Source organism: Carassius auratus, chromosome 45 (genome assembly GCF_003368295.1).
Source record: "Carassius auratus strain Wakin chromosome 45, ASM336829v1, whole genome shotgun sequence".
NCBI lineage: Eukaryota > Metazoa > Chordata > Actinopteri > Cypriniformes > Cyprinidae > Carassius > Carassius auratus.
In genome coordinates this window covers 11846439-12423154 of record NC_039287.1, presented here as the reverse complement: position 1 = coordinate 12423154, position 576716 = coordinate 11846439, and the positions used below count along the sequence as shown (strand labels likewise).

At 37.1% G+C, this 576716-nt stretch overlaps 4 protein-coding genes across 10 annotated transcripts; 3 read left to right on the top strand and 1 right to left on the bottom strand.

Annotated features, from left to right (window-relative positions):
* Nucleotides 1-243072: 243072 nt before the first annotated feature.
* On the top strand, nucleotides 243073-410116 carry LOC113063293 (disabled homolog 1-like). 5 transcript variants are annotated; one of them, XM_026233570.1, is made up of 16 exons: nucleotides 243073-243383; nucleotides 308058-308258; nucleotides 346491-346630; nucleotides 354716-354814; nucleotides 374013-374144; nucleotides 375788-375907; nucleotides 376693-376731; nucleotides 378738-378800; nucleotides 381535-381588; nucleotides 387536-387598; nucleotides 389641-389703; nucleotides 390145-390241; nucleotides 393722-394324; nucleotides 399937-400061; nucleotides 401798-401875; nucleotides 407875-410116. In XM_026233570.1, exons 2-16 carry the CDS (start codon nucleotides 308192-308194, stop codon nucleotides 407917-407919), a joined length of 1788 nt encoding a protein of 595 aa, XP_026089355.1. In that variant the 5' UTR covers nucleotides 243073-243383; nucleotides 308058-308191; the 3' UTR covers nucleotides 407920-410116. The 5 variants fall into 5 exon arrangements, with proteins under 5 accessions (XP_026089355.1, XP_026089356.1, XP_026089357.1 ...); XM_026233571.1 differs by having other exon boundaries at nucleotides 243074-243383; nucleotides 401798-401903; nucleotides 407875-407963; XM_026233572.1 differs by lacking the exon at nucleotides 401798-401875 and having other exon boundaries at nucleotides 243074-243383.
* A 1393-nt stretch (nucleotides 410117-411509) lies between these two features.
* On the top strand, nucleotides 411510-423265 carry LOC113063290 (titin-like). Its single transcript, XM_026233565.1, has 19 exons — nucleotides 411510-411745; nucleotides 412345-414394; nucleotides 415584-415745; nucleotides 415829-416138; nucleotides 416242-416336; nucleotides 417383-417408; nucleotides 417616-417650; nucleotides 417747-417894; nucleotides 418035-418194; nucleotides 418519-418651; nucleotides 418771-418805; nucleotides 419249-419324; nucleotides 419420-419454; nucleotides 420147-420171; nucleotides 420308-420397; nucleotides 420754-420773; nucleotides 420884-420899; nucleotides 421116-421220; nucleotides 422479-423265. Exons 1-19 carry the CDS (start codon nucleotides 411734-411736, stop codon nucleotides 422501-422503), a joined length of 3558 nt encoding a protein of 1185 aa, XP_026089350.1. The 5' UTR covers nucleotides 411510-411733; the 3' UTR covers nucleotides 422504-423265.
* A 3653-nt stretch (nucleotides 423266-426918) lies between these two features.
* LOC113063291 (5'-AMP-activated protein kinase catalytic subunit alpha-2-like) lies at nucleotides 426919-446340 on the bottom strand. 2 transcript variants are annotated; one of them, XM_026233567.1, is made up of 9 exons: nucleotides 444499-446340; nucleotides 435168-435309; nucleotides 432226-432319; nucleotides 431265-431409; nucleotides 430700-430787; nucleotides 429412-429636; nucleotides 428799-429300; nucleotides 428588-428714; nucleotides 426919-427499 (listed from the first exon to the last, which is right to left on the bottom strand). In XM_026233567.1, exons 3-9 carry the CDS (start codon nucleotides 432283-432285, stop codon nucleotides 427258-427260), a joined length of 1389 nt encoding a protein of 462 aa, XP_026089352.1. In that variant the 5' UTR covers nucleotides 432286-432319; nucleotides 435168-435309; nucleotides 444499-446340; the 3' UTR covers nucleotides 426919-427257. The 2 variants fall into 2 exon arrangements, with proteins under 2 accessions (XP_026089352.1, XP_026089351.1); XM_026233566.1 differs by lacking the exon at nucleotides 444499-446340 and adding an exon at nucleotides 439390-439627.
* Nucleotides 442823-476718, top strand: LOC113063292 (phospholipid phosphatase 3-like). Of its 2 annotated transcripts, none has more exons than XM_026233569.1 (6): nucleotides 442823-443358; nucleotides 458540-458694; nucleotides 461553-461833; nucleotides 463390-463447; nucleotides 468365-468541; nucleotides 474816-475058. In XM_026233569.1, the coding sequence occupies exons 1-6, from the start codon at nucleotides 443223-443225 to the stop codon at nucleotides 474942-474944; spliced, it is 936 nt and encodes a 311-aa protein (XP_026089354.1). In that variant the 5' UTR covers nucleotides 442823-443222; the 3' UTR covers nucleotides 474945-475058. The 2 variants fall into 2 exon arrangements, with proteins under 2 accessions (XP_026089354.1, XP_026089353.1); XM_026233568.1 differs by lacking the exon at nucleotides 458540-458694 and adding an exon at nucleotides 459063-459220 and having other exon boundaries at nucleotides 442829-443358; nucleotides 474816-476718.
* Nucleotides 476719-576716: the final 99998 nt, after the last annotated feature.

Here is a 576716-nt window from a genome sequence, read left to right as displayed (position 1 = left end):
TCTAACAGAGTTAATGTCAGAAAAAAAAAATGGAAGAGATGAGAGAGAATAGACATCTGTTGTACATGCAATGAAATATTTATTAAAAGATAATTTTATAACTGGTCTCCCATAAAAACAGTTTTTCTTGTTTATCAAACTTATTACGAATTTTGCAAAGTAATCATAGTTCTTGTGTTAAAAAGTATAAATTTTTGGGTGTGAAAAGTCTAGAGTATTCATTCACACACCCATCCAGAATTAATAAATCAGATTAATTACATTTGAGTTCATCCCTGGGGAGCAGAATCATCCCCTTCCCCATGTGCATTAACAAGCCCTATCACATAGGAATATATGTCGACCACTTTCTTATTCGGCAAAACATTTAAATGCTGTAGCTTGTGATCTTTTAGAAACTGTTTTTATTTCAGGCCAAGAGGGAACAGGAGATAAATAGCACAGCAGCAGGAGCTGGAGTTCAGGGAAACAGATGAGCCAAGAGGTGAAATCAACAGATAAAGGATGAAGACTGCCGCTCAGGATCAGGCTGCATGTCTGCAGGCAGCGTCACGATGGAAGTGAGAGCGACAGTTTGGTCAGAAACAGTTTAACTATCCTTAAACATGGCTGCCCATGGGGAGAAAATCTCGCGTTTCAGGTCAAAGGAACACAGTACTGAGATGTTTGGAATAAATGGGCTTATTAAGGCCTTTTAGGAAGCAGTTTTGTATCTTTAAGTCAGTGAGAGCGCACATGATTAAAAACCTGCAATGCTAAATTTCTGCTCATGGCTACTGTAAGGACCCTGAGCTGAATAGAAAACGAATGTTGTTGAGTAGATGTTCACTACATGTCAATGATGCTCATTGAACAGAAGATTCATTCAGACACAAGATGAGTTCAGATCAAACACAGGAACACTCCTGCAGTGATTAACACTTTTGAATCATATTGTTCTTGAAGATGCTTGTGAACCGAGGAATGGACATCAGGGTCTAAGCAGGCTCTACATGTCAAAGCATTCATACATTACAGAGTAATTTTGTGAGCTCTGGTTGAGTTGAGACGGAATGACCCTATTGTCTTTAAAAGTGCACATTATTGCAGATCTTTCTGGATAATACTGTCGTTCTTATTCATCCTGCACTGTATTTTGCAATAGAAAGTGCAGTTTAGGCTTTATAACTAATTATTTTTTATTTTTTATATATATTCTGTACATTTCACTATACACTTTTGTGTCCCATTATGTAATGATGCCTGTATGTGCCACAAATTGTGTGTGCTCGCAAAACGCATATTTTATCCCTAGTGTCTGCTTAATAACAAATTATTTTAGAATAAATTCCATTCATGTCAAAGTTTAAATAAACATTTTATTTGCAACAATATTGTATTTTTTAGGGCTGCACGATATATCAAATTGTTCAAAATATCACAAATGTGCATATTGTGGTCAAATATTGTATGTATGGTCAAAGGTTTAGTTCATTCATGTGTAGATAATCATGTGTATGCATGATAGTGTGCGTGTACTCTGACGAAGACAATCAACAAGCATTTATTGCAAGCTAATCTGGGTTGGGTTTCCCAAAAACGCCATTAGCTATTTATCGTCTCAAGTTCCATTGAACTCAATAGGTAACGATGGAACTTGCGACCATAGTTGCTTTTGGGAAACTCATTCTGATAAGATGAGCCAGTCGAAAGCACCTGCAGCTGCTGCCAATGATTTGCCAAACGAATAAATACAGTCATGCCCACAAATATTGGCACCCTTGGCAAATATGATCAAATAAGGCTGTGAAAATTAATCTGCATTGTTAATCCTTTTGATGTTTTATTTGAAAAATTCACAAAAATGCATCCTTTCATTGGATAATAAGAATTTAAAATGGGGGGAAAAATCATTATGAAATAAATGTTTTTCTCAAATACTCGTTGGACACAATTATTGGCACCCCTAGAAATTCTATAGAGTAAAATATCTCTGAAGTATATTCCCATTCATATTCACAATTTTGAGCACTCCAGCATGATTATAAGCATGAAATTATCCAGCCATTGCTTCCTGTTTCACAGAAATATAAAATGGAGGGAAAACAAAACCCAAATGCCCTTAATCATCCATCACAATCAGAAAAACCAAAGAATATATTTCTGATGTGCAGCAAAAGATGATTGAGCTTCACAAATTGGTGAAGTGGCTTTAAGAAAAGAGCTAGAGCAGTGACAATTCCCATTTCCACCACCAGGACAATAATTTAGAATTTCCAATCAACAGAAAATGTTAGAAAACTGCCTGGAAGAGGTCGTGTGTCTATATCGTCCTAATGCATGGTGAGGAGGTCAGATTGAGTGGCTAAAGACTCTCCAAGGATCACAGCTGGAGAATTGCAGAAAATAGTTGAGTTTCTGGTTCAGAAAACCTTTTAAAAAATTGTCAAACAGAACCTACATCAACACATGTTGTTTGGGAGGGTTTCAAGAAAAATTCTCCTAGCTCATTCAAAAACAAACTAAAGCAAATTCAGTTATCAGACAAGACTGGAACTTCAAATGGGACTGGCTTCTATGATCAGATGAAACTAAAAATGAGCTTTTTAGCAGTAAACACTCAAGATGGGTTTGGTGAAAACAGGGATAAAAAGTACCCCATGTGTACAATGAAATATACAGCTGTATTTTTGATGTTGTGGGCCTATATTTCTGCTGGAGGTCCTGGACATCTTGTTTAGACACATGGCATCATGTATTCTATTAAATACCAACAGATAAAAAATCAAAAAGTGACTGACTCTGTTAGAAATCTTATAATGGGCATGTTTGGATCATTCAACCGTACAATAATCCAAACACAAACCTCAAAAACAACACCGAAATGGGTCACTGAGCTCAAAACCAAGCTTCTGCTATAGCCCTTCCAGTCCTCTGACCTGAACCCTACATAAAATGAGAGGAGTGAACTGAAGGGGAGAAGCTGGGAATCTGAAGGGTCTGGAGTGATTCTGGATGAAGGAATGGTCTCTGATCTCTTGTCAGGTGTTCTCTAACCTCTCTAATAATCAGGCATTATAAGTATATAAATATATAAATATATAATATATATATGTGTGTGCTAACCACCAGGCCATGGCTCCGACTGCTGTAGTGTTTAGTATAAATATGTCTACTGAAGTCTGTGCTTGCATGCATTTTGATTGCATGTGTACCTTACTGGCAATGTTAATTTAATCTGCTGGTGCACTGTGGGAAATGGCCTGTTGTTAAAGGAGTTCTCTGTGGTGACTGCTCTGTTGCTATAGTGGCAGTGGTTCAATGGTATGGAGTACATTAGCACTGACTGATCTGTAAATATGTTTGCTTTCTGCTGCCTCAGCACCCCCTGACATCCACATGGATCAAACTGCTGCAACGCTTCCCCATGCACTCAATCACTCCCTCTCTCCCTCTCTCACCATCACTCGCTATCCTCTCACAATTCACAATCTCATTTTTTACATTCGCTTCATATGAAAATATTCTTAGATCATTGTGTTACAAAATGAAGGATGAGCACATAGCTGTTGTCGTTCTCAGTAATGCTGTACAACACCATTCACAGACCTGCCAACCTGTACGCATTTTGCGTAGCAGACCTCAAAGTACGCAAGTATGATTTGTCACTCTAAACTATGCAAAAACCTGGTTACACCTCTGTCCACGTGCAGCACTTAAATCAAGCAACTGCAAAAGAAGAAGAGTTTGTATTTATCTTGTTTATCATGGGTCACATAATATGCTGCCAGATCATAGCCTGATTTGGGCCACATATCACCTGACTGATCTGGGCCACACTCCTCCCACCAACAATCGGCCCTCATATTGTTTGCCTAATCCACGCCGTGTCATCATTGCCACACATGGCCCAGCTCTGGCTAAAAGGGTACATGCCATTGCCGATAGGAGGCCAGCAGTGCCAGCTTGAGGCCACATTGATTGATTGATTATAATGCTCAACGTTGCAAACCACAAAAAAAATAATAAAAAATAAATAAATAAATAAATAATAATAATCTGATGCAATGCTATATAGTAAATCTACTATAAAATGAAACCCCACAACAGACACTTTTCATTCGTTTCACAATACACATTTCACATGACAGATGATCTATCTTACCATGACTGCAATCTAGCCCTTTTACTTAAATGAAATTGAATATACACCAGTGGAATAGTTCACAGATAGCACACACGATGTTCATCTAACAAAGATCCTCATTGCAGGTTAACAGCAGAATTTGCAGATTTAGCTTCAGTTGACTTTAGGTCTTTATGTTTTCTTTACTCTTAAATTTCCTAGGATGAATGAGAAACAGCTTCAGACATTTCATTACATGCAGAACTGAACAAATCATTCAAAGTGATTCACAAACCAATTCAGACCATTTTGAAAGTTCTACAATACAAGAAAGGAAGATCAGGTTGATGTTGTTTGTCTGCCATTCTCGCTCTGTCTGCTGAGCGTGCGTGAATGCGCTGATGATGTATCCTGTCTGTGCGAACAGGCTGCGCAGAGGTATGCAAATACATACGTTGACAGGCAGGTAATACAGTCATTTAAAACGCTCGGACAGAGCGTTTTAGTTGGACATACATTTCTTGATTCTACGCCTTCCACAGAATATATAAATACAGACAAATACATTTAGACTGCTTAACTTAATGATTGCTATAGGTATATGAAGAGACTTTCATCCAGCGAGTGGTTGAACTAGGTATTGCAGTCCAAATTTAAAATATTGGAGAGGGGTTTTTATTCACTGACCCCCCCCCCCCCCCCCCCCCCCCTTCTTCAGACTTGATTCACACACAGGTTTCCAGATTGACGACACTGACAGGAACGAGCACACTTGATGAATGAAATGAAATACACTTCCAAGCAGTGGTGTAGCGTTAATAATGCAGGGTATGCAGGTACATATGGGGCCAGGCAGTTTGGGGGCCCGAGGATCCCAGGGGAACTTTTAGTTGAAACGAGGGAACGAGTAGAGCCCTGCACAGGCCGGACCTTGTCTGACAGCTTATCAAAATTCTCGTCCCGAGTCCAACTGAATCCCCTGTCTTTTCTCTCTCTCTCTCTCTCTCTCTCTCTCTCTCTTCCATATACACAGCTCATGTTGCAGTCATTACAATATTTCAGTTTTGTTTTTAATGGCAAACTCGTCACATTTCTTTTTATTTCTTTGTTTAGTTAATTTAGAAATATGTTTGGAACATTCCATGTTTGTTAAATTCAAGCTTTTTGTTTTTTAAAGGAATGACCAAATGACCAAGCACCCAGCGGCAGGAAGTGCGATGAGCATATGTTTGATAAATTTAGCCTTCTTCTCAAAAAAATGGATAAACAAACAACAACAACAAAAATATACTGTAATTTTTGCTCATAAAGGTAGGAGTATACATCATTTGAAATGGCAAAGGGTCTGTACTTTTATTTGTGTGCACTCACACTATCAACACAACGTAAAAAAAAACTACTTGTAAAAAAACAAACAAACAGGAAAACAAATAGGATGCACATTTTGCATCTCTGGCTTGAGCAGACACTCAGCAAATACTTACCTCATATACATGATAAACATATCTAAAATGCTTTAAATAACTACATTAAAATGAAATAATTCAAATCAAAAACAAAAAGTAATTCATAATGTAATCCGTAAAGAGGCATTTCTCCCTAAAGGGGTGTCCAATAAGGAAATGGCGAGTCAGGATTATCAAATACATCTTTGTGACACTGACTCAGAAAACACTAGTTTATTAACAAATAATTAAAATATACCCTCACTATTTATTATTATATTTTACTTTTTTTTTTTCAAAGTTGTTTTGAAGGAGTCTCATGTTCACCAAAGGTGCATTTATTTAACCAAAAACACAGTATAAACAGTAATATTGTGAAATAGTTGAACAATTTAAAATATCTATTCTATTTCAATATTTTTGAAATTATGTAGTTACATAGTTTATTCATTATATAGTTGCTGTTATAGATGTTGGATAATTCAGAATCTCTGGGTCTCATTTAGCCTGAGTCTTTCTTGTCAGATGGTGGGGACATTCTAAAACACTTAACGTGAAAAACGCTTAAATTGGTTTGATGAACACGATAAACCTTTTCCCATAGAAAACCATTATAAGAAAATGCTTAACGTGGCTTTATGTACTAAGACAGTGATATTAAGAGACCAAACTCACTAAACATCGTACTAATAAAGTATACTACCTACAAAAAATCAGATGAGTCCTGAATATGATCTCAACTCGTTTAAAGGTCCGTTCTTCGTGATCCCATGTTTTAAACTTTAGTTAGTGTGTAATGTGCTCCAACCTGTCCTCCAACCAATACGCTTGTATAGGTCGTTTGTCCAAATCCCTGAAATACGACCCATCAGAGCGTATACTACAATTGCGCCCCTATCGGCAAAAGGTCGTTTTCATATTAATGATTTGTACTCTTTAATTTGCACTCGGGTTTGCGTTTTGTGTAGCTCAGTTAGTAGATTATTGCGTTATACCTTGGTATGTAATCATGATCCCGGGAACGGACTTTGCACGAAAATGTATATGCTCAATAAATCATAATTTAGAATGATTTCTGTGAGGGTTAGGTTTAGGGGTGTGGTTAGGTGTGGTCATTCGAATGAGTAAGCCACCTACAGTAGTAAAATATGTAGGAAATACTGTGAGATCGGTGTAAAACGCCCACACATTGCATTTAAATAAACGTGCGTTTTGATTCATGTTTCATATTCATGTTTATTTCTTGATAGAAATATTAAAGAGGAATATATCATTCATATCATTGATTCATAGGTCACTACTAGCGAATCATCTCACTACAAATCAAATTTATTCTATATATTAAAATAAAATTGAAAATTGACACTTTGTAGTAGCATGCGATTATTGGGTTGCTTGCATGCTACAAATAATGAATGGACTTGAAAATGTTAAATATTATTTCCAAACATTTATACTGTAAATAAAACAGCTTGTGAAGCATGATCCAAGGAAAGTTATTTACTTCAGAAAAATCAACAATAGGGACTAGGTTAAGTTAACTGGGCTGGACGTTTGGGGGGGCCCATACATCTTTTTTGTATATGGGCCTAGGGCTGACTCGCTACGCCACTGGTTCCAAGGTTGGCAGGTCTGCATTCTAGAGCATATTTAGTAGTGGCCTTGTGAATTTCTCTGTCATAATGCTTTTCAGATGATGAATGAGACGTTGAATGCCCTCAGAGTGTGTTTGATTCAACTTCAGGAGCATGAATGTGCAGAAAAATAGAAATCAGTGTAGCTTCTCTCTCCCCTAGCGTCACTTTTAATGGATTTACTTATAAGAAAAAGCTTCTAGCTTCTGCATGAGAAATTTGCCCTTGGTCTCGGGGTAAAAAGAATGAAAGAAAAACAAGTTGCTGTTATGTAACTACTTTTATTTGGAGTTTAGAAACCTGGTAAATGCTGTTATTATGCTGGCTAAAGTAGACAATAGTTTCATTTAGATAATAGCCTACACAGTGTGCAGTTCACATCTTTGGATAATGTACAGCAGCAGGGGGAGCAGCCCTGGTGTTTTGCAGATCTTGATTGTGAGTATTATTAAAAACAGCAGTAATTACCCCCAGATAAACTCTTTAAGGCTCTTAATTACATTATTCCATATTATACCTTTTTTTAATACACATTGTGTTCTGATGTTCATATGACAATTTTTTGAATGCTAGGCTGAAGTAAGACTATAATGGCATTTGGGTGCATATATATAAAAACAAAACATATTATTATTTTTTTAATCAGTAGCTGATAATTTTTATTAATACTTTTCAAGTGTATCTATACTATATTTAAATACCTAGTTTGGGGTCGTTTAGATTTTTCACTGTTTTTGAAAGAAGTCCCTTATAGTCACCAAGGCTGTTTATTTTATAAAAAATACATTAATGTGCTCTAATATTGTGACAGTAATATTATTAAATAATATTACAATGTAAAATAACATTTAGAAAAAAACAATTCTCCCTGATGAAAGCTGAATTTCCTGCATCCTTACTCCAGTCTTCAGTGTCACATGATCCTTCAGAAATTATCATGCTGATTTGCTGCTCCAGGAACATTTCTTCTTCTTCATCTTCTTCTTATTCTTCTTAAATGGTAAAAACAGTTGTTCCCAAAAAGTTCAAAAGAACCGGCAGAAATCATTTGTAACATTATAACATTGTGTTTACTGTCGCGACTGAAATCGCTAATTTTAGAGACTGAAATCAATAATTTGAAATGTTTAAAGTAACTTTACACATTACAATGTTATAATTTACCATATGAAAATATGTATATGTTTTGAAATTTGTTATAAGTTACATTTATGTTAGATGACAGCAAATGTATTGCTTGCATAATTAAATATTCAATATTGACCAATAAATAATAAATCTATTATCAGTCCATAATTGATATGGTACAGATATATTGTGCATATCTATTTTAAATAAATAGGTTATGTCTAAAGTGAACATGTTCTACACATTTGTTCTAGATCATCAAATATGATGTTTTGGCGCCTTGGAAGCTGATCTGAAAAGAGTATCATTAGCAAGGCAGTCATCATATGTTTTGCTAGATTTGAGAACAATGTTTGCTCTATTGGTTTGAAATTTTTGACAAGAGATGTTCTCTACAGCTCTCTGAGCTGATGATTTGAGCTGCAGGGAAGTTTCAAACAGTTTCCTCCTGCCTGTATCTCTGAAATAGATTCTGAAGTGACTTGACCCAGACTAGAGGTGTTTATTTTATTATCGAAGATTTCCCAAGTGTGCAAGCCTTCTTAGAACTCTGCGCTCATCTCAGTGGCTTACAGTGGATGCCATTGCACCGGCATTTAAGCTGGATCCATTCCCCTCGAGAGTGTGCGTCTACTGTTTGTTGTGTGTGAGTGGGGTGAATGGGAGCAGAGATTGGGAGTGCGTTGAAAAGGTTAAGATTTGATGTGATAAGATTCCCCCTCTCAGCCCCCATCCTGCTCGCTGCACTGTTATGGTAATTAACAGACAACCTTTAATGAGGTGTCAGCCTCGTTAGGCCCTTAACGAGGCAAATGTCACCCCACTGTGGCATTCTAACAAGGAGGGGGACATTGGAGGGACATGTGGACATAAGATGATGTCACAGGGGTGACAGTGGTGTTCGAACAGTTATTGTCTAAATGTCTGATCTCTGTGAATGAATCTGATCACTGTGTCCAGCGGCCTCTGTAATGATGGAAATAGGGACTTTGGATCAGCTCTCTGGCTCATAACGATGCACGAGTGGCTTATGATCTCCAACCAGGGATGCATTTGCAAGGAATTTGCTTGGCATGTGTTTTCTAATCTTTGTAAGCTCTTACATTTCAGCTTATCTCTAGAGTATGTATTCTAATCAGCTGTATAAGCTTTCTGTAAGACTGTTGTTACTCGAGGCCAAAACAATGTATATTTTTATATATATCCTGAATATGAATGCAATGCATTTAATAACACATGGGTGGAAAAGGCTTAACGTGTTATTAAACGCATTGCATTCATATTCAGGGATCATCTGATTTTTTGTACATAGTATACTTTATTAGTAGGATGTTTAGTGAGTTTGGTCTGTTAATATCACTGTATTAGTACATTAAACCACGTTAATAGTTTTCCTCGTTAAGCGTGTCAGATGGTGGAGATGAAGTAGAGGCTATTTGTTTGTTAAAAAAACAAAAACCGTATTAACGTTAGCATCAGCCTACATCATCATGTGGTTTAATCTGAGCTAGGAGTAAGTCTCTATATAGATAGTGACATTATTTTATTTCATTTTATTTTAAAACAGTTTATATGGATTATCGTGATCAACGATCAATGAAATTAACATGTTTTAATTAAAATATTATTTAATAAAAAATAAAAAAATGACAGCACATTTTGATTATTTATTATTAATACAAACGGTGATATATTCTATTGCCATATACACTGTGCGGCCTGAATTTTTTTTTGCATGCTTAAAATCTATTGTGAACACTCTTAACCTGCAGTATTTGAGCACAAACTCAAGAAGCTGCTGCATCTCCTATGACGTCTCTTGAGGGTTCACAGTGAGAAGCAGTCAAGCTCAACCCCAGCTTTAGCCATCGTCCTTGCACCTGGAGCTCAGCAACATAAAGGGCTGGATGAGGCTCAGTGTCTGCTCTCAAAGATGCCCCATGCCAGACAGACAGTAAACCACAGCCTCCAGCTCTCCCTCTCTGTGTTTTGCTCTCTCTGTCTGAAGCTCGTCAACATTGCCACAGGGGGGCCTGTGTGGGTTCTTGATGTTGAGGTGATTGAGTCTCTCTCTCCTGCTGTGCACTCGGCCCGTTCGGCAGCTCAGGAGACAGGTGCCAATTTGGACTGAGGGAGGGCACACAGGTGAGCAGAGGAGTAAGGGACCGCTGTAGGGCAGGACAGAGAAAGAGCAAGTAGAGCCAGACAAAGAGGGTTAAGAGACAGAAAGGATTAGAAATGGAGTATGTTTATGAATTGGAGACATGGCTGGGTTACAGCCCATTTAAATATTTTCAGCTTCACTGTAATATGATCATCACTCTTCTTTTGAGTCCAGTATAATACAGAGTTTGCTTGATCACAGAAGTGGCAATCGCAGTGCAGTGCAAATATGATTGTATATGCAGCCTTATGTATCTTATGTAATTTTATTAGCCAGCATACAATAACATAGTGAACTACTCAACCATTGTGTATTAAAAGACAATGGGCTTAATGAAAGCCCCACATGCAGTGATGGCTTAGGTGAAAAAGGTAAAAATAATAAAAAAGGGTGAGAATACAGTTGCAACATTATGAAATTATAGTGATAATAGTATTAGGAAATCATAAAAGTAACCTAAGAATGATATTCTTCTAAAACTCCCATCTATCTGCCTAGCTATAGTTATGTCTATCTATCAATCATTCTTTATATTGACTGATATTTCTGTCTGTATGTCTGACCATCCATCCATCCATCCATTCATCCATCCATCCATCCCAACTTTATAACAGGCTCTTTTCTGCATGCTTTTATGGGCATTATTAGTTTAGAAGGCATACATGAACGTACACGACAAACAATGTTACCTTTTGAAAATCATTTTCAACATACCATTATTTAGGATGCACTGATCCTAATCTCACAGGAAGGACTGCATACCCTTTGTTCCCAACCTACTTCTGAGTAATTGTATTGATCATACGGCAAATTAATGATGAAATCAAAGGTGCCTTGTGGCCGTCTCATGCTGATGTCATTGCTGACATACACAGTGGTCTCCCTGCCAGCTCACAAATGCTTTGACTAATAGATACGTAAACCATGACAGATGAGCTACTCACCAACTCTCTTCTCCTTTCATCTCTCTTTCTGCTCAGGTCCATAAGGGACGGATCAGGTTAATCTGTGTTACTGCATTAAAACGAGGAAGCGGGATGCTAAAATCCCTTTTTTGATGTCGACTGCAAACCGAGGGGAGGAAAAGATGTCTGTTTATTATACATATTGTCATATCAGCTGTACCGACCTAAGGATTTAAAATGAGTGTCTTCATGTCTGCTCTTTGTAAGACATATATAAATGTGAGGCTGTCAAAAAGAATCGCTTAAAGCAGCAAGTCAAGGTTTAAAGGGATGTACACAGGCGCATCTCGTACAATTTCACTTTTACTGTCTCACTGCCATCGATCCCGCCTTATAAACACTGTTAACGCAAAGCATACTTTGGACAGAGGTGCTCCGTCTTCCTTACACGGCAACACACTCGTGCGTAGACGCTGTAATTGAGTAAATCTAAAGGGCAGAGCTCTTAGATGTATTGTTCAAGAGGTTAAGAGCTTCCCCACTGCATGATGTTTTTTCCCCACAGTGACCTTCAGCTAAGGCTGAGACCACAGAGCTCTCGGAAACCATATTAACACTGAATAAACACTACAGCCATATACACAAACACTTAAACACACAGAGTAAACAACTGCCTTGTTGTCTCTATAGATCACAAAGATATTAGCTGAGTTTAATTTAAACTCTGAAGGGGTAATTAGTGCCTCACTGCTCTGTGAGAAGTGTGTATTCATGCCAGGCTTGTGTAAACACACTTTCTTTGCTTATTTCTTGTGAAATTAATAAAAGGATTTTGTTTTCTTGTCGAAATCGTGACCTACCTCCCATCAAACACTGCGACTGACAGTCGACATGGCAACATGGTGCCATGGTTACAGTGTTGTCACTGGGATTGAAGCATTTAGACAATGTACCTGATCAAACCAGTTTTGAAATGGTGTTTGTGGATATCAGAGGGAAAATCCTGATTGAATTTTGAATGTAAGTGTCTCAGTGTGGGACAATGTTTTCAAAACAATCTAATGATTCTGTTCTGTTAGCTGGTATCAAAAAAAAAAAAAAAAAAAAAAAAAAAAAAAAAAATTCTGATCGTATACTGTAATTGTGCATAGTTAGGATAGCAAATAAATAAGGATATGCAAGAAGGGAAAATATATATTTTATATTTTTGCAAAATAAACATGTACAAACACAAATATGTAACAAAAACAAAACAATCAAACAAACAAACTAAACAAACAAACAATAATAACTCCTGGTGCAATTTGTTAAGTGCATTGGTTTACAGAATCATGGGTAATTTCTTTCAGCAATTATTACTTGCAATTATTACTTACTATTACTACTATTACTTATTTCAGTTTATTTATTTACTTAAGGGACTTAACTATTGCACTCTGTAAAGTCCTGTGTTTTTTCCTTGTGCTGTATATCACACTTTTGCTGTCGGTTTTGCATTTTTAAAATTGGCAGTTATTAGATTCTGTGATGTTAATATTTTTTATTATTGTTGGGTCTTCTTATTTTCATTTCATGGTTTGATTGTTATGACCAGCCAAGAGGTATTGTGTTTGGTCATGACTATAAAATTTGGGTTGTGATGCAAAACCAGATGCAAACCACTGGTGTGTTTCCTAAAAATCTAAATTATAATCAGTGACACTTTCTGCACAGAAAGAGCCCAATGTGGTGTTGTATGTGTTGTGCTGTCCATGGTCCTGAATATCCTTCAACTGAAGCTCTGAATCACACTATGTTCATCTCCCCCGACTTCTGCTGGTCCAGTAAGATGCTCATGTCGAATGTATATAGCCCTAAAACTGCTGATTTCTTTTAGACTGACTAAACGTCTTCCTTTCCTTCCACCCTCTGTCTCCAGACCTGAAACACATGCAGGGAATCGTTAATCTCCCTTCCCTTCAGATTCGGGGCCTGTAGCACAAAAGCAGAATGTACAATGTCACAAAGATTTTCAGAAACAGCCTTGCTCTCTGCTTTCCTGCCCCCCTAGGTATTCAGTGAAGAAGAGCACAGAGAGAGTGTGTTCTTTGAATACAGAGTATCTGTTCTGCTTTCAGGCAGTCTCCGCAGACACCCTGACATTTGTCTTGTGTTTATGGCGGCCCGTGAGCAGCCAGTGCTGGCCAGTCATTTACAGCGCACTTTTCCCACGCAATGACTTCCCCTACTAAATGTCATAATTGAAATTGGTGATCATATTTATAGTGTGTGGAAATGCATGGAGCATGATGACTGTGTGCCTCTTAAACAGTGAAATGTTAGCTAATAATATGTTTTATTATCATTATAACATCATATCATAAATAACATATCAATATAATACATATTAATTAATAAATTAATATACATTAATGAAATAGAATATATTTAAAAAAAGTTGTTAGAAACAAACACTTTCATTTCTGTTATTAAAATAAATCTTTGGTTACGTTATTTTAAGGTGTCCTTGTTACAGTGTAATTATACATATAAGTACTGAGTAATATTAATTAACTGTACTTATTATAAATTTACTTATTATATAGTTAGGGTTAGGATTTGTGTTTGTCTTAGGGTTACATGCATGTAATTATGCATAATTAATTGCTATTATAATAATAAGTACAAACCCAATTCCAAAAAAGTTGGGACGCTGTACAAATTGTCAATAAAAACAGAATGCAATGATGTGGAAGTTTCAGATTTCAATATTTTATTCAGAATACAATACAGATGACATATCAAATGTTTAAACTGAGAAAATGTTTTAAGAGGAAAATAAGTTGATTTTCAATTTCATGGCATCAATACATCTCAAAAAGGTTTGGAACAAGGCCATGTTTACCACTGTGTGGCATCCCCTCTTCTTTTTATAACAGTCTGCAAACGTCTGGGGACTGAGGAGACAAGTTGCTCAAGTTTAGGAATAGAAATGTTGTCCCATTCTTGTCTAATACAGGCTTCTAGTTGCTCAACTGTCTTAGGTCTTCTTTGTCGCATCTTCTTCTTTATGATTCGCCAAATTTTTTCTATGGGTGAAAGATCTGGACTGCAGGCTTGCCATTTCAGTACCCAGATCCTTCTTCTACTCAGCCATGATGTTGTAATTGATGCAGTATGTGGTCTGGCATTGTCATGTTGGAAAATGCAAGGTCTTCCCCGAAAGAGACGACGTCTGGATGGGAGCATATGTTGTTCTAGAACTTGGATATACCTTTCAGCATTGATGGTGCCTTTCCAGATGTGTAAGCTGCTCATGCCACACACACTCATGCAACCCCATACCATCAGAGATGCAGGCTTCTAAACTGAGTGGTGACAACAACTTGGGTTGTCCTTGTCCTCTTTAGTCCGGATGACATGGAGACCCAGTTTTCCGAAAAGAACTTCAAATTTGTATTAATCTGACCACAGAACAGTTTTCACTTTGCCACAGTGAGCCTTGGCCCAGAGAATTTGCCTGCGCTTCTTTTTTGACTTATAGAGTTTTAGCCGGCAATGGCAAATGACACTGTGGATTGTGGTTACCGACAATTTTTTCTGGAAGTATTCCTGAGCCCATGTTGTGTTGTGATTACAGTAGCATTCCTGTATGTGATGCAGTGCCGTCTAAGGGCCTGAAGATAACGGGCATCCAGTATGGTTTTCCTGCCTTGGCCCTTATGCACAGAGATTGTTCCAGATGCTCTGAAACTTTGGATGATATTATGCACTGTAGATTATGATAAAATCAAACTCTTTGCAATTTTTTATCTTAGAAATTCTTTTCTGATATTGCTCCACTATTTTTCGCCGCAGCATTGGGGGAATTGGTGATCCTCTGCCCATCTTAACTTCTGAGAGACACTGCCACTCTGAAAGGCTCTTTTTATACCCAATCATGTTGCCAATTGACCTAATAAGTAATAAATAACTTGAAACCGGAATTGAATCAAATATTTATTTCAATATTTCTACTTTTTTGGAATATGTAGCTCTCATGAAATCCAAAATGAGCCAATATTTGGCATGACATTTCAAAATGTCTCACTTTCAACATTTGATGTTTTATCTATATTCTATTGTGAATAAAATATAAGTTTATGAGATTTGTAAATTATTCCATTCCTTTTTTACTCACAATTTGTTCAGTGTCCCAACTTTTTTGGAATCGGGTTTGCACATGTAACGTGTAACACAGACACCTTAAAATAAAGTGTTACCCATTCTTTTATACTCTGTACTTCAGCTTTACTTAGCTTTTTATACTTATGGTCCCGACTTCTTTTATTTGCCAGCATGCATAAATAAAAACACTATGCATGCTTTATAAGTATGTTTTGACTTAAGATTATTAATACTTATTTTTTTTCTATTGCTACTTTTTTCTCTCTCTGTTTTAGACCATGTCTGCTTTTGAAAAGAACTGTAATAGTATATATTTGAGATTGAAAGCCACCCTAACATGAGCTGAAGTAGTTTTCATGGGAATAATAAAGCCCGCCGAATAGAAGTATAAGCCTACAGTTATCTGGCTCCTCTGAGGCTAGTATGGGTGTCTGAGGTTAATTTATAGCAAGCAAGGCTGCACCTTAAACCTTCTGTGCTGCCCTGAGTTATTGATTTGTTGAAAAGAAAGAAAACATAAATAAGGGGCAGTGTGGAATTAAGAAGAGAAATATGAATTTAAATGTACTTTGTCACCCTGAATATTTTTGTACAAAAACATGCTGTTAAACAGTTAACTAGCATTTAAAGAAGAACTGCTTACATCTGAAATCACCCAGGCAATAGTCAGCACATAATAATCAGTTTACCAGTTTATGCTCTTATTTTTGCTGCCTTGATCCTGTCATTTAGATTTTAGCTGTACAATTAGATCAGTTGCCATGTACAACTGCCATGCGGTAGAACACTGGAATAGTGTTTAAAGTGAAACTACAGCAAATAAGCCTCTTTGTGGCCTTTTTTCATGTTTCTCATTAACTATATATGAATTTAGAACCCAAACATAGTAGAGTTTGTTCTTTTAGTTCTAAGTGAATTATAGTTCCCCCAGTGTAAATTATGTTGTTCCTGACATTAGAACAAAGAGTGTGTCAGTTTAGAATAGCTTCAGCTGTATTTCAGTGTTGAGTTTACAGGACAGACCCGTAGTGTGGCATACACATAGCGCGAGCCCCATTTTTCACTGTCACAACACAGCGCAACACATATTTTTAGAGGGGATATATCTCAAGGTATCAAGCGAGTGCATTTCTCCTGATAATAACACAACAAAACACTGTGTGGAAGTGATGGGGTTAATGCTGACAGCAAAGCAAAAGCCAGCTTACTGCTTACAGAGTCATTGTAAAAGTTTTGGGTGATTATGAAATATAACTGTGAGTGATGAATATTTAAAGTTCAGAAGAACATGATTGTGTTGATTTTAATTTTCATGCATTTTGTTAAGTGGTTGGGTTATGGCTTTATAATGTAGGCATCAACTGGGTTAATTACTATATCAGTTCAATAAGGATGGTCTGCTGGCCCCGGGGCAGTGTGAGAAAAATTCAGGTCACTTGACAGAGATGTGACAGTCTTTTGGGTTTCTGTTGCTTTGCTGTCCATTGATCTTGTATTTGCAAGTAATTTTCACAATTTCAGTTTTTTATGCTTTGCAAACGTGAAGACTTGGTGCTCTGTGTTGTACTCCTACATTGTTGTCGCAAATACTCCAGGATACTTTTTTTTTTTTTTTTGCTGCACTATATAACATTGTATTACATTAATTAAAGGAAATAAGCTGTATCATTTGCTTTCTCCATTTTTGGTGAAGTATTTTTAAAGAATATCTTCTTAGCTGTAAATCTATGTGGAAGGTAAGCCTTCTTCCCATTGAATATGGGAATATGGCAGCTGATTTTCCTCAGTAATTTGATGGTATTTTGGCCATCCATTTTTCCTTCTATCTTTTTCTCCAGTCCCTGCTGCAGAGAAATACCCAGAACAGGACATTACCACCTCCATGCTTTACTGGAGGAATGCTGTTATTTGGATGGTGAGCTGTATTGGATTTCCACAAGACTTATGGTATGAGGTTAAGACCAAATAATTGTTCTTTTTCATCAACTTTAATGAAAGAATTTGATTCACCTCAAATGTTGACTATTATATATATATGTGTATGTGTGTGTGTGTGTGTGTGTGTGTGTGTGTATTTCAAATGAAAATTTTAATCTTTTAACATTTTAGTATTTATACTATGGTAGGCTGTCTTCATGTTCTGTGTTATATATGTATTCATGTATCACAGGAGTGTACAGACAAATGCACTTCATTTGAAAAGTATTGTAAAGAAAAAATCACAACCTATACTATCTGTCCCTGCTTCCATATTCTGTCACTCAAACACGTCATCATAACATCGGAAGACAGACAAAGCTTCACAGGATCCTCTCAAACAAGCTTGAAATGTTACCTGAGCAGTATTTCGGTGGTGTGTAGATCAAGGATGTACTGTAGCCAAATATCACCTTTTTTTTTAGTTGTTCAGTGATTGGAGTTGACTGCAGTACCAGGTCTGAGCAGTTTGATTCAGCCACAGAGGGAAAGGCCTGTCTGTCAGCCTCTGCTCCCATGTGTCTGGATTCTTCTGGAATCAAAGCTCCAGGCTGCAGGATTCCTGCTGGGAGGAACTCTGTAATCTGAAGAGAAGTGGACATCCGTTTAGCTCTGGGCGGATCAAGCTCAAAGCAACGAGAGAGAGAGAGACAAACAGCTGAATCATCCCAACATGATTCATCAGAGATGGTTTTATTATCAGGAGATAATAGGTTCTTGTGTGGAAAGTGTAACTGTGAACTTGGATAATGTGTGCGGCCTTGATAACCAATCACATTACAGCCTTGACGTCATTGATTTTAAAGGTAGGGTAGACAGTTTCAGGGAGGCCAGCAATAGCAAGCTAGCTTTGAAACCATAATCGCTTTCAAATAAAGCATGTTCTCCCTGCATTATCTCTCTTCAAAGCCACAGCTCCTCCAAAACGCATGAACGTGCACAGACAAACCAGAGGCTAACCAGCAACAAGATGAAAGATGGCGTTGGTGGAGGTTAAATGCAAAGCTCTCAGCTTACCTCATGTCTCTTTCACCAGTGAGAAAACATTACAGTATAATGCACATAATATTATAATAATAAATCCTTCCATTCTCGCTAGATCTGCAGTAGCATACTGGAATGCAACGATGACATATCATGTGTGTCAAAACAGGGTGCATGGGGTTTGCAAATACATATTGTGCGTTGACAGGCAGGTAGGATAGCCTATTATGAACATTTTATTGTCCTACAACTTCCACAGACTATATACCGTATTTTCCGAACTCTCAGTCACACTTTTTTCATAGTTTGGCTGGTCCTGCGACTTATAGTCAGGTGCGACTTATTTATCAAAATTAATTTGACATGAACCGAGAGAAATGAACTAAGAGAAATGAACCAATAGAAAACATTACCGTCTACAGCCACGAGAGGGCACTCTACGCTGCTCACTGCTCCTGTAGTCTACACTTGAGATCGTAGAGTGCCCTCTCGCGGCTGGAGACGGTAATGTTTTCTCTTGGTTCTTGGTTCTAAATAAAATACAACTTATAGTCCAGTGCGACTTATATGTTTTTTTTTTCCTCATCATGACATATTTTTGGACTGATGCGACTTATACTCAGTTGCGACTTATAGTCCGAAAAATACGGTAAGTACATTTAGACCACTTAACTTAGTGATTAGCTACTAATGGAATGTGAAGAGACTTTCAACCAGCACAACAACATTTTTTTTTTGATCCAAATCAGCTATCCTGCCTTTGTCATTAAATTATGTAAGTGCGACAGTCAATCACTGTTTGTGGATACCATAGAATTTAATGAGATGTAGAGTAAACCAGATGCTACCAGAAAAAAAAAAATTTGCTTGATGGCAAAAAAAAAAATATATATAATAAAAAAACCCCAAACAAATCGTCTTTATCTTTAATTTTCTTTAAGTTGTTAGTATATTTCACAATATTATAATTTCTTTTTGATTCAATAAATGCAGCTTTGGAGAGCAGAAGACTTCTTTAAAAAAACATTTAACAGATCTTTACATTTACTTATACAGGTACATTTATACAAGGAAAGAAAATATCTGCTTTGAACATTATGAAGCGCAAGCACCGGCGGCGCCAAGGGGGGTCTTGGGGGGTCTCAAGACCCTGCCAAAAAATGCCTTGACCCCCCATTTGACCCCCCACCCTCTTCCTGATTAAAAAATATATATATTCGGGATAAAGATCCAAAAATGTTTCCCTTCAAACTACGCAGAACAATAATAAATAATAATTATTTCGACATTTATTCGTATACTGAACCGAGAACCGTTTCTGTCGGACGCGTCCGATTCGAGAACCGATGAGCTGATGATACTGTGCATGTGTGATTCAGTGTGAAGCAGACCGACACACAGCGCGTCTGAACTGAACTGATTCTTTTGGTGATTGATTCTGAACTGATTCTGTGGTAATGTTATAAGCGCAGGTAAACTGAAGGCTTGAATGAAGTGCAATCATCGCCAATGACGGCATTACATCGAGCGCAAAAGAACCGGTGAACCATTTTTTTCAACTGGCTTATTTGATCGAATTGTCCGAAAGAACCGGTTCACTTGAACACCTGCTCCTTTGCCCCTTAAGTGCCCTTTTGACAAAGCAAAAATTCCTCGATTTTTTTTTGTAATAACATAAACTTTTGTGAATGCCTGCCCACGCCCAATCATAATATTAGTACAATTTATTAATAATAATTTAGCCGTAAATAAAATGACCAACATGATGACCTTTCACCTGACAACGACCTCATCCATCCGGGAAGATTCCTCATCACGCTGCACGCGCATTTTTTAGTTGCCAAAGGACATTTTCAACACCGTGGCAGCTGGTAAGTGGTGTTTCATTCTCAGCGAAGTGATTTTGATGTTTATTTACTTATTATTATTTTACAAGAACGATGTGATGTGAGAACATGCAGATATGTTGTTTATATTGCTGTGTGAAGCCTGTAGTGTAGAAGTAACACTAGCGTGCTGTTTGAGGGAGAAAAGTTTCACAGACATCGAGGGGTCTGGTCTTTTTTATGTTATTTGACTAAACTTTTATTATATTACATTGATTATTTATTTTTAACACGTAAAAATAATTATCACAACACTGGTAAGGCTTATTCAGATTTTCTCATTCTCTGAATTATCTTTATAAAAATTAAAACAATTCAGAAATGAATTAAAATATAATTATATTTTAAATGTGATGCAAATATTTTTTCTACAATAGCAACAGTGTTTACAACAGCAAGACCACTTTAGCCTGTAAACTCAATAATATCTATCTGGAAATAAATGTAAAAATATCAATGTCAATAAAAATGCATAATATACCTGACATGAAAGTGCAGTGTGAAGGATATGAATAACAAATGTAGCCTGTCATTTGTTTACATTGCAAAGGAGTTTTTGTTGTTTAGTAGCAGTAATATGCAGTTATTAGCCATGTCCACTGTATTTTTTGTTGGTTTTCATGAGACCCCCCTTAAAAAGACCAGGACCCCCCCATTGCCCCCACAATCAAAATTGTCTGGAGCCGCCACTGAGCGCAAGCATAAATTCCTGATCTTGACTTGTAGATATTAGATTTATCTGTTACTCTCTGTCTTCACAGCATGTCTGTTACCTCTTGGCCACTGATATTGATTGCATGATGCATGATGGGCTACTGAACATTTCATAATTACCCCTCCGATACAGCTCCAAGGTAAGAGTTATTTTAATTGGCTAATGATTTATTACAATAACCACGATAGTAGACACACTATTGGCTCATTGTAAAATAAGAGAGATAGAGACGTGATTGAGAATGAGGTTTAATAAGTGATTTGTTTTAGTACATTAGTTTCCCTGTTAAACTGTCTCTTGAATTCGCAAACCTTCGAATTCTGTTGGAGAAACTGATGCTAATGTGAACATCATGTTGCCACATTTTCTATTGTGTCATAACATCATCCCTCCCCTTTGGGAATCAGTATACACGCTGCCCACAGACACCCTCCATACCCTGTCACTGTATTCGCCAAAACAAAGACTGTCCTGGTTTAATAAACGATAGCCAATTAAGGTAGTGATCTGTAGCTCTCTACTTGTCTAGTTTCTCTGCACTCTGCTCAAATGCCTTTGTGCCCCATTGAAAATACTAATGGTCTCAATTAGCACATGCAAATATTTACCAAACAATGGCATATGTGATTTATGACAGGCATACTTAATACTCTCTCCCTCCCATATGTATTTGTATGTCTATTAGCTATGCATACATAATGTGTGTGTATGTTTGTGAATTAGAGTTTATTTTAAATACAAAAATCTATAATATCTAATTTAAACTTTTCAAATAGTTTTAATTAGGGATTAAACGATTAACTGCGAGTCGGTTTAAACTACCGATGTGCACACACCTCATCAAAGTGCAATTATCTTTAATGAACAGCACTCTCTGACTATTCAGTGTAATAAAGTCCATTGCGCCCCATCCCATCCCTCCTTTGATGTGTTGAGAATGAGGGTGGTCAAGTCTAATTCCATTGCAGTTGTCTGGCAGCATCCCCACTGTTGTTGACTTGTGTCTTCAATAGTGTCCTCTTAAACAGAGACTGGACCCCATTTTAAAAATAATTTCAGCCATTAGCCCTTTTCCTCCAGCATGAGTTTTTGAAATGGCAAGAAAATGCAAATAGATGCATAGAGAGAGAATATGTTCCTGCCACTTCCAAGGCTTCTATTTTATATCTGATGCAACAAATCAAGGGGCGTTATATCAGTAAAGCAGTTCAGTGTGTGTGTTTAAATCTTGCTGTTATGAACCTCAGGGCAACCTCAGGTGTTGTGTAAAACTACAGATTGATGCTAGTTTTAAGTAGTCCCAAAAAAGGCCTAAAATAAGGCTCATTCCTCTGCATTTTACCATATAGTTTAAACAGAAAATCAATTTGTCATGTTTTTGACTCTTTTGTCCCCCCTAAACAACAACTTTTGAACATTTTTTTTTTTTACATATTTTTAAATAATGTATTATATTCAGTGGTGCACAAGTTTTTCAGCCTGGTTCTCAAAAGAGCACCTGGAGATTTAGTTTGGTCCTCACACTACACATCGTGTGACCCATTAAATATAACTATATTTAATGGGTATATTGCTAACTTAACATGCTAACCACTATTAACATGTTAACCACCCTATTGTTAGCATGTTACGTTAGCAATCATCCCATTAAGCACAAAACATGGTTCCTTTTGGAATTTGCATGATGTTTTTTTTTTTTTTTGTATTTAGCAGACGCTTTTATCCAAAGCAATTTACAGTGCATTCAGGCTAACATTTTTAACTTAACATTACTTTTAAAATCACAATGACACAGAAGTATCTTTACTTGATGGGCGAACTGAATGATGCTGAAATCCAGCATACGTAATCCCCGGAAGATTATGTTAGGATATTTTGATAACAAAAATAAAAAAAATAAATACATGTATGGATTAAATCCTTCAAAATAAGATATTTAACATGGATTTAGAAAACAGATTGATTTATTAGTTTGTGTGCTGCATTGATGTGCTGAATGTAAGACAAACAAGTAACGTTTGAAGTAACGTTGTACAGCAGACAGAAAGTCAGGCACTGTAGTAACATTTTGTATGGAGGACAGACAGGCTGTGTTGCTATAGTAACATGCATTGAAAAAAGACAAATCAGTTGTTTTTTAGGAAAGACTGCTGTTACAGTAATGTGTCTAGAGTGTGTGCTGCTACACTTAACTAGTTTAACTACTTTTCATCATATGTAAATTTTTGCTCTGAGAACTAGTTACTAATTGGGCTGGGCAGTATATGTTTAAGTAGAATATAGGAGAAAAAAGGTCAATAAATCCACAAGAGAGCAATGAATAAACAATCAACAAGAACGGACAAAATAATTTAAATAAGGCAGCTGACTTTAAATAAGGCAAAAGGCTTTAAATAAGGCAGCTGACGAGGAGACAACAGGTGGAGGGAGTTAACGAATAAATGAGTAATGAGCAAGTTAATCAAAAAGCATAGAAACAAACAAGGCAGGAGAAAGGCAAACCAAAACAGATCATGAACATAATAGTTCACCCCCTCCCGGAACAGCACGTCCTCGTACCTACAAAGTCAAGAGGAGGGAGGGTGGGGGTTCAGGAGGCGGGCATGGGGCAGGCAATGGAGAGGGTGCATAGTCCATAGTGCCAGGGTGGAGTGGATGGAGTGAGGAGTCCGGAGCAGGAGGTGCCAGATGGAACTCCAGAGGCCAGCCAAAGAAGAGGCCGACAACACCAGGAGGCCAACTGGTGGAGACTGAGCCAATAGATGAGGAGCCCAGGATGGAACCGAGCAGATGGAGAGCCAGGGTTACATGGAGGATCCGGAGGGCCAAGGCGGCGCTAAAGGCTCTGGCAACCGAGGCGGGGCTCCGGAAGACCGCAGCGGAGCGATTGAGGATTGAGGTGGAGCTGGAGGGGAGGAGGAGCCTGACAGAGCCAGAGGGATGGAGTGAAACTCCCTTGGGAATGGGTAATGTTGCCAGCTCATGCACTTCATCAGAAGATTCGAGAGGCTCCGGGGCGACAAGAGGCTCAGCAGCGATGATGTGCGCTGGCTTCACGTGTCACGGCAGGCTCGGGCTCTCCGTCTGTGGTGGGCTCTGGCAAAAGTTCCGTGCAGGATGACAGCTGGGTGGTCTCTGGTTTGGGAGTTCTGGAAAAATGTCAGTTGTAGGTCCGTTCTTCTGTTAGGGGCTGGTAAGGCACAAAAGCACAAGGACGAAGGAGATCAACAAAAAAGGTATTTTAATTAAAATAGCCAGGAGAAAGGTCAATATATCCTCTGAACCATGCAGCAGATTAGTTCTGAATGAATCTCTTCCCAAATCGACCCTCCCTAACATTTTCGTCTCGTATTTATTTGTTGACGAAATTGTAAATACGTCATAGTTTTTGTCATTCAAAAAAGAGTTTTATTTCGTTATCGTTTCGTTGTGAAAAAATTTAATTGACGAAAATTATGAATTAAGTGAACGAGTGCGGCCATGTGCGCCAAACAGACATGGCACAAAGAAATAAGATCGCAATAATTCTGGCTAAAATATACATTTTGCTCAAATATTTCTTGTTAGACAATAAATGTGCCATATGTAGAATTTTAAACTTACAAGTATATTCTAATGAAAGCAGTAGCCAAACTGTAAATTTATACTTCTTCAGTAAATTTAACTTCTGCCTTAACAAACATTGTGTTTTTTAGATTGTAGTGTTGCAGTGTTAGAATGTACTGCAATATGCTTTTAACCCATAGTCTACATGGCTATATTTGTTTTTATAGCTTTTAGTATGAACATTGTTTCACAGCACAGCATTGGGCAGGGTGTAAAAGAAAAATATTTTTTTTTTCATCCAAATAGCAAAATGTTGAAAATACGGAGACATATACCATGTACTGAAATTCAACCAAACAATAAAGGTTTGATTTTTTTTGTCCATATCACTCTGCCCTAGTTTCTAATGTATGTGATCTTGCTCCTGAAATGTATAGCAGACAAACATTGTTTTATTCAACATCTCTGGGGTTAATTTTTATTAACGCTAATACTAAAATTAATAATTTTAACAATAACATGTTTGGGATGTGGTGAAAATTTACCCTATGCAGGGAATTGTAGAGAATGAAAAGACTAAAATGACAGAATTATGCACTCATATACACTATCGAATATTAATGAAAAAAAATAAAAAAAACGGACAAAAAAAAAATACAAATAACAAAGACAAACTAGTAAGAGTATGAAAGATATTTTTTTAAGAGAGTTTGTTCTAAAAGACCTCGGGGCCAAAAGTGCCCTAGTTGAAAAAAACATGAATATGCATCACAGAGCAGACCAAATCTGCAATATAATGTTGTATAGCAGACAATACAGGCAGGCTGGGTTACTGCTGACACATGGTGTAAAAAACTGTGAAATGTGATGATTCAGTAATATATACGTTATACAGACAGTAAAGGCTGTTTTGCTGTTCAGATATGAGTACTATATGTTATTTGATACATATAATTTGAAATTGTGAACTTCATGGTTATGGATGCAGGTGCATTGTATTTGTGTTTGTCTCGCTCTCCGTCTCATTCTCTGATTAGCTGTTTCTCTCCCCCATCTTTCTGTTTTTCTGGCCTATAGTTTAATTTATGTTTCTTCTTCCTGAGAGAGGGGAACAGACCGGCATTACAGAAGAGTGTAATTTATATTGATTTACCTTTTGGATGGAGGGATGGCTGAGGAAAGAGGGAGAGATGGGAGGAAGAGAGAGATGAAGAATGGAAAGTCTCATCTTTGAAAAGCCCATCTGTCTTTGCAAGGGAAGCTGTGGCAAGCCTTTAACCTCCAAAGATGAGATATCTGTGTGTACACGGAGTATGTGTGTGTGTGTGTTTATTGTGTGCATTTGTGATGTACCTTCACGTCTCAGGGAAATTTAAATTAATAGTATAAGGGTTGCTTACATGCATGAAAAGATTTTGCCTGACAAAAGAACCAACAAAAGCAAACGGCTACTCTGTCATAACCAAACTCTGCTGAGAGGATAAAGCAAGAACTTAATGCTTTTGTGACGCAACGATAAAATATTGGGGAGGCAAAATTTCTCTTCGTTCTCCTTCTTTATTGCACTGACACAGAATGATATTTCTTGACGGTATTAAGTTTTGTTATATTGAATTGTGTTGGTCAGCAAGGAATACATTGTCCCTGATCATCCCCTCTCCCTAGCCTCTCTAATTGCACAGGCGATTGATATTCCCATTGATCACATGACCTAAGCAAAACACTTTCACTTATCTATTTATTTGTAACTAAATTAATGCATAAAATGTATCTATATGTATTTTATATATAGTTATTTTACAGACTAAATTAAGTATATAATTAATTTATTAATTTTAATTAATTTATATTAAAAAAAATATTGTTCTTGTTTATTATTATTGTTATTATTATTTGTTTGAATTTCCATTCAAAATGTTCTTGGTTTTCAAATATAAGAGGCATGTGTCAGCGTGAATAAACAAAGTTCCTGCTATAGATGCATCTGTGTGAAATGAAAATGAGTGAGACCACATTTGTGTGAAATATTCACAGAATCAGTGTTCCTAGAGCATAACCTTTACTGATCGCGCCAGTGTAATTTAATTTAGGAAAATATTGCCTGTAGCTCTTAGTAAAAAGAGAGTATTTGTTATTCTCTTTTTTTCCTTACACATGCTCCGTGTTTAAGGGAAGCTGCAGGCTTTCAGTTTGGCCCTCATCAGCAGAAATGGCTGACTCCATTTAACCTCCAAAAACCCTCTGTCGCTTTGCCATGACAGACCCATTCCTAAAAATGTGTGCTTCTGACTCACGCACACACACGCACACACACACGCACACGCACACGCACACACAGTGACCCTGATGCATATTTTTCACTGTTCTTTATTTTATTTTTAGAAATGGTTTGTGCATATGTAAATGATAGCCATATGTACTGTCACTGTATATGAAAAGTAAACCTTTATCATTATATTTCTGTGATCTCTTGAGTGTCTGCGATATAAAAAAAAGCGTGTCATATCCTTTTTTTAAATGTGAATGTGTTAGCCAGTGGCAGTGTGCCTCTATGGGTTGTTGTAAAACTGTTTCCAAGCATTTAGCTTGATGGCGACGTCATCAAATGTTTCCTAAAAGTGCATTGTGCACACAGCCTCATTGGTTTCTGACATCTGTTTGTCCATCAGTTGATAAATGCCAGTTCATTTGTTTTCCCATTTACTGACTGACAAGTCTCCTGTCCCCATATTGGGAGAAATTGTAAGTACAGAGGAATTGTGTGCACATGATGTTACTGTACTTCTAGACTAAATGTGAATGTGCATTAATTCATCCCAGTCGCAAAAAACTGATTTAGTATTCATCAGAATGAATTAAAACAGTGAAATGCAAACCCAGAATATGACACAACTCTGCAATTATTAAATGTTAAATAACAAAAAAATTACCTAATCTCATTTTACTAACTAATATCTTTGCTGCTGACCTTTGATGATCCAGTTCAACCATACTAATAAGCAAAATGACTTTAGATAAACTAAAAAGTGTGCTTCACAATTTTTTTTATTGCTGTAGAGTGTTCTTCTAGACCTTCTTCTCCTGCATTCTACTGTACAGACATGAATTTACTTATATTCAAAACAATTAAGACCTGCTCATATCTAAAAAATAACATGAAAGTAACACAAAAGTAATGTAACGCATTACTTTCCATGAAAAGTAACTACGTAATACAATTAGTTACTTTTTTAGGGAATAATACAATATTGTAATGCATTACTTTTAAAAGTTACTTTCCCCAACACTGGTGCTTAATCAATACATCAGATATACACAATGGAGCCATACCATTTAGTGACTTACAGACAATTAGTACAATTTCAAAATCTAATCTGTAACACAAAGGCAGCCAGTGTAAGACTGTAGAATTGGAGTAATATGATCCTGTTTATGAATCCCAGGTCAAAAGTCTGTTGGATGTTTTTTTTTTTTTTTTTTTAGTTGCGGGAATTAATCAAACTTCAAATGTTCATCAAATACCACACCCACTTTTTTACATATTGCTTAACACATGAGGTTTGGATTGGGAGCAGTCAATGAATCTGAGGGTTTAAAAACAACAATTTCTGTTTTTTTTCCTTCAGAAAGTTTAGCGACAACCATGCTTTTACATCTGTCAAACAGGCCAAGAGAGCGTTCAGTCCATCCGAATTCCATTTTATAGGCAGATAAACCTGTGTATCGTCAGCATGACAGCCCATATTTTCTACAAATAAAAGCGTATATAAAGAAAAAACATGGGGGCCAAAATGGATCCTTGGGGAGCCCCACAGGTTACTACAGCATTACTAGAAGTACGATCTCCTAACTTAACTGAAAAAGTTAAATTGGTAAGATGAGATTTAAACCACGCCAGTGCACTGCCTGTAATACCTGCATAGTGTTCCAGTCAATCATTAGGGACCGCATGATCAACAGTATCAATCGTGGCAGTAAGATCTAAAAGCACAAGAACACCATAGTTGCCTGAGTCAAATGTTAATAGTATATCATTAAAAACATTCAACAATGCAGTCTCAGTAGAGTGATATTTTCTGAAACCAGACTTGAAATCTTCGAAGATCATATTGTCAGCGAGAGAAGTTTGTAATTGTTTAAGAATGTACTTAGTTACTAACGTAACCACGGTTTCCTGAAATATGGCAACGAGTAGCCTACTGCGTCGCTAGACGCTATGGGGAAAACTCCTTTTTTCTCCTGAACTGAAGCCTTATTCAATCAAGCAGTGAAACTGCATGTCCATCGGTTCATACAGTGTATAGAAACGAACCAATGGCCGGCAGCAGTGCTGCACGAGCCTATGGCAGTGAAGCCCCCTGTAGCTCGCCAAAATGGGCGGGGCCTCTGGCTATATAAGGGACCGCTTCTACATAGGCATTCATGTTACTTCAACTGAAGCGACGACTGAGTCCTGCAGCCTTTTAGGCTTTTAGCACTGTATGCTTTTAGATGCCATGGGAACCCAGTTTAATCACGCCGTGCTAAGAAGGGGGGAATGCAATCATACTTGATATATGATACCAAGATATGACAATAGCAAATAGGTGCAGAATAAGTTCAGTGAGGTTATATCTGGCCTAGCTCTATCGTCCCATGCTCGGATTAGCCCAAGCTCGCCTAAGGGACAGAGCGCACATGAGCAGATTTGAGTCTTGCGCAAAGAATGGCACAAAGCATACTGTACAAAGAGCTGTTCTGATCGCCTTATCGGCGCAAAGCGACCAAATGTCCAGATCCCACAGCTTTGGGTCTGGGTGCCAAATCGTCCTGCCCACCTGATAGAGGAGGTCTCGTCTCAAAGGAATGGGCCACGGGGCCACCGTCTGCATCTGTGACAGGTCGGGTATCCAATGTTGGTTTTCCCAGAGTGGGGTCACAACTTTGCATCTCTGATTGGAGGTGGCACATGTGTAGCAGCCTGAGCTCCAGCACCAGCAATGCTGCTGCCATAAAGCCCAGCAACTTCTGGAACATTTTTAGGGGGAGAGAAGCATCTATTTTGAAAGAAGACACGAGTCGTAGAGCCGCAGCACACTCCTTCACCATTGTTGCCCTCATTGTCACAGAGTCGAGCACTGTTCCCAGAAACGGTAGCTGTTGGCTGGGAGACAGCAAACTCTGACAGAGTCCCAGGCATTCCATGTAGCTGAGGAGCAGGGTTCTGTAAATCAAGGTGTCCACCTCTGACTGAGCCAGAACCAGCCAGTCGTCGAGGTAATTGAGAATATGGATTCCCTTCTACTTGAGAGGGGAGAGAGCCACATCCATGCAATGTGCGAGGAGCCAAAGACAGCCCAAAGGGTAGGACCCTGTACTGGTAAGCCACACCCTCAAAGGCAAATCTCAAGAAGTTCTTGAGAACCAAGAACCAAACCCCTGAGCGTATTTGTGAGAGGATTTGTTTCAGTGTGATCATTCTGAAGTGGCGTCTCATGAGGGCGTGGTTCAGACATCTTAGATCGAGGATGGGGTGCAGCCCGCCATCTTTCTTGGGAACTAGGGAGTACCGACTGTAAAAGCCTGAGTCGCGATGAGCTGGAGGTATGACTTCTATGTCTCCTTTCACCAGCAGAATTTACACATCGGCATGCAGAACATGAGCGTTCTCGTTGTATACTGAAGTGGTGACCACCCCGCAGAAGCACAGGGGTCGTTGTGTGACCTGTAGGGAGTAGCCGTGATTTTGTCTGATCACTCTGATCACAATCTGACACTCCGGGAATGGCTTGCCATTGGTCCCGGACGGAAAGGGGTTGATTAGCTCGAGTGTTTGTCTGCGGCATGGGGACATAGCGCTCGTTAGTGATATGAGAGGAAAACTGCTTTTTTGTGAAAGGGTGTGTGTTTTATTTTGAGTGTTATCACAGCGCTTTGCTTTTGGTCCGGGTCCAGAACAGAAACCATCTGGTGGCCGAGCGAGAACGGTGTTGAGAAATTATCTCTCTCTCTCTCTCTCTCTCTCTCTCTCGCTGGATGGTGGCAGGGGAAGTGGATGTTCTGCAGCGGAAAGTTGGTAGTCATGTTCCAGTTGCGAGGCGAGTCATCGGCAAACAGTTCGTCGTCGCTGAAGGAGAAGAAATCTGAATGCCTGTGGCAAAGCAGGCGCTTATATAGCCAAAGGCTTCGCCCATTCTAGTGGGCTTCGGCGGGCTTCGTTGCCATAGGTTGATTGAATAAGGCTTCAGTTCAGGAGAAAAAATTTTTTTTTCCCATAGCGTCTAGCTATGCAGTACCAGTGAAGTATTGAAAGGGAACTGTTTTCTCCAGAATTTTTGTCAAAAAAAAAAAGGCTTTATTTAAAAAAAAAAATAAATAATAACTTCAACAGCATTTATTAATCTTAGTTGGTTCAATTCAACATTTACGAATACATTTCACAACATTTCACAACAGACTAACAGTTGTACTAAAATTAATATTAACAAAGATGAATAAATGCTGTAAAATAAAATATAACGTTCAGTATAAAAAAGCAGTAAGAGCAGTCAGTGCAGCAGAAGAAAGCAAGGCCACTATGATGGTGCCCTTTAAAGGGATACTACACCCCAAAATGAAAATGTTGTCATTAATCACTTACAACCACGTCTTTTCAAACCCGTAAAAGCTTCATTTTTGGCTGACACAGAAGAGCATACAATGCCTTCATTTTCTTTGAGGCGTGGCGGATTGTAAAAGTAAATGCCACTGCTATGATGCTATGGCTAACAGTTGATAGCCTACAACCTTCAAAGATGGACACTACTGTGATTTAGGTAAAAAAAAGAGAAAGCAATAGTGAGCACATAAAAAAAAAAAAAAAAAAAACAACAACAAAAAATACCTTTTACTCACACCACTGTCTGGTGCGACTGTCGGAGCCAGTATTTTCTTTTAATTTTAGTCTTTTAGAAAGTCCTACATCGAATTGTGTCTTGTTTGTAAATGAATCCGTGGTGAAATGAAGTGAACAAATGACAAACCTTTTACTGACACTGTCTGGAACTTAAAGAATAAAGCTAATCCTCTCTTTCCTGATGTTGGGATCTGAGGGAAGGTTATCCAAAGACTGTGTTTGTCCTCAATTTGGCACTGAACAGCATCTCGTTTATTTGTAGACCTGAGATCGTCTCTCTCATTATTTACACTATGTGTGTGAATCAGTGGGCGGAGCCAAACAGGCAGTGACGTAGAAGCAGGTGTTGATCTTGTGTGGAGGCGGTGTTTAGCTACACTATTATGTCATAGTGGCACATTCCACAACCACTTCATTTTGGCAGATTTGCTTCAATATAAGCTGTTTTTAGACTAATGAGAATGTTTTGTGTCCTGAAACATACATTATGTTTTTATAGCAGATCAAAGGAATTTTGATTTCTCAGTTCATGAGCCCTTTATTGTATTATAATCAAAAAATTATTTTGGAAAATTTTGTTCTGAAATTTTTTTCAGTGATATTGTGCCTCTGTCATTCTCATAGAATTAGAGTGATTCTTACAAATGTATAGTTATAGTTATTGCCCTTGGTGTGAACGGGCCTTTACTCCTAATTTTGAGAGCACATTTCAATATACTACGAATGCAATTATTTGAATTAAATTGATAGTTATTTTTATTGAATTCAAAGTTATTATTTTAAGTCGTTTAAACTGAATTAACATGATTTAATTGAATAAATTGATAAAATGAATCATTCAGTTCATAAAACATTGATTGATTGATTGATTGATTCACTGATTAATTGCATTCAAAATGGGCATTCACACTGGGATGTTTTGTTGTTTTCTCAAAGCACAGTGATTACACAACACTTTGAGTGGCTCAACACACAAGGCTTGATGTTTGAAATATTTTTTTTTTTGGTGGAGGATAAAAAATTATAAATTGAGAAATGTGTGATGCCGCAGAGATGGAAGAACAGGAGCTGCGACAAAAGTGATAGATTGGTCAAATGTAATATTCAACAGGACTGTTCACAAAAAAATCCATCCCTCTCAGTTAATATACTCAGAGTAATATAAATCTGCATGTCATCAACATAACGACAAGAGCCGAGACAAAAACAGATGATTTGACAAGGGGGATGCGTGTTGATTATGAAAAGGAGAATGCAGGGGGACTAATGCACCTTGAGTGAGGACTACGGTGAAGGATTTGTGTTTCTGGAGAGATGATAAATCGTCTATCAGCGAAGCAGGAAGTAAACAGGGAGAGAGAGATGCCAGTGATACAAATAGATGCGAATTGAGAAAAGAGCACGACTTTACCAAAACCTGTACTCAGATCATGCTAAATAGGAATACTATAGTCCCGAGAGTCTGCAGAGATTAGAAGATCATTAATGACTCAGAGGAAAGCTGTCTGATTATTGTGGAATTGACAAAAAACAGAAGTTTTGTCGAGGTTATTAGAAAGTAGGTGTGACTGCAGCAGCTCTTTCTGTAAGGTTGGCTAAAAGGGAGAGATTGGTCTGTAGTTATTGAAGCAAGCCGGGTATCTTAACAGTTTTGATGACTGCAGCAGATTTCACGTTCACTGGAATAGTGACCGAAGTTACACTTATTTATCAAGAGAGAAATGGGCTCAGAAGTGTTGGACAGGAATGTCTCTATCAGATGGACTGGGGCAAGAAGTTACGCAAGTTACATATAATAATGAATAATTGTTCAGATCTTTAGCTGGTATACCACACCAACAAACAACAAACTTTTCTGCTGTCAACCCCTGACTTTTCCTTTGACTTGATAGCTGAGCGATGATATAACTGACTAAAGCCACATTCACACTGTACTTCCATTCTTACGCATACAAATCCAGGAAACTAAGCACATGCAATTTTTGCATTTTGCTGTGTATGAAAGTTTGGTAAACTCTTGCAAACTCATAAATGAGGAGTGGATGTGTGATACATAGATGATCTAAACAAGCTACTTGGTTTGAAAGAGAATTCTGTCATGTAGTGCAATACACTATTGACGTATGCTAATTTTTTCCCTCACAATATTCTGCTAATGTGACCTCACCTTAAGTTATAACTTTTCATGCTCACAAACAATTATGATACATCAGTCTGTCTAGTTTTAAGGCATTTCACAACATGAACAATAACTACAAAGATAACAATAAAAAATGCTAGAATCCTTACCCAAGGACTAAGCTAGCTGACTACTCTTTCTGATACTTGAAACTGCTGTGTTTTTATTTTATAGAAACAAGGCATCCTGACAACATCCCATACATCACTAGCCTTTAAGTGCTGGTAGAGGTTCACGTTTATCTCCCATAATTCATCACCACAGTGTCTGTGTGGTTTTATTTGGATTCTGGTCCTCAGTATGAGATATGTGTGTGGGGTTTCTTTTTATTTTAATATGGACACATAGACATCTTCGAAGCCTTTGTCAATTACCCCAGCTCTGTCTGTTCTTCTTGCCTGCTGTAATTAATACGCTTTTATGAATCCCAATCTGATCTCAGATCGGGTTTGGACATATTTGATAAGCAAAATGGAATCTGTGAAAGACCACGCTGAATGGAAATGTAATTACCTCTGAGTCTGGGCATACGTGAGCAGCCATTCTGCACCCCTTCTTCTGAGCTCAGGTTAAACGCGCATATCATCCTCCGCTAATGAAGCAGTGAACGCTGAGGCGCTTGAGCAATTTGTTTTGGCAGGTTCTAGATGCGTGCCTCTCTCTTATTTGCTTTGGTTAAGAGTCCTGAAAACAGCAATCGTTTAATCAGGCTAATGTTCCAGCTCGATAGTTCTAATGAACTTCATCTGGGTTGTGTCATCTGAAGCGTTTTTCCTACGCTCACTTGCTTTAAGACACAGATTCCACAGATTCTTTCAACGTTTTGATGAGCATAACGTTCTCACCAACCCCTCCTGCTCTTTGGTTTAGCTAAACACTTTATAATCCAGTAATTTTCAATTTTGTACTAGCGGTCACCTCAAAACACACTTAACCAGGCAAGATGTTTGCCAAGACAGTATTTTTAAAGTATATTAATAAAAATCCTTTCATTATAGAAAGTGTAATGGATTTCTTGATGCTTACCACAAACATACCGAGTATGCTGGAGGTATTTTGTTTATTTTAATGTGTGTGTGTGTGTGTGTGTGTGTGTGCGTGTATTTCTGTATTTATTATTGTCGTGGCTGTTACAGACATGTCAGTCATCCAGCACATGAGACAGTATGATAGAAAACATCATGTACATAGTTTGATAAATGCTGCGAAATTTTATTTATTGAACACTATTCATTGCCTTGACACTGAAGCTTACTTATCAGACTAAATGTTTTAGCTTTATGCATCGATTCAGTTTTTTTCTAAATGCTTTACCTGTGCTTTTTAATGAATTTTGCATGACTTTGCTTCTGTTTTTGTGATATTATTAATATTTTAAAAAATAAAAAATGCCTTCGATACCTTTGAGAGAAATTTTAGGACTGAAAATCGTATGTACAAGAAGATAATTTGTATATGAATATGAATATTACAAAGAATATTCTCTCTTAAATATGGCCGATATGCTGATATCAATAAATTTCATTGTGATGAATATTAATAGTTTACATGATTATGAAAATTCCATGAAAAATATCAGCAGTTTTTTATTAAGAACCCTAGAAGACTAAATATTGGCTTAGTCTAGTTAATTAGTTCACTCATGTATACAAATCATATTCCTGTAATCGGTGTCTCTCCTGTGATTTTCTCTTTGGTATTTAAGATATATTTTTAGCCTATTTTAAATAAATTAAAGTGAACAATTAAAGTAAATTTTGAAAATGTCTATCCAAAAATATGTGCCAGAATTAAATTCAAAAGATTTTTTATTAGATCTTGAATTTTTCATTGTGATGCATTTGAGTTATTTTACAAAAAAAAAAAAAAATATATAGTAATTCTTTGACGACAGCAAGAGTTTAAATGTCCTCAATTAAAAAAAGGTTACCCAGGGGTGCCTACAGAATTTCAGATGAGAGATGCGGTTTTTATTTATTTATTAATTTAAATAAATTGGTTTATAGAAACAATCTAAAACATATTTTCTTGTCCAAGCCCTTGTTCTCTCCAGACTGGACTATTGTAATGCTCTCCTGGCGGGCCTTCCTGCATGTACTGTCAAGCCTCTGCAAATGATCCAGAATGCAGCAGCGAGGGTCGTCTTCAATGAGCCAAAAAAAGCTCATGTTACTCCCCTCCTCATCAGGCTACCAGTAGCTGCTCGCATCAAATTCAAGGTACTGATGCTTGCCTACAAGACGACCACTGGCACGGCACCAACTTACCTAAACTCACTGGTTAAATCCTATGTGCCCTCCAGAAGCTTGCGCTCTGCAAGTGAACAACGCCTTGTGGTGCCATCCCAAAGAAATTCAAAATCACTCTCACTGACCTTTTCCTGGACTGTGCCCAGCTGGTGGAATGACCTCCCAATCTCAATTCGTACAGCGGAGTCTTTACTCACTTTCAAGAAACATCTAAAGACTCATCTTTTTCGCCTGCACTTAACCTACTAACACCAGTACTTTTCCTCTTCTTGTCTTTTTCATTTAATAAAAAAAAAAAAAAAAATTAAATACACCTGGCTATGCGTTCTATACTAGACTAACTGAGACTTGTCATGGCACTTGTATTCTGTTGTTGTTCTCTTGTTGACCTGACTGCTTCTATTGTTCTCATTTGTAAGTCGCTTTGGATAAAAGCGTCTGCTAAATGATTAAATGTAAATGTAAATGTAAATATTTCAACCCTGAAAATGACAAAAAGCTCTGAAATGATTTAAGACATCCATTGCAGCATGTTCAAATAGAAAACAACTGAAAAACATTACTTTCAAAATGTAGTCTTTTGCTGCAGTTGTCTGTAGTTGATTGTCCACTTTATCCAGCAAAGTTTGGTCTCTGTTTGTGCTTGTTTACTGAATAAATTATATACTGAATACATTATCACTGACTATAGTCTAGCATGAGTTTAAGCACTCTTAAAAACTCACACTGAATGAAATGAATCTCTTACTTGCATCATACGTCCATCTGCACTTTGTTGTTTATGATGATAAATTCACCAGAGCAGAATTCACTCAGCGAGCATGCACTGAACAAAACTCGGGCATTTCAGCGATGTCTCATCTGAATGCTTCTGATCGGCCACTGCATTCATAAACTCAACAGAATCATGTGTGAGTAATTATAATGTGCAACGTTGTAAAACGTATAAGAAGTAATGATGCAATATGAGGAGATCTAAATGTAATGCTGCAATCAACATTTTCCATTCCATTTTCACTTTCTTCTTGACAGCAGTAATAGATTTACTTTAATTGTGCAGAAGCAGTTTTGTCCAGTTTGATGGCATTCTCGCTTCAAGCCACCATTAATTTCAGACCTGTGGCCAAGGGAAGCTATATGATTCAGTGAGAGTGCAGCCCAAACTTGTTTTATGCTAAATTGAAACATTGCAGTAGAGCATGTGAAAGCACCTGAGTCATGTTTAATCCATATTTCTCACCAAATAATGTCTCTGGGCCAGACGAACGGTATTTCTGGAAGTCCCAGGAGGAGTTAAACCCGTGCATTAGGGATACTGCTGGAATGAAGTAAGGTGGATGAGAACGAATGGAGGCACCACTGTAAATGAATAAATAATTAAAGAGTGGTGCTGCTATTCGACAGAATAAGGTAGAGTGGAGTGAAGGCAGGAGTAATGTGGCCTGGTGCGTGTGTGTGCAGAGATGGGCGTGTGTGAGCGAGAGAGAGGCAGATGCTGCTGTTCCTGCAGTGGTCCTGTAGTCACCCTCATTGAGCTGGGGAGCTGGTCGGCTGCTGCTGTCGCTGATACTGCTGCAGGAGAGGATTGCTATCTGATGCTGGGATAGTCAGATATACTACAGCAGAGAGAGGCGAAGAAAGGCTTGGGTTTCTGCTAACCTTCCTTGGCCCCGTTGATACCCACTTTGTTTTTACGAGGACAGAGGAGGAAAGAGACTCTTCAGGTGTGAAAAGGAACTTTGAGAGAGGAGGCACGCTTGGCTGGACTGCGCTAGGGGGCGAAGGTAGGGGATCTTTACTTTGGGGGTGGGTGGGGGGAGGTGGCATACGACAGTGTGTGTTTTTGTGAAATTAATGGGACAGTGTGTATAAAATGCAGTAGTTGCTTGAGTTTATGTACGGCGGTAAGATTACATTTAAGAGATTGTGTTAAGTCTGAGCTGTGTGAGTCCACTGCAGGCACTGTGTCAGGGGTTTTAGCTCAGAGTAGCAGTATAGAGTACAGTGTGTGTGTGTGTGAATCAGGTTTTTACCTACATTTAAGTGCACTAAAAGTACTCATAGATAGATGGAAAAAACAGAAATCAACTACATTATTTTACCAGGCAACAGTCCCAGGGAGGAAAACATCTTATTTAGTTAACTAATTAAACAAATAAATAAATTTAAACAAATAAAGACATTTTAAAATGATTACTATAGTTGTAGTAGTAGTAGTAGTAGTACTATACAGTAAAAGACACTGTTTATGTTTATAATAATGTTTTTTTTTATGAATTAGGAATTATTTAAATATACATCAGTAAAACAAATTTTGTTTATTTTATTATACAGTAAAACAACAACATTTATTATTATTATTATTATTATTATTATTATTATTATGAAAGTGTGGATTTTACTGTGTCTTTGTAAATTAATGGGAGATTTTATGGACTTTTTATGTAAAATTGCTATTAAAAAAATTATGTAAAAAAGCTTTTTATTTTATTATACAGTAAAACAACAACATTATTTATTATTATTATTATTATTATTATTATTATGAAAGTGTGGATTTTGCTGTGTCTTAGTAAATTAATGGGAGATTTTATGGACTTTTATGTAAAATTGCTATAAAAAAAATTTACGTAAAAAAAGCTATTTGAATGAATAGATGGGTATCTATTATCTAGCCATTAAATGAAAGGATGGGTAGTTGTGTTTGGTTATGGTAGAAAGTATGTTTATGTCTTTGCATATTTTGGGAAGATTCATATACACTTGAATGTATAACAAAACAAGTCTGCGTTGAAGTTTGTTTTGTTTAAATGTTGCCAGATCAGATTTTATTTGCTGTGTTTATGTATGTTACACTAAGCATCGAAATGTACTTAAGACTCACACAAAATGCTTAGACCCACAGTATACACTTCCATAGCCAACTGTCTCCTTCTCTCAGTTTAATGGAAGACAGATGGGTTGTTGGGTAATAAGAGCTGGGTTATGAATCTGAATGCAGAAAGCAATTAGGATACAAGGTCAAAAAATAAATAAAATAAAACTCTAACAGTCATTCCATCTGCTGTGAGGTAGTCCTGAGATGTCTGTGCATAAATGCCCTCCTGCTTGTGTGTAATGGCATCACTGCCAGCTGATTGATTCCTCTTACATGCTTTGTTGAAATGGGACATGGTTGGCTACACTCAACATCGTTTTTGTATCACTATGTGTCAGACACATCAGTTAGTTTCTGTTGCAGCTTGCTCCACTGTTTGTCAGCTAATGCAGCAGGTACTGTGCACCACAATACACCAATACAAATGCACACATAACACAATTTATGAAGACAGATTGTAAATATTCAGAGGCGAACTTGAGTGGAATATCTTCCACAGGGTCATGAAGGGAGTTGAAGGGGAGGAAACAATGGTCCAACTAGACCATGCAGAGGAAGAGAAACTAATTAAAGTGTGCAAAGTGTTATGCGGACCGGACGATCTTGTGTGTTTGCTCTGCCGATGATCTATTCTCATGCATGGAATTTTTTTAACATTGTCAAGGCAACCACATTTCAATATTACATCTCAATGACTTACCAGAAACCAAGGTTTCCCAAACAACATGGTTGGCAGTCTTTCTACAGCTGAACATGATTGCAGGAGCCTTCTGACAGCTAATTTTAAATAACTTTTGGCCAAAAAATGCACCGTAATAACTGATTTATGGTCTTTGTATCGTAGATTAGCACCGAATTTTGCACAGCCAGTCAAATAAGGTAATTTCAAATTGAGATTGAGAATTTCAAATTGAGAATATTTGCTCTTCAAGCGTTGCTGAGATGGAAGGAGTTTGATGGTTATTGCTGAATATTGAAACTTATTCAATTTGATTAAAAAGAACCCTGGGTATTAAGACTTATATGGCTTAATATAATGCAAATTATGTCTCTTGCTGAAATAAATCGTGGGGCAGTCATGGCCTAATGGTTAGAGAGTCGGACTTGTAACCCAAAGGGGGTGGATTTGAGTCTCGTACCGGCAGGGATTGAAGGTGGGGGGACTGAATGACCAGCACTCTCTTCCACTCTCAATACTTTGACTGAGGTGAGACCTGTGAGCAAGGCACCAAACCACCAGCAAAAATGGCTGCCCACCGAACCAGTAGACGCTGTAGCACACACAGACAGAGAGACAGACAGACTTGCAGTTTTACACACAAGGCCACCATAGCCCACTTAAGGCCAGACTGAGAGTTAACACAATAAGCCATAGGCTAATGGAATCTAGGCAGGCCAGAGATAAATGTTACTTCATTAGCACAAGTCTAGAGAGACTGTCAGTGCAAATCGCTAATGAAGAAATGTGGTATATTTCTTGTGTTTCCTCTCGTATACTCCTTCACACACTATCTGTCATTCCCGAGCATGTGTTTAAAGCCTGGTTTTGGGATAGGTGGACAGAACGATGGAGGAATGGCAGAGAATGAAAAGAAAGTTAAATGACATGTCTCGTTTGAGGAACGGACATATGGACAGACAGGCTGGTTTTCATAGATCGTAGCTCTATCATATATATTTAAAAATCCCATATAGACAAAAAGCGTGTAAACATGCTTTTGTCATGACTCTGCAGCCATGGAGGTAAAAGGCTAAATGCAAAAAATATTATGTTATGTTTTTACAATGTAAAAATTGCATCCTCTATAGCTGTGGTTATGCATAGCTAAGTGGATATGCACACTTTCAAAACGACCAAAACCAATGGATGAAGGCATGAAATCAAATCATGTCCAGCCACAACTAGCCAGACTAGAATCAAATTTTCTGGTTTGAACCTCTCACAAATCTCTTTCAATCATTAAATGGTCTGTGAGCCGTGGAGTGACTATCCATTTCCCGAGTTTTAAATGTTTTCCTCCCTTAAAACACACACACACACACACACACACACACACACAGACTGGGCTTTAGTGATTGTGTTATTTGTGTGTGTGTGTTAAAACTTTCTCTGTGATAGATATTGTCTCCCACCAGGTCATTATGTGAATGGTCCTTTGCATGTTTTCTGTCAAGCATTGTTCAAAAGAGAAAGCACTCAATCCAATATGGATGCCCACTTTTTGTCTATAGGGATTTCTAAATATATTTGATAGAGCTACGATCAATGAAAACCAGCCTGTCTGTCTATATGTCCTTTCCTCAAACGAGACACATCGTTTAACTTTCTCTGCCATTCCTCCATCGTTCTGTCCACCTATCCCAAGACCAGGCTTTAAACACATGCTCGGGAATGACAGATAGTGTGTGAAGGAGTATACGAGAGGAAACAAAAGAAGGAAACCACATTTCTTCATCAGCGATTTGCACTGACAGTCTCTCTAGGCTTGTGCTAATGAAGTAACATTTATCTCTGGCCTGCCTAGATTCCATTAGCCTATGGCTTATTGTGTTAACTCTCAGTCTGGCCTTAAGTGGGCTATGGTGGCCTTGTGTGTAAAACTGCAAGTCTGTCTGTCTCTCTGTCTGTGTGTGCTACAGCGTCTACTGGTTAAGTTCTAGTGTCTTTTATATCATTATAGTACCGTTATAAGTTTACTATAGTTGGTTTTATTAGCTGTATCACAGAATCGTATTATTATTATTTTTTTTAATTTTTTTTTGTAGAACATTGAGAAAAATAAGTACTCTTTACCATACTTTTAAAAATGGTATAGATTGTAGAAACAACATGCTTTACACTGAAGTTGCACTTTGGTGTTCTTTTAAAGTTTTAGGAAACTTAATTGCATGTTAAATTCAATGTAATTCATATTAAATGTTAAACAATAGAGTTAAAAATCCTGATTGAGTACTTGATGTGCTTCGGTAGGCTTTAAAGTAAAACCTAATTTGACATTTATTACAAAGTGCACATTTTAAAAATGTATTATTTAATTTAAACTTACATTTATTTGTTAGGAAACAGTCATAAAAGTGTACTCTGTGTAAACTTAAGTGGACTTTTATTTTATTTTTATATGATATTATGTGCAATTACAAAAATATGCTTTTATGATTTGTATGAAGTACACTGAATTTATATTTTTCTTAAATATAAATCCTGTCCTCCTCTCTATAGCCCTTACCTGTCATATATAGGCTCCTCCCTCTCATGTAGTCCCTCCCTTTCCTTTCTTGTTCCTCCCTCGTACGCGATGACCCTTGACATGTTACTTGTATTATTTTGTCTCATTTATACTCTGGACTAGGATGCAAGGACATTCACTTCGTCCACTCTCTAGAGTAACTTTTACTAGGCTGGGTTTAGTAGGTGTCCACAGTCCATGCTTTTGCCTTGTCTCTTTCTGTGCTCAGATGTTAATTACCTGATTGAAGTAATTGCCTTTGCATTCTCTTGCTTCACTATCGGTCACAGTGAAACACCAGAGAGCAGGCTGTCCTTCCAGAGCACCCGAAGGGCATCCATGCACATCTCCACAGGGTTTACATGGATTAAAAAGGCTTAATTTTCCAGAGGGATATCTGGACAGATGCAGCTGTTTGCATTGTGTAAATCACTCATAAAGAAGCAGGTAAGACAAATGATAGATGCTTTCTGTTGGATTTAGGTGACTCACTTGAGAAAGCTGTGGTGCACAACAAGAGCTCCTTGGAATACTTCACAGGAGCCCTAGGCAAAGATTAGTGTGTGTGTAAGAGATGATGAGAGCTGAAATAGGTGGCAATGGTATGTGTGCAGTGTGTGAAATTGGAAATGGGTGGCTAGTGTTGTCAATCTCCACATGTCTCACCGCTCTCACTAATTTGCTTTTGTCTGCATCATTTCCAGCTGCTGACTATGGTCTTAAATAGCAATGAATGTGAAAGCGTTCAGTGAAATCTGTGTACAGCGGTAAACAGCAAAATGTTTACAGCTTTAAGACGTTATAACATTATGAATTGTTCCACAGCAGGCAAATATGCAGAGTACTGTAGAAAAATGACCATTCAGGATGAAACAAATATTGTTGTTGACGTGTTAAACTGGATGGAGGAAAATTAGCCAACCCGAGATCAATTGAAAAAATATGCCTGTGGTACATTTCACCAAAATGAAATGTCCAGTAAGTGCTGAAGCAACCACACTTTTATTGTGACTCATTTCATGGGACTCATACCTGAGGTTTCCATATCGCAAGTGCAGTGCTGTACCAGGTGTTCTAGCGAGCAAGTTTACTACATCAGAAAAGCCATATATATGGAGCTGGTTGTGGCGAGTGGGGCGGGGCCGAGAGGCGTGGGAACGAGGAGTGAGGCCAGGTGTAGTGATTGGAGATGAGCTACACCTGTGCCCCACCGCCAGTATCGAGTCCCACGTAGGAGATGGAAGGATATAAAACTGGAGCGACTTTAGTGAAGGATGAGAGAGGACCAGGCCTGGGACATTAGTTTATGTGTATGCTTTTTATTTGTGCGCGTCAGTCGCCGTGAGGGGCTGACGCGCTGTTTTGTATTTATTTTGAATATTAAAATTATGTTTTGATTGTGCGCCGGTTCCCGCCTCCTCCTTCCCGATGTATGTGGAGTTTTTATCGTTACACTGGTTATGTGATAAAATGTGTTAGTATACAAATAATGCATTATTTTAAAAGTGTTTTGAGGTCAGGTGAAGTGAAACACCATGGGTCGCAGCGTCGCACAATACATTGAGTGGGGTGACCTGCGCAATTATAATTAAAACACCTTTTTAGATAATTATTACGGACTTCATCTCATGTCAATGTACACTATTCAGACGACTCTTTACAAAAGCACATTAATATCTAAAACTTTTTAAAATGGCACCAAGGTACTGAGTGTTTTTTAATTAAGTACAAACGTTGTTTAGTTGGCACATTTGACAAATGTCTTGAAGATCTCATTTGTATCTGTAGTTATTTGTCTATATGATAGCAGGTTTGGGTAGACACTATAAGTCATATTAAGAGATATTGCATAGACATATAGATTGGTTCTTTGGTCTAATTTGTCGAAATGCATTCTTACCAAAACCACACCATTCTAAATGCCATTTATGTATGCGCTTTATAACTGGGTTACACAATCCCACAAACAAACAGAGTTCTAAAGTTTGTGCCGCCTATGTGATGCCATCCACTGGATGTAAAGTAGCAGCTGATTACCACATGCTGTACTGCACAATTACACGTCTTTGATTATATCTTCAAACAGAATGAGTTCTAAAGGATTTGTTTTTCCTGCATGTTGATGTGTGTGTACTGTGTTGACCTCTTTTCTGTGGGATAAAGGGAAGCAAACTTCATAGATGTTGATTTTGATAAGGTAAGGTAAATACCATGCTTCTCCAGTGGATTACTTTCACTTGTATTACATTTGTATAATCAAAGAACAGAATGACGGAGTTTCTAATATTTATAAATAGGGAATGTACAAATGGTGTATTTTAACTTAATTGATATGTTACACAAATCCTCAGTGTTAAGTTTACTTACTATATTCTTCATGCTGAAATAATGATCACAGGTTTTTTCTTGAACAGTTTTTCCATTGTTTGCTTTCGTCTCCAAACACAGCTTTTGTAGTATTATTGAATGCTAAGTGTTAACTTCTTGTCTGTGATTCTTTTTGACTCTTTGATACCCCTGTACTTCAATGCAGCCAAGCAATTTTCACCAAACACTGATTGGTTACAATTTGTTTGGACTTTTGTAGGAGGAAAAGCCTCCAAATTTTAAAAAAGGCACTGTTTCCTGGATAATCGACTGCAAATGAGTAATGGGAACGACACACTCCAAACCCTTAAAAGAGACTGTAGAAATGCTGTTAAACATTTAATGATTCTCAATCCTCTCTCTCTCTCACACACACACACACACACACACACAAACACAAACACATGCGCTCACACACAGACTGCAGCCATTTACTTGATTAATTTTTGATTAAAAAAAGGAAAACAGCAACAAAGGGACAAAATGTGTTTCATGTCACGCTTTTTATCAAATTAGAACATTGCTGGCCAACAGAAAAACATGATAGAGTCATTTAGAGTTGTGTTTTGGGTTTGTTACAATTACAGTACTATAATGTAGCTGATATTTTATTCAGCAGCAGTTCAGTTCTTGTATTGCACACATCAGTAACAGTAACTTTTATAAGACACAAAATACAAGGTGTGGCAATGTGGAAAAGCCACAGGGTGGAAGGAGGAAGAACTATATAATGTAAGTCGTAGAAGGATATAGTAGTGTGTGTGAGGTAGCGCAAGTAGCATAGTAACAATGTTATGATGACGACACATCACCAGTGAGATAGATATATATATATATATATATATATATATATATATATATATATATATATATATATATATATATATATATACAGTATTGTTCAAAATAATAGCAGTACAATGTGACTAACCAGAATAATCAAGGTTTTTAGTATATTTTTTTATTGCTACGTGGCAAACAAGTTACCAGTATGTTCAGTAGATTCTCAGAAAACAAATGAGACCCAGCATTCATGATATGCACGCTCTTAAGGCTGTGCAATTGGGCAATTAGTTGAATTAGTTGAAAGGGGTGTGTTCAAAAAAATAGCAGTATGGCATTCAATCACTGAGGTCATCAATTTTGTGAAGAAACAGGTGTGAATCAGGTGGCCCCTATTTAAGGATGAAGCCAACACTTGTTGAACATGCATTTGAAAGCTGAGGAAAATGGGTCGTTCAAGACATTGTTCAGAAGAACAGCGTACTTTGATTAAAAAGTTGATTAGAGAGGGGAAAACCTATAAAGAGGTGCAAAAAATGATAGGCTAAAATGATCTCCAATGCCTTAAAATGGAGAGCAAAACCAGAGAGACGTGGAAGAAAACGGAAGACAACCATCAAAATGGATAGAAGAATAACCAGAATGGCAAAGGCTCAGCCAATGATCACCTCCAGGATGATCAAAGACAGTCTGGAGTTACCTGTAAGTACTGTGACAGTTAGAAGACGTCTGTGTGAAGCTAATCTATTTTCAAGAATCCCCCGCAAAGTCCCTCTGTTAAAAAAAAGGCATGTGCAGAAGAGGTTACAATTTGCCAAAGAACACATCAACTGGCCTAAAGAGAAATGGAGGAACATTTTGTGGACTGATGAGAGTAAAATTGTTCTTTTTGGGTCCAAGGGCCACAGGCAGTTTGTGAGACGACCCCCAAACTCTGAATTCAAGCCACAGTACACAGTGAAGACAGTGAAGCATGGAGGTGCAAGCATCATGATATGGGCATGTTTCTCCTACTATGGTGTTGGGCCTATTTATCGCATACCAGGGATCATGGATCAGTTTGCATATGTTAAAATACTTGAAGAGGTCATGTTGCCCTATGCTGAAGAGGACATGCCCTTGAAATGGTTGTTTCAACAAGACAATGACCCAAAACACACTAGTAAACGGGCAAAGTCTTGGTTCCAAACCAACAAAATTAATGTTATGGAGTGGCCAGCCCATTCTCCAGACCTTAATCCAATTGAGAACTTGTGGGGTGATATCAAAAATGCTGTTTCTGAAGCAAAACCAAGAAATGTGAATGAATTGTGGAATGTTGTTAAAGAATCATGGAGTGGAATAACAGCTGAGAGGTGCCACAAGTTGGTTGACTCCATGCCACACAGATGTCAAGCAGTTTTAAAAAACTGTGGTCATACAACTAAATATTAGTTTAGTGATTCACAGGATTGCTAAATCCCAGAAAAAAAAAAATTGTACAAAATAGTTTTGAGTTTGTACAGTCAAAGGTAGACACTGCTATTTTTTTGAACACACCCCTTTCAACTAATTGCCCAATTGCACAGCCTTAAGAGCGTGCATATCATGAATGCTGGGTCTTGTTTGTTTTCTGACAATCTACTGAACCTACTGGTAACTTGTTTGCCACGTAGCAATAAAAAATATACTAAAAACCTTGATTATTCTGGTTAGTCACATTGTACTGCTATTATTTTGAACAATACTGTATATATATATATATATATATATATATATATATTATTTCTGTGTATTAAGTAAGTAACAGGTGGTCTTTAGCTCCTGATTGTTTCCTATTCTGGGTTAGTTTAAATTTTGACAGGATTAAACCTGCCTGGTGCCCGAATAAAAAAAAAAAAAAAAGTTTATTGTTTTTTGGGTGGCTACCAGAGTGTCGCACAAAAAGGGACCGGAACATTTGATTGTAATAAGTTTTGAAAGTGTTTGTGACTTATTGAACACTTGAATTGTATCTTAGTCTCTGAAATCCTATAATTGTAAACTTTATTTTTGACAGAAAACTGTGTTTAAATTGTATAATTGTGTTGGTGAAACAAAGAAATTGTCTTAATTAACAGTGGTGTTTTGCATCTCGAAAAGGGTTTGAAGGGCATTTTTGAGCGATTGCTAATTTAATAAATAGAGTTGTTATCTCCAAGGTGTCACCATAGTTGAGATAATTGAATTTGTTCTACTTTGAGATTGAAATTGAACTACATTGAAATTGTTTTTTATCTGACTGTTTTGGGGAAAAGTATTAGTTAACCATTTGTGAAAAGTTGTATTTTGTTTTGTGGAAATCTTTGGTGGCCAAAATACTGACACACATGGTGAGCGTGATTTCTCCAAGTACAACGTTACTGGATCAACATCCTTGTTGATCCTGAAACAACATTCCAATCAACCAATCAGAATTAAGTGATAACTTTTCAGGAAATATCTGTTTTAGGCTTATGATCGGGGTTAGGTACTTCTACGTATCATTTCACACTGATTTTAGAAATAAATTATGGGTAGGTTTAAGTTTTGGGGTAGGGATTGAGTTAAGTCTATGTTTTTGGACAGTAATGTTGATCCAGTCAAATTGTTGACCTTGCAGCAAAAGTGGGGAAAAATAAGAGTCTTCACTCTGTTGACCACCTTTAATCAACAAGAGGAATCTGAATCAGACAAGCTGACTAAAGCCATGAAACAAATTAAGATGAACTTTAAAAGGTGGAAACTACCTTAGTGTTGGAAATGTATCAGAAGTTCAACAGGACATCAGAGCTATTCAGTACACATTTCAAACAAGCCATGAACTCCAACAATGTGACAGCCAAATTGACAAATTTTCCACAAGGGTAAAGGAGTTGAAAAAGGAAATGGAGAAAGGATTTCAAGGTCTCGAAAAGCAAAGTGAGGAGCAACAAAGGCTAAGTGGAATGGCACAAGTTCCCAGCACCATATTTACTTCAACCCTACCATCTGTACTTACATCAGCTATTCCTTTTTTTCCTTCAGCTTCTTCAACTCCACTAGAAGTCTAGCAACTTCTAGTTAATGTGCACTTTAAAGAATGGTGTTGTACTTTAAAAACAAAAAATACATTTCTTAGAACTTAGCTAAACTTCCTTATATTGCAGTCTGAATGTAATGAATGTAGTCTGAATCTGAGAAGTTTCTATTTAGCTAACTCTTTTCTTTAAGCCAAAAAACATAATAGTATAAGAAGATGAGGAAAAACACAAAAGCTGGGGTCAATAGAAGCTCTGCTGATGCACACGCACCGATGAGTAATGACTATACAGAAGGAGCGTCTGATAGGGCAGCCACTCTGTTTGACGTCACCATTAACCAGAGTGAGATGAGGGTGAAGGGTAGGAGAAGAGAAAGACGAGGAAAAGAGGATCTCTCTTGATTTGACATCACCATTTACCAAGGTACAGGAGAGTGTGATGGATGAGAGAGAAATGGAGGGAGCACAGGTAATAGTGGGAGGGAGAGAGAGTTGATGTGTGGCTCTGTCTGCAATAGCAGAAGGCCGGTGAAATGGGCTGTGATATTGGCTTTTAATTTTCCCTCTGCCTTCAGCAGAAAGAACAGAGGAGAGGAGAGAAGCACTAGAGAAGAGAGCAGAAGGAAGGAGAATGAGGAAATTCACATTTCTTTAATGATAAACACAGCATAATCACTTCCGTTGCACCTTGTAGTTTCAAATTCAATTTTTTTAACAATGAAGTTGAGTATATGTATTTTAAGCTTAAATTCAGCAATGGACGAGACATACAAAACTAAGTAGACACCACCAGAATGAGTAACACTTTACTTCAGTATTATTACACGATCCAATAAAAAGGTAGTTTGGAAAGAAGTTACTTATTGGATTATTTGCTAGCTGACAAAATATCTGTCGATGTTTATTTCATTGTCCACATCAAATTCAATTAATCTTCCACCTAACATTGATTTTATTTTTTTACATGTACTTTATTAAAAACTTTTTTTAACACTTTACAATTAGGTTAGATTAGTTAATGTTAATGTATTAAAGTATATTAATGTGTTAATTATTGTAAAGTACTACCTAAATAATGTATTTCAAGCATTCACTAGAATGCCCCATTCGGCCCCACTAAAAAACATAAAAGCCTCCCCAAGTCGTATGTCCTGGTGCCGGACCTGATCTGACCGCATTAAGCTATGAAGGTATGCTGATACAATAATGTTCGAAAATGAAACACAGACCAAGTATAATCCAGGAATTACTCATCATAGCTGACCAACGGATGTGTCTCTATACTGTGTCATAATTATGTAATAGAGTGATGCAGGTATGACATCAGAACCTGGAAGACTTATTCGTACTTGGTTTCATTGAGAATTTCCTTCAGGGTTTTATAATTGGGGTTTTCAATGTATTGGTATAATACAGCCTGTGATAAACAAAACAGAGCGATATTTTGACATTTTGTTCTACAACACTGCACACAATGACAACTCAAACTGTATAATCTAGTTGCTTATTAGAGGCATATGTTTTCAAAAATACTCATAACTACTTCAGAATTCATGTTTTTGGTATAGGTGCATGCATATCGGAACTGTACTTTGTTTACCCATTTGTATTTGTTTCGCTTTACTTAGATTTTTATGATTTCATTTTTCAATGTGTGGTTTCATGCAAAGTCATCCCAGAATAAATTTGTTTTAATATTGTCTGAATTCCCTCTATGCCCATTTTCACATTTTAATACATGATTGTGTACAGTCAGCTGGTTAACACCACAAAGTAAATCCCAATTTATGGAAAGATGGCTTTTGTATCAGCCTCACAATAGTAACTGGCTCTTTGTTCATTACTGTATATTGCTTACTAAACAATTACTTAACAAATGAATTAATACAGAGACAAGTCAGTGCGGTAGGAAAAAGTTGCCTGGAGTAGTAGACAGTTTAGCAGTCATTATTCTGGATTATTTGATTGTAAATGCTTCACTTTACCAATTAGTATTTGGGTATTCAAGAGCAGCAGGGAAAACAACAACAACAACAACCTTGTACGTTTTTTTTTTTTTTTTTTTTTTTTGCAGTGGAGGATCATGTGAGCCAACTGTTTACTAAATGAAACACTAAAATACAATGCATCGCATTAGTGTAGTCCAGTATAGTTCACATGATTTATGACAGAGTTCCCTGATTTGCTATGTGTGTGAGTCTGTGTATTATAATGTGCCCCAAGAGTATTGACTTAATACACATAACCATAACCAGTGAAGCAGCAGGATAGCAGTTGTGTTTAAAATGTGTATATAACAGAACAACACTACAAATGTTGTCATCAAATAATGTTTGGTTTCTAGGTCACTAAAGAAATAGTCAAATTCTGCATAAAATAAGTTCTGTCACAGTGGGTCTGTCTGGAGCATGAAGTGGCATGTGAAATTTTGTGATCCAGTGATTCAGATGTGGGATGTTCTGTCATAGTCACATGCATACAACCTCAGGATTTGAGTTCTTCACCTGTAATGACACAGCCAAGCCACCAGGGAGTCCAGCATGCACTCCATCGTCATGGTAACAGCCTCCCTGCTAAAAATAGTGTTTTAGTCTTTATGGCAATCACATGGCCCTTGGGGATCTCTGAGGAGTAGATGGGGTCAGTCTGGAGGGTGCTGAGGTTCCATGGCCCATTTGAGACATTTGGAGTATAAAAAAATAAAAAGAAAGAAATAAAAACAAAAGAGAAATAATACATTTCTTTGCGCTGACAAAACAGACAAAACAATGCTCTCCATTATTTTTGAATAAATGAAAAGTGATTCTGGTGTGGTATCAGGGGTTCTGATCAATTTGTGCTCTTCATTTTAGGGCCATTAGAATCTTGCTTTAATATCCTGAATAATTTGAAGACTTTATCATAAATAAATAAATAAATGAACAAACAAACATGGTTTAGTGGTTAGAACATGTGCACAGTTATGACAAAAATAATAATTGTTGATTATTCCCTTGAAATTGTAGTTGCCATTATTAATTAGGATTATCACAATTTACATTGGATGATGTTTATACCATTGTTTGATGCAACTCCATGCCGTACTTTTACATGAAAATAAACAAGCTCAAAAAACATTCTAACTGAAAAACAAATATACATTGGATTGGTTTCTTCTTTTAATGATAAAAGTGTAAAAATATGAAAGGTATTACAATGTTAAACTAAAACTAAAATTTAAATAATGGAGAAAACCCTCAAGATAACATGTAGAAAGAAAAAAAAAACATCTTAAGCATGCAGAATAACATAAGTGGACTTTAAACTATTAATTGCTGCTCTGAACGATAATTGTGGCATCCATAATTATAATCCCGATTAGAAATTCTATTAAGTTTGCAACCCTTATTGGGATGCCTTCCAGGACCAGGGTTGGGAACGTCTTGGTTACGTATGGTAACGTATTATTTATCGAGTGAGATTCATGCCAAAACCTCACACACACACAAAATGTGTTTTACTCACACCCAACGATTCACAAACAAACTCAGTGTGGTTTGCAAATACAAAACATCACTCACAAACTAATGCATTTTGTTCTGCAAATAAAAAACGTAGCTATCAAACAAATACAGTACGTATTACATATACAAAGAAACGCATGTCTTCAATGACAAAAATATCTTCCAAGTACAAACTTAAATATTTCAAGTACAAAACAAAATCCTTCAAGTACAAAACAAAATCCTTCAAGTACAAAACAAAATCCTTCAAGTACAAAACAAAATTCTACAAGTACGAAAAACTGTCACGTGACTTTTGGCACAAATTTTCCGCCTTGCTGATCCACACGCAAATGTCTTCAGATCCACACACATGCTAGTAAACGGTCATGTATTTCGCACTCCACAACAGCGGGTGGCGCTGTTAGCGACTTGCTTGGCGCCGCCACCGATATGGAAACAGGAGAGAACAAGAAACGCTAGCGTGAGGGACGTTTTGAACACGATGAGCGGCCAACAGGTGAGTTTCCATTGCTGGTGAAAAATCAGCCTGAAGGGGTTGTTATTCGCTATAACAACCGCCTCGCTATACACGATCCCACTTATTACATTGCTACCTACAAAATAAATAAATAATTTGACAAAATGTATCGATTTTAAAAACGATTGTATTGCTTCCGCTAAAGAAAATAGTCCGTTCCGCGTCCATATCAACGGTCTGTTTATCATGGCAAGGGTGTGTTTAGACATCCATATCAACCCTGGTCTTCTCCTGCTAGTTTCTTATAGAATATAGAGGCTTTATTCCATGTCAAATCAGTCAGAATCCAGGAAAGTGGTTGCAGCAACATCTCAGATGAAGAGTTTTTCTATATTATATTTGGGTCCCAAAACCAAGGCCTGTAAAAATATTCATATTTTTTGTCAGTCCTTGAGATTGTCATTTTTATAGCATCAAAAACACTATCAGAGAACCATGTTTGGGCATTAATATCTTAAAATGTTATTCATAGCCTCACCGAACTTTGCAGGATGGAAGACAAACATGTTCTTAGTATAACTGAACCAAAGTTTGTACTGCATGTCTATTGAGATTCTACAAGGCCCTAGACTTGGGTAAATGGCTAAACCCCTGATACTGAGGGTATTATAAACTCATTTTCTGCATCAATATCATACCAGCAGGCTGTCAGCATACATGGGTGCTGCATTTTTTTAAAGCTGAAAATTAGGACATAACCTGCTTGTTAATAACCCTTAACCCTCGCTAAAAAGAACTATACGTATGACTATACGTAGGTGCAAAGATTTTATTTGAATTAAAGTATATTCAATCAGTAAGAATAAACTTGGCAATGGGTTTGGCACTGGTCCTTGAGGGAGGTTCAAGGAGGGGTATATATAAATACACACAACTTTTTAATTCTGACTTTTTCTAGAAATAGACTATTTTTCCACAAACTTCTTTATAAATTTTACCAAAAAATGCATCCCATTGACATTAATTTGAACATACATTGACAAAGAAAGTAATGTTATTCAGTCTCAGAATTAATATTGTGTATTTCTGGAGTTTGTTACAAAATGTTATCAAATGTGGTCCGGGTCCTTGATGTAAAAATGTTTGAGAACCACATAAACACTTTACATGTCTTTTCAGGTACCTACCACATTTGGACTGGGAGGACAGTGGCCTGCCTGATGTGACTGTTCCTGAGATGGGCGATGTACTGAGTGATGAACAAATGGCAGCACTAAGGGCAGCCATAAATCCTCTGGGACACTCCCAATCACATGGCTCAGACATCTACCTACTTACTGTGGAGTATGTCCAGCACTTACTAGGCTTACCGTAAAATGTACTCAGCAAAGGACCCGATTCAATGATAATGCAGCACAAATACAAAAAGAACACTTATTTACAGAACAGTGCCCCTGCTAATAACTGGTTTGTAAGATGTTACAGTTACACAAATAAATATTTCTGAATCAGTGAGGTGGTCTAATGTTTGATTTTTCTCTGTTTAATCAAATCAGACCAGCAGACATGCCCCATGTTAGGACTGCCAGCGGCAGCAGGAAGAATAGCTTTCCTCAAGCAGTGCTAGCAGCGGACTTTAAGACTTTCAGCTCTCTTAATGTTGTAATGAATGTTTAAACCAAACACATGTAGATTGTATTTTTTTTTTATTGTAGTGTGAATACAATCTTAAAACATCTGGGGGGTTGGAACAACCAAAAAAAAAAAAAACTTTCTCTTTTTTTTTTTTTTTTTTTTTTACTATGGGGACCTGGTTCTCTTTCTTATAGGGCGGTCACACTGCACTTTTCTCTCCATTGACTTCCATTCATACGCATGCGAATGCATCAGACCGGAAACGCAAGCTCATGCGAAAAATTCCGCATTTTGCTGCGTTCCAAAGTTCAAGTTTGGTGAACTCTGACCTGCGAATTCGCATCACGTGAAGATGTGGGACCAGTAGAAGATCGTTACGTCACTGCGTGACCTCTCTGTACAGAAATTCAAAAATGAAGGAAGCGCTATATAACTTTAGTTGTAGCGCAGCATCCTATTTTATATAATACAGATTTAAAAGATTATAAAAAATAAAATAAAGTATCTGCATGGTTTGTAGTGTCAACAGGAACAGATGATACATTTGAATGTGGATGTTTTATAATTTTTTATTGCTTAGGGTGTATATATTTATAAAGAGAGAGAGAGATGGGGAGTACGATATAATAAGACGCTTTAGACGCCGTCGCAAAAGACACAGTACAAGCACATATTAATCCATGTTGTGATAATTGAGGAAAGACCGTTTTATTGCTCCTGCCCATATTCGCAGCGGTGTCCGAAATATTTTAGCACGTTTAAAAGTCTAGTGTGTCCGCGCCTTTAACCAACTTGTGCAGCTCTGTGAGTGCATCTAAAATGCCTTTTGGGATGAGAACCTGGTTAGAGGCAGCACTAAATAGAACAGCCTCCTGAAAACACACAAATTCAAGGTAATCCAGGTCAAGGGGTTGCTGACAGACAATATGCTGGAGCTGTGTGTGGATTCTCTCTAACATTATTTGTGCAAGCAGTTCCTAGAGAGGGAAAAAGAGGAAAAATGGATGAGGTCAAAAACACTGGTGTTACTGAACATGACCAGTAAAATGACCAAAAACTACACTTTAGTTCATTCTTAATATCTTCATGACCATTAAATTAAAATTAAATTAAAATTGAATTTAATTTAAATTAAATTCATGCATCTAGCAGACACTTTTATCCAAAGCGACTTACAGTGCAATCAGGCTATCAATTATTACATATCATTAGTGATAGAGACCTCAAATAATGACACATGATTATGATTACGATTAAGAAAATGTAATGATTGATATCATACGGATGCAGAAAATGAGTTTACAATACCCTCAGTATCAGGGGTTTAGCCATTTACCCAAGTCTAGGGCCTTGTAGAATCTCAATAGACATGCAGTACAAACTTTGGTTCAGTTATACTGAGAACATGTTTGTCTTCCATCCTGCAAAGTTCGGTGAGGCTATGAATAACACTTTAAGATATTAATGCCCAAACATGGTTCTCTGATAGTGTTTTTGATGCTATAAAAATGACAATCTCAAGGACTGACAAAAAATATGAATATTTTTACAGGCCTTGGTTTTGGGACCCAAATATAATATAGAAAAACTCTTCATCTGAGATGTTGCTGCAACCACTTTCCTGGATTCTGACTGATTTGACATGGAATAAAGCCTCTATATTCTATTAGAAACTAGCAGGAGAAGACCAGGGTTGATATGGAGGTCTAAACACACCCTTGCCATGATAAACAGACCGTTGATATGGATGCGGAACGGACTATTTTCTTTAGCGGAAGCAATACAATCGTTTTTAAAATCAATACAATTTGTCAAATTATTTATTTATTTTGTAGGTAGCAATGTAATAAGTGGGATCGTGTATAGCGAGGCGGTTGTTATAGCGAATAACAACCCTTTCAGGCTGATTTTTCACCAGCAATGACTGGAAACTCACCTGTTGGCCGCTCATCGTGTTCAAAACGTCCCTCACGCTAGCGTTTCTTGTTCTCTCCTGTTTCCATGTCGGTGGCGGCGCCAAGCAAGTCGCTAACAGCGCCACCCGCTGTTGTGGAGTGCGAATTACATGACCGTTTACTAGCATGTGTGTGGATCTGAAGGCATTTGCGTGAGGATCAGCAAGGCGGAAAATTTGTGCCAAAAGTCACGTGACAGTTTTTTGTACTTGTAGAATTTTGTTTTGTACTTGAAGGATTTTGTTTTGTACTTGAAGGATTTTGTTTTGTACTTGAAGGATTTTGTTTTGTATTTGAAGGATTTTGTTTTGTACTTGAAAGATTTTAGTTTGTACTTGGAAGATATTTTTGTCATTGAAGACATATGTTTCTTTGTATATGTAAAACGTACTGTATTTGTTTGATAGCTACGTTTTTTATTTGCAGAACAAAATGCATTAGTTTGTGAGTGATGTTTTGTATTTGCAAACCACACTGAGTTTGTTTGTGAATCGTTGGGTGTGAGTGAAACACATTTTGTTTGTGTGTGAGGTTTTGGCATAAATCTCACTCCATAATTATTATACTCCCGCTGTGATCAGCAGCAGCTGGATTCAATAATTGCATGCCAATATGCATTGATTCATTTAGTTTACACTCGAAAGTAGATTGGTCTATTGAAGCGATATCCCCAATTTCGTCGGTTACCGACGTGATATCGAGAATGACCGACTGAAAGGGAACCACTGGTTTGAGCAATGCTTTGTCCGTGGGTACAGATGATTATCAGTGCTAATATTAATAACAGCAATAATGAAAGATACCTGAAAAAATGTTTTTCCTATGAGCTTGTAAGTAGCATATGTGCCATTAGTTTTTTTGACTTGAGTCAATTTAAAAAAAAGAAAATTTAGCATAGCTAACATTAGACATAACGATTGCTATTCAGGTATTGGTGGAATTTATAAAAGCTATAGAAATAGACCAAAGTACTGTAGTAACTGTGTTCTGACACCCTGATACACCTAATAAATAAAATAAAATGTTACATAGAGTAGATTAAAATTTTAATTTCTGCTTTTGTACCTAGAAAGTCATAATACACCAATCTAATTTAATGAGTTTGATTGAAGAAATATACTTTTTTGCATGATGTAGTTATAATGCCTACCAACAGGGGCTAACAGGATGTACAGGACCCGCTGAAGTAAACGTGCAACTCATGAAAGTAGAGTGTGACGAGAGCAGTTGAGAGTGTCTGTGAGGTCCTTGCAGAATGTGGGTGACATGCATAGATAGAGCAGCAGGCTCGAAAACCCATTTTACAGATAGGGCTCTTGGCACCGTCCAGTGGGATAGACGAACACTTCAAAGCGTAATAAATAACTAAACGAATTATCACAACTGTGGGTAAGCCGAATACAGCTGTCTTTTCCGTTTTAGTGCTCTCTTCATGGTCACAGTTACTGCAGTGAGGAGTGCTTTGAAAGTAGACATGGTAGAGAGGAAGGTGATAGTAAGGTCTGCTTTAAGAGGATTTCTACCCTTTTAGTTTTCACTCTCACTTTCTACATACACCATTTGTATTTTGGGGTTTGCACTATAACCATAGGACTACAGCTAACCAGTATTTAGATTTTTCATTACGTAGTCTGTTGAGCATTTCTTTGATTCTTTTTTCGGATATTTCACATTTTGCCTTATCCTCAATAGACATTTTTTAAGTCCTAATCTATGATATACACTGTGCAAAAATGTTTTAAAGTATTAAATAATCTTTTATTTTGAAGGAGGTACAAAACATACTTTTATTGTTTAATTTATAGTCAGTACTTGATTTGTGTTTTGTTTTACATTGTCTTTCTGCCTCAGCTACATCTCAACACTTATTTCAGATGGTGTATTTAAATGGTCATGCTTTTTCATCTCAATACTTGTGTTTCAGGTAGGGTTATAAAAGGCGAGTTACAATTTTTTGGTTTTGTCTTGCTTTACTTGTGCTGTTTTGATTTTCAAAGGTGATTTTTTTTTTCACTCTTTATTAAAACCCCGGACCTTTAGTACATCTTATCACATTTGTTACTAATTTAATTACAATTAAACAAAATTTGTTTAACAATGGATTTCCTTTCTTTTGTGGCCTGCATTTGATGCTCATAGAATAGGCTACTAATGTGTAAGAATTCTTCTTTTTTATTAATAGGAATGTGATCTCTGTGCTCAGTGCAAAATATTGTTTTATTACTAGTTCAAAGTTGCTGATTATTTTCAATCAGTGTTAGCTCTTAATTTCTTGCATCCTTAGTTTGCACTTTTTCTTTGTTTCACTTACTTGAACTTTCTTTCCTCCTCTTTTTTCCCCTGCCTCTTACCGCAACCCCCAGAAGTCTCTTTGTATTTTACCATTAGTCTCATTCAGGTGAGAAGTGTTTTGGTGCTCCTTTGTAACCCATCTGTCAATGCAGACTCTCTCTCTCTTTCTTCCTCCCCCATCGTAGGAAATGTTTGAGTGCATGTAGAATGCTGACATCAGATAACGCATTGGCAGTCCATGTGTGACTGCTCTCTGGTCTAGATTTGCATCTCATTTGGAATTCAATAAACTAAATGGACCCGTGCCCACACTGACAATAAAAGGGGCCATAAATATAATACTACTAGTCCTGACTGATAGCTGTGGAGATGGCTGGCAGGTCCTATTTCACTACAAAAATAATGTAATTGATTGTTTTTGTGCTGTTATTTATAGTGGTTGACTTATATTTGATTGTTTTTTCTGACAAAGTCGATACCGATATCTTAGAGAGCAGGGTGGCTGATGGCCAATATAAAGCCTTTATGCGCGCACACACACACACATATATATATATGCATATACTTTTTATGTAATTAATATTTAAGAAATGTTACATTTTAGAATATGTTTGAATTATATAAATGTGTATTTGTAAATGCGAAAGTATTACACTATTAATATAATATGTTTAATAATATTACACTAATAATATAAAAGCAGACATTATAATATTTCTCTGTATACCTTTTAATTTCTTTGTTTAACAGTTCTATCTGATTATTAGACAGGCATCTGTTGATATTAGACAGAACTGATTAACAGCGACAGCAAACAATGAAGAGAGAGAATGTGAGCACTGTGTGCAGGTGCTGATGGTCTCAGCTCTGTCAAAATAAAGGTCCCGCCTTAAACACGTGGTCTGAACAGGAAAACTGCTGATATTTGAAATACTTACAAAAATCAGCCGATATATCGGCCTTGGCGATATATCGGTCAACCACTAGTTATTTATCTTATCCCCCCTGCCAGGAAGAGATGATTTTAGGCGATCTTGTTTCTGTCATTTTGTGACCTCAGTCTCTTGCATGATGACTTGGGATCAGAAGCTTCTCACTATGAACTCAACTTGAACTCCAAATCTATTTGTGCCTGAAACATATTCAAACCAGATGCTAATACAGTCCTGCTACATTGAACAATAAATCTCTCATAGTGTTAGCTGAAACATGCGGTAGATGTGCCACTCAGGAACCAGGACAAATGATGCACAACAGTCTCAAAATAAAAACATCTATTTCATTGGTGTGTTTTCATTTTGCAATGATATAAGTGAGTTCTTCCCCTCTGTTGCGTCTACTCAAGATTATTTTCCTGACAGGACGGGGGTTTTCAATTACAACATTCAGGACGTGCAACAGTGGGCCTGTGCCCCACTTGCATTGCTTTTATTATTTGCTAACCTTTCTAATTTCACAGTTGTTAAATTTTCATGTAAAAGCCCTTTTAAGAGAGAGGCTTCAAGAGAGCGTTTTGTGGTTTCAAATCTCCAGGGGGGACTTGAGTCTCTGAGGCTTGAGATTTGCAATGAGCTGTGTTTCAGGGTTTTAGGATGAAGCAGGGTGCTGGTTTGGACCGAAGATAAACTTTGGATGGGCATGCTCATTCTTTATAGTTCCAGTTTTTTTTATTACATTTATTTTTTGTTTTGTTTTACTTCGATTATTTGGCTTTGCTTTGCTTTTGTTTTGTGCTGTGTTTTGTGTTGCTTTTTTTCCCTTTTATTATCAAATTATTGAAATTAATAGAAATGCAATCCATTCACAGCATCTTAGTGTTAAAATTTCACTGTTCAAGTTTTAACGCGTAGTTGGTTGCATCTTCAAGCTGTTGTCTAGACACACTGGACATTCTCTCACCTACCACTATTTCAAGTGTTCAAGTCCCACCTCCTGCATCAGGATTGGCTTGTAGGAGCTGATTGTGGTCTGTGATTGGATATTTGAAATAGCTATCATAGTAAATAGATAAACGTCAGCTGTTCAGTGTAGATTTACATTATTGGAGCATAAGCTCTGTATAAGATATTCCCATGTTGGAATATTAACACACCAACTATAATAGTGGCAGAATACATAACTTTTATCATGCATGAGTTGTTCTTGTCATTACTCAGGTCTTAAAAAAATATAAAGAACATTTCAGATCACAACTTAAGCTTTCCTATGTCAATATGACAACACAGATTTTTGTGTTTACAATTAGATTTTCATGTGGCATGTGTTAATAATGACATCAGTGAATAAAAGTGTGAGAATGGTGCCCCAAGGAGGAGTTGTTCCGGAGGCAGATCACCTGCAAGGAAATCTGGGATGATGGGATGATGTGTGGTTTGACGAGTGAAGCATGATGTGTGTTTCCAGTCTGTTGCTACTGGACGTGCCCCATTAAGTTGGGAGAAATAGTATTTTGTACTTGCATGTTCAAGCTTCACCCAAGCCTACTCAGGTTTAAATGTGTTGGCACAGCTGATGCAGACGCATTTTCATCAGTTACACTTTGTTGTTCACAAAGCATTCATTGGCAAAACCAATGATCTGCTCAAACCTGATCAGTGAATCCACACTCGCTATGCTCCCAATCTTAAATGTGCGCACACACACACACACACAAACACTCTCTCTCTCTCTCTCTTTCTCTCTAAGTCTCTCTCTCTCTCTCATATTAGTTTGATGTTTTGGAGACACATTTAACATTTTCGCCCCTTTGCTGTAAAGTTTTGTTTAAATTTTTACTTTTTTTTTTCTTCCCACTCTTTACATGGCCAGATATGGGATAATGGTGGTTGTTAATCTGCTTTTATGGAAAGAAAGCCACTGTTTCCCTGTGACAATTTTGGGATTTATAACCATGGTCTGTATTGTTTTTTTGCATAATTTTTTTTTTGTGATTGAAAAGTACTCTACTTGTTTGATTTACTTATATATTGTGTTATCTTTGCATTCAAAGTTTATTTTTTCTTTTCTCTTTGTCATTTGGGTTCATGTGATTGATGTTGCAACTCTGATATTTTGTTTTTGGGGAGTGAACTCTGAACTTTTTAATAGTTATTAAATGAAGTTTTGAAATGTTGACAGTTTGTATTTTTGTCCTTTTCTTCATTTTTTGGTTATTTGTTAGGGAGTTATTTTATGTAACTGGTGACTTTTGAGCTATCTGGGAAAACTGTAAATTATTTCTGTCTGGTGCCTGAACCGTTACACATTTTACATTTTCTGCATGAAAATGTGTTGCTGTTTTTTACATTTGAAGAAAGATATCTCACAAGGGGATCATCCTTGATTTCTAAAAAAAAAAAAACAAACAAAAAAAAAACATTTAGGCAACATTTGTAAAGGTTTGTTGCTTGGCTGGAGTGAGGATCTGTTGAACAGGATGCATAGTTTTAGAGGAATTGTGTCAGGGATATGAGAAGGAGTTTTGATCAGAATTGAGAAGGAAATGAGTTCAAGGAAGACTGGAGAAGGTATTGGGAAATTACTATTCATTTGGACGTTTTGATCATGATTGAAGTAGTAAACCTTTAACTCAATTCCCGAGTGGATGTGCTTGGCTAGGTTTGATTAATCAGTTGAATGGCTTGGAGATTGTATGAGTCACCGGTTTCAAATTAAAACACAAATATTCACAAATAATTTTTATCATATTCCAATTGAAAAATCTTGAATAATTTTAAGTGCAGTATTTTTCTGTTTGCAGTATTTTTGTTTTTTATTTTGTTTATGTGTCTATCATACGAAAAAGTAGTGTTGGAATCGCAGTGGATAACATTGCTCAGATAATTTTGGAAGAACTGAAATGTTTGACGTTTGATTCCAGACTCTGGTTTCTTGGCAAATCTGAGAACAGCCTGTGCTTACAGAGCTTACAGCTCTTCTGAGGCTTCAGAGGAGACGTGAGGTTACTAGAAGCTTTTTCTCAGGAAGAAAAAAAAAATCTGAGAAGCAGGAGGATTAAACAAAATGTCCCTTTGATCTCCAGTTAATCACTTTGCTGTTGAGGAGAAACAGTGAAAATATAAAATGATTTTTCTTCCCTGTATGATATAGCTCACGTGTACTGATAGTCTAGTTAGTTTTGTCAACCTTTCACTGCTATTATAAAGTATTGGAAATCCAGGACATTTTTAAATATAACTTTGTATTTGTTTGAGATAAGAAAGTCATACCTAGGATGGCTTTAGGGTGAGTAAATCATGGGGTCATTTTCATCTTTGGGTGAACTATCCCTTTGATAATATTTTCTCTCTTCTAAACCTAAACTAAAACATTACAAAGCTTTTTACATTTTTACATGTTCATCAAGGCATGATTTGGTGTGTTTAAGTTGTTTTCCTCATGGGGACCATTGGCTGGCTCCCACAATGGAGGTGATTTCAGATTTTACTACCCTTGTAGGCACATTTGATCTCTACATGTAGACACATTCTGACCCATACACATACTCTCTATTCCCTCTTTTTTTTCATGTTCACTCCAGGTACTCCATGCATTAAATGAGCTTTCCACATAAACACTTGGATATGTACCAGTATCCAGTGCACATTTATTACCTTTATTAACTATTATTAACTATATAAACACTTAAACTAGTCTAACATACACACACACACACACACAGTTGGCGAAAAAGGGGTTAAAGCTTAAGCAGTAAAGAGAATAGAAATAAAGGCATGGAGCTATGGTACGATTTGATATTCAACTGATCTACAGCCTGAAGGAAACATCCGTTTCTTAGTTCAAACACACCTTTTGTAAAAAGGTGCAAATGATACCAAATGAATCAAGTAAAAAGACTAAGTTTGATACTTCTCATGTCTCGCATGTTTGAAAGAGAGTCCTGATGCAATTTGGGGATCAGGTTGGTCTCTGCTGAAGTTAGTTGATGAGAAAGAATCAGAGGATCTTGATGAATGGAAAGACTAGGCCGGAGCCTGGCACAAGCTTAGGGTGTTTTTTTTTTTTAAGATTCTTACATCAGCAACTTCTCCTGGAATTCCTGAATATAAAAGAACTGCTGAAGTATTACGTGCTGATTGTAGTGTGTTATGAATCCGCGGTTCCACGCTGTTGGCTGTGTCAGACCTCATGTTATTCATATTTGCTACTCTCTGTCTCTGTTTTTTTTTCTTCTTTCTTTTATTAAATAAAATCAAAACACTGAGGGTGTGTTTGCTGTCTGTCTATCATATGTAATGTAGTCAGGTCATTCAAGTGTGCTATATGCTATGGAAATGTTGTGTAAATTCTATGGACTAATCGGAAAACTGCGAACCCTTGAATATATTGGTTCACTGAGTCTGCAGTTTTTTACAGCTTTAATGTAGACTACAAACCTGCCTGAAACCAGTTACTTTTAGAAAAACACTTGCTGCTTTGAATTAATTATTGTATTAATAAAATCAGAAAATGAATGGTAGACATAAAATGCCTTTTTTTTTTTTAATGAACCAAGTCTGAAAGAATGTCACCAAGGCTGGATTTATTTAATCAAAAATAGAGGAAAAACTGAAACACTGTTGATTATTATTATTATTATTATTCTTATTATTATTATTACTATATTTTAAAATGTAATTCGTTGGTGTTATGGCAAAAGCTGAATTTTCATCATCATTACTCCAGTCTTTAGTGTCCTTCAGAATTCATTCTAATATGGTGATTTACTGCTCGAAACATTTCTTATTATTATCAGTTATGAAAATAGTTGTGCTGCTTCAAATTTTTGAGGAAATTCTGATACCTTTTTCAAGATTCTTAGATAAATATATTTATAATATATAAATATGCAATTGATATTGTACTTGTAAATGTGTTTACTGTCACTTTTAATCAATTTAATAAGTCCTTGCTAAATAAAATAATTAATTTCTTAAAATAAAAGCATGTACGCCAATATTAAATGAATGTGACTTGTAGTAGTAATAGATGCAATATTATAAAAAAAAAAAAAAAAATACTGAGCAACCTATTTAGTTGCTAAGTGTCTTCTGTCTTTTTGTTAGCACATTGCCAGGGCATTACTATGTTGTTTTTGATGGTTGCTAGGTAGTACTTACTCTCAAAATAGTCCCTGTGATATTCTGGCCCCAAATATGAATCCTACTGTTTTTAACTACAGTTTATTAGTAACTACTAATAAACTGTTCTTCTGTCAGTTGATAGAGTTTATTTGCATAGGTGAAGTACTTCAACATCCACAATGCACTAAGTTTGATTTTGTTTGAAATTTGGCAAATTTACCCTTTAAGAATTCAATAAATGTCCAGGGTGGCTCAATAAATTTGAGCTTTTTATTTTTTTGAATTCTTCTTCTTCTTTTTGTATTTAATTACTTTTATGTCTGATCAACAGGAAACCACTTTAGCCACGTGTGTCTCAATCCTCTCTCTCGCACACACAGATGTTCTGTCTGAGTAGTGGTGGGAGGGAAAGGTGGGCTAGAGCGTGTGAGGGGGGTGCGATAGAGGGCTAGCAGGAAGAGACAGACAGATTATAATGACTTGAGGAAAATATAATGTAGTTCTGTCTTGCAATGAAGTGTGCTGTCAGCTTTATGACAAAGGCTACATCCTTTCCTTTTCATATCCTCTCCACCCTCTCATGCTCTCACCCCTCCTCCTCTCCAAATCTCTTTTTCCTCTCCTCACCCGCTCCCCTCCACACTTGCTCTGTCGATTGGCTTATTGAGGTTGTACAGCAGCACCTGATGGCATTTGAGATTCTCCTTTATTCTTGTTGAGCTACTTGTCAGCTCACAGTATATATGTGTGTGTGTTTTGACTATTAAACTAGCCACTAGAGAATGACATTTACTGCAAATGAACTGTTCTTCTGACGCATGTAGTTGTTTAATGAACTAGGGATATGTATTGACACAGAGGCTTAGTCCTGAGGTGTGTGCGCGTGTGTGGGAGTTAAAATGACACTTTATCTTGTTTCTTTACGTGTGTGTGTCTGTAGTCTATTGAAACTGTAATCTGAGTGTTTGTTTTTGCATTATAGGCCTATATATATTAAATTGGTTTTATCAACAGAAAAAAAAAAAAAAAAACGTGAAACAGTTTTAACATAGAAATTGCTAGTAAATTTTGCAATTAATTACAAAAAAAAAAAAAAAAAAAAAAAAAACCCGGCCAAATAACATTGATTAAATGTTTTAATTGCAAATCCATAAATATATATATATATATATATATATATATATATATATATATATATATATATATATATTTTTACAGTGTAAATACACACAGAAGTATTAATGGTCCTGCTGTGCAGATGATGTAACAATGTGTCTGGCAGCAAACACACACTGTAATTGCTGAGGTAGAGGTCTGGAAATGAACTTTATTTTAGTCTTTTTTCCCCTTTCATTTTGGGAGTTTTAATTATATTTTTATCTTTTCTCAAAGGCTTTGAGCGCCTGTTGCCCACATTAAAAGATCTTTTAATGGCCATCTGTTGTAATGCAATCATCCAACAATTGTGCCAATTTTGATAACTTTTTTTTGCTTTCAAAGTGCTTCTGGCTCTGTGCTGTCTGCACTTTACATGACAGAGACTCATTTTTGTTGATTAGACTGATGTGGATGTTGAACACAAGATTCATGACAATTAGGTATGCTAATGAACATGCACAATTTCCCTTTTATGCACACACTCGCATCCTTTAGCACTCTGTAATGTTATCACAACACAGTAGACAATTATTTTTGAATGCAGAACGTGTGGCACTCTTTGTCTACTCTGCAAGTTCTTCAAACAGTCAATTCATGGAGCTTGCATACACATTCGATCAATGAATGTCAGCTGAAGGATTTTTTTTTTTTTTTTTTTTTTTTGCACAGCATGCACATAAATTTTACTTGGGACATACACAAATGTTTGAAGTCTGAGATTTTTTTCATGTTATGAAAGAAGTATTCTTTATATATATATATATATATATATATATATATATATATATATATATATATATATATATATATATATATATATATATATATATATATATAATACAATAAAAAAACTAGTAATATTGTGAAAATTATTGCAATTTAAAATAAGTTTTCTGATTTAATATGTATATTAAAATTTAGTTAATTAATGTGATTACAAACCTACATTTTAAGCAGCCATTACTCCAGCCTTTCTCAGAGCTCAGAGATGGTATTCTGGAAACCTTGGGTGTAACGCGTGGTTATTTGAGTTTCTGTTGCCTTTTTATAATCTCTAACCAGTTAACCCATTCTCGTCTGACCTCTGACCACTAGATATTTTCTCTTTTTTGGACCATTCTCTGTGAACCCTAGAGATGGCTGTGCATGAAAATCCCGGTTTCCACATTTCATTTTTGTCATGATAATGTGTTAATATACTTTGATTTATTTTAATATATACGTATCTTATATTTAATATTAAAATTACTATACCAGCTCAATAACTTTTAGTTAAAAAAAATGTATAATTATAAAAAATATATATTTTATATTATAGGTTTGGTGTCAACAGAATGTGATATATCTGACATGATTCCAAAGCTTTTTTGCTGTGCTCTTTCCCCATTTCTTTGTCTATGTCTAACCAGTTTGGACAGATGCACACGTACCTGTACACAAACATCCAGGCTGAGGTAGAGACTGCAACACTTCTGTCATCTGTAAAAAAAAAAAAAAGTAGTGTTATAATACCCAGGAGGAAGAAAGAGGTGGGGAGGTTAAATGAACAGACTGAGCTCAAGTGGAAGTCATGGATGCACAAGGTTATAGAGGCCTCCATATGAAACACTGTTATGCAAACACACACACAGGGGGTGCTAAAGGTGGGATGAGGTCTTTAGTGTGGTGTGTGGTTATTTTTTAATGAGACACTTCTGTCATGTTTATTTATTCATCTCTCCTCTTAATTAATACAGCATAGCACACACATGTGCTGACGGCTTATGTGTTTTAGCATGCTACCTCCATTTATAATTAAGAAGGTAATATTGTGGAGGCCAACGCTGGAAGGAAGCTCTTTTTCTGAAGTATCTTTGTGATTAAATGAAGTGTTTTCCATTACAGATACTCCCAGATCATTAGCTTTATCCAATATGAAATCCAAGAGAGAATTTCAAGCACATCACCTCAATTTACTTGCATCTTCTCAGAACTGTCCGGCTTAAATCAAATAATTGCATATCATCCAGCATGAGTGTGTATTCATCACTGGTGTTTGTGAGACCTCGCAATGCGGCCTCAAATCTTACATATTCATTATCATATATATGGACTGATGGTGCGGTGCATATTCTAGAAGGCTTTCAGAAAGCTCACCTGTCCTTCCTCTTCACTTAAAGTGATTAAAAAGCCATTTCTTCCCTTCTCATCTAATATTCCTCATGATTGACGGCCCACTGTCCTTTACGAGGGTGGAAAACGTGGAGGTGCATTAATGAAAATGGAGTCTGTTGGTTTGCATGATGAAACTTAATCTGGATGCTTGCTAACAAGACCATGTGTGTTTTAAAGGTGAAGGACAAAGGCAGGAGGGCCGGATAAATAATAACAGTCGCAATTAGATGTTGGCTTCAAGGATTAGTCATATTTGCATAATACTGTACATCTTCTGGGCGAGGAGTGTAAGGTTTTAGGGCATGGATGGGCAGCTAACATTTTTTTTATGACTTGAGGTGTTGCCTTTGGTGGAATAAGGAAGCTGTTGACATGCTCTGTAGCTTTTCATAAGAATGTGATTAAATGTTTTATTTGCACTGGGAGCTCTGAGTGGATTTCATTGGATTTCAAGGGCTGTTAGAAATGAGCTCCACCCAATTCCAGATGTAGACACAAATGTGTGTGTGTGTGTGTGTGTGTGTGTGTGTGCATGTGCATGTGAGAGTGACACAAATGAAGATGAAGGCGACGAAAATAAGGGTTTTAATTTGTGCTTGAGGGGTTAGTCAGGATTTAATGGTTGAACACTGGTTAAATTGTGTGCGCATGAATGTGGCCTAAATTAACTGAATTAATAGGTTTGGCTTCCAAAATCACTATGACATTGGGGTGTTGATAATTATGTTGAGTAAAAGGGGACATGAAGATATTTTTGGATCAGAAATAAATAAATAAAAAAGAGAGAGAGAAAAATCTTTTACATTCTAGTGAAAACTTTAATTGCATTTGCTATGTTCTTAGAAAAATACTCCATGTATTCATGTAGATTTCATGATAAAATGTCATGTTGTGTAACCAATAAGTAATAAAAATGTATTTATATCAACTGTGGAAGGTATGGGAACCTAAAATGTTTGTGTAATCATATTCCTCAGTCTGAGAGCTAAGATCGGCTATCCTACCTGCCTATCAATGTTTGTAGGGGAGAGCGGTGTGATTTTAGCCTGTGGGGAAGTTGAGCCACCCCTTGTTTCTAGGCAACCTTAAACAAAATTGGTGATTCAACTACAGATTTTACTCACCCTGTAATGGAGAGAGGCCCATTGAATAATGGGTAACTAAATTTATGTTCAAATGTGTTTAAATTTATGTTCATATTTTTTTCTGTTCAGAGTGATTTTTGTATGTTTAAGGACTCATGTTTCTTGTGTTTAAATAATTACAGACAAATCTAAAAAAAAAAAAAACGTTTGTGCTTTAGAGCTTATAATATGAAGCTATACTGTTAGCATAATGTTAGCTTTAAACTGCTGGATCATAGATATAAAAATACTTAGACGCCTCTGTAGCAGAAATGAGTCAATCCAGACAAATTAAAGAGTCTATCAGAGCTGTGTGCATTGAAACGAGAGCCGAACTCCTCAGGAAGTCATAAATCAGTTCTAGTGCCACAAGAACCAAGCAAGATAACCAACCAACCAACTTGTTCACACAACAGCTTTCAACATTAACACCAATATAACAATTATTGACAATTTTAATTCGAAGAAGAGATTGTCAAATGTATTGTTCGTGATTGAAATGCAACGCTGGACATCACATGTAAACCCAGGAGATCAAGTTAAATACTTGCATTGACTTCCCCCACCCAGCAGAACCAGACTGAAATTCCTAAGGGGGAAGGGCTTTAAACCTTTGTCTTCACAGAAAAGTCCATTTGCCAGAGAATGGCAAAGAAACTGCTTTTTGTACATTATATATGGACCAGAATGAACTCAAAAAGACTTATAAATGAATCGTTCCATTGCTTAACTCCATATTCATTTATGTGTAACCCACACATTTGACTATCATGTATAATCACTTATTGTGTATGTCTTTTGATAACTATAGGATACATAGTCATGTCTAGTATTGATATAATCAAATTTTCTTGCTTGATATTGTCCTGACAATCATTTATTTGTAAAATATATCATAATCGTGTTATAGGAATCATGTCCAAAATTAGATCCTGTGAGGCAGGAACCACATGCTTGGTAAGATAAACAAATGATTTATGATCCCCCGAGCCAAGACCATATCTGATTGGTCAAGGCAACATTTGAGGGGTGGCCCACAAGGAAGTTTAAATTCTTTGGACACCATGAAATGTGGCTTTTAGTCTGCTTTTAGTTCCTAGCTGCTGCTATTAGCCATGTCTGTTTCTAGTCTCTAGCTATGCTTCTGCTAGCTTGTAGCTTCTAGCCATGCGGTTTAGTCATCATTGTTCTTTGAGCGCGGTTCAAGTGTGCCTGCCTGCTGCTACTATGCCACGATGAGAAGGAACACAACCTAGTCTCGTCAAACTTTATTTCTTTTCTTTTCCGTTTGAGAGTTTGGTGTTCTGAGTTAAGTTTTGTAACGTCGACCTCGTCTGCGCGTTTGAACTCCAACCAGCCACATGACTCTGCACTTTCAGCCAACGCCCAGAAACCACGGGCTTCCCAAGCACAGTTACACATTTTTGCTACATAAAAATGTAAAAATCTGTCAATTTCTCTGAAGAAGACAAGACAGAAATAAATGCTACATAATCTGGCAAAACACACATTTTTAGTCCTAAATAATGACGAAGTGCATGTTTGAATTTGAAATGCTCTTCGCTCTCGGGGCTGTAAACGTAAGCTGGCGGTGTAGAAAAGTCCTGGCTACCTAAGTTGTCCTCCTCGTTGACGGAAGCTGACTTAACAGATCTGTCGGCAACATTAACACAAGTGAAGAAATTACCTATTTTAGGTATATACTTTAATTTTTCTATGTTTCTGATGTCCTTTCCTTTTTTAATTTCCGCTTCGCGCTCCCACTTGGCTTCTCCATGTCAGATTTTTTTCTGTTGTAGCAACGCCTGACATAACCCGCTCCGGCGTAACGTTTGACCCACCTCATGCGGACTGACCAATGAGGAGAGGGTCTTAACTTGAGGCCCTCTCTTCATTAGTCAGTCCGCATGAGACTGACTCTCAACCGCTCTCAACTCACGTTCAAAGTCATAGGCAGTGCAGCGTCTCTCTGTGCAGCGAACACACATTTTCATAAAATAATTTGTCATTAAAAGCAGTTCACTTCTGCAATTTGGTACGATTGCGTTCACATAAGCAGCGAACTGTACCAGAGTTCACATGAAGTGTACCCCAGACCACCATTTTGAAGTGGACTCGGGCACGGTTCGCGGGTGCGCTGCGCATCCAATTACGGAAGCCAGCGTTCACATCATTCAAACGAACCGAACTCTGACGTTAATCGACCCCGGGTGCACACCAAAAGTGCTACTGTGAAAGCACACATTATGCACTGATAGAGTACAGCTAAAATATAGTAAAAGTGATGTTATATTAAAAAGTATTTATAGTAAAACTTGAAGTGAATAATATGAAAAGCGAGTACAACGGTACAATAACATATATGTGATATAATAGATTTATAATAGCACACATTATATGTATAACATGAATAAAACCATAATAAATAACTGAACAACAAGCCCGTGCTACGTGTGCTGTGTTAAGCTAACTGAGACTCTTTATAATACTTAATATATATCATTGCTCTTTTTGTTGTTTTTGATTGCTTCCACTGTCCTCATTTGTAAGTCGCTTTGGATAAAAGTGTCTGCTAAATGAATAAATGTAAATGTAGAAGTAAAATGAATAACTGTATTTTCATTAACTATCGTTAACAAAGATTAATAAATACAGTAATAAATGTATTGTTCATTGTTTGTTCATGTTAATTAACGAATTAACTAGCATTAAATAATGGACCATTATTCTAAAGTGTTACTACTTAATCTTTGTAAATAAGTAATGGAGATGCTTTAGCTCCATCACTAATCCTGACAGTCAAAGTGCTCACTGTACATATTGTGCTAATAACACCAAACGGCAATATGTTAAAACGTCATAAAAATTAATTTAAACTAGTAATTTCTTATAAAGTCTCTGCTTTCACAGCTAACGACGTTAGCGATATTGCTAACTATTATTAATAGTCTAACACTAGTCAACAATGTTAAAAATGACCAAAACACATCGAGAAAGAACTGTTGAGTCAAACCTGTGAAAGATAATACCATGAGATCGGTTTTTTTATTGTGCGACAGTTTGTAGGTGTCCAATCTATCGATGAGTCAGGTATGTTTTCTTCTGTCCTGATGTGAGAGTTATGAGAGTTGCCCGCTCCAATATTGTGGTGATGTTGACTTGCGGTCGAGCGGCCAATGAGGCATCTAGGTATTTATATGTCTATGTGCTGGATGATATAAGTTTGTTAAAATGGTAGGAGTGGGGTAATATCAGCCTAAAGTCATGGGGTAAGTCCTTCTTATGATTATGAAGTATTATTTTACTCTACATTATACTTCATTAATTTAAAACATTTATTTATTTATTTTTTTGTTCTGAAAATGTAAAAATTTAAACAGGCCTTGTTTATGAAAATTGACCACTGAAGTTTTTATGAACTTGTATTTACCTGCAACATTTATAAGTGGGATTTTAAGTTCTATTAGCCCAGTTCAATTGCAGACTATTTTTTTATTTTTTATTTGAACATTTATTTGAAATTTGACATTTATTTTGTGCTGACATTCTTTAATAATTAAAAACATGCATTCAGAGTTGTGAACTATAAATAAAACTTTAAATAAAACTTTTAAAAATGTAATGCATCCATCAATCCATCCCGTTCCATTATCCAAACCTCTTTGTCTTTTTTAGTGCTGTCAGTGTTGCATTTAAACTCCACCAACGCCATCTCTCATCGTTCTTCCTGGTTAGCCTCTGGTCTGCCTGAGCGCATTCATGTGTTTTGGAGGAAGCCTGGCTTTGGAAAGCGATTTGCAGGGAGGCTGGGATCTCATGCTTTCAAAGATAGCTTGCTATTGCTAGCCTCTCTGAAACTACCTATACTTTTAATAAAGGATTACGCCATATAAATAAATAAGGCCTTGTTTTAAAGATTTTTGTTTTTATTATGATATCAGGACAGTTGTCACCGACATTGCTGATTCCCCAAATTTCAAAAGTAATTTTAATTCAGCAATTAAAACTGCTCTTTATAGAAGAGGTGCATTCAAGTCATTGCAAGACATGGGTTGAATATTCTATGTATTTTTGAATAAATGAATATATCTGGGTCATAGAAAAAAAGAGGGAACACAATTTGTTGACCCTTTTATGCATGTTGAGCATGTGCATGTTTGTCTGGACCCCAATCTCCCATTCATCTGAATATTTGCAGACTGAGGCAGAATATGAATCATTTCCCCTCACTGCAATTAGCCTGAAATATGGAGGTCCTTAGTGTGTGTGTGTGTGTGTGTGTGTGTGTGTGTGTGTGTTCTTTATAAGGGTACGATGGGCTTAATTTAGCTGAACTCCCTGAATGTAGAAACCGTGTAGAGACATGCACCATAAAATGCATACTGACAACAACATGCACACGACAACACAGACTAAAATTGTAAATCATTTCTGTTGTCCTTGAATTTTAATTTGAATAATTATTTTAACAATTTAGATTTTTGGGAAAGTGGAAGCTATATGCTATCTGACCTATACAAATAAACTACTTTTTAGGAATACACATATACACTGCCAGACCACTTATATTTTCACACACAAACTTGAGATAGAAAGGATCAATTTAACACTCATGTTGTTTTTGTAGTCCGAGATCAAAAGGGCCTTTGCATATCTCCAAAAATCTAATCAACAAGGTCAAATTACAGTAGCTTTAACAGAAGCAGCAGTAATGTTTTGGATGACATTTCTGAAAAGAGCATATGACACTGAAAATCAGATGGTTAAAGCTTCAGTGATACCCATCAGACCGGATTATATTGGGTTAAAAGAAAATACTGAAATAATCAGAATGGAATTTAGACATTTTGAAATTACTATAATCATAAAGATGTTCAAGCTTCCTATGATCCTTAAGCACAACTAAAGAAAAAAATATATATAATCAGAGTTGAACTTGAAGACTGCTTTGGGAACAAATCATTCAGAACTGGATTTGATTATGTGAAAAGATCTTTCTCAAAAATGATTCATTCCTAAACTGAACATCACTATTTTACTCATGAACTCTCAGATGCTGTTTCAGTAAACATGGAGGAGGGAGAATGTATTTAAATGCTGATTGTTGGCCTGAGATGAAAGACATGGGACTGAAGACCCCTCTGAATGAGGCTTAGATTTGCCTGCAGTCATATCAGAAATGGTCATTTAATTTTTTCCCTAAAGTCCATTCATAAAGTTAGTCAAGAGTTTTTCAAAGTATTTTTTTCCATCCTCTCTATGAATGAGCCCCTTTTTTGGGCTTATTTTCAATAGATTTTCTTACGCAGGGGCTTAGAAAATATCACTGTTTCTGTTGTACAATTAACTCTTTTATGAAAAAAAATGTAAAAAAGAAGTGTATTTTATGTTTTTGACAGTATGGCTCCATGCTCACTAACTATTTCATGTAACACATACACTTTTGATAAGAAGTAATCTAAAGCAATTTACCTTTCACTGTAAATACTTGCTTGTTTTCCAGCCTTTATCTGATGCTTATGTGCCTGTGATAATGCTATAAAACAATCCACCAAACTGCAAGTCAATGTGCACTATGTGTGCTAAAGTTCTAGTGTGATACTGCGTTGTGATTTCCAAAGCCTGTTTTGGTTCTTTTTCTGTCGTGTTGTGGTCCCCTGATAGAACAGGAAGTTCCTTCCTCATCTTCAGACTGAGCCAGGAAGTGGAAAAGCCCTTTGGACTTTCCAAAGCTGTTACCGTAGCAACACATTTCTGCCTTATTAGCTCAGAAATAAATGAATCCTGAGGAAATCAGGACAACTGCAAATCTCCCACTTATTGTGCAATATTTTGTTTTTTTTTAGTTCCAGATTCTCTTTCCTTTGCAGCATATATATATATATATATATATATATATATATATATATATATATATATATATATATATATATACAGTATTGTTCAAAATAATAGCAGTACAATGTGACTAACCAGAATAATCAAGGTTTTTCGTATATTTTTTTATTGTTACGTGGCAAACAAGTTACCAGTAGGTTCAGTAGATTCTCAGAAAACAAATGAGACCCAGCATTCATGATATGCACGCTCTTAAGGCTGTGCAATTGGGCAATTAGTTGAATTAGTTGAAAGGGTTGTGTTCAAAAAAATAGCAGTGTGGCATTCAATCACTGAGGTCATCAATTTTGTGAAGAAACAGGTGTGAATCAGGTGGCCCCTATTTAAGGATGAAGCCAACACTTGTTGAACATGCATTTGAAAGCTGAGGAAAATGGGTCGTTCAAGACATTGTTCAGAAGAACAGCGTACTTTGATTAAAAAGTTGATTAGAGAGGGGAAAACCTATAAAGAGGTGCAAAAAATGATAGGCTGTTCAGCTAAAATGATCTCCAATGCCTTAAAATGGAGAGCAAAACCAGAGAGACGTGGAAGAAAACGGAAGACAACCATCAAAATGGATAGAAGAATAACCAGAATGGCTAAGGCTCAGCCAATGATCACCTCCAGGATGATCAAAGACAGTCTGGAGTTACCTGTAAGTACTGTGACAGTTAGAAGACGTCTGTGTGAAGCTAATCTATTTTCAAGAATCCCCCGCAAAGTCCCTCTGTTAAAAAAAAGGCATGTGCAGAAGAGGTTACAATTTGCCAAAGAACACATCAACTGGCCTAAAGAGAAATGGAGGAACATTTTGTGGACTGATGAGAGTAAAATTGATCTTTTTGGGTCCAAGGGCCACAGGCAGTTTGTGAGACGACCCCCAAACTCTGAATTCAAGCCACAGTACACAGTGAAGACAGTGAAGCATGGAGGTGCAAGCATCATGATATGGGCATGTTTCTCCTACTATGGATTTGGGCCTATTTATCGCATACCAGGGATCATGGATCAGTTTGCATATGTTAAAATACTTGAAGAGGTCATGTTGCCCTATGCTGAAGAGGACATGCCCTTGAAATGGTTGTTTCAACAAGACAATGACCCAAAACACACTAGTAAACGGGCAAAGTCTTGGTTCTAAACCAACAAAATTAATGTTATGGAGTGGCCAGCCCAATCTCCAGACCTTAATCCAATTGAGAACTTGTGGGGTGATATCAAAAATGCTGTTTCTGAAGCAAAACCAAGAAATGTGAATGAATTGTGGAATGTTGTTAAAGAATCATGGAGTGGAATAACAGCTGAGAGGTGCCACAAGTTGGTTGACTCCATGCCACACAGATGTCAAGCAGTTTTAAAAAACTGTGGTCATACAACTAAATATTAGTTTAGTGATTCACAGGATTGCTAAATCCCAGAAAAAAAAAATGTTTGTACAAAATAGTTTTGAGTTTGTACAGTCAAAGGTAGACACTGCTATTTTTTTGAACACACCCCTTTCAACTAATTGCCCAATTGCACAGCCTTAAGAGCGTGCATATCATGAATGCTGGGTCTTGTTTGTTTTCTGACAATCTACTGAACCTACTGGTAACTTGTTTGCCACGTAGCAATAAAAAATATACTAAAAACCTTGATTATTCTGGTTAGTCACATTGTACTGCTATTATTTTGAACAATACTGTATATTCCCACCATTTTGGCTAAAAATACATTTTTGAGGCTGATATGCTGATGGAAATCAGCGTCATGCTCTGACAGGCTGCATATAAAGTCTTTGTGATGTTTGAACTGCTGAGTGAACATAGATTCACCCCTGTGTGGAATCCTAAGGAGTTCGGACTGAAAGAGGAAGATAAAACAGGGTTTTTGCAACTGGATGGCATCAGCCAAGCTTTTTAAATGTTCTGATCAACTCTGAATATGTCACAGATACTGCATAAAGGAACTGCATAAAGGAAGGCATTAATGAATTTATGGGGGAGTTTTGAACGTTTGAATAGTTTGTGGCTAATTTGGAAGAAAGTGCCCTTGTCTTACTTTCTGGTGGTTGAGTAATTAATTTAGTTTTTTTATTGAAGACATTGGCTATGTCATCTCATTGTAAGGTTTGGACTTTTATTGAAACATGCCTGCGTGTGTGTATTAATAAGTCTGTCCTGTGAGTGGTCCACAGGAGACAGAGGTGAAAAAGTGTCAAAAGGCTCTGCAGTGAAAGCACTAAAATGTAAGCATCCTGAGAGACACATCCAGATCAGAGTGGAAGAAAAACATCTTCACTTTATTGAGGTTAAGGTGGACATAGGGTGAAAATAATGTACAGAGTACACTGTACCTTACTCTAACCGATTGTGTTAACGAAAAAAAAAAAAAAAAACCTTTGCTAAAGGATCAGTGTAATTTTAGCTTGTTTTGAGTCAGTTTATCTTGACTCAAGTTTCCCAGGACTCATACGCTCTGCATTGCAATTGCAGTTCTGTATCAGGTGAGCTACTGATCAAGTTTACTCTGTCAGAAAAGCCATGTAGCTGGTTATGAAATGCGAACATCAAAATTAATTAGTTTACAATTCATGCACTATAATAAAAGTCCTTTGAGGTCATAACATGGCATAATATTATATATAGAGTTGTGGGTGTTTTACTGCCACTTGTGGTAATATTAGCTAGAAACTGCAATGAATCGTGTGAATAGGTGGAGTTTTGCTAAATTTCCAATGTTGGAATCTCAGGTTAAAATTCATGGATGTTTTGCTTTAGAGACAGAATTTGTGGAAATTAGCTAATGGCCTGTTTGAAAAGGCTAATGGATACCAGCTCGAAACCAGTTAGTGACCAACTAATTACCAGCTTTATTTTAGTAGCAACTTTATGGCGAAGGTTTGTCGTAGCATTTTGTTGAATCTATTGAAAACATTTGTATATTTGATTTTTTTTTTTTTTTCATCTGTTTCTGACTTTGATTTTTGTGGTCACTCAAATGCTTGAGTGTAAACACAGACAGAAAAAAATGAAATACAAATTAATTCCACCAAACGGATACACACACATCTTCTGAGCTTCTTTTGCAGGTTCGTTCATGCAGCAAGAGCTATATTGTAGTTCTGCATTGCTTTATCTCCTCACACATCCATTTGTTTAGCCATCTTCTGAATGTAAGCATTTGGTTCAAACATTTGTGCATATGCAAAGCCAGCATCTTCTCACATGCCAAATGCAACTTCAAAGAGCCCGTCTCAAGCCAGTGATGCAGAATGCTGTTTCTTTCTCCCTCTGACTGCTTCTGACAGCTTCCCTAACTTTGCCTTATCCTCTCACTCTGAAACTCCATGTGCATTCTCTCCTTCTCTCTCACACATTCACTTTCTCCAGTCTTAATCAAAGTGCAGGTCAGGATGTAGTTCCACTGGAGCCTTGATCAATAGCTGTTGCACAATAAAAATAGAAAGAATGATTAGGAATTGAAGGAAAGGAAAGAGAGCACATGGACTTCTACTTTGTACATATTGGTATGGGCTATGTTGGTTTCCTCTGAGATTTCAGAGAGGGTTTAAAATGTTGAAAACAAGGTCCATTTCGACTGCACAAAACCCTGGATGGATATATTGCAGATATATTGCTTATGTCTTTCCAAAATAGTTTAGGGTGTTCTGGGACTGGCAGCATCATCAAGTGGCCAGAGCCTTTTATTTTTAAGCATGAGAACTTAATATGAGAGCATTCTTATGATTTTCACAATGATTAACTTTTTGTGTGTGTGTGTTATTTGCACAGACCCGGAAGAGAAGACAATGCAGAATTTTTTTTTGGACCAAAATGTATTTTCGATGCGTCAACATTGTAACTGACCCTCTGATGTCACATGGACTACTATGAAGATGTTTTTATTACCTTTCTGGACATGGACAGTAGACCGTACACACAGCTTCAGTGGAAGGACTGAGAGCTCTCGGACTAAATCTAAAATATCTTAAACTGTGTTCCGAAGAAAAACGGAGGTCTTATGGGTTTGGAACGACATGAGGGTGAGACGTAATATACATTTTTCGGTGAACTAACCCTTTAAGCGCGCAGAATAACATAAGTGAACTTTGAATGATTAATTGCCGCTATGAACAATAGCGTTATTGTAGCACCCATAATTGTAATAATGTTTTATGTATGTAATTGTAATAGCCCTAATATATATATATATATATATATATATATATATATATATATATATACACACACACATATATATATATATATATATGTATATATATATACACACACACATATATATATATATATATATATATACACACACACATATATATATATATATATATATATATATATATATATATATATAGATAGAATTACAAAGACGATATCTGGCCCTTTCTGTTTTTACATAAGTGATGTGTGCACATTAAATTAAATGCATGGAAGCCCTCTACTAAGCGGGAGTTAAATAAGGATGATTAATGTCTTCTAACTACCTCACAACTCCATATAACCACATATTTTTTTGTTAGATAGATCATGTAGCAGTTGTCCATCTAATGATGGCTCTAATGCCACCATTTTATAACATTGGGTTAGACAGTTAAATTCCATTTTATAACCATGTAAAATAAAATAAAGAGTCTGAACATGTGCAATACATGAATATCCTGACTCGCAATCCCACTGCAATATTCACTCCTTGTTAGCAAAGTGCAAAGAGGCTCTCTTCTGTGTTTCTCCTGCTGAAAAGTTTTATTACTGAAATGTCAAAGACGACTCCAGAACGACAGTCACTCATTATTCAGTTAGACTTTTTTAACCCTGCTGAGCTGAAAGTTGTGCAGTTTCATTTGAGTTCACTCCCTGAGAGGAAGACGCAGCGGTCCTGTTGAGTCTCTGATCAAGAACACACTCAAACATGCTGAGGCCTTGACAAACACAACACGGCCCTGCACTTAATATGCTGTTATATGGAAACCATTGTTTGCCATTTATGGTTTTAGGTTTATTTCAATAAACAGGATGCTGCCGTGGCTCAATTATATACTTCAGGAAGTTATTGATGTGTGCACCCAAACTGAACTTAAAAGTGCTGATGTTGTTTTCTCAAAAAAGCAATATGCTTTTATGAAACTTTTGTACCTTACTTCTGTTGAAGCTACTGTACCTTCCAGTGGAATATCATGTTATGATGATGGTATTAGAGAGGTACTAAGATATATATTGTGGTACTGTATGATAACCATATTCATTTACCATGGTATGTATATGATACTTAAAGGGTTAGTTCATCCAAAAATTTAAATTAGGCATTTTACCCACCCCCGATGCATCCTACAGTAGGTGTATAGAAGATTGACTGTTTTGCTATTGTAGGGGATTTTAATATTCACGTAGATAATGCAGAAAACAAAACTACAAAAGAAATTATAACACCTTTGATCTGACTCAGCATGTGCATGGACCCACACACAAAAGTGGACACACTCTAGATTTAATCATCAGTAGAGTTCTTAAAATTTCATCCATTGTTATTAATTGTGTTGCACTATCTGATTATTTCATTTCTTTGATATATTGAGCTCTGCTATCTGAATCTAGATCTGTCAGAAAGAGGTGCATTAATGAAAACACTATTTATGGAGGCTATATCTTCAACACCAAGCATTTCTGCAGACTCCTTTTACTTAAAAGTTAAAAATATTATTGATGACATAGCTCCTGTGAAAGTCAGCAAGAAGACAGGGAGACAGAAATCAACTTGGAGAAAATCAACAGCAGTATTGAGTATGAAAAGTCATAGTCAAAGCTGAGTGGATGTGGCGGAAGATGAAACTTGATATTCACTACAGCATCTATGAAGACAGCCTTCATGCTTTTAATGTGGAACTAGCCACAGCTAGACAAAACTTCTTGTCAAACCTTATGAACAGTAACTTCAATAACAACCGCACTCTTTTTGCTACTGTTGAGAGACTGACAAACCCCCCCACCACCATATTTTTTCAAAAGGGTGCTTAACTGTTTAGAAGCAGATTTCTTCGAAGTAGTGAAAGCCTCACTTCTTTCTGAGACTTTTACAAACTCCCTGAAAATAGCAGTTGTTAAACCCCTTCAGAAAAAGACCAATCTTGATAACCCCATATTGAGCAACTATAGACCATTATTAAATCTTAATTGTATAGGTACAATTATTGAAAAGGTCTTTTAATCAGCTGAACAAATGCTAAAACTCAAATGGATACCTGGACAATTTTCAATCTGGTTTCTGACCGCATCACAGCACAGAGACAGCTGCTGCGTTTGACACTGTTGATCATAACATATTTCTACTGAGACTGGAAAACTGTGTGTGGCTTTCTGGGATGGTACTCAAATGGTTCAGGTCATACTTAGAAGGGTGAAGTTATTATGTAAGTATTGGAGAGTATAAGTTTAATTGGATGTCCATGACATGTGGAGTCCCACAAGGCTCAATTCTTGCACCACTCTTGTTTAGCCTGTATATGCTCCCATTAAGTCAAATAATGAGAAAGAACCAAATTGCCTATCATAGCCATGCTGATGATACCAAAATTTACCTAGCCTTATCACCTAATAACTACAGCCCCATTGACTCCCTTTTCCAATGCATTGATGAAATTAACAGTTGGATGTGCCAGAACTTTCATTGGATTTGGAAACAAAGATGCAGTTTTCAAGGTGAATGCATACCTTGACTCTAGAACTAAACAACTAAAAATCAAGTCAGGAATCTTGGTGTGATCAAAATCAGCATACTACCATCTAAAAAAATATTGCAAAAAATTAGATGTTTTGTTTCCAGTCAAGAGTTGACTAGAACCAGAAAATCTGAGCATATCACACTAGTCCTCAGGTCCTTACACTGGCTTCCAGTTATATTTAGGATTGATATGAAAGTAATTTTACTCGTTTATAAATCACTAAATGGCCTACGAAATACATACATTGCAGATATGCTCACTGAATATTAACCTAACAGAACACTCATTAGGATCAAGTCCGTTTGAAATACCAAGGGTTCTGCTATTAGTGCCCACAGTTAGAATCAGCTTCCAGAAGAGATCAGATGTGCTAAAACAATAGTCACATTTAAATGCAGACTCAAAACTCATCTGTTTTATTTGTGAATTTATTGAGTGAACACTGTGCAATGTCCAAACTGAATACACTATATTTTATGTAAACATTGTCTATTCTTAACTGTTTTAAGCTCATTTTAAACCAAGTTTTTTAAATTCCTTGTTTTATTGTTGGGATTTTTTATTATTATTATTATTTTCTCTTCTTTTATTTAAAGCACTTTGAATTACCATTGTGTATGGGGTGATTACATATGAGGTCAGCTTTGAGCATGAACCGCTCAGAAGTGATGCATGCGGAAAAGCACCGTAGAGATCAAAACAAAAAAACGGTCTCTAATTAGAAGTACAAAAAGAGGATTTGTAAAGAAGAATGTCAGAGGATTTCAACCAAACCCTTTAAGAGAATACTCAAGTTTTGTCCTGGTCCAATAAAATCCAACAAACATGATATTATGATGGTAAAAGGTTTTTATTTAAAAAAAATAATAATTTTTTATTTCATAGCATGTATTCTTATTGAAAAGTAGTAATTAAAAATCAATATAGTATTACCAGTACAAACCCTTTAATGATAGAAAGAAAAAATAGAAAGCCTTAATTTGTGAAAAAAAAATCACTGAGAAATTGCTTGTAATTTTAACAAACAATTACAAAGAAACAGCAAGTAACATTGAATTAAACATGAAATTTTGAAGTAGAAAGACTGAAATAGTATTTTCTTGTCAAATGTATTAAATACTATTAACTCTGAAATATCATATTATGCAGTGTATAAAAAAATTTAATTGGTTTAATCTAAAAATCCAAATTAAATAAAAAAAAAAATCATGGTAATACACTTTTGCTTTTTATATGTTAAAAACTGCATTTATTAAACTGAGGGTAATTTACTGTAATATAGAATTTAGAGAATTATTAGGTTGATTTAGTTGCATTTATAATAAATTAGATGAATTAAATCAAGGTACATTATTTACATAACAATTTACAATGTCTATTTGAAACCATAGAAAAGGTCTCACATTGCAGTGCGGCACAACTTAACATAAATAAACAAATATGAATGATAAATGCAGGTCTGCTTCCTTGAAAAATTGTAATTTTTTTCCCTCATGGTTTCCATCTTAATAAAGAAAATGAAAAGCTGACAGTCATAACAGTTGGTATTCCCAAAACATCAGACAACCTAAACCACCCATACTGCTTCTGCCTAAAACTTCTGTCTGTCCCTGTCATGTCAAATTATGCCAAACAGAGTTAGAGTTTTATGAATTAGAATAAGTCAATCAGGATCAGTGAAATATGCTTAGCACGTAGAGATGCCATGTTTGATAAGTGTGCTGGCTGTCTGTTAGCTCTGAGGTGCTGTGTAATTGGGGGCGTCTCTGACTAAATACTGTCCTTGGATCACAGGATGCTCTCTGCGGTGGATTCAAACTCTTTTTTATCCTGCTGTCTGCCTGATTTGGAGGTAATTGATGTGAATAGCGCTAAAGGGGGTACTCCTATTAATATTTGCAATAGATTTATTGTGGGTACAGTTACTTGAGTCTGTTATGTCGTTATCATATTGGGTTTTAAATATTAAAATAAGCCTATACAGTTGACAATATCTATAATTTTCTATGTAGCTTGCTCTATATGGATCAATGACAATTAAAGTGTCCATTAAAAAAAAAAAAAAAAAAAGATATATATATAATTTATTTATTTATTTATTTATTTAGCCAAGTTCTCCTTTAGTTAAAAATCAATTAATGTATTATTTGTATGCATGTTGTTTTTGAAAAGAAAAGGTTCGATTTAGTGACTCTTAAAATGTCATTTGGTGTAAGTAACAGGTTAACACACACACACACACACACACATACATATATATATGTGTGTGTGTGTATTATTATTATTATGAAGTTTTTTTTTTTTTTAAATCAAGGTTTTATAACAAATAATACATCAATATTTAATGCTATTTAAAATATTTTATGCATTTTGAAAGGTGGGGGACAATGGAAGCAATCAAGATCAACAAAAGAGCAACGATATGCAAGTGCTATAACAAGTCTCAGTTAGTTAAACACAGTACAAGTAGCAAGGTTTTTTAAATCGTATATTAAATAAAAAGAAACCAAAAAAAAAAAAAAAAATAGAATAGCAAAAGAATAGCGCAAGCTAGTATTAGAGTCCTTTTTTGGTTTTGTTAATTGCTTAATAACTAAAAAAGAAAACAGATAGAATACAAAAAGATTAGAATAGCTAGTGTTTGTTTCTTTTTCTTTTTAAAAGAAAACAAGCTGTTAGTAAGTACAGGAATAGAGTGCAAGTCTAAAAGGGGCACGATTAGAATAGAGAGTACTAGAGGTAGAGGGTCAAAAAAAGATGGAACAGATGTGTTTTTAGATGTGTGTTGAAGATGGCTAAGGACTCAGCTGCTTGGATTGAGCTGGGCAGGTCATTCCACCAGGAGGGAACATTTAACATGTGGGGAAGTCGTGGCCTAGTGGTTAGAGAGTTTGACTTCTAACCCTAGGGTTGTGGGTTTGAGTCTTGGGCTGGCAATATCATGACTTAAGTGCCCTAGAGCAGCGGTTCCCAAACAACAAAGCTGTATTTTATCGCCATATAAAGAATCATGTTTAATCGTGCGCAAATAACCAGAACACGCATGACAATAAAAACATCAACAAAGTTTCAATATAATGCAACAAAGCTACGCACAAGCTTCCACTTTTAAGAGGACGAGTGACAGACACAGGCTCAGTAACAGAAATCACAGTTATTTGCAGCCACGTAAAATAAACATTGCAGCAATAGACTAGGCCTATTAAATGACCATGGAGCTAGCAGCAGCATCATCTCAACCCGAGGCCCGTCACCAATTCAAATGCGGCCCACCATGCTGAACACATAGATTTTTTTTTTTTTTACAATTATTATTTTTTTTACATTAATTTAAAAATGCACTTAAGAAATATAAGCTATACCCTAATGTTTTTTATGTTAAATTATGTTGTGTGTCATATATTATTTTCAGACATGAGTAGACCTACTCACAACATTACGCATTTAACGAACACATACAAGCGCCCACTTTGGCAGAATTCAATTCAAATAGCCATCAACAGCCATTAGTTCGGTAAAATTGAGCATCAGAATGGACAATTTTGTTTTTAAGGGAGAAAAAAAAAGAAATGTGAAAAATGCCAGCGAATGAACACATAGAAAAAATAATAGTTGCATTATCAGTAGTGAAGGAGAGTGCTGGATTTTCGGTTTGCCCCGCATTTTACTTGAAGAAGTTCAGGCAAATGGAAACACCATATATTACATAGCAATCATCCTTAATTGAAGAAATGTGGCAAAACATCTCTGGAGAGAACCTCATATTATTAAATTCGAATGTGCTTTCCATATTTGGATCAACATAGGGTACATTTGTGAACGCTCATTTTCTGCGGAGGCTCTGAGAGGACGAACGCGTACCTCTGATTTTTTATGATCACGCGGACAGGTGTGCGTCGTCAGTAGGCTTCAAAAGCACAATTGCACATGTGGAGGCAGTGTGAAGAAGCCCATTGCTACTCGAACCTGTGCAATCCGCTTGCACTTTGACCATAGTGCGGCCCAGTGTAAAAAAAGGTTGAGAACCACTATAACACAACGGTTTTGGAAATTAGAACGACAGTACATTGAATTAAATTGCAATGAAGTTACAGACGATCCATACTCTCGTCTATGTTGCCTCCAAATCCCCACCCTCTCTTGGCCCCTCTCCTCCTGACTAACAACTTTCATAAGATTTCCGACTTGACAGTTTCCCTGATTTCAGCCAGTTAAGCATATTTATAATACTAAATATTATGGAATCAATGAAATGAGTTAGCACACATATTAGTCTGCAGTACATAAAAGAAGAAGAGTGCGTAGAAGACAGCATCTGTCTTCTACGTTTCCATCGAAAAATAATAAATTATAGTTTTTTATTTAAAATAAAAGCGATTACAAAGGAAATATTTACTGTTCATGTTTTTATTGTATGAAAAATCCCACTTTAAAAAAAAAAAAGACTGGCATTACACTTTTCCTCTCGCGCACCCCCTGGTGGCAGCTCGCGTACCCTTTGGGAATCCCTGCCCTAGAGCATAGCACTGAACCCCTAACTGCTCCCAGGCGCTGCAGAATAAATGGCTGCCAACTGCTCTGGGTGTGTGTTCACTGCTGTGTGTGCACTTTGGATGGGTCAAATTTAGAGCACAAATTCTGAGTATGGGTCACCATACTTGGCTGTATGTCACGTCACTTAATTTAAAAGTCTGTGAAAGTGATTTTGTGGTGCTTTGAGATGACACAATAAAGCGATGTTCAATTGCAGAACACAAGCTTCTAGAGGGGACATAACTCATAACTCATTAATTTTGGCATCACAGCTTAATGGGTTGTCCTTTGACATAATATAGCAAGTCATGTGACTGGAACAGTAGTCAGATTAGTTCAGAAGAAAGTCAGTTTTTCTGTTCTTCTCTCCTTTAGTTTACTGCTTCTTGTCATTCAAAGATCGGCACACACATAAACACACACACAGAATGTCCTCTATGGCAGTGGGTTTGGCTGGGATCCTGAGGCAAAACAATAGCCTCAAGACATCTGAGAGAGTTTGGCCAAAGAGTACACGCGCGCGCGCGCGCACACACACACACACACACACACACACACACAAATAGAGACACTGTCTTAACTCTATAACATCTTATGGCCTAGAGTGTTTGGTCAGCACACAGAAAACCTTTTCAAGGACAATGTTTCGCACAGAGAGCTCGTAAACCTGCTCGGCACTCTCTGCGCATACAGAATGTCTGTGCTGCATTTTGAAAATAAACTAGCAAACTTGACCTTCACTCTGATCAAACTGAACCTTCATGCTGTAAATGGAATTTTGCTGATGTGTTTGGTCGTCTATTTACAAAATATTCTTAATGTAAAGCGGTAGAGGATCAACTTCAAGGACATGTTGCATAAATCAAGCTGCAGAGAACATTTAATACTCACTCTCACACTGTAGCCAAACAGGTTTACTGAAACCAAGGGCAACACAATATCTTGAACATTTTGAGAGGACTGTGTTTGCACTTCCTCAATTTGTTGTATATGTACTAGGGGTGGGAATCACAATACATTGTTCACAATACAATAATATCACGAATACAGCGATTTTGTGAAAATCTATATATTGCTAGATAATCCTATAGCGATACATCATGATATCTGTCTACAAATGAAAACAAAATGCCTGGGAAAAGGTTAAGTGTAAGTTTTCTCTCTTTATTCGAGTCCAAACTGATAGAAAACAGCACAAAAAGTTCTGTAAATCAAATTTCTCTCATATAGTGAGGGAAATCCACCTGTGATCCATGTGGAGAGATTAGGCTACTCACGGACTCAATATGGGCTTTGCAATGATAATGTGATCGATGCCTACTATCCAGGCTGATAGCTTTTCCTGGGCAGTATTTTAGTTCTCATCTACATAAACATAGGCAACAGTGCATCTCTGATTTGTAGTTGGTCTACCATTATGCTCATATTTCTTCATCGCTGTGAATTACAATTTTGGTTCATCTGACCATCCGCAATCTGGGAAGCGCCACCACAAGAAGTTCGGAGGTAGGCTACTGTGCCTCTAGTAAGACAAAGTGGTAAACGTCTCTAGGTTACGTATAACCCTAGTTCCCCGAGGGAACGAGACGCTGCGTCAATGTGCTTTGGGGCCCAGCGTGCACGACTCTGAATATCGTGTGAAATCAGTCCAATGGAAGAGCGTGACGTTACCGGCGGGGTGAAGTAAGCGACCAGGAAGCTATAAAAGTACGTGCCACGCAGCTGGCGTCAGCTTCGAGTACCAGCAAGCACCGGCAGGGGTGCCGGGGGGTATGGCTCCGAGACGCAGCGTCTCGTTCCCTCGAGGAACTAGGGTTACATACATAGCCAAGAGATGTTCCTCTTCAGGAACTCGAGCTGCGTCAATGCGCTTTGGGGAACGAGTACCAACGCCGCCAGACTACCAAACCCCTGCCTAGTGTGTATCTGAAGAGCACAGCTTAGGACAGGACGACAGAAGTGCCTGGAGTGACTGGCATGTCTAGGCCATAGAATTTAACCAACGTAGAGGGCGTGGACCACCCCGCAGCATTACAGATGTCCAGCATGGATACACCTGCTAAGAAGGCCTTGAAGGCCGCCATACCCCGAGTAGAGGTGAGCCTTGGCTCCCGACAGCGGGGGATGACCAGAGGACTCATAGGAAGCGTTGATAGCCTCGACTATCCAACGACTAATAGTTTCCACGCTGCTAAATAATCTACTAAGGGAATCTCTCGAGACTGATTTCTGGTGTAAGAGGCCCCCGCAGGGGCGGCGAGTGTCTCAGCCCCGCTACGCGTACGGGCGGAAGATACTGAGAGCAATGCTCGCTGGGAACCGCTGCGGGCACCGTGTACTATGGTGTGTACCGCTCCACCCCAGCAGAGGCTGCCCTCTGAAACCCTGGGCTTTTGGCGTCAGGGTTTCTTGGCCGAGGACTTCTTAGCTTCGATAACTGCCCTGAGATCTTGTTTGGGCTTAGAAGTCCTCGGCCGAGAGCTCTGTTTTTGGGCCTCGCGGTACGAGGAGCTAGGGTCCGGCTGGGGCATCTCCCACCCAGATGCCCCAAGGGAGCGTCTTATGGAACGCCGCCGCTTATTTGCGGGCCTCCTGAAACCTGTTGACGACAGAATTGACTGCGTCGCCAAACAGGCCAGTCGGCTGGCTCCTTTAATTGGAAGTATTATCTCCAGCACGTGTGTTCAGATCAGGGTTGCCAGGTTTTCACAACAAATCCTGCCCTGTTGCTTCTCAAAACTAGTTCAAAACTAATCGCGTTTCCAGGAGGTTCGCAGATAATAAAAAATGCTTCCCGGGGTTAAAATATACGTTTTGTTTTTTGGCATGGTTGTCCTGGTAAAATTCGCATTTTAGGGGCTAAATATCACGTTATTGGTATTGGGGTTGCTTCAAACCGCGGACATGAAAAACAACCGCAGACTTGGCAACACTGGTTCAGGTGAACCGGCAGTTACTACACAGAGCCGTAGTCTACCGACAACTAACACAAAATCGCTTTCAAAATCGACAAAGAATCGCCACCGATTTTAAAATCGATTTTGTGTAGATTGTCAGTGAATTACGGCTCGGTGTAGTAAATGCCAACCAATGTTGCCAAGTCTGTGGTTGTTTTTTCATGTCCGCGGGTGGAAGCGACCCCAATACCAATAACGTGATATTTAGCCCCTAAAATGCGAACTTTACCAAGGCAATCATGCCATAAAACTTAAATTTTAACTCCGGAAAGCAATTTTTTTATCAGGAAACCTCCTGGGAACGCGATTGGGCTAGTTTTGAGAACTAACTAAGCAGGATTTGTTGTGAAAACCTGGCAACCCTGATCTGAACACACGTGCTGGAAGATATACTTCTAATTACAGGAGCGTCTTTACTGATGAGATGTGCATGAAAATCGCATTCGATTTTTTGCACAGCCCTAATATATATATGTATATATATATATATATATATATATATATATATGATGTTTACTTTGATAGTCTGTATCCATTTTCTTAGTTTGGTTCCCATACTGAAAACTGCATTTTTATTTATTTTAAGAAATTATATCTCTTTTAGGTCAGATTGAGCCAGTGGGATTACTGCTGGAAAATAATAGTTTGTAATTGTCTGGCTTTTTTTTTACTGATGTTACTACCAAGAGTATTGCAAGTCACTCTTGCAATTTAAAAAAATAAGTAACGTTGCTTACAGTAGATACTGCTTGTAAGTAAAATGATCTAACTTGTTAACACAGATTGAGGTTTAAAGTTTAAGTTAATAGTATTCATAAGCAATAGTTGCAGAAAACCAAATATTTATAAGTTTTCTATGAATAAACATGCATGTAGATGATCAAAGTAAGCAAGCTAGCCCTATATAACAGGGCAAGTAACCACTTCATCAGCTGACCTAAAACTAACTTTGATTATATAATAAGTGCCTATTTTTGGGCCCTTTATGATTAAGGATTATTATTATAAAATAAAATAAAAATAAAGCACTTTTAATAACAAATTTGTATTTATTTACTTTAACCTATATACGAACTGCTTGGTTATGATTTGATAACCAGTTTATTCTTAATGCCAGGTATAAAGCCTCTTACATTGTACCGTATGCTTTCAAAGGCTGTGAGGCTGTGTGACCTTTCACATACTTCAAATAAGTTCTTCAACATACTTGCAATTAAAAATGTATGAAAATATGCTGAATTTTAAGTTCTAATATTAAATACGCTCTAACAGCCTGCGGTCTCAGTGTTGCTGTAAAGTAGGGGGGGGGGGGTGTTCTATCTAGCTTTTTGCTCTTTGTTCTCCAATTTAATGCTGGATGAATTCCATCCTTAGGTGGCCCAGTGGGGGCTCAGACAGACAACAGGTCTAATCCAGTGCCATTGTTAGGCAGCTTAGCTGCCACTGTCTTTGTTGTGGGGACTCTATGGTGATCTTGTTCTGTTTCAATAGAGTGGTGACAAGTGGCTTCAGTGCTGGGACAAACATATGCATATTATGAATCTGGAGTAACGTGTGTGTTGTGGTGTCTTTGACTTGTGTGCAAGCGTGTAAGGATTGCACCTCTTTTCTATATTTATCTTCAAACTGTGCCACCTCTCATGTGAGATCTAGCCCACAACCTGGAGGGAGAGGGAATTTTAATGAAAAGGAGGAGGGTTTAGGGATGAACTGTGTTCATTGTGTTAGTTGGTATCAGGGACACTGCAATGCCACATCTCACCCCACTTTATTGTCTGCTTTCATATCGTGATGTGTATGTGTGCACTTTCATGTGTATATATGTAAGTATGGTGGGTGAAATGCTAATGAAACCATATACATAAACAAGCAACAAAAATATATATTAATATTCTGCTTTGTTTCTTATGAATGTACTACACTGATTAGCCACAAAATTAGAACCGCCTAATATCAAAACCTCTAAATTTGTCATGTGGCTTCGGACACCAAGACATTAACAGCAGATCTGTTAAGTCCTGCTCCAGCTCATCCCACAGATGCTCAATCTGAATTTGGAAGCCAGGTCAACACCTTTAACTCTTTGGCATGTTCCTCAAACTTGATGGTGAAGTGTTGGATGAAGATGGAAGACCTACATGGTGGTGTAATGTTTATAGGTGGATTACCTAAACCTAATAATACCCCTCTCAAAAGAAAAATAAAATCAGTTTTTGCGCAAAACAGGTCTTACAAAATCAGGATTTTGGCATCTTATTCAAGTTACTAGTACTAGTCACAACAGCAGCCCAAACTTCAAAAGCTTAAAAAAATCACAAAACTCTGTTATTCCTAAACCACAAAATAAATTCATCAATGTACCATTTGTATTGATCTTATAGCATCACTGTACCATAGAATGCCATAGTACTTATTAGGAATCCAATAACTACTGTAAAGATCCTGATTTTACTGGTCATAATACCACAGACTTCTGGACATTGAAACCTATTTGAACATCTGCTAGCACTTGTGTGTTTTTTTTTTTTTTTTTTTTTTGCAGAATGAATCTCTCCTCAAGGGAGAAATATTACAGAATCATCCTCGTCTATGACAGAGACAAGGATTCTGGTCATGTTCCAATCTGTTGTCATTGTCATAGCGACACAGGTTTCATTGTTTTATTGTCATTATGATGAGAACATGCTGGTCATTGTATCTTGTTCCCAGGAGTGAAAACATCACCTGATTCTTCTTCTATTCAAGTGTGAATTCCATTCTTGTCCAAGCTGTTGTGCACCTCAAATGGCTACAGTGAGTGTATGCAAGTCTATAAAATCATTTCTAAATTACAACTGAAAATCACTCAGTGGGGTAAATAAAAAGGCCCCAATAATAAACAACCATTCTGTGCTACAGCATCTTTTAGCATGTATAGTTAGTCTGAGTGGAACGATTTTTTCCCTCTAAATGCTCTTTAAAGTTAATGAGGGTTGAGTGTCTAGCAAAGCCCTTCTATTGCTTCACATATCACACTAGAAGACAAACCATATTAATGACACAACCCATCCACATTTACCCATACTGTCCCACTGCATCTTATGTGTGTGGAACATAACATAATCAAAGCACAGTGAGGATTTAATGTACTCATATCCATCACTGCTTGTCCAAAACATCTTACAATGCATGCAATGTGTACATTTTAGTTTTGATGCTTTCTGTATTCTATGCAGTTTTACCATTTAAAAAGTATCTGAGAATCTATGTGAAACTAGTGTAGTGTTCTTTATCCTGCTTTATAGATTTTTTCCCCATGTTTCCTCTGCAGCCTCCCCTCCTCCCCCCATCTCTGTCACACATTTTCATTTCTCAATCAGTCTATAGCCAGTCCATAGGAGGCAAATGAATGCAGTCTTTGCTCCACTTTTAAGGCTTGATATAACATGACAAATATGTAAAAAATGTCCCATTTCTAACCAATGTAGAGACCAAAAGTCCTTCTCGTTCAAAGAGTTTTCTTTATTTTCATGACTATGAAAATTGTAGATTCACACTGAAGGCTTCAAAACTATGAAGTAACACATGTGGAATTATATATGGAATTATATACATAACAAAAGTGTAAAAATAAAAGTGTGAAGCAACTGAAAATATGTCATATTCTAGGTTCTTGAAAGTAGCCACCTTTTGCTTTGATTACTGCTTTGCACACTCTTGGCATTCTCTTGATGAGCTTCAAGAGGTAGTCACCTGAAACGGTCTTCCAACAGTCTTGAAGGAGTTCCCCGAGAGATGCTTAGCACTTGTTGGCCTTTTTGCACTCTGTCTGTGGTCCAGCTCACCCCTAAACCATCTGGATTGGGTTCAGGTCCGGTGACTGTGGAGGCCAGGTCATCTGGCGCAGCACCCCATCACTCTTTCTCTTGGTCAAATAGTCCTTGATGCCTTCAGTGTGACTCTACAATTTTCATAGTCATGAAAATAAAGAAAACTCTTTGATTGAGAAGGTGTGTCCAAACTTTTGGTCTGTACTGTGTATATTATATTTTATTCTGTTTCATTCCGTTTGGTGACTTTACTGAAATCACTATTTGCAGCAAAAAGGTGAGAATTAATCCTGTGTTCATATTTCATTCAAATGATGTGGTTCTGCTTGGCCAGGAATCATCTGTGTATATAAATCTTTATCAAGCACAGGCAGTTCTGCACAGAGTCCCAAAGACCCACATCTTCTGTGTAGTGCAGTGTGTGTACGGCTGTCCCACAGATCATGATGACCTTGTTGTGTTTCTTGCTGTGTGGTTCATGGCTTTGTCCTGGCTATCTACACCGATATCTGCTCCTGATAGCAATTACTGCTTAACTGTACCTGCCATAGGAGGACAGTTAGGAAGGAAATAAGCAGGAAATAATACAATGTTCCACCCTGTTTTCTTCCATACTGCTGAGTGAATTTTAACCCAAAAATAAATAATAATAATAATAAAATAAAAATAAAAAAATGGAGAAGAGAATAACAATGTAAATGTCACATAGATGCATTACCAAAGCTCCAGGAGACTGGGCCAGTTAAATCGCTCGTGGTGTCATGATGTGATGGAGCAGAACAGGCCTGGCATGGACATTAATGCATTTCTTCTTTATTTGATGCGAGCTGCTGTGAACAGGTAGAGCGAGTGGATGTATGGTCAACGAGTGGATGTATGGTCAACAGCTCACCACATTATTAATTATCTTTAGCAAACACACTTTTCTGGGCAACTCTGTCTCACTTTCTGTATTTATATAAAATATTAAAACCAATAATGTATGTAATTGAAATGTTACTTTTTTGAAGCAAGTTCGTTAAACACTGTCCTTCCGCTAAGAAATAGTTCCTGACAGCAAACAGTAAACTGCAAGAGAATGCTCCGAACAGACAGTACCTCATCTAATGCAGCTTAAATAAAAACAAGAATAGGATCTTTTATCATCTGCTGTGTCATTTTTTTTTTTAACACCATAAATGATATTTTCTCACACAAGTCTGATTATCTCTCAAAGCATCTGTTTAAAACAGACTGATTCGCTGCACAGCACAAGTTTGAAACATTGCAAGCATCATTAAAGTGTAAACTGATTTTTTCCCCCTTAGGAATCCCCTTGAGAACCACTACCATAGACTTCTGTTGTATATTAACACCTTATACAAACACCTTACACTGATCTCTTTTTTTTTCTTTCATCATCACTTTGTTCTCTTGTTTATTTGTCTCATCCTGTCTCCATCCTTCCTCTTTCCATCCAACTAAGATCTTCTTTCTGTCCTCGGTTCCTTTCACTTTCTTTTTTTGGACATCCTCCAAGCCTTGCTCTCCTGCCAAAAACACGCAAGTGCATGCTTATATGTGTGTGTCTGTGTGTCTGTGGCAGTGGATGGTTTAACACGGTGCTGTTCATTCTTTTCCAAGTCCTTTTTGTCTGTCTTTCATCCAGACTCCTACCTCTGTCCCCTTTCATCCAAAACTCCTCCATCTCGAGGTGGCAGTCCCACCGGCCATAGCAGGCCGAGCTCGCTGATCTGTACCTACAGTGACAGGATGATTCAGAGAAGCACAAAATCAATCATCTTAATTTCTGGATGCACTGAAGGGAACTCATGCAATCTAATGCACACAGACTCTGCCGCAGTTAAACACACCGTCTGCAGTATTGATTATGCCACCTGCTGTGTATTTATATTGTGTGTGTTGCACAGAGATACTAAAACACATTGCATTCATGCACAACTATTCATCATATAATCTTTTTCAGTCTTGCCTCCCCATCCTTGCCTCCCCATTTTTATTCCTCTCTCCTCGCTCTCTCTGGTATTTTATATCTACAGCAATTCCAGGCTGCTTTATGACACTCGGCTGAACAATAGAGACAATACTTTTTTTTCCCCCTCTTTTTTGTTTGTACTCTTTTGATCTTGTTTCCTTTCTGCCTAGTTCTGCTGTTCTGTAATTAAAACCAACAGCTTTCCATTGCACTGTGAGATACAGGAAAGATTTTTAAAGAAATGTGATGCTAAACGATTCAGAATGTGTGTAACTCAAAGGGATAGTTCGCCCAAAATGTTTTCTTCAAATATAAAGTAAATGATTTCAGCATAAGTAAATAATACTAATAATAATAATAATAAGGACTAAAATTCAGACACACATTTAGAATCAAGCATAAAGCCAAGTTGCCAATTAAGAATGTACTGGCTTACAGTCTTAGTATGCTTACCATGCGACACGCTCTCTGCTGAGATTCCCATAGTTAAATCAAGCTGTTGTGTGCTCTGACACCTCTGATTTCAGCCAGTAGGGAGTCCAAGGCCCGTCACGGGTTAGCAGGCAGGTGAAGTTCCTCTGAACTGCCCGATCGATTTCTTTCCTCTCAGAAACCCTGGTGGCAAAAAATCCATCTCACATAACATCAAATAGCTCTCAGACCAGGCGTACAGTATGTCCTCTGGCTTTCTCCTTGCTGCTGTTGGGAGCTGACAGAGGCCCCTCAAGTCATTTCCAGAGCTGGTGTTTGGCATGTCGTCCCTAGGAGTATGATCGGGTGACCTGCGGACTTGTGTGTGTTACAGTGCCTATTGAGCTGCTAAAAGCTCTTAATAACAACACCAACCACTTCAACACTTCTCAGAAAACACAAGCAGGACTGTGACCTTTAGTCTGGTCAAATCACAGCACTGCAAAAAGCACTCAGAGTACTTCCTTTTAACAAATAAAAGCAAGCTGAGGCAAACTGAAGCTACTGTAGAATCTCTAAATTCTCATAAGAAGTAAAATTATGAGCTTTTGATTGCTTTTGAAGAAGCATTCAGCCATACTTCAAGCTACTAAAGAAACATCTGTTTTAGGGAGCAGTACATTAAAATGTATGATTATAAAAAAAAATTAAATAGCCCTTGAAGTCTTCTTTGGGCCTCAAAAGAATCAGCAAATCATTGATTCCTTTCACAGTACATGAACTGTTTGACTAAAAAGATTTTCAGTGAGTCAAAATGTTGACGTTTTGTGAACCGCTTGACTCACTACAACTTTTTTTTTCAGTGACCATTCAGACAACTTGAAAAATGAATCAAACTTCTCAACTCTGTCTTTGACTGTTGCTTAATTTTAAACTCTAAACCTTTTTGTTCTCAAGTGAAAATCCAGGTTTTTGTATTTTCTATTAAAAATGACTGGATTTCGCCTGCCAGACTTCCCCAAGCAACGATAAATGTGACAACACTTTACAGCAAAACTGCATATTTTGCTTAAATCCTATGAAAAACCAACTACAGAATCAAGCCCACCTTTGAACAATTATTTAAACCAGTATAAGCCTGTTCTTTCTGTATGAGTAATGACTTTTAAGCTGTAAATAATAGATGAGCCTCTGAAAATTCACCCAGGGTTATGTTTATTTATTAGCCTGTTTTCTCTCATAAGACTCCATCTGACATTTGATCTGGCCACGGCTGCACTTTCCACATGAGTCTAGACTGTGTCACCCTTCAAATTAACGAATATGAAGGGGTGCCGCGGCAAGTAAAGCTCTGTAATATGAATAAAAATGGTATTTAAATCAGGATCCAGCTGATCCCCTGTCAGGCCAGGCTGTCTCTCCTCCCATTCATTATACAGCTTTGTCACCAGCGTCTCGCTTTCACTCCACCTCCTCTTTCCCTTTTCCTTTTCATCCTGCCATCCTCCAGCAAAGACCCTTTGTAGTGACAAAAAGCATGTGTGTTTGTCTTTGACAGGTGTGTTAATGTGCCTCTGTTTAGCACATTGGGTGCTAATGGGAGTCTTTGCTATGAAGAGAGCGAGTGCGACAGGATAACTGGAGAACAGAAAGAGTGTGCAGAGGTGAGACAAAGCTCTAATTTGCCTCGGCTCCAGACAAACCCCAGTCTAATCCCAAATCGGGCTGTCAAACAGGGCAGAAGATCCAGGATTCTGTACATAAAGAACGAATATCTGAAGTGTGTGCCATGCTGCCCGTCTGTCTTTGTGTCTGGAGCAGTCAGCCTTAAGGACAAGTTAAAAGTTTATTCAAATAAAATCCTTAAAGGGGTCATGACATGGTTTTTTTATTTTATTATTATGGTCCCCTAGGTGCAATTATAGTATTACTATAGTTAAAAAAAAAAAAAACTTTTAAAATGTAGTGAATTATGACATTTTCCCACCCTGTTTCTCATCCTTTGATTCAAACAGTCTGTTTTGGGTTGTTTCCCCTTTAAGAGTTCAGTGTTAACGCCCACTGTTATGACTGGCTAACGACATTTGACGGAACATTTGCGGATTGAGCGTAACTGTTTAGTAGCGAGTGATGCATTCGAAGCGATGGCTCTTGCAATGATAAAACCTTATATGTTTGAGCCGGAATCAGATGAGGAATCAGAGGAAAATGAACCATCACCACAACAACGAAGACTGGATCAGCCCGTGTCCACATGGAAAGTGAAACTATTTTGAATTAATAAAAAAATTGTAACCCGAGACACTTGAAAACGGTTTATTGTTGCATAATTATTCTATAGTTTAATATGCTAACAGTTCAACATTATTTACCTAATTTCAATGAAATGATAGGGTGTACTGCGGACAAAAATGCATGCACAGGCCATATTTGAAGATGCAGCATTGATAAGGCAACATTTTTAATCTTCTATTACATGTAGGCCTACTAGAAAGGCGACATATTTTCAAGATTCTCTTATACAAATAAACTGCATCCATTTTTCCCTGACGTCAGGATCTTTCGGCAGCGTATTCAAAGATGTTGTTTGTCCACAGCCAGGAACAGCACATCTGCGTGGCATTGTAATTTTCCTGTACACAGACCCACTCGCTGTCCGTCGACTGAACACTTGTGAGGCGCGCGGCGCGACAACGATCCGAAATGAGCGTAGTTGTCTTGTGCTGGAGGCGGTCATATGCAAATGGTTGGAACGTCACTTCGCACCGTGACGTCACTTCTTACCATGGATCCAGAACGAGCTGTATTTAGAGCTTGATTAAATAAATGGCTCGTTTATAATGGGGAGGACGTCTTAAGCTATGAAACTTGCAGGACGTTTTAATGGTACAAAGACCTCTTATATTCCAAAAGATCAAGGCAAATTTGGTTTCTCATTTCATGACCCCTTTAAGAACTCTACAGACCCAAATGGCTGGAGGCCTGTATTTATTAGTGATTTCTCTTCAAAGCGCAGAATCAAGATTTGGGCTGCTTATTTAAACATTTGAACAAAATGTCAAAATTGCTTGCCAGGTAATGACTACCTTTGAGATGGCTCTGCAGAGGCAAACCTCGCTCATCAGTTTAACCCATCATCAAGTCTTTCCAGTACTGCTAATGTTGCTTTTCAGGTAGTGAAAACCAAGAACATGGTCTACTGAGAGTTTTTTTGAGGTTGCATTGTGGTCTCAAGAGGTCTTAATTTATTGTGTGGTTGAATTAGCGGGAGTATCTCTCTTGTAGCACTGGAACCTCGCTGGACCGTGCTCTCAATCTTGTTGTATCTCTGTGTGCAGTGTACCGATCTATCGCTCAAATTTGTTTTTGTCTCTTCGCGCTCCACTTATTGTGTTTTATCTGTACTGAAAGTCATTGTGCTTTGTAGTGGCTGTGCTTGTCTGCTCTTTTTTTAAGGCAGGGAAGCAGGGATCTGTCTGATGAGTAAATATGTGGCTTTTTATTTTTATTTTTTATAACTGTACACTTTTTTCATTTGAAGAGGGATGTGACCCATCAGGATATGGGCAATACTAAAAACTAGACTCCCATTATTTCCTTGCCTTTTTGTAAATGACTGAACCATCAACTAAGCCATAAAACTAAGAGCTGTCAAACAACTCAATGTGGAAATGTAAAAGTATGTAAAAATTAAATATGATTTTGTATCATTGATATTTCTTTGAAGAATTAATGATAATAGCAACTACTTCTGTAAGATAAATATACTGTATATATACAGTACAGACCAAAAATTTGGACACACCTTCTCAATCAAAGAGTTTTCTTTATTTTCATGACTATGAAAATTGTAGAGTCACACTGAAGGCATCAAGGGCTATTTGACCAAGAAGGAGAGTGATGGGGTGCTGCGCCAGATGACCTGGCCTCCACAGTCACCGGACCTGAACCCAATCCAGATGGTTTAGGGGTGAGCTGGACCGCAGACAGAAGGCAAAAAGGCCAACAAGTGCTAAACTCCTTCAAGACTGTTAGAAGACCATTTCAGGTGACTACCTCTTGAAGCTCATCAAGAGAATGCCAAGAGTGTGCAAAGCAGTAATCAAAGCAAAAGGTGGCTTTTTTCAAGAACCTAGAATATGACATATTTTCAGTTGTGTCAGTTTTTTGTTATGTATATAAATCCATATATAATTCCACATGTGTTAATTTAAAGTTTTGATGCCTTCAGTGTTGTGTAACTTTAATGTTAACTTACTTAACAAAACGCAGGCTTCATCGTTCACTAATATATTCGTAGATTGTAATTGATTTAACTATGATCTGCGCAGCATTTTATACATTTTATGTATATTAGAAAACTCATTCTAATTCATTCCCACTCTTCTTCGTTGGTAACTTAACCCAACTCCGTGCTTCCTGTAATGAGAGCTGTGAATCAAGGTACAAGGATGTCCCTGTGTGAAAGTGACCAATCATAAGAGGGTCAGTGCCCTCCTTGGTTTCCGCCCCCAAATTGTCAAAAGTCATGTAGACTCGAGGGAGCAGAAATCAGCTGAGCGAGCAGAAATCCACTACGCGAGCAAAACAGCACTCCGCGAGCAGAAGCCCGCTGCACGCGAACAGGATTCCACTGTACAAGCAGAGTTACTGTAACCTATGAGAGTATGCCAGGCGCTCGCTCGCAACTACCTGTACACCTCTCCGTTGTTGAATTTGTGCGCGAGTACTTTTATCATGCCAGCTGAAGGTTCATTTTTGCGCGTGTGAAATAACATAATGTGCTCGTGAGCATGTCTTACACGCTCATAACTTTTGACTAAAAAATAACGCCAAAAATTGCATCATATGACTCCTTTAATGAATTTGTGTATTTAAATGGATTGTTGAAAGAATCATTCAGTGACTCATAAAGACAGTCACTTGTTTTGTTCACAAAATAACTCAGTGTATTTGATCAAACCTATTGAGTAATTTAAGGACTCCATCATAAAGACAGTCACTTATTTTGTTACTGAAAGAGTTGGTGATTGTGAGCGAATCAATGAATGAATGATTTTTGTCTAGCAAAAACATTTGCCCTTTACCATCTACAATGAAAAATCTCCACGTGTCTGGAACGTCCAAATGTTGACAAGCAAAGTAAGTAAAAGAAACAATGGCAAGTCATTGTTATTACATGACACATCAGCACTCTTGGAACCTCAAGGACTGGAGTGAATTGTCCAATATAGTTGCACAAAAACTTAGTTTAATTGTAATTTTACTAGTTATACATGTCTCTAGTAAAAATATTTATTAGAGTACATATATTTGTTCAATGGGAGATTTATAAGGATTAGCTGTAATAAGTTTTGCAGCTGTATTACGATCAGGTATTTATTTAAAGTGTTCTTCCCATTTGTCCCTGGGCAGTCTTCTAGGATCAGGTGTGTGGAAAAGCAGGTGGCGCTCTGAGAACAAATAAACACTATCAGTCAACCACACCTGGTGATTTGAACCTAAACCCCCTCTGATTATGTCCATTACACAAGTCACTGGTCCATGCTCCTATAATGCCTCTCAACCAAACTATAGTTTTTTTTCTCTCTGATCTCACCCCCCATGCATTTCTGGCTAGTGGGAGTCAGCCTGAACTTTGATGTCTAGTGATGGGGAACAAATGCCTGCACTCTGTTGAAGGCAGGACATGATTTCTCCACCTCCACAGGTTTACCCAGCCCTCCCCACTGCGTCCTGACATTAAATACACAAGGACTGAGGGCAAGAAGTGTTGATCTGACTAGAAATTGAGGCCTCCTCAAGCATGTATCAATGTGAGACAGGCCTCAAGAGGCCGTTTTTAGTGTTGAATGGATGCCACAAACCCTTGGCTAAGATGTAGGAAATTAATATATTTAGGAGAAAATATTCTTCAGAAATAGTTCTGTGCACAGAGCTTTTATCATCTCTTTCACTGTGAATACTGATGAGCCAGACACACTGTTTCGTATGTGTGTGGTGAATCAAAAGTGCAATATAACAATGAATAAAATTCACAGTTGTTTCCTGAATGCAGTTTTACTTGAGAATGAAATTTGGGATCATGTATAATTAAAACAGTATCTGGAGAAAGCTATCCATTAGCATTTGCATTCATTTCAAAGGTTGTTGGTTGCTCATAATTTAATTTAGTCAGAACACATAAGTTCTTTTGTATGTCCGTTAAATGAGAAAGATGCTTTTAAAACCAGATTGGTGCAGGAGCTAATGAGGCCATGCTAACTAGCTAAACTTTGACATCTTAATCATCTTATTTGCTCATTTGTTATTGTATTTTGATAATTGAATCATTATATGACTGATTTTGAATAATGTATACATTGCAGTGTTTTTCAGGCACCTTTAAGGATGTCTTCACTTTATTAAAGGGATAGTTCAATGGAAAATAAAGATTCTGTCATCAATTACTCCAGACAGTCTGACTTTGTTCATTGAAATACATATTTTAACTGCTTCTGTCCATAATATGAAAGTCATTAGGACACAAGACAGTCAGTCTCCAAAAAGGAAGCTTCTTAATGTAGCATTAATCTAAATTTGTTTGACCGTGTTTGATAAAGTCTTGTGTCAGGTCGTGTGTCAATCAGTCTTTTGGTTTGATTTGGTTTGTAGCAACATGATGGTGAGTAAATGTTGATAAAATATAAATTTGTTGTATGACAGGGCTGTTAAATAGAGGACTATTGTTTTATTTTGACATGGGTCTGCCACATTAAAATATGTCTCTAAATTCTAATGACACATAAGAGCCACAGGATTGTCTGTCTCAAAAGTCTTCACTCCTCCACAGTAGGAGCTTTATTTCAACAAAACAAAATCACTATAAAAAGCAATTTTATTACACTTCCATTCTTTTATATCTTATTCAACCTCCAAGCCTTGCAACTTTATGTGATTTTTTTCCCATTAGAATGATTGAACCATCTGCCATTTGTTTTTGACTTCCCACTTTAGCAGTGAAAATGTTCATAAAGGATCTAATGAGAGCTTTATGTTTTGTGTCAATAGTGAATTAGACCGTGACAAATGAAATCAGCATTAAAAAGCCAGGCGGTTGGTGGAACGGTTTTGTGCCTGTCAATGACAGGATGTGACATGGGTGGAACATGTACATATTTGTTTGACTGCAGCACCTGCCACATAAAGGCACTCTGACTCCGAAAGCAGGAGTGAGCACTGACAATTTACATTCACATTCATACAGACCGGCAACAATGCTGTTAATTACTTTTATGACAGTTTTTGCAGCTTTTTGCCATTCCATCTATGCATTCAATCAAAATCAATTCTGTCATTTCCCCCAAAAGATCTCCATTATTTACAGTGTTCAGAAAGCTGATCTAAAAATGTGGGTTGACAAGCTTCAAGCTACTCATCTGTTGTTTAAGGGGTAGAAAATACTGAATTGAAAATACTGTCATTTATTTTTAACTGTCTTTCTTCTGTGAAACTGAACTGATTTTTCAAAATGTTTTCTTTTGTATGCCACTTGAAGGGACAAAGTCATATGGTTTTGAAATGTCAGAAGGGTAAGTAAATTAAATCATATTTATTTTCGGGAGAAACTATCCCTTTAAACTACATTCAAGATACACAATCTGCTAACAAAAATAAAGCTTCTTAATCTGACGTTATTCAATTACACTTAGCTTGTTAAAAGAACATACGGTAATTTTTTCCTTTTTCAAACAAAATACGCATCTCATTTAGGGTAACTGTATCACTTGGGCACGTCCATTTACTGAAAAAAAATTAAATACAAATGACCTTCCTTAATGCACTAGATAAATAAACGTGTAGTGTTGTTCTGGGATACCTGGGAATACTTTTATTTAATAATTTAATGAAAAGATGAATAATGTTTTTAACCTAAGCCACTGAAATAAAGGCAGATATGAATGAATCAGACTTTTCCACCTTAATTGAGATTATTGACATTATTGGAGAGTAGATATGATACTCTTGTTTGACTCTGCGCTCTCACTGTACACTTGATTTATTATTTTCCCAGTCAACAGAAGCTCTTTTGTGGAGTTGAACTGACATTATGTATTACAGTGTTTTGTCATGCTAACCCACTAAAGCTTGCTATTGGAAAAGTGACACTGTCTACTGCAAATGCAGTGCTTGAAATGCTTGAAATAAGCAACAGCACCTAAGATATTAATACTTAAGAGTTTTCATATTTTATGTCCAGATTCCAAGTGTGATTTTGTCTAAGTGCACTGACACATTATTTTCAGTTGTTCATTTATACTTTTTTTTTTTTTTTAAACAAGTGAAAACAGCTAGTGCTTTAAAGATAAGGTCACATTTACAGTAGATTCGGTCTATATATTTTGAGAGTTTGAAGTTATTTCCGTTCTGTTCTGACTAGTTTCCCTGTTTCTGTTTAGTTTCTGTTTCACTGGTTGTCATAGTTATTCATTCTTTAATTGAATTTCAATAGTCCCCTCATAGACCCTCAGTTATCTTCTGTTCTTTGTCTTGTGTTGAAGTTTCATGCTGGTGTTTCTCTATATGGTTCCTGATGATTATTACATGTGAGTTCATTGTATCTCTGGGCCAAGTCTCTTGAATCTGGATTGTCAAGTCAAACCAGCATCTGACAGTCACTGGGATGATACCCTTTTAACATTTTTACCCCTACATGGTGCATATTATTAACTTAAAGTTACATACTTTTATCTAAAGTGTACATATTAGTACCCAATGTACCACCAAAGTGACAGCCTTTTTACTTTTTTTTTTCCTGAAATATTGTCATCATATTTACTTAATATAACTAGCCTTGAAACTTCTAGATATTTCAACTGAAACATTGGACAAAAATACTAAACATAGTTCCGTTAGTAGCATAGCTATAGATAATATACTGCCGTAGTAATTTTATTATCCATTATATGCCAGTTTCAGATGAATTGATAATCTGTGTTCATTCTTGCTGGCTCCTGGCTTTTTTTTTTTTTTTGTCTCAAGTGTTTCTTGGGTATTTTTGTCTAAATCAAGAGACTTTCCCCCTCATTTAATTTATTTTTCAGTCATGTCTTTTCCCTAGCACTTTACACAAGTAGTCATTGGTAAAGTCAATGTGAAGAGTTATAATGAAGTCAAATCCTCAACAGCTCCATTGAAAAACTTCTTCAGGTTTTTATGAGCATCACCATGGTAATGATTGCTTCTGGGTTGTTGGTGTTTTATTTATTTATTTTTTATTTAAAGAGATGTAAGTGAGGGCCAGGTGTTAGTCTGCTTCCCCTCAGATTTTCTTCAGTGTTAATCCACTGCAGTCTCCCAAGTAATCCCATCAACCTCTTATCCGCCGTCGAACGAGAGCATAAATTACTTAAAGGCATTACTACCAGGGAGAGCATGGTGCCACTTTTTATTCACACACACACACTCATTCACTCTCTTATTCCTTCCCTGTAGCTTCTCTCCATGTCATCTAGTTATTGCCCTGATGTAACTATTGACATTGGATAAGCCACAGTGGAATATCACGCTAAATGAAGTGCTCTGCTGGGTGGGAATAGGCAGAGAGGGAGAGGATGCTGGAAGATTAGCTTGTTTTGGATTCAGCCTTTGCTGTCGGAGACCCATAACCATCAAGAGGAGAACTGACAAGGTGCAAGGAATCGGTATTGTATGATGATTTCATGCTGAGCGAAGGAGGTAGTGCTTTCATACGAAACTCATAAAGAAGGATTAAAGAGATTACAGAGCAATGCCAGACTCAGTGGGACAACACAACAGTCTAACCACTATTTTTAAATTCATTTCTCCCCTTTTCTAATGGATAAAGTGAGAGTGGCTTCAACATCCTGGAGGAACCATAATTTATCATTAGTGGTGATGATTTATGAACACTTCTTTTTACTACTTTCAGCATTAGAACAATGTCATCTGGTGTAACCACGTAAACAAGTAATTTTCTTTGCACCGTAAATTCATTTGAGTGTACATATTAATTATTTAGTTTTACGTGTGATTATACACTTGTAATTTGTAATTCTATAAAATCTATAAAAATAAAAATAAATATGTTTTTCAGGAGTCTCACCAGCAGGGCACTGAAACGGTTCAAGGAATGAAAACGAAAACCCGGAAACGAACAAAATTGTCACAGGAACAAAAACAGGAACAAAAACAAAATCAGTTTTAATCATTCGGAACAGAAATGCTTATTTGAAATTATCATTATCCGGTTATTAACGTTATTTTACCGTTCGCTTTAATATTTTTATCAGACAGCTACAAATCACAATCAAATAGTAGAGCATGTGACGCTGGCGCATCAAGCGTGAGTAAAATGCCATGCAGCACTCATAGGCAGTCTATTTCTCCTGATTAGATTTGTCTTTAACCACAAAATTGGCTACCCATCAAATTTTCAGAGGTATGTTTAAATAAAACATGCTTAGAAACGTTATGATTAGCTTTACGTAGTAATGCAATATATGTTTTTGTTTCTTTTCTGTAATTAATGTGAGCTAAAAAAAATTTAGAACATAAAAAGTAAAACCTGGCCTATTAGCTTATACCACTGTCAATTACTTTTTTTAGATAGACAATCCTTTTTGTTAGTATTTCTCCTATGAAAAATCGGCTAACAAGTCTGTCTGCAATATTGAGGAATGCTTTGCAGAAATAGCCGGGAATCATGGAGGTAACTTGCAGAGGCAGATTCAACGTAAACATCCAGCAGAGTATGCTGCTTCAACCAGCATTAAAAGACCAGCAACTCTGGACGCGGTCACAGTGAAAAAGCCGAAGACAACAGACCTGCGTATTCAAATGAATCCTGATGTTCTAAAAGATGCATGCATAGAACTACTGACTGTCAACGGGAGACCATTTACATTAATGGAAGACACTTGCTTCAGAAAAATTATCGAGCCAATACAAGAGGCTATAAGAAATGATTTTGCCATCAATTCCTCATATATCTGTGATATGGTGTCAAATGTTGCTCAGGTGGGAAGGGAAAAGCTCAAGAATGAGTTAAAGGGAAGGCTACTAATGCTAAAAATAGATTCAGCTACATGCAGGGACCGATCTTTTCTTGGTGTACAGTACACTGATGGAGAAAAAATTGTGTTGCGCACTTTGGCCATTAGAGAGCTAACTGAATGACACACAGCTGAATACATTTTATCCATGGTGAAGGATGTAATAAAGGATATAATGTTGAATTATGACAAATTTACTCAATAACGTCAGATAATGGTGCTAACATGTTAAAGGCAGTGTCTTTACTATCTGATATGCAAGAGGAGACCCCATGGGAAGCGAATGAAATTGATCCCATGGGCACAAAAATATAAGATGATATGCTAGCTACAATTCAGGGCGCAACTCCTGATTTGGTCATTGAACTTGACTCAGTAATATCAGGACATGTGTTGCGCAGTGTGAGGTGCTCGGCTCATACCCTGCAGTTAGCAGTTGATGATGCATTAAAAGAGCAACAGTCATCCAATTTGATTTCTAAAGTGAGATGTGTTGCAAAAAAGTTGCGCACACAAAACATTGATACTCTTCTTAAAGGAATGGGGCATAAAAGGCCAGTTGTTGACTGTCCAACACGCTGGCATTCTACACACGATATGCAGGAGCAGCTTTTAGAGGTCAGGATTTTTGCGAGGACATGTCAACTGAAACTGCATTTAGGTGAGAATTATTGGGGGCAATATCCAGCTTGGTGCATGCACTGAAACCAGCAAAAACTGCTACGAAAAGCCTCCAATCCGACAAGCTCACAGCGGGTGACTTCTACGGTGTTTGGCTTCAGTGTGTACTGTGTACCAACACAGTTGACAATCCATATGCAAAATGCCTTGTTCAGTGTCTCAAATCACGACAAACACAAACAAATCACGCTCCGATATACAGATTTTTTCTTAGCGATCTTCAATCCGAAAGCGCAAAAAAATCACTTGTGTCATGACTGGGGAGCCATTCAGAATATATCTGGCAGCAACAGGACGACACAACACAGTCCGTTCCAATCATCCGATGATGACAACGAGATAGAACAGCTGTTGATGGCAAAAGTAAAGGAAAGCACAACAATAAAACCCACTCGTGTGTCAATTTCTTCTGTTTTGGATATGTATTCCAGCGAAGCATGCCTTAAGAGGAGTGAGTGTCTTTTTAAGTACTGGGCAAGTGTTGCTCCCACTAACCCAGATTTGCACAAAATTGCTATGAATGTAATTGCACTACCTGTAATGCAAGTCAGTGTAGAGCGCACATTTTCATGCCTCAAGTACATTCTTTTCCCACTGAGGTCATCAATGAATGCACGGGTCTTGGAGGACATTCTTTTCGTCCGTTTAAACAAGCAGTACGGACTTTAGGCTCAAATAGACTTTTACAGTTTGTGCATTTTGTTTAAACTAACCCAAGTAACTGAGGTAGCCCAAAACAGTTCAATGTGATTCCTTTATAGACTGTTAATACTTAATTAAATTGTAGAAATTTTGTTGTGGTTTTATTTTGTGTTAATGTTATATTGCATTAAATGATCAAGCTTAATTAGCTAACTGAATTTGATTCTGTGATGCAAGGACGTGTTGCGTTGGGTGTTTGCGTTATAGCATACTTTGGAATTAGCAGTTGCAGTTGCATTAAAAAAGCAATGGTTATCCAGTAATTTTTTTTTTGTTTTGTTATTTTTCCGATTGAAACAGGTTTAGGAACGGTAATGTTTAATGAGGAACGTAGGAATGGAAACTTTATAATACCGGTTCCGTTTGGAGAGAACATATTGATTTTTTTTATTTTTATTTTAATGTTTTTTTTTTTTAAGCCCTGCTCACCAGGCTAAGTTGTACAATCTGAACTAAAATTTCCTTGTCATAGAACGGTCAAATCATCTGCTGTTATGGTCTTTTCTACACATTAGTTGCACCAGATTTTTTAATTTTTTTTCAGATAAACAGTGGAGTAGTTTTATTCAAATATTTTTACTAAAGTTTAAGCCAAACTATAATACAAAAATACAAAATTCAGTAACATCACTGAGCCCTTGTTTATAGACATTGACTTTTCATCAAGAGTCAGTGTTACTTCCGACAAAATACAATCTGTGGATAAATCTGCTCTCACTCAATATCCTTACACTTTGATCTATTGTTTGCAGGCCTATATATTTATAGTCAAGCATCTCTTCTTCTATTAGCCTATTTTGCAGTTTATCTAAAAGAAAAGGTGCTTGAACAGCAGTACTCAGCTTTACAGTTAGTTTGTTGAGTTTGAATTGTAAACTTCTTGCCACCAGTAAGTGCTTGATGTGTGATGCTAATGAGAACTGTTTCAATGAGTGTGCCTTCAGGCCTGAGGAAGCTTGGAGATCATGCTGAGCTGTCAGACTTCTTGTTTTGATAGCCAAGAAAACACGATTCAGTCTCTTTTCTTTCCAAATCATGCCTGTCATATACTGTATATAGTATGTTTACAGAGCAATCACCAGACGATGCTTCTCGCTTTTCAGCTTTGCATCCTGTTGACTCTAAATGTAAAAGTGTCAAGCTATTTTGAGCGATTTCTTTTTCCTTCGGCTTTCGCACTGCTCAGTATGATTCTGTGCAGCTGTGCTCATTTGATTAAAAAGAGTTGTTCAGTGGCCAAACCCTAATAAGACAAATAGTCCTATTCCAGAATCATCAAGGCTCTCTTGGCAGAGAGGCAATTAGTTTTGTAATTTTAGGTTTGAAATGTGAGTTGGCGAAATCAGTGTCATTAAAAAAAAATTGTTGCTGTGGCAGGATGACATAATAGAGTGAGGGAGTTTAATCCCTTTTCTCTAGTAGCCCAGGCAAACATGAAATTTTCCAAGACATTTTGTGTTGATTTTAAATAATATATCTAGTGCTACATATTTTAAAACGTACCAAACTTAATTTCGTGAAATGTTTTGTTTGAATAGTGGCATTTGTTTCAAATGCCACTTTTGTTATAAAATCCAAATATATTACTTAATGTCAAAAGAGTCCATATTTAAGGATGCATTTAATTGATCAGTGACCGTAAACACTTTTTATGAGTTTCAGATAAATTTTATTTCAAATAAATTGTTCTTTTAAACTTTGTTTTTCAAAGTTTCCTGAAAAAAAATAATAAAATGTATTACAGTTTCCACAAGAAAATGTTAATCAGCAGAACTCTTTTCAGTGTTGATAATAATATGAAATGGTTTTTGAGATTTGTTTAGAATGGTTTCTCAAAGATCACATGCCTGCTGAAAATTCAGTTTCACTATCGCTGGAATTTATGCATTTGGAAATATTTTCAGTTAAACTGTAGTGCAATTTCACATTGTTTTAATATTTTTCTGAGGCAGCACAAGAGAGCACAAACTGAGAGCACAAACTGACGCGATATTAAGTGTTTATTAAACACAGACTTGCTCATTGCATAATTCAGATATTCTTGTAAAGATTACAAGTTATTAGTATGATCGCCCATTTCGCGGCTGAAGTAAGTAGGATAAAAATAAAAAAAAATAAAAAAGTACAGTAAGAAATTTGGCAGACACTGTGCGTTCGCTTAAACTAAAATGCAGATGGTAATGCGCGATTTGCGTTTTTTTTTTCAAGTTTATTTGTATAGCACTTTTGACAATACGAATTGTTACAAAGCAACTTTACAGAAAATTATGTTTCTACAATATTTAGAATATTTAGTAGTAGCTTATGGTGGTGACTGTCAGTTTGTGCACGTTTGACAGGATTTTTAGAAAAAATTAATACAAGACGTAGTCAGCTTAATATTAATAATTGTTATATGATGCAGTCACACTTGTAGCAATATTTGTTAGTTCTGTTTGTTGATTCAGGGTTAGCATCATCTGAGGTCATCTGAGGGTTAGCATCATCTCTTCTCAGGTGTTCTGGATCCAGACTGGAGCTTGTGTAAATCCTAGTTATCACGGGATGTAAATCCCATGGCAAAACATAGAAACAAAATAGAGACATCATTAGCATAGCTGCTGATCCAACAAAGTAAAATTAGTTTAACCCAAGATAATGAATAAAAATGCACATTTGATCAGATGCAACTACACTCACAATTTAATAGATACATTATTCGAATGCTTGGCGAAAGAGATGCATTTTTAATCTAGATTTAAACAGAGAGAGTGTGTCTGAACCCAGAGCATTATCAGGAAGGCTATTCCAGAGTTTGGGAGCCAAATGTGAAAAAGCTCTACCTCCTTTAGTGGACTTTGCTATCCTAGGAACTACCAAAAGTCCAGCGTTTTGTGACCTTAGGGTGTGTGATGGGTTGTAGCGTGGTAGAAGGTCATTTTATGTGTCCACAAATAGAAAAATAACGCAATTGCAAATACAATTTGTCCGGAATGTCATTCCATATTTTTGATCAAATAAATGTAGCCATGTTGAGCATAAGACACTGCTTTCAAAAACACGAAGAAATCTTAAAAAGTTTTAAATAGAATTGTATGTTTTTTTTTATTTTTATTATACTGTAGTTCCTTTAGTCATTTGGGCACAAACATACACAGACAGCACATGGAAATATTATCTGAGCATGCTTTTCATTCTTAAATATCCCACTTGATGACATTGGGCTAAGTTCATAACCCATAATTCTGTCTTCTTAAATAACTGCTTCTAATGATCATAATAGATGAATTTCAGTAAAATAAAAACAAAAAAACAATAAGCAAGAAAAAATATCTTAAGAATAATTTAGAATGGGACAGACTTTGAAACAAAAGTGAAGGAGGGAGACAAAGAAATGGTCAAATGTTAGAGAAAAAGAGAAAAGGAGAGAGACTGCAGCAAATCGTTTGCCATCCTGCCAAGTAATGATTCAGACCACTCCTTCTGAGCCTTGGACCCACATTGACTGGTCATCTTAAATCAAGATCTTGTACTTTGCCTGAAATGTGTGCTGCCTTTGCAAACTTGCCCTGGAGGAAATCAAAGCAGCTCAACCCCCACTTCCCTTTGAGCTATTACCCCCACTGGCCAATTCCCTCACGGAAATTATTGACAGTTGAAAATAATGGATTGCTTCTCCTCTAAGCCTATCATGCAATGACTGAGTCTGCCGAGCCAGTGATGTGACGTATTTACACCTCTGCTTCATGCTGCAATGGACACTAACCCTACGTTGGGCGCCATGTGCTTTAAATGCTCGCATTAAATTAATGACACGTGATCCAGCAGGGCTATGCTTGTGGAAGAGTGTGATGGCAGAAATATGACATGGGCAGGAGATGTTAAAACACTAGAGAGGAATGTTCCCGGAATTCCAGAGTGCAGGCATTGACCATGAAATTCTCAGAAGTTACACATTTCCATTGGCTGGTTGGGATCTTATAAATGGCCACTGGTAAGCCACAAGTGAGATTTTGTGAATAGAATTTATATCTGTAACATGTCTACAGCTTTAGATTCTCTACTGGAAAATTGCATTTGCATAATAATCTTGTTGTTGTTTTAGGATGTTTCCTTGAGTATAGAGGAAGGAATGGATAATACTCAAGGCGTAGATTTGTCCCAGTAAAAAGAAAATGTTTCTATTACTGGTGAAGATTTTTTTTTTTTTTTTTTTTTGCATATACTGACACTGTTTCAGGACTACAGTATATGAAATCAGAAGACACAGATGTGTCAAGATGGGGTACGGAAAAGCAGTAGATCTGTCTGGCTAATTAGTCTATGATGAGTGCAAATTGACAGGCTGACTGGTGGGAGGGTTCACTGTCCTGCCCGGCACTTGGAAGGTGCATCGGGGTGACTGATGACTTGCTTAAAATGAAAAGAAACCAAACTACTGCTGTGCAGAAAGCCTGAGGTACTCAAGTTAGCCTATCAGACTGTTAAGAAAGGATCTGCAAGTATCATACTGAGTTGACAGGAACATTCTGTCTAACGAGTTAAATGATGTTACTGCTATACAGATGTCAAATGCTTGTTCTCTATCTAGTGATGTTCTGTTCAGCTGCATAAATGGAGACAGATCTAAAGGCAGAGATGTTAGAAATTTTTAAATCCATATATAATATGTTATTTACTTAGTTACTGAATCAAACGATAATTCAAATCTTTAATAGGCCTACAACACATTTTTTAAATGAGTAGTTTATTCATTATCCTCTGTGTTGAAACTACTTTCTGTCTATAAATGGCCAATCAGTGAGAGAATGTTTCTCTGTGTAGACTTAAAGACTTGTTTTGTCTCTAATTTGCTTTCTGTTTATTATGATTTAAGTGTGAACTGCATCTTTATCTCTACTACTATGCAGTAAATAAACTCTAAATGGACACACCAACCCGTCACACCAAGAACTAGCAGCAATGAAAGTTGATGGTGTTGCCGCTTTGTGTCGGCTGCATCTGGACAAAAAAAAGCTGTGCTTGAACACACCACACAGACTATAGCCACACCACACAGACTATATAGCCAACTGCATACTAGCATGTGCGTTCTGTGCCTGTGTGTAAGGAGTTAACTACCTTTATCAGCAGCTACAAATAGTCTGTATTCTTCATTCAAAAGTAGAGACCAAAACAAGGATATACAAGATATATGCAGATATACTCGCTTGCTTATCATTGTGAATATCAGTTTTGTTGATAACTTTCTTCATATTAAGCCGGTCATGTTGTTATGAAAATATTTGCATATTGGAATGCTTGGGTGAGTTACAATAACATATCCTTGGAACAGCTTTATGTCTGTGCTGTCTTGACTTTCGCTTTAATTCTCGTGCACTAACACATTCGCTGAACTGAACATCCAATCAGAGTTCTCACTCTCTCCGACAGTCCCAACACCAATTCTAACTGCTCCCAACGTGTGAAACACACCAAAAAATTTCACCTGACAGATTCCCACTGATGGCTGTGTCCCAGCCTTAACAACAGAAATGTACATTCTAACAATGGAATGTTAACTCTAAAATAGCACTCTTACCCATTCATGCAATTTATAGAAACCTTTTTATAAATCATGAAAACCATGATCATATTAACATAAGGCCACCATATTTATCTATCAGTGTTCAACATTCAAAATTCACTTTCTTTCATCTCTCTGCTGGCCTTGTATTCAAGGACATTTGTTTAACGAGAACACAGCCAGCAGTTATGTATCATTATGATTCTGCCTCACACTGTCTGCTGACTCAGAGTTTCATCTCTCCTGATGTACAGCTGAATTAAGGAGTCATTTGACTATGGGGTAACAAGCAGTGTGTATTTGAGATGCTGTCAGTCTAAATGATCAGTTTGGCTCAACTGTAGAAAGTTTCAGATGAGACAGGCCCCCTGAGTCTATAGAATAATCAAACTCTGATGTGCTGGATCCTCATCATACAGACACAGATGGAGTAGCTTCATTTATGTTCCAAGTGGTTTTCCGTGCAGAGCTAGAGATGTAATATAAAGATTAGCATGGGCCAAAGCCTAGCTTTCATACTGTCTGCTCACGTAACACCAAATGTGCACACACTGTACTATGTCTGTACACTGTAAATAATAATTTTTATAATTTTGTCTGGTATTCCAGTAAAAAGTAAAACTTTAACAGTATGTTATAAATTGAAAAAAAAGTAACTTGAAGAAAATAATAGTAATTTTTGAGACTTGTCTAAGAGAAAAGAAAAATTTTATTATACTTGATTTTTACACCAAATTACATTTTTAGAGTCACTAACGTATACATATACGTATATATATATATATATATATATATATATATATATATATATATATATATATATATATATGTATATATGTATTGGGACAACTGACCATTACACCAATAAAGATTTTGATAACACCGCATTTGAATAAGATGGACAATAATATGGAGTTGGTCCCTCCTTTGCAGCTATAACAGCTTCCACTCTTCTCGGAAGGCTTTTAACAAGATTCTGTTCCTTTGGAATTTTTTGTCCATTCATCCAGTTGAGCATCTGTAAGGTCAATCACGGATTTTGGACGAGAAGGCCTGACTACCAATCTCTGCTACATTTCTTATGAAAATGTTCAGTGGGGTTGAGGTCAGGGCTCTGTGTGGATCAGTCAAGTTCTTCCACACCAAACACATCCAACCATGTATTTATGTACCTAGTTTTGTGCACTGGGGCACAGTCATGCTGAGATCGAAAAGGGCCTTCCTCAAACTGTTCCCACAAAGGTGGAAGCATAGCATTGTCCAAAATGTCTTGGTATGCTGAAGCATTTAGCATTTCCCTTCACTGTAGGTAGGGAGCATAGCCCAACCCCTGAAAAAAATGCCCCATTTCCCTACTCCACCAAACTTTACAGTCAGGCAGATAACGTTCTCCTGGTATCCACCAATTCTAGCCCAGCCCTTCAGACTGCCAAACAGGGAAACGCAATTTGTCACTACACAGAACAGGTTTCCACTGCTCCAGAGTCCTACTTTTTTGCACCATATGCTTTTGTGCTCAGGGGCCTAGCTTTGACTTTGTGGTCCCTCGCCTTGTGACTGAATTTCTGCTGTTCCTAACTGACTTATTGAAAAATCACTGGGCTCTTCAGTATGACTCATTATTTTCATAAATGTTTGTAAATGCAGACTGCATGGCTAGGTGCTTGAATTTATACTCCTGTGACAATGGGTCTGATTAAAACAACTTCATTCAATAATTAAGAGGTGCGTCTGAGTACTTTAGTTTATATAATGAATTTATCTTTGACGCATGTTAAAGATGATTTGCCAGTGGTGCAAAAATATAATACACTTAATTCAATATATATTCTTATAGAACAAGTAATTTTTTTTTTTACACAAAATTGCTTCTTGGGTAAAACTAGTTTCAAGGATATATACATTACAAATATACTGATTAAGAGAACGATTTTATGCCCTGAGCATTTGCTTGATTACTTCCTGCTTATTAATCTAAATCAGCAGGTGTACCCCCGTGGATATTATAATTGTATTGTGCTACTAATGTAAATTCCGCTGACTCCCAACAGAAATAAATGGGACCTCCGGTAGGACCCTTAATATTCTTAGCAGAACAGCAGCGCATGTTGGACAGGCCTGATACTGCGGTACTGAAGAGCCCACGGCCAGGACCTCCACGATGGAGCAGAATGTTAATTAAGAGAGTAGGAGGATGGATCAAACTGGCTAATTAGAGTGAGTAGATGTGTAGAGAGAAAGAAAGAGAGTGAGTAGCACAGAAGAGTGTCCTTTACTGAAGGGTTTAAGGCTGGGGAGCAATTAGGAAAAGTAACACCCATGCAACACATCAGAGAGAGAGAGAGAGAGAAACACAACGCATGCCACCATCCACTTTTGGTGCCTTGCCACCATTTAAATAATATCTGCACCACCTCATCCTCTATTGCAAATGTTATTAGGCAAATAGAAATATCAATAGTAATATGCCATTGTGTTTAAGTAGAACTTCCTTATGGAGGAAGGCCACCTCGGGCCAAGCCTGGCTGCCCACATATATGGCTTATTAATTGCATATTGATTGGCTGGATTCCACGGCACTGGAATGTACTAATGCATGGTGATGCCTGCAAATGGTCCATCCTCTGCTCTGTGGCATTTGAGGTTTAGAGAGAAGCTTTAGTGTGCATGTTGAACCGGTATTGATGATTGAGTTAGACAGATTAATATATCTAGATTACAGTGGGTCATAAATAATGTAATGTAAGGGTAAAGAGCTCCCAAGGTGAAACGAGAACATTCCTGGTGTGGTCTGATGAATGCCTTCAGCCACTGTATGATGTAAACTTTAACCTCTGTTTCCTTTATGGATGAGTTCAGTTGTGGGTCTCTTTGTGTGTGCATCATGCTGAACATACTGTATGATGCCCCAGATCCAGACCAAGAACCATAAATGTAAGTTAAAGGCTACACATTTTTATTTATGTTTTCACTTAATTTTCAATGACCTTATTTTTTCCAAATACAGTAATTCCAAATGAGTTGTTTGGCCAGAATAAACTGAACCAGTTATTCACTCATTGTGTCTCAAAATATATGTGACTAAATCTTTACTCTGGGCAACCATATGATGTCTAACATTAGCCATTGCCTTATAAATTCTTAAAATTTTCTCTGCAATGTGTAAGTTGGAGGATATATATATATATATATATATATATATATATATATATTAGCTCTAATATATATATATATTAGCTCTAATATATATATATATATATTAGCTCTAAAAAAGATTACTAATTCATCCTATCTTTTTCTATTAGTTGGCTTGCCTTGATAAGGAAGCTAATTCTCAATCCCTCACTACAGCATGGCTAACTTAAGCTCTCCATTTACATCCTGTTTATTTTATTGTCATTATATAAATACAGCCTTAAACTTGAGCATATAATTTTTTTTTAAGCTACTATAAGCCTTTTGTGAATTCAGCTCACATCCCAGCGTTCCTATCTGCATGAGCAAGAGTGTGTACACATTAGCAACGGGCCAAAGGGAAGCTTTAGCTGACTACAGATTTATCTGGCAGTTCTAATCCAGTGTGTGCTTGTGTGTCTGTGTGTGTCTTGTGTGTTGAGTCTCCATTAAGCCAGTCCAGAACTGTTTGCTTTGTTTATCAGGTAGCTACAGGCTCGACTCACTACACACACAGCTCCTGCACACACAGCGCTCTGTCACTCTTACCCACAGTGACAATACACAAGACATCTGTCTCTCAAACAGCAGCACAAAGCCCAACATATAACTGGAACTGGGTATTTTTGTATTCACAGACACTTATATCAAAGCCTAACCACATTGGCCCCCTAGAAATACCTGGTGCCGTTAGCGTCAGTGTTTTATTTTGCTAGTACTGTCTTTCAGAGGTCTGTACATGTAGGTAAACTGCCCTTGGGGCTCGCTGCTGTCAGCGGTGCAGAGGTTGATGGGATTGTTCTGTCAGAGAAGTCATAGAGCACATCAAGCTCATTCTTCAGCTCTCTATTACCGCTAGTAACTCGTTTACTCCCGTCCCACCTCCTCTTCCTCCTGCGCCACCCTCTCTTCCTTCTTCGGCATGCCACACGGTAGCCGCAAACACAATTCCACCTCTGCTGATTCATTTTTAACACTTCTTTAGTGTCTCTTTTTTCATCTTCTCTCTTATCCTCGGTCTGGAACTCAGATGCACATATATTTTCCCACAGGCTAGCCGGAGCTTCCCCGTAATACACACCGATATGAGCTAATAAAACTTACCCTATCAAACTTCATGTTCTCCCAAATCACTGCCAGAGGTTTCACTCTAAACCAATTGAATGAGGATCTATATACCAGCGTCTTTTTTTATTTTTTATTGCCATCTCCACAAACTGCCTATTCTACGCTTTTCATTTGAAAAGTGTGGCACGAAAAAGCAATTCCTTTTTCATTTTATCTCTTTGCGTTCTTCAGCCTAAGTGGAGTTGACACTCGAGTAAAAGCTGCAAAAGAGGCCAAAAGAACGCTTTAGCATTGAAAAGCCTTAGCTTGTGAGTACAACATGTGCACTACCAAGAGAGCAGCCTTCACTTCAGAGATGCTGATGCTGCAAAATTCCCAAATAAGAAGTTTGCATTCGCAGCGCATTTGATTTTTTTGTGCATGTCTGTGATGTGTTCAAGGATACTGCTGCATCAGGGTTTTGCATCTCTTTCTTTGTTATTGTCTTTTTTTTTCTGCGGGAGTCAGAGTGTGTGTTTAGATGGATGGCTAAAAAGTCTGATGAGTTTTTCTCCTGCGGTCTGGAATGCATCACTGTGTCTGAGTGTGTTTGTGACTCTGCATACACCATTCAAAGGTTTATTTTTGGTAAGAGAAAGATCAGAAATATTGTACAATGATATTACAACTCAAAATAATTGTTTTCTAGTTTAATATATTTAAAAATATATAATGTATTCCCATGTTGGCAAAGGTCTCTAGGTTACGTATGTAACCCTAGTTCCTCAAAGGAACGAGATGCTGCGTCGAATCGCTACGGGGAACGCATCTAGCATGAGCAACTCTGAATATCGTGTGTAATCAGTCCAATGGAAGAGCGTGACTTCATAGGAGGGATGACGTAAGTGACCAGGAAGCTATAAAAGCATGTGCCGCACACCTGGCGTTGGTAGTCTCGACTATCCAATGACTAATAGTCTGCTTAGAAGCAGGAAAACCCCTCTTGGGGGGACCATAGCATACAAGCAATTGGACTGTTTTTCTCCATAATCTTACCTGGGCCTAGAAGACCTAGGCAGAGAGAGCATTGTTGTTGTTTTTGAGCCTTTCGATATGAGGAGCTGGCATTCGGCTGGGGCACCTCCCGCCCAGATGCCCCAAGAGAGCAACAAGGGAGGAACTCATGGAACGTCGCTGCCTGTTTGCGTGCCTCCTGAAACCTGTCGACGACAGTACTGACTGCGTTGCCGAACAGGCGAGAAGGCTAGATTGGGGTGTCCATAAGGCAGACCCTGTCCTGCTCTTTCATTTCGGACAGGGTCAGCCATAAATGTCTCTCCGCAGTCACCATAGCTACCATGGTGGCGTGGAGGGAGAGATCAGCGGTCCGTCATAGCTCAGAGATATCATGGGACTTGATCTGCTCTCCCTCGTCTAGCTCTTTAAGCTTGGTACGTCTGTAACACCGCCATGGTGTGCAGACACGCACCAGCCTGCACTGCTGCCGCATACCCTTGACCCACCAAAGCCAAAGTTATTCTTAGCAGCTTGGAGGGCAACACCGGGGCCTTCAGAGACAATGCGGCTCCAGGGGACAGATAGCTCGCAAGCGTCTGTTCCACCCGAGGCATCGCTCTGTAGCCGTGCTCTCCCATCCCCACCACATTGCCATAGTAATCAGATGAGGGAAAGTCTGAAAACGGGTGTTTCCACGATCTATCTATTTCTTTGTGCAGATCGGGAAAGAATGGAAGGCTTTTTGAGCTTGCTTCGTTTCTGTTGTTTTCTCAGCGGGCCATTCGATGTTTAATTTGGCCAGCGCGCGAGTAACCACCTCTAAGAGCTCCTCGTATTGTGGCGAATGGGGTGGCGAAATCACTGTCGACAGACTCTACATCAATCTCCTCGGAAGAAGAAAGGAGGAGTGTCGGTCCCTCTCCCTGGGTGGAAGGAACCGCAGAGCATGCTTCTGACTCCAGAGATTGGGCGCCGGATCTGGCAGAAGTGGATGGAGACAGGGACTCATCCGTCTCCATTCCCTCCGCCAAATCCACTTGCAAACCCCAAGAGTGCAGCTGCCATTCTGCTTCAGCAGAATCAGGGCCAGCACCATGGGGAATGCTGGCGAAGGTTCCCTCCTCAAAGAGAGCCCTCCGGGAACGTAGCAGCCGCACCGACATTCGCTCAAAGTGCGGGCAATCAGCTCCCTCGAGAGCCGGCTCAGAGTGCTTCGAACCCAGGCAGACCACGCAGGCAGGGAGGAACACACAGCCTGAAACAGTCTTCAGTGTCACAAGATCCTTCAGAAATCATTCTTATATGCTGATTGGGTGATAGGAAACATTTTTTGTTGTTGTAAAAGTTGTAAATAGTTATGCTGCTAAATATGTTTGTGGAAACTGGTAAAAAAAAAAATTTAGGAGTCACTGGCAAAAAATGATTAAACTTTTATAACACAAATATTTACAGTCACTTTTGATTAATTTAATACAGATTGGCTAGATCACATTAATTTCTTAAAATAAATAAATAAATAATAAAATAAATAAATATCTTACTGCAGTGTTAATTTTGACACAAAATTTTAATTTAGTTTTGGTCTTAGTCTTTTGACTATAATTCTTTTTAGTTTTAGTCAAGTTTTAGTCATCTGATTTGTTTTAATTTTAGTCTTATTTTAGTCGACTAAAATTGCTTGGTATTTTAGTCGACTAAATTTGCTTGGTGTTTTACTAAAATAAGACTAAAATCAATAACAGATTTACTAGACAATTTTTTACAGCTGGTATAGGAAACAAACTTAACCAAAATATATAAAACACAAATTCAACTTTATTTCAACACAACTGTGTCTTTATTTTGATTCAAAAGCTTTTATGCAGCAACAAACACTGTCATGATAATGTAAACAATAACTAGCTGCCAATTGACCATCAATAAAAGAAAAATAACGTTAGGTCCAGGACCTTAAAGCTTACAGCTGAGCTGAACAATAAGTGCATACATTTAAAGTAAATATTTAATAAGTTGGCAGCTAGGTGGATAAAAAAAGTAACAAGATTTTATAAGGTATTCATTTGTCTAGCAATATTGTATGTTTTAAATACTACAATATTGCTAGATTTGTATGTATAATGATAGGATGTGAACATTCATGTTTCACATGACTAATATAGAAATATTTGTGATATTGTCAACAAGTAGAACATTATAAAATATACTAAACATTAGTATTAATCAAATGTATTTATCATGATATTACGTATTAGTATTGTGCTCTCATCTAATTTGAAGAAGGGGCTATTTTACAGTACTTTTCAGTTCGTAATATTTAATGCTACAACATCTACGCACTGCAGTCTTCCAGTTTTGCTTAGCTCAATAAACAAAAGAACATCGTTGTGAAATTACATTTGAGAAAATGTCCGGGTGGCTCGTCTGTAAATGTCTTTTCAAATTGGTTGTGTTCTTGCCACGAATGAGCGCTCCGCGTGCTTTACACTTTGTTTTGTTTTGTTCGTCGTCAAACGTGAAGTGAGCTGTGGACATTTTGTCGCTCTTTTAGACATCACCTCTTCGAATGCCGACTTCCCGGGAGCTCGTTTAAAAACTGAAAACCTTCGCTTCACGTCTCAATAAGTCAGGCTCTGATTGGTCTTCTCTCATGCAGTCTGTTCTGTTTTGCCGGTTCTTTTGCTCATTCCTCGCATCTCTCCCGTCTGCTGATTTGATTTTCGTCACAGTCTATTTTCGTCTCGTCCTTTATTCGTTGACGATAATGTCAATCAATTTAGTCATAGTTTTAGTCTCCATCAGTGCCTTCTATTTTAGTTTTCGTTTCGTTTTCGTCCGCAAAAATATATTCGTGACGAAAATAATGACGAAAATATTTAGTCAACGAAATTAACACTGTCATACTGACCCCCCAAAATTGAATGGTAATGTATTTACAGTAGTTTAATTTAAATATGGTGCCTTGTCTAGTCATGTCTGAATGATAATTAGCAGTTGAATGCCTCCATGATGCCATAATTATCAGTGAGAAACTTTCACAAATAGACTTTAATAATGGCAGCAGAAATATTCTGTATTTGTTAATGTTGTAGCATTTAATGAACTGTTGATGAAGAATAGTGATAAATGTTCTTGAAAGGAAAGTCAACACAATTATATATCTACATGTAGAGCAAGAATAATGCTTATATGCATGCTAAAAAAAAAACACTCTAGTTCAACAAAACATGAGGCTAAAATTCAAATATCAAATAACTTTACCTTTTATAAATTTACATCTTGACATACAAAGTAAATTGAAAATGTGTGCACACCCAAGCATTTGTAAATTAGACTTGTACAATTGTTTAATTATATTTTATTTTTTTTATTTAAAACTTTTCCCTGTTATTCAGAATACATTTTTCCATTTCCCATCACACCTGCTTGAGCATCCTTTTCTTTTTCAAGAAGTGAAAAATAGAGAAGAAATATAACATTTTAAAACCAAAATCACATTGTAAGTAAGACCTCCAAACTAGGAACTAACCGTGTGAAATCTGTCTGTAAACAAACACTACTGTTCACTCTTAAAAAATTTAATCCAACAATTTAATACAAAACCTACATTTCTTAAAGTGAAGAACATTTTAATAATCTAAATAATAATAATAATAATAAAAATAATAATTAAAAAAAAAAAAAAAACTTTTCCACTGTTAAGAACCTTTTGTGGAATGGAACTTTTCCATGGATGTTAAAGATTCTTCATGGAATCTTCAAAGCCAGTGAAGCATTTTTATTTTTAAGAGTGTTGAATATCAGATCAAATTTGTCCCAGTCATGATAGTAACACCTGGAATCATCTATCGTCCTGAGAAAAACAGCTTCAAAACACGCAAAGTAATGTCGTAATGAAACTCTAAAAGGGTTTGTGGGAGATTTAGAGAATAGAAAATATCATTAGCTAGGCACAATAGAAGTCAATGTAAAGTCCTCGTCATGACAAAAACAAATGTGTGTGTGTGTGCGCGCGCACGCTAAGTAAAATAAGTGATACATAATCCCAGCTCTCCTGTTTAACCTTCTGAATTTGAGGGAAGTGGTCATAAATATACAGTAGCATCTGGCTGATATCAGTTGTGTCCTGCCACATAGGGGTGTCAACCTGTTCCCCCTAACAACCTCTGATCCACCCCAGGCAAGACACTTCGCAATGACCAGGACAGATGGATTTGCATATGTATAAATCTTCAAGTATGGAAGAGCTTCTGTTTAAAAAATATCCCCTTGTCACACCATATGGTGAGTATTTCATACTGTACTTTGGGTGGTTTAATTTTTGATACAATTAAAAGGTTTTAAATTATTTTCTTTTTTTTTTTTTTTTTTATTTTTTTTTTATGTACCATGCCATGAGTAATATTTCAGGGTTTCTCCACTTCATAGAATCCAAGTTCAGCTCCACTTCCCGTCACTCCTTCTAAACAGGTAGTGGCACTTCAGGACATGGTTATAGATGGTGCCTATTTTTCCAGCCCTGCTCTGTTGGGCTAGTGATAGAGAGACTGAATCAGTATATCAGTGTCAGAGGACACTTTGGTGACAAGCATGCTAAAGATTAATGCTTGGGCTGTTTTATTCGATGCATGTCTAAGTGTCACCTAATAGCACCTAATAGTACTTTACAATAAGGTTCTATTATTTAATGCATTAACTAACATTAACTAACAATGAACACTTGTTATATTATTTATTCATCTTTGTTAGCATTAAAGGAATATAGGTCACTCTAAAATTAAAACTTACTGAATATTTACTCACCCATCAGGCCATGCAAAATGTAGATGAGTTGATTTCTTCATTAAACAATTTGGAGAAATTTACATCACCTGCTCACCAATAGATCCTCTGCAGAGAATGGGTGCCGTCAGTCCAAACAGTTGATAAAAACATCACAATAATCCACATGCAATCAACACGACTCAAGCTCATCAGTGACCATCTTATGAAGCAAAAAGATGTGAATTTATAAGAAAGAAATCATCATTAAAGTGTTTGAACTTTAAACCATCGCTTCTGGTCAAAATATGAGTCCACAATCCATTATACTTCCTCCAGTGGGAAAAGTCCTTCTCCTGCTGTCTTCTCACATTAAATTCTGTTTTGAACAGTTTTTTATTTTTTAATGTATTGTTATTATTTTTTTACTTGAGAAAGCAATATTATGGTTTACAGATTTGTATTATAGTCAAAAGCAATGGTTTGATCTTAAAACATCTTAATGAAGAATTTGTTTATTACAAACACTTGGCTTTTCTCTTCACAATGCATTAACTGATGGACTGGAGTGGTGTGGATTACTTGTGGATTATTGTGATGTTTTTATCAGCTGTTTGAACTCCCATTCTGACGGCACCCATTCGTAGCAGAGGATCCATTGCTGAGCCAGTGATGTAATGTTAATGATCCAGATATGTTCTGATGAAGCAACACACTCACCTATATCTTTAATGTATTGAGAGTGAGTAGGTTTTTGGGCGAGAACATTTTTGGGGTGAACAATTTTATAGATTTGTTATCTGTATGGCTTTAAAGTCCTCTATCAGAGTTAAAACCATAGTTTGCTCATACTGAGGAAAAGTAAAGCGATATTTAACAACCAGCGATAGCAGCATCAAACCAGCTTGAACAGCATGCTAGTATTTTTAGCAGAGATTTCAGCATTAAAAATGAGTTGGAGGAATATTATGGAATGAGCTTTACTGGACAGCTGGAGATGGCTGTAAATATCGCTCCCATTCACCATCCATCCATCCATCCATCCCTCCACCCACCACATGTTTCATTTGGCTGCTTCTTTTCTTGAGGATTCCCTGATGGATCTCTCCACAGCTGGAGCCAGCCCAGAACTTCTGTTTGTGAGTATTGAATGAAACATGTCTCAATATTGAGCTCCGTCAGGGTTCACCAGTGGGCACGTGGTCAGCTGTAGCTACAGATTTCATTATGCACACATCGATTGCTGCAGCTCGTGCCACCAGTCAGGCTTGCCTGAATTTTGCAGTATGTTATGACTTTTCTTCTTCACTCTTTCAAAGCAGTAGATAATTATACAGATTAAGTGATCATGTCTATACCTTCAGCAGCAGAAAACAAGAAATCTCGTAATGATATCTGAATCATAAAGGACTGAGAGAAAGAGGCCCGAAGCATGTGGCCAATAGATGCTGTCCAGTCATTTATTGGAAACTTCAAATAATTAATTGTTTGTTTGCTTGACATATTTTGTATTTGCTTTATATTTTAATTTAAAAGATATTCTACATTAATTTGAACTAATCAAAAAATCTATTTGAGAATGTCTTTGATTAATGGACAAGATGGGTTGTAATACACACAAATGCATCATTAGAGTGGCTAGTTAATGGGGTACCATTTGTTCAGTTCCCAAAAATTGACAAGTTATCTCAAAACGCAAGCATGTACTGAATACTTGCTGTTATTTAGTATATTGGCCTTAGTTCATTTCATACGTCCGTGATTCTGTGCTGGTTTCAGCATATAAATAAATACTGTAATACTGTCAACTGTATGGATAAAACTTTTTGGTGTGTGTGTTTGGGCAGTTTTCATTATCTGTAGCTCATTTTTATGTGATCACATGTAGTTTTATAGGGCAGGGTATTTGGTTCATTTCCTTCATTTACTGTAAATTTCTATCTACAGTAAGAGTAAACATCTATACTTACTGTACATGCTTTTCATCCATTATACTTGTGTATCTAGAGATTTAATCATATAATAAATAAATAAAATAATAACAATAATAAAATAATAATAAATACAAATAATAATAAATTAACATAAAACAGAATCAGAATTCAATGCCTTTAATTCAAATAATACTTTTATTACTCAGTTTTATTATTATTTGATGCCATGCATTATATTATATTATATTATATTATATTATATTATATTATATTATATTATATTATATTGTTTTATGTTATATTATATTATATTATACTTATTAGTATTGTTATATTATTATTATTATTATTATTAGTAGTAGTAGTAGTAGTAGTAGTTATATTAATAAACTTGAATGTTGCAATCTTTCAATACCATGATATACAGTATATCTGGTATCATTATCTAATGCCACGAATTATTTTATTTTATTTTTTTATTTTTACATTTTGAAGGCACTTGTATTCAAAGTGACTTATGGAGTCTTCAGAAAATAGGTTCACCTGTACTGTATGTTTTTCCTTCGAATCAAACTCATGGTGTTGGTGTTGCAAGCACAATCCTCTAACAGTTAAGCAGGAAGATCATTGTACCATTTTTTTGTAAGGCCAGGTTAGGGTTAGGGTTAGGTCTTAGTCTGAGTCACACACAGCACGAACTGACAACATAGCAAACACACACACAGATCGCTGGGAGAGGCTGTTTATCATCTGTTCGCGTAAATCCGTGGAAAATGAATAGAAATGACGATTCTGTCTGAAGAAATATGAAGTAAACATCAGTAAATATATCCATATATCTCCGCAGTTATGCATCTTTGGTCTAAAAATCCTTATTGACGCTGTTCAGTGAGTCTATGTGAACACAAATAAACCGCTGCTGACGTGACTGAATATGAGTGAGTGGTGCATTTCTATTCAAAATGTGGCATAATACGGATTTATTATTTTGCACCCCTGACATAAATCACTAAATATCTGTCACTGCAACAATGTTTTATCAAAATAAACTTTCAATTGATGCACAGTTTGTCCAGATGAAGTAAGACAGTGATGTTTAATGTGCTGTGAAAGTGAAACAATAATAAACTGGGGCCGTCGGCGAAGTTTGCACGTAAAGGGGTTAACTGAAATCTTCCATTTTGCTCAATGGTATTATTCTACTTCTGAATAAAACTAATGGGTGAGTAAAAAAAAAAAGAAAAAAAAAAAAGATGTGCAATTTTGTGCTAGATTATTCAATAATAGTAATGGTAATATTAATAATAATAATACCCATCGATCAGAAATGTTTGCAGCTGTATTTTTTTTTTAAGTGTTGTCATAAATTACAGCTCTGCACGACTGGTGTTCTGGTGTTCCACCGTATTGCAGCTTATTATTATTTTGTTCTTTTCAATTCAAAGCTCCACACTGACTGCACAGTCACAAATCAGTCATTTTTCTATCGAAATAACCACACACACACAATTTATGTGACAAATCAGAGTTTAAAACTGTCTTCTTGGGAGCAGTAATACATTTTGCGTTCATTACTGGGCTATTGTGATAGAGAACAAAGTGCCTGAATTGTGTCAAGCTTTTCTATCAGATGCATCCGTGCTCTTTCTCTCCTGTTACTCTCTATTCATTGTAGTATTAAATGTGCTAAAATCTGAAATGCTTATTTGTTTCTGCCCTCCCCTCTGCAAAAAGAAATCCATTTTAGCTGAGTGCTTCATATACTGTAAGCCCGGAGGTAAAGAATAGTGATTGCTGGGCTGGACATGGATGCATTATGCATGAAGTTTCCCATGACTCTCTCTCTCCATCTCTCTATCTCTCTACCCTTCAGCACAGTTGTAGTATTTTTTTCAGAAATGAGAGGGCGACTGAAAGCGAGAAAGAAATGCAGAGAGAAGGTGAAGAATTGAAAAGCTAACTTCATTGAAATAAGGAAGCATGTGGTCAGAAACAGCTCCTACTTTGTCATCCTTCATTCTGTCTAATCTATTGCATTTAGAAATGACTCGAAGAGCTGTAAGTCATTGAAATTGCCCTCAGTCAAGAACAGAAGCACCAGGTCTACCGGACGGCCCTGTAGGCAACTGTACGAGGTGTGTGTGTTTTTGTGTGTAGGGATCAAGAGATATCCGACAGATGGTTGGAGGTGGTTTATTCACAGCAACAGATTTGTAGCACAGGAGAGCTTGGCATTCTCATTGGGACTAGTGGAGATTAATAATTTAAATCTCATGAATTATCTGCCAAGGAACAATCCTTTGGAATGCTGTTCCCTTTAATTAGACAAAAAGTGGCCAAAAGTCATTTAGTTGCATTAGTGGCTGAATTAGTGGAGCTGAGGCGATAAGCTGTGTCTTGAGTCAGATCAGTGGATCACAACTGGTTTTGCTTCAGGGGCCACAGTGGGCATCAGCTGGTGAAATACTGTAAAGAATGATTTTTGAAGTTATAAATAAAGCAAATATTATTGGATTATGTTTTATGTAAAATGCTGTTAAAAAAGTGTCACATTTAATTCAGTGTGTTATTTGTAGTGCCTTTGTAATTATGTGAAATTAACTTGCAAATTCTGATGCTGCTTACAAATAAAATGAAGGAGTAAATTATTAATTTAATATTTAAAAAAATCACTACTCAAACAGACTGATACATAGACACTTTTAATTAATGTAAAAATGTACAGTAGTTAAATATAAGAAAATAATAGCAATACAAATACATTAGAAAAGTTTTGAATTACTTTTACTTTTAATTTAATTATTTTAAATAAACACTTAGTTTATAAATGTACTGTAGTTATACGCTACAGTATATGTATATAAAATATACATTATACATAAAATATATCAGGAATATAATACAATAAATGAATCATTATTTATTTAATATTAATAAGTAATATTAAATTACTATATATATACTATACAAATAAATAAAAATTCCAAGTAGGCATATTTAAAAATGTTTATTATCATTAAACGTTTTATATGCTATTAAGTTAAATGCAATAACAGAACATCATTTTTAAATGCAACTGCATTAACAAAGAAAACAAAACGTGTGTGTGTGTGTGTGTATAATATATTTATTTTATTTATTTATTGACAAAAGTACAGTATTTTTCACCAGGCAGTTCAGGCTAATTTTAAACCATCTTTTTTTAACAATAAGCCTTTTATGTATTTTTCTGTTCTCAATATTCAAAATATTTTATATTTTAAAATATCAACATTTTATTATTTTTATTTATTTTTCTCTAGGTCCACAACTCTAACAACCTGCACATATCCTCCTGTGACACACCACTGACTGAGCTAACCAGGATTTAATGCAGTTGGTCATGTCTGATACAGATCTAAATGTGATAAAGTGAACATGTTCTTAGTCATTTCTGTGACTTTATTCCATTGTATTTTGAGAAAAGCTGGGCCAATCTTTGACCTGACCTTTGAATGGTCAGCTAGATTGTACTGCAGAGAGAGGCAGTGACTCAGCCTTTTTGACAAGTTGCTAAGTAACAGAGTGATGTGGCCTCCATACAGTCTGCATGTGGCTCTCTGCCTCACCTGCTTAATGCACCCTAAGTGTGAGGGGGATTTTTGTGACTGATGACTGAAAGCAGCTATTACTGAAGCCTTGATCCATAGTCACCACTTTGTTTTGAAAACTGGTGTTTCCTGTTGTTTTGTGGCGGGTGCTCAGATGTGCTGGTTGTGACAGTACAAAATGGTGAAGGACTATCTAATGAATATTAATTAGGTAATTTTAGAATTTACAGTTTTGCGAAATAGCTAATTGGTGATAGAGTATTAACTATTTTCGCAGTTAACATAACTGAACTAAGCTGGATGATGACATCACTGATTTCTCCAGAGCAGATTTATAAATGAAACAAACTAATACCGCAATGAATGGACTTTGCACAGTTATTGAACCAAACTGAATCAACAATGAACTTATTTCAACTGAATAATGACTGCTTAATATTGTCTTTGTAGGGCTGCTTTACACCAGAATGTAATTCTGTTTGAATCGACTCTTTATTATCTTGTTTAGCACCGTAAAGTTGCTTTGAAACACTATATAAAGTGCTATATAAATACAAGGTGACTTGCCATGGTGACGTAAACTGTATTATACATTCCAATGGGAAAACATCCCAAAATCATTTAAACTACAATTTCAGCAGACAATGGAGCCCTAGATCTGAATTTGATAACTTTTATTTTAGATTTTCTCTCAGAAAATTTGAGAGGGAAAAAGTATATGTACAGTATATTTTTTATGGTAATATGTTTATTTAAAAAATAAATAAATATGTTAACACAATTTGCATTTTTTTTTTAATCTCATTTACCAACTAACCAGTTAACAAAAGTAAATATATTTTCTAGAAATTATTTAAATATTTGGTTTGGCCAATTATTAAATTATTCCATTGACAAACATTATTTTTATAATATGACATATATATATATATATATATACATATATATTCTCTTACAATATATCATTTGGTCATAATACCTACAATTATGTAGCTTCTTGTATCTTTTAAGCCATGGGTCACTCTTATGGTGATCCTCATAATTTTGGGTCTTTGGCGTCAAAACTGGTAATATTTTCATGTTGAGTACATGTGGTTGTAATTCGGAGACCAGGGTATCAATTGATTAGAGTGTGAACTGGAAGAACATCTGCCACTGATAACAACAGCAACACTCACTGAGCAAACTGAAATAACAAATTCTAGTGGCAGATTGGCCATAACACACAAAATGGCAATTGGTTGTATTGTATAAGAGACATCCTTTTCCCAAGCTATTTCATAAAGTGGTGTGGACATTGGCAAATAGTGATGGGGACATGTCCCACCCGTCCCCACCACAAATTTTGCCGATTGTTGGAAAGGCAAGAAAAGAGATAGACATACTGTATTATGAAATAGAAAAAAATGTGCACAGCAAAAAATGACTATATTATAAACAGAAAAAAGAAAAAAAAATTACCATAAAATGTCAAAAAAGATGAAGTTTGTGGCAGAAAGTGGGCTTGACTTTTGACCTGACCTTTGAGGAAACTCTCCTGGTTTCTCGCACTTTCTCTCCTGCCCTCCTCTTCTTCTGCCAAACTGTCACATCGCATTAACAACCCTTTCTCAGCCCTGCCCAAATGTCTCCGCCGAGAAGCAACAACACATAAATTAATCAGCAGAGATCCGGCAGATAATTCTGATCAGGGATTTCAGGGACTGAGCCAAAAAAGAAGTCTTGCAGCATGAGAATACCCTGTAAAATAAAGTAGGATAGCACAGACATTGATACAGATATGAATACATTAATTTATATTACCGTCTGCGTAAGAGAAGGGCCATGAATAATGGATTATGGCAGCAGCCTGCTCCATTGGAACCACCAACCATCATGCACCAACCCAAAGCCTAAAGGGCTTAGTGTTATTTTTTTTATTCTTTTTGTGCATGAAGGGAAAGAGAGGGCATAACTAACCCACAAAACATCTATCCATCTCCTTGGACATGTCTCTTTCATTCCTGTTTCTTTTAAAGCTGTAAATATTAACAATTTAATTCATTTGTATGAACAAGTATCTTATGCAAAACCACAGTTTAAGTTTTAAAACAACACCAAAAGTTTAGGGTGCTAGAGGCATGGCCTATAGGTCAGTTCATGTATGTTGACACAGTTGTGGTGCTCGATAGATGACTTAAACTTAAGTTTGGTTGTGTGTTATTTTCTGATCCTATCCCCTTTTATGCCTCATTTCTGTATGCCCTTAATCCTTATTAAATAAATTGTTAAACATGTATGTATGCACTGGCTTTGGGATCTCTTGTAGGTCTATGCAGATGCAGTTTGTTCAGCATTCTCAACATAATCTAAATGGAATCAGTGGGTGGAGTGATCGAAGTCATTGTTTCAGTATGTGAAGATAATTTCTAGACATAAAGTGGTACATAGAAACAAAACAAATTTATTTGTTTGTGTATTTACCAGTGGTAGAGTATTATATTAGAGTAATATAAATATTTAGAAAACATTGTACATAATTCACATTATCTTTTGTTTTTTGTGAGAAAGAATGAAGTATATCTATCATCCAGCAGTTTGAATTTTGACTGCCAACTCTTTAAAATATATCAAATCAACACTATTAAAGTGATGTAATTATGAAAGTTATTCTCAGTACGCTCATTATCATTCAAATCATAAAGTTTGAAAAAAATTGATTTAAAATCAGGTGTAAGGCCACTGAGCCAGAGCCTGCAATTGTTGCACATTAAAAAAAAAAAAAAATTTAGAAGATAGACTGCACGTCTCTGTATTTACTGAAGTAAACGGGAGTGGAATTTGCTGCATCATGAACGTGACACTTGTGGGAGTTAACACTGTACGCAATACTTGCAAACTCCAGGCCCTGTAGATAGGCTAGCATATCCATTTAGTAAGCAGAAATCTGAAATTTACCTTAACATATTAGAAGAAGATGCTGATAACTCATCTCAACTGATGCTTGAAGAATGCGCTTTCAGCAGCCATGATTTTCACCTGTTGGCAGATACATTTAAAGTGCACAATTTGTTTAGAAAAGAGTCACAATACCGATTTCTCTCTCTATCCAATCATGTTAATAGATACAAATAAAATCAAAACAAGCATGTGATAGCCACAAACTGAGAGAAATAGTGGAGTAAATGTACAGATACATCACTTAAAATCTATTCAAGTACAAGTACACAATTTTTAAACTACTCGAAAAAGAAAAAAAAAAGAAAAAAAAAACTTTTTAATGTTTTTTTTTTGTTTTTCTTTTCTTTCATTACTTTTGTTTTGTTTTGTCTTGTTTTGCTTTGAGTTTAGCTTTTGCTTTTTGTTTAGTTTTTTTGCCTTGTTTTGTGTAGTACTTGTACTTGAATTTATGAAGTTGAATATGTTTTTCAGTGGTACTTCAGTTACACATCTGTTGGTTGGGTCAAGAATTAGCACTCTTCTTTTTTTAGCATATGTGACCTTGGACCACAAAACCAGTCTTAAGTGTAAAATTTTTGAGATTGAGATTTATACATCGTAAATAAGCTTTCCATTGATGTATGGTATTGTATGTTAGCATTGGACAATATTTGGCAAAAATATTTTAAACAACTATTTGAAAATCTGGAATCTGAGTGTGCAAAAAAAAAAAAAAAAAAAAAAAATCTAACTGCTGCATACATCGCCTTTGAATTTGTCCAAATTAATTCTTAGCAATGCACATTATTAATAAAAAAAATATTTTTTGATATATTTATGAGAAATTTATTGGAAATTTACAAAATATCTTCGTGGAACATGATCTTTACTCAATATCCTAATGACTTTTGGCTTAAAAGAAAAATCTATAATTTTGACCTGTACAATGTTTTTTTGTTTTTGTTTTTGTTTTTTTGGCTATTGCTAAAAATATACCACAGCGACTTAAGACCAGGGTAACATATATGATCCGCTGTTTAGCAGTTGTTCTTCATGTTTAAATGCATTTATCACACTTCTATCCATAAACAGTCTGTGTAAAAGCACTTTTTTGTGATAAGAAATGCTTCTGAAACAATTACTATGCCCACCCCAATTTTTGCCAATGATTGGATCAGTTTCCAGACTTGACCTCAGTGAGCCTCAGTCTCAGGGCACTAACCACCCCCTACCCCCCACCCACCCCATCAGCTTTTTACAGCTGTCAAAACCCCTTGTCTGTTTCCTATTTACATAATGGCAGTCATGAAACCCACTGTGCAGTGATGAGGCCAGCCTGCTTTGTGAGGAGGCCCAATGTGTTTCAGTCACACACATTCACCATGTTATAACACAGTTGAAGGGGCCAAATTCAGATCGACCCTGCAAACACACTCTCACAGCTATGTTCACATTCAAACACTCGACTTTTAAGACTTCCCTTCATGCCACCAGCAATAAAAGAATGATTTGATTTGATGATTTTGCAGTTGTCTGCTTTGCCTAGCGAGTGAAGATACAAATTAACATTTCACATAGATTTTTTATGAATATTGTTATTTCTTTACCAAAACAAACATATATTTTTTCCCTGAAGTAGTTGGCTGGTGACAGCTGGTGGGCTAGTCTGAGCGCAGAGCACTTTGAATTAGCTGATTTCTTTTTGAGTAGAGCGAGCTGGAGGCTGGGATAAGGATCTCTCTCTGTGTGACTTTGTGCCAGGGAACCTGTGGCATTGAAGCAATCTATTGTTTATATTTGTTTTCTCCTAACACACTCACAGTTTCTGAAATAATGCCGGTATGAAATCATATTTAGACTTCAAATGCCTGTGATGCCTCTTACAGACATGTCCTATTTAAATGCACTCAAATATATATGCCCATTAAGGCACACAAGTCTTTCCTGGTATGAATGCCTGGTATGATTCTGAGAGTTAAAATTCTAGTGTCTCAGATTGGGCACTGAATCTGCCAAATGTATTCAAGAATAAAAATAATTACAGTAAGTAAAACATATAGAAATGTATGTTTAGAATATATTTAATCATATGAATCAATGCATTTAACAAAAATTTCCTTTAACTTTCTTTCTTCTGTGTGAACCTGTTTTCATCAGTCTGCATATCAGTGCATTTTAGAAGAAATAAGGAAATGCATTCAGAATGCACTGTGAGGTGTGAAGTATCTGTTTAGTCATCATTCATTGGCTGAAGGCAGTGTAACAGGGTGGTAGTAGTTTCTCAGACATCTGTGTTGTTCGAAGGGAAATGCAGATAAAAAAGCTTGCATCAAGATGGAAATAAAAGATGGTGCATATGAGCTATGAACCCACAATTCGATTCTAGCTATCAATTATTCAGCGATGCCTATTGGCAAAATGAAAGAGGGAAAGGACATGAACATATTAAAAAAATATATATAAAAAAATGGGTTCATGCACATCAGCTAAGAAAAAAGAGAACAACAGGGTTTTAAAATCGAAGGAGAAAATAAGCTTTCACTGAAGATCATGAAAGAATAAAATCAGTGCTGAAAATCTGTTATGGTAATAACCAGTAAATTTTCTTTAGATGGACTTGGTGCTTTTGAACTGTAACATACCATTATAATTGTGGTTTGAGAATTACACACTGTTAAACTGCAGTTACACAGCCGAATTGATTTTGCTTTGTTTGCGATTTGATCAGTACTGTATTTTCAAAACAAAATTTTACTAATTTTTATATAGCTACATGACAAAAGAAATGCAATCAATATACGTAAAATGTTTGTAGCATATTTATTTAATTAATTGGATGTGTGTAAAACTTCATAAAACCTTTCAAAGACAAAATTGTTATTTTTTAAATTAATCATTCATGTACATTTCATGCGTCATTACATTTAATTTATGTTTAAAAGTCATTACTATATATATATATATATATATATATATATATATATATATATATATATATATATATATATATATATAGAGTTAATGTTTATGTTATGTTTAACCTTCAGAAAATATTCAACGTCGTATTCAAACTATATATAGTACCAGTTATTTTACATTATATGCATTTTATATTAGGTTTGCCATATTTCAAAACTGTTTCAATAATGTGCAAATTGAATTTTCCTTTCCTTGATTGTTGTGAATTTTTTCAAAACATTTCAAAATTAGATGACAGCTATCCATTGACTATTTAATTTAATTAAATGCACACACACATACACAACACACATGCACAAAACCTATATGCGTACACGTGTTCAAAACCTACATGCATCTTATTTAAGATAATAGTTTTATTAGCATGTAATTGTTAAAAAAGCATATGATTTTTTTACTTAAAAACGTAACAGGACATCAAAGTGAACCCTCTTTGTACATATATAGTGCCATATATGCATATCTGAATGTGCATTAACTACTAATCAAGTGATCACTGTACAATGTTTGTAAATGTATTTTTAATCATATTTTCCCATCATGTTGAAAAGCTTTCATTTAACACTCTAAATTCTCCTTCATTCTTATAAAGCCATCAGTGCCGAGATCTCCCGAGCTTCTCGTAGGCAGCGAGTCATTTGCTTGGGCAAAAAGAGCAAGTGTTTTAGCTGTAATTGTAATCCTTGGTTCCTGTGTAAGTGAAAGTGAGAGAGATAGAGAGCAAGAGGTGTTACATCTCTGTTGAGTGAAGATGAAGATGGTGTTCTGCAAATGCACATCTAATTGTTTCTCAAGATAACCTGCATCATTTACCCGCCTACACTAGAAGCACATTCACACACACTTCAGCTAGAGCAAACGCTAATGCATAAACTGCCAGACACAGGGAAAAAAACTATCTCCTATGAATTCCAGCCAGTCGCTTTGAATTTCTGCCCCATCCAGAGACTAACCACTCAAGGTTGAATTGGTATTGCTTTACATGAGCACCAGGCAGCATTTAAATTTAGAAAGCACGCAAGCCACTGCCAAATGTGCAGCCGATTGACATTTCCTTTGTGTATGGGGAATCCTGTGGATTTATATTTGCTGTTATATAGATGTGTGGGGTTTTAAACCTGTACATTAACTGCTCTGAGAGGGAGAGTCGGCTTTGCAACATAGAGGCCCCTTGCATCTGTAGGGTTTGCCTGGCTGCTGCGTTATTGGGCTCCATTTACAGTGCAGCAAGGTGGGTAAAATTGCAGGTTGGATCTGATGAGAGAGGATGGAGTGTAACACTTGTGAATGTCAAGCTTCAGAGTAACTCTCGCTCCCGAGAGACCCTCACTCAAATCTACCCCCTCTCTCCGCTCTCAGAGCTCTGTGATTGTCTGTCAGGACAAGGTGTTTCTCACGCTACACTCCATGTTTATCTCTTCCTGTGTCCATCTTGCTCATCATCCTCTGCTTTGACTGCTTTTTCTGCTCCGAGAAGTTTCCTTTCCTCTAAGTCTAAGTTAAAAGGTGTAAAGTTTCAGTTGTTTTCTACATGCATTGATTACAAATCCTGCCGAATCCTGAAGCATGGATTTTTAAATTGTGAATTGTTTGTTTCTGTCAATAATTTATGTGAATTGCTAAAACTCAAATTAATCTTGATTTCCTGAAGTACCAGTTAAAATAAATCTTCTCTTTTTTATTTAATTTGTGATTTCTTGTCAACTTATTGCATGGCCACTGTTACTGAATTCAAATGCTCATTGTGTTTGAATGGTCAAATGTACACAGAATTATGTAAAAATGCCTGTTTTGGCGAGTCGGCACAGTTGGTAATCAAAACTTGTATATTAGGTTTTATAGTGACAGCAAAATCAAATCAAATGGAATTCCACTGTAAAGCATATCGAATTGAGTCATTCTAATTTTGCAAGAATTGTTCCTGAATCAGAAACCTAGGAGTCCTAGTTAAAAGGGGGAATTCACCCCAAAATGAAATTTAATTTAATCATGTCATTCCAAACCTGGATGACTTTCTTTTGTATTTGGAACAAAAGCAAATATCTGAAGGTAGATATTTTAGAAGCAGATTTTCCTGTCCATACAGGAAGATCAGTGGGGTCAATTTTAAACCACATTTCTCCAGAATATCATCTTTTGTGTCCCACTGAAGAAATAAATTCATACATGTTCTGAACGGCATGAGAGTGAATAAACAATGACAGAATTGCCATTTTGGGGTCAACTGTTCCTTTAAATAATGGAATCACATGGATAAATCTTCTCTTTCTGACTTCATTTGTGATTTCACGTCTTAATGTGATCATGAAGTCAAAGGCAAATCCTCAGTGATCCGTATCTTTTTTTCTGATCTAGCATCAAGATCTTTTAAAAAGATTGTTGAGAATGCTTCCTCACCAAGGTGATACGATAAGTCGAATATGGAGGAAGAGAGCATTGCAGTGGGTGGGCTGAAAGTGTTTTGGGACCCTTGCCACGCAAACACACACACACACACACACACACACACACACACACACACACACACACACACACACACACACATTCATAAATAGATGTAATCTTCCACAAGCTCACAATTTTATAGGGCCCACGGGTATAATTTAATGCTTGATTGAAATGCTTACTAATAACTGCTGTTCTGCATTCACTATAGGGCAGACAATGACAGGGACAGAAAGACATGCTCAACAGAGCAGCGGCTGAAACAAATTAGTCAAATCTTGAAAAATCTACACTAATCTCAAACACGAGAAGATTTATACCAATCTGAATCTGAAGGGATCAATCACCTGGTTATTGGGATCTAGTCTTGGGGTCTGGATCAAAGCGGTCTAGTTTTAGTTTGGATTTGGATCTTAGGGGATCTAGTCTTGGTTTTGCACAGGTCTGAATCTGGTTCTCCACGAGGCTAGTCTGGAACTGGATCTTAGGAGTGTCACGCTGTCAGTCTCTGTTTTCCTGGGTGTTCCCTAGTGAGCTCACTTCTTCTTAGGCACTTCACCATAGGCACTTTAATTCCTCCAGTCTGGTCCTGTCTTCACAGTAATTGCACTCCAATTAATCGCACAGGTGCAGACAATCCTTTGTTGTTAGTCTCCTTATAAATAGCTGTCCTTCTCTGTTGTTTGTATGGAGTCCTTACCATGTGTGCACCCGAGACGTTCCCTTGCCTTCTCGTTCCTCCGAGTTTTACGTTCCGTTTCATCCGGTTTCCTCTTTTGTTTTGTTTTGTTTGTCTCCCAAGACAAATTATTTTGTATTACCCTTTTTGTTATTAAATTCATACTTGCAATTGGATCTACCCTCTCCTCATGTTTTCTATTACACGATCGTCACATAGGAGGTCTTAAATAGCTTCCTTCCACTCTCTTACTTCATAGCCGTTAAACATTAATTTTCTTTATAGTAAGAATGTGTGTGTCATGAATGAAATTCAAATTCAAATGACATTCGTTCATTGTTGTAATTGTCATGTGACCTACTGTGTCAGTTTGCTTCACTGCCATTCAAAAAAATCCTCCTTCTGTCCTCTCGGGGATAATGAGGTGTCGATTGGATGAACACTTCGGAATCTTGGCAGAAGTAATAAGTAATCTGGTCACTTTTTGCCTACTGTTTTCTGAATGCTTTGAATTTTTGAGCATAATAAACTTTAACTTACATTTTTTTTTTCACCTACTACAGTGCCCTCCACTAATATTGGCACCCTTGGTAAACATGAGCAAAGGTGGCTGTAGCAAATTAGTTTCAGCGGGAAAGTGTTTTTTTTTTTTTTTTTTTTTTTTTTTTTTCAGTGACACCTCATTTGCATGCTTTATGGCTGTCCTGAATAATTGGCGTAGTTTTACCCAAAATATGGTACAAATAGTATGATGAATTTCATGAGTACATCATGGTTTGAGGAATAAAGAGCAGATCATTTTGACACCAAGAACAAAACATCTAGAAAATACTAAGCCAGAGATACATTCATACACCTGAATATTAGCATTTATAGCTTAACTAATACAAATAAACAGTGGTAACTAGACTAGTGTAATGGGAAACATACAAGACAACACATGTATATACCAGATACATTTGTAACTGATGAATTATAGTCTTAAAAAATAAAATGTCTTTATGTGTGTGTGTTATTTGTATTTTTATGCATGGAGGTGGTCCACTGGTCAGCTAGGCCATGGTGTCTGGCCCTGAGGGTCATTAACATTTCTATGAAATGTGTTTGAAGTCTGATGGAGAGGATTAGGGAGTTGCTGTTTATCATCATTTTGATAGTGGGGGGAAACCCTTGATAATTATCACCCATATAAATGTAGAATTTTAGGCCATGTCTACGATTTGTATGCAAATGTCAAAAGGTTAAAAGGAATTTCTAAGACATAAAGCCCAAACGATTATACAGGATCCTAAGCAGATACTATATGGCTGTGAAAATATATCTGCATTGTTTATCATTTTGATCTTTCATTCAAAAAAATTTATAAACCTAATACTGAAGTGATACTCAACTAACTTAATCTCAATTTTTTTATTTTATTTATTTTTTTACTTCAGAGAAAGGTTAGAAATTTGTGTATGTTTTGAATAAAAGATCAAAGGTATAAACAATACAGATTTGAGTTCACAGCCGGCTTTGCTCACATTTACCAAAGGTGCCAATATTGTTGAAGGGCACTGTATATAGTGTATGGAAGTATGCATATTAAGATGCAGCCTTAGTATTTTGGTTTGGATCTTAGTGGGATCCAGACTTGGTTTGGGGGCTGTTTCTTAGGGGTCTAGGAGTCCTGCATCTGAAGTGTCTAGTTTTGGTATAAATCTGATTCTTGTGGGTTCAGGTTGTGACTCTGATTCTTAAGAACATGACACATTTGCATAATTTCCAATCTGATGGAAGGTTGTAAGAGACTGTAGATTGAAAGCCCATTCTGAAGGTTGTCTGGCTTTTGTTTACTTGATTTCACCAATTAACAGTCCAAACATAGAAACAATCTCCAGTGTGTAAAAACATAAAAATTAACTTTGATATAAGACATTAGCATAGTATGACATACTGAATGGACTGTTCTTCTACAGCCTTGCTTAAAGAGGTCATATGGTGGGTTTTCATTTCTTCCTTTTACTTTAGTGTGTTTTGTAGCTGTTTGTCCATATATAGTATCTGTAAAGTTATAAAGCTCAAAGTCTCCCACAAAAGGAAAGTCTCAAAGTCTCCCACAAAAATGCCTCGATTAAATTCTCCCACACATATCTATGTCACTATGTGGAATATTTGCATTATACCACCCAAATAGATATGCAAAGACGGCGTGGTTTCAGGTATCGCAATAGTGTTGTTGCCACCATGCCATGGAGATGCTTTGCATTTCTATTCGAAATCAAAGCACTTGTTTTGGCCTTCCGAAAGTGGACGCAATTGGGAGTCAGTGGTTAGCATTTAATTACAACACTGTTCCAGAGCAGTACAATCCAGATGTTTAATTGTGTGCAGCAAATTTTACTGAGGAAAGTTTCCTGAACCTGGGAGAGTACAAGGCCAGCTGTGCAGAAAGACTGTTTCTAAAAAATGGGGGAATTCCAACTTTGCTAGGACAATCTGGCACTTCTGAATCAGAGCCCATAAGTACAGCTTTACACATAGTGTTTGTCAATCTTACGATTACAAGTGCAGACAGAGATGGATTTATGTTTACAAACGTAGTGTTCTCTGCTTAGAACTGGCGGCAAAAAGATGACAAACATGATCCACTACGTGTTCTGCTTCCACTGGATGCTCAAGTAGACCTGAAGCATGAAGCACTCATTGTGGTACAGTATAGTAAAACTGATGACATTGTTAACTGTTCTTATAATTGCTTTGGAAGCTAAAGCTCAAGATTATGGTAAGGGCCATTACATTTCTAACACATGCTTGAGATGTTCGCCAATCACAGCGCACTGGGTCAGCTGGCCAATCAAAGAACAATGTGCTTTTCAGAGGAGTGGCTTTGTAGAAATTGATGCATTTTAGAAAGACATAGAGGATCTGCAAAGCTAAACAGGTCAGTATGTGAAAAAAAATAATGAATTTTTTTTAAAGATTAAAACATGCTAACATATTCTATTACACCTAATACACAAGATAAAGATCTTTGAAAATAGCATCATATGACCCCTTTAAATGAATAGCCTTGAGTCAAATTAAATGCAACATGCACCTTGAATTTTATCGCCTTTTTATGAGTGTGATTTAAATATGCCACATATAATTTTTTTCCCCCAGCTGACAGAAAGTGAGCAAGTAGAAAGCTAATTATATTATGGTTTATAAGAAGCTAGCAGTAATTTTTCGTTTGCAGCAAGCTCAGCATGTGCTTTTATTATAGTAAACTATGTATATGTGGCAACGTCTTGTGTGCTCAGCCTCATTTGCTGGATTTTTAGGGTCAGTAGTGAATCTCTGTTGTCATGGTATTTGTTATGTCGTGAACATCATTACTTAAATATTTTTGCGAATTCATCCCCAGTTGCTTAGGTGGAAGTCATGGGATCTGTTTGTTCATCTTTACTTTTTTTTCCTCCCACACCTCTCCATCATGTTTTCAGTAATATTCTCACATGGGGCTGGGAATGCTGTGATGAGCAACAGGAATCTAATGATAACTTTTTGGAGTTATGGACTTAGAACCCATCTGGAAAACCCTAAGGGGCCTCATTTTCCTCCACAACACCTTTAAGTTTACTGCTTTGAGGTCAGTGGTGTGTGTACTTTTATTTATTTCATTTTGTTTTAGTTTATTCAGTATGACATAAAAATGCAATTTATACATACTTGACTCAAATACACCTTTTCTATAATGAGCATGTTATTAATATTTGAATATATATGGTGCATGAAATGAAAAAGTCAACTTCAGTGAATGGGTGCCATTAGAACGTAAGACCAAACAGCTGATAAAAGCATCACAATGATCCACAAGTAATTCACACCACGCCACTCCAGCCCATCTATTTACAGCTTATGCATAAAAAAAATATTTTTTTTTTACCGGAGGAAGCATTATTATGGATTTTGGACTTGTATTTTGGCTGGACGCCAAAAAAACGAGGGTGGTAAATATTTCAGGCCAGGGACATGCAAAGACAATTTGTGTGAGGTAGACAAAGCTAAATGGAGTGAGATTGCACTCCTTTAATAAAGCATTGCCAATAAAAGTCAGCAGCTTTTCCTAAACCTTCCCCAGAGCCTCTCTTCATTATGACACCATCTCTCTTTCCACAGAAGCACCACTCCAAACCTAATATTGAGCTCATTGCTGGATAAATATCATAACCATGTCATTTTGAGCAAACTGTGTTACACAAATTCAAATTAAGTTCAGCTATGGTGAACTTTAGAAGACAAGTACTAAACACACAGAGAGGAAAGACAGTGAGGATTTGATCGTGATTCTCTAATAGCAAACAGTGGATTAAAGGCTTGTTTCTGCCCACACACTCGGCTGTGTCACTGACACGGAGAGGAGCCGTCACAGCGTTAATTAAAGGAGAGATCCCAACACTCTCCTGTGGTTTGTGTGGGGATGTACACGTTTACAGGCAGGATGGATCTTACTAATAGGAGTGATGTGAACCTGGAGGCCAGGTCTTGGGGTCGAATGTTCCCCTCTTCCCATATCAGATTCTTGTTTAGATATTCATTGTCATGGTTGGCTATAATTAGGTTGGCCATTACAGACAAGATGAAATGTTAGCAATTACATTTAATATCACTTATGGGACATATGTTTTTAATAGATTTAAAGATTTAACATTTTGAAAAGATTTAATAATCTAGGTTTATTTATATATATGTATGTACACGGTTAGTGTGTGAACAAATAGTGCAACTCAACTCACAGTGTATATATATATATATATATATATATATATATATATATATATATATATATATATATATATATATATATATATATATATATATATATATATATGAATAATGTCATTTTTGTATATGCTGACTTGGAGTTTTGAATGTGCAAGAACTGTCCGTTTTTATATAAAAAATTACCAAAACGTCTACTAAACATAGGCTTTTAAAAAATAAAAACAGTTATTGCTTATAAAAACAAATGCACAATTGAAAAAAAATAATAATAATTATATATATATATATATATATATATATATATATATATATATATATATATATATATATATATATATATATATATATATATATATATATATATATATATATATATATATAATCACATTTCTTTTGTAAAATTATCAAATAATGAATTCATCATGTACACAATAGTATCTGAAAGGTTTGGAAACGCTTTAGAGATTAAACAGGCTGTGACATGTCAAATGCAATCATCAAAATCACCACATTAAAGGTGCTACTGTAACTGAAACAATATTTGTTTGATTGCATCATTTGATTTCTTCTTTTTTTATGTTGGCTCATCCACAAATGCAGTACCATTTCCTCTTGTGAGAGGTTGCAGCAGGTCTGTCAGACACTGCTACGGCTGTAATAGACAGATGAATAGAGAGGGGAATTACTGGAAGGCCCATCTCAAATCAGCGCATCAATTCGCATCTCATCAGGGCATTGTGAGAAAACATCAAAGAGAGAGAGAAAGGAGGGGATGTGAAATGTGTGAGATAGGAGCGAGAATAGAGGGGGAAATGGAGGTACATCATGTTTCGCTTCCAACGTGTTCCTTTGCTGATTAATAATTTTGCACACTGCTGTTTTGACTCTGCACTCAGGGTTTCATAATGTTGTTTTATACTTTTCTAGGTTAAGTCTAGTTTTCACAAACCCTTTCTTCTGAAATATCGTGTCCTGTTAAAATTGTTTGCAGACACAAACAACAGTGCAATAAATTGAACTACTTCTATCACAACCTTGTTTTTAATCCATGTCAGAAATATGTCATCAACTCTGACTAATGGGTGAAGTTTTTTTTTTTTTGTTTAAGTGTACAGTATTTTTAGGTCAGAATGTGCATTGTGTGTGTAGATCTGTTGGGCTGAAAGGGTACAGACAGGGATGTTGGGTTTATAATCCAATCAGCCAAAGGAGGCAAATCAAATTACCCAGAGAATCTAAAAGATGTATCTCTACAGACAAAGAGTGGTCGGAAGATGAAGAAAAGTCTCAATCCTGTGTAGATTGTATCTGTCTCCATGCAACTACAGATCTTTTCAGATCAGATTTAAAATAAATAAATAAATAAATAAATAAATAAAGGGTATATCCAAATAATAGCCTTGGATCATACCTTAGCTAATAGATGTTTTATTGTCAATGTGAAGGTTGCATTCTTAGAAACATTTGATCATGTCTTCATTTATTTTTGCAATGTTTTAAATCACTTTTATATATGGATTAAGTATTTGACTCTTAAAAATATTAAAATTAATTATGAATATGTTTGGATTATTTATTGTTTAAAGCTTTTAAACTTGGAACAAAAAGTGAAATAAACAAACAATTCCAACATTTATTTTGTTAAGTCTCACAATTTCTTTTTATTTTTCTTTCATTATATGCAGAATATGCTTAGGATGAAATGAAATGTGATGTGTGTAAAAGAAACAAACAAACAACACAAAGGAAAATCTATATCTAAATATGGGCAGTGTATTTTTATAAGTTTGTGTCACTATCAAGATCCAAAAATACAATACAATACAAAAATTAAGGAAAATATCTATGTATATATTTGTTTAACTGTTGGTATTTAAGATGAAATACTGATATTAAATGTTAGCTGTAAGATTAGCTTTGGCCAGATAAATTACTTATAATATAAGTAATAGTATTTATATACTTTTATATATGTGTTTATAAATATTTTGAATTAGCACTTTTATATTTAAAATTTTCATTTTAATGTCAGTTTTTTTTAGCTATTTTCATGTGCTTTTGCAATAAGTTTTTTCATATATTTCTATTTAGTTTTAATTTATTATTACTTTTTAGTTCAGTAATTTTAATATAATATAATGAAAATTAAATGACATATATAGAGAGTGTAAAAAATGTTTTAGAAATTCACAAAAGGTCCAGAGGCCCAAAAGAGCCCATAATTAAGGAAACCTCCATATGCAAAAGAAGGTTATGCACTCTTTTCCAGTACACCTCCTTTTCTTCCTCACAAACTAAAGGCAGTAAATTGGTTACTAAAGGTGAAGTAAATTAATCTGCCGTTTATTTTAATAAACCCTCACTAACTGTAGACCCATTTGCACTCTGTCAGTGTGTCTCCCCACTGTCTGCCTTAACTGGCTCTGAAACCACAATCAACCATTCTGGAACTGAAAGCTTTGGGATAAAGACAGTGAAACTAATTTCTTCCACTGGCTCAGGGGAAGGCGTCTGTGAGTGTGGGTGTGTGTGTTTGTGTGTGTGTAGGACTGCTTCTGTAGACTGTCTGCAGGTGCAAAAGCTAAGAATGAGACACCATTGAAAGCTTTTTTTTTATATATAGAAGCATGAAAATCAAGATGTAAATTTGAATTTTTAATGCCGTTGAACATAGCAGATTTTTGTGTCTCTCTTTCTTACTTCCTTTAATGAGTTGATTGATCTTCATGCCTATTAGTCTTTCATAAATTGTGATGAAAAGATCTTTATCTAAGAATTATGCATGGGAAATCAGCAAGCTTGTTCTACGCATTTGCTTCTAAGACATTTCTATTGTGCGAAGCAGATGCAAAAACAGAAAATCTTTTTGAAGTGGCAGTTTTAATGATATTTTGTGTGTGTGTGTATGTGTGTGTATGTGTGTGTGTGGTGTGTGTACATTTCTGCAAGTCTTTGACTTGTATAGATCTTTGAACAACTCAATCCATGAAAATCGTAACCATAGCTTTATTGAAATGTTGAGAAGTAAATGAGCCAATGCACTGTCCATGGTCCTGAACCTCATATAATGTTCTGCTTTCTAGACCTGCTGCAATATGCTTTTCAGTTCTTTCAACACTGCAACAAATGTTTTGTCACATAGCCTGAACTACTTTGTGTTAACATTGAAATTAAGTGCATAAATATCAATGTCAATATGTGTTTATACAATACATGCACTATATACACACTCTATCTATCTATCTATCTATCTATCTATCTATCTATCTATCTATCTATCTATCTATCTATCTATCTATCTATCTATCTATCTATCTATCTATCTATCTTGCATTCAAAAGCTCAACGGAAACGTGTGATAATGCTCTACACTGCAGAAAACAATGATTTTGTTGTTGATTTAGATTTAAATGCAAAACACAAATTGACACTTATCATTTATTTTCAAATTTTATTTTTAATTGCATCAGTAATAAATTTAGTTTAGTTGTCCAGGGGCAATTTTTTGCCACTTTATCTCAAATTTGGGGGGCATTTGTGTTCTTTTTGGTGGCATTTTTTGCAGCAAGTTCCTGTTAATTTCCAGTCTTGATATGCTGCTATACTTTGATATTTTATACTCTGCAATGGATTGTTTGTTTGCAATTGCCTACTCACATCTCTAATTTCAGAATATAGTGCCTGAATGTATTTTCCATGCTTCTTTGTTCACAGCTAGATGGTGTTACAATCCAACTAGCTATATTTCTTCTGTTCTTACAAACCACCATTGAGGTTTACAAGGTCAATTTAACTGTACAGTGAGTTTATTATTCCATAAAGAGCCTTCATAAAACACCCTTATAAACATGAGATACAATAGCAAACAAAACAAAACAATAAACAAAACATGGCCATATTGAAAGTGACCACAGTCACTATAAAGCACAGCTATTTCTGTGTTCTAAAATAAAGATGCTATTGTGAGCAGGTTAAGATTTGCATTAGAAATTCATCTGATGAATATGTAGTGAAATTTCATGTCTTTGATATTCTCTCTATTGCTGAGCTTGTATGTTTTAATTGGGAGGCTTATTTGAATATTCATGAGCTGCCACAGTGTTTCACACCCATTACGGATTAAGTTGTACGTTTTCTCTGATTCAATCCAAATTTTCAGTGGTTTAGATACTAGTCAATCTACACTACTATAAGTGAACAGAAAAATGTACTCACCCTCAGGCCATCCAACATGTAGATGATTTTGTTCTTCAGATCTGGAGAAATTTTGTATTGCATCGCTCTCTCAGCAATGCATCCTCTGCAGGGTGCCTTCAGAATAAGAGTCCAAACAGCTGATAAAAACCATTATTAAGGTGTTTTAATTGTAATTAAGTATATAATCCATAATAATGCTTCCTCTAGTGAAAAAAATCCATCCCCATTTGTCATCTCACATCAAAATCCACCCATTTTCCAGCCAGAACTATTTTGGACTGGTTTTTCTTATAAATGGTGTTTGATCTGTGATTCAGATGAGATGACTTTCACAAGAGAAAGCAATAATATGGATTATGGAATCACGTTTTTGATAGGAGCAACGGTTTGAAGTTAAACACGTTCTGATAGATTTGTTTTCTTCACAAGACATTCAATGGACTGCAGTCATGTAGATTATTTGTGGAATATTCAGATGTTTTTATCAGCTGTTTTGACTCTCATTTTGCTGGCAAGCCATTCACTGCAAAGGATCCATTGGTGAGCAAGATATATAAGTGGTGAGCAACATAATAATTAAAGCTGCAGTAGGTAACTTTGTAAATATATATTTTTTACATATTTATTAAACCTGTCATTATGTCCTGACAGTAGAATATGAGACAGATAATCTGTGAAAAAAATCAAGCTCCTCTGGCTCCTCCCAGTGGTCCTATTGCCATTTGCAGTTACGGACCGCTCCCGGTAAAAAACAACCAATCAGAGCTGCGGTCCGTAACTTTGTTTGTGTTCAAAATGTAGAAAAATGTATATAATAAGCGAGTACACCATGAATCCATTTTCCAAACCGTGTTTTTAGCTTGTCCTGAATCACTAGGGTGCATATAATAAGTGTTTATAATAAGTGTTTATATTCGGACTATTTTAGATTGCTTCAGGGGTACCGCGGCGGAGTAACCCAGTACCTTTGTGATTCTTCATAGACATAAACAGAGAGAAGTAGTTCCGGCTACGATGTTCTTCCGCAAGACGCAAGCAGTTCTGTTTATTAACCGCTAGAGCGTCAAAAGTTCCCCACCGCAGCTTTAAATATTATTATATAATATATATATATATATATATATATATATATATATATATATATATATATATATATATATATATATATATATATATAGTATACTATTCCTTTAACCACTAACTCTAATGCAATGAATCCAATTTCCTTCATTAAAACTGCCCAGTAAGTGGTCTCTCATCTGAGAGAAAATATTGCTATTTTCTCTCTCACACAGGAGGGGAGCAAGCATACAATCCTTTTGGCTTTGATGGGCATGTTCATGGCTCATAGTGGGCTTTTTGATGGATAGTGTAGCAGAATTAGAGTGCGCTGGAGTGGAGAGCAGAGGACCTAGCATGCCACAGCTCAGGGGCCAATCAGCCAAAAGCCATTAGCCTCAAACAAGCCAAATCAAAATCCACCAAAATCTACATATTCACACACACAAGCACACTCAGTGATGTGCTGCTCTTTCAATGTCCTTGCAATCCAGTCACAAGCTACAATGAGCACATTTTGGCCATATGCCTCTAACTGTTGTCTGTGAAATAATTAAATAAAATGTAATAAATAACATTTTAGAAATGCACATTTAAATATTTTGATATTCTACCTGGAATGATTTTAGTCATGGTATGAACAGCAGAACAGTTCTAAGTTAACTTAGTTTTTGTACAGGTATGCTATTAAAAGTTTCATAAAAGTCACCTTGGCCATGCTGAAGAACTATTGTAGTGATAACCACAATAAAGAAATAGATTTTGATGAATGGAGAACGCACACACACACGCACGCACGCACGCACGCACGCACACACACACACACACACACACACACACACACACACACACACACACACACACACACACACACTTACACAACCTGTGGTAGATACTTTGGGGAAAAAGGAGAGAGAGTGTTCATGAGTGTGTGCAACAGAGTGAGAATAAGAGATGAAAAGAAACTGGTAATTGGACTGGGAGTTCAAGACATGTTGACATATCCAACCAGAGGAATCCACTTTACATACGGCTGGCAGCCTCACTAGTTCACACACTGTCTCTCTCAGAGGTGCTTCATGTAGCCAGATCTTCCATTATGTATGAATTACAAGCTCTAACATCTTAAATTTAGCTGTCTTTGCTAATCACTTACTCCAAACCCAAACTTCTGGCTGAACAAGAGCACATAAAACACTTTTAAAAAGAAGTTGTAGTATTCGCCACATCGTTTAATTAGTTCACTTTACAGCTATTAAAGTAACACTCAAAAAATATTTAGGACTAAATTTAGGATTCATGAATTTGAATTACATATACAATTTTCATCTAGATTAAGTTACTTAATGTGATGCTAGCAAATGAAAGAGGAAAGAAACAGGTTTATGTATCAGTGATAAATTCAAATGAATAGAGCAATATTTTAACTGAATACATCTAATAGTTTATATTTGAAATTGGCAATTAACTTTACACAGGTTAGTGTTTTTTTTTCTCTCACTGAATAAATATTAAGTTGTTTATGTCAAGTGTCATTGCTAATAAAACACTGATTATTTTAATGTATTTGCCCTGTACACTTACACCTACAAGTATATTTTTATGAAATGAGGGGCAAGTGGAAATGACTGTTTTGTAACAGTGAAATCAACATTATGCAACAAAATGCTGTTGATTGAGCTTTACTTGCACTGCACCCGGAATATTCCTAATAGGGTGCAGTTCCTAATATGAGTATTTGACGTGACATACAGCCAAGTATGGTGACCCATACTCAGAATTCGTGCTCTGCATTTAACCCATCCAAAGTGCACACACACAGAGCAGTGAACACACACACACACACACACTGTGAACACACACCCGGAGCAGTGGGTAGCCATTTATGCTGTGGTGCCCGGGGGGCAGTTGGGGTTCGGTGTTTTGCTCAAAGGCACCTAAGTTGTGGTATTGCCAGCCCGAGAATCAAACCCACAACCCTAAGGTTAGGAGTCAAACTCTCTAACCACTATACCACGACTTCCCTTTGAAGCAATTTACCACCATATACTTACTCTAATAATTTAATAGAAAAGCTTTAGTAACAAATCCATTAAGTTAAATGCCTGTGAAACTTCATTATGTTTCCATGGCTGGTCTTTAAAAGAGTCAGTTAGACCGAGGCTAATGAGATGGAGACCTGTACAAGTACAGGAAACAATACAAACACAGCCGTGATGATTTCACATTGGGAGAGGAGAAAAGAATGCTGGGATATGAGGCTTTTTAGTAGCCATTCGGTCACCTCTGATTAGACCGTCAAAGTCAACATCCATCCAAACTGTTCCTGTTATTTTTGCAATACACAACTACAGTAAATGACTCATTGAATTTGACAGTGAATTAATTGCATGTGTGTAGCATACAGATCGGTAATTAAGTGTGTGCACGTGCTATGCAGAAGTGTGTGAGGGGTTTTGTCTGTAATTTGGAGGGGAGGGATGGCATAAACACTGTCTCCAGATGGGAACTCTGAGTCGGCTACCATGCTAATGAATGTTGCACAGGTGGCCAGTCTTTAGCAGCACATACTTCTCACATTTAACAACCCAACCTGGAACATATATGCAGCCAAGGAATACACAGACACATTGGCTTACTGACTTTCCACCTTTTTTCATGTGGTCAGGTTTAGAAGCATATTCATCCTTCATTAAATGAGCATCATGCCCGTGAATGTAGTGTGAATCTTTACTAAAGATCTGGAGCTGTAATTTTTACATAAAGCAGTGTTAGGGAAACTACTTTGAGCCTGTAGCTTCACAAGCTTCAAGCTACTCATTTGAACTAGTTATGTACCTTGATTTTTTATATGTTATTATAGTATTGGTATATGGTATGATATTATTTATTTTTCTTGCTTTTAAATTTTTTACTTTTCTTTTTGTTTTACCTTTTAGGTTTCACTTTGCTTTTTTGTTTGCTATTTGTTTTGACTTGCTTTTATTAGTTTTGTGTTTGGTTTTGTTGGGACCTTTGCTAACAAAAAGACAGTGAATCATAATTGTGTGATCAGTGAGTGAATTGTTTTAGAAAAGGTACATTTTTAATGGTAGAAGACTGTGAAAATGCTACAGTAAAAACCTCTTAATTGCTTTACAGTAAGTTTCCATAGTATATTGTGTGAATAACTGTAGAAGATCTAGGCCTAACCTTACATTTAAATTGGTGTTCATTAAAATATTGTTACATTTATTTTTATTTATACATTTTTTTTGGAAGTGAAAAAGAACAATTCATTGTATAATTTACAGTGATAAATGTAATCTAAATGGACATTCCCAGAATTTTCTGTGTGATATCACACATTTGATGTCCATTGGATGTACTGTGTGTTACTATGATGGTAATTAGTGTTTGTGTGAATGTCACTGTGTACCTTTTATATACAGTATTTTTATTTATCTCTTCAGCTTGTGAAAAAGATGCTTTTAATGAGCGTGCGCGCACACACACACACACGCACACACACACACACACACACACACACACGTGTTTGTTTTTGTGTAAAGTGTGTTCATCCCATAGGTTTAATGGTTTTTATACTGTACAAACTGTATTTTCTATGGCCCTTCACCAACCCTACACCCACGGACGGCGCCAGGGGGGTCTTGGGGGGTCTCAAGACCCTGCCAAAAAATGCCTTGACCCCCCATTTGACCCCCCACCCTCTTCCTGATTAAAAAATATATATATTCGGGATAAAGATCCAAAAATGTTTCCCTTCAAACTACGCAGAACAATAATAAATAATAATTATTTCGACATTTATTCGTATACTGAACTGAGAACCGTTTCTGTCGGACGCGTCCGATTCGAGAACCGAGGAGCTGATGATACTGTGCATGTGTGATTCAGTGTGAAGCAGACCGACACACAGAGCGTCTGAACTGAACTGATTCTTTTGGTGATTTATTCTGAACTGATTCTGTGCTAATGTTATAAGCGCAGGTAAACTGAAGGCTTGAATGAAGTGCAATCATCGCCAATGATGACATTACATTGTGCGCAAAAGAACCGGTGAACCATTTTTTTTTCAACTGGCTTATTTGATCGAATTGTCCGAAAGAACCGGTTCACTTGAACACCTGCTCCTTTGCCCCTTAAGTGCCCTTTTGACAAAGCAAAATTTCCTCGATTTTTTTTTGTAATAACATAAACTTTTGTGAATGCCTGCCCACGCCCAATCATAATATTAGTACAATTTATTAATAATAATTTAGCCGTAAATAAAATGACCAACATGATGACCTTTCACCTGACAACGACCTCATCCATCCTGGAAGATTCCTCATGCTGCATGCGCATTTTTTAATTGCTAAAGGACATTTTCAACACCGTGGCAGCTGGTAAGTGGTGTTTCATTCTCAGCGAAGTGATTTTGATGTTTATTTACTTATTATTATTTTACAAGAACGATGTGATGTGAAAACATGCAGATATGTTGTTTATATTGCTGTGTGAAGCCTGTAGTGTAGAAGTAACACTAGCGTGCTGTTTGAGGGAGAAAAGTTTCACAGGCATCGAGGGGTCTGGTCTTTTTTATGTTATTTGAATAAACTTTTATTATATTACATTGCTTATTTATTTTTAACACGTAAAAATAATTATCACAACACTGGTAAGGCTTATTCAGATTTTCTCATTCTCTGAATTATCATTATAAAAATTAAAACAATTCAGAAATGAATTAAAATATAATTATATTTTAAATGTGATGCAAATATTTTTTCTACAATAGCAACAGTGTTTACAACAGCAAGACCACTTTAGCCTGTAAACTCAATAATATCTATCTGGAAATAAATGTAAAAATATCAATGTCAGTAAAAATGCATAATATACCTGACATGAAAGTGCAGTGTGAAGGATATGAATAACAAATGTAGCCTGTCATTTGTTTACATTGCAAAGGAGTTTTTGTTGTTTAGTAGCAGTAATATGCAGTTATTAGCCATGTCCACTGTATTTTTTGTTGGTTTTCATGAGACCCCCCTTGAAAAGACCAGGACCCCCCCATTGCCCCCCCAATCAAAATTGTCTGGAGCCGCCACTGCCTACACCTAACCCTAACCCTCACAGGAAACTTTGTGCATTTTTACTTTCTCAAAAAACTCATTCTGTATGATTTCTAAGCGTTTTGAAAAATGGGGACATGGGTTATGTCCTCATAAGTCAGCCTCTCCTTGTAATACCTGTGTCATACCCATGTCATTATACAAAGTTGTGTCCTGATATGTCACAAAAACAAGCAAGAGCACACACATATTAACAGTGTGGTTTGACACACAGATATTTTATTTTATTTTACCTTATTTATTTATTTATTTTGACCTGCTCCTGTGTTAAAGTGCAGTTAATTATGCTGTGTCATAACAATAAAGTAAGTATTAGCATTTTGTCATTCTATAGCAAAACTTGGAAAAAAATAGCTTATTGCTGGAAAATCTGTAATATTTTTTAAAAATGTCACACTTTTACATTTTTTTTTTTACTGTTAACGATACATGAATATATAATAATTGCTTTTCTCCCAGTGGAGTAATAGACATACTGAGGCCTAGGAACACTGTCAGTGTGCGTGTGTTAAAAGATTTGTCATCATTAATTCATCTCCCACAGACTGTACTTGATACACAAAATATTATGCATAGCTTTGCTTCATCTCTTTCTTAGACTCTATCTTTCTATCTCACCCTCCTTCTCTCACATGCTCACCGGTTTGTGTCCCTCCTCCTGTTGCATATTTTAAAACACAATTGTAATTTTGAATGAGGATTATAATAAATTATGAATAGTCAATGCGGGTGTTATGGCTGAGTGTTTTGTTTGTGTGGAGCCATTACTGGCTGGTGTGCTATTTGCATCCCCTCATGTGGCGGGAACTTAAAGTTTGCTCAGAGAAATAGAATGATAATCTGATCATTCTGTTGTTTTGGAAAGTGTGATTGATAGGTTTTCCTATGGATCCTGAGGGCTTATTTTGATTGGTAAATAGAACTGTGCGACTGGACAGGAAAGATATATAGACATTTTTTTATATATATATAATTGAATGAAAAATGTTTAAAACTATTTGATAAATAAGGTATTTTCAAAATGTTAACAGCATCTTACACTGAGATTCCCAAATTTGGAGTCAGTAGTACATTTTTACTTATTTATTTATGTATTTATATATAATTGTTATTATCATTATTTTACCTTATTTAGCAATGATACATATAGTGTTTAATTAATATATATATATATATATATATATATATATATATATATATACACACACATATACACACACATATGTATATATAGTATATAAAATGCATTTAAAAAAAAATACTAAATCATCATATTAAAATGATTTCTGAAGGTTCATGCAACACTGAAAATTCAGCTTTCATTTGCATGCAAAATGTAATGTTGCAATTATAAAAAACTTAAGTTGTGAATTGTGGAATGTAAAGTCAGTAATAAAAGATCTTATAATTTAACCTTGTTTTAGATTGTGTGGGGCAATAATAAAGTGTCACCAAAGAGTCCGGTACCCAGTGGCCCTCTAGGACCTTAATCCATCTTTCACTATATTACCAAAGACCTCCTAACATTATATTTATTTATAACTACCATAACATATCTCGAATACAACATGACATATTTTCTTATTGTTGTGACATTTCTATTCTTTTCTCCCTGTGGCACTTGTGCTTTGTTACCTGAATGTGGATTTCAGGCATAAAGGGGTCGCGGGTGCTAGACAATTACAGTTGGAAAAGTGCGTTTCAGTCTCTAAACTCGGCCGGTCATACTGATTAAACAGTCTATTGTGTCAATGATCAGAATCACACAGAACTGAACTCTAACCCTGTGCGTCACATTATTCTGTGCCCTGCTGTTGTATGGACACGAATCCAAGCGAGTCCCAAACGGAACCTTCCTGTTAACATTTGTGACAAGACGGATGGGAAACAATTTTGAGATGGACAAAAATGTCATCTTGAGGTTTAATGGTGCAGAAAATGATACTGTGCATGGGGAGGCTGAAACGCTTTTGAAATTATGAATATGCTGTGTTTATTAGCAGAGATTGATAATTCATTTAAATAAATCTTATTTACTTCCAGAGCTGTTTATAATTGTTGCGCAGAAGTGTTCTCGATCTGTATTAATTACTCAAAATCTATTCGGTTACCAGGAACAAGGGTTTTAGTCAAGCCAATCATCAATACTCAATTATATAGTAAATAATAACCAGAATTTACCACAAAGTACATATTAATAAAAACAAGTCTGTGAAGAAAAACTTCCTACATTTCCTCAAAAATGCAATTCATAGATATACTTTACTTCTACGATGAGTATTTTTTTAAAATAAAATTTATTAAAATGATTCTGAATAAAGAAAAGGTTACTTTGAGTTGTACAGTGTCGTGTGTTGCAATTCCAAATACTTAAATATGAGTGTATATTTCAAACAAACCAATAAAATATCTACATAATAATATTATCAATTAGGATGTGTACACCCATAGCATGGATTTAACTAACGTACTTTTTACTTGATAGTTACAAAACTACAAATAAAAACAACAAAACAAACATATTTTTATGGATTCTATGTTAAAATAATTTTAAGGGAGTAATGATTATCAAAACAAAATTGTAATAAAATAATTACTTGTATATATATATCCAATATATATATATATATATATATATATATATATATATATATATATATATATATATATATATATATATATATATATATATATATATATATATATATATTATATCTTTATTTTTTTCTATGGATGGATGGATGCATTGAATACTCAATATTATTGACCCACATATTGTATGAATTATTGAATTATGTTATTTATAATGTACATTGTTTTCCACAGGGGTGACTTGGGATTGTGTAAACGTGTTTGTGATTTGGGAAAGCCCAGACTCCAGGCAGGTGTTGAGGTGTGTTGGTTCATGATTGGTTGCTCATCTCTGGGGTCCTGTAGAAATATTTGTCCCAGGTGGATATCTGGTCATACATCATGCTGCCTACAGACACATCCCCAAAGACCCTGGTGCTATCACACCTCATCTGCGTGAATATGTATGTGTGTGGCATATTTATCTACGATATTAAAGAGTAAGCCACAATGATATTACTGCTGTCTCACCGTCCACCAGCACTAAAGCAATCTATCAATCTGTGAAAAACAGGAAATAGCCAGTAAAGGGTTGGACAAGACTGAAAAATGAAATGGAGAGCGTAATGAGAAGCGTAATCCTTTCCCAGGAGGATCTCCTGAGTCCTGTGTTTGTCAGGGTCACTACCAATCAAGAGGAAATGGGCAGAGGTCGCAGCCATGGAGAGTACTTGAGTCGTCCCATAAATAAAGTGAAGCGCAGTCCATCAGTGACTCGCAGCACGGAACAACATGAGGGGACGATAATACACTTCCCCCTAGACTTATGAAGTGATGTGATCCTTGATGCTAGCATGACGATCAAATGGATAGTTCAACTAAAAATGAGAATTCTGTTATCAGCATATCTGCTTGATGTGCAAGAACTAATGTGGATTGTTCTTCTGTCATGCAAGCACACTTGAGCTTCCGCGTAAGGCAATGAGGTTTGTATTTGCATGTCAAGCAAGCATAGTCAAGCTTCTGACTGCTGTATTTGATTTGCTCTATATCTGCACTGATCAGTGTCTATATTTACGAAAAAAAAAAAAATGTTGCTCTGTTGATCAGAAATAGAGATTCCAAAAGTGAAAAAAAAAAAAAAAAAAAAAAACATTTAGGGTTCACCAAAGAACTTTCAGTGGAGAGTTCTTAAAGGAACCAGTTTATTATTATTATTATTATTATTATTATTATTATTATTATTATTATTAGTGTGAAGAATATTTTATTAATCTAAATAAATAATAACAAAGAAAATTCTAATACAATGAACCCTTTTGTCCAATGAAAGGATTCCATTAATGTTAAATGCTCTTCAAGGAATCATCAGTGCAATGGTGTCTCTTCAGAAGACTTGGATTAAACCACTCAGTTTGTATGGATTACTTTTACAATGTCTTTATGAACTTGGTGAAATGGAATTTGAATGGAGAGACAGAAATCTTTTAGATTTAATCAAAATTACTTTTTTAAAAGCAATGAAAATCTTATGACTTGAGAACGACATGAGGGTGCATAATGATGACAATTTTACATTTATGGGTGAGCTATCACTTTAATACAATAATATATATATTTTTTCTATTCAAAGTGGTCATACTCGTCATTCAGGTTTAAACAACTAAAATAAAAAGTGATAAAATCATTTGACAGTCATTTTCTAAAAAAAACTGAAAAAAAAAACAGACTATCATTTACAAAGCATGTCTGTTAATAAACACAGATATGTATACTATATTATCATATTAATATGTTACCCTGCAGTTGCAAACTACCATTAGCATAATTAACTATATTACTTGAATAAATTTAACTCTTTATGAAACATTAATGAGTTTTTTAAAGTGCTACATAATGTGTTTTGCAAAGCAAAATATTCGGCTTTGTCTTGTGAAAAGAACACAATTTACTTGCATGACTGACACTTTGTGACTTCCAAATCTCATATTGCGGAAGTTAAATACCATTTTATATTATCTTTAAGGTTTAATTACTAAAAAAAGTTGTCTTGGCAGTTGTATCATGGATATTTACAGTTCCATCGCTCCCTAAATGTGGATTTTGCAGCTTGCGTACAGAAGCTCAAGCAGATTTTTAATGTAGGGATCCCATTTAACCAATTTGTAAATTTGTGAATGTTTGAGCATTTAGCTACAACATTACCGTCCCTATATCTGACTCTCGGGAGACTGCAGCATGAACTGTGCACCTACTATCTGACTGACTGCACTTGAATGAGTTTAGTGAGCCTGTTCATGCTAACCACTAATGTTTCATGTCTGTACAACCTTATGAAAGCGCCAGCAGAAGCAAGCAAGAGAATAAGAGTCGGATTACCATTTTCATAGTGTCTCCCCACCTCCGATTCCCCATCTCCCCGTGTTTGAAAATAGAGTCGGCAGTAAAAGACTAATGAAGCCTAATTGGTTCACAGTCAGTCTCATTGCTAGCGAAAGTGGCCTTGGTTTCTGGGAATGTGGCAGCCGGTTTAATTTTCACCCTGTCCAATTGTGAGGCGGAGTGTGTGAGCGTGAAGCCGCAGGGGATCTGAGTATTTGTATGTGTTGATAAGAGGCGCTAGAGCTTCACTACAGACTCGTGTAGGCCAATTCCAGCACATGACTGCATACAACACAATACATGAGGGGGATAGGCTGCCTATTATTTTTTAAGTATGGTTTGCTGTGTTTTTCTGCCAATTAGCATGCAGGTTTGTCTGAGAGGTTGACAATATGCTAACAACCCAGTTTAGAAGCAGATGACGATTAAAAATGGGGGAACAGAATAAGACTGGAAGAGAAATGAGGACAAAGAAATAGAAATGCAATCCTGTCTAACCAGAAGGGGGTTTGCTATTGCCTGCAGATGCAAACATGATCCATAAACATGCATGTTTAACACATTTTATGGCATTAACCCTTTTGTATTGATCTCTTGAATGTGGTATGGTGTGTGTAGACATGGCTGAATGGGATTGGTCATGGTTGTGTTTGATGTAGCAGGTCACGTTTGCTTCAGGCAGCCAAGAGGGAGAACGAACAGACATATTCTATGTCAGTAACTGATTTCTATAAATAAGTTTATATTCATTTAATGTTGAAGGAATTTGTATTTATTAATACAAATTCAACGACTTTCATTCTGTTTCTGTTTCTGTTTAGTTCACATATAAAGCATACATTAATGCAACAGCTGCTGCCCAAGGTGCTGTACAAAACTAATGTGAAAAAATAAATAAAAAGAGCAACATACAATTAATTTTTTTTGTCCATTATTTTTCAAATTCTTCAGACAACATTTAAGGCACTTCTATTTAAGCCAAAATAAGCTAAAATAATAATTAAATTAATTAATTAAAAAAAGAGAGCGGGGGTGGGGGTGGGGTGGATAATAATTGTGACTTCTGTCTAACCAATCAGAATTTTTCAGACCTCATTTCTTCTCGTTATACTGAGGGAAAAGTTAGAATTGCGAGATATAAACACAGAATTGTGAGAAAAAAGTCCATGTGCTTAAGTCAAGATATAAACCGCTAATTCTGAGAAGAAAATGTCAGAATTTTTTAAAAAATATTAATAAAAATATTTTAAAATATTGTCCAGTTTCCTTTTTCTGCAGTAAAATGCTGGTTAGCCTGTCCACTATGAAATCTCAATTTCCCATAAAACCTGCTCCTCATAACTGTACATTATTAAACATCAAATACTGTATGCTCTGATTTGCTGTGATTTTATTATTTATTATACAGCAGTTTTACAGTCAGGGTGGAAAGTCTCTCCGTATCTGATTGAGATATGCTATAATTATTTTATGTATTTTTAATGTTGCTTTAAAAGCTGTTACATTAAAAGTTGGGGTTTGAGTTGATGTTACTTGCAGTAGCTATATATGCTCTTGATTTGTTTGACAGCAGATATGAATTGCTATGCACTAATGTATTACACCTAAATATGAATGAGAACAGAGGCAAAGAGACGAGCTCGAACCTGTGATTGTGTGATGGCAGCTTTTGTGCTGTGAATTACAACTGAGGAACCTACATATGAATGAGACGAGGAGAATACCAATGACCGTGCAGAGCAATAAAGAGAGAGAGAGAGAGAGAGAGCTGGCCAGAGAGTGTGCTGTGGGTGTGAGAGAATGACACAGGGAGTGTGTGGGAGTTGTGGCTCTCAAACCATGTTTGGCTTGGTCACATCTGAGAGAGAAAGAGAGAGAGATTTCCTGTCTGCAGGAGTGCTGCCTATGGAGTCGGCATATTTAGCTTACAGGCTCACTGATGTGAATACACATTTGTATATAGCAGGGGTCCTCAACCTTTTTGACATGAAGTGCCACACTGAACCCTTTACAAATATGAATTCTGTAGTATTGGATTATGGACTCTGCTTCCATGTATGATGTGAATAAATCAGACAAATAACTGCATCATTGTTTACTGGTTTTACTGTTTAATGTGTTGTTGGTACAGAAACGGTCACGGCTGTCATTCCCTGTGAGTTATGTGCCATGTTTTGATAACTAAGAGTTCATCTTTCCTTTTCATAATGCATGAAATCACCACTCTTTTACAGGACTAAATACAGGATACATTCACACACATTATGATTGTAAACGAGTAAAACAATTACATTCTATGACCAAAAGTTTTTAAAGTTTTTACAAAAAATACATGAAAAAACAAATAATGCAATCTGACCAAAATGTAAAATTAATACCACATATATATATATATATATATATACTTTTTTAATTTTTTCTATCTTATTTTGTTGCTTTGAAGCCTGAAATGAAGATGGTTTTTGTTTTATCCAGCTGTAGTTACTTAGTGCAACTTATAACGTCCAAGTGAAAGATATAACACCAACATGTCAGAAAAAAATGAAAAACAGAATCAGAGTAACCAGAGTTGGCAAAAGGATCACACCTTGTGTCAGTATTTTTTTGAACCATCTTTTGCTTTAATTACAGCTTTAAGTCTGTTGGGATTTGTCTCTGTCAGTACTAACTTTGCAATTTTTTGTTTTTGCAAAATTTGACTTTGCAATATTTGCCCTCTTTTCTCTGCAGAACTGCTCAAGTTCAGTTTAATTTGATGGTGAGTGTTTGTCGACTGCAGTTTTCAAGTCATTTCACAGATTTTCAGTGGGGTTTAAGTCTGGGCTCTGACGAGGTTATGCAAGGACATTCACTTTTTTTCTCCTTCAGCCACTGTGTGCTCAGTTTTTCTATTTGCTTTGGGTCATTGTTATGTTGGAAGGTAAACCTTCTTCCCATTGACAACTTTCTGGCAGAGGGCAGCTGATTTTCCTCAAGAATTTGACAGTATTTTGCCCATCCATTCTTCCTTGTATTCCTTGTGCTCCAGTCCCTGCTCCTGAGAAACACCCAGAACAGGACATTACCTCCCCCATGCTTTACTGGAGGAATGCTGATTTTTGGATGGTGATCTGTGTTGGATTTCTGCCAGACAGATTGTTTGGTGTTGTTGCCAAATAATTCAATTTTAGTCTCATCTGCCTAAGAATCTTCAATGTGCGTTTGGGCAAAGCTCAGTCGTGACTGCATATGGCCTTACTTGCAGAATGGCTTTTTTTTCTTGCAACACTCCCGTACAAGCCACATTTGTGGATAATTTGTGATACTGTTGTTACATGCACACAATGAACTTTTTTTTTGTCATTTTCTTGTCTCTTGGTCGCCTCACTGACTAGTTTCCTCCATCTTTCATCCAGTTTGGAGTGATGTCTTGATCCAGGGAGGATCTGTGTTGTACCAAATACCTTCCACTTCTTAATAATAGACTTCACTGTGCTTCTAGGCATTGATTAAGTCTTTTTTGTATACATCTTCTGACTTGCCTGTCCACAATTTTATCCCGGAGATCTTTTGATAGTGCCTTGCCACTCATTTTTGATTGTTTGCTTCAGTTGCACTACCAATGACTAAAAATGCTCCAGGAAAGCTCTTTTTATGCTAAGCTGATTAAAATGAGCGTAGCGGATCACAGCTGAAAGTCAAATGGTTTTGTGTGCCATTGAGAAGGTTGTTATCGACACCTGATTGAGTTTACAAGTCATTTTTAGGATAGGGTAATTCTTTTTCCAATTCTGTGTTCTTATTTCTTCTTCTTCTTCTTCTTTTTTTTTGTATCTTCCACTTGGATGTTAGTAAATACAACTGGATAAAAAGAAAAAAAACAGTGTCTGTCTTCTTTTCAGGCTGAAAAGCGACAAAATGTGATTAGTTTAAAGGGGGTGACTCTTAAAAAAACAAACAAAATAAAAACTACTGTAGAAGAGTAATAGCCACATTCTATTGTACAAAAAAATACTAACACTAATTGTATGAGAAACAAACTAATATAAAAATAAATTTATCTACTTCCATATATGGTTATTTAATATTTGATGGATTCAGTGGGGACTTCAATTTTAATAAATGTTTATTAAGCTATGGAAGATGCCATATCTTTGATATTATCTGTATTTCCTGTCAGTGGTTCCCAGTGTTATTTACAGCAATCGGGAGAATAGAAAAGGAGCTTGGCTTCAGTTATTCATTCATACAGGCAATATTTGAGTCGCTCATGTAAGCTGCTGATTGAACAGGACATTCCAAGAGTCACATCTGTTATCAATCCAAAACACTAGCTGTGTGAACACAGGCGATCTGCATGTGTTATCTGGTGTGTATTTGTGCAATTGTGTGAGTGTGTTAGCACACATGCGAGCATGTCAAGGGCTCAGGGGCCGTTTGACAGAAGATAAGATGGATGACTCTGCAGTGAGGGTTAAGCCTGTCTCCCAGCACAGCTCCGCACACACACACACACACACACACACACACAAGGAAACAGATATACAAACAACTCATTAACATACTCCTACGTGAATCGATTTATTGCAGTTCTCAGGTGAGAAATAGCTAATATGTGTGTATATATATATATATAAATATATAGTGAAGAGGGCTTAGATAAATCTAATTAATTTAGAAACACATTGATGGTCACATTATTTAATTCAAATATATATCTATACTTAGTTTAATCTGTGTGAGGTTCTTGGACTCTCTTCAACCCACATGTAAAATGAATTGAAGTTATCAATAAATTCTTCCAAAGAGTGAGCGAAAAAAAAAAAAAAAACCTTGCAATACTTCAGTTGTTTCAAGTACACTTCAAATGCAAAAAAATAAAGTGCTACTTGCATTTTTAAATCTACCAACAAACAGTGAGAAAGTAAAACATTGCCCTCAAAAGGTGAAAGGTCTTTAGAAAATGGCATTTAAATTGGGGTAAATTGTAATAATAATAATAATAATGGATATGTTATTAAGTAAATTTATTGGATTATTAGTATTGTATTAAATTATAAAAATGTTATATAATAATACTACTACTACTACTACTACTACTAATAATAATAATAATAATGTTTTTAACAGTAGCATTTTATTATATTGCTATTTTATCAAAGGATTGAAAAGCTTTGTTAAAGTGGTTTCAAAAGCAACAGGTGAGGAAAGATGTCATGTTAGTTTTGTCTTTTGTACTTTTTGTAAGTCGGAGGGCAACCGTACAGGCCCCAGTCCTCTCTGCGTCTCTGATTGTCTTCGCCTGATGCAGAGATCTCAGCAGGGAGGCCGGTGGGAGGAGGGATATATCACAGCAAATATGCGTGTTGGGACAGAAGGTTAGAGCCATGCTAACAAATCCATTTTCTCAGCGCTTGTACAACATGACTATCTTCTTATACCGTAAGGCATGGGGAATAGCGTAAGCAATTGTAAATGCATTTTCTGTACATAAAATTACAGTGCTTGTGTGGGAATGTTTGTTTATGCGTGTGTATTTTAATGTAAATCTGTGAACTTAAACTAGTGTAATTCTATATACAGTATATAGCCTTTATGTGTTTACACGTGCTCTAGACATATGTTTTATACTTGTTGCTGTCTTCTGAGGACTTAGGCTGGGTGAGTTAATATGGATGTGTGTATGTCTCTGTAAACTGGTATGCGTTCATGAGAGCATGGACTAGTGCATAGTTAAGTTTGTCCTAACTCAATGTGAATGCTCATAATTCACCCTAACCCTAACCGATTACTTCTATTATTAATTATAATAATCTGGCTCAAGTCCCATCAAAAGAATGGCTCTGGTTTGTATACCTGACTGGTTTAAGTATGGTCAAGCTGTGTGCTGTGTTTTTGGGAGAAAGTGTCTCATTTCCATCCAGAGTACAGAAAGTGTGTGTAGTGATGCGCAGGACGTTTAAGTGAAGATGAGGAGTCTGGTCCCCTCTGAAGGCAGAGCTTAGAGCAGTGCTGCTCTATTGATCCAACCGGACTCCTGGATGACCCGCCATGTTTACACTGGACTTGAATGGCTAATGCAGTGAAACTCACTTCCAGCAGCAGGACATCTTTCTCTCTTTCCCACATTTGCTGGAGTGGTTGGATTTCTGTATAATTGTTTTATATGCTTGAGTGCATGGAGTATTATTCAATGTTTTGGCTGATAGTGAGATGCAAATACTTTAAGGTTTGTTGCGTCATCCTTGATTATGCTCCCTCTGCTACGGTTTTTTTTTTTTGGGGGGGGGGGGGGGGTCCTTCTGTTATATAGATAAAGCAGATTCAATGAATTTGTACCAGAGGCAGGATGCCTGAGTTTGTCAATCAATCATTTACCTAATACACTCCCATAAGTAATTATGCACATCAACTCATAAATTATGGCTTCAAGTTTCTGAATAAATAATACAGTGTTTGCATAAAGTTGTTAACAGGTTTTGTCTTGCTGGGACCTGTAAATTTCAGCTTTGTCCTCATTTTCTCCACCATCAAAGCGTTAGCCATATCTGTCTCACTCTCCACTGTCTTCTGTGAGGTTAGCGATACACATTCAGAACTTTTTCAGAATATATTACCTCCTCGCTTTAAATAAAGCATCAGGGCAACAGTTGCACTTCAGACTTGCTCTGTATGACAGGGTCTGGCAGCGAACTACAGTGATTCTCTGTGGGTTTTCAACATATTTTTCCAGAGAAAATATGTAAATAGAAAACAATAGAAAAGAAAGGACTAAGAATGACTTAGGCCACCTGCTAGTAGAAGCAACCTCTTAACCCTGACAGCACATCTCTCTCTCTCTCTCTCTCTCTCTCTCTCTCTCTCTCTCGCTCTCTCTGATTGGTATCATGCTGTATTATCACTGTGTTCTGGGTGTAAGCAGAGCAGCTGTGGATGGAGCGGGAGGATTCAGTCGTTTTAACTGATGGAACAGTTCGTGTGAGTGTTTCACTGTGACCTTATTAAAGCTGCTGCTGCAAAGTCAAGCTCTTCACAGGAGACAGTGCCGTGGCTAATGATGGAGCGAGGGGCTAAAAGTCACTACGTCATGTTTATGTCAGTGTTGTTTAAAAAAGGGTTGTGATAAGCAACCCATGCAAATGGGTGTCTGGGTTTATTTAAGAGAGTGACCCCCGAGACGTCAGGATTTCTCTATGTTTGTTTTCAGAATTTCTGAATTTATTCCTGAATCTGACATATAATAACATTGAGAGCTTTATGATCGGGACATGACCAGAGCACAGTCTGTTTTAGACATCATCTGAGGATTGTGTTCTGAACATGTTTCTAGCCCTTTAAAATGCATAACCTTCCTCTCGTGTATAAGATCCTGTGTGATGCTGGTAATATTTTTGGGAAATTGTAAACCAGACTGTTTTAATGGCCTAATTAAATCAGGTCATGATCTTTAACTGTCATATATATATATAGTATATTTTATTGCTTCCAATGTATCTGTTAAAATCCAGAATTACAACGTATCTCTGCCCTTCTTTTGAACATTATATATAAAAAAAGTATCATTGTTTTTACAAAAATATTCAACTCCTTAACTGGATACATTTAAGCAGCATCAGCATATCAGAATGATGTCTGAAGGATCATGTGCACTGAAGATTGGAGTAATGATGCTGAAAATTCAGCTTCACCAATCAAATCTTCAATGTCACATGGTCCTTCAGAAATCATTTTAATATACAGGAAAAACATTATAAAAAAAATAATAAAAAATCAGGTCATGGTCTTAACTGTTTTAAACACATTTTTAATTTTTTTATTTTTTTTTATTTATTCAAATCAAGGACTATGATGTCTCTATAGATCGTTTCGTCTAGCTAATAGTTCAAATGAGATTTAAACAAGTTACACAACATAACCCATTGACCCCGATCAGCCCACAAATACTTTATACACACACTCCTGTCATAACACTCCTGATGAAATTCCTTTGTCTCAGAGACATGCAATTCATCTTTGTCACATCTATACTAGAGCACTCATCTGTATGTGAGCCAGACTGACACATAAATACACCCTCTCTCTCTCTCTCTCTCTCTCTCTCTCTCTCTCTCTCTCTCTCTCTCTCTCATGTAAACCTACATAATTGTGTCTTAACTTTAACCAGTTTGTAAAGATCACTGGGTTTAATGTTTGTGTGAACAAGCGTGCATGCATGTGCTTCTCTAAGATGCACCATTCAGTATGTTCCTGGCTAAGGGAATTAAATGTCACTCAGAGAGATTGATGTGTAGTGTGATAGCAGCTTCAGGAAGAGCAGTGGAGGCTACTGGGATGGAACCACATCTCATATTGTATGTGCATTCAGATATACTTCTATGAGCATTCATACCCACACGCAGACACACACACACACACACACACACACACAAACACATGATTTTATTTTTGTTTAAGCCTTGAACTGAAAACTATTTTAGGATTTTGAAATATTTTACAAACAAAGAAGAAATATTTAAAGACCCCAATGTGGGCTGTTAATATAATTAAAGACAAACAGTGTGTGCATTCAACACCATTGCTGAGCATTTTCTTCCTAAAACTGTGGAGTACCAAATACTCAAGAAATATGTTTTTTAACATCACAAACATATAACCAATCCTGTAAACTTGTGGGGTTTCATTAGCATTGAATTAGCACAGTGATTCTACCTAATGATGTTGATTTTAGAAGCTAGCTGTTTGAGATGGCCAAAAGGAACATTAGAAACACATTATAGCTATTAAATAATATAGTCACATTTAATGTTTTAGTTGTAGAGAGAGAGATACATAACATGCATTATCATTCAGATACATGAACTTAAAGGGTTAGTTCATCGAAAAATGAAAATTATGTCATTAATAACTCACTCACATGTCGTTCCAAAACACGTGAGACCTCTGTTCATCTTCGGGAGACAGTTTAAGATATTTTAGATTTAGTCCGAGAGCTCTTAGTCCCTCCATTGAAACAGTGTGTACGGTATACTGTCCATGTCCAGAAAGGTAAGAAAAACATCTTCAAAGTAGTCCATGTGACATCAGAGGGTTACTTAGAATTTTTTGAAGCATCGAAAATACATTTTGGTCCAAAAATAGTAAAAACTAGACTTTATTCAGCATTGTCTTTTCTTCCGGGTTTGTTGTGAGCGAGTTCAAAACACTGCAGTTTAGTGATATCCGGTTCAAACAATCCAATATCCCGGAGTAATTCATTTACTCAAACAGTACACTGACTGAACTGCTGTGAAGAGAGAACTGAAGATGAACACCGAGCCGAGCCAGATAACGAACAAAAGATTGACTCGTTCTCGAGTCAAGAACCGTTTTTGATGGACGCGTTCGATTCGTGAACCGAGGAGCTGATGATACTGCGCATGTGTGATTCGGCATGAAGCAGACCGACACACAGAGCGTCTGAACTGAACTGATTCTTTTGGTGATTGATTCTGAACTGATTCTGTGCTAATGTTATGAGAGCGGGTAAACCGAAGGCTTGAATCAATGGCAATCATCGCAAATGACATCATTACTTTGAGCGCAAAAGAACCGGTGAACCGTTTTCTTCAACCAGTTTATTGAATCAAACTGTCCGGAAGAACCGGTTTGCGGAAAAGAACTGAACTTCCCATCACTACCGGTAATCCAAAAACCAATGCAACCGGTTCTTGACTCGAGAACGAGTGAATCATTCGTTCGTTATCTGGCTCGGCTCGGTGTTCATCTTCAGTTCTCTCTTTACATCAGTTCAGTCATTGTACTGTTTGAGTAAATGAATTACTCCGGGATATTGGTTTCTTTGAACTCAGAGGGAGTGTCAGCCACATTAAAAAAAGTTAACAGCTTAAGTCATTTGTGGATTAATGCGTATTAGAGAAGCGAACCGATTCAGTTCGATTTGGTGAACTGATTCAAGAAGATCCATTGCGTAGCATTTACTACTTCAGTTAACCTAGTATAAGTGGAGCAGGTTCGAGCTGGTGTGATTGATTGGAGGCAGGGTCTAACTAGCATATTAATCTATATCTAATATACTGTACGAGGCAAGGGTGTGAAGTTAACATACATTTAAGCCATTATTTTCTAATTATCTTTATGGGAAACAAACATTTAAATGTCATTCTGATGATCAGTTAAGTAACTATCATAACTCTGAGACTATCATTCTGCACTGTTCCTGGGTCTCTAATCCTTTGATCCAGTTTGTGACATTTTTGTGTGGTTTGTTAATACTAGCTCAGGTGCATTGTCACGATAGGTATTGGGGAAAAACACAAAGAGAGGGTAGATCCAAATGCAGGTAAGGGTTTTATTTAAACAGAGGGGTAAATACAAAATAAACAGTCATGAGAGACAAATCAAACAAAAAGGGAACCGGATGAAACGGGGAACTCGGAAGAATGGAAAGGTAGAGGAAGTCTGGTGGAACGAGAGAATGAGACACATAGGGTAAGACAAAGCAAGACTGATGGACCTGAAACACAATGACATCAGACAAGGACTCCGTGACATAGACTAAGACAGACTGGGTATTTATACACAGAAGGATAATTGGGAAACAGGAGACAGGTGGGGTGAACAATCAATCAGGTAACAAGGAGGAAGGTGACCATATAAGGGAACAGGAAGTGATCTGGGACAGGCACCGTGAGAAGGAGGACATCTAGTGGAACCCCGGGGAACAACAACCCAGACACTGTGACATGCATGATATACACTTTTCAGTCTAAATTTTCACTCAAAATATACTTTTGTATAGATATGGGTCAATGATAAATTAGAGTCTCCGTGATAAAGAAAATTGAAAATGTTGAGTTTTATGTTTCTAATCTAGTTTAACAAATTAGGAATCTACTCTTGCGATAAATAAAAGAAAATATTGTTTAACAAATGTTATTTTTTTTTTAAGAATATATACTTATCATGTTATATTCAGGGTTTTTTCTTTTTAACCATTTATTTGTTCTTTTTTAAAATTGGGAAACAATATCTGAGTACAAATTATTCTACACAATCTGTTTTTTTTTTGTTGTTGTTTTTTTTACATGTATTTGAAAAACCTTTCTATAATTTTCATGAAAAGTTTCAATTTAATGATTAAATTAAGATTAGTTAATGAAATGTAATGTCAAGTAACCATCAAGTAAAAGGTAATAACACATACACACATTTAAAATCTAGTAAACAACTATTTGAAATATATATATTATGAATTATTAATCAATACATACTGTATTATTCCTTTTTTTGATGCACCATTTAACATTACTGCCTAAACTAACCTTTGCTTGTCAAATAAAAATTTAAAAATGTCATAGTTTAAAAGATTTATTAATTTATTAATATACAGTCAAGATAATCTCTCTATCACTTATCAGTTTATTATTATTATTATTATTATTTATTTATATATTTATTTATTTATTTTTAATGCCATTTGCGCCACATTTATATGTGATGGAGCTGCATATAACATCATGTGCTGTGTGTTGTGTGCTGGACAGGGACTGGCTTGCAGCCGTCTCATTCTGCATCTCCGGAGCTTTGTCAAGGTTCATCACGGGGTTACCGTGACAACACTAGTGAGGCCTCATGCCAGATATATCACCCTAATGAAAAGGTTAGAGTTTCATTCCTCAAGGGACTTTCTCTTCCAGTTGAGTTTCAGTGCTTTGTCCCGTACTCCTTTTTAAAGCCTTTTGGGATTTATTCTGTGGTTGATAAACATGAGATTGTGTGTTTGTGTGTGTCTCGCCCCAGGATTCCTATCTGTGGGTCATGACAAAAATCTATTATTTTATTTCATTACGGTATCCTCACAGGCTCTTCTCTTGTTGTTTTACAAGAGGACACCTCTTAGCAGACAACAGCAGGATGTTAATCACATGCTGATACAAATTATTCAGTAACAGATGCAATGGATGCCAAAAGAGGGGGTTGTCGCCATTATTGTGCATGGATTGTCTTGAGGTCATCATGCAGACTGTTTTAGGATTCTTGAGATGTTTCCAAGCCGTAGGTTATTTTAAGGGGTCATATGATGCAATTTAAATTTATCCTTTATCTTTGTTTTTACAAGCTCTTGGTGCATGAAGAAGATCTGTAAAGTTGCAAAGACCAAAGTCTCAAATCCAAAGAGATATTCTTTATCAAAGTTTAGACGTTGCCACAGCCCCTAAAATGGCTCCTTCATACACGCCCCCACATGTCTAAATCACTATGTGGAAATATTTGCATAACGCCACCCAAATGTTCATGCAAAGAAAGAAGGTATGGTTTCAGGAACCGCAGTTATTGTTGAAGCAGCCATGTCAAGGAGATGCTGTGTGTTTCTAGGAGGAAGCAAAAGCACTTTATTTGGCCTCCAAAAAGTAGATGCATTTAGAAATCTTTAAGATTACTTACAAGTTACAGCAGAACAGCATCACATTTTATGGAAGACCGTTTCGTGCATCAAGGAGAGGAGGTAATTCTGACTTTGCTACAAAAATCTGGGTCTTCTGAACTAAGCTACTGGAAGTATGTTTTGTTATTAGTTTAAGTATTTGCTATTGAATGTTCCAATATGGAGTTTTGCACGTTGTGTGTGTGTGTGTGTGAGAGAGAGAGACAGGGTCACACAGTCGAGTCAGCTGTCTTAACCTTACGAACTGCAAACACATCACCGTGTCTGTTCACCTTTGGTACACCTTTACATTTATTTTTAAATATGAAACTCACGATTATGGAAAGGGGCGTTACATTTCTGACGAGTACTTGTGCTGTTCGGCCAATCACAATGCACTGGGACAGTTGGACAATCAGAGCAGACTGCGCTTGCCGGAAGGAGGGAATTTGTAGAAAACAATGCCTTTGAAAGAGGCGGGGCTTAGAGGACCTACAATAATTTACAGTATTTGAAAAAGAATGTGTTGTTTGAACATTAAAACATATTCTGTTACACCAAATACACAACATAATGATCTTTAAAAAAGCATCATATGACCCCTTTAATGCCACAATCAGAACAGATTGCATGTTCGTGTACTGAATGTCAGGCCTGCATTTGTGACATGCTCTCTTTCTCTTTTCTCCTCCTTCTCTTCCTGCATTGCCTTGTGTGGAATTAGTCAGATCAGGTTAGTGTTTTTAAATCATTCTCTCTGTTTCTGGCTGGACCCGTCTCTCTCCCTTTTGTGTGATTTATTCGTTCCAGTTGATTCCCATTCAGAGATGTGCTGCCTGCAAAACAAAAGCATTTGTTTCCTTTCATTTTTTCATTTATTTACTTATTTAATGTAAACCTGGATATATGATGTGCTGTACTACTTTTCAAGTATAATTTGACACCTATAGGCAAGTCTGAGTTATGTTTATAGAAGGTTTCTTTCATCAAAACAGTCTATATAAGTCTTGTTTATTTTCAAGAACAATGTGATCAACGTGAATTAATCTTATTTACCCAAAAATATATTTAATACGTTTTTATTTAATTTATTAAATTAACATGAATACTAAGTTAAATACATAATTCAAGGGTGCATTAACTGAACATTGTAATATATATATATATATATATATATATATATATATATATATATATATATACGGTACAGACGAAAAGTTTGGACACACCTTCTCATTCAAAGAGTTTTCTTTATTTTCATGACTATGAAAATTTTAGAGTCACACTGAAGGAATCAAGGGCTATTTGACCAAGAAGGAGAGTGATGGGGTGCTGCGCCAGATGACCTGGCCTCCACAGTCACCGGACCTGAACCCAGTCGAGATGGTTTAGGGGTGAGCTGGACCACAGACAGAAGGCAAAAAGGCCAACAAGTGCTAAGCATCTCTCGGGGAACTCCTTCAAGACTGTTGGAAGACCATTCCAGGTGACTACCTCTTGAAGCTCATCAAGAGAATGCCAAGAGTGTGCAAAGCAGTAATCAGAGCAAAAGAAGAACCTAGAATATGACATATTTTCAGTTGTTTCACACTTTTTTGTTATGTATATAATTCCATATATAATTCCACATGTGTTAATTCATAGTTTTGATGCCTTCAGTGTGAATCTACAATTTTCATAGTCATGAAAATAAAGAAAACTCTTTGAATGAGAAGGTGTGTCCAAACTTTTGGTCTGTACTGTATATATATATATATATATATATACATATATATATATACATACATATATATATACATATATATATATATATATATATATATATATATATATATATATATATATGATTACAAAAACTTTTGAGGATGAATCTGTTTGTCTACTTAATAGCATGTAGGCCTAATTTAAATAAAAAGTTGATATTTTGGTGATAGGCTGAATTTGACCTCTTTAATGTTATGAAGAGATGCCTTTCTTATGAGGTTGACTCATGTTTTGTGGATATTTAAACAAGATAATCTATGAAAGCAATACTACACCTGGCACACCTGCCTCAGAACACTGGACCTGACAACACTCTCTGATACACTCCTTCGCCGAGGCTAATCCATTTTTAATTGGATCAGGAACATTTTGAAGCTGTAACCTTGAGGCAGGAGGAGTATGGAAGGTCTCGTAGTTGCATATTGTGCTGAAATGAGTTCAGAGGCTTTTGACCCTTGGCTGAGTTAAGCACAGTGCACTTAGTGTATATTAGATTACTTCCAACAGCAAATGCTGCTCTGAATTGTGTGTTGAATCCTAAATAGTTAAGCTGACATATTGGTAGGCTGCTGGTTAAGGCAACGAGCAGGTCAAACACATGTTCTAAACATAGGTTCAAAACAATTCTGTGAACTAGATTTACTATATCCCCTTTTCACCAACACAGCAGGTGTTAAAGCATGAGTGTATTTGCCTATGAAAAACTTGTTTTCATAATGCTAGGGTATAGTGAGTGGTTGCCATGTGGTTGCTAAGGTGTTTAGCATGTTGATAAGCAGCTGCTCTGGGTAATTGCTATGGAGTTTCTTACTGACTGCATCAAGAGTTCACCTGTAGAGTACAGTTGCTTAGAATTAGCACAGCTTTCTTCAACAGAGGTTACCCACACATTTTAACATAATCATATCTGTAGACTACAAAGGCATAGCACCAAAGTCTAAAGCTTATGGTTCTGGTTAGTGCTGGTTGCTTTAGAAAATACCAACTAGTAATCCTTTGTGTCATTGAGGTTGATTTATGCAGAAATGTAGTCAATTATATTACAGAAATATACTTTAGGCTATTTTTTGGTAAATAAATTTTTACTTGACTTAGTCACATTGGGTCAAATTGCATTATTGAGAGAAAAATAAATAAATACAAGCCACGTTGTTACATGAAAATGTAAAATACATTGATAAATAATTAAAAAAATAATAATAATAATTTAAAATACTGGTAAATAAAACAAAACTTTTACAAACATTATATACGGAGTGACATGCAGGAAAAAATATTAGGCTAAATCATGTGCACAATTTACTAATTCGTTACCTCAATGTACTAAAACATGCACAGGATTACTATTGCGTTCCCTCGATTTACTATTTAGTTCACTCGATTTATAAATTGTGCGCAAGATTTACTAATTTGTGCACGATTTAGCAAATCGAGGGAACGCAATAGTAAATCGAGGGAATGCAATAGTAATCGTGTGCACGTTTTAAAACATTGAGGGAACGAATTAGTAAATCGTGCGCACAATTATTTTTTTAAACATTTTTTTTGCATGTGCGGTGCTCCGTAATTATAAACTCTATAAAAGTATTTTATTTTCCCTCACACTACAAATCCATTAAATTTCATTCGAACAGTAAATGTAAACAAGCATAAATTAATTCTTTCATCATTTACTCACCCTCACATGTCGTTCCAAACATGTTTGACTGACTTTCTTCTGTGGAGCACAGAAGAAAGTATTTTGAAGAATGTTTCAACTGCTTTTTTACCATACATTGAATGTCAGCAGGGTGGAAAAAAGCACTGGACCCCGTTGATTTTTTCATTGTATCATTCCATAAAATTGCCTTCTCTAGTGAAAAAGTAATCTAACTTGTATCAGTAGATGCATGCACAGAAAAAGTACAAACTCGATTCCAAAAAATTTGGAACACTGTACAAATGGTGAATAAAAATAGAATGCAATGATGTGGAAGTATTTTTTTTTTTTCAGAATACAACATAGATGACATAAAATGTTTAAACTGAGAAAATGTATAATTTTAAGGGAAAAATAAGTTGATTTTAAATTTCATGGCATCAACACATCTCAGAAAAGTCGGGACAAGGCCATGTTTACCACTGTGTGGCATCCCCTCTTCTTTTGTTAACAGTCTGCAAACGTCTGGGGACTGAGGAGACAAGTTGCTCAAGTTCAGGAGTAGGAATGTTGTCCCATTCTTGTCTAATACAGGCTTCTAGTTGCTCAACTGTCTTAGGTCTTCTTCGTCGCATCTTCCTCTTTATGATGCACTAAATGTTTTCTATGGGTAAAAGATCTGGACTGCAGGCTGGCCATTTCAGTACCTGGATCCTTCTTCTATGCAGACATGATGTTGTTATTGATGCAGTATGTGGTCTGGCATTGTCATGTTGGAAAATGCAAGGTCTTCCCTGAAAGAGACTATGTCTGGATGGGAGCATATGTTTTTCTAGAACTTGAATATACCTTTCAGCGTTGATGGTGCCTTTCCAGATGTGTAAGCTGCCCATGCCACACGCACACATGCAACCCCATACCATCAGAGATCCAGGCTTCTAAACTGAGTGCTGATAACAACTTGTTGTCCTTGTCCTCTTTAGTCCAGATGACATGGTATCCCAGTTTTCCAAGAACTTCAAATTTTGACCTCTGACCACAGAACAGTTTTCCAGTTTGCCGCAGTCCATTTTAAATGAGCCTTGGCCCAGAGAAAACACCTGCTATTCTTGATCATGTTTTGATATGGCTTCTTTTTTTTACCTATAGAGTTTTAGCCGGCAACGACGAATGGCAAGGTGGATTGTATTCACCGAAAATGTTTTCTGGATGTATTCCTAAGCCCATGTTGTGATTTCCATTACAGTAGCATTCCTGTATGTGATGCAGTGCCGTCTAAGGGCCTGAAGATCACGGGCATCCAGTATGGTTTTCCGGCCTTGACCATTACACACAGAGATTGTTCCAGATTTTCTGAATCTTTGGATGATATTATGCACTGTAGATGATGATAGCTGCAAACTCTTTGCAATTTTTCCTCTGAGAAACTCCTTTCTGATATTGTGCCACTATTTTTCGCCGCCGCATTGGAGGAATTGGTGATCCTCTGCCCATCTTGACTCTTGAGAGAAACTGCCACTTTGAAAGGCTCTTTTTATACTCAATCATGTTGCCAATTGACCTAATAAGTTACAAATTGGTCCTCCAGCTGTTCCTTATATGTACATTTAACTTTTCCGACTTCTAACTTTTTTGGAATGTGTAGCTCTCATGAAATCCAAAATGAGCCAATATTTGGCATGACATTTCAAAATGTCTCATTTTCAACATTTGATATGTTATCTATATTCTATTATGAATAAAATATTAATTTATGAGATTTGTAAAGTATTCCATTCCGTTTTACTCACAATTTGTACAGTGTCCCAACTTTTTTGGAATTGGGTTTGTATAAAACAGGATTTTGATTTGAGAGGAAAATACGGGATGGACTTTTTTTCTTTTCTTGCTTTCTTTTTTTTTTTACTGGAGGAAGTGTTATTGTGGATTAAAATTAAACACCTTTTTTTAGTAGATTTTCCTTTAAGATGGCTCTAGCAACAACCTAGTGGAAATTCATGAGATTTCAGAAAGTGAAGGCCTTTGAAGTAAAATTCTTGCTAATTTACTACTGTAAGCCACCTTGGATGATTTGTCTGCTGAATTACAAGTTTCAATCACATAGCACACAAAACATTTCTCTGAAACGCCAGAATAAAGTGAGTTTTTCCTCCCACAGATTGAATATTCATCTCCATGTTCAGCGTTCGATATCTGCTAGGAGTTCAAAACTCAGTCTATTGGAAGCTCAGGGAGATGCAAGATGCAAAATTACACTCACATTCTCTGTTTTGCGCTCTCATTGATTTTTGAGGTAATTTTAGGTAATTCTGACCTATAAATATCTCCATATTTCTGTGCATTAGTGAGGCTAAGGACTAAGTATATGTAAGTGTCTTGAGTCCCTTATCAGCTGAGGGTCAGTACATTCATCAACATCTCTGACGATGCCTCTCTTTTTATGCACAAGTCAGGACACGTTTAATTTATCATGCAGCGATGCAGAGAAGCTAAAGGGAACATTTTCAGTTTTCACAGTAAAGTTGTGTCATTTACATATGAACTGTAAATGGCTTTTGCAGTGAAATGATTGCTTAAGAGTTTACACTATGCAGCATTCATCATGAACCCAATAGCTGCATTCTCTCTCTCCCTCTCCCTTCTTCTCTTAGTCTGTGTATGTGTGTTTTGTATCGGTTCCTCCTCTCTTTTACCTGCTGTTCTGTGGTTTACTGAAATGTGCACAGTGAGCACAGTATGAACACCAGAGGAAACGGGGAAAAGCAAGGGAATAGAGGAATAGGATAAGTGGAGAGAATCTTGGGTGATTAGACCTGCTTCTCAGTAGGGTGATGTCAGTGTGTGTGAAATCTGTGAAATTGGTTGGTGAAGGACACAGAACCTCTGTATCCTGTCTAAATATGGTCTTATATTACTGTCCAAAGGAGACAGAAAGTTAGAGCTACAATATAAACTGAGATCCAGAAAGACTTTTAGTGGAAATGTTTCTATTTTGTAATGCATTTTTATAAATTATGAATTTCAAAAGTTGAGATCAACATCCTGTCAAAGGCTCTTTCTAAAGGAATTTGGCTCCCTGAGACAGTTTTCCTCTCACTGGTTCAGGAACCTTTTTTAAAGAAACTGTCTGCCTTTCCTATTGCAGTGGGAGTGAATGGAGTCTCTGCCTAATGAGATATAGATTAAAATGCAGACTAGTTAAAATACCCATTAAAAGTTTGGGAAGATGCCCCTGCTGAAGATGGGAAAAGCAAAGTGATCGAGAGAGAGAGAGAGAGAGAGAGAGAGAGAGAGAGAGAGAGAGAGATTCCTGCCAATAATTAGCCACAGGTCTAAGATTTAAGGTTATTTAAAGGGGGGGTGAAATGCTCGTTTTCACTCAATATCCTGTCACTCACTACTGCATCCTTCATAACTCCAAAAAGATAGTCTGTACCGATTTTTCCCGGAAAAACACGAGTGCCTAGAGGTGTGGCGTGTGGGCGGAGCTAAAGAATCACGAGCGCCAGTAGGCTTTTGAGTTGAGAGCGTTTGGAAGCTGTGATACAGATCCAGAGGCTGAAATTTAACAAGAGCAGCATCAGCAAAGGCGGTATGCTACGTGGTATGTACTGAAACTGTATATTTGCTTAGCAGCTAGTTTTGTAAAATGACTAAGTTCCACTTTATGTCGTCTTTTTTTTTTTTTTTTTTTTTAAGCTGTACATGTGGAAAGTGCAGTTTGATGACAACATCGCATGTTGTTTACTTGATGTGCTTACGCGCTGATAGCTAAGTTAACAACACAGAGATATTTGAAGCAGTTTTACTCACCGCATGTGGTTCCAACACACAATCGTGACCCTTTTCCGTTGGGACTGCATTATCCTTAAGAAATAAACGATGTGCAATCCGAAATGCAGGGAACAAACAAAAACACTTGCACAACTCCGTTGATGCTCTGTAAAAATAAACTCCATCCACTGGTCCCTTAATGCTGTTTCTCTTTTGGTAATCTGTGCAGGGTTGTCTCGCCCTGGCAACCAAAAAACACACTTCTTTTGTGACTTTTCGCGACGCTCTCGCTCTGATCAGGCTGTGCTCAGTGACTCAGTGCTCTGCTACAGGGGAGCGCGCGCTCTTCCGGCAGAAGAGCGCGCAGTTAAGACCCATATAAGGAAATTCCGCTCCATCTAACGTCACACAGAGCCATACTCGAAAAAAACTTTCCGAAACTTGTGACAAACCGGAAGAGGTTTTTTTGGAACAAAAATACTCCTTCAAACGTACAACTTAATTTTTGAAACTTTGTCCATGTTTAGCATGGGAATCAAACTTTAACAGTGTAAAAAACTCAGTATGCATGAAATAGCATTTCACCCCCCCTTTAAAAAAGGGAAGAGAAAAGAAATACATGACAGAGTCTCAATCTTAGACATGACTAGGTCAGAAATGTAGCTTTTTTTTTGTCATGTGTAGTAATTCATTTAAATTAAATAGGGAAAAAAAGAAGACTATAAACAATGGCCATGGGTAAATGCATGAATATGACTGATGAAAATTAGCGGTTACCACTTCTACATCATTAGTGTACAGCAAATCTTGGATTTTAGAATCTCAAAAATGCTTAAAAAAAAGGGGTGTGGAGATTTTACAATATGGTCAAATTTGCTTGTGCAAAATTTGCCATGCAATAATGTTCTGGTGCAGCTGCTAAGGTGTTCTCAGTAGTTTTTTATGACTTCTTCTAGTTTCTAGGGTATTGCTGGGTGGTTTTCTTGGTGGCTGTCAGATAGATACCAGTGAGGTGTCTCTAAAGCTGAAGCCCTACTAAAAACCAGGGACTAGAGCCCTCTCTGGGCTTAACTTTGGATCAGGAGCCTTCCCTGGGCTTAACTGGGGATCTGGAGCTGACACTGGAGTGACCTCTGGGGCTGGAGCTGACACTGGAGCGAGCTCTTGGGCTGGAGTCGACCCTGGATGGCAGGTTTGACTGGATAATGGCTGATGGACTTGACTGCAAGCTGGTTCTGGATCAGGGATGGATGCTCTGCAGACATCGGAAGATCTGTCCCCTACAGCTTAGTCCAGTGGTATCTGGGAGTTCTATGGGGCTTGATGGCAGTTGGCCTCGATCCAGAACAGTGAATTCAGCGTTGCATTATCCAACACCTTACACACGGTGAGCTTGCAGAACTCCCACACAGGCTAGGGCTGCAAAACGTGCAGCGATTTCCATGGCCGAGGGAAAATGTGAAAAGAAAAGACTTTCAAAAACCTGAAAACAAAAACGAGGAGGTGCCACTTACTTTTTGTTTGTTTCAGTATTCTGTCATGCTTCGGCTACTGTCGAGGTACAAAGAGAAGAAGAGACGAGGAGACACAGGAGTAAACTCAAAACACAATCGTTTATCTTCAACTTCGATGAACTACAGGACAGTCAGACACACATGTAGCACAAGGACGAACAATACCAGACAAAGAACTTAAAACAAAACACTCCTTAAGAATACAACACAATCAGGGGAATAATAGACACGCCTGGAAACAAGCTGGAAACAATCAGGCAGCAGGAACAGGAAGATAACCAAAAAAGGGCATAATGACACAAGAGGAAAAAACAAGGAACACATGGGGAGGAAAACAATGAAACGGGAACACAAGTCTGACACCTATGTAACAGACATTTGAAACCCTTCTATATAGATATTCTTTGATGCCCAACATTTTAAATGGTGTAATATGTGCATGACACACGACCACACCCCATGTAACTAATTATTGAAACTGTGAGGTCAGCTTCACCTGCGATATCAAATGGGTTCTCCATGCTTATTTCACAGTAGAGTTTTTGCTATATAGATTTGAATATGCAAATGAGAAAACATGCATAATTAATGAGGCATTCCATAATGCAGATAGAACCCCCTTGAGCCAGTGAGGAGTATTACTTTACATTACACATTCGTAGAGCAGAATGGAGCTGCTTTCTATGGTAATGCAAGTAACAAATCCTGTTAATTTTCTTGAAGATACTTCAGCTGTTCTGTTGCATCTAAAAGTCATCCTCATTGCCATCATTCCTAACACAAATGGCAGATTCAATTATACTGGTATCTATTAACTAACATTCAACAATGTGGGCCATCAAAGAGGATTAGGTTCTCATGCCCCTTAATAATTAGCTTCTGTGTATATGTGTGTGTGTGTGTGTGTGTGTGTGTGTGTTGGTGTATAGAAAATGGGGAGCGCTGGGACCAATCAACACAGAGAGATAATGATCGGCTGTACCATGTAGATAAATGCATAGATAAAAAAAGAAAAGAGAGAAATAATGTGAATATCTGGACTTTGCTGTCCAAACTCCCTATAACACATAAACCTTGAGATAAACTCAAATTCTCTCTTTCTGAAAAGTGCTGCAGTCAATGCTTCCACTTTTACTGAGGCCCCAATTAAGCTCACACTGGATCAATCCATATTTTTCCCCCTCATTTTGGTGAAAATCAGTGGGCCGCTCCAGATCAATGGTCACTCTGATGAAGAAGAAAGACGGATTTGAGTTTTTCACTGCACTTCAGCTCTAATTGATCTGCAAGATGAAATGCTTAGGCTACATGTGATGTGTGCATGTCCATTTTTACTATTTTGAGACCGGATCATACTGTTTCTCCATGGTCCTTTCAACTCTTGCTCATACTGGGAGAAAGATTGCAGGGTAAAATTTGGGGATGGTAGAACCGAGGTCTACAATACTTGGATAAATCTGTCTATTGACATTCATTTCAGTATTTATTTAAGTTAACATCCACTATTTACATTCATTTAAGTAGGGTGTAGTCTGTATGTGAAAATTAGCATGTTGAAAGAGAAGTCCAAGTACACAGTATACATAAAACAGCAAGAAGAAAGTTGAACAAATGCAGTACATACTCTGAACATTTGTGATTTCAGACACAGTGTAAAGCTTTTTTTCCAATTTGTTGTGTGCTTTGTTATCTGCTGGTAAACAGGCATCTACCCTCTTAGACTGAAAAATACCATCATGGAATCTCGGAAGTGACTGACTAATCTGGAATGTGTGCCACAAAAATAGAACTGTGCAAGAGCCTCAACTAACCTTCCAGTTTGACTAATGTCTTTGTGTGTGTGTGTGTGTGTGTGTGTGTGTGTGTGTGTTTTCAAAATCAAAATGATTTAATGTTGCTTTTTGCACCTTTTGCAACAAAGTGCAAAGTGAAATGTCCAGTGAGTGGCACTAAAAGGTTAATGCTTTATTGCATTTGAATATGCTGTACCACCTACAATAAACCCTGCCTTAAACCGTACCAGTTAACAAAAGAAAACGTTAGTTTGCTTAAACAAATTACTTTTATAACACGACAGCAAGTGCAATCCTGTACCAGGTGAGCTTCCTAGCATGTTTACTATGTCAGAAAAGCCATAGATATGGAGCTGGTTAAGTAATGCACTAATTGTAAACTTTATAATGTGACAATGAATAAATTGCTGGTGTTTTAGTGCCACTGGTGTTAATTTCAACTGATAACTGCATTAAAGTAACAGGCCAGCTAGTGAGACCTCTGCAGGTAAATCTCACTCCACTGATATCAAGACGCACACTAGCAACTGACGGCTCTGGTCTTTAGCATCGTGGTTAGCATGCTGCCTCCCATGCTTGAAATTCCAGTTTGAATCCTGCATGGTGCATGCGTGGTGAGTAGATCCGGAGGTGTTACATATAGGTATTTCTTGCAACAATATATATAGAGGCATGTTTTTCCTCTGAACCTGTTTTGGTATACAAAATTACTTCTTTTGTTTTTGCCCAAAACAGCGCATAATAATTTTGATGACAAATGTTTGAAATGGGCATCAGACTTGTTATGATGCCAAAAATATTTTGCATAGCTAGACAGCTAACTAAGATTTGGAGCAAAGCTTAAGAGTGTTAATAAATGTAAGTAATGTGTTCAAAATCAAAGAAAAGTTAACACTGTCACCGACCTTGCTTTTGCAGTAACTCAGCACTGGTTCATGTCTATCTGTGATGTGTACACGCATCTGCTGTGTGTGCTTACTACTGTTTACATCCGCTCATTCTGTGTTTACCTTTTTTGCATCAGAAACAATCATTGCGGAGATGGGGCAAGGCATTAATTGTATGCAAATATATGAAAATTACTGTGACTCACAACTCGGTTCATATTAGTCCTATGCAAATTATGTTTGCTAAACATGAATCTTGGCATGGCTTGTCCTCAAACCTTGTTTCCACCCCTACAAACCCTCTTTTCTGCTACCCATAGTAAATAAGCACACAAACCATTGTCATACCCCCCCAACCTCATTAAATATGAGTCTCTAAACCAAAGATGCTCCCCCATCCATTCCATAGTCTTGGTTAGGATTCGTCTATTTCAGCCGAATGATTAAAGGATTTGTAGAAAGCAGAATTCCTCACTTGCGGAGGTTCTCTTCATGCTCTTCATTTTGATTTAATTAAATGAGAAAAGAATAAGTGGGATAAAAAAAGACTTTGATAAAAGAATAAGGCCAGTCAGATGGTAGCAGCAAGAGTGTGTTTCCTCCACTCATTATCATTTAGAAAGATAAGGATGGCTTTGTCTTATTCCAGTCTAAATTCCCTTTCTTGGGTTTTCTCCTCTAGGAGGATTGTAATGTCATGGGGTAGGCATGACTTCAAAGGGGAAATGATGTGTGGAGAGGAAGCGAGCTTGAATGTGTGGGGGATTTTGGGGGGTTTAGGGATTGCTGGTAGACTATATGCATTGTGCCATGCCATGGATGACAGAGATCCACAATGTAAAATGGATTAGGTCAGTAAATATCTGTAGATGCATGAGAGCCAATCGTTTGCTGAAGGACAGGAATATTAAAAACACATAAATGTTGCAAGGTCTACATCACTGAACAGTATTGTTTTGAGGTGAATTATATTTGGTAAGTTTAGTAAATATATTTAGAAAGTTTCATTTATTTATTTGTTTGTTTAGCTGAATAGCCTAAAGAAGTCTTTTTTTTTTTTTAAATGATGAAAAACTCAGGGCTTTACTACAAAGGAGGGCTTAATAATCCATAATGCATCCTATGCATGATAATGTACTGTACATCCATAAATCTTTAATTCTAAATGTGTTTATGTGTTTGTGTGTGTGTGTCTTTGTGCATGTCTACAGTAGAGCTGTATCTTGGGTCTCTTAGGAAAACTGAATGTATTACCTAAGAAAAGGTTTACCTTTGCCCTATGGATGCCCCCTCTTCCTCTCCCTGGGTTTGCCGCGTGTTTTTGTGCTCACATAATACCGGAGTATTGTTCTCAGAGATAGCGAACTGAGCTAAAAGATCATACCTGACTCGAGACAAAACTGTGATTTGTTGGCTCGTCTCAGGTAGGTAATTTCTGCTGAGGGTATGAGACACCGGGACACTGTGTGCGAGTGTGTATGTGTGTGACAGGCAGCTCGGAGTTTAATAGTGACACTTGCACTAAAACACAGAACTTGCCTGAAGCACAGCCTGCAGCTACATGCCACGCAAGCACTGCACGCACAAGCAGACTATTCTTATCCAGCCTCACATAGCCTCTGCAAATGCGTTGAGACAGTACAGTGCATTGTCATACTCCACCTGCCCACAGCAAAAAGTGTTCTGCTATTGTTTTGTAACTGATCAGGACTTGCAAGATGCAAGCCCAGGTTAGAGAAGGAGTGTGAGAGTGTGCTCACACTCTTGTGCAATGCTTGAGCAATGCTGTGTGATAGGCCTACCAGCGCCAGAGAGTGTGTGTCTGTGTAGGTAGATGGGTAGGTGGGTGTCTGTGAATAATTGATGTTATGAGAATTGTGTTGTGTTGCTGTAATGTATCTCTCACTCATTGCTGTCAACAGCTCAAAATCAAAACAGACACCAACCCGACAACTTCCTCAAGGGTCTCCCCTTCTGTCACACTATACATACACGAAAGCGACAGAGATACAGAAGTAACGGCATCCAAAAGAGACTGAACTCTTTCAGACATTAAAATCACTGCCTTATCTCCTCTGTCTGATTGATTATGGACTTTGGTGAGTTTATTTGCCTCGAGACCTGATGTAAACACTCTTTCAGCTGACTACTACCACTTACTGTATGTGTGCGCGATACAGAGAGAGTGAATTAATGTGTGAGGAGGTGTGTGTGTGTGTGTGTGTGTGCGGTGCAGTTGTGAAAGGCTTCCTCACAGCAGTATAAGCCAAAGAACTTCTGGTTTTCCACCTTTATCCTGAACGTCGAAGTCTCTGGTGTTTCTAGTCAAATTAACGTATTTTCTGAACTGATAATATTAAGTGAAACGTAAAATGTTTTAAAAAGCACATGGCACTGTAATTTTGTCACTTTAAAGTGATGCAATGACTGTCTTTTTGCAGTAACTCTCCTGTCATGGTTTAATAAATGAGTGGGTAGATGACATGAAGCGACCCGTGGTTAGCTGCACTGAACATGAGCGCACACATCCTACAAGCAGCTCCTGATAGGAGCGAAGTTTGGAGGATTTTGTCCAGGAAATGGTAAGAGCACACATTTTTTTAAACATTTTATTTTATTATCTCACACACAGTTTTTTTTTTTACTTATTTTTTGGTAGGGACTTTTATCTGTATGTCTGTGTATCTATCTATCTGTGGTTGTGTGTATCATTTTATATGTTTATCTAGCTAGCTTTTCTTGTGGATTTATGAGTGTTCTTTGTCAGACCCAATGGAAGGTCTTATTTGGATCTGTAGCTCTGAGGTGACCCGGTGAACAGTAGTCTTTGAGTATGTAGTGTCACATACCCACGTACATCAAATTCATGTTTCATTCATTAGGACATTTTCACTGAAAGTGCAGTTGTTTGAGTCACAAGACCTGACAAGTCCGACATGGATATAGCAAAGACTTTGTGTGAATGTGTGATTGATTGAGAGTGTATGTGAAGGTTTGGTTGGCACTGAAAGATCACTTGCTTCATGGAGATCATAGGTTTGTTTACTGTCTCTCACACATACATGCAGAAAACCTGGTCACGCCATGTTTTAATAATGGACTGAGACTACAAAACACAAATGTGAGTGATTAAGCAGATGATAGCAATAGTTCAAAATAAAAAGGGAATGTGTGTGAGAGAGAGATCAGACAGACCGATGGATTGATCATTCTGTCCCATGGTGTCTCAATACAATTGATCACAGAGAAGGAACAAAGAGATTGAGAGAGTAGAAAAAGACAAATCATTTTTGCAGGCATGCTTACACCAACTGCCTCTGCTGGGCTGATTTCTATTCCGCTGGCACAGACTCTCCAAGAATGTTATTGTGTTTCTGTCAGAGGTGCTTCAAGCTGATGAGCCGCCATGCCTGCTTGAAAAGAAAAGCAGTTTCACATCTGGAGTGGGAATCTTCTCCTGTTGACAAAGACACAGTGACTCGTCCCCCTCATGCATCATGCCTCTCATCAGAATAAAATACAGGAGTCAAACCAGCGGGATCACAAAATCTAATCAGCTATCGAGTGGCTCTGCTATCTGGCCTTATTAATCAACACAAACCATACTAACCTATTCAAACAATGTGATGAGACTGTTGATCTTACAACCAATTACAAGCTCATCAAGAGATGAGAAAAGCCCAGCATGGCTATGACCAGTTACTGTTAAAAACTAATAATGTCAATGATTGAAAACAGGAAATGGAGTGCACTTGGCACAAGGAATGTTAAAAAGATAAATAATTAAAGGGAAGAGATTTGTGAGAAGATCTCTATATGTCTATCTGTACGTCTATATATTTATTCATTCATTTTTTTACTTAAAATAGATATCACAATATTTTCAATTTATTACAATTTAAAATATTTGAATATATTGTAAAATGTAATTTATTCCTGTGATGGGAATGCTGAATTTTCAGCATCATTGCTACAGTCTTGAATGGGTCAAAATTATACATTTTTCTTTTAAGCCAAAAATCATTAGGAAATTAAGTAAATAACTATAAGAAAAATTATATAAAATATGTAAATATATCAAAACTTAATTTTACTTTGCTGTGACATTCACGCTAAGTGACTAAGTGAATATTCCCTGCATTTGCCAACTGAAGCCCGAACAAAAAGAGCATTTGTTTCACATTTTGAACGTAGGTGATGTGACCAGGCGGCAAGGAAGTCGACCAGAAGTTGAAGTCGGCTGCGTGCTGCCATCTTGTAGCAGAACTTCACTTGCGTTAGCATTCCCATTGACTCCCATTCATTTTGGCATGACTTTGACAGCGAATAACTTTACATCTGAGGCATTTAAAGACTCCTTTTGTCCATTATTTATTTCTAAAGATACACGACAATGTATAAAGGGCTTAATTACCTTCTATGTTACATTATGGCCACGTAGAAACAGAAAAAAATAGGCTAACGATTGCGTCATAACCACGCGACTCTCTGTCGCATTTCCGTACAGACAGGAGGAGAAGCTTAATGTGGCGTACTGGCGTTACATTTTAAAATACTATACAAAATAATTAATCAGAATACTGCTAAAAATTGGCTTCAGTTGTCTCAGTTGAGTTCCAATGGGGTCGCTGTGTCCATTTCTTTTACTGTCTATGGATGTGACCCTACTCCCGGCAGGTTTTGGGAAAAGTTAAATTTATCAACTGTTACTGATCATCAGCGAGAAACTGGGAATGCCAAAGTCCGTTAAGCCGATAATTGTGAATGTGAACTGCAATGTTCACGCCGGTATTTCGCTCGATGGTTTTGTTTTCACAGCATTCCTGTGTTTACAGTGGAAGTTTGAGGCGGCTAATCCAACGAATAACATGCGTCATAACCAAATGTTAAGTGATTGGCTTACGGGTACACCAATGATTTTAAACTTCAGACAAGCACCTCCCCATGAGAAAGTAAAAGCTTTTCAGTTATTCCAAAGTCTTTTTAGGCAAGTCGTGCCACTCGGCCCCCATCTTGGCAATGCCTCCGGCCAGCTATTTCAGACTAACAAGACCAGGCTCCTATCTAAATGTATGGGCAGAGAGTCAGAACTGCACTTTCACTGCTCACCGGGACATAAAAACTGCATGTATAGAAACAGCAGTAAAATATGATAAAAATGGCTGGAAAATTTTGATGACTTTGCCTCAAAATAAGGTTTAAAATGCCTTTTTCCCCACAGGTTATACTTTTACTATGCATGTCCAAGGGTTCCTCATCTGTGCACATACGTCAGTGGAACCAGACAATAGGCTTAAATATTTCCCGGCTTGACTGTTAAAAGCAGATGATTGGCTTTCCAGCAGGAGGGGCGGGACATGTGCATACAACCGCCATCTTTGCCGTTACGGGTTTTCCTTATATAGTTGTATTGAGGAAGTGGCATGTCTCTTATAAATTGTCTCCGGTTATGCCCTTCGAGACTCTGTCTACGAAGCAAAGTGAAGTAGCAGAGTTTGGTATTACCAGGCTACAGATTCTGTATCTCAGCCAAATATTGTCCAATCCAAATAAACCATACATCAATGGAAAGCATTATTCACCTTTCAGATCATGTATAAATTTCAATTTTGAAAAACACATATATGATTATGAATTAGGGTCGTCTGAGTATATACTGTATAATGATTTGTGTATTAGCACAAAAACTGTAAAGAAGAATAAAAAAAAAATGAATCTGTATCTCTTACCTTCTAGCTCAGTTGCCATGTTTCAGCTGAGGAGCGTAAAGTCACCTCCGAGGATTCTGAATGAAACGGCAGTTAATCTGTCTGAAGTCTGTAGCTCATTCCACAGTGGACCTCAATAAGCCTGATGGATCACCGCTGAGTTTCTCTCACTCCAAAAGCATCCTAGAAACAGAGCGAAAAGAGAGGAAAGAGAGAGATAGGCCAGTATTCTATTTTGTTTCTTTCTAGGCTTAATCAAAAGTAGGTATCATTAACCCTGACAGCCTTGTACGGTGTGAATGGCACACAGAGAAAAATATGCTCCACGATTGCTTTCAAGGATCTGCAATTATTAATAATTACCCTCAATGGAAGAGACAATCTTGTGCTAAAGGTTAAATATGTAATTTTTGTTATGTTAATATACATTCTCTTATCCCCCAAAAATGTGCAGCAGTAAATATGCAGCTGTTAGTGCAGGTTGATTTTCCTGAAAGGTGTCAACACTGTCTCTGTTTCTCTAATAAAACATTGATCTGTTTGTTTAAGCATCACAACCAGGCTGAAACAGCAACCCCCACTCATCCAAGGTTGTGAGTTTGGGATGGGACTATCTACGTATTTGTTCAACTTATGACAGATGATGCTATGATGCCGGCATGTTGTGGGTGGTGGCTAGGCACTGCTATGCAGCTGCTGAGGGGATCCAAATAAGCACTTACTATCCAGTTGCTGGTGTGCTCTTAGGGTTGGGTAGGGTGTTGCTAAAGGGTTCTGAGTGATTACTTCTGGTTGTTCTGGGTGGTGCTTTGCGTTTGCTAAGTGGTTCAAAGTTAAAAATACATGCTTGATATGCCGTTGTTAGGGGTTTCTGGATGGTGGCTAGGGTGTTGCTATGCAGTTGCTGAGGGGGTTTCAAAGTGAAGTTAAGTGGTAGGCAGTTACTAGGGTGCTGTTATGAAGTTGCTGCATGGTTTGGAGTGATTAATAAGCAATTGCTATGCATTTTTAGTCTGTGCGTTGCTATGCAGTTGCTAAGTGCTGAGTGATAAGCTTGCTAGGCAGTTTCTAGGATGTTCTGGATGATGTGAAGCACTTACTAGCCAGTTGCTAGGGTGTTACTGATAGTGGTATGCAATTGCTAAGGGTTTCGGTGTGATAAACTTGCTATGCAAATGCTAGGGCGTTCTGAATTGTTGTTACAACATTATTATTGAGTGTCTAAGAAGTTCTGTGTGATATGTTTTTGATATTTAAATGCTAAGATGTTCTGAAGGAATAATAATCACTTATTCCCCATATTGCATGTTGCTGTTTCTCTGGTGCTTGGTTGCTCTGGTATTCTGGATGATTGCTAAGTAGGTTTACTTACTGCCTGAAAGTGCCCACCTGCTGGTGACAAATGACACGAGCGACAGTGACCTTTGTCGACGGAATGTGGACGTGTCAGGCGAAGCCGAATCAAGCAACACAATTTCATAATTCTTCAGCTTTATGCAAATAAGCAGCTAATTTCGTGACCGACAACCAATAGGAGTGAAGAAGCTGTCAGGGGCTCTCACACGACACCGTCTCTAGTGCAGGCAAGACAGGACAGATTTCCTGAGCGATTTCACCGTCTTATGTGATTTGACTGTAACCACATGCATGGATATAAAAAATGATGCATAGAAAAGAAACTGTTGGCTGTCTAAGTGAGTTTGAATCATACATTGATGGTTCAAGTTGTTGCTTTAGCACCGGTTAATGATGTAATGCACGAGCACTGCTGTAGTTTATATAACAACAGTCTCCACCAGCAGAATGGCACTTTTATTTCTCTAAATCCTAGTCATATTAGAATGATATCTTAGTTTTACCGGCAATATATGTAGTTCTTGATTGCATGTCTAAAGATACATCAAGACATGGAGTCTAGGGAAGTCATGGCCTAATGGTTAGAGGGTTGGACTCCGAATCGAAGGGTTGTGGGTTCTAGTCTGGGGCCGGACGGAATTGTATGTGGGGGGAGTGCATGAACAGCTCTCTCTCCACCTTCAATACCACGACTTAGGTGCCCTTGAGCAAGGCATCGAACCCCCAACTGCTCCCCGGGTGCCGCAGCATAAATGGCTGCCCACTGCTCCGGGTGTGTGCTCACAGTGTGTGTGTGTGTGTTCACTGCTCTGTGTGTGTGCCTTTCGGATGGGTTAAATGCAGAGCACAAATTCTGAGTATGGGTCACCATACTTGGCTGAATGTCACTTCACTTTTTTTTTTTTTTTTTACCAATAACATCAGAGCTACAGCAATTGGAACGCCCACAAGCGTCTTCACAGCACAGAGTCTAGCGACACACAGCAAAAAAGTCGCTGGCAGTGTGAACGGGGCTTTACAGGGTAAAGTTTAATACTTAGTGTTTATGCTCTTCGAGAAGTCAACTGATAAATTTGAGCTTATTCACAGTCTACACAGTAAACTAGGTTTAGATTTAAAAAAGAGAGTGAAAAATGACACTCCATCTTTTAGTTAAGAGTGAAATTTGTTATGGTTCAAAAGAAGTGTATTACTATTTCTCCTATTAGAATTGATTGATCTACCACACCATGTTAAATTGCATTTTTTAAATATGGCGAAACTCACACACACATTTGCAAACCCACACCACTTAGCTGCTTCACAGCTCTCAGACAGGAAAGGGAAATCGATGCGGGGAGAGAAAATCACTCAGCCCTCTCCGTGTCTCTCTCTCTCTCCCCAAACGAACAGCAGGACATACAGTAATAGCAAGTGACAGACGTTAAACGTCTCCAAACTGCAACACACATACCCTGACAAAAAGTACTAGCTCAAATAGTTCTGAGCAGTTCTGAAGCATATGTCTGTCTCCTGGCCAGATCATAGGGATGAAAAGCAAGACAGACTGTATCCAAGAACGAGAGCGCGAGGGAGAGTCCAGCCGGCGGATTGCTTTTGGCGTGTTGTTCTGTGCGCACATCTCCCTCGAGTCTTCTTTAACCTCTTCTCGGCTTGTCACCAGCCAAAAGAAAAGGACAGGGCAAATGAAAAAAAAGACCAGAGAATAGGAGAAGAGGAGAGGAGAGGAGAGGAGAGAAGAGAAGAGAAGAGAAGAGAAGAGAAGAGAAGAGAAGAGAAGAGAAGAGAAGAGAAGAGAAGAGAAGAGAAGAGAAGAGAAGAGAGGCAGATGCAAAAGTTGACGTAAAGTGGCATTAAACCAGAGCATTACAAAGAGTCATAACAAAGACATGAGTGACTGTGAAGAAAATATGTTTCTGAAGTTGTCAACATGGAGGAAGGGATAAGAGACCCTGTTTTTACAGTTTGTGTTTTTCTTTCTCTTTCTGTCTTGTGAACAAAATAGAGTGACATTTAGAGTGCCGCGGTGCTGTTTTTGGTAGTTTCCGACATCTTTGAGTGTCTCTGTTGTGGCAGCGTATGCTCTGTGAATGGATCTCTGTCAGTGTGTCGGTGCCCTGTCTCAGCTGTCTGAAGATCTCAGGAATTAGCCAGACTTGCATTAAACTTCCAACATTTTTCTTTTTTTTTTTTTACAATATAAACTACAATTCAGAAGTTTGGGTCAGATGGTTGTTCAGTCACATTATCCTTCATAAATCATTCTAATATGCTGATTTGATGTTCAATAATTATTTTGTCTAATGAATTAATAAATTCATTCAGTCTGTTATTTTACTCACCCTCATATCATTCCAGATCATTTAGCTGATTCCGTCATTTGGTTTGGAGCAGTTCTTGAGTTAACAGATCACTGGAGGGGAAGATTTTTAATGAATAATTTATTTTCGGTCATATGAACTCAGAAAACATATTATTTTAGAGTTGGCCATGAGAAATATGGACTAGTTTAATGGTTCTTTGTTGATTGGAGCAGAACAGTTAGCAAAACTAGGTGAGTGCTTCTCCCCAAAGCAGCCAGCTCACTTTTCTATACTGAACTAGTCTAATGAATATCACTTATATAAGATGACTGTCATGAAAGTTTTATTCTATGATGTTCTCTTGGGCTTTTACTGCTATAAGAAGCACTATAAGGGTCATATTTCATTTTGTGAAGTTGATAAGTAGACTACATTCCCACTTAGAATGAGGAAAGTGTTTTCATGCAGTATGCGTATATGCAAAATTTTACACATCAAAACTGACTGACATGAACATGTCAAAACATTTACCAGCATACGTGACAGTCGATGCATCTCCATATGTCTTTGTCTGGAAACTACCAGGTTCACATATAAGCATCATCGGCAGTTAGCACAACAAACAATATAGTTTTTAAAGTTCCAAATTGGCATTGAAACACAGAGTTAGAAGGATGATTGATGCTCTGTCTAGACTAAAGTATTTTTTGATGTATAGGGAAACTGCATACACAGTGTTTATGTGCTAAAATGTCTGTCCACATATGCATATATGCACAATTTTACTATGCACAGATGAATTATGGGAGAAACACCCATTCTTCAGCACCTCCTTCTTTGATAAGTCCATTACCTTGACACTTGGCTGTGGTAAATTCACTAACATGGGCCCAACTTCAAACCATTAATCAGGACTTCAATGCTTAGCGCACTGTAAAAAACGTTATTTGTACAATAGATAAAAGGCTGAAACGAATTATCAAGCCAGAATGCAAAGTTCTCTATTTCTCACCAGCTTTCCTCCTCTGTTTTCTCTGAAGTATAAAAGCTGACCCTGTGTCCATCACCATATAGCACTATACTTTTATGGATTCCTGCCGGTATCTCGCAGAAGCGCTAATGAAAGTCTCAAAGTAACCTTTGTTTACTCCTCTAAATTCACCTCACTATCACTTAGAAACAAACGCTCTTAGGTTCCAAGGCTTTCTGTGCACTTCAGCTCTCTCGTGTTCATCGACGAGATTTGCTTTGATTTGTACACCAAGGAGCGGAGAATGAATAGTTAGCATTTGATTATCTCCCTCCAGAGCGTATAAGTGATGGCATGTGATTAATTGAGGCTCTTTTGAATGTAAATTCAGATCATCTGTGGTTTTGTGATTCACAATGGCACCACACTGACTTCCTGTTTGTCACCCATGTATGTGGAATGGGTCATGTCACCCTATTTATTCCCAGGCAGGATTTACTAGGAATGAACATTCACTCATTTGTTTGCCTTTTATGCTTGAAATTAGTACGTAAATTGCATGATTTTGTGATCTGGAGTGATTGTGTTGTTGTTGTTGTTTTTTTTCACTTCACAAGTCTACAATTAATACTGTGTTTTAACATTTGCAGACCGAATTAATAAAAATAAATGACTTTTTGCTGACATTTCACACTCAAAGTTAATATAATTTAATACCATTGATTCTTAAGCAGATTCTTTTAAAAATTTGACTCTGTACATTGTAACGTTGTGATTCCTATATTCACTCCAGATAAAATTATTGATTTTAGTGTAGTGTAACTATAGTTCAAAGGTTTGGGTTTATTAAGATATATATGTATAGAGGTGCATCTCAATAAATTAGAATGTCATGAAAGTTAATTTATTTCAGTAATTCAACTCAAATTGTGAAACTGGTGTATTCAATTCAATGCACACAGACTGAAGTAATTTAATTCTTTGGTTCTTTTAATTGTGATGATTTGGCTCACATTTAACAAACCCGCCAATTTATTTTCTCTAAAAACTAGAATACTTCATAAGACCAATAAAAAAACTTTCCTTGTAGAAAGTATGTATATTTACTGTACATGTACTCAATACTTGGTAGGGGCTCCTTTAGTTACTGCCTCAATTCGGCGTGGCATGGAGGTGATCAGTTTGTGGCACAAGCTATGGTGGTATGGAAGCCCAGGTATCTTTGACAGTGGCCTTGAGCTCATATGCATTTTGGGGTTTCTTGTTTCTCATTTTTCTCTTGACAATACCCCATTGGTGAGTTTGCTGGCCAGTCAAGCACACTAACACCATGGTCATTTAACCAACTTTTGATGTTTTTGGCAGTGTGGGCAGGTGCCAAATCCTGCTGGAAAATGGAATCAGCATCTTCAAAAAGCTGGTCAGCAGAAGGAAGCATGAAATGCTCGAAAATGTCTTGGTAAACGGGTGCAGTGACGTTGGTCTTCAAAAAACCCAATGGACCAACACCAGCAGATGACATTGAACCCCAAATCATCACAGATTGTGGAAACACTGGGCAACAGTTCAGTTCTTCTTCTCCTTAGCCCAGGTAAGACACCTCTGACGTTGTCTGGGGAAGTCGTGGTCTAGTGGTTAGAGAGTTTGACTCCTAACCCTTAGGGTTGTGGGTTTGATTCCCGGGCTGGCAATACCACAACTTCGGTGCCCTTGAGCAAGGCACTGAACCCCCAACTGCCCCCTGGGTGCTGCAGCATAAATGGCTGCCCACTGCTCTGGGTGTGTGCTCATGGCTCATGCTCATGAATGTTTGCCGGTTCCCAGAGATTATGAAGTTTGTACACCGTTACACTGGTGCCGAAACCCGAGAGGAAGGAGGGACGCACTGACGCCGAAGATCTGGAGAAGGAGCGAACGGGGGACTCCTGCCAGCTGCCCGAAAGCGGAGGAGCCATTGCCATCCACTGAGCGGCGGAAGAGTGTCGTGTCGTGCCATACAGTGCCACCACCGACCACTGGGGGACCGAGCGGCAGTGTGTCTGGGAACCGGAAATTTTTTTCCCCGTGATTATGAAGTATCCTGGAGAAAACAAAAATGTTCATCAGAAAAAAATATATATTAACCAGCACAACTGTTTTCAACAAAGATAATAAGAAGAAATGTTTCTTGAGCAGCAGATCTTTTTGAAAGCTGTAGTGTGTTTAGAGAGTTGGGAGTTGGAAATCCTAGAAGTAAATTAGAGTGATTGTGGATATGGAGTGAGCCAGGAGAAATGACATACTCTGAGACATTATCATCAGATCTGATACAGTACTTCTGTGCTCTATACTGTATGTGGAGAAAATAGCAACTGTCAGTAGTATTTGTAGCTATGAACATGTCTTTGATCTGCATCAGTTTGGTAAAGCATTATACTCTTTCTAATTATAAAAGTCTTGTTTCATTAACATCAAAAAGACCTTGATTATCATGATATAACTGCAGCTCGATGAATTTCAAATGAAACTATCTTGTTTAGAACAGGTGTTACATGTAAAACAGTCTGTTATAGGAGAAAGACAAGTAACTTATTTTATTTTTATTTATTTTTTTATTTTTTTACAATGGTAATGTAACTGGCAATACAACCAGTTATCCCTGGTTATTTCTAGCCAATAGATGAACAACATAATTATGTTGGTCAATCGGATAGACTACTAGCACCAGACTAGCACTAAACCAGTGCACATGGTTAATCAAAGCAGTTTTGAAACAAGTATTTGTTTTATAAAACAGTAAGAGAAACAATTAAAAACAACCTGAAACTCATATAGGCTCATCTCAAAGACAATTTTTTTTTCTCTCTCTATCCCTCTTTCTCTGCCTCTTCCATCATATATGTGGCTTTTATCCCTAATTTCTGTGTCTGTATACAGTGGGTAAAATATTTATTTGATCCCCTGATGATTTTGTAAGTTTGTCCACTTACTGTACAAAGAAATGAAGGGTCTGTAATTTTTATGGTAGGTTTATTTTAACAGAATAACAACCAAGAAATGCAGAAAAAACGTTATATAAAGGTTAGAAATTGATTTGCATTTCAGTGAGTAAAATAAGTATTTGATCCCCAAGCAAACATGACTTGGTGTAGAAACCATGCTTGTTAGCAAGCACAGAGGTAATATGTTTTTATAGTTGGTCACCAGGTTTGCACACATCTCAGGAGGGATTTTGATCTAGTCCTCTTTACAGATCCTCTCTAAATCCTTAAGGTTTCTTGGGTGTTGTTTGGCAATTCTAAGTTTCAGCTCCCTCCACAGATTTTCTATAGGATTGCATTCTGGAAACTGGCTAGACTTATCCATGACCTTAATGTGCTTCTTCTTGAGCCACTCCTTTGTTACCTTGGTGGTATGTTCCAGGTTATTGTCAAGCTGGAAGACCTGTCCATGACCCATCTTCAGTGTTCTGGATGGGCCTTAACATGTTCCTTCTTGAGCAGGGGGACCATGTGGGTGCTTTTTCTGTCCATTATGGCGTAGTGTGTTACAAATGTTTTGCTTGGTGATTGTGGTCCCAACTGCTTTAAGATAATATAAAAGTTTCTTCCCATGTAGTCCAGGGCTGATCCCTCATCTTTCTCATGATCATCCTTACCCCATGAGACAAGATCTTGCACGAAGCTCCAGACCTTGCTCAAGGGCACCTAAGTCGTGGAATTGAGGGTGGAGAGATCTTTGTACATTCACTCCCCCCACCTATAGTTCCTGCTGGCCCAAGACTCAAAATCACAACCTTTAGATTATGAGTCCAAATCTCTAACCATTAGGCCATGACTTCCCAATTACACCAACAGTTGTCTCCTCACCAAGCTTCTTGCTTATGGTCTTGTAGCCCATTCAAGCCTTGTGCAGATCTACAATTTTGTCTCTGACATCCTTTGACAGCTCTTTGGTTTTGCCCATGGTGGTGGGAGAGGTTGGAATGGAAGATGACTGGACAGGTGTCTTATACACCTAACAAGCATGTGATACTGTAACACAAAGACACATGTTTTTACAGCTCATTATATATTAAGATGGTTTTATATCTATATATTAAGAGTTTTAATGGTTTTACATGTTGTCTTAACCATTTTAAAACTCTATTTATTTGATGTGTTTATGTCTTTAAAATGTTCATGGGTCTGCCTGTCATGTGATCAGTCACATGACAGGAATAAGGAAGTAAACTAGTACAAAGCAAGCAGCATGTCAAACAATTAGGGTCATTAACCGAACACTACTTCTGGAGTGTGGAGTTGTTTTATGGATTCACCGTTCCAGTATCTCACTTATTTTGGATTATCACTTTCTTTGGATTGTATATACACTGGTGGACATTTTTAGCTTGGGACTTCAACACACTAGGTTTCTTAAGGACTGCTATATAAGGTACAGTTAAAATGGACAATCTGCTTTTAACATATTCTGTCTCTATTCATTAAAATAAACCTACCATAAAAATTACAAAATCAGCAGGGGATCAAATAAATATTTTCCCCACTGTAGCTCCTTTCAACTTTGTGGCAGCATGTGTCATCCACACAAACCCTGTTAAGCTGTTCATCAAAACACACATGCACACAAGCCTACACATACATCTACCTGTCCACATTTCAAAGCCAGTGACAAGCTGCTAAATGACACTTTCAACCAGCACCTGCTCTGATTGACAGGTTTTCCTCCCATGGCGACATGGTCTGTACTCTTCCCAGGTAGATAATAATAGAAATGCACAGACCTATGAGACTTTCTCCCCAGCCGATTCTGTTTCAGACTTCATAAAACATGCTGGTGTTGTAGTACTTTTCCAAAAGTGAGTCTGCCTGGTGTATCTTTTGGTGTCAGTGCCGTTTCAAAGGCAAAGGACTGACTTGATCACGTGGATTTGATCAACATTTAATCAGGTTTAGCCAAACTGAAAACTAGATATTGTTTGCTTGCTGGTAGTTTCTGAATACTTGACAAGCGTTCACACCAAACGGAATTTTAACTGTACTGAATCTGAGATAGAGGAGTACTTTGCCTTTTATGATGCAAAGCTGTAAGACACTAGTTTAAAATTTTAAAGAGAAAGTTTCTATAGGCCTATACAAATTATTAGAACATTCATGGAAATAAAATCGTTACAATTAATAGGTCTAACGTACAATGTTTTAGGCGATTAAACTGTGATCATGTTAAATACAGTTTCATACGTATTAAAAACATTTCTTAAAAGGTTTTTAAAAGCACCCCCCTCCCTCATTATATCACAAAAGCCTTCTTTCTTTTTCAAAGTACAGTTTAGAAAAAGTGTGAAAATGTGACCTTCAGATTCTTGGCTGTCAGTAAACCTTCACACACCACCTTCTCTGCTGATAGTTCATACTACTTCAAACCCCAGCTCCACATCCCTTTGACGAGCAAGGAACTAGTTATTTCAACACTCTCAATCCTTTTCCTTCCCTCTCTTTGGCATGAATGAGTAACAGATAGTCAGAGACAACAAATGGAAGTAGAAAGGTTGAGAGTGAGGGAAGGTAGACTGGAGACATAAAGTGCTTTTGTGTCACACAGACATGTTGATTTCTGCCTGTTTGCTTTGAGTGAAATTGTCATGACAGTGGCTGCCATTATACTCGTTTATCATGCCAACAACAGATGTGATTTAACCAAGTACATGTTCCTTGATCATCATTCTCTTTCCTTCTTGAACAACATTCTTATCAGCCATTCAGATTTTATTTTCGGGGCTTTAATGACATTCTTATCGGCCTATCATTTCACTCTGTAGCTTTAGGGTTAAGCTTATGCTTAGGCCTGTTTTTCTAATCTGTTTGAATGCATCAATTGATTTTAGGACTTCAAGACTAGTGGTTGAAGTTTGAGGTATTGGGATTAAGAATTTAAAGGGACGTCTCAAAACACACACAAACACACAAAATCTTGTCATTTACTCACACTCGTGTGATCAGAGAAATATATATATATATATATATATATATATATATATATATATATATATATATATCTCTGATGGCGGATCGCTATTTACATACTTCTTGCGCGAAGTTAAAGCGCATGAGCAAGATCATCTACAGGCAGGAATCCACCAAAGCTTCCCGAGGAGAAGGCGTGGGATGAAGTAGAATTTCATTCATCATTATTAGTAGTATTAGGCTGAATTGCAAATAGGTGACTATCCATCATTACATTTAAATAATTATGTAGCCTACACAATAATATTCTAATACACTGTAATCCTTTTGTTTTTAATATTTGGCATGTTTGTGTTATGCGCATACCTGTGTGTAATAAGCAAAGTCAATGGGCACTGGGGACCCTCCCAGTGGTGCATTTTCAACCAACACGCTCTTTAAATAGCAAAAAATAAATAAATTTGCCATTTACTTTAGACTTTAGACCAGTTTTGAGTTGGTCTATTGCACAGTCTATTTTCAGCTCTTTAAAATAGCAATGCGCCAGCAATGTGTCTGAACACACCTCTTTTTTTAGACCAGCACGCCCATGAGCGACAAATGGGCGTAAATGCATTTGCTAATTAAACGCGCTGGATGGGAAAATGCAAATGGCGCCGGACTGAAACTAGCAAACACACTTGTGCTGTGCCTGGTGTATGATAGGGCCCAAAATATGAAGTTTCATGCAGGGAATTCAGATACAGTGTATCTGAACTGAGTAAAAGACAATATTATAAAGAGACAAACAAACAAGTGTTTTTGTGAATGCATTCCAGCTGTTTTTTCCCTCAGCTCCTGGCTCAGGTAAAGTCTCCTTTACTGTTTCACTATGAAGTGTGTGTGTGTGTGTGTGTGACCTCCCTCTAGCTCTAAAAAAAGGTCAGATCTCGTCACGGTGTGCCAGATGTGTTTAATTTAGCCCACATCCCTGAGGCAGGCCTGTCTGGTCCAGGCTGCCTCTAAGTCTTGGTGACCCATCAGCTACATTCAGCCGTCTTCAGTTCCACATAGAGTCTCCCGTGAATTTGCTCTGGCTCAGAACTGCAGTCCCCTGTCCACAGGCCCTGTAACACACCTGCAGCACTCTCAGGCCTTCTGAAGATTCTCTTTAGGGAGATGAGAGAGAGAAGTGATGGCCATGAGAGAGACAGAAGGAAATGAAGAGTGATAGTTCATTTTTGTGGAGTTGGTCACTGTCTATGGTCATATGTCAGGGTGGGCAGATCTTCAAGCATGTGGACTTCTATAAAAGCTAACAGTCAGCTTTAATGATGTAGGAGGGGTTTCGCTACATCTAATGATAGAAGGGAGACCGAAAATCAATAAATAGCATCAGATTAATTCATCCGATTCATCAACACCGAGAGAGGACCTGTCATGGCAAAAAGTATCATGACACAGCAGCTGGTGATAAGCATTAAGGTCCTCATTGGGTATTACTGTTGGTCGTTCAACCTTAATTTTTGTCAAACATTGTCAAATATTAAAAGTTTTCAGACTACTTCCATCTTACCTCATTCTCTTTCAGTGTGAAAAATGACACTTCACCCTGGAATTGGTGCTCAGTTTTTGAGAACAGTAAACCACACCTACTTTGATTTTAACATTGATAAGCGCTGTTAGACTGCTGAGACAGACCAGCCTAAAAATTAACATTTGAAACCTCTTTGTCATCCTACAACAAACAGACCACTGCATAATGGAACCCACAGAGCAATGCAGGAATTTTAAATGATAAATGGGACAATTTAGCCATTTCTTTTAACTTTGGGTGGTGACGGCCCTGCTTTATAGTGTCGTGTTTGTTAAAAATTTGCCCCGTGGATTTTTTACGATGGCTCTGCTTTGCGTAAATGTTGGGATCCATCAAGCCTAAGACATCAAGGATTATTAAATTCCAAAATCTTTGAGATCCTGCTTTGACGTGACAATATCCTCTACCTAGTACACCAGGCCTTTAATCCCAGTGCTGTATCTCCTTTTTACATTTCTCTCTGATCAGCTGAGATAGTGTCTTCAGAGAACATCCTGCTCGCTAGACAGCCTGCACCTCCAGATTTGATCAAGTGCTGATATGCCTCGCAAATTCTGAGCTCCATAGTACATGCTGCCAACTCATGTATTTAAGTTAAATTACCCATGTCCGCTGTAGATCATACACTCCTCTTAACTGCCACTGCTTTTTGATGTATGAAAAGAAAAAATGACATTCTATTTAGGATGAAGGGAAAGATGAGAAAAAAGTTAAATATTCATATCTTTAAATTTCAATGAGAGAATATGGGATTCTGCCATGTGAAGCTCATTAGGTGGAATTGTTTAGATTTCTGCAGAATTGTATGTAAATTTGCTGTGAAAAAAAATCGTACAGAGCTTTTTTAAGGTGGTACAGTTTTGTTTTTAAGCACTTTAAGGTTTTGAATGTAGTTAGTAACAATTTTTGTATAGCAGCTTTCATTAAAGAAATGCATCTCAGAGTGCTTTACAATAAAAACGATTAAAAACGAAGATTGGCCCATTCTTTCTTTCATTTGTGCACCATACTTACCGGGTACTAACTTAAATATTTAAGTTAATTTAAGTTAATGGCATCAGGTAAAAAAAAAAAATCACATTATGCATTTTTTTACATTCAGAATAGAATGAGAAACAGGATGTAAAGTAAAAATATTATAATTGTATAAACACTCCAAACTCTTGCAAACAAGAATAAGTCTGCAGTTTCAACTTAGTTGCCATGCAACTCTTTCTTATTTTGTTTCACTGCTTTTCAGTTGAGTATGATTGTCAGTAGTCTGTAATACCAAGATTGTCTTATAAATCATAGTGATAAGATCTAATTTACTGTGTACATTTTTAATAAACCAAAACCTACAACATCAGCTTACCTTAAACATTATTCTTCTGCTGCACAATTTAATCAACGTGTGTGTGTGTGTGTGTGTGTGTGTGTGTGTGTGTGTGTTTAGATAGATAGATAGATAGATAGATAGATAGATAGATAGATAGATAGATAGATAGATAGATAGATAGATAGATAGATAGATAGATACACAGCATAAAATAGGTTGGCAGAATAAATTACTGAGACATTGTTTTATGGTAGTAAAATACAGTTGTAATTGTTATGGGGATAAAAAGAGAATTGAAATTAGTAGACCGATATGATTTGGGGTTCAGAGCATTCAGATATTATGTTACTCTTAGAGATCTACACTGTTTAAAGTACACTGAGAACCCACTGACCCTTCATGCAGAAGATTGTTCTTCTCAGACAGACAAAGGGGTAGAGACTCTGTAGTTTTGCCATAGCTGACCAGTGACAACCACAAGTCAATAGCAGGTAATACTGGAGGGGTTAGCCAAACATCTATCAGCAGTGTATGTGAGAAAAGAGAGGGACAGAGTCAGAGAAACAGAGAGAGAAAATAAAAAACTGCTGCTGAGAGATTCCTTTGGAGGGTTTTAAAACACCTTCACTAAAAGGTAGAAAACAACAGTGTGTAAAATAGGTTTTGGTAGAGGTACGGTGTGCACTGAAAAAGTGTTTTTTTTGGAGAGCACTACATTCAGAGCTGTGTGGCCCAAATTATCAATCATTGGCTGTGCAAGGTTAACCCAAGGGAGAGAACAAAGATATGTGGTATTCTTCCTTTTTAGGACTATGTTTTTTTTTTTTTTTTTTAAGTGTTTAAAAGTGAGTATCTTAAAAGTGTTGAAATGATGCAGTCTATTCTGTAACTTCCACCAGACAAGTGACTGAATTATACACACTCACTTTTAAGTTTATATATATATATATATATATATATATATATATATATATATATATATATATATATATATATATATACACTTTTTTTTTTTTTTTTTTTTTGCAACAGGATTGTTTACTTTTATAAACTAAAACTATTATCTGAAATAATTTTAAGGTATAACAAAATGTAAATATTAGATGGAAAAAACTAAACTAGACAAAAGTTAGAAGTGTTGCCTTAGAGGGGAAAAATCTAATACAAATTTAAAAGTCCCACACATGACATGCCGACAAATATATTATCATAATGGCCAACAATTAAGATTTAATTCCCATAGTTGAATTATTTAAATTATTTAAAGATTTAATTCTTTAATTTTAGTTACAGTAAATCATGGCAAGAAATTAAGTTCATTACCACAACTTATTAATTCACTCCCTTATTAATTTAGTAAACTGTGGTAATTTTGTTTTTGTTCCCTCATTTTTATTTAATTCAACTCAAGGGGGTAAAATATCTTAATTTGTGGTCACAATTTAGCGTTAACAAATTAATAAATTGTTCTTGTTGTGTTTCACTGTACACATTTTTAATTGTTTCCATATGCTAAACCTGACTTTTTTCACATTTTAAACACAAGAACACATTGTGTGTGAACGGCCCCTCAGGCCCTAGTTCAGATTGCTTAGAAAAGCTTTTATACCTCAAACTGGCTATAAGATCCACACGTTAGTATATGCTGACTACTGAATTCACTGCACATGGTTTGATTGTGTCAAAAGGACGGACGGTAAGCTGCCAAGCATGGCGTGCTCCCAGATCACAACAATCTTGTCCAACAATCACAGTTCCAACCACAGCCCTGACCATCAATTACTCCTTAATTCAGAGAGACATGATGGGTTGATAAGACTGCTGTTAAAGCAGCAGCCCAACACTCACCCTCAAATCTAATTGGCTGTTAAGGATGAAAGGATGTGGATCCAAGAACACGTCCTACTTGGCACAGTCAGTGAGTAGGTACATAGCCCTTGCTCCAGTTGTATGTCCATCATTAGCACATGGCTTTGCTCTGGAAGAGCTGACATTGCTCCCTTTGTACAGTTATGGTTCATTTGTCTGGTCTGTGCTGCATTCAACCCGTAGGGTTTTCAATCATGCTTTTAGCATGCAGCTTTCCAGTAATGGACTGTGTAAGAGCGCTGACAATCTGACGGACGCAATTAAAGCGCACTCTTTCTCTCTTTCTCTGATGCTAGTAGAGCTTATCGGAGCAATAGAAGGTCTTCACACAAACGTCAATATAAAACCGCTAACCCCAAACCCCCCCACCCCCCCACCCCCCGCTCTGATTTGATGCTTGGGCCAGCAGTCTCACCACAATACTGGCAACTTCCATATGTCTCCAACACCATCGTGAAGCCCCGGTCCCTGAAGAGCTAATCAAGACTAACATGTCAGAGGCTAGGTGCATGTGTGTCAGAACCAACCAGAGGGGATATTCCCCTACAAAACACAACATAAGAATGCGATCACTCCCTCTCGCTCACTCGTCTTTGGCTTCCTATACGTGACAGTGAACTTGTTAGTTTGGCAGCAATCTGTGTTCAGTATGGTGGATGGCAGTGATGCATACCGTGAATTCTACCAGTGGGCAATAGTTCAAAGGTCCTACAGTCAAACAGACAAGGTCAGCAAACACACTGCTTGATGTATTAAATCAGTAGTCGGCATGATGTGGGACCCACACACACATTCAACATGGATTCTATAATGTTCTGGCTTCTGAAATCTGAGTAATCAAATTTAAAATAAAGTTGCAACTGTCACCTTGACAAATTTGCAATTATGAGATAAAACAGCAGTTTTGATGGTCAATCTTAAGTATGAATAATAAAATTGCAATTGTGACTCTGTAGACTCAATGTAATATGACTTTCAGTTTTGAGAGTCGCATTGTGTGGATTCATCCACATAATGAATCTAAGCCATGATTTTGAGATACAGATTAAATCATATTGTGAGATACAATATAACAATTTTGACAGCCACAATTTTGAGATCTAGTCATAATTTTGGTAGTCACAGCTGTGAGAAAGTCAATTTTGATATAAAATCAAACTGGAAGATATGAATTAACAATTTTGACAGTCACATTTTTTATATATAAAGTCAATGAGAGATATAAAACTCCAAATATAAAAAATAAAGTTGCAAATGTACTGGTATAAAGTCATAGTTACAGAGTCATGTTGTTTTTTGTTTGTTTGTTTTGCACTGCATTTTGCGCTATAACTTTTTTTAAATCAGAAATGGATTTATGTAGTGAACTGCATTTTTTGTATGGTCTCCGAACAAAGATTTCCAGTAGAATTGGAAGCACTTGAATCACATCTTGAAAGTACATCTTTGGGGACTGTTATTAATATTATCCTCATAGTTATTTCACAGTAAGAGGAAAAGGACTTAAAGACTGGATGTTTTGTTTTGGAGGTCTCTCATTTGGCTAGTATCTCCTCTGACTGGCTGCATTTCACAGGGCTGCAGTTGGGATCTCAATAATTATTAATAACAGTTTAATTTCATCTGTTCATATGCTTTTTCTGGAGCAGGGGACAGTGGGAATTGTATTTTATATTTTTCTCTCTGTAGCGAAAGATGAATGTGTAGTGTGACTGTAATTGAAATGTAGGCCAAAACTATTTTCACACTACGAGCACTCGCCGCTTTGTAAATTAGCATATTTTTAATTAAATGGATTGAAATTTTGAAATAATCCAAACGAACTTGTCACTTCTAACATTTTGGCATTAATTAATTAATGTTTGCCCTTGACTTGTCAGCACAGACTTACATGTTTATTCATTATTTTGAGACTTGTATTCTTTCCATAACCCCTCAAGGATGAGAAGACTTCGTGGGTGAAACAGCATGAGAGTGGGAGACTGTGAGATGAATTACTGAATGCAAATTTGATAGTATAAGCTACTTTCAGCAAGCGTGTGATTTAATGACACTATCGTGAGCAGACATTAAATTGTCCTGCCTTTCTTCGGACAATCATCATGCTGTGGATTGGTTTCCATGGCAGCCTTCTGACTGGCTGGCCTGCAGATTTGCTGACTGAGCGGAGTCAATGCTGTGATGTGTGCTTGGCCAGCGTTTCTTCTGAAATGTTGTGTGTGTGCATGTGTGTCATCTTATGCAAACCAGTAGTTAATCAAAGTTCCTAGAGCTGTAGAAAAAAATCTAAATAATCCCAACATAGTGAGTCAATAATGTGACACTCATTTTTTGACCTAGTCAATGGTTGCACCATATGACATTAAAATATCTGATAGTTTATATATATATATATATATATATATATATATATATATATATATATATATATATATATATATATATATATATATATATATAAGATAAATGATTTGTCAGTGACTATTGTATTTCTTGAACAGGAAGTCACAATTCTCAGATTATGTTAAAGGCCTTATTGGAGTATGTGCTTGTGTGTGTAGTGCACAATGAAAAGAAAAACAATGCTATTTATGCTTATTCAGATCACCCAGGGGCTTATTAACAATAGCTGTTGGGTTTGCCTGCGTAATTACTATTATTTTATTTTCCAAATCGATGTCAAAGGGAATTGTCTGACTTTTTACAGGCACACTGCCTGAGAGGAATACTCAATGGTGCTCTACATTAAGAGAGGCACAGGAAATGTGTGTGAGAGAGAGAGAGCGAGAGAGAAAGAGAGAGAGAGAGATGGAAGAGAGAAGATACTGAGGGTTGGAAGGGGTCAAATCATATCCAGAGTTCCAAATGAATCCATGGCTTGAGAGTAACTGAATTACTCAGCATTATTTAATTAATTATGGGCAGTTAGTAGAAGTGTGGCCAAATGCCAAATGAATTGTGACAACCCTGTTCTGATGTCTTTCCATGAGTGACCACACTGAGGATGTTAATTTCCTCATCAGGTTAAAGAGGAGATGAGATTGTGTTTGGCCGCGATCAGGCACTGAGTGCTTATTAAATAACCCTCACATAAGGTGGATGTCCTTGTGATTGTTATCTCAGAGAACACGGCAGCCTGAACTGATGTGAAATGGAGCCTTTTGGCCTGCACTGCTACACACTCTACCTCACTTTTTCCATTCATTTACTCATCTGGTCACTCACTCCCCAACCCACTCAATGGTTTACTCAGTCATTTATTAATTAATTTACTGATTCAATGATCTTTGTTTATTCATTCATTTTTTTCATTAATTTATTAAGACAAGACACAGTTCAGTGAAACCTCAGACAGTTTTGTCTTTAAATACCTATACATGTTCAAATTGGACTTTTTTTTTTATTTAAGAGATGTAATCACAGGTAAAATAATTTAATTCAGTATTATGGCATTGTGTTCATCCAGAGTCAACTAAGTTGGCTGTATATATGACAAATTGCGGATGACTGTATCTGTTGTGACTGATCCTCCTGAAAATAATCAATCATCATCAGTAAATTATTACAACGGCTAAAATGAAGGATCATGTTGATAGTATAATACAAGAGGCCAATAAATGAAACCTGAAACTTGAACTGCTTGGATTTCTGTGTTCTGCTGCATCACTTTTGGAACAGTGTGATGTGTTGATGTTTCGCTCCTTTTGTTTCTCGAGTTAATCCACAATGCTGTTTTATTGTGTCTTCCATCATAATCAGACATCATGTTATGTCCTCAGTGTTCAGCTCTTACCCTCCTGACTGCAGCACTGTCCATGGTGCTGAAACTCATGAGCTATAAGCCTCTGCTGCTTTGCCGATAGAAAGCATCCGCTTTCATTCATATATATTTTAATATATATTTGTATTCACTTATTCCCTTTCTGTCTTATGTGTGTATACAGTATATGCTATATGCCTACTGTCATGTATGAGTTAAATAACGATAGTAATTTAGAAAATATCCTTTATTTCGCCATTTTTTTTTTAAATATACGATCTTCTGATTTAATAAAAACACAGCAGGCAGATATTACAGCAGATTTGTGGTACCCATTTATGTTATTGGAAATTAGGCAAGCTCCATTCAGAAATGTGACTGTCATTCAATATATTAAAGTCATTTGTAATATAATATACTGTAAGTAGTACACAAGCTGTGTCTATAATTATTAAATTCATCATGAAGACATTTTTAACATCAGACGATTGCTTCCATCAAAAAAAGTCCTCTCTCCGTAATATTGCTTTCTACAATGAAAAAAAAGTAATCTTGTCTGAGAATAGAAATATGCACAGATCAAACACCATTTACAAGTAAAAACAGTCCAAAACAATTCTAAAGAAATATGGATATGGATTTTAATGTGAGAAGTCAACTGTGGATAAACTTTTTTCACTGGATAAAACATTATTATGGATTATGAACTTGATGGATTTGATTCTTACAATGATGCAGCTTTTTTCTTCACACACAACATTAATTGATGGATTGGAGTGGTGTGGATTATTGTGATGTTTTAATCCGCTATTTAAACTCTCATCCTGACAGCACCCATTCACAGCAGATGATCTATTGGTAAGCAAATGATGTAATGCTATATTTCTCCGTGTTTCAATGAAGAAACAAATGAAGAAACAAACTCATCTACATTTTGGATGGCCTGAGGGTTAGTAAATGTTCAGCAAATTGTGGGGATGATCTATTTCTTGAAAGCATATTGCAGCAAATTTGGTTTATAATCAGTTCTCATAAGATTAAGGAAATTCATGTCATATATAATTTAAAGTATGATTTCAAGCTTTCAAACTGGCCTTTAAACACGATGGTTAAGCAGTTTTAAACAGAAATGTTGCTCCGTTTTTTCTCTTGTCATATCTTTTTGGCTGAAATCCCATTAAAAAAGCTGTTAGTGATGATGTATTAGAGATTGTTTGTGTCCTAGTAATCATTTGAGAAATGCAGGCTTTGTATAAAGCAATAGTTTTTATGGGCCTCAGGTGCATCATCTGTGTGTCTGTAAAAGTGGCACTCGGTTTATCTTGTTAGCAAGTCGTAAGCAGTACTTCATTTTGTTTAATCCAAGACCAAGCGAGAATCAATTTAGAGAGTCATGCATAAAAGAAAAATGCTTCTGTCAAACAAATGTGTGGGTTAACCCAGTAAATCACCCTGATGTTCTCACTACATTAAAACAAAAGCATAAATAAGCCTTTATAGTGGCAGACATCTGTGTGGAAGTGCTGCATTCACACTTTTAGTTTTTGCTATACTTTCCTAATATAGCTGGTCTAATTAACAGTGTCTGAGATGAGAGTGAAAAAGAGAAGGGTGAGGAAAATAAGAGAGCTGCTCTCTTCTTGGCCAGTCTGTACCCTGTTATCTGAGAGCTGTCATTAGGGAAGGCTTTGTTTTGCCACTGTTCATTAGCATTCCCGCAGTGGCCTCTTTACCTCCGCTACGCTGTTAGGGAGTGTTGCGAGGAAAAGCATAGCCTACGATGTAATTAGCATTAGCATGTTTGTGCACTGACTAAGTGTGATGACAGCTAAGTTTAATGTGTCTTAGCGAAACGTGTTTGCTTAGCAGAGCTTTTAAATGCAGGGTGCGATCAGAGCTCTGGCAGGAGGTGCATACACTGCATTTAATTGGGAGATAGCTGGATGCTGTGCTAACCTGGCCCTGGATCACTTTGAGCTCAGTTTTGTAAAGTGACTTGATTTTAATGATCTAATATTAAAGTAGGTAGTCATTTCGAAGATGTTTTTTTATTCAAAGTGACACTTACTACAGGGGAAGTTGTCTCACATAGCCAGACCGTTAACTTTTGGCATTACATCTGGTCAACTTTGCAGTTTATTCAATGTAGGAACCATCCATTTGGATTAAATGTAAAGTGTCTGACCACAATCTGATGTGCTTTTAAGGGATTGGTTAGTTATGTAATATTTCATATCACCATGATACACTGTAAAAAAAAAAAAAAAAAAAAAAAAAAGAGACAAATTGTTCTCTATACTCAGCAGTGACAGTAATTGTCAATCATGGAATGGTCAGTGAACGGATTGTGGTTGGTCCATGTACTGTTTTTGGCCGAGACCTAAAACTTTTTGAGCTTTTTATTTCAGATCTTTAACCACACCACCATGTGCAACATTTAAGGCACTTTGTAGTGCATGGCACCCTGAAGCAATGAATTTACTTCAAAATTCACTTTGAAGGCATGGATGTGTAGTCTACCCCTGCATTAGACTGTAGGCTGCAATGGAAAAGTCATCCTTAGCCATCATGCACCTGTGAGACGCCATAGGCATTTTCCTACACTTGTCCTCAACTAAATGAAATACTGGCTTGTTGTGCATAATGTGTTCTCTGAATATGAGATATACTGAAAGCAGAGAGTGTGAATGTGGCCCATCTGTCATTACATGGACATCATGTGTTACGTGATTGGCTACATCTTGAGGCTGTCTTTATAGTGTCTCTCTGTTGGCACCTTGCAGGGCAATTTTCCATATTTCAATGCAATTTGTCTGAACCTCTCACCCTTACCCATGGAGCAAATCTCTCCTTTACACATCTCTGATTCCTCTCGCTCTCCATCCCTCTTTTCCCCTTTCTCTCTTCTATCCATGTCTCCTCTACTTTTCTTGTTTAGTGTCTCAAGCTTTTTCAAACTGCAGCAAAAAAAATTAAATAAAAATAAAAAATCTTAATTGGGTTCAAAAACAATAATGTCTTTTTAAAGGACATTATAATGTCTGTGATTAGAAAAGGGGGGAGGGGAGGGGGAATACTTTTGAACATGAACCATTTTGGAGTTCTGTGAAATATAGTCTTTGTGTTCATTTTGGTTTCATATAGTTGTGAATAACTTTTCAATGCTATTTTAAATGAACGTTAAAATGTTCATGTATGCAAATATAACCATTATTATATTCAGATGAGTGCATGCTCTTCATACCAGTTAACATTTAGTCTGTGCTTCTGTAAAAAAAAAACATTAAAAAGTGTTACATTTTTAAAAAGCTGAGCAAGCAGTTTTTTTAAACCAAGATTGTAGTATATTTACCCCCTTTTGCACAATGTATTCTATAGCCTACACAGATACATTTATTATGGTTTTTTTGTTTTTTTTATAGCCTCATGTATTGTTTCTTGTCTAATGTTTTGTAGCCTTGTATATTTCTTAGAGGACAACACTGGGTAGGATGTGTGTTTCACAACATGACTTTTGTTTGTCTCATTATGTCAAATATTAAAGCAGTGAAGCAGTTCCAAGAAATAATAAAACAATGTGGTAACACTTTACAATAAGATTACATTAGTTAATGTTAATTAATGTATTAACTAACATTAACAATCAATGAACAATACATTTATAACAATATTTAACAATATTAGTTATAAAAATACAGTTGTTTATTGTTTGTTAATTCAACTAATGTTAACAAGCAAAACTTTGATTTGAACAATTCGTTAGTAAATGTTGAAATTAACATTAATTCAGATTAATACATGCTGTAGAAGTATTGTTCACAAATTTTGATTTGAACAGTGCATTAGTAAATGCTGAAACTAACATTATTTAAGATTAATACATGCTGCAGAAGTATTGTTCATTCTTAATTTATTCATAATAACTTATGAACCTTATTGTAAAGTGTTACCAACAGTGTTAACATTTATTCCATTGTACAATGGTATTATACAAGTCATTATATGTATCAATTGCATATATGTTTGAAGAAACACATTTAAAGAGTGTCACTGATTCAAAATAATATCACAATACAGAACTGCACTGAAGAATGTGTATGCGGGTACAAGCGCCGCTCGTGACCTGTTGCCAAATTTTGTCTGGAATAAAGGTGCAAATTCATCCTGTATAATCGGTGAGTAGTATTGACACAGACGCAGAACTGGCACACGTTCTGAAAGAACAACAGCAAGAGAGAAAACCTGGCAAGATGTGATCTACTGTTTAAATTGCCCAAGCTGTTGAATAGCTTGACCGGTTTGGGCTCTCCTCTTCTCTCCTGGGTACTTCTGTTAATCTCTCTCTCTCTCTCTCTCTCTCTCTGTTCCACTCTCTCAAATGAATGCACTCCCTCAGGGCAGCACATGGCTCCAACAGGCCGAACCCCCACCTTTCCTCCACTCTCTCTCTCTCTTTCTGTCTCACACATACAGACACACACACACACACACACCCTGCAGTTAGGTTATAGTAATGAATTGTTCACAGGTGCTGATGATGAGCCCCTGAGCATCACCGTGGAGACAGGATGTGCTGGGCACAGGCCAAGTGGAAGAGAACAGATGCACGCTTAAAGTCCCCATACACCCCCTCCGCACGGTTCAGTCCTTCCCTCTCATTATATATCTCTCTTCCTCCTCTCTCCTTAAAACACAGTCTTTGAAATGAAGTTTCCAATTATAAACAAAACAATTTTACAGTCTGATGTGATAGGAACATTTTCTTAAGCTCCACAAAAGGTTCCCGAAGCTCCACAGGATATTCAGGAAGCCCTAAACGCAATAATTATTTTTGCAAAGTTGTTCTGTGGTATTAGTGGTTCCCGATTCACATGATTCAGCTGTGACAGAACCCAGACACCTGACTGGAAGACCCTACGGCTCCTTTTTCCTGAACTATAGTGACTTTAGTCCGTTCTTATTTAAGCAGTGCCTGCTTCTACAAAGTCTCAAGATGTTGAGTACCCTACACAGAGAAAATAGTTCTTGATGAGAAGAGGCTACTGCAGAACTAGAGAACACATGCTATCAGCCTGGTCTGATGATAGTCTTAACACCTGGAAGGCCCTGATAGATTAAATACAAAGTACATAAATAGCTAAGAAAGAAAACTGTGTCCAATAACAAAAGATCAAAACCTACAGAGCTGTAATTCCAAATTTAAATGTGAAATGTGAAAAATGTCCACCCAAGATGGTAGACGCAGTGCCAATGATGTCAAATAAAAATACAGATTTAATGCAATACTGAAAAGATCTATAAAGAATATTCCAATCTAGTTAAAACGAGCTATTCCATTTAACCATTATAATGCAAAAAAAAAAAAAAAAACAATGCAGTGTTTGCATTCTGGGTCAGTTCTGAATGTTAGCTTATAAAACAGTTTTATAAATAAATAAATAAATAAATGCATCTGATAAAAACCTTCTCTTTAATGAGAAAATGTGCAATCATTACAAAGTTTTGCCTATTACTATGTTATTGATATGTTATTACCATCTTACCATGTTATTACTACACTGTTGACATTAGGGGTGTAACGGTATGTGTATTCGTATCGGACCGTTTCGGTACAGGGCTTTCAGTATGGTGCAAATGTGTACCGAATGACCGAATGCAATATTTTGTTTGCGGAACATAGGTACATTTTCGTGTTTCCAAACGAACATATTAAGTGGCGGAAGTCTCCGCGTTCAGCACAAATCCTGCCCTGCAGCTGATTCTAAGGCCGGTGACACACTGGCTGCATGGCGTGAGCGTGGCGTTTCTGCTGCATGTCAGTTGCGTGAGGCTGCTTCGCGTTTTCTGTGTCTTTACACACCAGAATCATGCCTGACGTGGCGCTGGCGCGCTGCTGCTACTGTAGGTGAAATAGAGGGAGACCGCCGACAGACCAGGATCTTGTCTTCACGACAACAATATCTATACTTCATGTTGAGCATAAATATAAAGCCTACTGATAAAGGACTCCGTCAAAAGTATTGACGGCAAAATAGACTATGTTTGACAGGTGCAATATGCCGGTGTCACCAGCCTAAGGTTTTCAAAAGGCATCACGCGAGAACAACTAGGAAAAAAACGATTGTAATTCAAACGCAGCTCCCGTCGCCATTTAAACAGACCTTTGCTCTTAATTCTGATCGGTCCAACACAATAACGAAATCTGAGCAGGTCTAAAAACTGAAACTGTTGATGCTGCATTTTACACTTTGGAAGTTATAAAATTGATATTAAAAGTTATATGATATTGGTTTCAGGCTGAGAGTATTTTATTTAGTGGAGAACTTTGGAGCAGTATTTTATTTCTTATACTTTATTTTATATATATTTTATTAAAAAGTATTTTTAAAAAGTGTAAACAAATTGTTAAAAAAAGTTTATAGTAATAAACAACCTGCAGTTTAATGTTTGCATTTCTTTCCCTTACTGTACCGAAAATTAACCGAACCGAGACGTACCGTTAAACCCCTAATTGACATAGATCATTTGAAATTTTCAATTGTACTGTACATGAACTATACAATACAATACAATAAAAACACTTGTTGGTATTTATAAAATAAATAGCTTACGTGGAACTTTATAAATCAGTGTTTTATGAGGTTCTATTTCAGTTAGGATGCTGCATTTAAAAGACAGCTGTGTATGTAAGCAGTAGACAGAACGGCAGCTCGTCGTGTTTTGGAACCGAGCCATAGAAACAGATGAGGACTGGACAGATGGTGTAGGGTTGCAGAATTCAGAGCCTATGTGTACATGTGCTTGATTTCTTTACAGATGCTTGGAGGAAAAATGTGTTTTACATCCTGAGATGTTCCCCCTGATGTCACAGTGTGTCTATCCCTCTTATACTATGTGTAGTTCAAAGTGGAAAAACATCCAGAAGGTTTAATTGTAATCTATCATATATTTGCGCTAAAATCTATATTGGGTCTCAGAATATGTCTGGATAAAAGCACATGTACTTCATTCATCAGGTGTCCCATTATGTGCCCACAGATTTCCAAATCAATCAATCAATCAAATTCGGTACAATTCAGTTATTGACGTAATCAAACAGACGTAGTCTTACACTTGCTTCCAGTTATATTAAGAAATTTAAAGTGCTTTTACTCGTTTATAAATCAGTTCTGGAATGTATATATATATATATATATATATATATATATATATATATATATTACATATATATATATATATATATATATATATATATATATATATATATATATATATATATATTACACACACACACACACACATTTCCTTTACTGGCGATAATTGAAATGACTCCCCATTTAAATAAACAAAGTGGAATCAATTGGACAGGTAGGATCTAAACCATCTTAAAGCCTGTCGTTAAATACCCATATTGTTTTCTAATCAATCTATGAGTATGTTATGATCTAGTGTTGAAAGCAGCACTAAGATGCAATTAGATGCAGCCTTGGTCTGATACAAGCAAGTCTATTTGTAATTTTAAGTGTAGTGTCTGTGCTATGGTGGGGCCTGAAACCTCACTGAAATTGTTCATACATATATAATGGTTCTTCTGCTACAGGTAACAACATTTGCTGTAATTTAGTGGGTACAGGATCTAATAGACATGTTATTGGATTAGATGCAGTATAAATATATTTAGTTCATCTTCTGGTCAATCAGTTTAAATCATTCAATACATTGTTGTACAGATCTACATATTAAAAGTTCTATCCACATTTTAATTGATTAGTTAATTGAAAAAAAAAAAGATTTTTTTTTTTTCTGCATGGGTGTATTTAATTAATTTTAAGTGACAGTAAAATCCATGTGTGTGTGTGTGTGTGTGTGTGTGTGTCTGTGTGTGTGTGTATACATATATATTGATCATATTTATCATATAAATGCAGCTTTGGTGACCATAAGATACTTTTTTACAAAACATACCAACCCCTAACTTTTAATCAGTACTGCACAGTACATCCTGCTTTGTATAAGTTTGCTTATTAAATATTTAAAATATAATTTGATTATATTATGCAACCAGATTTTATTCTCTACTCCATTTAAAATCCATTCTGCAGAGTTCCACACCTTGGTCTGACAGTGACTAATAGGGTTCTTAGGTGTCATATCCCTCTTTCTCTCGCTCTTTCTACCATTGTATATTCCATCCTTCTTTTTTGCTTATGCACTTGTTCCTGCCTTTGCTTTTCCCTCTTTCCCTTAAGGCTTATAGATTATGTTCTAACGTGCCACTAAACTATTCATTACTCATCTGCCATAAGGATGGATTAACACTCCGGTGTGAGGCAGCTTTATGTCTAGCCGTATGGGGACACAGTGGAACAGAGAAAGTCACTCGAAGCCCATCATTTGCAACAGGAGTTGAGCGATATCTGCTCAGCATTCTTTTGTTTTAAAGCCTGAGATGTTTTGGACAACTACACTTGACCCCTCTATAGAGTTGACTGTGGTACAACAAGGCTGACTAATGCATCCCAAAGGGGACGTTCTCTAAACGGCGACTTTTAAAACCCCCACCATTCTAAGCTTTCCAACAGCCAGGAGTCTATTCCAAAATCCAGAACTGCTTTAAATGAGATTATTTCACAGAGATTGGCCAGTGACCCCTTTAAAAGGCTATCACACAGTGTGTGTGTACACACATGCTAAATTATTTACACCATGAAACAAGTACAGTGCGCTCCATGAATAAATGAAGCCCGGAATGCCCTGCACACCGGAGCACCCGTGGCTGTGGCTTCTAAACACACTTTAATCAACAGATAAATATTTCACCAGTTAATCAAGGATAGCATTTACAGTAAATTAATTCAAGTTCTAATTTGATTCGGTTTCATTTGAAGTTGTAAGCAGAGCGATATTAGCTTTTATTTTTTTCCTTTTTAAGGCAGGTTTCAGATAGAAATGTGCCTAGGCTGAATGTGCATTATAAACACTGTCTGGCATTAATAATTAGCTCTGAGCAAATCACTGTAAATTGATTTTAATGCATCAGCAGTCAAGCCCTCCATTTACCACTCCTGTAAATATGGAATCCATGTTTCTTTGACCTTAGAACAGCTTTCAATCCATAAGTCTCATGCTGAACTCAATTAAAAAAAAATGTGCATTTTAGATTAGTCAGTCATTTAATTCATGTTCTGATTAATTGAATGGAACAATACAATACAGTGCAGAAAATGGTTTTCTCAATCATATTCTGGTCTTGTTTTTTAGGAAAAATATCTAAATGTATAAATCAAGATCCAGTGAGCAAAATAGTGTAAGATACTTTGCTTATTTCTAGAACATTTCGAGCTTTGTTAGATTTATGCTTACAAAAATAAAAGTTATGGTGTAAGAAAACAAATTAATAAATGGGACTTAGTTAGATTAAGTGGCAACACTTTACAAAAAAGTACCACCGATGCATTAAATAACAAGTTAAATATTTGTAACATTTGTATTTATTAATCTTTATAAACATTATTTCATAAAAACACAACTGTTCATTGTTCATTGTGTCAGTAGGAAATAATAATCTGTAGAGATTTTTGTATGCACAAGGAGTCTGATAACAGCCAGAGCTCCACATGGAGATCTGATCTCAGCATCATCCAATTCATCTTGGATTACATGAAGAACTGAGACAGACTAAATGTAGAAGAATCCTGCCTGCAAACCTGGACAATAGTTGTTTTAAGCACAAACAGTGATCACACCAAGTGTTGTTTTGATTTAGTTAATTAAAGTTAATTGATAAATAAAATCTATTTATAACATTCTTTTTGAAAGCATCCTCACTTTACAGCATGTTTATAAAGTGCCTAAAACTTCACAGTACTGTAGCTTTGTACTGTAGGAGGGTTTTGAAAAATTTGGCACAGTTATACTGTATTTAGTCTTTTTTTTCTGTTTCTTCATGTGATCGCAGATGGACTGGATGATGCTGAGATCAGATCTCTTTGTGGGGCACTGGTTTTAGTCAGACTCCTTGTGCATACGAAAAGCTCACTGCATTATTACAATAAATGGCAAAAGGAAAGTTTGGAAATGTAAACTGATATTTTTGAGTACTCTCTAAAGCAAAAGATAGAAATAACTGGCTTAAAACCATTTTTATGATGGTAAAAATACTAATGGCCTAAGACAATTGTACATTGATGTAACTTATAACTTGTAGCTTAAAACATGTGATTTTAACAATGTATTAGTAAATATTGAAATTATCAAAATGGTTTAGATGGTCTGTTCATTGTTAACGTTCAACTGTTGTAAGTAGCTATGTTTACTAATGGGACCTTATTGTATAGTGTTAATTTGCAATAATGTTAATGTTCGGTTTTTGTTGGAAAAAGACAGAATGCAGTACTTATTATTCTGCATTGAAGCTTAAATGTTTTATCATGACAATTGAGCACATTTAACCACGGTGGAACCAAATGAAGGGTTTCAATTGGTTCTGCTCATTTTTATTCATCATCCTGAACAAAAGGGATCTGCAGGTCACAGCCACAGATATGCCTAACTCATATCTGCTCTCTGAGCCTTTTTAAAACTCTGTGAACTGCTGCTCTGTATTTTCAGCTGTGCTAATGGCCCGGATCAAACAGGGAAGTATCAGTTATTCAGAGCAAGAGGGGAATAGAGCGAGAGAGAGAGAGAGAGAGAGAGAGGTTTTTTTTTTTGTTTTTTTTTCCAAAAAACTTTATTACAAAATATTAATATTGTCTAGAAAATCAAGTGAAAAAAGGACAGAAAAAAGAGAGAATTAAGCAAAAATGGGGGCAAAAACCTCACACCAAATCAAGTCAAAAGAAAGAAGATCTTCCATAGCTTTGAAATGACGAAAATCAATGAGAATTCTAGATTTTACTGAAAGGAAAAACCGGCCAATAAGCTATAATGTTTCATTCTATTTTGTGTTTTCTAGTACCACAGATTTCTAGTACCACGCCATTTTAGCTTGACCTAATAAATGTGACATTTAAAGAGTTTCCTCTGAACATATTTAAAACCACAAATATAAATCTAATAGAAAAAGTCTCACCAAAACAAAACAAAAAATAAATTCAAATCTAGAACATTCCAGAAATGCGTGAAATATAGTTTCTCTTTGCAGACAGAAAGGGCAATAATGACCAACATCAGGATTTAAAACTGAGATAAATCGCATTAATCGCACCATGTAAAATTCTCCAATGCAGATTCCCAGGTTTTTAAGTTAATGGTGACTTCAAATATATATAAGTACATATATAAGTGTTACAGTAGTCAGGGACTGGAGACTGAGAATGACAGGGAATGATGTTTTATTTGACACAAGCAGAGGTGAAGGTGAACAATGGCGAAGCAATGGGTGAGGATAGGGTGCTGGTGTCTTGGGAGGTGAGATGATCCGAGAGGTGGTAGCTTAAGACGATGGAGGAAGATGACACACACACACACACACACACACACACACACACTGGAGAGAGGTAAGTCAGGTATATGGTTAGTCCTTAGAGTTAGCAGGTAGATATTGACCTAGTTGCGAACGAGACCAGACATTGTGTGTATGTGACTTTTGAGTGCTGGGGAGATTGCAGGTAGATGAGGAGCAGGTGAGTGTGATTAGTATTTTGGTGATGGCGTGCGCTGTGATTGGGTGGTGTTAGAGCCTGTCTGTGACAGCACCCCCCTCCCACGGCCCACTCCTGAGGGGCGAGGACCCAGAGGTCATGGTGGTCTTCCTCTTCCCCGTGGAGCAGGTCTGTCAGGGTGATTGGCGTGGAAGGTGTCCAGCAGGTTCGGGTCCAGGATGTCATTGCGTGGGACCCATGAATGTTCCTTTGGACCATAACCTTCCCAGTCCACTAGATACTCTAGTTGTCCACCACGGAGTTGGGAATCCAAGATCTCGCGAACCTTGTAGGCAGCAGCATCGTCCAGGATGAGTGGAAGTGGGGCTTCGGCTGCGGGCTGTGGCAATGCCAGGCTTTGTGGAGAGGGAGACAGAAAGATGGTGAGGTTTGAGGAGTGATACATGAAACGTGGGATGGATACGATACTCAGGAGGGAGGTGTAGCTTGTATGTGACTGGGTTGATCTGCTCTGCGATGGTGAATGGGCAAATTAATCTGAGACTCAGTTTGCGGCATGGTAGACGCAGGCAGATGTCTCGAGTTGACAGCCAGACCTACTGTCCTGGTTGGTAGGCTGGAGCTTCAGAGCAGTAAAGGTCAGCTGTCATCCTGTGTCTACGTAGGGCCCATTGTAGCTGATGGTGGGCCGAGTCCCAGATCCTCTCACTCTCTCGGAACCAGTAGTCGACAGATGGTACGTCTGAGGGTTCACCTGACCAGGGAAAGAGCTGAGGCTGGTAGCTGAGCATGCACTGGAATGGAGTGAGTCCAGTGGAAGGTTGGCACAGGGAGTTCTGTGCGTACTCGGCCCACCCCAGGAACTGGTTCAAAGAGTCCTGGTGGCCATGACAGAAGGTGCGGAGGAAGCGACCAATCTCTTGGACTTTTCCTCTCTGTCTGCCCGTTCGACTGAGGGTGGTATCCAGATGAAAGGCTCACGGCCACACCTAGGAGGGAGTGAAAGGCCTTCCAGACTCGGGAGATGAATTGGGGACCTCTGTTGGAAATGATATCCTCGGGGATGCCAAAGTACCGGAAGACGTGGTTGAACATCAGCTCCACGGTTTCCATGGCCATGGGTAGTCCCTTCAGAGGAATTAGACGGCATGATTTAGAGAATCTATCAACAATTACAAGAATACATGTACAGTCTTTCAAAGGCGGTAGGTCTGTGATGAAGTCAGTTTACTTCAGGAGTGTAACAACGGGATAAGGAGTGAGCCTTGACATTCTTGGATCCGGGCCGATAGGAAATTGAGAAATTAAAGTGGGTAAAGAATAGAGCCCAATGGGCCTGCCTGGTGTGAAGCCTCTTGGACATGCGCAGATATTCAAGGTTTTTGTGGTCTATGAGTACTAAGAAAGGGTGTTTGGCTCCCTCCAGCCAATGCCTTCACTCCTCAAGGGCCAACTTGATGGCTAAGAGTTTGCAGTTGCCGATGTCGTAATTAGCCTCGGCTGGGTTGAGCTTGTGCGGGAAAAGAAGGCACATGGATGGAGTCAGCTGGGATTCCCCTGCTGCTGGGAGTGCACCGCTCCTACCCCTGTGGTGGAGGCGTCGACTTCTACGATGAAAGGCCTATCAGGATCAGGATGGAACAGGAGAGGAGCGGTTTTTTCTCCACAAAGAAGAAGCTTGACGCAGCAGGGGAAGTAGATGGATGGATCTAGCCTTGATGTAATCCTCCATGGCCTTCTCTTCCGGGATGGAGAGGGGGTAGATCCTTCCCCTTTGCACTGGCTTACCCGGAAGCAGATCTATGGTGCAGTCACATGGCTGGTGTGGAGGCAGCTTGGAGGCCCATTTGGGGCAGAAGACGCCACTGAAGGGGGCGTAACATGATGGGATATTCACAGATTGTCTTTCAACTGGACTCTCAATGGAGGTGGTACAGACAGACAGTGGCTCTGGGAGAGGAGTGGATGGAACCGGAAATCCAGACAGACAGTCTTGGAAACAGTAATTGCCCCACTTCAGGACTTCGCCGGTCTTCCACGAGACTACTGGATTATGCTAGCCACGGGCGCCCTAGTATCACATCATCGGTGGATTCCTCCAGAACCAGCAGATGGATCTTCTCCACATGAAGTAGCCCAGTCTGGAGGGTCAGAGGGCCAACACTGAGGCGAACTTGTCTCCTACTCATCAGTTTTCCAGTTATTTAATAGATCTGGTAGGCTGACGGCATTGCTGTGGCAGTGAGGTTGAGCTGACAGGAGATCTTACCAGAGATGAAGTTGCCGGCTGACCCAGAATCGAGGAGTGCATGAACCCGAAGGGAAACATCAACAGCAGTAAGTGTCACAACAATGGTGAGTGGCTTAATCTGATACTTGGAGGGGAAAATGGCATTCACCATGGGACGAGGAGGACGGACGGGGCATATGGAGATGATATGCCCCGGTGATCCAATATATAAACAGAGATTTTGGGCCAGCTGTCTTTGCCGTTCAGTCGTCGTGAGTCGGGTGGAATCTACTTGCATGGGTTCGTGGGCTGGTTCTGGGGAACTGACGATCTCTGGACAGCAGAGGGTTGAATTGGCATGTGACTGGCCCTGGTGCTCTTCGAGGCACGACTGCATACAAGTGGCGAATAGATGGAGAGTTGAATGGCGCGTGTGCAGCGAGATGCAACTCACTCGAGGATCCAGTCCCTGACTGTAGGTGGTCAGCAAGGCTTGCTCATTCCATCCACTTGTGGCCGCGAGAGTCCTGAACTTAAGAGCATATTCATTGACAGTCATTTTTATTTGTTTTAAGTTATAAAGTTTCTCACCAATGGAAGAATCCCAGGTGGGTCTACCGAAAACTTCTCTGAAGTGGTCAACAAAGCTAGAATATGACTGGATGCCAGAATTATTCTGGGTCCAAATGGAATCGGCCCATTGAAGTGCTTTACCTTGCAACTGGGAGATTAGGAAGGCTAACTTCGTCCGCTCGGTGGGGTACAAGTGCGGTTGCATCTCCAGGAACAGCGAGCATTGGAGGAGAAATCCGCTGCATTCCTCCGCCTAACCAGAGAAGGGCGCTGGTTTGGCCATGGGACTGGCGTGCACGGTAGGTGAGGAAGAGGTGGCATTGTTTCCGGAAGCGTTCGCTGGTGAAAGGGGTGATGGAATGCTGGTGAATTTCCGACTCAACGCGCCAGCGAGGTCCTGGATGGGGTCCGTGAGGCTCATGCTTGTGTCGATCGGTCTTGGTCCGGTCTTCTGTTACAGTAGTCAGGGACCGGAGACTGAGAATGACAGGGAATGATGTTTTATTTGACACAAGCAGAGGTGAAGTATTCTGTCTTGGGAGGTGAGATGATCAGAGAGGTGGTAGCTTGAGACGATGGAGGAAGATGACACACACGCACATGATGGGAACAGGAGGACACTGGAGATTGCTGGAGAGAGGTAAGTCAGGTATATTGTTGACCTAGTTGCGAACAAGACCAGATAGTGACTGCGTGTGTGTGTGTGACTTTTGAGTGCTGGGGAGATTGCAGGTAGATGAGGAGATTAGTACTCTGGTGATGGCTTGCGCTGTGATTGGGTGGTGTTGGAGCCTGGCGTGTCTGTGACAATAAGTACATCAAATATAAACAATGTCTGCTAGGGATAGATAACCCAAAAATGAAAAACCAGTCAATTACTCACCTTATTAATGTTTCAAACGTGTATGACTTTTCACAAAAGTAGAGAAGTCTTTTCATTATACAGTGTGTATATATATATATATATATATATATATATATATATATATATATATATATATATATATATATATATATATCCCAAATTCCTTGACACGTCTTTATGCCTTGACCCCAGCCTCAGTTCATATCTTGTGAAGTTCACTCAAATTCTTGAATCGATTTTGCTTGACAATACTCATAAGATTGCGGATCTCTCAATTGGTTGTGCATCTTTTTCTTCCACACTTTTTCCTTCCACTCAACTACCTGTTAACATGCTTGGATACAGAACTCTGTGAACAGCCAGCTTTTTTGGCAATGAATGTTTGTGGCTTACCCTCCTTGTGAAGGGTGTCAATGATTGTCTTCTAGACAGCTGTCAGATCAGCAGTCTTCGCAATGATTGTGTAGCCTATTTTTTGAAGGTTCAGGAAACCTTTGCAGGTGTTTTGAGTTAATTAATTGATTGCCTGGCAAGTCACCATATTCTGATTTGTTGGAATTGGTTTTGTTTGTTGGAGTTTTTGTTAATCACGAGCCAAAATCATCATAATTAAAAGAACCAAAGACTTAAACTACTTCAGTCTGTGTGCACCTGAATTTATTTAATATATGAGTTTCACAATTTGAAGTGAACTACTAAAATAAATGAACTTTTCCATTACATTCTAATTTATTGAGATGCACCTGAATGTGTGTGTGTGTAAATATATATATATATATATACACACACACACACAAACGCGCGCACGCACAGTATATATAAATATATGTGTATGTTTGTGTATGTTGTATCTAAAACTAATTTGCATTTTGAGTTTTAAGTCTCAATTTAAGTCTAAGTTTTAAGTTTATAGTTCATTATTCTATACATTTCATGTATAAAAATAATCTTGCACAGTTGGAGTGTTTTTTTTTTTTTTTTTTTTTATCTCTATTTCCATTGGACCACATAGCCCTCCAACTCTCAGCCCAGCTGTTTTTGTAGCATAGTTTGGTGTCTAATTTCCTCTCTGCACCAAACATCTCTTTATTTGTCTAAGGCACATCTGTTCATTCCTTGCTTGCAAGCTCTGGTAGAGCCGGTCTGGCAAGTATCCTTATATCTCTCTTCTTTTCATCACAATCTTTCTCACTCTGGCTCCCACAGAAACATGGACACACATACACTCACACACTGTGGTCATGAGGGCACCCTTTCTACGCTGGCATGGCTCAGCTCAATTAGCCTGTAGTGAAATAGAGGGAGAGAGGGGTCGCTTGAGAAAAAAGTGGGAAAGAGAGCTTCCTCATCTGCCAAATCTCCCTCAAGCCTCCGCATGATCTCTGGAGCCTTCCGTGGGCTGTCTTTGTGCGTCGTCTGCCCAGCCGCTTTGTTTGTAAATAAGCCGTCTGGAAAATTAGCTGGGGCAGCCAGTCATTCATGTTTAGACATCTCAACAGGCCTGTAACCACCACACAATAGTGGAGAGATTAATATAAGAGAAAGAGAAGAACAGGGGATGGAAGCCTTAGACAAGGGTGCTACAATTGATGCTCAAATGAGTAATGATTGACATGCAAGTGATAAGAACAAGATATATATGAAATGTACTGTATTAACAGTACTTCACGTCTTCTTGTGAAACTACCTCTAGCAGTCCTTCTAATCATCACACAGCCTGTTTTATTTAGTTATGAGTTGTTTAGGAAGCTGAATATTTAATTTTTACTGCACTGAAACAAGTTGTTGTGATGATGCCACTCATGCACATTGAATTTTGCTCTTTTTATTTGTAAGAAAAAAAAACTATGACAAGCAGTATTAAGTTAGAATCTTTGCAAAGAAAGAAGACGAAGGGAATGGAAATTTTTAATAAATATTTTTTTGGAACCAATAATTATATTTGCATTTCCATTTCATGTCACTACTGGAGCAAAAAATATAAAAGTAAAAAAAAAAAAAAAACATTTTTACTCAGAAATTACTAGTAAATTTTACCATTATTTACACTGAATTTGCAACACAATAAATGCTACATTTTGAAATAGAAAGACTGAAATGCTCCATTAATCTTTGTTTTATTTACTTTTACAATTTTTATAGTGCACATTACCTTTAAAAATGCCATTCCATGACAAAAAGTTTGCCTAATGTTGATAATCACAGAATGACGAAAGACGTCATAAAAACTACAGCAAAATAAAATGAAAATACACAAGTTCCAATCCCGAAATCATTGTGAGCTAAAGAACTAGGGATTTAAATTTGTGATTTAGACAGAGAATCAGTTTTATTCTATTTATTGGCATTTATGTATTTTATAATAATGAATTTTGGCAGATACATTTATCCTATAAGTGGTTTACAAGCATTCTCAGGGAATCAAACACATGATTGTGTTGTTAATGCCATTCATATTTTGGGTTACTTTTTTGGCCGAGAACAGAGAGCGAGACATGTGGCGGCCTGCCTTACCCACATTGCAAATGTCTTCTGGCCCAGATCTGGGCCACACAATGACTTTTCCCTCGGCCGAAGTACCACAAAGAATGACGGCCCTGAAGTGGCCCAGAACTGGATTAAGGACCCTGGCCACACATGGGCCATAACCGGCCCGAATATGAGCCAGTATCTGCTCAGATCCAGCCCGAATGGATTTCACGCGGGCCAGATCTGGGCTGGATCTGGGCCAACACTACATTGATGTCTGGGAATGTTAATAATATATTCATATTATTACCTTGTATATTACTATGATCACAATTATTCATTTTGAGACATGCTTTAATGTAGACACAAACTATGCCAATAAAGTAAATTAAACTGAATAGAAAATCAGACTTAAAACCCACAACATGTAACTGTGCAATAAAAAACTTAAATATTCTGGCAGAATATAATAGTAGTGTGAGGAGCAGGGCATAATTTAAGTTGTTAAACGCTGAAAATACTATCCCGATCCACTCCCTCAAGGCGCGCATTTCTCATTCAAAACACGCATCACCGGAAACACGGCATGTCGCAATTTCTGACGAAACTGGTGAGAGCCAGTGAGCATTTGATATCGCTGCCATAAAACTTATTGTAAAACTTCTTAACAGCATATTTTTAAATAGTTACTATAGCTACAGAGGAAGGAGATACATATTGCCAATGAATGCGGTTTGAATTTGGATCTGTTCCTCACACCAAGCATCACATGGAGACAGGATTTAAATAAAAATAAAATACTTTCATGATCATTTTATTTAATGCTTGTGCATGACAGCATACTAATAAAATAATAATATAAAATGCAATAAAATCATAATGAAGTAGTTTAATGCACTTGACTGATTTGCTTAATTTTGAAATGATAATGTTTTGACTTGCCAGTTCAAAGACTACATTTTAACAATGCTACACTTCATTAAATTGTATGTGATCATTTAACTATCATCATGCAATATTTTATTTATCTTGTTTATCATGGGTCACATAATATACTGCCAGATCTTAGCCTGATTTGGGCAACATATCACCTGACTGATCTGGGCCACAATCCTCCCACCAACTATCGGCCCTCATGTTGTTTGCCGGATCCCAGCCGTGCCGTCATTGCCACACGTGGCCCAGCTCTGGTTGAAAGGGTACATGCCATTGCCGACAGGAGGCCAGCAGTGTCACCTTGAGGCCACATGTGGGCCAAGTCCGTTTGCTATGTGGGTACTTGATGTGTGGGGTTTAGCTGATTTCAGAGGTCCTGTGGGAAGAAGCGTGTGTCTTGTGGCGGTGGGCCAGGAAGCCTGAAGAGCGGGAGCCGGAGGAAGCAATGCCTAAAGAACTCATAAATTACAGCCCTGCCTGCCTGGCTTTACATTAATGGATCCACAACCCTGTGCTTCTTACTGAGACTCTTCTCACTTGCTCTCGTGCTGTGAATGCTTTCAAGGACAAGGGTAGGATGGATTGATTGCAGGCAAACAACAGTTTAGCTGCTTACCTATGGGATCATCCTCATATACTATATTCGATAACTTATTCATTCATTCATAGACTATAATGATGTTGACCGCCAGTGATTAACTAATTTTTAAAGGCGGAATGTAATTTTTACAATGTTAAAAGAACACGCCACAAGCTTATTTACAGTTGAGTTTTACCATTTTCTTATCCATTCAGCCGATCTCCGGGTCTGGTGGTAGCACTTTTAGCTGCAGCTTAGCATAGATCATTGAATCTGATTAGACCATTAACATGTCACTCAAAAATGTGCAGCAGTACCATGGGTGCAGCAGGCACAATGATATTAATATCTTCAGGCACTGCCCCTGCTTCACCCATGGTATGGCAGCAAAGTTCCTTGATTATTACGCCGAAATGAGAGTATAGTTCCTAGTTTTAGCACACGATGTAACTACAGAAGAGTCCAATTTTAAATAGGGTGTGTTCCTTTAAAGGTATAGTTCACCTACCTATGAAACGCGGCCATTCTTTACTTTTTAGAAGAATCTTCATGTTTTTCTTTTCCATAAAATGAAGTTGAATATGAACAGAAGCACACACACACACACACACACACACAATATGTTTGTACATACAATATATGGAATCAAGAACCATAGTGCTATACAGTATTTTTCTGGAGATTTTAAGACATATTGTGTTTGGGTCCATAAGGGTTTTGAATGACATGAGAGTGATTAAATAACCTCAATTCTTATCAAAGTATTGTTTCATATCTAAGTTTAATGTGCAGAAACAGCTGCAAGTCTTTCAAATGCTAAGTATTACAAGTTACTAGTTTTCTAGTTATTAATTGAGACCTCACTTGTTTCCATGTTGAGAGAAATTGTGATTAATGTGCAGAGGCGTTGTGTGCCCTATGCAAACATGTTTGTTACTGTAGTTTTAGACTAAATGTGGATATGCATTTCTCGTTTACAGAGAGATATTCTTTGAAATGAATAATCTTTACGCAAATAATTTTGTTATTTATTTGTTTGTAAAATAATAGTGTAATTATCATAAAAAAATAAGTAATATAACAATTACTTTCCATGAAAAGTAAGTAATGCAGTTGTTTAGGAAGTAACGCAATATTGTAATGAATTCCTTTTAAACATAACTTTCCTCAACACTGGTGCAACTAAAACATTGCTTTTTGCTTGATCATCCCAATATGTAAACTTATCAGCCAATAGTGTGGATTTGGTGATATGCTTTTGATATCACATTATCCATAAGTAAAATAATTTGATCAATATAATGCTCCATGTTTACCAAACACCCCCATTGCTGAATCTACGGTGTCGCTACTGAATCTACGTCACCACAGTAAAATAATTCATATTATACCTGATCCAAGGTAAGAAAATCAATCTGGTTCAGTTTTCTTCATAGGCTACATACAATAATATTAAGCGTGTCCAATCAGATGACTCTATCTGACTGGTTCTTTTCAGTTATTTAAAAATCCACAGCACAATCCCTGTAGTCCAATTCATGAAGAAATTACTCTTATTAACTGATTCTCCCAGTCAAAAGTGTGAATTTGGGGCAAGTCGGTGTATAATATGCTGTTTTGCAAGGAAACTGAGTAGTTTTGGGCAAAGGTTGGGGCTGTAGGAATTGGGAAACCATCGTTATTTTTTGCAGTTCTGTTTGCTGAAGCTAGTGGAGCAGAAGTGACACACTGCAGCTTTAATGCCCAATATATGCAGTACCTGCTGCAGATGAACATTAATTCTTGATGAAGTGTAACTCTTAGCTGTGGGAAGTTTTAGCCAATCTATCTTGAGTATTTGAATCGCTCACTGAGCGGTGTTGAGTCTCAAAGAAGGCCTTGATTATGCAGTTAGTCTATGCTAATAGTGCTCTGGTGGGCTTCTCTGAAGGCCTCTGACTTTAAATACGTAACCATGGACAGGTCACACGTACCGTAGGTCATTGTGCTTTCTTCTGCTTAACTAATTAAAGAGAAAATTGGTAAATTCAGGTGCTCTCTTTTTGAATATGCAAATTGAGAGGCAATTAGTTTAAATCTTCTGAAATAATAATAAAAAAGCAATTTGTCTGCACCTACTTAGCCTCCTGAAACAAAATTGTTGGCTGTGTTAAATGCTATTAAATGGAGCTTGCTCACAGAGCTATTACCAATTTAACACAATAACACAAAAAAAATCTCTTCTTAAAAAGTGCAACACTCAGCTGGCTGTAGACGTGATCATTCACTACAGCAGGGAAATGGCAAATTCGTTTTTGTGTTTTATGAATCATGGAGGTGTTTTGAGATGGTTTTATTCAGAGATGTGTCTACATCTTTAAAAAGATTTTCTTCGAATTCTGCCACAACGCCACAAGCCCATGTGTCACCAGTCTCCTGCTAGTGTTTTGAGCTAATTAGCCGCAATTATTTCAATTAGACATCAAAGACGAGCACAGACAAATAATCATTACTCTGTAATCAGTTTGTGCAGTAACAGTGCTTGAAACTGCCTCACACTGTCAGGCATCATGAAAGTTTTAGTGCATTTTCTCTCTCTCTCTCTCCATCCCTGGCTCTATCCCTTTGGCCGGCATCCAGTGTCAAAGCAATCCTGAGAGTTGCTGTTCTCCAAAGCATTCTGAGTAATCCCTTTAACAAACTGTATTCACATATGTGAATGTTTCTGGCTCTGAGCAGATTTTTCAAGAGATAAGAACTCGGATAAAATCCATCCCTGGCAAAAACCCAGAATATATGGGATTTCAAGTTTGAGGGAAATATGGATAATAAAATTTCCTCTCATCTCTGGAGATGTGTTAGCGGTGGCTGCAGTGCTTAGAACTGCTCTGACTTTACGGGTTGCTGTGGCTTCAGAGATTAAAAATGCTTTTACTGGATCAGTTAGCATTTTTTGTAGTTCTCGAATTGGGTTGGAGAAAAATTTTGATTTTCCAATAAATGGCAATATGTTAAAGATTATTAAAATCAATTGATCAATACAATATGCAAGTGTTTCCAGTATACCCCCTCTGCTGAATCTATGCAACAGAATCTACCCCACAGAAACCACCCCACAGTAAAAAAGTTGTATTTTTATTTTGCAGAGTAATTGACTGTTAAGATATACAAATGCCATGTAAATCTTTCCTTTGGGTCTTCATTACAGGCAGCACAGAACAGTTGACTTGCGAACAAACATTGAACTCTATTGAACTTGTTCTGTACAGTTAATCAAAAAAGTGACTGACAGATTAAAGACAGAACTGGACCAATAACTAAGTCAGCATCAATTTACTTCCAATGAGGGTATATTTGAATAAATTGGATGGATGGATAGATAGATACATATTTTGGCTGATGTTTACACTCTGTTACTAATCTGTCACTAATTGAAACCTTTTGACCCATCCCACCTTCAGTGTTGTGTTTGGGTGGCCTTTTTTTGTCTGTATGTGAGAAATGCCTGTGTGCACACTGTATCTCATTGCGTGTGAAATGGGGACAGGTGAAGGTGAGATGAGACACAGATTGAGGTGTGAGTGTGGGCAAACACCCCAGACTAGCCTCCATGCGTGTGTATGTGTGTGTGAGAGGCCCCTGGCATGGGCCTTGTCAGCAGGAGTCTGATGTCTGTCTACTCATGTGTGGAGCACTCATCATGGGCAATTAGGGCCAAGCAGGGGGCATGGCCTTCCCTCTCATGTCCTTGAAGAAAGAAAGTAAAAGGGGGTAGGGAGAGTGATGGGGTGGAGGATCGCAGAGGGAGGGGTCAGATTTCTCCCAGTAGTTTCTTGAGCCCTTTTCACACTGCACGTCGGACCCGGCAAATTGCCGAACATTGCCGGGGACACCTTCTGTGTGAAAGCAACCACGTCCCGGGATTGATTCCAGCATTGAACCCGGGTCGGGGACCTAGTAAAATTGCCGGGTTCAACCCGGGACGAGCGCTGTGTGAACAAAAGGCAGATCTAATGCCGTGTCGAAGTGATGACGCGCGTTATCGCACGACTCTTTTACCGGCTGTTTTGAAAGAAGATCAATGTTTGCGACCAAAAAAAGATGTGCGAACTGTAAAGAAGCAGAGATCAGTTAGTTCCTCACTTTCCGCGCTGATGCCGAGATCATTTGCTTGCATCAGTGAAAGTATAACGTGCCTAATGTTTTCGACTCGTACATTACACGTCACGCTCTGATGTTACGTGTCATTACTGGATCTTTACGGGTTGTGTGTGAAAGCACGTACATATCCCGGACAGTGTGAAAGTGCAAAATCTAGCGACCCAGGAACAATCGCCGGAACACTTTACCTGTGTATTTCCCGGAATGGCAGTGTGAAAGGGGCTTTGGAGAAGAGAAAGTTGAGTGATATGGCTCCAACCTGACTGTAGACTCCTTTCACACTGCACGTTGGACCTTGAAAATTGCCAGAACATTGCCGGGTCGCCTTCTTTGTGAACGCAAACATGTCCCGGGAGTGATGCCGGGATAGATCCCGGGTCCGGGCCTAGTAAAATTGCCGGGTTTAGTCCTGGAACAAGTGCTGTGTGAACAAAAGGCAGATCTAATGGCGTCTCGTAGCGATGATGCACGTTATCGCGTGACTCTTTTACCAGGTGTTTTGAAGGCATATCAGTGTTCACAATGGAAAAATATGTGCAAACTGTAATGAAGGAGAGATCAGTTAGTTACCAATTTTCAAGGCTGAAGCTGAGATCGTTCGCTAGCTTCAGTGAAAGTTAAAGTGCCTACCGTTTTCGACTTGTACATTACATGTCACAACCTGATGTTACTACGGGACCTTTACGGGTTGTGTGTGAACGCACGCACATATTCCAGGTAATCACTGGCAGTGTGAAAGCAGCCAAATCTAGTGACCTGGCAACAATTGCCAGGACACATTACCCGTGTATTTTCCGGAATTGCAGGGTGAAAAGGGCTTAGGAAGATAAAAGCCTCTCCAGGATTGGTAATGTCTTTGTTTTTCTCCCCTCTTGTGCTTAAATAGATTCACTCCACAGGGTGATAATCACCATTCATTATTCACACTTCAAATGGCCATTAAAAGTCAATCTTGAAAGCCTTGGAAAATGACCCCAACTATGGGATCACTTGGTGCTGTCTTTGATATTGTGTTCTTATTTTGCACAAATTGATACTTCATTTCAGCGCTACTCGTGTAAGACGAGGGTTTCATGAAATCACAATCCCATTGGCTTGTAATTGATGATTTATTAATTTCATGTTCTGTCGGAGCTGGAATGAAGATCCTCTTAATATTTAATTTGTCATGCATGTGCACATGCCAGAAACATGGAGGAGTGCCATGGATATGTATAAGATGGAGTTTTGCAGTAGGAAAGATGATCATGACCCTTCTCTGGAGAATTTGTTAATAATAATACTAATAAGTGTCCTGCAGGTTTTTAAATGATGATTAGTTGGTGTTTTGCTAGTTCCTTTTCTGTCTTCATTGGATGATAACAAGACTTGCTTTTTGGATTAAATTTAATGCACTGTGCTGTACAGATTAAGAATAGAGGATGTTTTTGTTATTTTCTATTTACATGCGAGAAAGTGAGATAGCAGACTCGAGACGGTGCACACTCCGCCTGGAAATAAGCGGAGACTGCTTAGTAGAACCAAAACACTACAAAAAATTTGAACAACGCATGAAAGCAAAAAAAGTAATGTTCAAAATAAAGCTTGGGGCAATTCTCTCATGCCTAACTGAAAAACATAGTTTATGACTGTTCAGATCTTTTAACCAGCATTAAAACTTAAATAATGCATGATACTTTGTTTGTGATTGTGTATTTTTATACGCTACTGTTCAAAAGTCTTTTTTTAAAATTATTATTTTTTTTTTTTGCAAGGATACTTTAAATTGATTACAATTCAAATGCATTTAATGCTACAAATAAGCTATTTCAAATAAATGCTTTTCTTTTGAACAAAGAATCAGCGATTATCAAAGAATTTCAAAGAATCCTGATAGTTTCTTCAAAATATTAAGCAACAGACACTGTTTTTAACATTGATAATAAGAATAAATGTTTCTTTATCAGCAAAAATCAGCATATTAGTATGATTTCTGAAAGATCGTTGTGACACTGGAGGCTGATATTCTCATTCATTCATTCATTCATTAGACTTTATTGTCAACCTTAGTCTAAATTTGTCTTCGACTTCTCCGAACAGAAATACATCAATGACACCATATTTAAACTTACATTAAAATACACACAGTTAAGAGTACAAGACTACCACCATCAACATACAACAACAGAAAGTGGGAAGCAGCGCAGCTGATTAAAATAGTTTCAGTCTGCAATAAACACATTTTTAAAACAATTTCAGTTTAGATTAAGTTCCTGTATGGCATGGGGAATAAAAGATCTCTAATAGATGTTCCGGCGCGCCATTGGGACCCTGAATCTACGGCCAGCTGGAAGCAATTCAATCTCTGAGTTTAGTGGGTGTAGGGTATCTGTTGATATCTGTCGGGCCTTCCTGAGTACCGCCTTATCAAATACATCCCCAAGCTGCCTTTGTGATTTGCCAATCACCTTCCCTGCCATATTAACAATTTTAGAAAGCTTGTTTTTATCTTTCACATTCAGGTTACCATACCAAGCTGTTATATTAAACTGTAAAATACTTGCTACAAGGCCCTTATATGCCATCTCAAGAATATGCTGACTGACCCTGAAAGTTTTCTAATTAAAAACAATAGCTGATTAGCTCTCTTAAAAATACTCTCTGAGTTAACATTAAAACTTAAAGTACGATCAATGATTGTTAGCCTGACTACGTCAGACTTCCTACTTCCGCTCAATTTCATTTAGCTTCTGTACTCAGTCTGATACAGCGTCAGAGCTTTCTGTTTGCCACCGGTCTGGAAACAGCCGGGCCAATCAACGAACAGAGGGTGGGCTGAGAGCAGTGACGTAGATGCTAAGCGCCGAGTTTTACATTGTAGGTTAGAGAAATCGAAAACCGAAACGACCGCGGAAATGGGAAACGAGACATGGTTTACAGTGGAAGTTCAATCATAGATTTGAGTTCGATGCATGATGTCTGTGCTTCGATGCGGCTGTACAGGCGCATAGCATAGGTCATAACTAAACGTATCTGATTGGCTTACGGATAGCCAATGATTTTAAACTTCAGACAAGTGCCCCTTAGCGAGAGAGAAAACACTTCTCTATTATGCCATTCCAGACTCTGTCTACTAGTGATGGGCATTTCGGCTCTTTTTCGTGAGCCGGCTCGTTTGACTCTTTTGGCTCACAAACGGCTCTTTAAAAAAACAATAATGTTTTGACTATGATTGGTGTGAAAACTATTCTAATTAAATTATTAAATGAAATCATACTCACAATTTCTCACAATTTCTTTAAAAATGCATTGATTTGTTATGAAAAAAAGAATACTATTAAACATTTGCATTTAAATTTCAACTTTTGAATATATAGAAACAACATTACAAAACAAATACAATCTGAATCTGAACAACATAATAGAACCCATATTAAAGAAAAATAAATAACTGAAAGGATTAAACTGGTCCCTCTTTTTTGGCATGTTATATAGTCAGCATGAACTATCTCACTAGTTATGTTTTGTATGACTAGCATGAAAACACACACACAATGCTGATCATAATTATATTTTATGAGAGATTTGCATTCAGAAATGCAAGCTGCCTTATTTTCGAGGGGCTAATGATCATTAAAATGATTTAAAAATGCGGTTGTGCTTCCGACTCATTTTCCTGCTTTTGTTTTGTTTTGTTTTCAAAAGCTGTTGTGTTTTTCCTCTCATTTCCACTATGTTTGACACTGTGTGTGTGTGTGTGTGTGTGTGTGTGTGTGTGTGTGTGTGTGTGATGGCTCGGCCCCTCCCTCATGCCGTATAATTGGTTGACACCTCGTGTATGATTGACAGGAACAGAATGTGACGTGAGGCTGATCAGACAGTCAAAATATATGTATTTTTGTTCTTTGAATTAGTCATTTATTTTAAATAAAATAAAATGCATCCATTATTTCATTATTACATAATTATTTAATTTCTATAGGCTATATATATATATATATATATATATATATATATATATATATATATATATATATATATATATATATATTAAATAGAGTCGGCTCTTCAGATACGCGATCCAGCTCCCGTCATTCACCTACAAGAGCCGGCTCTTAGAGTCGGCTCATTCGCGAACGACCCCTCACTACTGTCTACGAAGCAAAGTGAAGTAGCAGAGTCTGGTATTACCAGGCTAAATGACTGTACCCAGGTACTTAAAATTTTCAACTACTTCCACAGGCCGGCTGTTAAGCACAACAGGGTTGATGTTACTGTTATTCTTCTTTGCCATCACACATATAAATTACATTTTAAAATGTATTAACATAGAAAACAGTTACTTTAAATAGCAACAACATTCCAAAGTATTTTTAAAGAGAAAATCTTTCTGACCCCAAACTTTTGTAGATGTCAAATATTGCCTAAATTATTTATAATTGTATTTATTTATATATATACATTTATGAACAAATACATTTAATTTTCTAATTTTCTACGGAGCAGCTGTAGGTTTCACCCAGCTGATGGATGTGGCCCGGGGAGATTAACCTATATCTGTTAGCACTAACCCTCATCCGCCTCATTGCTGCAATTGTATTTACTCATTAGACGTCATAGAAACAACACTGAAGAGTTAATTAGAGAGCCAGCAGCTTGCATTCTGCCTTCTCTGACCCAGTTCTTTTCTGTTCTCTCTCCGCCTCCCTCCCTCCTTTTCTTCCTCTTCCTCGTCTCTCTCTCTTCACTCTGATGGTTAAAGAGCATACTTCATGCTATGGAATGGTTGCATTATTATTTTCACATGATTCATTTGTGATGAAAAGGTAATATCTTCCTTTTGTGTGCTCATTCTTTCTTTAAACGTCACAACTCAGGTTTGATTTCTCTGCTTTTCATCCAGAGAAATGTGAAAATGTGTTTATAATAAAGCTTTGCTGCAACCAATGAAGCTCATAATTTAGTGAGAACAATAGCAGTAGTCAACCTAGGTCATAACATTCTCCTTAGATTGCTATAGAACTCTATGTGATCTGTCGCAAAGACTTTGGCAGACCAATGAGGTGATGTCCACACCTGCCTCTTCATCCTTAATGACTCCTCTACCAATACCTCCATCCTGTCCCATGACTCATGGCTTTGGCTTTATAATGATCTCACAGCAGCAAATGGATGTGATCAGAGCTGATATCACATCCTAATGAAAGGCCAGAAGAATTTCTCAAAGGCTGGAGTAATAGGTGACTTGACAGGCTCTTTATACAGCTCATAGTTGGAGTGTGTAAGGCTAGGGGAAGCTTATTCTTTATATGATGTGATTTGAATATAGGTTCATATGGAGTATGAAATGATAGGGAATTCTGATCACAGCTGTAGATTGTGGGGACATTGTACAGTAAACCTAACCTTTATGAAGTGCTTTGATATGGGTTATGTGTGCCAACCTGTTTGTTAATTTTACAACAACTTATTTTGTCATTTTTTCTTGCAGGTGTTTAACTACCACTGTTGAGCTGTATTATGGAAACCAGATGTGGAGAAGCAGTGGTGAGTTTCAAACCCTTTAAATTCCCTCCTCAGATCAGTAACCAATCACCATAGGCCCATACTAGCTCTGAAAATCAGTTTTATTATTTTCTTCTTGCATCTCTGAATAGAAACTCAAAAATGCAATCTTTCTTTGAGAGTATGCCTACATTTTGATACTGTCGCCTGCTGTGTCATTTTGTTTGCACTTGCTCAGACTGTATTTGTTCTGTATTACACATGCCAAATAAAACTGAATCTAATTCAGAGCTGGTTGACACCTCAAACCTCTGTGTGTTTGAGATCTCAGATAAAATGTTGGCTCAGTGGTGTGTGCTTTGTCTTAGAGGTTATTTCTGTTTGTGGTCTCTAGAATACAGAAGGTCATGTGAGCTAAATGTTTGTTTCCTCACACAGAGAACGTTTTTTTTTTTTTTTTTTTTTTTCTGCGCTGTCCACTGCACTCAAAGTGTAATAGTAGGCATCATCAGTGCAGAAATGGTAAGGTAACTGCGCTCATAGAACAGAGTGGACTCGTTTGAGACAATTTTGGTGGTACTGCAAATCATACCTCAAATATACAGTGGAGTCCACAAGTCTGAGACTTCCAAAGAAGATTGTTCTGATGCCCATTTGTTTTAAATAAAAGAGTTCCATTTTTTTTTTTTTTTTTTTATTATTATTATTATTTTTTTTTTATTTCAGCATAACTGTTTAAGATATAATGTTTCTTGCCATTATTATATTTTAATTTATTTAATTATTTTTCAATTCTTAACCTTTGTCTATTCCTAATTTTAAATGAAAATAAGGTGACCTAACACTAAATTACATCTTTGAAAATTTTGAGCAAAATGGGCTCTAAAAATGCTGTTTTTTCTCTTCATCTTTCATTCATTTACAAAAATTGAGGTAAAGATCTAAGAAAAAATAACTTAATAATAATTAATTATATTATTATTATTATTATTATTATTATTATTATTATTATTATTATTATTAATATATTGCCCCATGGATAACACTTTAAAATAAGGTTCATTAGTTAAAAATAGTTAACATGAACTAAGAATGAACAATACTTCTACAGCATTTATTAATCTTAGTTAATGTTAATTTCAACATTTATTAATGGATTAAAATCAAACGTTGTGCTTGTTAACATTAGTTAATGCACTATGAATTAACATGAACTAGCAATGAACAATTGTATTTTCATTACATTAGATTCAACTTACATTAACAAAGATGGATAAATACGGTCATAAATGTATCGCAATTTATTTTTATTTTTATTTTTTGCATTGAAAAAGTTATTTTCTAGTGGAACCTTATTGTAAAGTGTTACCACCCCTTTCAATAATTGTGGAACATTTAAGAAAGAATATTTGATTAATGATAAGATTTTTTTTAAGTGTAACTGAAAGAGGATGAAAAACAAAAACAAACAAACACATTCCACAGCAGGCACGTGCACAGGTAGGGCTCAACCTGTGCGGAGCACATGCCCTTTTTGCCCTTACACTCCGAAGTGCCCTTTTTTTGGTGGTGTTTTTTTTTTTTTTTTTTTTTTTTCAATGCTATTGGTCACCCTTTACGTCTGTCTGTCTGTTTTACAAATATTAAGCAAATGAAAGTTCTTAAAACGAGCTTGTGTAAATCTTATTCGATCCTCAAGCTGTCAGTAAGCTGATAACTCCGCCCCCTCTATATTCATTGAATCAACTGAAGTTCCACAGCAGCCGCACAGTAGACAACAGCTGAGCTGAACAAAGTTTTGCGAAGGGTAGATAAATATCTTGTTGTTTGAATAAGTACTACTAAACACTATGTCTTTAAAGGCTCATATTTTATTTATTGGATGTCTGTCTGACTGACTGAGACAATATATAGCTAACACTTAAATAGCCTATGCATACAGTAGCATTTCATCTTTTATAAAATGCGATTTTGGCCAAATGCATTTTACCACAGGAAAAACTGAGCGCTCCGTCTATATAGCTACAAAAACTAGTTTGTAACTTGTAGATGAAAATGTAATGTGATGCCGTTTTAATGACGGACAAAAAAAAAAATTCACATTTGCACACATTCGCTGGTCAAAAACTATATATTGATAAGTAATACAACAACATATAATTTGTTTTTAGCATCGGAAAATCATAACAGGTGCGCCCCCCGCTGTTTCCTACTGGAACTTACACAAAGCGACGAGTGATCCTCGTCACCTTTATAACTATATTTCTAAGAAATTTCTTCTTTGATTTATGATTGCTGATACACTTAATTTATTAACATTCAGGCTAATCATGTTATGGTATACTCTCCGCTCGTCCTCACATGTATAAAATGTAGTAAAACATGGTTTTACTACAGTAATGTAGTAGTAAAAAAAAAAAAAAAAAATACAGATCACTGTGAAATCTTTATATTTTATCATGCCGAATTTAATTCATGATTCATTCCAAGGCTTCATTTATTTGATCCAAAATACAGCAAAAACAGTAATATTGTGTAATATTTGTACAATTTTAAATAACTGTTTTCTATTTGAATATATTTGAATATATTGTAATTTATTTTTGTGAAATTCAAAGCTGAATTTTCAGCATCATTACTTCAGTTCAGTCTACGCTTCAGTGTCACGTGATCCTTCAGAAATGCTTTTCACTGCAACTGTACTTTTCACACTATTTTTATTTATTTTTTCATTGCTGGCTTATTTTAGGGAAAGTGTAGTGAATAAGAGACCAACATCCCTGGTCCACCACAGTATCAAATTTTTGCCAGGTAGGCGGATACATGTTGGATATGTTATAATAACGGTATGGCTATAGTTTCTTATAATCTGGAATTGAGTTGGACATAATTACTTAAATTATATTTAAAAAAAGTTTGTCAAAAATACTTGACTCATCGCTCACCTTCCCCTCTTCTCAATGTCATTCATAATCATGTTAACCAAATAATACAAATTAACTTATAAAACCAAACAGAATAGCTAAAAAAGAGAATATATATAATTTATTTTTTACTAAATAATCTTGATATAAAAAAAGGGAGGGGGTGCCCTTTTTCAGTTTCAGCACATGCCCCTCAAAAGGTCTGTGCACGGCCCTGTTCCACAGCCTGTTTAACTTATATAGTGTTTACCAAGGGTGTCAGTGCTATTGTAAGAAGGATATTCAGGTGAAGTTAGATTTTAGTCTTGCATTTGTATTCCAGTAGCTTTTGTCTTCATAAGTTTTTTTTTTTTTTTTTGGGTAAAATCAAAGTTTTTATGCTGTATGTTTTAATATATTTTGACTTTAAGCTAAAGGAAGGAGGGCATGCATCTTGTAGACTGATGAATGTAGAAGCTGGAAATTTAGATTTGGTTCATTTCTCTAATACTTGACTCCTCCAGCATGATCTTTCTCCTGCAGTATACAGTAGTTTTTTACACCCACACACACCTGTGGCAAGTGACATGCTTGTTATGGCACTTTTCCACTGTGTGGTATACAACTCTGCTCAGTATGGTACAGCACGGCTCGGATCGACATGGTTTGGGTTTCCACTGCAGTTTAGTACCGCTTTAGAGTGGGAGGGATTATTCACATGCCGTTATAGTTGCATTGCCTCTACTGCCACAACTCCCAAAAAAAAAAAAAAACGTTTTCATTCCGCGTCGCCCCATCAACTCTTGCTTTGGTTGTTGAAAAAAGGTGCGCTTGTTAAAAACAGCTGCATCCAAACATTTGCTGGCTGTGCTGATTTAAAAGCTAGCAGTTATTTTGTGTTCGTGTCGCAAGTTCAGTGACGAAGGTAGTGACGATACTCTCCGGCCAATCCATGATCAGCAGAGTTTTCACGTCACGTTTTGGTAACTGTACAGTTCACTTGGATAATAAGGTTGTTTATTCAGTGCTATCCCTTGACTTGATCTAAGACATTTTAATAGAGACCCTTGGAATTTAAGAAGATTATGAAAAAAGTATGTCTCAGTCCATTTATCATACTGACACAGAATGTAGACAAGGAAATTTAGAACTAGTTGACAGCATAATGAAAGAGGTGAACTCTTGTGAACCAGTGAGGTAAGGTGTGCTTTCTAGATGAGACAATACAACATCTCTGTCTGCTGTAGGAGATGTCTATATTGAAGATGAATATGAAGATGAAAAGTCCCCAAGGTCTTAAAGTTAAATAATAATAATAATTCTAATAAATTAAATAACCTATCAGTGTAGAAAGGTGCTGTTAAACCAGATTCTTCTCCTCCTCCAACATGTAGAAAAGCCTGTCTGCTGCCATGTAATGCTGAGAAGCTTTACTGCACTTTTTCTAGTTGCTGAAGTGATTAAATTTTATGCTGGAAGGAATGAGAATTTATTGCCCACATGTAATGATTCTATTCTGTGGATGTATAGTTGTGTATATTCATGTGGGAGGCATATTTCATATGTGTGTCAGATTGTTTGTGCACATTTTTGTGTACAGCAAACATTGCATAACTTTTTTTTTCTGTACAGATTACTTGTCGGTAAATAAATAATAAAATAATATATACTGAATAACATATTGAAAAAATATGTTCACTTGTGTATATTCAAGATGCAAGGGAAATGTTATTTTTCACTAGATGGTTACACGACAATTTAATTGAGTAAAATTGTTAACTGAGAACTTGAGTTTAAACTAGTCTTGAATAGTGGAATAAAAGTTATTAAAGCCCTTATGAAACCAACATGAATAAAAACTTGTCATATGTTGTAGGCTATATTTTAAAAAGTGCCTTTTCCTTTTCTTTAGCTACCACATAGACAGTTTTATGCCATTGACCCATGTATCACTGACACTTTCTCTGTGTGTGTGCGCACACAGCATTGTTCTCCTGTGCTAGAAGTTGCTGATAGGTTTGTCCTCTCTTTCATCTCTATTCAGTAAGGCAGAGAGCCCCTTAGCTGTCAACCGCCTCTCCATTATATCATCCCCTGCACACATACATCCTGGAAACAAGTGAAAAGTAGTCCAGAAATCATAACTGATCAATGCATAACACATGTAACCTTCAGCATCCCAAGCAGAGCTGAAAACAGACCAAGAGTGGCATAAAAAGTGAAGTGTAGGTGTGGAGAACTATGTGGCATCCTGCATCCTATCGTTCAATTCATCCATCCATCATAGAGAAGCCTCAAAACTCCTCCTTGACCACTGTTCAAAGCTCTCCACGCCTTCACAGACTGATTTACTATGACAAATGAGCTTTCCAGCACAGGAAGGTTAGCTCGTACACACATACACACACTTTTAAACAAGCTACTTGCTGGTCAGGGGTAAAATAATCCAACTTGCTTAGAAAATAATGGGTGTATTGGAAAAAATTAACCTCCAGATGCCGGATCGATACGTGTCCTTTGGTGCATTGTACTATAATAAAGCGCAGGGGAGGGGAGCTGGAGGTTCAGACGTGTTTGGCTTCAATCGTCCTTCTCATATCACGTCTGACAGGAACATGCTTCTAAAGATGCATGCATCAGAATGTGCTCATTGACATGCCATCCAACCAAAACTGGATTTTTTTCAAGAGAACGCCATTAAACTAAGAGCTCGCGTTGAGTCTTTTGGAGCAACAATCATATTTTTCTTGAAATGTTCAGTGTGAGGGTGCCAAATAAGATCATTAACCTTGAAAACAAATCCGGTTTGTTTTAAACATGCCAAGTTGTTAAGCAGAAGGAGAGTTGACAGCCCAGTATCGCATGAATTGATATGTATTGCCCGGGTGATCGAATTTTAGGATTGTGCTCATATTGATTCTTTTATTGCCTTTCTGAGCTTAAGCTGTTTTCTTGAAGATGGTCCGGCAAATGTATATCTATCACAGCCTCTAGGCACTTCTCTGGTGCTTTTAATCCGATGCCTGATTTTATACTATATCTCTTATAAATTTAGGGAGGGATGGAGGGAAGAAAGTGGGAGGATGGGCTTCTATGTGCTTGGATGGTGGAGAGGGGGAGGGGTGCAGTGGATTAAAATCTTGGATGAAAACATCCGCATTAAAAAAAAACGGCAATGAAATAAACATCCCACCAGCAAATGGGAAGACAAGTGGAGATAGCGGCGATAGCGGAGAAAGAATGCTGTAAATGCTGTAGAACACATGAATGAAATGGGAAAATGAGAAAAGTGAGTGAGAGTGAAGTGAAATGAACTGAAAACAGGACATGGTGAGAAAACTGGTGATGAGATTCTAGAACAGAATGAGTTAAATACTACAAAAACCTCCATCAAACAACAAAGAAAGATAAAGAGAAAAGGGGTAATAGTAATTATAGTAAATACTGTAGTATGTGACTTATATTAAGACTTCTGAGGGGGATTTTGTTTCCCTTTTTGCAGGTACAGTAGGGAACGTCTGGGTGCTCGTCCAGGATTTCAACCCGGGACCTCTCGCACCCATATGAGAATCATACTCCTAGATAATAAAAAGAAAGATAAAGAGAAAAGTGATAGTAATTATATATATATATATATATATATATGTACATTTTATAGAGATTATGCTCGCAAATGCAGTCTTGTCCATTTTTAAAGCGTAGCATAATGAGAAACATTATGGAAATGCCCATGGTTTATCTATGACTTTTTAAAGATTGTATTCCTTTCTAAGACTTTTCTAGGTTTGGAAATCAGAATTTTGAAGTTCACTGATATTTCCATGTTTACTACACTAGAAATATATATATATATATATATATATATATATATATATATATATATATATATATATATATATATATATATATATATATATATATATATATATATATATATATATATATATATATATATATATATATATTTGTATTTATTATTATTATTTTTGATAAGTCTATTTTTCTCTATTTCGTTTTTACTCTCACAAATCATTTTGTTTCTTCTGTTTAACAAAGTAGATTGCTGACAAGACAAAGAGTTCCCATAGACTTCCATGGTGTTTTTCCATATTATGAAGGTGTCTACTAACTGTTTGTTTACCCACATTCTTCACAATGTATTTTTTTTATGTTCAACAGAAGAAAGAAACTCAAACAGGTTTGGATTGGCTTCAGGGTGAGTAAATGATGACAGAATTTTTATGTTTGAGTGAACTCTCCTTATAAAATCATGAATAAATCATTATATTTCAAATTATAATATTTCTATTTCTATATCTAGTATATAAAATCCAATAATTTTACAGATTTAATAAATAAATGAACAAAGATTATAAAATAGTGCAATCAACAATAAAATGCTTCAACTTCCTGAATGGATGGAGGCAAAAGATAGAAAGAACAAGAAAGAGGGGGACAAGATTTAGGAGAGAGAATGAAATTTAACACCAATTTTTATTGCACTTCATCTTAGCTGTGGACAGTACAGAAGGAATAACCAACATCAGTGGGTGGGACAGTAGAGTAAAAATTCTTCCACTGAGCCTAATTCAGCTTAAACAAAGTGCATGGCATAATTCTAACATTTCCAGCATTCCGAATTCTATTTATACAAGCTACCTGCTACCATGACATGCAATGACCTGCAGTCCTTGGTGATGTAATGGTATGGAGGTTGCAGTAAACATTTCTTCTGAAACAGTGCTGTGAACATTTATAGAGTTTTTTTTTTAATGTCTTGGAATGATCATGGTGGCAATTTGGAGTTTTGTAGTCCACATATGGTAGTTTTGAGTCGGTATGAAGCCGGATGCTACCTGGTTCCGTTTACAGTGATTAAGAGTGAAAAGGGTGTAGTGCACTTGGCAGCCCCTAACTGGGAAGAGGATGAAATTAAAATCAATACTCTGCATGATGAGGTGACTCAGAAGGTTAAAATAGAACTCACAACTCTCTAATGGCCACTGCATAGCTGCTTTAAGATTATTAGCTGTCATAAACCCAACGTCGCTGGATCTAGTTCAGTTTCAGTTTTTTTTTTCTTGCCCCCCGTGCACCTGTTCCACACGCATAAATGAAGCGCTCAATATGTTAAGTCTCAGCAAATCAGATGTATCATTCGCATCCATTTCTGTCTTTGTATTCTTTTGCACATCTTAGCTTTTTGGCATAGGAAACTCTTGCTCACCCCTCCCACTTCTTGCGTTCTCCCCTGAAACCGAGAAACCAGGACAGCTCGGCGCGCGACGGGTTAACGCGCACTCGCGCTCGTGATTGGCTGCGGGAGCGGCGCTTTTAGAGAGAGGTAACCAGGCAACTTCAGCTGGAGCAGCGGAGAGAAAGAACAGGGGAAAGCGGAAAAGAAGCGCAGAAATCCCATCAGTTTTGGTGTGCGATAGAAAGGATGTAGCCCAGGTCTGTGGCTGCCTGTCCCCGGAATGGGAAAGTGGATTACGGCTCTTCTACAAGACGGTAGAGACTGGATACGGAGTGATTGCGCGTGGATTTTTATAACGAGAAGTATGGGATCGGAACGCACCAGTTTAAAGGTAAGAGGGTTTGTCTCAAAGATGTGGTTTGTGATGATATATGGAAAGTAAAACGGCGTCGGTGCTGTTGAAATTAAACTTGTCCATGTGGAACGCGAGGATATATCCCTGCGCTTCGGAGATGGAGTTGTGTCGGTTGATTGAATTCCCGCATCTAAAGCAATATGAGAGATATTATTAAACAGTTATCACACATCTGATTTGCGAGGAGATGAGACGAGACAACTGCCACCAGTTGACGGTGATCACGCGTCCACGCGCGTATGGAGAGGAGCGGCGTTTGCTGCATTGACATCCATGTTCTGCCCTGCGCGAGAGCAATTGATCAACTGAGATTTACTACAACCTTTCGCATTTAACATCTTTTCCATTCACCAAGCACAGGTCTAATACACGCTCAATATGCGCGCACTCATTAGAAGCCGCAGTGGAAAGAGGTTTTCGGTATTCCCGCGAGTGTTAAAACCCATGAGTACCCCCAGCCGGCACATGACCGACCTTCAACGTTGAAATATGGTTGAAATAAGGTCAGTTGTGGTTTCAACGTTGAAACAACGTTGATTCAACGTTTAAAGCTGAATGGTTGAAAAACATCCAGCACATGACCAACTTTCAATGTTGAAATATGGTTGAAATAAGGTCAGTTGTGGTTTCAACGTTGAAACAACGTTGATTCAACGTTTAAAGCTGAATGGTTGAAAAACATCCAGCACATGACCAACTTTCAACGTTGAAATATGGTTGAAATAAGGTCAGTTGTTTTAATGAAACAACGTTAAAAATGTTTAATGCTAAATGGTAGAAAAAGGTTAACAAGCTTTTAAATTATTTATATTAAATTATTTAAATTAATTATTATTTTAATAGCATTTAAAAATATTTTAGTCATGATACCTATTCTAAAATGTTAAATATTATCATCATAAACAACAATAAAACTATACATTTCGCTGCTTTATCACACTGAAACAACTCCCATTGGTAGTTTTATTTTATTACTTCTATCGTGATTGGTTAATCTGGCTGTCATTCAGGAAACTGGACAATGAATCGGTTCGCGCTTTTCTACATTTAAAAATTTGACCGTTATTGTCGTCTTTCTGTGAGTGAGGCGGCTAACTGTGAGCTGCTGCTCGTTATAACTGACTGCTCGGTCGGTCCCGAATTATTTCATATTTGCCTGTACATTTTTTATTTATTTCGAGCGAATTTGAGTCGTGACATGTCAATGGAGAACAAAAACTGTGAACACAAGAAGGGTCAGGTGTTCTGCGAGGTCCTGAAAACATCCTGTCAAAATGAGGTAAGAAAATCGCTAACTTTATCTTTATTACCTTTTGAAAATAGTAAAGTATTACCAGAGTTTACAAATGGGTAGTTTAAAGGACATGTAACCTGCAGATAAATAAATAGCCGTGTGTCTATTTTTGCATTGCTTTATCACAGATGATCAAGTTAGATGCTCACCTAATGTGTTGCTGGTGAGTTATGTGTTAATGTCTGTCTTTTAGAGATTTTCCCATATTTTCCTGATATGAATCCCATGCATTAGGTGTGTTATATATGTTTGTATTCTTATATTAGTTTCAAAGTGTTTTCTGCAACATATAAGTGCAAATGTCGGTATTTAAATAATATAATTTTAATGAATTAATGAAAATGAAAAAAAAAAAGGATTGTTTAAAGCCATGGTTCTCAAAGTGTCAGGCCCCCTCTAGTTGTTATGCAGGTGAATCACTAAATTAAACTAATTAATGTTAATATATTTTAACTTAATCTTTGAGTAAGTTTTTTTTTTTTTGCACATTTAAGTATGTTACAGTTAAAGTACAGTACAGTTTTGTAACTTTTGTTACATAATTACATTTAAAATTACATTTTAATTTAAACTTTTTTTTTTCATTTACCTGTGTATGTAAGCACAGTTGTAGTGTTAATGTTCAAACTGTATTTACCATGGTAAAGTGTCTGACAACAAATAATATTCTTATTAGAATAAATCTGCCTCATTTTTTAACTGTAGACCTGTAGCTGAATAGTTTGGCCTACTACGCTGCTGAAATGTAATGTTGGTCATTATGGTGCAACTTAATATTTAATAACAAATATTTTCTGAAGTGGTACTTGGTATAAAAAGTTTGAGAACCAGTGGTTTAAAGAAATGGTATAATATGAAATCCTGCTTTTTAAGAACTTTTCAGTAAACCATTTCTTCTTTCCCCTTGTAGAGTCATCGAGGATCCAGCTTGTTCTTGAAACATTGGTAAGAAATTGTTCTTCTGCTACATTGCACTGTCACTTCTGCTAGAGATGCTTTGACCTTTTGTGATAGGTTTTGGTTGTGCTTAGTTTAATAAAAATGTACTGAATTTGATTTGACTTGTTTTACTACACTGTAATGTTAGTGTTCTGATTAAAACAGTGTAACTGGGGGCTCTGAAAACACTGCTTGTGAATAATTTGTTAATATTGTACATTTTCATCTGAATACATTAAATAAGTGTTTAATGAATAGTGTTGTCCACTTTGTTTCCAACCTCACTGTTACTGAACTGTAAAGTGAAAATATTGTGTGATTTATTTTGCATTCAGTCTTCATTTAAATATATTTCACAATATCAAAGTTATTGTCAAACATTGTGAACATACCTAAACTCACTGGTTAAATCTTATGTGCCCTCCAGAAGTTTGCACTCTGCAAGTGAACGACGCCTTGTGGTGCCATCCCAAAGAAGTTCAAAATCACTCTCACGGACCTTTTCCTGGACTGTGCCCAGCTGGTGGAATCACCTCCCAATCTCAATCCGAACTGAGTGTTTACTCATTTTCAAGAAACATCTTAAGACTCATCTTTTTCACCAGAACTTAACCAACTAATGCTAGCACTTTTCCTTCTTTTCTTGTCTTTTTTATATATATATATATAAAAAAAAAAAAACCTGGCTATGCGTTCTGTACTAGACTAACTGAGACTTGTCATGGCACTTGTATACTGTTGTTGTTCGCTTGTACACCTGACTGCTTCTGTTGTTCTCATTTGTAAGTAGCTTTGGATAAAAGCGTCTGTTAAATGATTAAATGTAAATGTTTATACAGGACGGTACAGAAAGTGCACAAGTGGGAGAGAGTGGAGGGGATGGCGTCAGAAAGGACCTAGCGCTGGGACACTTTCAAGGATCACCCGAAGCACAACCACACTGTATACACTAAGGCTGCTGGTTCTAACATTTTAGAGTGCCTTGCGGTAGAAATCTCATTCTGCATTCCCCACAGTAAAGAAGACACAGTCCGGGGGGTTCCCATTAGAAATCAACTGGTTGAAGGTTCCCTGCTCGTACTGTTCAACACATTTTCACTGCACAAATGTACACAACTCTTGTAATGAGACACATTACTAAAACATGTTTTTGACAGAAACTGTAGGTTTCCACCAAAATAAAAGATCCACTGGTTTCAGTCATAAAGGTACAAGGGTTTGTCTTGTAAGTGCTGCAAAAAATATGCATTTATGTGCCAAATTATTTCACAAAAACCTTTAAATATTATTGTATTTGGATTGTTCTACTACCTGTTTTTAGCATTACCTCCATGCATACTCTGCATAATAAAGTGTGGGATTATTTTCATCTGTTTCCAAAATTTAACTGCTGTTTGACAATTTTGAGCATGTGGTAGTTTATTGAAGTTGTTTGTAAAGCCATTGCTGCCAGTCATTAGATTTTTAGCCTTGCATGTACATTGTTGATCTAAATGCCAACTAGGATCTAGGTGTATTTACACATGGTGCAAGGTACGACGGGGAAACAACGTCGTGTTATCAACGCTGATTAACTTTTCAAAATCAACACCTCATTCAGCTTTCATCCCAGGGCTGCAGCACGACCCTAATTCACCCATAATGCAGGTACGACGGTGAAACAGCGTCGCGATTTCAACGGTGAATCCACGTCGTGATTTCAACGTTGATCCAATTTGCAAAATCGAAAGGTTTTTCAACGTTGATTCAACGTCGGGAGTTCAACAGTGAATCAGCGTTGTGATTTCAACCGTACATCAACGTCACGATTTCAACGGTGAATCAACGTCGTGATTTCAACGTTGATCCAATTTGCAAAATCGAAAGGTTTTTCAACGTTGATTCAACCATGGTACCTGACGTTGTTTCAACGTTGAATCAACGTTGAAATGCCGGCTGGGCCGATTCAGGACACGGTACCGTAAGGTTTCCATTTATTGCAACGTGGAGAAACGTGTAGATTTTGTTTGTGTGGTTCATGCAGGTTGATCGGTCCGCAGGGGCTCGGAAGCCCGCATTAATCGCACTGCCCGTATGTGTGTGCGCGCGCGCGCGTGCGTTACTGAGTGTGTGACAGGGAACCACCGGGCGGCGAGAATTCCGTTACTCGCACTCTAAGAACCTGACAACTGACTTGGGTCACCGGCGACCGCGTTAAACTTATCTCTACGTGGCGTTTTCTGAACGGTTGCAGTGCAGGAGTATGTTCCCGCAGCGTTTGAAGCGGTAGAACACGCGATGATGCGGTGCTTTTTACACAGAACATCCTCCTCAGACTACATGTGGACTGAGGAGTAGTTTTGAAACGGGAAACGGACAACTCGGCGTTTCCTAAGGAATAAAAGGCTCGAAAAGACAGCGACTTTCGGTTACCTTCCCGTGCGGTTCCACTGAGAAGAGTGGACCGCGCGCTCCGTCTGAAGGACAAAAGCGCCAGTGACTGGAGTGTCCGGTGAGGAAGACTCTAGTTAAACCTAAAATAACCTACATTATGGTGACCAGCCAACGTCTGTGTGAGGAAGAAAGCTTGGTAAACATGCAATCATGTTTTAATGTGCACGCAGAAAGGTTTGTGTGAGGCTACGCTCTAGGGTTAAAGGGTTGCAAACACCATTGCATTTATATAAAAACAACAGAAGTCATTTGAAAGTACCTAGTATGATAAAAAACAAGTGTTCATGTGACTGTTTCATCATTTATTAAAGACGCATGACAGTGTTTTGTGTGAAAATATAGGAAAACTCACAAATGCAGCTTCTTTGTTGTGTCTGAACTGATCCAGGTGTCAGGTGTTCAATGGTAGCCCCTTGTTTTTAGGTCAGTGGCTAATATGTCACACATCTTTTGTGTGGTTCAGCCATCAGTTCACGATTGTTTTCTAGATGAATGCTATTACAAATTAATTTTTGTGTTTTTAGCCAGCACTTCTGTTGTGAATTATTTTTTTTGGTCAAGCTTTTCATCATTGTAGGTAGGTAGATGATAGATAGATAGATTGATCAAATGAGGATACATAAAAAGGAGCAATTTGTTTTTTGTGCCTTAATCAGGTCAGACTTGTTATGCCAACCTGTGCCAGATGGCACACTCTTCCATCACCTCATATTATGTCACCGTTCTATAGTTACTATAGCTGTGGTAAAGGTGGTCTATTCCGGTCTGTTCTGGACTTTTCTGTGTGTAGTTTGGCCTTCCCCTTCTGTCTGAATGGGCCCAACAGGCAACAGCGCATGAGTGTGGGAACCCTCAAAGCCAAAATTGTTTTGCTCCATCCACTGTGTTCATTTATTCCTTCTACAAGCTGGGTTTGTTTTGAGGTAATGTAGAGGTAGGGTTCGTATTGAGACCCCTGGGGTGGAAGCATGTTTGAGCGAAATAAATAGTATTGCCTGTTGATTTGACTTGTATGAACTCAATGGCTAGCCAAGCTGTTCTAGATACTTTTCTGTTTGAAACTAGTTCCAAGTATTTGTGAAGGAAAGAATGGGCTGAATTGATTGATATATATATTTTTTTTCAGAGCAACTACATTTCAAGTGTTAGTTGCACTTTGCATTGTGAGGTGGTTGTTATAGGAATGTATTGAGATGAGAACCAAGGTCCCCAGAGCAGCATGTCACCCCTAGGGTCTTTCTTTAGAGAAGAAGCTGCTGGGAATTCCTGAAGTAGAGCTGTTCCACGGGGGATGTCGCTTTCCGGAAATCTGTCCGGGATAGAGAGGAGGCATCCACTGCCATTCCTTGTTCTCTGTATTGATCTGTCTGTTCTGTGTGACATTATCTCCTCCTGCTAATTAGAGCTCAGGATTGGCCTCATCCATTGGATGGCGTCCGGCTGAGGACATGACACCGAGCCTGAGGGCACAGCTGCCACGTTTTGGCCCATCAGAAGCTTTCGATTTAAATCCACTAGTAAAAGTGATAATTTAATTCAAAGAATGGCACTTCTGCTGAATGCTTTGCATATTGGTGTTTTGTGTTGTCATGCTGTGCTATGATGAATGTCTGTAGGGCCCTGTGTCATGTGTGACACTGTTGTTCTATTCCAAAATCCACGCTCTTGAAATAAAAACTATGTTATTGGTATTTATGGTTCAATGAACAACCTTTAACATTTCTAATTAACAAAAGGTTTTTAAAAAGTGGAAAAATGTTCTTTAGATTATTCAAACGTTCTTCACACTATGAAACAAATGTTTAAGAACTGTTCACGTAAAGGTACTTTCAGAAACCAAAAATGGTTGTTCTGTGATATTTCTTTGGGAACCTTTATTTGTAAGAGTGTAGTGAGCTGCCTATTCTGATGGTCTTGGAACTTCATAACTGACTGCAGACTAATTGATTTCAAAAGAGTTTGGCACATTGCTCAGCCAGCATCATAAAACAATGAATAAAATTGCATAAATGCGTAAATATTGGGTAAAATAGTTCATTTTTAGGTTATTAGATCAGCACTTTTTGTTATTAAATATATTTGCTTATTGACTTGTATTGACTATTCTAGGTTTGTTTATATATATATATATATATATATATATATATATATATATATATATATATATATATATATATATATGTGTGTATAATATGGATTTTTTTTTAATCATTACTCATTTTCTTTAAAAAATTTAGAGCGAATGGGCACATTTTTGTAGGATTTAAAAGCAGAAATATGAAGCCTATCATTTTGTTAAAGACATTAATTCTTCAGTTACAACTTTATTGTAACTTTACTATGGATTTTTTTCAGCTGTATGGTTGTTCTTGGTCATCTTAGGAATGATGTTGCTGATTATTTTAACAGATTGGCTTATTTTATAGAAATTAGGACCAGGTGGAAATACTTTTTTATACTAATCAACATTATGTTGCAAATGCTCTCGATTACTCTTAACATGTACTGAACCCACAATATTCCTTTGAAATGCTGCCTCCATAGGCAGCTCACTAGATTTTAGTCCAGAGCACACGCAGAAAGGTTGTACAAGGTGGAAGCAGTGGTTCTCTTTGTGCCACATGCTGCAATGCCACGCTGACATCTGTTCCACAATCTCCTTATAATTGCCATAAACTGGCTGCAAGTCTATTTGGGTCAAGAAATGACACTGAATAATCCGTCCACACACAAGCAAGCTCACCATACTTTCACAGGTAGACTCATATATTGGTAACACTTTATTTTAAGATCCAATTCTCACTATTAACTAACCATTAACTATGACTTTTGCCTTAATTAACTCCTAATTTGCTGCTTATTAATAGTTTATAAGGCAGTTGTTAAGTTTAGGGTATTGGGGACGATTATGGATGTCATGCATTATATGTACTTTATAAGCACTAATAAACAGCCAATATGTTAATATGAGGCGTGCTAATAAGCAACTAGTTATTAGTGAGAATTGTACCCTATACTAAAGTGTTACCCATATATTTACTTTGTTCTCATATTTTCACATTTTCATTTTCTGGCCTTCTGTTCTTATTGAACCTGCCTTCAAGTGCATAACTAACAATTTGCATAACAGTTGCACAATGACTGCAGAGGACTGCGGTTTCAGGGTCTGAAGTCTTGACCCTATATCTGCTTTTCATTTAGCGCATAGTTTCTGGTTCCTCCTGTGACTATTGCTCCTTGAGCTATGAATAAAGAACCGTGCTTTTTTATTTATTATATTCAAACTGAATCTATCAAATAAACTCGCTTTCAATGGGCATACAGTCCTATCTCTCACTGCGGTATAGAGGTGCGCAACGCTCCACTGACTCCAGCTTACCCGTAGAAACAAAAGGGAGTAAAAAGGCAGACAAAAAGTCAGTGGTTGATAATTTAGTCCCACGGGAGCCACGCTCTAGAGCAATTTGATGTGCTGCATTGCAAACAAAGACTGGGAGAAACTCAGAAATACAGGCCATGCGACAGTCTCAGTACATTAACACTTCAATTAAATCTATTCTTTCAACACTCTCATTTACTTGCACTCACATTTCGAGGACTACTCACCTGGGACTGATTCTTTATTTGAGGCACTACTTATTTGCCATGTTTTATGCTGTGCATCACCAGAGCCTGGTGGTATTGCACCTCTTCTCTCCTCTAACATTTAAAGACAGTGAAAGAAACCGATAGATGAGAAGAAAAGAAAGGAAATGAATGATATTTTCAGCCCTGGTTTTCTTTCTTTTTCTTTTGTATACATACACCACCAAGTTTGGGGTCGGTAAGATTTTGTAAATGTTTTTAAAGAAGTCTCTTATGCTCACCATGTCTGCATTTATTTGATCAAAAATATAGGAAAAACAAGTAAAATGGTGAATTATTATTAGTTTTAAAATAACTGTTTTCTATTTCAGCTTCTATTTTAGTTTAATTTGTCTGTTTTAATATATTTTATAGTATATTTATTCCTTTGATGGCAAAGCTGAATTTTTAGCATCATTACTCCAGTCTTCAGTGTCACATGATCCTTCTAATATGCTGAATTGATGCTCAATAATCATTTATAAGCTTAACATTAACATTTATTACCCCCAGAATTCTTTGATGAATTAAAAAAAAACTGAATTTATTTTAAATAGGAAATTACATATTACAAATGTCTTTACAGTCACTTTTAATTCATTTAATCCATTCTTGATAAATCAAAGTATTACTTTTTCAAAAAAAAAATCTTACTGACCCCAAATGTTTAAACAAAATAAGGAATGCTACTGATTTTCAGCCGTTTCATTTCTGTCGACTTAGATGAACAGTTGTTGTCCACATGACATCAGGAAGACCTTATTTGATCCCTGCTGAGTGCCACTTCTGCTTCCAGAACAAAGAAAAACCATCTCTCTGGTGTTTCTTAAAGGGATAGTTCAACCAAAAATGGTAGTTCTGTCATCGTTTATCCAACCTACATGTTCCAAACTGTCTTTCTTCTGTCAAACACAAAATTAAAATAATGAAATGCGAATCCACTAACTTACATTATATAGACAAAACCAGCTGAACAATGATTTGTATTCTGCAAAATTTTGAACCAAGGTAATGTGAGTAATGTTATTATATTTATTTATTTATTACTTTTTTTTTTTTTTTGATAACTGTCCCTTTAAGAGTTAGCTGGAAAATCAAAGGGAACAAAATGGTTCCCTAAGGTCCCTAGACCTAAGGACCCGAATTACTTTTTTCTAGCAACAAATTGTATTTGATTAAATCTGTTCTTACTGTCTTTTCATCTGGTTTAATCTGTTGTCTCTCATCCACTAGAGAGAGGGAGGCAAAGAAAAGATTCAGCGTGACCTGCACAGTGGGGCCCCGGTCTGCTTGTATATTAGAGTGGGCTTCAGCTCTTTAGTATGCGCAGGCCTCCCCGTGCACCATTATCAAGCTGAAATGAAAAGCCTGTATTTCTCCATGGTGAGCTGCACAGAGCTGGAGCGTTGCAGCTGTAATGCGCTCTTGGAGAAAGAGAGTGCAGTTGAATGTTAGGACAGAGGCACACTCAGAATCAAAGACGTGAGGTTTGCTCTACTAATGTCAGTGTAGATTTGTCTGTAATATGACGGTGTGCATATGCTGCCAGCTGGTGGTATTCTCTGTCCGATGTTAGCCCGAGGGCAAGACAAGGCAGGTCTGTAGTCAAACACTAAGGAATAATGACACTTCGCCTGTCTAATAAGACACAAAATGGCTAACTCGGTTTTCTCTCAGTGAACAAATGAATTGCTGAAATCTGTTGTTTAATTTAATCCATGTCATACTTTATCAATATGATGTCAATAAATAGCGAGTCAAGGCCGGGCGTTAATGGAATCTGCACATAGAATTCTGCAGAAACCTCTGAATATTTAGTATTGTAGTTTCACGACACTCAAGGTTGACAAAGTTCTTCACATTCCTGAACTCTGTGTGTTCCTTCATTTAAAAAAACCCATGAAATGGTTTGACAAATTGCATGTTGATGTATTTCCTGTCAAAAGATTAATTCACTGTTGGTTTTACATTTTTTCATTTTTTTTATTAATATTTTCATACTGTTCAGAGTTAGAAGGTTCACTGCATTGTTCTTTAGTTCTCTTTCGCTGTTCAATCTGTAGCGGCACATCAAAATAAGTAATTTGTGAGAATGTAAGTTTGTGATTGGTTTTGAATGTGATGCAGTAAAAACACTGCGTTCCACAAAATAATGGCAATAAATGTCATTCTATTGAGTTGCAGGAGGCACAGAAAACAAACATATGAAATTTGACTAGTGTAGTCCGATTCACAAATTACTCTATGAACTGGTTCCTGTGTGAACGAAGTAGCCCAATCCCTGAGACAATTGACTCTGTCAATGAATAGTTAAAAAAAGATGAGTTAGAACTTAGAATCAGTCTGAAATCAAACTGCAGTGATTTTTTCAAAGCATTAGCAGAGGGAATATTTAAAAATGGATTATAAAACTGAAATAATGTATAACCAACTGAATATTTTTTTTTAATGGATATCAAATTGATTCTGATTTGGAATCAGTCAGACTTCAGTGTGAAAACCTTAAATGTTCAGTTGCTTTTGATTGACTTCACAGCCCAACAAAACCAGTTTGCTATTGCTAAACGATGGCAGGTGATCTAACAGGGAGTCTAGAGAACATGTTATTGGACTAAAATTGACATGCTTCTGAAAACAAGATGAGTCAGCAATATTTTTGGACCTTTATTGTCAATATTTATATAATAGTGCACTCTCAGTGGCCTCAACAATAACAGACCCGATGTGCATCCAAAATTTTAGCGCATATCATATCTTAAAAGTAAATATTTTTTTTAAACCTGTACTTAGAGATATTATCATATTAATAAAATAAAAGGCTTTTTGACTTTCATGTCTGTCAGTACACCTTGCACTTTGTAATGTAAGCTTAAAAGCACATACTGTACATATAAAATACTTGAGTAGGCTATTTGTTATTATATTTTTCATCATTACATTTTTTTTTCAGAAAACATTAGATTCAGTTCAAATTTAAGCATAGGCTAGTCTTTTAAAATATATTATTTCTGTAATAAATACTCTTTTTAGACGCATTATAAAGTGTACTACTTTTTTATAATGGGTTGTGCAGTATGTTGTCACAGCATGATTTTCAGGGGTGTGCAGTATTCATTTCTTTGAGCGACATGGCCACATCTGTGGCGTGAGAGTTTGTCCAAGGTGTGTCAGCTGGATCGCAGCTCATTTGGACCAGAAATATCACACTGGCGCCAGATCCAGATGCGCCAACCATAAGCATCCAACACCTACTATTACAACCTGCCGCCATCTTTCTCTCTCCATGTCTTTGTCAGTATTTCTCACTCTATTCTCCATCCAGGAATGTGTGTAGATGTGTGTATTCAGGAGAATCAACATAAATGCATCTGGACAGACAGAAGACCAGCGTAGAGCTCTGGAGACTGGGTGTTTCCGTAATGATTACATGTCAAAGAGCTATGGCACAACATCTCAGGCGGTCTCCTGGCTTTATTGCCCAGGCCGGGAGAGATTTCGCTCTCATGTTGCTTGCAAAACCTTCTGCCCTTGTACTGCAGGAAACTGATTCTGTTTTTTGAACAGTTGCCTGGGAAATCTACTCACTGGCTTTGCTCGAAATGAACATACATCTCTCAAGAGCGATTGCTTTTCTCTTCTCCTCTGCTGCATGTTCTGCTAGAAATAACTGCACTCCACGTCTCTCCTTTTCAGTCTCTTGCTTGTATGGGGAATTCCTTTTGCAAATCTGTTTTTCCCTTCTCTTATCTCTGTGTGCAGGGAAGGATTCAGAGTTGCATGTACATATCTTTGCCGAAAAAGAGATGAAAAAAGTAGTTTTTCCCTTTTTTGTGTTTGATATAAAAGCAAGGGCTCTTTTGCTTGTGATAACACTCAGCCTCTCCGTCTCTGGAGCGCAGTCAGGGTCTAATGCGCAGACACTCTATTGCACCCGTGCGTGTCATCGTAGAGCGCTTGTGTGCATGTGTGCGTGTTTGAGCGGGGCCATATTAAACTGCCATCCTGGCATTGCAGCATGCACCAGAGAAAAGGTGGAGGGATATGTGGAGAAAGAAAGAGGGAGGGATTAGATGGATGAATGTAGAGATTGCAGAATGGTATGAGAGAGAGTTCATTTTAAAATTAAATGAAATTCTTAGTTTACTCAGCCATATGTTTCTCCAAAAATTGCTTAGAAAAAATACATATGGAAACAACGTGCAATTTTTGACATACAGAAACAGTTTAGAACTACTGTGTGTATAATCTAAATCAGCTCATATGATCGTGGAACAATTTGAGGAGAAAAGAGATAATTAACCCCAAAATTTTAAATTCTTTCATTTACTAACACTCTTGCTGTTCCAAACCTGTATGAATTCCTTTATTTTGTGGAAGATGTATTGAACACTGTTGATAACCAGACAATTTTGGTTACTGTTGACTTGAGATATTTCTTAAAATATCTTCTTTTAGGTTCCACCAAAGAAAGAAAGTCATTGGGATTTGGAACAGCATGAGAAAGAGAGTAAATTATGACAGAATTTTCATATTTAGGTGGACAATTTCTCACTATTATTTTCTTAAGTCCATACTGAAATCCCTGTGATTTGATAGAGATCACATACTCCTCACGACCTCGTTATTTCAGTCATTACTGTGTTTAGTTTGTAAAATGTTTCCCTTGTAAACATGTAGAGTCATTTATTTATTTTTTTCCCATTGTTTTCATCAAATCAGATGCTCTCTTGCTCTCCTTTCCTCTCAAATCTTGATCCCCAAGGTCATTTGTCTCATTGTGGTGTTTCACACTTCACTGATCTCTCTCTAGAACCATTTGATTCTTTTTACTCTAGACTCAGGCAGCATGGTCAGCAGACCGCTGTGTGTGAGTATGTCTCCCAACACCACAAGATCTCCAGCTTTTTCTTTCACAGATCTCCCAAGATTGAAAAACAAAGATTAGACACTCCCTATCCACATTATGTGTGTGTGAAACCATTAAGATAGTAAGTCTTCAATTAACTTGACGTGTTAATGACATTAGACTGTGGCAGATAAGAGCCAGGCAAGATGGCCTTCTCGGAATTGATGGGGTCTTATTAGAAGGTGGTGTCTGATAATCCAGTGTCTTTAAATGAGATACCCTCACACGGAGAAGACTTAGATTTAACTTGTGGACACACACACACACACACACACACAGAATCACTTGACAGTGAGATACTTGGATGAGCCCTGGCAGATTTAGCTAAGTCCCTCCCCAGTTTAATGACAGCCACTGAATCGGCACGCTGCTGATAGCAAAGTGGCACAAAGTGGGTTTAATGGAACAAGGCAATTCCAAGACCATCAGGATTAAATTGGAGTGAAATGATTTGGGGGAATAGAGAGAGAGGAATAAAACACCCTCGCTTTGTTGCATGATGAACAGAAATGGCAGCCCAGGGTGGTGTGATCAGCTAGAGGCTAGAAGTGTGTTTGTGTGTGTGTGGCTAGATGAGAAATGGAGTGGAATGGCAAGTGGGGGAGGGAGAGACCAGAATCATGTAAGGTTAACTGTGGCGATAACCCAAATTTTTTATGTGTTGATGTCTGTCTGCTTCAGCGTGTTTGAGTGGAAGAGATGCGCATCAGAATGCAGCTGTAATTATAGTGCGTGTGGGTAGAGTGATTTGCCCTGGCATGGATGCCCAGTGTGGGTATAAGTGGGCTATTTGGCAGACAGCTGCGCCCTCCATGGAGGGAATGTACAGTAGGGGGTCTTTACCCTTCACACGGACTCTGCCCTTCCTGTCTTTTTCCTGTTTCGACACCTCAGCAAACCATCATGGTTTGTAGGAATATTCATGTGACTTTGGCGCTGCATTATTTAAAAATGGTTCAGCCTCAAGGCCCCACAATACTTTTATTAATCTCAAATGCTATATCTGTTGTGAAGAAGTCTATAACAATAGGGCCTTTCGAACCACTTTAATTCCAGAATTAAATGTAAATTACTAAAGTATTGGTACGACTTTGTGCAAACTATTTCCCAGTACAATTTAAAGGGTTGCATTCGCACCGACCATGTGTACTAGGATGTGACGTAAGCCGTCCGACAACGATGTAATTTGTGTGTGGCTGTGTTTTTGTTGTGTCTCGTTGGTTTCACAAATATGGACATGGAATGTCGAATTAGACGTAAATCGATTGAAAGAACGGAAGGAGATTAAGAATCTCCAACTATTAATGGCAGTGATATAGAAGGTATGGAGATGTTGGGTGGCCTGACTGATCCTTCCAGTAGTTATCCTTCCAGTATTTACAGTATGTCCATGATTGTATTTTCTTTGTTGCCATATTGTTCAACAGCAGTTTGAGAAAGAAGTTGTGAAGAAAAAGACTCTGTTTTTATAATAAACTGCTTCACTGTAAAAACAAGAAATTAACAGTGATAATGTTGCAAACTGATAAATTATAAAATGGAAGACAATAGTGGCTTTTTTTCAGCTCAAGTCAGTTCATTGTTGATTCAGATCAGTTCAGTGAGAGTGCCAGTGTTGCAAACCTCATAAACTAGAAGTCAGAATTAAGTCAATTGTGTAGACACTATTTTGATTTTCACATTCTTATGTGATCAACTTGTAGCAGCCCCCCCAAATAAATCATTGTTTTAAATAAATCTGTTAGGATTTTGAAGTGAACATCTGAAGTGTTTTAAATTAATTGGTTGAGTGAATGAATTAATGACTTATTGATAATGTCACCTGGTTTTAGGGCTGTGCAAAAAATCGAACGCGATTTTCATGCACATCTCATCAGTAAAGACGCTCCTGTAATTAGAAGTATGTCTCCAGCACGTGTTTTCAGATTATGGTTTCCAGGTTTTCACAACAAATCCTGCCCAGTTGCTTCTCGAAACTAGTCCAAAATTGCGTTTCCAGGAGGTTCCCTGATAAAAAATTGCTTTCCGGGGTTAAAATGTAAGTTTTATGGCATGGTTGCCTTGGTAAAATTCGCATTTTAGGGTCTAAATATCACGTTATTGGCATTGTCGCTTCGACCCGCGGACATGAAAAACAACCACAGACTTGGCAACACCGGTTGGCATTTACTACACAGAGCCGTAATTCACTGACAATCTACACAAAATCGATGTTAAATCGGTGGCGATTCTTTGTCGATTTTGAAAGCGATTTTGTGTTAGTTGTCGGTAGACTACGGCTCCTGTGTAGTAACTGCCGCTCCACCTGAACCAGTGTTGCCAAGTCTGCGGTTGTTTTTCATGTCCGCGGTTCAAAGCTACCCCAATACAGAAGATCAAGAAGATCAAGATATATCATGATCTGACCTCTTTGAGGGTTTCCAGAGCACCAGTTACAACACAAGTTTCAGATATAGAAAAGTGTTTATTTCACAGACAGAGTTCATCTACGTTCTAACTGAGACAATCCAGAGAGAGAGAGAGAGAAATGAAGTGAAAAATCCATCAACTGCCACATTAGATTCAGCTGAATTACTAGTCAAGCTTACCATGAATGAGGCATTGAATTATTTGACCCTACTGCCCCAGATTCTCATATGAGCTTTATAATTTTCCAGTGATGGAAACAGTTCAGGGTCCATTGCTCCAATATTGCAGAAAGTTTAAGGGAGTTACTGGTTAAGTCACTGCTCTGCTGTTTATCCACTGCTAAATTCAGTGCTGTTTCCTCTTTGAAGCTCATTTTACACCCTGTATTTTTTACATTTACTGCATATGTTCATATACGCACTGAAAAAACTTTCTTATTGTGATAAAAAGTACTAGAGGGTCAGTCATTCCAGATTTTTGCCAACAGGTACACACAGAATCTGTATTTAATGAAATTGAAAGAAAATGTTTTCATTATCAAATTCATAAAAAATGTGTTGTTGTTTTCTTACCTTATCTTTTAAAGTGCCCCATTAAACCGTTTTGAATATGCAGTGTGTTATGTAGCTGTAAGTAAACGATCTGAAAAGTTGTGAAACCGAAAGTGCACAACGAATTAAGTTATTGTCTCCTTAATGAAATAATTGACTCTGAACAGCCTAAACGAGTCCTCGGTAATTCCAATCCCAATTCCGTGACAGCTCACGGGGTAACACGTTTGCATAATGCCTGTCTATGGTCTATGTTGGCAGACTGTGTACAACTTGACCCGCCCACAAAACCACTGTAGCTTGTTCGTGGGGTAATCATCATGTTGGGAAAGCGCTGTGTCCTATGCTGTGAAAGAACAATTTTCACTTCTGAAAGATGAGGGTGCACAAAACAATGGTTAAAATAATTTACTAATTAACTGTACCAACTCCAATTTTATTTATTTATTTTTATAATTTTACTGGCAACTGCTTCTCTAATCTCAGGGAATTCAATGGGGGATTCACAAAATGCTTGCTGTTGTCATGAAAGATGGTAACTGCTCAGTTTAATTTGACCAAATGGCTCCACTGAATCACAATCTGCAAGTATGATAAATAATAGATGTTTATATTTTCTATCGAGCGTTCAAAATCCAGAACTATGGCAGTGGGTGTATAGTTTCACTTGTATAGTTACACTCGCTGTATGCGGTAGACCAATCACAACAGACTGGACCATCTGACCAATCAGAGCACAGTAGGCTCACGGAAAGGAGGGGTTTGAAAGACTGAACCATAGAACACCTTCGATCAATTTTTTGAGAATCGTTGGAAATAAGTTGATATTAAATGCATATTTTGAGAAAGCGGAAGCCTTTCTTTTGACCTTGCATGCATATAAATTTATTTTAGAAGATTACTAAAACAATATTAGGAATCTTAAAAATGTCATAATAGGGCACTTTAATTATAATTTACCTTATATTCATTGTCCCTAAATGTTTTAAATATAAACAAACATAAACAAGCACAATTTTAATTGAGTAAAACATTTTATGCCAGTGCAATAACACAAAGCATAACTATATTCAGGAAATAGTCTGTGAAAACAAGCCTTAAATCTTAAGCAGTGTTGCTTCCCAGGTACATTTATTTAGTTTAAATGATACTTCAGTATTTGTACTAGAAAATAAATAAATACGATTTTTTCTCTTAGTGTACAGAGAAAGAACAGAACCGCTGGCACGTAGGCCACCAGGAGCAATAATAGAAGCCACAAAGTGATTTGAGCCTGAAGCAGGTGGCTGGTCAGGGGGTCACCGCTGAGCTTCAGAGAAATCAATAGACACTACAGGCTGAGTGTGGATGGGGAGGGGGAGGGAGCAGGTGATTGTATGTGATCAGGTTTGAGCCCTGCAGGTAGGAATGCTCTTTAAATGAATCTGATTTACCTGACACCATGGAGATGGTGATACATGACACATCTGAAAAAGAAAGAGGTCTGCCCTGCCATTATACAATCCCCTTTCTCTATGGCTCTAAGGGAAATGTATTTTAATGTGGTGATATATTAAAATAACAGTGTGTGGAATACTAATAGTACTGTCCCTGCTGCAGCCGCAGGAGGAATACCATCGCTGTACGGCTGTGTTCATGTTGTTTTTGAAGTGTGTGCTAATCTGTTACAGAAGCATCTGTAATAGATGCCTGTCTTACATTATTTCTGCATTTCTGCACCTGTATTTTTGCTGGTGCTTTACGGCTAGGTTGTTCTTTTGGCATTATTAAGGAAAAACAATGCATTTTTTACATTTTTGTTACTATTATTTATAAGGATGATAAAGAGAGGACAAGAACAGGTCCTAGAAATGACAAAAGCATGATTCAAACTCCTTTTAGCCAGATAAGGACCATCTGCTGAAGGTGAAGTGTAATTTCAGGTGAGGGGGAGTGTTCAAGAAACCTTGTTCGGAAACTGTCATTATTTTAAAAGTTGGATTTGCCCACATTTTATATATATATATATATATATATATATATATATATATATATATATATATATATATATATATATATATATATATATATATATATATATATATATATATTCTAATAACATTTTATTCAGTTTAATTCAATGTGTTATTTGTTGTATCTTTGTAATTATTTGTGAAAATACAGTGCAATCGGTTCGGACATTGCACGGTGCTCATTCAATAAATGCACAGCTAAACAGATGGGATTTTAATCTAGATTTAAATGTGACTAGTGTTTTAGCACATCTGATCTCTTCTGGAAGCTGATTCCAGCTGCAGGCAGCATAACTAAAGGAGGACTCCCCTTGTTTTGTGTGAACCCTTGGTATTTCTAACTGACTCGATCCTAATGATCTGAGTGCTCTGCTAGGTTTATATTCAGTAAAAATAGCTGCAATATATTTCGGTCCTGGGTCATTTAGTGATTTATAGACGAGTAAAAGTACTTTAAAATCAATCCTAAATGTAACTGGAAGCCAGTGTAAGGACCTGAGGACTGGTGTGATATGCTCAGATTTTCTGGTTCTAGTCAGTATCCTGGCAGCAGCATTCTGGATGTGCTGCAGCTGTCTAATGGTCTTTTTGGGAAGGCCGTGAGGAGCCCATTACAATAGTCCTCCCTGCTGGTGATAAAGGCATGAATAAGTTTCTCCTAGTCTTGACTGTTTTTTAGATGATAGTATGCTGATTTAGTCTCCAGAATCACACCAAGATTACTGACTTGATTTTTAGTTGTTGACCCGAAGTCAGTTTTAGTTGTTGACTCAAAGTTTGCATTCACCTTGAAAACATCTTTGTTTCCAAATGCAATAACTTCACTTTTTTCCTTGTTTAACTGAAGAAAGTTCTGGCACATCCAAATATTAATTTCATCAATACATTGGCAGAGGGAGTCAATGAGGCTGTAGTCATTTGGAGATAAGGCTAGGTAAAATCTGGTTATCATCAGCATAGCTGTGATAGGCAATTTGGTTATTTCTCATTATTTGACTTAGTGGGAGCATATACAGGCTAAACAGGAGCGGTGCAAGAATTGACCCTTGTGGGGTCTCCTAGACTCACATAATAGCCTCTCCCTTCTAAGTATGACTCTTTTGTAGTTTTGTTTTCTGCATTATCTAAGTGATTAAAATCCCCTGCAATAGCAAAGCAGTCAAAGTCTGAGATAATCATTGATAACATTTCTGTGACCTCTTCAACAAAGGCTGGAGAGCATTTTGGAGGCCTGTAAATAATAATAAACAGAATGCATGGAGCACCTTTCAGCACAATCCCTAGATATTCGAAAGACAAGTACTGACCAAATGACACTTGCCTGCATTGAGAGACATCTTTAAATAGAGCAGCTACACCTCCACCTCTCCTAACAGTCCTGCAGACACTCATGAAAGTAAAGTTAGGAAGGGCTGCCTCATTGAGGACTGTTGCATTGCAGCTGTCTTCTAGCCATGTTTCGTTTAGAAACATAAAATCCAGATTGTGGTTATGAAGTCATTGATTAGAAATGATTTATTTTTTAGTGAGCGAATGTTTAAAAATGCTAACTTGATGGCAGTGCTTTGTGTCTTTACATCGATCTTAGTTTGATGCATAATAGGCCACAGATTAGATGAGTTTGCCCTTCGGCTTGAAAAGGCCTTAGACTTTCTATCACGTGATAAAACTGAAATAGAGAAAGCTACAGGCACACTGGGTTCCCGCTTGTTCTGTAAACATTTGTGAATGTTGCTGCTATTATAGCGGGGACCCGACACATATTACTGAGAGCTGCTATCAGTTGTTTTTGGTTCACCTTCAGCAGAGGGTTTGGGCCCTGGCGTTTTACGGTTGTACTGTACGTTTGCTGTGAAAGAATACTGTACTCAGTTTTAGGCAGCACAGACCACATTAACTTTTTCATTCCATATGAAGGTATTGTTTTTCTGGAGGTGTTTTGAAAGCATCTGTTAGGGATGTGAAGAGGCCCAGGAGTTTGTGGTTTAGATTGCCTCAAGCTCCTTTGTGCAGCTTTGCTAAACTTTCCTGAATAGAACGGCAGTCAAAGCCTTTAATATGAATGAGGATTAATGACTCGCAGCTCCAGCCGAATCACGATTCAGATGTGTCTCAGACTGAAACAAGCAACAACCTCTGTTGACACCACTTAAAATCAACATAGCAAACTTAACAAATAAAATTATAAATAATAAATTAATTCTCTTTTCCCCCCTGCATTTTCATGTATTTACACTTGAGCTCAAAGGTTAATGTAAAAATTTTTAAACTGTAAATTTATATTGCTCAGGACTGATGCACAACTGTCACAAAAAACACTGGGTCTTTATTATTATTATTATTATTATTATTATTATTATTATTATTTTTATTCTGGAACACGATAGCCTTAATACCCTTTTCTCTGTGGAAAATTACAGCCTGGGATATACATACATTTCTTTTCTGTGCGTCAAGAAAGATGAAAGCAATATGGGTTTCACTATCAGCAGAACATTTTGTTTTCTGAGTTAAGTCCCGCTCAACTCCCCGTCTCACAGTCTACATACAGTGAAAAGGAGAGATATCAGTGGAAAGATGGAGCTCAGAAAGAAATGACCATGGAGACAGGACCACTGTTCACACTGAGAGAACAGAGCACAATATATGGAAGTAAGAGGATAAATTACGGAGAAACTGTGAGGGTCCTGTGGAGAGAGAGATGAAAAGAAGAGCAGAGCTTGCCCATTTCATAAAAAGCTAAAGCTGGAGAGACAAAGATTGGATTCATTCTGACTGTTAAATGAGCTCTTGAAGGGCTGGAGTGACAGGACACATCCTCAGAAAATCAGCAAGCTAGGACCTCATCATCACATTTCTCTCGCTTTCACTTTTAAATACATTTGTGAAGAGGATACCACTGCCATGTGTTGTTCTTGCAGGGGTCACTTTTGAGTGTTAAAAAGCTATTTGATTCTCAAGAGAAATGTCGTCCGACATCGGCTGACTGCTAAGTCAGTTTCAAGCTCCTGCCATGTGTCTCAAATGCATCTCCTGTGACCTCTTGTGAAGGGATTTTAGTTTTTGATTTTAAGATTACATAGGACTACATTACTATATCAGTGTGGAGCATTGCATGCTAAAGCTGGGGATAGTCATTTGGAAGGCCCGATTATAGGCATAGAGTGTAGGATAAGCCAGCTTGCTAATCGGCTTGATGTACATTATGCTAAGCTGGCATACTGAGGTACGCTGTAAGCTGGTTCGCTTGTGAAACATAAACTAACTACAAAAACAAAAACAAAAAAATATAATTTTTTTTATTTTAAGTGTTGGTTATATACAATTATGTCACATTAGCATTTAAAAACGTGACTGTGTGTAAGTGTGTGTGTATGTATACAGGCGCATCTCAATAAAATACAATGTCTCGGAAAAGTTCATTTATTTCAGTAATTCAAGTCAAATTGTGAAACTTGTGTATTAAATAAATTTGATGCACAGACGGAAGTTGTTTAAGTTATTTTAATTGTGAGGATTTGGGCTCAAATTTAACAAAAACCCACCAATCCACCAATCTCAACTAATTAGAATACTTCATAAGACCAATAAATAAATAAAAAATTAAAAAGTAAATTGTGGCCTTCAGATTACCTGCATTTTTGGTCTCTTGTTTCTCATTTTCCTCTTGACAATCCCCCGTAGATTCTCTATGTATTTCAGGTCTCGTGAGTTTGCTGTCCAGTAAAAACATCAACACCATGGTCATTTAATCAACTTTTGTTGCTTTTGGTGGTGTGGGCAGGTGCTAAATCCTGCTGGAAAATGAAATCAGCATCTTCAAAAACCTGGTCAGCAGTGCTCCAAAATGTCTTGGTAAACAGGTGCAGTGACTTTGGTTTTCAAAAAACACAATGGAACAACACCAGCAGATGACATTGCACCCCAAATCATCACAGATTGTGTAAACTTAACACTGGACTTCAAGTAACTTGGGCTATGAGCTTCTCCACCCTTCCTTCAGACTCTAGGACCTTGGTTTCCAAATGAAATACTAAACTTGCTCTCATCTGAAAGAGGACTTTGGACCACTGGGCAACAGTCCAGTTCTTCTTCTCCTTAGCCCAGGTAAGATGCCTCTGATGTTGTCTGTGGTTCAGGAGCGGCTTAACAAGAGGAATACGATAACTGTAGCCAAATTCCTTGACAAGTCTGTGTGTGGTGGCTCTTGATGCCTTGACCCCAGCCTCAGTCCATTCATTGGGAATTTCCCTCAAATACTTGAATCGATTTTGCTTGACAATCCTCATAAAGCTGTGGTTCTCTCTGTCAGTTGTGCATCCTTTTCTTCCACACTTTTTCCTTCCACTAAACTTTCTGTTAACATGCTTGGATACAGCACTCTGTGAACAGCCAGCTTCTTCGGCAATTAATGTTTGTGGCTTACCCTCCTTGTGAAGGGTGTCAATGATTGTCTTTCCCATGATTGTGTAGCCTATTGAACCAAACTGAGAGACCATTTTGAAGGCTCAGGAAACCTTTGCAGGTGATTTAAGTTGATCAGTTGATTGGCACGTCACCATATCTAATTAATATCTAAATAATCGGATCTAATTTGTTAAGATTTGATGAGTATTTGTTAAATGTGAGCCAAAATCATCACAATCAAAAGAACCAAAGACTTAAACTACTTCAGTATGTGTGCACTGAATTTATTTAATACATGATTTTCACAATCTTAGTTGAATTGCTGAAATGAACTTTTCCACAACATTCTAATTTATTCAGATGCCCCTGTGTGTGTGTGTGTGTGTGTGTGTACAAAAAAAAAAAAAAAAAAATATATATATATATATATATATATATATATAGATTTTCTCTCTGACTATATATACATAAAATCAGACTTTTTTTTCAGCAGCAATGCATTAACTGATCACAAGTGACAGTAAAAAAAAAATACTGTCTAATATTACAAATTATTTCTCTTTCAAATAAATGCATTCATGAGAAATGTATCATGGTTGGCAGTTATAACTGAATTTGAAATAATTGTGGGCTTGTTGAGCCTTCTTTCAAAAATACTTTTTCAAAAGCATAATATAGGATATTCAGATACATTTCCATTAAAAAGTTTAGTAAAAAAAAAAAAAAAAAATATATATATATATATATATATATATATATATATATATATATATATGTATATATATTTTTTTTTTTTTTGTTTTTTTTTTTTTGTTTTTTTTTTTTTGACTAAACTTTTTAATGGAAATTTATCTGAATATCCTTAAAAAAAAAAAAAAAAAAAAAAAAAAATCTCTTAATTGTCTAGTAAACAGGTTATTTTTCTTGTCTTAAGCTTAAACTTGAATAAATAAATAAAAAATGAAACTAATGGAGTAAGAAAAATAATTCTAAATTCAAAATGTATTCTCAGATCAGTCCCAGCAATATTATCTAACACCATCTTGCTCCTTAAGTAAATGTCTTGTTTTAAAGATGCTTACGTATACATATTTCTTTTAAGACCAAAAATACTAATTAAGAAAAGTGTTTTGCAGCATGTACAGCCCTCTAGATACACACTTATGTGCAAACTGCAGTGTTCTACAGCATTCTGCATTAGACTCTGCAGTGTTTTCACACAAAGAGCTGCTGCCACACACACACACGCTCACACTTAAAACTTCATCTGGGCCGTTGTACTGTAGTTGCTGCAGAAACGCAGAGATGCCATCAGGCAAGTTAAAAGCAGCCAAATGTATTAAACATTATAAAACCGTCTTTTTAGGCAAGAACCAGACATGGGTGTCATGTAGGCTAATAAAACGTTTAATGTTAGTGAATTTGTATTTAAGGAGATTACAATTTAATAAAACAATTAAAAGATAATTAGCCTATTTAACATTTCCTTTCCACGGTCATTGAAACAGTGAATACATTATATATAGAAAGTGACATTATCACTAACTTGATCAATCGCGAGTTTAAGCACTCTAAAAAAAAGCTATTTACACTGTTAAATTAATCTCTTGCTTGCAAAGTGTCCAGAATTCTGTCAGAAAACACACTCGCACTCAACAAAACTGATGAGTTTCAGCAATGAAATGCTGATGAATGCCTCTGATTGGCCGCTACATTGTACAACACTGTCCCCAGCCATAAACACGCTCCACCTATGTTTATAGTGTGTGTGTGTGTGTGTGTTTGCCTGGCTTCAGGTGTTACAGTGCATTTAATTACTCTCATGGCAGATTAACAAGACAAACCGATTCCTGCACTCACACACACAAACTTACTGTACACTCATACGGGACTAATTACCTTTCAGCACTGAGATTCTACTGCTAAGCTAGCGTAACGCACACACACACACACACACACATATACATAGGTGTTGCATTGCGACCACTTGCAATTTATAGTATAAATTCAAATATAATCTGACTCACACTATCAAGTCAAAACAATTTAGAGCCTTATAAGGATAGATAAACGGTCATAATTAATAAAAAAGATGAAGATATTTAATTAACCATCTCTTGCACATCTACATCAGTACTAAAGTGCTACTTCATTAGCAGGTAAAGCAGAACACCTGGTCTGCACTTTCATCCAACCAAAACGGTTCTCTTTTTTCAATTTCTTTTTTTTTTTTTTCAACGTGGGCGCTCACACGCATGCTGATAGAGATACTCCACATCCCTAGAGCATCTGTCTGCGAGCACCGCTACAGGTAACAGCAGTTCAAAACTTACCACTTGACACAGTGGACTGAGAGAAATAAATATTTGTTCCAAAGGCCTCCGGACCTGACCACTGCTCTCCTGTGCCCGAGAGCCAGGAAAACTTCTCAAAAATTCTTATTGTGGAAAAAAAAAAAGTCTTATTCAGTATGTGTCTTTTTTTTTCTTAAATCAAGGTTGTTTGAAAAGCAAATCTACATAAGATATAATTATTTTTTATTTTTTAATTATGTTATCTTTATTCATATTGTTCTTTATTGTCTTGTTTTTTTTACTGGAAGCAACAACATTTTTTTTAAATTCTTTATTATTTTCTTTTAAATAAAACTTTTGAATAATTATTATTTTATATTAAAAAAAAATCCTTAAAACAAAAATTATTTGAGAAGCAAAATTGCATGTGGTGATAGGACTTCAGACTACAGACTTGAGACTATTTATTTATTTAATATTTTTATATTTAAAAACTTGAGATGCATCAGGTAATAAGATTATTCATTTTATTGAAAAAATAAATAAAAGATTTTTCCTTTGTGTTTGTATTTTTAAACACTATTTATTTGTTTATTTGTTTATTTAGTTAGTCAGTTGAACCTGCACATGATATTTTAGACCAAAGAGGGAAAGATTGAAAGATGGACATTGGAACTGAGACACAAAAACACACATCTCTCTCTCTCTCTCTCTCTCACACACACACACACACACACACACACACACACACTCTACCATGTTTGAAGTGGGCCATTTTGGTTTGTTAGTGTGGGGAATGAATGGGCTTTTTCAGGGTACTCCCACAAAGCTCTCTGCCATCTCAACAACAGGAAATGTGAACAAAGAGACAGAGCAAAAATGAAAAGATAGGTAGTTCAGAACATTTGCTGTCTGTTAAAATGTTTTCTGAATGAGTAAACTACTGAATGGATATCTCACTTTACTAATCGACTTTAATGCTCTGCCATGATGCTTTCAGCTTGATGTCGACTAGTCACTGGTCCTATAGAGGGTGCAACAGGATAAGAAATCTTTGAAGTCCACATTTTCGCTCTATTTCCAAACAGTTAAAATTACAAATAAATGCATACTATGAAAGCGCTTCACAAGACACGTGTGATAATATTGAATGGGAGAATGCATGTTATAAATCACAGTTCTAATCTAATATGCTACTACATTGTTACGCACACACATAGGCTTCAGGCAGTAGATAAAAATGAGCTGTTACAGGGGCAATAGCCATGTGGGCAGCACTGTGTTATATGCTAAAGTTTTGCACAAGATGTTCGAGTCTCAGCTTAAGGTTCAGGCTTATTTGTTCATTAATGACGTCATTAGCGATTAGTCGATGTCGACTCAACTTTCATCACATAAATGTCGATTTTAAAGAAAATCTGAAGTCGTTCAACCCATACTTTACAGTACTTTCTAGCTTTTGCACCTAAAACCATCTCATAGAATTACAAATCTATTTCAGTTAAAGATTGAAGTGAGCAATCTTGTATATTAAATTTACTTCCTGCATTCTCTTGACTGTAGAATAGCAATAAAGCTTGCCAGAAAACACTTATTTAGTTTGGTCACACAAGTCTTCTTATAAACAAACTACATTTCCCATCATTCTGTCAGTGTGAGAGTGATAAAATACATTGTTACACACCTAATGTGCATCCTTTGCCATTTATTTAGTTGCATTTGTGCTAAAATGGTTCCTGTGTTAATGCTTCCAGCAAGTCCAATTTATTCGGACTAAAATCCCTTGAAGGCACATAATGTCAAATTGTAATTACGATTTCTAAACTCTAACATGGGATCTTCCCATGAGGACTTGAACGCAGCATTGGGTTCATTAAATTTCCATTCTCCCACAAAATGCAATTATCATCTTATTGCCGCAAATTGTTCTTATACATTTTTAATTTGTTCTCCATACCAAAGTACCAGAACTAGCATGGTAATTGTGATATGTAGCCAACTCTACTCTATAAGCAGTGTTCCTGTTCAGTGTCTAAACCATTAAAATGGCTGATACTGTGTTAGAATCTTGATTTTTTTTTGGAGAAAAGAAAATAAAAGAAAATAATGGTATGGTATGGTATGGTATGGAAAGCCAAATGGGCCAAAATAATCTTACTTGATACCTCTACCTTTTTTTTTTTTTTTTTTGCCCCCACTATGGCGTTCCACAAAATAATACCATATTCCATGAAAGAATGTCCCCAGATGCATCAACAGCTCAGATATTCAATCTAGAACCACCCTTAAAAAATTACTTCCTAAGAATGAGAACTTATATCTGAATAAAAGGCAAAAACTGCAGTCAAACTTTAACCTGAGGGTAACACAATGTCTCTACAATCTCTCTCTCCAGAAAGAAACCCCTCTGGAGGAGGAGGAGGAGGCAGGGACTGGAATACATTTAACTCTTTAATTAGTCTTAATGCACATGAAGCACCTTATCAGCACATGCCTCCGAGGGCTTCATCTCAAGCTCTCTCTAAAGTTTTACAATCATATCAGAACAAAACGTAATATGGCTGAAAACTTTGATCTGCTATCGAAGCATTTCATTGGACCCTGGGGTCTTTTCTTTTTAGGGTTTACTCTCTAGAAACACTCTCACAGACACATTTGAGGGTAACGTTTCATGAGACACTTGATGTGATCCCCGTTTTTTTTTTTTTTTTTTTTTTTATTATTCCAGCTCCTAGTGGATCTACTGTAGGATTTTATATTATGGTAATACTTGAGTTATGACTTGTGGTTTCCTTTTTTATTTTTCCTCTGTTTTTTTTTTTCTGTTGGCCATAATCAGATGTATTTTACTGTATGATGACTGGAATGGGTAGGATACAGGTGCTTCTCACTAAATAAGTGAATTGTTTAATATTTGATAAATGTGAGCCAAAATCATCAAAATTAATAAAACCAAAGACTTAAACTACTTCAGTCTGAGTGCACTGAATTTATTTATACTACGGGGCAATTGAATGCTTGAGTCTGATTGGCTGACGAACGTTCTGAGCAGGAACAGCTCTCTTGACCGAATTACAGTTCAATATCACTTTGCATAGTTAACTGTAATAATGGTCACGCAGTTTACACAAATCTGTTGTCAGCTCTGCCCTGACAATTTTATTAGTGTAGCAACTTTAAGGCTACATATGACATTTCTCACTAGCGAGAACCAGGGCTGTTTAGAGATGCACAGAGGTAACGTTAGCCTAATTCACACAAGCTTTCTCTCTCTCTCTCTCTCTCTCTCTCTGTGTGTGTGTGGCTCTGTCTCTCACTCTCTTTCTAATAACTTCATTAACAACTGCATTAAAATGCTATCAATGGCTGAAGCTTTTAAAATTACGTTTTGGAACTAGCAAAACAGGCATTGGATGAGATGTGGAAGAAATAATCCTACTCACAATAGTCAGTGATTTAAGTAAAAAAAAAAAAAAAAAAAAACGGACAAATCCCTTTAAATATATCTTCTGTATATTATAAGGAAATAAGGAAAGTAATTAATCATATACATAAAGTTTGGAGCCATGAGAACCACCTTTTTCTAAGTGTGAAGAAATCTTCAGTATTTTTTTTTCTCCACTATAAAGGTTCCATGGATGTTAAAGGAACCATCAATGTCAATAAAGAACACCTTATTTTTATCTGCATATACTTGGTTCTCTCTATTGAGATCCTACATATAATTACAATATTTAAACAAGTCTGCCTTTCTTCAGAGAGCTGTTACCTTATGGTAAATTATAAAGCAATTCAATATGTGTTTGAATGTGAAAAGCAATCAAAACTTACAGAGAGGGCAGAAACCCCAAAACACTGCAACAGTGCTAAATTTCACCTAGAGAGGCTGTTCCATCAAACCTCATGCACTGGGCTTTCAAAAAAGCACCGGTCGGCTTCTAATCAAACATACTCTCACTCTCACATCCCTGTTTGGCCTTCTGACAACACCGTGTGCGACCTGTTATGTCTTATCCGATATTAACAGGATCTGTGGGTGTGAGCGCCGCATTCCTCTCTGCAGGAAACCACGGCTTTGCTTTCTCCTCGGGCCTTGGTTACTGGTTGCATGAGAGAGGAAATCATGCTGGTCTTTTTGTACCACAGCAGTGAACGACTTATGACCCACGCATTAAATAAGAAATGCGTGGCTTTAATTAAACCTGCATGAAGAGAGATATAAGCCGAATCCTGTTGCTGGCTGGCAATTGGCCACACTTTTATTTGTGGATTCTCATAAGCGCCTGGGTGGCACTGGTGCATGCAGGGAAATGTGGGCGCTGTGCACATCGGTGACAAAAATAACAGGTACAGCTGTGCCACAAAGGGTTGTGCTCTAGTTTATAATATGGAGAAAGAGGTTTGAAAACAACTTGACTCATGTTCAGTGTTTTCTAGAATCATTTATATTTATTATATAATTATTTAATATATTTTGAATTAGTTTTCATTAGTATATTTTCATTTTACTTCAGTTTAAATGCATGTGCTCTTGTCATTTTATTAGTTTTATAAATCAGATTCAGACTGGCCCTCTTCCAGAATCAAATCATTGACCATGCTTTCAAAAATTAGTTAGGGTATTATATACGGGTTGAAGGACCTCAGATTTTTTAAAGTCGCCTTTATGTGATGAAAGTCGCTGATGACATCATTAATAAACAAATAAGTCTGGAGCTGTGACAAACACTTTGTGCATTAGTGAGAGTGATTGCATTTGTGAATTAATTCTACATGGCAACGTCTCTCTAGTAGTAGTGACGCTGTGGGATTTAGTTATTAAGAAATATATGCTTGAACTTTTCAGTTTCTTAGCTATTTTATTGAGAAATCACAGAACAGTGTTGACAGTACATTTCCGCGCTGAATGATTCTGTGCATGCATGGTCTGCATGTGATTTACAAGCTACTGTTACGAGTCTTGCGGAGCTTTCGGAATATACATTTATTTGTCATTTTAACTGTTCATAAACGGAGCATAAATGTAGAAGTCATTTTTTCTTATCCTGTTGCTCCCTCTATAGGACCAGCCAGTAGTCGACTTCGAATTGACTTTATTTACTTAACTAGCGCATATTGCTAGTCTTGATGTAAACAATAAATCAATTAATCCGCTGAATTATTATTTTTTTGTCTTTGTAATCTTTAATTATAATCTGAAAATGTACTTCTGCTCTGGAATGGCATTACTTTTCTGATGATGTCACCTTGGCCAATGCTGCAAAAACACATTGTAGTTCATACCTCTATACAAACAGCTGATTAAATGCAAATAATTAAATATGTAATTACTATACCATTCATATTTTTAGGAATGAATGAATTATCAAGATATTTTAAGAAACTAGCTATATGATCATAAAAATGTCAATGCCTTTCAATATTGATACCAGAGGTTTTTAATAAAGCAGTTGGTTAACGGTAGCCACATTGATTTAGTTCTAGAGGGCTCCTTTAGCATGTATATTGAGATGAAAAGTCACTAGAAAATTTAATTGAGCATTTAAGTATATCAAAAACAAGCTGCATATCCTTTTTTACGATTTTTAATTAAATAAGAATTTTGAATAATGAAAATGAGTTTGTGTCTGCTTATTCTATTAATCAGTGTTTTCTGTATTTCATTTCTAAGGTAAGCAGGAAAAATGAATGGATGCAAAAGTACACAGATCTATGATTTTTAGTAGTTTTAGTTTTAGTGAAAAATAACACTGGTTGTGTCCAATTTTATTTTTTAGACAGGTTTATTTTTTCTTTTTCTCCCAGTTTTTAATTTTTACAACAAAAATATCCATAATATTTCATATTTAGTGATTTTACACTGAAATGGGAAATCTAATTTCAGTTTTGATAATATTTTGACTGAAGAGAAAGCCCATCGATAAATTAATATTTTAAGAGCATTTTATTTTTTAATTATACACTATAAATTATACAAGTGGAATCTAATTTCAGTCAATGAAAATGATATTTCAGTTAAGACTTGTTTTAGTCCATTGTTGCTGAAAGAGCACAAACATAATAATGTTTAAGATAAAGTAAAAAAAAAAGACCAAAAAAAAAAAAACGTTTTGTTTTTATTTTGTGCAGATGCAAAATATAAAATTATGTTTATGGAATATATATATATGTGATTGCCATACATAAAGGAAACATTTGTGTGACTTAATTAACCTGCTAGTAAGTTCAGGTCACTATTGTGTATTGGTGTCATTCCCTGAAATGATTAACTATGATTGTGTTGTTTTATTGGATTATCTTTAAAAACACTGTAGTGCGTCTTTCAGTGTTAATTTTTCTTGTCATATTTTCAGTATGTTTGCATTAAAATCATTGAACTATCATCCCAATTCTGCCATGTTTCTGTCTATATGGTCCTGTTAAAATGGTGGGAATAACATTTAGATTTACCTTGCACGGTTAAACAGTAATCCCAAGGTTTTGATCCACTGAACCAAATGTTACATCTTTCAGAGAATGTGGTGTCGGATTCATGTAATGCAAATCTCAAACCTTCGGAGTGCGGCGAACAAACATGGGCCTGAGGGCACATCCCATGTGTGTGTGTGTGTGTGTGTGTTACCTGCAGTAAAACACTGTCGGTGTGCATTTACTTGCAGTGAAACTACAGCAGCAACTGTGCATGTACGTGTGTGTTTCTGCCGACAAAACGGGGCAGCTGTTTGTTTATTCCAGTCACATCTCAACCCTGCACCGTGCTGTGGCTGCCAGCAGTAGATTCTCTCCTTTTCATGCCTGCTGCCTCTCATTGCCTGTGCACTGGCTGCTATGTGCGGCACCATCATTAGCACACAAAGCAGGATTGATAACCTAGACTGCAGTGCCACTGGGCAAGAAAGAGAGAGAATGTTCACTCCCTAGCACTCTCATTACAGACCACAGAGGAATATTTTACCACATCTAATACAAGTTTGTGTAGACTGTGTTTACAGTCATGTTTAAAGGGACAATACATCAGAAAAAGGAAAGAAATTCTGTCTTAATTTATTTACCCTATGCAAATCTCCAAATGAATATTTGTTTTTCATACCATACTGTATATTAATGTTGAGAAGTCGTGAGTTGTTGTGTTTATCTGTTTTGTTTTTTTTTATTCTTTTTTTTTTAATATATTTTCCATTTTATCTGTCATTACATTGAATAACACTATTTTATAATGATGCAAAAACAAACAAACAAATCTAAAGCCATTCGTTTTAGGAAAATAACAAAATTTAAGGCAATAATACATGGAAATTTGTACCTTCGGCCCCTTCAAATTGTGATACAAGCACAATATAGGTTTCATATCTCCCACAATTCTTAGCTTTGTTTATTCAAATGTATTTTTTTTTTTTGCCAACTTATGACTCCATATGTACTATAAAATGTCATTCAATCATTCTTAAAGGCACAGTACACACAATAAGGGTACTTAGCCTCATGTCTTTCCAAAACCTTTTCCATCATCTAATGCTTAATATTTAAAGAAGTAATGTTTTAATAACACTGTTCAATGCAATCTTTGTGCCAAATATTAAGAAAATCTCCAAATTATTATTATTATTTTTTACTATACTTTTTAAAAACTAAATTTTTACTGTAATGTTGTGGTGCCCACCTATAGCTTTTTTATACTTATTTGTAAATAATTGTATATGGAATATTGGCATTATATTTCATTTTGGTGCATCTCTGCAGTCAAACAAACATACAAGCACACAAAAAGGCAAATAAATAATGTATTTGCACTGATGTATTATTATTATTATTTAATTATTAAATGCGCATATAGTCTCCTTTTGTGTTCCTCAGAAGAACGAAAAAAAAAACATTCCACACGTTGGGACACAATGTGACACAATTTATTTTATAAATTCTTCCCGTGTTTTTTTTTTTTTTTTCTTTAAGCGTGTTTCCCCGCAGACAGTGATAATCTGTTTTGGACTTACTGTGAAAAAGAGATGAGGAGAGAGGATCTGACAGGAATCATGTCAGATGCTGCTAATAGGCTCTGCATTCTCTTTCACTACAAGGCAAATTGTGTCTTCATGAAGGAACACATTGTTTCTACCCTACGCCAACACGCATATCCATTTTCCTTGATCAATTCAAAATGTTAAAGCCTGAAAGGAAAACTTTGTGCGTCATGATCAACTTGCGTACGGGACACCCCCGCAGCCCCTAACACTGTTATGATATTATGACTGCATATGGGTCAATGACAAAGAAAAGAAAAATCCTATTAAAATCTATTTAAAATACTGAGATGCTTGGTGGAATATCCTCTTCAGTATAGATGGTTTCATCGGGCGCACGCGCCTGGACCTAAGTTAACTTCCGGTCTGTGTTATATCGGTCTGGCTGCAGTGCCTTCTACAAACGCAGTTAAAGCCAAGGTGATGAGTAAACTGAAGTTGGGCTCAGGTGGTTGTGCTGCGGGATGTGTTTCCCATACATTTATTTATGTTTGGAGAGATCGCCACAATTTTAAAACTGATCGATTTTCAAAAAGGCTTCGTTAAATAAACATGAGTAACGTAACATTACGTAACGTACTGCACGTTTAATAATAATAATAATAATTCCTTACATTTATGTTTAAATATCAAAACGAGGCACAGTTGTTTTTATATCGCTGTATTTCTGGCTTGCATGTTATATGCGTGATAAAGCAGCGTGTGAGCGTAGCTCTGCTTTGTTTACAGCTGTTACTGGGGAAACCTCTATTTCTCGCGCTTTATGTCTATGCTTTAAACATCTCCTGCTGGCAAAGAATGAATTGCATTTGCATTAAGTCCGCCTGATCCACACAGAAAACACATTTTGTTTGTTATCAAAAAATATCTACTCTAGAGGGACTTGACTGTTGTTATTGATTCTATTTGGAGTCTACCGGAAGTTAAGTTAGGTCCACAAAAGCGCTCACGTGCATTAACGTTTGTTTATGTTGATGCCGTTGAAACCGTCTATACACTGTAAAAAATTATTTAGCAGTTTAGTTGTTTCAATGAATTTTTTTATGTTGACACAACTTGCAGTTACTGAATTTGTTCATTCAACTAAAAATTTTAAGTTTTCAGTGTCTCAACTAGTTTGAAAGTTGACTGAACTAGGTTATTTGTCCTTATAACTTAAAAAAATTTGTTGACTCAATTCAATAGCAATATCACGTTCACAACATCACTTATCGCGAGATCTGGTCATTCTCCTGAATGCTGTTAAAGACAGAAGAAGGTCGTCAGCCAGTCTAGTCAGTTTCTCCTCAAAGTTTGGACATTTGACTAAAATACAACTTTGGTAAGTAAACTATTCGTATTTATTGGCTTAATGTGTAAAATTACATTTGTTGTCTCAGAAGAGTAAGTATGGTTATAGAGTGGTATATTCTGTATGTGAGTTACTGTATGTAAATGTTCGTTTCGCGGCACTCTGAAGCCTCAAAATACAGGCAGTTCCACAGTATTTTCCTTATAAATATTAAAACATATATTCTCCCATGCGGGACAGTGGAGCTGAACTTATGTGGAGAACGATAAAAAATACAATTTGAATGTATTATTTGAGCCCAGGGCTGCGTTAGAGACCGTTCAAACAGAGCGCGCGAGAGCTCATCAGATCACTGTATGGATTAAGAACGGCGGGAATTTTTTAAATAAAGGAGCTGCTCTAAACCTGACAGCGTAAGACATCCGTCAGAATATACATCGATGAAAAATTAGGGGAAAAAGAGATTCCTACTCGAACTGTGACTTTTCTGCATGTTATAAAGGAAACGAATGAGCAGCACAGATGAGCACCTCCCTCAGAGTTCTTCTGGAGCGCGTAACTTAACGTTACATTTGATATCGCTGACATAAGCTTAGTTCTGATTATTTTTTTACAGTCTACGGTTCAGATGAAGTTCTGAAGGTAGTGTTACAAACTCTTCTTTCAGTTTTCTGAAGTAACCTTAGTCATTCAAGTGCCTCACTAGAACCTAGAACACAGTGTAATGCTGCGTGAATATCTGTTTTTATACAGTCTATGGTGAATATACGGTCACAAGTAAATTGCATACGTTCAAATATATTTTAGAATAAAAGCATATATCTTGTATAAATAGAGATACAATAACGATCGACACAAATGTGTTAAATTTCCTTTTATTGTGTTATAATTCTGTGTTGTGTCATTTAAAAGCATCGTCTGGATGGTATAGTTTGTCTTTGGCATTTAATACAAACTTGTCAATACATTTGACTCTCTGTAAAGATTTATTTATATGTATGTTTATTATTTTACAGTGTTTTAACATGTTTTTGTATTTTTCTTGTTTATGATATTTTTGAATGACTGAAAATTCAGAGCAGAATTCAATAATCCTGTGAATGGACCACAGCGAGTCCTTTTGCAGTTATCCATCAAAAAGATATGCAGACATAATGGAAATGGCATTTACACAGTAGAGCTTGGACGAAGTTGTAAGTAAATTTATTTATTTATAAATGCACATTAATCGGAGTCTATATGCTTTACGTTTGTAAGGCCCTGTTTAATGCATCCATTTGTTTTTATTAAAGCACACAGGCTCTGCGCAGGAATTCATCAAGGACATAACTGCTGGGATTACGCTTGTGGATGACCAATCTGAGCACCATCAGTCTGCAGTGATGTGGTCCAGGTATAGAAGAAACTGGGACTGGGACTAACAGAAATAAACTAATTCAGGTTCAAAACAACTTGAGGTTTAGTAAATGACAACTTCCTTTCTTTTTCTTTTTTGGGTGAACCCTTTACGAAAATGTAGATATTTGCATTGGAAAACAGCTTCAAAATTTAGAAAACATAATTTGACATTATTTTCCCTTCAGTTTTATTCCGTGAATTTTCTATAATTGGTATTTAAAGTGTTGAATTTATCTTCATAAAACCACCAGAAACCCTGTTTATGGACATAGCCATTCTTTATTATTTTGCTGAGTACTGTTTTGAATCCTGAAAAATGTTCAGTGCTAGCATATTGGCCATTAGCAACTTTGCTTAAAGGATTATTTCACCAAAAAATTTAAATTAGGCCATGTTTTACTCATTCAAAGGCATCCTATGTGTATATGATTTTCTTCTTTCAGACAAATCTGATCTGAGTTGAATTAAACATTGTCCTGGCTCTTCCAAGTTATTTAATGGCAGCAGACAGGTGTTTTTTTCTCAGCAGTCCAAAAATAGTCAAATAAAATGCACCCATCCATCAATAAAACGTGTCTCACATGGCTCTGGGGGGTGAATAAAGGCTTCCTGTAGCAAATCGATGCGCTTTTTGTAAGAAAAATATCCATATTTAAAAAGTTGTAAACACTTTTTTTCTCTTCCACTGACTATCATACGTGCAAGCCTAATTTTGTGATTCTACTTTGTGATTGGCGTATTGTTGTCTCCTCCGCTCTTCCGTGTTCGTCACTAATCACCGGTGCATGCATGACCCCTATGTCCTATTTTCATCCAACCGGAATGGCTCTTACGAAAGTGAGAGAAAAGTGTTTAAATATGTTTTTAATAACATTTTAAATATGTATATTTTTTTTACAAAAACACATGGATTCGCTACAGGAGGCACTTATTCACCTCTCAGAGCCATGTGAGGTACTTTTTATTATGAATTGATGCACATTATTTGACTACTTTTGGACTGTTGAAAAAAACACCCACCAATATTTTTTTATATAATCCGACTGGATTTGTCTGAAAGAAGAAAGAAATACACACTAACGATGCCATGTGGGTGAGTAAAACATACATGGGTTAACCAAGCCTTTAAGAGTCATGCTTTACTCTGAACATGCAGTGCAACAGACTATTATCTAAAAGGAATACCTATTTACACCAATATATTTTCTGATCATTGTATAAATGGTGTGACGGATTAGACACTTAGAATTGGATTAAGAAAAAAACCTGAATGTTGTATTGGTTTGTCACATTTTATGTCATTCAGAAATCATGTAGAATACCAGTGAAGAAAATAATTTCCCCCCATTTTTAGTATAGTTGTTTCTGGGGGTGTATTTTACACTTATCTTCCCATGGGATTTTAAACTCTTTGTGTTCAGCAGAACAAAGAAATTTGTACAGGCTTTTAACAGTTTAATACAGGAAGTTATTTTGAATGTTTCTAAACGAAACCGTTGAAGGAGCAGCATTTACAGTTGACTTTCATTTTTGGTTAAATGTTTCAAAATATCTTCCACTTGAAGGTGAATTACACTTTGCATTAATTGGTAGCTGTGCTTTTAACACACAACTTTAATAGTGTATGTACATATGTGTGTTCATTTGTTTATAAATCTATTAAGTAATGTAATATTTTTTTTTTCTTTTCCCAGCCATCCAGTGACATTAAGGATGTTGAGAAAGAAGTTGAAGAGGGCATTCTGATTGTAACTGAGGAACAGCAATGTGATGTGCTTCCCAAGGAATAACCAACATTGGTCTCATTTGGACATCCTGTCATCACTGACGTCTCCCATGTCCCCAAGGCATTTGGACTCCTAATGGGTCTGTATGCAGTGAACATCCACTACCTCCAGCGCATTAAATACACCATTGAGGCTCTGCAAAAACTTGTGAAGACCAGCTGCTCCCACCATGTGCTCGCTACAGCGACAGTAACTGTAGGTGTGGGGGAATGAATGTCCAGCGCTCTCTCCACCCTCAACACCACAAATAAGGTGTCCTTGAGCAAGGCACAACTTCTCCCCGCGCGCTGCAGCATAAATGGCTGCCCACTGCTCTGGGTGTGTGTTCACAGTGTGTGTTCACTGCCGTGTGTGTGCACTTTGGATGGGTTAAATGAAGAGCACAAATGTATGTCATGTCACTTTCACTTTTCAGTGTTCATGATGTGTCCATCGGCTCCACAGCACTCTTTCTTAAAAAGTAGTGTTCTTTTTTGTTTTTTGTTTTTTAATAAGGAAAGGTTCTTTTGTGCCTTTCACTACATTTTAGAATGTACATTAAAGTTTATCAGGTCATAACTTGGAATATGCATGTTCTCATGTAAACAAATGTTTTTTCACCTCTCATTTTCTTAAACAGTATGTACACATTTTCAGTATGTAGCATTATGATGGGGGACGAGTTTGGAAACTTTCAAGATCCTTCTGATGTTAACACTTCTGTCTGGTCATGTTGTGCTGTGAAATTTAGAATCTGACTTTAAATCTTTGTGCTTCCATGTGCATTCATTCCATTTATATCTTATTATACAGAAGTACGGTACACTAATTTTTGTAACTAATTGTGATGTTATATACATATATCTTGGTTTCTCATTTTGACCATGACTTGCATTATGGTGGGGGGAGTGCATGTGAACTTGTGCAGGGTTAATATGCAGAGTTCAACCTTCTGATTTTCATATTGAGTTATGAAATTAAAAACAATCCCTGTGGTTTTGATCTGATGAATTGAAATGCAACTATTTGTTTCTCAATCCCATGCCAATGTTATTTATTATACATCACACTTTCAAGTGTCAGTTCAGATCTTTAGACGTGTGTTTTTATATTTTGCTTTTTTTTGTTTTGTTTATCAATTATCAGGTTGATGTGTTGACAGCAAATTGCTTGTTCAATTTAAATGTGAATGAAAGTGTTGTCTCTATCATTAAATAAATTACATTAAAAAAGTGTTTTGTCATCTTTATTTAAACATTTAAGGCAGTGGGGTAAAATTTGTTTATGATTATTGATCGAAGTAAAAAAAAAAAAAATCCCTGTTGACACAACATGATTTAGTTGACTGGACTAGAAAATATTAGTCAAGTCAACTTAAAGAAATTTGTTACCTGGACTAACTCCACTCTAATTTGAAGTTGTTTCAACAAGTTTTTTTTTGTCAAGATAACAAAAAAATTTTAGGCAGCGGGGTAACAAAATATTTTTAGTTGACTCAACAAATTATTTTTTACAGTGTAGCTACGACTGGATTTAACGGCGTTCACTCATACACACGTTCCTAATCAGCTCTCTGTTTGTACAAGTAGGATAAGGTCCCACCTTAATGCCTGGCAATCATAATATTTGGTCTAGGTTTTTACAACTCCTAATAATTCTTTTGAAGAGATGAAAGGGTTATTAAAAGGGCTTTGAAGGTGGAGGATTGTGTGGAGGGGCTTCACTGAAGGTTCCAGGAGTGGAGTCTGGGCTACCTGTCATTACTCCACCCACAGCCGCTGTCCCCTTGAGGAAGATGATTTCTGAATGTGTTGCTCCATGCATGGTGCTGCAAATGCAGCCTTCTCTCCTCAATCACTTACTTGGCAGCTCTGCAAAAGTGTAAAGATGACAGAATGTCCTTAATAGTAAACCATATTTTCTCTTATATAAAAAAACAAACAGAATTTTAAGTGGTACTGTTGTATTACATATCATGAAAGTAAGAGTTTGTTAACTGGTTTGTACAATTTCCATCTTTGCAGATTATTATTTTATTTTATTTTTTTATTAAGCATTTCTTTGGTTTTCATGATATATACAAGACAAGACAGGCTGAAGTGAAGGACGTGACCTGTTTGCTGCCATCTTTGCTCAAGAGCAGTCCGTTGTAGAAAAAAAGTAATGTATTTTTTAATTGACTTGAAATTATACATTAAGATTTTTTTTTATTATTATTATTATTTTGAAATTATTTATTTATATGATTATAAAATTTTTATACATCTTTAGGTTTATTTTGGAATAATTCTAAAATAATTGTAATACTTTATTTATTTGAACTTTTATACATTACACATTGATGTTTTTATACAAAATGTATTTCAATATTTTAAATTATTGTAATATTTTTTAAAGAAATGTTGTATTTTTTATTTATTTTTACATTTGTTAAATAAATGTAAATACATTTTTCAATTGATTAGAAATATATACATTGAAATACATATAATTTTAATTTCTTTAAATTTGTAATTTACTTATAATTATTATATAAATGTTTTGTTTTTGAATTTATTTGAATGATTTAATTACTTTTTAAAAAATTTTGAAATACAGATTTTTTAAAAAACAATTTTGGATTAAGTTTTTTTTTTTTTTTTTTTTTTAAATATTATGATAATTCTAACATTTTATAATTTATTTAAAGTTCAAATTATTTTTAAATACATTTTTTTTAATCATTATCAGGAAAGTTGCAATTTTTTTTCCTTTCTTTTTTTTATCTATTTTTTCAAATACATTTGAAAGTTAAATCACATAAATTTGACTTATGTATGTATATATGTTGACTTAGACTTTGGCTTAATTGGCTTTTCTTTTTTCTTTTTTTTCTTTTTCTTTTTTTACATTATACATAGGTAAAACAAAAAACTGATCACAGGTAAGTAATAGACCAAAAATAATTGACTAAATTTGTATGTAAAAATACAGATACATTGCATGGATGACTGTTGAAGTGCTTAATATGTTTTGGAGCATTCCTTCACTTGGTTGAGTTTAAATTAAAATTATAAGCCACTCACATATTCAAATACAGCTTGTCTTGATCTTTGAGAGATGCTATGCTTTTAAGTAATTAATTTTAGTAATTGTGTGTCGTTCTCCTCAGCATTACAAATATTCATCAGGCAGCATAATAGAGCTGACCATGTAACAAAATATTGCTCAAAATAATTTTGTCATGCTCTTGCTCATTTTTATATATTCAGCCTATTTCTTGCACTTTATGCTTCACATAGACAGTTTCTCTCTCTGTCTCCGAGTATCGCCTCAAGGTGGGTTAGAGAAGTGTTTGGGAACCTAAATTCAAATTTGACTCTCCATGTAAAGTGTATTTGTCAGAAATGGATATGTATTGCATAGAATACCAAGTGCATATATATAAAAAAAGTTTAAATTATTGTTTTCAGGTAACACACAATCTTTTTCTAATCTCTGAAAATGGTAATCTTTGATTTTTTTTTTTTTAAACCTTGAGTGTTGTTTTGCATAACCTCCCTCTGTATCACTTTTCACATAGTTCCTCTACTCCTTTTGTCTTTCTTTCCCTCTAACTCAAGCGAAATCTCTTTGTGAGGGTGAGCATGAAATTTGGAAATGAATGTGAAAGTGGCAGTCAGAGCCGTGTGACTGATCCCAGTCAAAAGTGGGATCTTTAATGATTAGCAGCTTGCTCTGAGGCAAAGGTTAAAGACTCCACAACTAGGAGTGATAAAGTGCTCTTTAAGCTAACCAATTATCTGCACTCGGCGCCCCATAAAATATTCAACCATCTGTTATCGACTTCAGATTAGAGGGCAATGACAGCTTCCTCAGAAGGACACATTTGTCACAGATGCACTTTTTACTCATTTAATGCTTCTTTTTTGATCTGATAGACTGAAGTTTGTCACAGCCCTCTGATTTTGGGCTTTTTCTTTTCTTTTTTTGCTCTTCCACTAGTGTTGGCTTTTCTCTTTTTTTATGGTTTGCTCTGACATTAGGACAAAAAAAAAAAAAAAAATGAATTTATCAAACTGAGGAAAAACTTCCCATGCAATTAAATTACATGTAAAAAAAAAAAAAAAGAAAAAGAAAGAAAGAAGAAAAAAAAAACAAGTTTGAATGCATTTGTTGTAGTCTTACAACACATGTACAAAATTAAATGAATTTATTTTGTAATGCCTTCTAGAAATAACAAAGAATATTATATTAAAATATTACTACATTATATAATACTATATTATGCTATATTACATTTTTTTTTATAATTAAAGTTTTTTATTTTCTTTTACATATTTTAATACTTTACCATTTTTAATTGTAATGCTTTTTTATTAATACTTAACAAGCACTTAGTTTTTTATCATGTTGTATTGTGATACAATATATGAGTATTATTAAAATAGAATTAGATATTAATATTGAATAATTCATTTATCATACAACAAGCAATGCAATAACCAAAGAACAGTTTTTGTGAAGTACTATTTAAAATTAAATTATATTGCACAGTAATGGGAATGTTGTATAGTACATGGAGCACATTTCCCGATATCTGTTTTTACTATTATTGTTCACGTAGTTCCATGTCATTGGATCATGCCAACTCCCATTTAACAAATTTGAATGATCTGCAATTAAATCACAGTATACCATCTTAAGTGGTAAAACTGAAAGCATTCGCTGATTTTAACTAACTAAATTGAACAGCCAGCATTAAAAATAAACATATAAATGCATCTGAATTTAGTAGATATTTGTTGACATTTGTGGTTGGACATATTATAATTGCTATATAGTGCTAGATAATGCGTTAGAGATCTTCTGAAATTCAGAAATTTGGATTTGTAGAATAATTTGTTGGGCTAACTTCCAAATAGCACTTCATGCTAATGCCATAATCTCTATAAGTGACTGGTGCAGCTGGCTTTTTTTCCCCCCTGCTTTAGACGATTAGCACGTTCTTAACACCTCAAATGATCAGTCGAGTCCCCTCGTGTAGTTTCTTGAGATGTCTTATTTTCCAGAGACTGGTAGACAGTCTGTTGCAGATGTCTCTATTATTTAACGGATTCTCTGATGCAGACGAGATGCAGCCTGACAGAGACGGGCAGCTGTTGTGTTAGTGTTTTCACTGCTTCAGTTAGAGCCCAATGTTTAGGAAATGGTGTGGAAACCTGAGGCGCAAAGGACATTTCCTGTGAAGCCACTTGGGACCCGAGCCCTGAAGAACATACTCTGTGAGAGATTTTGTTTATTGGATTTCAGTATGTAACAACAAGATTAAGTGACTGATGAAGCCATCCTCCATTAAATCCACAATTGTTCAGCTTGGAAGGATACAGATGATGGAATCAGGATTCAGTCGTCCATCGCACTGCATTACAAAACATATGTTGGGTGTTGTAGTTTTTTTCTTGACTCTGTTCTATCCTTCTCTCATTGGTTGTTTTTCTCCTTTCTCAATTGACGTTGACTTGCAGTTCATTTTGGTGGACTGCTAACTCTACAGCCCTTTAGATTTTTATGACCCCATATAACAGGACCCTGTTTATCTCAAGCTCGAGTGTCCTCCTAAGATGACAACTCCACTGACCTTGCTGAAAAAGGACAAAGAGGGCTGTCATTTATTGTGTCTTCATTCTGTAGCTCATGTCTTTGCATTAGATTGTATTGGATCATAGATTGTTTCATTTAATGTTGAGTCAGACTTGCGCTTTCAGTTGAGAGACATTAACAATATTTCAGTTTTAAAAGGGTTTCTACTTTAGATGAATTTGGATGAATATAATGTTAAAAAGTATTACATTTATTTGAAATACAAGTCTTTGTAACATCGTAAATGTCTTTATTGTCACTTTTGACCAAATTCAATGCAAAGCAATTGCTTTTTTTTTTTAAGTACTAACCCCAACCTTTTTAATTAATACATAAGTATTTATAAATGACATTAACCTAAAATAATAAATTTTTGCTGTAATTATACATTAAATGTAATTATCTATGAAGATTCGGGAGGAGCGCGTCAGATACTTAGCCTAATCATCACAGGTGGACCACAATCAAGTAATCAATCCCACAGTATAAATATCGCTGACTTACCTCTATCCATTGACGGTTTATCAGCATGCTGGTTCGCCTCGTCAGTCACCTTATCACAGACCCAATTTTCGTACCAACGAAGAGTGCTACACAGGGGATTTATAAGACCTGCTGCTTTTGCCGGACCCGAGATCATTTCTACCCAGCCAAACACGGCCGTTGAGCAGCATTAAGCGTCATCGCGACAGCTGCTATCCTCGCCAAGCCACACATCGTGGCCAATAGACCGTGCAACTCCGAGCTTGCCTGCTCGATACACGATCGCGCCGCCCGAGACCGAGCTCTCGTCGAGCGCTGGATTGCAGCAGAAAGAATCCAACCACGGTTCAGCCTTTCACCACGGCGTTCCGGCCGAGTGGCAGTTTGAGGCCGCTTCCTCTAGCGGCGCGCAGACTAATACATTTCCAGGCGAAGACGCTAAAAAACAGGTTCTTCTTTTTCTTCATTGGATTTTTACGGCAGTTTGCATTCAAAGTGTTGCATCTAAAAGCAGTTTTGCGGCTAAAGTTTTGTTCCGTCTTCTTCTAGTAGTGTTTTACGGAGGTTTTGGCAAACCAACGTAAAGGTGCATTACCGCCACCCGCTGATCCGGGGTGTGGATTCCGCATAGATTTGGACTACAGATACACCGTTCCGTCGGATGATGATGCCACTTTTTAACCACGAAGCCAAAGGCATTAGGTTAGATTATTGTAATGCCTCGTTCTCAGGCCTTCCAGCTAAATCGTTGAGCAAGCTTCAGTATACAAATTCTGCCGCACGCTTGTACTTCTCCTCGCGAACACATTACACCGGTTCTTTCACAATTACACGGGCTTCCCGTAAACATGATTTTAAAATTCTTATCTTAACATACTAGGCACTTCATGGGACTGCACCTGAGTATTTTTGTGAACTCATCAGTCCTGATATTCCATCACGCTCTCTTCGCTCTACTAACTCTTCACTTCACCAGCCATAATGTGAGCTAAAGACCATGGGGGAAAGAGCCTTTTCATATAAAGCCCCTACGCTATGGTATGTACTTCTTCTGCATGCACCTATGTTGGGCGATTTTTGTTGATTAAGTCACATTTATTCAAGACCGTCTGTCTTTAATGAATTATTGTATTGCTTTTGGCGTTTGTTCCTACAAATAAAATGCATTATTATTATTATTGTTACATTCGCCTTACCGCGCACGTTTAAACCTCGCCGAAATGATACAGACATAAGTTCAAAAAAAAAAAAAAAAAAAAAAAAAAAGTCTCTGGATAAAAGCGCCTGCTAAAGGCTTAATTTAATTTAAAAATTTTCATTTGCATGCAAGTCTTCTGGTAGGACCAAATCATTTAGGGACCTATTTTACCATTCACTGGCGTGATCACTCAAAATTAATCTAAAACGCATCTGCCCTCGTGTTTTGATGCAGGATAGCAAGCATGAGTAAAATTACCATCGCCTTTTAAGGACCGTAATACGGAAAACCGGAAAGTAAGTCTCTTTAGAAACCACTTGGAAGCAAATAGCACATAACTGCCATTAACCCATTTGCTGCAAGCATCGCCAACGGCCCCAGTCTATGTTTCGTTTTCACAGCACGTTAAACATCACTCTCTTACTTGATCTGGATAAGCCGCGCATCAATTGAAGTCCAAAGACTTTGGCTTTTATATCTGACCAATATTTCGATAAAACATAATTCCAGTGATTAATTTTCCATCATGTCAGGAAAACTATTCCTATTCCTGAACGGTAAACGTCAAAGTGTTAGCTCGTGGACAAATGTTGATCATGGATCTAGTCAGAAAGAATCATGAACAGAAACATCTTTATTTTGGGTATATAATTTCTGCCTCCATGCCAAAAATGGGGGGTATCTTGTAAGGGGTTAACGTTACTGCTATAATCATGTCTTTCGGTTCAACGCCTTACAAGACTAAACATGCTCAATCGTTTCCAAAAGCCTCTGTTTCCACAGTCCATAATACAACGTGAAAACAGCGTTCCAAACGTATCCACTCGGGAGTCCGTCTAAAGAGCCCGGAGGCCAAATGAGAGGAAAGATGCTTTTCCAACAGGAACATAATAAGGTGGACAAGGCCTGAGGAATCGTCAAATCAGGCAACAAATTGCTAAGCTGGTAACACAGTAGGCTACCCATCCATTTTTAGCTTGCCCCATCAAATATTACTAACACTTTTTACTCTTCCCACAGCCAACATCTACAGCAGCCGAAGCAAGTAGCCTTTCATGTACCTCCTCACTGCCGCAGCAGTGTCTGCTCCCGCAGGGGCCTTTCCTGTACCTCCCCACCGCCGCTGCAGTGTCTGCTCCTGCAGGAGCCTTTCTTGTACCTCCCCACCGCCGCTGGAGTGTCTGCTCCCGCAGGAGCCTTTCCTGTATCTCCCCACCGCCGCTGCAGTGTCTGCTCCCGTAGGAGCCTTTCCCGTATCTCCCCACTGCCGCTGCAGTGTCTGCTCCCGCAGGAGCCTTTTCCGTATCTCCCCACTGCCGCAGCAGTGTCTGCTCCCGCAGGAGCCTTTCCCGTATCTCCCCACTGCCGCAGCAGTGTCTGCTCCCGCAGGAGCCTTTCCCGTTCTCCCCACTGCCGCAGCAGTGTCTGCTCCCGCAGGAGCCCTTCCTATACCTCCTCACTGCTGTGCAGTGTCTGCTCCCGCAGGAGCCTTCCTACACCTTCTCCCTGCTGTGCAGTGTCTGCTCCCGCAGGAGCCTTCCTACACCTCCTCACTGCCGCGCAGTGTCTGCTCCCGCAGGAGCCTTTCCTGTACCTCCACACTGCCGTAGCAGTGTCTGCTCCCGCAGGAGCCTTTCCCGTTCTCCCCACTGCTGTTGCAGCGTCTGCTCCCGCAGGAGCCTTTCCTACACTTAAACATATATATATATATAAAAAAAAAAAAAATAAAAAAAAAAAAATAAAATACCACACATCACCTCCGCCTAAAGGCATGCCATGCATCTGAGGTTGCGGTGATAGCATCATGTATCGACAATAGCCAAGACGATATTAGGCCCATTCTCCAACCAACGTTTTTTATAATAATCATTAGGCGGCCTACCTTAATTCGGCCTACCTTAATTAATCAAACCGCTCCGTTATCCCATCTCAGCACTGCATTTCCCGCTCGCCCGTGCCCTCAAAGGACGATGTGAGCCCGTAAGTTTAAAAAAAAAAAAAAAAAAAAAAAAAATCATTGGACAAGCGAGATGATCGTAGTGCCGACTACATGAACTAGCAGTATTTAAATATAGTATTTATACTTAATACCAGTGTATCAGTACTTCCGAAAGTATATATATTTTTTTTGATTATGGGCGATTCCATAGGCTCTTTTCGTGCACCTGCATGGTCAAAATGGTAAATAGTAAGCTCAGACAGTATAAAGAATCTTTCTCTTACTCCACCCATGCACGATTACATCGTCGATATGTACCATCGATCTCACGTGCTGACAATGACCACATCGCCGATACATGGCACCCATTTGGGGTACACTGGCACAGGAAATCCTAATTTATTTTTGCACGCTTAATTTCGGATACTATGACTGCACCAAGATTTTTTCGGACTCATTATCGGAAGCAGCTCATTGGATGTGCTAAACAATTATCCAAGTAAGCCTCACAGCGTCTACCCTCGTAGACAAATAAATCATCCTTAGTATCGAACTCCCTGCCAGGCGCTGCAAGAGGGCTCCCGGTTGAACCAACCTTTGCCTTCTCCATTCAACTATTATAAATCATCCTTAGTATCAAACTCCCTGCCAGGCGCTGCAAGAGGGCTCCCGGTTGAACCAACCTTTGCCTTCTCCATTCAACTATCAGCAAAGCTTACTCGTTTGACAACGCAAATATTCAAATCCTGCCAGATGCTTTCCCACTTAATCAATCTTGGACTTTCCATCCAACCACCAGCGAAGCTTACCCGATTAAAAAAGCCAAAAAAAAAAAAAAAAAAAAAAAAAAAAAAAAAAAGCGACATTTACCTATCGAACACCAATGAGTACATTGCAGCCCAAATAAATTTTCCCTTCGATGGCAAGATGTACCCATTCAATACCGCAAGTTACGCTTTCGCCGAACACTAACGGGCTCTTCGCAGATAAAACAATCTCAATTTTCCCTCCGATGGCTGGAGAGACTACCCATCTGGTGTCGCAAATTTTAATAAATATAATAAATGAAAATACAAATAAATAAATAAATAATAAATAAAAAGACACCGGATGCTGGCCATAGCCTCCCGACCAGATAACCTTACCTTTTTTCAATCCTATGGCCGGCAAGGCTTCTCTCTTCGATGCCAAGAGCTTGAGCTCCCATCGGATGCTGACGAGAGCCTCCCGGCCAGACAACCTCACCTTTTCCATTCTGCGGCCAACAAGGCTTACCCGTTCGTTGCCTGGAGCTCACACTCCCTTCGGACGTAGGTGAAAGCCCCCGGCTACCTGCTTTTCCATTTCTGTCTTTCGTACGGAGAAGTTTACCCGCCCAACGCATGGAGTTAAGGCTCCCATCTAACGTAGGCGAGAGCTTCCCGGCTAGACAACCTTACCTTTTCCGTCCTTTGGCCAGCGAGGCTTAACCGTTCTATCCGGGAGCTAAGCTCCTGTCGGACGAAGGTAAGAGCCTCCCGGCCGGACAACCTTTTCCGTCCTTCAGCCAGAGAGGTTTACCCGTTCGATTCCTGGAGCTAAGCTCCTATCGGACGTCGGTCCGAGCCTCCTGGCTAGACAACCTGACCTTTTCCACCCTTGGCCAGCGAGGCTTACCCGTCCGATGTGAGTGCTCCCATCGGACGCCGGCGACAGCCTCCTGGCCAGCCAACCACGACCCTACTGTGTGTTTCAGGTTACTAACCTACAAGCAAGCTGCTTAAATGCTGCAAGTACCTAACACACAATAAACTCTCCTTCCTTCCTATGGTCACCAAGGCTAAACCGTCTCTTGCCAGGAGTAGCAAACTCCCTTAAACGCCGACGACAGCCTAACGACCACGCAAACTTACCTTTTCCAACCTACGGCCTGCGAGGCTCACCCAGTTTGTCCCCGCCGGACGCTGGCAAGAGCCTCCTGGCCACCTATCGTTACCTTTTCTGTCCGCCATCCGGAGAGGCTTACCCGTTCGATGCGCGTGCTCCCTTCGGACGCCGGCGAGAGCCTCCCGGTTAGACAACCTTACCTTTTCCTTTTCTATGGTCAGCGAGGCTTACCCGTTCGATGTGTGTGCTCCCTTCGGACGCTGGCGAGAGCCTCCTGGTCAGACTTGCTTTACGTTTCCACCCTACGGTCGGCGAGGCTTACCCGTTCGATGTGTGTGCTCCCTTCGAACGTCGGCAACAGTCTCTCGGCCACACAACTTACCTTTCCATTTGACGGTAGGCGAGGCTTAACCGTCCGACGCCACGAGTCTCGTCCTCTCGCCAAATCCTGCAAAAAAAAAAAAAAAAAAAAAAAAAGCTACCCTCAGCTACTCTCACATCTTTTAACCCCGTCTGGCGAGGCTTACCCGTTCGATGTTCTGAGTTTGAGGCCCCATCGGATGCTGCGAGAGTCCTCCCAGTCGGGTTTTCCTTTCCAACCCTCCCCGTCCGCCGAGGCTTACCCGTCTGTCGCGTGCGCTCCCTTCAGACGTCTGGCGAGAGTCTCCCGGACGGGCCTATGCTTGCCAGCCGCAAGTGAATCTCATCCAGCCGATGCCGTGAGTCGGGATCTCCCTTCGGATGTTGCCAGAGTCCTCCTTGTCGGCTGGCCCAAAAGCTTTTTATCTGCCTAACCGAGAGGACCCAGACGTCCGTCATCCTGAGTCTCAATCTCCTGTCGGAGGCTTCATGGGCCCTCTCGGTCAGCGTTAGGCCCTTCACCCACTGAATAGCAGGGGCTATCAGCCAGTAGGGCCCGTACGCCGACACCGTGACCTATTCCGGTCGAGGCAACTCGGGTCCTCCCGGTCGGGCACCACAACCACGCCGCTCCTCCTCATCGGCCGGCAGGGCTCACCGATCCAACGCCAAAAAACTCCAGTTGAGCATCGGCCCGAGCCCTACCGACCGGGCGCCAACAACCACGTAGTTCACTAGCTGCAGCTGGTAGGGCCTACTCTCTCAACGCCCAAGTCGCTCCCTCCGGAGTACGTAGGCCCTTCCAGCCTGCCAACGAGATAACTTCTCAGAAACCAAATCAGCCCCCGCCAGTACTCTGCTTTTTGGGGGCATTCTTTAAACTGGCGGCTGTCCTCCTGTACATTTGCCTTTTTGGGGGGTACTCTAGCTTCGGGCAATTCCCGAGCTCGGAGCCCTTCCCCGGACAGCACGCCAAATACGCATACCATACCTCAGCTAATTATATGTAAGCGTGAACTAGTGAAATGTAATTATCTATGAAGATTCGGGAGGAGCGCGTCAGATACTTAGCCTAATCATCACAGGTGGACCACAATCAAGTAATCAATCCCACAGTATAAATATCGCTGACTTACCTCTATCCATTGACGGTTTATCAGCATCCCTCCTCCACCCCATCTCCTCACTTCAAGTTCACTTTACAATATACGGGGAAGGGGGGGTACTCTAGCTTCGGGCAATTCCCGAGCTCGGAGCCCTTCCCCGGACAGCACGCCAAATACGCATACCATACCTCAGCTAATTATATGTAAGCGTGAACTAGTGAATTAATTATAAAATCTCAAAACCATTTTTTAAATAAAGCCTAAAGAGGTTTTTGTTTGAAATTAAAATCAAATCTTTATTTAGTAACCTTTTAAGACATCTAGCAAATGTATGCACAATTGTGTAATTCATCTGCAGTAGGAAATGTCAATTTAGTCATCAAAAAACATAAATATATAAACATATATAAACACTTGATAAATCAGGCTTAAAGCTGCAGTAGTTAACTTTTGTAAATATAGATTTTTTACATATTTGTAAAACCTGTCATTATGTCCTGACAGTAGAATATGAGACAGATAATCTGTGAAAAAAATCAAGCTCTTCTGGCTCCTCCCAGTGCTCCTATTGCCATTTGCAGTTACTGACCGCTCCCGGTAAGAAACAACCAATCAGAGCTGCGGTCCGTAACTTTGTTTGTGTTCAAAATATAGAAAAATGTATATAATAAGCGAGTACACCATGAAATCCATTTTCCAAACCGTGTTTTTAGCTTGTCCTGAATCACTAGGGTACACCTATAATAAGTGTTTATATTCGGACTATTTTAGATTGCTTCGGGGGTACCGCGGCGGAGTAACCCAGTACCTTTGTGATTCTTCATAGACATAAACAGAGAGAAGTAGTTCCAGCTACGGTGTTCTTCCGCAAGACGCAAGCAGTTCTGTTTATTAACCGCTAGAGCGTCAAAAGTTCCCTACTGTAGCTTTAATGATCCACCTACACTTCATCACAAAACACCTTTCATTAATTGAGGTGCATGACATGTTTCAGGCATTCTAAACAAAGTAATGAAATATTGGAATACATTTAGTTACCAGCAGTTTATATATCAATAAATTATATTTTTGGACTCTATTGAATTCACAATACTCATAGTTGACTGTAAAGTGAAACAGGAAAATCTAAAAAAACGAAGGTAATGATAAAATGTGTACAGTGGGAAAATAAAAATGTTGTGCCCAAATGACTGATAAAAGTGTTTAAAGTAGGTATCAATATAATATACTGTGATGATACTGAGAGATACTGTACTTCAGGGAAGTGACGAGTTAGAAAGATAAATTCGTCCTACTCCAAGATCTGTTAGCAATATCTGATTTGTAAACAAAACAAAAGCTCAGTTGAGAGATGTAAATGTATTTGAATAGCCTATTGAGAACATTAATCTCAATTAGTGTGAGAACAAGAAACAGAACCAGGACACGGAACCATTACAATAAACACGCTAATTAAGGCACTTTAATTGGAAAAACTGCAGTTTGTGCCTATATATGACTTTATCAGAACATGCCAGAGCATGTTATATGCCACGCTGTGAGCAACACAAGCAACACAAAATTATGAGATTCAGATAGTTGATTCAGTGTTTGAATCAATCCAGTGAAAAGATTCTTAGAAATAAGTCAGACTTCCAATCGATATAAAAAATAAATCACTTAAAGACATTCAAAGAATGAGCTTAATTTGGTGTCAAGTGTTTCTGTTTTCTTACATGAAGGGTTTGTTGGCAGTGCACAAAACCCGCGAGCGAGTGAATGTAATGGAGAACTGAATAAAAGAGAGCAGATAACGCTAATTAAAGCTGGTTGGCTTCCAAAAATGGCCTGTTCGCTGTTTTCCCATTACATGCCAGGGACACGTTTGTGTGAGGAGTGAGAAACTCTGATTTACATCTGAGGAGGCAGCCAAGGCCATCTCACCAGAGAGAGAGAGAGATCCCTCGCTTTCCCTCTTCCCTCATTCCCGTCTTAAACATGAAACGTGTGGAATACCCATGAGTCGGATCGGGTAACGTTTGATATCTGCCGCGGCTGTGTCTCTGTAAATAAATCCAGAATGGGGATGAGTGTTATGGTGGGATGTGAAGCTGTATTTCAGGATCGTTTCTCTGCAGATTCGGAATAATGATTTAAGTTTGTTTATTCTGCTTGTTTAATGAACACGCTGTTTATAAGCTGATTTCATCTCTCGTTCACACGCTCTATGTATGTATTCAGCTATTCTGACAGTTCATTGTCAGGTCTTACATTCATTTTGATGCCTTATTTCTTTTGAAACATTCTAGTGGGAATCCCAGAATAATTACAGGAGAATAAAGTAAAATACAAAACAAGCCCCCTGCTGACTGCACAGAATATGTAATCCCACCCAGGTTCAGTCTGAAAGGACTGGCTCATTGTGGAGATCATTGGAGATTCAAATAAAATGTAAACTTTCATCCCTCATTAGTTTCATTAATATTCATAATTTAACTGCTCTGTAGGCTTTTACACCATGTTTCTTCAGGATAGGTTAGTCTTTCACACAAACAGACATACTGACACACACACACCGCCACACACAGTGCTGTTTCAGACTGCAAAACCGACTGGTGATTAAGAGTTGTTTTTTTCATAAGCTGTGTTATGACATATGTTGGCTGTTCTGAATAAGCAGAAGCTTTGCTGTAATCCACGTTACTAGCTGCAGTCTGAGAACCAGACAACAGCAGCAGACAGGAAGAACATCACACTGTCCACACTCACTCACTCACTCACTCACTCACTCACTCTGATTGATCAGCCAGTGGACCAGTAAATAAATCATTTAGCCAGCCCAGTTACTTAATTACTAATTTTTATTTATTTATGAATTCCTCCAGTCTGATGGATCCAGTGACCGTTTACAATAATTGGAAAGACAGATTTTTCCACCACTGTAGTTACTGCATGCTACAGTAAGATGACCAGCCTCCTAGCTAGTTTAAATGTAAGTTTACTGAAAAATGGACAGAGAATTTTACTTGCCCAATCAGACAAATTGCCTGATTAAAACTTATAAGTGACAAAAAAGAATCAGTGAAGCATCGAAACACGAGAATGATTCTTCTGATTTTATTACATTCAACATAAACAGCAATTGATAATGGATAGTGTATTTCTGGTATCAATGTCGCGCTGTTTAGGATCTTACTGCTGTCCGTTTATGGGGAAATCAAATCAAATGAGTGCATGGAATGAGCAAAAGAGCTGAACGGGACATATAAAGAAACTCACAGATAAAACAGACTCAGGTACAAATACAAATGTTGGGATTTTAATTTATAACATGATGTAGTTAAGCAACAAACCATGACAAGGGAGCTAATGTTTGAATATTCTCACAATTGCAAATGTTAAATTGATTTCAGTTAAATAAACAAGTAGTTAAGTAGTCAAATAATTAAAATATTACATTTTAGACACAGTATTGACTGTTTAGTTTCGTTTCAACTAAAATAGTTCCAACTTCCAAAGAAGGATCACAGCAGACGAATTGCGTATGTATTTCCCACCCAACATTTCTTATTTGTATATTAAAAAAATATATTTAAAACCTTAATCTCATAACATCATTTATTGCAGTTGTAATTGTGCAAAGTAAATGATTTAATTTGTTTTTTATAAAGCCTTAGTGTAAATTGAATCTATTAATCAACTATAAGAATTTGACATGAAATGTGATGCATACGTTTAATAATAATACAAATGTTTATGGCATTTATAAAGGTAAATAATAATTTTATATATATATATATATATATATATATATATATATATATATATATATATATATAAACAAATTAAATATTACATTATACGTAAAATAATTTGTGTTTTCTATCAGAGGTTTGGTCTTAAATTTCATATCAGGTGGTATTAAATGTACTTATATCTGTAGACACCCTGTTGAAGAGTTTGTCAAATAGCGTGTATATAGTAATATTCAAATAACTTTGACTGGACTTAGATTGGTGCTAACACAGCTCTAAATCAAGATGCCTGACATCTCATTTCCTCAACATGTCCACTTGAGTTGTGTGCTCATGTTTTTAAAGGTTTCTATCCGACAGGCATTTAATTTCCCTTTGCTTTGGATTCACAGTTGAGTTTGATAGCTTGGCACCGGATCTCTCCCACTGGGGAGTGATCCACGAGTGCTTGAGGTAGCCCAGACATCAAAGTCACTTAAGCAGCCTCTTTCTTGTGGCTAATGAAAACGGCCCAGTAACGCACACTGACTGGCTTTACTCATCTGGAATATGTTCAGCCAAACACAGATCAATAAGAGCTCCAATGAGGATCGCTCAGGGCACGCCAAGCGCTCTGAACATCATGCTCTGAAACGGAAAACATCCACCAGGCCTGGAACAATTAAAGCCAAATGGAAAGCAATAGAGGAAACGAAAGGGCAAGAGAAGCAGGGGGAAACAAAATAGCAGAGGAGGAGTGGGGGGGGAAGGTTAAATGGTCTTATCAGTTACTACCCATGATGCCACAGTGATGGGCAGCTCATGATGAGACAGCTGGGATGTGTTTCTGATATCTAAAAGGGCAACCGGAGAGATGATTGGCAGGCCGCGGCATAAGAAAGGAGTGCGTATGTTAAGTGGATTGTCACTCCGGTGGGAAATAATGAGCCTAGAATGATACTTTAGCGGGATGCCTCAGATCAGACAGTGGGAAAACCTGCACATTCCTCAAAAATGAAACAAAAAAGATCTCATGCATTATTCAGGGCAAGGATACCTCTTTTTTTTCTTGCCTCTTCCTTTTCTACTATAAAAGAACGAGTGCTTGTGCCTTGCTGATAAGTGTACAGTGCTAAATACTACCTACTCTGTGCATCCCAAACTTCCCAAATGTTTTCAGATATTTTTAGCACTTACACAATTTGTGAGTGTTGTGAGGAATTATGGGCAGTCCCCTGTAGTCAGATGCAAAATTAAGTGAACCCTCTGTAGCCTAATGAAATGCTATATATCTCCTTATCTGTACTCTATTTTTATGAAGAGATTGTGAGATACAAGATACAAGATACAAGTGTTAAAGAATGGAAGTGGCTGGAGGACAAGGATGAGATTCCCTGATTCCAAAATACCACTGAAAAAAAAAAAAAGTCTCTAGTAATAGTTTTTATAGTTCACCCAAATTCTGTCATAATTCTGTCAAACATGTTTGCAATTTGTGTTCTTTAAGAATGTAATGAAATTACTGACTTATGTTTAGAAAGTGAGTCAAATGTATTAAAAAAACTTCTCCAACTGATTAATTAGTGAGATTTACTAACAAGTACTGGCGCATAAGAGTCATTGGCTCCTGAATAGGACAGAATAGCATTGGTTGCTCTGTATGTAATTCCTTCACTAAAAATAACTTGCTTATAAAAGTCACTCAGACTTCCTGATCACAGTGTTTTTTTTTTTTTTTTACCACTAAGAATCATTTTATCAGAGACTTCAGCTTGTGTATCATGCTTCGGTGTTTGTATGTCTTTGATTTACTGTAAAAGAACAATCTTATTAGAGTCATTAGCTCTGAATTCATTCTTCAGTGTTCACATTGTACATTTTTGATTCACTACAAAGAACTGGATCATACACGTCATTAGCTTGGGTATTGTACTTCAGTGTTCACAATTGTATATTGTTGATTCACTAAAAAGATGCTTTCTTGAAACACTAGCTCTGGTATCAGACTTCAGTGTTTGTGCTGTATGTTTCTGATTCATTAAAAAGAACCAGATCATAAGAGTCATTTGCTTTAGAGTAAGACTAACTGCAGGGAGCACTTTAAGAGTATTTTAGAAAGGTCCCTCATTCACATTGTTTACACATGTGGGAACTGTAAATGGAACCAAACATTTAGCACTTTTATAAAAATGGATGCAGTTCTGGACTGATGTATTTAAACAAAGCATTTTAGACAGCATTGTCGTTTGACAGTACATCTGATTACTTTCTGTATGTGTGTGTGTGAGTGTGTGTGTGTGTGTGTGTGTGTGGGCGCAAACGTCTCTGTTCTTGGCTCGTACCTGTGCTGAGGTGTGTCCCGATGGCAGATGCTCTCATTGGGCTTTAAGACGCCATGTGATCTGACAGTGCCATCTGTGCAATGGGTGCCAGATGCCAACCTGTCCCGATCATGTCATGCCAAGGCCTGTACATACCCTATACAATCATGAATCTAGTGCCCTGTCACTCATTAAACACTCAAACTCTTTGGACACGCAGGGGAACGAAGGATGGTGTTTATTCTGCATTGTGTCACACAGTGGGCCACTGGCATCCTGTGGATGTGGGTCACTTTAGGGGGATTCAGCTATCATTCAAAGGAATAGAAGGATAACTGATATCAGCACCATAAAACAGAGCCAGGTAGATCACATAAGGCCACACAAAACAACATATGACTGAGTTCAGGCCAGACCGAACCTTTAGTCCATCTCGCAGACAGTAAAACATATTTTCTGTTGAAAAGGGTTTCCAAAACCTTGCTAATGTTCACAGTTTTGTATAGGCCACTGCAGAAGCAGCCCAGTGAGTCAAACAGTGTGTGTGTGTGTGTGTGTGTGTGTGTGTGTGTGTGTGTGCGTGTGCGTGTGTGTGTGTAGAAAGGAGATTTATCAGGTGACTTGTTATTCAGGATCTTCAGAGTCATAGTGGAAAATCATTTGCACTGGAGAACTAATCTACTGTCTGTGAGAAAGACAGATACTGAGCATAAAAAAAAAATACAGTGACAGCTAGAAGAATACAACCATCTCTTATAACAGTGGTTCACAAAATGTTGCTGACATCAGGCATAAAACAGTGCTATTTCTTTCCATTTAATCATGCATGTTTGGATAGCAAAAAAGCTCCCATACTGCTTCCCATACTGTTATGATATGGGATATACACTATCATTTAAATGTATTTGTTTGTTTATTGGAAAAGTGAATGATTTTTATTCAGCAAGGATGCATTTAAGAAATCAAAGCGACAGTAAAGACATTTATATTGTAAAAAAAGATTTATATTTGAATTTATGCAGAATTTATGCAGAATTCTCCATTCATCAATAAATACTGATAATAATAAGAAATATTGCATGATTAATGAAGGATCATGATTTCTGAATGATTTCTGAAAGCTTCAGCTTTGCCATCACAGGAACTCTTTTCATTTTAAGTTGTAATAACTATTTAATTGTATAAAAACAATACTAATATGTATGCTGTATTTTTAATCAAATAAATCCAGCATTGGTGAACATAAGAAACTTATATTTAAAAAAAAAAAAATATATATATATATATAAAAAACGCTTATTGACCCCAAACATTTGAACATTTGAATAGTTTAAATTGCTAATATGCCAGCTTAACATGACCGGTCATGTGCTAATTTGGCTAAAATAATATTTGCCTCAGATCCATGCGCTAAATTATGTTTATGCTGATTTTTAAACTTTTACAAAGTTGTCTATTTTCCTATTGACCCTCTCAGTGGCATACTAATAATTCTGCATATTGATGGATTTCTGCAGTTCATGAAAACTTTAATGCATTTCAATGATAGATTTTTACATATATGTTGGCTTACTTTTATACAATGAGCAACTTAGTATTGTGTCAAAACTTTGTTTAATGTAAAATCTAAAGTAAATCCAGTTTAGCACTGTTATAATATTTTCTGTCATCATCAGCTCTTCACTGTCTGTTAACATATCATAGCCCTCTTTCACGCTCTCAGTCTCTCTCTCTCTCTCTCTCTCTCTCTCTCTCTCTGTCCAGAATGACAGGAACAGACTGAGCGCTACCATGACCCAGATTTTGGTCATTTTTGTGTGCAAGACTTTCATTTTTCACAGCACACACCCCTGTGTGTTTTTGATTGGCAGGTCTGATTCACTGTGATGCGCTTGCTGTTTTGTCAGGTGTTCTGTTGAGTAACATCACATTTAATAGTGTTATCTGCTATATTCAAGTATTCAGAATAGAACTCGTGACAGTTCAGCTTTTTATCTCATTCATTGCAATACAATGAATAAAAAACTAAATATATAAGTGGTAAATGTGCATGCAGTGTGCTGATATAAGTTTTTATTTAGATAGCAGAGAGAGATTTGAATAGTCTTTACATATTCAGGGCACATCCCGAAGTCAGGAAGGTGAACTGGGACTCAGTACAGATGGCAAGGGAAAAGAGAGCAGAGCCTGACATGACCTGTCATTTAGCCAGACGGTACGTACGCCTCTGTAAGTGAGTGTGGTTATCTGCATTTTATGTCGGAGAATAGCTGTCACATGCTGTCAGCTGTGGAGAGGCTAGTAATGACACACATTTATCTACTCATATGTGTGTGTGAATGGGGGTAACATTGCATTTAAACACTTAGGATTCCATCAAAAGAGAGAGTGGTTGGAAGTGTGGCATACTGGTTAGAACATATTCTCCTGATACAATGAGCCATGGTGCTCGTATGGGTGATACAGGTTCGATTACAGCATATTCTGTTGCATTTGTCCTCTCCTATTCACTCCCATTTTGAATAAAGCTAAGGTGTTCTGGTTGCTTTTTTATTTTCAATTTGTCTTTTCAGTTTATTTATTTATTTATTTTGTCGTCTTATTCTAGCATTGTTTTTAGTTTAGCTTAGTTTACTTTTCCAGAGTTTTAGTATTTTAGAGCTGCCACAATTAACTATTTAACCACCTAACTTAAAAAATTGTTAAGAATATATTTATTATTTTTCAACACTGTCTGGTGCTATTCTTAATTTATAGCATTTTAATGTTTGAAGCAGGTGGCTTGTAATGTTGTGATTAGGGATGCACCGAATCCAGGATTCGGATTCGGCCGAATAATGTACCACATTTTAAAACCTAAAACTATATTTGGCACATGTAAATATTCTTTACTTGGCCTATATTTCATACTTTTATGTTATATGTTTGGTCTGTGGGATTCTGTATTTGGCACATGTAAACATTGTCCCATTCCCTACTTGCAGAAAAAAAATATTTGTACTATTTATATTTAATTTGTTGCCAGTTGAATGATATTCTAAATAGTTTTTTGAGACATTGAAATATATTAAAATAATTGTCTTTATTAATTTACAGTAGGTAAGCCTCAGTGTTTGTGCTGGATGTTTGACCCTGGCTGGTCTGTAAACTACAGTGTTTGCAGGGTTCCTGTTAGACCGGCCGAGTGTGCACCAGTCCTGACGCCCGCTGCCGGCCGCAGCACCTGCCACCGCGTGCCTGTTAGTGGTGGGTGATTTATGAGGATTAAGTGGGCTTGTTGGCAGCGTGCTACTTATGGGCATCCAATTGACTGCCTGTTTCGTCCTCCTCCTCTTGCCCTCCTTACTCTTCCATAGCTCCGTGGGTGCTGTAGTCCCTGGCATGGTGGATGATCCTTTAGACGTAGCGGGATGCACAGTTCTTTCAGGAGCATTTTATAGAGCATCAATTAGTCTTGGGAAGCATGAAGGAATTTTCCGTATGGTTTTGTATTAGCATTAGTTGTCCCAGTAGAAGTGGGAGGCATGGAATAGTGTTCTGCCAAGTTGATGTGCTCTACTAAGCTCAACTCGTTCATCCAGAACCTGAAGTGCTAGATTTGCCATTATTTGCCTACGAGTCAATGAAGTAATGTCCAGCCGAAGTAATGTCAAGAGGACATAGGAGGTTGAATAGTATGACCTTGGTGAAGGAAATCAGTCTTTCCATTTGTGTTATCATTTGGCTATGCGTACCACCGACCTGACTTTGTTTCAATGAAATGCTCCTTGTTCTTCAACCCCCATGAACTTCATCTGTTTTCACATTGGATTTCATTGACTGGTCCAAATCTGAATTTGAGTCCACCCTCTTCCCTCAGCGGGGCTCCTACTCCTTGTAGTATTTAACCAAGATATGGCTGCAGTAAATGCACAGTAACATTGTGAAATATTATAATAAGCAAAATGAATGTATTCAATAGTGATTCACTTTAGCAAATGAGGTTGGATTCATACCAGATGGAATCCATACCGGACAAGTGCAGAATAGATATGACCGAAATGAGGATATGAGCCTAATTCTTGCATCCTTAAAATAGTGAGCTTTGGTTTATTAAGCACATCTACTGTGTGGAGCCCTATAGAGCTGTGTTTTATCGTGCCAAATGTTTCACTACATCTGTGGTCATTTCAGAAATAAACCGATTTAAAAAAAAAAAAAAAAAAAAAAAAAAAAAAAAAAAAAACGAAACATGAAATGCATCCACAAATGATATTCTCCTATGTCTACTGGCTTAGTCAACACATTTCATGTGCAGTGAACTTCTCCAGCTCACCCACTTTCCTTTCATGCTCTGAATGTGTGGCATGTCCCAGAGGAGACCTTAGCCTAGATATTAGAAATATCTCTCACGCCCCAGGAGAAAGATGCGCCAAACCTCGCCTTATGTCTCGTGGAGGAAGAGAGGATAGCAAATAACAGACAAAAAGACTTAGTTTCCACGAGAAGGCTAATGTGTTTCTGAAATAATTTTTTGTTACATGTTTTTTTTTTTTTTTTTTTGCTTCATCACAATGGTAACTGAGAGAAATGATTAGGGAAAGAACAGTACAAAAATGAGATGTTGCAAGTCAGACTTGAACCTGCTTAGTCCATATGAGCATCATAGCCATGAGTTGACTGCCGTGCCACAACGTTCATTCTATTTTCTCAGTTTTCTTTTTTTTTTCATGTTGGATACAAAAGGTGACACAAACAATGGTATTTTTACCCGAAAGTGACATTATGACATTTAGAGATTTTCATTGCAGGACAGTGAGCCAGCTGGGCTGAATAGTATCAAGGATTACGTGATTCCAGATGTACAGAACGAAGGTAAAGAGAAAGGCTAATGAAAATGGAAAGAAAAAAGGCTGGAATGGGAAAATGCTTAGCAGGGAACTGGCTCTCCCTCTGTCTGTGAGATAATGGCAGTAATTGGACTGACTCACGGCTCCTCTCTGTGTGTTTCTCTCAGATAAAGAGCGCCGTGTGACTCTCCGCTGCTCTGCGACAGGCTCTCTCCATTTGGAATTAAATGTTCTGCATACAATATGTGGCACGTGGCCAGGCAGTGGCTGAAGCTCAGGGCTGGAGCTCAAAATGAAATGGCTGTTTAAATCCCCTCGGTGGAGGCTTACAGTGGCCCCTACCCCGGCCTGCTGAGCAGAGCCCAGGACTTTAGGGGCTTTTTGCAGACGAGCCTCTCAAAGCGACTGCACTCAGACCTGATGTGTTTGGGCTTTAACTTTGCAATACATTTTGTGTTGTTTTTTGTGGGGCAGACAGATTCTACTGATTTACTGGTTTTAAGGCTTTACATTTTGGATGTGGGCTTGGAACTGACCATCTAAATCTTAACTAAAATACTCCATATCAGTGCTGCAAGTAAATCTGATACTACCAAATATCTTTAAAGGGATAGTTCCCCTTAAAATAGCAATTGTGTCATCATTCTCAACCTTATGACTTCCTAATCATGTATGATCTTTTTTCTACTTTTCACAAAAAAAGCAAAAAAAAAAAAAAAAAAAAAAAACAAACAAACAGAAAGAAAATAAATGTTTTTGTGTATAAAATGAAAGTTAATTCCAGTGTTATTTTAGCATTATTAATATTGTCACGTTAAGGTGAACTCAGACATGAGGAAGAGAGCAGTAGCTATTTAAATGTTGTAGTTTTAAATAATACAATTACAAAAGTACCAGAAAGTGAAAAAAAAAAAACTAAACAAAAAACAGACAAGACCCGACCATGAACACAGGAAACACAAGGGTTTATATACAAGGGGGTTAATGAGATTAAAAAGATACATACAGTATCACAGAACAATCAGGCGACAGAGGGAGACAGGAACAGGAACTAGACAAAACTACAAAGTACACACACACACACACACACACACACTCACACACAAAACAAAAGCAAGAGCGACACAGAATACATTTCATATGGTCAATGTGTGGTGCGGGAGAGAAGCACATCAACAAGGCAGAGAATGATACAAAGTCTTTAATAATCCACATAGGGGTAATCCATAAGGCGAAGACAGAAACACATGTACACATCGATGAGACCGGACAAACACTGAACTGAATGCAACTTATATATATATATATAAATATAAATAAATTTAGATATTTAAATATTTAGAATTATTGTACATATTATTATAACATTATTTACATTTAAATATTTATGCATTTTTTTCTTTGTCTTTTTTGTTTTGTTATTTTAGTACTTTTTTATTTTATATATTGTCTTCTCAACTAGATGTAATTTTTTTAAATAAGTTTATTTCAGTATAATATTTATATTGTATTATATTGTTTTATAATAGAATATGTATGTAGTTTTATTTTTCATTTATTTTATTTTTATGATTACCATTATTTCATTTTAGTTTTAATAATTTTAGTACGTCAGTTTAAACTCAAATATTTAACCATTGCCTTGGCAACTAGCTGAAATAAAATAATATTATTTAAGTTATGGATTTTAATAATCCTGCTCTATATGGACAAAACACACAGAGATCAAATCATACAGGTTCGGAACAACATGAGGGTGATTAAATAATGAAGGAATTTAAATTGTAGATTTGTTGGTGGTTTGTAGATTGTGTCGTGTCAGTCCATAGACTCATGTCCTACATTTAGGTTGTTCTGCTCCGTTATGTCTTAGAGTCATCGACTCATCCCAGTCGATACATCTCGTGGTGTATCGATTTCTAAGTGATGCCATGTTGTTCGGTCGGCCTGCCTGAGCAGTGAGCGACGGTGCCTGTGGTCTCCTCTCGGTCTGATTGCTGTTGTAGGGCAGAGCGTGCTGAGGTTGAGCAGGTCTGATCTTCTGATGGCTCTGGCACCTGCAGTGATGCTACAATGCCACTGAGGCCAATTAACACATGAAAGGTGCTTGCCACCATCCGACTGGCACTGCCAGAGAAAGAATGCAAGGAGGGAATAGTGGAGGTGCACAGGAAAAGAAGCTTGCACTGTTTCCTCATGCGATGACAAGGTGAGAGGCGAAAGAGAAGCAAGAGAGAGATGATGAAACAATTTAATGCTTCCTCTTGCCTCTTCCCGCTGCGGGGACAGGAAACACTGCGAGAAAACAAGCCAAAACCTCCTTCAGGAAGAGTGATGTCACACTTTCGAACATTATTAACATCAACAGTAGTACATTACATTGCCCTTCTGAAGTTTTGTATTTTAGTTTAATCCAGGCTTTAAAGCTGCAGTAGGTAACTTTTGTAAAAATATATTTTTTTACATATTTGTTAAACCTGTCATTATGTCCTGACAGTAGAATATGAGACAGATAATCTGTGAAGAAAATCAAGCTCCTCTGGGTCCTCCCAGTGGTCCTATTGCCATTTGCAGTTACGGACCACTCCCGGTAAGAAATCAACCAATCAGAGCTGCGGTCCGTAACTTTGTTTGTGTTCAAATTGTAGAAAAATTTATATAATAAGGGTGCATCTATAATAAGTGTTTATATTGGGACTATTTTAGATTGCTTCGGGGGTACCGCGCGGAGTAACCCAGTACCTTTGTGATTCTTCATAGACATAAACAGAGAGAAGTAGTTCCGGCTACGATGTTCTTCCGCAAGACGCAAGCAGTTCTGTTTATTAACCACTAGAGCGTCAAAAGTTACCTACCGCAGCTTTTATATGTTCAAGATAAAGAAAGTGAAAAATCTTAAATGAAAGAAAAAATAATATATTTCATTTAATAGAAATAAATGTTTAAATTTTTAGACAAAAACAAAAAAACATTTAAACATTTTTTAAACATGTTTACATTTTTTTTTAAATAGTTATTTTACAGGAATATAAATATAAAATATATAGTTTTATTTTATTGTTTGAATATTTATGTTCTTTTTGTTGTTGTTGTTTAGTTTAGTTTAGTGTGTTGTTTAGTTTCAGTTAGTTTGTTGTTTTAGTATGTCAAATTAAACCAAACAATAATGAATAATATTTCCTTAGCTGAAGTATTTCATTTTATTGCGTATAATATGTATAGTTTTCATTTTTTATTATAATGGAATATTTATCATTTTTAAAGTTATTATTATTAGTATATTATTATTATTATTATTTTAATATTCCCCCATTCAATATATTGTGCTAGTTTTTCAGAGAGAAAAAAAAGAGCTTTTGGTTTGCGGTGCAGATTTGTAGCAGTGTTGTTTTCGAGTTTTATTAATAACTACATATATGCTTAAAGGTGATATGTGTGATATTAAAATGCTTTGTTTTAGTAGTCCAGTATAATATACAGAGGAGAAAATTATAATAGAAAGTACTGTGAGTCAAAGATAAAAAAAGGAAAATCATTTAAAAATGAACAATATTTTCACAATACTAAAAAGTCACAAATTAATTAATCAATTTACTTTTATTATTAATAATAAATATCACTTTTACAACCTGAAATTTTGACCTTGACACAGTCTCGAGTCTCTGCGGGGGTCTTCACTATGATGTCATTTTCTGTTATTTTTTAGTTTGTTTGTTTTATCTATCAGTCTATAGAAATAAAAACAATGCTTATAGAATTGGCATATTCAAGTCATTGTGTATATATTATAAATTATAAAAGACTTACCAATGCTGTGGCTCCTTAATTTGGCTAAACATATTCAAAATGCCTTCTATCTGTTCACTTGCAGCCCTTGCTGGGAGTGAATGAGATGCCGTGTCGAGGCTAGAGGCAGCGGTGGACTGTTCCCGAGTCAGTGGAAAGCCCCTCTAGATGAGCCAGTCACAGCCCCCCAGCTGCACGGTAAAGGAATAAGGATTTAATATGTCAACAGAGGCCGAGCTCCAGCCTGCTGCCAGACCCAGCGTCAGAAAGGACTCCAAGAAGAGAGGTACGAGCCCTCATACAGACAAACACACTCACACCCGGGGGGTTTGTTCAGTCTGCGGGGGTCAGCTTTAAAATCACAGGCATACTGTGCAGATACTACACACACAAATATAAATCCACAGTGCTAGAGCTGAAGTCTTGTTATTTGTAATTTTATTTGTGTGTGTGTTTTCATTTTCATTATAATTTTAGTTAGTATTTTTGGCATTTTAATTAATGTCTTTTTACTTAAATTTATCTATTTCAGTTTCAGTTAAAGGTGCAGTAGGGAACTTTTGTAAAAAAATATTTGTTACATATTTATTAAACCTGTCATTATGTCCTGACAGTAGAATATGAGACAGATAATCTGTGAAAAAAAATCAAGCTCCTCTGGCTCCTCCCAGTGGTCCTATTGCCATTTGCAGTTACGGGCCGCTCCCGGTAAAAAACAACCAATCAGAGCTGCGGTCCGTAACTTTGTTTGTGTTCAAAATGTAGAAAAATTTATATAATAAGCGAGTACACCATGAATCCATTTTCCAAACCGTGTTTTTGGCTTGTCCTGAATCACTAGGGTACATCTATAATAAGTGTTTATTCTGACTATTTTAGATTGCTTCGGGGATACCGCGGCGGAGTAACCCAGTAACTTTGTGATTCTTCATAGACATAAACAGAGAGAAGTAGTTCCGGCTACGATGTTCTTCCGCAAGACGCAAGCAGTTCTGTTTATTAACCGCTAGAGCGTCAAAAGTTCCCAACCGCAGCTTTAAGTACATCAACTTAAACTAAATACAAATGAGAAATGTTGCAACTCACTGAAATAAATCTAAATGCATTTAATATAAATAAATATTTATAGATTTTTCACATGTATATGTCTTTACATGCCCGCTACTTTTGTATTTTTATGCTCATTTACCATATTTTTCCTGTCGGCACCCTCATCTTAGCTGTGGTTCACACTCCTAATGGGGTACTCAGACAGATGTTTGGTGTGGGACCAGTGCCCAGGGTCCGGTCGGTCATTGTATGGCACTGCATAGAGGAGACAGACTGTTGCCTCTCTTGTTATAATGAGTGTTGTTGCACTGCCCTCTCGTGATGCACCACCTGTTCCTTAGTGGCCACACAATGGTGTTTTGTGCCAGGCTATGAGCCCATGAGACCGTAGCAGCACAGCTGAGGGGCATAGTGACACCAGATGTCCCACAGCGTTGAGAAATGGAGATCATACAGCGAGAGCGGGTGTCTGCAGGACACAGGAGGATCATCTGATTCCTCCCAACCTTTTCATAATTTCAAACTGTCTTCAGTTTTTCAAGAACTGTCATGTTTTATGGTCAGAGTCGATCTACAAAGCAACGGTGAAGCCTAGATTGTTAACCTTTCTATTTTAACCGACAGTGTAAAAAACAAAAACAGGGGCACTTATGCCCCTGAGGATGCACCTACACACAAATATGCTTCTGTCAAAGGTATTGCATTGAATATTTAAGCGCTAAATGCTTATTCTCAACCGGTCAACAGTAACAAACAACATCCACCTGTCTCTTCACCGTCTTCACAACAAGCCTGACCCGCATCTCTGTTCCCTGTGGATTGGATGTAATTGCATCTGCTGTCTTTTACCCTAGAAACCATTTGAGAGCGACAAACTATCACGATTCCGTCTGTCTATGACCAAAAAAACACCACTAATCTGTTGCTAATGGCAATGACCTTTCACCCCTGTGGGAACCAGTTTATTATGACATACAGCATCAGGTTAATGACAGCTTTCTCCTCGTTCAAAGAAATGATCTGATCCTCCTATGAGCTGCTCTCTCCATACTGTACATGCCTTACCCAGAATGCAGCAGTGGCCAACAGTGGAGAACGTAAAACCATACATGTTTGAAATGACATGAGGATGAATACATTTTGACCAATTTTCTTTGTTCTTTTGGGGGTAATTGTTCATTATTTTACCTCAAATTCATCTCAAACAGTCAAATCAGGCAAAAACAGTCATAGTCTGGTTGTTTGACATGCTCTTGTCCTCAAAAAAGTACTACGACTATCAAAAATCATTTTCGTACAACTTTTTTTTTTTTACTACACTGTGTTGGGTCTGTCCAGTGTAAAATGTTGTTCATGAAGAAGAACAATCATTTGTAGACCGTAAAGACCACCCACCATCATAATTATTAGGACACTGAAGACAAAGTCTCAGCATAACATCGGCGTAATGATATTGGTACACACACACTGAGGTTTTAAACATGCCGATAAATTAATTTAGGAATAATGAACCAGGGTTTAATGTGCAGCTGGATCCCACAGGTCCAATAAGGGAGAGCATAATAAGAAGGAGTGAAAATATCTCTCACACACACACACACACACACACTCACACACACGTGAGAATAAGTGCTCTTGGGGCAAGACATAATTAATATGAATATCATTAGGGCACATTATAACACTGCAACTAATAAATAACGCGTTCAATGCGGTTTTGATGAGCTCATCTCAGCTGCATTAACCCCCTTTCACTACCAGTCTCTCACCCTCTTATTTGTTTTCCTAATTAATAATGCAAATTGGAATTAATAAACCCTTTATTTAACCTCAGCTACTGAGGAAGTGAAAATAGTGAAGTTTTTGTGTGTTTCATGTAGCTGGAAAGTGTATAGTAAAAATCACTATATAAAATACTCTGTTCAGAATTATAATGTGAAATCGAAACAGGCTTGGTCATGTACTGGTTTAACACAACAGACTACTAACCAAAATAATAATAACTATTGACTACTAACAATAACAAAAAATCAGCGAAAACAAAATATGTGTGTGTGTGTGCACGTGATATATATAGCATATTTTTAAAAGTTACATAATGCAATATATTTTTTGTATTATTTATTTTATTTTTATGTATATTTGTATATATTTTTGTTTATTTAATTTAAAATATAGTGGATAATCCACACAATAATGACTGCCTTACATACTTAAATTTTGTATTTAAATGTAATGTAAATCTAATTTAACATCAAGATACATTTATGAGCAAGTGAATGGAACATTTAACATTTAATGTGGAAACTACTGTAAAATACAGCATCCAAATATTTGTAAAAATCTGTAAATAGTCACATTCTTCATGAGATCAGCTTTAGTTTATTCAAGGTGCAATACATGCTGGAAAATTGTGCATGGGTGTGTTACTGTGGACATCACACTATTACAGTTAATCTGTAGATTTACAATAGATTACTGTAAAACAGTCAAATAATCAGTTTAATTTCCCAGCACATGGAGCTACATCAGTTTATCTTCTTCTCTTGAAGTCACAGTATACCGTTAATACAAATACATATAAAGTGGAACAAAAAGAAGGGGAAGAAAAGAGGAGGCCGCTTCCGTAACGTTATGATTTCTGTTAATGTATTCATGATAGTGTTGTCAAAAAACCCGGTACTTCGGTACCAAGTCGGTACTAAATTTTACATTTAATGTGACGATACCAGTTTTCTTTAAGTACCGGTACTACCGAGGTCCCTTCAAACCCGGTTCAGCGCAATGATTTCCGCAAAGCAGAAAACGAGGACGGAATCTCAAAATCCAGTCATGAAAATTAAACTTACATTTTGATATGGAAAGTCATGGAATTTGTCAAAGTTAGCATAAATTAATCAAATCAAATCTCCATATGGACCAGTATCTGTAAATGTTAAGCTGCAAAAGTTGTTTGAAATATGAATCCATGTTCTGCGCGTCTCTGTGTGAATTAGTGAATTGCAGAGACGTGCGGGTTTGTTTTCTACATAGACTGAAGCGCATGACGCTTGCATTAATTTCAGCATCTGAGCTTCAGAGTTCTCTCTCTGTAAACTCTTTGTGAAGGCGCACGACTCACCGTCGCTTTACTGATAGCAGTGTTTCTCATACATGCAAAGAGAGAGAGAGCGAGAGTCTTACCACACTGAGTCGACACGCTATATGTAAACTATTCTTTATTGTCTTCTCCTGTCAAAATAATGGAGTTCATTTAGAATTATTCGTATTCATTTTCGAACAAAAAGAAGATCTACCGGTTTCTCCGGTAGTTAGCGGAGCTAATGCGCAAATTGCAATTTCATTGGCTGGCGCTGAATAGTACCATCCCTGTTTTGATTTCAGCAAATCAGTTTGACCGAACGCTGACAACGTGATTAATATTCATGAACCCAGCAGCTCATCAATTCACAGTGCATTGTATGTTGTTAGTATGGTAGTAGAATTAGTAGTAGTATTATCTTTTTAATAATAATTAATTTGATCTATTTGATCTATAAATAAGTATAAAGAATGGCATTGGTTTTATTTTTAGTGCTAAAAAGTTATTATTATTTTTTTTTTTAATTAGCATATTTTTGTGTTTTGTTTTGGTACCGAAATTGGTACAGAGAACCGTGGATTTTCACTGGTATCGGTACCGAATACTGAAATTTTGGTACCATGACAACACTAATTCATGATCTTGTCGTGATCAAAGCTATATGATTGTATTTAAGCAAACTGCAATTTCTCGCTTGTGTGGACCCTGCCTCCTTAATAAGATGCAACATTGTTATCGAGAACAGGGGGTGGTATGTTGTCTCTATTGTATTTTTAGAGAAGTTGTCAGATTCACACTGCACCTCCTGTCAAACAAACGCTTTAGTGGAAGACATACACATAAGAGCAGGGATATTAAATATATAGTGTATTGAATGTTTCTTTGAGTGCTGTGGTTTTGTTCGATAGAGATACTGTAATCACCAGAACTGAGTGCTTAATTGATTTGATTCTGAATGGTGCTGTGTTTTCTTGCACTGGTCTTTTGTAGAAGATATGGCTCACTGTCAGAGTTGACGTGCAGGGGATTATTAAGCTCTGATACTGATCATTAAGCTGTCCAGATCTCTGTCTTTCTTCCATATTAACTTCCTTCATTCCATCTTTCCATCTAGACTTCCTTTTTTGCCACAAATCAGTGACTGGCAGCTTTAGAGGGAGGCTCATTGCCAGTGGGAGGGCTATGGCAACACCATTTCATCAAACATATGGAATAAGAATAAACATGGAAAGGATTTTTAAATTAACAAGAACAGAACTGGAAGGAAACCAAAGCATTCTCTGTGCCAAAGCATTCTCTTTGCTCATTGGCTCAATGCATGTGACTGTTCTGTAATCTCCATTGATGTGCATCATTTAGAACTTCATTTGAAAATGCCTTTTAAATTCCGATTTAAATCCTGAATTTGAGTTGAGGTAGGAAACAAGATGCAGTGGAATTTGAATATTAGAAAAGAAAATCTGAAAATGAAAGAAACCACTTTATTTTTTATTATTGGTATTATTATTCTCATTGTTTACTTCTACACTACTGGAGTTTGCTGTGATTTATATTGTTTTATTTTGTGAAAGAAGTCTATTATACTCTCCAGGGCTACATTTTTTTTAATCAAAATATGGTAAAAACATTACATTGTTAAATATCATTATACAATTGTCTAGTTTTTATTTGAATGTTTTCAAATGTATTCCTTTGATTGCCAGCTGAATTTTCAGCAACATTACTCCAGTCTTTCCTTCAGAAATCATTCTATTATGCTGATTTACTGCTCAAGAAACATTTATTATTATTATCAAAATATATATGAATATAAAATATGAATATTTATATATATATATATATATATATATATATATATATATATATATATATATATATATATATATATATATATATATTCATATATATATATATATATATATATATATATATATATATATATATATATATATTCATATATTCATATATATATATATATATATATATATATATATATATATATATATATATATATATATATTATTATTATTATTTATATATTTTTTTTTTTGTGGAAACGAAAGATTCCAATAAAATAGTTGAAAGAAATTGTTTTATTTGAAATAGAAATATTCTTTGAAGTTTAATTTAATATAATTTAAGGGTGCTTTAAAACAATTTAATGAATCATTTCTGAATAAACTATATATATGAAGAGTTTGGCTCTAAAACGCAACAAAAATTTTTTTTACATTGAGTTTCCAACAAAATCGGTATTGTTTTTGGTCGTAATTGAAATGTCAAGTTTTAATTGACACAAATTGCGATATTCGTCGAGTTATTAGGTATTTTCTACCTTTTTTCCAAACCATGACAAATGCCAGTCTCCATTTTCTGCAGAATGCGATATATCCGCTCAACCAATCAAAGCGCACCATTCCACACACTCCAGAGTCTAGACAATATCGGTGGCGCTTTGAATACACTCCGCATCTTAGTTTTACTCATCTACTTTGTACTTTGTGATCAACAAACAAGGGCTGTGTGATGAGTGGGGTGGGGCCGAGAGCCGTGCCTCTCACCGGTCTCGAGTCTCACGGAGGAGCTCCAGAAGGATAAAAAGGAGGAGTTACAACAGTGAAGGACGAGAGAGGACCAGGCCTGGATTTTATTTTATTTTACTTTACTTTACTTTACTTTACTTTACTTTATTATTTTTTTAACATTCAAATCAAACTTAATAAAAACAAAACAGCAAAACAGCCCCTCGCGGATGACTGCTGCGCACGAACAAAACCAAAACACAAAATAAAATCCAGGCCTGGTCTTGTCTCATCCTTTTCTGTCATAACTTGTCTGGCATCACCGTTTCTGTTTAAAAAAACGTTGTGCAACGTTTTATCGGGGCTGAACGCAGCCCTGTTCTTAAGGCTCTCGGCCCCGCCCCACTCGTCACAGGCTGCACGATAAATCACATGTGATTGTCATCTGCATATCATCAGTAAAGCTGGTTCTGTGATTAATAGTACATATTTTATTTTATTAAAAAAAGAAAGAAAGAAAGAAAGAAAGAAAGAAAGAAAGCAAGAAAGAAAGAAAGAAAGAAAGAAAGAAAGAAAGAAAGAAAGAAAAAGAAAGAAAGAAGCGTATTTTATGAACCAAAGTGGAAAAAAATTGCTTTAAAGGTTGCTATGGTGTGTTGGTTGGTTGCTTTTCTGGCCTGAATGATCTCACCCACAGTCTCTGATATTCTGCTTTTTTGGTTAGATTCCAATCCCTCCTTTAGTTTAAACTTTGTCACCAATGTCATTATCCACCATTTCAGCATCCATCATGTTAAGCATCCATAAAAAAAAAAAAAAAAAAAAAAAAAAAAAAAATGTCTGATTAGTGATTTGAGGTTGGGGTATGTTTCATTTTTGAAAGTCAAAAGTGATGGTTTCCCCTTTAAAAAGTTGATTGTCATTTTAAGATTTATCCTTCCTTTTCCCAACTTTAAAATAATCAGATATGCTTGGAAATATTATATTTGTAAAGCAGAAAGGCTGAGGAGAGACGTGAAGTTCTGACAGGTCTCAGTAGGGAGCATATGGTGTGTGGTGATTAACACGATGAGGAGAGATTTTGGGCCTTTTGTCACGGTGACACAGATGAAGATCTAGACCCAAATAAAGATCTTATATTAGTAATTCATACAGATACTCTGTGATATGCTTCAGAGACCGACATCCCTTAGCCTTAGGGCAAAGAGAAAGACACCCGGCTGATGAAACACTAACGAAATAATATATCAAGCCGTCTGTGACCCAGGTGAAGTTTTAAGTCCTTCACGAATTTAGGACGTTTTCAGTTTTAATTTGTGAATTACCATAGCCACCCTCCGTAGGCCTCACACAGAGTGACAGGGGCACAAAAAGTGGGTGTAATTAACTGGGATCATGCTGGGATTTCATCCAACTAGTCTCATGAATTCGCATGAATTTGAACTTAGCGAAACATGATTGGAAAAGGTTGATAGGAGACGATGTGTTTTGATTATTTGCTCAGGTGTTTACACTCAGTGTGGGCTATGGATGAACAAGGAGATGAGTTTTTTTTTTAATTATTATTATTATTATTTTTTACAGTTAATAATAGTAATATTAATGCTATGTTAATGCTACAGTATTTTGGATAGAAAACAACCACCAGGTGATGGCAATGCAATAGCCTGCCATCACCTCCAAGGGCAAATGGCTTTTAGCTCACATTAGAGTTATTGTAGTTATTCTGCTGCATCTCCTGGTGGCATTTAGTAACAATATGTATAGTTGCTACTGTACAGTATATTATCAAATTAAACATTTGTTCAGGGCTGTATTAAGACAGTGTGGCACTAGCTCAAAAGCCCCCCCCCCCCCATTCACACATTATTAAGGTGATTTCTCAAATGTAATTTATTAACTTGTCCAACTACCGTATTTTTCGGACTATAAGTCACACCTAAGTATAAGTTGCATCAGTCCAAAAATACGTCATGGCAAGGGGAAAAAAAAATATATATATATATAAGTCTCACTGGACTATAAGTCACATTTATTTAGAACCAAGAGAAAATATTACCATCTACAGCCGCAAGAGGGCGCTCTATGTCTTCAGTTTAGACTACAGGAGTACTGAGCAGCATAGAGTGCGGTAGACGGTACTGTTTTAACTTTAACTTCAATGGTAAACAGGGAGAGTACAGTCAATCGCTTCTGTGTCATTGTCGTCCTGAGCTCATTCTTCACTCGTTAAAAAAAAACAAAAAAAACTTTCGATCCCTGGAACATTTTGAATTTTAGCTAAACGTCTTGCGTCCTTGTCTGTCTTTAACTTTCTTTTTGCAAAACCACCCAGTTGACGTCTGTCCATTTTGATTCATTTTCTGTAGCCGTTAAAAAAAAAAATTACACATTTGCGCGTACTTGTTGTGGACCAACTGAACTCTGACAGATTGGAGACGGAAGGGGGGGACTGTTAGTGGTCATGTAATCTTTATTTATTTATAATTTATTATTATTATTATTATTAATGTTGTTAAGTTAGTGTTCATAAACGAGTTATGTATGGTCTTTCAAGAATTTCAAGTTAATAATAAAACAATTTACAAAACAATTACGAAAAATATTTTTTATGTTTGTGTCATGTGGTGCCCCCATAGTTGTTGTGAATGGTTGGTGCCCCTGGGCACTGGGCCAAGTGCCCTTATGGATAATCTGGGCTCTGCATTTGTTTGAAACCTAGCTATAGATGATTTATTTATGTGCTTGTCTGTTTGTTTGTATGTTTATTTTATTGTACAAAAAAAGAGCTTTTCCTTCTTTCTTCTTTTTTTTTAAGCATCTGATTTATATCAAAATTTTCCACCACTATATGGCCCCTGCTAAGGCCCCTTTTTACCCTGTTGTGTAAGTACAATTATGTGCATTATTGCAGTTATTCTGCTGTGTCCTCTGGCAGCATGTAATATGTATAATTGCTACAGTACTCAAAGCAAGAAGGTCATTTAACTGGAATAACATGGAATACAAGATACCATGGGATATTTCACATTATTTTCAGTCATTTTTTAGTATGTTTGTGCTTAAAAAAGTGAAACATTTGTATACAATTGATATGAAACCCAGCTACAATTATATATATATTTCTTTTAATCGCTTATGAAGGTTGGATTTCTTGCTAACTCACTGTATTTAATGTTCTTTAATTATCCTTCAGAAAGCCTTTTTCCCCTTAAAGCCTCTGATATGTTTTCCCTCTATAAACGGCCGCTGCCTAGGTCACTTTTTGCCCTGTTTTATGTCTCTCTAATCAAAATGCCACTGCATTTATGTTTTTTAATGTTTTATTTCACAGCCTTGACATTTGTTTTGATTGCCTTGATTGTCTTGAACGACCCCTCTGGAGTCAGTATACATAGAATGATGTGATTAGAATTTAAAAGTACAGCAGAAATTTCCAGAATGCCTAAAATACGACAACAGCGCTACATTTGCTAAGAGTGATTACCTGATTCTCTCCTCCTGCCTTTGTACAACCTTTGTGCACTAATGTGTAACCATTCGCCACATTTAAATGAGACCTTTGACACTATGGTTGCATAACTGATATGATGACACAGAAACATGCTTGAATTTTAAGTGACAATATTTCCCTCAGAGGCAGGGAACGAGACAGCGTGCATTTTCTTGTGGGGATCCTCACGCCCCATTTGCTTTCGCCCTCAGGTTTCTCTCTCTCTCTCTCGCTGCCTCTCTTTCACCGCTGTAATTAAATGAAAATTTATGTGCGATTTTTCCATCTGACGATCAGGGATAATCACAGCATATTACAACACAGCCTGCTGAGATGGGTAAGCAAACAGCGCGCGGCAGAAAGACTGTGTTTGTGTGTCTTTTAATATGAGCAATTGTTGCATTAGACTGCAGTTATGTGTTTAGGATTTACTTTAAATATTTGTTTTATTTATTTGGATGTGTATATGTATTTAATATTGATTGTGCAAAGCAAAAAGCATTTTATACTCATTATTACATGCTCAATTTGCCATCTCTCAGACTACAGACCCCATGATGAGCAGTTTACTTTCCTGTTGATGCATTTCCTGTTGAAACAGCAAGAAGAAGGGCTTGTGATTGGAAAAAAGGGCTTTACAGGGCATGTGATTGGACAAAAAAAAAAAACAAAAAAAAATCGATGTGGTTCAGTATGACTCATCAGTATTTTTGGTCTGTTTACCTGAAAGAGAAATGTAATGTAATTCCTATATAGTTTGGATGGGCTGTTTCCCTTTGTGATTTACTGTACCTCATGGTTCATCCTCACAGAGAAGCTGCTGTGGATGGGTTTCACTGATAGGATCTTTATCAATTGACCAGTGAGCTGCTTTTAGTGTGTGGGGTTTGTAAGATACCGAATGAATGTTGAAGGAGACATTGTGGTTGTTTGTAGAGCAGCGATTACTAGATGAAAACATGGCTTGTGTTAAGTTTGTGTGGATGAGTTCTAGTCTTGAATACCTTCAAAATCTAGGTCACTCAGACTCTCAGATGCAAACACACACACACACACACACACGATAAACCCTGGAGCTGTCCATGACTAGAGGCGCGATGTCCTCTGGGCATTTGTTCAGGACACATAATCACACTTAGAAAGAGAGCCAGAAAACAAGAAGATAGTATGCTCACTACCTAGAAAGCATGTTTAAGCATCACACATGCTCCCAACATAACACCCTTCCAAAAAGAAGGTTTCCTCTAAAAACATTTGTCCAAATTCTGAGGCAGCGATGCATGTGCAACAAGCTCAGAATTTATTTATTTATTTAAATAAATAAGTGGCAGTTTATAATTCAACCCAGACTCATTGGAAAAACACACCTGGAGCGACATTTCTGCAAAATTATATTATGTTATATTTTGCAAAAGTGAATCTTAAATTTGGAACCGATGTGGTGAATCTATCAGCGTTATATGTTGGCTGTTAGGGCTGGGCTGATAGATGATGGCATCGTGATACCCCCTGCACCCACCCCCCCCCCCCCTCCCCCATGGAGCGGAAGTACTTACCACATATTTTACAAGAATATGTGTTTGCCAGTAGTACTGAGGATCTGCAAATCATTCGCCATCATCCTCAGTCCTCTCTCCTTACACAGTGTATAATATATAATTAATATATAATTAATCTCTATACATTAACCCCAACCCCCCCCCCCCCCCCCCCCGTCTCGTCCCTGCCAATGCCATCGTCCATTGCGATGTTTCACTGTAGATTTGAAGACATTGTCCAATCCTACTGGCTGTTGTATGTATCATGGCATATCAGAAGTGAAAATGTCCAATGAGTGGCACGAAAAGTCAATCTTCTGCCATGTTTTGAAAATAACTTACAACCTAAACCTAACTGATAGTGTTAACCTAAGCTAAAGTGACGCATTTGCTGAAGTAGCAGTACCATTTTAACTTGCATCAATTCTACGTGGACCACAAGCATTGTGATTGGTCTACTAGAATCCCTCTCTCCATCTGTACTTGAGTTTTGTGTGTGTTTATGTGCACTTTAATATATTTTAACATTACACCTTCTTATATAAAATAAAGCAAAGCAAAGAAGTCTTATCAAATTAATTATACTACAACAGTATACAGTATGCCATATTTTCCTTTTCCGTAATTTTTCTCTTTTTTTTTGTAGTTTTAAAGGGGCCATATGATGCTGCTATAAAAAGAACATTATTTTGTGTATTTGGTGTAATAAACCATATGCAATTTGAGGTTCAAAAAATGTGTTATTTTTCTGTACATTATTGTTTTTCCTCTATGACCCCTGCCTTCTGAAACGCATCAGTGACCAGACATAAACATTTAACCCCATCATAAACATGATATAAATATGATTTCTAGTCTTGTCCTCTTTTGGAAGGCCAAACAAAGTAGTTTTGCTTTCTAAATGAAACAGCATCACACACCGCGGCCTTGAATCAGCGGTGGCTGGAGTCCTAGAGTGATCCACGGCCTAACTTTTATTAAGAATATCTCTTTGGATTTTAGACTTTAGTCTTTGAAACTTTACAGATCTTCTTCATGCACCAAAAACTTGTATCACTCCAAAGTGAAAGGAAAAATTGAAATCGCATCATATGACCCCTTTAAATAATGATTTAATAATTTGATATATATTTGGTCAACGCGATCAACTGTGCAGAAGTAAATAAAAAATAAATAAATAATAAATTAAAACTAATGCATAGCCTACGGTGTGGAGGCTACGGCGTAGGTCTGATGCATAAGTGTAAATCAACCTTAAAAAGGAATAAATGTTGTTGTTGTTTCTTTACCTCCACTAGTGGTAACTTCATCAAGTTGTATGTACTTTATAGGTATATTTTTGGAGTTTTGCTAAAATGTAGATGCATTTTTAATTGAGCTGATGTTCTTAGGCATTTTCTTGTTTAAACTATTTCAGTTTAAATTCAAAATCTTAATCAAATGTGTTATCTTACAATATTTGTGGTTATTAAGAAATACTTTTTAAGCATCAAGCTTAGCGGCATGATAATGTCATGCCTCAACAGGCAGCTGCTTATGTAGACAGTAGAAGGCAAATGCAATTAGGTTTTTCAACAGTTTGTTACAGGCATATAATTTCTTGTTCGTGGTACAGACAGTAGCTTCACCCCAGAGAAACTGTTATTCCAACCCTTTTAAAATTCAGCTCATACTGCTTTTATACACTGGTGTGTTGATTCTTTTCTAAGGCAAGATGGAAAAAGGCCAAGGGAGGACACAGAGTTGAAGAACGAGTGTGTGCAAGTTAGATCAAAATTGCATATACTGTATATTCCTCAGAAAGAGCTTGACATACTGCTGCTTCATACATCTGAACACAGAACATAAAGAATATCTAATAGCAATATCCATTCATAACCACCCGCCACCTCACAGAGAACAGGAGATGAATGTGTCATATAAACAGAAAAAAAAAAAAAGAAAAACCTTTTGGCTTTCTTCATAATTGTATCCTTCAACCTGCAGCTACAATTGTTTATTTATTCTGATTCTGACTTGGTAACTTCATGTTGCCATGGATACATTGACTGGCCGATAAGAACACGCATTCATTCAGGAGCTGAGCTTACTTTGGCAGCAAAACATTATTTTTATATTCTCTCTTTTTTGTTTAATTTTAGTGTAGGTTTTATTTATTTTATGTTATTTTGTCTTTTTTTTTGTCTTTTTTTTTTTTCATTTATTAGTTTTTGTTTTAAAAATTCAATGTAGTCAATTACATGACAGGGTTAGTCATGTGATCTCACTACATGAGATAAATGTAGTACATTTGTATTAATCAAATTATTTCAGTTTTAATTTAATGTTAGTGTACCTAATTTCAGTGACATCTCTCAGAATAACCACTGTTAATTTCTGTTTTAATTAACTAATATATTGCATTGTGTACCTTTAACTGTGAGATTCCGAGGTCAACGTAATTGAGAAAGAATTTTGATTAATGCTAGTCAAAGATAGTTTTAGTTGTTTTTTTGGCAGTCATTCTCTGACAGGTATGAAAGGCATTTAGAAATCAGCGTTGAAAAGACACATTGAGTTGCCTGTTGCCATCTCTGATTGTACATCTTTCAGATCAGACATTATTCAGTGTCTCTGACTGCTGTCATTTTCTAACCTATTCAGCTCTCTGACAGATTAAACAAAACGCTGCTGTTCATGATGAAATGATTCTGATTTCTGCTCTGTATTCTCTCATTAGCCCTGTTCTCTGATATGTTTTAATAAACTTTGCTGTCATTACAAACCTGTCTGGCTGATATGTTCACATCTATGTGCTTGTGTGTGTATGTATGCCCCTGTGGACATGTTTAATGCAGCTGTGTGTGTTTGATGCATTTATTTGGTGGCAGTCTAATCAGATAGCAGTAATTGTGTTTACCCTGCTAAGAGAACATGTGCGCAGTAATTGGTGCCTTGATTAGATCCGCTGTGGCTGCTAGTCTGCTATGCAATCTCCTATTAAAAATGCATTTGAAATAGGACGAGCAGGCTGTGGCTTCACACTATTTGGTGTTCACTAATTCTGCCTTAGTGACGTAGATCTAACTCAGGTGAGATGGCATATTCAATTGAACGCACTGTACTTCTATCCTTCACAGCCTAGTTTTCATTCCTGACACAAATTAAATAAGGTGCAAACCTGACTAAGGTCTGTATAGAGCGGGTCGGATGGATACAACATGTCCTAAATGTCACAAAATGATGTGTAAAATGATGAAATGTCCTCAAACATTGTATGTGTAGCACATTCTACTCTGCACAGTGCGGTCAGATAGACATGTAGACCATTCCAAACTCATGGCATACTTTAAAACAATTAGCATGCTCATTTAATTAGCTAGTTATATGGAAGTATGGAACTACCGTATAATTACAGTACCATTCAAAAGTTTGGATTAAGGTAACATTTTTTAAGTGTTTTTGAAAGAAAACATTTTAATGCTCACCAAGGCTGCATTTATTTGTCAGAAAAAAGAAAAAAAACAGTAATACTGTGAAATATTATTACAAATTAAAATAACTGTTTTATTTGAATGTGTTTTAAAATGTCATTTATTCCTATGATGGCAAAGCTGAATTTTCAGCATCATTACTCCAGTCTTCAGTGTCACATGCTTCCTCAGAAATCATTCCAATATACTGATTCGCTGCTCAAGAAACATTTATTATTATCATCAATGTTGAAAACAGTTGTGCTGCTTAAAGGGGACTATGGATGCAAAATTCACTTTTACATAGTTTTTATATATAAATGTGTCTAGCAGTGGTTGGACACATCCACCCTACAATGATCTATTCACTTTTCACCTATTCATCTATTCACTACATCCCTCCAAAGCCTAAACAGTCTCAATTATCAAGTCATTTTGACTTTCTGAGCAATATGACAACATACTGATCAAGTCCTGCCCACAGCCGCTGATATATTATGTCACACTTCACTCTAGCAAGTCTCTAGTAAGTTTCTTCTGTGTGTAAAGATGCTGCAGGCCGTGATGTAACACGAATCCATGAATTAATGTTCTGAAGTATAGTAAACTTGAACAGATTTCCCATCCCTTTTATAGAACATGCATAAAGAGGAGACTTGTACGAACTTGAGGCAGAATGCATTTCGTAACAACCAGTGATTGAGGAGAAAACCTGCATAATTTGTGAAATACTACTGTTATTATGTCATTAAATATAGTTTTCAGGTGAGAATATAGTTTAAGACTCATATATATTTGGTTTATTTATAAAACAACACCTATTTGAAAATTTGCTTCAGCGATTTCTGAGATTAGTGGTCATGTATCCCACGGGGACAGCAGCCTTACCTCGTCTAGTCATTCTGATACTTGCATGCAATATAATTTGTTCATTAGCATTTAAAGAGACTGGTCGCTGTGAAAAAAAGCTGTTTTATACAATGTTTAAAAAAAGGTAAATCAACACCTCTTTTACCTTGTCAAAAACAGCTTTGTCTACTGTATATTGAGGATTTAAAAATATATATATATATGTTACAGATATTTCATAAAGACCCTAAAGAATACCAACTTGTGTGTGTGTGTGTGTGTGTGTGTATGTGCATTTTGATCATTTTATGCACCCTTGCTGAATAAAAGTATTGATTTTCTTTCTTTCTTTCTTTCTTTCTTTCTTTCTTTCTTTCTTTCTTTCTTTCTTTCTTTCTTTTAAACGACTGATTCCAAACATTTGAATAGTGTATATGCAATTGTGATCCATGCTAATGCTAGTAGTAAAATGTGTTTCCATGTGTTACTAAATTACATTTATTTGTGTTACGCATCATATGCGTTGTGTCAAGGAGATTTGGAAGAAGTCTGTGCAGAATGTGAGGAATCTTTCCGCCTCACAGTATGGGTTCTGCTCCACTCTATTTGTGAAACTAATTGCCTTGTAATTAAAATGATGCTAAGATGTGAAGAATAAATCTGCTCATGTTTATCTCTTCTCCTCTCTTTTCTGCTTCTGACTCTTTCTCACTCTCGTTCTCCCGTTTGTCTTTCTCCTTCTGGGTTCTGAGGGACAGTTGATGTAGAAGGCTAAAGATATCGGCCCAGTGTGTGTGTGTGTGTGTGAGAGAGACTACAGCAGCAGTTGGCTGTAAGTGTAATTAAATGTGAAGGTGGAAGAGAGGAGTGAATTGCAGATTCATTTATCTTCTGCCAGTCAGATAGATACGGTGAGTGCATATGAGGATGGCTGGCAGTTATTCGTACAGCGCTGAACTGGAATTTGAGTAATGCTGTTTGCTGATTGAACTTCAGAGTGGGGTAAGAGAAGAGCAGCATGGGTATAGTGTCATGTAGCACTGTTGAAATCTCTCACTTTCTCTCTGGTTTCTGCATATGTTGGACACAGTTGGCAGCAGATACATTATTTTCTTTCTCACTCCTCTGGGAAACCATGTGTTTTTGCCAATTCAGAGCCAACAAGACCAGCGTGAGTTAGTAGTGGTTTGGTGCCGGTCTAGTTGACATTTTACTTGCTCTGACAAATTTTTTACTGGTACCACCACAACCTAATTTTTAGCAATGTAATTTCGAGACATTCGAAAACACTGCAAAAGCTGGTTTAGTTTGAAAACCTCTGGGTTGTGTTTTAGTGTAAATGGACCAAAATTGCGACTTTTGAAAACGATCTAAACAACATTCACTCTGCATATCCTTGACTACTGTGTAAACAGTAACATCATGCTCATTGTTGTACCTGCATGAATGGTCATGTGGCATGTGTTTTCGGTTGTGTAGTGTAGATGGGGGAACGTTTCTCCAACGCAATGAAAACGGAAGTGTAGACGTGGATTTTTTTCATTTTAAAACACCATTTTAAAATGAAAACGCACTAGTGTAAACTGGACCTGAGACTGTAATAGTGGACTAGCGATGAGTTTACCTGTTCGGTGTGATGACGTTTAATGGCCATGTCAACCTCTGGAGTCCCATTTAGCAAGACAAGTAAAAGTAAAGTGTTTTTTTTTTTTTTTATGTCATTAAGTATTTTATGTTATAGAATAAAACATGAAAATATATTAAACTTGTGTGAAGCATAGACATCCAAAAAATACAATCAGAATTCCATTGGCTTCAAGACAATGGAATCACAAGTGCTAAAGTGCTAACTTGTTTCTAGGTTTTGGCCTGTTTTATGCACTTCCCTCAACAGTCTTGGGGAGAAAATATAAATAAATTAACAAAATATAAATAAATCAAGAAACCATCTGGTCTGCCACCCAGTGAAACCAGCTAAACACCAGCTTGTCCACTTAAAGACTAACTTAATTAATATCAGAAAACCAGCTTAAGATTGTTTAAAAAAACAATACACACCCTCAATATAAAAACCAACACACTATGGCGTACTGTATGTGCTCTGTATTGGTGCATTGTGGGAAATTAGCGTTTTACCTTCTGTCCACTTCTCAGTGAGTCAATCCCAATACACCCACAGCTCTGTGTTCTCTTGAGAGCCATGTTTATGAGTGGACCTCAGGACATGCCACACTCCGGTCAAAATGTCAGATCACTGGTGTGATTCAGTGGCTCGCTGCATGGGGAATGACGTTAGAGGACACAAGAAGGCATAAGGAGAGTGAGCGGGGGATAAATACTCCTGACACACACACATACACCCCCACGGATGCACAAACTTTGAAAGTTCTGCTCGGCTGACTCATAAGTAGTGGCCATTCTTCACCCCATCTGCTGCTATCTGTCCTTCTCAAGACAGGAAAGGTGGGCACTTCTTTCTCCTTTCTTTCCACTCACCTGTTTTCATCTGTTCACTTCTCTTATTTTTATTTATTTATTTTGGTCATTTCAAACAGGATCTGGTGGATGAGTGTGATTTTGGCAAGCAGGACAACCTGGATCAGCATCTTTTTGAGCATTTTTTCTTGAAAAGTCTGTTTCGTGTGTCCTAACCAGACTTGACACAATGACCCTTAAAACCATAAATCATGCATTTTCCCTGTTAATCTTCCAAGATTTTCTCCTAAACAGCCACAACAAGTGTTTCACACAGCATTTCACACTGGCCCCAACATTAACGATTTGATAATAATAATTATTATAATTTTCAAATAATGTAAAATGTTTTTTTTACACTTTTTTTTTTCATTTAAACTTTACATACATAAAATATTGTTTTATATTGTTTTATATTTTAAAATAATAATAAAAAGTGTTTTTGAATAGCAAATCAGCATATTAGACTGATTTCTGATCATTTCACTATATAACTATTTTACTGCATTTTACCAAATAAATGTACTGTAGCTTAGGTGTGCTTAAGAGTCGTCTTTAAAAAACATTAAAGAGATAGTTCAGCCTAAAATGAAAAATCTGTTGTTGTTGTTGTTTTTTCTACTGTGAAAATCAATGGCAACCACCAACTGTTTGATTACTAGCATTCTTCAAAAAATATTATTTTATGTTCCAAATAAGAAAGCAACTGATACAGGTTTGGAATCGACATGTGGGTGAGTAAATGATGACAGAATTTTCATTTCTGGGTGAACTATCCCTTTAATGTTTAAAGACGACTCTTAAGCACACCTAAGCTACAGTACATTTATTTGGTAAAATGCAGTGTTGATGAATTGAATCAATCACAGTAAACCGAATGTTTTAAGTTTGCCAAGGCACAAAAATATATGTACAAGTTGTACAACACATGTAACTTCACATGCCTAACTGTCTGCAGTTTGTAACATCAAGGCAATATTTAACATTCATTGAGGACATATAATTCACTGATGATTTAAACTCTCTTGTATCAATTAAATAATCTAGCCCTTTTCTCTCTAGTCCTGTTAATCAGCCCATAACCACTTTCCTCATGGTAGCACTGCTCTTTCTAATCGACATCCCCAGAGTCACCTCAACTTGTCCCTGTTTCATGGCTCCAGCCTGGAGCTGTAGCAGTGTCTCCTTGTTAGGCACCTCATATTGATTGCCTACACTTCCCACAAAGCAATTTGTTCAGTGGCATCTCTTAGGGCACTGTCTGTCTGTAAAGAGTGTTATCTGAAGGCTGTTATCAGAGGTGGTCAGAGCTCCATTCGGTGTCATATGGAGACGTTGAATGTTAATTGTGGGGTCAGGAGTTAATTGGCTAGTGTTGGACTGTGCGTAGACTGTGTCCGCCTGCAGATATAGTCAAGTGTGTGTATACCTGAAAGAAACTAGCTATTAGCATTCCTATTCATTTCAAAGGGTCTAACAGACCAAAAATAGTGGTGTTGAAACTCAGAAACTGATTTGAGCTCTAAAGCTCTCATCGTGCCACACAACGACGGAGTAATTACGTACTGTCAAAGGAATGGCTGAAATCCATTCCATTGTGAAAAGGCATGCAGACAGACAGGACAGAGGTCAGGTCACGGCCTGTCTAATATCACAGGAAAACACACTCAGATGCAGACAAGGTCAAGACGGGTTATTCATGGTCTGGACAGATGCACGTATTGAACTTAAACCACCCCTTGGGTGAAAAATCATTACTGTATTTTCAGAAAATTACCTAAGTCAGATTAAAATATGTATTGGATGTATTGGATTGAGGTATTAAAATCAATTCCCAAAATGTGAATCTGAATTTGGTCTGTGAAACCAAAAATTGAATACAAAAGAACCTTAAAATGCACTTTATTATTGGTTACATGTCCTTTAAAGTTTATTGAGTGACATTTTAATTTATTTAATTAATTGATGTTTTATATATTATCTGTGCTTATTTCTTACATACATACTATTTATCAAATCTTTCATATTTAAAACACTAATAATTTAATAACACTGTTAATCTTTAGCTAATCTCAAAATGAATATGCATTTTTGTACTGTATAGGTATCTATTTTACAACATCTATTACGGAGCCCAGCGTAGGTTCTGATTCTGCCTAACATCTTATTCTGTGTTCCACTGAAGGAAGAAAGTCACATGGGTTATGGGTCATTACAACATAATGTTGAATTTGGGTGAAGTGTTCCTTTAACAGAAGTCTGTCGGTGATGTGAGGTTGTGTGACTCTTGGCAAAGGTTAATGTGCTAACACACTGGCCATGTGGTTTGAGAGATGAGTTGGCAGCGAGTACAAGTAGTAGCCTACAACAGGGAAGACTATGACAATACAGCATGAAGACAGAAATGAAGAAACCTCTTTGACCTGAACATCTGCTGCTTTCATTGGGAGAGACTGGCATGTTGACAATAGAGTTCACTGTAAAGGAAGTTGTGTAGAAATGACTTAAAAGTTCTTACTACCTCAAAATTAACCATTTGATGGTGAAAACATGACATATCAATAACTGGCACATTTTGGCACAATTTTGGAGGATGTGTGTAATCATAATGACTACAGCATTTTTTCCAGGAACTTTTCCAAACATTGTTTTGCAAAATAAAAGTGGGTTTTGGAAACATTTATAGTAGAGCTTTTGTCACTGTGGGATGTAATATAAAAGTTGAATATGTTATTTTAGATGTTGCTCTCTGTTTACTTAGTGTTTTTGGCCTGTTTGACACATATTTTTAAACAGTTTTAACAGAGAAAGGACATTTTAAAAATCATTTTACCCTATGAGCACCACAGCTATACTGTAACTTTAAGTAGTGTTTTTTTTTTTTTTTTCATATTTACAGTACAGACCAAAAGTTTGGACACACCTTCTCATTTAAAGAGTTTTCTTTATTTTCATGACTAGGAAAATTGTAGAGTCACACTGAAGGCATCAAAACTCTGAATTAACACATGTGGAATTATATATGGAATTATATACATAACAAAAAAGTGTGAAACAACTGAAAATATGTCATATTCTAGGTTCTTCAAAGTAGCCACCTTTTGCTTTGGTTACTGCTTTGCACACTCTTGGCTTTCTCTTGATGAGCTTCAAGAGGTAGTCACCTGCAATGGTCTTCAAACAGTCTTGAAGGAGTTCCCCGAGAGATGCTTAGCACTTGTTGGCCCTTTTGCCTTCTGTCTGCGGTCCAGCTCACCCCTAAACCATCTCGATTGGGTTCAGGTCCGGTGACTGTGGAGGCCAGGTCATCTGGCGCAGCACCCCATCACTCTCCTTCTTGGTCAAATAGCCCTTGATGCCTTCAGTGTGACTCTACAATTTTCATGAAAATAAAGAAAACTCTTTGAATGAGAAGGTGTGTACAAACTTTTGGTCTGTACTGTACAACAAACATGAACAAAACTGTTTCTCAAAATGATTGCCACCTCTTAGTATGGAAGATGTGCGATTTGCTAAGCTATAGCTCTGATTAGGCTGTACGCTCATATTTACGAGGAACATGAACAAAACAGTTACTTAAAACTTGAGCGCCGCAGCTTAATGTGGCACGTTTGCTAACCGCTGAGCTATAGCTCTGACTAGCATGCATTTCAATTTAAAGGAACACAACCGAGTGATGAATTAAATGAATCCCTGAATATTCATTTGAACCAGTTCATTAAAATGAAGTATCTGCTTGGTCCAGCTTTGAACTACATTCAAAGCAGATTGAATAAAAATGAATAATTATTTTCTCTAGTGCTATTTGAGAGAAAGAGCCAGAAAGGTGTTGTTTATTGCCTCGGTTTGCTTAGTTGCACAATATAATGAGACTTAAAATCAGAGATGTAACATTCTGTCATGCTACACCGCTAATCGCTAGAAAAAAAAAATAGCTTGTTACTGGACAAGCTGCACTGTTTTCAAAACAGCTTAGCTACTGAAAAATGTAGTTGTGTTAGCATCACTGCTAAGTTGCTTCTCAACATTGCAATCATCCACATCCATGGTATCTGATACTGTCTTTTTTACTATCATTTTTTTATGTTAGCAGTGACTAGGAGCTTGTCTTTAGCTTTATGCTCTGCCCCTTTCTGTCTCCTGGACATGAGTGTGTCCCTCATTAACAACTCGCCCTTAACCCTCTGTCCTGCACAGTCACATCAGAATGGATAAAAAGTCCTGCCCGTCCTTATCTAAGTTGCTCCAGCTGTCATCATTGTTATTCTAACTTCATGCTTAATGCTGACCAGAAAAGGTCATTCTCACTCTAATGGGAGTCATTGAGTGTTGTCAAGGGAGTTAGCCTTTATAGACCTTTATAGACCTCTTTTTTTATTTTTTTTATTTATTCAGGAAGGTTATGCAATATTTTTTTGGCTTCTTTTAGGATTTACTAAAGCCACACAGTGTTTACTTTGGTTAATGTAAAAGTTTTTTTTTTTTTTTTTTTTTTTTTTACCATTGACAAAATTGTTAAGTATATTATGCCCAGTGTCTTAAAATCTGTTCAGATTTTAAAAGCTGTGTTGAGTTCCAACAGTATTAGTGCATCAAAAAACCTCCAACTTGAACAACTATTTGCTTGGGTTTTATGCTTTAAAAACTCTACAACCCACTTCAACTTTCCACCGCAATGAATTTCAGACTAGCACACTGATTCGGCCCATCAGGTAACATTTAAGTCGCTGTGTTGTCAATAAAAGCTGGGAGCTCTTATTTTTCCAGGCTGAATGCACAGTGAACATCTATTTAGGCCCGGGACAAAAGGCCATTGACTTGTAGACAGCTCGAGCACTGTGGGAAAAGGTCAGTGAGTGGGTGCTAGTCATACCTGGTACACCTGAATAACCTGCCATTGATTTTGCTGCACACTGGATGACAAGCAAATCAAAGGCCCCCTAAAGTGCATTTCTGAGCTGTCTAAGACCCGCTGTCTCTGTAGCAGGGTAGACCCCTCGCTATTTGAGACACATGTGCGTTAGCTTTATCCATGTTATTCTTGAGTCGGGATGTCATTATGTGGGAGAAGAAACTATTCTTTAAAGGATTTGCTTATACAGACTTTCTGTCATCATCGTTTACTTTATTTCATATGTGGAACACACCAGAAGATATTTTAAAGAATGTACCGAACATTCTTTTCCATCCAATTACAGTGGATTTCAAATTGGCGCAAAATGTCCATTTTAAGCTTGAACTGTATTGCATGGAACATAGTGACTAGTACAATTCTTCTGTGCAGGAATAAAGTCAATATGGTTTGGAACAACATGATTATGCAGTTTTTATTTTGGAGTTTACTATGCCTTTAAAGAACTCTTTCTTCTTTCCGTCTTTTGACAGAGAGGGAATCAGAATAAAGAGTCTCAGAGTGTGTGAGCGAGTAAAAGAGACAGACAGAGAGAGATTGATGGCTATGTCTTGTGAGAGTTTTACGGACGTGTACAGGGTCAGGAATTGAGCAGACGAGCAGAAGCTACATCGAAACATGGCTGCCGAAGGCTGAGGGAGTTCATGGAAGCGAAGAAGCTTCACGCACATTTCAATATCACTCTACGAAATGTGATGTGAGACGGTGAACTCGCTTAACCTACACAAGGTTCATAGCAAAGCATACACGAGGTTAAAAATAGGCTACCCATTTGCAAATAACATTTTTAATCACATCATTACATATATCTATCGTTCGTCTGTCTTTTTGCTTTTTGTCTGGCTACTTTGTGAATTTTTAAATATGGTAATTATACAGTATAGTTATTGTAGCGTGTTGATTTCTAGCTGTGTGATATATGTGGGGTTTCTTTAAGGTTTTATTTTTGCATTTTATGTTTATTTTTATTAATTTTGTTTATTTTTGAAAGTTTATTTCTTTATTTCTTCATTAATTATTATTTTATTTATTCTGTCTGGTTACTTTTCCCTGTGAATTTCTAGCTGTGTGAAATATGCATTTTCTTTTTACTTGCACAGTTAGTCACAGTTAGTACCTGCAGGTGCTGCAGCTTGTGTGTGTGACAAAATGCTTTTGAAAGTGACGAACAAGGACAAGAAATGCAAATAAAGCAGAACGATCCTAAAAGTTTCCCACAAACCACCCAGTTGGCTGCATCTTTACGAATCGCCTTTTCCCTGTGGAACTTGACTAAGAAGACACACTCCTACAGAAGCATGCATGTAATGTGCCTTTTTTTTCTCTGGTCAAACTTTAGCTCCTTGCCTCAATATAGCCACATCTCCCCTTTTGGACCTTCTCTGACAGACAGTAAAACTTTTTAAACGGCAGCTCTCTGGTAACTCTGCAGACTGACCTTGACGGTGAGAAAGTGTTTCCTCTTAGCCCCTTCAGTGCTTAAACACACTAATTTGTCGTGTAGTCTGTCAGGACTAAATGACCTCAGCTCAGCCTCAGGTTAGACCTGCACCACGCTGATAGTCAGGAGGTCACGATGGCAGGAGATCTCTGAATCAGCACCGCTTACATTACTGCAGCACTGCCCCCCGGTGACTTGGTTCTCAGATGGTAAGGCAACGTGAAACAACATTTGTGATACAATTCACTTCCATAATGGTATACTAAATTTCAAAATAAAATAATATATTCAGTGGGAAATAATATAGAGTGAGATCAGCTGGATTTTTATTTGATTCTGAAAGGAATACTTTGAAATCTGCAATCCAAAAACTATTTTTTGCTGAATCCTACTATAGTTTAAGTTTTGCAGCCTGTATCCCCTGCTGGTTCTTTTAATTGTCTTGCTTTAACTTGAAGCTTCTGAGCTTCTAGTCATCTAACAAAAGATGTATGCTCACCATAAAATATTACAATTTAAAATTAAAATAGCCATGGAAATATCCAAGGACAACAGATAAATTCTGTAATTATGAGAAAATATTTGATGTCTTAAAGCAGAGATAAAATATAGTGGAGTTGCACAGTAGGTTAATATTATTTTTCACAACAAATAAAACAAAATTTGGTCAAATGCTGCACAATTCAACATTCAACTAAAATTATAATAAATTACATAAAATTATCACATTTTCATTATCACAAATCATTACACTTTTACAACTCATTTTTTAGCTTTATACATTACAGATTGTTTCAAAACAGCTTTGCATTAATAAACAAGAAAATAACAGAATTAATGATGCAGTCTCCTTCAAATATGAGACAAATCTGAATATTTCCTTGAAAAAGCTCTAAAAGACAATAGTGTCATTATTCAGTTCAGATTTGATTCAGTTCAAGTTCACAATCCAGTCAGTTACAAAAAAATCAAGCCCTGTCCAACATATTTGTGGGAGGTGAAATATTTTTTTTTTTCACTTTATCGCACTGACTTGTGTCATATTATGGACATAAAATGGGTGGTAAACAATATTACTTTTACTTTAATAGAGACTGCTTTTTAGGTGGTATATTGAGCGTCCTTGCATCCTACTAAGTGATTTTTTTTTTTTTGTTATTATTTATATATATATATATATATATATATATATATATATATATATATATATATATATATATATATTTTTTTTTTTTTTTTTAAACTTGCTTTTCGATTGATCGTGTCAAAAACTATAAATGACTCCTGAAATTAATTTTTCTGATGCATGAACAAAACTGTCTAGACTGAACTGAGAAGTGCAAGTTAAAGTGGGTCCAATGCTACAGTAAAGTCATGTCTGATTCAGTAAGTCTACAATCAGAGAGATGGAGAGAGAAAAAAGCAAAGTTCCTCAGCGGAGAAGAGGGGCTCCTCTCCACATTTAGAGCAGAATTGATCCCCCATGTACTGGTGACAGGCCTCTCTGACAGCATGCTATTAAAGAGATTTAGTTTAGCGATACATATGCTAGCAACAAGAAGACAAAACATGTTATTACCCAAACAACCCACTGCAGGTGTTTCTCAACCCACAGCATGCGGCTGTGTTCTCTAAACTGGAATGAGATTTTATAATATGGAAAAAGACACTTTGGTCTGATTTTCATGTGTGTGTTCGTGTAAGTCGTTGACTAATGATGTAGAACCCTGTTGTGCTTTCACCTGTGGTAACGAAGCACTTTTCCTAGAACAAAAATAAAAACAGTTGCCACTGGAATCTGAAAGCAGATTGTGAAATTTTTCAGTAGTAATAAATCACAAAGGCAGTCAAGCAATACACTAGCTGGTCTTTGCAGGGCCAGAATGATGCTAATAATTTGTACAGTAGTGAATGTTTTAATTTAAATGAACATTAATGTGAAAGGAAGCCCTTTAAAGCAAACTAAACCCACTTTCAATAGTATTTGAGACTTCAGTTGTTATTAGTATTATGGTCAGGCTATTCATTTTTGTTTTAATAATGACTGGGTAATATTATTTGGCTAGAAATGCTAAAATAGCTTAGCATAGTTTAGCATGACATCTTTAAGGGTAATGTCCCTGCTAAAACCACTCTTAAACCGGTCTAAACTAGTTTGCTGGTTACCTAGTCTCCAAGCTTGTCACAACGAACTGGCTTGATGATTTTAGAGGAGTTGAAGCCAGGTAGCCGACTGCTTGACAAGGCTGGAAAATCAGCAATACTAGTAGCTTAAACTAGGACCAGCAAACTTATTTAGTAGAAAAGATTGTGCTTCGCTAAATCCGTATTGCTAGCTGAACAGGAGCATTAGAGCTAATATGAATAATTTGAAATATTTGTAGGCCAAGTTTGCAAGACTCATGTAAACAAATGAGTTTAGAATCAGTTTAGGTTGTTTAAAATGAAACTAAACTCTAAACGCAAAAGCATTTTCATCAAATGACTATTTTATACTAATGAAAGTGTGACCTAATGTTTATACTGTAGAAACTAGGCTTCATTTGTGCTAGCAATGCTTAACAAATCAAATGTGAAAGATGAAGATGGAATTGTTCTTTTCGATGTGCGAGTAAAACATGCACAGCAGCATTTTCCATCTGATAAATTGGCCTTTTTCTCAGATATGGCAGACAATTGAATGAAGGTGCTGGTTGTGTTGAGGCACATCTAATCTTCTTGCTATATGTGCTGCGTCTCCCTCAGGCCTTGTTGGCTGTTATTAAAATGTGCTTTTCCATCAAGACAGGACCCAAACGTACTTACAGTCTCAGCTTGTTCCAGTCTCACTCAAATAGCCATTTCCAAAGCAGCAGACTATTTCCCTTCACTGCACATCGGCAATCATCTTGTCTCCAAATGTGCATATGAAGCCAGAAGAGAGGAGAAGAAGAGGGAAGGAATATTCTAGATTTATTACTTTATTGTGACGGCATTATTGCCACTCGGCTCTCTCTGTGTTTACCCAATGTTATTGTTTTGCTTTGATAAAGTAGCTTTTATTTTCCTGTGGTTCAGTGTTTCATATAGTACTGTATATGATGAGTACTGGGAGTTCACAGGCAAACCAGTGGGAGGTTGTTTAGTGCTGAGTTATAGGCCCTGTAACTCAACTATGGAACCATTTTGTTTAGAGAAATTGATATATGGTCTTGTGCAAAGTGTCCAATTTTTCTCAAATAACAGACGAGTGCTGCTACAGAACCAGTAAAGGCATACTGCTTTCTTTGTAAGTCGAGAGGATTAAAAAACAAAGTATCAGCCTCAAATGGCATGGCCATGAGTTGCCTGTGGAATTCTGTGCATATTTATGAATATAATGCATGTCTTCTGCAAAATGCACGTTACATGTTGAAAAATGTGAAATCTCTCCAAAATAGCAATAATGAAATGTTATAACTGTGTTGTTTTTTTTTGTACATTTTATATTGTATTTTTGTCATTGTAAATTTCACCACAAGTCACCACAAAACATTTAATTATGCTTCTAAATTATTAATTCATTTTATTTATATACAGTGCTTTTTACCTTGATATTTTTTTTAACAACTTCCTTTCTCTTTGGAGTGTTACAGGCTGTTTGTGAATAGATAAGATTCCTGAAGTTTCAAAGATTAAAGTCTCAAAATACATATTGCCACTGAAGTTTCAAACATGAGTTTTGAGCAGTGTAGAGTAGAGCTTGTTGTTCTTCATTTCTCCGATCACAAATGCAGACATGGTTTTATGTTTACGCGGCACGAAGCAATACAACGTGTAAAAAGTCATTATAATCAGTAATTATATCCCAGATGGATGCAACAAATGCCTAATTTTTAATGGGATTTATTGGTTTTGTCTTGTTGCACCGGCACACACGACATCACAGTATGGCAAGGGGCGTAACATTTCCGTCACACGCTTGAGGAATTCAGCCAATCACAATGCACTGGATAGCTGGCCAATCAGAGCACACCTCGCTTTTCCGAACGATCATCTTTGTACAAATCGATATGTTTCAGAAAGGCGGGGCATAGAGGAGAAACAATAATTTGCAGTATGTGGAAAATAATGTGTATTTTTAAATGTAAAACCGCATAAATACATTTAATTACACCAAATACACAAAATAATGTTATTTTTAACAACATCATATGAACCCTTTAAAAAAAAAAAGCTAAATGTCTATTTGATATCTGAGAGGAAACGTCCTATCAAAGTACCGCAGATGAGCATACACAGATGTAATTGCAGATGTTAAATAGACATTTCCATGATGTAGGTCTTCTATCAGATCTGTAGGAGTACAGCAGAATCAGGTAGCCTGAGAGATTAAGGTATAGAGCATGACGTTTTACTGAATAACTGCTTAAATTGAAAGTGACAGCAGGGAGGGAGGTAAAGGGGATTTAGAGGGAACAGAGGAACAAGGCATTGTGGGAGCACAAGGGTCATGACTGCCACAGGCGATGCCTCAGGCTTGCCACAGTCATTGACAATCACCTGTTACTCATGTGTCTTAGTCAACTCCACGAACAGACACAGAGAAATGCTTATGTGTACATTACAGTTTGATTCTTTTGTGCCAAAAAGCTATTTAGTCATGCTGGTGTGCACTCTAACAACCACTTTTCACCATCCAATTAATATTTGATGATAGAATCAAGTCCTGCCACACATTTCTTTTATTAGATATCATTTTCTCTCCGAAATACATTAAATTAGTAAAGTAGAATGTGTTGCAAATAGTGGTTCAATTTGACTGCAAATATAAAGTGTGTGCATGTGTGTGTGTGTGAGAGAGAGTGCAAGGTTATGGTGGCAGCAGGGTTTTAATTACTGAAGGATGAATGTTTAACTCTCTCACACTTTTCAAATAATTTTTTTCCTGAGGCAGAGGAGCCAACTGAGGCATATGAACGTGAACTTTATCCCAAACAGAGAAGTTACATTAAACACTCAGTGGGAATTTGCCTTCCCACCCTCGGCTGAACACTGAACTGTGAATGTGTGTGAAAATGACACATATAAAGTGCAGTATCTAGCACAGCTTGCACAATAGTTGTTTAATTCCTTCAGGCTCACAGCATTTACACTATCAACTTAAGGTTTAATGTGCTTTATTGACATGACAAATGATTTGTGTAATTGTAGTTGAGGAGAAGGAAACTAGATGATAATGTTCATAGAATTTTCTTTGTTTTCTTACCAAACCCATTTGTTGGTTAATTTCCCTCAACCTGTTGCATGAGTTTAGGGGCAGGGCTACTGATTTATTGGCCAATAGCAGATTAGGGGAGTGTTCAGGAAACCTGTTTGAAAACAGTATTTTGCAGTTCTGCTAGTTTTTTTTTTTTTAGGAAACTGGCTCTGTCATACAGTTTATTTCAATGAAACGATTTAACAATTTATGTAATTATGTAATGATGTCACATATAATAATATTAAAGCATCCAATAATGATGTGCAACATTGATGTTTTACATGTCTAAAGCATATGAAGTGAATAAACTAGTGTTAATCAACTCACCTTCTTGCCTTAGCCATGAGAAACCATGAAAAATATAAATAATAACAAAACACCCCCTCATTCAAGTCAGCTGCTTTGTTCAGCTCAACGGTTGTCTGTGGACGAGTCTAAACAATTTCCTTAGATGGTGACTCAAGAAGAGTTGTAACCATTAATCAACTCTCGAATTGAGAGTAAACCAGTAATAGTGTTTTGCTTATGACTAGGAAACGTATCGCTGGTATTTGTAATATGTTTTATTTAACTTTTTCTTCTTTTTTTTCAAAGTTCACGAGAAACATACATTTTGGCCCCTTCATGAAACCCTTGTCAGACAGTTCATGCATAAAAAGTTCATACTGTTCTTAGTTCAGTGTAATCTTGGAGTAACTGGAGCACAGAATGAGTTGGCAAAAACCAGAATCATAGAATTATAGACTCCTAGATAATAGAACTAGAGTTGGAGTGACTGCCAGGCACTCGTGTGTGCAGTGAACTTCTACAGTATCTCTGTGCTTCTAATGTGTGTATTGAGAATTGAGCTCAGATCAAGGACTTATATTTGCTGTTACTTGTCTGCTAGAGATGTGTGATGAAACGTATATCATCCACAACTGATGACAGTTTTCAGTGGTTATGATCTGCCAGTCTGGGGTTCATGGGACATCTCTATCTCTCCTATCTGTCCTGAATTGATTTGTGTGAAGTCTCTTCACAGGACTCTGGGACACTGCAGAGAAACATATGGTACTGTATGAAATGACAAATGACCCATAGACTGCCAAATAATCACAAACACACACACAAACTTGTGCACCTGGCAAAATTGAAATCAATTGTATTTACATTAACATAAAAATTATGTTGCGTTAACATTAACATAATAAACAAAACAACCCAATATAAAGACTACTTTGTGTTTCCTGCTAAATTAAATCTTTGGCATGTCAAGGAATATTTGGAGAATGTGGCTCAATTGTAATATAGATTGTGCGTCAAGCTTACTTCCTTTTGACATTATGTGCGTGTATATATATATATATATATATATATATATATATATATATATATATATATATATATATATATATAATTTTTTTTTTTTTCTGTATCAGTTACCGTTCAAAGCTAAAGGTTAGAAATGTGGGCCTTTTATAAAATAAATTCTTCCATAAAGAGCTGTTTTTGTTGTTGTTGTTGTTGTTGTTGTTGTTGTTGTTTTATAAAAACCTATAAATAAAATATGTCTTTTTTTATTTATTTAAATTTAACAAATACAATAAGTTCACCAAAACATGCACAGATGTGGAGTAAAAGCATTAATGAACAGAGCAAAATTGAGACCCCAATTTTTTACAGTTTCATCCTAAGGCTATGTTCATGGTTTCATTATAATACCATGTTATTCTCATGGTAAGTTCCTTTGAGTAGCTTGTAAGTATCAAGGTAAATGAAGAGATAGAATTGCAGCATGGTACCTTTACAGTACATGGATTGTTTATTTGTATATAACTTTTAATTAAGAAATGATGTAACGTTTCTTTATCTCTTTATTTTAGTCTTTTAACAACTTGACAACAACTAGTAGAATAGTTAATATTTTGGAGACATTTTCAGAAATAAGGCCGTTAAATGTATAGCACAAACAAGCACATACTTGCACACTTCTCATCTAAACTTGGTGCTTGTCTGAATACAGTGTGCCTCGTGGAGAACTGGACCATTCTGTCCATTCTACAGAAGGCTGAATAGATGCACTCACATGCTCACCAATGGATATTTCACACACTTTGATGTTTTCTCACCCATCAGTCTAATAAGATTAGCAGAAGCTTATTTTTTTCTGCTTTTCTTCTCACTCTTAAAAAGATAGTGAATGAACAAGGTTTTCAGAGTGGATCGATAGATGAAGCTGCAGTCAGTTTTATGTTCAGTGAAGTCAGTTTCATGTCATGTGTGTTGAGAGAACAGTAAATGAACCCTGTAAACTTAAAGTGTCTGATTAATGCTGTTGTCAGCAGTGGCCTACATGAACAACATTTTCAGACACGTGGTAAGTGCACGTGTGTATTTGCACACGGCTGCTCGTGTTGTCTCTTGACTACATCTCACTTGAGGGGATTTAAGATCTATCAGATTTAAATTCGACCGAGGCTTGAAACTGTGCAATTCTTTGAAGTATAACGAACTTAACATTTTTAAGCAACTTCAAACGACAACACAAATATTTCTTCTGGTCTCAGAAGGAACATTAATTAATTTCCATTTTCTTCTTGAAGGATAAATAAATCACACAAAAAGAGGTTTACAACACCAAACAGACTGAATCCTATTAGCACCATAGCATTTAGCGCAATCTGATTTGACAAAAGCTAGCAGTTTAATTATAGTTCATTAAAATAAATGAATTCATTAATTAATACATAACTAAATAATAGAAAAAAAACGTATTTAAAATATAGAAATAAAAACAATAAAATGTAGCTTTCAATTTAAATCGAGAAAATAGGCTTGTTCAAAAATTTTGTTACTTCATGAATGTTCATGAATATATTAATTTAATACAAACCCGATTTCAAAAAAGTTTGGACATTGTACAAATAGTCAATAAAAACAGAATGTAATGATGTGGAAGTTTCACATTTCAATATTTTATTCAGAATACAACATAGATGACATCAAATGTTTAAACTAAAGAAAATTTATAATTTCAAGGGGAAAATTCATTTTAAATTTCATGGCATCAACACATCTAAAAAAGATGGGACAAGGCCATGTTTACCACTGTGTGGCATCCCCTCTTCTTTTTATAACACTCTGCAAACGTCTTGGGACTGAGGAGACAAGTTGCTCAAGTTTAGGAATAGGAATTCTTGTCTAATACAAGCTTCTGTTTTCCAGTTTGCCGCAGTCCATCTTAAATGAGCCTTGGCCCAGAGAAAACACCTGCGCTTCTGGATCATGTTTAGATATGGCTTCTTTTTTGACCAGTAGAGTTTTAGCCGGCAATGGCGAATGGCACGGTGAATTGTGTTCACTGACAATGTTTTCTGGAAGTATTCCTGAGCCCATGTTGTGTTTTCCATTACAGTATCATTTATTTATGTGATGCAGTGCCGTCTAAGGGCCTGAAGATCACGGACATCCAGTATGGTATTCCGACCTTGAACCTTACGCACAGAGATTGTTCCAGATTCTCTGAATATTTGGATAATATTATGCACTGTAGATGATGATAACTTCAAACTCTTTGCAATTTTTCTCTGAGAAGCTCCTTTCTGATATCGCCCCACTATTTTTCAGCGCAGCATTGTGGGAATTGGTGATCCTCTGCCCATCTTGACTTCTGAGACACACTGCCACTCTGAGAGGCTCTTTTTATACCCAATGTTTCCAATAGACCTAATAAGTTGCAAATTGGTCCTCCAGCTGTTCCTTATATGAACATTTAAAATTGAACGGCCTCTTATTGCTACCTGTCCAAACTTTTTTGGAATGTGTAGCTCTCATGAAACCCAAAATAAACCAATATTTGGCATGACATTTCAAAATGTCTCACTTTCAACATTTGATATGTTATCTACATTTCATTGTGAATAAAATATAAGTTTATGAGATTTGTAAATTATTCCATTCATTTTTTTACTTACAATTTGTACAGTGTCCCAAGTTTTTTTGAAATCAGTTTGTACATTTTTTATTCGTCTAGTCCTTTGCCAAGGTGCAATTATTAAAGCTGTTAAAGCATTTTTTTCCTTATCAATTTACTCACTTATTCTTATCAACATATTTAAAAATAATATTTTGGTTAAGTTGGCATATTTAATTTATTTATTTTTTATTTTATTTTAGTATCGACTTAGTACTGAAGAACCAGGGCTTTGTATGAATTTATATTGATCTCTGTTTGATGCAGAAGATAAGAAACAGAGAAAGAAAACAGATAAAAGGCTAGAAAACCAGAGAGCAAGGACAAAATAATGGGAAGATTCAGAGAGAGAGAGAGAGAGAGAGATGGGCTTTAAAGTCGGCAACAGAAGCTTTAATTCAATAAAGACTGGAGCTCTGTTGTAAGAAAATGAAAAGTCTTGTAGGGAGTCATTAGGCAATGTGTGGTTTCTGGCATTGACACAATGTCACAGGGAGATGCCAGCCCAGCAGTAATAAAGTGAGTCTGTTTGTTTGTGAGAGAAAGTGTGTGAGGTAAGCATGTTCTTTCTATCTCTTTCTAAGAATAAACCATTTTTTTCTTTGTATCATTTCAGATATGTTTGGTAATATTTGTTTTGCTTTTTGCTGGCACTGTACATAATATACATTTCACTGATTATACTGTATATTAGGTTTCCTCTGTTTTGGTCTATACCACATTATATTTGATTCTTTTTGATTACTAATTCACATAATTGTTCTTGCGATTCATTTGCTACTTCATTAGTTCATTCTCGATGGATCACTGCTTCATTCCCTAGATCTTTTACAGTTTTGTGCTGAGAAAATAGTCACACTTTGTCGGTATATAGACAGTTTAATAAAATAAATACTAATCTTCATCATAATTGTTTTTAACAAGCTCATATATAATAATTATCTGTGACATATATAATTTAATAATTTGTTGTAAATAACATTGACAGTTTGTTGGTTATATGTAATTCCAAGTGAAATAAGTCCCACATATTCATTTAATCAATTAATATCAATGTTAGTAATGTTCTAGTATCAATTTGCAGTTATACTAGTTCGCATCTATATTCACATTTCAAACTTGTATTTATAATTTTAGATGTTTCTTTCCTAGTTTGATGTACTTCAAGAAATGTTTCTCTTTAAAATGGTTGTTTCTGGGATTCCTAGTTGTGGGGATAATGCAGGTGCAGTGCATTGAATTAAACCTAATGTCCACAGCTCACTATAGCTGGCTGCCAGAGTTCCCTCATTTTGAAGAGCCATGGGAGTGGGTGATATCCAGACTGCTTACCAGGAACCCCCAAGCTGTCCTCAGTCTGAATGAGGACTTTAGAATCATGCAGGTTAGAAAGCTGAATCTCGTTTCAAGACATCTCTACTCGGACAGTATAGTTGGCAGCTTTTTGACACAGATATACCCACCCACACACTCGTACGGTCAGGTATTTACCGCCAAAGTTCAGTCCCTGAGGCAGGCAGTGATAATAAGGGGTATTGCAGGTGCAGCAGTTTGAACTAGTGTTTATCCTGCCCATTCCTGCTGCTGAGGGACAGCTGAAAGTTATCAGCTTCCCAGAGCTCTCCACAAACTGTCAGAAAATTCAGAGCATGGGTTAAAGTACAAGTTCACCTAAAAATGAAAATTCTGCCTTAATTTTCTCATCTTCATGTTGCTCCAAAGCCATATAGCATTCTTTATTTTGTAGAACACAAAATACAATACTTTTGAAGAATGTTTCATCAGTTTTTTTTCCATATAATGAAAGTCAGTGGGGTTCAGAACAAATTTGGAGGCCATTCATTGGATTCCTTCCATCATGTGTGCGGTGACCTTAGAGGAGTTGTTAATACATCATCTTTCATGGATCACACGCTCCTCTTGATCAGCTGTTATGCATGTGAAGAAAGTACACTGCTATTCATTATGTCTCATCTCTTACTTTAGCATGTCACAATGTGTCAGTGTTATTGATAAATGTTGCAATAGAAGCCAAGAGCAATTTTCCTCAGCAATCCTATAGATTAATGATTGTGCAGTTGCTTGGTGGCTAGCAGGATAGCCCATAATATACCACAGATTGTCATTGTATTTCATTGGAGGGATGCAGGGCATTTTATACTGTTAGTGCATATATGGTTTGCTATACACACAAAGTGTTGAGTGTCTCTGAACATGCTTTGCTTGAGTAAATTACCTCAGGTTTTGGCCAGAATTGTCATGTAGAATCACAAATTTCTAATTTGCTACAAGCCTTGTGGAAGAGATCTTTATACCTTTATTTGTATAGAGCTTTATACAATAATGGTCGTGTCAAAGCAGCTTTACAGTGTCAAACAGGAAAATAATTGGTTAATAATGTAAGAAGACAATGACAAAGTCATTTTCCCAGCTATATTCAGTTCACTGATGATCCAGATAAGCTCTCTTTCAATAATTTCTGTGCAATCAGTCAAGAGTCCTCAACTGAACAAGCCAAAGGTGACAGTGGCTAGGAACCCAAATTCCATCTGTGACAGAAATGGTGTAAAACCTTGGTAGAAACTAGGCTCAGTCAGGGGGCCAGTTCTCCTCTGGCCTGTCAAAACCAGCATGGCTTGGTTTAATTCCAGGCTGCAACACAGGTGAAGAGGGTCTTGTCTGGTTCCAGTGGTCTTATGCCGATGGTCATCGAGGTGATGAGGTCTTCGCAGGGGATCTGTCTCTGTACCCAGCGTAAGTTTCTAGTGTGAGAGTAAGGTTTACCTGCACAGGTCTTATCTGGCCTCCATGACACTCATCCACCTAAACCTTTCCCCCTTCTGGGTCATGGCACCAATGGAACTTGTCCTAATCTCGCCACTCCAAGGGGTGCACTAACATAGAAGTTAAAAACTACTGCATCAGGATCTAGTGCTTCTCTTTAGGCCCCAAGTGTGAGGTTTACTTGGACAGGACTTGTCTGGCCTCAATTACACTCACCTTCTTAAAACGCATTCTCATATCGGTCACAGCACCAGCGTAATTGGACCAACTCTTACCCCTCCAAGCGGAATTTAAACCAGTGTCAACTGGCATTGGAGGTGGATGCACTAACAAGGATGATAAAGTTCACAGCATCATTTTCTAGTGTGCCTCTTGAACTCCCAAGAGTAAGGTTTGCCTGCAAAGGTCTCATCTGGCCTCCATTACACTCACCCCTACTAAACATCACTCCCATTCTGGTCACGGCACCATTGTAACGCTGGATGCTGAAAACCACATCCAGTTGTGCTAATTTAGTGTACATTGATTTGTTAAATGTTGTTGAATGCTGCCATCCAAATTGAGATCCTTTAAATTATATCTAGCTTTGAAATCAGTTTCAAAGTAGCTTCCCCAACACTGGTATGTCCCCTGCTTGCGTGATTAAATGCGTGGTTAAATTATTGGTCCCTTCTTCTCAGAGGACAGCGCAACCATTGATATGCAACAATGGAGAAAACGGAGGGGTATGTAGAAACAAGATCAACATAAGATACTACTGAAACCACAACAAAAACAAGAGCTAAGAGTGACCTTAAATGCAAGAAAGAGAAATGTCAAGCTAGTAAAGGGAGACAGATATAAAAAGGGGGTGGATATGGAGATCAGTGGGTTGACCAAATTATGGTGTTGCTGTCAGTAAGGTCTGCCAGCACATATTCCCCTTTTACCCTTCCTCTTGTACATGCTATAAATTAAGTTTATGTGTGTCCTGGTAAGTGTCTATTTGCCTTCGTCCACTGCAGGCTCAGACCAAATTGGGTCTGTTTGTCTGTTCCTCACTGAGCGTGAGCTAGTTAATTGGTCTAAATCCTTGGAGGCTCATCGATTGGCCAGTCCAGTTATCCAGTTATAGGCTTTGTGATGAAGGTGTGGGAGGAACCACTTGATCTTTCTAAGCCATGACTGGCTGATAGATGTCCACTTTGATGTGAGAGCTCAAAAAAAAAAAAAAAACAGCTTTCATCCCTCCTATCACCTCACACCAGACCAGGATACAGCATTGTTACTTAGAAACCAACCTTTCCCCATCATGCCTCGAGCCTGGCATACTTGTAATTATAGCCACACATATGCAGCAGTCTTGACCTTCTTTCTTAGCTGTGAATATTGTGCCAAACACAGGGCATCTGGGGGTTAGGGAGAGTTTTCAAAATTCTGGGTTAATTTTAAACCCCCTGGCTTTGAATAAACCCACGGCCCATGCAGACAAAACTCCAGCTGGACCTCGACAACTAGACTGAGATTAAAGAGCTAACTGCTCAAACAGAACACAGTGTTAGAAATATGAGGATGTGGGATATTAGAATATCGCTTGGTATTTTTGTCAGCTGCAAGGTCCAGATTGTGCTGATTGTGGGAAAAGTAATGGCATTTTGAGATGATAGTAGATGGAGGGAGGAGGAGATGTGCTGCAGATATGCAAAATTCATCAAATGATTGTATGCTTCATTTATCTTCTCTATTTTTCTTTTTCTTTCTCCAGGGCAGGACCGCAGTGAAGCAGCTCTGATAAAGCGTTTTAAGGGGGATGGAGTTCGCTACAAGGCCAAGCTCATTGGGATAGATGAGGTCACTGCTGCAAGAGGAGACAAACTCTGTCAGGACTCAATGATGAAACTCAAGGTGTGTGGTATAGTGTCAAAGTGGTTAGTGGTATAGTAGTTCCTTACTATACTATACCTGTATGTTACAATAAGATGTATGTACTGTGTGTGTGTGTGTGTGTGTATGTATATATATATATATTAGGGGTGTGACGGTTGGTATATAACCGTGAGACCGGCGGTTATAGTTGAACACCGTCATTAGAACTTTATAACCGCCAAAACCGCGTCACTAAAATATTTTTTACAAACATTTTTTATCAAAAATTATTTTCATTTTTTAGATGGGATCATCAGATGCGCAATATATCGGGAGACATGGTTTTTATCACTTAATGAAGTTTTGTAAATCGTCAGACATGATATTTACCACTTCATTAAATTTTGCTTTGTAGAAAACCTTTCTTAAAAACGAATTTCGTTTTGAACAAATTTTATCTTAATTTTAATAGATGTTTCATCAACCAATTGCATGTATTTTAATAAATATAGCAAAAAGCAAATATAGCAGACAATGATAACCGTGACATGGAAGCACCAGCGCGCCGCGTTCACTTGCACTGCACTGTGAACTAGAGCGCATCTCATTGTAAATGAAACTCAGCTTAGGCCTATGCCTCATACTCTAGCATTAAATATTTTTGCTGCATCCTTTCCAGGACAGACAATGTTTTTTTTTTTTTTTTTTTGCGGCTCGCATCAGCAAAGCATAGACCGCAAAACAATCAGCGGATGGCGGGCGGGTGCGGCTTTGAAATTTGCTCAAAAAACTTTGGCGCGGATGATGAGTTTTGTGACAGATCTCCTTAATAAACGGAGGTCTGAAATCTCTGCCCCTTTACCGATCAGAGCGCGCGCTGAAACGGAGTTAACCCGCTATCTCCAAGAACAACCAATTGACTCTATGGCAGATCCACTAGCATGGTGGCGAGACAATATGAAACAAAATGAAACACGCTCAATTGCATATAATTACAAATATTGCTGGCCCTTGAATCTGATTGACTGAGAGGAGTGCAATATTCTAGTGATATCAGGACGCCAAACATTTCACTGTTTGTATCCCTCCACTTGGTGTATTTCTCACAGCAAATGTCATGGCGGACACCCAAAAGCACTATAATTGTATGAATAATACGGTTTTTGTATTTAAATTGCAGTTTGTTAATAAAGATATTGTCTATTTACATTTACATTTAATAATTTAGCAGATGATTTTATCCAACGCGACTTACAAATGAGTAGTGTTCCGCTAATTAATCAAAGAATGTAATATATTACTCATTACTAGTCTGTTTTATTTTACATATTAGTTTCTGGCAATTAGTGATTAGAAATTAGTTACACTACTAGTTACAATACTTCTACATTACTGCTAGTTATATTACCCCTTCTAGAACGTTACTAACAACATATTTCTGCCTCATCATTTGACCAAAATCTACATTGGATTGCAGTCAGAAGTTATTACAAACACTCAATTATGATTAATAATGATATTTAAGTAGAAGTGTTGTATTAATCTCATTAATTGCCATGTGTAGCTTGAAGCTTATTGTAATTTCTCCATTACCCGATTATATTTCATTATGTATTTTATCAAATCACATAAGTTTGTAAGAAAGAAGTTAAATTTTCAAAAAAAGATTTTTAATTGTAGTGAAAATGGTAAAATGGTAAATGGACTGCATTTATATAGCACTTTCAGCAGACCCCATGGCCATCCAAAGCACTTTACAAGTTGTCTCACATTCACCCAATTCACTCACACATTCACACACCGACTGCGGTGTCAGCCATTCAAGGCGCCATCCAGCTCGTCGGGAGCAGCTGGGGTTAGGTGTCTTGCTCAAGGACACCTCGACACTTGGTCAGGTGGAGCCGGGGATTGAACCACCAACCTTCTGGTTTGTAGACAACCTAGAGTTGTTCTACAATATTCTCTCATCACGACACTAAAATAGGACAGTCAATCAGTACAAAATGTGTTTTACACCCGGTCAAAAATAAATACCGTCATATACCGTGAAACCGGTGTAATTTAGAAAAATACTTGATATTAATTTTTGGTCATACCGCCCACCACTAGTCTTAATTGTTTATAATTGTAGACAGCATTACCTTCTTGTTGATCCACAGTTTCACATTTAAAGCTCTATGTGTATGCTGCTTAAAATCATGGGTGGATTTTTACATTGGTCTGAACAAAAACAGCAGACAGGCTCCTTGAGAATGAAAATTCATTCTCTGCCTGCAGGGGGCACTTTTGGAATGGCAGAAATAAAGTGGTTTCCCCGGTAAGAAAAAAATAGGTGCTGCGCTCATAAATGCTAAATGAAAGTGCCATTAAAAGTTTTAAGACCTCTTGAAATTATGATTGAAACTTTTCTTATACCATTTCAGGTATTTAATATTTTGTATGGCTTTAAATTTTATTGTTATTTAAAAGAATATGTGATATCGGTGATTGGCTACATTGCTCAACTCTTCAAGAGCACAATGTAAATAGTAAGTTTTTATGCTGTCAGGAGTGCAAATGCAAATACACACTGTATATTTTTGCCAGATCTTCAATGGGCTAGTAACATATCTCTGCCATCATGTATTTCCGGTCTAGCGAGTTTGGTCATGGGCACTTCTAGTTTTGCTAAACAAATGTCTACCCTACAGTCAAAGTGACATAATGTCATGAAAGTGTGGACCGCAAGGGTTTAGGGTGAGATTTGGGACAGGGACTATAAAGGAGATGTGTACAGTATTTTTTAATATCACTTAAAACGCAACTAAGATCTACATTGTTATTATTATTACTATACTATGAATGTTAATTGAGCCAGTGGCATTTTAAATGTATGTATGTTTGTGTCAGGCAGAGTTGAATGAATGAAATACTCTAATCTGTACTGTTCACAAAATGAAAGACTCGAACTCATGGTGTGTACATATAGCTACACAATGTATTTTCCCCTAACCAATCATGTAAATGTACAAATTACTTATTTATCCAAAATGTTTGTATTGCATTGACTTTTTATTAACTGAAATACCTTTGTCTTGTGAGACATCAGTTGATCTTCATAAATATCCATTTCTCAATTCTGCACATGCATCAGTTTATTTCATCAACATATTTTACATTTACACATAGCGATCTCAGAATCAAACATATTTTTAGATGAGAACACATGCTGTAAAAAGAGCTAATTTAAAGATTTGTTTTATTTGTTAATTAATATAAACAAATTGTAAAAATATACCGTATACGCTGCTTATAGACACCAGAAAGATAATGATTAATGCAACAAATGCTCATTTTCACAAAATAGATAAATATGAATACAAATACATGGAAATACAAACACCGATATTTTAATAAAAACATAACCACTATAATTAATGTTAATTTGTACAGATACAGTTATAAATAGATTACCCCCCCCCCCCAAAAAAAATATATTGAGTTCATAATGCAGAAATCTTGCAAACCTTATGATCTTATAAATAGAAGTCAGAACAAAATCAACTTTCCAAAAATACAGTATACAGTTTTGTACAGTGAATTTTGTCTAACCACTGATGCTGAACCATGTAATCGACAGTAGAAAGAATGAAGCAATCTCCTAAGCATGCGCACAGTCGTGTCGGCAAAGCTCGCCAACATCATCTTGTGCACCTAGCCAATTGCTTTTGGTTTCATTTGAGGGTGTTTAGCACCCTCTGATACCTTTGTTCGGGCATTGGATTCCATTCCAGGATTCCATGACTAGTTTTTGCAAAGTTTTCTTTTAAGTGTAGTTTTATGGTTTAAATACCAGTAGTATTTATAATTACCTTTATTTGAAAACAGTATGATAAATGTTTTTTTAGAAATCCTCATTTAACTAGCTACATAAAAGTTGTCATTTCAGTCAGTTGAATTAATAAGCAACATCCATTAGACTGGGTAATGAGCCATGTGAACACCAGGGCTCACACTACCTTGTGTATGTGGGATGCTTTATCTGTGCATGCATGTATGCCCCTGATACACATAAGTAGACATTGATACACGTTGTCTTGATGCCTCCAATACTCAGTGTCTTATTGTATGTTCGCCATAAATTGCATCCTTTTCACCAAAGTTTAGATTGGTTTCTTAGTGTGTTTGAGAGAGTGGGTGATTTCGCCGTCTGATTTGCATGTTGGTCTGATTGGAATGTCCAGACTGTTATTGATCCAAGCTGTTTACCTCTCACTCATCCAGACACATAATCTATACTCATATTCTCACAGTCCTCCACTCCTTAGCAAACAAATGAGTCCCATAGCGTCATTTTTAATTTCTTATTCCTCTCTCTCACTTTTTATGTCTCTCTGTTTATCACACTGTGGGGAAGAAGAGTTTAAACAACAGTTTGACTTGAGCCTTTTCATATAATCCCCATCCTCACTTTAATAATCAGCCCACGTAGTGCTCTAAATACTTCGTTAAGCATCTGTCCAGCTTCTCCTACAGATAAAGCTCTGCCCAGGCACTCTGGATTGCACATTTACATCTTATGTTTTACATCTGCATCTTTTCTTCACCACAGAAACACTGATACACAAACTGTCTGTTTTTGAAATGTCAGTGCTTGTGCCTCTTTTGCCATGATCTCCCAGCAACGGCTCATTCATCATCTCGCCAGCACATATGGATAGGCATAATGGTGTGCAAACATACATTATCTGACTGAAGGATTCTGCTCCCTGCACACTTGGAAGGAAGATCAAGAAACAGCATCATCTGACTGGCAAGAATATGGTCCTGGAAGACTTGAGGTCTCCAGCTGTTTGGAGACACCTTTGAATGTTTTGGATATACAAAGCAAGATTGATTTTAGAGCAAGATTCGGCTTTTGGTTTATTGCAACTTTATTTAGCAAATCTGACTTGACAAGTGGTTTATGAAAACATACAAGACAAATGGTTTGGATTCTGGCATAGGTGGTGCACAACCATCTGGGGTAGCACTTTTTTCTTCATACTGCTCTCAGCTTCTCTATCGCTCATGTGCAGGAGTTTTAGAGAAGGATGGCGCTTTCTGTTCCTTCTACACCTCTTGTTGCAAATAAATTGTGTCCAGTGTGAGCTGTGTGTGGGTGAACAATACAGATTAAGCATTTCTGTGGACTACAAAATACAATTTGTTGCTATTTGGTTTATGCAAAATGTACTAATAAAAAAAAAATGTGTGAATATTTTAATTGATCTGAAGTTTAAGGCCGGGTTCACACCGCAAGTTGCAGCAGAGCAGAAGCAGCGCGTTAGCAGCAGGTAGGCAGAGCAGAAGCAGCGCGCGCCTATTTTGCTTTCACACCGGCAGCGGAGGCAGCGCGCAACTGAACAGCAGATTTTGGTCAGAGTGCTCTATAATGGGTACGTTCGCATTGCTTTATTTCCCATTTAAAATACATTTAAATAAAAAGACTTGGCAAGAAGCTTTTTTAATTAATAATTTCATTGTTACTTTTGTTGGATCTTTGTTTTGCTGTCTTTGTTTTCCGTGCAGTATACGTGTTGTTGATAGAAGAAAGGCCATTGCGCTATATTTGTTATTAAGGAGACTAAAAAGACGCAGACTTTGGGTTCATCCCATTAACCGACGTAGGAGAGAACATGGTGCATATTACCATCTTGTCACTGGGTTTGTTTGCAATCAAATTTACCAAAAAACACCCTGAAAACCAATTTAATAAACGGTTTTAAATTATGTGTATTGTAAATGGTTCACAGCCTTGACTTCCTGCTCATCTTGAAATCAGCATTTACTTGTTTATTATAAATGCATGTATCACCTGCTTTTGTTATTTGTGTGCTTATGTGTAATTTAGAAATTGTAAATGAATGGTTCCAATTGAATCAATTTTGAATCAAATATTGAGTTGTTTGCTCGTGTGCCAGCGAAAGCGTCAAAAACACTATAAAATGTATTACCATCTGCAATAAGAGCCGCTGCAACTTCATCCCATGCTTTTTCCTTCTCCTGCAAGTCTTTATAAAGTACATTGTGTGGATCATAAAGAACTGGATATTTCTCAACTTCCACGATGAGACGAGTGTCGTCCATTATTGTCTTTCCAGGTGCACTCTGAAGACCACTGCCTGTGACACCACGTGCTGTTGTTTATGATTGTCAGCACGACATCCGTTCTTCTGCCAATATATAGTCCTAGTTAAAAGAATACGACAACTACTAATAATAAATAAATCTCCAAGGCTAAACTAGCAATATAAATTATTTAAAGTTGTTTTTGTATTTCGGCAAAATGTCTATTTTTGGATAGAACTGTAAGTACTTTAACAGATTTTGTAAAAAAAAGAAAAAGAAAAAAAACAATATATGAAAAAAAATATAATAAAAAATTGAAAAATATGTGGTTTAAAATATCATAATTTTTAATGTAATTTGCTAAGAACACAGTAGATATCATTAATGCAAATTTTGGGCAAAATTCGTTTAAGTACATGTGTATTTTGGCCATGATCATGATCATTTTGGCCATGGTCACTTTATCTTCTATACATATTTTTTTATAATAATTTCCTTTTCGTAACATACTCTAGTTCTTGTTAAAACACCCTAGATGTGCTTTATTTGTGCAGTTAGAGCACTTTTTGTGTGAAATCATATTTATTTTGTCTATCAAAGGTGTACTTTCACTTTAACTGAGCGTCAGCAGAGCAGCAAAAATAGACCCAGCGCCGAAACGATCGCGGCACTGCTGCTTCTGCTCTGCTTCTGCTACGCTCTGCCGCGCAGCCTCTGCGTGCGGTGTGAACGCTCTCATCTGTTAACATAGGCGCCGAAAAAAATACGCGCTGCTTCTGCTCTGCTGCAGCTTGCGGTGTGAACCCGGCCTTTAATAATGGTACTTTTTTGTATTTTATTCAATTGCTGTTGACAAAATATTACATTTGCAAGTGCCTTTTCCTGGATCATTATAAGCCTTTCAAAATGCTCCCTCTGGTACATTGTAAGAAATTATCAAAATTTTATTGGCAAAACTATAAAAATGCTACTTTAAAAGCCTGTTAATTAGTTAATGATTATGTCCCTTGCTATATGCACTGTCTTTCAGTGTTTTTTTTTTTTTTGTCTGGAGCGAGGAGAAGATTTTTTTTGAAAGTTGGAGTGTCGTGGTTTTCACTCCCACTGAGAGCGTTGCATTACTGCTCCATCACAAGAACAATTAATGCCAACAGTTCATAATATAACTACATTTTTATCAAGAATTCACACTTTAAACATCATTAGATAGCTTGACAGATACATCGATCACTCAAATCAGAAAGAAGGTGAAGGTTGACAGCGATGGACGAGTGTGGGAGGTTATATCTCAAGCATGTTTGTTTGTAGCAACTGGGTACTCAATATTAATTGGGTGAATTCACATTTTAAATAGTTTATTGCACAGGTAATTAATCTCTGCTCTACACTAATGTGCACAACACACAAGCTTGAACATAGAAAATTCAGGCTTTTTCCTCTGATATCTGGAATAATTTATATATAATATTATATATAAATATCATTTTATTATGTTCATTATGGAGGTGCATTAGGTGAGGAGGGGATATAGGAGACACCTACATGCAACTACTGATGTAAAATGAGTAAAGTCAGCCATTTTTCTTCAGTTTCATCCAAACTGTCGAGATGCATGGTGGTGTTGTGAACGGATGAACAGCATTTTGTATGTTTGGTGTTTTCCCATGTACAGTATTTTCTGTAAACACTTCAATCTATCATCTGTATGTGGTTCTTTGGGGAAGAGTTGTTTGAAAGAACCAAGGACGTATCAAATACATTTCCAGGTGGGGATGGTTTGATATGTCTAATCAGATCAGCAGAATAGTGTAATTACAGCTTCTACCTGTATAGTGTCGGTTTTCCCCAGTTACTCCAAACCAGCAAATACTGTATCAGAACCTCCGACAACAGAGAGAAAATGAATCCATTTCTTTACATAATAGCGAAGCTAATTCTCCCCAAGGATTGCTGCAAGTAGCGAATGCTGTCGTTCCGTTCTGCTCTGTTTTATCTTCATTTCTTCTCTTCTCGTGTTTCTGTTTTCGCCTGCAGGGAATCGCAGCCTCTGCGCGGTCTAAAGGAGAACACAAACAGAAAGTTTTTCTCACCGTGTCCTTCGGAGGGATCAAGATCTTCGATGAGAAGTCAGGGGTGAGTCGGGGTAGTGCTTGAGAGTCGGGGGTGGGCGGGGGGAATTGTGTCCTGTCACTACCCATGATCCTTTGAAGCAAGTGTCTGAGCTACAAATACAAGTCTTCAGATGCCTAACCTGGTTTCTGTTTGTTTTATCTACAAAAAGGACATTTTGTGTTTTTCATTACTTTGGAGATATGTTGTAGCTAATATCTAGTTTACTTTTTTTTTCATTTTCCTTTTATCAGTAAATTGATGAACGCCAATGTGCTATAAAGCAGTCAGCATTAGTGAAAACCTCAGTGGGAGAGGTAATTGCAACAACAAACACAGGGGGAGCTGAGATGTCCAATTCAAAGATGATTCTTAAGAAATTGTTTTTATTTTTAAGAGTCATCAAAATGATTATTAAAACTTTAAAGTTATCGAACGCAAAATTCTCAGTGAATTACTTTAGTTTATTAACCTGTTAATTGTCACCCCGTCCCGTATACGGGACGCCTACGTTGACTATAGGCTACTATATTACAATCAAGTCTAATCTAATCTTGACAAACTATATATCGTTGGAAAGGTCTAAGACTCCCAAATATATATTTTACCAATATTTTTTGTTAAAAATTATGTAGGAAAAGTAATAGATTAATTTATGACAAGAGTGCACCCTCAGAAATCTACATTACAAAAGGAGTTTTGAACTTTGTTTAAAAAAAAGACTTCCTGGTTGCCTTTTTCTCTATCACATTTTAGAAATCATCAGAAGTGATATATTATGGAAGCATATGGGTAGCATTATTCAATTTGGGATGTAATATGCAAAATGCCAATGCAATATGTAAAATGGCAATGCATTTCTGTATTTACATTTACATTTTCCAATACATCTGTGCAACGTTTGGTGCAAAATGAAAATGAAAATTAAATTACATAATTTTCATTTGCCATTTACTACACCAGTTTTAATATGTAAAATGAATATTAATTTTAACGCTTTATAAGTTGCAAAATTAAAATGAAAATGTATTACAGAAATGATTAGATATGTCTAACATGTTAAAGCAAAAACTGTGGCAAAATGATCATTTAAATGCTATTTTTCTTAATTGCATTAACACTCACACGTCTCACAGTCAAGACACTTACGATTGCATTTTCATTCGGTGTCCCGCAATGAATGTGGCAAAACTCAATGTGCACATTGAAAATGCATTCCGAGCCGATCACGTGTCCCCGCCCTCGCGCCACGTCAATCATTGTGTGAACAAGGCGGGGCTTACAGAAGGTCAGAGACTCAAATCTCAAGAAGAGGATTCAATCAAGTGAGACAACATGGACAAGACAGTTGGTCCGTGTATGTTTTGATCATTTCGGTTTATGGCTTCAATATTTCATTCGGACTTGTGGGCGGAGCTGAAACGCTGCTTTCATCTGATTGGTCGAATCGGATCGGTTTTCATCTGACAGCCTTCAGCTGAAATGTCTGAAACTACACTCACTGTTAATTAGCATAATATTTGAATCAGATGTAGCTGGGCACATAATTCGTGCTGCTGAGACCTGCAAATTATTTCTAGGTTGTAGTATTGTATGAATATTGTCCCACTGATAAAAAAAACAGTGCAAATAGTTCTGTCTCTTTGGATAACAGTAAAGTGGAAATAAATATAGTTAAATTTATTAAATAAAATTAAATAGGATTTTTTGGGAAGGAAAGTCTGGCCAGTTATACAAGCAACACGAGTCGGACGAGTCTAAAGATATGAGCTGAATTGGGTGAAACATTAAAGTTCTAGTCTGTGTCAATTACTCTCATTATAAATAATAATAATAATGTTAACTGTATTTTTTGGTATAAGTTGCATCAGTCCAAAAATACGTCATGACGAGGAAAAAAACCACATATAAGTCGCACTGGACTATATGTCACATTTATTCAAGACAAAGAGAAAACATTACCGTCTACAGCCGCGAGAGGGCGCTCTGGGGTAGGCTACAGGAGCACTGAGCAGCATGGAGCTAATTTTACTATTTTTATTTAGAAATGTAACTATATTCATTTTTACAATTATTTATTAATGTCACACACACACATACCTAGTGCCTTATGACTTAAAAGATGAGAGTGGTAAATTTTACAGACATGGAACTGTTCAGTCTATTATTGATTTTAATTTCCACTTCACTGTTATCCAAAGGGACAGAACTATTTGCACTGTATTTATCAGTGGGACAATATTCATACAATACTACAACCTAGAAATAATTTGCAGGTCTCAGCAGCACGAATTTGCCCAGCTACATCTGATTCAAATATTATGCTAATTAACAGTGAGCGTAGTTTCAGACATTTCAGTGCTTCACTCGCACTGACTCTTATTCTGCCTGAAAGAATGAGAAGACCGAGCTGAAGGCTGTCAGATGAAAACCGATCCGATTCGACCAATCAGATGAAAGCAGCGTTTAAGCTCCGCCCACAAATCCGAATGAAATATTGAAGCCATAAACCGAAATGATCAAAACATACACGGACCAACTGTCTTGTCCATGTTGTCTCACTTGATTGAATCCTCTTCTTGAGACTTGAGTCTCTGACCTTCTGTAAGCCCCGCCTTGTTCACACAATGATTGACGTGGCGCGAGGGCGGGGACACGTGATCGGCTCGGAATGCATTTTCAATGTGCACATTGAATTTTGCTACATTCATTGCGGGACACCGAATGAAAATGCAATCGTAAGTGTCTTGACTGTGAGTGTTAATGCAATTAAGAAAAATAGCATTTAAATGATCATTTTGCCACAGTTTTTGCTTTAACATGTTAGACATATCTAATCATTTCTGTAATACATTTTCATTTTAATTTTGCAACTTATAAAGCGTTAAAATTAATATTCATTTTACATTTTAAAACTGGTGTAGTAAATGGCAAATGAAAATTATGTAATTTAATTTTCATTTTCATTTTGCACCAAACGTTGCACAAATGTATTGGAAAATGTAAATGTAAATACAGAAATGCATTGCCATTTTACATATTGCATTGTCATTTTGCATATTACATCCCAAATTGAATAATGCTACCCATATGCTTCCATAATATATCACTTGAAAACATAAAATCTCAAAATTCATCCTTTAAAACCCATTTTAAAATCAGACATTGCATTACCATGTAAATGGCACATCAAAATCATGCTACAAAATGTTTTCAGTCATGAATTATAAAAATGTAGGTTTGTATCATGCACATTCAAGTCTATCTTCAAAAACATGAGTGACAGTTAACAGGTTAAACTTTTATTAGGCAGTTTACTGACTGATTTTTCATATCACAATGTGTAATTAAAAATGCATATTCATAATAAGACATGGTATACTCAAATGTATAAAAAAATATATTTGTTGGTTATTGTTTAGGGTAAGAGGTACAATTTGAAGTTTGAATCTGTTTTAAAGGAAAGTTTGTTTGGGAGTAAACTGGGAGTAATGCTGAAATATGTGTTTTTTAATATATTTATATGGCAAAAAAATACATGTAGGATTACTAGAGTGACAGCATCAGTATGAAATATAGTAATTTATACTACAATAAACCAGTGTTGAAAAATGTATTTCCTTATTGCACCACAGCATCTGTCTGTGAGCAGATGAAATGTGTGCAGGCCTTCACATTTCTGTTTTCACAGAAATAATTGCCAATTATTTCACAGACATAACAAAGTGGAATTTACGATTTTGTTTGTGGACAGTTAGTGTATAGGCTAGAGCTCTTCAAGAGGTCCTCATCTTCTAGGCCTCAAAAGTTTGGGTCGATGGCAAAAGATGGTTTCTGTGTGTTAGTGTGCGGTTGCTGTAAGCTGGCTCTAGTCTGCTCTGCGTCGGGTGGGGGTGAGGCCATCCTTTGGGAGAGGTAAGCCTGTGTTAATGATGCGTTTTAAAGAGAGGCGCGCTCTTCGGGGAAATCAGAGAAGCCTAATTGAACAGACTTCTTAGAATAGAATGACCGTAGCTTTACAAGACCCATCTGCAGGGCCTTACGCCATCTTGATGGAGAGTAAATGGCAATATCAGCTAGTGAATCACACCTGAGCTAGTTGTAAACGGAGAGAATAATGCTTATTTAGGAAGTATCGCACAGGATCACGTACAACAAAGTGCTGGAAAGTTTGAAAGAGGAGCTCACTTTGTGGCATTTATTGAAATCTCTTTCTTGTTGTGATATGCCACTGAGCACTTTTGGTTTGAAACCAGTTTGGACATTATAAAAAATACAAATAAAAAGATGAAGCACATCTACAGGGTGCTTTTTGTCAGTGGCATCATTAGTTCCACACTGATTTAAAGTGTTTTTATTCACAGCAATTCACAGAGGTGTGAATAGGATAATTTATCATTTAAATTCAGCTTTAATTATTTGTGATTGATGATGTTGTCATGTAATTTATTTATTTATTTATTTATTTTTATTCAACATTTTTCATTTCAGTTGGTATAAACGTCATTTCAGATGGTATGATTTTTTATTCTACTTGAGACATTTGGCGCTTCAAGGACCAGTTTTGCATCATGCTGCATCCACAACAATAGGTGTCAGTATGAAGTTCACTGTTGTACCAGTTAGTGAAAGAGACAAAAAAAAGAGCACTTTACATTTTTCTTTACATCAAAGGAAATCAGAAGTGAATTTAACATATATATTTATCAAGGTGTAGAATCATATGAGAATTAAGCTTAGAAAAAGTGATTTTATTCTACGTAAGGTGGGTTACCCCTTCATGATGGCCTCCATATTGCGGCAGCCATGTTGAGATCACATGATAGAATTACACAAGTCTCTACACAAACAGATTAACTTACCTCAAACTCTTAAATTTATATTGTTGTATGCCGGTCAACTGCATTAACATTGTATCTGTCTGTGTGTATATGTGCACTACACTCACTGTCACCCCAATATTTAAATTATACTGCTGTTTGTCTAGCTCTGAAACTTATTGCAGCAATGTGTATCAGATTATCATTTCAATTGTGAAATTTTACAAATATACAGTATATACATTTGTTACCAGCCACTAAACTGAATTTAATTTTGGTAGCTTAAATGTGCTCTTAGATAGTCAAGTAATTTTGCTGCATTTTAAAATTTTCAGCATTTTACTAATGGACTTGAACAACATTAACCCGCCCTCTACAAACACTAAAAATAAATGAATAAATGGTTATCATTTATTCATCCTCTTGTCGTTCCAAACACATACGCATTTCATTTTTCTGCAGAACAAAAAGGATATTTTGAATAATGTTTGTAACTAGGTTCGCTGTGATAGTCTGTGTTGATGGTGTTAATTTGTGCCATGTTTGCATCACTTGCCCACCACACACCATCATAGTAATAAAAAATAATTTTGTTTAGTTAAAGAACAGACGCTACTATTAAAAACTGATCGCCGTTGCTCAATGCAGAATTCCGAATGACAGTCGCATCAACAGATTATGACAATTTAAATTTTTGAGTGAGCTATCCCTCATTTTTACTTCTTACTCTTATGTTTCATTTGAACCCTGAGTCTGAGCCATTGCAATGAGCCGGATTGATGCTCTGTCCACGCTATTACTGAGTCCTATAGAGTTTGCAGTGGTTCTCATAGGGTTTAGAGATGTTATAGAGTAATAGAGAGTGGTGTGTGTGTGTGTGTGAGAGAGAGAGAGAGAGAGAGAGAGAGAGAGAGAGTACTGCACACTGGGTTGTTGATCATGTTGATGGCTTATAAGGTAAGATGACTGGACCATGTCACAGTGGCTGTGCTGGAAGTCATTAGACTTTAGATGTGCTGTCTGCTGCTTCAGACAAAGCTATATTTCATATCCTTACCTCTTTCATTTTCTCTCTTTCTTTCTTTAGCTCATTTCATTCCACTTACAGTGAACATAAGTTACCTTTCATGTCTTCTTTTTTTTTCCCTGGCAAAGCTGAATTTTCAGCATTGTGCGAATAAAAGTTTGGATGCCATTAGAGCAATTTAACAAGTCAACCTAACCTCCAAATAAAACAACAACAAAATCATGGATAATTGAAGTGCGATGGGGTGTGAAAGACTTCAAAAATACAAATTTAGTTTTTTTTTTTATCACACAAAATTTATCTCATTTAAAGAAGGCATATAATAGGGTCCAAATGTCTGAGACTACCAGTGGACAATGCTTCGGTTTCGCATTTTCTCAAATCATTTTTTATTCAAGTTTTCATTCACTTATCTATGGAGCAACACACCAATGTTAATTTTGACAAGGATTTTTGATTTAGTCTTATTCTTTATCTTGAGACGAAATTGCTTAATAGTCACATTTATAGTCATATGAGTCTCATATAGTTTTAGTCAACGAAAAAGTCATTGCATTTTTGTCAACTTTTTGTCATTACTTTTAGCCATTACTTGAATCATGTAAATTTGAATCAAGGATTGAATGTGGAAAAACTTGAATAAATTATGACAATTTTATTTTTTGTATATATATAACTATAATTTTTATAAGTTGCTCTATTTTTACTACTTTTAAAGGGATAGTTCACCCAAAAAATAAAAATATATATATATAATTTATTTTTGAAAAAGAAGCAGAATAAGACAAATACGAAAGAGATACAAATTAAACCATATTTTCAGATACAGTAGGTTTACTTAAAATATTTAACATCTTTTGTTGGTTAATATTATAATGACACGGATAGGTAGGAATGTTTTCCCTTTAAGACGGAAGGCATGCAATACTGAAACACGATCAGTTTTCACCCACCTGTTCACGTTCACTGAATCCATAAACTTTATTTCCGTGAGATATTGTACATGAAAGACATTTTTACTTCTGTGTGTCTATTTTAGCACTAAGAACAGATCACGCGCTGTATATGATAACTGAAGAAGTGGAGCGTGCGCGAGCGAGAGGACTTCTATCAGCATGATTCTGCCTATCCCGCCTTCACTAATTCTAAGTTAATGCTACAAAATCGCTAGTTCGCGTTTTGGTGTCTATCCATCCACTGCAATCCAATGATAGGGACGCACATTTTTAAGAACAAGATCGTAGCCTATAGGATGTATTTTGAATGTCCGGTAGTCCTAAAATAACATTACAGTCCCATCTTGTCTTGTTAACGAAGATGCGGCGTATATTTCATCATAGTTTTTAATCATCAGATACAGTGGTGTAACTTTGCTTTGGCCAGTTTTTTATTTATTAACCTAATTTACTTGGGAACTCGGTTTAGAGTTGGAAAAACGTAATTTTCATGTTTTCAAAATTGCATTGATGTACCGTACCAGGGGCTGCACCAGAGAATTTTGTGCGGAGATGCTAGATCGTTGACCGGGGTAGCTGGGCAATTGAGGGCACCAGACTCATTCTTCACACTGGTCGCTCTTTTGCTAACAACTTTCTCAGGGTTTTTTTTGCTCAGCATGCTATTAATCCAGCGATTCTCAATTCCAGTCCTCGCACCCCCAAGCTCTGAATATTTTGTATGTCTCTCTTTGTTAACACACCTGATTCAGTTGATCAGCTTGTTAGATGTGAGCTCCATGCATGAATCGTGTTCCCATTGACATGGTCCCTACACAGTGTTCATTGCTCCCTACTCACTGAGCAGGGGAAATCTGTTGAAGTTTACCTCACTCTGGAACATTCTTTCACAGATTTGTGCTGTGCAACATCTTCACACATGGACAAGTGTGACATCATATAGCTCTGTAAATAAATACAATTTAAATCCACGTCTCGCACACTTCAGTGCACCTTCAATGGATCATATATATTCGCTTCGAACTGGAATCATGGCGGAATATCATGTGATGTCCATTCGCTGGGCATTTACATTCAAATAGAACACACGTCTGAAGCCATAAAAGAAACATACACTGAACAAAATTATAAATGCAACACTTTTGTTTTTGCCCCCATTTTTCATGAGCTGAACTCAAAGATCTAAGTCTCTTTCTATGTACACAAAAAGTCTATTTCTCTCAAATATTGTTCACAAATCTGTCTATATCTGTGTTGGTGAGCACTTCTCCTTTGCTGAGATAATCCATCTTCACAGGTGTGGCGTATCAAAATGCGGATTAGACAGCATGATTATTGCACAGGTGTGCCTTAGGCTGGCCACAATAAAAGGCCACTCTAAAATGTGCAGTTTTACTGTATTGGGGGTCCGGGGTGGGGTCCGAAACTAGTCAGTATCTGGTGTGACCACCATTTGCCTCATGCAGTGCAACACATCTCCTTTGCATAGAGTTGATCAGGTTGTTGGTTGTGGCATGTGGAATGTTGGTCTACTCCTCTTAAATGGCTGTGTGAAGTTGCTGGATATTGGCAGGAACTGGAACATGCTGCCGTACACGCATCCCAAACATGCTCAATGGGTGACATGTCTGGTGAGTATGCTGGCAATGCAAGAACTGTGATGTTTTCAGCTTCCAGGAATTGTGTACAGATCTTTGCAACATGAGACATGCATCATCATCCTGCAACATGAGGTGATGGTATGATATAATATACCTAATTAATGTGTCCTCCCTTGTGTCTTCTCTTTTTGTCTTTTTATCTTTTAGTCTTACCTCAGTTATCAGTTTTGTCCATCTATTACTTGTTGCCATTTACTATTCCAGATGGCATTTGGTGCACCTTAGAACTGAAGTCTGAGACTGTATTGTGCAACAGAATATTTTACTTTAAAGACAAAGGATGACAAGCAAACAAGAGAAAGAAAAATGGAGATGGTTAAAGAAAGTGAGACAGAAAGCACCGGACAGCCTCATTAAGATTCAGCAGCTTTCCTCACTGTCCTCTTTGTGTGGTTGTTCCAGCTTCATCTAACCCCCCCTCACTCTTTTCCTCTTTGGCATTGGCTCTCCCCTCCAGGCTCTCCTCTGATGAAGAGGAGCTGCTTCCTGATTTCATTATGGTGACTCAGTGGACGGCCGTGTGTGGTATTGTGACTCAGCTAATCGTATTGTTGTCCTGCTGTCTGAAGGCCTGCCAAGACCCGCCACTTGTATTATTAACTCTCCCACAAAGAGGGAGACCAGAGCGGAAGCAGAAAACTGGGAGGCCTCCAGCCCACTGCCATCTCCAAACTACCCCTTAGTTAGGACTACGGGCCTCTTTACATCAGGAAAGCCTATAATACCTAAAGAAAGCTATTCATTAGCATTCCCATTCATCTCAGTGACAGTTGCTCGGCTCAGTTTCAAAACCAAGTGAGCTATATTGCTATCTTTTGCCTACATGAGCAGCCACCTTCAGAGGAAGTGTCCTGACTGAAATGGAAATTCATAAGTGATTGATTTGGTATGCTCTACTTAGCACACGACTCCATACATTGGATTTTATTGGCTACATTCAAAACATACTATAGTAGGTGAAAATCAGCTGAAAAGAGTTGAATGTTGAAACACACAGTATTCATAAAACAGTAAGCAAAACAAAACTGAATGATTTAATACTTCCGACAAGATTCTTAAGTAAGTGGACACTTTACTACCCCATGAGGCCAAGAGAGAGAATTTGTGAATGGCTGTAAAGCAACAAAACTGATGCTGATAGGTCACGTGACAAAGACATGATGAATGTGGAATTTCCGGATTACATTCATATTATATTGAACATACTTTTTTTTTTTAATGGCGAATAGACAGAAAAGTGATTTTCAAGAGCGACTCCAGCCTCTCGTATCTAATGTGCCTAAGATATCCTATTTAATTTCCAGATTCAGTGTTCATATATAGTTTCACAAGTCACAAATAGTATGCAGGGAGAGTCATCTTTGATTCTGTGCCACTCATTTGCATGGAAATGAGGTCTGACCCATCCAATAGAGTAGTCTAATGCATGCAAAAGCAGCTGTTGATGTAAATGACTATATCTGTTCCACTTACTCTAATGTCATTAGACGGAATGAGTGAACTTGAGTGTTTGGTCTAAAGGAGAAAGGAGGAGTGGAGTGAGGGCTAATAAAATGAGCTAGAGTAAGTGTTCCCTATAAAAAAATAATAAAAAGTAGGGCCGTGAATTGAATGCATTCATTTGGTGTGAAAATAAATTTAAAAAGTTATCTTATTCTTTAATGTATGAGTATATCCCAGCAATGTTGATATATGTAATTAAATGTGTTCAGTTCAAGTGGCATGTAAACTGACCCTCTCTTCCTCTTTACTAGAAATAGCACGAAATAAAAAAGAATGAACATCAAAAGATATATTTCACTAAGAGGAGTCCCATATCTCCTGCTGGTACAGTGCAGTTAGTTGGCACTAATAGCATGAGATAAAATTATTAATTTGCATGGCATTTCAAGTCCGTTTTGAGCTGTCAAGAGTTATTAGTCTCTGCACCCTGTGTCTCGCTCTCCCTTTTTCCTGCCCATATACTTTTTTTCTTTTTCCCAGAGGCACATATGGGCGGCTCATCTCTGAAGCCCCTTTCCAATCCTGCTCTCTGAGGAGTCATTTTGGCTGCCCACCCGCTAGCTCGTCCACCCTTGATCGAGTGTGTGTAGGTGTGTGTGTGTTGGCACCGGTGGCATTTTTGATTAAACTCAGTTCTTTCCTTACTAATTACCCCTCCCTCAGGCAGTTGCTGTATAGTTGTGTACTTTCTCTCTCTCGTTCTCTCTAATCAAAGACCTGGAACACTCATCATTGCTATAGCAGCTGCTAATTAGTGGATACCTGGCACTGTGGCAACAGCAGGTTGGGGGGGGGGTGAGGGGGGGGCAAGACAGGGCTGGTTGATGGGAATAATGACACCGTGTCTCCTTGTCTACCTCCCACACTGAGATGATTAAATACGGACACACACTCCACCGCCAAGTGTGTGTTTTAATATAATGATTGGAGTCCTACGCGGTGATATGGAACATGTAGGATACATTTAATCACACCCTTTCGTGATGTGCTTGAGGCAGGTCCATTTATCTGCTATAGGAAGGTCGAGTCAATACTAAAATAAGAGCAATATAATTGTCTCTATAGTACTAGTGTAAAGTACTAACTCAATTGATACCCACCTGCTGTGCCTTGTACTTGTGCCTTTTCAGTAGTGTTTTCAGTGGTACTGTTATCGAGTACTTGTATCTTGACAACTCTAGTCTGCAGTTATGTGTGAGTACTATATAGCAGCATGGAGTGTGAAACTACAGTATCTGAAGGTTTTTAGGCATGCTGTGACTAGAAAGTCCCACAGTGCTGTTTGTCTGGCACATTAGTACTGCAAATAACCCAAACAGTGTTTGCGTAGATGAAAATCAAGCAATACATACTTGATGGTGGATTGTTATATATAATCACTTGTTACAGTATATATATGCTGATATAAAAAAATAATAATAATAATTCTTAATATACATTTTATTTTAGCATGTTTGTTTTTAGCATTTGTGGGGATATATATATATATATATATATATATATATATATATATATATATATATATATATATATATATATATATATATATATATATATATTCAGTATGTTTTTTTCTTATCCTTTTTCAGCCTTGGTGAGCACTTTAAATCTTCTTTCTAAAATATTAAATACTTTTTTTTATAATATTGAATATTGAGCACAGAACAAATACACGCACACATATAAAATATATTCATAAATGTATATCTATACAGTATATTTTTATTTAAATACGTTTTATTTCAGCAGCTCTTATTTATTAATTTATGTTTTTGCCAGTTGTGTCACAAATCTCCTGTTTTTTTTATAATTTATGTTGTACTTTTAAGACATCCTATAATTTGACTGATCATTCGGTCAGTTAGACAACCCATTGAGTATTTTATTTCAAAATGTAGCTCTACTTCCTCAGTTCTGTAGAGTGCTATTCTGAGTGTTTAACTGAGAAAATCTAAATGTGAGTTTGAAGAAGCTTGGAACGAATGGGAATCACAAAGATCAAATGAGAGATTGTGGCTCAGAAAAGCTAGAAAGAGAGAACATGATAGCATAGTTGAGAGGAGGACAGGATGCATGAGATGAGAGTATTGAAAGGAGAAAGAGAGAGAACGAGAGATGTGGAGGAAGGGTGATAAATCATGCTAAACTCATTAATGAGATAACGGTGGCTGAGGAATACGAAGGTTAAAGGGTTGAGAGTTATTTCCTGCCACGGTCACTGCAGTCAGTCTCACACACACACACACACACACACATATACGCATGCATATAAATGCCTGTATGTATGGCACAACAGACGTGGCAAAAGGAAGATTTGTTAATCAGAATTAACAAGATTGATGCAGGATAAGTTCAGACTTCATTTATGATTTACTCTGTGTGTGTCTGATGTTGAGGTCGGCTGGTCCTCTGCTCTTTACACATCAATCCACCTCGCGGTGACACACCACAAATAGAGCTCTCTGTGATTTACAACAAAACACACATACACATTAACCAACAAATTCATCGGCATGTCACACTCTCTCACGGTTCAGGTTCATCCGGCCGAGTATTGACTTCAGACATTGTAAAGGATGTGCTCTGGCTGGTTTGACAGCACAGATCTGTAGACTTCAAAAGCGGTGGGGCTTTTTTCTGCAGCAAAGCTTTAAGCTGATCTCTGCTGAGCTGACTGCTTTGAATTTACACTCAATTCAGCCTCCATTGAGTGACGGTGTTGGTTGGGCAGTTTTTCTCCTTGTTTTCTAGCCTCCTTTATTGTTTTGTGCTCTGCTGAGCTTTCATCTTTCTGGATTTCTCACATTTAGCTTGTTTAAGGGTGTTTCCTCTATTTATTTTGCCATGTAAACTGTAAAGTTTAAATGCACTTTTTAAACTCTCATTAGTATTTTTTTTTGTTATATTAAAAATATTTATTAATTTATTAATTTGTTTTTTATTTTATTTATTTTTTGATAAATTTCCAGGTGGATTGATAAATGATCAATTAGCGTCGCACACCTGTAGGTCATAGATAGGTGCCTTGGAAAAAAAGACTAATATAGTCAAAATATGAGAAAAAAATAAAATCCTGCACACTATTAACTTGCAAAACAATAATAATAATAAAAAAAATACTAAATACCCGCGCCATTAAAGTATTTTTTATTCTTTTGCAAGTTGATAGTGTGCAGGATTTTCTTGTTTTCTCAGGTGGATTGATAAAACAGCTGTGTGCCCTTATTCCCGGAGGTTGTGTAAAGTCAGCCAGTCAGATTAGAGTTTGCCAGGTCCAGAAAGGACCCGTCTTTAAATGAGTGGTCCGTCTGGAGGCTGGATATGTTGCACCAAGTTATAAGGTCCAAGGAGGTCCATTATGAAATGTATTATATAACAGCAGTTTAGATTGCAAAGGCTGCTTACAAATACTCCTGAATTGACAAATCCAAGCAGAACTTTATTGGATTGTGGGCTGAGGATTGATCAAACATTCCTTTATGGCGTATTCTATGATCTCTGTCTCTGAAAAATTACCTTCACAAGTGACTCTTTGAATGATACCTTGAGATGTTGGTTATTCAATCTGTATTTCTTGTCCTCTTGACTTATCTGTCTGTTTTCACCTCTAAACTAGAAAACGAGACGGAAAAAAATGTGTTTTCCCTCCTCCTTCCCTCCCCTCGCTTATGATAAATGGATGGTGAGACGCTTTTCTCAGATTTGACTTTTTGGACAGGCTTCAAGGCAACAGTTGCGAGTGTGTTTAGAGAATGAAGTATTGAACAATTAGTGTGTCGCTAAATGCCGAATTCAACGCTGTCACTTTGGATGTGTTCAGCTTCTTTCTCACCTTTCTCTCTCTCTCTCTCTCTCTCTCTATTGCACGCGTTTTACTTTCTTGTGTGTTGACTTCTTTACAAACATAAAAACATTTTAAAATTAAAAACATTTAAAAGTTCAGCCCCTAAACTTTTGAATGGTAGAATACATAGCCAACTGATATTTTTATTTCTTTTTTTTATTAGTATTTTTAAAACACGACTTGATGTTACTGTTTTTATTATGTTTTTAATTTTATTCAGCATATTTTCTGGAGGTCAGGGACAATCCGGTGTCACAGCGTAGTATAAAACTCCAGAAAACCATTCGGAAGGATGCGTTTTGCTCAGACGTGTGCTTCGATGTGGATCTGAAGTGGCGTATCAGTTTGAAGCGATGTCATTAAGAGGCTCTTATCATCGTCAAACAGAGTCTGCTCCTCACGGCGGAGGATTGTTAAAGTTGCACCGGCTGGCCTCCCTCTGGGTAGGATGGTGTATCGATAATCCCGCCTGTTAATACCTGCACACACACACACACACTAACACACAGTCATGATCTTCTGCGCTCAGGGAGGAGATACTATTGAATAGAAAGGGCCTCCATTTGAAAAGCTCGACCAAGAAGATAAAGTCATTCGCTGTATAGCATGTCGAACAAGACCGGGAGAGGAAATTGAAAGAATTGTTCTACTAGGCAGACTCATTTACAAAAACCAGATAGTCCTTGTATAATCCTCCCTTGCTCTATGGCAAATAATGGGCAGCACCAAGCTCTGAAGGAGATTCTGGGCCTGCTGTCCCTCATCTGCACTAATTTTTTTTTAATTTGTCACATTTTGGGACACGTTGTCCCTTTTTTCCCTTTTCTTTCCATCGGCCAGCGGAAGCCAATGGCAAAGCTTACACGTAGTGGCTTCGAAATGACATGAAATGAGGGCTAAAACGTGTTCTTTATCTCTAACTATTGGCCCGTGGCTACACAAGGACCTAATAAAGCCGTGGCTAATGTGTGTATGCACGTGTGTGCGAATGTGTACGGGAGTCAAGCGGATGGTTAATTAGCTGTGAATGTGTGGTTTTGAAGAGCTTAGCGTTGGACTCCAGATCCTCATTATCTCTGTAACACCAGCGTTCCCTTTCCGCTGTCTCCCCTCTCCTCATACTAGTGTTATTCAGCAGCACCCAGAGATAAGCACACACACACACACACACACTCATCACCAGTGTTGGACACATCCCCAGTCACTAAAACCTTAATATGAGCTCTGTTTGTGTATTGTCATTAGGTTGTATGTGTGTTCCCTCAGGGAGCGATTAAACAGGGCAGGGCTTTTGTTTTAAGCCTTTGTGTTTTCATAATTCTTTGACAGCCGTGAATAACCTGAACTTCCCGCTTTAAATTGTACTGGTCATAGGATGGGTCTGTTCCAGAACCGATATTGTAACCGCGATGGAACCTTCAGTTTGAAACATTCTACATAGACAGCAACTCATTTAGGCCACACAGATTGTGCTCTTCATGTGGAAGGTTCGACTGGGCTGATTACAGTAAATGTCTTTAGCATGTTGCTAAGCTAACAGTTTCTGATCTCTGAGTATCACTGGTATATGCTATTGGTATAAGCCATATTTTCACAGTAATTCAATTTATTATTAAAATATATGTTTAAAAGCAAAATTCTTGGAGAAAACCTACATTACACATGATGCTGTACAGAAAATTCCACCAGACTCGCAAAGTGCGCCAAACAAGCTCTTAGCTCCGCTCACTTAAATAAAGCAAAGCAAAAGACATAATTGTCTCCCTATGCTCTCAAAATTTTGTGTGGGATGCGGGAGAATAATTAGGTTGTGCTCACACTAGGCAATTTGAACCTTGCTGGAGCGCGTTTGAACACCAAACATCTAGCAGTCCCTGGCTCGGTTGGAAAAGGTGGGCAAGAGCACGGTTCAGTTATATATAGATCATTGACTGTGAGTGCTAACCACGCTGGAGCGCAGATCTTCTGATACATGCTGCATGATTGCATAAATATTTCTGAGTGGCAAAAGTGATAGATCTGTAAAGAAATATATTGTGAGAGGGACATGTTACCATGTCCCATACAACTCAAAATAATAAAATACAAAGTTAACAAAACGATTCACTCCACTGTGTTGAGCAAGATGCTTCTCTGCTGTCTTCGAGTGCTATTGGAAACTTCCCATTTCTAAAGTCTAAGTCATGATTACGAGCTTGTTGCATTCTTTTCTGTTAAAAATAAGAGTGGACGGTGGTTTGTGAATGTTGATGCTTAGCCTAAATGATTTGATCGAGAGCATCCCTTCCTGTGACCCATGACTTGTCTGTATGTTTATTCAGAGCCAGTGAGCAAAGGACTTTCTTAAAAATAAAATACTGCGTTAACGTGTGATAAAATAATTGTCAGTGTTAATTAATTAATGCATTAATGTGAAATGCGTTAACTTGCACAGCCCTAATATATGTATGTACTGAATGTGTATGTACTGAATGTGTGTGTGTGTGTGTGCATATTTTGCAAAAAAGTTAGTTTAGCTTCTATAGATACAAAAATGTATAACATATAATCATATAATAGTTTGTTATTTACATTGTACCTAGTTGGCTTGGTTCATATGATAAAAAAACATCCAGAACCATTGCCACTGAAAAAGTGGGTGGCCACAAATGTACATTAGAAGAGAATGCAGTGCATTCTGAGAGGCCTTCTCTGGAAAAAATATATGAGCTAATGCTTTGTCCAAAATGTTGTACCTTGATAGGCAACATAATAATGAACAGCCTACACATAAAGAGCATGTATATGGTTCCTCTTGTAATGGGTCCTCATTCTGACCTCGGTAGCTCAAAGGTCTTAGAAGTGTTGTGTTCAATATATCATCACCATGGTAACGGTGTCATTATCTGTGCAGTGGCATGACCTCAGAGGTCACAAGGCCGATGTGATGATTTGAATGAAAGAAAAGGAATGAATGAAAGCAAGAGAGGGAAGCAATCTGAAACATGCTGCTCTGATGGAGCGTCGCCGTATGGTGGTGTGTGTATTATTGAGTTCTTACGTGTGTGAATGACCTGCAGATTATGGGTCATTATGATGGAAAGCGGCTCATGTAGTGTGATATCACAGGACTTGCTACGCCAGCTCGAGGCAAACATTCCATTCTGTGAACTAGTTAGAGGAAGGCTGGCATTGAATAGGCACACAAGTAATTAATATTTCAAGGATTTTCTATGCTTCCAATTTTAAACTGCCCAGAAGGAATGGAAGCGCAGTTATGTGCCGAAGATTTTGCATCTAAAACCCAGAAAAGCACTTGAAAGATTAAAGTCTGCAGTTGGTGGACTGTTTCATTTTGTATTACAAGCAGCATTCTTGGAAAACAAGCCATTTATTCACTGGGAAGCCAGAAATTTTCTTTCTAGTCATATAATGAATTAAATGGCATTTCTTTTTTGTGTTAGACAACCGTAATTTCGAAATTCAAAGAGCTAAAAAGTAAGAGCCAGCGATGATGAAACCAGAGAAGAAGAAGAAGAAAAAAAAAGTGATGTGTAATCCAGCACAGGGAATTAAATCAATCAGTGAATCTTTTTTCTTTTTAACCAATTCATTCCAACGAGCAAACCAGTCTGCTAAAAATCGACTGAATGCCGCTAGAAAGATAAAAGCTACTGTATTTTAAAAAAGCTAAGCTACTCCCTTGTGAAAAAATTACACTTAATTGTATTGAATGTTCACTTTCAGTGTACTTCAAATCAATTCACAGTTCAATTAGGACATTTAAATATCTTTTATAAAAGTGCCTTGGAAAAAAACATTACTGGTGAGCATCCTGAGACGAATAAATAACACTGACATATTTTAAGATATGTCACCACAAGTTTATTTCATTTAAAACAAGCTAGACATGGATTTTAATCTGAGACTAGGTGTAAATCTATGAAACCGTGGGCATACCTTTTGTTTTAAAATATATTTCAAATCATTTTAAAATATATTCGTTTTAATAATCTTTTCCCATGCTTTTAATGTAGAACACTTGATGTTTTGAGTAACATGTAAAGCACATGTAAAGTACTCGATTATAATTTAAACTGCAGTGTTATGTGATATTTTAATTAAATATACTTTAAATCTGCTTAATCGCACAATGAATTATAACTGTGTAATTACAGATATATTCAAAACATACACATCTCAATGGAAATTACATTAAATATTGCACATTTAATTAATAAGTTCATACTTAGGTCTGGCTAATAATATTTATTATACATTTTAACGAAAATGCATTTTAATTTACAGTAATAACTTGCAATTAAGTGCCCGGAAACATTACATTCAGTTTGCAAAAGTATATTATTTCTGTTATAGTCCTCTTATTGAAAGTATGCTGAAGTGTACTTCATTTTCGTAAATGTAAAATCCACACGTTCAGTTTTAAGTGTGAAATCATTACATTTTGCGTTGGCACATGACATTAGTTTGATAATGAAAGCTGCCCATTAACCTCATTCAAAACTTTTTTAACAAAGGAACCTCCTTCTCAAAGTTTGTTTAAAACGTCACTGACAACCCTTCATATTTCAGCAGGGAAAACAGAACCTCACAGTCAGATGGGTTGTCATAAGATGTCATCCACTGTTGCAACTCTCGAGTTAACTGCCGGGCCCATGGGGGTGCGTCTCTCCTTCCCCCTGTGCATGCGGCGTGTGGCGTGTGTATTGTGTTAGTGATGTTTTAATGATTCTAGATGAAGTGGGTGGTGAGGGGAAGATTGCCACTTGCAGTAGATTTCAGCAGATGATTGCTCTTCAGCAGCAGGAGGCTGACATTAGTGCCGAAACCCTGGTGTTTCAGCCATCAGCATGGAGGACGACTCGCTCCGAGCTTTTGACCTATTTTATGTCCTCCGATCCGCTCTCTGGTTTAATGTCACTCTTCATTTGGATGTCCATTCAGTGTTTGAAGGCAGTTCTCTGTAGCTGTCCTTGGATTTTTAAGTTTAAATTGGTGTTTGGATATAACTATGTTGCTTTCAAACTATAGGTTTTGGTGGACAGCTGGGTTCAGTTGACCATAAATCTTGGTTTGTTTGATTAGTGGTAGCTGCAAAACTCAGGGAGGCACCAAAAAATCATGCTTAAGTCCTTTTTAAAAGGGAGGCATGAAGTTTGAACTCAGAAAAAAAAAATAATACAAAATGTCTAAGTATAACCTTGTTGCTGTAATGCTAGAGGTTTTGGTGCACACCTGGGTTCACTTGACCATAAAAGTCAATTCATTTGATTTGATTTATGTTAGTCGCAGAAATCAGGTAGGCACCAGAAAATCATGCTTAAAAAAAGGAGCCTGTGGAAATGAAATTGTTTGCATCAGGCAGTTCAAATGTCTCAATGTCCTTTTTTGTTGTTGTTTTTTGTCCGAAGGTTCTTCAGCACCACCATGCAGTTCATGAGATTTCCTACATTGCAAAAGATATTACGGACCACCGAGCCTTTGGTTATGTGTGTGGGAAAGAGGGAAACCATCGATTTGTGGCCATCAAAACGGCTCAGTCTGTAAGTACTTATATGAAAAGGGTCAAAAATTGGACTGTGCATATGTGTGTTGTTGTACAAACGCTATATTTCCAAGAGTATATTTCAAAAACTGTGAGTGTATTTGCTGCTATGACTTCTTCCACTCCTCTGGAAAGACTTGATCTCTGTGCCTCTGTCTTGCATCTTGTCTCTGCTGTTGTTTGTTTTGCTGCTGTTCTTTGTTGTTGCATTGCTCTAGTCTGCAGTGCTGCAGTTCTATGGCTGTTGCTCAGTTGATTTCCATACCAGGTCGATGAGTATCTGCTGTCCTCTCTCTTCCCCCATCCATTGCTCTCTTGCTCTGAAATACAAGTGACTCAGCAAACACATGAAGATAAAAAAAAATGGCAGCATGTTCCTGCATGCATGCTATATCCCACCAGAAAACAATTTTTACTCACTCTTGACACGGTTATGGTTCTCATACAGTATATTAATTATCACAATCCCATGTTGTCATGTCCTGCTGTTTCTCCACATTCTCTTTTTTCTCTCTCTTTTTCTTCTCCTCTTTTTGCCCTTATCCTCTTTTTACTATGGCAATATATCCCTCAATTGTTCGGTCATAAATGCATTGTGCTTAATTTCCAATCAAGCCGTTATTTTGTCCAATTTGCATAAAGTGTGAAAATATTATTTAACGGTGTATATCTAGGATACATTAATGCCAGTTATGAAATAAGCTTAAGCCTTTGAGACATTTTATTCCAATTATTACAATGTCATATGTCATTTCCAACATAAAATGCTATTAAATACTAGGGGGTCGGCCGATAATTTATGCGCATCTCGTCAGTAAAGCGTGTTCTCTAATCAGCAGTAAATTCCATCAGGTGCGTGATTTCACATAGAAATGTTAACTGAGAAGATGCGCAAATAAACGCTGAAAATGAACGTGGATTTGCGCAGCTTCTCCGTTAACAACGGCTCTGTGTAGTAACAGCTGCTCTATGTGAAATCACGCACCTGATAGAATTTACCGCTGATTAGAGAACCGGCTTTACTGACGAGATGCGCATTAACGATCGGCTGATCGAATAAAACTGTGAAAATCAAATAGTTGAAGAAACACCCATATACCATACTAAAAGATGAAATGATACTGTATCATATACTACAGTAGTCTTTCTTCATGTCTTTACCTGTGAACACTCTTTCTTCTCATATTGCTTTTCATTGATGAGAGTTTTCTGGAATAGGCAGCAGAAAAATTCCCAAGGTGGATTTGAGGACAAACGCATGCTTCAGAATTTCATTCATGTATTTATTGAGATATAAGTGACATTTAGGCTGTGCTGGGCAGGAGATGCATGTTTAATGCTAACATGAAGCTTTGATGCTAACTACAAAGAGTGAAGTTTGACCTGACCCAGCCCCTTTAAATGGAAAGCACTTTCTTCTGTCACCTCTCATCTGACAGACTTAAGAGCAGCCGAAGCAGAGGTTAAGAGGTCTTTATGTCTTTTCCAAGATACTCTGATACTCTGTTATGTCTTTTGCTCTGAATTGCTTGAAGAGATGTGCAGAAAATACAGCGGATCTTCAATGTGGACCCTTCTTAAGAAGATCATGTCACTTCTTCCTCTTTGTCTCTATAAATCTGTCTCTGCATGTGTTCCCAGGCTGAGCCCGTGATCCTTGACCTCCGTGACCTTTTCCAGTTGATTTTTGAGATTAAACAGAGGGAGGAAATCGAGAAGAAAGCTCAGAAGGACAAGCAGTGCGAACAAGCTGTTTATCAGGTAACACACTCACACTAAACCTTCACACTCACATAAACTCAAAACCCCGAAGAGAATTTACAGTTTTGCATGCTTGGACATAAACTGCATATACGTCTGCCAGCGAATGAGAGCGCTGTAAAAGAGAAACAATAACAAACTCCAAAGGGAATAATGAAATATGCAATAGAAAAGGATGAAAATACAGAAAACAACACATTTCCAAGAGGGCTTATTTATTATTTATCTCAGAGAATAGCGTAATTAGATTTACATGAGGCCGGGTGCACACTGATGTCACAAACAGTTTATAATAATTAATAACATAGTAATATTTATTACATTTCTAAACTGATAAATATATTTAGCAAAATGATTTATTATATTTTATAGCATTTCAATTATATTATTACTATTTATTTATATTTGTTTATATACAGTAAATGTATCAATCAATAAATGAATGTATATTACAATATACATACACCATACCACATTTATAGTGTATCATACTATATGTGTATTAAATATTAAATATAATATTAATTATTACATCAATATTAACATTACATTAGTAGGCAAAATTATATAGTGAGCACCTGGCAGCTCTTTCCCCTTTCTCTGTCTGTTGAATCTACATTTGTGTTCCTGTTCTCACTGCCTGATGTCAAAAATGCTTTTGCTCTGTTTTGACATGAATGACCAAAGATTGGCCTCTTTTTCTCGTCGTCATCTTCTCTCCCGTTTCCCTCTTTCTCTACTCTCCTTCCTCCAATCACCCCCTCTCTGTGCGATCACTCCTGCAGACCATTTTGGAGGACGATGTGGAGGATCCTGTGTATCAGGTAACGCTTTGAAATACAAAGTTAATCATTATGTCTGCCTGAACGTCAGCTGTCAAATTAGTGTGCCTCTCACTGTCACTTTAAACAGGGCTCCCTGTTCAATAATATGTGTTTAATCTCATTTACAGAAAGAAATAATTTCTCTCCATTCTCTCTCTTCTCACTCCTCCTGAATTAATAAGACCTTGTATTTCATAATTTCGTACATAGAAATGAATGGTGAATCCTCGCTGTAATGTGTAGTCAAATTTTCCTTTTCATAAATTGGGTGTAAGACTTTGATGCAATAGTGATTGTGGGAGCCTCCTTAGTTTTGTACTGAAAACAGACAGCTTTAACACATCTCATCTGGGCTGCGTGTGTGTGTATGTGTGTGTGTGTTTACATGCATTACATTGTCTTTCCGTATTGTCCGTTGTGCATCATGAATGAATATGGAATGTAATGTATATGATTGGAGTATATCTTTAAATAGCAAACTTGGATATCCTTTAGCCATTAGTAACAAAGTAGCAGAGAAATGAGAAACATTGCTTCTAGCACTTCGCTTATATTCAGTCATTATTAAAAGTAGCGCAGACCTGGTAAGCATTAACAATTTGCTGTTAAGAGGGCTGCAGAGGAAAAAGAATTAGCCAATGGCTAACTGTGTAATAAAATAAATCAGCCAATGGCGACAGTGCTTCGTAAATGGGAACGGCTAAGCCATTAGATCTAATGCCACAGAAAATGGAGACGATTCTGCTATTAGTGCAAATGTGGTCTTGAAAAGACAGGAGTTAGAGATTAGCTTGAATGCTGCTTGCCAAAAATCGCTTTCTTCTCTGTGTGGTCCATGTGTGTTATTGAGGAATATTTCACAGATATGGGTTTTAACGGCTCTGCCATTTAACAAAATAGTCTTAAAGCTGCAGTTTGCTAGCTTCTCAAATGCAGACAAACACTGGGAAAGTTGCGTTACCCCTGCTAAGCTAACATTAGCATACCTCATTAAAGAAACATGCAGCATTGTGTTTTACACTGTGATTTATTTCTCTATAATGTTGTAAAATTCATTCCATTGCCCTGTTTGCAGGTACAGAAACAGGGGTATGGATACACAGAAAAAAAAAAAATTGGGATGATAAAAAATACAAATATATGCATGAGGCATAGGTTAGAACGAACACCTCATAATTCTTCCCTCTGAAAGGATTCTTATTATTCTCTGTACGGAAGTTGTAGTTGCAGTGAAAGCTGAACTTAAGTGACCATAATGATTTGCAGAGGCCAGTGCATGTTGCTAAAGGTCAAGATGGTAACCATAGGGCCTTTCGCACAGGGGGAACCTTTTCATAGTACTAGAACTAATTGTGGAACTACCCACTTTTGGGCGTTTTCGCAGTGCCATGATTTAAAACGCTGTGTAAACATACTATAAGAATTGTGTCAACTTATTTCGCAAGTATAGAGAACAGCGATAGATGGATGGATGCTGAAGTGCAGGCACTTGTAGCACATGTAGTACTGCCAGTTTTCATTGGAGATTCTTAGTCCTCTTTTCCGTTCTTTCAGTGCATCAACATTCCATGTCCATTATTGTGAAACCCGCGAGACACAACAAAAACACACCTCCAATCACAGCGTTCTCCATCCTCCTGTTGTTTACATTGTTGAACGGCATGCAAATGACATCGCTGTTGACCAGCTTACGTTACTTCCTAGTACACACTGTCAGTGCGAATGCAACCCTTTTAATGTTACTGGGAAATAGTTCGCGCAAAATCGCTCCAGTACTTTAGTACTGTACCTTTAGTTCTGGACCTAAAGCGGTGCGAAAGGCCCTCATGTCACAGCTTCAGCTTTTAGTCCCTCATTGTTCCGAGGGCCACTGCGCTGCTCCTGGGGCCACTGTTGATTCTGTGTGATCAATCAGTCTTCTTCCTTTTCTCTTTTCATTTTCTTTTCACACTCACCTTTTTCCTGTCCCTTTACCTTTTTATCTTTCTCTGCTGCCGATGTTGTAGTACATTGTATTTGAGGCGGGACACGAGCCCATCCGTGACCAATCAGAGGAGAGCATATATCAGGTACACTACCAAATGTTCTTAATAATGATACCTTTTAAATTGATCATCACTTAATCAGACATGTCAATATAATGTGCAATGAAAACTATAATAGACATTCACCAGTAGTAATAATTTAGTTTTTATTAATATAGTACAGAACATAATAAACAATTCAGAGTAACTAGATGTCAAGATAAAATTGTTTGTGACAGCATTTTAGTTCAGAGAATTTGAATTTGTTTTAAGCTATAAAAGAGGATAAGAGTTAAAATATTCATAAAAAATTTTGAAAAGTTTTTTCTTAAATGTATTACAATAGATTAATTAAATAAAAAGGTTAACAATGAATTCATAAAATGTTTTTCATAAATTATGTTATATTATAATGTTTTAATAATATTTAACATAATGCATGCTAGTATAATATATTAATATTGCCAAATACTTATTTTACAAGTTCTGTCCAAAATGCTTAAATAAATGAATGAATAAATAAATAAATAATAAATGAAAATTACAAAAGGTCAAAATATTTTGAGTGATTACTTCATCTGATTAATATTTCAGATTATTCCCTTGCTTGAAAACTTGGTGCAGGATTTTCTTTTAAACAATTATCACACAGAAATTGTTAGTACATTTCACACGAAAAAAGCAAGTAACACATTAAATCAAACTTTACATTTTGAATTTAATTGTAACTTTGAAAAATCATTTACACTATATTGCAGTCTTTAGGGAGTGTTGAAATTGGTTGTTGTCCACCACACAATACGATTTGTCAGTTTGATAAATTATATACATCCAACATAAACCTATCATTAAAAGCTATCAAGGACCGGTTTTGATAACAAACAGCAAATAGGGACCCTCTAAATAAACCACCATTCTTCTTTAGATAAGACTTTAGAAGAATCCCAGGTTTTGATTTTTGTTTTCCACTGTGTAGCTGCCAAAGACCCACCTGTGAATTAGAACAGAGTGCTACACCAAGCCACACTAATTCAGCATGACGGCCCTTTCAAAGATTTACACCCAGCAATGTTTCGTGCTCCGGGCTCCATGACCATGACAACAGCAGGTGTCTTATCCTCAGGTGCTGCTTTGTTTGGTCACCTGTGGCTTGAATTAAAAAGTGACACTGCCCAGCAAAACAATAAACACATCAGTGCCCCAACACTTTGACGGTCTGTCTCCTCCACAGCTTCATCCATGTCCGACTTAACATCACAGTTAGTTAAGTAGATATTTTAAGGCTTGAAACACCATTATGGACCAAATTATGCCTTCTAACTACTCAAATGTCTGCACAGCTCTCAAGCCCTAAACTGACACTTCACAAACTCCTTCACTTGTTGCTGACATCAGGACAGATATCAGAAACTCGGGAGCATGAAAGAGGCATCTGCTTGCTGTCACATCTTTAAAACCAGGATCAGCTAACACCTGATCGCATCTCATATAAAACAAAAAGCCAGATTGGCCCAGTCAAATTGAATCTGTGTAAACATCACTTTTGATATTTGATAACAGCGATGAAATAGGGAAACCTAAATGAACAAAACAATAAATTTGTGTTCTCTGATGTCCACAGTCAAGACTGAAGATATATATAAATTATCTAATTAAATATGCATAAATGTCAATACATTTTAAAGAACAGAAATATATACATTGGATAAAGCCAGGTTCGGCATTTTTATTTCATTTTGTTGTCATATAATAAAGTTAAAGTGGGCATTTTTTGCATCTCTTTTTATCATTTCATAAAATACGGTCAACAGCCAGAAACTTTATTTTTCTTTAAAACATTGCCTGTAAAGATGTTGTAATTGAAGATGCAAAAACATAGTGTAATAATGAAGAATTTAAGCGAATTGAGTCCAAAATCTCAAAATTTACCTGTGCCTAAAAATACAAAAGTTTTTCCTGTCTTGAGAAAAACGAAGACACTACTATTTGTCTCTAAACTTAATAAAATAACACAAAACAGCATCTCAAAGCTAGATAAGTTCCTTAACCAAAGCTAATAGTATGCAGCAAAAGTAACCTTGACCTCCAGCGGGCCCCTTGGATCCCAAGTCATTTTGGCTCTGGCAAACTTTGGGACTGATGCTGAGTGTAGGGAGCTTTCCAAGGTCTGCACAGAGAAATTACTCTGCTGTGAGTGGAAGCAGCAGGTCTCTCCTCTGCCCTTTCTCCAAATGAAAGAGTGAGAATGATTAATCGTTGCTGTCACTATGTGATCTTTGAATAACAGAAATGGAAAGATCACTTCAAATATATGATCAAATAAAAACACAGCGGCAATCAGTCTCTCAGCAAGAGGGAAATTAAGAACAATGGCAAATTAGACAGAGAGAGAGAGAAGACGTTGAAATACCAGAGAATGAAAGGATCTGCATCTTTAATACCGTGCATTGTGAAGATGAATTGAAAAATCCTCAGTACAATAAAATATGAAAATATTTTTTTAGTTTTTTTACTTTTTATCAAAAATGCATTTTTGTTATAAATAAAACATTTATCATAAAGAAATTAGCGTTTCTAGCTAATTTAATTTCTACTATTTGCATCTTGCATTTCATTATTAATTCAAACACATTATACACAGACAATGACTTATTTTGCTCTCCAGGAAGCATAAAATTAGCATTCTGCATTGACCTTGTAAAATCTCCTGCTGAAATCTGAATTAATGTTAACTTGTCATGTTAACTGTGCATTTGGCTGGGCTCCCTGTCCACACCAGGTCCCTACCAGCCAACAAAAGGAGGGAGTTTATGACGTCCCAAAGCGACATCCAGTGAGTGGACCTGTGTGTGTTTGTTTATGTGACTATCCTGTGCCTCTCTCTGGCAAACCTGTCAATAGAGTTTGTAAACCACCAAGCATCAAGCATGTCCCTCTCCCTGTCTCGAGTCTTGTGAGGAGTTCAGCAGCACTCATTCCCCGGCTTACAGTAAATCGCATAGACTGTGCACTCTTAATTTCCCCCTGGTGTTTGTGTGTTTTTGGCTGGTTGTATATATGTTTGTGTTTGTTTCTTAACGGCTGATCATTTTCTTTGTGAAAATCTAATTGTTTGGGTTGTGGGTATTATGTGATCGGTCGGTTATGCATGATGTACGCTTGTCTTCACCCCATCATAAGGACAGCTGGTGTGTTCATGATGGCATACCAGCCTTGGGAATCACTCTCATGAACTCTCATTCTTACCCTTATGTTATTCTAAAACTGTATGATTTTATTTCGTCCGTGGAATACTGAGGTTTTGAGGAATATACTCACTCTTTTTTTATGCAGTTAAATTGACAGTGAGTCAAGCTTTGAAAACAACAAAGCACCATAAAATGGTCCATATGATTCACAAATAATATATGATTATGATATGAGTTTTGTGTGAGAAACAGGCAGAAATATAAGTCGTTATTCACAAGACCTTGAATGTACAACACAAGTCATACACTGAAACAAACATTTTTGTAGAAACAATTTTCTCTCAGAAATTGCTGTTTAGCAAATAATTGCAAATAAACTGCAAGTACCATTGAATTAAATGTTACATTTAGTGTTTTCTTTCAAAATGTACTTCAACAATCTTATTTTCTTAGAAAAATAAATAAATTAAATTAAATGTTTATGGTACTTTGAAGATAATGGTATTGAAAAGAGCAACTAGAACTTCCTCCAGACATATATATATAAAAAATAATTCCCATTTGTGTTCCACTGAAGAATTAGTCATCGAAATTTGAAACAACATGACAGAACTTTAATTTTGAGTGAACTTTCCCTTCATTGCCACACCATGAATGTCCATTAATCATGCATGATCTACAATAAAAGATGAAAAGTCTGTGTAGCTTATATGGGTTGGCTGATAAAGTCATTTAAATGAGAGAAAGCACATTTTAACATGAATGTTTGATTGTGCTGAGATTATTGCTCTCTCTCTCTTTAAATGGTGGCCGATTGCTTGCCATGCTATTTGGCTTCAACATTAATACTCTGATATGTAAAAATGGCTGATCTTTTCATGTTCTGGTCAGTGTTTCTGCTGTCTGTACCTCTTTTGTGTTATAGCTGCTCTGTTTTTTCAGTCGTAGCTCAGCTAAAAATCTAAACCCCCACCCCCATACAACACATACAACCCCAGCAAAGTCCCTAAAGTTGGTTGATCTGTCCAAATTATTCAGTTGTTTAGGTCCCTCCAGACCTGGAAAACAATGTTTCAGTTGGATTTTCCTCATCTCAACCCCACATATCACCAGTGTTGGGTGTAACGCGTTACAAAGTAACGCGTTACTGTAATAATATTACTTTTTTCAGTAACTAGTAGTGTAAGGCATTACTCGTCTGAAAATGGTAATATTATTACAGTTTTCCCAAGCTAGTTACTTGCGTTACATTTGCCAGTAGCACCTTCATCACACACAAGGCACACAACACAGAGAACAGAAGGGAAGGGAAGGAGGGCGTGAATGGAACAGTGATTGGTCTGGGTTTGGCACGAGGTATCATTTACCATCACTGATTGGTCGACAGCCGGCAGCAGAGCGGCACGCTCAGACAGATGGGGAAAAATGGAAGCGTCAACAACGGCAAGCTCTTTTTCAGAGGAAGGTTCCCAGCAACAGAAAGCTAGTTTCGACGGGTGGAGATTCAGTAATTATTTTGTAGGAGTGCTCCGATCACGATCGGCCGCTCGTTAATGCGCATCTCAGTAAAGCCGGTTCTCTAAAGCGGTTTATTCCATCAGGTGCGTGAACCATATATTCATACAACCGTGCCAATAAACGCTGAAAATGAACGTGGATTTGCGCATCTTCTCAGTTAATAACGGCTCTGTGTAGTAACAGCTGCTCTATGTGAAATCACGCACCTGATGGAATTAACCGCTGATTAGAGAACAGGTGTACTGACGAGCAGTAATATAAGTGAGTTGTGTAAACAGTGATTTATGTGACTTCAATTATTTCTTATTAAACTGAAATCGAAGAGTAAAAAGTATTTTTTGGAAAAACCACATCCTGGTGTTAGTCTTCATATGCTGCTGAATAGTGTTAACACGGATATAGAAAAATAAGGAGTGCAAGAGATTGATTCCTAATGTCAGTTTATTTTTAATTAATACTACAGTAGTTCGGTTCCCTTTACATCTTTAACTACCCGTTAATTTATCAATTGAATGGGTGACCTATCCTCATTAATAGAGCAAACATTTGCCCCCCCTGAGAGAATTGGCAGGAGCCTCCCCTGATAAAGACCCTAAAGAACACTCCTCCTTTGTATGTTCTCCCTCCATCTGATGCATCTCAGGCAATTATAGAGTAATTAAGAAAAAAAGATGTAACTAGTAATATAACTAGTAATATAACTAGTTACTTTCTCCAGGGAGTAATAAAGTAAAGTAAGGCATTACTATTTTTGAGAGTAATATGTAATATGTAATATATTACTTTTTTGAGTAACTAGCCCCAACACTGCATATCACCTTGTGCCACTGTCTGGCATCTCCTCCTCTCGCCTCTTCCATCATGTTTTCAAACACCTACTCACTCTTTTCTCTCTTCCTCGCTCACATTTTCAGCCTTCTTCCTCTTTCCTATTTCAATCCAAGTCGTCTGGCCTCTTGATCCTGCTTTGGCCAGCTTTTTCATTCCTGTCTAAGCTAAATCTATACACCTTTAACACATAAAATAACTCCCTCGGCTCTACAGAATTGGCTTTTGAACCACTGTAAATCTGTTTTATACTGCACATGTGCACATACATTGTGGATCTGAACTTATTTTTCTGAATTATTTTTAAATGCATTTTTTAAATTTATTTTTAGCCACACATTAGGATGCAAATTCACTAAACAGTTGCTCTGCTATTGTCATTGCCATTCTTAGCTCAAGCATACTGTTTTTTTTTTTGTTTTTGTTTTTTTTAACAATTGTATATTGTGTAATGTATATTATAATTAAAAATTGAGCTTTATTGACAAAAAAAAGAAAGAAAAAAAGCAATATTTACTTATCATTGCCTGGGCTATGTTGCAAAATTTATTATTAAAATTCCAGACATCTTTTTTTGGTAAAAAAGATACTTGTTTACATTTACTACTAATGATGGAAATAATGATCAAATAATGAAGAAGAGTGGAAATTAGCCTTTCATTTATTTATTTTTGTGTGTGTTGTTGTTGTTTTTTTATTTTGTCTTGTCTTGTCTTGTTATTTGTTTTGTGTTGTTTTATTCTGTTGTTTTTTTCATGTTTTATTTTTATTATTCTGTTTGATTTCTTTGTTTTGTCTTGTTTTTTGATTTGTGTTGTTTTGTCATGTTTTTTTATTCTGCTTGGTTTCTTTGTTTTGTCTTGTTTTTTTTGTTGTTGTTTTTTTTGTCTCGTTTTAATCTTGCTTTTTATTTTGTTTGGTTTTGTTTCATTTTGTGTTGTGTTTTTTAATGTTTTGCTTTGTTTTATTTTGTTTAATTTCTTTTTTTTTTATTATTATTATTCTTATTTTATTCTTAGAGAATCCCCTCTATTATACAGTATGTCTGGCTGCTTATGAAGTGATTTGTTGATATAGTGTTGTTACAACACTCATTAGTGTTGTTCTTTTTTTATACTACCTTTCCATGTATTATTTAAATTCATAGCTGTGCTTCCCAGTTGGTCGCATGCCTCTGGCTATATGACATATAAGACATTAACACTCCAGCCGTAATGAAATGGGCAACACTAAAAGCACACAGGACACTGCAAAGATAATTATTATCTCTGAGGGGACGATTAATTGATAGTCGTTTGAAGTGATAATGATGATAGAAAAGTAGGCTGATGAATTGTGACAAAATTAGCCACATACCTGTGCATTTGCATAAAATACTAATGTTTACCCTCTGTACTGTTCTAAATGTTGCCATGGAGACAGTTTAGTGTAAATACTGGAATAACAATGCATCTTGTGAGTCATACTTCCACATGAGAGGCAGCTTGTTATGATAACAGATAAAAAGGTGGTTATCAGCACTCATGATATCCATCAGTAATAAGGTGTCAGCAGCATGCAGGGCGCTTTGACTGACACAGTTCATCACTAAGGGGCCCAGCTGTCATCTTTCCCATTATCCTCAATGGTGATCCCCAAGGGTGTGTAAAGAGATTGATTTGATGGCATCTCTTGGGTTGGTAATATTACAGCCGTTTAATTCAGCTACTGGCTGCAGTATAGAACGCCGGTTCCAGCTCAATGACCTTCAAAATAGAACTGAGTGAGATGAACACCATCACCCTGCAAACATGACAGGAATAAATCAAAATGTAATTGTTTTTCTTCATGAAACACAGGCGGGAAAAATTTGAATCTAAATTGTTTGTAAACATAGATTGGTGCTTAATTCTGAGCACTGAAATTAGTTCTGCTCATGTTTTATTAATAAGGTGTTTAACAGTTTGCTGCTTCAGTGTTAGACAACTGAACTGATTATCGTGGTCTTCAAGTGAAGAAAGCTACACAATCCAAAACAGGTTTCTCTCTTTCCGTATCTATCACATCTTCTCTGCTTTCCTTCATGATTGCCATTTCAGTCACTTCCACAAAATTAGTATATATAAGATGTCACTAGCATTGGCTTATTTCTGCTTACCTTTCTCAGACGCTTCCTGTTAACATCCTTTCATTTTAAAAGATAAGCACTAACACTGAACAGCAAGCGCTAACTCAGAGAGGCTTTCAGACTTCACCATCTCAGGCATCACCTGCTTCTCCAAACCAAGCCAGTGACCTGGTGTCAGCTCTGACTTGATGTGATTGCATGTTTCACATGTATGAGTTTTTATCTTTTTTTTTCTGTTAGTCTAGATGTTATATGTGTATTATGTTGTCAGTGTTAATTGTGGTCTTACTTGGTTAGCCGGATAATTTTCGGCATAACACGAGAACTCTGGGTTATTTCTTTTGTGACAGAAATCAGTGTGTATGTCTGCCAATCGAGTAACACCTTTAGCAGATCATGCACTTTAAACGAGCTCCTTTGGTTCCTATTGTAATGACATTTATATATCGTATCATGTTTTACACCTACAAAAATTATGACACTTTACAATAAGGTCCCATTAGTTAATCTTAATGCATATATATATATATATATATATATATATATATATATATATATATATATATATATATATATATATATATATATATATATATATATATATATATATATATATATATATATATATGCGCATGACACTTTATCTGGCTAACCGTGTAAACCATGTTCGAAGCAAGGGACTGAGGTTAGTTTTCTTTTAAATGTCATGGCCTACCCATCTTCTCCTTTCATATAAGATTCTCTCCTCAACTTTGTTGCTTTTTCGGCAGCACATAATGTAAGACAGGAGCAGCTTTTTTTCATGGTGTTTTGCTCTTCCCATGTTATTGGCATTTGAGCACATTATTTTCCCATTAAAGCCTGCTGACAGCTGGTTAAAATTAATTCTGCCTTCCACCAGTTACAGTTTAGGACTATGGGGTGGGATGTGAGTTAGCGAAAATAAATACAGTTTTGAGTTTGGCTCAAACCTGTTGCACACTTGAGACATAATGTGCTAAAATGCAAAAAAAAAAAAAAAAGGTAAGGTATCATACAACCCATCTACTCACATTCACCATTCCAAAACAGACTTAATTTTACATCATTTTCTGTGTGTCTCATCTCATCTTTCATCTAACACCATGTTATCATTGCAGAACAAACATTACGAACAAGTCAATCTCTTGGATCTAGACACTGACCTGTTGCTGGTCAACCAGGTAAGGTGGACAGTGATTGGCTGAAGTTTCTTCACACCCACCTTTGGCCTTCCCATGATCCTCCAAGCTGTCATTTTGATTGTAAATGTACTAGAAAATTCCTCTAGCTGTAATCTAGCTATAAAGTAATAAGTAATGCACTATGGCCCATTCTAGACTCCATAGAGTCTCTGTACGGGAAAATAAATGTCACACTACCCATTATGAACAGTTTTAGCTCTGCTAATCCCTAGTCTCATGTGTTGTACTTTTTCCACTAGTCTGCTGGAAGTAGTGTACTTACTCATACCTGGCCTTTTTTTTCATAGTCAAATGACAGAGCTCTTATAGATGACCCCAGTCTGACCCTGTTGAACAGGTTGGATTTTGTGTTCCCATGCTAACTCTGTGGTTCATGAATAAACTGGAGAAATGTCCTCTTGCCCTTCTCCCCATGTGACCATGTGCTCGAAATGTAACAGTGCTTTCAAAGGTCATGCATATAGTCATGTTCTTGTGTTTTTTTTTTTGTTTGTTTTTTAGATTAGAGACATATGAATGGAGACAGTAAATTCCAGCATAACGTCAGAGAAGAGACCGCAATTATTCTTTCATAAAGAATGTGTTTTAGCCCTTTTCTAGATGTGGGTGTGAAAAAAGAGAGCTTTTTAGGAAAGAACCCTGTGGTCTGGCCTTAAGCAAATGGATGTACAAAACGTTTTTTAGAAGCAGTGTAGAAAAGCTTTTCTGTCATGTGCCAGTCACTTTAAAAAGCTCAAAAATGCTCAGCTGCTCCCCACTAGCAGCACACTGTCTGTCCCAGGTTGTGATAAACATACTCAACAAGGACACGGTAACCACAAATGAAAACAGGTGTAGCAACCATTGTTACTGTTCTATTTGTCTTTAAGACATTTGCCTTCCAACCACTTGTGAAATAATCTTATTTTTTTACTTAGGTGTAAAAAGAAGCTTGAAATACCTGATCAGCAATATACTATTAGCGAACATCCCAACATGCCCACGCCGTCGGGAGCAGCATTCAGTTGAATATGTAAACATGTGCTGCACACTTTCCTCTCAATGACAAAGTAAATACACTACAAAATTGACAGCAGTGAGAAAACAGCAGTTAAGAAAGCATCTGATCATGAAGCGACGTGAAAATGTTTGCACCAGCACTGCAATTCGAACTACAAACGGAAGCGAACTACAAACAAACCTAATTCAGTTTGAAATGACATATATTGGGGCCTTTAACAGCAAGAAGAAAGCCTCTGCCCACTGGTTACATCAGCACAATCTGATAAATACATCATGATTTATGGTGGTTTTCACTGCAAATAAATATATAAATTATTAAAAGGTGCAAACATTGCCACAGTCTTGGGGAAAAGCAGCAAACTGAGTAATTTTTGGCAAAAAATAAATTTCAGAAAAATGTCCTTTGAAATCCTGGTGGGATTGGTATGCCCCTGTTCAGAAATAACCCTGAATACAAAATATATCCCAAGGAAATTAACTCATTATCTTCCTAGAAATTAGCTCATGATGTGATTTTATGGTAATCCATGGTCTTGTATGGAAAGACCTGAAATGGTTTGTGGAACTGAGGAGCAAAAAAGATCAGTCTTAGAACAGACAGATAGACAGACAGATAGATAGATAGATAGATAGATAGATAGATAGATAGATAGATAGATAGATAGATAGATAGATAGATAGATAGATAGATAGATAGATAGATAGATAGATAGATAGATAGATAGATAGATAGATAGATAGATGTGTGCTGTACGTGGCTAGTAGGTACAGAAATCATCATCATAATCATCATCCTTGTGTTTTTACATAATTTTATAGCAAACCTCTATCATTTATGTAACTGTTATCATTTATTACTTATCTCACTTTCATTTATTATTCAAGTCACTTCATTCAATCCACTGTTTGACCAAGGTAGGTTCAGTATTCTGTGGCAAAGATTAGACTGACATGGTAGTGACTGCTGAGGTAAGACACATCTGATTTTATGCTGGTAAATGTTCTTCTCTCATCTGCAGAATATCAACCAGTTAGAGCTCTTTGGAGACATGTCCACCCCTCCTGATATCACGTCCCCCTCGGTGAGTGACTCTAGATGCTACCTTATTATAGTAAGAGCATCATCAGAATGGAATTGTATCATATTGCATATTGCAGAGTGTATACTGCATTCAAATTAAAGCATAGTTCGCCATCATTTATTCACCCTTCCAGTTGCTTCAAACCCGTATGAATTTATTTATTTTGCTGAAACCAAAAGAAAATACATTTTGAAGAATGTATGAAATGAAAAGATAAAAGGTCTTCAATCAACCATCAACTGTTTCATTACCTTTATTATTAAAAATATCTTATTTTATGTTCAGCAGACACTTATACATGTTTGGAACAAGTTGAGGGTGAATAAATTATTTTTGAATGTTATCAATATGTTATGTTGAATACATATGAGCAAGTTGTTGAGCAAATGTAGTTTATTATAAAGCTTCTGTTTAGACATCTATTGTGTTTCTCTTCCACAGACCCCAGCATCTCCAGCTAATACTCTGGACCCCTCGCTGGCCCACCAGACTCCATCCGAACTGTTCACCCCCTTCAACCCAGCCTCTGTACCCTCAGGTATGAGAGATTTCTCTTTCAGACATTGTGTGTGTACAGGAGAAAATAATACCAAGAAAACAGATAAAGGAGACATGGAACGGGGCGGATGCAAATTAAATAATGTGTCTGTCTAGTTCTAGCTAAAAAAAGGTGTCCTGTCTCCTGCTGAAGAATATGAATGCTCTCATTACGGGCTTCTGTACTGATCTGCATGATAAATACCTTGTAGAGGACACAGTGTTACTCCTACCAGCTCTGGTGGCAATCTATGTGTGTGTGTGTGTAAGAGAGAGAGAGAGAGAGAGAGAGAGAGAGCGCATGAAGTCTTTTTAACATGCATGTCTGTTTTGGAGGCATATCACACATTTTTATTATGCTATTTTTTTTCTCTTATGTCCGCTTATGCAAGGTTTTTTGCACCACAAATGGACAGAATTTAGTTTTCATCACCATTTTCGCTTTTTAATTAAATTAAACAAATTAATGCAAGTCACCTTTAATTCTACAGTGCTTTATACAGTACAGATTGTGGAGCCTCACCATTATAAACATCAGTTCAGTGTTGGTTCAGTTCAGATAGGGCTACATGATAAATAATATTTTAATATTGATTTATTTCTGCTTCTATCGATTTATTAAGTATAATTTTAAAATAGTGTATGTATTTATATATTTACTCGTGTCTTTTTAAAGTTGTATGAACTTTTTTTGTCTCAGTGATTTTGTTAATTGGTGCCAAATGTTGTTTTGAGCCCCACTGAATTTGTAATGGACAAAACAGCGGAAACATTCTTCAAAAAACATCTTCTTTTTACCATATGTTTTGCAGAAGAAAGAAAGTCATACAGATTTCTAACAACATGATGGTGAGTTACCTAAAATTAACTGAAATAATTAAATATGCTAAATAAAATCTTTTTTTTTTTTTTTTTTTAACACCATCGTGGTAACAAACATGATGCTAAAATACTGCAATAAATATCAATTTAATAAAATAAAATGTAAGATAAAACTCTAATGTACATAACTGATAAAAAAAATAAAAAATACGAGTACGAAACATAATTATTTAAATGAAAAACCATCAAATGTCAAGTGTCACACATTTAATTTCTGGCAATGTCAATTTAAAGGTTTTCTTTTCACTTCCAAAAATTGTGGATTTAATGGTGTCTTCCAGTAAAATTACAGTAAATCCAAATTTAATTAAATCAATGACAATTTTATACGTTAATGTATAGTGGAACCCACTTTTAAATGATTAGCAGTTGGGTTTTTTACCGGAGCATTTTTACAGTCATTTACTGGTATTCTTCTGATAGTTTTGTACACATTGGACTCTGTATTGTAAAATGCTACCACTTTAAATTCTACAGGAACACTCACGTCATGATATTTGATCCAGTTATTTAAAAACAAATAGCCCTTGTGCAGTGATTTTGCTCTCCCTGGGACATCTGTTCCAGCCAGATTGACTTCCTCTGAAACAGTAAACACTACAACATTGATATGTGTGGAATCAAGTAGTGTATCATCTGTCCCATCTGTCTTCAATTCTTCCCCTCAGTCAAACTCCCCTCTGTGTTATAAATTCATAAACACCAGGCTTGACTCCACCACACCTGTCCTGATGGGATTCTCACAGTTCAGTTATGATAGAATGAGCACATTTTGCACCATTGTAAAAACATTCTTTTCAAGCTAGAGTGTTTTTTTTTTTTTCAGAGTGCTTTGGATGGTCTCGCCCTGTTGGTAGTATATTTTAAGTCACTTTGGATGAAACTTGTGTGTTAAGTGGTATGTCTAATGAAACATAAATAATCTGAATAAGTGCACACTGCTTAATTATGATATCATTTAAGAAACCTATATCCATATTCTATACCATACCTATACCATAATCACTATATAGTCACTATCTGCTTTCTAAAAAAAAGCATGAATTTGATCTTATATTAAACAGTTACATTATAAAATAAAATAAAAAATAAAACATTTATTAAAACATTATTTTTATTAATTAAATTAATTTAGTGTAGTCCAGTCCTCAACATATACACGGGATACCAAAGATGTGCTCTGGGTTTTTCTGTCCATGCATCCTGAATGGCAACCCATAATTCCATCCCATTTGAAAATGGTGGATCCATAGCACACAATGATTGCCAGGGGCAATTATGGACCAGTGCAAGGGTGCGTTGCTATGATTAGATGGCCTATTGCTACCTTACTGAATGATGGACATGTGCAGATTTCAAAATTCACATATAGAGCTTCTCCAGGCACGTCCCCAGTCACTGGTCCTTGAGAAAACCACAAACCGTTATTACAATTCCATGGGAACACTTCACAGCTGACAGGATGGATCCAGTGCTGTGTTGTCTTTTCCAACCAGAAGCCATCAGGTCCACCATGCTACCTTTTGTCAAATGTTCCACATGTGGTGCACAGCTGTTAGTATCCTAGGTTGAATAGTAACAAGCTTAAATTAAAACATGCTGCTAACATTAGTTTTTCAATAGTGTGACAATAGCTTTTCCAATAACAAGCTACTCTATTAGTGTAGTAGCGAGAAACTGCTAAATTGCTATTTTGGCGAAATTGTACACCATGTTTCACATATTAAATGTTAATTGCCTTGCATAAATAACTTTTGAATTGAAGTAATAGCACATTTCAGATAATTAAAACTGTGATCTACAGTATATTCTGGAAAATGCAACAGATTCTTCTATTAACTTGCCAATGGCTACACAGACACCGAAAGACCAAGTCTTTTTTAAAGATAAAGCAGCATCACAATGTCCCATTGTGTGAACAACCCAGCTGCAGGTGATCTCACACCTCTCTGCTGCACAGTGGAATATTCTGGACACGCTCCCACAGTGTGTGTGGCATGTCAAAGAGATAAGATACAATTTGGGGTTTTATTATTTGAATCAGTTACTCATTGGAAAGAAAGAGCAAGATGTGTAATGAAATAAGCCTCAATGTGAAATGAGTGAGATTGTTGTAATGGTCTCTTTTAAAGGGCGTTGCTATTCATTAAGCCCGAGCCTATTGTGAGCAGTAATTACAATAGTTCATCTGAGCCATAAAGACCTTTTTCATTATGAAAATCTAGGTCATCTTACCCCAGTCATCAAGAGGATCTATGGCTGCAGCCTGAAAGTCCTTGAGCGAATGCTAAAGGTTACAGCACAAGCTCGTCATGAGGTGTACATGATTTTCCTAGAGCATTTTGGCTGGAAAATATCATTTGATAAAGCTTTATGAATTGAGGGTGTGTTAACATAACATTTTCAACTAACAATTTGTATGTGTTTTGGCGATTCATTTACACAGCAATGGCCTGAAAATGGAAACTTTTGAAAAAGGGGTTTCATAGTCGTTGTTTATAAATGGGCTTCTGTTCTAAAACTTTTACAACTTTTCTGTTTTAGTACAATTGCTGTTGTGTAAATGTACCGTAAAAATCTCATTGTCTCTGTCCTTTAGGTTATGTGACAATGGGAGCCGTGCCACCTGCATGGGCGCAGCAACAGTTCGCCGCTCAGGCTCCATTAGCGTTTGGCGTCCAGTCCCCAGTGCAAGTCACACAGGTCTTACCAGGTGCTCAGCCTCTGATCTGGGGACAAGCTAACCTTTTCCCTGCCACCCAGCAACAGTGGGCCGCAATGGCAGGGGCTCACTTTTCGCCTGCCGCTTTCATGCCTGCCCAGACAGTAGGGCCACTTCCTGCTGCCATGTTTCAGACACTGGCTCCCATGGCGGTGTCCTGCGAGACCCCCATGGCGGCTATGGGTGGAGCCGTGGCAGGAACCTCGGCCTCCACTGTCTCTAGTCCGCAGCATGGAGAACGCACGCTGCAGAGACAGGCAAAAATGAGCAAGGAGATGTTTAAGGACTTCCAGATGGCAAAGCCGCCCACCATGCCTGCCAGGAAAAGCGAGCAGCCTAGCCTGTCTTGCACCACAGACGCATTCTCCAGCTACTTCAGCAAAGTGGGAATGGCACAAGACACGGACGACTGCGACGACTTCGACATCTCGCAGATGAACCTCACGCCTGTCACTTCCACCACGCCCTCCACCAACTCACGTGAGTAGGATGTTTCAGACTTATGCCATGTTTTGTGTGTTTTTAAATTGGAAATTATTTTAGAAAAGTTTGATGTTCTTATAAATAAAATCTTCATATTCATTTTGGTTTCATTTGGTTTAGAAAAAAAACATTTATACCAATTTTAGGAAGAGTTTCAGGTCAGTTCAAATTTGCATGTGGTTTAACCATCAAATAATTCACAAGTTCACACTTACATATAATCAGATTGAGCAAATAGGAAGCATATTTGGCATGCTGAGGAGAGGACTCAGACCTGTTAGAATATAGCCCCGAACCCAGAGAACTCCCCATACCCCAAGCTGGGATAACAATGGTTAGCAGTGATGAGTAGGGATGGAGGAAGGGTGTCAGAAAAACTTTTGTTTGATAGAGTTAAAGGGATAGTTCAATTTGATGTTTATCTGCTTAGCCCCGGGGCATCCAAAATGCAGGTGACTGTTTCTTCAGTAGAACACAAACAAGAGATTTTTTACTTAAACTGTTGCAGTCTGTCAGTCGTGTAATGTAAGTGGATGGGAATCATGGCTTTGAGAGTAATAAAACATACACAAACAAAACCAAATTAAACCCTGCAGCTTGTGACGACACATTGATGTGTAAAGAAACTGAACAGAAAACAAGATCAAGAAACAGTATTTAGTTTTATTATATTTATAATGCGCTCAGGCAAGTTCAGACATTGCAGTGAAAATCAGAGGTAAAAAACAATATAAATACTGTTTTTTCTTGCACAGATCGGTCGTTTTGTGTGTTTACACATCAGTGTATCAGTGCAGCAGGGTTTAATTTGGTTTTGTTTGTGTATGATTTTTGGACTCTCAAAGCCGTGATTCCTATTTACTTACATTATACAACTGACTGTCTGCAAAGGTTTGAGTTAAAAATCTTTGTTTGTGTTCTACTGAAGAAATAAAGTAACCTACATCTTGGATGCACTAGGGGGTAATCAGATAAACATCAAATTTTCATTTTTGGGTGAACTATCCTTTTAGGTTGGCTGTCTATATTTGCTGTCATGCTAATTAAGTTTATTCTCTGAATGTGCTCCACCTGTGCTGAATTAATAGATTTTCTGAATGTGCTCCTCTTATATGTAATCTGCTGTACATATATACTTACAAGCAATAAATTATTGAAATATATTTGATTTAGTTTACAGATAAACAAGGGGGAAAATGTAGCCTATATATGCAAATTTTTCAAGTAATTTTTGTGACAGGCTTAATTTGTTCACACAAAGAAAACTCAATGGCAGAAAGCGACATCCTATTTGTTTTCTTTATTTTACAAAAGCACAATGTTTTGTTTGCATTGTGAGTGTACACAAATAATAGCAGACCTTTATACGGTGATGCATTATTAAAAAGACAAAAAGTATTTAAAGTTGATTTTGCTGGTATAAGGAAACAGTTGAAGAAAACCTTTGCAGGTATTTTGAGTTGATGAGCTGATTGGCATGTCACCATATTCTAATTTGTTGAGATAGTGAATTGGTAGGTTTTTGTTAAATGTGAGCCAAAAGCATCACAATTAAAAGAAACCAAAGACTTAAACTACTTCAGTCTGTGTGCACTTAATTTATTTAATACATGTGTTTCACAATAAATATACTTTTCCACAACATTCTAACTTTTTTAGAAGCACCTGTACATTAAGCAATTATATTTAGTTAATTTGTGCATTCCTTAAACCATGACTTTTAGCATTGTAACAGGAATGCCTCAGCAATGGCTTGGAAACATAACAATAATCTTAAGAAGGCTGCAATTTTCCATGTTACTTGACTGCAAAAAATTTAAAATGCGTTTCTGGGTCAAGTGATGCAATATGAGCAGGTCAGGTATACACACGTTAGACTTTGCAAGTTGACGAGAATACATGTTTTTAAGATGATGTGAACTGTTTTTATCTGATTTTAAAGATCGGTAATGGCAAAGTTAGGCTTAGGGATCGGTTTAGGGGATTTGGTTTTATATCAGAAATGTTATTTTAGGACAAACAGAATCACATTATCCTGAAGCTCCATTGACCCTAAATACGGTACATCAACAAAGAAGACAAATCCCACATAGAAGAACTTACTATCTTTCTCCCTCTCACCTCTCTCATTGCAAGCCTTTAAGATTGCTGACACAGCTAGACAGGCTTTATCCGTTTTTTCCTACAGAACCTCAAACTCGCGCCTCACCCCGTCTTTCATCAACGCATCCGTTTTCACTCAGAGGTTGAAAGGTGGGCTTTGATGCTGTTGCCCAGAAGGCATTGTCTTTAGTCAGCGTGAAAATGACAATTAGTACTGCGGGGGGAACGATGGCAGGGGAAAGAGAGAGTCAGTCACAAGCCCAGCTGTGCTTCTGGTGAGGTGTGTAATTATCACTGATCTCTAGGGAGTTCTGCACTGTGTGTTGAGCCTGTTTGGATCCTCTCGCTCCTGTAGTGCTAATTATTGCTGCAATGGAACTTCGCACGTTTGCACACAAGCAGTCCCTCCATGAGAGACATACTCATTTATTAGGTGTCAATAAGGGATTTTGGTCCACAATTTCTCACAGGTTTTGGGCTTAAATGCATATGTTTATTTACACTGATCTTGATTAGTATGTGCAAAAGCCAAAATACATTCCCCTAGGTACAACTCACTCCATTTTTGCGGCAAATATATCACTGAATGCTGCTAAAAGTAAGAGTTTTATTTCAAGAGTCTTAAAGTCAGCATGAAACAGGGATGTGACAGTCTTTTCTTCCCTCTTGTGATGTTTCCCTGAGAAAAATGGCTTCTTGAATTAGAAAATAAATGTTGGGAGGGAAATTTCCATCAGGTATTGACTGGATCGTTGGATCATTGGTTCATTGCGCACGTATAAATCATATAAAATAAACAATTCAATATTTCATTATAGAAAAAAATAAATGATTTCATGGTGACTTAAACATAATAACTTTAAGTCTAAAGCCTGGAATGCACTTAAATTAATTTTACTGATTTGCATTTTGAATGAGTTATGCTATTTTCTTAAAGTCTGCAGATTCCAAGCCGTCCGAATTGACAAATTTCATATAAATTGTCCAATTTATGTAGGGTACAAACCAATTTTTTATTTTTTGTTTTTAGCTTCAGACTCCGATTCTATCAGAGGATTTCAAACATATTTACGTGTGTTTCTGTGTGTTTGGAATGACTTGAGTCGCTTAGAGCGTGATGCCCAGTTTTTCCCTGTAACCATTTACAAGATCAGCAAGACTGTTTGATGCCAGGTGTTTCAAATTCAGATCCAGCCTTTCACCTTAGATGAGATCACAATATGATTTTTGTTTTAGTTTTTTTAAGCACTTACAGCATATTGAGGATACATTCAGTCAGTTTGTGGATTCCCTGGGAGACAAGTTAATAACTTTAGCGTTGTTAGCTTCATGCTAGAGCTAAAATAGGCCTGCAACAAAACATTTGTAGTTGGAAATTTCACACAAATTGAAAAATCTGCTCTACACAGCTATATCTTGTCTTCAGGCTATTTGGTGGCTTTGTGTAAAAAAAAAAAAAAAAAAAAAAAAGAAAAAACATTTAGTCATCATTAACCAGTACCCCCCTTGTTGTTTTGATTTGTTTCGATGGATGTAAAAGTCTTATCACTTTTAGCATCACCCTGTGGAAACTGCAGCAAGCTATGTATCGATGGTGCAATCCAGTATTTTTTTATGTTATTTATATTTCTGTTTGTATCATATTATTTCAGTTTATTATAATCATAAACACACTTTTTAGTAGCACAAAATCTTACAGTTTACAGCACTCTTTTATTCTATTCATCTAATTATGTACAGCACCTATAGCGGATAATGAGTTTGAAGGCTTACACATTCACAGGAAATAACTAACTTCTGTGTTGAAAAATAATGTAGATACATATTCATGTTTTTTTGCTTTTGCGACCAATTCGAAAAAGACTCATTGTAAACATTGCATGAAAACAAACGTATTAGATATTTCAAGTACAAAGACTATTGACTAAATGCAACTACCATTAAGCATTCACTACGTTCTGCTAAGACAGCATACGGTTTCCTGAAGCAGTGAAAAGTTGCACGAGCCCAAAAACCAACATTGTTTTCATGTATAATTGATCAAAAAATGAGCCTTGTCTTTGATGTAAGTGTTAAAATTTCAGTGGCCTTCCTATCAGACAGCAACAGATATTTAGTTATTCACCCAGGGGATAAAAAGCATTTTGTACCTTCTTTGTGTCACCCAACAACACATCAAATGCTTTGAATCAGTTAATGCAATAAACAAGTGTAAGACTGACTCGGTTTGGACCATTACTAGGGGTGTCACGATTCTCCAAATCCTCGATTCGATTGCATTTTCGATTCTAAGGTCACGGTTCGATTCGATTCTCGATTTTTACATTTATTCTCTTTAAAGCACAGATTGTCATTTTTCAAACTAGACTTTTATGTAATATAATATCTGACCTTTGTTTGCAATGTACCACATTACACTGTCAAATTTAAAACTTTTATTAACAACATAATGTAACAATAACTTATATCTTTAGTCAATTGAAAACTTAAAATAAACTGCCATCCAGTTTCTCTTTTGTAAGTGCAGTCACAAAAGATGACATTCAAGTTCATAACAAAACAAAAACAATAAAAAATGACTAAACTAACCTTCAAATATTACGATGTATCTATTTAAAAGATTAAAGATAAAACACTTGTTAAACACTTCACTGTCATTCATTTAGATTTATATATATATATATATATATATATATATATATATATATATATATATATATATATATATATATATATATATATATTTATATTATGTATGTATGTACAGTGTGTGTGTGTGTGTGCATCATTACAGTCTGTAAAATATGTGTATCTCTTATTACAAGACTGCAATCACTAGCAATCAGAAGAATTCCAGTTAATCAAGTATCTACAAAAGATCTAACGTTACTCTATAAACAATGCATTAAATTACATTAAAGACAAAAATAAATTAAACAAGCAAAAGAAATGATTACTCGCATGTATCTGGTCCACTGATGAAGTCATGGGTCAAGTCAAGTGAATTATTACTCATTTTCTAACAGGCGTCGAATACTGACTTTAGGAAAAGGGGAATAACCAATGACATTTGAGATAACAACTAAAACAGCAAGCCCCGCCCCACGACTGACAAAAATAAAATTGTTCGCGCGAGCAGAGGTGAGATGATCGAGCGCGAGGATGTGGGGAATGAGCATGCGCGCGCGAGGGCTTTTATTGCGCGCAGACTACATGTCACGCGCGCGCGAGAGTTTGAAATGAGCTCGCGGGCTCCGGTTTCTTCGCATCCGATTCAGTTTTCCTCTCGCGGAAGCCATATAGCGCGCGCCAGCATCAGTTGAATGCTCGGTTAGTTTTGTCATTGATTTGCCGTCATACAACATGGGGGCGTGGCAGCATCGACGATTCCATTTTTTTATTCGAAGTTCGAGACTGTGACTTAATTTCGATCGATTTCGATTTAAAATCGAAATCGTGACACCCCTAACCATTACTAACCATAATTCTGGCCTTTCCATCCACAGCACCCACCCCGGCCCCCCGGCAGAGTTCTCCATCAAAGTCCTCATCCCACGCCAGTGACCCACCCACCGATGACTCTTTTGGTGAGGCAGAGGGCAGCCCTAGTCGGAGCGGAGAGGAGGATGCTGTAAGTGCTTTTGAACGGGATTGTGGGAAATCTAATTTTAAAGTGTTCGACATCTAACTTGGTTATTTGACATATTAAACTGTATGTACATGTATATTTTAAAATCAAGATTTTAGATTAGGATTTATATTCTGAGTACCGTATTTTCCTGGCTATAAGTCACACTTTTTTTTCATAGTTTGGTTGGTCCTGCGACTTATAGTCAGCTGCGACTTATTTATCAAAATTAATTTGACATGAACCAAGAGAAATGAATTAAGAGAAAACATTACCGTCTACAGCCGCGGGAGGGCGCTCTATGCTGTTCAGTGCTCCTGTAGTCTACACTGAAGACACAGAGCGCCCTCTCGCGGCTGTAGACGGAAATGTTTTCTCTTGGTTCTAAATAAATGCAACTAATAGTCCAGTGCAACTTGTATATGTTTTATTTCCTCATCATGACGTATTTTTGGACTGATGCGACTTATACTCAGGTGCGACTTATAGTCAGAAAAATACGGTATTCGAAAACCATTTGTTAGATTTGTGATTTGAGCTGACCAAAATGTTCATTAGAGTTCATGAGAGAAGTACTGATGTTCGGTTCATGAATGAATCATTCAGTTGAGTCAAAACCGTTTTCAGTCATTTATTCATGGATTGGACTAATCTTGTTCTCAGGTCACTGACATGCTGATTCATTCGCACCATTTAACCTTAGAAATAACATTAAATATCAATATCTTGATCAGTTAGTCCACCCAAAAAAATGCTAATTGTCATCATTTACTCATCTCATGTCATTCCAGTGTAAGATGTCCCTCACAAGAGAATATGCTTGGTTGTGCACTTTTGTGTTCAGCAGATATGAGGGTGAGCAAATGATCCTTTTTGGGTGGACTCTCTGTTTAAAGCCACTACGTGGTTTTAGAAGACCTACTGATATAGCGAACCAGTCATAAGTCCTATGTTATAAGCATGTATAATGGCAAGAGAGTGAGTAAATGACGACAAAAATGTAATTTGGGGTGAATTATGCTTTTAAGTCTTGCTTGAGGTGCAGTGTAACCAGATCAGTGGTGGCGTCCACTGTATTTCATACACACACACTTTCTGTCTGCTGATTTCTATCAGATATGACTCATCAGAAAATGCCATGGAAACCCGACTAGTGCTCCTTCTACTTTCTTTTATATTTCAGCTGAGTTTAATTAGTCCTTGTGTGTGTGTGTACGTGTACGTGTGCGTGTGTGTGTGTGTCTCCCCACTCTAGCTGAAATGGCATTGGGCTCCACACTCACTCAGTCAGTCAGTCAGTCACACTGCACACCCACACACACTGTGATGAGGTGTTAAGAGTGCAGCTCCAGAGGGAATATTCATAAAAATCCAAAATGCTTTAGTCCAAAACCTTTCATGCAGGAGCACAATACAGGAGCCTTTATAACTGAGGGGTGCGGGAAGTTATGAATACATCAGAGTGTGGGTGGACGAAGGTGAATTAATAAATGTATGAATTAATAGATGGATGGATAGACGAATGCGCATTTACAGCACTTTCTATGCTTCTGTATTTTACTGTTGCAGGAAAAAGCATGTAAACTCTTGTATTTATTATGGATTTCCTTTTCTGGCTGCTTTATAAAAGCTTTTTTTTTGCCGGTTATGTCCTTTTCCTCTCTTTCTCTCACTATGTTTTCCTCTAATCTTTTTTTCCTTTCCCTTTCCATTCTTCTCCTCTCTCTTTCTTTGTCCAGGCTGGAGACTCCCAGCAGTCTCCGGGTGCGAGTGAGCCTCAAGCAGAGCCTGAGAGCTCAGAGACGGACAGTCCTCAGGTCGGTAGCTAGATAGCGGCAGGTCAGGGTAGGTATCTGTCCTCTTTTTCCTCTCTTCTGCGTGTCGGCCTGCTCCAACAGCCATGACGTCACGTCAGCACGCCTTCACCCGTCCTCACCACCATTACATAGACCCACACATCGTGGCCGTGTGTCGTGGTGCTCTTTCTCTCCTCTCTCTTCTATCTTTACACCTGTTCTACTCTCTAACTCTCTTAGGCTGGGTTCACACAGTCAGTGTGCTAACAGGAGTGACTCTTGATTTGTCCTTTTTTTGTGTATTGTAGTGTTTAGTAGTCTGCATTGTGTTTTGTAGTGTTGATTTTGATTCTAAACTAGATGATTTCTGTCATTTTATGATGATGATGATGGTTCTTTTGTAAAATCAAATTATTAAAACATTATCTTTTTATGTGAACAGTAAACACCTTTAATCAGAAATATTGTTACAAAGCAGCTTTACAGTCAATATTGCCTTTTTTGAGTGTCTCAAAACTTATTCTGCAAGAATGCATTGAAATGATCTAAAGTGACAGTGAAGACTTAAAAAAAACTACTTCAAATAAATTATAATCACAATTAAACATCACAGCCATTTTCAAAAATTTCTAAAGAAAAAATTTACAATGTTACTAGAATATTAGAATATTAGCATATTAGAATGATTTCTGAAGGATCATGTGACACTGAAAATTCAGCATTGCCATCACTATAATTAATTACATTTGAAAATATATTCAAATAGAAAACAGTATTTTAAATTGCAATAATGTTTCATAATATTGCTGTTTTTGTGTTTTTGATAAAATAAATACAGCTTTGGTGAGCATAAAAGATTATTTTTACAAAATACAAAAGTTTGAAAAACTCCTAATATATAAGATAATTTATAAATATGGAATATATTTTTATCATCATTCATAACACTTTTTATTCCTATTTAGATTTTTTTTATTTGTTATTATTACTTCTTTAAGTGAAAAAATATGACTGTCTGTAGAAAAAAAAAATTCATTGAATAAATATTTGGATTTGTGACAAAAAACTAAATTACAAAAATAACAATTGGCATTCAATTTAAATGGTAACTTTGACAGCCCTAAAAAAACTAAACTTTTCTGTCACTTCTTTTTCATATAAGAATAACTGTTTAGCACTCGGAAAAAAGGACTGACAACCAAATTCTTCTTCTGTGTGAACATGGCCTTATTCTCTGCTTTCATTCTCTCTCTCTCTCTCTCTCTCTCTCTCTCTCTCTCTCTCTTCGTATCTCACCTCGCCGTCCCTGCCTGCTGCTGCAATCACTCTTACGCTGGTATGCATCTCATGGGAATATGGTTTATATGCCTTTATGGTGTAATTTGGTTTTGTTTATGATAGAGTATGAGTGAGTGTGTGTGCATGTGTCCCTTTAATCCCATAAAGCATCCTGATGTGTGTGGGTATCAATGCTTTTGAACTAAGTTTTTAAACAGAACTGTAGCCTGGTATACCCATGAACAGCATGAATGCACCACATCTAAGTATCTGTGTCGTGTCATTTTCTGATATACAAAATGAGGTCATGAATGTTTTTATATTGTCACTCATCACAGCAAAGCACAACAAACTGAACCGATCTCAACTGAAGTAAATCTCAAGGACTGACATGCAAACTGCTACCTATAGATTATTTTTCATCTTTGACTGTTATAGTGAGTAAAAGCATAGAATAATGCTGGTGCTTTAAACTCGGAGGAACAAATATAATTACATAAAAGCCTCTGCTCTTTCCTTTAGTGACTTTTTTATTAAACAAACAAGCAACAGTGCAAAATGACAAATCCTTCCCTAAATGTGTTCGTCTACAAATTATACAATCCTAAATTAACATTAAGTAATATAACATTATTAGCAAATGCAACATAATGCATTACTTAAAAATTACTCTGGAGCCCTCTCATCCGAGTTACCCCATCTTTAAACTTTTGCCATCTGGCCAGCACTTCAGAGCCTCAAATACCAGGACAGTCAGGCACAAGAACAGTTTCTTCCCCCAGGCAGTCTACCTCATGAACAGTTACATTTTCCCCACTTACGCAATAAAAATGTGCAATATCCTTATATTTATTTTATTAATTTAAATGCATTTATATAAATATAAGACAAGAAAAGATGTCCACTAAAAAACATGGAGGTACATAGGGGTATTGAGAAAAAAAAAAGTGAAATTAAAAATAATATATTTTTTTTTTTACTATTGTATATAAAATCAATACAAAGGCATTTTGTATTTGAATACAAAGTTTGAGGTCGGTAAGATTGCTTAATGTTTTTGAAAAGCATATCTTATTTTCAACAAGGCTGCATTTATTTGATCCAAATACAAAAAAGTAATATATTGAAAAATATTTTAACTATAATTTAATTTAAAAAACAGTGTTATCATTGATTATGTTTAAAAATGTAATTTATTCCTTTGATGGAATAATAACATTTTCAGCATCATTACTCCAGTCTTCAGAGTGACATGATCCTTCAGAAATCATTATAATATGCTGATTTTCTGTTCAAGAATCATTTATTCTTCTTCTTCTTCTTCTTCTTATTATTATCAATGTTAAACAGTTGTGCTGCTAAATTTTTTTGTGGAAACTATAATAGTTTTTTTTTTTTTTTTTTTTTCAGGTTTTTTGATGAATAGAATGTTCAAAAGAACAGCATTATTTGAAGTAGCAATGAAGTTTGCTCAATTTAATGCATCCTTGCTGAATAAATGTATAAATATATAAAAAAATCCCCCTAAGTGTTTTTTTTTATTACAGAACAGTGTCTTTGTAGATTTTAAGGGCACAATGGAATGAAACATTGCCTCTGTGCAGTTGAGGGAAAGTGAGCGATGGCTCTATGGTACCTGTCTGAAGGAGACATGAGCTCATCAGGATGAATCATTAATGAAGGGCTCTGGGAGCCAGAGGCTTGTTTCTCTGACTGAGAGAAGACTGATGTTGCAGCCTCATCTGTACCTGCCTAATGATGAATGAAGCTCTGATCCCCACTGAAATATTAACACACCTACATACACCCCTACAAACACACAGCCTGTACAGCAGGTGGCTGTCCATTACTACAATAAAGAAAGACAAAAAAAGAGTACTGGCTTTGTGGAGGAAAATCTTAGCAACATTTCAGTTTGGAGGTGATTTTAAGAGGTCTTGAGAAGTTTAAAGGAAAGTTTTAGTAAATTGTGTTTAACATGCTCTAGAGTATTCTAATGTTAATCATACTCCGATGGTGTAAGCCTCATGCAAACTAATTCACTTGATTGTTATAACATATTCCTGTATTAATCATAATTTTAGGTCATTTAAACACCTTATTCAGAATATTCACCATCACTGAACATCTATATACTATATAATCACCTTTATATGCATAAGAATATTCTGAGGTCAGTCATATTCCAGTTGTGTGAGTGTAATACACACATTAACCTGATTGTTATAACACTATTGGGCCAGTATTCTGGTTTTAAGAATTTGAAAAAGGCAGCTAGCATATTCCTGTATTAATCATCATTTATATTCAGAATATCCACCACAACTGAACATGTATTTATAGCTGCCTGTCCAAACAAAGCTAACATTTGACAAACAATGAAATAAATGTCACAGCTTACATTACAAGAGTCTACTTTCCAATGTTTTGCAAATCAACATGATTTTGACAAGACATGAATGAGAGCTGATGAGTTGATTAAATGATTGTCCGGAAATTCTAAAATGCAGCATAATAAATTGCAAGAGCTTATCCATTATTTTCAGAAAAAGAGTTTGGATCACATGTAAATAGGAATATTATACAGAGTAGTACTGTGTTTACTGTGCTTGAAGCAGTATGACTGTGTGTGTACTGTGTGGTTGGCAGTCATTGCTGTTGTGGGGTTATAGTACAGTACAGGTTGACTGAGCATGATGTTGTTCAGGAATGGTACGCATGCTCACTGACAGTGACCTTCTGTTGGCATTTGAACCAATGAAAGTGTTCCCAGATCTAAAAAACAAAAAAAATAAAAATAAAATGCAACCTGAATATAATGCCTTAAGATATACAGTAGACAAGGTTCAGATGCATTTTCTAGTGTTTTAGAAAAGTGTTTTCAATAATTCTTCCTTCCTACAAAGCTACAGTACTGTGAAAAGTTTTAGATACTGCTGTAAAGTGAGGATGCTTTCAAAGATAATGTCATAAATAGATTTTATCAATTAATTTCTATTAACTAAATCAAATCAACATTTGGTGTGATCACTCTTTTTGTTTGAAACAGCTTTTGTCCTATGTGCACTTATTGTTTTTCAGGTAGTTTTGCAGGCAGGATTCTTTAAGTGTTTTGGAGATGTTGCCACAGTTCTTCTGGATTTAGTCTGTCTCAGTTGTTTCTGTTTCTTCATGTAATATGAAAAATATGAGTTATTAAGCAATACCAATTCATAATAATAAGAAATGTTTATTGAGCAGCAAATCAAAGTAGTAAATAACATTAGCAGCTGGACTTAGTTTATGAAAGTGTTTTTTAACTCCCTGATATGTAACCAAAATGGCAGCCGAGTGAAATGACTTACAGGGTCTTTGCTTGTAAAAAGTGGACATGGCAACACTCTCTTCCATTTCTTTAATTTTCTCTCCCACTTTCACCCAGCAGGGTTGACTAATCTATTTAATTTCCTCTACCTCTCACCTGCTTAGTCATCCATTCGTTCCTTCCCCTCTTTATACCTCCTCCCACTACTCCTTTTCACTCTGCTTTCCTCTTTTTTTCCCCTGTTCCATTCATTTTATCCTCTGACTTGTTCTCTCAATCTTATTCCTGCTCTCTAAAACACTTATCCTGTCATCTCTCACCCTGTGTGACCGTTGGTGCGTCCGCGGTGGGCAGAAAGGTCTGTAAGTGAGTGGTAATTGCTGTGCATTCTGAGTCAGAGCGTCTGATTTGAGACTGTAGGGTTCTTCAGGCCGCAGGCCGGACACACACTGACTGGCAGCTCTATTGAACCTATCTAAGCCTTCCTTTGCTTCATGCAGAGCTTGTTTTTTAGACATGTTTTTGAGGCCTGTGAAGTGGGTAGTTCTGATGCAGCTAGTCTGCAATTATTGAATATAAAGATTACAAATAGTGGAGGCAGAAGAAGAGGTCTCTTTAGTCACTCATTTGGCCACTCTTTCCAGCTGCAGTGCTGAGGTGTAGCTTTTGCAGTAGCGTAGACCTCTGTTGCCACCTGGTGTTGATTAGGAAGAACAGCATAATTGATATCACAATATGTGGCCCAAATCTGATCTCATTTTTTCTCCCACATGTGACACAGATTTTAGTTCACAATACAAATCACATTTTAAATCTGATCTGGGTTACTTTAATGTGTTAATAATAATAATAATAATAATAATAATAATAATAATAATAAAATACACAAACACACACACACACAATAAAATAATTGTCACACACGAGTCTCTACTAGAGTCTCTTTTAGTACAGTGAACTCATGTTCAAGAAACCAATTTGAAATGATTCGAGCTTTGTGACATGGTATATATATATATATATATATATATATATATATATATATATATATATATATATATATATATATATATATATATATATATATATATATATTTGTTTGTGTGTGTTATTAGAAAACATAAAAAAGAACACAATAAAAAATAGACTTTTAAATTCCCTCAACAGGCCCTCTGATAAGTATCCAATTTGCAAATATAGAGGATATACAGTGGGTACGGAAAGTATTCAGACCCCCTTAAGTTTTTCACTCTTTGTTACATTATTATTATAATACACATCAATGGAGAGAGATGCTTTTTGTGTCCAGATGGTGTAGTTACAACTTCTACCAGTAGAACGGCAAACGGGCCAAACCTTGACCCATCAGGATTTTCCATCTGAGACTGTCTTAAAGTTTTGTTATTTCTATCTAAATAACCTTCCTGTTTGTGTTCAGGGGAAGGATCCTCTTTATGCCCAGATCAACAAGGGGAAGAAGTGAAGGATCATGGGAACTCTGCACAGACGTGATCAGCGCTGGGAGAAGCAGGAGATCAACCATTTGCCCTGTGTGTGTGTGTGTGTGCATCCATCCGTGTGTATGCGTATCAGACAGAGAGCGCGTGTGCGCCTGTATGTGTCTGTGTGATAGTGGTCGCTCCAGCCTCAACGGTCCACTTCTCCAAGCAGCCATCTCACTAGAGTCCGTCCCGTTCCCCTCACAACTTCCTCCGTCACTCCCCTCTGCAAGGAACGAGAGGGACAGACTCTCTCCACACCACTTTGTTTCTTTCTCACTGTTTTCTGCACATGACCGCGGGGCATTGTGGGTGATTTCAAGCCTTATGAGCCCAGCTCTGCAGCTTCATTCATTCTCTTCGTCCTGCTTCCAGCTTCGGACTCTCTCTAGAGAACGCATTACGTCAAACTCTTTGGAGAGGTGCCTGTCAGACCCCCGATCACACATCCGACCGAGCGCCTGAGCGCCATCAGACCACCGGATCCATCTGTGACTTATGAGATTCATCCATTTGGGTTGGTTTGGTTTTCCTGTCCCACATATTTGAGATTCTGCTGCTAGCAAGCTATGCAGAGCTAAAAAAAACAACAACAAAATGACACATTTTCTTTCTCCATGGACCCTTTGGACGGAGAACAGAGGAGTGACTTTTGCCAAATCTAAGAGTTTGGAGCAGCTGAATCGAATTGGGGAACTCGAGGGTACGAACATTGCAAACACATGCGATCAAACTGTTCCTTCTCTACAGCTTTTGTACTATACTAATGAGAAAAAAAAACTAAAACATGGATTGAAATGGAATTTTTATTTTCTAAGTCAAGTGGAGCCCCTTGAAGTCAACTTTAGAAGTGTTTTAGGGGTAAACATGGCTTTAAAAATCTTATCCTTGGTTTGCCAAACTGATTTTGTAAATACTAATCATTATTATTATTGATAATAATAATGACAGTGCCGATAATGACCACAAATAATGATGATAATACTAATGGTTCCAATTATAACGGTGTTAATTCCATCCTGTGGACTTCCGCGCCATAAAATAGGCTGGCCTTAGTGATGCAAACTCCTCATGAAACCCAAGCAATATTAACGTGTGTCCCAAACTCCCTTTCTCGCAATCAAAGTGTGTCGTCTGTCTTTTGATTTCAGCAGGATGTGTGTTTTTAAGTGGCCTGAAACAAACCCGAGAGACTGTTATTATGTTTTTAACGTCATATCTGTGTGATATCTTTTGGTTTGTTGTCAAGACGAAGCTGGTTACAGCGATAGAGGAAGACCTGAGCTTCTCATCGTGTATGTTAATGCAGCAATCACGAGTATGGATGTACATGATCGCACAGACATACATCTTCATGCAGACACACATTCACAGAGACTTTAAAGTCAATATGACATCAAAATGGGCCGTTTACTTTTTTAATACACTTTTCTGCACATTTATAAGTGCATGTTAGTCCAAAGAGAAAAATAAAAAAAGTGTTAAATTTCCATTTTGATTGACATAATTAAGCTCAAACATGCAGCTTTTTAATAATCCTGACATTAAAACCGGTTGACTAGATTTGAAAAACATCACAAATGGCTCCAATCTGACATGTAATGCGTCACAATTCACTCGATTCCCAATGTGAAGTCCTGCCTTGTTGCATCATGTTGAATATCCTGTTTTACTGAGAAAAATGTCACAACCCGAAATGGGTTGCGAAGGCCATTTCATGTCGACTTTGGGCCGTCTGATCGCATTAAAACACACCAGAATAACTGTCTGTAATCCAACCTCCAATCAGAGAAAATCACCATGAATGACATCTGTTTTCATTGCATCTGAAAAGCTCAGAGCATTCCATTACTGTGACGACATCTTCCTCCTATTTTATGGCCAGAGTCCCATTTTAATTTCAAATAAAAGCAGTTTGGGATCTTCAGGATTAAAATTTTGAGGATTAAGATGATGAGGGTGAAAGTCAAGGTGAATGGGGGTCCTTACAATTTCAGTACATTTCTATTTCGCCTTTACCTCAGCTAATGGTTTGGTAATGTAAAAGGACACGTTATTTTTTATCTTAATGATAATGACATTCTACAGTGGATTTTTAGAGCTTTTTTTGTTTCTTCTTTTCTCTTGATTTATGTAACCCACCATGTAATACTGTTACCAATAAACACATCCCAAAATGTTGCTCTGCCTCTTTGCCTTAGCAAAAAATCTCTTATATTTAAAGGTAGAAAAGCTGTTTACTCTACATAAGGGTGGTGCATTACTGTTTTTGAGATCAGATGACCGCCTGAGTACTATTCTTCGTAACCCATGTTATTAGGCACTTCAGGTTAAAGGAATAAAATAAATAGCCATTGTTGTGAACAGGATGTTTCTGGAATGGCATTAACTTTTGCTTTTATGCAATATTGAATCCACACCATTAGGTGGCAGGACAAATTTCAGTACTATAATTTGTATCTTCTAGTGAAACACAAACTAATTTACTGAGTGTCCTTTTAGGCTAGTAGACACATTTTGCCAACCTTAACCATTCTTATTAGTAAGCCTACATTTTATATTACAGAAAGCAAACAAATTACCACTGTTGTTTCTTCTACTTTCAATCAAAGGCCTGCTAGATTTGGAAGAGAAAGAAGAACAATATCCAGTAGTTGAAGTGTTGTTTCAGAGGTTTAAATATCTAGCCACACAATCTAAATTAGATTCGGTAGGTGAATTAAATCGCTGAACTGAAACGTTGCCAGATAAATATGCACATTTCATTTAACACAACACATTTAAATTCACTCTCACTTGCTTATAGGGAAACTCTGCATTAGGCCTGCTTTGTTCCACAAAAAATTGTTTCAAGAGCAGTTTTATGATCACATTTTTAATGTTTGAATTTTTAACCTTCATGTCAGTCGTCAATGCAAATGTTGTGATCAAGTGTAGTTATCATTATAATTTGTGGTTCAGAGGTTTTATTGATAGCATTAAGCTATGCATTAAGCAGAAACATTAAGATTCCCCTGTTGGGGAGTAAGTTTACTAGCTGTGTGAGTAACTGGTTTCTTCTTAGTGTAAATTACTTCCTGAGCTGTGATCGTTTTGGCTATCTATAAGGAAGCTGAAAACTAGATGTCATGTAGGGACGTTTTCACATGAACTTAAGTCAAAAGTGCTTTGATTCTAAATACTGTTGGCCAAAATGAGGGTTTCATGACTTGCTTTTTCTGTCATTGATTTTATTGGATTTTTAACAAATAAGTGTTCATAATCCCAGACCGAAAATCTAGCCCTAATAGTGTGATAATATGCTCAATGAAGGGTCAGTGAGTGCTAAATTAAAAATAGCACAAGAAGTGGGAACAATGTTGAACAATATTTTTACATTACTTCTTGGCCACCTGCAGTAAAGACGTAATGAGAGTTTGATTTCATCTGTTTGACAACAGAGGCTTTGGATTTATGGATTTATGTGGTTCTTGACTGACTGCATTCTTAGAGAAGTAAAACAGTCCTTTCCTGGTGTTCAGTGACTTGTTTGACAAGACATTCCTTTATCTCGTCATTAGCACATGAGCATGCTCATCCATCCTCATTCCAGTTACAGGGCCATTGGGTGAGTTCTCACTCTACGTGCTATTTATCTTCTAACAACTGCGACACAACACTATTCTAGTTGTACATGCTGCATCATTTTGAATCATAAAGGAATAACTCAATGGATTATTAAGTATGAGGGGCTGAGGAGAGCGAAGTAGAACTTTTTTTATTTTATTTTTACAAACTCCTGGACGCCTTTGAGTCGGAATGATGGAACAGGTAAGAAAATGAGACATGAATTTTGTTTTATCATGAACTTTTGAGTGTGATCCAGGTTTTTTTTTTACCATATGGATTCCTCAAACAGAGATTAATGCATAAATTAAAATGTAATATTGGACAATTTTTATTTTTTTTATTTTTTGGAAATACCTCAATTTGGTAGGACTATGCTATTTTTTTTAAATATCATGTAAATACATTTAATATGGCAGTTGTTCAGTACCATGGTATTACAATTAATTTTGTAAGAGTTTTGTATACCAAAAATAAGTTTATTGATTTATTAACACTGGCTTATTGTCAATCCATATGCCATACTATTGTATGAAGAACCACAATTTCCTTAACCAGGCTCTTTTAATGCAACTTACTGATTTCCATTAAATATCATTGTATGTTTTGAAATTAATCAGTGTGGTTTTAATCATTAAAATGTATTAAATCTGATCAGACACTGACAGTGTGTCATTACATGGCCTTCTGATTCCTGAGTGTAAACACATACATTTTGTTGCTTTGTTTGTTAAGATCTGAGACATGCATTCCATAGTGCAATGTAAATCAATGTTTAACATTTACTATATTTTATACATCAGGATGAATCAATAGACTTTAAAACCCTGAAGGCACGGTTCCAGGGTGGAGATGGTCTGAAGATTCAGACTAAACCTGCTGTCCCAGAGAAACCCAAAACCATCCCTCCATCGACAAAAATCAGCAATCCCTTCATCTCATCCATCAATGCTGCCGTGCAAAAAAGGATGTTTCAAGAACCACGTGTAGTCTTCAAACAAGACAAAAATCTAAATTGCCAGCTCTCTCCACCTATAGGATTAAAGACCAAAGAGGACCAACCCATCAATAATGGTGAACTGCTAGATAATAAACAGAAGAAGGAGGTCAACACTGTTAAGCAGAATCTAAAAGACAAGAATCTTCCGCTGGTTCTGCCTGTAGCTCCAGAGCCTGATTCCAGCCCACGTACGCCTATATCCACTTCACCATTCAAAGTGACGGCATCCCCAAAAAAATTATTTACCCCTCCAAAAACTAGCAAAGATGAATATGAGAAAACAGACTCTGTCAAAGAGTCTCTGAAGGACAGGAATTTTCCAATGGTTCTGCCAGTGGCTCAGAAAAAAGCTGAAAGCCCAGAACCTGAACCAAGCCCACTTACAACCGTGTCCATTCCACTAGCCAAAGGGTTCACAACCAAGAGTTCTGTATTTACTCCTCAAAAAAGTCACCAAGATGAGAATGAGAAGGCAGACACAGTAAAAGAGGTCATCATTGCCGAAAAGTCTCTGAAAGATAGCAATATTCCACTGGTTGTGCCAGTCGCTCCAATAAAAGATGATACCCCAGAGCCTGTGCCCAGCCCATATACACCTCAGAATTCCACACCCAAGAATGCTGTGTTTACAACTCAAATAACTAGCAAAGATGAGATTGAGGAGGCAGAAACAGTGGAAAGACCAACAGTGGCTAGTCATACCCCTGCTCCAAGTCACCCAGCTCCTGCTGGGCCATCTCTAATAGCTAATCCCGCTACTCAAAGTGTTCCTGTTGACCCCAAGGCTGTTGTAACTACTCAGACTTCAACTGGAACACCCACTGTCTCCAACATTCCTGTCCCAAGTATTCCAGCCTCAATCTGTTCAACCTCTGCAAACCCTGAGCCAAAGATTCCCGAGCCAAAGATTCTTGAACCAGCCATACCAACACCAATCATTCCCTCTCAAGCTGTTCCTAAATCAAAGCCAGAAAGCTCTATTTCATCTCTTCCTGACACTGAACCTCTTAAACCAAATATACAGATCCTCAGTTTATCAGAAGTATTTCCTCCCCCTGAAGAAAGTCCACCTCCAGAATTCACTGATATACCGCCCCCTGTTTTTGATGAAGACTTCCCAGATGGAGACTTTTCTGAGGAAGCTATACCCATTCCAGCAATAGGTACATTTCCCCCCCCAGTTCCCGCGAGTCCAGTTATCTCCAGGTCCCCTGCCCCATCCACCCCTCCAGTAGTATCTCCAGAGCCCTTGGTGAATCCTTTAGAATATACACCTGGTCCAGTCTCAAGCCCCCCTCCAGAAGTTCATACTCCTACTGCACCTATAGAGGTGTTACTGGAGAATGCGAAACCTCTGACTGAAGAGGCAGACCTAGAGAGGTCTAAGGAAGACCAGTCCTCAACCAAGCCACTTTCAGCCCTCTCAGCCTTGGTGAGAGCAGAGGAGATGGCCTCTGTAAAAAGATCACCACCTGATAGCTCTGTATTTGACCTTCTGGAAAGGGCCAAGAGAAAGTCCACAGTGAGTCCACTGGCTACCACACCTGAATATACATCTATACCTGAAAATACAAGCCTAGTTGATACAGCTACACCTGAGATACATCTGCCTGAAACACTCACACCCCTGCCTGAGACTACCATAACTGAGGTGACCCAACTTGACCTAGATCCACCTGAAAAAGCCTCACCACAGCTTGCCCCAACTTCAGAAACATTGCCTGAGGAAGTCCCACCTATATCAGAAGTGTCTGATATCCCTAAACTCCCTCCAGTTGACTATGTGGATCTTACTCTGTTACCACCTAACACCCACCTACCTGAAACTGCCAAGGTTAATGACTTTGATCAAAGTAAGTATCGATTTAAAGCAGGGTTCACACTGTATAATCTTAGCCGTGGTTTTTCTGTCTGAGATACATTTTGTCCAAGGTAGGAGGTTTCCCTTGTTGTAGGGCAGCCATGTACGAATAAGTATGACATTTGCACAGATGGCTGCTTAATTGACTTTTCAAAAAAGTCTCAGATGAAGTTCTTGCAGTTTCAGAAATTCTAAGGATCATTGCTGTTCCTAAGAGCACAACATTTAATCAACACAAATCATTTTTTTTAATTGTTCACAAATATACATATCTTTGAGCTGTGGAAAACAGTGTTTAAATACCTTTTTTTTTTGACCTTGAGGAGTTGAGGTGGATTCCATACTTCAGGGTTGGTATGCAAGAAATGTAAGGCTGTTGTAGCTATCTTTGGCAACATATCTTTCATAATCAGAATGACAAACAGTATTCTGTCTCAAGGAAATATCTGTGAAACTGGGCCGTTTTAGTTTTCATTTAAACTAAATGCTAATTAGGCTTACATACAGTTTATTCTCACAAGCAATTATTGTAATTAGACCATATTTATTATTGTCTAGAAACATCTTTACAGAGAAAATAATTTTCATTACAGAAATTAAAATGACCTATACTGTCAATTATGTGGTATTAAATATGATTACATTACATAAAATTCTTAAAAGACAGAATTCATGAGTTTGAGTAGGCTTGCAAGTATAAACATCATGCTTGCTCCATTTTCATTCGATAGTCCTGTGCTACCTACTATGTTTCCTTGACCTCGCCATTTTCATTGGCTTTGCAGACATATCTTTCTCAGTTTCTTCTTAAGGCTTATTATTTTAGCCTTTTTTCTTGCTAGTTTCAGAATGCAAAAAATGCTTGCAAAATGTACGCATTCCTTTACATATATACATATATATATAACATCAACAAGATTAATTTACTTGAGCGAAATTACATTAGAAAGCAATACTAGTTTTCATAAAATATATTGAATTCTTTTTCCTTTTTTTAACCCAAATTTTAACCTTAACCCAAATTTTTCTTGTTTTAAGTAAACAACTTTCTTAATTTTGATCAATTCTTAAAACATTTGAGTCATTTCATACATGCAGTTGTAGAGGTTCTGTTTATTTATGTCTTGGTGGTGATGGTCCGTTGGTTGCCCATGCTAGTATTTATTGTCTTGTTTTTGCAGATGTAGTTACAGTGGTCAAACCAGTGAATCCTCCTCCCCCACCGCCCAGAAGGGCTCTCCCAGACACTCCCATTGTGGATCCCCCACTTGAGCAACCAATGCTGTCTCCTGCCAGAGACTTCCAGATGCCCTCAACACCTTCTGAACCTCTAAAAACACATGGTAAACTAATTATTCCAAAAATCTGAAACTCTATGCAAAGTGTTTGTCCACTAAATTAGTAAATGAACATTTTTCTTCTACAGAAGTGTCACCATATGACAACTCATTTGAGAATTATGAAGATGTTGAGGAACCTAGGGCTGCAGCACTTCCATCCTTTAGGCCTCCATCAGTACCATCATCAGCTTCTAGCACCAACAGGGCGGTTTCAGTTCAGGAGGAAGCCTTCCTGAATCAGTTGAGCCTAAGAAAACAGTCAAAAGAGGATGTGTTTCCGAACCAGGATAGAGATGTGGATTATGGGTCAATGAACTCTGGCTCTCCATATCCAGAAACTCAAGCTGCAGTGCATCAGGACTCAGTGGGAAGCTCACCTCCCTTGACTCCATCAGGGTAAGCCATTAAATTCATGAGAATTGAATTAAAAAATAATAATAATAATTATGTTATCGGTATTGAACACTGAGTGACATTTTTTATTCTGACTTTCCTCCAGGACCCTTGAAAGAGGTGACAATGTCTTTGAAGATCAATCAGACAGTAAAAAAGGCAAACAGGCAAAGACTAAGAAACAGAAAGGGCCTCCAAAGAGTAAGTGGAAGAAGTCTTGTCTTTTTTTTTTTTTTGACTTTTTTTTTTCTCCGGTACTTAAAAAAAAAATAAAGTGTGAGTGAGTGTATATATGCAAATAAAGAAACGCGCTGCAAATCATCACAACACATGCATATAACGAAACGCGCTGCAAATCATCACAACACATGCATATAATGAAACGCGCTACAAATCATCACAACACATGCATATAGCGAAACGGACTGCAAAATCATCACAACACATGCATATAGTGAAACGAGCTGCAAATCCTTCACAACACATGCATATAACGAAACGCGCTGCAAATCCTCACAACACATGCATATAACGAAACGCGCTACAAATCATCACAACACATGCATATAGCGAAACGCGCTGCAAAATCATCACAACTCATGCATATAGCGAAACGCGCTGCAAAATCCTCATAACACATGCATATAACGAAACGCGCTACAAATCATCACAACACATGCATATAGCGAAACGCGCTGCAAAATCATCACAACACATGCATATAGCGAAACGCGCTGCAAATCCTCACAGTGTTTTCTTAAGTCGGCCACCGTATTATATAATCATCATTAACACATTCATTAAAAATCTAATTTCCTTGAAACTAAATTTGGAAGAAATTAAGATTTAAAAAAAAAAATGTATAACAATTATTTGACATTAATACAATTTACGATATGATTTATGCTTAAAACTAGAAAAATAATTTGCTATTTGATATAAAATTCTCTGAAATCAGATCTTTCATTCTTACAGGACTTTTATTCTGAAGTACACAATCGTATTTGTTTTATGTTATTTAATGTTTAGATATTTAACTGGAATCCAGGATAGTGTTTTGTTTTTGTTTATTTTATTTTTCCGGTGTAGTTATTCATCTTCATAGTAATCTCATCTCTGATGACCTTCTGATCAACAGAAATGATAAACACACAGGAAATTGTCATGTCGTTAGTTTATTTTAGATTCTCTTTTATCTTCAAAGTATTCTACTCACTGACGTATGTTTCCTATTGTTTGAAACCTAGACCCGTATGCTGATACACCGACCGTGGTAAGTTTTACTGTTGATGTTTAAAATAGTTTTAGAATAGTGGTTTATGGTCTTACGCTTGATGTCAGGAGCTTATGATTATAGCATTTGTAGTATCATCACCTATTTCTTATGCCTTCTTATTGCATGTTCTGTATTTTCAATGATCTGTTCAAACACGTTGTCTATTTTTTTTTTTTTATCTATTAATCACCCTAATCTTTTCAGGTGGAAGGGGCTCCCAAGAGGAGCTTGTTCTCCAGGTTTGTAGCAGCAATTTCTTTTCAACTTGCAAATTCACAATATTAAAGTGTCTACATTCCCAAAACATCTTAATGATGAAAGTCTTAAATCCACAGGAAGAGCTCAAAAAAAGCGGCAGATGACAAAGAACTAAAGAAAAAAGAGAAACAGCTAGAAAAGGAAAAAGAGAAAGAGAAGGAAAGACAAAAGAAGGAGCAGAAAGAAAAAGAAAAGAAAGAAAATGAAATGAGGAAAAAATTTAAGGTAATTATTATTATTATTTGCTTTTGCCGTACATTTCAATTTCTCGCTAACAGTCCTTTTTGAATGCACATGGCAAAGTCGGTTAAGTGATGAGCACAAACTAATGTAACTCTATGTGTGTGTGTTGATGTTTAATGCAGATCACAGGCCAGGAAGAGCCCATTTATCATGTTAAAGTCATCGAAGAATGTAAGGGCCGTAAAAACGACCTGCCGGTGAAGGTTGGAGACACCGTGAGCATTATCCGCACCATCAACTGCCCTAAAGGAAAATGGCTGGCAAAGGACAGCAGCAACAAATGTGAGCCAAACACACACAACAAATACACAGCTGACAAACACAGGAGTTAATTAAGCTTATAATATGTGCATATCTTTGCTCTTGTGGAAGTTGTAAATAATTAGCATCACGCTAAATGAGTTTAACAGATAAGTGAGGTGCGGGAAATAAGCATTGTTATGAATTTACCCTGATAAGGACTAAATGCATAAATATATCTGTCACTGAGCACTGAGTCCTTGAGCTTGGACTTATCTGTTAGACTGTGTATGTAAGCGCTTATCTCAGTTTTCTGATGCTTCTGCTGGAATGCAGATTGGAAATGTGCTGTGTGTTGTTTTTCAGACGGCTATGTTCCGGTGGAGAGTGTGGATTTGAACATCAATGGCATTATGGAGCTGGGGAAGATAACAACAGCATCTAACAGATCCAATGGCAGTGGACACAAAGACCGAGAGGTCATCAGTACGGGCAGCAGGTAGTCATAGAAAAACTAGGCTTGCAAAAACCCGCTAAGCTAACGCCGAGCGCTAAAAATTAGCGTAATCTGCAGTTTACAAATTGAAGAGTCATTTTTTTTTCATCTGTGTTTTTTAGGACCTCGGAGCATTATTGCATGAACCACGCTAGCTGTAAGCACCTTCTTTTGCTTTATTTTATTTATAATATTTATTTATAAAATGTGTTTTAACCAGCCATGACCACAATAACCAACGGGATATTTTATTGATTACTTTCTTCTGCCCCACCCACTGTGAAATTTCATTGGCCTAAAATCTCACCCCCACACTATGCATCAAATATTATCTGATTGGCTTTGATTGTAACATAGTAACACTATGTTTTTTGGACACTACTTTAATAGTTATACCATATATTAGAGTACTATGGTATTTTTGTCTGATAGATTTGATACAGGACCATAAATAGATCATGATATTAGTACAACACATTTTTATAAGGGTAAAGTCTTTGGTATTTGCTGTTTTGTATGTATATTTTTATTATGTTTTATAATTCAGAATAAAAATCCTACTCAGGACATAAATTGCAATTTGTAATTTTATTTTATTAGTCTCAGAAGACAGTGATGAGTGGACCTATGATGAAGATGACCCTGTGTTTGACTCTGCTAATGAAACGGCACACATGTAAATCTTACCTTGCACTTTTTAGTACTTCGTTACAAAGCTTGATTGTTCAGCTATTGTATTGTTTACAATGGGGTGTATGTTCTATATTTCAGGGAGCTGAATCAATCACACGCCACACCAGCTCAAGGTGAGTCACTGATGAAGTATGATTGAAAAATGTTCACAGGAACACTACCAACCGGAAACATAACTTTAACTTTATTAGTCATTATAGCTAAGTATATCATTTACTTTTTCATTGTCACATTTATAGAAGCCAGTTTCCACCACATAAGCAAAAAAGAAACACTTTGGTAAACCATTACTATGTTTACTGTGAGTTATGACATGTTAAAATCATGAAATAAAAAGTCATTATCATGACAAAAGAAAAAAGAAAGAAAAGCGAAAAAAGAAAACTGACAAAAACAATTATGACGTACAAAAAGACTGATATAAAAAGTTGAAATCATGATATAAACCATCACAATTATGACAAACTGTAAAAAGTTGAAATTATGACAAAAAAAAAATTATGTTGTTAAATTTAAATTATGACCAGAGAAACGTTTATGACATTAAAAGTAAAAATGTACATAAGTAATAATCATGACATAAAAGGTCAAAATTATAGCAGAAATTTCAAATTTTACACTAAAAAACTTAATTATGACATCACAAGTCAAAATGATGTGATTCTAAGTCATGATTATGAAATAAAAAGCCATACCTTTGTTCATAATAATAATAATAATAATGATAATAAATTATAAGAATAAGAATAACAAATAATAACAATTATTTTATTTTTAAATTTCATCGATGTTTTTTTTTTCTCAGAACAATGCGATTCAACTAATATGTCGTAAGTTCTATTCCATTCTGTTCCATTCAATTCTATTCTATTCACTAAAATGACACTTCTGTACTACCTTTGATCTGTAATAATCCGTTTCACATTAAGAACACGAGAATAAACATTTGTGTATTGTGTGTTGCAGAGAAAAGCAGGAAGCGATTCAAAAACTCTCCAGATTCTTTATGCAACCCGAGACGCTCTCTCAGCCTCTACCACTCAACAACAGCCCAGTGTAGGCCATTACTTTACTTATTGTCTACTTCCTTTGAATTCACTAAAGAACATTTACGGTAGCACTTTATTTTACAGTCCTGTTCCCCATGTACATACTATGTACTTATTATAGTAATTACAATAACTATGTAATAACTAGGTACTAACCCTGAACCTAACCCTACCCCATGTAGTTACCTTGTATTACCAGAACTTTCTTAAATAAATACACTGTAAGTACACTATAAATACATGTAAGTAGACATACTGTAAAATAAAGTGCAACCACACTTACTGTAACCGATAAGATTGCACGATAGCAACTAATCTTCTTATCTACTTCCTGTTTCCTCATTTGGCTGTTTGTGCATCAAGAATGCCAGAGGCCACACCAGGTATGTTTTAAAACTCTAAACCTGAATTACATAAACAGTCACATCTACCCACTCACTTTTTTTTCTTCTTCTTCTTCTCCACTTCCGGTTTCATGTGTTACCACTTGAAGAGGATCCTGACAGCTCGTAAGTGTTCTCAAATGACTCTACACATTCTTCTCACACGTAACACAGTCAGTAATTCATGAGATGTCTTTTCTCCACAGGAGCATGTGGTCAGACTGGTTTCGCATGAATATTTGAGATGTTTTTTTTTCAGAAACCATGTCTCATTCCATCTTTCTGTGCAGCCGCTGTGTTAACTGCTAACTAGATTTTGTTGATATGGTCTGTTTCCTTCAGGAATAAAGAAGAAGAAGATTTAAATGTGTCAGAGCTCCAGATTCTTCCTCCTCCGGACCTGTATGCCGACATCATAGCCGGAGACTCCATGCCTATTAACAGCGAGTACGTACAATGATCGTCTTTATCTTTTGTGACAACATGCCCCAATAGCAGAACATGTTGTTGCACTATATGGGGCAAGTCGTCACAATGGATCCAGACATTAAACAGCTTGTTACTGAAGTATAGACAAATAAAGACAAAAAATACTACTGTCTTGGAGTGCAAATATCTATAAGATTGTTTTTTGAATTAGTTTCATATGCTCACCAGGGCATTTATTTGTTCAAAAATACAGTAACAAAAAAAAAAAAAAAAAAAAAAAAATCTATTCTATTTTAATATATTTTACAATTTAATTTATTCCTGTGCTTACTCCAGTCTCCAGAGTTACATGATCCTTCATAAATCATAAATCATTCTAATATGCTTATTTTCATTTTACGAACATTTCACATTGTCTGAAAACAGTATATATATTATTATTATTATCATTATTATTATGTAATTTTTATTTTTTTGTGGAATACATTATACTTTAATGAATAGAAAGTTCAAAAGAACAGCACTGATTTGAAATAGAAATGTTTGTAAAATTATGTCTTTACTGTGGATTTTGATCAATTTATTGCATCCTAACAAAAAAAACTCTAACCAAAAACAATAGTATAATAATAATTAAATATATATATATATATATATATATATATATATATATATATATATATATATATATATATATATATATATATATACACACACTATACTACTACTATACTGTACTATATATATATATATATATATATATATATATATATATATATATATATATATATATATATGCATGAATTTAATATTTAGAACATGCTAAAATTGTCTTTACTATCGATTCAGATCAATTTATTGCATCCTAACTAAAAAAAAAAAAAAAAAAAAAAAAAAACCAACCAAAATCAATAGTATAAAATAATTTAATTAATAATAGTATTCATAGTTAAAAAAAACTTTTTATCTAACGATATGATCGTGCTCATCTAATCAGTAAAGCTATATATATATATACATACTTTTAACATTTAGAACATGCTAAAATTGCCTCAGATAAAATGTGACAACTAGCCCCGTCTACCTTGTATATTCACATGGAAAGAATATTCTCAAACCTGTTTTTACTTCACTTCTTGACTTTTAACATGCAGTGCTGGTTTAAATTTGACCCTTCTCATTCCTAACCTCTGACATTTTTAAACTCCAATGATGTTTACTGACATTTTAGAGTCAGTTTAGATTTTAGAGTCATTTTCGATTTTGTCTATTCTAGGCCAATCAAACCCATCTCGAAATAGCCGAATAACTCTGGCTGCAAGAGGGGAAGATGGACTGCTCTGGATCTTCACTGTTTCTGAGTTCATAACCCTGCTGTGGGCTGTGTTTTGATGAGCAGCACGGTAAATGTCCCCCACACAGGCTCAAGAGGAGACGCGTCTGTCAAGTGGGAAGAATTATGTTTGTGATTGTGCATCAGTCTGTAAGTGGCTGCAGGCGCGTTCTTCTATATTCATGTGTATTATGTTCAATCTGTGAAAAAAAGGCACTTGTATGATGTGGTGAGAAGCTCTTCAGATTATTTAAAGCATTACATTGAAGTGTTAGTTCTGTGGCAAGACAGTCAACCTAGTCTGAGGTTGTCTGATTATTTTAAGAGATTAAATAATTGACAGATCAAAATGACAGCTTATGCATGTTAAAACATCTTCACATTTGAGTTTGATTTTAACAGTACATTGCAACGTCAACATTAAAATGCAGTCCCTAAGTCAGCATTATTTTTGTGGTATAATTTGCTTCGAAGTTTAGGATTGCAACTTAAAGGTTTAATATAATCAAACCATGCATTTGTATTAGAGTACCTAGTATTATATTATTTGTTTTATATTTTACATGCAGTTCTATATGTTTAAGTATTCCAAGTCTTCAGGGCTACTCTGCATTAGGGAAGATATGCTAATGCTTGTAGAGCACGTTTAAGTGTTGTTGTTTTTTGTAATTCTACTGCATGTACTACGTTTTCTGGAAAATACAATAAATGTTACAGTGGTGTATCTCAAGTCTTTGCTCATTAAAATTGTTGCTCTGTGTATGCTGAAAAGTTCACAAGTTTTCCACGATTTTTCCAGTAGCTAACAATTCATGTTTGGCTGGTTAGTTGGATATCCAGAATTCTGATAAACCGAAACTTTTTTCAAGGCATGCAAATCACAATATTTCATGCAGGTTTTCCATCACCATCTACTCAAAGTTGTTGATTTGCTATGTAAAGAAAAATAATTACAAAAACTACAAAATGCATATACCTCTTTATTTCCCTTTTTCTCTTTTTAACAAAAAATAAAGTGCAAATAAGAACAGGAACACCATGCAGTGCATAACTTTTAAAATACAAACCGCACACAGACAGGAAGTGACACGCGCACCTGTACGTTACAGACATGTAGACACTGACAGGCAGGGGTCGTCTCCCAGCAGGGCTCGGGAACAGGCAGAAAACACATTATTTTCATGTTTCACACATATGACACTACGCTGGAGAGACAGGGAGGGAATAATATCCAGCACAAACGCATCTACATAGAGAAAAAAACAACACTGGACATGAACTGAAGCCATGGCTGTTGCACTAATGCCCCTGTCAAACTAATGGGGGACATACATTTTTGACCAGATTCAACAAAACACAGCTATAAAGCTGATATAACATATATTAAACTGTCATAAAAAGACTTTTGCTATCTGGTCTCTAAATATGACAAATATTTACCACAACTGCATGAAGCTTGCACACATTTCTGCTATTCCCATACAAATCTGTCACTGATACTAAAGGGATAGTTCACCTAAAAAATACAAATTCTGTCATCATTTATTCACCCTACACTTGTTCCAAACTTGTATCTTCTGTAGAACATACACACACAGAAATACATTTTGATGAATGCTGGTTACCAAATAGTTGCCGGTAGCCATTGGCTTTCATAGAATGAAAGACAGTGACTACCATGAAATGTTTGGTAACCAGCATCATCAAAATATCTTATTTTGTGTTCAACAGAAGAAAGAAACTCATACGGGTTTGGAACAATATGAAGGTGAGTTATTTATAAGAAATCATTTTGGGGTGATCTGTCCCTTTAATTTTGTAGCAAAATCCAGCAGCAGGAGGCGATAAACTCCCTAAACTTTCTTTCTCCAAACACGTAACACTGATGCTCAGTGTGACCAGGAGTGAGCTCGGGATTTGTGGGGAAAATGTTAAGAATACATAAAGGCTTTACATTCTGGAAGGAATTTCAGACGGTGCAATATTTTCCCACAACAACAACACCATAATCCAATAAAATCTTCAGACAAAAAAATACATTAAAAAAAGAATGTCCCGCAAGAGTGTAGTTTAATCTTAACTGATCAACTTTTTTCGAGGTATCATATCTATTGCATTTCATACAAATTATATGAAGTGATCTGTGTGAGAACTCTCCATCTTTCTGTTTTACATTCAGTCACAATGGTAGAACTGCAGCCGTGTATCATAAAAAAATACAGCATACTTATACAAAACACACAGACACTCTGCTCATGCGCACAACACTAGCCATTCAACCATTCCTTACAATACAAGACAAGATTCAGGAAGACCATCACATTTATACAAACACAATTTGTGATAAGCTTCGTCTTTATGGATTACGAACCAGCGGGACCGAAGATGAAAATGACTATGAGATCTAGCTTGTTTATAATTACATTTATATAGCGCTATTCTGGGTACTCAAAGCGCTTGTTACTAGTTCAGACGATTCAGATCTATTGATTTTTCATTGCATATAATCTGGATATAGTATTCACTCCTCTCGTTTTCAGTCATGCACTGTTATTTCCCAGCGGGCTGTGTTGTAGTTGTCCATTCATACACGTTGGCACAAAGACAACTACAACAAATCCACTTTCTGAATCCCCACCTTCTTATGTAGTTTGTTCACAAGCAACACTTAAGAGGCAAGCTTAAATAAAGAATAAATATGTGTAACTAATAAATACATTGGATCTTCTCCATACAAACAACTCCACACATAAATATGTTGATTAGAAACAATAAAGTTCATAATCTATTTAAGGCATCCCAGGGAAGGGGGTCACGTGGCGCACTCTTGGCTCGGGTCACTTTATTTGTTCTCATCAGATACACACCATCTATATCATGTTTAAAACAAGTCTACTTCAGTATGCTACCAGTCAAACATTTCAGAACGTCTCTTCTGTTCACCAAAGCTGCATTTATTTGGTCAAAAATACAGTAAGAAATTGTCAAATGCTATTACAAATTAAAATAACTGTTTGCTATGTGGATATATTATCAAATTTCTTTCTAGGATGCAAAGATGAATTTTCAGCATCATTACTCCAGTTTTTAGTGTCACATGATCCTAAAAAGCAAAATTCAAAAAAACATTGAACACAGTTGTTCTGCTTCATAATTTGTGGAAACTGTGATATATTTAATTTTGGGGGGATTTTTGGATTTTGAATCAAATAAATCAGTCTTGGTTAGCATAAGAGACATTCATCAGCTATAGAAATGACATTGATAGCTATATAATGTATATATTCTTAAAATATTGAGCTAATTGTGTTATTTAGAAAGAATTCTTTAACAGTGTGTACACACACACACACACACACACATAAACATTGTAAGTTATTAATATACTTGAATTTTGTCAAATTCTTTGTAAAATAATTTTAATATAGAGTTAAAACCTAGGTTCTAAAACAAATAATGAACTCAATAAAGCTGAATGTGTCACAGGACAAATGCTTTAATAAGGTCTTCATGGCTCTCTATTCCCAAGCATTGGGAACATTTTAAGGCCGTCTAATGAAAGGCTCACTCGTATCAACAAAACGACTGGCACATTGTCTACTTCACCCGTCTCTATTCTTTGTGTGCATTTTAGCCATATCAAGGCACAACATTGAACTCTTTGGCTGGTCAGTCTGCTCCTATCCAGCATACTTGTCTTTCTATGACAGCAGCACAGCCCATGATGCAGGCAAGGCCTCTGAGACAGACACAAATAGGTCACGGTCAGACTTTTCCACTGCAGATGGTGTGTATTATCAGAGATTCACTGTGACATTCTCAGATAAACGCTTTCTGAAGACTGCAAGCCAAACCCAGAGCACTCAATACAACTTCTTCACTCCATAAATTAACACTTAAATAATGTGAATAAGCAAGAATCTCTAATATAATTAAATTATGGTCTTTGCTCGATATGTATAATATATACTATATTTTTTGTATATGTCATTGCAATCAATAGCCATTAAACTAAACTATACAACTCAAGTGATCGATATGAGAATATAAATATACTGTATAATACTTGTTGCAAAAAAAAGTGTGTATATAAAATCAGAAGTATGTTTATAGTTTTTCAGTTATTTAAACTTATGACGATGAGTTGAACCTCTGACTCAAGTGGCCCTAAAACAATTCTGGACCGAATGAATATCATTGCATTAGATAAGACGAAAAAGTAGGGGGAAAAAAGTCGGTTTAAAACAATAAAACAATGCACTGTTAAAAATAACAACTTAAGTAAAACTAAAATAAATAAATAAAAAATAAACACTGATTTGAACATCAGAATTGAGCCTTTATAACAAAAATAATTACAATAAAAAAAAAATAATAATTTATATTTAGAATTTATGTCAGTGAAAAACCTAAGCAATGTTTGCAATTATAAATATATAAAATTGAATTATATAATTTTATAAAATGAGGCATGATAAAGTGATGAAAAAAAGATTTTAGGCTTGTGATACGATTACTGGTTAAATAATGCAATGACTTTCGTACATTTGTAGGTGTTTCTTTTGTGTTTAAAACTCTTTAGGTCACCATATGTCTGTGCCGCTACTGTGGGACTGACATAAAAGCACCCCGAATCCAGAAATCACATCCCATAACCCTTCACCTTTTGTCTGTAAAGAGGAAAAGACCATCAGATGGTGGTGTGTTTTGATGCTTTGGGTCTCAGCGAGCCAGGGTAGTGATGAGGCTGGCACACATTTCGAAAAAGTCCATGGTGTTGCTGCCCTGCCGCGGAGCCAGGAGAGGTGAGCTCCCGGTCAGAGAGCCCGGCAGAGAGCTGCTGAGCTGGGGCATCTCAACAGCCACGCTCGCAGAGTCGATGCTGAGACGCGGCCGATGGAGGCCGGCCGTAGAGCCAGAGCGCTGGGGAGTCGACGACCCTGACTTGTGCTCGACTGCATCGTCTGAAATTGACCAAAATACTTTTTTATTAGAGAGATACTTTGAAGAATAACATGAGCTTAATGCATGTGGAGCAGAGCAATACCTAGGATTTTTATACAGGTCTGTGACAAAAAGTAGATCTTCTACTGAAATTGAATAAGTGAAGAAAATATTGCAAATAACTAAATGCAATCTTGCTAATTTTAGGTGTATAAGAAACTGTCTAACAACTGCAGCAGCAAAATTATATAGAATTCCACACTTCACATACTGTATGAAGACTTGGTCTCAAGTTAAAGGTACAACACTGAAGCCCATTCTTTCCCTGAATGTAGTGCCATTTTCCAAGTATGGTAACCCATGGGTATTGAGGGTGGAAGTGAGCACTGTTCATTCAGTCCCTCCACCTATAACTCCTGCCGGCACTGAGACGCGAACCTGCAACCTTCGGGTTACAAGTCCGATTCTCTAAGCATTAGGCCACAGCTGCTCCAAAGTGTCAGACAGAAAACCTAACACATTCCACCTCTGTGATATGTTGTGCAACTACTTGTTTGTAGTGCCTTCTCCTTAAAACATTTTTTTTTTTTTACAAAATGGTAGTTTTATTTCAGTTTCTGTCTGGAAATATACTATATTTCTAAAGTTTGGTCTCAGTAAGATTTTGTTTAGTGAAAGAAATCAGTACTTCATATTCAGCAAGGACACATTCAATTGGTACTTAAAGACATTTATAATGTTACAAAAATAATAAATAAATACATACATACATACGTACATACATAAAATGTATAAATGCTATTATTTTCTTTATATATATATATATATATATATATATATATATATATATATATATATATATATATATATATATATATATATATATATATATACCAAAAGTCACAAAAAGCCAACTTAAATGAAAAGTATATTATTTAGTTTTGGAGTATAACTTAAAATTAATAATATAATTTAATTATAATTTTATAATATCATACTGCTTTTCCCTTTCAATAAATGTCGATCTTTGTATGTGAAAATAAATAGCTGCTTTTTTATTTCAGAAAGGAGATCAAGATTTTTAGGGGTCTGACTGATCGATGCTCACCATCAGTGCTCTTGAAGTCGAGCAGGTAGCTCCGATTGTCCACCTGGTAGAGCTGCAGACTCATCTTCACAAAATTCCCAGTGACCTGATTCCTCCGGCGAACTCTCAGGTGATAGGGGTTCACCACCTAAATCCCACGACACATTGACACATCTAGATTCTTTCTCACTAATCAAACGTGCATACCTGTGTTTGTTTCTGAGCCACTCACCTTCCACTCGTACTCCAGCTGCTTCATGGCACGATAGACCTCAGCCATGATGTCGTAGGGTTTGCTCTGGCTCCGAATGCCCAGGTGCCACTTTGCTTTCTTTACCGTTAGCGGTTTGGGTCGGGTAGTGTTGAGGGCGTCCAGAGGGCATCGTGCCTTAGGGCTGTCGGCCAGCAGCGGGGGCATCCGTTCGGGGTGAGCTTTGACCCCTGGTGGCAGAGGCATGCCCTCCTCCATGAAGGAGCTGGTTGGGGGACTGGAGGCCAGGTAGAACTCGCTGGCCTGGTTCATGATTCGGCGGTTGTCGATGATGAGGTGGTACGCCACGGCCAGCTGGTCTTGAGGGTCTCCGCTGTAGAGGCTGCTCATTACATCGGCTTCAATGCACTCAAACTTCTCACACACCTCGCGCACGGCCTCCTCATCCAGCACTGTGGTGTCGTACGAGGGGTCCTCGGGGAAGAGGTAGCAAGGAAGGTCCTGCTTAAACCACTCATGCTCTCTGTTATATAGAAAGGAAGAAAATAAAAGTTCTGCACTACTAAAAATGTTTTTGTTGAATTAATCGTATATTTATTTACTCAAGTTGAATAAGCGTGCGATAACTCATAACCTGATGTCTTTGATAGTAGCTCTCTTCAGTGGGTCCACTTGCAACATGAGCATTAGTATACTGGCCACTGAACGATTGAGGTATTCTGGGATGTAGAAGACCCCTCCACGGATCTTTTTGAAGAGGGTGGGCACGTGATCGTCATCAAACGGCAGAGTCCCACAAAGCAGTGCATAGAGAATGACCCCACAGCTCCAGATGTCCACCTCTGGACCAGCATACAGCCTGAAACATGACACAAATGTCACTGGGTGTGTGTGCTTCTACATTGTCTCTACATGTCTATTAGTCTAAATGGAGCAAAAGTTTTCAGCGATGTAAAGATCAACATGGCAAACAGTATAACGTAAAAAATGTATGATATGTGCAGTGTTTTCAAGCAGTCCATAGCGAAGACCTTTGAGTCTCAGAATAAAAGATCGCCTAAAAATGAAATTTACTTAAAATGTACTTAGACTCAGGCCATCTAATATGTAGATGAATTTGTTTCTTCATCTGAAAAGATTTGGAGAAATTTAGCATTACATCACTTGCCCATCAGTGGATCCTCTACAGTGAATGGGTGCCGTCAGTCACCGAGTCCAAACAGCTGATAAACACATCCCAAACAATCCATAAATAATCAACATTGGGTCCAGTACATCAATGGAAGTCTTGTGAAGTGAAAAGCTGCATTTTTGTGTGAAACAAATCCATTATCACTGTGTTTTAACTTTAAACCGTCGCTGCGGACCAAAATACAAATCCATAATCCATACTAACACTTCCTCCGGTGAAAACCTCCATCCCCTGTAGTCCTCTCACATCAAAATACACAACTGTTTTTGCTTCTGAACAGTGCTTGATCTGTCCATATTTCTCTCCTGATTCAGACAAGAAAGCAATATTATGGACAGAGGATATGTAGCTCAGTCGTAAGTAATGGTTTGAAGTTATTTACAAACGCACAGCTTTTCACTTCACAAGAACTGATGGACAGGAATCACGTGGATTACTTGTGGATTATTGTGATGTTTTTATAAGCCGTTTGGACTTTCATTCTGATGGCACCCATTCACTGTAGAGACATTTTGTGAGCAAATGATGCAAGTAATTATGGTCCAGATCTGTTTCAATGAAGAAACAAACTCATCTACATCTTGGATGGCCTGAAGGTGAGTAAATTATCAGCAAATGTACATTTTTGGGTAAACTAATGCTTTAAGTGTGGCGCATATTGATGCTTTTTCTGGCAAAGAACTGCTCGTGTTGTACATGATCTGTTTGACTATAATACAATTGACCTCACCTTCCTGAGATGACCTCTGGTGCGGCGTAGTTTGGTGATCCGCAGCTCGTTCTCAGGAACTCTCCATCTGACATCATGTTTGACAGACCTGACAAGCAGCGCCACATAACATATGATTGGCCAAGACCAGCTCAAGTAAAAAAAAAAAAAAATTATTTCAGGGTGGGTATAAATGCAGTGGGATCCAAGCTATATCTGACAAACGGTGAATTTTAATCCAAATAAATAATGAAATAATAAACAGTAATAAATAATAGTTGTAGGTTGTAACAAATATATATATATATATTAAATTAGATGGCAATTAAAAAATAGAAGCATTTTCCCTAGTGGTCTCAAATTTTTGGACACCACTGTAAATGTAGTGTAGCTCAACACATCTAGCTGCAAGGTAGATTCATGTATTTTTCTCTTTGCTTCTCTTCTGTCTGTGCTCTTCTGTGGATAATCAAACACCATGCCTCATACAAACCACATGAGTGGACGTGCAGCAAAACCGCAGCCGGTTGCCTGGTAACTATCCCTCACTGTCTGCACAACATTAGCTTTCCATGTGTGTGTGTACCAAAGTCAGCGATCTTGGCATTCATGTTGCCGTCCAGCAGGACATTTTCAGGCTTGAGGTCTCTGTGCACCACCATGTGTCTGTGGCAGTAATCTACTGCTGAGATGATTTGCTGGAAAAGACGTCTCGCCTCTGTGTCCTCCACCTGCACACGAGACACAAAAGAGAGATTACTATGTAAAACATTATCTTAAAAACAATAATTTGCTCTCTGTGGGTTTAAGCTGTGTGTATTGTATTTGATACAGGACTACCCTGATACTTTCCTGAAGTGATAGCAAGAATAACTTGTATCTTGTTATATTATATTATATTAATATCTTGTTAATATTATTTCAAAATTAAAATGTACTGTAATGTTTAATTGACTACTGTTTACATTCTAAAAAAAATGGAAAAATCATATTCTTAAGTCACATTTAGGTAAAATGATTGACTCAATTTAGATGAATTATTCCTATATCCAACAACGTCATGTCGTCAAAACATTAAAAACAATTTGTCAAGTGTTGATGAATTAAGAACTCTAAAAATTAAAAAGCTTCCGATCAAATTTCATCAAAGTCAGCTGTGTGTTTGTGCATGTAAGCTAAACATGTCCTGCAACATGTCCTGAACAATCAGGCAGTGCCAAGTTGTAGGCAACACAAAGACTGAGCCCGATGGATGAACCCCCTGACCCTTCCCATGAACACGTCACTGGATCAGCTGCTGTTTGGATAAACTGGATCCCTGTAACCCTAACAGGTTCGGAAGACTCAAAGCTTAATTCATGCTCAGAGCCAGACCAGAGCCACAGAAGTACATAGTTAAGTGTCCCGAGGCTTATAAAGCAGATTTGGGCTATTAGGTGACTTACATAAAAATAATATGCCATATTTCGCTGGCCTTTCCCAGGAATCTAAGAGCCTGCTAGCCTGCAGCTGACCTTATTAGCAAACGTTTAATGGTTGATTCTTACCCTTCCATTTTTACAAATATAGTCAAAGAGTTCCCCTCCAGACACATATTCCATCACCATGAAGAAGTCTGTGGGAGTGCTGATCACCTGATACCTGAAACACAGCAGAGAAAAGAACCACAGAAACTCAACAAGAGGCTTTAATGTTGATGCTTTTAACATACAGCAATACAGAGCTCAACAATAAGGATGACTTATGGCCTGAAGGACACATGCGTTTTTATACCTTGCAAAGTGAGAAGATTCCTGTGGTATGCAACACAGTTTTTTTTTTTTTTGCAAATTAATTTGATTAAAATGTTATAAAAGTCTTAGATCAATGAGATGAAAACTCTATGCCTTTGTTTTCCAGCAAAAGTGAATTAATACACTTTATAGCAGTCATGGAGTTAAATATTATAGTCATATAATTTAGAGCTATTATTTAAAAACCCAATAAATGAATTTAAATTAAATCATTTAAGAGTCAAATTTGATTATTTGCTGGCACATAATATATTTATAATTTTAAGTAAGAATTATTCAACTTTTAAGTTAGAATTTATACATATATTTTGATATTGGAACTAAACTGAATTGAACTTAAATTGAATTCTTCACTACTACATAACAATTATGTTGCTATAAAAAATGTTTTGCAAAGGAGAACTTCAGTCAAGGCTCAAATGTACTGGATAACAAGACAAGGCCATCAGCACGTTGAGGAGTATTACACTACAGGTCTTAGAAACAGAAGTGTTGTGAAGGTTAGAAATGTTGATCATAATTCCTGCAGGGACACCTACTGGCAGTCTGTTTCATTGTTGTCCCTCTTTATATTAAACAGAAGAGCCCTTATAATGGAAAACAGCCTTTCAAACAGCAGTAGAGAAGGACAAGGCCCGTATTCCTAAGAGGGGTTTAATATTGAGAATGCTGAAAGAGTCTGGGATACCTGATGTGATTTTAAATAAACATAATGTAATTTTACAGAATCGAATCACCAAAAAAGAATGATAAAAGAAGAAAACGGAACATCTGCATTAAAACAGAGCAAATACAAAGAGACACACAGTACAGAAGCACATCAGGGTCTTAACATGGAATGTGTCCAGAAATGCATTATGATTAGAAACAAGGTTATTAAGAGAGAGTGGAGAAGAAAGAGAGTGAGCGATTGAGACATGAGCAGATAAAAAGATTATGCTGTAACATAATCCACATACTGTAAAAGCCACATACTGTAGAAACCAGTTCACTGAGATTGTGCCCTAGTGGCGACCCATTGAAATTTACTATTACTATAACTATCTCCTTAACTTCTGATCACAACAATTCTGAAATGAGCCAATGTGCTGTGTGGCTGAGCAAGAAATGCAACGTATAAAATGAAAAGTCATAAAAGCTGAAAATCATTCTACTAGAACATTTCCTCCAAATTAAAATATGTAATGTATCTGGTTGTCTTTATACTTTTGTTATGTGACTTTTAGTTTGTAGATTGTCTTGTTCCTGTTTTCCTATGTGTTCACCTGTGCCCTATAATCCAATTATCCCTTGTGTTTGTTTAGTTTCCATCCAGTTTTATAAAAAAAAAAAAAATGTTTGGTTCACTGAGATTGTGCCCTAGTGGCGACCCGTTGAAATTTCAAGAGCCTGAAAAAGCCCAAAATAATGTGCCTTTTGCAGTTTGACATGCGATCTGAGCTATTTTTTCAAAATTCGTAAAACTTTCAAAGATTCAGAAAGCAGTGTTTTTCTAGTGGTCATCCCTAATTTAAAGAAGCTTTACATTTTTACGCGATTTTGTGCGGAAAAGCAGTAATATTAGTAACACTAGTGGATGGAGAACATATTACTTTTTATAAAGCCATTTTCCACCTTCTCTCTAAGAGTGACATTTGTGTACTTTTATTTGTATAGATTCATAATAAAACTTTGTGCTTTTGTAAATTAAAGAAAACTAACAGGGTGTGCTGTCTCCGTGATCTTCATTTAGAAACACACAGACATGAGAGATATATCTATATAAAGCTTGACATGACTACTTTTAAACTAAACAAGTCTTATCGAAAACAAATATTCTGTGATAAAGAAATCCATATGAGCTAAAGTGATCCCTGAGCTACTTTTTCAAAATTTCAGGTTTTAAAGCTTCAAAAAGCAGTGTTTTTCCAGTGCTCATCACTACTTTAAAGAGGTTATTATTTTGTGCTGAGATGCTCCAAAATAAGCAACACTATTGGATGAAAAAACATATTATTTTTATAAAGCCATTTTCCATCCACTTTCTGAGAGTGACATTTTCACAGACCATATTGTCTAATTATATATATATTCCTGTAATGGCAAAGCTGAATCATTACTTCAGTTTTCAGTACTCCTTCAGAACAATTTCAGAAAAAGCCATTTTTGCAGTTCAGTTTCTCAATAAATTTTTGTTTTGAATTGGAGAGCTAGGTTTTGCTAGAGAACATAATTGCCCTACCAGTTTCCAGCACACACCAGACTGGACCAGCATGGAAATGTAAGCAGGTCAAAGCTGGTCTTTTCAGTACGAATCATTAAAACCAATTATTTGCACTTGCCTAACCACATAGGGGAAGTAAATCTGTTCTGACATCTTCAATCAATTGGCTTTTGAAGTATTTGCCAAGAAAAAAAAAAAGATTTAAACCATTATTCCAATCAAATATTTGTCATTAGTGATGTTGAAGCTAATGAAAGTAGCACACATCAAGTACATTCTGTCAGCACGTGTAATAATCTGTGTAATACTCCTAAAGTTTTAAGAGCACCATATTAAAGTCTCTTGAAATTGCAGTCTTTTGAAATCTTTATGAAACTTTAAGTCATAAAACAAGGTTGACAATCTGCTCTGCACAAACCTACTCATCATGATTTTCACCTGATTTATTTTCTATTGATTGTGTTTTTCATGTTTTTATGTGTGAGTGACTCACAGCTTGATGATGTGTGGATGTCTGAAGAGCTTAAGGTTTTGAATCTCTCGTTTAATTTTCCCCACAACATCGAGACTGCGGATCTTCTGTCTGTTGAGGATCTTCACGGCAACTTTATGTCCTGTTAGCTGGTGCTCTCCAACTGTTGGCCAAACATACACACATCAATGAAGCCTCCATCACCAGCGGTTTGGTATTGTAAACATAGCTGATGAAAGATAAGTTGTATTCCAAAGAAAGCAAGCATCAGCGCTTTCGGCCAGCAACCTCCAACATAAACCTTCTAAGAAAACAAAGAAAGAGAGGAGACTTTCCTTTCAGGTCTGAGCCCTCCATTCAAACAAACAAAACCAGATCTACTCTGAGTTTGGACTTTCACATACTAGCCTCTAGATAATTGCTTATATAGCATTAGATACTGCTCAGCGGAAATTATGAAAACAAATACCTAAATTAGTTTGACTTGTTATGTTATCAGTCCTGCATATTATTGTAGCAAGCATAATATATTTCTACAAAAAAGCAAAGGTGGGGATCCACACACGCTTGTTCACATATTTGAGAAGACCTCCCATGAATTGACGTTGTTCTTTAGTTATAATAACTACACTCTGACCTACCCTTAAAGTGGGTATTTTCTTGTGTTTTTTTACTTTTATGCTCACAAAGCTGCATTTATTTGTTAAAAATAATTGCTGGTTAAATAAATATATTTAATAATGAACTAAAAAAAAATACTACAAAAAAATGACAAAGTTTGGGATTGGTAAGATTTTATGAAATCTTTTTTAAATATGTATTTAATTCTTATAAAGGCTGCATTTATTTGATAAAAAAATATATATAATACAGTAAAAACTTTAATATTGTGAAAAGAATGCTATAGTTTAAAACAACTGTTTCTTATATCTAACATAAATATCTAATATGGTTTAAAATGCAATTTATTCTGATTTATTAAAGCTGAATTTTCAGCAGCCACTAGTGCATTCAGTGTCATGTGAGCCTGAGATGAAAAAGAAATCTATGCATGTCCTTAATGTCGGACATATATGAATATGCATCAGTATGCATTTTTTTTAATGATTATATATAGTCATTTCTGTGTGTGTGTGTGTGTGTGTGTGTGTGTGTAGGTCACATTGCATTTTAACATTGAGATTTTTGTTGATCTTGTTAACAGCCTTATTTGGTAAAAAAGTACAAATGCTGATTTGTTGGAGCTATTTCTCTATATTCTGACCCTTAATTTGACTTTGATTGGTATAACCTACTGTAATGTAGTCAGGTCGATTCCATCAAATTAAGTAATATTTCAGACCTTAATAGGTTGATTTTTACAGTGTCAAAACAGGATACTTCATTCAATGCCAGAGCTACATGTACGAAATAATGAATAGTCAGCTGATAGAGCAGCACCCATGTCTACTAACAGTTGAAGGGTCACTTGCGAGCGAATGTGCTTCCCTTGTGGATATTTAAGTCCAGTGACACCCTAAGTATGCAGTATGGAGGGCATTTAAGTGACTATATTCATATAACAACCAGCACTGCTCTAATGCAGGACCAGCAATCTTTACAGGCAAGGAATAAGCAGTTTTTAAACTGTTAATAAACTGTTTTCAGTATTACGGTGGATTATTTGTTAGCTTGTGTGGGTTTCTCTGAAAAGTTACATCACTTGAATTAAACCCCAGTCATGGGATCTCATGTGGAGCCTAATAAGGCTATTAGACTTGATAAAATCCCTTAGCCTCTCCTCAAGGATGTTTGCTCTACTGGTGATTGATAAAGTGTTCAACCTGATTTTGGATTTGTCTCAAAATTCAAAAAGCAACCTGTCTACCTAGACAGCAATAACCCCTGTATGTAGTCCCTTCATTATCTAAAGGAAAAGATTTTCTAGCTGTTCATTATATCTGCTCAAAAATGCATTGCATTGCATTTTTGTGGTAGCCTATATTTTTTGTCTTAATCAAAACAACCAGGTACCTTTACAAATATAGTGGTAGTGTAAAAACTTGCGCATATACTAGCTTGGGAGGGCTAATCAGTTAGCAGTGTGCTTAGCTAGCTTAATCAGCTAGAAGCAATCGTGTCCAATGGGATGCACTTTTTTTCCAGGTGTTTCAGAACAGCGTAATCGAAACCGGGTCATCGGGCAGGCATGGCTTATTTGAGGACCTGCATAGGTCAACGATCTGTGCAGTTGGGGAAAAGTCATTTACTTTAAATACCTGTCCTGATCACAGGGGTTTCGTGATATATGTATAACTCGAGACAGTTATGAACTTTAACTGTCCTTTAATTGTATAGCAGGACATGTTGTGCCTTCTCAGCGTGAGAAATACAAGGTGCGGTGTGTGAGCGTGTGAACTGGTTGAAATGTGTGTGTCTCACAGAGAATGCATGAGACTTCATACAAAATTTACACAACACTATACTTTGTGTTACCTTGGCAATTACATAAAACTAGTTAAAGCTGCTACATTCGTTTATATATATATATATATATATATATATATATATATATATATATATATATATATATATATATATATATATATATATATATATATATATATATATATATATATATATATATATATATATATATATATATATATATATATACACATAACAGATGAGGGAATGACAACAAATTTCCCATCTTTCCCTCTTCTGAACAATTTCTTGATATTTTTTCCTATTTTGGTAAGTCAACGCTATCATGTTTTTTTTTTGTTTTTTTTGCCATATCATGCCAAGAGAACAGTTAAGTGCCTGGCCACTCTTTATGAAGCACTGCGAATGACATAAGAGTCAGTTTCCCTGACTGTTTCTTTTCTCAACTATGGCCCTCGAGGTCCAGTCTTGTTCCTTTGTCTTTTTTTCTGATTTCTGAATGCTTTTTTTGCTTAAAATAATTTTTTTTTTATCATTGTGATCTACCTTGTAGCTGGCTGTTTTGGTTTATGGCTTATAACTCTTGAACAGACTTTTTAAAAGTCCCAATGGGAAAAATACTTAAGGAACCAAGGCCGCTGAAAAAGTGGATGGCTCCGTTGCACTCTATAGAATGGCGGTGGGGTAAGAAGGGAACATGATTCCTCAGTGGGCCCGCTTGTCAGACCCCTGGGTTCCTGTAGCAGCTGAGCAAGAACCATTGAGATGATTGGGAATGCTTTACAGTATAAAAATTCTGCACACGCAAACATGCTTTCTACACAGGCATCTCCGTAGGTTTGAAAGCACAGCATTTGTTGTTCTTGAGGTGAAATAATGCACACAGGGCAACAAGAAAATTAACCATGGTTTTATTATAGTAAAAGTGTGGTAAGCATTTTTTTTTTTTTACTTATTGATAACCATTTGTATAACCACAGTTTTACTACAAATACCATGGTTAAACTATGGTTTGTGTAGCAAGACCATGGTTAATTTGTGGTTACCATGGTTTAACTAGTAACTATGTTTTATTTTTTATTTTTTTATTTGTAGTAGTAAACCCATGGCTAGTTTTCCTAAGTTGTATGTGCACAGACTATAAGGCATTATTAATGAGAGCATATATTTTAATGCGACACATAAAATTTAATATACACGTGCGAAACGTCATTTGCAAAATGAGCGGCATTGTCGCGCTTAGAATAGAAAATGATTGCAAGGTCAAGAAGCGCTGCAGGTAAAATAATATACTAAATAGAATTTGTTCCGGTGCTGCTTTTATAATAATCAGAAGAATATACGTTTGAGATAAACGTTTTAAAGATTCAACAATGTGGGTGATGGACATTTATGAGAGAGAAAAAAATATGTTAAAAGAGCAAAGCCCAATGAATGATCGCGCTTCAGCGAGCATGACAATGCATTAAAATGAGTAGAACACCAAATATTGTGTCGGCGTAAGTTCTGTGAGACATATATTTTCCCGAAATGCCAGACAGTTTCCCAAATGTTGTGATCCTAAACATTTACACAAACACGATTCCAAGTGTAGCGTCTACTGTGGTGCTGAAAGAATTTCCAGCTCTACGTCGTATTCACTAAGAGCATACGCACTCTATGCGCCTGGGGGTCATTAGCGGAGGCCCTTCCTACGCAATCTCCACTACGTAAATTGCGCAGAACGTCCGCCGGCAAGTTCAGCACTAGCCACCGAAAACATACGTTCGCACTTCCATCCCATGCAACATTCAAGCACGAAATGAATAGACTTAACTCTTCACTTTTCCAAATGTCCCGACTCCCAGCGTGTCTCCGAGGATGTAGTGTCCTATCTTTACCCTGCCTTCGTGTTTCTGCTTTTCAGCCATTTTACTATGTGAGATCCTCGGGCTGCCTTACAGCAGGCGGGATTGAGCTTTACTAAACCCTTCTAAGTGCTGATCTGAAATCAGCTTCACGGGAGCTCTGTAAGCTCTACACATACAGACAGCTCTCGGATCAGCTGATAAGGCGTTAACTGGTGGGAAAGGGGGCGGTTTAGGTAAACAATTAGCCTAGTCTGTTCCCCTCACTGGTTACCTCACATAGCCTACACGCCACCTTTACCTACTATTAAATATAGTAACATTTCCACTTTATCACTGATTGTTTAGTATAGTATTTTTGTTAGTTTTTAGATACCATTATAGTTTTATTCATATTTTGAATTGCTTTTTATTTTTATGTTTCTAATTTATATATGGTTTTCATTCATTTTATTTCAATTTTAGTTATTTTAGTTCATCAAGTTAAATGAAATGAAAATGAATAATGTTGCTTTGGCAACTAGCTGTAATATATATAAATTCCTTAATTTATTGTAGTTTTAGTTAACTATATACCCTAACTATAATAACCATTTTATAATAACATAATTACAATATACAATTTTATTAGATTTTTGTCTTTATTTTATAAACATTGTGACATTATGTGACATTTGGTGGACATTTAAGACTATTTCTAACCATATAACACATTACTTCATGGAGTAAAATTATATAATAAAACTAGAAAAAACATAAAGAGATGTGTGTCGTTTAAAGAAACAAGACTAATGGTGACAAGAAATTGTAATTTAAAATAAAAATAAAAAATCATACAATTTCACATCAGATTTTGTTGTCATATAGTTACAAAAACCTTTATAATATCAGGCAAAATCAAAGTCAGTCTTCTTTCTAGATGCATGTAAGTAATACTAATAGTATTAATTCTAACTGTATTTTAATAGTTATTAGTAGGCCTAAGTGAACGTGTTGAATTTAAATGTGTTGAGCAGATAAAATTATTCTTATAAGCTATATAAACATTAAACTTATTTGAGTCTATTTGTCCAAGTAAACCAGTGCCCTCCAACATATATTTTAAGTTGTACATTGCCACAATTTTATTTTTTACTTGCACAGTCATGGATTGTCAGAGGTTGACTTATGTGTAAAGGCTATATGGGCTGTACACAACTAATTACATATATATATATATATATTAAACAACACTGCACATTTTGCCCGTCTCCTTGTCTGACCACACTTATTTCAAGTCTTGGAGTCTGGGAACCAATGGTCTGGTATTATTACATTTGTATTAGTGTATTACATGCTTTTCACCTCTAGATGGAAGCGCTTCATCAGTGCTGAGGTGGAGGGATGTTACGGGGCATCCAATTTATCTGCATCCTTACTCAAGCCAAGATTAATTTTATATTTGGGGGTGGGGGTTATATAAGAACATACATGTGACTACATTGGGATATATCCATAAAAAGAAAGAAAGAAAGAAAGAAAGACACCTTTGCTGCAATAGCATCATTATTTATTTATTTATTTATTTTAGGTCTCCTGCAGTTTAAATTGATTCATGAACACCACAGTTATCTTATATAGTGCCTAGATCCTCTATTGGAATTGGATCTTTGACACAACCATTGGAGGACATTCTCCTCATTGTGCTGTTGCTAGTCAAATGTTAATTGAATCTCTATGGGAGGGATAATTGTGATGCCAGAAGATGAACTTCTACCATGCTTACATTTTTAATGACCACTTCTTTTGCGGCATTTCCCTGTCCTTTAGAGTTTCACATCCTTTAAAGGTCCCGTTCTTCGTGATCCCATGTTTTAAGCTTTAGTTAGTGTGTAATGTTGTTGTTAGGGTATAAATAATATCTGTTAAATTCTAAAGCTCAAAGTTCAATGCCAAGCGAGATATTTGATTTAACAGTAAACGACCCGTTTGGAATACATCCCTCTAGTTCCTACAGTAATGACGTCACTAAAACAGTTTTTTGACTAACCTCCGCCCACATGAATACACAAAAAAGGAGGCGTGGTCTTGTTGCGCTCCGACGGAGAAGAGGAAGAGTTCCGTTTGTGTTTGTCGCTGAAACACTGTTATTTTCATCACGGAGTCCAATCATCTTTGTTTGGCCTTCCCAGGGACACTGTACTTAGAGATCGATGGTTACAACTTATGTTTAACCCGGTTCCCGAAAATTATAATCCACATGTAAAACTATGTGCAGCACACTTTGCTGAGGACAGCTTCCTTAATCTCAATAAGTTTAATGCCGAATTCGCACAAAGATTATTCTTGAAAGATGGAGCAGTTCCCTCTTTGTCTGGAGAAGGCTTTTTTTATGGACCACAACCGGTAAGTGTATTTTATTATTTAAGTTGGTGCGTTTAACAGTTTCTGTAACTTATTACACAAAGGGCAACGCTGTTTAGCTTTGTTAACTAGATGTTAGGGATGTGCAAAAAAATCGAATGCGATTTTCATGTGCATCTCATCAGTAAAGGCGTTCTGTGATTAGAAGTACATCTCCAGCACGTGCGTTCAGATCAGGATTGGCAGGTTTTCAAAACAAATCCTGCCCACTTGCTTCTCAAAACTAGTCCAAAACTAGCCCAATCGCGTTTCCAGGAGGGAAGCGCGCACTAAGCTGGTGTCGAATCACAACACAGGAACCGCTGGCACAATCAGAACTCGTTACGTATTTCTGAAGGAGAGACTTTATAGAACAAGGAAAACATCAGCCCGTTTTTATGACAGTGAAAACAGCGGAATACAGATAAGTGAATTGTGTGAAAAATACTGTTTTTTACACGCGAAACATGAACACGTGTGATATTGCACACTGTAAACACAATCAAAGCTTAAAAAAGCACGAAAAATGGGACCTTTAAATTTAATGTGTTTTTCGATCATTCACCAAATAAATAAATAATAACAGACAAATGGTTTAATAAACTAAAAACTCATCAATTTAGGACAGCACTGTGGACAATCTGAAAATTCGCCACAAAAGCACATTTATACAGAGTTTCAAGAAATTGTTAATTATTATTATTATTATTATTATTATTATTATTATTAACACAAATTAACAGTATTTACAAATTGTAAAGAAAATTTATTTTATGAATACTTGTGATATTTTTTCATTACTTAAACTATTTATGAATAAACCATAGAATATCAAGGGATTAAATTATTTACCAGAGGAAATCAAAACCCACATCCTTTCTGTTGCCTGTAACCCTCTTTACGTGTCTTTCAGGTAAACGATTCTCTCGGTGTAGTTGCGGTTAAGAGCCACGGCTGCTGGGGGCAGTGCAGTGCAGCTCGCTCTGTCCTGGAGGAGGGCTGAGGACTTCATTCATTCAGGACGGGAGAAGGGGTTGAGCACTTACTGAAGGGAAGGAGGTGGAGACCAGTCCAGAGAGTATTCATAAACCGTAGTTCATCTCCTAGTTTTAAAACTCCGCTCCCAGTTCAACCTTCAAGTAGCCTAGAACTAGATCAAAACTAACCGAGCCAACGCGACTCGTCATTCAGAAAGACTGCTCCGGAACACTGCGGCTTCACTGGGCAAAGTTGAATGAACTTGATTGCGAGGACAACTCATTGTTTTCATTAACTTTTCAGGACGTGTTTCCATTTTAAAGCCTGGACTTTAACTCCCTCAAACTCTATACGACACGTTCTTGCTGACAAGACCACTAAAACGAACCGCTGTAGTCAGTCTCTGGGATTTTAGGAGAAAGACTTCAGGAGGAACTCTCAAATGCAAAACTATATGTATGAGAAGGCGATGGCACCCGAAGCAAGAAACGGAGGAACATCCACGTTAAATAACAACGGCGTAGACAACAGCAAGAGGAAACTCTTAATAGCATTAGACATCTTCTGCCTTCTTCTGGGTGAGTTTCCAACACACACAAATTTAAAACAGTAAAAAAAAAAAAAAATTCACTAATGTGAAAGTGATGATTTTTTTAATGGTATTTATAAAGTTGTTTATGTATTATTTTAAATATAACTCAATATAGATAATAATAAAATAACATTAAAAATAAATCACTTTTATTATAATTGTTATTGTTATTCTTATATATATATATATATATATATATATATATATATATATATATATATATATATATATATATATATATATATATACAGCAGTACAGAATGTTGGGGTGATGAAAATGTCAAATTGCAGAGAAAAAAGTAAAAAAAATTGTACATGTTTTGTGCGACAAAACGGTGGAATAAATGTTCCCGACTAAAGTTAAACTGGTTAAACTGTTAATCTAAAGGAGAGCATGAAAGCTGAAGTAAATAAACTGCCATTTATTGAGATGACAATGCAAAAAAAAAAAAGTCTTCATTGTTATCTTAGTGAAACAGAGGAATAACCGTTAAGTGCTCTTATCACAGCCAGTAGGATGGGATACTTTTTTTTTTTGCAAAGTTGGCACTGTTGTTGATGTAAACCACTTGTTTGTTTTTTGTAAGAAACATAATTTGGATTGTTTTAAAGAAAGCCTTCTCACTCATCAGAAGAAGGAGGGGGTTATTGTGGCCCCTTTGCGCCCTATTGACATCTTTTGAAGTGGCATATGAATGCTTATTATGGTTAACCCATCACTTAAATGTAACAGAATCATCTGTAGTCAAAACAAGCTTTGTAAACATGGCTTTGTTCACAGCTTTTTATTGTTGCGACCCAACAGATTTTGAGGCACACCATCATGACCATATGAAATTGATTAGCATATAGTTTGTTATGAGCGCGTTTATTTGTCTATGACATACATGTCTACAGAGGATACAATGTAATATCTGTAAATTGCTCTCAGGTGCGTGCATTTTTCTTTATTTTTTGCTTGTGAGTTTTTCACATGCTTTCACCAGCTTAGCGTGACATTGATGAAAGTGTTGCCTAGTAGTTAAAGAAGTGCACTTGTTAACCTAAAGGTTGTAGGTTCAGACCAGCAATAGTTGAACACAGTTGTGCTTTTGAGCAAGACATGATAACTCCAGAAAGACTGTACCTGAGATCCGTTTACGGCAAGGCAGAATTGAATCACTAGGTGAATCTGCTTCGTATCGTTTGGTTCAGATGTCTGGAAACCATCACAGCGTCGGGTTCTCATCTTTTCTCAAAGCCTGTCAGTTCGAACCCTCCTCCTTCAGAATGAAAGGATTAACAAACTTCAGCCCTCATCTTTACACATTCTTTTAGGAGAGACCCTCCAACCCCCCGCCAGCTGGCATATGCCTCATTTAACTCCAGCCACGGCATCATATCAACTTTCTCTTCGCTTTCAGGGGCAGAATGAATCCCGCTGCTTTTGTTCCCAGGAATGCGGAGTAGAACGGCTTAGACGTGTCGCTTTAGAGAAGCAGGGCAAGGCTTTTGTAAGCAATTAGAGTCCACCGTTTTAAAATGCCTGTGAACCTTCTGCAGCATCCAAAACGGTTGTCAGGCTTTCAAAAGAGATGAAATGTTAGAGCAGTTGTAGCCGAGAGAGGAAGAACATCGCTGATCCAAGGCTGTTTGATCGCTTCGCTTGAAATGGTGGTCCTAAATTAGAAATTTACAGCGAATCTGGTGACTAATAACTTCCTTTTTCCGCCGTATCATAAATGGAAACAAACACCCAGATCTTCCGGTGCATTTTTTATGGTCTCTTTCAAATGCAACCGATTTGAGACATGTTCTCATATGTGGTTTACAGTTATATAGATGCACGTTGTCCATATGTGACAAGTTCACTACACTTTTACAAATAAAGTTTCTTTACTAGCATCAGTGGTTCCATGAAGAACCTTTTAACTTACATTGAAACTTTCCATTGCACACAGGTTCTTTTTTGATGGGAAAAAGGTTCTTTAGAATATTGAAGCGTTCGAAAAATGGTTCTTTTTGGAACCTTTAATCTTAAGAGTGCAGGAAAATTACAATTCTTTGTTTTAAAAGGAAGGCATATACAAACATGTTCTTTGTCATGTTTAATATGATACATTTTTGGTGGTCTGGGGGGGGGGTGTGCAAAAGAGAGGAGACTCATTTGGAGGGGGATTTGAAAAGGATGCCTGAAGAATGTCTCTTCATGAATAGGCTTTGTTAGCGCTGAAGCTGCGGCCCATTCACTTCAGACACTTGAGGTTCCATCTGTTGTGAAGATCTGTAGATTAGTGCGTTATCACCATCTTTCCCTCTCCTTGGATTTCTCTCTCGCACTCTCACCGTCTCCCGCATCAGATACGGAGCTGATAACCTCTTCTATTCACACTTGTCTCTTTTATTAAAGTGAAATCCGCTTCAATCATTAGTGTTTACACATGCAGTCCATCCACACTGAGACGGGTGATGCTTTTGTTCCTGCTCATTAGTAGTTTATCACTGTGGCCATTGTGCGTCTCATGCATTATGAATGTTAATGAAGACTAAGAAAGCAGCCAGACAGCCTGTAGTGTGTTTAGCGTTACCTCCTGTTGAGATGAAGCTGAGAGGCTGTAGCTCAGCTCATTAGCATACAGTAGTTATAGCAACGCAAAGGGGGCGTGTCTCTGTGAGTCCCTCCCCCCGAGGGTGTCTTGGGTGGTGGGTCGCACACATTCCTGCCCATGCCACTGATAGCTGAAATAGTTTACATACAGACACAAACAGCCACCCAGACGCTTCCTCTCATCCACACTGACTGTTCCAGATGTCAGTGGTTTGCTTGTATAAATGGTTGTGATTGAAGTTAACATCCTCTTAATGAGTGAGTGTAAAGAACATATTCAGGTTTTCTTTCACCCCAAATCCAAAAATGTTATATATATATATGAGATCTTTATTATTATTATTTTTTGTGTGAAAGAAAACTTAAATATGTTGACCATAAGAGTCCGTATATATATATATATATATATATATATATATATATATATATATATATGTGTGTATGTATAATATTGTTTTATACATTATTGCATATATGTATATATATATTTTTATTAATAGTAATTAATTGAAAATTTTATTTTATTTACATTTTATAATATATAATTTAACAAATAATACTATATGTATTATTATTATTATTATTATTATTACAATTTAATATAGAACATTAAGTATATTAAATTGTAAAAATACAATTATTACAAATATATGTATAATATGCAACACGTGGCATGGATGCTTTCTGCTAGGTTAGCGATTGGTGGAAATGCTTGTTGGTGTGCTCTTTGTTCATATCCCACAGATGTCAAGCATACTTGACTTACCAGAGACATTCAATCCAGTTTGCCGGTCTGAAAGGTTTGGCCAAGCTGCTTCCTGGTACCTCTCATGGGAGACATCAATTCTAAAAGAGTTTTCTTGTTTACTTGCTGGAATGGAAACGAGAACTTATGGAAATGGAAACAAGAACTTAAATGCTGCAAGATATCACTACCTTCGACACTGCGTGAACAACTTTGGCCCTCAGTCGTTCAGAATTAGTCGTGTAACCTTTTGAGGAGATCAAAGTGAAGGAAAAGGTTTCGGTCTCGTGATTTATGGTCATTTTAGGTGCTTTTAACTTCTCCTTTATCCGTGACATTCCAAGAGGGCGATTTTAGAGTTATGGAGTGCTAGAGAACCCTTTGGGAGTCTCTCTCATTTAGATCGGACTACATTAACCTCCACCTCTGAAGCTGAGAAGGTCTGGCCCACCTCTATAAATATTTTTCAGAATTTCTCAAATTCTTCATCGCAGACCGAGGGCGGCTTTGACTCTTGAAGTGACATCTGGTATAATTTTCGGTCGGTCTGTATGCAGGGGCAAATGCAGGAAAGGGAGGGAAGAGGAAAAGGTAGTCTCACTAGGCCACTCTCCTGTTTTCCCTCCCTCGCTACAACTCTTTGCCCTAGGTGTGGCCAGCTGTGCAATGAAATGTAATCCCCCCCTCTCCAAACCTTCCATCTTTCTCTCATTCACAGGGTGTAATTGCAGGAGACCATCTAAGGCTGCCACATGGTGTACAGGAAAGCTATCAGTCAGAGGGACAGATGAAGTCCTCTTGTAGTAATGCTCCATTAACTTCTGCTGTTGCAACATTTCCAGAACCAGGGGTTTGTGGACAGATATAAAATAAAGTCATATATTATGTAGCAATTTTACTGTAATATAATGTTTATAATATAGTTTAAACCACGGTTTAACTGATTTGAGCTTGTGCTTCAACCACCAGGCCTCTGTTACAATGGGAGCTTGTAGCATTAAGATGCAAGATTAGAGTTGGATAGAAAGTTGACATTTTAGTGCAGATCAGTCCTCTGTGGCTTTTTCCTGCACCTTTATATCAAAGAATGACAATAGAAATTAAAAACATTTAATCTAGCTGGGTTCCATGAAACATAAAACAGGATTTCAGAAGTCCTTCCTCTGAATCCGAAGCTGCCCCAGATGTTTGGAAAGTGACGTTAAGAGCCTCAGATAGTCACTGCTGGTAATGACGCTGTCAAAACGTAATGCCCACGCTCGGTATTTGTGTATGTCTAAGTGCACATGTGCAAAATAACGTGCTTGACAGTTTGTGAAGGGACCTGCAAGGGTGTTTGTGCACCTCTAAGTTTGTGCATGTAAGAGAGGCTGGTTTCTGAGGTCGCTGCCATTTGGTTTAATTATATGCTTATAGAGTTTATACGACGAAGTGGCCTGCCGAAGGTAGCAATTAGACAGGCAGACATGAGCACGAGTGACCATCAACTGGCTGTTTAGACTGTTTGCGTGTGGTTAGAGTGTTGGGTACAACTTTATCACATCCAGAAGGTCTCTTGGAGTACATACTCATGATAACACACTCTTTGGGTTTGTTACGGTCTCTAAATTCCTCCTAGTTCGGATGCTGTTTTCTGTGATCTGCGGCTGCATATCTCTGGAGGTTTACGGCTCTCTGGTTGTGCTCGGAAACAATAGCGTAAGATCTTCAAGAGAGTGGAAGCAAGTATGAGGCGCCCCTGCTGTTTTCTACGAGGTAAATACACAAATGATTAGTTTAGTTATTTTTATTGTAATTGTAGTCTATTTCCTCTCGCTAGTCTATATTGTATCCTGTCAGCTATTGTTTCAGCAAATGAGACAGTCTGTGGGATGCATCAGCTGCAACGCTCACTAAGGAACAATCTTCCTCAGTTCACTCAGCTTGATTATAATTCCAGGGTGTTGGAATTTTTCTGGAGTATGTGCATGTGTTTTTTGTTCAATGGGATTTCTTCAAATCCAATGCGGGCATCTGTTGAAGTCTCTTCTAGCACCGAAGGGCCAAGGGTGACCTCTGCAGCCTTCACACGACAAGCACTCTTTCACTTTTTCTAGGTCATGTGGATTAAGTCCAGGGTGCTCAGGATTCCTGAGTGCAAGCCTAGCTGGCCCCTAAAGGGCAGTCACCCTCGGGCATTCATTTGCTAATAACGCTTGTGTGACCAAGGGTAATATTCTAATATGATGGATATTGCTCAAATAAATTATGTAGTTCAAATGTAGTGGTTGGTTTCACTTTGTCACCCCTTTAGAGTAGAAATTGTCTTGTGAATTACAGATTTGGTTGATTTATCAAAAATAGAATGCTTCAAAACTCAATTTATGTATGTACTGTAGGCCTGTCACTTTTACTTCGAAAATCGATTGCACAGTCGATCGGACCAACCAAAAAAAGTTTCGAAAATGAAAATAGGGAATCGAGTTTAACCAAATTTGTACACTATTCATTTTAAAATAATTAACAATTAAAAAATATAGATGTAACAAAACTCACAAACAAGCAGAAAAAGAAAATAAAGAATTCCAAAAGTGCAGTATTCCTTGCGAAAGCTAGACAGAAAATACCAGCAATTTTACGCGTCTATAAGACCCAATGACGTCGAAAGCGACCAGATATGCTGCTGGGTTCACACCAAACGCTAATAGAGCTTCTGGCGTCTGGCGCAAATGATTTCAATGTAAAGTCAATGTAAAGACGCGTTTACGCGCGTCTGGAGGTCTTGCATTGCGGTAGACGTGAATTCGCCTACTGTATTTACATTTTTACCCTCAGCAATAGGTACTTGTTCCATTTTTAAGATTTGAGTAATTCCATTTATTTGTGAACCATTTATATTTTCTTTGTTTGTTTGTTTGAAATTGCAGTTTGGTTAAATGTTGTCAAAATGAAGTTCATTTAGTTAAATATTCTGACAATGATGGCGGGGCTGTGGCATAGTGGTTATAACATTCAGCTGTGGAACTCATATGGGAAATGTAAGCTTGAGTCTGGCTCGCAACATCCCCCCCCCCCTTCTCCCCATATATAATAATTTCCATAATTCCAACATGATTTCCTTTCTCTGTGAGTTAAACTCTTTGTGTATATACAGACAACTTGAAGTGTAGCTTATACAAACATGACAATACACATACACTCATAGACTACACCATAATAAACACATTTAACACATTTAGACAGTGACATTTCCATGATCTCATTCCTTCACACACCACACCAAAAGCATAAATGCAGCTCTCACCCTCTGGTATAGTTGTAGATTGCTATTTTCAGATGCTTTGGTTGAAGTGTTAAGTGTGTAGCAGGTCTTTCTCTTGAGCTCCAGGGCAGGGTGGGAGATGGGAGCAGTTCCTGGGCTTTACCCCAATGAAGATGCTCACAGCACGCTGTGGTGGCCTAGGTTAACCAATAAATGCACACACCTCCAGAATCACGACACACCACTTACTCTAGGGTCTGTGAAGTGGGCCGAGGGGATGAAAGGATTGATGAAGAGAAAAGGGATAGGCCAGTCCAAAGAAGCCACTCCCCCTGTGCTACAAGTGTTTATTATGTTTTATTGGCCTTGTTAAAGAAATAGAAAAAAAGAGATAGAGAGATAGTCAGTGTTCGTTAGTTTTATCACACTTTACTGTGAGAAGAAAAAGGCTGGGTTTGACCTTTAACCTAGGGAAACTGGCAAGCAGTTGTGCAGTTGTACATTTCCTCACCTAAAGGCAAAGTAAATCTAAAGACCAAAGAATGTGACACACTTGGCACAGTTACTTTTTGGTACCTTTGCTGCCTTTTCAGTGGGATCTTTACTTTTATTTTGACATGTTAGGCCTATTTTTTGCATTTTAAACACACATGGGAACACTTATTTATGTGTCCTCTAGTCCCCTGTTACCAGTAGTTACATTTATTGTTTGCTGGTCTCCTCTAGTTTGTGGGGGACAAAGAGATCAAAAAGGTTAAATAACAGAGGAGCTTCGACACATTTCCATTATGCCCTCTCCGCTGTGATTTTACTCTTGATGGGTGATCTGTTTATATATTTATGATTTTAATAAACGTCTCATTTGGGAATGTTTGCTAAACAGACAGCTTGACGCAATGCTCTGTTAATGATTCTACTCTAGTAAACACTTTTGACATGTGTGGGACTTGGAGGGCTTTTGTATTGTTGCTGTTCATCTTAAATCGCATACAAGATAAGTATTACTGTGTCAGTATGTTGATGCAAGTAAGCTAAAGTGGCCTGGATGATGTACTTTTCTTTTTTAAGTGCATTTTCTTTTTCAGCTGTACTACCCTCAACCCCTTGCACAATACAAGTAGACTTTTCTTAATGACAAGTGCAGAGAAATGCAAGGTTGAAGCTGCCCCATATTTTTTTTTTTTATATGTGTTTACCTGAAAGTAAAGAAACGTATGTATACCTATTGAAACACAGCCCTGGGCTGTACCCAGAATCATCACCTATTAATTCTCTATGTCCTACATTAAATCACTAATATAGTTCACTTGAAAGAGTAAAGGAAAAGAAGTGAGCAAATTCAGAAACTGAGTGGCCCAGAAGGGCTGCGGATAGCTCAAGGAATTAATTTGGCATGACCCTCACATTGGTTTACCTAGCTGTTGAGTGTACTTCATTTGTACACTCATTATTGTGGTGTATTGTGGGATTGAGTGAGTGCACTCAACAGTATCCATTATGGACACCACTACAAATGGGTATCTCTTCAAATTGTGTACTATGTAAGGTTATGGTGGGGGTGATTTAGGACATGACTCGTGATTTGCACTCTGTGTTATCAGGCTCCTTGCAAGGCTGCCCACTCAGATGCCGCGTGAAAAGGCATGACCCTGGCGTCGATTTCCATGAGTTAAAATTGCTGTGCATAAGCACATGTTTTGAGCTGGGCCCCAGCCCCAGAGCCTATCTAATGCATTGAGAGAGTGAGAAAACTAGGATTGCCAATGTGCACAGCTTTGCTGACCTCAGCAGCTTGCATAGACAAAGCTAATGGAGCAACACTGGTGTGTGTGAGAGAGCAGAGAAAGGGACAGCAGGGGTCCCTCTCACGTACAGTACTTAAAAACACAATGAAGTTTCGGTCACAAACCAAACAAACCACAAGACTGTTTCTTCCACATTGCACACTGTGTCCTGTCCAGGCAAGATACTACAAGTGATAAGTGCTCCAGCGACAAGTGGAGAATAATTTACCAGTTTCTAATTTTTTCAGGTTGCGCTTGGTGCCTCTGACCAAGGTTCGGACCAATTTCTTTTGTCCAAAATCCTGCTTCATAAATCTAAATGTTAAACAACAACAAAAAAAAAGTGGCCTGGTGGAGAGTGCATGGACTGTGGTGGTACTTCAATTTAGTCAAACTGAGAGACACACATATAATTAGTATTGGTTAGTTAACTGGGTAGGTCAGAGAGAAATAGAGTTAGTAGATCTAGGTTGACCTACATTGATCTGTGTTGGACTGTGTTGTTTCTGTATTGGACTGTGTTATCTCTGAAATAGACTCTTTCTGACATTGATATCTGTAAGTGATGGGTCATGGGTATGGCTTTAGTGTGTGGGTCAGTGCTTTACAGCAATGGCAGCAGAAGAGAGGAAACATGCAGGGTGCTACTGAGACCACACGTTCCAGAGGTCATGGTGCATAGGTCAGAGGTGACATAGAACGGTTATCTCTCTGTGTGTACTTTTGTGTGCGGTTTAATGTTTTGTCTAGGTGTTTGTTTGTTGTTTTGGATTATTTATCTGGGAGCCAGTATGGTTGTTTGTGTTTCGGAAATGTCAATCAAGTATGAAATGCACCTCTAACTTCTGAAGAATCCAACACTAGGCATTCTCATTCCAGTGTGCAAGTGCACAACCTTTTATAAATGGCATGTCGTCACCAAGGGGTCAAGGTATGACTGGTTAGCAAGGATCAGGATATGCTAGGACTTGCATTTCTTGGAATGCATGTGAAGTCCACAAGGCCGTAAGTGTCCCATTTCTTGCTTTGCACCTTAGTGCACACTTTTTGAAAACATAGATTTGGAAGATTACCACAACGGCATAACTTAGAATAATCACTAGCGAAGGTTTTGGGCCTGTGCATGGTCTTGTGGTGACATCAGCCAATCAGGATTGTCATGACATCATTTTTGGCCACTACAAAGTGATTAGTCGCATGGTGATTGGGTCATAAACAATTACATCCAGAGCTGAGTGCCAGTGAGCAAATTTCAAATCAAGGACTTCTTACGGGTCCTGTGCCAGCTGAGCAATTGGTGTCGAGATTAATGGGAATGCTGGGATGGCTTTCTCTAGTTATTATAGACATTGGTCCACACACACTTTGTTCTAAATATACAGTATGCTTCCTGTTGTGGTGTTACATTAGATTTCAATGGCCACCCTCACCTCATCTCTGCCTGTTTCCCTCCCTCCATTAACCTTCCTCCCAGTAATTAATGAAGCCCTCCTCTTACATTTCCCTTGTTCCCAACAGGGGTGGCTTTCTCTTTTGTGTTCGGCTTCAGTCTTTCAGCCAGTGAGAGTCCCATGAGAGCTGGCAGTGAGCCACTCATTATCAACAGATTCCCACAGGGGTTACCATGCCCCGTTGTTTCTCACTCTGCATCCTCCACAGTCTCTTGCATTGTGTGAAGGCTCTGGCCACAAGCCCTTTGCAGATCACAGATGATAGAGCCATCAGTGGAGCTCAGAACTAAGCAACAAACTCTCACAACACGTCTTAGTTGCCTCAGAGGACATGCTTGTGTCTAAAAGGATTCTATTTTTGCACGCTGTCATGTGCGTGCATTGTTTCCACAAGGTGTAGTCCTGATTGCTGCCATTGTGGATTGAAAATGGTTGGAAAGGTCTTTCCTCTTATCAGATTTATGAATCGAGTTCACCCCAGACTCATTGTTTCCAACTGGGACTCAGGTTGCAGGAAATGCATGCCCATGTGTGCGTGACCAACATATTCACCAGTACCTTAGACTTTACCTTGGCACCTTAGACTTTAATTTGTAGATGTGTGTTTCATGGTGTTTATGCTTATGCACAATGTGCTGTCATTGTTCTGGGGCAGACAGCCCCTGCCAGGAGAAGGTCATTCCTGCATATGTATCTCTTCACAAAGACTTCTTCCTTATTCATTCCATTCAGCAATTCATCTTTGTCCCAACAATGACAGATCGGACTTTAATAGTCATTCAGAGCTTCTGCTTCACAATGCAGTTTGCTTTCACCCAAGCACACAGTCAATACCACTACTTCCTTTAGCGCAAGAAGCTTTTAGAAGCTTTGAAGGAAAGGTCAGATATTTTTGACTGCAGTTTTGCTTAAGTCCTAATGGTTTAGGAGTTCAAACAGATACCTAACAAGTAGGAGTCAACGTATACCAAATAGCCTTTTAAGGTTTTGTGCTATTAGAAAATAGTTTGAACGTCCCAACCAGCCCGACCCAGCAACACTGTGATTCTGTAAGACTGCATTAGTGGCTTTTTCTAGTGAATGCGACCCAGTGGGATAACATGAGAAGTCAAAGTCAATCAAAGTTGTCATAATTATGCCACAATCTCTCACACATTTACTCAACTGAACATAAGATCTGTCAATGTAATCTTGCAGCAGACACACAAACATGTTTTTCCTCCAGGCTTCATGCCTGCATAACCAGCCACCAATAGTTGATAGTGTCCGACAAGATTCGTCCCACTTCTTATATAAACATTAAACATTGATTTATACAACTGATTTCCGTTCTGGTCTATCATCAACTGTGGCCGTGAAGTGCCGGCTCATTGGTTGCCCGTAGTGACTGCCTGGCGTCTAGCCGTTCCCCTTCCAAGCTGAAAGGCTGCATGCCCACATCTGATAACGCAAATAGAAAAATCTCCCCCACAATGCACCACTCTGCCACCAACAAAACTAATTGTTTTGTGAGTGTGTCTGATGAGTGTGTGGCGCTTGAGGTCCCAATAGATTTTGGCTCCATTATTTTTCATTTAGCTTATATTGAGTGTTAAGTCAGAGCCTGAATTGCGAGTTCATACGCAGTGAACCCAGTGCCAGAGCCACTTTGAACTGATTTTCTTTACTCTTTATATGACAAACTATTGGACAAATAAAGGACAATGGTCTGTTTGACATCAGTTAAGCTTTTAATAGTTTTCACATGGCTCTCTTGACACAAGGATCAAATAAAAGCTGTTGGACAGCTCCTCTTTGTGTCTGTAGGTCACTACTCACCACTGTTTAGCTGTGGCCATGGGTTCAGTGTGAATCAGCCGGACTTTATTTCTATTTAATTAACTTTGCACAGACATCAGCCTAGTGTTTCCTCCTTCCTTCTTTCTTTCTTTTAGTCTTAAATAGTTACTGAGACACATAGTTACTATTGTACCAGGAAGTAGAGAGTTATAGTAGATATAAAACAACAAATTACATCTGATCTTGTTCCAGCCTAGTTTGTTAGTGGTGTTAATAATCCTTTTAAAGATTTTCAGAGTTTAGCCTGAAGCACTGCAGAAACAAGTTCACTAGATGAGAAGAATTCTATATTATATTATTTCTAAAACTGTCTATATTTTGTAACTTTTCATCAGAAATTTCTGATTACAGAGCATTTTCCAGAATTGAGATCTGGACTACATTTAAACCTGTGTCTCCCACATAAGCATCATGGCTCAACACTAACTGCTAGGCGATGTTTAAATAGTTTTTAAGCTACTTTTTAAATTGTGTCTTGAGTATTGTCCTTTTTGCTGAAGAGTGAGAAACAGGGCTAGAGAAGACTTGAAGAGAGTCTCAGCATATCAATCGTCTCTCATGGTGGCAGAACAATGGCATGCTGGCATGACACAGGCTCTCAGCCAACATCACTGGCCGCAGACAGAAGGCTTTTCACAAACGCATGGAAGTAATGTGGAGGTCTACATGCACAAACACTCATTTAAGAACTACTTAGGTTTTGTGACTTTCAGTTGTGCTACGTTTATACTATGGTGACCTCAAAGGTATGCCCCATAAAACACATTTAACCCCCTTACTACAAAAAACATTTCATAAATAAGTATTTGTGTCTTCTTTTCCACTAAAGATGCATGGTACTCAAGCTTTGAGGATCAGTAGGGGGTCATTTTCCCCTTACTTGTCAAACAAACTTGTTCACCATTTGACTTTATACTTGTGCAGATATATACACACCCTAACACAAATGTTATATGGTCTGTGTTGTACTTGACCATATAATGAAATATGATCGCTAGGACTTGGCTTTTTCCAGACACTGTAAGTGTGTTTGACCTTGTGGTCAAATCAGATATGAAAACATCACTAGCAGTGCCAAAGAGGAATGTGCGTCCATGTCTGCATGTGTTTCCACATATGTACCCTAGGTTCATGTATTCCCTCCACCCAGTCTCATACTCTGTGGTTGAATTAGCTAAGTCAAGTTTCTTTGAGCGTCTCCAACTCAAGCATCCGGGAGAAAACTTTACACAAACTCCTTTGGCCCAAAGTCCTATATTTTTGCAGGTGTAGAAAGTGTCTACTTCCTAAATTCCAGTAATGCCACTCTGTCTAATGGGAGAGAGAAGAAAGACAGTGGTGTTTGGAAGCATTTAGATGAAGTAGCTTATGTTGTACAAGACCTTATGTCTAAAAAAATACAACATGATATTCCTTTGAATGTTTGAATATTATTTCTCTCTGAGCTTAAGAAAGTCGTCATGACGTTTTTGGAGGTTGAGAAATAAGTCTATTTCACTGACGAAAAGTTACAAAGAGGGCTGAGGTTAGTTGTTTTTCACAATGTTCAGGTTCCCAGTGCTGGTATGATCTTGCATCTTAAAGGCTTGGTTTATTGTATGTATATATTTGTGTGTTAGAAAGGATCAATCACCACGGCTGCAGTCTCCGTTCTCTCCAACCACAGAAAGCCCGAACGGCCCTTCTGTCTTTCGCTCCAAACAGCGTTCCAGACATTTGGGTGGTCGGCGTAAGCTAAGCTTTGTTTTTCTTGCTATTCACACATTTTACAATCCTTCAGGGGGAACTTTTCAAAGCTCCCACCACAACTTTGAGTCTGATGTTTAGTTTGCTTTGATTTGAAAATATGTGTTTGTTTTTCCCGCCGTTGGCTTGATGATGACAGCTGACGTGTGTTTTGCAGGACGTGTGATATTTTAATGAGTCAGCCATTTTGGGCCGAGGTCCCAGCCTGGCATCTATCCCTTTCCTTACTGAACAAATACACCGGTTTAGACCCATGCCAAATAGTGTGCATGTATTTTGTTGTCCATTTCTGTACCAAGGGAAACCCTCCACAACATAAGTCATAGAGGCTTTGCTTTTAGCCACAAAAAGTGTCTCCATCATTCTTCTCTCATGAAGCAGAAAGACATGAACCAAGCTGCTATGAAAATGTTTGAGCAAAACCACAAATGAACCTGAAAACTCCACATATTCTGTCTCCGAAATGTCCGCATACCTACTCTGTTCCAAACCTTAGTGAGCTGCCTACAGAGACAGCATCATAGACTTGATTCTAATATAGGCAACAACATAAGAGGCTTCCAGCATCTTTCGGCCATTATTTGGCCATTCTTTTTTTTAAACAATGCAAAATAAATCAAAATGGTGAACGAATCTAAAGAAATGGTGATTATAAATATATCTAATTCATGTTAAATGGGTTAATTCTAACCCATTATTTGCATGTTTTGTATGTTTATGTGTATAGTATTGCAGTTAGCTTAGTAATATGCTTACATATTCTCTATTGGAACAAGAGGTTTTGGAACAGGACTTCAATAAATCGCAATAAATCATAAAGATCCAGAATTTCCAAAAGTTTCACTGAAAAGGCACATATCACGCTTGTTTTTATTAAAACTTAACAATAACTTTTTACAAATGAGTTTGAATTACTCAGTATAACTATAGTATAAAACAATTAATAAAGGACGTTGAAGAGTTTATTGTTGATTGTGAAGTCTTATATGCATTGAATTAGTTCTCTGAAGCTCTCCATACAGTATCGTTTGCCGAAAAGCTTTGCTTAATGCCATTAAGCTGCATTGTCTTTAGCTCTAAGCTACTTTTGCATTGACAATAGCCCTGAACACATGCAAAAGGGAAGAGAAGCTTCTCTTGTTATTGTGGCGCTTTGCGCTAATGACTTAATTTGCAAACGTGCAAACTGTTACTTTGTGTATTGGATACACAGCACATTATGTGCACTCCTTGAGGTTTTGTGGACACAGCTACTTGTGTAGTAGCAGCACTTTGAGCTAGAGCTTAGTTTGGAAGATTAGAAAACTTTTTTAAATTAATTAATTTCCTATAAATTCATACGAATTAATTAATTGCTTCAATATTTAATGCCAATTGCTCAGCTTTGCACTTTGTTCCTGGCTTTTTACACTGCATTGTTTTTTTAGTATGTTTTTTTTTTTTTTTTTTTTGAATAAAATGTTTAAAATAAGGAAAAAATCCTTAAAACAAGATTAGTTTACTATTTTGTATAGTATACACATAGTGTATATAACTTGTATTCAAAGAATATATCTTGAATGAAGTTTATTTTTCCAACTCCACTGGGATTTCTTTTCAAGCATCTTATTATAATTATTGCTTTAAATAAGGAGAAAAAAATGCTGATTTTGCAGTGTATTTTTTACTATATAATACGCTTTTTGAACAGAAGCCATGTGAATCATCCCTGTCATCTCAGGTAAGTGTGTATCATGACACATCCTACGGGGTCTGTGTTTGTGTTTTTGCGTAGTTATGCTGCCCTCGATGGTGTTGCATAAATCGACAGTGCAGCCGTACCAGCGTGGGTTCTACTGTGCAGACGACAGTATCCGCTACGCCTATAAAAACAGCACTGTGCCTTCTTCTGTGCTCACAGCCGTGGGCCTCCTCCTGCCCATTGCCAGCGTAAGTGCCCCACAGAGGGGCCTCAGAAAGGGGACATGGGGCCAGGCGAGTGGGGCAACTGCATGGAGAATCAAGTCTTTTGAGAGAGTTATTTTAGTTTAAGGCTTTGTACAGTATAACTGCTAGTGCATTGTGCCAAATAAACATTAGCAATGTGTAGCCGTTCACTTCTCTCAGAAGCCGAGCTACCATGTCAGACCCCCCCTCCCCTGCCTGGTATTTCCCATAATCCTCGGCTGCCGTGTGCTGTGCTGTGCCGTGCCGCTACCTGTGTGTGTCTTTCTGTGACCTGAAATCTCTCTCTTTCAAACCCAGCCCTCACCCCCAACTCTCTCTCTTTGTGTGTGTGTGTGTGTGTTTCGATGTAGCTGGCCTGCCTTTCCTGATAATTGAAACTAGCACAATCAAGGCGTACCATCGCGGGTTTTACTGCAGTGACCAGTCCATCCAGTACCCGTATAAAAACGGGGACACCATAAGTGATGCCGTGCTCTGTGCCGCTGGCATTCTAATTGCCATCCTCTCTGTAAGTTCATCTCTTATATATATATTCCAATAAATATACCACTAATTCATAAACATCCCATCATCATACCTCACCCCCTATTAGCCCATTAGTAGAATAACTGATTAGTAAAATAACTGTAGAAATAAATGGGGACTTGTAGAATAGAATTCTACCCATAATCCTTTTTAAATCTATTAACCAGTCTCTCCATCCCATCTTTTTATTTAAAATATTTGAACAACTCAACATAAAGAGATTTATCATGGTCAGGGCTATCGCTGTCTCTCTTCTTCTTTCTCTCTCGATCTTCTTCTGTCTTCTTTGGTCTGTAATGTATTCTGTTGATATATTGCTATTTTTGTGTTTTTACTTTAAGTAATTCTCAAAAACAGCAATGACGAGTTACTGTGTAAAATTTTATAAATCCGTAATATAATGATAAAAACCTTGTGAAAGAGAAATACACTTTAGGAGACTTAAAAAGAGTGCTTAGGGAAATAATATATTTTTATAGAATAAAATGTAATGTCATGTATTTAAATATATTTGTAAGTAGAAATTAAAAGTGAAGTTGTCATGTGGTATATTTAAAATATGTTTACTTTAAATGTAAAATTAATTAACATGGAAAAGTTCAAATTAAAATCAAATCCTTCACGTGATATATTATTAAGTGTTGTTCTTTAAAGAAAAATATTCTTAATTGTCATGAAAAGATCAAAATTTTAAATAAATAAATAAAATCCTTATGGTCCCAAATATGATTTTCATAAATCTACATATTTATCTTATTTAATATTTATAGTTTCTTATATTTTACCCCTAAGTATTTTTTTTTTTTTTTTTCAAATAAATATATGAAAGAAAGAAAGAAATTTGCAGGATATATTGACAGTGTTTGTGAAATATACCTTTTTTTTTTTTTTTTTTTTTTTAAGGGCAAAGTCTCACAAAATTCAATTTGAATGCAGATAAATCTGGATAAGAGATTGAACCGCCCCACAGCTGCTGAGGTGTTAAATTAGTCAACATTCACAGCTTTTGTGACAGCTGCCAAAGGGTTAACCTCTTACAAATGAACCAAGTCACCTGGAGGACACATGTTCAATGAAGAAGAAGAAAGAATGCAACATTAAAACTTCTTTTAGCTCCAAAACAATATCTGAAAACAAAAATTAAACATGCAAGGCAAACCCCTTGTGGAATAAAGTGGTGGAGACAAGGGAAGTGGTCATGCAAGAAAAAAAACCCTGTAGACTGGCATGACACCAAGCCATGACTCCATGGAGATCCCATATGGACACATTCATGCCTAGAGTAGATTCAGCAATTCTCCTGATTAAAACAGGGACTGCTTGTGCATTTATATATATATTAGTTAATTAACAGTGTCTCCAGTCCTAGTTTGGTTAGGCCTCTGGGAAAAGGAGACCCACTCTTCACTACCACCATGACAGCGTTCCTCTACAGTGTAAAGACAGAGCGAAAAAAGAGAACGAGAGATAGTAAATATCTCATTAAGGCATGGTTTATGTACTTCATAACCCATGCCTCTTTGCTCAAATTTACGTCCTACTGGTTGCAAATGGCGCAGAGGGCCGTTTTAAAATCCCATGCTCTAGCTGCTCATATGAAAGCCATAACCATTAGAAACATAATATGTTCCATATCATTAAAATATCACCAGCAATGGGCAGGCCATGCTCAGTCATAACTCAAGTTACTCATTTTCTCATTCCCTCATTTCTTACACTCATTTCTTTTTGCTTTTTTGGATTAATGCGCTTTTCTAACTGATACTTAATTTGCATGTTCGTCTGTCTAACTCCACCCTGCATGCCCATGACCTGACCACTGAAATCTTGTGATATTACACACGACACGTTAATGTCTGTGGTATGACTTTATGAATTCACCATCACTTTATGATCTTAATGACATTCAGCTCTGTTCCAAAGCCTAGTGAGCTGTCTTGCTTTTTGTATTACCTATATAGGCAGCTGCCTACACAGGTGCCCTAACCAATAAGCGATTTGGACCACTGTGTAGGCAGCAGCTCTGAGAATCACACAAAATGGTTCAAATTGATTTCAGAAGTGTTTGTTAGCATGTTGCTAAGCTAACAGCATGAAAAACAAATATTGTGTGAGACTATTTTTAATTACACTGAACAAATGTATTGATACTTTTCAGTACTGATGACATTTTTATTTATAATCAACATCTAGGCTCATTTACCATCTTATTTTTTTGCGTGATTTTCCCTAGGTTTTGGAACTGAAGCCTGTATGTATTATGTATCTCAGCTATCAGTAATTTTTGTTTTCATTGTAAATTAACCGTTCTCTAGATTGTGATTGGTGAATGCTACAGGATCCATTACCTGAACCAGGGCTCCAAGTCATTTGTGGGAAATCCATACGTCTCCGCCCTTTACAGACAAGTGGGCGTGTTTATCTTCGGCTGTGCTGTCAGCCAATCATTCACAGACATTGCCAAGGTCTCAGTTGGGCGGATGAGGCCGCACTTCCTACATGTTTGTGATCCTGACTACTCTACTATCAACTGTTCACTGGGATATATTACGCAATACACATGTCGTGGAGATCCCAGCAAAGTACAAGAAGCCAGGTGAGATATTCAACACAACCTGAGGAGCAAATCAGCACATTACAATGATTTCTGAAGGATCATGTGACACTGAAGTAGGAGTAATGATGCTGAAAATTCAGCTTTGCCATCATAGGAATAAATCACATTTAAAAACATGTATTTATACACACACACACACACACACACCCACTTTGTGTATACAGGTGCTGGTCATATAATTAGAATATCATCAAAAATGTTATTTATTTTACTAATTCCATTCAAAAAGTGAAACTTGTATATTATATTCATTCATTACACACAGACTGATATTTCAAATATTTCTTTTAATTTTGATGTTTATAACTGACAACTAAGGAAAATCCCAAATTAAGCATCTTAAGAAATTTGAATATTGTGAAAAGGTTCAATATTGAAGACACCTGGTGTCACACTCTAATCAGCTAATTAACTTCAAACACCTGCAAGGCCTTTACATGGTCTCTCAGTCTAGTTCTGTAGGCTACACAATCATAGGGAAGACTGCTGACTTGACAGTTGTCCAAAAGACGACCATTGACACCTTGCACAAGGACGGCAAGACAAAAAAGGTCATTGTAAAAGAGGCTGGACATTCACAGAGCTCTGTGTCCAAGCACATTAATAGAGAAGCGAAGGGAAGGAAAAGATTTGGTAGAAAAAAAAGTGTACAAGCAATAGGGGTAACCGCACCCTGGAGAGGATTGTGAAACAAAACCCATTCAAAAATGTGGGGGAGATTCACAAAGAGTGGACTGCAGCTGGAGTAAGTGCTTCAAGAACCACTACACAAAGACGTATGGGTTTCAGCTGTCGCATTCCTTGTGTTAATCCACTATTGAACAACAGACAGTGTCAGAAGTGTCTCGACTGGACTGCTGCCGAGTGGTCCAAAGTTATGTTCTCTCATGAAGGTAAATTTTGCATTTCCTTTGGATATCAGGGTCCCAGAGTCTTAAGGAAGAGAGGAGAGGCACACAATCCACTTTACAAGTTTCCACAGTCAGTGATGGTTTGCGGTGCCATGTCATCTGCTGGTTTTGGTCCACTGTGTTTTCTGAGGTCCAAGGTCAACACAGCCGTATACCAGCAAGTTTTAGAGCACTTCATGCTTCCTGCTGCTGACCAACTTTATGGAGATGCAGATTTCAGTCTTAAGTTATATTCAATTTTTCTGAGATACATTTGAAAAGTTTATTTCTTTTAATTTTGATGTTTATAACTGACAACTAAGGAAAATCCCAAATTCAGTATCAGTCTGTGTATAATGAATGAATATAATATACAAGTTTCACTTTTTGAATGGAATAAGTGAAATAAATCAACCTTTTGATGATATTCTAATTATATGACCATCACCTATATATATATATATATATATATATATATATATATATATATAATTTTTCACAATATTACTGTTTTTACTAATAAATAAAAAAGAAAATCATAGAAACTTAACAAATCAATAAATTGAATGTTTTTATATATTAATAATATATAAATATATAGATTAAATGTTACACAAAAATGTTTTTCTTTTTTTCTCCCTACAGGAAATCCTTCTTTTCTGGACATGCTTCATTTTCGATGTACACCATGCTGTATCTGGCTGTAAGTACATACTCCATGTGGTGCTCTCACACTGCCACAGTTCTGTTATTTTAATAAACAGCTATTATGTTTAGTATGAAACGGGGACCCTCTAACACCCTTTCACCCTCATCTGTGGGTCTCTGAAATGTGGGTCACTCTTATTTCCCTTGTTCATCTCTGGACTTCTGTTTGAAGTTGTCTTTCATTCTACTTTAATTCCTTATGCTTTATTTCTATTCACTTTTGAATGGGTCACACACTTTTTCTTACACCAATTATGCAGAATCCCCAATATACAATAGCTTTATATAGACACTAAGACCGATTTCGCTTAGCCTCCCGGAGTCTCTCACTGTATATGTAAAGCCTCTTTCAAAGGCTTCAAACTTTTTCCCCTTTCATACGCAAGGCCCTCCACTCCTCCCTTCTCTTATTCTAATATTCTAATCCTTTCTTTCTGCTTCTAAATCACCAGCATCTCTATGGGCTCCTCCACCTTTCACTCTTTCAGATGGCAGGAGGTTGAGCCGCTCTGCTAATGGAGAAGGCCAGATGTTCATTCTCAGTGTTTTGAGATATTATTTGAGAAAATTAGGAGGGTGGTAGAGAATATGCAGGTTTGTGTGTGTTCAAGGCCACAAACCTGTTCAAACTCATGCAGATTTGGTTCTAATGCTCTCAAAACTTTGACAGCTGGGCCTGACCTGAACACTTCCTAGACAAGAGGAAACCGTACATTAAGAACAAGACTCCTGGCAGTTTCTGTTGAGTGTTTTGTGACTAAAACAATCCGTTTTTACACACAGACCCACATTATTTTAAACCATAGTGATTAGCCACAAAGCAAGATGTCAGACAATATTACTCACTATTCACGTAGAACAGCAAGCAAGCATACAGAAAAACAGGATCCCAAAAAGCTGAACTCTTCATGAAAACCATCTATATATCTTTAAAACAGATTTTCAGCATGCAATCACTTTGCGATTTTGAGTCTGAATTATCATCTTGATTTGAAAGCCTGGATTTGCCTCTGAGTGTCTCTGGGGGGCAAATTGTTCAGATGTTATCAGAAACCCTGGCCAGATTTGTCAGAGCCGAAGCCAAAGTGTAGTCAAATGTGAACATGTGAATAGACTATAATGTTAAGATACTGGGTGATTCGCTAAAATTATTTTACCATCTGCTTTTGACCTTCAGAGTTAAAAATGCCAAGAGAGAACGCTCTGAGATATCAAAACACAAAGCATGAATAACAGACCTGAAAAAAAATCTGAAGAACAGTAAAAACAAGTGGAGTAAAGTGCTCTTTGAATAGACAATCAAGTTATACAGTCTTATTGACTGGAGTGTTACCCTTCCCAGACTTGCTCCCTATAATTATCTCAGTCTAGCCGCCATGCTTCATAAGTCAGACACTGAAGTCATAATAAGAGCTCAAACCAATCTTCTGATCACCTTTTATTTGCACAAATGTAACCCTAGGTCAAAACTAGACCAGTCTTGTTTCTCGCCAATAATCATTCTGGCACAGTAACTCAAAACAGAACCCACACTTGTTCTGACATGCATTAATAAATTAATTTAGCTTTTTTTTTTTCACTGTATTCCTTGTTAAACTCTAGAGCAGCTGGTCAACCTCATGTGCTCACTGATTTTGTGGGCAGCAAATTGAGTATCTCCTAGCCTCTCTGTGACCTCCACCCTCCTTAGTCCAGTGAGTTCTGGTTTTGGCTGCGGCATCACTGACGCATTATGCTCTAGTTAGTTGTAGTGACCAGAGAAATGATATGAGACCATGAGCAGAGCAGAAACAAGCACAAACCACTCACAGGCAAATCTTCGACCTACTGTTTTCAAGCTTATTTTTCTGTACATTGTGGTCATTGACATGTGGTGAGGCTGCATTGGCTTTACAGTAATATGTTTGGACCTGAGGTCAGAATAGAAAAGGTTCTAGTTGTGAGGTTTGACTGTTTTCTGGCAGAAATGGCAAGATTCAAGTGCAAATACACTTCAGGATGACAAACAAAGCCATGCACAGCGCCATTAAAAACCTGTCTTTTCTCAAGTTTTCCTCACACTTACCTATTCGGTTAAGCTCATATGATTTATTATACCACATCTCTCTTGCTTTTTCCGTTTCCCACCCCAAGTTGGACTGAACATGCCATTTTGTGGCTGCTTATATGACCCGAAGAAGTCAGTTTTTGGGCTTAAAGGAACGGTTTATTCATATTGTTCCAAACCCATATGACTTTCGTTTACAGAACCCAAGGATAAAGCTTGATGACGGCACTGGTCACTCTTTTTTTTAATGCAATTACAATGAACTTTCCTTACAATAGGGCTGAATCTTTCAATCTTAAAAAGCATGCAAAAGCAGGTAAAAAGTATCAAATGGAGTCTGTATGAGTTAGATACTATGTTCCGAGTCTTCTGAAGTAATTCAATAGATTTGTGTGAGAAACAGATTGAAATAAAATTTGTTTTGTTTGACTTCTATGCTTTATTTTATGGACACTTTCAATTTATATGATGCCTATCATTTATATTACATGCATCATATAACTTCAGAAGACTAGAAAAATAATGCACGAGGCATACAAACCACTTTCAGGACTCCATTGTGGTGCATTTAAATCCTTTTTTGAAACTTTTGAAAAGAATGACTAGTATGACTAGAATAACTAGTATAGTTTTTGAGAATTAATCCTTTAATAGCCCGCCAGGATCTTTTCCATTGTCCCATTTGAGACCTCAATATCAGTTCTAAAGGTGCCACCCAGATCGCCTGCAAGGAGGGAGTGGATGGAGACTGTCAGCAGGATGGAGCATGTTATCTGCACAAGAGTGTGTGACTTCTCATGTGGGCACAGAGCGTGTGTATGTGTTTTGAGTTCGGTTTTTCGCTGGAGAATCTTAAGACCACACCATCTGCCATTCCTTCCACAACCAACTCACAAAAACAGAGATGAGAGAGCCATATACAACCCACAACGTCTGCGTCGGCTTATCTGAGCTCTGATAGCAAGAAGCTAAGAGGCAGATTTGATGGACGGTATCTGAGCCCTGAGGGTCCTTTGGCTCTGCTTTTCTTATCAGCTCTTGGTTGCCTACGTGTGGAGAGGACCCCGCTCTCACCCTGAGGAACAGAGCCACTTCTAGAGTTTGGAGAAGCCACAGAGCTCATCTCTACATCTCCAGACTCAGACATACGGTCTAACTCCCTGTGTGTCGGACATCACCCTTACATGACCTCTTACAGTCCAACATATACGTTTGCAAATGAGTTTATGCCAGATGTTATCCAGAGGCCCTGGTTGTCTTGTTTGTGTTGTGTCCACTTGTTGATTTTTAAAGTCAAGTGACAATAACATTCCTCTCATTGTGCTTCATTGCACAACATTCGCTGTTGGAGAGAAAGAGAACATGAGAATTTAGCTGTTGGCTCTAAGGCTCAGTCCTTTAATTTAAAGAGTAAAATTTAAATTTAAAAAGATATTATTGACACGTTTGTTTGTAAGTTCTCCTCAGGAACGTTTTTAGGCATAGGAATGCCAGTGTGGTTGAGATAGCTACAGATGCTTGGTTAGAAAATCTCTCTTCACTGCCAACACTGTGGCTGAGCTGGACCGATATTAACACAAGTATGAATTTATGTATTTATCTGTTGCCTCAGATGAACTTCAGCTGTATAATCAAGCAAGTATCTCCATTTCAGTCAGTCATCTGAGACATCTGGCTCTTCCCTTTAGTCAGCTGTAAACCCAAATACCTTGCGTGAGAGGAATAAATGATTGCTGATTCAGGCAAAATTGGCTGAAAGATTAGTTTCAGTGTATTTTTAAGGACTTCCTGCTTTGGGCCACAATTTAAATTGAAACAAGACAGCCATATGTTGATTCCAATCAGTTTGAGGCACAAATGCACAGCCGCACACAAACACCTATAGATGCTTATCCCTCTACCATCCTCCCATTCTGAGGGGATGTTTTTATGAGGTAGGATCAGTTGAAAATGATTGAGGAGGCCTCTATTTGTCTTCAGCCTGGTGTGGACATATTTGCCGCATGTAGCAGTAATGCTGATCTTCTGCCTCGTTAAATGCTCTGGAAATCCAAATGGCGTCACCTGACCACAGAGAACTCCAGTCATTTATCAGAATTGAATTTCTCAAAAAGATGTCAAGTCTACTTGTGCTGGCACACCCATCCTCGCATCATCTGAGAACTTCATCCAGCAAGGAAACTCCAACTCCCAAACATCCTCAGGGAGGGATTCCTTCCTCTCTACACACACAATGCCCTCGGCGTGAGGAGAGAGCTGTTCAGGAAAGCAGATATGACCTTGTACACACCTTCACTTAGGAGCTCAAAGCCCAAAAAGACTTTTGTTTGTTTTGTCTAACAAATCATCTTGAGTGTGTGGATCAGTGTTCATCAGTTAATGTCTGTGTGTATTAGGGTGTGTTCAGAGTTTTTTCTGTTGTCTGCTGTGGTTTTGAACGTAATGGAAGTTTTCCTTTTCATTTGGTGATGGATGATTAAGGGAGGGTGATGAGTACAGGCTCCTTGAATGAACCCAGTTTGAAGGGTTTCAGGACTGATGGGCCGCCGGTGCGTCATCAAGAGTTTGTCCTCCTGACCCCCATCCTCCACTAGACTTTGTAACCCTCAATCATTTGTTTTCTTATCCTAATGAGTCTTCCTGTTCCCAGAAAGCTAACTCTACAAGGGGTCTTTGGATTTAGGTGTTCAGTGCTTCTTTAGGATCTCAGTTTTTCACTCTGCTCCACCTCCCACGTTTTTTTTTTCTCCACTTTCCTTCGTTTGGTGTTTTCTCTAACTTATTATATCAGCTGTTATGTAATAAAACCATAAGTTGTATAAATTTTCTGATTGTTTAAATTGCTTTCCATCTCTGTTTCTTTAGTTCTACCTGCAGTCTCGGTTCACGTGGCGAGGAGCCCGTCTGCTGAGGCCACTCCTACAGTTCACCTTGCTAATGATGGCCTTCTACACCGGGTTATCACGCGTTTCTGATCACAAGCACCACCCGACTGATGTTTTAGCTGGCTTTGTCCAAGGAGCCCTGGTGGCCTACTGCATAGTGAGTACATCTTTGTATTTCAATCCATTTCTGGCTCAAATCTGTTTTGTTTGTTGGAATGTAAACCAATCTGGAAATTTTGTACTTTACAAACACTTACCAATAACCATTGGCCTTGATCTGGTTGTCATCACAACATCTGGATTTTATTTTATTTTTTAATATTGGTTAACAAACATTTTTACACAGTGTAAACACCAGAACTAATTAAACATTCCTTTCGTAAATATGCTGGCAATTACCAACCCAACAAGTTTGACCATATAGCATATGTTTTCCCATTTCCCACCCTTCACTTATAAACATGAAAAGCTTTCTTTTTCTGTCTGTATAGTTAGTAATACTCCACGAGTATGTTTAAATTAAAGGCAGATTTTTTCTGATAACTTGTCAAAAGAACCATTAAGAACAGACTTTATCTGGTGTCTTTTGAATGAGGTGAAGACAGAAGACCATCCAGAATTTAAGATCGGAAAGGGATCTGAATATCTTGAACTAGACCACATTGTTCTCCAAAGCCCACCCTCTCTTTTTCACTCCTGTCCACAAAATTGCTCATCCATCAGAGTGAAGCATCATAAGCTTTTTCCTGTTAATGCAGAGCATATTACTTCATGTGCACCACTACCAACTCTCAAATGAAAATAGGAGGGGGAGGGTTGTGGAAATGGAATTTTACACTTCATAATTGTGGCACATGTCACTTTTGTTGGTGCCAGACTTTCCCTGCTGTAAGAAAGCTTACTGAGTTGGATTGCATTTGGGAAAATTGAGTCGAGTGGAGCAGAGCATACAAAGAGGGAAAACATTTTCTCTTTGGGAGAAATGACAGGAAAACAAAACAGAGATTTATCTGTTGCATTGTAAGGGGACGGTGCAACGGTTTGAGGCCCATATGGTGGGGGAAGCAAGAGACCAAGACCTCTTCCCCCAGATATTACCCCATCTTAATTCCAACAGCATCTGAAAGACAAAAATCGAAATTGTTAGTGTTGAAATTGAGATATTGAGTTGTTTCTCGTCATTACAGTTCCCAGAATGTCCTGGCAGTATCTTTCTTCAGTCTAATTAGCTGTGACAGTGCCACACTTTTTATGGTTCGCCCAACATCTCTCTACTGGTATCATGAACCTTTAAAATATTTAATCTTCAGCCCTTGAATTTGAAAAAAGAGAGAGCAGAAATGATATTGTTTTCACTACAGATCAAGGCACCCATGTACTTGTTTTTAACGAGCCTACATTTGGAATCTGATCCACTCCCCATCTGTGAATGCTTTAGAGGTCCAATTAAAGTATCTCTAATGACCAAAGCTCAGATGGAACGTATAGAGTTAATGCAAGGTACACGTCTTTTAAAAGAAAAGTTATGTCGCCATGTTCATGGTTTGGAGGTTCAGCAATTCTTCTAAACTTGGCTGTAGGTGCTGATTTCTGCTTAAGGGGGTTGTGTTTAAAGATGTTTAAAGGATGTAAGTGTTCTGGGTTGGTGTCCAACTGGCTGGCTTCAAAGAAACCGTGGAAAGTTACAGGTCTTGGTGAGTTTTGGCCATATTGCAAAAGCCGATTGCAGGCTTACTGCATGTTCCATATTAAAGAAGATCAGTTCACATGGCGCAGTTAGACTGCAATGCACACAGAGAACTGATCTCAGAACAGCAATTAATGTTAGTCTGCTTATGCAACATGCAAGGAAAACTTAAAACGTCGAGCAGCACAATGTTAACTAGGCCTTCAGTTTCGTTCAATCTCAAAAGGAGGCTCCTGAAGTCTTACGTTCAATTCCTTATACACAGGCCTGGTTTGTATCAGAAATTTTGGCAAGATTCACTACAACGTTTATGATTGCTGAAGTCAGGCAGCCTGGCATATGTTTAAATTCTGATGTCCAAAAGAACCCCTGAGATTCAGGCTTCAGAAACCGCATTTTCCTTTTTTGTCTTTTCTGGACTGTTGACTGTGGCCACATCCTCCGGTCCTTCCTGTTGGAGAGTGGTGTTCATCTCATCAAACACAGCCCACTTTCTAAGGTGCTGACATAGATAGAGTGTGAGAGGTTGGCTGCTTGTAAGGCTCGGTTGCAGAGGTGTTTCCTGCAGGACTAGACAAGGTGGAAAACAGCTGGATGCCTGCTCTCAAACAGCTTTTTCCTCTTCCCACTCCCTCTTTCTCTGTCAGTTCCTGGTTAACAGTATCCCACCGTTCCTCAAGAGCACAAAGAGTCATGTTCAATATCCAGGACTCCAGTTCCTCCTGCGATAACGCCACGCAGCTAAGTGCTTCTGATCTGGCTTGGGTGGCTAGATGGTTGTCCCGATATCCTATCACTCCTTCCCATATGTCAGGCCAGAGCTTGACTCTTTTTTTTTTTCCATTGGCTGCCACAGCACTCTCCATGTAGCCATGGTAATGGAGGCCATCTAAAAACTGAAAATAGTGTGGTTGTGTGTAAGAAGAATGGAAATTTTAATGGTGTTATTAAACTTTACTAATGTTACGCTGGAGAGCGAAGCAGCCAAAACACAACTTGGTCTCCACAATTATCATGCAGATGTGGCTCAGGGCCTGAAACTACAATTGAAGTCACTCACATAACATAAGCAAGACACTCTCACACATAATCATGTGCTGTGTTTGGCACTTTTAGGATCAGGCACACCCAAACCAATGGAAGACCACACATGTGCACACTCCCAGACATGTCGTCTATGAACCTGCTCACAGTTCAGATGAATCCCAAGTCTATAAAGCCGTCATTAAAAAGCTGTGTCAGTGGCAGAAATGAGGTTCATCTCAGATTAGTTTAGATGGAGATAATGTGCCCTTTCAGCTTTGGGATACAAAAATATTTACACATTATGATTATCTTTTGAGTCTTGTCATTTTTTGTCTGATTAAGGGAATGTGTATGAGACAGTGCTGGGTGGAGCAGTTAGTGAAGCAGTGTGTTAGCCATGAGATGATGTCAAACCACTTTAATAAAATATAATACAGAGATGGAGGCTAAAATAGTAAATTGGGCAACTTGACACCTTGGTATTTTCACATGTGTTACAGTTTAAAGAGAATGTGTCTTAGAAAACACATTTTGATCTTGTTTAATTTTGGTCGAAAACACAAAGCTCTCTCTCCAGTCTAACAATGGGTGTCCCATCACATCCATAAGCACTTTAACATGGCCAATCATAAGTGAGTCATTTACATATAGAAGATTTCTTAAAGGTACAGTAGCAAAAAAACTAAACAATATATGCTTATTTAAATGTAACTGTCTGAGAAGTGGTGTATTACAATGATCATGCAAAATTAGTTTTTTTTTTTTTTTTGAATCAATAATTGTACATGAGAATAGAATATGCAGCAGTAACAGACCCTAAAGGTGCATCTTAATTCTTCTCACATTTAGTGGAACCACAATAAGGTCAACACGCGCACACACACAGGCTTAGACAAACACGCAAAACTTCCTGGTGCTGACTGAGCATTCGTACACAATGGAGTGGGTTTGCTGTGGAAGAACACTTTCAGACAGAGGGCCGTAGCACAGGAAACACTCACCCCGTGACACAGGTTCATTGGCAGCCTGTGATTACAGGTCAGAGGCTGTAGTGCATCAAAAAGCCTATTGTACAAGATGATTCTTGAGTCATGCTGGACAATATGGCTGAATGCATGCCTGCAGTTGATGGCATATGTGATAGCACATAATTGCACACAAATTGCAAATATCAAGACGTTTGCCCATTATCTTGTCTTACAATTAAATATTGAGTGAATTTTCTGAAAATATAGCATTGAATGTTGAATGTTTATATTCTATAAATAAACTGGATTAGTTTAAGTCACATATAATGGATTATAAATATCTAGACACTTATGTACACATAGTAACATAACTTGCATTTTTTTTTCTCTTAAAAAGTTTCCCTTTTTTTGGAAGCATTAAATATACAAATATGCATTATTTGTTTAAAAAATACCAAACCAAGTGACATTTATTAAAAAAAAGAAAAAATGAAGTACAATAGCATTTTGTAAGCAAATTTTTAAAACAAAAAGTATTTGAATTATAAACCAATAAATCGTTTGGCCTTGTCAAGTGGCAAACTTGGTCTTATAATGAAATCCTTCATAATTGAAGGTTCTAGATCCAGTTTCCTGATGTCATTGCAGCGCAATGTAAAGGTCACTCTGGAAATGTCCTGATCTTTCTGGCATACTTTCACTCATATGGCCAGAAGACAGTCGCAGGAGGCCCTATAAGATGAACTCATCCACTGTAACCTTTGGATAAAGCTCTCTTTGTATGCGAGCACAACGTCCTTCACTGAAAGGATATGCAAGAGACAGCTGCTGGAAAGATGATTCCAAAACTCTGATGACCTCTCCAAGGATTTCTGTTCAATTTCTATCTCTTTCCACACACACAAAACTGTTGATAGTCACACCTTAATTGCTCAAGCCTGTCACTCGCATAATCAAATAGGAAAACCCTCTTTTTTTTTTTTTACTCCGTGTGTAAGCCTGTGTGTGCTTTTTCTTCTCCCTTGGCATTGCCCAAGGGCAGTATGCCGTTCCGGCTGACAGCAGCTCCTGAAACATGTCAGGACAATTTAGCTGTTAGCTACCCCAAACACTGACCTCTTTTCCTGTCACACACTAGCCCCATACTCTTCACACACTCATAAATGGTGTGTGTTTAAACATTGGCAGGCTTTCTGGAATCGGTGATTCCATGCCGCTGTCCAGCTCAGCTGTTCTACATGCTTCAGTAACATTCATGGTGTGTAGACGGCTAAATATCCCATAGGCCTCTCTTCTTCCCACATTACAGTGAAAGCATCCCTTCTTTAGCATGAAATGCCTGTGAATTAAACTTGTATATTTTCAGCTTTTTTTTTTATAAATATGTTGGGTGCAAGGCTTGTCTAATGCCAAGGGCACACTTCCTCTCTTCTCCTCCCTCAGTTTCCTGTTTTGACCGTGATGTCATTAGGATGTAAAGAGAGGGTTGACTGGCATCTTTCCTTGATTAAAAAAAGTTCTTCCCACGCCAAATGAGAACATTAATAATGACTTTAGTCCCTCAGTCAAGACATAAACAAAAGAACTGAGGGGTTTCCTCTTTATCTTAACTTCTGACTCAATGCTTTTTTTTAAGGCATGTGTGTTGTAAGTTGGCCGCTCTTATCAGTGTGTGACCTCATACACATCCGTATGTCACCGGCGATGGATTACCAGCCTTTATATCATCTGACATTTAACATGCAACAATGCTTCTGAATATGTATCTGAATAACCATAATAGGGGCAAGTTAAAAAAAAAAATATTGTTTTTTATTAATGATGCTTTTCAGACTTTCGCAGTTGTTCATACCCTATTGGTGCGTTTTAAGGAAGTTTTTACAGTTTTCATTACAGGATCATACAGGATTTCCACTACTGAATTGAAATGAATTAATTATTTTTTAAAAATTCCAATTCAATTCTTGAATTTTAATTCAGTCTGAATTGAGGTAGCAAATGGGGTCTAGGTTTCAATTAGAAATCGAGTTAAATAAATTAAAATTAATTTAAAAATAATAATAATAACAATATGTGTGTATGTGTGTGTGTATAGGTGGAGATAGATAGATAGATAGATAGATAGATAGATAGATAGATAGATAGATAGATAGATAATAAAAATAGTTTGTTTAAAGCTCTTATAGAGCATTAATATTATCGATTAAAATGTTGATTTCTAAATAAAATAATTGATATAAATAATATATTTCTTAGTGTTTTAATATACACTTTTTTTTTTTTGCCAAAGTCATTAAATTAATCAAAAGTGACAGTAAAAACTTTTACATTTGTTTTAAAATATGCTTTCCTTAAAATTTTAAGTAATATATAAATAAGAAAATTTATTGAATTTATGTTTTTAATATTACTGTTTTATTCATTACTTTTCCCCCCTGTATTTTTTTAATCAAATAAATACAGCCTTGGTGACTTCTTTCAAAAAGATTAAGAAATCTTACCAACCACAATCTTTTGAATAGTGAAATTAATATGAATTTAATACATTCTTTCTTATTAAAACTTATGAATAAATAAAATTTTATAGACAAGAATAGAAGAAAAACTTCATTTCCTAGAATGCCATTAGCTCTTGAATTTCTCTGAAGTATGAATCAGTCAATCCTATCCTTGATTTACATCCTGGAAAGAGTTTGGTTGTGAAATAATCTAATGATTTTTTGTTTTTGTTTTTGTTTTTTTTCTTGTAGGCCTTTTATGTATCGGATCTCTTCAAACCTAAAGCCAAGACTGCCACTCCACCTCCCTCGCCAATCAAGAAAGAGCTCCTCCCCTCTTCTGACATCATAGAGAGGAACAACCATCACAACATGGTGTAGGAGGGGGGAACGGGAGGGTCCGTTTGCAATCTCCCCATCCTTCACAATCCCCTGAAGAAACCAGAACAGCCACCTGTGACAGAGGAGCTACGGCCTAGCTGACGTCTCCTCTCTCTCATCTGACAGTAGAATGTAGGGACAGGACAGAGACAATCCTATTGACTCTCATTATAATGACCTCACTATCCTAGAGCCTGATTCGAAAGGCCAATCAGACAAACAGCTAACAAAAAAGCTATTTCTCCCTTAGAATTTTGTTGAGAATGAATTCCGCTCCATTGACGAAAGTAATGAACACCAACAAAAGGAAGAAGAAAGTGAATGTGAGGCTGGTCACGTGACCAGCGCTTTTCTCCTTCCGGCCATCTCTTTCTCTTGTCTCTATGGCCTTTTATAGAACAACAAATTCCTTATTAATAGGAATGATTAGTTTTACCTGCGATGTAATCAGCACAGATATATAAACGTTATACAGAAGAATAACTTATAGCACTATATCAAAGTTCATTAAACGTCACCACTCGCTATCTGAAAAGAGTAGCTTTGAGAAGCTTGAAGAAGGTCTGTGGACAAGATTATATTTACCCAGAAGAGCCATCAAAGCTGATCTTAGCTACCTGAACAGTAGCCTAACTTTTGGAGAATGCATTTTAAAGGGTTTTAAATAGCGGGTGGGTGGGTTTACACAACTTTTTTTCTTTGATAAATAGATTTTTATTTTAGATAATGATTTCACGATGGCCAACGCCCATCCCTGCCTGAATTATGGGGGCGTGGCTGAGCCGTGCCACCTGGCTATCTTCTGATTGGTCAGAGCGAATGCAGGGGCGTGGTTAGACGTCGAGGAGTGTTTGTGTGTCTCGTCACCATGGTTACCGGGATTGACTCCCACTGACCGCACTGGCCTATCTTTTATTTTTTTTGGGAACCGGGAACGAGCTTCTTCCGCTGGCTGGTTTGACCTCTTTCCCGTCCAACTGCATAATCACTCAACTCTAGTTGTGTGTTTTTACCCAGAATGCCACCTGTGCCCAATGTCTGTCCTGGCATCAGTCAAACTGCCCCGAAAAGGGATGTGGGGTCCCTCGGCAGGAAGCTGTGTCCCGTTTGTGTGTGTTTGTAAGTGTCGCGTGTGTTTCCGCACTCGGTCCTGATGCAGTGGACCGATAACATGTGAAGAAATTTAAGAAAACTGTGGACTTTTTTTTGTTTTTTATTTTTTCCAATTGCCTTTTCCTACCGTGATGATGTCTACTGTCCCCACTAATAACTGTACAGTATGCCTGACTTTTACAGAAAACACATCCATACAACACAACTCAAGCTCCAAATGTGTTGCACATCCCTCCCATTGTATAGTCCGTCCTATCATTTCAACAAACCGTTTTATTTCTCTCTCAGAAGTATATAAATAATGTATAGATCACTAAAATTAACTATGTAAGATATTATTTCTAAACATGTTTAGATATATCCACTATGAATCTAAAAAGCAATGTGTCATGACCTGTGTCATTTACAAAGTGCTGCTTTTATGAGCATTGATTGACAGATTTTTGTATTTAGGTAACTAAAGTATTTTAGATTTGTGTTTTTAATAAGCGTTGAATAAAACACGTACAATTGTATCAAATTCACTATTAGTATTTTTGTATGGTCTCATTTTGTACAAAAGAAATAATAGCAAAATGTTTTTGTTTTGTCTTTTTTCTGCTAAATGTACTTTGATCTAATACATGTGCTTTTAAATAAAAGCTCATTATAAACAACAAAAGTGTTTGGTTTCTTAATAAAGGTTTGTTATTATTGATTGAAATTGAAATTGTGTTCAACGAGTAAAGATGTGTTAAATTTCAAACATATTAATTGCATGTGCCGTTTTGCATGTTATGTAGGATTTCTATTTTAAAATGCAAATTAAACCTGAATCTTCAGCACCAATACTCCAGTCTTCAGTGTCACATGATCCTTCAGAAATCATGCTAATACGATGATTTACTGCTAAAGAAACATATTATTATCAATGTTAAAAGTTGTGCTGAATTTATTTAAACTATGCATTTTTGTAAAATTTCAAATTTCAAAACTATTGAAATCTTCAAAACTATCCAATCTTGTGTGTTTGGTTTTTTAATGTATCTTTGTTATTATGGGTACACTGTGTTACCGTAAATGTGAAATCGTCCTAGTGTTCGATGAATAAACTGCAAAAAAAAAAAAAAACTTTGTGGCATTTTACGTGTTACTTAAGTCCCTGTCATTAAAAAGTTTGAAGAAGCTGCTAAATTAGTTGTCTCGAATGGAATAATACATTTTTAATACCATTATAATTTTTCAATGAGGACTAGGTGCTCTTGTTTTCCTAGGAGTAAAACTGTGACTTCATATTTTGGCTGTGTGTGGGTCACAATTTCAACTGTTAACGGTGGCGTAGTGTCATATTCTCCGCCATTAAGCCTTGAAACATCAGCGTATGGCTGAAACATCTCTACAAATTACTGTGAAATGCAACTAACCAGTCAAATTGAACAGTTTAATAAAGGAAAAGGCTGGTGCATTGAAGTTTGGGTACGTTACATCAGTGGGTTGGGTTCAGGCCAGGTTTATGAGGTCTGATGGATCGTGGCGAAGGCATTTAGAAAGCAGTTTTGGTTCTGTGGTCATGTTTGGCTGTGGGATGAGAGCTGGGGAGGCCTGTAGACAGGACTGATGCCAGTACTGAAGAAAATCAGTGAAGTTACTCTTACTGCCGTGAGCCTCGGCATGGCTGTGGTTTTGGACTGACATCTAGAGTAAGCCACCAAAACTAGTCCTGCCTCATCAGGTTGGATCTTTTCACCTACATTAACCTTAATTTGTATGTGCATGCGTTTGTTTAATGCAGATTACACTAAATGCTGAAAGCAATCAACTGCCACAATACAATTCTGAAGATGACTACCATGATCGTAATGCACACCACAGCTAATCTGAACACTCTTCATATTGCATTGACATTTAGTCATTTAGCAGACGCCAAAGCGACTTACAAATGAGGACAGTAAGTCTTCAAATGCATGAATAGGTCATGTTTTTGTTAACTGAGCTTAAATCGGTGCAAATAAACAATACTAACTCTTTAGTCAAAGGCAGCAATTCATTATTTTATTATGTAAATATTAATATATTGTATTTGATTATCCAATAGATAAACAGATATACTACTTTACACTAAGTGAATGGGTTTCTCCTGGGGATTTTCAAGCTGTACACTTGCAAGCCATCAGTGTATGATCACCTATGACCTTGAAATCAGCCAGTTTTTACATTTAGCCTGCACTTCAACATCCCCAACATTCAGACATAGACAAACACTCATGCAGACGTCATAAAATCAGCCACAATGCTGAGCAGATAAAGTCCGGAATGGCATCCGCTTTCTCTGCTTGAGTTCATGACTTTATTGGTTTGTTCAGGGAGGTTTATGAGTCCTCGGGCATACGGCCACATGTACTGTATACTTCAATATTTACTCCAGGTACAAGGAGAGCACTGTGACCCACGGAGGAGCTGTGGATGGGAATCGGGCCGTGTCGAGGGTGGGCACAGCAGGAAGGACGTCCAGGGGCTTAGAGGGTCTTTTCACTCTTTGGCCCACTGTGAGGAGGGGTGACAGGGCTGGGCTCCGCTCTCCACTTCCTTTAGGGAAATGAAGCACATTCCTGAATCCAACCTAGAAATGCAAAGAAATAGTCACAAAGAGGAAAGGAAGAGAGAAAGGGAGGTGGACAACATATGCTCAACCAATCAAAATTCTCAGAGTTGAATGCAAGTGCCAAAAGTGATGGTATACATACATACATATATATATATATATATATATACTAACTGTCAGAAATAAACCTACCCTGTAAAACATTCAAAAAGTGAAAAAAAAAAATCAAAAGTAAAAAATTTAAAGTGTGTCAAGCCTCAGTCTCTGCAAAAGAGATGAAAGGGTTATTTATGGTGAAAGAAATGAGTTATCAGTGTTTGACACACATCACAATTTTAATGGTAAATGCATTATGAATGGTATGGTGGCAATATAACCAGACACTAATCCAGACACAACAGCATTTATGGTGGAAGGTGTTTTTTTTTCTTTTCTTGTTTTTTTTCTTCTGCTTTCTCTATTCTTCTGAAGGCACATGTGTAGGTGGATCTCACAGGAGTTAATCAAACTCTGATTTCTGAGGGATTATCCCACAAACCAATTGAATTTTCTCAGATTAACAATATTAAAACAATATCCCAGAATTTCCGGTTGACTTTAAGCATAATAAGAAATCAATCCAAAGAATATCCTCTTAATTTTCAAAGGCAGGATTGGCCCACTTTAGGCTGCTCCCATTTTTGTCATACAGGGCTATGCCGAGTCTTATTAGGAATTTTGCTGGGAAATGTTGTTTTGGTATCAGATTTACTTTTAAAAATAAACGTCTGCAGATAATGAGGATCACGTTGCTCATTTACTGTATTCACAGAGAGTCATATTTTTATTAAAGTTAGCATGTTTTGTTTTGATTTAATTAGAGTTGGTTTATGTAGTTTATCAGTTGACCTGAAAACACTCTATGGTTTTCTGACTGACTGATTAATGCAAATATGGCCTGTTTGAACAGAGAAATGAGAAACTAGGTTAATATGTCAAATGTAATGGTTTGTATCCTCAAAGATGTGCTATGTAAAAATACACTGGACAAATGTTCAAGCTTTAAGTGGAAATCAATATGAAAGGTATAGGTTTAATTGCAATTTGCCATTCACACTGAATGTGTTTGGAATGTTTGTGCTTTTGTCTTGTTTTAGCCTTTTCATTTGAACTCTGTTCCTGTTTTCTGTTCCCCTTGTTATCTCTTGAACTTACAAGTATGTCAGACACTGTAATATGCTCTGGTCCCTTCCCTGCTTACCGTGGTGATGAGATACATACATCAATGGCTGGATGTCTTAGTGATGCCTGCAGAAAAACATAGGTTTCATAGACAATTGGACAAGTTTTTGGCAGAAACCTGGCAAATTATCAAACAATTTGATAATACCTAGAATATCAAAATCAACTGTGGGCAGCAGATCCTTTTCCTATTTAATGCCTAAACTCTGGAATAGCCTACCTACCATTGTTCGGGAGGCAGACACAGTTTAAATCTAGATTAAAGACCCATCTCTTTAACCTGATTTACACATAACACACTAACACATTTCTAATATTAAAATCCGTTAAAGGATTTTTAGGCTGCATTAATTAGGTAAACCGGGAACACTTCCCATAACACCCAATGTACTTACTGCATCGTTAGAAGAATGGCATCTACGCTAATATTAGTCTGTTTCTCTCTTATTCCAGGGTCACAGTAGCCACCAGATCCAGTCTGTATCAGATCAGATGGTCACTGCAGTCATCCAGATCCAGTATGTATCCAGACCAGATGTTGGATCAGCACCTAGTAAGGACCTCTACAGCCCAGAAAGACAGCCGAGACCAGTACAGCTAGAGCCCCAGATACAGATCCCTTGTAAAGACCTTGTCTCAGATGACCACCGGGACAAGACCACAGGAACCAGATGAGTCCTCTGCACAATGTGATTTTGCTGCAGCCTGAAATTGAACTGCTTGTTTCGTCTCGCTAGGCGAGAACTGGACCCTGACTGAGCCAGTATTTTTTTTTTTTTTTGCAAGATTTTTTCCCCCCATTCTGTCACCAATGGACCAATGGAGTTTTGGTTCCTTGCTGCTGTGGCCTCTGCCTTGCTTAGTAGGGGACACAAAATGATTGCACGGATTCTATTTAAACTGAACTGAGCTGCATGATGACATCACTGAATTCAATGATGAACTGCCTTTAACTGTCATTTTGCATTATTGACACTCTTTTCCTATTTTATGTTCTTCAGTTGCTTTGACACAATCTGTTTTGTTTAAAGCGCTATATAAATTAAGTTGACTTGACTTGTTTTCACCCGTTTCTTAGTCTTGAATGTACTTAAGCCTTAGGCTGCTTAAGAAATTGCATGTTTTGTAAAAAGTTACTTATTTTTAATAAATAATTACGTAGAGAATGTAAGAAAGTATATTCTATATATAGTATGAATGTACAACCTCCGTCATGTGACCTACCAGTGTCAGTTGCGTTGCTTCACTGCCATTCACATATCCTCTCCTGTGGCCTCATGGGATAGTAAAGTATCCAGTGGATGTGCACTTCAGAATCACCAGAAAAATCACACCAGCCCATTGTGTGATGTATCGTTGACATGCTTAGTTTTGTTTTTTATGTTTTGTATGTTTTTCTATGTAATACCCACTAGATGGATTTGTTTATCTGTTGCACTGGCATCTTGAGTCTTTTGTAGTATCTTACACATCATGGCATTATGAAAACTAAATTTAAAATAAGTTTAGTGTTCAAAAAATGCTGCTCTGGACCTTTCGTTTTTCAATCCACTTCCCTCTGTCTAATATTTTTAAATGCCTTATGCCCTATTGCTTGGCAATCATGTCAATAGGAATCCACACATTGGGAAGTTTTGTCAAGTTGGTCAAAACAATTTGCAGCGCTGACCGACAGAAAGCCGACTTCTGTGTAATTAGAGATTCATACATTGCTACACTAATGCTACACATTGCTACACACATTTTCCTGCAATATGACTGCACGTTTAGGCTGTATTTTGACTACTGTTTCTGAAGAACAGATGTGTGGTGGTTGGACTTGGGGGTGGGTAGGGGGTGTTCAGTAGAACATATTGCATATTGCTGTAGAACATCTGCAAATGGGTCATTATTGTGCAAGAGCAGACACTGGAGGTCTTAATGCTGGAGTCTGAACCAAAAACCACACAGAAATATGGGAGAGCTGGGATCATATTTTCCTTCTCAAAAAACAGACGTATCCTTAAGTTCTGAAAGACAGGCTTTAATAGTGACAACTATGGCAAATCAATGATACATATTTAAACCCAAAACCAACTTCAGTTTGATGACAGTCTTCGATCGACTGGCTTTTAGTGGTCTCGCTGTTTACACCACACCATTAGAGATGACAAGATTGACTATAACTCTCTGCATGTTTTTTTTCTTTCTTTTTTTTTTCAATGGCATAACAGTGACATTAGTTCTCCTCCAATAAATGTAAACTGAGTTCAATTAGTTGCAGTTGTTGTGAGTTCATGTCTCCCATGGTTCTGTCTCCACCAGAGGAGAACAGTCGGAGGCTTTGAAGGCAGGTTTTCCTGTTCTGTCTGATCTATTTGGGTCTGGGGTTTATCTGATCATCAGATGGATGTAGCAAGCTGAAAGACGCTCTCACATACCCGAGGCCGATATAGGGAAAGAACCTCTCAGCTGAAGTCCTTCTCTGTTTGATTAAAGCCAGAAAAGTGAAAACACAATGAAATTATAAATAAGAATGGATAGGAATGTTCATCTGATTTAAATGTTCATCAGAGTACCCGGAATATCTTATGACACGGGAAGGCAGCTCTGCTCCTGGAGAGCTACCAATCAGCTATAACCCTAATCAAACACAACATCTACAGACCCAAACAGATCATCTGTCTCTTTTGACATTAAAATATGCTGTTTCAGGCAAAACGCGAACGAGACGGGAGAGAAAACCTCCCTAATCGTGTGCCGATGATGTGTTCCAGATCATTTCTGTGTGATTCTGACTACATGAGACAGGACACAGGTGTCCGCCAGTGTGTAGGCTACGTGTGTTAAATTGAAACACACCATCCTTACGCCATCATTATTCACAGATTCCAAACATGCTTCATCTCATTACTGGAAACTGGGACTTGTTCTGTCCATGACGGTAACAGACACAGTAAAGAGATAGATTTGAACCTCCTCACAATTACCACTAATGTAGAATGAATGAGGACTCTGACCAGCTGGATAAAAGTCATGTCATTCCCCACAAGGAAGCAACATCTCCTGACTGACATTTTGCAACAAACAAAGCAAGCTGAAGAAATATTGAAAAACAGCTGAGCACTGGGAAAAATGTAAGGCAACATATAAACAAACCCCGAAATATATAATAAAAAAAAGTTCCAGGCTAAAACAAACCATATGTGCTTGGCTCAGTTTAGACTCATTTTTACTTATGGCTTTCAAGGCTCTAATAAATTTGAAAAACAGCTCAAATAAACTGAACAGTAATGAGACATTGCCTTATTTCATGTTGCAATGAGTATCATACATAGGATGCTTAACTTACATCTATTCCAGTTGCAGAGAAGGTTGTGTGTGGATTCATTGATTGTTAGCTTTAGCAACATCCAGCACTGATGTTGTTTGTCGTGTCTTAGAATGTATCATAACATGAAATCCTGATGCTTACCTTAATTTTGCTCCTGGATTAACATCCTTGTTAAAGATTATTCCTATCATCCATCCAGACTTTAGGCTTAGTTAAGTAAAATGCAACTGCTCACAGGCTTTTCTTTCAGAGCTTTGGAGATTTAAAGGGATAGTTCACCTAAAAATAAACATTGTAAAAGATTAATGTATAGTATGTATATATATTAGTACAATTAATTTCAATGTAATGAAAATGTATTTTGATATTTAATTGAAATTTAATTTAATTTACATTGAGTAAATTTGAAAATTATATACACTGCACAAAAGAAACATATTAATTAATTAAATATAAATAAATAAATAATTTAATTATATAGACAAACTAACTAATAGGGCAATTATAGTTTAATTTTCACAAATTTGTTTACATCAGATCAATAATTTACTAATGTAATACATTATTAGTAGTGTATTTTAATTGATGTATTTATCCATTTGTCTTGTTTATGTGTGTCCTACTGATGTGTCCTCTTATTTAAATGAACATTTAATTTAAATATAATTACTTAAACGACTTAAAGTATGTAATTGTAATTCTATAATTTAATTAAAAAATGTTTATTTAATTTACATTATGAATTTCAGAATATGAACATGTAAGACAGATTGGCGAGCTACTGCAGTGTGGACGATCTACGCATTAGCATGAGAAGTTTCCACAGAGTTCTGGATTTATCAGAAGGAACACATGTGGATGGTATTACAGGTCAGATGATCTGAACTCCTCACTTACACTCACATTACGTTCTTTCCTCCTTCCTCATCTGCTGTTATTCTATCACTCCTTGTTTGCTCTTTCTCTCGCCCTCTGAGACCTGCTGCATTGCTCTCCTGGCCTCTCGCTCACATTATCTCTTGTGAAGTTACCACCCAGATTTATCTGTCTGTCACCTTTTTCATCATCATACACTCTCTTTCACATAAAAAAAAAAAAAAAAAAAAACCTTGTGAACCTGTAACAAATCTTTTCTATGTTTTTAATTATTTAATTTATATTATTTAAAAGCTTTTCTGTCTTCATAACAAAACTTCAATTCTCATGATTTATTGTGCTTTCATGTAAATACAGATAACTGCTTCTCATCATTACACTGCTCATAATTCGTCATATACAGTAGAGTCTTTCCACATTCAGGCCGTATTCATTACCTCAAGTGTTTATATTGCCTTTTGGCCAAACAGACTGATGATTGATACCCTTAGAATCTATTATAAGTAATGTGCTGTGCACTTTTTGTCTGAAATGTCTGATTAGGTTTAGTTTCTCACTTAGATAAAGCTAAAACCTGTGATTTACAAGCTCACTCTCCCACACTGGCATCAGATTGCGTCTCAATGTGTTTACTTTCTCAAAATGAACGGCCAAATATGTAAAGGTTTTAGCATGCATGCATTGATCTGTTGTTGGCTAGGGGAAAAATGATATGAGAGCTTTTAGCACACGTCATTTTATCTTGTCATGTCTAGTTAGGACACTGTCAGAACCAATGCATGTTTTGTTTCCTGTGAATCCCTGTTGTCTCTACAACACCATCCAACTGATGTAATGGTTCAGTGAAGAGCTATCAATCTGGATTTCAGCAAGTGACTCACTGATGTTTTACAGATTATTCTCCATTTCTCTCTCTTTCTCTGTATGGTTCAAGCTGGCCAAAGTTGATCTCATTGTTCTGGCTGGATTTCGACAGGAATAAATCAAACACATGGCATTTGAATGGAAATAGCTGCAGAGCAGCTAAATTCTCTGTCAAACCATTTTCAGTAAGGTTTCGATTCTGGTGTTAATTTTATTGAGTAAAATGATGGATGAAACGGATCAGTAACAGCAGATCAGTTTACAAGAACTGTAGTCCCACTGGACCAAAACCATCCCATCATTCCTGGTGATTATTTGAAAGCTTATGAGTGTGTAGTGCAGATTCATTAAAGATTGCTACATATGGTATTGGTCACAAAGCAATGAAAATTGCTGAATCATCCGGCATTGTTCACTATTCAACTCTGAAGTTTGTTGACCAGTTACCAGATGTGCACGAAGGTGTAAGTCACTGACCGAATCCTAATTCAATAATACATCCTAAATACTACAAGCATTTAAATGAGTACTACTACTGTAGTATGAGTAATACTATCAGTGTTAATACTGGGAAGAGTACATCCCAAATTATAGAGGAAGTAGAAAATAGCCACTGCAGATGCCAAATGGATACTTTCTTGGCTGATTTTTGTAAAAAAAAATTTGATCCTGACTGGTATGTATCCTTTAAATGTACTTCCTTAAATGCAATTTAACTTGAAGCTCCTATCAGTGTTATTTTAGTAGTTTTAATATACTATTATTGTATTTATTAATCATTTGAATTAACCTTTATTTTAATATTTTCTGTTTTAATTTGTTTTTGTAAATTTACCTGCTTCTGTCACTTTTATATTTTTTTTATATTTCTATTTAGCTTTTATTTTTGCTTCTATTTTGCTTTTATTTCAATTGCCCAAGTAAGTTTTAGTTTTAATTAACGTTAATAACATTGGTTTTATTGTGCTACCTTCATTTACATTTAATTCAAATTGAGGAATTGAATTAGAATTTTGAAAGCAATCTCAATTCTATTCTCAGTCCTGATGATATTACATTTTGATTTCAACTTTGTAATATTTTTTCCAAAATTAACTCATTCAACTGAAATGAGGGTTGATTGGCACTTTGGGTGTGCGTGATACTATTAAACACTGCTAAACCTTTCCAGTCTTGTTTAGAAGCTTCTCGAAGTTAGTTAGTTAGTAGAAATTAGAGGTCAGGGTCAGATTTCAGTTCAGATAAATTGATTTATTTTACTAGATATTGTGGTAGTGCCATCAGTGTGGTGCCTCAGACTCTTGGGCGTGGCTCAGAATCACATTATTGGATCTCATGCTATTAAATAGATTTTCATAATACATGACAATGGTTGCAAAAGCTTAAGACCACACAAGTAAAATATTTGCTTGAATATTTAGATGTATTGCAGACCCTGATCTTGAAAGTGCATGATCAGAGTCGTTTCCAGTAAACAACGAACTTGGAGCTTGAATTGTGAACTTGACCTTTACGGCATTTGTCACTGTTAACAGCTGCACTTATCAACAGAGGAGAACATCATCCGACGGCTTTATGATGCTGTCTGCAGGATATTCTGTACGTCAGAGTGCGATTTGTGAAGTCTGGTGGCTATGGGCGCCACGTTTCTCCAACTTGCGTCTACAAACATCTGCTTCTCATCTCATTGTCATCGCACTCACGCAAACACAAGAGTCGGTCCTTCTCCAAACCTCGCTGCTCTCATACGCAGCTCTACGTTTGTTTGCCTCATTCCTCGTGATTCATAAGAAAGCCATGTCCCATTATCAGTGCTTTTACAAAGTGTTTTTAGTCATTTCAGCTCAAGTAGCTCAGTGCTTTGCTAAAACATTGTTAGCGCATTGCTAATATCTTGCATGGTTGCTTTTTTTCCTCATCATATTTTTGTAAACAGTATTAATCACCCGGAAATCTTCTGAAGCCATATAACAACTTGTGAGTAACAGGGTGAATGGTAATTTATTCACTATAGTCTCCCCCTCCAGTTTTCTGTGATCACTAAATAAACTGAACAGAGAATTATAATGTCTTGATTGGAAACAAAACATTTAGACTGCATTGAATCATTGTGAGACCTGACTTAGATTGATTTATTATAATGGCTTAGATTTTTGGTTTGGATCCTTAAACAAAGTCCTTGAATGCTTCAGAAGAAGACATAGGCTAAGTCACATGCATTCATTATTATACTTTACTGGTCTGTCATTTAATTGACAATTTAAGTCTACACATTGGTCTCCAAACTCTCCCTCTAGCTTCTTTTTCTTTATCTCTCACTTAGCCGTATTTCTTCCAGACACTCCACATGGCAGGCTTCAGAGTTTAGACACGGTTGTGTGATGCCAAAAGTCAGGATTCGGGGCGGAGGTCGAAAGACCCCAGGTTACAGGGGGATATGGAGGATGAAAGACAGAGAATGTTTTACTGTCTTCTTCACAGCTGTCATAAATCTATGTGCAAGAAGAACGCGTTCTAGCTCTTCATCTCTCTTTGTTTTTCTGTGGTGAAGCAAGTGGTGTCCATATGTTCATCGGTAGCTCTGTGTTTGGGAATTGTAAGAAATGTGTTATATTAATAGTGTAGTTTAGGTTCTGAATCATCTCAGAACGCCACCGTTCCCATTGAGATCCTACTGTACCATTTTGATCATCTCTTTCTGATGGTCTCAACAGTCTGATGTCACTTCCAAAATTATTACTATAGAGTGTTGTGCAATAATGCATGATTTCACTGCCTGAGGGAACATGTGCTTTGCCCTGCAGCTATAGAAACATCTACAGTTTTACATTCTTGTGGACATATGGCACTAGAATGCTACTTCCAGATGTGAAAACTTCACTCTTTACTACACTGTTGACCAAAAACTGAGTCAAAATTCCTCTGTTATACAAGCTCCTCAGTAATTTCCGGACCATTTTGCTACATAATATGAATCCAGTCACTCCCATCAAGCCTACTATGTGGTAAAGCATCAAACAATGTTCAAACATTTGGTCAAATGTGCTGTTTTCTGTGTTTCCAGGCCTTGTTGGCTCCACTGCATCTAAACAGTAAATATAGCCTGGTTTCTGCTGAAACCGAGGTCTATTGCTGAGAAATGTGTATTGATAAAGATTTCTCTCCATGATAGTCAGACCGTGAGGTTCAGTGGCTGCAACTGGTTATCCAGAGTCTGTTTGAATTGACCTTTCCAATACCAAACCCTGATTTCAGGTGGTGTCCATCCATAGACAAGGCCCGACAATCATATCAAGTGCATGGCACTCATTCAAGTCTACTGTGACACTTGAATTGGAGCCAATGGGGCAGGTAGTATCCTTCAGGCCTGTTGTGAGAGATGTGATTTAGTGTAAAGGTTAAGGAGATGGGTAAGAGGGAGGCAAAGCATGAGAGAGGTGTGCAGCATAGAAGTTTGAAAAGTGGATGGAAAGCATGCAGGCTAAGGTTGAATGTTAAGGTCTGTGAATGGTCTAGGTATCATGGTAGAGAAGAGAGAATATTTTGCTAGAAAGATATGAGCTTGGAATCTAACCAAGATCTCGGAAGCTGAGCAGGGTTTGGCTTGGTTTGTTATATGATGGGGGACAGCATGGTGGTTCAGTGGGTGTCACTTTCAAATCACAGCAAATACTTTGCCAGGAGGCCTTTCTGTGTGGAGTCTGCATGTGCTTCCCGTTTCCCCCCATAATCCAAGACAGGATAGGTGAGTTGGAAAGTGTGGAGGTTAAGGCCAGGTTATTTGCCTGTAGGTGTGAGAATGAGTATGAATGTGCAAGTGTGTGTCATCTCTGTGATGGACTGGCCATCCGTACATGGCAGGGCTTGGCAACTCTGGGCCTAGTCTCATGTTGCCAGACCTTTAGACAGACGGCACACAGAAGGTCTGTGAACCATGGCTGCTTTGAATGGCCAAGGACCACTCAAGAGTCCATATGACTGATAGGTGAAGCAGTCGTTTTGTGCTATGTCATGTTTAGGGGCGTGGAAACCTCCCAACAAAAACAGACCGGTGTGTAAAACTCTTGGACATAGAGTCTATGCCACAAACTTTATATATTTCACATACCAAATTCAGCATTTTGTTGATCCTGATAAGCGCTCATTGTTACAGTTGTAAACACAACAGGTTTATCCTTCCATGGGGGAGATTGGCGTCACAGCATCTTTGGTTCCAGATAGAACATTACAGTACACTAATTCACCCAGAAATCCTGTAGAATTCGCCTGATGCCATATGCATCAGACATTCAGCCAATGGTCAATGGGCATTATGTCTGAGGCTGAGAGTACTCTGACCATTGAGATTCACTTTTGTGCACCTCCAAACCTGATCAAACTTTCCAGTCTGCAGCTTTCTAATAATCCTGAAGACATGATTAGCTTTGTCAGGTGTGTTTGATTAGGTTTGGTGTAAAGATCTGCAGGAAAGTGGATTTTGAAGGCCAGAGTTGCTGAGCCCTGTTCCAGGGTGTTTTAAGGTCAGTCCACGACCCTTTGCATACAAAAAATGTCAGCTTCAGTCCTTGGCGACCAGTGCCCTGCAGCAATTTAAACCACCTGTCTGTAATTTACAAGAAAAACTAAGCATCTTGATTAACTTTGTTTGGGGTGTGTTTAGTTAGGGTTAGAGCTAAACTCACCAGGACAATGATCCTGCAGGACTGGAGTTGAAGAGCTCTGTAGTAGAGTGATGGTGTCAGATGATGAATCCTTTTGCACATTGATATACAGTTGCCCCAAAACACATATGGGAACTTTATCCACACTTGTCTGTATGTCTTTACTTTCCCATGAAACACAGTCATAGACACACAGCTTTTGCCTTATTTACGGATGATATCTATGAGTTTATAATGTGAAACAAAATGTTTTGCTTGGAAAGAGCATTTGAGCTATCTTTCTTTGAAATAAATGACACTTGATTCAAATAGTTTCAATTAGTTTTAATGATTATTTTTTGTTTGTTTTCAAGTGTGACTAAAGTCTCCATTTACCATATATGATAGTGTAAAAAAAATGACAACTAATTTAGACAAATGCCCCAAAAATGTCTCTTTTTCTCTACGTGTAACGTGTAACGTTAAACTAAGTTTAAGAAGTGCCTTCATTTTTGATGTTTCTGTATAGCATAGGGTTACCAAACCGGGTCAAAATTGTTTTTTTTCCCAGGACACGTCCTGGCCAGGATTTCTAATTGCCTAAAATATCCAGGGTTTGGCTTTGGTTTCCTGTTTTCATACTTAATGAAGGTAATGATTGTTTGACCAATAACATGCAAACATTGTTCGTAATCCACCAATCGTGGTGTGTGAGAAATTGGGATCAACAGAGAATGGTCAAAGTGATGCAAATACGTGTACATATTAGTGTTGGACTTGAATACAGCACTGAGCATACCGATCACTGACACATAACACACACACACACACACGCATGCATATTTGACATGTCCCCTTTAAGAGCTAGAGAGTTTTGTTGAGGCGTAGTTAAGACGCAAAAAGTGTGAAAATAATAAATATACAACTGTTCTGGTCTGAAGCAACTATCTTGACTGTCTTGTCACTCTCTTTAATCTATTTTGTGAATGACCGTATATGCCACATGCACTGTAGTATGTTTTATATTAAACATTTCATTTTCAAACTAGATAGTAAAGTTTGTTTTCAAACTTTAAGTTGGCTTGAAAAAGCCTGGCCAGAAAGTTAGAAAAATGTAGAAAGTTTGAAAAGCTTAAAAAGTTTTAAAAATGTAAAAGTTTGAAAAGTTAAGAAGTTTAAAAAAGAAAGTGATTAACATATTACTAGCATTATAAGCAAGTGACTACCATGTCGTTAGCATGATTAGCAAAGTTGTTAACATGTTTCTAGCATGTTGAGAGCATGATTTTAGCATGATTAGCATTTTGCTAGCATGTTTCTAGCATGTGACTAGCATGTTTCTAGCATGATTAGCATGTTGCTAGCATTTCGCTAACATTTTGCTAGCATGATTAGCATGTTGCTAGCATGTTTGTAGCATGATTAGCATGTTGCTAACATGTTTCTAGCATGATTAGCATGTGGCTAGCATGTTGTTAGCATGTTTCGAGCATGATTAGCATGTTGCTAGTATGTCGCTAACATTTTGCTAGCATGATTAGCATGTTGCTAGCATGTTTGTAGCATGATTAGCATGTTGTTAACATTTTAGTAGCATGATTAGCATGTGGCTAACATGTCTCTAGCATGATTTTCATGTTGCTAGCATTTTATTAACATGATTAGCAAGTGACTAGCATGTCGTTAGCATGTTTGTAGCATGATTAGCATTTTGCTAGCATTTTGCTAGCATGATTAGCATGTTGCTAGCATTCCACTAGCATGTTTGTAGAATGATTAGCATGTTGTTAACATTTCGCTAGCATTTTGTTAGCATGATTAGCATGTTGCTAATATGTTTGTAGCATGATTAGCATGTTGCTAGCATGTCGCTAGCATGTTTGTAGCATTATTAGCATTTTGCTAACATGTTTCTAGTATGATTAGCATGTTGCTAGCATGTTGCTAGCATTTTTGTAGCATGATTAGCATGTTGTTAGCATGTAACTAACATTTTGCTAGCATGATTAGCATGTTGCTAGCATGTTTCTAGCATGATTAGCATGTGGCTAGCATGTTGTTAGCATGTTTCTAGCATGATTAGCATGTTTCTAGCATGTCGCTAACATTTTGCTAGCATGATTAGCATGTTGCTAGCATGTTTGTAGCATGATTAGCATGTTGCTAACATGTTTCTAGCATGATTAACATGTGGCTAGCATGTCTCTAGCATGTTGTTAGCATGTTTCTAGCATGATTAGCATGTTGCTAGCATGTTTGTAGCATGATTAGCATGTTGTTAACATTTTAGTAGCATGATTAGCATGTGGCTAGCATGTCTCTAGCATGTTGTTAGCATGTTTCTAGCATGATTAGCATATTGTTAGCATGTCGCTAACATTTTGCTAGCATGATTAGCATGTTGCTACCATGTTTGTAGCATGATTAGCATGTTGCTAACATGTTTCTAGCATGATTAGCATGTGGCTAGCATGTCTCTAGCATCTTGTTAGCATGTTTCTAGCATGATTAGCATGTTGCTAACATGTCGCTAACATTTTGCTAGCATGATTAGCGTGTTGCTGGCATGTTTGTAGCATGATTAGCATGTTGTTAACATTTTAGTAGCATGATTAGCATGTGGCTAGCATGTCTCTAGCATGTTGTTAGCATGTTTCTAGCATGATTAGCATGTTGCTAGCATGTCGCTAACATTTTGCTAGCATGATTAGCATGTTGCTAGCATGTTTGTAGCATGATTAGCATGTTGCTAACATGTTTCTAGCATGATTAGCATGTGGCTAGCATGTTTGTAGCATGATTAGCATGTTGCTAACATGTTTCTAGCATGATTAGCATCGATAATCGAGCTAAAACGAGTTGATTCAGTTAGAAACCAGCTAAGACCAGCTTGACAGTGGCCAAAACCACTTTAAACCATGTTAGAAGTATGTTTCTAGTCTGATTAGCAAGTTACTAGCATGTTATTAACATGTTTCTATGATAATCTAGTTAAAACCAGTTGATTCAGTAAAGAAAACCACCTAAAACCAGCTAAGACCAGCTAAAGCCAGCTTGACAGTGGCCAAAACCACTTTAAACCATGTTAGAAGTATGTTTCTAGTCTGATTATCAAGTTACTAACATGTTGTTAACATGTTTCTATGATAATCTAGCTAAAACCAGTTGATTCAGTAAAGAAAACCACCTAAAACCAGCTAAGACCAGCTAAAGCCAGCTTGACAGTGGCCAAAACCACTTTAAACCATGTTAGAAGTATGTTTCTAGTCTGATTAGCAAGTTACTAGCATGTTGTTAACATGTTTCTATGATAATCTAGCTAAAACCAGTTGATTCAGTAAAGAAAACCACCTAAAACCAGCTAAGACCAGCTAAAGCCAGCTTGACAGTGGCCAAAACCACTTTAAACCATGTTAGAAGTATGTTTCTAGACTGATTAGCAAATTACTAACATGTTGTTAATATGTTTTTATGATAATCTAGCTAAAACCAGTTGATTCATTAAAGAAAACCACCTTAAACCAGCTAAGACCAGCTAAAGCCAGCTTGACAGTGGCCAAAACCACTTTAAACCATGTTAGAAGTATGTTTCTAGTCTGATTAGCAAGTTACTAACATGGTATTAACATGTTTCTATGATAATCTAGCTAAAACCAGTTGATTCAGTAAAGAAAACCACCTAAAACCAGCTAAGACCAGCTAAGGCCAGCGTGACAGTGGCCAAAACCACTTTAAAACTTGTTAGAAGTATGTTTCTAGTCTGATTAGTGAGTAACTAGCATGTTGTTAGCATGTTTCTATGCGAATCTGGCAAAAACCAGCTAAAAACAGTGGATTCAGTAAAAACCAGCTAAAACCCAGCTAAGACCAGCGTGAGAGTGGTCAAAACCACTTAAAAACCAGTTTGGGAGACTAGCCAAAACAACTGATCAGCTTAGGCTGGTTTTAGCTGTATTCTCAGTAGAGAGTTTTTAAGGTTTGCCCTGGTAGTAGACAGCTTAAATATATTATAAGCCTTATTTTTCAAAAGTTTGTACCCCCGCAATGAAAGTCTATGGGATTTAAGGTGGTTTTGGTAGTCTGGTTTACGAAAACCATAAGCAGAATCAGTTAGAAAAGATATAGCAACCCGAGTCAGACCAGTCTGAAGGTCTGACCCGAGTTTGGTGGTTCTAGCTTGAAAGCTCTAGGAGGAGATAGTGTTTAAAATTTGGCTCAGAAGAATAATAATAATAACTAGAATTAAAAGTTAGTGAACTAACTTTGATGTTGGCTTGGCCATCTTGGCCATGGGGCAAAAGAGCCACAGTACTTGTGTGCCCAACATTCTTGAGTTGCCCCGCTGCAAAAAAATAAAATAAAATAATACCATAAAAAATACACCTGCAACAGTCTTTTTCCATGGTCCCTTGCTGTTTTCTTTTTTAATAAAAAGCCTAGGCTATGATAACAGCTACGACAGGGTTGTCTAGCTGAATGCGAAATAAGTCATGCAAAAACCATAATCTCCTAAATACCATTCAATTTAATGTTATTTTAATAGTACTGACAACATATTTTAAGTTATCACACTACTGAAAAATTAAAGAAGGGACAGTATATATAGTATACTTCGGTGAGTCAAGAGCTAAACAAAAAGTCCTGTTTCATTACAAAATACTGTAACTTTTATAAACGTTATGCTATCACCACAAAATTTTAATTAATATTTATTAAAAAATAAATATTTCATAAAACTGAAACTTAAATATATTATTTCTATAGGCTATACAAAACAGAAAAGAAAAAAGACTAAATAATAAGGCTGAATAAGCTGATCTATAGCATGTTAAATGGTGGTTGCCTGTCTATGAATGGTACACCCCTCTAAGCACACAGAAGTGGTTTGACCCAAGTCCTCAGCAGCCAATGACACTGACCTGTTCAAACTGATTTTTAAGGCATACTTCACGTGTATTTCACGTGTATTTAACGTGTATTTAAAACGTGAAATATAGCTGATTTTTCATGAGTAAACAACGCGTATTTAACGTGTATTTGATCCTCTTGGCCTTCCATACACATTAGAAGGGAGACGTGAAAAAAGGACATCGCGTACTTTATCACAGAATATTTGTTCGGCAGCACTTGTTTAGTTTAAAAGTAGACATGTCAAACTTTCTATAGATATATCTCTCATGTCTCTTCGTTGAGTATTCATGGAGTTACAGTTCATTTTAATGACGTGTTTGTAAATGAAGATCAGCGCAGACAAGGTTGAAGACAGCACACCTTGTTTGTTATCTTTATTTTATAAGTGCACAAAGTTTTGTTGTTATTGTGTTTGTATCCCAAAAAAAGTAGACCCTTTACAGATTCGATTGATGTATTGCTCTTATCTGTACGTTTAAAACTGAAAATGTAATTTAAGTAATTGTCAGGGTTATCAGCAGAAAATGACTCAAAACGCGTATATGCGTTAATCGACTCCAGAGTTAAAAGGCTGTCGTGACTTTTTTCCTTCCAGTAGCCTATTCATAAGCTGTATCGCGCTGTCAAATTATATGTCATTTTGCACACATAAACATCTCAAAAACACCTGAATTCTGCTCTTGTTGTGTTCTAATGGGTGGATTAGTGCTGTGATATTATTTTTGGAATCTCTTAAAAAATGCTGATGAAGTGCTCATTTCTCTCTCGTCTTTCTCTCTGTTCTTTGGTCAGAGACATAATTTATTAATGAGATATCTGACCCGGTAATAATAACATATGTTGATTTGGCTTGTCAGAGTGAATGAAATGTGTAGCCTATTTATTTGTCTGATCTCGCCCCAAACGCGGCTGTCATGTGACTTTTTTTTCCCTTCGCGATGTCAAATATTGCATTTTGCACACATACACGGATCAAAAACCCCTGGATTTTTCTAATTGGTGGATTGTGTGCATTCGCAGGAATATTTATTTTAAGAAGCTCTTAAAAAATATAGATAAATGACTTTACCATGTTGTGACGATGGATAACAATTGATGTGAGGTTCAGCCTGACAGATAAAATCTCACAATCACATATAAACACTCATTTTCATGTGTATAATATAGTGTTCTAATTGTTTTGTGCCGTTTCGCTGCAGTGTTTTAATGTGACAGGCTGTAAATTCTCTTCAAGTGTTCAGAGAAATACATGGCGAGCTCGCGGGCAGTCGCGCTGCTGCGAATATATCATGTTATTACTTTAAACAGTTCAGAAACATCTGATTTTAGCTCTTGGTGTGTTCTAACGTGTGGATTGCGTGCAATCGCCGATATAATTTAATTATAAAAGGTCTTAAATAAGAATAAATTCGCTCGTTGTGAGCTCCGTGGAGACAGCATGAGCTGAGCAGCCGTGATTCTTCTCTCGTCTGACAGCTCTCTGCCCAGAAATCAAGTATTCATAAGCTGTATCACGTTGTCAAATTATATTTCATTTTGCACACATAAACAGTTCAAAAACACCTGAATTCTGCTCGTGTTGTGTTCTAATGGGTGGATTAGTGCAATTCGCTGTGATATTATTTTTGGAAGCGCTTAAAAATGCGGATGAAGCGCTCATTTCTCTCTCGTCTTTCTCGCTGTTCTTTGGCCAGAGACATAATTTATAAATGAGACCTGACCCGGTAATAATAACATATGTTGGTTTAGCTTGTCAGTTTATATAGCTAGCCTATTTATTTGTCCGATCTCGCCCCGAAACGCGGCTGTCATGTGGACTTCAAGTGTTCAGAGAAATACATCGCGGGCTCGCGGACATTTGGCTGCCGCGAATATATCATGTTATTACTTTAAACAGTTCAGAAACATCTGAATTTAGCTCTTGGTGTGTTCTAACGTGTGGATTGCGTGCAATCGCCGTTTTAAAAGGTCTTAAATTAGAATGAATTCGCTCGTTGTGAGCTCCGTGGAGACAGACTGAGCTGAGCAGCATTGATTCTTCTCTCGTCTTTCTAACTGCTCTCTGCCCAGAAATAAATTATTAATGAGCCCTGACCCCTGTAATAATCAGATATGTTGGTTTAGCTTGTCAGTTTGAGGGAAATTGTATTATTTACTTGGTATTTTTAACCGGTTTAAAAGTGAAACGAAACCTGACTCCTCCCTTTAATCTCGGTTATTGCAACTAGGGGCGCAATTTTTCTCAGATAATGTAAGTCTATGGGTAATGTAATTTGACATTTAAAAATTAATTAAAAAAAAACTTTAAGTCTGATCAGTCTGAAAAGATATAGCAACCAGCACCGCTCTATCCCACAGGTTTCTGCCAAGTTTGGGGCTTGTGGCTTTAAAGCCCTAGGAGGAGTAGCGTACAGAATTTCTGTCAGAAAAATAATAATAAGAAAAAAAAGAAGAAGTTTAAATAGCATAACAGTATGTTGGCTTGTTGCCAAGCCAACATAACTAGAATTAAAAGTTAGTGAACTAACTTTGATGTTGGCTTGGCCATCTTGGCCATGGAGCAAAAGAGCCAAAGTACTTGTGTGCCCAACATTGAGTTGCCCCGCTGCAAAATTAATACACATAATAATGCCATAAAAAAATACACCTGCAACAGTCTTTTTCCATGCTCCCTTGCTGTTTTTCTTTTTTTAATAAAAAGCCTGGGCTATGATAACAGCTATGACAGGGTTGTCTAGCTGGATGTGAAATAAGTCTTGCCTATTTTTCTCGTGTATGTATTTCACAGTCCTGCCACCGTTGCGTTGTGGGCAACGACACACAAGATTACTGAAACAATGCATTTTAAATCAAAGAGATCATAAGGGGTCCAAGCACAATGGTTTGTATAGATGATGCAGTTACACACTGTTTAAAATTGTTTAATTTGTACTGTATGTTCATTCTATTTATTTATTTGTGCTATTTACATAATGTTTACTTTTTTTAAGTTTGTTTTTGTTAATGTAAAATAGCACTGCATAGTCTTCACTGTAAGATAAAATACACAATCAAACCAAAATGTATTCAGACACCTTCAACATTTCTCACATAATCACAGTTTATTTGCTGTAGTTTAGAAACTGGTAATAATATATGACAATAACTCAGAACAAATTCATCTTGATAATTTCGGATAACTTTGATAAAAAGATATGTAATGGAATCAACCAAAACTTCAGACTGTCAGTATGACAATATTTACACAACTATCAATACTTTGTTGAACAGTTACCAAGCAAGAAATGCTTAATTTGGTTCAGTCTGTGGTGTGAAAAGGTTGCATTAACAATTAAAGAAAGAAACACTTAAGCAAAACATGGGCAGGTCCTTAATTATTATTTTTTTAAATCAATTTCACTGGTAGCCTACTGTATGAAGAATTAGTGGGTATAATATTTCACAGATCACTATTTTGCCATACTCACTTACATAAATGAACTAGTGGCCTGCACCCACTAGTAAAACAATTCTATCTTATTTTTGGATTGACTTTGGATAAATTCTTGTACTACAAGGTAATTCAGTCAAGAGCAGTGAGTGATTTACTTTCATTTTCATACATTAAAGACTCTGACAGCAGAGCTAGTAAATTAGGCGCGGTCCCTTTAAGAGACAAACGCATCCATTATGATGATACACATCCGATTTTTTTTTTGCAAATCTTTACTTTCACTTAAGACATAACCACATACTTATTCGAACACACTTTCCAACACGGGTATTTCGACATATTTTGTATGTATTTGTTGTCGGTACAAAAGCAAGAAGACTTTGAGACGCGTCTCTGCTTGCTCCCTGAACAACACCGCGCTGCTGAATTGAGCTCTTTTGCTTTTCGCTCTTTTTTCTGTTTATTTAAACTGCGATTTGAATTTGTTCGTTCAGGTCCAGGAGGAAGTGAACGTCCTGAACGACAGCTCTCTTCAGTGTTGCTGTCCCTGTCCGCGATACGCGCGGCTCTCTCTCGTGCACACGCCCCATCAGCTGCTCAGTTCAGTTTCCCGCAGCGCGGGGCTGAAGCCAACTTGATGTGTTGAATGCTCGGAGCACGTTATAAAACGTATTCTTAAAATACACATTTCTGTTTTAATAAATGGTCATATTAAATCATAGCATAACACATAAGTAGGTACAAAAATAATCAGTGATGCATGCGACCCTTTTGGTCTCAGTGTAGCTCCCTGCTTTACCATGTTATGCAACGCTGAGCAATTGCTGCGACGTTTAGCCTGACAGAGAAATCTCACAAGCACATATAAACACTCATTTTCATATGTGTAATATATTCTTCTAATTGTTTTGTGCCGTTTCGCTGCAGTGTTTTAATGTGAAAGGCTGTAAATGTGTACTTCAAGTGTTCAGACAAATACATCGCGAGCTCATCTGTGACGTTCAGCATGATGATTCAGTTAGAAACCAGCTAAGACCAGCGTGACAGTGGCCAAAACTACTTTAAAACCATATAATATATTATTCTAATTGTTTTGTGCCGTTTCGCTGCAGTGTTTTAATGTGAAAGGCTGTAAATTCTCTGTGGACTTCAAGTGTTCAGAGAAATACATCGCCAGCTCGCGAGCAGTTGGCTGCCGCGAATATATAATGTTATTACTTTAAACAGTTCAGAAACATCTGAATTTAGCTCTTGGTGTGTTCTAACGTGTGGATTGCGTGTAATCGCGTTTTTAAAAGGTCTTAAATAAGAATGAATTCGCTAGTACTCGGCTCCGTGTAGACAGCCTGGGCTGAGCAACAGTATTTTTAACCAGTTTAAAAGTGAAACGAAACCCGACTCCGCCCCTAAATGTCATTGCAACTGTAGGGGCGCAATTTTTCTCAGACAATGTAAGTCTATGGGTAATGAATTTTGACATTTAAAAATTAATAAAAAAAAACTTTAAGTCTGATCACTCTGAAAAGATATAGCACACACCACCGCTCTATCCCGCAGGTGTCTGCCGAGTTTGGGGCTTGTGGCTTTAAAGCCCTAGGAGGAGTAGCGTACAGAATTTCTGTCAGAAAAATAATAATAAGAAAAAAAAGAAGAAGTTTAAATAGCATAACAGTATGTTGGCTTGTTGCCAAGCCAACATAATAATAATAAGATTAAATAGTAGATCAGTAAGTTGGCTTTTTCAAGCCAACTTAATGAAAAAATGGCAACGTGATCGTTTTATAAAGTATGCATTCATATGTGTTAAGGGCTAGATTTTCGCTGCAGCAAACAGCTGTGGTGTGATGAGCAGTGAACGCAGCAAACATTACAGTAGATGTGAAACCGATCGCTCCCCTGTTACCTTTTGTAAACTGTATTTATAACAAAGAACTGCACAGATACAGATATTATAACAATCTACCGATAAACACACACCTTGTGTCCTCTGTTTCTGTTTGATTCCGCTTGGCTACTCCGCCGCTGTCTATGGATTTAAGAGAGCACTGAAAGAAGGGGAGGAGACTAAGTCTGCCGCCATTTTCCATTTATATTAAATTTAAAGGGGATTGACTCTGAGGCGATCACAAATTTGTGTATAGTTTATGGAGCTAATCGCTATAGCCCCGCTAAAAATAGCCTAGTGATACCCATGCTTCGTCCATTTCAGAGAACCAGGACGAAAATTTAAATTGATCGCTCAGGCACTTAAGTGGTACTGGTACCCAGCCCTAAATTGGCAGTATGGCATGTCGTTTTATAGTCTAGAGTGCTCATTTAGACAAGTTTCCAAAGCCTTGTCATTTGAATTTAGTCCAGGTTTTCAATTATACACTCTTGCACTGAATTAAGTTTTTCCACATAAGGTGTGCTCTCTAGACATATTTACCTCCTACTGGGACTGAAAAGGGTCATTTAATCCACCAGCCTGCTTGAAAGACCTTCACTACCTCAAGCAGAACTAAAGACGGAACCAAATATAGACTGTGATGTGTGTGTGTGTGTGTGCGTGTGTGCGCGCGCGAGCGCATTAGAGTATTTAATGTGTATTCCTGTCCATGTATGGTATGAAGAATGAAGGACATAGACAAAATGAGAGACATAAAAGGCTTTGTGGAGATCTGTTTGCACTTTGTAGCTTGAAAATGCAGTACAGGACAATTCGGTACAGGAAGTTAAATTTAATTTAAATAGAGATTTACAGGAAGCTGAATTTACTGCAGTTTACTAAAATAAATAAATAAGTAAAAACCCTCATTAATGTATTCTAGTAAATTAAGTATATGTCTTCGAATTACAGTTAATTTCATTTCAGCAGCTTTATAGTCTACATCCTGTCCTCAATTCAAACTCAAATTAAAACGCATTCTCAATTCAATTCTAAATGATCCACAAACCCGACTTGACTTAACTGTGTGTGTGTGTGTGTGTGTGCGTGTGTGTGTGTGTGTGTGTGTGTGTGTGTGTGAGGACTGGGTTAGTCTGTGTATAAAAAATAAAGACTCCATAATATATGACAACATTTGTCGCTTGTAAAGATATGTATTCTAAATAACCAATGCTAAATCAGAGAATTGTGGTGCTGAGCGGTTGTGTAAGGATTTCCACATAGGTATCTCTTCATGTAATGTCACTTTTAACATCAGACAATTGCTTTTAGCAACCCTAGCCATAATTAGATTTCGACCACTTTGAATATCTCTTTTGCTGGAAAGACAAACCAGGCAGAACACTTTAGCCTCCATAAACAACGAAGTTGAAATATTTAGTTGGGTTTTAGTTGCTTTTAGTAATTCCTGTGTGTGAGAGATGTTTGTAGTGTGGCTAACATTCATGTGAAAATAAATTATGTTGTTGTGTGTGTGTGGCCCCCCATGTTGGGAGGTTGAATGTTCTCAAGGCCCAGTGGTTTTACAGCACACACAGTTTCTTCTAAATGAGTCCATTTCCTTCAGCTCTCACTGAGACACTGTAACCTCCAGCTGCATAGATCTCCACCACATTTCTGCTATTGGCTCTCTGACTCTTAAACCACATCCACACTGGAGACAGAAGAATGCTAATTGCCGGTCTGGCATTTTTTTTTAAAGTTAGCCTCCTAACCTATAGACATCTTAGCCCTCTGTAGTTGTAAATTAATCAGTTATAGATGTCATGCTTTATTCATACAGTTGTGCTGCTAAATTTAGATGTATATCAATCAATAGATTTTTTTTCTATAAATACAAGGATACAGAATACAGAACCCAGAGCAGTGTGTTATAAGCCAGTTATAGATTTAAGCATTTCTATAACAGTGGTTCTCAATTGGGGGCCAGGGCTAACTAGGGGGCCTCAAAAAAATTCTAGAGGGCCGACAGGATGACTTTAAATTATTTAAATATATAAATTCTTACATATTTATGTAAAATACATTTATATTTATATACATTTGCTATTTATTATTTGTCCATTAATCTGATTAGATTCCATCTGATTTTGAGTCCATTTGATTATTGTGTTGGACAGTGGAGTGCCATCGAGTTAAAAAGTTATATTGGAACCATATTCATAGAAGCCACATCAAACAGCACAAAATGCATGTTTATGCTTTTTAATGCCGCTAAATATATTTAAAGAAGAACTGCAGACAACAAATCAAATTTTTATTTTATTTTTATTTTTTTTATTTTTTTATCTGTGCTGGACAGAAAATGACACACTAATTAATATGATGGAGTGGTGGTATGTATATATATATATATATAAAAAAAAAATCTTATTTTAAGAAAAAGTTAAAAAAAAATTGCACTCAGTTATCCCTGCTCTCCTCTCCTCCAGTGCCACTGGATTATTTGATTTGCTTAAGGCCAGGTGTGTGTTAGTAATCTGTTCCCTATCTATATAAGTAAAAATGAATTATGGAATAACATAAACACAACTGTTTGCATCAAAATAAATGATACATACCCATGAATAATAAACCTAAGTAGAGGCACAATATTCTGAGTTTCCATGTTTACTTGGCTTCACTGTGTACTCTTACTATAATTGTCAATTAAACAATTTAGCTGATTCAGGGTTTTAAAGGCACCATATAACAATTTAACAAGTGTGAGCTGCGTTCTCTAGATCCGTAAAATGTTTCCTGCTGAGGTACATTCAAATTAAATTCCAGGACTGTAGCTTTAAAGCCAAATTGTGAGGAAAGTTAGACTCTTAAATGAGTTTTCACCAGTTAACACTGTGATTAGTTGAGCTGGATAGAATAGAAACCACCAGCCAGAGATCTGCATCTATACATATGGCCAATAATGTATTATTTTTAAACCGTGGTGGCACTTTAATATGAGTTTGCATTTAAATAATTCCAATAAAATCACTTTCCTGTCAGAATTTGGCTTATTTCCCAGCAGTCCACTTATATTTGCTGAACTCTGGCACTTTTCACATGTACAGATCACCATTTAGTGTGCTGACCTTTTTGGACTTTTGTTGTCTTTGTCCTAAAGGTGTGACCACAACACTGAATAGATATTTTTGTATATAGAAACTTTGTCCCCCACAGCAGTATTCGCAAAACGTAATTTTGGTTCACTTGGCTCCTGACTTGTGGCCCCACAGTTTTCACATTTTCACACGTCACATTAGCTTTGTTGTTGAGGTCATGAGAATATTGCGTGTGTGAGAACGCAGGCATTCGTGCGACTGTGGTTTTGCAGTTTAGGTTCCATTAGAGATGTGAAGACCACAGTTGCTTTCATATATATATATGCGTGTACCAAATATACAAATGTACAATGAGTGTAAATGTCAACGGTAGTCTGAGTAATCACCAGACTGAAAGCATGAAGCCTTACATCTGCACATTGCAGCTATATGATGAAGTATGAATGTGAGGATGTGCATGTGTTTGTTGAGGTGAGATGGAGGAAACATGGGCTACATTTTAAAACGAGTGATCTGGACAGCACTATTGGCAATCATAGATACATTTATCTGTAGACCTCTGTTCGTTTTTAACATTTTGAGACATGATGGACACACAACATGAAAAATGATAAAGGTGACATTACATACCCTTACTTTCAGAGCAGTCTTTGTGTCAGGACTATGATGCCATAGAAAGCTGTGTCTCTAAATGTGCATAATTGTATTGAATTTGCAATTGTAGTGTACTTCAAATCTTGTACTCGTTTATATATTTTTTAACTGCAGGATTGATATTTAAGTTAATATACTTAACTGCAAATTCATCTGTACAAATGTTTAATTACATATACTGAAGTTTTATGCAAGTTTTATACATTTCAAAGTGTATTTTAGTTAAACAAATGCTTGTTACTACATTAGGCAGTACACTTTAACCGTATTTCAAAGAACAGAATTTTTTAAATGACATAAAGATGAACTTTAGTCCATCTTCAAAAAAGCCATGGTGTTGACTCACAGCTGTGGAAGGAAGAGTACAGACCTGAACCCCACATGGATGACCACGACCACTTTCAGTATCACTCAGTCACGCCTCTCATTTTTATTCTCTCTTTCATCCTCCTTTCATTTCCATTCTCAGTGCTATGCACTAGAGCTGTAGTCAAGTCCAGCTTTGTCGAGTCCAAGTCAAGTCCAAGTCCAGGACTAGTCGAGACCGAGTCAAGACCGAGTCCAAAGAGGTTCGAGTCCAAGTCAAGTCCAAGTCCAAAAGTTTCGAGTCCAAGTCCAAGACCGAGTCCAAATTAAAGAAAAAAGGGTCCTCTTCAAGACCACATACTTAACTACTGATAAAATTTGTGATGCGAGAGAAAGCATATCTCCTATTCTAAGAAAATTAATTGACATTATTATTTGTTATGATCAAAAAGCATGTGCAAAGTAACAACTCTGTAGGACAGGGGTCTCCAAACTACATCCTGGATGGCCAATGTCCTGAAAAGTTTAGCTCCAACTGGCCTTAAAACACCTGGAAGATTAGTGTGTCTAGTAAGAGCTTGATTAGGTTCAAGTGTGTATAATTAGGGTTAAAGCTAACAGGGGCATTAAACAAGATCCCGGGCCCTATGCATAGGCAGTCCTGATGGGCCCCCATGCCCCCCACCCATGAAAATATCCAGTTAAAAAATATATATTTCAGATTCATACTTTTCAAGGGCCCTCTCTTCCTTTGGGGCCTTGCTAATGAGTACTGGTTTTACCCCCAGTCCGACCCTGGGAGCTAAACTTGGATAAACAAACAAAGTTTGGAACTGTAAGGTCAAATAATTTTTATGTACTTTATTTTTTGTTGACATTATATCTGTGGTCAAAAATGTATATGACTATGCCTAATTGGCACAGTGCACAGACACACGCAAAGCTTGGGATATGACAAATGCGCGCAGCAAGGCTAGAATGGATACGTTTGGCTCTACTGGACATGCGCACATAAATACAGCGAAATTTTTGTCATACTGTACTAGTGCTTGCATAGACTACTCGGCGCTGTTGGAAACAATCGACTACTCCAGCATGCATTAACCATAATGCATACAAAGTGTTTGCAAGTACGACGTGAATTTTAGAATTACAATATTGCGTGGAGCTGTTACTATATGACCTTATCTATGTTGCATGTAAAAATAAAATATGTAATGTAATAATTAGGGTTGTGCCTGAAGCCGAATACCTTATTCGGAATGGCAAGGATAATGGCTTAAAAAACGAATAACGGACAAGGAATAATTCTGCCTGAATACTCGACTGAAGCTGACACAGTCTGGTGTTTGCTAGATAACAGGTGAGCCGGGGAATCAGCGCCAGAAGTGAATGAATGTAAACTTTATGAGTGAAAAGAGCGCAAATCAAACACTGCATTGTTGTCGCCTCTCTGTGCATCTCTCAGAAATCAGAGCGTTGCAAGAGTAATTTTACCTATAATAATACATCATAGCTACACTTTATATTATTTGTATATATTTAAAAGGCAAATATTGAAAGCTTAGGCTACCATATGATACGAATGAATGGAATAAGCACAGCGCGCTCACCAATCAAACAGACGTGCTGCGCGTCTCAGTCTCTCAAAAACCAAATCAGTTCTCTCTCAAGAGTAGGCTAATAATCAGCTTAGATACAGATACATTGTCTACTTGTCCTACATGTTTGCATATTTACCTTTTGCTGGTTTGCGCGGAACACACACATCTGTTTAGTGAAGCTCATTAACATTAAGACTCGCTCAAAGTGTTCTGCGTAATGAAAATGTGTGCATTGAATTGATTCAGTCGTGTTCAAATGATCACTCAACGTTTGTCATGACATATCTCTGCTTGCATGATAAATATTATTTTAGAAATTAATAATTATTTCAGTTTAACACGACATACTTGTTCAGTGATAACTACGAAAAAATATATAAAAAGTCATAACGGTCTTATCAAGTAACTGTACGATGTTGTATCCGTATGCAGATAGGAAAAATTTTGTGATTGTTACAGATACAAATACTGGCTGTTACATGAAAATGTAAATATGTAATGTCATAATTATAAAGTTTACATATGTAATTGTTGCATAAAGCTATACATTACTACGCGTTTATTGATAAAAATAAAAAAACTATTTAATGTGTTTTCATTTACAATAGCATGAACCACGAGTATAGCCGAGTAACTCAAGCATTTTTGATTAAAAAAATCGACTAGTAGAAATCAGTAGTCTTGCAACCCCTATACTGTACAACAATAATTAGTTTTTCGTTATTGTACAGGATACGTTTAAGGCTATCTAGGTGTAGACGTAAATAAAACACAATCTAACAGGTAGAAAATTAAATTAGAAACATCTAAACTTTTCAGGTCGCAGTAAGTGCACCGCTGGTCATGCACATCCTTTCCCGGAACAGTACTGAAAGCTAAGGCAAGATGGAGAAACAGATGATCATAGTTGTACAAGGATAGCCATTTTTTAAATGAATCTATTAGCAGAGCTACTGCAAGTGATTTTAAGTGCTGGAATTCCATTTATTCTTTGCTGAAACTTCTGCGTCATCATGGAGAGCGGGTCATGGTTGCCCAGCAACAGCAGACGCCACTGGAGCGCAAGCGCAGGCTACTGAGTGCTTTGGAAATAAGGAGAGCAGCGCGCCTAGCGTTTTCAACACGTTTTCAGTCGCGACATCATGCAAATGTGGTTTTGTTTTGAAGGAGAAATTTTTTATTTTATTTTTTTGCTGGACTCGGTCGAGACCAACTAGAAGACTTGGCGAGTCCAATGGCCAAGTCCGAGACAAGTCCGAGTGCAAATTCAACGAGTCCGAGACAAGTCCGAGACGACAGAAAAATTTCTCGAGTCCGGACTCGAGTACTACAGCCCTACTATGCACATTATCTTACATTCTTTTTCACCTATTGTATTTTCTTCTTCTGTTCAGTCCACTCTTACGCCCCCTGTCTGAGTGAAAATGTGGGATGTTGTAGGGGCCAAAAACTGTACACTTTTTTTAATGTGTTTGACTGTTTGTTTGCAAGACAACATCATTGTGGGGACTGAAAACACATATTTTTCAAAAGTTTTTGAAAACAGCCTCATTATTGTTTCCGTGTAAACACCCAAAACGGGAATCTTTGAAAACGGCGACGTCATGTGCGTGCGTAGTACGTGTTAGGTATGTACACATCTGCAGAGTTTGCTAACGCTTCTTCAGCAAAGTGTGGATTTACAGTACTTCGCCAATATTACAACCAACAGTGGAGATGCATCATACACGTCATATAATTGTGGGTGGTGTTGGTGCAGTGGATAAGACACATGCCTTTGGCGTGAGAGACCCGGGTTCTAATCCACTGTGAGACACCAATGTGTCCCTGAGCAAGACACTTAACCCCTAGTTGCTCCAGAGGCGTGCGACCTCTGACATATATAGCAATTGTAAGTCGCTTTGGATAAAAGCGTCAGCTAAATGATTAAATGTAAATGTAAAATAATTGTCACTTCCCTACAGATTCTGTTTACTAACAAGGCGACAGCACCAACTACCAGCCTTGCATACGTAATACAGCATTTTTGGCTGTATTCAGAGATATGTGAAAACGCAAATCGTTTTGAAAACTTTGTCATGTATAGGTGAAACTTTTTAAAACCGTTGTTGTGTAAACGTAGCCATAGCCTTCAGTTCAGGAAGTAGTTAAATGCTGCTTACACTCTTACCACAGTGGTAACTCACAATCTTCAGGCTTAATGGGGGTCAAATTCGGCTAATTGTTAAGGACACTGAAGAAAGACAACCTCTCGCTGAATCAAAACAGGCTTTAAAGTGTGATCACATGGAGTGCGAATCAGCACAATCATCCTTTTCTACTAGTTTAAATGAAAAAAATAAACCTGAATGAACATCTCACGCCTCATAATTGTTCAATCAATGTTTCAACCGCAGAAAGACGGCAATAAAACAGCTTGTAAACAAAATGTTACATAGTATTTCATTCACTGCCAGTCATCAATGTCCACAACTTGTTAGTGTGCTATAAATTAAGTCTAGAAAAGAGCATTTTGTGAAATATTAGACTATGTACTCCTTATATTTTATTTTACCTGTCAGAGATGTCTTAATTACTTAATGTTGAAATCTGTTATGAAAGTTATGAGGCAAGCACTGTGTAAATGTATATATTTCAGCAACAAATATAACTTTTAAGCTCATTTAAAAACTGAATTATGTGCAGTTTACATGTTTGCATGCATTGTTATGTAATAATAATAATAAATTAGGTTTAGGCTCTGTAACTGTAACCTTATAGTTGGCCTAATGTAAAAGTTTTTAGACTCTAAAGTTCTCTAAATTTTAGAGCATAAGCTGAGGCAGATTTTATAGCTAAGAAAATGTTTATTATAAATGAATTTATTTAAAGAAAGAGCAATTTGTTCAGTAAAAAAAAAGAGATACATTTTTTAGCCCCCCGCCCCCATATATATATACAATTAATACATTTAAATTGTATAATATTGTATAATTGTGTAATATTTTTCAGTATTTCTGTTTTTACTTTACTTTGATCATATAAAATAGTTACCATGCATGTCTAAAGTCTAAAGTGTGAATATATATATATATATATATATATATATATATATATATATATATATATATATATATATATATATATATATATATATATATACTACTTACTAGTGGCTTCTGGATTTTGGACCCCATTTAAAGCAAAACAAAAACAAAACACAAAAAAAATAACTCTAAGATGTACAGACACAGAGTTCCAGGAAAAAAGGAGGAGTTAAAATTGACTGGAAAGTGACCCAAGTGTGTGTGTGTGTGCCAGGGTTGTGGTGTGCCTGTGTGTTTGTGTTCACACCGCTGAACCCTGTAATTTGCAGAGGGAGACAGACTGCTGTGAGACAAGCATTACATTCACAAACTGGACTCGCCATGATGCTGCTCCTCACATTATGCCTGGACTTTCCCTCACTGCCAGAACACACAGACACACACATACGGTGTTTATTTCCTACTGGGTGAGTCAGGGTGCTCTCCATGTTGACAGCATACATCTGACATAAACAATTAGGTAATAGAAAAAGTGGAAACCATATATATATATATATATATATATATATATGTATATATATATATATATATATATATATATATATATATATATATATATATATATATATATATATATATATATATATTTGTACATCAAAATGTTGAATATTTTATTATTATTATAACAAATAGCTATGCTGATAATATGAATTGTGGTGGACAAAATCAATAAGTATTTATTATTTATTTGCCTTATATGGCATATTGTTACTATTTGTTTATAAATAGTTGTAATCACAATAATAATACATTTTAAATCTTTTAGACCTTAAATACAATCTTGACTAAATGAAATGATACATGAAATTCAGATTAACTTCCTTTTTCTTTGCAGCTCAGCGATTTTCACTTGGGCAGTTGTAACCCATTGACGTATGAAGCCTTTAAATGTTGCAGTGTAACAAATACATTAAAACTAATTCAGGAACTAAGAAAGTGATGGTTATCACAGTCACAACACTCTTTGATCAGCCATGCACAATATAATTTATTACAACAAATTTGTCAAATACAAATCAAATACATGCTTACTAACCTTATTTTAATAACATCTGCATGATCTTACATATATGGAAGCCTGATTTTGCCACGGAATAAACCAATTATTGTGACGTTTTGTAGAATTCTGACTTTTTTGTTCTATACAGTGGCGTCCGGAAGTTTAGGAACCCCTTGCAGAATCTGTCAAAATGTGAATAATTGTCAAAAGCATAAGAGAGATCATACTAAATGCATGCTATTTTTTTATTTAGTTCTGTCCTGAGTAAGATATTTTACATAAAAGATGTTTGCATATAGTCCACGAGAAAAAAAAAAAAAAAAAAAAAAAAAAGAAATGCTGAAAATATTAAAATAACCCCATTCAAAAGTTTGGGAACCCTTAGTTCTTAATACTGTGCTGTTAACTAGATGATCCATGACTGTCTTTCTGTTTTATGATGGTTGTGGATGAGTCCCTTGTTTGTTCTGGACAGTTAAACTGACAACTGTTCTTCAGAAAAAATCTCCAGAAGGAAACAAGATGCATTAAGAGCTAGGGGGTCAAAACTTTTGGAATTTGAAGATCAAGGTAAATTGTATTTCATTTGTGTTCTGGGAAATATACAAGTATCTTCTGTTGCTTACGAAGGGCAGAACTAAATGGACAAAATATCTATATTTCAACAAAATAAGAAACATTTGGACATCTTCATGCATCTTGTTTCCTTCTGGAGCATCAGTGAACGTTTGAACCTTTTCTAATAGTTGTGCTTGAGTGCATCAATTGTCCTCAGTGTGAAAAGATGTATCTCAAAATCATACAGTCTCTGCTGGAAAGGGTTCAAATATGGGAAAGAAGCTGGAAAACTGAAGAACTGAAGGCTAACCACACGCAGTATTAAGAACCAAGGGTTCTCAAACTTTGGAATTGGGTCATTTTAATAATTTCAGAAAATGTTTTTGTGTCTTGTGGACTAAATGTAAACATCTTGTGTGTACAATTTCTTACTCAGGACAGTACTAAATAAAAAAAAAATAGATAATGCATTTAGTATGATCTCTCTTATTTTGTTAAAATTATTCACAGTTTCACGGATTCTGCAACTGGTTACTAAACGTTCGCATGCCACTGTAGTTCTGAAAAAAATAAAATTCAGAATACTGAGACAAATTCACAATTATGAAAAAAAAAAAATCATAATTATTAATCTGATTAAGTGTAATGGATTATAAATGTGTTTACAATTATTTGTGCATATAACAGGTTATTAAGCATTATGGGTAACTTATCATGAAAATAGCAGAATATTACCAAAATTAATTTTAATTGCTTTTAAATTCCTTGCTACTGTATCTCTTGATTAATATGAACTAGTTTATTATATAAGGGAGCACTGAACAGTATGGTGTCCATTAGCAATACTAGCAACATGATTAAAACTCCAGAAAATCTCCAGGTAGTTTCTGGCTGTCTGAGCCTGTCATAAATCCTCGAGCAGGAGTAGCTAGATGCCAATTCCATCTGCTCTGTTGTGGCAGAGCTGAGTGTTCATGGGTAATGTGAGATTTCTGATACCTGTCACTTCTCATCTACGAGAGTCACAGATTATTAAAGCTCCCTCTTTCATTTCTGTCTCTGTCCCAGTGTCTTTCTGCATTTTGAGTGTTAGTGTAACCCCGAGTTCTCCCATCTTGGGTTTCCCTTTTAGTCTCAAGAATTCCGACTGAGTAAATGTCTGCTGTCTTTCCAGTGTGGGCGAGACAAAAGCAGCCAGATCAAGCGGTGCTGAGTAGGCAGTTTGATGTTATTAAAATCAAAAATGGAGTAAATACTTGTGAAAAGACACTGTACTGTGGAACAGTGATGGGAAAGTGATCACTGTCAGTGATATAAATCTGAGCTTGCTGTGCTGTAGAATTTCCATTAGATTACAGTCTGTCATTTCCATTGGTAAAGTGAAAGTGAAGTGACATACAGCCAAGTATGGTGACCCATACTCAGAATCCATGCTCTGCATTTAAACCATCATAAGTGCACACACCTGTGAACACACACAGAGCAGTGGGCAGCCATTTATGTTGCAGCACGGAGCACTAACCTCCCGCTCTCTCTCGTGGAGCCAACAAGGAAGTGATTAAAACTGCAATTCATCGACTGGCCACTTGAGTTTTATTTACAGCAGAAAAAGACATGTTTACATCCTGGTTCAAAAAAAGATTTTGGTCTATATAGCTATGTTTGCCCTTCATTACAACTGTGAGGGGTGTACAAATTTTTTAGAACTCATCCGTTTAAATTATATTAAATCTTAAAGTTTTGCATAATTAAGGGTGTGGCCACTTGAGTGACAGGTGGATTGCGTCTGCTGACGCTGCCATCGAGCTAGGTAGGCATGTCTTCAGCGAACAGCTCCCACCTTTGTGGCCATTTTCGATAGTCCGGGAAAGTCGCGCGATAATGCGCTGCCAAAATGGCGATGGCCGCTCTATACACTTTGAGCTTCAAAAACACTCTTCATGAGTCTACGGGTGACGTCACGGACACTACGTCCATGTTTTTGTACAGTCTATGTGCAGCACCCAGGGAGCCGTTGGAGGGACGGTGCCTTGCCCAAGGGCACCTCAATCATGGTATTGAGAGCACTGTACATTCACTCCCCTCAACTACAATCCATGCCAGCCCGAGACTCGAACTCGCAACCTTTGGATTATGAGTCCAAATATTTAACCATTAGGCCACGACTTCCCCGATAGCAATGTAGTCACCCCACTTCTGCTTATTTGCATAAAATTTAACTATTATCTGCAGTTTTGAATCTCAAACAATTTATCATTCTCAAAATGCCAGAAATCAGCCTTCTGAAGGGCTCATCCCTATGCCCTAATCCAGGGGTTCCCAATTCCGGTCCTGGCGCCTCCCCGCTCTACACATTTTGTATGTCTCTCTTTTATCTGACAGGCTCTGTTGAGGTGAGTGTTCAGTTAGAATCCAAGTGCGCTGTGAAGTAGACTTCAAAGGGCTTTCTGCCATCTAAAGGGAAATTCCAATCCGAAGGTGTGTTTGTTTGCAACTGTTTAGAGGTGTAAAGTGCATGAGACATGACAGCTGCAAGTCATCTATCATGATTGTTGGTGAACCATTTAAATGGGGAAACATCAAATTCTCTAAAGCTGTTTACCAAGCTTACAATTAAATTTCATATTTGAAATCACCAATGAAATCTGACAACAACTGTATCTTAAATGATGTTTCCTATGTTCAAATAACATAAAAAAGTGTATTTTTCAGGCTATAGCAGCCACTTGTGCAGTATGGGCTCGTCTCAGACTGATTGTTTCTATTGAAACCGGAGTTGCTAACAGTAGTTGCAGTGATGCCATGACTTTACGATTAGCGATTTGTCTCTTTTATTTACAAGGTGGGACTATTCCATCATATTGCATGTTGTACTTTCTCCCAATCATAGAAGTGCAACTTATTGGTATATCTAATGTCTTTGATAGGGAGCAGTGGTCACTGCGTAGGGACCCTGTCAATTGGAATGCACCTGAGTTCATGGAAATGTCTTCTTACGAGCTGATGGTTTGTCAGTTACTGTTTTTCATTACTACTGTTACTACTGTTTTTTTTATTGGAAAGTAAAAAGCTAAAAAAAAAAGCTAATGATCTGAATCAGGTGTATTAGATAAAAGAGTAAAAGTGACATACTGTACAAACCAGGGAATTAAGAAATTAACGGGGTGTGTCTAAATAAAGGGCACAAAATTGTCACTAAGTCAAAATAAACAAATGGCTACTTCACAATTAAATAATCTATTTTGGCTGTCGTGATAAAAAAGAAATGTGAAAATGAATGAAAAGTGTCTATTTGTGCAATAAAATTTCTGACTGCATCAGATTGCTTTTTACATAATGTTTTAACACAGCATAGAGCCTTATAACCAGTCGCATGCATTTCCACTGAGCTCAGGAATACAATGGGCAATCAGAGACCCTTGGATTAGTCAGAAGAGAAAAAAAAATTCAAACTAGTCAACAGAGAAAACTCACGAGTTGTTGAGTTTGTTCACTCACTGTTCAATTATTTGCACTCGTAAATGCCCTCATTATAAACAACACTGTGCAAATATATTATAAATAAAAAGATTCATTTTGTAGCTTCAGTGATTAATGACTAACATCATGGACCGACGTGTTTGTCTGTGAAGCTGTTTTCTCAAAGTGCAGACACGAAACCCAGAAAAGTTTTTATATATACAGTAGTACAGACCAAGAGTTTGGACACACCTTCTCGTTCAAAGAGTTTTCTTTATTTTCATGACTATGAAAATTGTAGATTCACACTGAAGGCATCAAAACTATGAATTAACACATGTGGATATATTATATATGGAATTATATACATAACAAAAAACTGTGACACAACTGAAAATATGTCATATTGTAGGTTCTTCAAAGTAGGCACCTTTTGCTTTGATTACTGCTTTGTACACTCTTGGCGTTCTCTTGATGAGCTTCAAGAGGAAGTCACCTGAAATGGTCTTCCAACAGTCTTGAAGGAGTTCCCCGAGAGATGCTTAGCACTTGTTGGTCCTTTTGCCTTCTGTCTGTGGTCCAGCTCACCCCTAAACCATCTCGATTGGGTTCAGGTCCGGTGACTGTGGAGGCCAGGTCATCTGGCGCGGCACCCCATCACTCTCCTTCTTGGTCAAATAGCCCTTGATGCCTTCAGTGTGACTCTACAATTTTCATAGTCATGAAAATAAAGAAAACTCTTTGAATGAGAAGGTGTGTCCAAACTTTTGGTCTGTACTGTATATTCTATAAACTGACATTAAGAATATAATTAATATTACAATATCATGAGCAATAATCGATAATAACAATTCTTGTCATAATATTGCTGCCATAATAGCTCCTGTTTTAAAATGTATAGCTAATTTGGAGACAATTCAGTTGTTACTGGCAACAGTTGTAGTATTTTTGATTGATTTAAGTAATTGGTTAAATTCAATTGTTTGACATTAAAGATAACAGAGATTATTAACAATTATTAAGATGGTTATTAAAATGGCCCTCAAAATGTAATTTGTTTTAATTTCTGACCCTGATACAAACTCTGCATAGTGGGGAAGAGTGAGGACTGGAATTGGGAACCCCTGCCCTAATCCCTTCAAAGGGTTTACCCTCCAAAGTGAGAGTTTCGAAGGGATGAAAGGGTAGTAAAGTGACCATGAGTTGTACCATTGGCTAGAGCACTTCAGATTGGAGCAATCCTTCAAGTTTGTTCTCACTCCGAAGTGCCCTTTAGAGGTGGATTTATCCCATTTGGAATGCAGCATCAAAGAGCACATGCACACTCCAACAGCTGATATTAGCCACAGCCCATTCCGCTTTGTAGAAAGATTCCGTTCAGAACTTAAAACACAAATGAAAGTTGGCTGATGTGAGAGACCAGTGGTTAAACATTGGCTTACATCAAGTGATTTGAGTGTTTAATAAGAAATATCTGATCTGATTAAAAATATTTATTTCATCTGCAACATCATTGTGGACATTTATAAAGCTACATTTGGACATTAACTTTATGTTAGCTTTGATATACGATTTTATCCTTATTAAAGCTTTAGTACAACAGAATACATGATTGCATTGTAACATTTTTGTAAAGTAATTATTTAATTTATAACAGTAACGATCTACTACAACAACTCTTCCTTCGTTCTAAAGCAGCCCGACATAGCCTCGCCTCCTTGGTTGCATGTTCCCGGGGGCAGGGTTTATGGAAATGTTAGAGTTTGTGACCTCACCAACCCAGGAAGAAGCTCGTTGTAGTCCCTATGAGCCATGTGTTAAGGCCCGTTCACACCAAGCACGATAACTATAAAGATAACGATAAAGATATAGTTCTAAAATCTTTCTCAATATTAAAGAATAGGGCAATCCGCACCACAACTATAACGATAAAGGCACAGAGAAACGGTATCGTTGGAATCACTTTCAGAACGATTATTTTTTCCTGATGAACGATAAAACATTGCCAACCAATCAGAATCAATCCTGCTGTAACGAGCTCGAGAATTTAAAGCAGCAGACGCGCGTCCGCTTAGAATACACAGACAATATCGTTCGCTGGTGTGGACGCTAATATCGTTATCTTTATAGTTATCTTTATAGTTATCGTTCTTGGTGTGAATGGGCCTTTAAGCCTTAAAAAGTGATTACTGTAAAATAAAATACCTCCCTTTGCACTGAACTTTTAGCGTTGCAACATCACATGCTGTTTATGGTCAAACGACAACATTACAATCTAACCAGAAAGTGAAATCCTAATCAAGAGCCCCTTCACAGACACAATTATGATGTGGTAATATACCCCAAAACTTGCTTACTCATCTGTTCCGCACTCAAAAATGTCTTTCTTATATGGCGTAGGATAAGTAGGCTGCACAAGTTTGCTATACTGCAAAATACAGTTTTGTTTTTTTTCCAAACAAGATTATACAAATTACTGTGTGGGCGATTGAGATGAATATGTGAATCATTTCTCGAACAAGGAGATCTGATTTAATTAGTGAATGTGCAGCACAGGCTAATAAAAAAATAGCAATGCAATGTTTTATTTTAGAAAAAGTATCTTGTTTCGCTTTTCACTCTTCAGAATTCCCTTTTAGTTCAATAATCGATAATTCAACTGTATTGGTGAATAACCTGCAGGTTATGCATGTACTTTTTTTTTTTTGCGTTAATGACATACCTGTACATTTTTTTTTTTTTTTTGATTATTGAAGATGTTGCTAATCCGTTCCTAATCCTCTCCTATAACGTGTTTGACCTTTAACCTCAAAGCAACAAGTCAAAGGTTAAAGGTGAAACACAATCTGCTCTTGCTTTTTCAAGAATGCCTCTAGGAGTGTCACAAAGATGTTCACTAGAGTGCCTGAGCAAAGTAACCTCTACAGTCATGTCAAATCAAAGTCATGTGTCTTTATGCACAGAACTGCAGGGGTCTCACCATTAGACTGTCCTCTTCCAAGAAATTCACTTTCCATTTAGACCACTTGATGACCCTTTAGTATACATCGTTGCATATGATTTGACAATTTTGACATTTTATAAAAATAAACACATATATGCTCATATGCCAGTAATGTTTTCTTAGATAGTTTTCATTATTTTTTCCCCCATGTCTAGAAAGGTTCCTTGTTTGTAGGTGGCCTTGTTTATGCTATTCATTGTGGTTTAGAAAAGGCTGAAGAATGTGTGAGTGAAATGGAGGAGGGGACTTTTTAACACCACACACCAAAATGTTATGGAACCGCTCCTAACCCACACTCCCATGTGTCCATATGGACCTCTGAGAAAGCAAGCGAGTGAATGAAAGGACAAGATGATCAATATTAGAAGCAGATGTTGTGAATGAGTGTCCTCCAGGGTTACTCCTGCTGTGGAGGTCACTGGAGGTTTTGGCTGTGGCTCTTAATTCCTGTGCAGGACACTCAGATAAATATACGGTCATTTGGTCAGGCATTTCGAAATCTGCTTGTGTCTTTCTTTTCTTTTATGAGGGGTGTATGCTGTGAATCTCTATTTCTTATTTTGTTTCCTGATCATGAATGTAGGTTTTCTTTTTTTCTTTTTTTTTTTCAGAATAACTACACTTGGTCATAAATGTGCAACCATAAACTTAAGTTAGTAATTTCAAATGCATTTGCCAACAGTCAATACATTTATCAAGTAAAAAGCCTTTTGATGTTATGGGATTATATTAGTAATTTTAGGGAAATAATTCACACAAAAAGAAAAATTCTGCCATTATGAGATGCATATGAAATAAAATGATAAATAAATTCACATTTGTGTGCAATAAAGTCACAACTGTGAGTTGCAATACTGTTTAGAATTTGGGGTTATTGAGTTGTATTTATATATATATATATATATATATATATATATATATATATATATATATATATATATATATATATATATATATATATATATATAATTTTTTTTTTTTTTTTTTTTTTTTTTTTTTAGTTTTGAAGGAAGTCTCTAATCAAGCCTGCATTTTTATAAACCGTAGAGTAAAAAGCAGTAATATTGTGAAATATTATTACAATAAAAAATGCATCTATTTTCTGTTTAAATATATTTAATCTATATTGGTGTTTGAAAAACATTTCTTATTATTATCAATGTAAAGAAAACTGCATGATGTTTTTGTAAAAATCCTTTTTCAGGATTCATTGATGAAAATATTTTTCAAAAGAGCAGCTTTTATTTCAAATGGAAATTGCATAAATTATATTAAAAATGACTTCACTTTCACTTTTCATCAATTTCATGTGTAAAAGTTATTTTACCAAAATTAACAAACGTCTGAATTGTGGTCTATAAGGTCCTACTTGTTCTTAGTTGAAAATAGGAAGGGGGGAAAAATGTCAGATGGAAAGTTGTGAGATTTGTATGTAAAGGGGATGATGACAGTTTTCTTTTTTCTTCTTTTTGGATGAACTGTTCCTTTAAAATTATTAAATACTAGGATATAACAGGACAGAAACACATTAATTCAAAGCACTAGTACAAATCTTTGTGATGTGGAAAGTAGTCCCAGAAACATGAGCAAAGAGTGTTTCTAAGCATCTACAGCAGGGTATTTTTCCTCTGACAGGCAGGTCAGAACGTAGGTTAAAGGAAACAATAAGAGATGATAGAAACCAACGGAGTGTTTTCCTAGAGGTGTGGAGGCACAGTTAAATAGGTGAAATATGGTGGCCTCGGCAGGTGGGGGGATCTAGGTTATATCTAGAGAGAGAGTGAAGGAGACAGACAGGAGGGAGTGTTTCCCCCCGCGTTTGCCTGTCTGGGTTTTTCTTTGAGCTCTGCAGGACTGGTGGAGTCCGTCTGCTAATTCGCATTTCACACATACCAACATGAGGCCTCCGACAGACAGAGAGGAGAGGGTTTGTGGGAAGGAGTGAGGAAAGGCAGAACTCTACTGAGAGAAAGTGTGAACAGAAAGACAAGGGAGATTAATGGAAAGTGTGTAATAGTTACAGTATTAGAGGTGGAGAAATGGAATTGCTGTATTTGTCAGATGTTGAAAAGGTGAAGTCGGTCAGTAGGTTTGGTTTACGTTGGCATGACTGAAGCTGGCTGGCAGACTTCAGGGTAACGCCAGTTCAGATGCCAGGATTTGGCTCTGTCCTCATTATTTTTCCATTGTGCTGTGATTACATTTTCATCTCATTAGAAGCAATTCAGTGACTATTTATTTGTTTGTCTTATTGACAACAGTTCATACAGGCAATGACTTATACTGTACGTACATCTGTTTTATATATATATATATATATATATATATATATATATATATATATATATATATATATATATATATATATATATATATATATATATATATATATATATATATATATTTATTATTTATGTGGTGGAATCAAGTAGAAGAAATGTCAGAGTGAGAGTACTTTTTATAATAATAATGATACTTATTAAATAATTGTGTACTTAGTATTTATTTATTAAAGACAAACTATTGCTTTATAAAAAAATGTACACTAGAGGAGAATCTAGCAAAAATGACATTTATCATATTTTTACTCAATTACTCTTTCTTTGTTATAATTAACACAAATGTATAAATATAACTTTATTCTAAAAAAAAAAAAAAATCTAATATAAACTTTACAAACTGTTGCTTTCAACCTACATTCAACCAATACCATTCCCTTGTATGTAGCACCGTTGCGCTTTGAACGTCCTGAAAGATAAATCTTAAAAAAAAATATATATATATAATAATAATTATTATTATTATTATAAAAACAATATGGTTGACTGCAGAGTTTAGTTTAGAAAAAACTGAGGAAAAAAAAATTATGTATTTTTTTTTTTTTTTTTTTTTTTTTTACGCCATTCAGGTTGGAGATATACACCGTTTTTTCTGTTATGGTCTATTAACCTTGGCCACCCTATCTATACATTTGTAGCTCAGCCACTGAATTTAAGAGTTATGAATATTTAACATTTCTTGAAAAGTAGTATTACTTGTTTTTATGAATATTTATAATATATGAAACCAACATTAATGCAAAGAGTGTATATATATATATATATATATATTAAATGTCTCTCCTTTTGTTTAACACTGTATAAAGACCAAACTTGTATTATCTCTGCTTGATCATGTCTTTGGACTTCAGGATTTCAGGGTAAATGTTGTTTGGATTATGGAAACCTGAGTTAGAACATTTTTATATTTATTCACTTCACCTATCAGTCCATCTCCTCCTTCCTTTGGTTTGCATCCAGACACTCGGGCCAAGTAAGAGCTGTTTCACTGGAGGACTGTGGTCATTGGTGATTTTTTGCGAGCTGTCCAGAGGCTGTAAATACCAGCAGAGCAAGTGTGGTTTATTTACTCTGGCTGAGACCCTGGCAGCTCGAACCCAGAGACACAGAAAGAGGCTCTGATAATCCCTCTTCTCTAGAACGTTTGTCTCTGTGACTGAGGTTTTGATTTCTAGATCCAGACCTAAAGGAGCAGAGATAGAGATGAAGAGTGAAAGCATGATGAATCTCTCTTTGCATCCTGAGGAGACGAATGACTAACAGCAAACTCACAGCTGTGAATAGAGCTGATTCAGATGGAGGAGAAAGAGTCTGGAGAGACTGTCTTATGTCATTGTGCTTACAGTATATAATCCATCAAAGTACTTTTTGAGCCCCTTTATGGACTGGGGTTGAATGATTGATTATTGATTTAGAATTTGTATCTTCATTAGAAAAGAACTTGAGAAATTTAACATTACATCTCTTGCTCAACAATGGATCATATGCAGTGAATGGGTGCCATCAGAATGAGAGTCCAAACAGCTGATAAAAACATCACAATAGTCCACAATTAATCCACATGACTCCAGAGCATCAGTTAATGTCTTGTGAAGTGAAAAGGTGCATGTTTGTAACAAACAAATTCATATTTAAATAGTTTTTTTTTTTTTCTTAAAAAGGGTGCTCCCAGCTAATATATGAATTGTCTTCTTGTCTGAATCAAGAGAGAAATATGCAATGATCAAGTACACTAGCAAAACAGTTAATAGGTTTTTGTTGTTGTTGTTGTTTTGTTTTGTTTTTTGGTGAGAGGACAACAGAAGATTTACTTTTTTTAAATTAACTGATTGCAATAATAAGATGATAAAATAATCATTAAAGCCCTACTTGGTACACCAAGCACCAATAACACTAAAGTTGCAAAGACGATGTACATTATAATTGCAGAACAGATCAGTGGCCAGCCATCTGTGGACAGACGTGTGAGAGTGATGGATGGGAACCTGCCAGGTGATTTATGTAAGAGAGAGGAAGAGGAGGGGTTGTCGAGGCAGGGGTACGTCCACATTAAACGCTGGTTTGAACCCTGCCAGAGGCCCTGTCGCCCCCTGGATCTTTGAAGTCTTGAGGGTAAGTGGTCTTTAGGGGCCCTGTTTGCAGAGGCAACAGTGCGTCTGGATCTGGTAAAGGGCCGCTGAGGGCATGGGCATCAGAGAATCTGAACAAACCGTTCATTTGGCCATGAAAACATTTTGATATCTTGTGACATTATGTTTGGCTTTGTGAGTATTTTATTGTTGTTATATTATTATATTATTTTTACCAGTGGTCTTTTCATTGGTGATTTTACAGATTTCAGTCTTTGTTTTTAACAACTCTGTCAGAGAGCTTATGAATGTGCTGTGTTCCCGAATAGGGTCGAACAACCATCTTCAAGCCATCAGAAATTCATTAATCATTGTTATTTGAAGGATCTGTTTGCCACACCGCCCAACCCAACTGTGCATCGTGTTTCCATCTCTCTCTCTCGCTCTCGCTTTCATCCATGGCAAATATCTTTGGAAAATTCCAGCCTAATTACTGTGATTTATGTAAAACGTCGGCCTTCTGTCCATCTGGAAAAATATCAGGATCTTTTTGTTGAATCTGGAGTGGATCTTTTGGAGGGAAATGTGGCAGAGAAATAGGTGAAGAACAGGGAATCACTTACACAAAAAGATCATTTGTCAACTTCAGAGACAAAGGAGTACAATGCAGGAGAAATCTAGACGACCCTTCAGTGTCAGCCTCGTGTCACAGTAGCTAACTGATCGTTCATGTTTTGCTTGTGTGTGAGGAGAGGAAGACAGAGATCAAATGACGCACTTTTTTTTTCTCTCTTCATGTTTTTGAAAGACGCTCACCAAAGCTGCACTTTTTTGTTTGATACAGAAATACTGTAAAACGGGAATATGAAATATAACAAAGACGTAAAATAACTGTTTTCTGTGCAATATTTAGATTGGGGAAATCATTCATGAAGGTCATCTAGACTGAAGGACTGAAGTGTTAAATGATTATATGAATTTTTTGCATACAGTTGGTTATTCCTACTGAGGAGATCACAGTTTACCCAAATAGAAAATCAGATGTAACAAATATATTAAGAAAGTTATGAATTAGAGGAAAGTAGCATTTAAAAAGACTTTTTTTATGTAAAATACTTTACACTTAGACAGGAAAAATCTTATAGACAGAAGTAGAAGGTTTTGGATATTTTAAAAACAATGACAGGACTAACATCTTTAAATAAATCAGCCATGACAGATAATGAATTTAGTTTTGCCAATGAATTAAATACCTATTTTACTAGAATTAAATTTACTGATCAGATATATAAACTAGTTAGCACAGTTGTACCTTCTCCTTCAGAAAAGATTGTTATTGATGTTGATGATGTTAGAAAGATGTCTCTATAATATAAAAAAGCTAAAAACTATCTCAGAAACATACGTAGTACTTTCTCTTGCCTAATTTAAAAATATTATCTTTACTTCTTGAAATAAAACGTAAAAAGTTCTGTTCCAGACTGAAGTACAGTTTAGAAGTATTTGCTAGTACTTTGTCTATTTTCTTTTCTTTTTGTATTTCGACAAGTTGTCCAATCCGTGCAAATGAAAAGCAGTCCTACAATATTACATGACCAGACGTCACCATAGGTAAGGGGTTTGTTTGTGATGGGTGTGTCTTTAGTCTACATTTTCACAGCTGTCTTAAGGGAAGCCGAATAATAATTCCTGGAAAATCTGGAAGTTATTTTAATGATTCACAGATAGAGGTCAACTGAAAAAGACCAGCCAGGGTTCTCATTAGAGCAGGGTTTTAGTTTTTTTTTTTTTTTTCAGCTGTGTAAAGCCAGAGCTTGGTGTGTGTGAGAGAGTGTTGTTGTGAGAGAGAATATTTTTTTTTTTTTAATATGAAAATATCAGAGTAAAATGCATAAGTGCTCATTAACTCACTCATGCTTATACAGTACTTCTAAACATCAAATGTTATGGCTAACTTGACTTGACTTTTCCACTAAGCTCATCTTGGAATTTCATATTTGTTGGGAATAACACTTTTAGTCATCTACTGTATAAAAAGGAAGCAGCAAACCTGATCTGAGTGTGAGTTATCATCACATCTGTAGTATTGCATTTCCCAATCGTATACACTAAAAACACTTCATTGACACACTTGTCCTTCTCTTTTTAGACTTTTCCAACTTCATGTCTCTATATCTTAGCAATCCAAATATATATTTTCTGTAACAATGTGATCTTATCAAACAGAAAACAGACAGTGATACCACATACAATGTAAATTTGTTTGCTCTAACTTAATTTAAGTAATTTCCTCTACATAGTAATAATAATAATAATAATAATAATAATAATAATAATAATAATAATAACAATAATAATAATAATAATAATAATAATAATAATAATAATAATAATAATAATAAATAATAAATAAATAATACTTTGGTAAATCATATTTATAACTAAACTATAAGATACTAAGTCATAACATCAAGTTGCTATTTGGACGAAGACAATTAAAAAAAGTAAAAAAAAAACAAAAAAAACATTTAATTGAAATTATGAGATACTGTAAGCCATAATTTGAAAAATCATAACAGTGCAAATTGATGTTTGGGTTATTACCCCTCACACACCTCATAATTTCAAATTTTCATAATTTCGACTTTTTATCTCATAATTCATTTTTATGACTTTTATGTCATAATTAATACTTTGTATCTCATACTTTCTGCATTTTGTGTTATTAATTCTTTCTGACTAACCAAAGTTGATTCTGTTTTACTTATGTGACAGAAATGTGCTTTCATAGAATATATCTTCATATTCCACATGACACAAAAGCAGATAGCTATGTATGAATGCTGTTTTAAATAAGAATGTTATGATCTACATTTTATTTTTAAATTTTAGGTTAAAATATATCAATACTTTTTTTCATCATTTTCAATCTCTTTTTTCTATTTTACAGTATGAAAATAATTAAAGGCATAATTATAGTTCATCTGCCATCATTTACTTACCCTCATGTCATTCCAAACACAAAAAAAAAGAATTGTAATTTTTTTTTTTTTTTTTTTTTTTTGGGTTCCCAACATTCTTTCAAATTTCTTGTTTTGTGTTCTGCAGAAGAAAGAAAGTTTGAATTTACTTCAGCGTGAGTAAACAACAGAATTTTCATTTCATTTTTTGTGTGAACTCTTTAAATATTCTTTCAAGGCAAATTAGTTTTTAAATGTACCTTCTCAGTTAATATAAGGCTATAAAAAACTGTTATGTTAATAATAAGGATGCAGCTGTCAATGACTTACATGACACATCAACTAGCCTAATGTAAATTTATGCATTTAGCAGACGCTTTATCCAAAGCAACTTACAGTGCATTCAGGCTATCAATTTTTACATATCATGTGTTCCCGGGAATCGAACCCCAAACCTTGCGCTTGCTTGCTTGCTAACGCAGTGCTCTACCAGTTGAGCTACAGGAACACAATGTATTATAATAATGTTATATAATGTAATGTGATGAATGCCAGCAAAACAACAATATAAGAAATTTGATGAATTTCTCTTACTCTGTTCTGTCTGATTCATTCCACAATGAGGAATACACAATCTTCTTTGCATTCTCTGGCTTGGAGTCTCCCAGCACACTTCAAAGTCGACTTAGAGTCAGAAGTAGAGAGAGCTTCAGATCTCAGTGTTGCTGAACATAGGCTATTCTGGCAGACAATTTTTCTATCTGTCTCTTTTCACTGTCTGTTAATTTAGCAATACACTGTTTTTTTTTTTTTTTTTTTTTTCAGTGCCCATATAAGGACACAAGCACACTGATCATTGAATGAGTTGGACTACATCTGTGTCATTATAGTTTGTCCAAAAACAGAGACAGGCACACATGAATAGAGCAGACAAACTCAGTATAACCTTCCTGGAACACACATAATAGAAGTGAACAGATACACATGTACAGATGCAGTAATTTCCTCTGTTTCTGAAGATTACTCACAGAGTGCTTCATTGTAACTGAATCAAGTTGTTTTCCCAGTGATAGCAATGTAACTCCTACTTTTGCACAGAGGCTTGAGTTTGATGCCTTTTACAAAGCTGATTTTTAAAGGGATAGCTCACCCAAAATTGAGTATTTTGCTATCATTTGTTCATTCACTCATTTCATGCACATATATTTGATGTAGACAGGACCATAAAAGTGCTGTGTAAAAAAAAAAAAAAAAAGGTGTACTAATGTGTACTCTGTGTAAAGTTTTCTGAAGTTAAATGATAGCTGTGCGTGGAGAACAGGCCAACATTTAAGTTGTTGTTCATTGAAAGCTTTTAACTGTAACACTGAATCAATAAGATGAATGTGGAAACTGGATCGGATTCAAAAGCACAGTTTATTCTCAAACCAAGAATCACTACTGCACTTTTCACTTTAGAGACCTGCGCATATAGCACATAAATATTATGAACAACGCTTATGAAAAAGTTATTTATCACCTCATTAAGTACCCATATGGCACTTTCAAAGCAGATAGTTCTTTATGGAACCTTTTAAAAAAGGGTTCTATTTAGCACCAAAAATGATTCTGCAATTGTTACAAGCTGAAGAACCCTAATTTGTTACTGCTGACGTTTTAACGTTCCACATTCTCTATATTTTTTCTTTGTACGGAAAAGAGCAGCATGGACATTCTGATAAACATCTTCTTTTGTGCTCTATGGAACAAAAAAAAAATCATACATGTTTGGAGCAAGATAAAGCTAAATGATGACAATTTTCACTTTTGCATGCGATTTATTTATTTATTGGTTTTTATTTTACAAACTGCACTGATGCAAATGTGTGCAAGATTTGAAGTGTTTTCAGTGTCAAAAATGGATTGCCATTTTCTTTGTCGCTGGCTGTTATAAAAAGCCTTTGAAAAGAAGCTTGTGAATTTCCCATAGTGGCATAGACTAATGAAGTTCAGCAAACAAACACACACATACTGTACATGTTAACCAGATTCACATGCTGCATATGTTCCACATTTATGTCTTTGGCATCCGTCATTATCTTCCCAGTATTCATTTAGAAACACCATTGCTCAAAGACAACATACTGGAACTCTTAAGTGAAGATTTTAAAGCTAATTAAGGCTTTTATTTTTATTTTTCTCTACTGGGCTCACCGAGAAACCAAACAAAAACAGTTTCTCAGTCAAAACAGCTTCAGGTCAGATTACGGCTTTGTCTTCTCATAAACATGAGTTTCTCTGCCGTGTTTCTATTGCATACACCGAAAGCAAATATTTGGATGCCCCATAGTGCTTTTATCATTCATTTTTGTCAGTTGACTGTTGGATGTTATGATTCTATTTTAAGGGATAGAAAATGAAAGGCAGCGGATGAGAAAAGGCAAACTCTCAGTATCAGTGAGTTGGTGAGAATGTTTTCAATGTGCTGCGCCGCCATGTGGCTGCTATGAGTACTGCACTGGCTACTTATGTGCTATATTATGCACAGCATGTTATTCATTAACTCTAGGTTCTGAGAGATTATGTTTGTCAGCAATGAGGGAAAAGGTTTCAAAATGTTCGACCTATATTATATTCTGTCCAGTTTTCCTGATTCATCAGCAGAATGAAACGCAACTAGAAACCGCCTAGTTGTCTCACTTTTTTATTATTGTTTATCAGTTTTCATCATTGTGCTGCAGATATATTGAAAGTCTTAAATAGCATACAAGTCATTGAAACATTTCCAGGATTATTGCACTGGGGAAAAATAAGTTAAAATTAATATATGTGTGTGTGTGCGCGCGCTTGTTTTGTAATTTACTTTTTTTCAATTTATTTTATCTATTTTTATCTTCTTCTGAGGATATGCACTAGACACTATTTCTCCTTTCATGCCATGCAAGCCACAGACTCCGATGGTGTGTCTCAGATTCACTTCCACCTCAGATTGTGAACTTTCATCCAGCGTCTATTATCACTGTAAGCACAGGAACAAAACACTCATCCACACAGTTAAAAATAACAGGACAGTGGAATGTGTAACTGTTGCTGTTTTTGTTTGTATAGGAAATTAAACCGAGATTCATTGTCATTTCACGTTTCTGGAAAATTGACGGGAAGAGACTGGCTCCAGCATCCTTTTCCACTTCCTCAGACACGCCTTGTCTTGACGTCTCGTAGGTCTGTGTTGCTTTCTGAGATGTGAAATGTTTACTTTTTCAAGTTTTGGCAAGGAAAAGGACTGTACGTCTTAACTGAACACTAGATATTTTTTTTTTTTTTTTTGTTATGGCGGTGAAAAACAGGCCGGTTTAAATTCCATTTCATTTATTTATCAGACACTTTAACATAAACTGACTTGTGGTATTTTTTTTATGATGAGGATTGTACCCCTGAAGCCACTTTGGGTAAAGAGTCTTGTTGAAGGGCTTAATGGTTATAACTCATCAATTATCCCTCCTGGGGTTCGAATCTATAACCAAGCAGACTTAATCTGTGGCTTAACCACTAAGCCACAGCCACCCCACTGTCCAAACCATCTCTGAGAAGAGTTTGGTAGCAAACCTCCACACACACACTCTGTTGGCATGTTTGTGTGTGTGTTAGAAAGCTCCTGTCAGCTCAAGTTCCTTTAACTAACAAAAACTTAATCTTGGATTTTGCTCAATATCTTGTGGTTTAATTACAATCTGGAGAAATGTGCCTGGGGCTACATCCCACGTTTGTACTTGCTTCTTAGGGGAATGTTTTTTTATACTGTGTGCTTATTTGCATCAATAGCAAATGCATAAAGGTTGGGATGCAGAGAGATAGACAGCACATGCCAATCCCTGAAATTTCATACTGTGACTGTTGTTCCGATGACGAGTGTTGTAACTTGTAATGGAAAATGTGTATGTAATATTCCAAGAGTTATTGATGAGTTCAGGAAATACCCACGCTTTGGATGCATTTTAGCAAGATGTAGTAATAGGAAGAGGTAAAAAACAAAGAGCATATTCACTAAACAGTTGAGTCACTTCTGAACACAGTATTTCAGCACAAAACCCTGCACCTTTTTTACAACATGCTTTAAGTCATATTTGATATCTACATTCAGCTATTGAATGGAATTTTACCAAAGATTTCTATATTTCGATAATTTTTACTGTAATGATTTTACTGCGTAGCATATTGCATAATACAGTTGAATGAGCCAAGTCATTTCGGAGCAGTTTTTCTCAGCTTTGTTCAAGGGTGTGTTAAGCGGCTGACGAAACAGGCTGTAATGGCCTAACAAAATTAAAAGTTGGACCATATTTCACTGTACCAACCTGCTTTTATTGACACACGATTGGTAGCGTAATGAGCTTTCTGCCCATTTAGCACAGCCTTTCTCCGCTATGCTTATTTAATCCTAATGTACATATATCCAACTATTATCAAATGTCTTCCTAGCAAAACATTTTATTTTTTCATTATGTGAATTCTTTTGACAAACTCGTTATATAATCACACAGGTTAATTATAGCTCAACCTAAACAGATTTATGAGATTAATAGTGTTTTTACAGGCCAAAACTTCAAATGCCATCTGGTGTTTGTGATATTTTCTGATTACATTCTAAAGTGGACTTTGATCATATGAGGCAGAAATATATTATTTGTGACTTTCTATAGTTAAATAAATGTTGCACCTGTTTAGCGTTTCTCATATTAACATATTTATTCTTATAAAATACCCCAAAATTCATGAAAATACATACAAACCATTTAACATCATAATTGTTTGTTTATTGGATTCATGTTTCATCTGCAGAAATGTTACTGTATATGTTGTTTATGTACAAACAATAGAACCAGGTCTTTCATTCTGGTGCATGGTTTCTGCGCACTGAGATGCAGCTTCACTCACAAGCAAAACTTTCAACTGGCAAGACAATATTTTAGACCTGTGAAAAATGACAGCAGTGCCAGATAATGTTGGTGTGTGGTATTTATCACAATCTTTCACTCAGAATCGACCCACAAGATCTGGAATTGCACCCAGCACAGTGGAAGCCCATTTTCGCCACTTAAGACAAAAATGATGCTTTGGTAAATCATAATTATCACACAAATAATTACGAAATAAAAACTATGAGACTATCTGTCTATGGGATACTACTTATTATGAAATCAGAATTGTAACATAATTATGTATTATGACAGTCATAACTTATTAAAAGTTGAAATCTCATAATTATAATTATCTCATAATTTTGACCTTTGTTATATTTTTATTTCATAATTTTGATGGTTTGTCTCATAATCTTGACTACCTCATAATTTAGAAATCTTGTGCCATGTTTATGACAGTTTATCTCATCATTATGACTTATCTCGTAAGTCATGATTTAGTTAAAAATTCTCTATAATTTATGACTCATTTTTACTGTCATAATTCAGACGTTGTCTCAAAATTGACTTGTCAAAATTTTGACTTTTTAATCTCAAAATTTACTGTCAAAATTAGACTTCTTATCTGATAACTCACTCAGCATATCGTAATTGTATCATAATTATAATTTATTGTGGTTATGATTTACCATAGCATGACATTTTTGCTGGGCTTCCATACAGTTTGTAAACATAGCCTATTTGCACCATTACATATAAAGCAACATAAACTTCGATGCATGTCTTTCTTGGTGAATTCCCCCAAGAGAGAATAGAAGAAAACGTCAGCCAAATGTCTCAATCTGTATGTATTTATTGTTTTGTGACCAATTTCAGTTATAAAATTATTGTAGAACGGAGGCTTTCAATAAAACCCATAACAATGTCAGTCTCAGAGTAACATAAAGCATTTTAATGGGTTATTGGATGCAGAGGCAGATTTGAGTTTGCTCTCTAGAGTGAGTGTGTGTGTGTGTGTGTGTGTGTGTGTGTGTGTGTGTGTGTGCGTGCGTGTGTGTGTGTGTGTGTGTGTGTGCGTGCGTGTGTGTGTGATAAATAGTATGTTGCATGGTTTTCTGTTCCATTGTTGTACCTCTGGAAATTCTCCATGGCTATGATATGATCTTAACTCACTCCTGAAATCCTGCAGTGCCAAGCGGACCATGCTTCTTCATTACAGAGTGCACGTCTAGTTCGATGTGGCACACTTTTATGTACTCTCTATGGCAAAAATAGATTAGTTGACAATGTCATTCTGTGACACAATGCCCCTGAGATAGGGATGATGTCCTTCTGTCTAGACAGTCTTTAGCTCTGCCATGACCTCTCTAGTAACAAACACACACAAACGCACAGTGGAAAAAAAGATTGGTTGTTGCAGACGTCACAAATTTACAGTTTTTAATCTAGTCTGAGAATTTTAAAGGTATATGTCACCACAAAAATTGTATTCCGACATCATTTAATCACCCTTATGTCATTTCAAACCTGTATGTACCTTATCTTATTTTGGAGGATGAATGGTTGGATGAATAATTGGATGACTGGATGGGTGGATGCATTGGCGCTGATATTAAATCAAATGGATGGATGAAGTGTTAAAAATAGTGCTCTGAAATCTGGACTGATGCATGCACCAGATTTGACATGGCATTTTGGCATTGTTTGACCAAAGGAATGTTATAGGATCACCTACATGGAGAGGGTTTCATATTCAGCGCTTGTTTGGGAGAAATGAAGGCCATCTGGATGACTGCCATCGAAACATTTCCTCATAGTCCATGTGGCTTACATCGCAATGTGAAGAGTCCATTAGCAGAGCTTACAGCAAACTGACAGAGTCAATATTAGCTTAAAACACACAGAGACACACAAGGACGCTCACCCACATATGAGGCGCCCAGTGTGTCTTATTGATGAAGTGTAAATAGAGAGACTGCAAATGTTAATGCGGTGCCGTTTTCATTATTCGTTCATTCTGTAATTATGCCAGTGAGTTTGGACAACAACCTAAAGCTTTTGATTAATGATAATGTTTAAATGAACCAATGGCAATGTCACAGAAAATGACCGTAATTGTCTATTTGTTGAAAAGATTGTTGTTTAAAAGGAATAATACTGGATCAATACAACTAAGTAAAGATGAAACTGAAATTTCAATGGTCTTTTCTTCTTTATCATGCACTAAAAGAAAAGTCAGTAAAAATAGGGTCCAATGTGTTGTGTTAATATGAAGGACTTTCTGTATTGACACTACAAAATGTTTTACCTGTATTTAAAAATATTCATCACATTGTATTATTATGTTTTAAGGTTAAAGAAAATGTCCGTAACTTAACGGCTAATGTCCCAGCAGATAACTGCCAGTAGCTTTCCCATTTTTCTACAGATTTTTTTTTTCTTATGGTGGGATGTACGGTATATACCTTGACATCATTTTGTCCATATTGCAAAAACGCACCAATGGGCCAAATAAATAAATACATAAATAAATAAATAAATAAATAAATAAATAAAGTGATGAGATGTGTAACCAAATGTGGTGTCCAAATTTTGTGTTTGTGTTCTGGATTTAATCCATCCAAGTGCTGACAAACAGCATTGAGTAGTGGACTCACACACACACACACACAAACACACACACACCTTATGCCGAGGCACTTATGATGTAAGGGAATGGGGACAACTGTTGGAGGATAAAAAATAAATAAATAAATAAATAAAAACTTTTAAAAACTTTATTTTAAAACTTTAATGATATTTAAACTAAAAATGTATTCTCATCAATTTTGCAGTCATTTAAGTAATGATGGTAACAAACTTGTAATACTGGATATAAGCAGGTTTTTATGCTAAATAAATTAACTCCTATATCCCTCGTCTACTTCTATTAAATAATGTCCTTTTAACCCAGATTAATTCACTATTTGTGATGTGTGAAGAGTTGGATGAGTCACATCTATCTATCTATCTATCTATCTATCTATCTATCTATCTATCTATCTATCTATCTATCTATCTATCTATCTATCTATCTGTCTATCTGTCTGTCTGTCTGTCTGTCTGTCTGTCTGTCTGTATATCTCATCAATAATCTTTTCCTTTCAATATCTGCAAGTCACAGTTGTCCGTCAACACAAATCTCCATCATTATAGCTCCTTTGGAATATTACAGAGGTTGGAACTTTGTTTTTGTTTTTTTTTTGTTGCAAAGGCCTAGTTGTGTGTGAGTGTTTGTGTATGAGAGAGTCTGTATGTGTGTGGATTATGTACTCCCCCAAACACAAGGGCCCACAGAGGTTCAGGGCCAAACCACAGCATCACCAAGCTATCTGTGATTTAACAGCAGCCAATGGGGAGAGGCTCCCTACGGTTTACATCACCAAGGCTTTAATCGCTGTGGTTACTGTAGCTAAACTGGCATAGCTCCAGTCAAAAAAGAATAAATCGATCAGCTCTAATGACTAGTGTTTGCTGGCACAGTCTAGGAAAACAGTTTCATAGTCTATTTTCCAACACCGCACTTTATAGAGCAGGGTTATGGGCCTTCAGCACACTCACAGATAATCACTAGGTCGCACGAAATGTGAAAGGAATTGTTGGACTAAATGAGAGTATCAGATGATGAAAGACGGAATGATCATAAATGATACAGAGTTTGGCTCAGTCATGCATTCCACGGATTGAGATGTTCATAGATCAGTAGAACTGCAGGTCTCTAATGAAGTTGGGAACTTTAAATGGGAACATAAAGCATAAAACAAACAATGTAAGTCTATCTTACTCATAATGACAGAACAAAATACTACAGAATCTGGAACATTTTTATACATTAACTACTGCTAGTGCTGTGGAATCAGATTATTTTATTTTATTTTATGTACTTGAAATGTGAAATGGCAATTTCATGCATATTGAAATCAATGTCTCTGTGGCTCAGTGGTAGAGCATTGCGTTAACAGCGCAAAAGGTTGTGGGTTCAATTTCCAGGGAACACATGTTAGATAAAAAATGTATAGACTGAATGCACTGTAAGTCGCGTCTGCTAAATGTAATCATTATTATATGCATATGTGACAAATATAGTGAGATATTGTCCGCTTTGGACTGGGTTTGGTTTGGATGTCCTGAGTCCATCCCTGGATATTCTGAATAAAACCCTGTGGGAAAACCATAGCAATGCACATCCTCTGTGTATGGTTTTATTAAATATTTGTTAAGTATATAAGTTGAATATGTTTTACAATAAATTCTCTCTCACCACTGTGCAATCATTGGTCTGCTGTGGGATGTAATCCACTCTGTTTGTTCCACAAGATTTGTATGCCACATTGGAAATCTGTTTTAAACATATTGTATGAGATGTTCACCATTTTCTTTCAGGAAAAGTGATGTTGTTTACAGGCGAAAATCATCCAAACCCTTGCTGGCATGTACTGTAAATATAAAAAGTGAGGAGAGGCTTTTAATATGGTCTACCTAATGTTTGCTTCAGACTCTCACGTGTGTTTAATGGACATCATACTCAGAGACTTTGAGACAGAGATTCAGAAAGTTGAAGTTAGCATATGTATTTATTTTTTTCATTTATTCATTCGCTCATAAGACTGAAACAGTTGCTCAGTAAATGCCATTGCTACGGTTATTCAGGAAAATCCTCCAAGTGTTTTTAATCTGAAGGTTTAAATCAAGTTGATATGTATTAAGCACTTGTGTTTGTTATGTAACATTTAAACATCATTATTCTTGTACATGAATTGCCAAAGTCATTTTTAATTGCAAATTTGTCCTGTTGATGGTTTATATTTTTGATTGTTGAATGTTTATTTTTCTGTGAATGTTCCTCTATGTGTTTAGGGTTACAGCTAGGCTGAGGTAACAAAAGATCATGAAACATCTGTAATATTTCTCAAGTTTCACAGTTTTAGACTTCTGCTGCAACATGAACAAAATCGGTGTACTAACCATCTGGGTCACATTTTAGTATTTCTTTGTTCTTGTTATATTGTATATAACTAATTATTCTGATTGATACTTATTAATTTATTACATATTTTTGTACTCCTGTACTCACCCTCAGGCCGTCCAAGATGTAGATGAGTTTGTTTCTTCATCAGAGCAGATATGGAGAAAATTAGCATTGCATGACTCATCAACGGATCCTCTGCAGTAAATGGGTGCCGTCAGAATTAGAGTCCAATTTGCTGATAAAAACATCACCATGATCCACAAGTAATTTGCATGACTTCAAACAGCTGCTTCCAGCTAAAATATGAAATCTAAATAAAAAAAATCCTGGAATGAGAATAATAAACGCTATATCCATGAGATCTCATTTCAAAATATTGTTTTAAAATCTGATTTTTTTTTTTTTTTTTTTTTTTTAAATACCATAATCATGTTTTTGGTTCATTTTGGGTGAATTATTCATTTAAGAATGTAACCTTGACTTGCATTACTATTAGTTTACTATACTAATATAGTGTTAAGATCTGCACAACACCAGAGTTTTCACTATAAATTATGAAATCTAGCATATCTCTGAAGCGTATGTTGTTGTTTAAGTGATACTGTATTGCTTCCAACTGTACCGTACACCAACCTACCATTACTGCGGTAGAGTGACAGATCATGATGGATGGGAGGAATTATCTAGGCCATTACGTTATGCCATCCACTCCATTTGCCCCACTGGGTCTATCATGTACAATTCTGCACTTGTGCTCCAGACGTGCTGTCTCATGAAACTATTCATCATGCACAGGGAATTCCAGCTCACCCACACACATTTCTTTCTAATGCTCTTTCAGCACTTTGCTTTCTCACACTTTTAATTGCACCATTATTCCATTAGATGCTTGTTGTTTCCAAAAATACATTTTATATTTTTTTGGGGGGAAAGGCATGTGGGGAGTCAATATAAATTGGAAAAATAAAAATGTGCATCATCTGTTATTAATGGTACACACTTCACAGAATAATAAAAGCCATTTGGTTGAAAAAATTTATTAAGATCTCGGAATTCTCCTTTAGATGACCTTTGTTTCTTCATATCATACAAGATTTTATCAAAAAAAAAAAAGAAATGTTAAAAAGTTTTTACTGTCCATGGTTTGTTAAGCTTGATCTCTCCCCATGCTTGAACTGTAGAAGAAATTAAAGGAATCAATGTCTCTTAAAGGAAAAAGCTGTGTGTTTGTAATAACCAAATCCACCACTAAAACATTTTGAATGTTGCCTCAGGCCAAAATTCGAGTCAGTAATCCATAATGTTGCTTTCTCCTGTGAAATCAGGAGAGAAATATGCACAGATCAAGCACTGTTTACGAGGAAATCTAAAATAATTGTGTCTGTGTATTTTGATGTCAGAGGATAAAAAGGGATGGACTTTTTCATTGGAGGAAGCAATATTATGAATTATGGATTTTGTCAGAGATGGTTTAAAATGAAAACATCTTGATGGATTTGTTTCTTACAAACATGCTGCTTTTTTTTACTTTACAAGACATTAACTGATGACTGGAGTTGTGTGGAATATTGTGATGTTTTTATCAGCTGTTTGGACTCTCATTCTGACGGCACCCATCCACTACAGAGGATCTATTGGTGAGCAAGTGATGTATTGCTAAATTTTTCACATTTTTTCAAATAAAGAAACAAACGAATCTACATCTTGGATGACCTTAAGGTGAGCAAATTTAAATTTTTTAGTTAAACTATTCCTTTAAAACTAATTTAGCTTGATTAGATTGTGTAATATGCTGATTATGGTTAGCGTGTCATGTTTATGTATATATAGGTTGTAGTATAGTTTACACATGGTTGCATGCTCATTTTAAACATAGGTTTATATATTTTGGTAAAAAAAAAAAAAAAAAAAAAAAAAACTCTTTACAGTAATGATCTTTACAATCTTGTGAGCTAAAACCAACTAGAATTTAATGCTCCTTGATTATTATTCTTGGTCTCAATCTATAGATCCATATTTCTGGCCATACAGCTGTGGAGGTTGTTTAATCCACACTCGAGACGGGCCAAATAAACTGTAAACAGTGGTCCAATTATTCACTAAGCCAGTTGGAAAGGAACAGTGATTAGGCGAAACATTCCCTGTGTGTACCCCTGCTCTTTTTCATGGGAACTGCACTTCCTTTGATTACAGCAAACACATTCACAGAAAGTGGAAACTCGTTTCCCCGTGTAAAGTGATTTTCACTCAACAGAGGGACTCAGTTAACCCATGCTGCAGTCAGAGAGTCAGTGCTTGACTTGTGCGCTGATTCTGTGGTGGACAGTTTCACTGGTTCATCACATGCAGGCAATCAACTGAGTTCCGTGTAATGATTTTTCCTTATAACATGTAGATGGTGATTGACCAGCTTGGAAGTTTGTGATGTTGTAATGGCAGGGGGGGGGGGGGGGGGTTCTGTCACAAGGTTCAGAAGGTCTGATTGAATTCCCAGTGTTGACTGAATAACAACCGAAAGTTACCAGTAAGTTTTTTTTGTTGATAAGACTTTTTAATGTTTTTGAAAAAGCACACTCCAATGCTCAGCAAGGCTGCATTTATTTGATTACTGATTGAAATACAGTAAAAACTATAATATTGCAGTTGAAATTGAGATACTTCAATAGAATAGTGTTTATTTAAAATATAAATAATTTATAACATTATAAATGCCTTATTGCTTTAGATCATATATAGCCATTGCTTAAATAATGCACAATGTCCATGTGTTCAACTCTCTGTATAAGTTTTTGACAACTTTATATGAATAATAATAATAATAATAATAACTTATTATAACTCAGTTATTATGTGTTTAATGACTCGATTCAAATAATGAATAGTAACATATTTTATTATATTGACCCATAAGATGCTATAAGTAAATATTTTACACATATTTATAATATATTTAATTGTATTAATTATTTTTTTTTTATCTTATTTTGTTTTCACATAATAAATGACCACTTTAAACATGAAATATACAGCTGCATTTATATTTTAGGAAAAGGTCTATGGCATCGAAAAGATTCACAAATTCTCACTGCCTTAGCAATTCGATTTAGATAAACACAGAAGTGCTTCACACATAACATACACTAGAATGATAGAATTATACTTTATACAGTTATTAATAGTTTGAATCCTCTTTTGTTCCATGCAGGACTTGAACAGTATAAGGGTCAGTAAATGATGAAAACCTTCAGTCAAGTTCAGTTTTCAGTACAGTACTGGAATCCCCTGAAATAAGTTAAATACAACACCAGAGTGACATGTCGGCGGAGGTGGCTAAAAGCAGCTTTGGTTATTGAACTGTAAATCACATCAAATCCAATTTAAAATATAGTATTTAATGCAAAATGCATGTACCACTAACTTAGAAAATGACCCAATGCTAGAAATCTGATTCTTCACGCTTTCCCAAAAAAGACCTCTTTCTCCTCTCTGTGCATTTCTTAAGTGTATTTCAGATGCTTTTAAGATAAAAACATAAGAATGGACCTGCCCTGAAGGCACCAGCATGACAGCAGATTCCATGATACCTCTGTTTCTCATTTTGGATAAATACAGCCATTCCGGACACCGACATATGGTTCACATTTGAGTAGCACATTTCAAGACTTGGTGATGCAAATGCCCCATCGGAGATATCCAAAACAATAGTTTTTCAGATAGGCCTGTGTTTCCAATGTGCTGATGAGCAACGGATGTGCTGTTTTGGGAATACTTATCTTGTGATTCAATGCTGAGAGATTTTTAGGGAGTTTAAGATGATTTTGAAGCCTTGAGGCAGAAGAATTTTGATTTAACATGTGAAGTTCTTGTCAGACATGTGAAGTTCACAACACGTTTCTTAAACTAGACATGTGACCTTTATGAAAAATATCTGGTGTAGCCTTTGTGGTCAAGAAGTGTCAACTTTGAAAGCTCTGACAATGTTCAACCCTCAAGTTTTTCGTGACTTATAGGGGAGTATTAATGAAATGGATTTGACCACAATAATATGGCAAGATGTTTAAAATGTTTTGATAGAAGTTTATTATGCTCACCAAGGATGCATGTATTTGATTTTAAAATAATTTCTATGTTTTAATATGGTGCTCAAGAAACATGTATTATTATTCACGTTGAAAATGTTTGTGCTGCTTAATATTTAAGTGGAAACTGTGATACTTTTTCAGAATACTTTTATGATTAGAAATCTCAAAAGAACACCATTTATATTAAATGTCTTTACAGGCTAATTGGATCAAATGTGTACTTGGTTAAAAAAAAAACAAAAAAAAAAACACTCCAGTCTCATAATTCACTTTGTAAGTTTCGAGTACCTGGACCACAACATGCGCCCGAGGGTTGTTCTGGCCCCTCAGACTCCATGGGTACAAAGAAATTGGATGACCAACGAGGAGGTCTTTTCTTGTTAATAAGATTTATTTTTCCAGTGGAGTAAATTAATCAACAATCTTACTGCCCAGTGGACTAAGATGAATCCTGTAGATTATTGGTTTAAATTGTTTCGCTGCTTAGATTTCTGGGTCACCAGTTCTCCAAGATACTGGGTTTTTCATTTGGCCTTGGAAACTGAGGCACCTAGTGAGGCAAACATGTTGGAGTGGTTCAGGTCTTCAAGCATGCTGGTAAGTCCCTGAAGGTTCTGGTAATTTGACAATTAATCAGAGCTAGCTTTGCCTTCTGCCAATCTATGAGATATTTTGCATCAATTCTTCTTGCAGCATATACTCATTGTGTCATAAAATTTTAATGATTTCAGTAGATTCATATTCAGCCTCATTTAAACATTTTTCAAAATATAATTTTTTGTGTTGTGTTTGTTGTGTTGTCAGTGGACTAGAAATAGTGGCTAGGATATGAAAGATGGCTCCTCAATGACCATAACAATCTTTCTCTTTCTCTCTCTGACAGGTGCAAACTAATATTATTCTCTTTGCTCTCTAACTTATACCTGTGCCACATATAGGCTGCACCAGTGTCTTGTTGCGCTGGTTCTTTTAGCTCAGGTCTCTTCCTGCATCAAAGGATGCACTGTAATGCGCTGTACAATGTACAATGCACTGTAAACCTGCTAAAGAAAGCCAGAGGGAAGATGGTAATTTGAGGGCGTGTTAATGGAACAGATAGAGGAATGTGATGGGACACCAGCCAGGCACAGCACAGCTGAACTTTTATACTAGAGGAGATCAAAACTATCAAAGACAGCTATAAAACTACCAGATAGACAAATAGATAGTATATATAGATAGAATAATATTATTTTCTGTGTAAAATTATATCTAAGTTTACAGCTTTCTTGTACATTTTCATTTAATTGTGTGGCTATAGAGATATTAATCAAAACCACAAAGATGTTTTGTTTTGGGCAGTATATCCGAAAAACGTATATCCGTTTTTGCTTCCACTGAAAAAATGATCTGTGGCGTTTTTTGAGCTGAAAGTTCATAGACCCATTCTCTGGACACCTGAGACTTATATTTCACCTGTAAAAAGCAGCATTATGGGTTGCCGTTAATGGTGTATATTCAATTCAATTTAATTCCAGTTTATTTGTAGCACTTTTTACAATACAAATCATTGCAAAGCAAATTTACAGAAAAAAAGTTTCTACAATATTTAGTAGTAGCTTATAAGTAGCTTATCAGAGAACCTAGGACAGATCCTTGTGGCACTCCATATTTTACTAGTGATAAATGAGATGACTCCCCATTTAAATAAAGTTGTAGTGATTAGACAGGCAGGATCTAAACCATCTCAAAGCTTGTCCTTGAATACCTGTATAGTTTTGTAATCGATCTATGAGTATGTCATGATCTATGGTATCGAACATAGCACTAAGATCAAGTAAAACTAGCAATGAGATGCAAACTTGTTCTGGCGCAAGAAGCAAGTCATTTGTAAGAAGTGCAGTTTCTGTGCTATGGCTAACCTGAAATTCTTCATACAGATAATTTTTTTGCAGGAATGAGTACAACTGAGCAGACACAACTTTTAGACATAAATGGAAGATTTAAAATGGGCCTATAATTTGCCAGTTCACTAGGTTCTAGTTGTGGTTTCTTAATAAGAGGCTTAATAACCACCAGCTTGAATGGTTTTGGGACGTGATTACTTAAGATAACGACGAGTTGATAATATTGAGAAGCACTTCTTCTGCTACAGATAACAACTCTTTCAGTAATTTAGTGGGTACATGATCTAATAAACATGTTGTTGGTTTAGATGCAGTGATAAGCAGTGTTGGGAGTAATGGCGTTTAAGTATAACTGCGTTACTAACGGAGTTTAATTTTCAGTAACGGAGTAATCTCATTAATCACTTTTCCCATCGTTGCAACGCCGTTATCTTTACTGAGAATGTAAAGTGCCGCGTTACTAAAATTTGGTTGAATAAAGCATGAGGTGTCATGCTTTGGCTGGCTACACATCAGCTGCCTGACACCGTTGCAAATCCGATGATGATTGGCTGAGTGGGCGGTGCCCTGCTCACGCTGTCTTACTGCACGCTCTGACAACCACTAAACACAAGACGGCATCAGCGAAAATGGCGTTCTCGAACTGGAAGTACCAGAAATTAAAGGCAAGAATGTTTCTGTAACATGCACGCTATGCCCAGGAAAAAAGACTTTATCCACGTCTGCCTCAAGCAACTCAAATCTTATGAACCAACTCACATCAACACATGCTAACATGTTACTGTACTGAATATTTAATGCTGTGTTCAAACCAAACACGTCTTGTGCGAATAACTCATGCTATTCGCGCGTAGTTGGATGCTTGAACATTTTGAACAGCATTTTCAACCACCATTTTTATTCAGATAACTTTCTAAATATTACTGTTATCGTGTTATGAAATGTAGTTTTAAAAGTATTTCATGCGAGAATGTAGTTGTTTTAAACTCAAATATGTGGTTAATTTAAAAATGTGTCTTTGCATTGACTTAACATTGAAATCACTCGTGCCAGACGCTCTATTTGTGTTTGGTGTGAACGCACCATAAGAGTTGGATAGTGTTATGTTTATTTAGCATTAACTTTAGGCCTAATATACAGTTACAGAGATTTGCACTAATGGCCAGGTTTCCATTTGTTTCTTTTTACCCTTTTTACCCAAGTTTAAATTTGTTTGTCTTAATTGTCTTAATTTTGTACTTGAATTTTAGTTTTTATTTCTATGCATATCATATGGCAGGCTGCAATCTATTGAGTTCAAATAAATACATTTTCTAAAATACATATAGTGTTTTTATTCTTCAATCAGTTAATATAAACATCTTATATATTTAAGATGTTATAGGATGTAATAGCGTTATAGAACACAAAAATAACATCACAGTTACTTTACTCAGTTACTTTGAGTAACTAATTACTTTTACAATGTGGTAACTGAGTTACTAACTCAATTACATTTTGGGCGAAGATATTTGTAACTGTAACTAATTACTTTTTTTAAAGTAAGATGACCAACACTGGTGATAAGTTTATTTAGCTGTTACATATTGTATAAGATAAGTGTATGAAAGTGAAAGTTTTGATTAAGCTGCAGAGTTTACACTTCAAGTAAGCCAATTTACATTTACATTTAATCATTTAGCAGACCCTTTTATCCAAAGTGACTTACAAATGAGAACAATAGAAGCAATCAGACCAACAAGAGAATACAAGTGCCATGACAAGTCTCAGTTAGTCTAGTACAGAATCAATAGCCAAGATTTTTATTTTTATTTTTTTCTCCGAGAATAGGATAGAAAAGAAAATGAAAGTGCTAGTATTAGTTGGTCAAGTGCTGGCAAAAAAGATAAGTCTTTAAATGTTTTTTGAAAACGAATAAAGTCGAATGTTCGAATTGAGATTGAGAATTGGGGGTCATTTCAGCAGCTGGGAACAGTCCAGGAGAAGGTCAGTGAGAATGATTTTGAACCTCTTTGGGATGGCACCACAAGGTGTCATTTACTTGCAGAATGTAAGCTTCTGGAGGGCGCATAAGTTTGAACTAGTGAGTTTAGGTACAGTATATTGGTGCCGTGTCAGTGGTCATCTTGTAGGCAAACATCAGTACCTTGAATTTAATGCGAGCGGCTTGCACCCAGTGTAACCTGATGAGGAGAGGAGTAACGTGAGATTTTTTGGCTCGTTGAAGAAAACCCTCGCTGCTGCATTCTGGATCAGTTGTATAGGCTTGACAGTACATGCAGGAAGGCCCGCCAGGAGAGCATTACAATAGTCCAGTCTGGAGAGAACAAGAGCTTGGACAAGAAGTTTGGTGTCTTGCTCTGACAGGAAGGATCTAATCTTCCTAGTCACTGTAGTAGACGCTTGCTTGAGATCAAATGAGGCGAGCAGAGTGTTGAAGTCAGCAGCCTGGGGTTTATCTAGGTGGATGTTGAAGTCACCAAGCAGTGCCAGAGGAGTGCCATCCTCAGGAAAGTTTGAAAGTAGCACTCCTCCAAGAAGTTTCCCAATTGACCTGGGGGATGATAAATGACCACAAAGTGGATTTTAAAAGGGTGGGTTACAGTAATTTCACGTGATTCAAATGAACTGTTACCTCTAAGAGATGGTTGAAGATCAAAATTCCATTCTTTTGAGATAAGGAGACCAGTACCTCCACCCCTCCCAGTCGTATGAAGGGGTGTGGGAGCAAGTGAAATTAGTGGAGAGGGCTGCGGGAGTTGCAGTATCTTCAGGTTTGATCCAAGTCTCAGTTAGGGCCATGATATTGAGACCAGAATGAGTAGCAATAGAACAAATTAAATCTGCTTTGTTAACAGCAGACTGGCAGTTCCAGAGACCAACTGGAATAGGGAGTAAAGTAGTAGAGGTCAGAGGGACAGGCCGTAGATTTTTGGGATATGCCTGCCTTCGACGTATATTCATAGTTATAGTAGAGATCTGAAAGCACATAGTGAGTACAAGTGACCTAAATAAGTATTCGAGAACAAGCTATACAAAAAGTAAAGAAAGGGGAGGAAAGCAATACTCAAGTGCCTTGTCGGGGTCCTTGCTCAGTAGAGTTGCGCAGGAAGAGTCGATGGTCTTTCCACTCATCGGTCTCCACACAAAGAGGCTTCACACGACTGAAGTCAGCTGGCCACGCCTCACTATTTAGCAAACCGAAACTGGGGAGTCCCGCGATGCGCAAAAACAAGCGCCACTTCAGCATGAATTTACCACGGTAGAAAACACAGCAAATGAAACAAAGTTTCCTAGCAATGATGACCGTGCAGTAGTCTAAAGTGAAAACGAGGCAAAACGCTTACAAACTGCTGTCCGTATCTGTTGCTTGACTGTTTCTTCTAACAAGGGATTTCAAAACAGCTAACTAAGTATTTTCACTGGCTTTGGCCACGCCTCACTATTGCAGACCGAAACTGAGGAGTTCCACGACAAGGAAAACGCAAAAACAAGTGCAACTTCAGCATGTATTTACCACGGTACAAGACACATGCTGTGATCACTTAGAGAAACTGAGAGGACTCTCTCCACATATAATAAATAGAAGTAATTTAATGTACAGTAAGAGGTCTGCTAATGAAGCTCAGAGATACACTTGATGAAAGCACAGAAGACAGTTGTATATCTCATAAAAGATACTGACATAAATCTTCATTAATATTTTTGTTGTTATTGTTTCATCATATATAATGAAAATAAGATCATCATGATAATAATAATTTAAACATGTTGGTTCCACTTTATATTAAGTGGCCTTAACTACTTTGTACTTTATTTAAATGAATAATTTGGTACAATGCACTTATTGTGTTCATACATGTTTTTACATTGTACTTATATTTTAAAAATACCTCCATGTAAATTACATCTGTAATTAATTTCTGTAATTACATTATTATTACACTGTTAACCCATCCTTAAACCTACACATACCATCAAACCTGTCCCTTACCCATTTCCCACCTCAATACCAGCAAAAGTATTTTGCAATACAATATGAACACAATAAGTACATTATACTTATTTTATGTGTAAGTACATAGTAGTAGTGTTGGCCACCTTAATATAAAGTGAGTCCAATGTTTTTATTAAAAACTTTTTTTTTCTTTTTTTTTTCTTTTTTAAATAACTCTTTAAGATATTATCACTGAAACAAACAATGTTTTTTGAAAAAGAAATCTAAAAATAATTTCAAATAATCACAGTCATTAATAGACCTTTAATATGGACCTTTTTTCTGCAAAATCATTGAGTGCAAATCCCACCCTGAAGTCAGTTCCAACGACTTAGCCTAAAATCTAATCTTAAAGGAGTAGTTCATCTTAAAGGAAAATCTAATCTTAAAGAAATAGTGAAAATGTACTCCCTGTAGGCCATCCAAGATGTAGATTAGTTTGTTTCTACTTCAGAACAGATTTGGAAAAATTTAGCAGTACACATTACATGAGAACATGCTCACCTTTGGATCCTCTACTGTGAATGGGTGCTGTCAGAATAAGAGTCCAAACAGTTGATAAAAACATCATCAATAATCCTCAAGTAACACACACCACTCCAGCCTAACAATGCACTTATTGTGAAGTGTAACACTGCCTGTTTGCAAGAAATCAATCAATAAAGCCCTTTTTAACCTTAAACCATTGCTTCTGGATAAAGTCTTCTGTCCATAATATTGCTTTCTCCAGAGAAAAAGTCATCTCGTCTGAATCAGGGGAGAAATATGCACATATCAAGCTGTGAATTCATGCAAAAACGGTCCAAAATGGCTCTAAACAAATATGTCAGTGGAGTTTGATACTTTTTTTCACTGGTGGAAGCTTTGTAATGGATACATATGAAAACATCTTAAATTTGTTTCTTACAACACTCTGCTTTATGCCACAGGTTGATTACTTGTGGGTTATTGTGATGCTTGTATAATCTGATGGCACCCATTCACTGCAGGTGATCCACTGGTGAGCAGTGATATAAAGCGATGTGATGTATGTATATATATACTGCTATAATGATAACTAAATTTAAAGGATACTTTCATCATAAAAAAAGCAAAGAAAATTAACACCAAATGGCAGCTTCCCACATGCTAATTGCCTTATTCAGTTTGACATATTATTCATGGACATGAGATCATCCATCCATGACATCCACATCCGTGGTGTTACGCTGGGAATTCTAACCATCTACCCTCCAGTTAGTGGTAATGAGGGTTCAACCACAGAGCCACAGAGTGACTGAAGCATCCTCTGAGAAAACCAACTGCTCTGTCACTATCTATAGGTCATGGAAACTCCCATTCATGGAAGTCTAAGCAGCCTGAATGTGTTCAGTTCTGCTATATTGATTGTCTGAGAGCTGGCAGGGTCGGGTAATATTTGGGAATCAGATGGGGTTGCTGTGGTGTGCTGTGCTCTGGGTTAAAAAAAGGTTGTATGAGATAATGGTTGATAAATTGTAGTGCGCAAAGGGTTCCTGTGGCTGCAGGAAGAGGGTGGGTGTAGCATGAGTTTAAAGAAGGTCTAATGGAGTTGAAGGGCTACTGCAATGTGCATGAGCTGTAATAGTACGAGGGAAGATTTAAGATGTATTTCTGGCATTTCATTAAAATTAAAATTAAAATTAAAATTAAATTTATGCATTTAGCAGACGCTTTTATCCAAAGCGACTTACAGTGCATTCAGGCTATCAATTTTTACATATCATGTGTTCCCGGGGAATCGAACCCCCAACCTTGCGCTTGCTTGCTATGCTCTACCAGTTGAGCTACAGGAACACTATTTACTGTGGTAGAGCATTCTGTTCAGTGTTGGATTGTTATAATGAAATACTGGATTTAAGAACAAGACAACAGACAACCAAACGGACACAACTTTTGTTCTGCACTGAATGAAAACAGAGACTGAAAAAATAAATGGTTGGTAAATGTCACGAATAATCTCAAAGAAATTAATTAAATGTGGAATTTTCAAGTATAAATATTGAAATAATATGCTCAGTAACACCTTACTTGAGGATTTTATGTATAATTTATTATGTAATGTATTAATGCATTATATCTTTTTAGAAGTAATTGTAACCATGTTGAAATGCATTATTATATTTTTAGATTCCTTGTAACATGTGGTTTGTTGTGTTTTAATGCATAATAAATCTATGTAATCTTTTGTAATTCAGTGTTCTGTATATGCACAAAGTGATATCAGTGTGCTCTGACTTGCATATTTTGTTTAGGTTTAAAATCCATGACTGAGATTTATATTCTTGGTACTTTAAAATTAAAACTTTGAGATTTAACTTTCTATTTATTTTTCTTACTTCGTGATTAGGGCAATTTTTTCTGGAATACGCTCAATTTCATAAGTAGCAAAAACAATTTCTTGATAAATATGTACTTAAAATCCATCATCCCTGACAGGTCTCTTTTTTTTTGGAGACAATTTATCAGCTTAGGTAAGTTAGATGCATCATTTACATTTCTGATTTCACCACAGACTCTGACCCATTGTTGTGCAAATCACCTTGCACCCCATGAAATAAGCAGCACTTATGTAAAGTTTTGCTGCTGTAGATCTGTTTGTTGTTGTCTGTACTCATAGTGTACACACAGTGATTCTCATTGGATAATTGATCATCTTGGTTCCTCTCCATGAATCTGTCTGGGTTCTGGGAAGCCCTTGCATCTTCAATTCATATGACCCAGCTGTTTACCACAGTGTAAACATGGTCTAGTAACATGCAGGAACATCTTGTACAAGACTATTGGTGTTCAAAACAAGCAGAGGCACATTTGGACAAAAAAAAAAAAAATAAAAATAAATTCAAACAACTTCTTTCTGCTATTTGTCTATTCATCTTCCTTCGGTTAATGTTCAGTAAATGTTTTCTCAAAGTTCAAAACTAAATTCTTCAGCACAAGCACACACATAAATAGAATATGTGCATTACCATGACAAAATTATCTTCAAGCATCTAAATAAATAAATAATAAAGTTTCAAATGTCCCCAGAGCAACTATGCATCTGAATGGCTTCTATTTGTCCACTGAAGCAACTTTGTCTAGAGTTCTGTAAAAGATTGCCTCAAACTTCTAAAAAGTGTTCTCACACAAAAGTCAAATCTATGTTTGTACAATCAACAAAAAGAAAAGCTTAATTTGAAAGCATTAAAATGCATTAAAAATAAGCTAAACACTCACAATAACTACAATAACAATTTCATAACTTAATGAAAACATTCTTACTACAACATTGTTACATCAAAGTATTTACTTATTTTATTTATTTGAAAAAGTCCTGGAAAATCTTTCCTGCTTTCCTAGAATATTGTGAATCATATTGTGAACATAAAAGCTGTAATCGCTGTATAGACGCTTGGGACAGTAGTGTTGTCTGCGGTGAGGATGGGCACCGTGTGTGTGTGTGTGTGTGTGTGCGTGTGTGAGATAATGTTTTACAATTAGAATGAGCTGGAGTCTTCTGCTCAGTCACCATGTGGAAATGTTTTAGTGAACAAGGTATCAAAGTGAGACATCTGCAATACATTAAGGCAGAGTTTTGCACACTGATGAGTGATGGAGTGTTTTGGTTGATGAAGGAAAACTGTGAAGTGTATATTGGTGTGTTTTTGCCCATATAATGTCTAACTATTTCAAAGTCCATACCTGTGGTAAATTAAACCTATGTACAAGACACACACACACATGACAGATACAATTTAAGATAACCAGTAAAATAAAGAAACTCCTGCAAAGTGTGGGTGAGACCTGCAAATAAAATTGTTGCTATGGAAACTCACTCCGCTCACTCCTGAGTGTCCGTGACAGCACCCCCCCCCCCCACCCCCCCCCCCACCCTGTCTAAATGCATATGTCTGGAAGAGGGCTGTCAGAACAGGGTTTACCATGAGGACTGAGATGGTAGTATACATAAGCTCTCACCTTAGGAAATGACATAATCTAAAGTAAAGGAAACCAAGTTTCTCATTTACTGCCGCTGAAAATACATGGAAGTGTCCAAAGTGGCCACTAAAATATTCAGACACTTAAGTCACATTTAGAAATCTTTGAACGCCTGCATTAAATATCAAGCTTTCCCTGAACTAACTTTACATTTTTGCGTTGACTTTTAACCAGCTGGTGTCGGTGTGATTTGTAGTGGATGAATGAAGTCAGTTCACCTGAAGTTCACGCAGGTGTCCGAGCAGGTGTAGTCCATCACATTATGTTCCACTTATGTTTGACAAGTGTCCAAATACTGAACAGAATATCTACTGTTTTTAATTTAAAACCTAACAAGCGTATTTTTGTGCAGTATTTCGTTTGAAAAGTCAAATCTTAATTACTTAACCAGAAGTTCATTAAGAGTTGTTTTTATCATCAGTTTAGACTTTCATTCTGACGGCACCCATTCACTGTAGAGAATCCATTGGTGAATAAGTGATATACTGTTTAATTTCTCAAATCTGGTTCAGACTGAGGTGGTGTTTACACGAAAACATTTTCAAATTAATATGGATAACGTTTTATTTGTTTTGGCTGTTCATTGACAAGACAATGGCATTTTGGAACTTTTGAACTTTTGAAAAAGGTTTTCAATGTGCAAGTTTTTAAAAATAATACCATTATTGTCTGTGTGTACACAAAAAAAAAAATGCAAGTTTTAAATGCAAGTGCTAAATTTCAACTCATTGATGTTGAGAATTTTGTTCTTTTTTTATTTTTTTATTTTTTTGCCATTACTCAACCTGGTAATTTATTTTACACTCTGTTACATTTGAAGTTTGTTTATGTTTCATCATTCTGATTTGAATTTCTTTTCCACCTAGTATACCACATAGTAGAGTTCGATCAAAACAAATAGCTGGTAATCACAACCATACTCATCTATAAAGAACTTGTTTAACTGCAAAATGAGAAATAAACTACATGCTGCAGCTGTCTGCTTAAGCATTTCTTAGGTTTGAGTATTATTTAATTGAGGCGGCTCAAGTGGTGACGACATTGTGTGTGTTGAAAGTGAATGCTGCTGACTCAGAGGATATGAGGCATTGGTGTTATCTGGGCAAACAGCAGAACGATGAGAAGATAGTGAAGAGTTTGTCTGGGTTCCTTGGAAACAGGAAGACCTCCTAATTGGCTTTGGCACTGACTTGGTGTGTGTGTGTGTGGTTTAAGCGGCTAGCAGCAAAAACTGTATACTTCACATGCAGAAAATATTTTCTTCTATGACAAATGCAATATATATATACATAAAATTGCATACATTAATTTTTTTGATTTCTGCATATTACTGTATGGGTAACATTTGTCCCGTAAATCATGATGATAAAGTCTGCAGACCATCATCATAGTGTGTCAGAGTCAATACAGTAATTGTATTATTATCAAATTAACTATAGAAAAGTCTCTGATTATTTACCTGGGAAACGATCTGTTTCAAAGGTTCAGAGGTTTACCACCAAAGCGTCAATAAGATAATTGACCATTTTATGACACAGCAACACTCAGGTTGTAAATGTGGTATGCCTCCCCAAAAACTTATTTTTATTTAGTCAGTTTTAGTTAGTCATAGTTATATTTTTTTGTTATATACATGACCATTGCGTCCAAAGGAAAAGCATGCACTTGTTTTCAGAAGCTGTATCAGAGTTCCTCAGCTCTCTGAATTCTCTTAAACCATAATACTTTACTAGCATGGAAAAGGGAGATGAAATAGAGTTTGGTATGTCTGAGCATGATGATCAACCTCTACTGTCGTACCTGAGCCTCGTGTCTGTCTAACAGGCAGGGTCCTCTGTAAGACTAAACCATCTCTTCTAGCAGGGGCTGTTTTGGTTTGGCTAGCACAGATCCCTGTGCAAACAGGAAATGGTGCACTGCTGTAAATCTGGCTGTTGCCACAATGACTGGATCATGAGCCTTGACACTGACATTGGATAGGCCATACAGAAGCTCAGAGTAAAGCAGATTTGATCGCTCAGGTGTTCAGATCACTGTCAGTGACATCATTGGTGTGTAGCAGAAATGAGTCAAATCAGACAAATCAAAGAGTCTATCAGAGCTGTGTGCATTGAAACATGAGCTGAATTCCTCAGGAAGTCATAAATCAGTTCTAGTGCCACAAGAACCAAGCAAGATAACCAACCAACCAACTTGTTCACACAACAGCTTTCAACATTAATACCAATAGAACAATTATTGACAATTTTAATTCGAAGAAGAGATTGTCAAATTTATTGTTCGTGATTGGAATGCAACGCTGGACATCACATGTAAACCCAGGAGATCAAGTTAAATACTTGCATTGACTTCCCCCCCCAGCCAGTGAAACCAGACTGAAATTCCTAAGGGGGAAGGGCTTTAAACCTTTGTCTTCACAGAAAAGTCCTTTGCCAGAGAATGGCAAATAAACCCTTTTTATACATTATATATGGACCAGAATGAACTCAAAAAAGACTTATGAATGAATCATTCCATTGCTTAACTCCATATTCATTTACGTGTAACCCACACATTTGACTATCATGTATAATCACTTATTGTGTATGTCTTTTGATAACTATAGGATACATAGTCATGTCTAGTATTGAAATAATCGCATTTTCTTGCTTGATATTGTCCTGACAATCATTTATTTGTAAAATATATCATAATCATGTTATAGGAATCATGTCCAAAATTAGACCCTGTGAGGCAAAACCACATGCTTGGTAAGATAAACAAATGATTTATGATACCCACCCCAAGGACCATATCTGATTGGTCAAGGCAACATTTGAGGGGTGGCCAACAAGAAAGTTTAAATACTTTGGATACGATTAAATTTTTGCTTTTAGTTCTAGTCTAGCTGCTGCTATTAGCCATGTCGGCTTTTAGTTCCAGCCTTGCTCGTGCTATCAGTCATGCCTGCTCTTAGCTTGTAGCTTTGCTACCTAGCTTTAGCTTGTAGCATCTAGCCATGCGGTTAGTCATCATGGTTCTTTGAGCGCGGTTCCAGCGTGCCTGCCTGCTGCTACTTATGCCACAATGAGAAGGAACACAACCTAGTCTCGTCAAACTTTATTTCTTTTCTTTTCCGTTTGAGAGTTTTGTGTTCTGAGTTAAGTTTTGTAACGTCGACCTCGTCTGCGCGTTTGAACTCCGACCAGCCACACAACTCCAGCTTCAGCCAACGCCCAAGCACGGGCTCCCCAAGACGTCACTTCAGCCAACTGAACTTCAAGCCAATCAGCGACACCGGGATACCCCTTTCAACTGGAGTCCCTTTCACAGCAAACTAAGGCAACGTATTCCCAGATATTTGTTGTGCTGGTGTATCTAATATAATTTTAACCCCATTGAGGAACTCAATGCGAGTGCTAATTACGTGATTGATGGTTGTTCATGTTTATGCAATTTAACGTATTGCTGTAAACTTGGGATTCCATATTTCCATTCTTTTAAACTCATCTTTCCCTAACTTTCGACCTTCCTGCAACTTGTGTGAATGTGTGTGTGCGTGCGTTTATGTGTTAGATTAGTTTATATGTCTTAGATTTATCTAATAAAGCCTTATTCATATTGAAAAGAGAAGTATCTTGTGTTTTGTGCTTACAAGTTAATGTCTTAAACTGCCGATCTTGTTACTGTGCTAATTGATAGTGTTTTCACTATAGTTTGGATATTAGTATCCAGCGCAGATTTGATGTTAAACGGCTCGTTCACTGAACCGCAGGCGCGTCTCCGTGAACAGCCGTGAAACAGTGATTCTGTTCAAATTCCCTTTAAAATCTTAAATGATTCCCTTTGAGCTAAACTGACCTGATTCCCTTACATTTATAATGGTGGAGAATGCGGGCAGTTTAATCTAAATTGTGAGCATAAACCAAGTTATTTAATCTTTGATTTTGCTAAAGGAATGAAAGATGAGAAGCATGCGAGACCTGAGTATGTGTGTTGTGACGTAAGCAGCGCGCGCCCTCCCGCTTGAATGAAAGGAGCTAGAGGAGACTTTAACTCGAGTCCGTCTCCCCGTTGTTAACAGCAGTAAGTGAACTTAAAAGTAAACATCTGAGAACATACAATAAGGTAGAAATTGAGCGTGTTCCTCATTTGTGTAATGCCTTGTTTTATAGCTGATTTGATTTCTCTGCGTGTTCCAGTGTCTCAAACGCTATCTCAGTCACTGTTTGCTGAACGGAGCTAAACTGTTAGTGTTTCAAAAGGGATATAAATCGGTGAATAAAGAATAGTTTTGAGGGGGTTCCTCAATCTATTTATCAAAGTCCCCGTATTCATATTTCATATAGTTTGATTGCCAGTGCGTGTTCCACTGCCGAATCAAATTTGATATTCGACTCCCCTAAGTTAACGTTAAACATTAGAGAACAATGTTTGTCCATTTGTATCCGTTCACAAAGTGCGTGTGTCCGAGAGTAATTTGAATGGGAGTGTTTTAAAAGCTTGATCAAGTAAATTTTAACTGTGTACCAACAGCGAAGGAAAACTTTTATGTTTGTGTCCAGAAAAACTGGCACGGAGATTCAAATTGCTGAGATTGATATAATAACTACAGCAGGAAGCTGCTATTTGAATTAAGATAAATTTAACTCTATACAAACTGAGAGTTTAAGTGCCACATCGCAAAACCAACTGAAAGGCGGTGTTGTTATTTGTACAGTGTTGAAATGAGCCGACATTTCATGTAACATGCTTAACTGTATTTGCAACAATGCAACGATTCATGTGCTAATCCAATAGAATGTGCTTTGGTTGCCATAGTGACGACCGTGACCCGGAAGCCTAACGTACTTCCGGAGAAACTCTGAACTGTGCACGCGCAGCGCACAAACTCCGCGGCGCTAAGCTAACAAAACCATTGCATTTACATTGAAAGTCTATACTAAAGCCCCTAGCCTCAAGGGTTAGCCGTTAGCATTACCATCCAGTGGTAGAATAATGTGTGTTTGGGCAACGCTGACGTGATTTAACCATTTTAAACATCTTAACTAACACTTGTTAGTCTCTTTCTTTTTATCGCTCTCTTTTCTCACTAGACCACTTATTTTCATTTTACTAGAAAGGGAAATACTGACTCACAATTATTATTTGTCAAATTGAAATTTAATTGAAACATTAAATTTATTTGGAAGCATTTAACATTTCCCTCTCAGATCATTTCATATGATCTTTTATTTCTAGTATTCTCTTTTGGGTCTAATTATTTTAGGAATGAATAAGCCTTGAACTTTGGAAGTTAAAGTAAACTTATTCTTCCTAATTTATTTATTACCCATCTGAATATATGCTATTCAGACCTTTACTTATTTGAATGCGTTTTACCCCTCTTCCTGTTTTGGTTATACACTTAACCACTATTGTTTTACGTATTGATTTCCTCTTTTTAATTTCATTTTTGCATATTTTGCCCATTTATTAATTTTTTTACTTTTCCTATTTCTTACCATTTCTTTTGTGTATCCTAGCCTGGGAACGACAAAACCTGAGCCCTAAAAGGAGACATTGTTATCCCTCACTACGAGTTCAAATAAATTAGAAAGACAACCCTCTTTCACTTAAAGTTTATTTTGTTTGATTAGTTGTGCAGCAACTAACACAACGCTCTGCTTGTAGTTGAGATAACCGCTACTGAGACTTACCATCTCTGTCCTCTCTCTCCTTTACTTTCCTCTTCTCTTTTTACATTTGTAGGACATGTAAGAACCATCAATCAATTCTAAGTGAAGTAAATACGCAATCGTGCCAAAGACGACGAATCATCCTTATGAATTTGATTGTAATCATCCTCTCATTTGTTCTTCCTAACCTCCCAACATTTGGAAACGCAATCCAAGTTTTAGCATCTCATCCAACTTTGAGATCAATTTAATAGAGATACGTGTTGAACAACTGTCGCCTTCGCAGCCTCCCTGGTGAGCGGTCCAACTGAAAGGTGTACGGTGTCAATCCTGTCAGACTAAGAAAAGAGATATCAGAATTATTATTGTATTCTTTTGTCCAAAGCAAGAAATATAATAATATTGTTTACGTTTTTGATAACATTTAATTGGAAAAAATAATTTTCCTCATTTGAAAAACAGAAATTTTGCTTGTCATTTGAATTTGTTTTTCACCTCTGTCTCTCTTTTCCTCTTCCTCATTAGAGTGACAAAGTCTTCGCATCTCTAGCCTACTTAGACACCCTGAGACCAACACAGTCATCACCACATTTCACTAGTGGGTCACAATCACTGATACAACACTTAGTTGTCCCACCACACATAGGCTTTTACTCCACACAGATCTGTGTCAGTCTCTCTTCTCCCCAGCGTGCCAACATGCCGCAGACTGCAGACCCCATTCCCCATGGGGAAGATGTGAACATTTGGCTGAGAGGCATAACAGACAGCCTCACTCCAAAGACATTTGAACTGTTATTATTTTTAATAATAATCCTAATCCTGAGAAGATTCCTGACACAAGATTCAAGCCAAAACAACAACCACGAGGAGCTTGTCAAGATCACAAGCTCACTAAGCTATGCCTTCACAACCCAGCTGAAACTGAGCGACAAGCACATCACCCACCTTCAAGAGGAGCTGACACGTGCTGAACGTCGCATAGACAAGCTGGAAGTGAAAGTTCAAGATCAACTCAAAGCACCCAGCGAGAGGGAGCAGGATACAACAGAACAAGTTATGAAGCTCCAAGCAGCCCTGGCAGCAGCTCAGCTCGACCAGCAACATGCAACGGCTGCTCCGAAAGACCTGGTAAACAGACTCCAGTATGCCGAACAGCTACTAGAGAAAGCCAAGATAGACATCAGAAACAAGAATTCTGAAAATAGTGCTTTGAAAGACCACCTTGAAAGGTACAGAACTGAAATGGACAATCTGACCCAACAACTAGATGATACCAACGATGAGCTCTACATGGTCAGAAAAGAACTCCAAAATGCTTACAAGCACAAACAAGAGCCAAGGAAAGAGAAACCTCTCTTAGCCTCATCACTGCTGAGCAGAGCAGAGTCCCACGTCCAAGAACTGGCATATGACGAAAGGAGCGAAGGGCCACAACCCAAAACCTCACCTGCCTTCGCCACACAACCCTTTCCTGCCAACGAAAGAAAACCTCCCGTCCAAGACCTTGAAGCTGCACACGGGATGACAATCAAAGACCTCAACAAGCTGTCTAAAAACATCAGCAGGTTCAACCCGAACTCCACAGAGAGCCCCGACATCCAAGCTTATCTGCGAGATATCGAATTTCACCTGGAAGTGAGACCTCATGTGACTGACAGAGACTGGTTATACCTCCTTAGAGCCACGTCCAGTTCCGAGGTACGAAACTTTCTAGATCGACAGCCCAGTCAAACCAAGTCAAACTACCAGCGACTTCGTGAGGTCCTGATTAAAGAGTTTACAGACCCAAAGTCTGAACACGGACTGTTAACTGCCTTGGAAACCAAACAAGGTCGTCAAGAGACTCCACAGGCTTACTACAACCGACTCCGACAAGCCTACTTTGGTGCACACAACAACTCTGACCTTGAAGAGGATGTGAACTTCAAAAGCCTCTTCCTAAGAAATCTGCACCCTGGAGTCAGTCACCATCTAGGTGTCATGGCCTGTCCAAACTCCATGACCATCCAACAGTTGCGTGACCTAACACAGAAGGCCTATAACAAGCAGAAGTTGGCCTCAAAGAAAGGTAACAAAACATCCACACTCTTGAACTCTGTCAACGAAGACTCAAGCCTTGCACTGGACGACACCCAGTGGCATCACAACACCAGAGTCTTCCATCAAGAGCACAGAGAACGTGACGCCCATATCCACGACCGCTTTCAGCCCAACTGCTGGAAAAATCCATGGGACCAGCCACGCTTCTCAAGAAACCAAAAGGATAACATCTGGAAACCTAACCAGATATCCAAAGGTAATCACCTGACTCATCCAAGAGCAACTCGTGTGGGTAAGCGACAACAAAACCCACCTCAGCACCACTCAGACATGCACAGTGCTGAGTATGCACAAGAACATGACCGCTTACCATTAGAAGACACGGAACAAGTCATGGAACAACTAAGAGAGTTCCTTCAAGACAATTTACATGCATATGACCACAAAGTTGAGTCATGCTCGCTGTGACCAGCGACAGAACGGAAGGCCGGTGATCACCTGGTGCACCACATCAGAGATGACAAGCACCTGTTCAACAACAACCCAGAATGAACAAGTCTTTCACGGCCAACTGTTGATGAAAAATCTGAGGTACTAAAGGACATCACCTCAGTCACTAACAAACTGTCAAATGAACTCCAACTCCAAGTTCCAAATTCCCTGTCTGTGCAACAGCAACCACCAGAGCACAGAAGGTCAGAAAGTCTGCTACAGCCAGAAGGCATCACAAGAAGAATGCAACATAGGAGACAAGTTTTGCAACTCAGCTTCACACAGCCATGCCAAACTGCCTCCGACTGTCTGCTAAAGAACTTCCTGCCTTGCTGGACTGACCCCTCATTAGACCATGGACACGCCCTCATCCAAGCCAAGGATGCTGAGAGCCAGTCTTAAGTGACATGCTAGAAAAAGGGGGAGACAACACAGACTTGAACAGATCTGACCACACATGCACTACACCAGTAATACACAACATTACCTACACCAAGAGGTAAACACATCTACTGATAACACAGTCAACAAACATATTCTTCCCACAGGTAGAATATCCAACTTTTAGCGTAACAAAGTTACGCATACCCACCATGAAGAATCAGAATCAGAATCAGAATCAGAAAGAGCTTTATTGCCAAGTATGTTTGCGCATACAAGGAATTTGTTTTAGTGACATAAACTTCCAGTACACAGAGACACCAACACACAGACAAAAAAAAAAATAAAATAAAAAATAAATAAATTAAAAAAAAAAAAAAAAAAAAAAAAAGGTAGTCAAATAAATAAGTGTATAAACAATTGTGCTATAGATGATAATGGAATAGGATTGAAAAAGATGCAGGGATGTACTAGGATGGAGGGGTAACAAATAAATATAAGGATGTTGCACTTGTTTGCATAAGCATAAGTGGGGAACATTTAACTGTTCATGAGGTAGATTGCCTGGGGGAAGAAACTGTTTTTGTGCCTTGCTGTTCTGGTATTTGCGGCTCTGAGACACCGGCCAGATGGCAAAAGTTCAAAAATGGGGTGACTTGGATGTGAGGGATCCAGAGTGATTTTATGAGCCCTTTTCCTCACTCTGGATGTATACAGTTCTTGAAGGGTGGGCAGGGGAGCACCAATAATCCTTTCAGCAGTCCGAACAGTTCTCTGTAGTCTTCTGATGTCTGATTTTGTTGCTGAGCCAAACCAGACAGTTATAGAAGTACACAGTACAGACTCAATGACTGCTGAGTAGAACTGTTTCAGCAGCTCCTGTGGCAAGTTAAACTTCCTCAGCTGGCGAAGGAAATACAACCTTTGTTGGGCCTTTTTCACAATGGAGTCAATGTGATTGTCCCACTTCAGGTCCTGAGAGATGGTGGTTCCCAGGAATCTGAATGACTCCACTGCAGTCACAGGGCTGTTCATGATGGTGAGTGGGGAAAGTGCAGGGGGGTTTCTCCTGAAGTCCACGATCATCTCCACTGTTTTGAGCGTGTTCAGCTCCAGGTTGTTAAGACTGCACCAGACAGCCAGCTGCTCAACCTCTTGTCTGTAAGCAGACTCATCACCGTCCTGAATGAGGCCGATGACTGTAGTGTCATCTGCAAACTTCAGGAGCTTGACAGAGGGGTCTTTAGAGGTGCAGTCGTTGGTGTACAGGGAGAAGAGCAGAGGGGAGAGAACACATCCCTGAGGGGCACCAGTGTTGGTGGAGCAGCTGTTTGATGTGAATTTCCCCAGTCTCACTAGCTGTTGCCTATCTGTCAGAAAGCTGGTGATCCACTGACTGTTGAAAGCCGAACTAAAGTCCACAAACAGGATCCTCACATAAGTCCCTGTTTTGTCCAGATGTTGCAGGATGAAGTGCAATCCTATGTTGATTGCATCATCCACGGACCTGTTTGCTCGGTAAGCAAACTGCAGGGGGTCCAGTAAGGGTCCAGTGATGTCCTTCAGATAACCCAGAACCAGTTTTTCAAACGACTTCATGACGACAGACGTTAGAGCCACAGGTCTGTAGTCGTTAAGTCCTGTTATTTTGGGTTTCTTTGGGATGGGGATGATGGTGGAGCGTTTGAAGCAGGAAGGTACTTCACACAACTCCAGGGATCTGTTGAAGATCTGTGAAAAGATGGGGGCCAGCTGGTCAGCACAGATTTTCAGACAGGCTGGTGTAACACCATCTGGGCCTGGTGCTTTTCTTCTTTTGTTCTTCTTGAAGACCTGGCGCACATCATCTTCACAGATTTGAAGAGCAGTAGGTGTGGAACGGGGGATTGCAGGAGGTGTTAATGGTTGTGCAGGGAGATGGTCAGAATGGGTGTTGGGGGTTTCAAATCTGCAATAAAACTCATTCAGGTCGTTAACAAGCCGTTGATTAGCCTCAGTGCAAGGGGATGGTGTCTTGTAGTTTGTGATGGCCCTCAGTCCTCTCCAAACTGAAGTTGAGTCGTTGGAAGAAAACTGGTCTTCCAACTTTTTAGCGTAGGTCTTTTTAGCCGCTTTGATCTCTTTGTTCAGTGTGTTCCTGGCCTGATTGTACAAGACCCTGTCCCCATTTCTGTAGGCATCCTCTTTGGCCTGACGAAGATGTCTGAGTTTTACTGTAAACCATGGCTTATCATTGTTGAATGTTAAATAAGTCCTGGTAGGAATGCAAACATCCTCACAGAAACTAATATAGGATGTTACAGTCTCTGTGAGTTCGTCCAGATTGGTGGTAGCAGCTTCAAAAACACTCCAATCAGTGAGGTCAAAACAAGATTGTAAATCCTGCTCCGTTTCGCTGGTCCATCTCTTCACAGTCCTTACTACAGGTTTAGCAGATTTAAGTTTCTGTTTGTAGGATGGTATAAGATGAATCAGACAGTGATCAGAATTTCCCAAAGCTGCTCGTGGAACAGAGTGATATGCATCCTTTATTGTGGTGTAACAGTGATCCAATATATTACTGTCTCTGGTGGGACATGTAACATGAAACGTGCAGCCATCGTGCAGCCATCCTCACAATAGGTAGAACACCTGACACTAAGTTAAGGTTCACGACACACTAGCTGCACCTGACATCCTAGCTCAATAGTAGTTGTAACACATGCTAGGAAAACCCACAGCAGCCTTGTTTTGTTTTGTTCTTCTTTTACCTATCCTTCTCCTTCCCCTCTTTCCTGAGTAGGTGAAACGCCTAGACACCCTGCGAGGGTCGAAGGTCTGATATTAGGATTGACTCGCAACACCTAATATCCGCCAGCCACTCTAAACTGAATGGAAGCCAGAGAGCTCCATGCATGATAGGTCAATTCATTGAATTGAAAATGAAATTACTAGAAAACTAATGGTAAACATGTAAAGTAAGACAACCTAGAAGAACCAAACAAAGTTAACCACAAATTTGATTGATGAATCAAAATAAAAACAATTTCCAAGACGATCTAAACTATCCTCAATGTGCTAAACTACATTGACTAATTGAACTTAACCACGTGTACCTAAATAGCCTGATGCCTGCACCAGTACAGTAACTGTCATGGAGGTGTTGTCTTGCTGTTTGCTGTGTTTGTCTGCTTCTTCTGCCTTTGTTTCTCCAGCGATCGACGATGTCTTCACCTAAACACCTCGCCGATCGAAAGGGGGATATATGTAGCAGAAATGAGTCAAATCAGACAAATCAAAGAGTCTATCAGAGCTGTGTGCATTGAAACATGAGCTGAATTCCTCAGGAAGTCATAAATCAGTTCTAGTGCCACAAGAACCAAGCAAGATAACCAACCAACCAACTTGTTCACACAACAGCTTTCAACATTAACACCAATAGAACAATTATTGACAATTTTAATTCGAAGAAGAGATTGTCAAATTTATTGTTCGTGATTGGAATGCAACGCTGGACATCACATGTAAACCCAGGAGACCAAGTTAAATACTTGCATTGACTTCCCCCCCCAGCCAGTGAAACCAGACTGAAATTCCTAAGGGGGAAGGGCTTTAAACCTTTGTCTTCACAGAAAAGTCCTTTGCCAGAGAATGGCAAAGAAACCCTTTTTATACATTATATATGGACCAGAATGAACTCAAAAAAGACTTATGAATGAATCATTCCATTGCTTAACTCCATATTCATTTACGTGTAACCCACACATTTGACTATCATGTATAATCACTTATTGTGTATGTCTTTTGATAACTATAGGATACATAGTCATGTCTAGTATTGAAATAATCGCATTTTCTTGCTTGATATTGTCCTGACAATCATTTATTTGTAAAATATATCATAATCATGTTATAGGAATCATGTCCAAAATTAGACCCTGTGAGGCAAAACCACATGCTTGGTAAGATAAACAAATGATTTATGATACCCACCCCAAGGACCATATCTGATTGGTCAAGGCAACATTTGAGGGGTGGCCAACAAGAAAGTTTAAATACTTTGGATACGATTAAATTTTTGCTTTTAGTTCTAGTCTAGCTGCTGCTATTAGCCATGTCGGCTTTTAGTTCCAGCCTTGCTCGTGCTATCAGTCATGCCTGCTCTTAGCTTGTAGCTTTGCTACCTAGCTTTAGCTTGTAGCATCTAGCCATGCGGTTAGTCATCATGGTTCTTTGAGCGCGGTTCCAGCGTGCCTGCCTGCTGCTACTTATGCCACAATGAGAAGGAACACAACCTAGTCTCGTCAAACTTTATTTCTTTTCTTTTCCGTTTGAGAGTTTCGTGTTCTGAGTTAAGTTTTGTAACGTCGACCTCGTCTGCGCGTTTGAACTCCGACCAGCCACACAACTCCAGCTTCAGCCAACGCCCAAGCACGGGCTCCCCAAGACGTCACTTCAGCCAACTGAACTTCAAGCCAATCAGCGACACCGGGATACCCCTTTCAACTGGAGTCCCTTTCACAGCAAACTAAGGCAACGTATTCCCAGATATTTGTTGTGCTGGTGTATCTAATATAATTTTAACCCCATTGAGGAACTCAATGCGAGTGCTAATTACGTGATTGATGGTTGTTCATGTCTATGCAATTTAACGTATTGCTGTAAACTTGGGATTCCATATTTCCATTCTTTTAAACTCATCTTTCCCTAACTTTCGACCTTCCTGCAACTTGTGTGAATGTGTGTGTGCGTGCGTTTATGTGTTAGATTAGTTTATATGTCTTAGATTTATCTAATAAAGCCTTATTCATATTGAAAAGAGAAGTATCTTGTGTTTTGTGCTTACAAGTTAATGTCTTAAACTGCCGATCTTGTTACTGTGCTAATTGATAGTGTTTTCACTATAGTTTGGATATTAGTATCCAGCGCAGATTTGATGTTAAACGGCTCGTTCACTGAACCGCAGGCGCGTCTCCGTGAACAGCCGTGAAACAGTGATTCTGTTCAAATTCCCTTTAAAATCTTAAATGATTCCCTTTGAGCTAAATTGACCTGTTTCCCTTACAGGTGTCATTCAGCATGTGATGGCTGAAAAACTAGAGACTTGCTGATGTATTAGAAATATGTTCATGGAAATACATCTAAAACATCATTTTATTATTATTATTATTAAATTAACCACATAACAAATCCCTGTAAGGTTCAGTCTTTTATATATATATATTTTCACCACATATCAAATTAAGTGTTGTTTTGAAGCTGGGTCTGGGATAGACTTGTTTTACTGGAACTAACCAAATGCTGATTCAAGTCAGAACTTGTGCAAGCAGCTTTGGATTGGACATGTTATCAAGCAAAGTACTTTGGCACTATCATGATACAGAGGTATCAGTTGATAACACCGTGCCATACTTTTGCATTATTATCATATTAATGTACCAGGGGACTTTGTATGTATTGATTTTGTTTTGGAGGGGATTCTGATGCTAATTTCAATGTAATGTGCAATTTTATATCTTTAAGCACTTGCAGAAGAATGTAGGAGTTGACGTTGACAAATAAGAGTAAAATAATTTCTCTGAGTAATGCTTCCTGCCGCAGATGACTCAGACTGAGCAGCGTGTCAAATCATAGTGTTTTCTAACAGACTGGCTGATTGTGCATGTCATCGCTTTGGAATTCTGAATGTAAGCAACGTGGGAACCTCTGAGCTAATGATTCATTTTGATTCAGTTACTTACAGGCACAAGTCTTGGACTGTGGAATAGGTTGTTTAACAATTTATGTGCACTCACCGATATTCCAGCATGCTATATCATTTATTCTTAGATCATAATGAAACCATAGTATGTTTTTTTATTTTTATTTTGTATAGTTGCACCTCACAGTACTTCACTGTTAATGCATTTTGAAACTCAATTCGCCCCTTTCACAGGAAATGTGTCATCTTGCTTTCAAATTTGAAAGTTACTGCTGAAATTTGATCACCTCAGGCCCAAAGTATCAGAGTTGTAGCCAGCATAGAAAAAGAGAGAACACAGTTCACAGAAATCAATGTTTGTCTGGTTTTTTTTTTTTTTTATAATTTTTAAGCAGATTATATTGTATATGTATATTTCATATATTGCATATTTTAGCTTTATTTATATTGCAATAGCATTATTATGTCATTCTATATGTTGTTCTATTCATAGCTCTGTTTATCTATTGTTTTTTCGTATGTTTATTCTGTCATTCATTTTATCATTAATTCTATCAAACTCGCAATTTCATGGGTAGTTTTATAGCTGACCCTAATACCTTTGTTGTCTTGGAGTATAAAATAGATCCCTTCCTCATGTTGGTCTATAATTTATCAAATAATCTAAATCCAGCATGTTTTTTTATTGTTAATTAAATCAACATCACCATCTACCGAGGTTTTGGTGACAGTGTGTCTTCCAAGATGTAGCCTAAAATAGCTTCCTTTCTAAAAGGGTCAAGTGAGAGACTAAATTGAGTTGTAAAAGAAAGCTACTTTTGTTGGAGTTCACAAAGCATCCTCTATCTCTCTCCTCTCATCCTATCCTCATTTGACAGTGGCCCTTGAGTACCCACACGGCTGTAGTTCAGAGGTCAGACACTTAAGCATGAATAATGTATGGCTTGTATCATCTCTATCACACCCTATTTGTGCTCTTGGGTTCTCTTACAATGAAAGCAGTTTTGTATAGAAGGGATGTTGCAGAATGGAAAGCCTGAATAGACAAGCTCCAGGAACAAAAATGAGGTTTTTACAGCTGTTAATGGACAGTAGGAGTAAGAACACAAGAGAGGAAAGAAGAGGGAAGAAGAAACAGGATGTTCTGACTGAAAAATGTCAAACAATTTGGCAGCAAGTCAAGTCAAGTCACCTTTATTTATATATAGCGCTTTAAAAAGCAACTGAATAACATTCATTAGGAAAACAGTGTGTCAATATGCAAAATGACAGTTATATACAGAGCCCAGAGTGTAAGTGTTGTAAATAAAAAATTATTATTGATTGTGAATGTGTCTCAACTCCATCAGTGAACAAATACAACAATTCTGAAGTCCTTTGTGAGGAAAGATGTTTTATTTTTTTTAGTGTGAGGAATCATTTTAATAATCTAAAGAATATTTTTGTACTTTAAAGATTTTATTTATTTATTTATTTATGTATTTATTTTTTTTTTTTTGCATTGGAAAGGATCTAGGGACATTAAATGCTCTTCTCTGAACCAACAATGCAATATAAACCTTTGTTTTTTAAGAGTGTAAAAGCTATGATTTGAAACAGCTTTTTTCCTAGATGGTTTAAAGTGGTTATTAACTAATCATTATATAATCCAAGTTTGTCATTAGTTGGTTGACCTTAAAATGACATGACTTCAGCTAGACTGTTACTGATCAGTGATGATCCATGATGGTCCGACTACCTTGTTTTAAAGTATTTGTTTTGAATAATTAAATTTTGTTTCCATCATATTGAATTCAAGTTTTTTAATGGGTCTAAAATAAATAAATAAGCTAATTAATAAGTAAATAAATGCCAGAAATCTGATCTATAACACAAGCTCAAGATATTTAGATGTTTTATTCTACAATATAAAGTGCATCCATAATATTGCTTGTGATTTTTACGTTATAAAAGCTGGTTACTAACAAGAAAAAAAAAGTACATTATTTTAATTCACTTATACTCAATAACTGTATGATTGTGGTGTAATTTCATGGCCATTCAAGCATTGTGACCTTTATTTCCTCTCTTTGCCTAACAGCTGTGAGCACACAGACACAGATGATAAATCTTCTTCACATTTTTGTCTAGACCATCAGAACTGCACCAATATTTTTAAAGGCAACAAGGGGAAAATATTCATCCATCTAATTTTTCATGCACTTTCTTTGGAGGAGCTAGAAGAGTCAAAATGCAACGACAAAATAATAACAATAGGAGCCTGAATAATTATTGCATCAAACATCCAGAAATGTTTAGCTTTCAAGGTCACAGTGTGTGTTCTAACACTTTCATATTTGTTATGACTAGACATCGGAAATATCCCCTTTTTGAGAGCATTCATGAATACAGAAGTCACAATAAAAACTCAGATAACATACTTTAAAGGAGGAATGAAACTGAAACTAGAGTAAAAGAACCGTCAGACATGCAGATCCATGTGCAAGTTTTTATAACACAGAGACATGGTCGTAACAGGCATGGATCAAACACTGGCAAACAGGTATATAGAGGGCAAGACAAAGAATATTCCTAGAGCAAGCATGGGTCTTCAATGAACAAACAATTTCCAGAGGGCCAAGCAAGAGGGATAATCCAGAATCCAGAGCAATGGGTCAAAACACGTGAAACAGGGCAATGCAGGAAAAAGACTAAACTATGATAACTAGAAACTAACATAAGACGATGAAAACTAGAAACTGAAACAAGACTATGGAAATGAACACAGAATGGCAGAGCCAGCAGAGCAGGAAGCCCAAGTGGAGCCGATGGAACAGGTCCACCAGGCCGGAGCAGACGGAACCGAAGTCCGTCAAGCCAGAGCAGATGGAACTGGAGCCCACCAGGGCTGGGCAGAGGACAGCCACAGCCGAGCAGATGGAACAGGAGCCTGCCAGGCCAGAGCAGATGGAACTAAAGTCCACCAGGGAAAAGAAGAGCAGAGGACCGCTACAGCCGAGCAGATGGGACAGAAGCCTGCCAGGGCGGAGCAGAAGACCACTAGAGTCGAGCTGACGGGACAGAAGCCCACCAGGACAGAGCAGATGGAACTGAAGTCCACCAGGGAAAAGAAGAGCAGAGGACCACTACAGCCGAGCAGATGGGACAGAAGCCTGCCAGGGCGGAGCAGAAGACCACTAGAGCCGAGCTGACGGGACAGAAGCCCACCAGGACAGAGCAGATGGAACTGAAGTCCACCAGGCTGGAACCCACCAAGGTGGAGCAGGCGGAACTGGAACCCACCAAGGTGGAGCAGGGATCCAGTGCATTCCTGGTCTTAGGGACCGAGGCAGGGAATACAGAGAGTTCATAAACGGCCTCCATAGCTGTGACAGGACAGAACGAGAGTTCGTAAACGGCCTCCATAGCCATGACAGGACATAACGAAAATTCACTGACCGGCTCCAAAGCCGTAACTGGACAGGACAAGTGTTCATAGACGGCCTCCATAGCCGTGACAGGACGAGAGTTCACAGGTTGATACCACTGACACCTCTGGAGGTTCTGCAGTGGATGCCGCCAACTTTGGAAGTTCTTCAGCGTTACCTACAGAAAACGGGGAGTTCATTAATAATCTTTTTAGCAGGGCAGAAACAATGTTCATCAATGGTTCCTTTGACAGTGACATAACGGGATGAAAGTGAGTTGCTGGGCGCCACCTCCTCTAGAGTTTCAGTGGTGGTGTATGCAGCCCAAACGCAACATAAAACAATCCCCATCATGGGAAGCACTTCAGACTGGGGAATCAGTTCCTGCACAGGACGGGTTTAGCGTGCTGGTTTTGGGATTCCAGCTGCTCTTACAGAGAGCAGCAGTGTATCCTCTGTGCTGGATGCCAGTCTGGGATACTGAAGAGTTGACCTCCAGACTCTGGGGGCAACAGAAAATACTGATGAGCCTATGGAAGATCAGCTGTGAAGTCGCGAGACTCTGGAAGTTCAGCTGAGACATGGCGAGACTCTGTCACCGCTATGGAAGTTCAACTGATACGTCACGAGACTCTGGAAGATCAACGGTGACTTGACGAGACTCTGGATGATCAACGGTGACTAGACTTGACTTTGGAAGATCAGCGGTGACTTGATTTGACTCTGGGAGATTAACAGTGACTTGACGGGGCATTGTCGTGTCCCCCATTTTGTGACCAGACTCTGCTTTTACTGCTTTTTTGTGAGTGTGCTCTTGTGCAGCCGCCATTTCACGAATGAGTGTGATGTCATGTTTCTCCTCTGTGACACCCACAGTAAACAAAGAGCCAACAGACAACAAAGCATAGTCCAGGAACCGACAGTGTGATGAACGCAGACCCTCACGTCTAAACTTAGATTGGAGAGGTTGATTTATGCCATCGCAGAAAAACTCTATCAAAATAATGTCCGATTACTCATAAGCAATAGTAAGCAATGGCTGAAAACTCTCTAATATGGTTCTCAAGTGATCGTGGGCCTTGCTTAATGGTGAATAGCTGTTCACCTGAACAGCTGATGGATCCTTGTGTGGCCGAGTATTCTGTAGTGGGGCTGACGAGTCATGAGACATGCAGATCCATGTGCAAGCTTTGATTACACAGAGATGTGGTCGTAACAGGCATGTGTAAAACACTGGCAAACAGGTATATAGAGGGCAAGACAAAGAATATCCCTAGGGCAGGCGTGGGTCTTTGATGAACAAACAATATCCAGAGGGCTAAGCAAGAGGGGTAATCCAGAGCAAAGGGCCAAAACACGAGAAACAGGGCAAGGCAAGGCAAAAAAAAAAAAAGACTAAACAATGAAAACTAGACACTAAGATAAGACTATGAAAACTAGAAACTGAAACAAAACTATGAAAGCTAGAAAATAAACTATGAAAACTAGAAACTGAAACAAGACTATGGAAACACACATGGAATGGCTTAAAAACTAGAAACTGAAACAAGACTATGGACACAAACACAAACAAAAGTACCTGCAAATTCAAATAAACAGACAAAAGGATAATGCAATCCCAACAAAAAAGGGTCACGATCGTGTGTTGGAACCGCAGGCGGTGAGTAAAACTGCTTCAAATATCTCTGTGTTATTAACTTAGCTGTCGGCGTGTAAGCACATCAAGTAAACAACATGCGATGTTGTCATCAAACTGCACGAGTAAAACTGCTTCAAATATCTCTGTGTTGTTTACTTAGCTATCAGCGTGTAAGCACATCAAGTAAACAACATGCAATGTTGTTATCAAACTTCACTTTCCACATGTACAGCTTAAAAAAAAAAAAAAGACGACAAAGTGGAACTCAGTCATTTTCCAAAACCGCTAAGCAAATATATACAGTTTCAGTACATACCACATAGAGAAGCCTTTGCTGATGCTGCTCTTGTTAAATTTCAGCCTCTGGATCTGTGTCACAGCTTCCAGACGCGCTCAACACAAAATCCTACTGGCGCTCGTGATTCTTTAGCTCCGCCCACACGACACGCCTCTAGGCGCTCGTGTTTTTCCGGGAAAAATCGGTACAGACTATCTTTCTCTTATGAATATAATAAAACTAAAGACTTTTTGGAGTTATGAAGGATGCAGTACTACTCTATAGGTACTCAAGATTAACAGGATATTGAGTGAAAACGAGCATTTCACCCCCCCTTTAAATGAAGAGCCCTTGATTATAGAGACCCCACCCAGAAGACAGCAGAAGGCCAAATCCCCTGATTGAGCTGGGGAATAAAAGAGATCCTTGAGTCACAGCTTTCTTGCTAACAGTGTAATACATTTTACTATAGGGAATGCGCTAAATCTGGCTCTGAACTCAGTATACAACAGTGCAGATGCTAAAAACATGATTTACAATATTTGAAGTAATTCTTTCTGTGCTGCTTGGATAGTCACACCTCATGTTACACTTTAATAGACTTGAGCTGCTGACTTTGAATCATTTCAAATGCTTGCGTCAATAATCTGATTTCTCTAAATTTGTTCCTTTTAATTGGCATTAACGTGTGTTCTAATCACACACACACACACACACACACACACACACACACACACACTGTCATAAAGGACTTTTTAGTTGTAACACAAAATTAACATCTGATTATTCATTACCAACATATTACTATGGGTGCATTTTTCTTCATGCAAACATTGTGCACAAAGGCTTCACACAAACTATGACTACAAGGTTATTGAGTGAATTTTATCACATTATTATCATATTTATAATCTACCATGTATCGAAACAGTACGTATTGTAATGTGTATTCCATTGTTGTCCAATAGACTTACATCAATTTAAGATTGTTTTTACAATTTAAATCCATTCTTTTGGCCCAAAAATATAAATATAAATTTGACACATCAAACAAGTATAAACACAAACCTCATTGTTTCTTGCATGTCAAGCAAGTACAGTTTAACTTCATATACAGGGATTGTGACTGTTCAGAAGAATTTGAACCAGTTTAAATCATGTGGATTACTTTTACAATGTCTTTTGGTTGATACTATTTTGGTTGAATGGACTTCATCCAAAAAAACTTCAACCAAAGTACTGTCTACTTAAAGACAGAAATCTTTAAGAATTCATAAAAAATATATTGATTTGTGTTCTAAAGATGAACAAAAGTATTTTTGTTTGAAACGATGAGGGTCTTGTAAATGACAGAATTTTCAGTTTGGAATTAATTGTCCCTTTAAGATTAACATATCATGTCTTTATCAACTGTCTAAAATTTAAGACTTAATTGTGAATGTTTTTTGTCACTTGGTATGTTTATTACTGAAATGTAATTAGAAATTAATCAGACGCTAAAATAATTTTTAAGGGACATACATTTGAGCAGGTTATGGCTTTAGTGGAGCACTTCACTGAGTCTTGTAAAATCCAGCATTCTGAGGTGATTTATTCAATATCATAGCAAGTCCTATGGCAGCGGGGCCTCTGCTCTAACAAAAGCCAGATCTGAATCCTCACAATGAAGTGGGTCCCCTGGTGCTATGATCGTTTGTCCAAAGGTTACATAAGGGGTTGGAGGATGGCCAGAGTTCCTGATGTAAGAGTGTGTGTGTGTGTGTGTGTGTGTGTGCGTGCGTGCGTGCGTGCGTGCTTGCGTGCGTGCGTGTGTGTGTGTGTGTGTGTGAAGGCTGGCTTTATTTTTCACTCCGTCATTTACTATAAGCCTATAGTAACATCAAGTAGAACGAGGAAGAGTTAAAGTTGTGCTGTCAGATGCAGGGACGTTCAGAAAGAATTCTGTCATTGCAGGACCATTGAGAGGGTCAGATTCTCCTGCAAAAATAAATACAGATGCACACTGGCAGGGCTCTTTTAGAAAACATTCATCACTCCCCTCTGCAGGTGTCAATGAAATAATATTACAACCAGATAACATATTCATAATCATCTATCATTACACTGACATAACATCATACCACTGTCACGCTTGGTGACTGTAAATGAGTGCACAACGACAAAGAATAATCCACAATAGTCTTAAGGCTGGCGTACACGGTGTGAATTCGGATGGTCGGAAGATCGTATGTCCACGCACACGTGACGAGTGAGTTTATCTGAAAATCGCACGGACGAGGAGATATACGACACGATTTTACAACCTGCCAATTTCCAAAGCAATCGCACGAAGTTCATAGGCGCGTTTGACTTGAAGCAACGCTGCACAGAAGGATCACCGTATGACATTAAAGTACAGTGAGAGCGATAAGAGAGCACACGGATCCAATGCATTTGAATCGCTCTCGCAGTACTTTGATATCATACAAGTGATCATTCTGTGCAGCGCTGCTTTAAGTCGAACGTGCTTAATATAACTGCTCTCCCTCTCTCATAACTGCGTATAAAACATTGATACGAGCCGTCACTGTTTCCTATACATACAGTAAAGGTTATTTTTCAGCAACAGGAAACTGGGACGTCTGATCACCTAGTGTGTGTGTGTGTGTTCTTGTATATGGTTTATGGGTACACAAATATCTATGACATGAGTATTACATTGTAAACATGGTTTATGAGGACACTTCCTGTGGTCTCGTAAACCAAATTGCTTAAATATATACTAAATGGTGTTTAGTTAAAATTTTAAATATTTTTTTTCCGTGATGGAAAGAGGTAGTGTATGGGGATAGAATATTTGTACAGTTTAGAAAACGTTACATCTATGGAGATTCCCCGTAAACTACATGTGTGTGTGTGTGTGTGTGTGTGTGTGTGTGTGTGAGAGAGAGAGAGAGAGAGAGAGAGAGAGAGAGAGATTAAAATTAAAAAAGCATGGTACTCGCTGCTAGAAATCCTCCTGGTCAATAGTCCACATAGACCACTGCCGTCTTCTGTGGTTTTCCTAGTTTGTGATTGGTCAACCAGATAGATTAACAAATCATCTTGTTCAATGGCAGACATGTCACAAATTTAAACCGATAGCTCACTAACTTTTTAGATATGTTTAAAAATGATCGGGAGGTCGGGAGGTGTTCGTAAAGCACTCTGCTTGGCTTGTAATTCCTCGCACATGATACAAGTCGCAACCATATGAGCATATACAATTTCCAGACGATTGAAAAAAACGCATGCGAACTCGTACAACAGCAAAAATCGCACCGTGTACGCCTGCCTCTAGACGCAGCAGCTCAGGGCTCTCCTTTTTTGTTTTTATTTTTTCAGTTATTTATTTGTATGGCTTCTTGTCTGGATAACATCTTGCCAGGCGAATAACATTTACAGTGGCACGATCTGCTAAAAAAAGGAATGCTCAATGAGCGGGCTATTACGGTGGAGTTTCTTTGCTCCCAGGACATCCTGGCAGATATAGCCAGAAGCCCTGACTCTCTGTGGATAACCATCCCCACAGGAAGGAGGGGTAGGCAGTGCGACAGAGGAAGCAGAATCAAGGCTGCAGGGCTGGTGCACTAGCCAGGCTAAGGAAACAGCCACACAAGCCGCTGCTTCCAAGCATTTTTTCTTACAAATGCAAGATCACTCGCTAATAAAATGGATGAACTGAGACTACTGTTGACAACGAACCAACACCGCTGCTACCATCAAGAAGGCACACCAGAGACTGTACTTTCTGGGAACTCTTGGGAAAAATCTACTTATATAGAAACTGTTGGTGTCCTTCTACTGCTTCTCCATGGAGAGCATCCTCATATACTGCATCTGTGTGTGGTTTTCCAGCTGCACAGTTGCAGAGAGGAAGGTGCTCCAGAGGGTTGTCAACAAGGCCCAAAAGATTATAAGTTGCCCCCTCCCATCCCTGGAAGACTGGTATAGTTCCCACTGTCTCAGGAAGGCTGAGGGAGATTTTTTTCCTCTCTCTCTCTCTCTCTTTCTTTTGCACCTTATAGGTTTGCTTTTCTTAAATTTTGTTGTATAATCAATCAAGTATAAAAGCAAGCATGAGAGTAATGACTTAGTTAATGGAACCTAGGTGAACAGAATTACATAATTAAGACAACTCAGGAAAACTAGGTCAAAGGAAAACTAACAGACACGAAACAGTTCAGCTGAGGCGGGCGGGCAGGGTTTCTGGAGGGTGACATTGAGAAGGAGAGGGGCATAAAAAAACAAGTCAAAATAATAAATCCTTGGGGGAGTAGAGGATGGGAGGAGCCAGATGTTGGTACAGTGACCAGCCAGGACGAGGCTCCAGGCCGGAGTCAAGTGATAGAGGAGCCATGGTGGAAACCTGGCAGATGCCACCCTGGGGATAAATGATGGAGACTGAGGTAGAGACCCAGGTGAAGCCAAGCAGATGGAGGGTGACACTCGAGGTCCGGAAGTCCAAGGCAGAGCTGACGGCACATGCGAGCAAGGTGGAGACGGGGACACGGAAGACCGTGGAGGGCAACGATGGAGCCAGAGGGATGGAGGGATGAGGTGAAGCCGGAAGAGTGGAATCCAGTAGCAGAGGAAGGTTGACGACTGACCAAAGCGGAGCTGGAGGGTGACTGGCCACGGTGTAGATGAGAGAGCAAGGAACCAAGGTGGAGTCCAAGACTCAAAGTCTGGAGGTGAGGACAGGGGATCTTCACGCCAAGGCACAGCTAGAGACTAGGAGACCCAAGGAGAATCAGAGCATCTGGATGACACTGGCTGAGGATGAGTTGAGAAATTGACAGGAACCAGCAGAGCCAGGGCTGAGGAACTGGCTGATTTTAGGAGAGGAACATAGGGGAATCATCAGAACCAACATAGCACAAAACATAGACACTAACAATAACCAGAAAGGAATGGAACAAAGCAAGGAGTATAAATACAAAAGCAAGTTCGACACTAATAACTTAATGGAACCCATGTGAACAGAATGACATTATTAAGACAACTCAGGAAAACTATGTCAAAGGAAAACTAACATACATGTAACAACCACAAAACAGAGACTGCCGTGTTGTGCCTGTATGGTGTAAAATAATTGTGGCAATGCAGCATTCATTATACTACTGTGTGGCTTTTAGTTGAATTTTTGGACTATAAATTAACAATTTGTTATAAAATAACACAATTAAAAAGGACACAATTACCAATGCAAAACCCCATATCAAAGTCTAGTTACTGTGTGCTTAATAAAAACATTTATTTATCTGTTTGTTTGTTTTAGTATGGTGCCTGTGAGCTTATGGGAACGTGATAATACAGTATGCTGTGGCCACAAGATACATTTGTGGGAAAGTCATATTATCTTGATTATGAAAATTATTATATGTCGTAGCCATGATAAATTAATTTGTGTGAACGTCATATTAACTCGTGAGAATGTGATATTATGTCGTGGCCACGAGAAAAATGTGTTGTTCCATCAACATAAGAAGTCATGGCCGAAAGAAATTGATTTTGTTCCCTCAACAAAGTATCTTGTGGCCATGACATAAGATTGTCATTATCTCGACAAAAACTAAGTGAACTAACCGTGTCAGCTCCCGGGCACCGTATTTTACAAATTACAAAAACTATTAAAATTACATTTTCTTCTGCATCTTCTATTCAAACAAAGTTGGATACTATGTTCTTTTGACACATAGTTCATATGTTTGTGTGTTAGATATTTGCTCTTTTGTTAGATTAAGGTAGACTGTTTGTTAAGTTAAGGGCGTCTGACAAGAAGAAGGTGGGCTCTACAGAGAACGGTCAAAGTGACACAAATATGTGTATATATAATGTACTTCATGTGGACTGTAGAGCATGTCAGTAGGACAGCAAAGTCAAAACCCAGACATCTTTGAGCAATTTAGAAATCCTGGTCAGAACAAGTCTGGGAAAAAGGTATGGTCACACTAACCATTGTTGTACTATAATATTACCACAGTGCTTTTTTATTTTATTTTTTTTTTTCGCAGGTATAGTTCAATATGAAAGTCGTATAACAGACAAATGATCTTGTTTTCATGACTAAACTAATGTCTGGGGCAGAGTTTAAATTTATTATTATTTTATTTGCTGTTAAACCCTTTTTTCATGGTTTTATGCAGACGCATTCTGGGAAAGTGTCAACGTTCCACATTATATTTTGCTTTTATTTCATTTTGTGTGTGCTTTGGATGTACATTGTTTCAGAATCATTCCAAGGGGAAAACCTAAGCTTATTTTGGAAAAACATCCTTTTACCAGATGAGAGTGTGGGAAAATGGGTCAGAATGAAAAAAAAACTTTATGTTCCATGCACTCTTACTCCCCTGTATCCACAAAGTGGACTTTTTTAACATTGGTTCATCTGACTTCATATAAGAGGGTCACAAACTGAGAAGATCGAACCATGACCCTTAAGAACTTGTTGTGATTCATGCACTGAATTTATGAGCATATTATAAGTTTTTTTCCATTCCAGCTGAGGCAGGGGAATCATTTTTGGAGAAATGTGTATTATGGAGCCCTAGTTGATTGCAAGCAACTCCCTGGGCTATAAATCGTCATTTTGCTGCCATGGCTTTTGTTAGTTTTACACTGAACAAAGAGTGATGCAAAGAAGGTTTGAATCTACTTTGATGACCTCTACTAAACTCAAACTCTACTGAGGCCTGAAATAAATCACTCACTTGTTGCTTCAATCACTCAGTAAATGTTGGTATTTTAGTGTAGCTAACAGGTCTGTTTTTGAATATGAATCTGCATTTAAAGGTTTTATGTAATGACTAATATAGCCAGTGGGGTTTCATTGCAAACTAATCAATCAACCTATATTCTAAACTGAAATTTTTCCCAGTTTTTCATGCACCTAATTTTTGGCAGATAATGAAAAGCAACACTGAACTTATGAATGGTGTTAACTGCTTCTAATGTAGGAACATCATATGTGATATATTGTTCAGCTAGCTTATCAGTTTTGTTTAACAGGCAAGACATGCAATTAATTGTGGAACATTGTTCAGATTTGACTTCGCCATCATTCATGTATCATTTGATTTCACACAGGACCTTAGACCCATTTCTTGGAATTGGTTCGGCTTCAACCTGACATTGTATTTGAAATACAGCATATCCAATTGTAGTGTTGGCAGGGTCTTGCTCTTTTTGGATAATAGCTCCTCTCAAAGTTTGGATGCAGAGGCCCTGGTACAGTTAAAAGGAATCTCAATCTTTTGAATCATAGTTTAGTGCACTCATACAGGAACTGAGAGCCTTTATGTGGTGGCCTGTAACGTTACACAGATGTATTTCATTTCTGTAATTTTTGAAGATCCAGAACACAACCAAAAGCCTTTGTGACAAAAAGCTCAGTCATAGTAAAGGGCACTTAGTTGTTCTCTGTTTCGACACAGCAGAGATCAGAATTATAGAATTAAGTTCGTTAGACACACGGATTACAGCTTCACTCAACCGTGCCACTCAATTAGGCCATGTCAAAAGCAGTCAATGGTTCCATTTTTGTTCTATAAAATATATATTTTTAGGTAAATATGTTAAATAAACATATTAATTCCATGAATTCAATACTATATGATTCTTAAAAGTTTCTGAAATATTTGTACATCTCTCATACTTAAAATGCTTAGATTTTCAATTTGGTCAATATGATAATAATGGATGTTTCAGTGTCTATGAAAATGAATGCATGCTTATGATATTGTGGCAATTTGTATCCTGCTCTGATACTCCAAACACTGCATCTGTTAAAGCATACTGGGTCTCTTGCCAACCATGACTGATGTAGGGCAAAACAAACACATCTTGACCCCAGTAAAGGGAAGGAAACCCACTGGGTTCTCCCTCAGCATGGATCCCTTCAAAGATGCAATGGCTTACCACCAGCAAAGTAGTTCCAAATAAATGTGTTTAATATTTTTATAGTTTGATTAGGTATATAGTTTTGATTAGGTATCAGATCTAATTGTACTATTCTAAACATAACAGGAATGAGTAAATTATTCTGTCAGTATCTCAATGTTTTACCCCGTCTTTCTTTGACAACAAATTGATTTCTGCACTTTTTAGTTACATGAAATAGCCATGTGTGAACATAAATGTATGTACTTGTGTGTAAATATCTTCCCATTGAGTTACTGTTGAACGCTGAGCTCACAGGGATTACATGGTGACTGTGAACACTGCTCTAGCAGGAAGTTCCCAGTGATTTCAGTATCAGGGTGGAAAATGCATGTTTGTCAGAGATCCTAAACCTGACATTGATTTCCGTGCCATGTTGTTCTTCAGCCCTGCATCCAACACAGCTATTTTATCTATATCCCCTCTTCGCCATATATAATCACACAGATTAGGAGACAAGCAACTGCCAAAAGAGTCTGATTTGCCAGTTGCTCTGCATTGTATCGTCCTCACCCATTGTCCTAGTGTAACTTAATCCAAAGTCTGGTTAAGGCAAATCGCCTTACTTGGTGGTCAGTAATTAACATTTTCTATGGATAGGTATAACACAATTATGAGTGATAAGTGATAAGTGATAAGTGACAAGTTTAAGATACAGTTTTTTGTCAAATTATTTATGTCAGTTTTATCATACTAGTACTATTAAAAGGTGAACGATAGAAACCTTGATTGGCAGTTGGCTCTACATAGACCATTACTAGAGACCCCATATTTTGTTAGATTTTTTCCCATTATAGTGTCCCTACTTAAGCCTTACAGCAACAACCTACTCTAATGTCTGTAGCAGAGAGGCTATTTGGTGTAAAGCTCCAGAGATGACAGGGAAATATTTCCGCACTTTCAGCTAAAAGACGCCCCCCAATGCAATCAGAGTAGCCTCACTACTATTTCACTGTGTTGAAGGCTGGGACTGCAACACAACCACTGCTACCCTTGGATCCTGTTTGATGGACTTAAACTTCGCCTCAGGCCCAGCAAGGCATCTAAGCCTTCCCAAAACCAGGAGCTCTGGATTTGGTTTCCAACCCTGCAATCCTGGGGCTCAGCTTCCTGCCCCTGGAGCCCAGGAGACTGCAGGGGCTTAGGCAAGAAAAAGAGAGGTATATTCAACCAATATCCTCATCAGGTGCTTTGATGATGGGTTTCACTGGCTGCTAGCACACAGATCAGCCCAGGAATAACTAGCTGTAAAGCAAGACTCATTGTGATTGGACATCTGCCGATTAATCTTAAAGGCATAGTTCACTAAAAATGAAAATTCTGTTATCATTTACTCACCCTAAAGTTGTTCAAAACCTGTGCAATTTACTTACTTCTGCACAATTTTTTTTTCCTCCATACAATGAAA

Excerpts from the sequence above, each read along its gene's own strand:
- LOC113063293 (XM_026233570.1), top strand. The coding sequence starts at position 308,192 with ATGTCAACAGAGGCCGAGCTCCAGCCTGCTGCCAGACCCAGCGTCAGA. Across the intron at positions 374,145-375,787 it reads CCATCAAAACGGCTCAGTCT|GCTGAGCCCGTGATCCTTGA; the intron begins GTAAGTACTTAT and ends ATGTGTTCCCAG. Across the intron at positions 381,589-387,535 it reads ACGTCCCAAAGCGACATCCA|AACAAACATTACGAACAAGT; the intron begins GTGAGTGGACCT and ends TTATCATTGCAG.
- LOC113063290 (XM_026233565.1), top strand. Across the intron at positions 417,651-417,746 it reads AAGAGGAGCTTGTTCTCCAG|GAAGAGCTCAAAAAAAGCGG; the intron begins GTTTGTAGCAGC and ends TTAAATCCACAG. Across the intron at positions 421,221-422,478 it reads TCCATGCCTATTAACAGCGA|GCCAATCAAACCCATCTCGA; the intron begins GTACGTACAATG and ends TGTCTATTCTAG.
- LOC113063291 (XM_026233566.1), bottom strand. The coding sequence starts at position 439,483 with ATGGCTGAAAAGCAGAAACACGAAGGCAGGGTAAAGATAGGACACTAC. Across the intron at positions 431,410-432,225 it reads ATATTTGTAAAAATGGAAGG|GTGGAGGACACAGAGGCGAG; the intron begins GTAAGAATCAAC and ends TCTCGTGTGCAG. Across the intron at positions 429,301-429,411 it reads GCTACTATCAAAGACATCAG|AGAGCATGAGTGGTTTAAGC; the intron begins GTTATGAGTTAT and ends TCTATATAACAG.
- LOC113063292 (XM_026233568.1), top strand. The coding sequence starts at position 443,223 with ATGCAAAACTATATGTATGAGAAGGCGATGGCACCCGAAGCAAGAAAC. Across the intron at positions 443,359-459,062 it reads CATCTTCTGCCTTCTTCTGG|CTGGCCTGCCTTTCCTGATA; the intron begins GTGAGTTTCCAA and ends GTTTCGATGTAG. Across the intron at positions 459,221-461,552 it reads TTCTAATTGCCATCCTCTCT|ATTGTGATTGGTGAATGCTA; the intron begins GTAAGTTCATCT and ends ACCGTTCTCTAG.